Genomic DNA, 576,716 nt, shown 5'->3' with positions numbered 1-576,716 from the left:
CCGAGACATGTAACCAATGGCACCCCATACCATCACGCCGGGTGATACGCCAGTTTGGCGATGACGAATACACGCTTCCAATGTGCGTTACCGCGATGTCGCCAAACACGGATGCGACCATCATGATGCTGTAAACAGAACCTGGTTTCATCCGAAAAAATTACGTTTTGCCATTCGTGCACCCAGGTTCGTCGTTGAGTACACCATCGCAGGCGCTCCTGTCTGTGATGAAGCGTCAAGGGTAACCGCGGCCACGGTCTCCGAGCTTATAGACCATGCTGCTGCATACGTCGTCGAACTGTTCGTGCAGATGGTTGTTGTCTTGCAAACGTCCCCATCTGTTGACTCAGGGATCGAGAGGTGGCTGCACGATCCGTTACAGCCATGCGGATAAGATGCCTGTCATCTCGACTGCTAGTGATACGAGGCCGTTGGGATCCAGCATGGCGTTCCGTATTACCCTCCTGAACCCACCGATTCCATATTCCGCTAACAGCAGCAATGTCGCGATACGATAAACCGCAATCGCGATAGTCTACAATCCGACCTTTATCAAAGTCGGAAACTTGATGGTTTACATTTCTCCTCCTTACACGAGGCATCACAACAACGTTTCACCAGGCAACGCCGGGCAACTGTTGTTTGTGTATGAGAAATCGGTTGGAATCTTTCCTCATGTCAGCACGTTGTAGGTGTCGCCAACGGCGCCATCCTTGTGTGAATGCTCTGAAAAGTTAATCTTTTGCATATGAGAGCATCTTCTTCCTGTCGGTTAAATTTCGTGTCTGTAGCACGTCATCTTCGTCGTGTAGCAATTTTAATGGCCAGTAGTATATCTACCTCATTGGTGGTGCGATTTCTACGTCAGCAACACACAATAGAAGCAAAGTATTGCAGAGGCGATACATACGTGAAACAAACCCAAACAGAATAATTCAATCACTCCTTTTCGCTCCTGTTTCCAAAGCTCAAAAAAATCTTCGGCCGGGCACTGCAGTTAGAAATCAATGTCTGCCGCAGATTTCCTCTTTTGTTTACGTGCGCACGGCGCGCGTGCTCGAAGCCCGAAGGGTATCGGCCAGTGATTGCGGAGCACCGCTTTTACAATCCAGAAACGGCAGCTTACCGCGAATCGCAGATCTGGCGCCGGCAGCGTCACAAAACATTTAATACGAAACAGCCGAGCCAATTCTGACAGCGGGAATTCGGCTTTACAGAGTGCGGCGCCGGTATTCGGGCCGCATTAGAGTCACATTTACAGCGCCGCCCAAACCCCATCAGCAAGCCACCGGTGGGCGCGCGCGCCATTGTTGATTTTCCCATTACGGGCAAAGCAGATTACGCTGCGTCAGTTATTAGTTTCCAAATTTCGGATAACACCGAGTGGCCCCCTCCGTAGCGACATGCCGACTGAGCGCCCGGCCGTCGTCCAACCGACCAGCGGGCAGCGGCGAACCTCTCCGTCGGACCCGCGCGCCTCCTCTACCCGGAATTAACGCGCTCTCGAGGGCGGCCTGCGTTCGCGCTAAAATTCGGAGGCGGCAGCCAGCCGCATCCTTAATTAAGGCCCTGCGCCAGGCCGGACTTCCGAATTTGGCGGAAAAGTTGAAACGAGAGCTACCTGCGCGTTCGGTAACCAGAGCGCACTGTTTCCGATGCCTTTCTCTGCAACTGTAATGAGGTTCTTTAAATAACAATGCCCGTATGTGTTTGACACACGATACGACCGCTCCACACAATAAGCACGCCGAAAACAATAATTATAGGATGAACCACTCGCAGCTTCCAACCTCATGACTCCTACCATAGCTGGGAAACGCTAACCAAAAATATAACTTGGCTAATCGTTAATCCGTTACCAAGTTAACTTCATTCAGCGGTAAAGCGTTACTTTACAAGACTTTTATCGGAAGTTAAGGTTAATTGTTACTCGTTAACTCGTAATAGTAAACTTCACGTATTCTTTTAAGGGGGGGTAGGACGTCAAACGCGCCGTCTTGGAGCAGGAGAGGCACCACAGGACTTTTTAATTCCCACTGTCTATACTTTTACGAATAAATTCATAAAACTTTGTCAGCATGGCCATGAAGGATTCAGGATTCACACTCATAACAGTGGAAGTACAAAAACATAAAAAAATTATATTAGAACAGATAAGCCCTCGGTCACAAATATTAAGTCAAAATTGATCAGGTTTCGACGCTACTATGAGCATCGTCTTCAGAATTAAACTAATTGTTCTAAAACATATTAGGTATGTAATACATTAATAAAATTAAAGTTTGTACTGACTGGGAAGAGATCAGTACTTACAAGTTACATTTTAAAAAATCTAAGCCGTAAAGGCGACGTCATGAACAGTTGTAAATAAGATGGCGAGCCGCTAAGGGATTATTAATGTATTATATACCTAATATGTTTTAGAACAATTAGTTTAATTCTGAAGACGACGCTCATAGTAGCGTCGAAGCCTGGTCAATTTTGACTTAATATTTGTGACCGAGGGCTTATTTGTTCTAATATAATTCTGACACGACCACTGAACCTTAGCAGCTACGTTCAAATTTTTATATAAAAAAATTAATTTTGTTTTACATGTGAAAGTTCATCATTTTTTCACTTACTATTGGCTGCGTTCGTTACTGTAGGTACACGTTTCTTCATAAGTAAGAGAGATTATTCGATGAATTTTGCACAGCATACAAACCATACTTACAGGTGTCGGAAACCCTAGAAATTATTTAATTTATGAAAATATGAACGTGCTGTTACATTTAAAACTTCATGTTTAGAAAAAACTCAAATTTTATCGTTAATTATCTCAATTTTTACCACAGTTTTCAATAGATTTGGAAAATTCTAGACTTTCATAGACCTGCAATTATTGTTTATATTCTGTGCAAAACTCGTCGAAGAATCTCCCTTACTTATGAAGAAAAGTGTACCTATAGCAACAAATGCAGCCAATGGTATGTGAAGAAAGGTCAAATTACAAATGTGAAAAAAAAACTATTTTCTAATATATTTTTGAACTTTCACTGCTTTGAGTGTAAATCCTGAATCATTTCTGCTCGTTTGGGCAAAGTTTTATGAATTTATTCGTAAAAGTATAGACAGTGGAAATTAAAATGTCCTCTGGTGCCTCTCCTGCTTCAAGTCGTCCCGTTTGGCATCCTACCCCCCTTAACTGGCTTCTGATAATTGTTCCGCTGTCGATAACTGAATGCCCAAGATTGATTTTTCTTTTTGGCTTTCCTCGACTGAACCACGCCTTCATTCTTGCTTCAAACCTTACATTTCATTATCTGTTGTTCCGGATTGTTTAGGCTCGAAGTGTGAGACCTAACTGTTCATTTATTGGGCAAGGACAGTCTGCAATCGGAAAGTATTTTTTTCTCCCGATTTGGATACAAAATGAGCGTAAACACTTAAACGTGGCCGCGGATTTTTATCAGATGTACGGCTAGAATCCGATTCCATGATTTAGTTTCCACAGTCAATCACTAACTAAAAGTAGTACTTAACACGAGCTCAATAAACAAACAACAATAAACAGCCAACATCCAGTTATTCTAGCTCGCACTCCATTGTTTACATGAGTCGCGCGCATCCCTCCGTAGCCACACAACCTACATAAGCCGAACTTGTCGGAACATGATCTTCGCGGGCGGCGCACCATCATTTTTCTCATAAATAGTAGATACCTAATTAACGATTAACGGATTCAAATAAGGTCAATGGAAGTTGAAAAGACCATTAACTCTGTTTTTAATTAACTCCGCTACACGGATAGTTAACTTCATTAATTAACGGATTGTGCCCAGTTGTGAGTTCCACCTATCCATTTACGAGCGTCCTATGCTATTAACTAACACTAAAATACCTCCAATTATACGAGGGTTGTCCAGAAAGTAAGTTGCGATCGGTCGCGAAATGGAAACCACTGGGAAAATCCGGTAAAGCTTTGCACAGATGTGTTGGGCAGTGTCTCTAGTATGCCCGTCGATCGTGTCGCGTCGCTCTTTTCAGATTTGAGTGGACATTGAGCACATAAAGATGCGTAGGGAATAGCGTCTCCCGCCTGTGTCATGCAACCCACATAACACAACTGTCGAGCAGTCCCTTCTTTATGCCAATTCTTGGCCGCACACTGCAGAGGCAATTATGATGCGCCTGCAGCGTTTCCGACGAGAAGTGTTTGATCACCCACAATACAGTCCGTAGTTGGCTCCCTCTGAGTCTCATCTTTGCTCACAAGACCCGCTGGCTATGAAGACAAAACTTTTCCACAGACAACGAACTGCAGAACAGTGCAGATAACTGGCCGAAAGCACAGGCGGCTGCTTTCTATGACGAGGATATTGGAAAGTTGATACAACACTACGACCAAACTCGTAGTTGGAGCGGCGACTATTTAGAGAAGTAAGTGGAAGATGTATCTAACTGCTCCAAATAAAACGTTTCTGGTTTTCACTGTGGTTTCCATTTCGCGACCGTTCGGAAGTTACTTCCTGGACAACCCTCGTACTACATGTAAACCTTGTTATACGCGACAATCCGTTACACCGAATTACCGCGCATACCGAATTCGAGGGCATCGATAGTCATTTTATACGTAAAATATGAAGTTAGGTTCTCGTTTACTCACAAATGAAGTTCAAAGTAGTAGATTTCCTTAATATTTTTACCAAAATAAGAATTGTCATCTTAATGAAACGCATTTTAATGCAACATTTATACACGTAAAAATAAAACACTCAAAGACACAATAATACACTGAAATCATTATTCTATCTCCAATGACCTGTAAAGCTACTCTTGTCGCAACCCTTTAGTGCCCTAGGATTTTTAGAGTTATAGATAGCAAGCGGTTTTAATTTACAATCCCTCGTAGCATTCCCTCTGAAAAGAAGGGTGCATCGGTCCTTTGCAGCCTTCCACCCAGATGCTGTTTTCTCTTCAATACAAATCGTGCTACCATGCATTCGTGTCCAAAGTAAGCTCGTTTCAAAAAAATGGATCAAATGGCTCTGAGCACTATGGGACTTAACATCTGAGGTCATCAGTCCCCTAGAACTTAGAACTAATTAAACCTAACTAACCTAAGGACATCACACACATCCATGCCGAGGCAGGATTCGAACCTGCGACCATAGTAAGCTCGTTTCAACAAGGCTGAAAACCAGCTTTTCAGTATAGCCATTTTCTGTCGTAATTTCTTCAAACCTCTTTTTAAATTCCTCGCATCCAACTTCGTCTCCCGCAGCTGCCTATTCCGTCATTTTAATGTAGTGAAAGCCAAAGTGATGCCTGAAGCAATGAAATCAACATGAGACGGCTGAGAAAGCTGCTTGATCTTCCTCTTCTTTCGTTAACTCTGTATATAGTCTCTCGGCTTTAGCTTGAATAACAGCTCCAGAAAGAGGCATGTGTGGTTGGTTGTTGTGCTCATTTCTTCCATTCTTTCCATCGCCTACATGTGACAGTTGGTCATTCTAGTCATACTTAAGCCAGTTAAACAGCGAGAAGTTCTTATAAATGATCCCGCGTTGGCACGAACAGTTCTCACGGTGAATTCAGGAAGTCCCGAAGCACACCGAATGTCAAAATACCGATCCAAAATATTCTCTTTCTTTCTAGTGAATGCGACCTTCATACAGCCTTCTTTCCCGCGACAGGCACAATTTCTTTCCTTTTACCCGACATTTTATGTACGGACCCTGTCAAATGTAACTTCACTGCTGTACTGACATGAACTGATCACTCATGTCATGACAAACAGGACAGAAGACGGTGTTTCATAATGAGATACGCTAACGCATTCTTGCTCCGTGTGCTGTTAACAGATAGCAGATACGAAAAAACGAGGACAACGAATCCACGTATAAAGGGGTCTAACTGTCTGAGGAAAACATTTTTTGTAGGCGTCTGCCAACAGCTACTAACTACACCGCCTGAAAAAAAGTGAAACACGCAGAAGAACTGGTCGGACGCCAGTTTACTTCCGTATACGTACACACCATCGGTTAATATGTAAGTGAGAAGTAGAACGTTCAGCAGAGTGTATTAGAGTTGTTCGTGTTTAGTGTTGTTACCAGACTTTGTAGGTTATACCGGTTGTCTCTCCTAAGAATGGTCAGGCACATTTTCTCTGATGTTTAGGTTAGCGCTCTACGAAAACTGCAATTCGGTAGCTATGGTACAGTACATAAATGACGTAATATATAGAAGGGATACCGTTACTATTCGTAGCATTGGTAGGGAAAGAAACACAAATCGATGTATACGTGTGGTGTCTGTTTTTACGGATATGTCCGAAAGAACAGACACAACATATATAAGATTAAGGTGAGATGACAAATAATCTCTTAAGGGGAGTTGGAACGCTCTATCCCGGCAATCTTAAATTTGGTGAATTGGCTCCCTGTATTTCAGGAACTACTGTAGCCACTGACATGAAACTTTTACAGGCCATTAAACTGTGTGTCCTGTGTCTACAGAACTACAATTATTGTGTTTCAGCTACTGCTTTAGGAAATACAATTTTTTAATTACACGGTTAAAATCTTGTGTACTTTTTTGTACGTTATCCTAAATAATTTTAATTATACATAACATTATGTTCCTCTTTTAGTTCAGTAGTCTCAGATTACGCATGTTATTAGTCCCTGAAAATTTGAATACTCTACGCGAAGTGGTTTCTGAGATTTAGGGAAAAATGCAACAGAATTGCAAATTTTCAGGAACCGCTTATAAAGTTTCCAAAGACTGTAAGTCATTTAATATAGGCTTAGTGACTCAGAAGCACCCTGCCCCATACTGTATATCATACTATTGATATTTTTCCAAGTTTTTTCTTCTTTCTGGACTCCTTAGTGACCAACTGTGCTGCATACTCTACTTTGTCAATGGGAACCTTGTCCATCTGTTCAAGTTCTCTGATGCAGTTTGCTTCAGGATTAATTCCCACATGCTGTAGCACTTTCACCGAAGCAATGATGCCATCATTAAAAGCAATAACAGCATCACTGATCACACCCCTCCCCCCCCCCCCACCCCCACCCACCCACTTTAGTGTCTTCATTCCAACAAAAACATTTTTTGGTAAGCGAGTCCATATAAGCTTACGGAACGACTCAATGGGATTTTGAGTCTGACCATGCAGACAGTTCTTCAGTAATTCCGGATTTGCCAGGTCTCTGTAAATAGGTGTTATGATATCCATGATTGCTGCTGGGATGGAATGTGTATGGCTGTATGAACTGTTTGAGTACTGGGCATTGCGATAATTGCACCATGAATCAGATCCATAAGGGCACAGGTGGAGTACTGGTTTTTCATCAGTTGACAGTCTGTGGAAGAAGGTAGCCCATACTGTCTGCTCCATTTTCAACAAATCCTCAGTATTATTTCTAATGGCCATCCAATAATATTGCTGTAGTTCGTCAATCATTTTGTCTGTCAGCCTGCCTCTTATGGTTCTGCCATTAGAAAGTTTCTTGTCTCTCAAACTTTGTTTCAACTTCCTCAACCTGGTGCCCACCCTCTTGTGGTCATGACATTTGTAACACAGCAATCCACAGCCTTCTATATAAAAAATTGCCGATTTTATTAGATCTTGAAGTATGCACGTAAAAATTTTAACATTTTCAACTGGTGTAGATAATACGAGGGCTATCCACAAAGTATATTACGTTTTCGTTTGTGTCCGTTTGGGGCGGGGCTAGCGCGGTCATCTTGGTGTCATGGCATTCCGCCGCTCACTCGGCATCCTACCGTGCTAGTGAGAGGTTCGTGCTGTACTCCGTTGAGTTACTGTGACAGTTTGAAATGTCAGCGTTAATTGAAAATGCAGCGAAGTGTGAAGTGCGTGCTGTAATAAGGTTTCTGACTGCAAAAAACTGTACACCGATAGAAATCTACCGGCAGCTTTGTGAAGTGTATGGGGACAACATAATCACTGAATGTGGAGTGCGTCAATGGGTCATAAAATTTAAAAATGGCCGAACTAACGTTCACGACGAAGAGCGAAGTGGAAGACCCAGCATAGTGACTGCCGAACTTGTAGAAAAAGTCGATGCCGCGGTCCGTGAAAACCGTAATTTCACAATATCGGAACTCTCTATGAGTTTTCCACAAATTTCACGAAGTTTATTGCACGAAAACATTACCGAAAAGCTTGGTTACCACAAGTTTTGAGCAAGATGGATACCAAACATCTTGACAGAGATTCACAAAAATCAGCGAATGGCTGCAGCGTTAACGTTTTTGGACGCTTACGAGAAAGATGGCGACTCATTACTCGATCGCATCGTTACTGGTGACGAAACATGGGTTAAGCATGTGAACTGCGAGACAAAATTGCAGTCAATGCAGTGGGGGCACACAAATTCCACCCAAAAACCCGAGAAATGCATGCAGACAATGCCGGCAAGGAAGGTGATGGCGACCGTCTTTTGGGACAGAAAAGGTGTGATTTTTGTGGATTTCCTGGAAAGAGGCACTACAATAAACTCTCAAAGGTTTTGCAAAACTCTGTACAACCTCAGAAGAGCAATACAAAACAAGCGCAGGAGAAAGTTGGGCTGAAAGATCTTGCTGATTCACGACAACGCCCGGGCCCACACGGCAAATGCCACTCGTGAAGTTCTCGAATCTCTTAAGTGGGAGTTGTTTCCTTATTCGCCGTCCAGTCCCGACCTGGCACAGAGCGACTCCCACTTATTCCCAGCAATGAAGAAGTGGTTGGCTATGCAGCGTTTTGATGACGACGCACAGCTACATGAAGAGGCAACCACGTGGTTGAAGGCGCAGGCGGCCGAATTTTAGGACGAAGGAATTTCCAAGCTCGTCCATCGCTAAGATAAGTGCCTTAATTTAAATGGCAACTATGTAGAAAAGTAGTATTTAAGTGTAGCTTTCATCTGTATGTAATATTCTAATACTTTATTTATTTTTAATTCCAAAACGTAATGTACTTTGTGGATAGCGCCCTCCTATATAAAAAATAAAATAAAATATTTCTCATGTGAGTTTATATGTGATACATACATCATTTTATTCGGAAAATTACAACTTTTAAAATGAGATAAAAATCCGAAAATGTGAAAAAAATTTCCCTTCTAACTCCCCTTAAGTGCAGTAGAGCAGAAGCAGACAAGGCTCGAACTCTTACAGGAATGCCGCGAGTAATGTGGATGTCAGGGTGAGTGTAGCTACGTTTGCAGTCTGTGGATGAGTCGATAATTTGGGTCTGAAGGCAGTCGAGCTTGGATAGTCCGTGCAGTTGCTATGACCACTGTATCCGCATGGCTCACGTTGCTGTTAGCGACTGCTCTTCTGTCCACATAATTTGCTCTGGAGGAGACTGCGGAGCATATATAAAACTTTTACTATGTGATTAAGTTGCGTCTGGGTATTCATGAACTGGAACCTCAGTTTGCAGAAGAAGAAAATGGATGCTGAACTGCCACCAGGTGAAGGTGACAGTGTAGATGCCTTTCGAATGGAGTAAGTTGTTAAATTTGTGCTTCTGTTAAAGACTGAATATCACTGCTCATTCTATGAATGCTGTAACAGATGACTGCAATTAGCTGTCACCTTATTTATGTTAGATCATTGTAAGCTGGTAATTTTTATTACGGTTTTAGTGGAATAAAAAAAAGTGGTCACGGAATGTACGTCATAAGCAGGAGACCTGGGTGCGAATTCCGGTCCGGCTCAGATTTTCAACTTTCAAAAATGGTTCAAATGGCTCTGAGCACCATGGGACTTAACTACGGTGGTCATCAGTCCCCTAGAACTTAGAACTACGTAAACCTAACTAACCTAAGGACATCACACACATCCATGCCCGAGGCAGGATTCGAACTTGCGACCGTAGCAGCCGCGCGGTTCCGGACTGCGCGCCTAGAACCGCAAGACCACCGCGGCCGGCTTTCAACTTTCTCTGATGACTTCAATCACCGCCCTCTCGGAGCCAAGGTCTTCAATTTCTTTGTGTCTTAATAAATGAATGTGTGTGAGAGAAACTGGGAACCAAAGACTTCTCTTTCTTTGTTTGTTTCGCACCGCACATCGTCCAGAGTTAGTCCACTGTGTATTTTGATATCCTTACAAAATATAAATTGCGTTTTATAAGTAATAGAAATTACTCTATTGCATAACTTCTGTTCTTTTATGTAACCAAAGCAATTACTTTTAATGCAAGTACAATCATAAAAAAGTGTATTTGCTATTTTGGACTCAATAGATCGTTTTCATCATGATCAAAGGTAAGAGTTTTCTCCTTATATTTAACAGAAACACATTTTATACGAGCTCGACGAAGTATTGAAGTGATATTTGATTCGTTTTTATTTTGCTTTTTTAAAATTTAATTACTGAATATATGTATAGCCACCTCGGTTGCATAAAATTGTTGTCAAATTGACCATGGTTTCGACAGCGCTAAGCGGTCTTCATCAGAATAAAAATTACAGAGGATTACATGTAATCACATCATGGGTGAAAAACATCTGGTCAAAATTCTCTAGTCAAATGCTAAATTTTGGTCAAATGTGTTTCACCCATGGTGTGGTTACATGTAATCCTATGGAATTTTTATTCTGATAAAGACCGTCTTCCTGCTGTCGAAACCATGGTCAATTTGACAACAATTTTCTGCAACCGTGATGCCTATACATATATTCTGTAATTAAGTTAACTGACGGTTACTGGACTTCAGCCAACAGGAATGTTCAATATTTCGCTTTTATTTCTTTTTTTTACGTTGCGTTTCTAGCTCTATATGATAAATCTGCATTTTCATATACATTTGCAGTACAACATCCCTCAGATTAGAAATCAGCAATCTGCCAATATTAAATACTGAAAAATTAAGTTTTGCTATAAATACTGTTGGTTTTTAAATAACAAACACAAGGATAACTGTGAAGAATAAAAATGATCCGTAGTTTACGCAGCACGTTATATATACTCACTCAGTTTCTAGACGATTCGCCGCTTCCTGTTACTTCAAAAATGGTTCAAATGGCTGTAAGTAGTATGGGACTTAACATCTGAGCTCACCAGTCTCCTAGACTTAGAACTACTTAAACCCGACTAACCTAAGGACTACTTAAACCCGACTAACCTAAGGACATCACACACATCAATGCCCGAGGCAGGATTCGAACTTGCGACTGTAGAATCAGCGCGGTTCAGGACTGAAGCGCCTAGAACCCTCGGCCATACATAGCATACGCAAACAAAGCCACCGAAACGAGGTAATGCCCAATAAGTATGCAATACACCTAACATACCAGGGGTTGAAAATACCGCTACAGTTGTAAGGTTCTTTTATTTAGAACGCGACCAGTTTCGGGCTCTTATACGTCCATCTTCAATTGTCGTAACTTGGTGCTGTGACCCCCAGCGCCGCAGTGGTCGAGTACAAGACGCGATGTGCTACCTGCGAGCTCAGAATAGTTAACATACATTTAACGCAGATACGATAGTAGCTGACCAAAGCTGCTAGAAAAATTACTTATGACAGCCTACAACAGCCTAGTTTTACAACTCTACTTTCGGCAGGTTTTTGCAATTTCATTTTTGCATTGTGCAGCTGGAATCAGACCAAATAATTCATGCTCGTCATGCCATTCATGGGACGCCCAGTGTCAATAGAAAGCGTCGATTTGTTTCCCATTGCCGATAAAATTATTTTTAAATCGGAATTTCACGTGTCCATTTACAGAGCACTCGCAAATTAGTCTTGACCGATATCCATTTTGCTGATATGTATTAGCAGGGGCAGTAAAACACGAAGAATATACAGCAGTCCAGTAGCGACTCGGTAGATCTGCAATCTTGGTGGTAGCACTCAGCGCGGGCAAGCGCAGTGCTGTCGCTGTTGCAGTACTGATTATTCTTCAAGTTTTACTGTCTCTGTTAATACATACCAATAAAACGAATATCGTACTAGACAAACCTGGGACCGCTCTATCGAATGAGCACGTAAAAATCCGCTTTAAGAATCATTTTGTTTGTAACGGGCATCACATGAAAGACTTGATAAGCACTATTTGTTAGGGCTCAGCTTAATCCAGCTAAATGGTTCAAATGGCTCTGAGCACTATGGGACTCAACTGCGGAGGTCATTAGTCCCCTAGAACTTAGAACTAGTTAAACCTAACTAACCTAAGGACATCACAAACATCCATGCCCGAGGCAGGATTCGAACCTGCGACCGTAGCGGTCTTGCGGTTCCAGACTGCAGCGCCTTTAACCGCACGGCCACTTCGGCCGGCTTAATCCAGCTACACAAGGCAGAAATAGAAATTGCAAATACCTGATGAGCCACCAGAGAAAATGCCTCTTGCGGTTCTTAGGAGAGAGACACAGTACAAGGGGCGTTAACATCGTCAGATCTTGAGTAATCACTGTGAACGATACGAACATGCCGCGTACTCGTGTGAAACGGCGTTATTAGCGTTATTAGAGTTTGAAAGGAGACCCATGGTGGGTCTCCATTTTGCTGGATAGTTGAATTGTGCAATGTACAGTTTTTTAAGACATTCTGATGTGACAGTGGGCCGGTGTTGCACAAGGTTGGAATTTGAGCGCACGTATTTTCGTAGTCTGGGGTACGGTCGAATACGTCTGACCACAAAGGTGGATCGCCGTATCGTGCACCATCCACATCTATGCTATCCCCTTATCTGTGACTTTTGTTCCAATATTTTTAACTTCATATTGTATTGTGTGTGTAAAGAAACTACGAATTTTCTTAAAAATATGAGAACATTTAACTTTACCTAATGATAACGCTGCACGACAGCACGCAATGAGCGATAACGTACCACAAACTTCTGCAAAAGAGCGTTGTGCTCTCTAGGAAATGAAGAAATCTTATTCGTTGAAATTTTAATGTTACGAGAGAGAGGGACGTGTGATGAAATAAGATGACGACCGTCTGAGCTTTTGTGGAAGCCATCTTGGCCATTTTTGTAATTGAGAAAACTGTGTCCGATTGTGGACGACTTTTGAATAGTTGCCGCGACTGAAATTGTTAGGGACTGTAAAGGACCGGTTCTCAGAAAATATGGCATTAAGTTTCAGGTACGTGTCCAGCGTTTCTCTTCCAACTTTATGAACCCCAGATTTCATAGTTAAAGATTTATTTCGGCGCAGTTTCTGGGAATGTACGAAGGATGACAGCTTCAATAGAAATTGCATCACGTTCTTTGATTTTTAATCATTTCATTCTATTACCTAATTTCATTTCATAAGTACAACTAATTTACAACCCGTTCACCGTCCACGCAGAGCGCCGCAATGGCAAAGACGTGGACTCGCCACTACTTATAATCATGACGCTAAACTCTGAATTAAAAGAGTGCGCTTTTACAAATGTACTACGATTACTGCACTCCACCTCTGATGCAGGTTAGTTTCACTGGACACATGAGATCACATTCACATACAGAAAGATCATCAGACTGGATTTAAATTCGACAGAAAGAGGTTTCAGTGGAACTGAACTTAACAGATAGAATTATTTTTTGTACTAATCAAATGGCTCTGAGCACTATGGGACTTAACATCTAAGGTCATCAGTCCCCTAGAACTTAGAACTACTTAAACCTAACTAACCTAAGGACATCACACAACACCCAGTCATCACGAGGCGGAGAAAATCCCTGACCCCGCCGGGAATCGAACCCGGGAACCCGGGCGCGGGAAGCGAGAACGCTACCGCACGACCACGATTTTGTACTAATCACTAACAATTTTATTTAATATTACATCATGATGTTTCACACAAATTAAAGAATTTTCGGAGTTCCATTTTACATACACAGTTTGATACAATCTTTGTGAGATTATAGAAATATTCTTGTAATTAAATTTTCCTCGAGACGTTTGAGTCTAATCTTTATCTACGATAATGATGGAAGCTGAAGAAATGATTTAAAATTCCTGATATAGCCAGGACTTGAATCAAGGTCTAATTGCTTGTTACACAGAAATGCTAGCAATGTTAGCACTAGAGTTAACAATGATGCACCGACTACCCTAGTGCAGTACACTCCCTAACATCAATTCATATCTTCAGCTTCCATCATTATCGTAGATCGAGATGAGACTCAAATGTCTCGAGGAAAATTTATGTATAAGATCTATATATTACCTACAACAGGCAGAATTTCCACATTATGTCCAACACCGGGGTGCTAATCCAGTGCCGCAGAGCCTCGGCAGTTGTGACAATCTTAGAAGGAGGAACTAAGCCGAAGTTTCTGTTAGGGAGGGCATTGGACACTAGAGTAGTCCGTGCATTAACCTTAGCCATAGTCCTGTGGTGGTGTAATGGCTAGCATACCTGCCTAGTAAGCAAAGAGACTTCGGTTCAAGTCCAGGCCATGATACAAATTCTGATTCATTTCTTCACCTTCCATCATTATCGTAAATAAAATATTATTGTAGAAATACAGTACATGGTAACTACTTCATGTATGCGCCTGCAGTGCGAGAACAAGTAATGGACTCCCTGCGACATTTATGTCATCCCACATCGTAACCACTTCACGTGTGTGCCTGTAGTCCCAGAACAAGTAATGGACTCCTAGCGACATTTATATCGTCCCGCACCATTAATCGGCAGCAGCAGGATTAGGAAATTGTCTTCCCATCTGTAGGCTGCCGCTAACACTAAACCACAAACGGCTGCGTTTCATTGATGCCGTGACCGGGAAGCATGAACTGTTAATGACTGGAGTCGCACTGTGTTCGGCTATGAACTGCATGTCCAAAGCAACTTTCCATCATAATCAGTATAACACAGCCACCGCCATATCGGACAAGCGACTTTTAAAGTACACCGTCTGACCTGTACGGGAATATACATAACGGATTACGAGTTCAGGTCGTAGATGCATGTTTGACGTCATATGGAGTTTGGATCTGGCAGTGAGTCGTGCATGGATAGCTAAAGGGTAAGACGACCGCTCGCGATAAGCGGGAAATTCGGTTCGAGTCCCGGTCCGTCACAAATTGTCATCGTCGTCGTTCCATTCTACAGCTGATGATCGTCATTATTTGCAACTGCGAATAAATTTAGTTACTTGAAAGGTGCTTCCCCGGTGTCGACGGATAAATACGATATTGCAGCGTTTATATTATTCTGAATTACGATGCCGAGTTCCTTTGGACGCGGAGCATGTAGACAGGAACTTTGCATCGTAATTCAGAATAACACAGGCACTTGGATATCGCTTTCTGTGTATCTTATGAATTTCTTCCACGTGCAAAGTCTTTGGCTATTCGCTGCGGAGGTTAAGCCGATGTCGTTCAGTTAAGACCTTTGAACCAACCAGTCAGTAACTAGGGCACCAACACTTTCACGTGGAATTTGAACCACGGTACAGTTTCATATTTCTTACAATGCAGTGTCTGCTTCATTACATTTCGGCAGCACGACTGTTCAAATCCACGTCTGGCCAACCTGAATGAGGTTTTCCGCGATTTCCCTAAAACGTGTAAGGCAAATGGCGGGCTAGTGTCTTCTTCATCCTTCCTTAATTCGTATGTAATAAAATGGAACACCCAAAGCCGTCCTTACGATGTTATTTATGATATGGCCACCAGTTTCTGCTTCAGTACACCATCTATAGGCCTTAACTAACGCTAAGGGGGTTAATTCCAATCGTATACACGACTCATCAGTAGCCAATACCAATGAACTGGTTTTCGCAAACTGGCTGTAACAATGATGTTGTCTCTCCGACAGTCAGCAACTAGTTGACTATTGCGGACACAACATCGTTATTACAGGTAGTCTGCGAAAACCAGTTCATAGATATTGGTTACTGATGAGTCGTGTATACGATTGGAGTTAACCCTCTCAGCATCATTTAAGGCCTGAAGATGGTGTACTGAACCGCCGAAACTGGTAGCCATATAATAAATAACATTGAAAGGACGACTGTAGGTGTTCCATTGTATTACATAAGTGAAAGGCCAAAGTCCCTCAAAACTACAGTCAGAAGGATGGACACACAAAAGTTCTTAATTCGAGCTTGTGCTGCGTCTCGCCCGACCGCGTTGTCAGAGGGACGTTAAACACTAATCTTTCTTCTCCTTTCCCTCATTACAGTCTAACTCTGTCAAGTTCACTTTGCCCAGGTTCTACAAGAGGAAACAATAAAACAACGCCACGGTCTCTAATACTTCAATAAAACCAGTGAAAGAGGACAAATTGTGCATTAAAACAAGATATTAGCTTGCGGAAACACTTCCGAGTAATGTTCAATGTATACACCAGAGACGCGTCACTCACTTTACAGCAACAAAAATTACAATCATAGGACTAATTCAAGAAAGAATATTAAAGGAAACTTCACTCTATCCAAGACCTGTTTTGCCAGATACTACAATAATCGAAAAAATATGTTGTACATTCACAGCATAATTACGTAAATGACTGCTATTCCATCAGGATTAATTCTGACGCCATGATTACTACAGAGGGTTTGACAATTGCTACTCAGTAGTGTAGGGCTACAGATTATGTAAAAGAAACGACAGTTTGAAAGTCTATATTTCGAACTTAGTGCGGCATTGTCCATGACGTGTTTCGTCACATATCCGACCAAAGAAGTAATATCGAACAATATACTCTTATATCAATTTTCTAATGAGCTATACTGTCTTGTTGAGCTCCTAGCAGTGAATTTCTTTATTCTTTCGAAGACTAATATCATCCCTACTTGGTAAGGACTGCAATTACTGGAGCAGTAGAATACGCCAGACTTGTATTTCATACAGAGTGTTCATTGCAGACGTTATGCGCAGTCCTACAAAACAAATCTCTTACATTTGCATAATTCTCTACCGATTTCATGTATTCGCTTTCATATCAGTTTGTAGCCTAACGCTTCTCACAATCTGAAGAATGAGTAAAATATCGATGTACATAATTACTGGATCTCAATTACACTCCTGGAAATTGAAATAAGAACACCGTGCATTCATTGTCCCAGGAAAGGGAAACTTTATTGACACATTCCTGGGGTCAGATACATCACATGATCACACTGACAGAACCACAGGCACATAAACACAGGCAACAGAGCATGCACAATGTCGGCACTGGTACAGTGTATATCCACCTTTCGCAGCAATGCAGGCTGCTATTCTCCCATGGAGACGATCGTAGAGATGCTGGATGTAGTCCTGTGGAACGGCTTGCCATGCCATTTCCACCTGGCGCCTCAGTTGGACCAGCGTTCGTGCTGGACGTGCAGACCGCGTGAGACGACGCTTCATCCAGTCCCAAACATGCTCAATGGGGGACAGATCCGGAGATCTTGCTGGCCAGGGTAGTTGACTTACACCTTCAAGAGCACGTTGGGTGGCACGGGATACATGCGGACGTGCATTGTCCCGTTGGAACAGCAAGTTCCCTTGCCGGTCTAGGAATGGTAGAACGATGGGTTCGATGACGGTTTGGATGTACCGTGCACTATTCAGTGTCCCCTCGACGATCACCTGTGGTGTACGGCCAGTGTAGGAGATCGCTCCCCACACCATGATGCCGGGTGTTGGCCCTGTGTGCCTTGGTCGTATGCAGTCCTGATTGTGGCGCTCACCTGCACGGCGCCAAACACGCATACGACCATCATTGGCACCAAGGCAGAAGCGACTCTCATCGCTGAAGACGACACGTCTCCATTCGTCCCTCCATTCACGCCTGTCGCGACACCACTGGAGGCGGGCTGCACGATGTTGGGGCGTGAGCGGAAGACGGCCTAACGGTGTGCGGGACCGTAGCCCAGCTTCATGGAGACGGTTGCGAATGGTCCTCGCCGATACCCCAGGAGCAACAGTGTCCCTAATTTGCTGGGAAGTGGCGGTGCGGTCCCCTACGGCACTGCGTAGGATCCTACGGTCTTGGCGTGCATCCGTGCGTCGCTGCGGTCCGGTCCCAGGTCGACGGGCACGTGCACCTTCCGCCGACCACTGGCGACAACATCGATGTACTGTGGAGACCTCACGCCCCACGTGTTGAGCAATTCGGCGGTACGTCCACCCGGCCTCCCGCATGCCCACTATACGCCCTCGCTCAAAGTCCGTCAACTGCACATACGGTTCACGTCCACGCTGTCGCGGCATGCTACCAGTGTTAAAGACTGCGATGGAGCTCCGTATGCCACGGCAAACTGGCTGACACTGACGGCGGCGGTGCACAAATGCTGCGCAGCTAGCGCCATTCGACGGCCAACACCGCGGTTCCTGGTGTGTCCGCTGTGCCGTGCGTGTGATCATTGCTTGTACAGCCCTCTCGCAGTGTCCGGAGCAAGTATGGTGGGTCTGACACACTGGTGTCAATGTGTTCTTTTTTCCATTTCCAGGAGTGTATATACAGAATAATTATGTCGCACTGAACCTTTGTACAGTGGAATGATAATATTGTCTCCACTACATTTTACTTACGTAGATATCAGTGTTGTAATTATATAGGAACGATGTAGTGTGGTTGCGTGCATATGAATACAGTGTTTGTGCTGAAACGAACATGAAACTGGATGTGTTTCTGTCCTTTTGGTCTTACCGCTACGTTTCATTTCCTGTAAAACTTGTGCGTTATGAGTAAATCTGCATTGCCGATGAGCGTTGCGAAAAGTTGCACTCGTTTAAATTACATTTTTTGAAAATTGTTTTACAATATTTGTTTGCTATTTGGCATATGTCTCCACATAGAATAGTTTTGAGGGGAAAGTATACCCTGTTTTTGGTCTTGTTGTGTGATTATTTTGGTGTGGAAGTCAGGGCTACGACCATTCCAGATATTAGATTTTTGTATTCAGAATTTAACATCTGGGTGTGAAGTTGAATCACACGATTGTTGCTGGACTGCAATACTTGTGATTTTTCGTCTCACAAGTAGTGGCAATAGCTGACGGTGTTTAATTTGTGCAGAAGGTTAGCGATATTTTAACACGGTCTTCCTTCTATTATGCGAACTGTATGTACTGTTTATTACATTATTAGATAGCTGCTCCACTACAGCTCTAAGGAAGAAACACCAGTCACAAATAGAGAATGAATAGAGCTATGCTCAAATGAAAGGCACTTCCGTATTTCTTGCTTAATTCTTCATCTCAAAAATTCTTCGAACGAGTAACATATGGCAGAAAAAGTGCCGCATTGTCATAGATTGGTAACCGATCGCCACTGCGATACTGTGTGGATCACATTAAAGAAAGAAAAATATTGTCTGTGAATTAAGCGAGCTGAGATTAACACGTGTGCTATCTTACGGAAGGAGGTTGCTCAACGGGCAACGGTGAGCCACTTGCAATATAGCTTACTTTATCAAATAGTATACTGAAGGCTATCACGAAGAGTGTCGAGGGTTCGACGAGATGTACTGGTGAATTGTGACAGTGGAACTGTAGATTATATATCTGAACTACGTCTTGTTTTGTATTTCTATCGTAGTTTAACGAAATTAACGTATCCCGCGTAAAAATTTTCTCTGATCACACTGCAATTTGAGATCTTACACGTCTGCGTTGAGAACAAAGTTTCAACAGTGCCCTTAAAAACAAAGAATTGGGATTACCTTTAACAGGTTCGTAGCTGTAGTTTTCATACAATTTTGCAGATACACACTGTTTCGTCTGTTCACTTCTCCAATTTTTTTACGAGTTTTGAAACCCAGATTATCTTCTTCTTTTAAGGAATTTTTGCTGGTAGAAGCAAAAGCTTGCATGGATTCTGCTTACGACAAAAGTGTATCAGCTAAATGTAGGAGACCTTGAGGAACGGCACTCTGATCTAAAAACAGTAGCACTGTTTGACACAAACACCATTTACCATCTACTAATTAATGTCTGAAACACTTTCTCCGTTATTTTAAATAACATTATTGGGATATAATAACGATCTGTCAACTAAGCAAAATTAGTAAATAGTCCCGATCGCATAGTCATAAAAAGTATGACCGATTTCGGTCACCAATAGTTTTGTGGCTTGGGTCAGCACAGCTGTACCAAGTGTTGTCATCGTCAGTCGGATGGTACACTATCTGAAGGTGGCCCACTACTTAGAGGCCGAAACTGGTCATATTTTTAATATATATCTGCGCGATTGCACTGGATTTTTTCCCAGGATTTGGCACTTGGAACAATTCTAGCGAGAGTAAAAGGGACGCAACAGCACTGAGAAAGTGTTCGCGAAGAGTAGCAAAATTCAAATGGCTCTAAGCACTATGTGACTTAACGTCTGAGGTCATCAATCCCCTGGACTTAGAACTACTTAAACCTAACTAACCTAAGGACATCACACACATTAATGCCCGAGGCAGGATTCGAACCTGAGACCGTAGCAGCAGCGAGGTTCCAGACTGAAGCGCCCAGAACCGCTCAGCCACATCGGCCGGCTGAAGTGTAGCATTTAGGACGTTTGACATTTCCTTTCATGTTTCAACTGCAAATAGATATGAATGGAACTAGGAAACAGGCTTCACCTATTTAATGTATTTATAAAAAGTGGAATACAAGCAATGAAAAACAGGGATCAAAATTAGTAGTCAACAGATACATTGTACTCGATTTGATAGTGATATTATCACGAGTTGTGATCCAAGGCCGCGCGGGATTATCCTAGCGGTCTCAGGCGCTGCAGTCATTGACTGTGCGGTTGGTCCCGGCGGAGGTTCGAGTTCTCCCTCGGGCATGTGTGTGTGTGTGTGTGTGTGTGTGTGTGTGTGTGTGTGTGTGTGTGTGTGTGTTTGTCCTTAGGATAATTTAGGTTAAGTAGTGTGTAAGCTTAGGGACTGATGACCTTAGCAGTTAAGTCCCATAAGATTTCACACAAATTTGATTTTTTTTTTTTTTCTTTTTGGTGATCCATGCAGTGTGGCGTGTAGTGCTGCAGTTGCCAGATCAACCCCACGATGACTAATTACTTGTTATGCAGTGTCCATCATATCTGGCGGGTTCTCAAAATTTCTTATATTTGTATATTCTGGATTATTCGATATTTTATGAATGGCAGGACTCTCCGACCAGGACGTCATTTCTATTCTGGCTGCACGTTACCATACTATCGGAATTAGAATTAACTGGATAGGTAGAATCAGAACTCGTTCAACTCCTGTAAGCGAACGGCGCTAAAGATACGTGCAAGTCTGTATTCATGTGTGTATCTAATAGTAATTAAGGGGAAATTACTGTCATGATACATCGTGACATAAGAAGCAGTCACGTATGAATATTTACAGGCGTAAACCTAAGTGAGTCCTCAGTCAGACGTGACTTACCCTCTCTCGCCCAAGTACGCTCACGCACGTACGTACTCGCGCAGTGGAAGTGTTTCCGGCACGTGGTGGTGCCGCGTCCTTATCGCATTATTCGGGCTAACACCTACATTCCGGAGCTGTGGAGGGCGCCCTCATCAGGCGTGCGGAGCGTGGTGCTCATTAGGGACTGGGGCTGGTACTGGCGCCAGCGTCGCGTGGGACGCAGACGCCAGTGGCGGTGGCGGTGGCGGCAACGCGCTGGCTGGCGGCACGCCAGCTGCTGTCGCCAGTCCGCGAGGGCAGAGGCTGAGAGGTGCTGCACACGCTGGCACTGGCGCGGCCGCCCAGAATCGATAGGGGGGCCTGCCCGGCTGGAAGCGGCGCTCTTGGCGCCAGCGGTCCGCCGAGCTCGACAAGTGGCGGAAGTGGCAGGGAAACCGTATTGCGGTTGTTGTGCCTTCCGTTGTAAGATTTACCAGATGCAGCTCTCGACGCTAGTATGTTCTGCGGAAACCTCTTCATCTCTGCAACCTACACTCATCGAACCCTTCTTACTGTAGTCAAGCCTTGGTCCCCATGAACTGAAATCCCCATCTCCTATGGTCCAATCTGAATTTTTACCTCTTCTCGACCTCTGCCTGGGTTTCCATTATGATAATTAAATAATCACAGGGGATTTTTGTTGTTGTTGTTGTTGTTGTTGTTCTGAGCTAGTGGTCTTCTGATTGGTTTTATGTGGCCCGCCAATCTCTTCATTTCAGAGTAGCACCTGCAACCTTGCAACCTACGTCCGTAGTTACTTGCTGGAGGTATTACAATCTGTTTTCCTCTACATTTCTTACCCTTTACAGCCACTCTAGCGATGTCTTAACAGATTTCCTGTCCCTTCTTTTCAGTGTTTTCCATCAATTCCTTTCTTCGCTGATACTCTGGAGAACTCCTCATTCTTTACCTTATCCGTCCACCAAATTTTCGACATTCTTCCGTAGCACCGCATGTCATATGCTTCGATTCTCTTATTTTGCGGTTTTCCCACAGTCCATGTTTCATTACCACACAATGCTGTCTTCCAAACATACATTATCAGAAATTTCCTCCTTAAATTAAGGCCTATTTCATATTTGTGGACATCTCCTGGCCAAGTATGCCCTCTTTTCCAGTGGTAGCCTGCTTTTGATATGCTCCATCCTCCGTCCGTCAAGGGTTATTTTGCTGCCTAGGTATCAAAATGCCTTAAATTCATCTACTTCATGATCACCAATTATGATGTTAAGCTATAGCTGTTCTCATTTCTGTTACTTCTCATTACTTTCGACTTTCTTCTATTTACTCTCAATCCACATTCTACTCATCAAATAGTTCATTCCATTCAACGGATCCTGCAGTTCTTCTTCACTTTCAGTGAAAACAGCAATGTCATCAGCAAATCTTGTTATTATATCCTTTCACCTTGAACTTTAATTCCACTCTTCAACATTTTATTTACTTCCGTCATTGCTACTTCGATGTATAGATTGAACAGTAGCGAATTGCAAGACTAAATCCTTTTTAATGCGACCACTTCTTTCTTGGACTTCCACTGTTCTTGTTCCCCCTTCGTTCTTCTACATACGGAATAGCACCCACCTTTCCCTGTAGCTTATCCCTATTTATCTCAGTATTCAGAAAACTTCATCATTTAACACTGTCGAAGGCTTCTTTCAGATCGACAAATCGTATGAACACGTCCGCATCTCGTGTTCTTGAGATAGCCAGCACGGTAGCTCAGGGTGCTCGGTCAGGGGATAAGCTGCCCTCTGTAATAAAAAACTGAATTAATGGGTCCATGATGAACACGAACAAGCGTCACGGGACGTCCGCCCCGAACAACTAGAAAGAAAAATAACGAACAAAACGAGATAAAGAAAAAAACGTGGCTAGCTTTGCTACCTCTGGATCATGGGTCCCGAGTTCGATTGCCGGCCTGGGTGGTGATTTTGTCTGCCCGGGGACTGGGTGTTTGAGTTGTTCTCATCATTCTATCATCATTCATGAAATGTGGCGAGAATGGACTGAGCGAAGGTTGGGAAAGCGTAATGGCGCTGATAACAGAGCAGTTGAGCACCCCACAAATCAAACATCATCATCGTATGAGCAAGTCTTCATTTTTCATTAGTCTTGCTTTCATTATCACCCGCAGCTTCAGAACCGACTCTCTAGTGCCTTTCCCTTTCCATAAAGCCAAACTGATCGCCATCGAACAAATTCTCAGTTCTCTTGGTTCAAATGGTTCAAATTGCTCTGAGCACTATGGGACTTAACATCTGAGGTCATCAGTCCCCTAGAATTTAGAACTACTTAAAACTAACTAACCTAAGGACATCAAACACATCCATGCCCGAGGCAAGATTCGAACCTGCGACCGTAGCAGTCGCGCGGTTCCGGACTGAAGCGCCTAGAACCGCTCGCCCACCGCGGCCGGTTCTCAGTTTTCTTCTCCATTCTTCTGTATATATTCTAGACAGCAACTTGGACGCATGAGCGGTAAAGCTGATTGTGCTATAATTCTCCCACTTGTCGGCTCTTGCAGTCTTCAGAATTGTACATATGACGTTCTCCCGGAAGTCTGATGATGATATATCACCACAATCATACATTTTACAAACCAACGTGAATAGTCGTTTTGTTGCCACTTCTCCCTACGACTTTAGAAATTCCGATGGATGTTATCTACGCTTTCTGCCTTATTCCATTTAAAATCTTACAAATCTTCTTTAAATTCTAGTGATAATACCGGATCCACTATCTGTTCTAGATCGACTCTTGTTTCTTCTACTAGCACGTCATCAAACAAATCTACCTCCTCATAGGGGCCTTCAATGTACTCTTTCCACCTGTCCGCTCTCTGCTCTCCATTTAACAGTGGAATTCCCAGTGTTTTCCTAATGATAGCATCCTTGTTTTTAATTTCACCAAAGTTGATGTTTCTATACGCTGATTCAGTCATTCCGAAAATTCCGCTTTCTTCATATTTTTCATGCAGGTTTTTCGCCTTATTTCGTTCCTAAGTGACTTGTATTTCTATATTCCTGAATTTCCCTGACATTTTTGCATTTCCATCTTTAATCGTGCAACTGAAGTATTTCATCTGTTATCCACAGTTTCTTCGCGTTCACCTCCTTTGAACCTAAGTTTTTATTTCCAACTTCTGTGAGTTCCCTTTTTAGGGACGTCCATTGCTCTTCAACTGAACTGTCTTCTGAGCCCCTACTTAACGCAGTACCTATAATGTCAGAGAACTTGAAGTGTCCCTCTTCATTCCTTAGTCCTTCTGTATCCCACTTCATTGCGTTTTGATTCCTCCTGACTAGTCTCTTAAACTTCACGCTACTCTTCATCGAAACTAAATTGTGATATAAGTCTGTATCTACTCTTGGGTTCACCTTAAAATCGAGTATCTAATTTCGGGATCTATGCCTGACTATTTTTTAATCTAATTGGAATTTGCCGTATCTTCTGGCCTTTTCCAAGTATACCTCCATCTCTTGTGATTCTTGAACAGAGTATTCGCTGTTACTAGCTGAAATGTATTGTAGAGCTCAGTCTTTCTCCTCTCTCATTCCTATTACCAAGCTCATATTCTCCGGATACCGATTCTTCTACTCCTTTCCCAACAACCGCATTCCAGTCCCCCCTTGACTATTAGATTATCATCTCCCTCTACGTGGTGAATTACTCGTTCAGTATCCTCATACACTTTCTCTGTCTCCTCATCATCAGCTCGCGACGACGGTATATATAGCTGTATTCTCGTTGTCGGTGTTTGTTTTCTGTAAATTCTGATGAGAACAACCCTATAAGTAAACTGTTCACAGTAACCCTCTGTCTCTCCTACCTTCCAGCTCATAACGAATCCGACTCATGTTGTAAGACGTGTATATTTCTATTGTCTATTGTCAAACAACAATTTATGAGAGAACTTTATATTTTATTAATAGGATTAAGTAGAAATAATGAATATTTGTCAGTTTGGAAATAATTGTGGTAGCAGGGAATGTCTGCACCAAAGTATTGTTCGCGGGAGAGACCGCACTTTAGCGTTCGTAGGAAGTCAGCAGTAAGCGAGACGTGAAGCGAGTCGGTAGCAGGTCTGAAGCGAGAGGTTGAGAGGAGCGGTGCGCCTGCCAGCCACCAGCTATGATTTGTAAGAGATTATAAACGGATGTACAGAGACATCAGCTAATTATCATCATAAGAGGAACTAATATTATTGAAATTTTTTTTTTGAGAAACTTAAGACTACTGAATGTATGTTTGCGCAATGCTAGTTGTAAGATTATTGTAAAAAGTAAGTCCCATTTGAACGTTTGTAAAATCATTTCATAACCAACAGTAAATATTGGAAGAATCGTTTCCAGAATACAATTAATTTTTGCCAGCAATATTGCATTACTGATTATAATCCATCCCAAAAACCATCAACGTAAAACTGCAAAATTTTATTGTTGTCAAGAAAAAATTTAACTATGAATTACGTAACTTCAGTCAAATTAATTAAAGAATAATGTCAGCTTTGGTAATAAATACAGCCACTTATTATGACGGCCCACCAGCAGCTAATAGAGTATAGCATGTCGCATTTCGATGTAGCAGTCAGATGGCGATCCAGTAAAAGTAAAAATTGGTGAGGAACAGTTTTGGGTTATTGCAGGTAACGACTGAGGGCCACGACGACGACACATTCTATGTTTCGTCGAAATAATCAGAAAATCACTTTTAATATGCAGCATTTAAATTTGTATGCGAAGATTGAGAAAGATAATTAATTTCAAAGGGAAGACTTCATTTGTTATTATTAAGCAAGAGATAGAAATACTAAGGGAAGGTTTCATAGGTTATTGTAGAAGGGAAGGTTGAGTAACAAAAGAGATATAGAGGAGACAGGAAGGTTTCAATGTTACACCATTTTCTACTGTTGTTGATACTACCCTATACTCACCAGAAATCCTTGTCTTCTTACCATTTCACTTCAGAGACGCCACGATGCGTAGAGTCAGCCTTAGCATTTTCCTTTTCAGATTTTCTAGCTTCTTTACCACGTTCAAAGTTCGCACATTCCACACCACGACTCGTAGAAACCACCTTTTCGTTGACTATTGATTCTTCTCCTCATGATCAGCTCGCTTTTGACAGTCCTCTCCAGAATATCCGAGAGGGGGACTAGTCCGGAATCTTTTGCTAATGGGAAGATGGATTTTGAATTGCAAGCCACATGTCTTGTGGATATACATTATGTCTCTTTAATGCAGTGATTTCCGTTGCCTTCTGCATACCCATGCCGTTGATCACTCATGGTTCTTCCGCTTTTAGGGGCAGTTTCCCAATCCAGGGGTAAGAGGGTGCCTTAAACCTCTGTCTGCTCCTCCTCCCTCTTTCGCCGGCCGAAGTGGCCGTGCCGTTAAAGGCGCTGCAGTCTGGAACCGCAAGACCGCAACGGTCGCAGGTTCGAATCCTGCCTCGGGCATGGATGTCTGTGATGTCCTTAGGTTAGTTAGGTTTAACTAGTTCTAAGTTCTAGGGGACTAATGACCTCAGCAGTTGAGTCCCATAGTGCTCAGAGCCATTTGAACTTCCCTCTTTTGCTAGGCCGTTGATTTCTTATGCCCGAAGTCTTAGGCCGCCATTGCTGATGAGTTTTATTCAAAATTAATTCAGCGGCAGGGTTCTAGCCCGGGACGAAGGGCGACCGGTTTCTGATCAAAAACGCTACCCCCACTATTTTTAAAAAAGAAATCGTACCTGAACCCTCTGCATGACACTCACTTGTGCTGACCACTTATTATTATTATTATTATTATTATTATTTTAATCTCATTTTTTTCGTTGTCAGTCATTGTATTTGTTCGGGGCGGATGTCCTGTGACTCTTGTTCAAGTTCCTCGCTGATACATTCACCCAGTTCTTTTATTACAGAGGGCAGCTATCTCTCTCTTTCTCTTTTTGCATTTTGTTCGGTATTGTCCGTTGCGTTTGGTCTGGGCGGACGTCACAAGACATCCGTTCAAGTTGATCGTTGATTCCTTTACTCAGTTTTTTATTACAGAGGGCGAGCAGCCCTCTGACCGAACTCGCTGAGCTACAGTGCCGGCTACGTAGACCAGCTTTTTGCGTTCTCAATTGAAAGTCAAGTCTTAGCAACGGAACTAAACGGTACAGTTACATTAATGTGAGCACCATATATCCCCGACATCAAAGTGCAATAATCATTCACAGATTCACAGGTGGCATACCAGTGGCGGTGGCGTACGAGTAGCAGCTATTTATCTGATGTTCGAAAGAGCATGACATTGGCTTTAGGGGTAAGGGTGTGGAAGCGTCTACGAAAGAGCTAATGTCAAACTATTCGCGTGTGCCCCTGGTTGGCAGGCGAATATCGTGCATGGTAAAATGGCACTATCCGAAAGCAACTGTATTGCGCGACAGGCTATAGACGACAGGGCTAAACGGCGGTTGTTAACATATATACCGGCGAATAGACGTGCAACTGTTGAGCAATTGACAGCTCAAATCAAGCAAGAGACTAGCAACAATGTCTACTCAACAACCGCTCACCGAGCGTTGCTCAATATATGGGTCTTTGCTGCAGGCGCCTGGTTCGTGCACACATGTTACATGGTGATCATCGCCGATGAGGGCTGGAATTTACGCGCCAGTAGCGCAACTGGACGTGCCCTGAATGGCGATAAGTGGTACCTTCAAATGAATCGCTTGTTATGTTCCATCTGACAGATGGCAGTTGGGGTGTGCTACTGAAACTTCTGAAAGCAAACACCCTGTAACAATGGTCGGAAGCGTTATGGCCTGGGAACTGTCTTCGTGGATGAGCTCGTCATTCTAGAAGGCGCACTGGATTAACACAAGCCGGCATCTGTCATTAGGGACCATGCCGATCACTGCATTCAGTTCTTTTTTCCCTCGGCGTTGTGGCATCTACCAGCAGGACAATGCAAATTCTCACGCAGCTCGCAGTGTACGTGCGTGGTTCGTAGAGCACCAGGATGAGTTACCGTACTCTTATGGCCACCAAACTCCGGGAATTTAAACCCAATCGAGAGTCTGTGGAAGCACGCCGATAAATTTGGCGCAGTTGGCTACGACAGAGGAGCGGTCTGGCTCTGCGTTCCTGTCGGTACTTTCCAGAACCGCATTAACTCTCTTCCTGCTTGTCTCGCGTCGGCCCGGCTTGCAAGTAGTGGTTATCCAGGCTTTCGACTGGTGGTCACATTAATGCGGCAGGACTGCGTATACCACAAAACTTAAATAAAACTTTGACTTTCGTGAATAGTCCAGTCTCGGATTGTACTTCCTAATTGGGAGTTACAATTCATTATAGTTTTCTCACTTGGCAGAATCTTTCCGATTGGGGCGCAAGTACAGTACTCCGTTCAGTTGTAGATTCATTCACAACAGCCATCGACTGGCGCGCTGGCTCGCGATCAGCACTTAGCAATATCGAAATTTGTTCAGCCTAGATATGTCGAATCTTTCTCACAGTGGTTGTGGAGAGAAGGGACAGCTCAGTACGAGTAACTCTATTAAATTTCTTCTTTTTCTTATCGGACATCTTAGAGCGTTCCACATTACAATCTGCTGATAGTGCTTCCATTTGAATCCCTTTTTTAACAATTTGGAAATAATTTTTCTTCAGTTTCCACTCCAGTATTTTCACACTTTGGCACACTGACTGACTGGATTCTCTTGCCGCACTAACCTCGCGCTCCACACCTTTTTATTTTATTATCTAACACCTCGAATACATAGAGATACTTCCCACTCCTTCTCCTTCCTAACCATTATAGCTCACCAATTTCCTGTGAGTGAATGAGCAAAATGAAAACTTTTACATGTATATTTGAATTATGAAAGAAATATACCTCTTACTTACTCTCAACGAATAGAATACGTGCATTTGAGAATAGACAATAATCAGTATTTAGCGGGATGGCACAAAAGCGTTATTGTTACTACATTAATCACACAATGTATTCATCTTACAAGGATATACGAGGATTGGCATTTTAATAGTGGCGAATATTTATTTACAGCTCGCACAAAATAGATATGTGTTTCAAAGTTTTACTGACCTTCAAAGTACTCAACAGCACTGTGTATAACCCGTTGCCAGCGATGTGGAAGTCGTAGGATACTCTTGGCAGTGCCAGTTGTGTTGACAGTTCGAGCGGCACGGTCTGTTGTCCGACGAATTTGTATCAATCGAATACCGTGAAGTGTTTCCTTCAGTTTATCAATCGAGTTGAACTTACGAGTGCTTAAGTCAGGGGACGGGAGTAGGTGGTATAGAACTTAGAAGCCCCTTCAGTCAAACAAATCAGTAAAGCCTGCACTGTACGTGCTTGAGCATTTCCCTGCAAAATGATGGTCAGGTCCGGCAGAAAGCGCCATCACTTCTGCCTCTTAACTGGTCGTAGGTTGTGTTCCAAAAATGAACAGCATAGAGACAGAAGTGATGTCACTTTCTGCAGGACCTGGCCACCATTTTGCAGGACAATGCTCAAACACGTACAGTGCAAGCTGTTACTGATTTGTTTGACTAATGCAGCTGCTAAGTGCTATACCACCTACTGCATCCCCTGACTTAAGCCCTCGCGAGTTCAACTCGATTTCTAAACAGAAGGAAACACTTCACGGCATTCGCCTCAGAACTGCTACGAATTCGGTGGGAAATAGACCGTGCTGCTCGAATTGTCAACACAACTCGCACTGCTAAGAGTATCCTACGATTTCCACATAGCTGGCAATCGATTATCACAATGCTAGTGACAACTTCGAAGGTCAATAAAACTTTAAAACACGTATCTATTTTGTACGAGCTATAAATAAATATTTTCCGTTATTAAAGTATTTTTTTCGGTGCTTTGTCAAATTCTTATCGCAGTATCTTCTCTTTCGATAATCCTGTCTTCAAGCCCATTTCCATTGTATAGCTGTATAGTCCCTCAACTTTTCAGCCTTTCTTGATTTGATTAGTACTCACTAGCCTCTTGAGGTCTTATCACTTTTAGAGGCGCTTTTTTTTTTTTTTTTTTTTACTCCGAAGGTATCTTTAATTTACCTGTAGGCGGCACCCACATTTTGCAAAGCCATACATGCTTTTACAGCTTTACATTCCTCCTTTTGCCATTTCTGATTTTCTATTCACATTTTCTATCAGATGTCTGTTTTCTCTTTTGGCTGCTTTATTCGCTGTATTTTTCAGTACCTCCCGTGCTATCGAAGAACTTACAATGGGCTTGTTCATTTTTACTGTTTGTTCGTCTGCTTCCATTTCTATTCCATGTCTCGATGCTAGCCATTTGTCTTCTATTGTTATTCCTTTCCTCTTTTCCAGTCCATTGCCTGGTGGTCCCTCTGGATCGTTTAACGACGTCAGGTACTTTCAGTTAAATCGTGTCCCACCTCCTTAATTTCCTGCCTTTTTGCAGTTCATTCACTTTTAATCTGCAGTTCATAACCAATAAAGAGTCAACATCTGCCCCTGAAAATTTTTGCAGTTTAGAATTTGGGTCCTAAATCTCTGTAATACGATTATGTAATGTATCTGAAAACTTCCGGTGCCTTAGGTCTCCTCCACGTATAGAGGCTTCTTTCACGATCCTTAAACAGAGTGTCAGTCATGCAAAATTTGACCTGGCAACTCCCCCTTTCCTTTCGTTTCCCTAGTCTATTTTCATCCACATTTTTCGTTTCTCTTCCTGTTCCTGCTTTCCGATTGCAATTCCCCATTACAATTACATTTTTGTCACCATTAAGCATCCGAAAAGATTTTTTTTCCTAATTCATTTATTCTTCCTCTTCATCAACTGCGGAACTAATAGTAATACGAATAAACTACTGTGACGGATGGTGGTCTAGTGCCTACGGAAGTTGCGATAATGCGTCAAGTATGCATTACATAGTAGCTTATCTGCATTCCTCTTTTTGATCAATAGACCCACTCTTACACTACCCATATCCGATTTTGTGTTGATGACTATACTCATGTTATCATTAACTCCCACTCTAACTTTAGCCTTTCACTTTTTTAAGTTCTCTAAACTAGACACCCAATTAAGAGACCTAACGTCCCATAACCAGAGCTGTAGTACGCCAGTTTTGTTTTTCCTGATGACAACATTCTCCTGTGTAGTATCTACCCGAAGATCGGATATGGGGATTAATTTACTACCACAAAATGTTATTGAAAAGAATGTCATTTTCATGAAACCATACAAAGAGTTGCATGTCCTCGGTAAATCTACCAGCTGTAGTTCCCTTGCTTTCAGCCTTTCGCTACTTCAACATAGCAAGGCCATGTTTCCTAATGTTTCCATGCCAGATCACATCAGAAATTGGTGGCCCTGATTCTGCTGAAAAGGCTGCTGTTCTCTTCAGCATCCATACGTGAACGTGGCCTGTCCACAGTTACCGCCCCGATGTGTTTACACATACGGTACGGCAACCGGTATCGCTGAGGCACGGAAGCCATCCCCTCCGCGTCAAGACCCATGCAGCTAGTGGGAGGGGTGGAAGGGTGGCAGGTGGAGTAAGGGAATGGATGTTATGGAAACAAAACAGTACTGCCACGTTTCGAGGCTTCGAAAATTATGACTGGCATCCTGTCCGGCTATGCAATTATATAACTGATTAAATGATTTACCTTTCCAGACCTGGTTATGACAGCTTCCCTTCTGAAACATGTGCTGTAATGTGCAAATTAATTCACAGTTGCAGAGTTTGAAGAATCTCTTTGCTCTGCATATATTACTTATCTCTTCTACAATTGCAAAAATGACCATTTTTATTAATGAAAAAGTTTTCTCTATTTTGGATAATGAATAACCAAATAACGGGTATCAGTCACCATCGTCCATCTTCCGACTACTTTACCGCAGCATTGAGCTTCAATCGAGGTATCAACTGGTCAGGTAGACTCTAAGAAAGAAAAACTCACTACAAGGATATATGCAAATTGTCACAAATTGTTATTCATACAGGTATCGATGGAAAATGCAAAATTGTAAACTTTGGCGGTTGACGGATGTATGTGTGACGCTGCAGCACAATTTCATCTTGCAGCTAGCAAGGGTAGTATACTGGAGGAATGTCGATATCAAGGCATAATTTTTTTTCGAATTTCATTCCTCGTACTCAGTTGGACAGTAACTATGCACTACAGGCGGGCGCGTGAACGATATGAGCAGATGTCAGAATTTGAGAGAGGAAGTGTGGTTGAGCTCAAAGAAGCCGACTGAAGTTATCGGCGAATTGCTCGACATTTGAGTAGTAGCGTTGCCACCCTTCGGCGATGTTGACGCGAATGGGTGAACCGTGGCTGAGCACAGCGTCAAGAAGGGAGCGGTCGACCCAGTGAGCCGACAGAACTCGAGGACGGAGCAATCGTGAGAGAGGCACTCGGAGCCCCGGATTCATCATTACCTTCGATCCGAGGTGCGATGGGTGCCACAGTGACCATTTCTTTTCACAGCAGGACCTGTTTGGTTGTCATCCTCGCACCGTCAGATCACGGCAGTATGTCGACGACGTTCTATGGCCCGTTTTTTGCCCTTAGTAGTAAGATAACGCCCGCCCGCACACGGCGGGAGCCTTTACTGCTTGTCGTCGTGCGTTCCAAGCCGTACGTTGAGAGCAAGTTCGGCGGATCTCGTCCAACTGAGACGGTTTGGAGCATTGTCGACAGGGCCCTCCAACCAGCTCAGAATTTTGACGATCCAATGCGCCAGTAGACACAATTTGGCTTGATATCCCTCAGAAGGACGTCCAACCACTCTATCAATCAACGCCAAGCCGAATAACTGCTTTCATAAGGTTTAGGCGTGGACCAACGTGTTACTGACTTCCTTTGTCTTGAATTAATCATCCAATTTTTCTAAAATCGTTATCATTTGCTTGTACATCACATCTACCAGTTTCCGTCCCATTTCGGCAATTCTTTCATGTTGCGTCGTTTTTCTTTTACCTAACATACTGATGAAGAACAGATGAAACCGACACGACAGATGATCACAACTAAGAACAGTAAGTAAAAATCATCGTATTAAACCTAAGAACACAACGTCAGCAAACAACAGTGACGTTCGTCAGGAGCACAAGCTAATCTAGCCAATATTCCGTTAGATAATAAAGAGGAACTACTGTTGAATCGACAGATACACAGGCAATTTCAGAAGTATCCCGACGAAATCTGACAGAACCGTTATTGTTTACGACATACGTAAAGTAGAAAATATATCGAGTTAATTTTATTTTATTTTGATGGTTAAATTAATTCAGATTGCTATTCAGTGTATTATGTTGTTTTTCTACATGCACATCTTTTCTTCTGGTTCTACCACGAAGAGATGGAAGAGTCAATTACCAACAGTAACATTTTATGACGTTGGGCTTAATTAATGTAACTGATGCTATTTATTTTCTCAGTTGTAATACGAACACTAATGCACCTCTACATTTATCAGTTTTCGAACAAGTCAATTAGATTCCAACTGTAAGAACGTTATATTACTGCAAAAATGAAATGTCGTGATCTTGAACGTGTTAACAAATCTGCAAAGTGTCACATATACTGAAACAATTCTTGATACACATTCTTGAACAACGTTTCCACGTAGCCACCGACACCACTCTGGAAGAGGGTTTAATATTCCTAGAAGTGAGATGTGATATGTGAACACTTGTCCTGAACTGCAAAATGAAATGAAATGAGCGTATGGCATTGTTGGCCGGGAGGCCCCATCCGGGGAAGTTCGGGCGCCAAGCGCAAGTCTTGTTTCAGTCGACGCCACATTGGGCGACTGGCACGCCGGTGATGAGGATGAAATGATAATGAGGACAACACAACTTCCAGTCAACGAGCGGAGAAAAATCTCCAACCAGACCGGGAATCGAACCCGAGTCCGCTGCATTGGATGCAGGCACGTTACCACCCAGTTAAGAAGGCCGATGTCCTGAATTGTAAGGAGGTCATTTTGAATATCTTGTGAATCACTTCGAGAGCAGTAGAATGTAGTAGTGTGATGGAAATTTTCTCCGCAACAAACTAACAAAGCATATTTTCACTGATAGACAATAAATATAAAGATGATTTCATATCATTTGTACATCACTAATTTCTATTTATATATGAATTATTCAGTGCACACGTAAATAATTTTTGAAACCATCACTAGAAAATATCAGCGATATAAAGACAATTAAGATACCAGCCAGTATTGATCGTAAGGATTCATTAAAATTAATAATCACGCGCCCAAATAATAACCGGTTTCAATTTCATTAGAAATTATCTTCAGACCATGTCCCTGAGACATTAAACTTTAACATTCTTTAGAGAGAACAGGCATCAAAATTGCGCTCTCCATCTAAAAACTAAATATGGCTAAGCAAACACAACAAAATAAAAAGTTTTTATACCATCAAATGGCGAACAGACACGACGGCTGGAGCACTGGTAAATGTCGGAAACCGCCACTAGTATTCTATAAATACGTTTCTATGTTTTCTGTGACTAAAAATACGTAATTTATACGTAAAGGAGACTGCTTGGGTCCAATAAGAGAAATTTAAACTCTGAAAACTTTGTTAATATGGAAGCGTAAAATGAAAGCGAGTTAGCTGAAGCTTGGAAGTGCCTCTGTAGAATGTCTCACTTAATTAGTGAGAAAGAGTAATGAATTAGAGAAAAGGGGTTTCCTTAGTGCTAGTAGTCGCAAGGTGTTACGTGGAAAAGATGATTATAGTGCGGAGACATTGTTAACAGTTTGAACATTCAGAGATGTGTGGAACACCAAAGTTGCCTGCAAAACATCAAACGGCGTTACTGGAGTAAAATATCAAAATTTAAGAGAAGGCCACTTTTTTTTAAAATTATCAGCGTAACAGAGAAGACAGAAGAGGAACATGATGCAAGAGAGAAGATTCACTAGCTTAAAATTAAACAGAAGGCCGGCACAGGAAAACGGAAAATTATTAAGAAAAATAATTAAGACATCGAATGTATTAGAATGGTCCATGCGTTATCACAAAATGCGAGTACATACTGTACACACACTGGAGTCGCATTCGGGAGGACGACGGTTCAATCCCACGTCCGGCCATGCTGATTTAGGTTTTCCGTGATTTCCTCAAATCGTTCCAGGCAAATGCCGGGATGGTTCCTTTGCAAGGGCACGGCCGACTTCCTTCCTTTTCCTTCCCTAATCCGATGAGACCGATGACCTCGCTGTCTGGTCTCCTCCCCCATAAACAACCCAACCCATACTGTACAAAGGGAGATAATTTACTGGACAGATAAAGAAGTCTTTCTTTACTAGAATAGGAGGAGAGATTGTGAACAATAGCAGTAGCGTAGGCTGCGTTACAGACAGTGACCATTTATTGACGCTAGTGTGTGAGAAGGTGGGCAGTGAACTGATCGTTTAACGTTGAAAGGCATTTAATATGAGGACCAAAGCACACTCTAGACCAAAGCACAAACTCGATAGGGAAATTTTGATCAAGTCATGCCATGTCACACAAATACATTGTTAATAGGGGTTCATAGTTGTTTTTAAAAAACTATGTTCGCATGTCATCCTATAGCTTCCCAACCGAATTCCCTTTCTAAAGAGTTATAAAAGGTTTATCAGTTAAGTCTACAAAGAAAGGTGGTGGATTAGAGTGGCAGTGGGAATAAGTAGTATTTTCCTAAATTATTCGTGCATTTACAAGATAGTTCGCCCCATCTTATAGTCTCCATGTTGACCACCGAATGACAGATGAACTGTGGTACCTGAAATTGTGAGCTGCCGCAGATGACACATCTCAAATGATTTGGCAAGTCCCTCTCTCTGGCGGCAAACACTACTTCGACGCCGGCCGCGGTGGTCTCGCGGTTCTAGGCGCGCAGTCCGGAACCGCGCGACTGCTACGGTCGCAGGTTCGAATCCTGCCTCGGGCATGGATGTGTGTGATGTCCTTAGGTTAGTTAGGTTTAATCTAAGTTCTAGGGGACTGATGACCACAGCTGTTAAGTCCCATAGTGCTCAGAGCCATTTGAACCTTTTTTTTTTTTTTTTTTGAACTACTTCGACACATCAGTGTTTATTTTACCTCGGAACAAAACCACGCAGTAGAGGTCATGTAAACACAAAGGACAGTGGAGAGTGCTGAAACCGAATGTGTTATCTACCAACAAGACCAATAAATTCTAATATATTATGTTTTACATTCAAACACAGAATTCTGTCGTAATCAAATATTTTGTCTGACTATTTAACTCACGTGGCGATATCATACTCACTTGATAGTAATGTATTCAGTGAAATGTTAAGTAGTTCAATTGCTGTTGTAACTTTGCAAGCTGTTTTTTAAAAGTACGTCTATTTTTACTATTTCACGTCAACATATATTAGTGGAACTGAAATTGACGCACACGATTCCGTACAATGGAGTGATAATTATATGATGGACACCCACCTGAATAGCAAAGCCTGCTAAGGCGCCGCTTCTGGGACGGTGAGGTGCGCCGGCTTCGGATAGAATCTGCCAAGCTTTTCAACGACGAGGCTCGGTACGCCATTGAGCCTGGATGTGGCCTTTTAGGCGGTATTTCACATCCCATTAGGTGAATACATGGTTGGTATCCAAGTCCACATCTAAATCAATATCTACATCTACATCTACAAATGGTGCGTTGGAAAAACAACTATCATATGCCCGCTTATGAGCCCTAATTTCTCGTATCTTATCTTTGTGGTCCTTACTCGCAGTGCCTGTTGGGGGCAGTAGAATCGTCCGGCAGTCAGCTCCAGATGCCGATTCTCTAAATTTTCTCAATAGAGCTTCTCGAAAAGGACGTTGTCTTCCCTCCAGGGATTCCCAATTGAGTTCCCGAAGTATCTCCGTATAAATTACGTGTTGTTCGAACCTACCGGTAACAAATGTAGCAGCTCGCCCCTGAATTGCTTCGATGTCTTTCTTCAGTCCAACCTGGTACAGATCCATAAGTCTCGACCAGTATTCAAGAATAGGTCGCGCCAGCGTCCTATATGCCGTCTCCTTTACAGGTGAACAACCCTTTCCTAAAATTCTCCAAATAAACCGAAGTCGACCATTCGCCTTCCATACCACATCTACATCCCATCTACGCCTACGTGATTATTCTGCTATTAAGTGCCTGGCATAGTGTTAAATGAACCACCTTTAAACTGTCTCTCCACCGTTCCACTTTCGAACGGCGCGGGGAAAAACGAGCACTTAAATTTTTCTCTGCGAGCCCTGATTTCTCTTATTTTATCGTGATGATCATTTCTCCAGATGTAGGTGGGTGCCAACAGAATGTTTCCGCAGTTGTAGGAGAAATTTGGTGATTGAGATTTCATGAGAAGATCCTGTCGCAATGACAAACGCCTTTGTTTCAATGATTGCCACTCCAGTTCACGTATCATATCTGTGACACTATCTCCCCTATTTCGCGATAATATAAAACGAGCTGCCCTTCTTTGAACTTTTTCGATGTCATCCGTCAGTCTCACCTAACGCGGATCCCACACCGCACGGCAGTACTCCAGAATAGGTCGGACAAGCGTGGTGTAGGCAGGTTTCTTCAGTAGACCAGTTGCACATTCTAAGTGTTCTGCCAATGAATCGCAGTCTTTGGCTTGCTCTACGCACAACATTATGTATGTGATCTTTCCAATTTAGGTTGTTTGTAACTGTAATCCCTGAGTATTTAGTTGAGTTTACAGCCTTCAGATTTGTGTGACTTATCGCGTAATCGAAATTTAGCGGATTTCTGTTAGTACTCATGTGAATAAGTTCACACTTTTCTTTATTCAGTGTCAACTGCCACTTATAGCACCATACAAATGTCTTATATAAATCATTTTGATATTCGTTTTGGTCACTTGATGACTTTACAAGACGGTAAATGACGGTATCATCTGCAAACATTCTAAGACGGTTACTCAGATTGTCTCCTATGTCGTTAATGTAGATCAGGAACAATAGAGGGCATATAACACTTCCTTGCGGAACGCTGGATATTACTTCTGTTTTACCCGATGGATTTCTGTCTATTACTACGAACTGTGACCTTTCTGACAGGAAATCACAAATTCAGTCCCACAACTGGGGAATAGTTCTCACATTCTCACACGCTCGTTCCACCTCATACCGCTTTGCAACGTTATCCCAGATATTTAAACGACTTGACACTGTCAAGCAGGACGCTAGTAAAACCATATCCGAACATTACAGGTTTGATTTTCCTACACATCCACTCTCATCGCATTGAGTTTCGCAAGAGCGATGCTTTTTAAAACTATGCTGTTTCGTGCGCATAAGCTTCTCAGTCTCAAGAAAGCTTATTACATTAGATCTGAGAACATTTTCAAGGCTTCTGCAGCAAACAGAAGTTACGGATATTGGTCTGTAATTCTGCGGATCCATTCATTTACCTTTCTTGTATCCGCCCACGCCTTACACTAGCCTTGACGAATCCGTAATTAACAATGCCAACACTGTGCTGAACCGGGCAAACGCACAAGTAAAAGTCGAATAATCATGCGATAGACACATCATGTTAGCGTTTCCACTTGACCTTCATTCTACATTGTTTGCTTAAAAGACTCAATAATTAATAATAATTTACACATCCATCATTTACATTTTAAAAAATCCATTCTAGTTACATTGATGGACAACAATTCATTTGTTGTTGCACCACGGACACCGTTGGTGATACCAACGACAATCTTTCTATTCTACACTATGTCGAAAAAGTGTTACCGATGGATCTCCTTAAACAATTAGACATTTACATTCACAAGCTATAATCATCTTAAAAAAATCCTTAACGAACAAACGGAATCAATGTAGGACATTTTCATCCAGAATTTTCAAGACATCCTGGCGTCAAAACACAAAATAGATAATAATAAGACATATTCACCCTCCTGCATAAATTATATTCGCTCAGTCCTTTACCAACTATGGGATTCCGTAACTCATGTACTCTTAAATTACATAACAAATATTTCACTCTCTTAGTCATGTAACAATTACAACTTGCAGTAACTCACTCATTTTTTTAATTAAATACTAAAAAGTTCCCCCCATGAACAATAGACCTCGGCGTTGGTGGGGAGGCTTGCGTGCCTCAGCGACACAGATAGCCGTACCGTAGGTGCAACCACAACGGAGGGGTGGAGGGGTATCTGTTGAGAGGCCAGACAAACGTATGGTTCCTGAAGAGAGGCAACAGCCTTTCCAGTAGTTGCAGGGGCAACAGTCTGGATGATTGACTGACCTGGCCTTGTAACACTAACCAAAACGGCCTTGCTGTGCTGGTACTGCGAACGGCTGAAAGCAAGGGGAAGCTACGGCCGTAATTTTTCCCGAGGGCATGCAGCTTTACTGTATGGATAAATGATGATGGCGTCCTCTTGGGTAAAATATTCCGGAGGTAAAATAGTCCCCCATTAGGATCTCCAGGCGGGGACTACTCAGGAGGACGTCGTTATCAGGAGAAAGAAAACTGGCGTTCTACGGATCGGAGTGTGGAATGTCAGATCCCTTAATCGAGCAGGTAGATTAGAAAATTTAAAAAGGGAAATGGATAGGTTAAAGTTAGATATAGTGGGAATTAGCGAAGTTCGGTGGCAGGAGGAACAAGACTTTTGGTCAGGTGAATACAGGGTTATAAATACAAAATCAAATAGGGGTAATGCAGGAGTAAGTTTAATAATGAATTAAAAAAATAGGAGTTCGGGTAAGCTACTACAAACAACATAGTGAACGCATTATTGTGGCCAAGATAGACACAACGCCCACGCCTACAACAGTAGTACAAGTTTATCTGCCAACTAGCTCCGCAGATGACGAAGAAATTGATGAATTGTATGATGAGATAAAATAAATTATTCAGGTAGTGAAGGGAGACGAAAATTTAATAGTCATGGGTGACTGGAATTCGAGAGTAGGAAACGGGAGAGAAGGAAACATAGTAGGTGAATATGGATTGGGGCTAAGAAATGAAAGAGGAAGCCGCCTGGTAGAATTTTGCACAGAGCATAACTTAATCATAGCTAACACTTGGTTCAAGAATCATGAAAGAAGGTTGTGTACATGGAAGAACCCTGGAGATACTAGAAGATATCAGATAGATTATATAATGGTAAGACAGAGATCTAGGAACCAGGTTTTAAATTGGGAGACATTTCCAGGGGCAGATGTGGACTCTGACCACAATCTATGGGTTATGAACTGTAGATTAAAACTGAAAAAACTGTAAAAAGGTGGGAATTTGAGGAGATGGGACCTGGATAAACTGAAAGAACTAGAGGTTGTAGAGAGTTTCAGGAAGAGCATAAAGGAACAATTGACAAGAATGGGGGAAAGAAATACAGTAGAAGAAGAGTGGGTAGCTTTGAGGGATGAAGTGGTGAAGGCAGCAGAGGATCAAGTAGGTAAAAAGACGAGGGCTAGTAGAAATCCTTGGGTGACAGAAGAAATACTGAATTTAATTGATGAAAGGAGAAAATATAAAAATGCAGTAAATGAAGCAGGCAAAAAGGAATACAAACGTCTCAAAAATGAGATTGACAGGAAGTGCAAAATGGCTAAGCAGGCATGGCTAGAGGGCAAATGTAAGGATGTGGAGGCTTATCTCATGAGGGGTAAGATAGATACTGCCTACAGGAAAATTAAAGAGACCTTTGGAGAAAAGAGAACCACTTGTATGAATATCAAGGGCTCAGATGGAAACCCAGTTCTAAGCAAAGAAGGGAAAGCAGAAAGGTGGAAGGAGTATATAGAGGGACTATACAAGGGCGACGTTCTTGAGGACAATATTATGGAAATGGAAGAGGATGTAGATGATGATGAAATGGGAGATATGATACTGCGTGAAGAATTTGATAGAGCACTGAAAGACCGAAGTCGAAACAAGGCCCCGGGAGTAGACAACAAATGGTTCAAATGGCTCTGAGCACTATGGGACTTAACATCTATGGTCATCACTCCCCTAGAACTTAGAACTACTTAAACCTAACTAACCTAAGGACATCACACAACACCCAGTCATCACGAGGCAGAGAAAATCCCTGACCCCGCCGGGAATCGAACCCGGGAACCCGGGCGCGGGAAGCGAGAACGCTGCCGCACGACCACGAGCTGCGGGCAGTAGACAACATTCCATTAGAACTACTGACAGCCTTGAGAGAGCCAGTCCTGACAAAATTCTACCATCTGGTGAGCAAAATGTATGAGACAGGCGAAATACCCTCAGACTTCAAGAAGAATATATTAATTCCAATCCCAAAGAAAGCAGGCGTTGACAGTTGTGAAAATTACCGAACTGTCAGTGTAGTAAGTCACGCCTGTAAAATACTAACGCGAATTCTGTACAGACGAATGGAAAAACTGGCAGAAGCCGACCTCGTGGAAGATCAGTTTGGAATTCGTAGAAATATTGGAACACGTGAGGCAATACTGACCCTACGACTTATCTTAGAAGCTAGAGTAAGAAAAGGCAAACCTACGTTTCTAGCATTTGTAGGCTTGGAGAAAGCTTTTGACAATTTTGACTGGAATAATCTCTTTCAAATTCTGAAGGTGGCACGGGGAAAAATACAGGGAGCGAAAGGCTATTTACAATTTGTACAGAAACCAGATGGCAGCTGTAAGAGTTGAGGGACATGAAAGGGAAGCAGTGGTTGGGAAGGGAGTGAGACAGGGTTGTAGCCTCTCCCCAATGTTATTCAATCTGTATATTGAGCAAGCAGTAAAGGAAAAAAAAATAAATTCGAAGTAGGAATTAAAATCCATGGAGAAGAAATAAAAACTTTTAGGTTCGTCGATGACATTGTAATTCTGTCAAAGACAGCAAAGGACTTGGAAGAGCAGTTGAATGGAATGGACTGTGTCTTGAAGGGAGGATATAAGATGAACATCAACAAAAGCAAAACTAGGATAATGGAATGTAGTCGAATTAAGTCGGGCGATGCTGAGGGAATTAGATTAGGAAATGAGACACTTAAAGTAGTAAATGAGTTTTGCTATTTGGGGAGCAAAGTAACTGATGATGGTCGAAGTAGAGAGGATATAAAATGTAGACTGGCAATGGCAAGGAAAGCGTTTCTGAAGAAGAGAAATTTGTTTACATCGAGTATAGATTTAAATGTCAGAAAGTCGTTTCTGAAAGTATTTGTATGGAGTGTAGCCATGTATGTAAGTGAAACATGGACAATAAATAGTTTGGACAAGAAGAGAATAGAAGCCTCTGAAATGTGATGCTACAGAAGAATGCTGAAGATTAGATGGGTAGTTCACGTAACTAATGAGGAAGTATTGAATAGGATTGGAGAGACGAGGAGTTTTTGGCACAACTTGACAAGAAGAAGGGATCGGTTGGTAAGACATGTTCTGAGGCATCAAGGGATCACCAACTTAGTATTGGAGGGCAGCGTGGAGGGTAAATATCGTAGAGGGAGACCAAGAGATGAATACACTAAACAGATTCAGAAGGATGTAGGCAGCAGTACGTATTGTGAGATGAAGAAGCTTGTACAGGATAGAGTAGCGTGGAGAGCTGCATCAAACCAGTCTCAGGACTGAAGACCACAACAACAACACTAAAAAGTTCACTCTATCAGTTTATTTTGTGTATCTTTTTAAACCACATTCCTTGTATGTTGTCAATATAGGAACACAGCTGTAACTAGCAAGATTCACTTAAATATATGATCTGTTCTTGTAAACATTTCTTTCGTAATATAATGCATCTCAGGCCAAAAATCATGATATAACAGAACGTTATATTTATTGTATACATATTCTTGCTATTTATACCCAGTGTTTACATACTGCGAACAACTGTGAAACCAAATACTACTAAACACTGTGTATATTTGTGTGTACACCTCATAATGTACATTACGGGAAAGGAATTTACTATGGAAAACACGACGCAGTGCACTGAAAGCACCCAAAGTTTCAAAAACTTTGCGATGCTGGTTAATAAATTTCCGTTATTTTCGCCAGCCTCATCCCCACAGAATCTAGCTACACTTGGACCACAATATAATGCTGTTCTAACACCTCCGTTTGATGACGATCCTGCAGTGGCTCGTAAACATGTTAATGGTCAAATAAATTGTGTCTAAAATCCAAAAAAGGAAATTATGTTAGCGAAACAGTAGCAGTTTTGGTTTATTGCATTCTCTATGTCTGGTATTGATACTGACACCAAGTAATTAGGTTGGTTTGTTGGCTGGTTTGGGGAAGGGTAACAAACAACGAGGTCATCGGTCTAGTTGAATTAGGGGAGGATGGGGAAGGAAGTCGGCCCCGCCCTTTAAAAGGAACCGTCTCGGCATTTGCCGTAAACGATTTTGGGAAATCACGGATAACCTAAATCAATCTGGCCGTACGCGGATTTGAACCATCGTCCTTCCGAATGCGAGTCCAGTGTGCTAACCACTGCGCCACCTCGCTCGATACAAGCAATTCAGTAGTATTTATGTGTGTGAAATCAGTACTCCATCGTTATTTAAGCAGTCAACTAAATCAGCACGTAAAATATGTGGTGTTAACCATATTAGTGGTACAGAATGTTACGTTGCACTAAACAGTCCATTGGAAACACATGGTCTGCTTCGAATTAAGCTTTTATGATCCCCATTGTTTGCCCTCTCATGCTCTGAATTTTCTCTCTATCCTTCCTGTTCGCCTTGTGTAGGAGTATCACATCTTTTGCCCAACTGAGGGCAAAACGAATGTTTCAATTTTTTAAAATATATCTGTGGTCTTCACGAGTACCATTCGGCACAAAGAACGGGTATTATACAGACTTGTAATACAACACTGAATATTTCATCACTCGCTCTTTCATAAGCCTCCGACCTGCTGGATTTTGCATGATGCACCTCTGCGTCCGCAGAACGAGGCATCCCACCGCAGGCGAGCGTATTACTCGACGAATAATAAAGCCGGTGGCGATCCGGCGCTGTTTACGCACAAGCAAGACCGGACTTCATTAACTCCGCCCCCACCCTGCGGTCCCGAGCCCTCCCCAATTGGAGGTTCTTTTCTCGTAGGCAGGCAGGAAAGTGGGTTAATAAAGAAGGGGAGCGCCAGAAACATTCCGGCCGAGCCTGCAGCCGAAAATTAAGCGAGTCACGGCGAGGGCGCCGGCGGCCAACCGCCTGGGAGGACGGCAACCAGACGCGCCGAATTTCTGGTCGACCCCGCCCCGACGTACCAGATGAACGAATTGCTCTCGCCGGTACTCGGGCTCATTGTCGACTTGCAACTGTGTAGGCACATGCCAGAACCACCCCAAATTCTAGCAGGCGAACGATCTTCTCTGACTGCTTGTCAGGTTGCTGATCACGTACCGAAATATAACTTCACAGCTATATGATACTGCTCAACCACGATATTATTACAGCTCGCCGTTATCAGAAACGAGGCGACGTTACGGTAAACAAATAAACTGGTAACTAAGAGAAATGCACAACACTGTCAATGCCTTCAGGTCAAATTGCATATACAATCAACCCCGATAACGCGCTTACTCACGATAAACCGAACGATGCGGCCTCATTCCCAGGTCGAATAATATTCTGCAACGAGTTTCCCTAGTATTTCGGCATATATATTCAATAGTTAGATGTACCCATCCCAATATTCAAGAAAGGTAGTAGGAGTAATCCACTAAATTACAGGCCCACATCATTAAGGGGCTCCGGAACGCCCTATACTTGCAGTGTTAAAATAATCCTTATAAATTACATCTTTCCTCTCAAAGTATTTGAGGTAAGAAGTTGAACTTTTTACAGATTATGTACTGGAATATGGGCTACAACTTAACACAGGGATTTTACAAAATTTTAGTTCACTTATTAAAGATGATTTTTTTTCAATTGTAATGAAAATTCACAACATTTTTTTGCAATTTTTTATTTATATATTCAAATATATACAGTTTTTTGGAAAAAGGCTGTGTTAAATTATGCAGAAGGTACTGTGTAACATTTACTGAAAGTTTGAAACAAATATGTTTGGAAGATCCTTAGAAAACATGTAATTAGTATGAGAAAATAAAAGTTTTGGGAATCGAGCGACAAAGATTGGATAACTTTTTAGTGCATTCCAGGTCCATAGGATGGATTATCTTCATCCTCTGCAAACTCCTCCTCCAGTTTCCTCTTGTTCCTCCTCATGTTTACTCTTGCTTGTATTTCTAGACTCTTTACAGCCCTGTCTGCAGCCCGAAGGCGTTCCTTGTCTAAAGCAAGCTTCGCTCGTTGTTGTGTTCGTAGATTTTGCTACCATTTTCTTCAGTTGCAGTTACTGCAACACTGTTCCAAAAGGTGGTCATGTATGAACACTTATCACATTTCAGTTGTATTTTACTAGCAAGTCCTACGTGCTTTATTATGGAGAGTTCCAGACCAACTTCACTACAATGAATACATCTTACACAGTTTGAAAAAATTCCTTTGAGAACCGACATATCAAATATTTCATTCACACCCGATTCGCCCATAAAACATTCATAGTTTTCACTCATTGAACCAAGCTTCTCCTGTGAAGTATTTTCTTTCCCACTTTGACTGCTATGGGCAGGTGTACTTGAGAGGTTAGGTTCACTCACTTGGTTATCGTCTTTATTGTTTACAGTAATAACACATACCTTTGGCTTTCCAACATTTCTCCTTTTCTTAAAAGCCTTCAGAGGATTTCTAATAACTTTTCTTTTACTCATTATCATACTTCAACAAAACAGAGACTCAAGAAACAGAATTAATTACGAATATTTTCGAGATAACGACAGAGTAAATAAACATGAAACAATCGACAATCACACCAGCGATATATATTGAACCATCACAGGTTAGCCACAACACATACTTTATCTCACATCACTAAAATGTACCTGATGAACACGGACGTTAATATTAACACCATTTGACAGCAGTTTAACAGCGCCACAGTGGGTCACGCCCATGTAGAACACATTTCAAAAAAAATTTAAAAATAGTTGTAGCCTTCGGAATTGAATAAATTATATATCTATTAAAAGGTAATAGTCTGCAGATTCAGAAAACGCAAAAAAGTAAAAATGGAACTTTTCATGATTCTGAGCCTTTCCGGAGCCCCTTAACGTCGATATACAGCAGGATTCTAGAACATATACAGGGTGCGTCAAAAAAATGTACACTTTGAACTGTCATAGACAATTTATTTCCCGTTCTACAAGATTAAATATCTGTGAGAAAGTAATGTTATGTTTCTTCAACATGTGGCAGCAGTGGCAAGGATGTAACTGCAACATGGCGGACGTGCGTTTGAACTTTCAACCGCGGAAGCAGATAATTAAGTTTGAGAATGTAGCTGCGGTTCGAAAACAGTGGAGAAGTGAGTATGGTACAGAAACACCTTGAAGGTTAACAATTGCACGTCTGCGGGAACAGTGTATGATGTGCATAAAGGTCGATCAGGGCGACCTCGTACAGCTACAAGTGATGATTACACAACTGCGGTCTTGCAACTGCTTCAGCGCTCGCCTCAAAAATCTTCAAGGCGAGCGGCACGTGGGAGTAATGTAAGTGCTAGTAGTGTGCTACGCATTCTGAAGAAAGGCGAGTTTCGTGTGTACATTCCAAGGCTGGTGCAACAGCTAAGTGACGACGATCCAGATCGAAGGTTAGAATTTTGTGAATGGGTTCAGGAGATGGTGAGACGTGAACCGGGATTTATGGGTAGCATAATTTGGTCGGATGAAGCCCATTTCAAACCCAATGGAACTTTCAATAGGTACAGTTGTGTGTACTGGGCTGAAGATAATGCTCACATTACAGTTGAAATGGCTGTGAATTTGCCTGGTGCAAATGTGTGGTTTGGTTTGTCCTCAAGGGGACTCATTGGGCCTTTCCGCTTTGAAGATACTGTTACTGGAGAAACGTACCTAACAATGGTTGCTGACTCCATATTTCCTGCCATTTGTGCATTATACGGTAATGATGAGTTTAATTTCCAACAAGATGGCGCCCCGCCGCACTATCATAGGGACGTATGAGCATACCTGGATCACAATGTGCCGGGCCAGTGGATAGGACGCAGGGGACAATCGAGTTAACTGTACGCTCTCCAGACCTCACGCCGCTGGATTTCTTCTTATGGGGCCCAGTAAAAGATGAGGCGCACAAACGTAAACAACGTAACCTGGACACACTTTGGAATGAGATTCAGGTGGTGTGCGCAGAAATCTCATTGGACACTTTGGTACGATGTACGGAATCAGTGGTGACTCGTACTCAGAAATGCTTTGATGCTGAAGGCCACCAGTTTGAACATTAATAATCACATTTGCAAAGTACATTAAAATTGGACTTTAAGCTTTCCATTTCCAGAAATTTAACATTGTAGAACGGGAAATAAATTTTCTATGATGCTTCAAAGTGTGTATACATTTTTTTGACGCACCCTGTATTGTGTTCGAATATTATGAATTACGTCAAAGAGAACGGTCTTTTGACACATAGTCAACAAGGATTTAGAAAACATAGTTCTTGTGAAATACAACTAACTCTTCACTCATACAAAGTGTTAAGTGCTATTAACATGGAATTTTCGAACTGATTACTTATTCCTAGATTTCCAGAAGGCTTTTGACAATGTACCACACAAGCGGTTTGTAGGGAAATTGCCTGCTTATGGAATATCGTCTCAGTTATGAGACTGTATTCGTGATTTCCTGTCAGAGAGATCACAGTTCGTAGTAATTGACGGAAAGTTATCGAGTAAAACAGAAGTGATTTCCGGAGTTCTTCAAGGCAGTGTTATAGGTCCTCTGCTGTAAAAACGGTTTACAAGACAATCTGAGCTACCGTCTTAGGTGTTTACAGATGATGCTACCGTTTGTCGTCTAGTAAAGTCATCAAAAGGTCGAAACAAATTCCAAAACGACTTAGAAAAGATATTTATATGGTGCAAAAACTGGGAGTTGACACTAAATAATGAAACTCGTGAAGTCATCCACATGAGTGGTAAAAGAAATCCGTTCAACTCCGGTTACACGATAAATCAATCAAATATAAAGGCCGTAAATTCAACTAAATATTTGGGAATTACAATTACGAACAACTTAAACTGGAAAGGACACGTTGAAAGTGTTTTGGGGAAGGCGAACTAAAGACTACGTTTTATTGGCAGAACACTCAGAAAATGTAACAGACTACTAGAGAGACTGCCTACACTACGCTTGTCCGTCCTCTTTTGGAGTATTGCTGCACGATCCGGGATCCTTACCAGATAGGATTAACTTGCCAGATATGGTTAACGGAGTATATCTAGAAACTTCAAGAAGAGCAGAACGTTATGTATTATCGCGAAATAGGGGAGAGAGTTTGGACGTCATTAAAATAAAGGCGTTTTCCGTTGCTGCGGAATCTTTCCACGAAATTTCGGTCACCAACTTTCTCCTCGCAATCCAAAAATATTTTGTTGACGTCGACCTACTTAGCGAGAAACGATCATCATAATAAAATAAGGGAAATCAGAGCTCGCACGGAAAGATAAAGGTGTTCATTTTTTCAGGGAGATTGGAATAACAGAGAATTAGTATGAAGGTAAATCTATGAATCCTCTGCCAGGCAGATGTGATTTGCATAGTATCCATGTAAATGTAGAGGAAGAACATATTGTTTCATTCGACGCCCAGTCACAATCGAAAACTTGGCGTTACATAAATGATGTTATATTCAAAATGCTTTTAAAGTTAACCAAATTAATCTAGTATCACATTTTATTTAATTACACAATCAGTCCCATAAATCGAAACACCTGGAAGGATGAGAAGTAACCAAATCTTACTTAATGCGTATGCAAGATGAGGTTTTTATCTTGAGAGACCGAAATATCATAACGACTAAGCATAGAATTAAAAAACGAAGAAATACGTGTCCGATACCTTTAAAAATTCTATTCGTTAATTAAAATGTTACGCCCACTCCTGCTCCATCCCAGGGATTGGGCAACTTTGAAATCTTAAATAGAAACAGCGAATTTTTAACTCGGATTCTACGGGAAAAGATACGCGTCTTTTGTATGTTACACTTTTGTCGTTGCATGATAGATGGCGCCATACTCTGTGCACTTATTTTACACATGTGGAATGATTCAACACAATTCTAAATTATATTATCGCACGCTGTTGTCACATCACTATAAACTTCACTGTTCAAGTAAGACCACAAACAGAATTCAGACAAAGTAAGATCTGGTGATCTTGCAGGCCAAGATACTGCCCCGCCTCTTCCAACGCGACGATTATACACGCGATATAATGCTTCCTTTGCTGCTACAGAATGGTATGATGAATAGCTATCATTTTGAAACTACATTGTTTGTTGCAAGTGCAAGGGAAGGTCTGCATGCAATACTGAAAGATCTTTCTCTGAGAAGATTCTATATTTATCGCCATTTAACGTGCAATCAATAAAGAATGGACCAGTGAGTTTGTCAGCAGTTATTTCACACCAAACATTCACATGCCACGGAAGCTGATGATGAACTTGGGGTAACGAAAGTGGGAGTCCCACATTCCAATAATGCATGTTCTCAGTCATACCGTAGTTCGTGGAGGTCGACCCGTCAGAGGACAATTCTCGAGGAGTCTCGCTGTATCTGCTGAAGCTACCAGTGGTAAAATATTACTCCGTTCTGGATATCATTGCCTTGAAGTTCCTGATGGAGGGGAATGTATAACGGATGATGTTTTCTACGTTTCAGAATTTGGCAAACAGCAGTCTAATTCCCAAATCGCGACTTAATTCCCGAATGCTAATGTGCGGGTTATGATTCACTGCAGCTAACATTCTGATTTCATTATCCTCTCCAGAAACTGTTCTTCGAGGGTTCCTTTTCCGTGACTGTATATCTCCCTCAGGGGAGAATTGTCGAATAACCCGATAAAAAGAAGTACATGATCGCACTTAGTTTATTTCTAAAAGGGTTGAGCATGAAGGGTTAGAGCATTATCGACATTAGTGCCAATCCACAAATACATTTCAACTTCCTCTGTTGTCGTAATATCCGACGATCTAAGTAATAATACACTCAGGATAAAGGAACGCCGAGCGGGATTAGCCGAGTGGTGTAGGCCGCTGCAGTCATGATCTGTGCGGCTGGTCGCGGCGGAGGTTCGAGTCCTCCCTCGGGCATGAGTGTGTGTGTTTGTCCTTAACATAATTTAGGTTAAGTAGTGTATTAGCTTAGGGACTGATAACCTTAGCAGTTAAGTCCCATAACATTTTACACACCTTTGAACATTTGATAAAGGAACATATGTAAGGCATGAGGAACGACGTGAATGCAATGAGATGAAGTCGAATAATGAATGAATGTTTCGAAACAACTACACGGCGAAAACTGGAAAACAGTGAGACGTTTTCCACACACATCTGTTTTTAAGTTTTTGATACAATGCTTTATTTTCTCGAGATAATGCGTCATCTATCGGGCAGTGACAAAAGTTTTACATACAAAAGTTACGTATTTCTTCCCGTTAAATCCTATTCTGCAATAAAAGTGGGATGTTCGTATTTAAGATTTTATAGTCACCCTTCGCACCACTCCTGGAGGTGTGGCACGGGGTGGTAGGGGGGTGTCAGTGGATATCGACGGATAGTATTTTTAAAAATATTGAACTTTCTGTGTTGCTGTTAGAATAGACAGGGATTGGTTGTCATAGGTTATTTAGATAGAAAAAAAGAAATAATTTTTTACAAAGAAAATTTTACTAACAGTAGAAAAAACTGTGATACCCATGAATCACTAATACTTATCAACACCAATTTAGGTAGAAAAATAGTAATTTAATTTTAATGTAAGCAATAATTACACCTGGACTCTGCACTGAAGCGCCGCCTGCTCCGTCCATATTTCAAATTTTGTGAGGCTGAAAATTAGTCTCAGGGTACTGTTGTAAATCATTGAAAAAATAGCTCACATTTGTTCCGCTGAAGCTATATGCTAATGTTAAGACGATCGTGTTGTGACTTAGCAAGACAGCCAAGTCACAACGAGAGGAAGCCGAAAGGCACGCGTTAAGCTCACGCAGATTGGCGTGAGGTCTGGAACAGTTAAAAGGAAATGAGAACTTAGAAAATGGACGCAGTTGCTATAACTTTAATCCACATTTGTATAACATCGCTCTTGATGATACATGCTTCACAATATTAATTATCAAAGCTATGGCGCCTTGCTAGGTCGTAGCCAATGACTTAGCTGAAGGCTATGCTAACTATCGTCTCGGCAAATGAGAGCGTAGTTGTCAGTGAACCATTGCTATGAACGTCGGCTGTACAACTGGAGCGAGTGCTAGTACGTCTCTCTAGACCTGCCGTGTGGTGGCGCTCGGTCTGCTATCACTGACAGTGGCGACACGCGGGTCCGACCTATACCAATGGACCGCGGCCGATTTAAAGGCTACCACCTAGCAAATGTGGTGTCTGGCGGTGACACCACAGGTCGATTCTTGCGAATCGGTCATACCTTACTCATTACCCCATCTAGGATTAGGGCATCTAACATAACTTGGCAAAATCATAAAGATTTGATCACTTTTGGTGTTAAACAGTAGTAAACAGTGGCTGCTTGAAAAACATGTTGCCTTAATGCTTTCCCGTCGTCAACAAGAAAAAAACTTTTTCTATTTCGAAAACGACCAACGGTAATGGAAGGTCGAACTATCTTTTCATTATATCTCTTCATTCTCAGTTTCATCTTAGGGATTTTTTTTTCTACTGTATTCGCTAAAGGTCGACAATTGATGTAATAATCGGCTGCATTACGACTGATATGACATCTGACAGCCATCCCCAACTCCGAACAAACATTTTAGACAAAACAGAGACGTGAAAACACACCTTGAACCTAATGTAATATTGAGACGGAATACCAACTGTTATAAAATCATTTAAAATATTTGGAATATTAAATGCAAAGTGAATAATGAAAGCTAATTACATCAATAAATAAATGCTTACAGCTGCGATAGTACAAAAATGACAAGAAAGTGTAGGGAACTATCACCGGTAACTAGTACGTGTCCGCCCCCGGTAGCTGAGTGATCAGTGCAACAGAATGTCAAACCTAAGGGCCCGGGTTCGATTCCCGGCTGGGTCATAGATTTTATCTGCTCAGGGACTGGGTGTTGTGTTGTCCTAATCATCATCATTTCATCCCCATCTACGCGCAAGTCGCCTACGTGGCGTCAAATCGAAAGACTTGCACCCGGCGAACTGTCTACCAGACGGGAGGCTCTCGTCACGCGACATTTATTTATTTTAACTATAAGGTGCGTACATCCTACTCACAATATGGTGATCTTACAGTGACTTGAGTTTAGACCGCTAGGAACCAGCAACGACTGAGAACTGTGACTTCTGACAACCAACCAGTGTTGCAGCCTGCCGCAGGCCCCCAACTGCTTCCAATACTAGTTTCATTATTCGTTAACTTCGCGACCACACTGTGATGCCTATCTTTCCCATAAATTTATGCTATGCCTGCTTAATTCATGCTTGTCACAAAGCTACCATAAATCCTTCCATTTGTCAAATGCTGCAGGTGAGAATATTCTTCCGTATGTTGCCTGCCTAAGCCAATGATTTTCCACAGTCACGGACAACCGCAGTATCTGCTGCATCTGTTATGAGCAGTTTGCGCCACACCAGATGCCGTATGGTGCAACTGAATCCCAGCTGAATTGTTTTGTTTCCATTTTACCGCCTGCGGCACCGTGTTGTCTCAGGTGATACTGAACACAGGCCATGTTTCCTGTAGGAAAAAATATTTGGCGCATGGGAACAAACGGAAACAAACTAGGCTGGTTTCTTAGACGGCAACGTAACATTAACAGTGGAGCCGGAAAAGAACTGGCGATAAATTGGAAAAAAGTGAGAAGTTTGAATGGTTAGCAACAGCCTCCACTATTGACGGAAAAACGTAATATCATTTCGACATAAATGGACAAATCTGGTGTCCCAGAAGGCGTACGAGAAGTGAGGCTGAACAATTAAAGAGGGTCGCTTAAACGAGAAATGATATGAAGTCACCCAACGCCGTTCAGCCACATCTTCCGTTGCACAGTCGTCTGAGATTTTTACATGCATCTTTAACTACTGTGACTGACTTGCCCCATAAATGCAGACGACACTAATATACAGAGCGGTTGGTGATCACTGCTTCAGACATAATTATATGACTCAATGAGCTGGCCTCGGCGAGGTAGATTATAGATGCTGTCAGCAGCACGAGCGAGGAACTCTCGATTTTTCAGACGGAAAAATCACTTTTCAGTGAAACGTTTGATGAACAATTATAAAAAGTACACAAGCAGCTGCCTCCACGGCACTATATGCAATAATTAACGTACAATTAATCACAAATATAAATTAATGAAATATACAAAAGTATTATTTATTAGCTCTGGTGAAGGGTCTCTCGTCAAACATAGAAACAATATAGTTCATTCAATTCTGTCAAAGGCAAGATACATATCGTTAACAACAATACGATCCGGGGGATAGGGAATGTACACAAATACTTGTTGAAAGTTCCTGATTGTGCATATTAATTATAAGTTGAACTGGAATTCCAAATCATATATGAAGAAATATTTGCTTTACGTGCAATTTCTCATTTTGTTGACGAAGGTATTGAAACAAATTATCTTACTTTGCATATTTCCATTCACTGGAATAATTTTCTTGGGCAATTCAACACAGAGACAAAAGCACTGACAGTAGAGAGGCGAATTGTAAGTGTAATATCTGATGTCCTTCGAACTTCGGTAAGCAACCGTTTAAACAATTAAGCATACTAAGAAAGGCATCACAATACATGAACCCTCTTCTGAAGCTTGTCGCGTACAATCAAGCCCATTCCACGATAATAATGGCAGCATTCATAAATATAGCTCTAGTGACAAAAACAATCTCCACTAATGTCAACATAATCTTCCCCTTGCACTGAAAGGAACGAAATACACAGCCTTAAAAATATTTGAACATCTCCTTTGTCATTTAAAGATTTTGGCAGCCAATGAAAGTTTTGGAAATAATTTGATATCATTTGCACTTTACAGCTCCTTCTACTTCATAGATGAATATGTGACTGGATGGTATACTGGTTGCTGGGTTACAATCACCAAATTTTGTTGTAAATGTAGATTTAAAAGATTTCAATTACTTAAGTGTCGAGCCTGTAGACACACAGAAAAACATTTTATTTATAATCCAACTGATACGTTCCGTACGTTGGGGACTTGTTGTGGATACGATTCACAGAAGACAGAAGAAAAGGAAAGTTCCAAACGAAACAAACTATACAAAGTTATCCATTGAAAACCGTCTCAGATGTATGAAGCTATGATTTTCCTTTCCTTGATTCATTGAAATTCAAATAAATGATATAGTTATTTGACAAATAAGATTGTCGTTGGGGCACAACCACAATTTAAAAATACGGATGGTAGGAAACAAGGGCTGTTACACAATTGTTTCTCAACGTGGGGCACTCAAGAAATAAACATTAGAACATAGAAGCGCAAAACATACATGTACCGAATGTGTGGTCGAGAAAAGTATACTACAACATAGCCTAACCGTATGACAGTACGCACTACCGACCACAAGTTCTTAAGCGAATGTAAACGCCTGCTGGCATCCTTAGGGAGAAACTACCACCGAACGAAAAGCGTTGCACTTCATCCTTCAGCCGTTTGCTTCCCAGTAGCTTCTGTGCGAAACCACATTTTTTGGGCCGGCTACCAACTTCACTAGTGATGTAACAGCGAAACCAAGACGTTTGGTGATAGCTACTGACATTTAGCGGCCACCTCCAGCACTGGATGTTAAGGCGCACATTTCCTGCCTGTCATTTGTTTCTATACTGATTAGAAAATGTCTCTTTCTGTTGACGATAAGCGTAGGGATGTCTTTAAAATTACCTTTTGTTCCGTTTTGCGAGTCGCATTTAGTTACTACTCTTTAGTTTAGGTTAGGTTAGTGTTTAACGTCCCGTCGACAACGAGGTCATAAGAAACGGAGCGCAAGCTCGGGTTAGGGAAGGATGGGGAAAGAAATCGGCCGTGCCCTTTCAAAGGAACCATCCCGGTATTTGCCTGAAACGATTTAGGGAAATCACGGAAAACCTAAATCAGAATGGCTGGAGACGGGATTGAACCGTCGTTACTACTCTTTAGCTTTCGTACTAAACAAGTCATTGGTTTCACACTGTAACCCCTGCCAAGTGACGCTCGAGTCACCTCCTCATCTGTGGATTCATTAAATCTCCAAGCCGCTGACCTGAGCCGTAGCTTGCTGAATCAGCCGCAGGATGAATTACCAAGCTCTCAAAAGTTCGTAAGCTCCGACAATGACAGTATGGCATTTTCTTGATTTGGCTTTAGTCAATTTCAACGTAATACTCAGCGATATTAACGTAAAACGTACTATGAGATTGAAGGGCTTCTGAGTTGCTATCACTGTAGAGCTCTTACGGACAACAGAGTTTCATGAGAAACTGTAGCAGTACACATCAGCTGTTACAGACCATACATTACACAAGCTAAACTGCAGGTACTCTCATCGTCCCAAATGGAGGAGCCAGGCATGTGATTTAGGTGTGTACCTGAATAAGAACTGATTTCAGGGTAACACAGAAGGTGATGTCGGGTGACGAGAGCCTCCCGTTGGGTAGACCGTTCTCCGGGTGCAAGTCTTTCGATTTGACGCCACTTCGGCGACTTGCGTGTCGAAGGGGATGAAATGATGATGATTAGGAAAACGCAAAATCCAGTCCCTGAGCGGAGAAAATCTCCAGCCCAGCCGGAAATCAAACCCGGGCCCTTAGGACTGACATTCTGTCGCGCGGACCACTCAGCTAGCGGTGGCGGTCACAACATATGGTCAGTTCCCAGTTTACCAGTGGTTTCGCTGTGAAACCACACTAGTGAAAATGCTGTAAAACACTTTTTTCTGAAAATAATTGTACTTATATATAACAAACAACAAGGCTCCAACAAACAACCCATTTCACTCTGTTCATCCATGAGATCCAGAAAGCTGTAGATTAATAGTTTTTTCCTTCGTTGGGACCACGATGAAGTAGAACATTTTGAATGAAATTTCCGTCACAGGACTATATGTTTTAATATGCATTTATTTCACAATATCGCGATTTCATGTTTACAGGCCGTATCATGATCAGAGGTGAAATACCATGGAATGTCCGACCTGCCTGAGTGACATATTGTAACATTTCTCCGATGACATGTCATTAAGGCATGTCGGACATTTTGTGATATTTCCTCTGTGCACTTGATAATGGCTATAAAGCTGAAATCGTGACAGTGTGAGATAAATGTTAAAATACACAACCAAATAGCGGGAATTTCATCCCAAAAAAAGGGGCTCTGGCTGATGTCGTGTTCCTTGACTTGTGGAAAACATTCGATAATTTCTAGATTGTCGTGTAGCGAACAAAAAATCCGGATATTTGTGAGAACGACTCAAGCATCGAGAGCTCCGTACAAAATTAATATCTACTTAGTTAGTTCATATATCCCGGGAATCGAGAATTTCGGCGATTTTCGACTGTTGGCGATATCGCTACCTGCAAAGTATAAAAATACGTTAAATAAATGGACGTATCTTTTGATAGCATTGACATCGAAGCTTAAATGTTTAACACCGCAAAATGACAGTAGACCTTGGCGTGCGACGTAAATTTGAACTTCATGTGCCTATCGGTTCCCGAGAAAAGAAAGGGTCTTAGCAGACGGATATATATAACTACTGATACAAAAATTTCTTCGTGTGATACAATTACAATTTTTGGAGCCTTTCTCCCTTGAGTTTATTCGCTGTTCTCGAAATTTCATGATTCTAGATCAACGGGGAGTACCCTGCAGTCTGCGAGTCCTAACATGTGTGACATAAATGACCACATGTTTTGACTGAATTTGGATAGAAGCATCAATATTTTACCGCCAATAGACAGTATACCTTAGTATTTGACATAAATTTGATACTGATGCATCTACCAGTACAAGAGGGAGGGGTCTTTTTAGACAAACGGACAGACACAATCGGATAACAAATGACCAAAACAATTTTTTTGGTGTGAGACAATTACAAATTAACAATTTTCGGAGCGAGCCTACCGAATTTCGGGACAGGCTTGTGATAGGACACAGGACTTCACTGCAGGTGGAAATCGCGCTCCGTTCATAATGCAAGAACCGAGCGAGGTGGCGCAGTGGTTAAACACTGGACTCGCATTCGGGAGGACGACGGTTCAATCCCGCGTCCGGCCATCCTGATTTAGGTTTTCCGTGATTTCCCTAAATCGCTCCAGGCAAATGCCGGGATGGTTCCTTTCAAAGGGCACGGCCGACATCCTTCCCCGTCCTTCCCTAATACGATGAGACCGATGACCTCGCTGTCTGGTCTCCTTCCCCAAAACAACCAACCATAATGCAAGAAAATGGACGAACTTAAAGATAATTTCGGGAGTACCCCAAGGGACTGTTATACGGCTGCTACTATTTATGATTATATTACTGACGTAGTAGATAACGTTCAAGGCACCCAGAGGCTTTTCGTGGACGAAATTGTTGCCTTTAAGATGGTTACAACCCCAAAAATCTCACCTGTAGAGAAGCCATTGGTGTAGGCCGTAGGGTTTGGCCGTTGAATCTGAACGTAAATAAATGTAACGTACTATGCATAAATAAGCCATCAGACCTACAGATCTTCGAATACACTACTGGCGGTAAATAATTGGGGAGAGTAACTACCGTAAAATGCCTGGGCTTAAATATCCGGGGTGATCTAAAGCGTAATGACCAAGAAAAGCAAATACAGAGAGGCCAGAAAAATGTAGAAACTCTTTGATAATTAAAATATTTGGAACAAAATCACATCGTTGCAGTTTCACGCGGTAGCGTTGTCCATTGTTTCCTTAAGGGGAGTTAGAATGGGGAAAAAAAATCACATTTTATCTCATTATAATTTTTCTCATTATAAAAATTTGCAATTTTCCAAATAAAATGATATATATCTTATAAACTGACATGGAAAGTATTTTATTTTATTTTTCAAATATCATCTACATCAGTTGAAAACGTTGTAATTTTGACGTGCAATACTTCAAGATATAATAAACTGTGTAATTTTATATATATAAGGCTATGGATGACTGTGTTGTAAAGGTAAAACTGCGTGTTTGTATTGGTAGCGCTGTCAAAAACAGTATCGTATCGTTTCATAGTATAAACAAGCGTTGTATGTTGAGTCATAAGAGTCTGGTTGACAGACAAAATGATTGACGAACTACAGCAGTATTATGGGATGACAGTCATTAGAAATAATACTGAGGATTTTTTGAAAATGAACCAAGCAGTATGGGCTACCTTCTTCCACAGACTGTCAACTGATGAAAAACCTGTACACCACCTTTGCCCTCCTGCTTGGTGCAATTACCGCAATTCCCAGTACTCAAACAGTTCCTACAGCCACAAACGTTCCATCCCAGCAGCAGTCGTGGATATCATAAGACCTATTTACAGAGACCTGGCAAATCCTGAAATACTGAAGAAGTGTCTGCATGGTCAGACTCAAAATCCCAATAAGTTGTTCAGTAATCGTACATGGACTCGCTTACCAAAAATGTTTGAATGAAGACACTAAAATGCTACAGCATATGTGAATTAATCCTGGAGCAAACTGCATCAGAGAACTTGAACGGATGCATTGATAAAGCAGAGTATGCAGTACAGTTGGCCCCTAAGGAGTCCAGAAAGAAGAAAAGAAGAAAAAAACTTGGAAAAAGATCAAGAGGATGATATACAGTATGGTGCAGTGTGCTTCTGAGTGACTAAAAATAAAAAATTAAGCATGTGGTAAGTGTGTTACGGTCTTTTGAAACCTTAGAAGCCGTTCCTGCAAATTTACATTTTCTGTTGCATTTTTCCCTCAATCTCAGAAACGACTTCGAGTAGAGTGCTCAAACTTTCGGGGAGTAATAACATACATATCCTGAGTCTACTGAACTAAAAGTAGAACATAATGTTACGTGTAATTAAAATTATTTAGGATAACTTATTAAAGAAGTACACAAAACTTTAACCGAGTAATTAAAAAATTGTATTTCCAAAAGCAGTGGCTTAAATGCAATTATTGTAGTCAGTAGACTCAGAACACACAAAAAATGGAAATGAGTGTACGGCATTATTGGCCGGTCTACATCTACATCTACATCTACATCCATACTCCGCAAGCCACCTGACGGTGTGTCGCGGAGGGTACCTTGAGTACCTCTATCGGTTCTCCCTTCTATTCCAGTCTCGTATTGTTCGTGGAAAGAAGGATTGTCGATATGCCTCTGTGTGGGCTCTAATCTCTCTGATTTTATCCTCATGGTCTCTTCGCGAGATATACGTAGGAGGGAGCAATATACTGCTTGACTCTTCGGTGAAGGTATGTTCTCGAAACTTTGACAAAAGCCCGTACCGAGCTACTGAGCGTCTCTCCTGCAGAGTCTTCCACTGGAGTTTATCTATCATCTCCGTAACGCTTTTGCGATTACTAAATGATCCTGTAACGAAGCGCGCTGCTCTCCGTTGGATCTTCTCTATATCTTCTATCAGCCCTATCTGGCACGGATCCCACACTGCTGAGCAGTATTCAAGCAGTGGGCGAACAAGCGTACTGTAACCTACTTCCTTTGTTTTCGGATTGCATTTCCTTAGGATTCTTCCAATGAATCTCAGTCTGGCATCTGCTTTACCGACGGTCAACATTATATGATCATTCCATTTTAAATCACTCCTAATGCGTACTCCCAGATAATTTATGGTATTAACTGCTTCCAGTTGCTGACCTGCTATTTTGTAGCTAAATGATAAAGGATCTATCTTTCTGTGTATTCGCAGCACATTACACTTGTCTACATTGAGATTCAATTGCCTTTCCCTGCACCATGCGTCAATTCGCTGCAGATCCTCCTGCATTTCAGTACAATTTTCCATTGTTACAACCTCTCGATACACCACAGCATCATCCGCAAAAAGCCTCAGTGAACTTCCGATGTCATCCACAAGGTCATTTATGTATATTGTGAATAGCAACGGTCCTATGACACTCCCCTGCGGCACACCTGAAATCACTCTTACTTCGGAAGACTTCTTTCCATTGAGAATGACATGCTGCGTCCTGTTATCTAGGAACTCCTCAATCCAATCACACAATTGGTCTGATAGTCCATATGCTCTTACTTTGTTCATTAAACGACTGTGGGGAGCTGTATCGAACGCCTTGCGGAAGTCAAGAAACACGGCATCTACCTGTGAACCCGTATTTATGGCCCTCTGAGTCTCGTGGACGAATAGCGCGAACTGGGTTTCACATGACCGTCTTTTTCGAAACCCATGCTGATTCCTTCAGAGTAGATTTCAAGTCTCCAGAAAAGTCATTATACTCGAACACAATACGTGTTCCAAAATTCTACAACTGATCGACGTTAGAGATATAGGTCTATAGTTCTGCACATCTGCTCAACGTCCCTTCTTGAAAACGGGGATGACCTGTGCCCTTTTCCAATCCTTTGGAACGCTACGCTCTTCTAGAGACCTACGGTACACCGCTGCAAGAAGGGGGGCAAGTTCCTTCGCGTACTCTGTAAAATCGAACTGGTATCCCATCAGGTCCAGAGGCCTTTCCTCTTTTGAGCGATTTTAATTGTTTCTCTATCCCTCTGTCGTCTATTTCGATATCTACCATTTTGTCATCTGTGCGACAATCTAGAGAAGGAACTACAGTGCAATCTTCCTCTGTGAAACAACTTTGGAAAAAGACATTTAGTATTTCGGCCTTTAGTCTGTCATCCTCTGTTTCAGTACCATTTTGGTCACAGAGTGTCTGGACATTTTGTTTTGATCCACCTACCGCTTTGACATAAGACCAAAATTTCTTAAGATTTTCTGCCAAGTCAGTACATAGAACTATCTGGGGAAGTCCGGCCGACAAGTGCAAGACTTATTACATTCAACGCCACATTGGGCGACTTGTGCACCGATGATGAGAATTAAATGATGGTGACGACAGCACAACACCCAGTCCACGAGCGGAGATAATCTCCAACCCGGCCGGGAATCGAACACGGGCCCGCTTGCATGGGAGGCGAACTCGTTACCACCCAGCTAAGCAAGCGGACAGAACACATAGTTTTATGTTCTGCATAAAGTTTCATGTCAATGGCTATAGTTGTTCGTGAAATACAGGGAAGCCAAATCACTAAATTTTTGTCGGGTTAGGTCGTTCCAGCTCCCCTTAACAGATTTTGGCCAGCGTTTTCCAACAGATGACAGTGCAGCAATGAATGAACTAAGATTGTCGCTTGAGCAACAAGTGACCGTGTTGAAATGACACTGGAAGCACGAAAACGTGACACAGGTACAACGCCAATGACGTAGTGGGTGCGGAACTCAGTCACCAACACGTAGAGCAATTTATCGTCTTCGGGATAATTTAAAGCTGACGGTACCGTTCAGGATGTGCATATGGAAAGTTCTGGCCGACCAAAAAAATCAACAAGTTCAACTTCCGGCACTGGTGTGTTGCAACGTTTTACTAGGTCACCTCAAAAATTTGTGGAGTAGGGTGCACGTGAAAGCCGGGTAAGCCGACCAAGCTTAAGACGAATTCTGAAGGCTCAAAGGGGAAAGTCTACATTCCATGATCGCTGCACACTATGATAAAGGACGACCCGGATCAAAGGATGGGGAATTGCAAGTCGTCTGAACGCATGCTTCGCGAGGATGAACGGTCTGTAGGGACTGTTATCTGGTGTGACGAGGAGCAATTCAAACAGCGGTACTGCACTCCGCCACAACTTCGTGTTCTGGGCTCCTGAAAATCCTCACATTCACGTGGACAAACATGTTAATCTATAGGAAGGTAACGTTTGGTGTGGTCTGTCAGCGGGCAGTTTGATTGGTCCAGTCTTCTTCTAAGGTACTTTAACTGGTGAGGTTGATCTTCATAGTCTGCAGACATCAATTTTATCTACCGTCCAAGAGGTGTTTGGAAATGAAAGATTTTACGTACAACAAGATGGCGCTCCGTCTCACTACCGCTCTTGTGTCAGGGTCTACTTGGATCAGAATCTACCTGAACGATGGATAGGTCGAAGAAGATCTACTGACTACCCACCATGGTCTCCAGATCTTACACCTCTTGACCTCTACCTATGCGGGACCTTGAAAAACTAAGCTTATGAGCAGAAGCCAGCTACACTGAACGAGCTAGGTGAAACCATCAAGGCGCCCTGTGCGGCCATCACAACGGTGACACTCACAGCCGTAGTTCGGTCAGCAGTTCAGCGGCATCGACGTTGTTTGGCTGCTAATGGGGATTACTCCTCGTGCAAGAATTGTAACTGTATGACTTTTTCCCATTACTATTGACTATCAAGGAGTGTCAATTTTTTCCTGGACCCCTCGGTAGTAGGGAAAGCAGATGCCAAATTTAGGGTCATTTGGAGAATATTAAGGCAAAGTAATTCATCCACGAAAGGTGTGGCTTACAGAACACTTACTCGGTTCTTGTACATTGTTTTTCAGTATGGGACCTTTACCAAACAGGACTGATAGAAAAGATAAACAATATCCAATGAATGACGGCACCTTCCGTAACGGGGTGGTGCAGTCCGCATGAGAGCGCTACCTATATGTTCAGCAAACTCCAATTGCAGACGCTACAAGAGAGGCGTTGTGCCTCACGAAAAGAGTTTACAGATGACATTTCGAGAGCGTACGCTGCAAGAAGTGTCGCGAAACATACTTCTATCCTGGTAGGTCTCGCAAAAAAAAATTATAGAAATTAGATGTCATACGGAGACTTGCCGACCATCATTCTTCGTGTCATTCGCCAGTGTAACAGTGAAGAGGAAATAATAATGATATCAGGTGCACGCTCCTCCACACACCGAGGTAGTTTGCAGAAGTTAGATGTAGATTTAGCTATGAGATGTACTTAATTGTACCTACACATTGTGTATATTAAGAATATAATAATTCTAACCCAGATTTTATTGGCGGTGTAAAGAAGCATTAAGTTCCTCTATCACTCAAACTATTGACACGAAGTATACTTCCGATTCACAGCAATTTGGCCGTGCGGGCTACATACCCTCCAAGCATTGTTTAAACGGAGAGCCACAGTACAGACATCACAAGGGAAGGTCTGATGTTCCCACTGAAAACTGCATAATCCACACAAAGAGGAGACGACTGCCACATGAAATGTCTTCATTGTTCTCCTGAGAAACTCACACCGCATAACGTAGTATACGTGCTCGTTAAGATTATATGGCGCGGAAACAGAACCAGCGGGTGGATTTCTTCGAGTGTTATCCGGCAGAAATAAAACGATCACGATGTTAAAAAAGAGCAAGATGAATCAGAGACAGCAGCCCCTTTTGGCTCCCTTCCACAGTGAACGAAAATACAGATACCACAGATCCCTAGTTTTCTCTTGTCACTAATGAAATGCTGCCTGTTAGCTGCGAGCGTTGGAGGAAGACGGCGACCACCCTTACGATAATAATACGAGGGTCTCGACATACTGGAGGACAGCATTCTTTGATCCACTGCATCGCCAGAAGTGACACACTTTTTGCATGCAAGCTTGCACCAGCCTTCTGTAACACTTGCTATATCTGGTTTGTTTACACGTTCGACCGTGATTTTCTGCCTAAGATGTTTCAGATTTAATTAGGATCAAGAGACTGGCCATAGTTCATGTGCGGGTCTAATTTACAATACATGGTTTGGTACATTTGCAGAGCTGTAACGTTCTTAGCTTCAAAGTAAATAACGTTGCTAATCTACAAAAAACAAATTTGATATTTAAAGCTGCATTGAATATTAGTTTCTACTGCAGTTTAAAATACAAAAAAGGTATGTTCTAAAACTATCATCAACCTTCTGCAGCACTTGCTATACATGGTTTGTATACATTTTCGACCGTGATTTCTGCCTAAGATGTTTCAGATTTAATTTGGATCAAGAGACTTGTCATAGTTTACTTGCGGCTCTAATTTACACTACATGGTTTGGTAAATTTGCAGAGAATGTAATGCTCTTAGCTTCAAAATAAGTAACATTGCTAATCTATCAAAAACAAATTTGATATTTAAAGCTGCATCGAATATTAGTTTCCACTTTAGTTTATATTACAAAAAAGGTATGTGCTAAAACCAATTACACGTAGCAGCCATTCAGAGCACTGCAAGAACGTGGTCACAAACTAAACAGTCACAAACTACAGATTTGCAACAGACGGCTGATATAAAATGATCATTCAAAAGTTAATTTGACTCTTCATCAAATTTCTGGAACAACAATGTCTGTTTCACGAATCCGTTCATTATGTAAATGTTGGAGGCTAAAGTTATTGAATTTTCAGCTACACTTTTACACTCCCCGGTACCATCACAAGCTTTAATGAAAACTAATTATTTTATATGCAAATTATCTATTCAACGAGCCACTGAGATATACCACCCTCAGCAAAACACTTCCGATTTCTAGAAACTTCAGGGTGCTCTTCGCCTCATTCTTCCAACAGTAGGTGTATCTTTCAGCGTTCTACCCACTCAATGAGGGCGCATTGATTATCGGCTAATACGTCGACAGTGCCACATCTTTACGCGCACTACTACTCAAGAAAAATAATAATTATTCAAGGAGCAGAAATAACACTCAACATTTTACGGAGAAGTCTAGAAGACATACTAATGTTCCGTGTGACCTAAAAAACTTACTGTTAGGCACATTTATTTCGGTTAAATAAATAGACAAATATCGGTTAAATCATTAAGGGATGAGTGTCCTTGAAGGAACTGCAAATTTTTGGGCAGTTAAGTTTTTAACTGCTGTCTGTTACAGCGACAACTTTCTACATGAGTCACATTGCAACCATTTCCTTCTAGTTTATTCGTTCCTAACGTCCACATCTCATACCTCTCTGTAAAGATATCCATACACAGTATTAGTAATAATTTGGTTAAATGAGAAGCAATCATGTTTTGAATCGTAATGTTTGCCACTGCTATCGTAATTTCACAAATTCATTTCATTTGCCTACAAATCATGCCTCTCATGTCTGTTTCCTTGGTGTATAACTACACCAGAGTCAATAATTATCGGCCACTATCCTTGATTGCAGCATTTTCAAAAACCGTCGAGAAAGTAATTTAGTCGGGAGTGGTAACATTAATGGGATACTTAGTAAATCACAGTTTGGGTTTCAAAAATGCTGTTCTACTGAAACAGCAATATACAGTTTCACTGCCCATATGATAGAGTTTTTAAATAGTAAAATGTCACCAATAGGAATGTTCTGCGACTTATCCAAAGCATTTGATTGTGTGAACCACGACATTATGTTACAGAAATTACAATTCTACGGTATAAATGGAGCAGCACATAAGTGGTTTAAGTCATATTTGCAGAACAGGAAGCAAAGACTTACTTTATGCGGTTTAAGTGATTTAAGGAAGTTTCCTACTTCATTTAACTGGGGTGAAATTACATTAGGTGTTCCACAGGGCCCGATCACGGGTCCCCTTCTGTTCTTGATATATGTGAATGACCTCCCTTCTCATTTGTAGCGAGAAGCTAAACTGGCACTGTTTTCTGATGATTAAACCAGTAAAAGAAACTCGAATAGAAAATGATACAAATAATATCTTCGGAAAAGTTATTAATTGGTTTCCTGCAAATGGGCTTGCTCTGAACTTAGAAAAAACACAGTACATCCAATGTTCTATTGCAAAGCCATACAGTTCCTTCAATAAATAACACGTCAACAGAAGTCTGTAGCCAGGGTAGAACATACTAAGTTTTTGGGTGTACATATAGACGAGAATCTTAACTGGACAATTAATATTTTTGGGTCTCCTAAAGCGACTAGGTTCAGCAACTTTAGCAATCAGAATAACTGCTAATTTTGAGGATACATAAATTAACAAGCTAACATACTTTGCATACTTTCACTCTCTGATGTCACACGGAATAATATTTTGGAGTAACTCAACGCTTAGGCAGAAAGTACTCACCGCTCAAAAAAAAAAATGGTTAGAATAATGTGTGGGGTTCATAGTGTCACATCTTGTAGGCACCTGTTTAAAAGGTTATGAAAGCCTCATAGTACATTTACTCAGTTGATGAAATTTGTTCTCAACAACATGGACCAGTTTAAAAACAACAGTGACATTCATGAGTACAATATCAGAAGAAAGAAAGACTTACACTATCCTCTACTTAACGCATCTTTGGCACAGAAAGGGATAAAATATGGTGCTGTATAACTTTTCAATAAATTACCATATGAAATTAAATGTCTGGCAGACAGCAATAATAGTTTCAAAAATAAATTGGAATCATATCTCCTTGACGACTCCTTCTAGTCCACAAAGGAGTTCTTGAATAGGAATAAATGAATCTATAGGTATAGTATATGCATTTTGTGCCATTTAAGGGAATTGGGTAGGCAATAAAAATTTTAAGCTATAAAAAAACTCTGGATTCATGTGTGCATTTTTTTTTTTGCTTGAGATGTTCCACATCATAACGTTTACCGTGAGTCGATGAAACATGTAACTAGCTAACTAACTTGCTTACTCCAAAGCCAGGGTAGGGTATACATGGCGTCGGATAATATATACGATGAGTCTGAAAGGACTTCACAGACTTAACTTACGTAATCGGTGGATGTGTCATTTTATACAAACAACCTCAAGCTTGATACATGTAGTGCATCAGTATGTCAAAGTTAAAATGACTAGTTTCACTGGTGCGGAGCGAGCCTGCTATGAGTTTTTAATTTTGCTTTTGATTTCACAGGTTATTTTGATTTTTCTTTAAGCTGAGTTACTCCTTCCAAGTTTAATTTCCCTTTCAATTTCTTCAGTTTTCTCAAACAGCCATTTTGCCGTGGCTGCCCTATGTTTCGTATTTATGTCCTTCTAAAGAGATATATAGCTGTCTCTTCCTTAACATTTTGGCACTTTCTTCTTTCGCCGATCAATTATTTTAATAACTGTTCTGTGCTGCCTATTATTTTTATTTTTTTAAATCTTTTGAAATATTACAACAAGCGGCAAAGTGTTAGTAGTAACATGCCGTGATACAGAAACAACGTTTGAGCTAGAAAAGACAATTTTGTTTTTAAATAGGTAATCCAAGTAGTTGTTATGTATTTCTTTCACGTGTAAAGTGTGGGAAACTCAAAGATATGCAAGCAGACGTAGAATACAGGTTTAGAATTAGAAAATGGATAATTTGAGATATCAAACCGTTGAGTTTCACCACTCTCCAGTGGTTCTGTCAAGACAGACTAAATAAAGCATGGTATGAAGTTAAGCAGAAAGAAAAACATTTCAATAACCTATTGTTCCATAATAATAAATCCAACATCAATAAACAGTTAGTTATTATATCAGAACAAGCAATGAGTCACTATAAACAGCACTGAAACAAATGGGTAATGATAAAAGATGTATTAACAAAATTTGGATAACATCACACAGATGGCTTCAACAGTAAGTACCAAAGTTAACCCTGCCTAAAAGGGCCATCACAAATAAGGCCGATAAATTACAGACTTGGCTCGAACCCGACTAACAGGAAAATCTGTAATACGAAAAGACAGAAACCTTTAGCAATGTGGATAGCCTTATTTTAAACCGAAGCTAGTTCCACAAAAGACTGTATCAATAAAATGTTAACGAGCACATACAGATGGCTTCAACTAAGAAAAGTTCAGCTTGTATTTATACCGAGTACACAATGGATCGCAGAAGCAACTCATATAATATCCATCAAAAGAGCTCAGAGCCAATAATTGAAATAATAGCTACCTAAAAAGAATTTACCAGTGTAACTTAGCGCTACCAGAAGCTCCTTTTAAATAATATTAGGGTTAACTCAACACAAACACACAGTGCGAAGACTCCCAAGGCACAGCATATAGCTCCAAATGGCAACTCATATAGTCTACACGGTAAAGCGTTCTCCAAACGTGTCCATGGAATTCAGCCATCCAACTCTGCCCTCCATTTCTGCAGATAACAAAATATAGACGCAATAACCAGGCTGTCTTCCACCAAAACCAAGGTATTGTCTTCTCTATAAATTGGGATATTAGCAAAACACTCACATATATATATATATATATATATATATATATATATATATATATATATATATATATATATATATATATATATATATATGAGATCCTGGCAGTTGCTTGTAGCTTCCATGGCCCACATACAGTAACTGCCAGCACTTGTCACTGAATGGCCGTCCTCTAGTTGCCGGTAGTCAATGATTGGCAAGAGGAGGGTCTGAAATGCGGGCCAACGATTTTGATCAAGTTTTGCAAGACGTTCTATACTGAAAATAAGTAAATACGTGTTTTGGACAGTTTATGAAAAAATCGAGGTCAAAATTAATAACGGAAAAGCGTATTTTTAATGCTGTACATCAGATCATCTAACAACAAATAATTTCTAATACTATGGTACGGGGACCAGAGTCAGTAACATTGGAGTCATTACCATTGTTGTGTTTTCGATTAAATGTACCTCTCTTTGTCAACCGTGTGGCGTTTACTTTTTCGATACATAAAGAATTTCATCGCACGATATTTGCCACGCAATATCGCCGCAGAGCAGGGAATTACAAGATGGATCTGATGCTATCAAAATTCACGCGTCGATGCATAAACAGTTATCCATGCGTGTCTTTAAAGATATGCTTCTATACACTTGGTATGGATGCAAACTGATATCAAATAGATCTGTTTTTAACGAGAATCAGTTATGTTTTGAAGGAACAATGTATCGAAAAACAGGTCAACGTGGCAAGTTTTCTTTCGTGTGTTGTGCATGGTGCGAGAAATATTTATGTTTTGCCTGTTTCCATGATAAGTTTTATCCTAGCCACTGAGAGAACGCTCATGACTGGACGATCAGTTGGGATTATGCAATAATATACTTAGGTGTGTTTTGTGCTATTTACCACGATGAAAATAGCCGCCAGTACATTATATGTACTTATTTGATTATTGGTGACACCTCTCGACGTTTTACTTCAAAAAAGATAAGAAGGGTACTCCTATTATCAGAGTACTATCAGATATCGAATAGAAAAAGCCACAACCAAGAATCGAGCACAGACCAGCAGTCTGGTAGCCAAAAGCCTTGATCACTCTGCTCCACACACTAAACGACAGGTATCTAGGCTACGGCATTAAAACACAACACCGTTAATAACTTGAATATAATTTACTTTGACCCCGTACTACATTAATAAGAAATAGTTGTTGTTAATGATCTTTCGAAGTGTAGCATTGATAATACTATGTTTCATCTACAATTTAACCTCAATTTTTTCAAAAACTAGGGAGTGTCTAGCAAAAAGCCAAAGCACATGCCTCTTAATTTTCAATATAGAATGTCTACATCTACATATATACTCCGCTAGCCACCAAGCGGTGTGTGGCGGAGGGCACAATTCGCGCCTAAGTCATATTTCCCCCCCTCTGTTCCACTGCAAAAGTTGACCCACCTGTCAGACCATACCTTCGTCAGAGTGAGCTCATCCGGGCCACCGTTAAGTCAGGACAACAGAGTGTAAGGTACCCCTCATTTGCAGATAAGAGAGTTTTACTTTATTTCCAGTTTAGCTATTTCATTTACGTGAAGTGAATATATCAACTCCGCAGTACGTACGTAGTAAGGAGCAGGCGGTAGGTTCCCACTTCGGCTAGCAGAGGCAGTTGGACATCTGGCGCCTTCAGAGCCAGTGGAGAAAGAAATCGCTGGTGACGTCAGCAAAGAGATAAGAAGGGAAAGTACATTTATTCTGTCGCAAATAAAGTAATTTTTTTTTCAATCGTATTGACCAACTAGGACCACGTTAACAATTTGATTCCCTCTTCTTCTTTTGTTGTTGTTTCCTATTTTTCCGTATTCCCTCATTTTCTCCTCATGAAGTCTCTTCCTTTCTTCTGTCCATGTTGTTCAAGATTTTTTATTTCTTCTGCTTTGAAAGCCTTCGAATTTAGTATTTTGTTTTTAAAACTGTTTCTTCCTGCTATTTCTGATTCTTTGATGTTGCTTCTTTCAAGATCTTTTCTTACTTCTGTAATCCATGCTACGTCGATTTCTTCTTCAAGAAATATAGGAGTATTTGTTTTGTTAGTCTATTTCCATCCATTCGGTAGAGATGTCAAAAAACGGTTAATCTTCGTTTTTCCATTACTTCAGATATCTTCTCTATATTTTTGTAGATCTCCCCATTACTTCTTATTTTCCAACCATCTGCAGGTTTCATTGCACCGATTATTATTCTAATAATCCTTCTTTTCAGTACCTCTAGTTTGTCCATCTCATAGTTCATCGTTAGGCATTTAGATCCATATAAACATTCTGGTCGTACCACTGCGGTGTAGTGTTTTAGTTTTGTTTTTCTAGATATACATTTATTGTTGTAAATATTTCTGGTCAAACCATATGCTCTTTCCATTTTGTTAATTCTTACATCTATTGCAGATTTTACTAGTCCATTCTGTTGTATAGTTTCTCCAAGATATTTAAATTTATTTACTCGCTCTATTTTACCTATTTGTGTTTCTATGTATTTTGTTGCATTTTTACATTTGTCATGAATTTTGTTTTTTCAGCTGAAATTTTGAGACCAGTTCTGTTGCTATTTTTTCCAGAAGTTTTATTTGAGTAACTGCTTCTGTCAGGTTTTCTGAAAGTATTGCAAAATCATCTCCAAAAGCCAAGCAGTTTACCTTAATTCATTTGTTTTCCTTCCCAGAGTTATTGGTTCAATTTTGTGTTTTTTTTAGCTCCGAATTCCAGATCCTTACAATTTTTTCTAGAACGCAGTTAAACAGTAAAGGTGAAAAACCATCACCTTGTCTAACGCCAGTTTTTATTTCAAAAGGCTGAGATACTTCTCCCATAAATCTGACTTCAGATACTGTACATAAAAATAAGTAATTTTTATTAATTAATATTTTCTAATAAAAGTTCCCTTTTGCCACTCAGACATTAGAACGTTCCAGGTCATAAATACGACCTTTCAGTAATTTTACATTGCCAGGAAACGTTGATATTAATAAATAAATGAATAACTTTGGCATAGCCGAAGATGTACGATTTTATATGAACTATACCGAAGTTATGGGACTGTGGGCCATGGTCGGCAGTCGTCGATAGGATCCCCTTCGATCTAGTCATGCGGTAGGCCGTGCTCTTGTACCGTTAATAGTTCGTTTATAATCAGTGTGAATAAGTTTATTTTACAGTGTTCCCAAAAAAACGCACCATAATGGCATGCCGTGTAAAAGTTGTTTGCAAAAAAAAAAAAAAAAAAAAATTCTTGCCGTTTCATTACAGAAAACATAGGCAGTAGCATTGAACTTTCAAATCCGACGGCACTGCTCCGACTCTGCATGGGGACATAAACCTACGAGAGCATCTCCACGTAACAGGTAGGAAGAATTAGTACGCAGAGGCTCATTAAGAACTTCAAGAACGGACTGGCTTGATTGTCCGAAAACTCACGTGAGTTCAAAACGGTTCAATTGGCTCTGAGCACTATGGGACTTAACTTCTGAGGTCATCAGTACCCTAGAACTTAGAACTACTTAAACATAAGTACCCTAAGGATATCACACACATCCATACCCGGGGCAGGATTCGAACTTGCGACCGTATCGGTCGCGCAGTTCCAGACTGTAGCGCCTAGAACCGCTCGGCCAACTAGGCCAACACTCACTTGGGAACGGGTGCCCAGTTATAGTGTACACCTCGTATAACACCGTCGACGGACTCGACGGTTAGGCTGTGACATTTCCGGAAGTTTAGTACGAGTGGTGGGTTCTTGCAAGAGTGATCGCCTGCTCCCTGGTGAGACACGAAGGAAGCGGTTGCTTCCAAAGAGATTATATCGCGCTTTCATTTTCGTACCAGGACAATGCACGCATCAGCTCCATTGGGAATTTATCTTCCGGGTCCAGCAACTCATTACAGTTGTGCGAAGAGCAGGAGGTCTTTTGCCGACGTCCGGCGCGGTTGCCCGTTCCTGCCGCGGCGACATTTAGCCGGGAATCCAAACACGAGAGCGGCCGGCAGCGCAATAGTCGTGCCGAGGGTGCGCCGTTCCGCTCCGGAAATGTCGGGCGGCGCTTCCTGCCCGGCGGCCGGCCCTCGCCGAACACTGCAGACGTCCGCGAGGGCTTTCCGGCCGAGTTTGCCGCCTCGGCCGGCCTGTTTAAACGCGCGCCGCCAGAATTCCACCTCGAGGGCTGTTCCAGCGCACCGAGTGCCGCGGCAGGAGCCGACGAGAGCCAATGCAAACGTTTGGGGAACTTGGTCGGCCCCTCTGTTAGATTGCGAAGAACAATGGCCGCGCCTGCTATACGCCGGTCATTCGGCGGCGACCCCCGAAACTCGCACCGGTCCATCAATAAATCCCGCCTGCGGCGCCGCGCGCTCTCGCACGTCAGCCTCGGGCCACGGCGGGGTCAGACCGATACCTCGTCTAGTGGGAAGCGAGACACGTGCTGCGATTGAACCGTACCTCACAGGCTTCGTCCAACATTCATGTTTCTCTCAGTTCTCATTTGGACGGCTATACTGGAGAAAACAAGGAAGTGTTCTTACATCTGCACATACATACTCCATCAGCATGGCGGTGGGTACCTCGAACAAACTGCTAGTATTTCTCTTTCCTATTCCACCTGCAAATAGAGGGAGCGAAAAATGACTGTTTATAACTTACGCCCCCGTGTGAGGCTTAAGCTCTCATACCTTGTCTTCGTGGTTCTTATGCGGAATATATGAATGGCTTATTTCAATAGTGGTACAAGTCCATTACCTCTACTTCTCTGTCTATAATGCTTCTGGAATTAATGAGCCGAACCAACAGAAAGAAAGGTTCAAAAATGGCTCTGAGCACTATGGGACTTAACTTCTAAGGTCATCAGTCCCCTAGAACTTAGAACTAATTAAACCTAATTATCATAAGGACATCACACACATCCATGCCCAAGGCAGGTTTCGAACCTGCGACCGTAGTGGTCGCGCGGTTCCAGACTCTATCGCTTAGAACCGCTCAGCTACTCCGGCCGGCGAAAGAAAGATTCATCTCTAGCAAGAAGCCATATGCTTGAATATTTCTGGTATCTCAATTGTAGATTTTTCAGCGCTCATTTTACTTTAGGACTCTGTATCTCAATATGAACAAAAATGGGCTTGTACCACTATTGAAATAAGCCCTTCATATGTTGGCGACAGTAGAATAGTTCTGCAGTCAGCCGTAAAATCTGCTTCTCTAAAGTTTCTGAATAGCGTCTCGTGAAAAGATCTGTATCATCTCCAGAGACTTACAGTTGGATTCATGAAATACACTCGCGTGTTGATTGAACCTACCGACAACTACTTTTTGTAGATCCGCCATACCAATGCGGATATGGGACTGCAGCTGACAGTAATTCGTAGAAAAAGGATACCAACAGTCGTAATTCTTCCTAAAAATATTACTGTTTAAGTAACCAGTTTCGACGCTTCATTAGCGTCATTTTCAGGCCCCCACGCGATAAACAACTGGAGATATCTACACAATCGCGCACATACAATAGATACCACGTATTGAACTGGATGCCGTGGACTTTTATTCATTCGACAGGTCCACCCCAAACGCGCTGTACGTGGTGTTGTAAGGCGAAGTAGGGTCCTACCTCTTGAAGGACGTTTATCGAAATCGCTCCAGCCGGAAGTCATACGACTCAAAAATTCGTATCATTTAGGCGTTGAAGGGATCATTGCTAGTTGGGGTAGCTCACTAACTTCATTGTGAATAACATACGAGAGCTGATGGCACAGTTTGCTTAGCTTGGAAAAATAAATGAAGCTGGAATTTTACTATGTATTCTCGGAAATTCTTTTGCCTCTTTCATCTGAATGTTAATAAAATAAAAAATAAAAAACCGTTAAAACATTTCTTCTGTGCTCTGGTTGTTATTTCTTTGTAATGAAATACGTATGTTATTGAAGCTACAGGCGATTTTTTAACTTATCGGTGTACTATGATTTCGCATTACAGCTGATTCCACCTTAATCGGTGAAACTCGTGTCATATGGAATTCTCAGTTACTCGAACTTTCTGTTAGGACCGAAAGTCGGCTATAGTTTAGGATGCTGGCTATCTTATTCTGAAGCACTTCAGCTTGTAGGGCATTCGATCAGGAGATTTCGTCCTTGGAAATCTTAATAGATGAATTTGAAGGGATGGCCCCAGGGACATGTGGCATTAAAGTCGAAATTATTGAAAAAACTTTTTCGTTTTTTAATTCGTTATTTCGCTACATAGGACGATGTGGTACGTCCGTTATATACCAGTCCAGTGAGAGGTTTTTCCCCCTATATTCTACTTGTATTTTTGCTTTTAATCTTCGCAGATACCTTGCACTATAAAATTACACCATAAGGTACCTAGATTTGTGTCGATTATATGATGCAAACGTCAACTGGCATTGTAGTTAAGTAATTTCAAGTGCACCTAAATTGTTACAGAACAAGTTACGAATCTATAAACTCAGTGTGATTTCCCTAATCACTTCAGGCAAATGTCGGGATGGTTCCTTTGAAAGGGCACGGCTGATTTCTTTCCCCGTCCTTTCCTAATCCGATGAGACCGATGACCTCGCCGTCTGTTCTCCTTCCCCACACAATCCAGTCCAATCTAAACTCAGTCACTTGTTCACTGGATGTTAAGCTCTCCTGACTTCCCCGTCATGATGAAGCACGATAACATATATTGAATATTTTGTTTGTACTTCGATGAATATGTTAGGGATTAAAATCAACAGATTAATAAAAATTTCAGATTGTAAATGAAGTAGCCCTTTAAACGGATAGAATACTAAATGCCATTGCTTAAAGGTTACCTTCATACAACGTTCACGGTCCACAAACAATTTGTTAACGACATTTCTAAGACGACTATAACAGCAAAAATTTTAAATCGTATCACAGTAAATAAATCTGTGTGCGCCAAAGGCATACCACATATGGAATCAAAGGTATTTTACCTCTTAATTTTGTATTCAATCTAAAGGAGACAGTTATTAGTTAATATCAAAAATGAAAATCGAAGAAGAATATAGACGAACAGAGATAGAAGGAAAAGAAAATTGTATCTGCGTCAGAACTGAATGCAGAGTCCATAACGTATGACACTGGAACCCTGAGCACTAGCGTATCACAATGTTGTGGGAAACGATGCCATAGTAAGGAATACATTCATTTCGTCGGCTCTATGAGGACGACACTTCCTGAATGGAGGCCCACCAAGATGAGTGGCTGACGGGATAGATAGCTGGTACCTTAAATACTTCTACTATTGTCACATTTGTTCTGCCAACTGCCTTGTCAAAGATGTCAGAACACCGGACAGGACTTCAAAGTACCGTCCACCCTTAAGAGGAGGAAGAATCTGAGATGATTAACAGCATCACGATGCAAAAATCAATGGAAACCACTGCATTAAATACACTATGTGTATCCACCGGACTTACGGCCATTAAATAAAAAAAAACTGGGATGATGATACCTTCATTGGCAAAATGTTTCAGGTAAGTCCCCCATTCGAATCTCGGAAATGGGCTACTAAATGGGAGGTGACCATGGGAAACAGATTCTGCAACCAAGGAAAAGGTAGCTTTGTACGAGGTGGAACTTGGAGTTTCAGAAGATATGAAAGTGGTAGGATCCTAGAAAAATACTGAAAAGAAAATGTAAAGGAAATTTTGGAAATTTGTGGTAAGGTCTTATGGGGCCAAACTGCTGAGGTCATCGGTCCCTAAGCAAATGCACTACTTAAGGGGGTGGGGGGGGGGAGGGGGGGGGGGGGGGGAGGACGTCAAACGGGATGACGTGGAGCAGGAGAGACACCGCAGGACATTTTAATTTCCAGTGTCTATACTTTTAAAAATAAATTCATAAAACTTTGTCAGAATGACCAGAAAGGATTCAGGATTTACACTTATAGTGGTGCAAGTTCAAAAACATGAGAAAATAATTTATTTTTTTACATTTGTATTTCACCTTTTTTTCACTTACCACTGGCTGCATTTGTTGCTATAGGTACACTTTTCTTCAGAAGTAAGGGAGATTCTTCGATGAATTTTGCACAGCATACAAACTATACTTACAGGTGTATGAAACTCTAGAATTTTCCAAATCTATTAAAAACTGTGGTAAAAATTTAGGTAATTAACTTAAAATTTGAGTTTTTTCTAAACATGAAGTTTAAAACATTCATTTTTTCATAAATTAAATAATTTCTAGAGTTTCATACACCTGTAAGTATGGTTTGTATGCTGTGCAAAATTCATCGAAGAATCTCTCTTACTTATGAACAAACGCAGCCAATAGAAGTGAAAAATGATGAACTTCACATTTAAAAAAGAATTATTTTGTTATGTTTTTGAACTTCCACTGCTATGATTGTGAAACCTGAATCCTTCCTGGTCATGCTGACAAAGTTTTATGAATTTATTCGTAAACGTATAGAAAGTGGAAATTAAAATGTCCTGTGGTGTCTCTCCTGCTCCAAGAAGGCCCGTTTGACGTCCTACCCCCCTTAATGTAAACTTACGCTAAGGACAATACACAAACCCATGCCCGAGGGAGGACTCGAACCCCCTATGAGGGGAGCAGCTCGAAAATGTAAAGGGTCAGGCCAGATGTGGTTAGAGAAGGTGAAGTGACATGGAAAGAAGATAAGGATTTCTGGTCAGGAGAATGTATGTTAGTGACAACAGCAGCAGAAAATGGTAAAACTGGTGTAAGGATTCGTCGCGAACAGTAAGGTAGGGAAGAGAGTAAGTCACAGACAACAGTTTAGTGATGCGATTATTCTCATCAGAATCGATAGGAAACCAGCGCCAACAAAAACAGTTGTCACAAGCAGAAAATTGTATCTGAATCTCAAAGTTAATTCATGTGTAAAGGCAGGCGAAAATTTAATATTTATGAGTGGCTGGAAGGCAGTAGTAGGGAAGCGAAGAGAAGTCACAGTTACTGGAGAAGTTGGGCTTGGTTGTAGAGAAGAGAGAGGAAAAAGCCTAAATCAGTTCTTCAATAAATGTCAGCTATTAAAAGGGAATATACTGCCCAAAACTCAGAACACGATGAAGTATACTTGGAAAAGAACTGGAGAGATGGGAAGATCACAGCTGTATTACATCATGGTCAGACAGAGATTCCGAAATCCGATATTGCGTATCCAGAAGAAGATAGAGATGCAGATCAGAATTTAGTAATTATGAATGATAGGCCGGAGTTTAAGAGATTCGTCCATAAGAATCATGTGGAAAGAATGAGGTGATGATGATCGGAAAACGGATAGAGATATTACAATAGCGAATACAACACGCAGTTGAATGGAACAGGAATAGACATCTCTAATAATGCAATCCATAGGTAATAGTTTACTACTGTAAAACATCCAGGAGTAATCATTCGGAGCGACCTTAAAGAGAACGACCGGATAAAAAAAAAGAACAGTAGGAAAAAGACGACAAACTGGAATACGTAGGAAAGTCGGAAGGAAATGTAATTCGTCCACGAAAAAAGTGGCCGACGGACTCTTGAGAAGCTTTCATAGATCTGGAAGCCTTAAAAGGTTGGATTAATAGTAAGGGTAGACAAGATCGAACGAAGAGCGGTGCGTTTTTGTCACGGAATCACGGAGAGATTTACTACTGAAACCCCGAGAGAGTACGTTTCGAAATGCGTCGGACGGCACATTAAAATCCTCCAAATACGTCTCGAGAAAGGATCACAATGGTAAAATTCGAGAAGTAAGAGGTAATACTGAGATCTACAGACAATTATTCTTCACGCGTCATTTGCGAATGGAAGAGGACATGACACAGTGGACCCGAAGCACCCCACAACACATACCGTCAGGTGGCTTGAAGAGTATAGGTGCAGAAGTAGATGTTGTAGTCCAAGGAACCCAACGCGAGATGATAGTAGGAAAAATGTGAAGAATTCTAAAAGGAAATTATCGTAGGAAGGACTGATTCAGTAACAAGGAATGATAATTAAACCTTAGGTGAAATTACAAGCAAAGAGCGTCAATATTAAGACTACAAGGGGTCTGTTGAAATCAGGGGGGAGATCAGATACGAGTGTAGAATACCTGTAAGTATAATAAAGGAATCTGTACAGGAATATTGAGAATCTGCTAGATGATTAGTTCGCTTTAGGGAAGATATAAGAACCAGTGAGACACTTCTGACGTTGTGCTTGATAATGCAAGCAAGACCTATCAAAAATCAAAGCACGTTCCTGGGTTTGTCAATCTCGAAAACGCATTCGACAGTGTTAAGTGGTGCAAGATGTCCGAAAATCTGAGAAAAATGGGAGTGAGGTACAGACAAAGACGAACGGTATACAAAATGTATAAGTACCAAGAGGGAATAATAAGATTGGGAGACAGAGACGTGAGTGCTCGGATTGAAACCGGTGTAAGACAGGGATGCAGTCGTTCGCCGCAACTGTTCAATCTGTACAAGGGATAAGCAACAAGAGAAATGGAGGATAGGTTGAAGAGTGGAATTATACTACAGGGTGAAAGCATATAAAAGATAAGAGGATAAGATTTGCTGATGACGTTGCTGTTCTCATTGAAGGTGAAGCACTGTCATGAGTACAGAATATGGACTGAGAGTAAATAGAAGAAAGATGAAGTAGTACGGAGTAGCAGAAGTGAGAACAGAGAGAAATTTAACAACAAAATTTGTGAACACGAAGTAGGTGAAGCTAAGGAATTTCGCTCCCTCGGAAGCAAAATAAACCTTGATGGATGAACCATGGAGGGCACAGAAAGGAGACTATCACAGGCAAAGAGAGCACTCGTGACCAAGAGAAGTCTAAAGTCTACTGTTAACAAACATACGCCTTAATTTGAGGAAGAAATTTCTGAGAACGTACGATTGGAGCACAGCATTGTATGGCAGTGAACTGTGGACTGTGGGAAATCCGGACCATAACAGTATCGAAGCATTTGAGATGTGGTGCTACAGAAGAAATTTAAAATAAAGCGGACTGGTAAAGTAAGGAACGAGGTGGTTTTCCGCGGAATTGGCGAGGAAAGGAACATATGGAAAATTCTGAGAAGAAGAAAGCCAAGATGTAGCACAAGTGTTAAGACATAGAATAACTGCTGTGATATGATAGAAATTGGAATATGCCCAAGGTCTGAAAAGCATCGGTGGGAATGGGCGTGGAGCGGGAGGGGGGGGGGGGGGTGTTCAGGGTGAGGTAAGTGCCTTAAAAATACTGGTGGACCTTCACGTTTTTACTCATAAAACCAAAGGTGCTCGAACAACGTTGAACAAACCAACTGAATTTACCTAAGTACTTATTTGAATTTGTTTCTAAAATTGCTATTGGTTTGCTGTCCTACAGCTGGCCACACCATACCTCACATGTGTCGGGCCAACGGAGCTCCCGACGACCGTGCGACAGCCGACCCGCATCGCAACACAGAGCTATCTTTCCAAAATGTATTAATTTAACAATCAAATATCTTCGTTTTCACTTGGATTAATTTCAATCTTTTATAAGATCATCTTTTTTATTGCTATAATTTATCTCGTAATGTACTTAGTGTAAGTTTTTCTTCTCTTATTCTCATTTAGTAGCAGTTGTACGCTTTTCTTATGATTCTCAGTAACAATGTAGAGATATGACAATAAGTAAATAAATAAAAATAAACAATTAAAACAAAATATTTTATCCATTATAGTCTGTTTCGCAAATCTTCGCATTTTAGTACATTGTTTGGCCAAATTACAGCTCTTACAGCGCAGTTTTCATATATCAGACGGATTTATACGAGAAAAACTAATTTTTGCAATTACAGCGCCACACTGAGACAAAAAAATTCTTAAAACTTAAATTTTACGAAGTGAGAGATACACATGGCAGATAGGTGCGACAACTACCGACAATCATATTAATATATTTTGTGTGCAAGTTGCTGATGATAATAACATACAGAAAAATCGAAAAGTGAACTGAATGGTTGTTAGGTGGCGGTCAGTTTACTTTTCAGAAAGGTAACGGCACAGGTCTGAGGTGAAGAGTTTGGCGCAGGACAGGAATTCGTGGCTACCCGCATCAAACCATTGATGTGAGGTGTTAGTAAGTTTGAGAAAAATGTACGTAAACTGTAGGCAAAGACGGGTAGTGTACTATAGGGTGAATCACCTGAAAATTGCACCGCAAATATTATACTAGACTTCACCAACAAACGCCATTGATATTCTAAATTACCCTACTTTTAGTTTGTTAATGTCAATAGGCACTGTTACATTTAAAAAAAGTGTATGTTTTGAATAAAACATATAGGCCACCAATACGACCCCAGACTACAGATCCATTCTGTGAAAATCGTACATCAAAAGCACTCTTTATATCCACAATTTTCGTGGCGTATGTTTTAGATGATTCATGCCGAATATGTACAAGAACCATCAGGTAGCGATAACAATGGAAGACCAAGAACGAAGTGCTTTTTTTTAAAAAGGGTGTACGATGATAATGCAACCTTTGCCTGTATAGTTAAACCTGTATATCGAAGAAGTATGATAAAAATAAAAGATAAGTTACGGGTAGTATTGATATTCATAGTGAATGAACCACAACGATAGAACTTGCTGGTGGCATTGTTATCCTCAATGAAAGCGAGAAATAATTACGGGACATACTGGATACACTCAATAGTGTACTGAGTACAATCATGGATTGAGAATAAAGTGAAGAAAGCCAGAATTACTGAGGCGCATCATCTTAGTGGTTAACTTAACACCTGAATTAGAGAACACGAAGCAGACGAAATGAATGAATTGTGCTACCTTGGATTCAAAATATCGTATAATGGACGAAGCAAGGATGACACAAAGAAGCAGACTTGTGCAAGTGAAGAGGACATTCCTAGCCAAAAGAAGTGTACTGGTATCAAACAGTGTCCTTAATTTGAGGATGAAAATTATGAAAATTTATGTTTGAAGCACAGCATTGTGCGGTAACGTATCATGGTTCAAATGGCTATGAGCACTATTAGACTTAACTGCTGTGGTCATCAGTCCCTTAGAACTTAGAACTACTTAAACCTAACTAACCTAAGGACATCACACACATCCATGCCCGAGGCAGGATTCGAACCTGCGACCGTAGCGGTCGCGCGGTTCCAGACTGTAGCGCCTAGAACCGCACGGCCACTCCGGCCGGCTAACGTATCATGGTCTGTGGGAAAGCTGCAAATTAAGAGAATCGATGAGTTTGAGAGTGGTCCTACAGAAGGACATTGAAAATCAGTTAGTCTGATAAGATAAGAAATGGGGAGTTTCTCCGTAGACTCGGTGAAGAAAGAAACATATTGAAAACACTGACAAGGAGTGGAGACAGGGTAATAGGACATTTATTGACGTAACAGAGTATGATTTGAGAGGGAGCTGTGGGGAGTAGCAACTGTAGGAGAAGGTAGATACTAAAAAAGAAGTCCAACAAATAACTGACGCCGTAGGGTGCAAGCACTACTCTGAGATGAAAAGGTTAGCACAAGAATGGAATTCATGGCGAGCAGCATTGGACCTGTCGTAAGAGTATGACTCAAAATAAAATCATATGGTTGTAAACCAGACATAACGAATAGTAGTTGATAACTCTCCGTAAACGTATTGCTGCTGTCTGAGAAGATGGTTTTCTAATTATACTGTTATACAAATCGTGCATTGTAATTTAACTCTGTGTATTTGTAATTTTGAAGATTGCTCGCCATTTTATATGACCTGAAAAATGAGGGCACCTGCGACGCCCCTCGACTAGCAGTAAACTTTAGCTTTCTGCGAACTTTGGATCTGAGTTGGCCGTTGACCTATGCACAAGTTTTATTGAACCTGACACAGAGTTGTTTTCCAGTTTCGAAGTTTTTATGAGTGAATTTTTAAAAAAATATATTTTTTAGATATTTAACTTTTGCTTGAGTGAAGCCATTGTCCTGTGTGAACTGTTTTTGTTTCTGATATACTTTACACTATGAGTTTTCGCTACTAGCTGATTTAGTCCCTTTGGGCATTTTCGAGCTACCCTAGTCACATCGAAAAACTGTAATCACATATCTTATTTCCCACACATTAGTGTGGAGGAAGCGTCACTTTTGGGATCTTTAATAAAGGTTTATTGTGAACGTAGTGCTAACGGACACAACTCAGATTTTAATTCCGTATGTTAAAATACGACCGTTATGCGGGTGTTTGACGGTGAGCTAGCATACATCACACTAAAATGCGTTAATATTGTCGAACTTCCATGAGAAAATTTGGTTTACGAAAGGACTTCAAAATGAGAAACGTGAACTCAATTTCCTCGATTCAACGATTTCCATAGAAAAAATTCTATTAATTTTAACAAATTCCGTAAGAAAACATATGCAGACATGATGATCGCTGCCGACTCGACTCATCTAAAAGCGCATAATGAAGCGTTTTTCATTCCGACGTACACCGTATTGTAACCACTCCTTCATCACCTGCCAGTCAGCAAAATTAGCCAAATGTGATTAAATCTCTCCAAGTCAACAACAGACGTACCACGACTTTGTAGATTACATCTTCAATGTTTAAACCTCACAAAAATGCTCGACTCTGAGCAGCAACACTTGTTCCAAAAATGACAAACATGCTACTCATTTCATATCTATTCCATTTCTGGTAAATGTTTCTCACAGGGTTAGGCATCTTCTAGAGAAAAATTATAACAGTAATGTTTTCTTCTCTACCGGCAATAGTTTAAAGAAAAAACTTCTGCATACAGTGGAAAACTACTGGTTTTTCAAATCAGGCGTCTATAAATTGATCTGTAATGATTTCTCATGCTGTTACATCCGTCAACTACGCTCATCTGTGAAGACAGGGTGTAAAGAGCATCTTTTATGATAGAAAGGAGCTAATGTATACAATTCTACGTTTGCTGACCGCTCCCTGATTGCTAACCATACACTGGAAAAATTTGTAAGTCACAGTTATTTTACACAGAGAAATCACAGGGTGCAAACTGGACTTTCGGGGAGAGCTAGAGATGTTTGAGCATCTAGAGCTCAGGGACGGAAATTTACTGAATGACCAGTTGCATATTCTTGCAGAAAAATTTTTGAAGGCTTCAAATCTGTATTGTTCATAAAATCTTCACACGGTCTCCGGTACCTTTTCGAGTTGCACACTCCTCAAAATTCTAAAACTACGGTCAAGCCACAGAAATGAAGAATTTACATTCTAATATACTTATGTTATTTGTGCACACGTGTTACTTTTGCCCATTTTCCGTTTTGTAAAGACATTGATTTTACCCACTCTTGTTACTATTTGTTTTTCACCATACGAAGACCCATGCACTTACCTCTTTCATCGCTACGTAATTTTGTCACAGTGTGTGTAAGCATTAAATTTATTACCGTTCGTACGATAATGTGCTTGTGGTCTTACGATGATTTTACTTTAAGTTAGGATATTTTACTTTAAAACAGCGTCCTTTAACATTCTTTTATTGTCACTATTCTCTCACGCCATCTCACCCCCTCCCCCTCCCCCCAATCCCCCTCCCTCAATTAATTTCCACATTCTGGCCGTTTATGTCGCAGGTGTACATCGATCTCGGGCCACGCACCACGTGCCATCTTTTCCTGGTGTTCATGCTCCCCGTTTTGTGTCAGCTGACGTGCGGCACATGACATGACCTGACATTTTATTTGTTTTTTTTATGGGGTTTAAGTACAGTATATTACTTCACAAGGCTTGTTCTTAGGGGCTAGCATATTTTGTAATGCATACAATGATGTGTGCCGACAGCATATTTTCATCGGACAAATGTCAGATCTCTCCATTATTTGGATTTCAAATGTGAAATTTTATGAGTACTAGTTTTATACTTTTGGTTATGTTTTATGATACTTGTGATATTCCAATCCCTTTGTGGGATCCAGTTTCTGTATGACGCATAATTTTGAGATATATGTTTCCGAGTCTGTAGTTATTGCTGTTACATTCTCTTGGAGTTACCGTCTTTCTGAAGAAGACGGGCTTACATCCGGGAAAACCATGGTAAAAGGTTGAATAAAACCAACTTGGCTTCATTTACCTAAAATCCGTTAGTTCACATTTCAAATAGAAGTGCATAAGTCATTGTCAACGTCTAAAAATCAAATGGCTATTGAAATGTATTATTTGAATGTGGTTTACGCTGGCACATTACAGAACACCCGCATAATGGTTGCAAATTATCAGTTTACGTACTGAATTCACATCTGCGTTGTGCCCGTTACCGTTGTGTTCTTAGTAACTTCTTTGGATATACAGTTAGATGATGCTTTCTCCACACTAATGTGTGGAAGATATGTAATTACAGTTTTTCACTGTGATGGAAGTAGCCTGAAAATGCCCAAGAGCGCGAAATTAGCTAATAATGAAATAGCGTGAAATAAAGTGTTGATTTCAAAAATAGAAACAGCCTACGCAGCGCAGTGACTTCCCTCAAAAAATTTGCAGCGGCTGTGGACCCATATCTATCCCGATAGTACCTACATGACTAGCACCTCTCATTCCTACGTTACTTTAATCGATGACGCACCTTTTCTTGACTCGCGATGTTTCTTCTTCGTGAATGCCCAGAGTTCTTCCCAAAGATGAAACCACATAATCGGATGAAACCACACAATCGAATAGCATTCGAAGTAAAAACTTCTCGAGTCAGTAAACACAGCAGCATTTACTTTCGGTGCAAAATACTGAATGTGATGCTTTCAAGAGAGCTTTTTCATTTGTCTTATAGACTCACAACGTTCAACTTCAGTGGTTATTTGGTCACCATGCAACAACAAAGTTTAGCTTCTAGAAAACTTCCGTGCGCTGTGTTTTCTTTGCAGGTTAAACCTCAGTGTGTTTACTGCTAGCTACAATTTAATGTAACCAATAATTTTATTTACTAACTGGTTTTCGTTACAGTGCGTCTAGTAGCACACTCCACAAAATGTATTTCGAGTCTCTCGGTTAAGCCAAGGTGAATAATCAGTTTGATTACTACCGAAATGATGTTACGTTTGCTGTAAATCATTACATATTTCCAGTTACAGTCACACTGCATAGTAATGAGTTGTTTATGATGCTGTAACTACTATACATTATTGTCATAGTAATAGTGATACATGCTTCAGTAACAGTGTGTTTGTGCATAGTGATGCGAATGTGTGCGTGAAAGAGCAATTTTCAATTCAACATTCATGTCATCGATTAACCTAAACTGTTAAATTTGTGTTTCCCGCACTGTGATTGTCACGCTATGCACATAAAAGATGATTCAGATGCTCCTATCTCTTTCGTTTTATGCAACTCGCAATGTTATAGCTGGCCTTCATATACAATGCCTCAGATTTTCGTTAATTCTCTTGCTCACTATGCGCACACTAAGTCCTACAGAAAAAATGAACAGGACTTTTTTTGTAGGTAATTTAATACAATTAAATTTTGTACTACGACACATTTTGGCAGGAGGCCACGGTTTTCGAGTTATTCAAGAAAAACGCACCCCTACCCCACACTGATCTCTCACCAGTCAGGATTTCTAGTATGTGGGTCGTGGCATTCCCTCCAACTACACAACTACACAAACTATTCCCAATATTCGACCTTTCTTGTCTCTATCGACTAGCCTTTTACGCCGCCAGCATAGTTGTCTACTTCTTTATCATTATTAATTTAAACGTGCCCTGAGGCTAATGAACGAAAAACGACTTTTTTAAACGTTACTCTAAAATTAATTACGTTGACAATTCGATCAAAAGTTACCAGCAGTAGTTTCTCAGCCAGATGGCCTGACGAATACAACGAAGGAACTGTTTGATTTGTGCTGCTAAAATTCGCAAAATTGTTAGGTAATGGTCAGTTTTACAATTTGTAAGGGCTCGACACAGCTAGTCGCGTAATAAGGTCAGTCAATGAAGAAAAAACGTCCAGTATGGGAACTAATTCGTGCAGTCCCTAATATTTGTACATTAGTGGGAGGGAGAGCCATGAACTACATACTAGAAAACCTGACCGGCGGGGGCACTGTGGGTGAATCCAAACATCACTTTTGCATGTTTTTTCTCGAATATCTAGAAAACTACGATCTCTGACGATAGGGTATTCTAACAAAATTATAGCTCCATTAAATATCATATCAGAACGAACCTCTTCATATTTTTTGCTGTACGACTAATGTTAAGTTGGTGCATAAGTTCGCAGCGTTTTCATTTTGCGTGTTGGTATTTTGCTTTCTATGGGTTTATTTATCGATTTTCACTCTTATTTGTAGTTCATTGTTGCTATTCGAGTTCACATATTGTCATTTTGTCATTTGGAGATAGTGAGTGGAGCTGTGAAAGCTGGAAAATGGAGTTCCAAGCGAAGAAATTCTAACATTTCCGACACATTATTCTGTTTTAGTTCAATAAAGGGGTGACAGCAGCGAAGGCAGCCAGAATTTATGCGCCGTGTATGGAGATAACGTCACTGGACAGAGCACGGCAAGAGAATGGTTTTCTCTCTTTAAAGAGGATCGTTTAGACATTAGTTACTCTCCACGTTCAGGAAGACCCTCAGCGTTTGATGAAGATCGTTTAAACGCATTAATCCTCGCTGCTCCACGTCAGTGTACTCGAGAACTAGTAAATGTGATGAAATGTGATCATTCTACTATCGTGTGACATTTGCATGAAGTGGGGAAGGTTGACAAATCGGGTGTAAGGCTACCGCATGCTCTAAGCAAAAATCACAAAAATCAGCGTGTGACCTGCCACATGTGCATCCCTATTTGCTCGTCATCAACTGATTCGTGAACAACACCAACCATTTCCATCCTGCGTCATTACAGGTGATGAGAAATGATGTCTTCATGCTAATAAAAGGAATACAACGGAATGGTTAAGCTCAAACAAAGTAGCAACTCCACGTACAAAGGCGTGCCAGCAGGTGGAACGGCGACTGTGTGCTATGCTGCGAATTGCTTCCCCGCGGTGTAACCATCATTACTGAAATTTATTGTGAACAACTGAGAAATGCTGCAAACGCAGTCCAAGAAGAACGACATGGAAGACCGCCTGAAGTGATGCAAGCCCACGATAACGCCGCCCACATTCTTCTAGACTGATACGAAACAGTAACATGAGTTGGCAAGTCATTCCGTAGCCTCCTTATTCACCTGATGTTGCACCCTCTGATTTTTCACCTTTCCCGCTCTCTGTCAAACATCCTTCAAGGAACTGCCTTTGCGGAAAAAAAGAGCTCTGAACATGCCGCGTCGTGTTCTTCGCCTCAAAATTACGTTATTTCTACAGTTGCGGAATCGAAAAGCTACTCCAGCGTCGACAGACAGTTGTCAGCAGGGAAGGAGAATATACCATTGATGACTAAAGTACCTGTTATGTATATCTGTTGTATTTATTAAACATGGAAAAATGCTACGAACTTACGTACCAACCCAGTAGTTTGCGCGCAGCAAGCGAGAGAATATTAAAATCTCTCGCGTGGTTTACGAAGGCTAGCTATAATATTGTGGGGTGCATAAAACAGTAGTGGTAGGGGCAGCTGAATTACCCTGTATAAAATCAATAGGCTGATGACACAAAAAGAATCTTGTTTGCTAATATGATGATGGCAGTAGCCAAAACGTCGCTATAAATAAAGGAACATATGAAGCGATTTAGGTGGCTTTATTCACAAAAATCTCCATTCAGTGTTAAAGCAATTTTATCCTAGTACAAATTTTATTTCCGTCTAGTGTTCACAGAGCGAATTCACAGTTATTTTGTTTTTGAACATTGAACAGCCAAAGAAACTGGTACACCTACCTAACATCGTGTACGGTCATCGCGAGCACGAAAGGGCCGCAGCACGACGTAGCATGGACTCGACTAATGTCTGAAGTAGTGCTGGAGGGAACTGATACGAATCCTACAAGGCTGTCCATAAATCCGCAAGCGTACGAGGGGTTAGTGATGTCTTCTGGACAGCACTTGGCAAGGCATCCCAGATATGCTCAGTAATGTTCATGTCGGGGAGTTTAGTGGCCATCGAAAGTGTTTAAACTCAGAAGAGTGTTCCAGAAGGCACTCTGTAGCAATTCTGGACGTGTGGGGTGTCGCATTGTCCTGCTGGAATTGCCGAAGTCCGTCGGAATACACATTGGACATGAATGGACGCAGGTGATCGGACAGGATGCCTACGTAGGTGTCAGCTGTTAGAGTAGCATCTAGACGTATCAGGGGCCCCATATCACTCCAATTTCACACGCCCCACATCATTACGGAGCCTCCACCAGCTTTAACAGCCCCCTACTGACATGCAGGACCCATGGATTCATGAGGATGCCCGCGTAGCCGTGTACGTCCATCCGCTCGACCACAATTTGAAACGAGACTCGTCCTACCAGGCAACATGTTTCCAGTCATCAACAGTCCAATGTCAGTATTAGCTGGCCCAAGCAAGGCTTAAATCTTTGTGTCGAGCAATCATCAAGGGTACAGGAGTGGACCTTCGGCTCCGAAATCAATAATAATGAGCGTATGGCATTGGTGGCCGGGAGACCCCTCGCGGGGTGGTTCGGCCGCCGCTCCACAAGTTCTTTAACGCCACTATGGCGATTTGCCAGTGAATGACGGGGCAGAGAAAATCCCTGACCCCGCCAGGAATCGAACCCGGGAGCCCGTGCGCGGGAAGCGAGAACGCTACCGCAAGATCACGAGCTGCGGACTCCGAAATCAATGATGTTTCGTTGAATGGTTCACACGCTGACAGTTGTTGATGGCCCAGCATTGAAATCTGCAGCAGTTTGCGGAAGGGTTGCGCTTCTGTCACATTGAACAATTTTCTTCAGTAGGTGTTGGTCCCGTTCTTGCAGCATGTTTTTCCGGCCGCAGCGATGTCGGAGATTTGATGTTTTACCGGATTCCTGATTTTCACGATACCCTCATGATATAGCTGTACGATAAAATCCCAAGTTCATTGCTACCTCGGAGGATTTGTGTTCCATCGCTCGTGCGCCGGCCGCGGTGGTCTCGCGGTTAAGGCGCTCAGTCTGGAACCGCGCGACTGCTACGGTCGCAGGTTCGAATCCTGCCTCGGGCATGGATGTGTATGATGTCCTTAGGTTAGTTAGGTTTAAGTAGTTCTAAGTTCTAGGGGACTGATGACCACAGATGTTAAGTCCCATAGTGCTCAGAGCCATTTGAACCATCGCTCGTGCGCCGACTATAACACCACATTCAACCTCACTTAAATCTTGATAACCTGCGATAATACCAGCAGTAACCTATCTAACAACTACGCCAGACACTTGTTGTCTTATATAGGAGCTGCCTGTTTACATGCGAATACACATGCATATACCAGTTTCTTCGATGCTTCAGTGTGTTATTAGCTCCAGTCCCATTTTGGAGTGTATGTACAGCAGATCCGATTAAGTTAGGATCCGAAGATGAATGAACAACGGCCCCCAAGAAGTTCAGGAACTGTCGGTGCATTTATAAACTCAGATCGTTCTTTGTCAGTGCTGAGTGTTGTATTATTGCAACTATTTTGCAGTTTTATACACTTCGGTGAGATAGTCCAGTGACGGATGCAAAGCGACTTTGCCGTGATAGGAACCAGTGCTGGAACGGCTCAGATTTCTGCGAGCCGTCAGCCGCAGGCGCCTGGCCGCTTTCGGAACTCGCCCACTGACCGTACCATTCAATTTCGGGGTCTCCCCGGCTTCATAAACAGTTGGTGACAGCTGACAGGCGGCTGGCCACACGCGCCACCGCAGCCGCAGCCACCGCCCCCGCTCCGCCCCCACCGCCCCCCGCCGCCTCCACGCTAGGCTGCCGGTCGCCGGTCATCGAGCGCAGTTGGGCAGGCGTGATTGGCAGGTGGCAGAGGACCGCGGACGAAAGCACTCCGCGGACATATATGACGTAAGCCTCGCGTGATTGATTGTCCGTTATCCACAGCGCATTAGCTACCAATCCGCTCAACAGCGCTGTCCCAGCTGATGAGTATTAATGAAATCCTGTTCGAATCTGTAAAGGAGCAATGCGCTGCAGACCGTGCAGAAACAAAGATTGCATTAGCAGCTGTTATTTGATTATAGGTGACTAGATTCGTTCTCCTCTTGACAACACTAGCTATGTGTTTTTTCCCACCTTGTCATACGCGATGGACCAATGCTGGCTGGATCTTTGTCAGTAAATCGAAGGAGGACAGTGTACTTCAAGTTAAGAATGAAAATACACAAGACACTGCTGTAACATTCTACACTATTTATTATTTTCTTTTACTAACCGGTTTTCGGCTGCAACGCCACCATCAGGTACAAAGATAAATATGTGTGACTCCCATATTTTTTTAGTATCAAAGATTTGAAGGGGGGTAGGACGTCGAACGGGCCGACTTGGAGTAAGAGAGGCACCACAGGACATTTTAATTTCCACTGTCTATACTTTTACAAATAAATTCATGATACTTTAACAGCATGACCAGGAAGGATTCAGGATTCATACTCATAGCAGTGGAAGCTCAAAAACGTAACAAAACACTTTTTTTTTTACATGTGAAATTTCATCCTTTTTGCACTTACTACTGGCTGCATTTGTTGCTGTAGGTACACTTTTCTTCCTAAGTAAGACAGATTCTTCGATGACGCTTGGACAGCATACAAACCACAGTTACAGGTGTATGAAACTCTAGAAGTTATTTAATTTATGAAAAAATGAATGATCTGTTACATTTTAAACTTCATGGAAAGTTCTAAAGTTTCATACACCTGTAACTACTGTTTGTATGCTATGAAAAATTCATCGAAGAATCTCTCTTACTTAGGAAGAAAAGTGTACCTATAGCAACAAATGCAGTGAAAAAATGATGAAATTTCACATGTAAAAAAGGTATTTTGCTACGTTTTTGAACTTCCACTGCGATGAGTGTGAGTCCTCAATCCCTCCTGGTCATGGTGACAAAGTTTTATGAATTTATTTGTAAAAGTATAGATAGTAGAAATTAAAATGTCCTGTGGTGACTCTCGTGCTCCAAGTCGGCCCGTTTGACGTCCTACTCCCCTTAAACCAGTGCATCTACAGCGTATTTCAGTTCATTTCCAGAGATGGCAGTTGTTGATGTTCGATTTAGGACTAAGACGAGGGGAATTATTTCATTGAAAATTCAAAGAAAAGCTATGGAATGTGGCACGTTATGTATCGGATCATATAACAAATTGCAACAATTCTTCTGAAAAGAAAATAAATCGAACAGTAATTTTGGTGACATACTCAAATGAGTGGTTGAACAAAATAATCTTCTCTTTAACAGGCTCAGTACTACATACAGGTAAGATGTACAAGTGGGATTAAGGAGGTTTGAAAAATGAGCTCTTCATACCGATGAAATATGGTTTCTTTCCTAGTAGTAGATCTTCCAGTAAAAGTTTTGTTCATCCGTGACTCACCTCTACTTGATCATTAACATGCGTGAGTATCAGTGTTTCAGACCAAAAAAAAAGAAATGTACTGGCATTTAAATATTTACTGTCTTCGTTTACAAGGATGTAACAGGTAATCGGTTAGTGTCTTACAGTAGGAACCATCTCCGCATTTGCCTGAAATAATTTAGGGAAACCACGGAAGACATAAATCCGTACGGTCGGATGGAGATTAGAGCCTCCAGAACATAAGGATACGATGTTTAAAATAGTTCAGTCTCATTCGGCTTATTCCTTGGGTACGACAACGTCATATTATGAAGTTCTGCAAAGAAGAAATTTGATCATGCAAAAATGTTAATTGATTTATCAACAACAATTACCAGACACACTACCAATTTATGTAAAATGTAACTCGGGGATACAGACAATCTCCATTTGGTTTGTCAAGTAGAGTATTAAACAGCAGTGCAGATTTTCTTTTAATCATTCTAGACAATGTTTAAAAAGTATTTCCACCATATTAGCGATATTTTACGCGGTGCTGGTGCCAAATAACGCCTGTCGAATTCATTCCTCTCGCGCTGCGACTTTGGGTAGCAGTATAAATGAACCAATAAAGTGGCCTACCATGTTACCTGGTTTCGCTGCTCATAGTATTTTTTCTGTAGGGAGGACACAATGATGCAGTTTTCAAAACAAACAACGCCAGAGAATTTCCACCAACAACTCACCGCAGCACAGATCTCTACATCATACACCACCTTAGCTGTTCATCTACCGAAGGGCGGTTTACAAATGTGCATTGCAGACGGCGGAAAGCAGTTTCAATTTATGCTTAAGTTCAGCATGTAACTAAGTTTCACTAACGATATTGTTTTAATGATTTTCTATATATGCCCCCAAAAGAAACTATAAAATAAAATTTTGTTCTGCTGCGACCATTAGCGGCTTGCAAACAACTTCAGCATGTACTGTGAAAAATTTGGATAACGATAACGATCGATACATAATTCATAAAAGCTTTATGAGACATGGCGGTCATATTGTGCACTTATTCAGTCTCTAACCATGACCACGAATACTTCTTTTCATTTCTTTCATGCTAAGGCTTTTCGGCATTACCCCATTTTCAAAGGGACAAACACCTGTTGATACAAAGTATCGTATCCATCTTAATCATGTTAAACATAAATGCTGATACATTTTATATGAGCAGGAGTTTGTTGCCTTAGTTAGTTAACGAGAGTTATAAAACCAACAGCGACATTTCTCCAGCTACACCATTACCTATAACGCGAACAAAAATATGTATGTAATTGGTTTCTCGCTTTGTTTTTATATTGTTTCATGTCCACTGATGTTATGGCCGAGTTAAGTCCATCATATGCAAATCGCAGACGGTCAGCGGAGTCGGCCGTTATATTTTTATGAACGAGAGGTGCGAATTTTCAGATTTTGTTCGACCCGTTGTCACGCCTACTCGATAAGAAATCCAAATACTGGAAATGTTCCATAGCTGGTCACAGTAGCACCTTTTGCATGCGATTTTCTTTACAGATGCAGTTATGAGAACCTCTCCTACAAATATAAATCTTCTACATGCCCTCTCTACCGCACATAATACTTGTTCGCCCTTTTTCAAGTCGCTTTTTAATACGCCCCTAAATACCGGGGGCTACGATTAATGTGCAGCTACTCACAGAAGTCCAGTGTGGGATGTAATTATAATATGGCAGCGAAACCTGGCAGATATTCTATTGCATTAATGCGGAAAGAATGAATTTCAATTTTGGACACCAGCTACAAATATGGTGCTAAGAATACAAGAAAGACGTATATAAATTTTTCCATGTGTAGTGGATTAGGAACGGTACATGGGCAGAAAAGGTTAAACAAGTGTGAAAGGCGTAATTCTGATTTTATTATTAATCACCACTTACACAACTTGTGCAGTATGAGTATCAGAGACATCGACGAGATGCTGCATTCTGTAAAACGACGTGATAAACAGTTGCTCGCAACAGTTCCGGTGGAATCTGAAGAACTTGTTCCTGTATACTGGCCCTCATACCAGGTAGAGACCGGACGTATACTTGGTAAACGCGTTCTTTTAGATATACTCAGAACCGAAAGACACAGAGATTCAGGTGAGGTGATCTTGCAAGCCATGAATCTGGAAAACGTCTGACGATAACAACATCGTGGAATGTTGCTTTAAGATCTTTCACTGGGCGGGCGACATGAGATGTTGCCCCAACTTCCATGAAAACAGTGGTTTCCACACAGTTTCGCTCTTGCGAAGCAAGAATCACACATACTGTACACTGAGCTCGTGATAACTTCCGCACGTCTCAGTAAATCCGCAAGACTCTCTGGATGTATCCTTTTCAAAGAAGAACGGACCGAGGATAAAGATGCTTGTGAATCCTCACCACATGGCCACACGCAGAGAGTGCAATGGCTCTTCGAGCACAACACGCGATTTAACGGTACTCCAAATCCGAGAGTTCTGTGTATTCACTGCATCCTGTAGCGTAAAATGTGCTTCTTCAATCCATAGAATATTGCTCTTCCATGTGTCATCAACTTTGATCCGTTCCAGAAACCGAAGAGATGATTCAGAACGTCGCTGCGGATCATCATACACTATGTGATCAAAAGTATCCGAATACCTGGCTGAAAACGACATACAAGTTCGTGACGCCCTCTATCGGTAATGCTGGAATTCAGTATGGTGTTAGCCCACCCTTAGCCCTGATGACAGCTACCAATTTTTGCAGGCATACGTTCAATCAGGTGCTGGAAGATTTCTTGGGGAATGGCAGCCCATACTTCACGGACTGGCATATTGAGGAGAGGTATCGATGTCGATCTATGAGGCATGGCACGAAATCGGCGTTACAAAACATCCGAAAGGTTTTCTATAGGAGTCAGATCAGGGCTCTGTGCAGGCCAGTCCATTACAGGGATGTTATTGTCGTGCAACCACTCCGCCACAGGCCGTGCATTATGAACAGGTGCTCGATCGTACTGACAGATGCAATCGCCATCCCCGAATTGCCCTTCAACAGTGGGAAGCAAGCAGGTGCTTAGAACATCAATGTAAGACTGTGCTCTGATAGTGCCACGGAAAACAACGGGGTGCAAGCCCCCCTCCACGAAAACATGACCATACCACAACAGCGTCGCCTCCGAATTTTACTGTTGACACTACATAAGCTGGTAGATGACGTTCACCGGACATTCGCCGTACCCACACACTGCCATCGGATCGCTATATTGTGTACCGTGATTCGTCACTCCACACAAAGTTCTTCCACTGTTCAGTCGTCTAATGTCTGCGCTCCTTACACCAAGCGAGGCGTCGTTTGGCGTCTACCGGCGTGATCTGGCTTATGAGCAGCCTCTCGACCACGAAATTCAAGTTTTCTCACCTCCCGCCTAACTGTCATAGTACTTGCAGTGGGTCCTGGAATTCCTGTGTGATGGTGTGGATAGTTGGCTGCCTATTACACATTATGACCCTCTTCAACTGTCGGCGGTCTCTCGCAGTCAACAGACGAGGTCGGCCTGTACGCTTTTGTGCTGTACACGTCCCTTCACGTTTGCACTTCACTACACATCGGAAACAGTGGACCTAGGGATGTTTAGGAGTGTTCGACCCATTCTGCTCTCTCACAATGTCTAATGACTACTGAGGTCGCTGATATGGAATTCCCGACAGTAGGTGGCAGCAAAATGCACCTAATATGAGAAACGTATGTTTCTGGGGATGTCCGGATACTTTTGATCACATAGTGCATTTCAGTTGCTCCACCGCCCGGAACCTGTACTGGTACTAGTGTAAAAGAGACCGCAAGGCTCTCCGTACCGTTGTCCGTGGGGTGGATAGCTCTTGTAACTCTGCACGAGCATTAGCACGACCCGTGGCACGTGTTCCTTGGTCATTTTCTCTGTCAGTGAAGCTCTGTAAATGCTGTCGTTCACATCAAACAGTTTCACTAACGGCGCAAGGTCTCTGTTCTCAATAGTCATACTGTTCATTCGCTTTATGACTTGTCAAATGACAAGATGGATGCCATACCGTCAAACCAATAGTGAACAGCACCAGCTGACATACGAAAGTGACAGCCCACAATGGACGTCTGTGAGTACCTGTCCTTCAATTAAAACCGCCCGATACTTGAACTAAATTGTGTACTGCAGACCATCACTGTTGTTGTACATATTCTCGACAAAAAAAAAAAAATAAAAAAAAATGGTTCAAATGGTTCTGAGCACTATGGGACTCAACTGCTGAGGTCAGTAGTCCCCCAGAACGTAGAACTAGTTAAACCTAACTAACCTAAGGACATCACAAACATCCATGACCGAGGCAGGATTCGAACCTGCGACCGTAGCAGTCGCGCGGTTCCAGACTGCAGCGCCTTTACCCGCCGGCCTATTCTCGACATACTGTCGGTTGGAGCAGAAAGTTTTACTCTACATCGTGATTTCTTTACTTTGTCTACTAGCTACCGATTTCGGTTCACACAATCATCCTCAAACCATATCCTGTCGCGCAGTCATCACGCTCACTTTCCAAGTACGCGTGTCCAGTTTCTTTTATTTTTTATTTTTCCACTTTAAAGGAGAACTGTCACTCTTTACACCACACAGAAATGTCCAAGGCTTTCTGAATTTCACTTACAGTCGTCTAACGACGATGCTTCTCTGCAGATGACAGCATTGTAAGCGAACCATCTAGTGACGCTGTTGATCCTATTTAATAAATTGTTTGCATATATTAATAATATATGAAGTTCAAAGCACAGACGATATTATTCTTGTTCCCGTCGAACCTTCGCCACCAAATCACCGTACCGATTTCTATTAATCAAGAGTTCGTTCTGTGGAAATACCCCATATGATTAGATCTTGGTTACGCTCCGAGTGGACGAAAATACAGTAACACCCAAAAACAGATTAGCATACCTAATAAGGTTTAGGAAAACCGTTGGCTTTCACAACAGCTTGCAGTCGTCTCGGAATGGATAACTGCAGATCCTGTATAGTTTTGAAGTGAATCTTATGCCATACTTCCCGCAAAATAACGCCAAAATCAAGCAACGATGACGGAGGTGCATAGCAATCAAGCGTTCTTCTCTCTACACTAGATCACAAAGGCTCAATAATACTGAGGCCTGGCGATTCCGTTGGCCAGGGGAGATGTGACACTTCATCGCCGTGTTCTCAAAACCAGTCCTGTACGATGCGATCAGTGTGAACAGGGGCCTGTCCTCTTGGGACTCACCTTCACCATTGGGGAAGAAACATTGTAGATACATCGTACCTGGAAATAATGCGACCTTGAAGATTAACCATGAGACCGCGAAGTACCACGATATGGCTGCCCAGGTCATCAACAATGACCCGCCATGTTTCACTCCTGTGTCATAAACTTTACCAGAAGCTGGAAACAGTGAGGTGCAAGACACATCCAAACAAATGACATTCTTCAATGCCCCATAATCCATATTTTATATCTTCGGACCACGTTTTCCTGTTAAGTTGATTTGCATCACTAATGTGTGTTTTTGGAATTCTAGCTCACCCTGCAGTTACCTGCTGATGAAACTCACTTCGAGTTGTTTTGATGCTGACAGGCTTTTTCCCGGTTTCCATGTATGCGGTATAGTTTTTCGATATGCCGCCTCTTGAAACAGCGAACGCTTCGCCTATCTGGGTTACGGAAGGATCCACCATACGAGCATCAACAATTTGCCCACGTTTGAGGCCACTTTGCTCCTTCATAATGCACTCACGACTATGAAGGACACTGTCCTTATCACGACTGACACTTGCAACGTATTGAGGGCCCTGCACAGGCGCCGTTCGGAGTCAAATACAATAGCACCACCTGCAGGCTCGGCTAGCATCTGCACTGATGTTAAACCACGCATTTCGAAAGCGTCGTTTCCACAGTTTTGTACAACCCCTGTATATCTCTGAGGTGGTACTGGGTTGAACGCCTCTCAGATGTCTAGGGAGACGGAATCCAGCCGATCCCTTACATCTGCAGTTTTTCAGGTATAATGCTTTAATAAAGTGGGAGTGCAGCAGTAATCAAGGAGTTACGTTGTACGGATTGAAAATGATGGGAGGAGGGGATAGATGTGTGCTTCGCCGATGATCGTCGCCAGTGTTTTCCGTGCGTCAGTGTCTCTCCGTTTGTGTACAGTGTCTTCATCTGTGTTTTCTCCTACGTTCGTGTCTCCACCTGGACGTCTTCATTTGTTTTCAACTGGTGCCACCCTTCAGTACAGTGTCTTCCGTCGAACGACTTCTGATCTCTCGTACAGTGTTCATCTTATAGCTTTATGTTTTCTATGCCTTCCGTGTATTTATGTTGTGACTTTTGACAGAAGAGCTGCGTATGTAGGCCGCTGCCGGCCCGCCTCAGCTGAGGCATGAAATTACAATAAAGGAAAAAAAGGATAAATGTGCGTGGACTTAGGCCAGGCCATTATTATGGAGAGAAAAGAAAGGGGAGTGGATCTCTAACCTGCAAGAGGACTGGAGGGACGCCTAGCAAATCGGTTAGACGGAGCAGGGTGACAGAATTGTTTATCTCGGAGTGAAAATCGCTTTAATTTGCACGGAAAGAATGTTTGGTGGCTGTACAGATGCAGGGACGTAAGGTTTGTTCGTTTAGGAGGAGATAATAAATTAGGAGGAACCGATAGGGTTATTAGTATACAGTTTACGAAATGAATAGGCTGTACATAAATGTCGAATATGGATGAGAGAGACGTGTGGGAAGTACGATGAGCTGGTAAAAAGTAGAGCTTCACGATTATTTGTTCGCTTTTGTAGAAACGAGAAGTAAGGTATCACGGAAGACTAGAAGACCTACAGACGATATTACAGACGCTGTGTTAAAAGTATCACGCATCGATAGGAGCCTGTCTCGTGTATGCTAAATAATTCTGTCGCTTCCAGCCTAGATGAAGGTGCGGCGGCAGGAATTTTCACGCTTGGGAACAAGCACGCGCAGTGGCTACGGGTTAGTTGGCGAATCGATATAGCCCGCTCCTGATGAATAGGTATCGGTTATTGGAACTCGGCGAACTCTGCGTTAACCGCTACGCAACAGGTATTCCGTGCGACGGGGCCCTGGCTCGCGGATCAGCGTGCCTTCGCTCCGGCCGACCGCAGCGGCGGCGCGTCCGCAGAAATCGCTGACGTCGATTCGATAACGGCGGAACGTCGTCACAGCGGCGGCAGCAGTTAAACTGTTCTGCGGAATGTGATAAAGCCTTAACTGAGACAAGGAATTTTTCCAATAACACAAATATTTGAAACGTAAAAATATTGCTGCTCACAGTCTCGTTTGATTTAAAATATTTTCTCTTTACGTTATACTTAATCTGTAACGAAATGCCTAAATACGTTACATATTCCATAAATAGAGACCTGGAAATGTTTTGAATTCTATAAAAGTTTAAATGTCAGTAATGTGTGGAACACGACAAGACAATTTAATGCAAAAAAACCTAATTTGCAGGATAAATTACATTGGTCCCCCAAAACAACGAGGAGATTAGCAAAATAAAATATTTCACGTGAAAATTTAGTCTTTTAATATCATAAACGTGCTGTTTAAAATAACCACACGCACACAGATGCAGCTGCAATTACCGAGCGAGGTGACGCAGTGGTCAGCAGACTGGACTCGCATGTGGGACGACGACGGTTCGAATCAAAAATCGAATGGCTCCAAGCACTATGGGACTTAACATCTGAGGTCATCAGTCCCCTAGACTTAGAACTGCATAAACCTAAATAACCTAAGGACATCACACATATCCACGCCCGAGGCAGGATTCGAACCTGCGACCGTAGCAGCAGCGCCGTTCCGGACTGAAGTGCCTAGAACCGCTCGGCCACAGTGGCCGGCACGGTTCGAATCGCCGACAGAGCATCCAGATTTACATTTTCCGTGGTTTTCCCAAATCACTCCAGGCAAATATCGGAATGGTTTCTTCGGAAGGGCACGGCCAATTTCCTTTCCCAATACGTTTCTAATGATTTCGATATCGGCTAGAAGTTAGACACTACTCTACGAAGCAGGTAACTGCTTGATACAAAACAGAACGACATTACAGCTATGAGACGTAAGAAGCGTGGGGCCAATGACGCCGATGTATCATTCCTGTTGCAGTATTCAGAATGATGAATGAGTTTATAAAACACTCTACATATATTAGTCTTGTGAAAGCATTTCTGCGTAAGTAACTACGGAAACTTACATCCATATCAGCCCGATCCCTCTCTTTCTGAACTTTTCACCTTTCCCCCTTCCATATTAACTCTCTTGATGCCTTTCAACCTACCTCTTCTTTTAGTCATGATCTACTAGAAAGCTCTTTTCTCATAATTAGTTACTCGAGGTTCTTATCGAATCTTCTACACTAACATTTCGAAAGCATCTATTCTACTCTTTTAGATATTGATGATAAACCATGTTTCGTTCTCGTATAAGGCAACACTCTTAATCTCTTCAGGAAATACTTTTTATCATGATTTAATACAGAAAAAGTCGCGCAATACTTCCAGTATCTCACTTCCTAATCTAATTCCCTCAGCTACGATTGATTTAATTCGGCTACAATCCATCACCCTTCATTTATTTTTATTAACGGCCATATAACTTCTTTTCAAGACAGTATTCGTTTCTTTGCACCCTATTATAAAGTTACAACATTATCAGCAAATCGTAAATTTCCATCTTCCTGAACATTAATTCCTTTCCCAATTTTCTCCTTAGTTTCCTTCAAAGCTTACTCTGCTTACTTACTCAATAATTTCGGGGATAGGCTACAATACTGCCTCACTTAATTCTTAACTACTCCCTGCTTTTCGTTCCTTAGACTCTTATAAATGCACTCTCTTTTCTGTAACTATGGATTGTGTCTAATTCGTTATACACTGACGGAAAAAGAATCGCAACACCAAGAAGGAAGTTGGTAGGCGTGTTTCAAAATCTGAGACATGATGTCTACTAATATTTCGCACCAGCCGCTTAAGAGTGGTGCTAGTATCGCCACTATGAGGAATGAGATCAGTTTTGCTTTAAATACACGCTGTAATGGTAGTGAGCGATAATTACTTTTGAGACTGGACTTGGTGAGTTGATGTTAGCTGAGAGTGACTTTAAGGCGACAAAGACGCCATTATCAACAATTCACAGAGAGTGAACGAGGTCGTATGATACGGGTACGAGAAGCTGGATGCTCCTTCTGCGATATTGCAGAATGACTTGACGGGAATGTAGCTACTCTACATGACTGCTGATGGCAGTGGTCACGGGACCACCCTGTCGGCTACGGACGACCACATGGCGCTATCGAGAGGGAAGACCATCGTGTTCGACGTCTGGTTCTGGCGCATCGCACTGCATCTGCGGCAGCAATCTGAGCAACAGTTGGCACCACAGTGACACAATGAACTGTCACAAATTGCTTACCTCAAGGACAGCACCGAGCCAGACGGCCTTAGCGTGCCTTTCACTGGCCCCAAACTACCGCCATTTGTGACTTCAGTGCTGTTAAGTGGAAGCTCACTGGAGGACAGTGTAAAGGTCAGTTGTGTTTTGTGATGAAAGCTACTTCTACCTTGTTGTCGGTGACAAGGAGGCCAGCTGAGGGCCTGACGGTTATGGATGGCGCCAGAGTTGTCACCCGATGATGTACCATATGTGGTAGACTGGAGACAGGTCTGGTCATAGAGCAGACCAAGACAACATGTCGACACCCTGTGGAGCATGTTGGGTTATAAAAGCGGTATGTAGCCGAGCGTTACCCTATTGGAAAACACCCCCTGGAAACCTGTTGGTGTTTAGCAGCACAACAGGTCGAATCACCAGACTGAAGTACAATTTTGCAGTCAGGATGCGTGGGATGACCACGAGAGTGCTGCTGCTCCCATATCAACACACACCCCAGGCTGTAACTCTAGGTGTAGGTCCAGTGTAGCGTAGCACATTGATGATTCTGAACAAAATACTTGACATGAATACATGTCCTTTTCTTAACCATACCCGACGTACACCTGTATGAAAATTACAGGTGTCCTTTTTGAACAGAACTCACTTGCGAATACAACAGAGGCGATATTACTGACCGTTTGAAAGTGTACTTCACTTGCGCGTGGCGGGGCGAGGAGTCCGGAAACATATCCTGGGCGTAGGACTGGCCGCCATGGAGCCCTTTCTTGGGCGCCGAGGTCACCCGATTTTAGTTCTTTAACTGTTTCTGGGATTGGCGTATGAGCGAAGTCTACAAGAGCAGAGTGGGCACAAAAGGAGGAACTTCTCACTCGTATTTTACATGCAGGTGCTCAAGTAAAGGCCCGTACGAATGACCTCAGATCAGCGACCCAACAGCTGTCTGCAAGAGCTGCAAAATGCATCGCAGTTGACGGTGGAGTTTTTGAACATCTTCTGTGAGGAAATGTACACAATTAAACAAAACATTAGACCACACTAATTCCTTTACGATCACCGGCATTTGTCCTATTCCATTAATTAGTTTCCTTGGAAACTGTTGTCAAGTGTACATGTGTTCATGTGACAATTTTTGTTTAGAACCACCAGTACCATCACCCCTCAAAGCGTGTACTTCTCATCCTCACTCACCTTGTATTACCAAGGACAGGCTAGTGTTATGATTGCGACAGACACTTGCTGTTGTAAAGGAGAAGGACGGGACCGCGACCAAGTTTAAGATAGTTTGCCCTTTGCTGTGAGATCGCGATATCGTAGCGCGTTGAATGCAGTACACTTCTTAAAGGTGACAGACATTCGAGCTGTCCTCCTATTACAAGCGGAGTGAGTCGAGTACGTATAAACGTCGCGTCTACACCGCAGACCAATGGCTGTTTTTACCCCTCACGAGTAAGTCACAGTTTAGCTTAGATGACGATGTATGAAGTGGATTGTCTCATGAAAATCCATCAGGCTGTACTTTCGCATTATCCTAGAAAATACTTGAAATACCAAAATAATCCGACGTTTCGGCCGAGTCGCGGCAGTCTCACTGTGCCATGAGGTTTATTTTAGTATTCTGAGTATTCTATAAGGGGAACTTTAACAAGATTGACACCGGCAGCGGAAGCCTCGCATTTACACATGCGTTCTTTAATGCTGAAATTCCAGTTGAAGAATTTGGAGCACTGTATTGTATGGTAGTGAAACATGGGCACAGGGGAAATCAGAACAGAAGAGAATCGAAGCGTTTAAGATGAGGTGCTACAGAAGATGGTTGAAAATTGGGTGGACTGATACGATAAGAAGGACAAGAAGTAGGGACAGGATGATAAGACATGTGCTAATACAACAGGAAATAACCTCCTCGGTACTGGAGGGATCTGTTAAGGGTAAAAAAAACTGTAGGGGAAGACAGAGATTGGGACACGTCCTTTGAGACACGTTCAAATCTTAGTCAATATACTGTAACATAGCTATAGTAAGACAGATATTCGAGTAGCTATACAAAAGACTGCTGGTCCTAGCTAAACAAAAAGCCTTTTACCCCATCATGTTACTTGCTCAAATAGGAACGGAGCAGGAAGGATCCTCCATTCTCCCTCCCCCCCCCCCCCCCCCCCACACACACACACACACCATCCAACCAGGATTTCGAGGGAAGCCTTCACAGATTTGGTCAGCTTGAGTCGGAGGCGAGGTCCGCGTTTCGAGAAGTCGTTAGCCGTGATGACGGCGTTTCTGGATACAACCATCGCCCTGATGTAAAGGGAAAAGTGATTCATCCGACCTGTCGACACGTTTACATTGATTTACGTTCCAGACTCGAAGAAACCGTGCTCACGGCAGTCGTAACTGACGATATCTTTGGCTCAACGTGGGAACACTTCGTTGTTGTTGTGCCGTGCGTGGCTCATGTTCCGCCATCATGTATTTTACACCCTCTTTTTAACGTACTTTCACCTCACTACGTTAATTTAAATTACTATTGTTACTGAGTTGCTGCTTTGCCTCACCGTGAGCGGCGTTAGCAGTGCATATCGATATATACCCTCTCGTAGTATCTTTGCTTGACTGCTATTACTTCCTGGTCGTTGCCTGTCGTAACCCAGTTCGGGTCGCGAGTTTGGGCTGCCAGTCAGATGGAACGCGTCTGGAGCGCAGTCTGGACCTGCCAGTCGGGGAGTTGCTATGCGGCACTATAGTTCAATTCTTTTACCTTGGCGGCTCGCGCATGCCTGCCCAGACGCGGGAGATTGCTGCGTTGCCAGTTGCACACGACGCACGCGCCAAGAGAAGCAGCACCATAGTGTAGTATAGTTCGCAAACTTTACGTTTAGGGGGGAGCGCGCAGTTTATGAAGTAAAGCCACCAAGGCCGCATTAACAGTTTCGCTACTTCAGAGACGTGCTCCCCGCATTCCGCGCTGTGCGCGATTTTGCACAGGCGAGCAGTGCAGACGCATGGCGTTCCGACTGCTTTGACGCACTTATCATTCGATTTCACAAAAACTAATTCGCCCAAAAATTTGATTTTTACACATCTTCTTGACTGATTCCTTCCCCCCATAAATGACTTAATTTTGTTTCGATGTCCAACGCAGTTATTGTGCAGCATTAAATGTAGCAAACCATTCCACGAAATTCTGAAGAGTTTGCAGTGGTAAAAGACCACAGCGTATACTTTCCGTATGGTCGATTTTAGTTGCCACTAGAAATTTCAAAAAATTACATTCAAACGAATAAAATTTATGAAATAAGACTTCGATATTGTTTTCAAGTAAAGATTTGAACTCAGAACCTTTAGCATAGTAGCTTAACACCTTAACCATTACGCTAACGCAGCTCATCGTTCCACTGGAGTCTTAGAGGATTTTAAAGAGTTACACAAAATACCGGCAAACACTGTTGATATGACTATGAATTAGTCACGTGTCGTCGAAGTACAATAGGAAATAAACAATTACCGCTGTTCTCTATTGTGAAAAAGCAGTTAGTGAGAATGAATTTCCTTGCTATCGCCTGAATTAGGAGGCTTATTGCTTGTTTGGTTTAATTGGTTTATAGAATATGGAGCAATTGGTATAAAGAATGCTTTTTCCAAACTTTCTTTTATAGAAAGTCTGCTATCAAGACATTGCTTTTGTTCAATTACTTTATTTATGACGGAACGTTTCTAAAACTGAAGACACTCGTCCGTGCTCTGTACTGCAGTCGAGATCTGGCAACGTCGTTCTCTGTTCATTGGCTGACTGTGTTTTGTGACATCAGATGCGCAGACTGAACCTAAACTCGGCCGCCGTCGTAAATGACGCGCACTTTAGTGCAGTTGGGTTGGAGCAGTGAGGTCTGCGCCGACCACTGCCGCCACGCATCGCTTGACCTGGGGTACGGTCTTGGTGGATCGTCGGTCGGTCGTCCTACCGGACGACGAGTTTTGGCTTGCCGATCGTTCATGAGTCGGCTGTGTGTGTGTGTGTGTGTGTGTGTGTGTGTGTGTGTGTGTGTGTGTGTGTGCGCATCGACTCGCGATTTGTCTTTGCGCATGAGCCCTTCAATTATTTCCGTCATTCCTTCCTCGATGTATAGATTTAACAGGTGGAGTGAAAGCCTACATCCCTGTCAAACAATGTTTTTAAACCGAGCACTCCGTTCTTTGTCTTCAACTCTTATTGCTCCCTCTTGACTCTTGTGTATGTTGTATATTACCCGTCTTTCCCTACAGTTCATCCTTATTTTACTCAGAATTTCGACCATCTTGCAACATTTGACATTGTCGAACGCTTTTCCTAGTTCAATAGATCCTATGTGCATATCTCAATTTTTCTTCAGTCTTGATTCCATTATAAACAGTCGTTTTGTTTCCACCTCTCCCAATGATCTTGGAAATTCCGATGGAATCTTATCTATCCCTTCTGCCTTATTCGAGCTTTCCCAAAGCTATTTTAAATTCTGATTCTAACACTGCATCTCCTACCTCTTCTGTACAACACTTGTTTATTCTTCTATCACTACATCAAACTAGTCTTTCCCCTCACCGAGGCGTTTAATGTACTCTTTCCACTTATCCCCTCTTACATATAGAATTTAACAGCTTTATTTCCATCGCACTCTTAATGTTACCACCTTTGCTTTTAATTTCACATACGATTCTTTCGACTTTTCTGTATACTGAGTCAGTCCTTCCGACAAACGTTTCTTTTTCGATTTCTTCTCATTTTTTGTGAAACCATTTCACCTTGGCTTCTCTGTACTTACTTCATTATTAAGTGACTTGTATTTCTATATTCCTGAATTTCCTTGAAAATTTTTGTATTTCTTTCTTTTATCGATTAGCTGATGTATTTCTACCGTTAACGATGTTTTTTTTCTTTTTTTCCTCTTGCCTTCTCTGTACCTACGTTCTATCTAACTTCTGTGATTGCCCCTTTTAGAAACGCCCTTTCCTCTTCAACTGGGCTGCCTACTAAGCTACTCATTATCGCAGTATCTATAGCCTCAGAGAACTTCAAGCGTATCTCTTCATGCCTTACAATTTCTGCAACCCACTTCTTTGCACAGTGATTCTTTCTGTCTAGTCACCTAAACTTCTGCCTACTCTTCATCACTACTAAATAGTGATCTGGGTCTATATCTGCTCTCGGGTATTCCTTACAACCTAGTAACTGACTGCGGAATCTTTGCCTAATCGTGATGTAATCTAACTGAAATCTTCCCATATCTCCAGGCCTTTTCGAGACAGCAAGCCTATCATTATTCACAATGGCTCACTCTCTGCCCAACCTTCATAAAGAATCCTACTCTTGTTGTACCATTTTCTGCTGCTGTTGATATTACCCTACTCATGTGACAGAAGTCCCTGTCTTCTCTCAATTTTACTCCATTCACCTCAACTATATCTAGACTGAGTCTTACCATTTACCTTTCCTAATTTTTAGTTTACTTACCAAATTCAAACTTCTGTCATTCCACGCTCCGACTCCTAGAACGTTACCCTCTCGTTGGTTACTCAGTCTTTTTTCACATGGTCACCTCCCGTTTGGCAGTCCCCTCTCGAAGACCCGAATGGGGGCTGGTCGAGAATCTTATGCTGGTGAAGTGGTCGTCATGACACTTTTCTTAATTACAGACCATATGTCGTGTGGATACGCATAATGTGTTTTTAATGCAGTGGTTCCCGTTGACGTCTGCATCCTGAAGCCGTTGATCATTGCTGGTTCTTCCACCTTTAGAGGCAGCCCCCACCTCAAGGGCAAGGGATTGCCTTGAACCTCTGTCCGCTCCTTCGCCCTGTTTGACAAGGCCGTAGACTGAATTAGGAGATGACGATGTTCATTCAAAATTTAAGCAATCGCAGGCTTCGATCCCGGGTCGAGGATGTCTTTGTTACTAATCAAAGACTCTACCCCTAGTTCACGGCTGCACGCCGAGGATTTCGTGTTTCTCTTTTATTACGTACCAACTCCGCTGATATTGTCTCGTGTTTGTCCCAATGTTCTTATGGTTTACAGTGGCTTCTTTTGCATTGGAAATTTATAATAAATACTCCTAGATAATCTGCGTAAGCTTTACATGCTGTGCTTGAATTTTCCCCTCTGGTGCAGCATTAAGGAAATTTTGCGGAGTAATGGATCGAGCGTTATGACGATTACTTCTAAAATGATCAATTGTATGTGCTAAGGTCATCAGTCCCTAAGCTTACACACTACTTAACCTAAATTATCCTAAGGACAAACACACACACCCATGCCTGAGGGAGGACTCGAACCTCCGCCGGGACCAGCCGCACAGTCCAGGACTGCAACGCCTGCGACCGGTCGGCTATGACGATTACTGCCGTAGATGATGGACATTCTTGTTTCACTGTATATTTGATGGGAAGGAAATGTATCTGTTGCTTCTTCGTTGACGAACACTAAAGAATTGTAATATGTCAGCAGATTAAAGACTGCAGCTCAAAATTTATAGTCAAATCCTAGAATGTTCATGACTTTTCACAGATACGTGGGCGTGTTGAAAAGTACTGCATCCGCATTTTTTATGTGAAATCTCTTCCACTTTTTATATGAAACAAATGTTATTAACATTCTTTATTCTTTGTGTCTACACATGAGCACTGCCGCTAGAGGGCTCCTCTTCCTAGCGTGTAAGTGGCTGTGGGTAACATAATTTTGTCCGAGCACGAGAAACAGAGTGCTGTAATTGAGTTTAGAATTCGAAGAGTTACTCCACATATGAAGCACCCTCTCCTTCATCATGACACACGAGCGCTGCTACATCTGCAACAACTCGAGGCCTTCGTTTCATTGTCACCCTCCATACAGTCCCGACTTGGCCCCTATCCAATTTTCATCCGTATGCAAAACTTAAAGATCATTTCTAGGACTTCACCTTGATAGTACTGGAGAGGTGTAAGCAGAGATGAGTTTGTGACTCCGTCAACAAAATCAAAAATTCCACAGTAACGGTCTCTCGTTGGAAGAAATGTTTTCGTCACCAGAGTGACTGTGTTGAGAATTATGTAGATATGAATGATAAAGATGTAGAATATTAATAGCGTATCTTTTCTTTAAAAAACTTTAAGAGTTTTCACGTAAAAAATTCGATGGCATTACTTTTTAGCATGCCGGCCGTTGTGGCCGAGCGGTTCTAGGCGCTTCAGTCCGGAACTGCGCTGGTGCTACGGTCGCAGGTTCGAATCCTACCTCGGACATGGATGTGTGTGATGTCCTTAGGTTAGTTAGGTTTAAGTAGTTCTAAGTCTAGGGGACTGATGGTCTCAGATGTTAAGTCCCATAGTGCTTAGAGCCATTTGAACTTCTCAGCAAGCCCTCGTCTTTATAGCTGACATTGTCGAATTCCCCTTTGAAGTCTATTGATATTGTTGGTGTGGGAGTGTATACTACTTTTGCACATCCAGTGCACTCGTGGTACGCTAGAACTGCGTCGAATACTGTTCTACTTCGCACGGCACCAGTTTGGCCCTCACTGAGAATTTTGTTCACGACCGTCTTGAGGCGTCCGGTGAAGCATCGTGCTACGGTATTGTAGTCGCAGTTTAGAAGCGTGGTGGGTCTAAGATTTTCGATATAGTACTTATTTTGACTTTTTTTGATTAGGACAATTAGACATCCAAGGAAATTTTCTGGGAACTACGTTCCACTTGGGACTTCAGGACGTCCAAGCACTCTAGGTGGAATTCCACAGGCAGCCGTCAGTTCCAGGTGACCTTCGTCTTAGACTCGTCGTCAGTGCGTCGTGAAGGTCGACGTCAGTGAAACCTTCGTTGAGCTGGAGTCTGTCCATGGCACGTTGCGTAGGAAATAAGTAGTCGCGTACTGTGAAAGATGGCTTCATTTCATATTTACTCCATGCGGTGTGTCGACGCGTGGGAATGAATCTACGTACGAACTGCTCCTACACACCTCTTATAGGGGACAGACGGTTGAAATGGCTCTAAGCACTATGGGATTTAACATCCCCTAGACTTAGGACTACTTAAACTAACTAACCCAAGGACGTCACACACATCCATGCGCGAGGCAGGATTCGAACCTGCGACCGTAGCAGCAGCGCAGTTCCGGACTGAAGCGCCTAGAACTTATCGGGGACAGATCTGGGGGCCTTTCTCTGCACGGAGAGTATCTGAACATCAGGCAGACGGATGCCATGGGTTGCCGAGCATCGTCGTGTTGAAAGGTGGCACCACGATACTGCCGCTTGGGAAGTAGCACACGTAGATACGGTATGTCCGCCACGTACCATTGTGCCGACAGAGTTTCTCCGATGAGTTCCTGCACTAACTGAAGTCATGCTCGATGACGTTCCGCACAATCACACCAGGAGCAACATCTCCGCACCTCTCTGAGCGACTGGAACGATGGGACCTCCGCCCGAGTTCGCTGCTATGCTCACCGTCGATGTTATCCGAGACAGCCAAGAACCACGGTTCTTCGCCGAACACAATACAACGCCGTTCATCAGCAGTCCATGCTTCCCAGACATGCCACCACTCCAGACAAGACCGTTTGTGTTGTGGTGCTAACGGTAGTCTACGTGCAGGACAGTGATTCCCTATTCTCACTGCTGCCAGTCTCAAACCAATAGTGCACGACGATACCAAACGTTGTATGCAGTCCATTACTTGTTCTCAGATGGCAGGTAAGATTTGAAGGGGATACGATATGGTTGGTGCACAGTACAACGATCCTCCCTTGTAATGGTCAGACGTGGTCGACTGGATCCTTGACGATCATTATGCCTGCCCTCACGTTCCCATGAAATCCAGAATCGCAAGACTGTCACATCCAAATGTCCCACAAATATGGATATTGGCGATCCAACCAGCTGGCCATATAGACACCCACCATAAGGTCCCTTTCAAACTCTATCACATGCTGATCACGCTATCTCAGAAATGTACGTGGGATCTCTGTGTCCTTCACACCGATCACCCAACATATGACACTGTTCACTCCCTTTAAACAGAATACACCATACCATTTTCGAAAACGACCTTTTGCTATTTCTTCCCCGTTTTAGTTGATTGTAATACCTCAGAATTACGAAGCGTAATGTGTGGATGTAAAGAAATGAGATGACAGACTTACCCTACTAGAACAGAAGTGATATCTGGCGTTCCACAAGATAGCGTCATAGGCCCTCTGCTGTTCTTGACTTACATAAATGATCTTGGTGGTAATCTGAGCACCCCCTTAGATTGTTTGCAGATGACTCTGTAATTTACCGTCTAGTAAAATCATCAGACGATCAATCCAATTGGCACTAAACAAAGAAAAGTGTGAGGTCATCCACATGGGTACTAAAAGAAATCCGATAAATTTTGGGTATACGAAAAATCGCACAAATCTAAGGGCTGTCAATTCGACTAAATGCCTGGGAATTACAATTACGAGCAATTTAAATTGGAAAGACCACGTAGATAATATTGTGGGAAAGGCGAAACAAAGACTGCACTTTGTTGGCAGAACACTTAGAAGATGCGACAAACCCACTAAAGAGACGGCCTACATTACACTTGTCCGTCCTCTGCTGGAATATTGCTGCGCGGTATGCGATCATTACCAGGTAGGATTGACGGAGGACATCGAAAAAGTGCAAAGAAGGGCAGCTCGTTTCGTGTTATAGTGCAAAAGGGGTGAGAGTGTCACTGACACGATACGCGAGTTGGGGTGGCAGTCACTGAAACAAAGGCGGTTTTCTTTCCCGCGAGATCTATTTACGGAATTTCACTCACCAACTTTCTCTTCCGAATGCTAAAATATTTTGTTGACACCCACCTACGTAGGAGAAATGGTCGTCATAGTAAAATAAGAGAAATCAGAGCTCGAACGGAATGATTTAGGTGTTCCTTTTTCCCACGCGCCATTCGAGAGTAGAATGATAGAGTAGTATGAAAATGGTTCGATGAACCCTCTGCCAGGCACTTAAGTATGAATTGCAGGGTAACCATGTAGATGTTGATGTATATATACTAGAAACGAAAAAAGTGTTTGCTCCATTTTCACACCTTTAATTGAAGTAAAATCCACGACCTTTTGCACGCTTCTTACCCAGCAGAAGTAAAAGTTTCTTCAGGATTCAGATTAGACTACAAGATGCATTACGCTAGAGATAGATGGGAAATGTGTTTTGTGTGTGTGTATAAATATGAGTTACATATGAATACACGGGCGAAGCTACGGTCATGACGCTTGTAAATAAACAGATAACAGTAAATAAAGTTCGCCTGACTCCTAGAACAGTATTTTACACATTTCCAAGTGAGGAGTCACCCGAATCCTGGATTGATAAATGCTGCAGTTAATGTAAGCCCCTATCACGCGACTCATTCGTCCCGTACGTCATTTTTAATGCCACTCAGTTGCAATATGTACGCCCTACTGTCAGGATTAACTGCAGAAGGGTTTTGCACTGCAGTGTTCGGCGCTCTAAATGCGCGAGAGAACAGCTGTACGCCTGCGCTCGGCAGGAGTGGCGAGCCACTTGACTGTGCCATGTGTTTTTCTCGCCGTGCGCGCTGAGTCAGCGCCGGCCGCTATTCAGAGCTAATTACCGAAAGTAAATGTTGGTTACGGCGGCGCCTGCTGTTAATTAGGACAACAAGAAAGGTCACTGGATCAACGCGCTCAATGCGGCACTGGCCGGCCGGTCCGCCAACAGCCGAAACAAAGCGAAAATGCTGCAGCTCCATCCAGTGACGAAATAGGACATGGAACTAGATACTTGGTGTTTCCTTCCGTTAATACTCAGCCCCAGCATGATTCGCAGTAAATATTCAAGTGCCATCATAATATACTAGTCCCACTCCATCATAAAAAATACCTTGTAACAAAATGTAGTAAAACTGTTGAAACATCAACAAAATCAATGTTTCAACACATCTAACACAAGACAATTCAAAAGAATATAGCGATTACAAACTGCTGTAACTCTTTCCTGCATATCGACGAGTCGATAAGAATTAGTGAGAATGTGAAAAAGAGTCTAAAGTTTCGATCGTTGCCTAGCACAGTCAGTCAGAAACCTGCGCTTTCCTCGTGATGTATAAGTGAAGAATTCCGTGTCGTACATGAAAATGACAGACCCATGCAGAACAAATTCTGCATGTTACGTTCTGTGAATTATCTGTCTGTCACAACAGTGCAGGAAGTATAGCAGGAATAATAGCGTGAATGACATAGCCTTCGGAACTCAGAATGCGCATATCTAATCCGTTCACGTCGGTGACTCCATATTTTCTTTAGAATGTATAATACGAAACGGGTTATCAGATGTCATCTGCGTAAAAAAGGTGAGTTATGTGGATCATGTACTGAACGTTATAACCACCTGCTTGAGAGGCTGTTACTCCACGTTTAGAACGTAATGCATGAACGTGGCATGCAGACGCATCCGGAGGTATATGACAGCGGATTTTTACTCACACGACGCACAATTCGCGGCGTCGGGTTTTGATCAGGCAAATTTAGTGACCACGTAATCGCCTAGAGTTTATCGTACTCCTCAAACCACCACAGAAAGTACTGGCCATCTAACACGGGCAATTATCCCGCTAGAAGATGCGATAGCAGCCCGGGACGACATTAAGCATGAAAGAATACAGGTAGTCCGCCTGTATGATAGTTAGGGCAGGGCCGAACCGTGCACGAGTTTCGTTCACCAACAGTGAGTACAAACAGCATAGTTGAGAGGCAGATTACGACAGAATGTGGTCCACTACATTTGTCTGATCTCCTTTGGAACCGACTTTGTTTGCTGATATGCCCGTATTCGACGCAATTAAAGCATTGCTTGACCATTGGCAGGATCTACAGAACTCCATTTCAATGAACAGGTGGAGCGTCAGGAAAAGTTTTTGAATCTAAGATTGTTCTCTGCCATTCGCTACACATTTGACAGCCAACGTCTCTTCTTGCGATCATCAGCTACTAAATGTTCTGGGTTCAACTCCCATTCCGCACAGAACTGTTCGTCACTTTATCCCTAGTTCTAACGCGCATATCTAGCTATTTATGAGAGAAACAGATATTTAATGCCTATTAGTGACTAGAAAACAAAGGCGACAGGTTGTGGATTCTAATCCTTTTAAAGCCTTCTTTTTTTTTTTTTTTTTTAGACTCAGTATTTCATTTATCAAACATTTCGCCACTCGAGAAAAATTCGATATCTAGCATTTGATTCTGGTTAGTTAAAAATCACAAACTGACGGAATAGATTACGAGCGGCTAATAAAGGTACCTGTATGAATTACTCCCTCGGCCATGTCCGCAAGCAGTAATTGGCCAGATATGTTTTACTGAAATTTATTCATTAGTTATTGCAAGAACAGTGACCACAAACACACGACAGAACTACATCTTTGTTTCAAACATCCGCCAGGTTACTATTTTTCCAATTTTCAAAACAGTCTACTATTACTCCGTGTGAAATATCCTACAGATTACGAAAATTGTTTGTTTTTTGCTTTCAGGTAAGATTTGCAGACATACCTCATGGACACACCTCATTTAGGGCAAAGCAACTTCAACACCTCGGTTGGGGGGGTTTAATGCAGACTGAATTTCTTAAAAACACCAGAAAGTGTTGTCCAACAGTCGATTACTAACGTGCAAAATGATTTACGTAGATTTTATGTTATTTTAATTATTTCCTTATATTTATGTATTTATTTATTGTAATTTTTCGAGTCATCGGGATACTGATTGGTTTGATGCGGCCCCTTAATCATCCCTATTCATCTCAGAGTAGCACTTGCAACACATATCCTCAATTATTTGCTAGACATATTCCAATATCTGTCTTCCTCTACAATATTTTTTGCTCTACAACTCCCTCTAGTGCAATGGAGGTTATTTCCCGCGGTCTTAAACAAATGTCCTATCATCCTGTCCCTTCTTCTTGTCAGTGTTTTACGTATACCCCTTGTCTCGCTCTCTCTACGAAGAACCTCCTCATTCCTCATCTTCAAAACGTCACAGAGATGTTCATCAAACGCCATTGGGAGCCGACTGGGCATCTTGAAGGCTTCAACTCGCAAATGTCAAAGAATTCTTAGCGGCTCGCCACGAACTTCTCTCCTCTCTTCAGCCTTCTTTTCAGAGTAGCACTTGCAACCGAAGTCCCCAATTATATGCTGGCTGTTCTCCAATCTCTGCTTTCACCTGTAGTTTAAAGCCTCTACCGTTCCCTCAAGTACCATGAATGTTACTCCCTGATTCCTAAAGTCACGTCCTGTCATCCTGTCCCTTCTTGTTTTCAATACGTTCCTTTTTTCGCCACTCTCCGGAGAACATCCCCATTTGTCATACTATCAGTGCAGTTGATTTTCAACATTCTTCACAAGCGTTTCGATTCTCCTCTGTTCCGTTTTTCCCACAATCCACATTTCTCTACCATTCAACGCTTAGTTCAAAACGTCCATTCTTAGAAATTTTTTCTTCAAATTAAGGCAAATTCTCTTGGACCGGAATGCCCTATTTGCCAGTGGTAGTCTGCGTTTTATGTCCCCATTTTTGGGTTTATTTCCTTCCTTGGTAGTAGACGTCCTTAACTTCGTGTTATTCGTGATTGCCAATTATGGTAAGTTTCTCACTGGTCCCATATCTGCTACTTCTCATTACTTTCGTCTTTCTTCTATTTGCTCTGTATCCATATACTGTACTCATTACAGAACTCATTCCGTTAATCAGGTGCTGGAAATTCTTCTTAATGTTCACTGAGGATAGCAATGTCATCAACGAGTTTTACAACTGATATCCTTTCGTACTGAATATTATCACCATACTTGAACCTTTCTTTTATTTCCGTAACTGTTTTATCGACATACAGATTGAACATAAGAAGCGAAAAGTTACATACCTGTGTTACTCCCTTTTTAATACCAGCACTTAGTTCTTGGTCTTCATGTCTTATTGTTCCCTCTTGGTCCTTGTTGTATATTATCCGTCATTTGCTATACCTGACCCCTACTTTTCTCAGAATTTCGAATATATTGCACAATTTTACATCGTCGAACGCTTTTTCCAGGGCGACAAATCCTATGATCGTGTCTTCATTTTCCTTCAGCCTTGCTCCCTCCTACCCGACTTATTTTTAAGTCTTCTAAGCTCTTTTAAAATATCGACTCTTGTTTCTTCTTCGATCAAGTACTCAGACAAGTCTTTCTCGTCATACTGGCCATCAATGTACTCTTTCCACCTATCCGCTCTCTCCTTTGCATTTGACAGTAGAAAGTCCAGTACACTCTTAATGATACCGCCCTCGTTTTCAGTTTCACCTAAGGCTGTTTTGACTTTCCTGTATGTTGAGTCACACCTTCCGACAATCATCCCTTTTTCGATTTCTTCACATTTTTCATGCAGTCATTACGCCTTAACTTTCCTGCACTTCCTGTTTCTTTCATTCCTTAGCAAATTGTACTTCTGTATTCCTGAATTAACCTGAACATTTTTGTACTTCCTTCCCTACCGATCACCTGAAGTATTTCTTCTGCTATCCATCGTTTCTTCGCAGTTACCTTCTTTGTATCTATGTTTTCTTTCCGACTTCTTTAATTGCCCTTTTTAGAGATGTCCACTCCTCTTCAACTTATCTGCGTAATGAGCTATTCTTTATCGCAGCATCTATAGCGTTAGAGAAATTCAAGCGTATCTCTTCATCCCTTGGTGCTTCCATATTCCACTTCTTAGCACATTGATTCTTCTTAAACTTCAGCCTACTCTTCACCACTGTTAAACTGTGGTCTGAGTATATATCTGCTCCCCGGTACGCCTTACATTCCACTATCTGATTTCGGAAGCTCTGCCTGACCATGATTTAATCTAACAGAATTCTTCTCGTATCTTCCAGCCTTTTCCAAGTATAGTTCCTCCTTTGGTGGTTCTTGAGCAGAGTATTCGCTATTACTAACCGAAATTTGTTGCAGAACTCCGTTGGTATTTCTCTTCTCTCATTCTAAGTGCCAAGAACATATTCTCCCGTAACCCATTCTTCTACTCCTTCCCCTACAACAGCATTCGATTATTAGATTGGCATCTCCATTTACGTACTGAATTCCTGTTCAGTATCCTCATATAATTTGTCTATCTCATCATTTTCAGCTTGCTACGTCGCCAGGCATACATGAACTATAGTTTTCGGCGATGGTTTGCTGTTGATTCTGATGTGAATAACACTATCACTCTCTGGCCTGCCTTCCTATTCATAACGAATCCTACTCCCTTTATACCAAATGGTTCAAATGGCCCTGAGCACTATGGGACTTAACATCTATGGTCATCAGTCCCCTAGAACTTAGAACTACTTAGACCTAACTAATCTAAGGACAGCACACAACTCCCTTTATACCTTTTCTGCTGCTGTCGATGTTACTCATCTGACCAGAAATCCTTGTCTTCACTCAATTTTACTTCACTCACCCCCACTGTATCTAAACTGAGCCTTAGCAAATGGTTCAAATGGCTCTGAGCACTATGGGACGTAACTGCTGAGGTCATCAGTCCCCTAGAACTTAGAACTACTTAAACCTAACTAACCTAAGGACATCACACACATCCACGCTCGAGACAGGATTCGAACCTGCGACCGTAGCAGTCGCGCGGTTCCGGACTGAAGCGCCTAGAACCGCTCGGCCACCGCTACCTGCGAGCCTTAGCATTTGCCATTTTCTAGCTTACCTACCACGTTCAAACTTCTGACATTCCACGCCGCGACTAGTAGAACGTTATCCTTTCGTTGGTTGTTCAGTATTTTTCCCATGGTCATCTCCCCTTTGGCAGTCCCCGAAGATCCTAATGGGGGTAGTCCAGAATCTTGTGCCAATGGAGAGATCATCGTGACACTTTTCCAATTACATGCCACATGTCCTGTGGGTACACATTATGTGTCTTTAATGCAATGATTTCCATTGCGTTCTGAATTCTCATGTCGTTGCTCATTGGTGATTCTTCCTCCTTTAGGGGCAGTTTGTCACCCTAAAGGCAAGAGAGTTCCCTGAAGCTCTGACCAATCCGCCACCCTCTTTGACAAGTTCGTTGGCTGAGTGAAGGTGACTTCTTATGCTAGGAGTTTTCGGCAGCCATCGCTGTACACTTTTATTCAAGATTGAAGCGGTGGAGGAATTCGAACCCAGCATCGAGGAAGTCGTGATTACTAATCAAACACACTATCCCTTACTCCGCCAGGGGACCTTAAACCTTGGTTTGCGATACAAATTTCAACTTGATGTGTCAACCCATTCCTGACAAAAAGGGATAATAGACAGACAGACAAACAGTCGGATAAGAAACGACAACACTTTTTTTCTCGTGATTTCCTTACTAGTACTGTTAAACCTTACTACTTGCCAACTTTCTTGATACTGGGTCGACAGGAAGTAAATAATAGTTATTGACCATTGAGTTTACGAGTATCTAAGTATGTGACATACATGACCGTATCTTTTTAGTGCACTGACTCAAGAGGTTTAATTTTTTACATCACCAAGGGACCATAGACGATACTATGTGACAAAAAATTTCAACATGATACATCTACTAGTTCCTGAGAAAACTGTGTGTTAACAGACGGTCAGACAGACAGTCGGGCAACAAATTACAAATAAAATCACTTTCCGTGTGATATAATGAATGAACAGTTTTCAGATTTTTCTCCTTTACTTGTACTGTGTGACCGAGCGAGGTGGCGCAGTGGTTAGCACACTGGACTCGCATTTGGGAGGAGGACGATTCAATCTCGCGTCCGGCCATCCTGGTTTAGGTTTTCCGTGATGTCCCCCCCCCCCCCCCCCAAATCAACCCCAAACTTGTACTTTGCTTTTTGTCAAATTTCATGGTTGTAGGTCAAAAGGAACTACTCTATACGTTTTGATGAGTTTGTGGGTATGAAAATTTATGTTATAAACTGCCATATCTGTTGATTGCAGCCGGCTACTGTGGCCGAGCGGTTCTAGGCGCTACAGTGCGGAACCGCGATGCTGCTACGGTAGCAGGTTCGAATCCTGGATGTGTGTGGTGTCCTTAGGTTAGTTAGGTTTAAGTAGTTCTAAGTCTAGGGGACTGATGACCTTAGGTGTTAAGTCCACAGTGGTTAGTGCCATTTGAAGCATTTTTTTTATTGAATTGAATTGGAAGGTTAAATATTTCACACAGCTAAGGGACCGTAGGCGTTAGTATGTGAAATAAATTTCAACTTTATACGTCAACTCGTTCCTGGGAGAAAGGGTTTTTAACAAAATGGTTCAAATGGCTCTGAGCACTATGGGACTTAACTTCTGAGGTCATCAGTCCCCTAGAACTTAGAACTACTTAAACCTAACTAACCTAAGGACATCACACATACCCATGCCCGAGGCAGGATTCGAACCTGCGACCGTAGGGGTCGTGCAGTTCCAGGCTGTAGCGCCTAGAACCGCTCGGCCACTCCGGCCGGCGGTTTTTAACAGTGGGAGAGATAGACGGACGGACAACGAAGTGGTCCTCTAAGGTTTCCATTTTTGTTTATTGAAGTATGGAACCCTATAAAAACCGGCGAGTGGAGTGGCCGAGCGGCTCTAGGCGATACAGTATGAAACCGCGCGACCGCTACGGTCGCAGGTTCGAATCCTGCCTCGGGTACGGATGTTGTTATGTCCTTAGGTTAGGTAGGTTTAAGTAGTTGTAAGTTCTGGGGGACTGATGACCTCAGATGTTAAGTCCCATAGTGCTCAGAGCCATTTGAACCTAAAAAAAAGCATAAGATATACGTTTATCATACCATTTCAGAAGACCAGTAGTAGACAATTAGCGGACAGGTTTGCAAACTCCTTTAACAAATTTTAAAAAGTGTTACCCATCGCTGTACAGGCTGTGAGACAATTCTCGTGTACTCCTCAAGTACCTCATTCGCAGGTTACGACACAGCCGCCCTCTGCTCGCAACGCCGTGTGTACCAGAGACATTGTCTCCCCCGACATGCTTTCTTCTGCCTCCCGGGATGGCTGCTAGCGGGAGTTGCCTAAATTAGCGAGCGAGACTGATGCTCGCAATATTTCAGCCGCTGCGGAGCGCGTCGTCTCGGAGTAATTTAGCCGCTGCCGCTGCCGCCGCTAGCTCGTCGCAGCGCCCGTGACACACTTCTGTTCTCCTCTGTCTCCGGGCTCGGCTGCGAATAACACTCTTCCAGCCGGCCGCCTATTGGGCGCGACAGCAAGGTATTTTGCATGTTCTTTCGTCGTCCCCTGCTACTTACTTAAACATAGCGGTTTTCTCCGACTTACAAAGAGATGGAAATACGAATGCGGATATGCCTGCAGCCGTATTTCTGAGACGTCGCCTCTCTGGGTGCTCCGGAGAGGTCTTCAGATAAGGGCTCCTAGAAAGAGGGAGTGCGCCGGAGTGGCAGCTATTTGCACTGAAAGCACCGCGCAGCAGCTGTTAAGTCTCCGCCTCTAGGAATTCGCGGAACGAAACTACTGCAAACTCGAATACCTTTTTAAGCAAACACTTGAAACGAGAGTAAAATAGCTGTAAGAAATGTAAACCAAGCTTTGTGTTTTATTTTAGTGACGTCGCTGGTGCTCTGTCTACGACATAACAGTTCTGGAGGTAGGCACGTCATTGTTTTGCATCTGACGGAGTAGTTTAAGCCGCGAACTTTAAGATCATTAACGAACGACTGGAAATATATTTATTTACTTCCAGCAAGAACTATATCGCCTGCGGTGTCGACGGACCATGCTTTTAATAATGATATAACAAACAACCATAGTTTTAAAAAACTCATATACGATGGATATTCAGACAATAAGTTCCGATCGAGCGCGAAATGGATACAGTGAAAATCCGATGAAGCTTTGCACAGAGGTGTTGGGCAATGCCTCTAGTATTCCCGTCAATCGCGTCACGTCACTCTTCAATTCTGAGCGCACAGTGAGCACGTAAAGATGCCTAGATAATACTCTCTCCCGCCAAGTACTCAGAAGAGCCAAAGAAACTGGTACACCTGCCGAATATCATATAGGGCCCCCACGAGCTGGCAGAAGTGCCGCAGCACGACGTGTCATGGACTCATCTAATATCTGAAGTAGTCATGGAGGGAAGTGACACCATCCATCCTGCAGGGCTGTCGAAAAATCCACAACAGTACGACGGGGTGGAGAACCAACAGCACTTAGCAAGGCATCCCGTTTATACTCGATAACGTTCATCTCTAGGGAGTGTTTAAGCTTAGAAGAGTGTTCTGAGCCATTCTACAGAAATTCTGGACCTCTGGGGTGTCAGATTGTCCTGCTCTAAATGCCCAAGTCCATCGGAAAGCACAATGGACATGAATGGATGCAGGTGATCAGAAAGGATGCTTACGTACGCGTCACCTGTCAGAATCGTATCTAGACACATCAGGGGTCCCATGCACACGCCCCGCACCATTACAGAGCCTCCACCAGCTTGATCAGTCCCCTCCTGACATGCAGGTTCCACGGATTCATGAGATTGAATGCATACCCGTACACGTCCATCCGCTCGATATACACTCCTGGAAATTGAAATAACAACACCGTGAATTCATTGTCCCAGGAAGGGGAAACTTTATTGACACATTCCTGGGGTCAGATACATCACATGATCACACTGACAGAACCACAGGCACATAGACACAGGCAACAGAGCATGCACAATGTCGGCACTAGTACAGTGTATATCCACCTTTCGCAGCAATGCAGGCTGCTATTCTCCCATGGAGACGATCGTAGAGATGCTGGATGTAGTCCTGTGGAACGGCTTGCCATGCCATTTCCACCTGGCGCCTCAGTTGGACCAGCGTTCGTGCTGGACGTGCAGACCGCGTGAGACGACGCTTCATCCAGTCCCAAACATGCTCAATGGGGGACAGATCCGGAGATCTTGCTGGCCAGGATAGTTGACTTACACCTTCTAGAGCACGTTGGGTGGCACGGGATACATGCGGACGTGCATTGTCCTGTTGGAACAGCAAGTTCCCTTGCCGGTCTAGGAATGGTAGAACGATGGGTTCGATGACGGTTTGGATGTACCGTGCACTATTCAGTGTCCCCTCGACGATCACCAGTGGTGTACGGCCAGTGTAGGAGATCGCTCCCCACACCATGATGCCGGGTGTTGGCCCTGTGTGCCTCGGTCGTATGCAGTCCTGATTGTGGCGCTCACCTGCACGGCGCCAAACACGCATACGACCATCATTGGCACCAAGGCAGAAGCGACTCTCACCGCTGAAGACGACACGTCTCCATTCGTCCCTCCATTCACGCCTGTCGCGACACCACTGGAGGCGGGCTGCACGATGTTGGGGCGTGAGCGGAAGACGGCCTAACGGTGTGCGGGACCGTAGCCCAGCTTCATGGAGACGGTTGCGAATGGTCCTCGCCGATACCCCAGAAGCAACAGTGTCCCTAATTTGCTGGGAAGTGGCGGTGCGGTCCCCTACGGCACTGCGTAGGATCCTACGGTCTTGGCGTGCATCCGTGCGTCGCTGCGGTCCGGTCCCAGGTCGACGGGCACGTGCACCTTCCGCCGACCACTGGCGACAACATCGATGTACTGTGGAGACCTCACGCCCCACGTGTTGAGCAATTCGGCGGTACGTCCACCCGGCCTCCCGCATGCCCACTATACGCCCTCGCTCAAAGTCCGTCAACTGCACATACGGTTCACGTCCACGCTGTCGCGGCATGCTACCAGTGTTAAAGACTGCGATGGAGATCCGTATGCCACGGCAAACTGGCTGACACTGACGGCGGCGGTGCACAAATGCTGCGCAGCTAGCGCCATTCGACGGCCAACACCGCGGTTCCTGGTGTGTCCGCTGTGCCGTGCGTGTGATCATTGCTTGTACAGCCCTCTCGCAGTGTCCGGAGCAAGTATGGTGGGTCTGACACACCGGTGTCAATGTGTTCTTTTTTCCATTTCCAGGAGTGTAATTTGAAACGAGACTCTTCCGACCAGGCAACATTTTCCCATCATTAACAGTCCGATGTTGATGTTGACGGGCCCAGGCGATGCGTAAAGTATCAAGGGTACACGAGAGGGCCTACAGTTCCGAAAGCTCATATCGATCATATTTCGTTGAATCGTTCGCACGCTGACACTTGTTGATGACCCATCACTGAAATCTGCAGCAATTTGCGGAAGGGTTGCACTTCTGTCACATTGGACCCGATCCTGCAGGATCTTTTTCCGGCCTCACCGATAGTGGATATCTTACCAGGTTCCTGATATCCACGGTAAACTCGTGAAATCGTCCTACAGGAAAATCTCCATTTCATAGCTATCTCTGAGATGCTGTGCCCCACCGCTCGTCCGCCGATTATAATACAACGTTCAAACTCACTTGAATCTTGATACTCTGCCATTGTAGCAGCAGTAACCGATCTAACAACTGCGCCAGACACTTGTTGGCCGCGCGGGGTAGCCACGCGGTCTCATGCGTCTTGTCACAGTCCGCGTGGCTCCGTCCCCCCCCCCCCCCCCCTTCCCTTACGGAAGTTCGAATCCTCCCTCGGGCACGGGTGTGTGTTTCGTCCTCAAACTAACTTAAGCTAAGGTAAGCTTAAGTAGTGTGTAAGCTTAGGGACCTGCCTGTTTACATATACTATGTGTTCTAAAGTATCCAGACACCCACAAAAACATACCTTTTTCCTATTAGGTGCATTGTGTTGCCATCTACTGCCAGGTACTCCATATTAGCGACCTCAGTAGTCACTAGACATCGTGAGACAGTAAAATGGGGCGCTCCGGGGAACTCACGGACTTTGAATGTGGTCATGTGATTGGGTGTCACTTGTTTCATGTCTGTACGCGACATTTCCACAACCCTAAACATCCCTAGATCCACTGTTGCCGATGTGATAGTGAAGTGGAAACGAGAAGGGACACGTACAGCACAAAAGCATACAGGCCGACCTCGTCTGTTGACTGACAGAGACCGCCGACAGTCGAAGAGAGTCATCATGTGTAATAGGCAGACATCTAACCAGACCATCACACAAGAATTCCAAACTGCATCAAGATCCACTGCAAGTATATGACAGTTAAGAGGGAGGTGAGAAAACTTGGATTCATGGTCGAGCGGCTACACATAAGCCACACATCACGCTGGTAAATACCAAACGACGCCTCGCTTCGTGTTAGAAGAGTAAAGATTGGACGATTGAACACTGGAATAACGTTGTGTGGAGTGACGATTCACGGTACACAATGTGGCGATCCGAAAGTAGGTTGTGGGTATGCCTAATGCCCAGTGAACGTCATCTGCCAGCGTATGTAGTGCCAACAGTAAAATTCGGAGGCTGTGGTGTTATGGTGTGGTCGTGTTTTTCATGGAGAGGGCTTGCACCCTTTGTTATTTTGCATGGCACTATCCCAGCCCAGGCCTACATTAATGTTTTAAGCACCTTCTTGTTTCCCACTGTTGAAGAACAATTCGGGGATGCGACTTGAATCTCTCAACACGATCGACAACCTGTTCATAATGCATGCTTGTGGCTGAGTGTTTACACGACAATAACATCCCTGTAATGGACTGCCCTGCACAGAGTCTTGACCTGAATCCTATAGAACACCTCTGGGATGATTTGGAACGCCGACTTCGTGCCAGGCCTCACCGACCGACATCGATACCCCTCCTCAGTGCAGCACTTCGGGAAGAATGGACTGCCATTTCCCAAGACACCTTCCAGCAACTGATTGAACGTATGCCTGCGAGAGTGTAAGCTGTCACCAAGGCTAAGGGTGGGCCAACACTATATTAAATTGTAGCTTACCGATGGAGGGCGCCACGAGCTTTTAATTCATTTTCAGCCAGGTGTCCCGATACTTTGGATCACATAGTGTACCTCTGTATTTGAATACGAATGCCTATTACAGGTTTTTGGCGCTTCTGTGTATGAGGGCCTGCTGAGAGATTTGGTCTGATGTCATGTAATCCACATAGCATAACTTTCATGTGTTTCCTTCTTCTTGATAACTTTCAGAAGCACCTTGCAGGGGCAATGAAGATGCTCCTGCAGCATTTTCGTGGGGAAGTGTTTTATCTCTCACAATATATTCCGTAATTGGCTCACTGAGTTTCATCTACACTTACGTGAACCGCTGCCCCTGAAGAGAAGTACTGTCATTATATTCTAAAAAACAGATCCACAGATGCGGAGATGCATCTCTCTTGTAACGTTTTATCAATTACAGGCTTCCTACAGGCAACTCCACTCACTGAAGTGAATATTTAGTTTGTTGCAGACATACGCAAGATACACCTTGAGCCGAGTGGCCCCGCCTTCCGAGGATTTTAAAATTTCGCCACCTACCGTGCGCGTCGCTGTCTTTCTAAGGGACGCTTCCTAGTGACCGTGACCCGAAACTTGCAGCGGGCAGAGATGTAGCTACCTCTCTTGTGAGGTGCAGTAGAGAGGAACTTGCCAGCAGAATGAGCCTTCTGTAGCTGTTGTGGTGATAGGTTTACATCCTTGAATCTCTGAGGCGTGGAGTCACTTGTATGTGGATCTTGTTGTGACAGGTTCCCTCTGGCGTCGTCATATGCAGTACAGTGGAGTTGTATACTATTCCGCTTTGTCCTAAGAAGCGCAAGTGCTTCGTCTATTTTGCTAAGCTGTCCGATAGTGTAGTTAATCGTTTGCGAATGGAAAAAAAGCATCGTCTAGAGTTGTTACCTTTTATCACTCGTAGTTAGTTTCCACTTCTGTGGACTGGCAAGCTGACGTCTTCGTAGTTTAGCGATGGGTCCAGTACGCATGTGTGTGCACCTCATCAATTTGTATGACGTATTCGACAATTGGTTCTACCTCGCCTTGCGACTGTTTCCTTAACAACTTGTGGTTGGTGATTAGACACATTTGCGTTCCCTTTTCGTATGCGAACGTGTGAAAGATTAGTTATTAATAGCTGTAGGTCACATACATTCACACCAGTGGGCGCGTCTGCTTCTGGTGGGTTTAGGCAGTGCGTCTAGTGAAACTAGTTCTGGTTCGCTTTGTGAGGATTTCACAGTTACGTGTAGTTGCGATAGTGACATTTACGTTCCCTGCGCATGCGAAACGTGTGGAAGATTCGGAACAAACAGTTTATTTTTCTGAGGCTCCGTACCAACAACTGTTGACTGAGATCCTGGGGCGTCGAAAGGAATTCATACATCAGTGATTGCAGCATTCGCGTAGTGAGTTTAGTGACAGGCAGTGAAAACTTCACGGAGATACTATGGAATGTGCTCCTGGAAGTTCAAGTATTTTCAAGTTGTTGCTCTCAGCTCTCACATGGCACGGTAACTCACGCATGAATTTTGAAGCTACCCGCTAGCTTTATGTTCTGTCAACATCCGTTTAGAATTTGTTTCCTGATGCAGCCGCCGACAAGGCGACCTCTCAGAGGTTCTATGGTGAGTTTGGTGAGTGTATGTGCTCCCGGTCAATCATATGTCACTTCTCGGAAAACTGCTGTTGGCTTGCTTGCGTGTGTTTCGGCAACGCGACTGTTAGATATTGGTTATTCCTCGCAAGCAAACCGAGTGGAGAATCAGTCACCAATAGTATGTCTGTCTAGTGCTCTTTACTAGCCATTATGTTTTGAGATCGTTGACTTTGTGGAACCCGACAGCAATTTGGTGTTATTCAAAATTCAAATGGCTCTGAGCACTATGGGACTTAACATCTATGGTCATCAGTCCCCTAGAACTTAGAACTACTTAAACCTAACTAACCTAAGGACATCACACAACACCCAGTCATCACGAGGCAGAGAAAATCCCTGACCCCGCCGGGAATCGAACCCGGGAACCCGGGCGCGGGAAGCGAGAACGCTACCGCACGACCACGAGCTGCGGTCCAATTTAGTGTTGATTGCTTGTGATCACATAATACGTACGATTGGTCAGTTTATCGACGGGGAAATGAATTCTGCTTGTCGCTCTGGTGGAAATGACCAGGGAGTCTCGTTTGTGTACTGTGTGAGAACTTGAGCAAGTGTAGTTAGATGTGGCTGTCATAATTAAGACCCGCTGCACCACTTTTACTCAGTCAGGTGCGCCCCTGTCGGATTGTCCGAGGAACGTGTAGTTTGCGAGGGCCGTGTCCAGACGATCACTGAAATTCACCAGACTGTGCTTAATGAATTGCTCTTAGTCTCACGGTTGAGTGTGTTGCACACATGTGTGCGTATTTAGTGAAGTTGTTTCTTTGTCTTGGCCATTGTTTTCCGTGAGTATCCTCGTCCTCTTTTTTGTATTATTTGTGTGTTGAACACGCTTCTGCTTGTTTACCTCGTCAGCGAGTTTTGCCACTGTGTGTTTTGGTCAGTTGTGAGGAACGTCATCCCCATTGTTTGTATTGTATGAACGTTTTTGAATCACGTTAGTTCTGTTTGTTGAACGGATGTGCGCAAGTCCAAGTTGTTGCTTTGTGTTGCTTGTAAGGAACAACATACTGGTGTTCGTTCGCGATGTTGTCCGCCTTACTCGATGGCTGTCCTGAGCTCCCAAAAGGAAAATCCTACAGCGAGAGCTGTTCTAATTCTTCTAGTGATAAATTAGCCTGTGGCACTAATTAATGCTAGCGCCGTATGCTGGGGTTCCGCTGTTATTGTTGATCGGGCTAATGCCTCTTTAGATATAACTAGGTTAAGACCCCGTCCTACACTGAAAACCTAGATTAAGCTATCGCTAGTGTTGGGCTCTACTAAATCTCTTAGGAACAAAGGCCTTTTATCACTTCTTCCACTATGGTATGTCAGATGTTGGGCGAAAAATAAAACTGCGCTGTTCATTGCTGCGACGTCCATCATATTCATCCATAATGCAAATGGCCATGTTCTTGTTTGTCTCTTGCAAGTATAATAACGAATTTTCTGGTCCATTTGATCTACTCTACCCTTCGTAGAGTTATAGAACTTTATTATATCTGATTTCTGTTTTGCATGAGTTTCATCAAGGTTTCTGTCGTGATGCATTGTGCTAATGAGAACTACAGACTTTTTCTTTTTGGGAACATAACTCACCATTGTAATGTCACCTCTAAATGCAAACAAAGAGGTATGAATCGCTATTGAGGCAGATAGTTTCATCTCATTAGGAATTTCTGGTTTATTTTGTTTGATTGTTCCCAACACTGTGCCGGCCGCGGTGGTCTAGCGGTTCTAGGCGCGCAGTCTGGAACCGCGCGACTGCTACGGTCGCAGGTTCGAATCCTGCCTCGGGCATGGATGTGTGTGATGTCCTTAGGTTAGTTATGTTTAATTAGTTCTAAGTTCTAGGCGACTGATGACCACAGAAGTTTAGTCGCATAGTGCTCAGAGCCATTTGAACCATTTTTGAGCCCAACACTGTGATTTGTTTCTGAAGCATCTTTTCTGCCAGCTGCAAACTGGTAAAAAAAGTTGTCACTAGTAATTTTTTTGATGATCCTTTAATGCTTTTAGCAAGATCTTTCACCACATTCAATCAAAGATTTTTCTGAAAAGGTTCATAGGGCTTCCTCCCCGTGTAAACAATTCCGTCTAAAGCGTATGCAGATGTAGCATCACAAAATCAAAATATGTTTATGCCATACTTGGCTGGATTACATGGCATATACTGCGTGAAGCTTGCATCTTCCACGGAATGGGACTAGCTGGTAGTCAACTGTGAGCGAATCATTGAGAATCATTCTATTTCTACACTTGTCAAGAAATAGTTCCCATACATAGCGAACAGCTGCAAGTTTGTCATCTGCAGATCGAGCGTCGCGGGTAGGCTTGTCATCAAATCTAATCATTCTCCTTATATCCTCGAGTCTATTTACTGACATGGTGTCCTTATATGTAGGATTTGCCTTTTCATCCAAGAATAATTCTCTAAGAGAGACATCTCAACTCTTCTCAACACCAGAAAGCAGTAAAAGACCAAGAAAACCCTCCTTTTCAGCAAGCGAAACGTTTTTCCACGTTTTACCACAAAAAGCAGCCACTCTTCTGGCTTTAATATCTGTGCAGTTGATGATTTCCTCTAGTATTTCCTTGGAGATGAAATAGTCCCAGGCATCCTTAGGTTTACAGGCTTTCAAACCACGGGCTTGACCATGAGCCTTCTTTACGATATAATGGACAGGCATACGAAAAGTTGCAGGAGGACCTAATTTCCAAATCGTTCCATTGCGACCAATGTATGTGTTGTCTTTTATACCTTTTTGTGGTGGTTCTTCATTTTCAGACTCTGATGAAGTAATATTATCGGAAGAACTGTCGTCTGCCTGAATATTCACATCTGCAGATTCACTGGCTGATTCTTCACTACTTGCATCTTCAAAAATATTTCCTTCCTCGCGAGAATCATCTTCTTCAAACCACTGAGCCACAACACTTTCAAAATTAGCTGCATTTGCACGTACTGATTCTCTTGCTTTGCGTGTCGAAGCCATAGCAAAAGGCGTGCCTTTCGAACAGCAGCTTGTGCAGCACTAAACGAGTCATACTCGTAACAATATGGGCCTTGCAGCAACAAACAAACCACAGTAACAATGAGGTTGACAAGAGCAGCACAGGATAACAATACTATGCAATAATAAAACATCTGATAGCAAAAAGATCAATAATACACCGACATCGGCAATATGTGAAAGTAGTGTGTATTATTTTTTAGTTATACTATTACTACTACAGCTACTGTTGCTGTTGGCACTCCTGTTGCTGCAAATACCACTACAGTTATTGTTGAATTAATAACTGCTCCCAAACAAATGTTGAAGACAATATAGGCTAAAGAACATTTATAAATGTGTGAGGGCTTCTGAAGCCCTGCTTATGCAGTCACGGTGTATTGGTAAACGTATTGAATTATACAAAAAACTTAAAAAGGTATCTCGTCCAGACTGGACAGGAGGAATGTCACGGTGTTAGTGAAAGAGTACTGGAAAGCAGTTTGAAATCAAACAAAAAATTACAGAATTTTTTTTTTTTTTAAATGAAGACATACAAGGACCTCGTAGGCCCTGTATATGCATCCTAGGGTTAACATCTGAGGTCATCAGTCCCCTAGAACTTAGAACGACTGAAACCTAACTAACTTAAGGACAATATTGTTAAGGCTTTCGTGGCCACTTGTTGACAAACTGCCTATGAACGTCGGCCGAAGAACCCGAGACAGATGCCAATAGGCAATTTGGTAACTTAAGGAGATCACGCACATCCATGCCCGAGGCAGGAGTCGGACCTGCGACCGTAGCGGTCGCGCGGTTCCAGACTGAAGCGCCTAGAGCCGCTCGGCCAGCCAAATCTGTGTCCAAACGAAAATGTAAGACTGTAAGATATCTTGGCTCACTTACTCCCCCCTCCCCCTACCCACCCGCTTTTCAGAAAGTCACCCCTGAAGTCGTAACGTGAAATCGACCCAGAATTGACGGAATCGACAGATAATTTAGAACCGAGTATTTTTCATCAAAATATTTGGGGTCAACGAACTCATATTTTCCTCAAAATCGATGAATGGATTAAGACTGCTCCTTACGCGGCTATAAGGTAAGCATCATTCAATATTAGCGGGGATGGTGTAGTGACAAAGGCGAGTCTACAGACTTTTTTTTCATTTGTGCTTTTTCCATTTCGAAACTGTTAGTAGTAGGAGGGTCAATAACGTAAGTAAATCAATAAGGAATAACAACAAAGTAGGCAAATATATTTCGGAAACTACTTGAATCGTAAAGAATTAAAAATTTAATCCTGGTCGCTTTACAATAGTACAGCAGTACTAGTGTCGATACACGCTGCTGCTGCCACTCACGGAGAGGACAACAACTTTATCGCGATAACCGCAGGAGAAATGAAACCACAGGACCGCAACCAAGCTTTAATCCAAGACAAGCATGAGTCGAGCCAGCCACGGCTCAGTACTCTTCGCCACACACCAGAAGAGAAAGCGAGATAGTACTGCAGTGTCGTCCAGTTCTTACGCCAAGTAGCTACACCAGAAGAAAAAACGAGTTAATATTTCTTTGTCATCCAGTTCGGAGTTAAGTTGAAAGTTTCAAGTCTTTAGCTGATAGGGAAGTTCTTTTAGAATCAGTTGCAAAATTTGTACCGAACAGGCATACAGGCAGACAGACATACAGACCGAAAAACAAAGTTCCCTCTATCACACACCATACTCGTAAGCGAGTTAAGGTTACAGCGTCATCCAGTTCTGCGCTATATTTAAAATTCAAAGTCTCTAGATTATCGGGAAGCTAGTTTAGAATCAAGTGCAAAATTTGTTCTGAGAAACAGACAAGAAACCGACCTAATAAAAAGATCTTAAAAAGTATTGTTTATTTGTATATCTACAGTGCAGCACCAGATATTAAACTTTTAGAACCAACGAAAAACTAATATTGAATGCCACAAGTACGAAATTCGTATTTCAATAAGTAAATAGACACATTTGGAAATATACTTTTTTTGGATATATACTATTCATTCACATCTCCTTGAAATAAGATACTTTATTTGTCTCTTAAATGGTTGTCAATCCTAGTCATAATTCATGTACAACCGAAAAGGCTGAGAAAGATGTAAGTAGAATCACTCAAACACGGTGAGTGAGTGAAAACATTCATATGATAGTCGCAATCGAGGGCATCTTGTTTCAGTCGGTTGTCTCATACTGAGTGAAACCACTCAAACGCGGGGAGTGAGAAAAATTCATACAGCTGACGTGGCCGCATAGGCTAGTTTCATTCAGTTGTTTCATTCGACTGAAAAAGCCGACTGAACGAAAAAACAATCGACTGACCAATCGATTGTTAAAAACAGTCACAACTAGCGGAAACGTCCTCGGCGGGACGTTAAACCCTAATTTTCCTGCACGACTCTTCGATAAATTATGTAGAGAGCACTGAACCAGAGAATGTGAAGGAGAGATATAATAGTCACGGATAAATTACTTATCCCTTTTCCTCAGGGTTGTTACCGTATAATTTGAGTCTTAAACTGAGGTATAACCTTTGCATTGTTATTTTGTAAACACTATTTTAGACCGTTATTCGTAGTCGAAGATCGAACACCCCATGTCATGTCCCTGAAAGTATTGTCTACACGATGGCCTGTTAACTTTTCATTTCCACTTTTTCGCTGACTTAGCGTACACACACACACACACACACACACACACACACACACACACACACACGTGTCATGGACGTACTAACCCACACTTCACATATCATTTACAATTTTTTGAGATTTTATTTACTTTCGTCCTGTTACCACTTGTAGAGGTAGTTTATTTGTTGAATGTTGTCTTTGGTTACTCTCACTAAAATAGACATTTTACCCGCCCAAGTTTTCGTTGACAATGAAGCTCTCTCCTAAAGGCCTCTGAGTTGATTTTATTACCGATCGCAACGAAAAGTCCAGCTGCTTTTCCAGGTACGCTGAGGCGAGGATGTTTCCTTTACCTTGTTAAGAACGAGATGTTTTTGTATGTAACTGGGCACCCGTGGGCGGCCTCTCTGGTAAGTCGATTGTCCACCCATCTTCCTTTTCGTAAATGTTCCAGTGTATAACGTAGGATACGTAAATAAATGGAGCTGCTTTTCCAAGTGCGCTGAGGCGAACATGTTATCTTTGGCTTGTTAAGAACGAGATGTCTTGTGACACTTAACCAACTTCGGTTGACGAAAATGACGGAAAATGTTCAAAGAAGAACACAAGAAAAGAACACAAGAACAGCGAGCTTCCTCACGAATTCGTTTAGTCAGCGGGAGAACATCAAAGAGGATTTTTTTTCCTTTTTTGTTTTTTAAAATATTCTTCTGACATACTACTTACGTCCTCAATTATTTGCTGGCTGTATTCCAATTTCAGTCTCTGCTTCCACCTACAGCTTAAAGCCTCTACAGTTCAAGTACCACGGATTGTATTTCCTGATGCCTTAAGCCATGTCTTGTCATCCTGTGCCTTCTTCTTGTTCTCCATAACTTCCTTTTTCGCCGATTCTGCGAGGAACATACTTATTTCTCATCTTATCAGTCCAGCTGATTTTCAACATTCTTCTGCAGCATCACATTACAAACGCTCCGATTCTCTTCTGTTCCGTTTTTCCCACAGTTCATATTTCTCTATCGTAGAATGCTATGTTAGAAACGTACATTCCCAGAAATTTCTTCCTCAGATTAAAGCGTGTTTGATACTAGTAAACTTCACTTGCCCAGGGATGCCCTCCTTGCCTGTCCTAGACTGCTTCTGCCCTACACTACTGGCCATTAAAATTGCTACACCAAGAAGAAATGTAGATGATAAACGGATATTCATTGGACAAATATATTATACTAGAACTGACATGTGATTACATTTTCACGCAATTTGGGTGCATAGGTACTGAGAAATCAGTACCCACAACAACCACCTCTGGCCGCAATAACGGCCTTGATACGCCTAGGCGTTGAGTCAAACAGACTTTGTATCTCGTGTACAGCTACAGTTACCCATGCAGCTTCAACACAATACCACAGTTCATCAAGAGTAGTGACTGGCGTATTGTGACGAGCCAGTTGCTCGGCCACCATTGACCAGACGTTTTCAGTTGGTGAGAGATCTGGAGAATGGCCAGGGCAGCAATCGAACATTTTCTGTATCCAGAAAGGCCTGTACAGGACCTGCAAAATGCGGTCGTGCACTATCCTCCTGAAATGTAGGGTTTCGCAGGGATCGAATGAAGGGTACAGGCACGGGTCGTAACACATCTGAAATGTAACGTTCACTGTTCAAAGTGCCGTCAATGTGAACAAGAGGTGACCGAGACGTGTAACCAATGGCACCCCATACCATCACGCCGAGCGATACCCCAGTACGGCGATGACGAAAACACGCTTCCAATGTGCGTTCACCGCGATGTCGACGAACACGGATACAACCTTCATGATGCTGTAAACAGAACCTGGATTCATCCGAAAAATTGACGTTTTGCCATTCGTGCACCCAGGTTCGTCGTTGAGTACACCATCGCAGGCGCTCCTGTCTGTGATGCAGCGTCAAGGGTAACCGCAGCCATGGTCTCCGAGTTGATAGTCCATGCTGCTGCAAACGTCGTCGAACTGTTCGTGCAGATGGTTGTTGTCTTGCAAACGTCATCTGTTGACTCAGGGATCGAGACGTGGCTACAAGATCAGTTACAGCCATGCGGATAAGATGCCTGTCATCTCGACTGCTAGTGATACGAGGCCGTTGGGATCCAGCACGGCGTTCCGTATTACCCTCTTGAACCCACCGATTCTAACTGTCATTGGATCTCGACGAACGAGAGCAACAATGTCGCAATACGACAAAGCGCAATCGCGATAGGCTAGAATCCGACCTTTATCAAAGTCGGAAACGCGATGGTACGCATTTCTCCTCCTTACACGAGGCATCACGACAATGTTTCACCAGGCAACGCTGGTCAACTGCTGTTTGTGTATGAGAAATCGGTTGGAAACTTTCATCATGTCAGCACGTTGTAGGCGTCGCCACCGGCGCCAATCTTGTGTGAATGCTCTGAAAAGCTAATCATTTGCAAATCACATCATCTTCTTCCTGTCGGTTAAATTTCGCGTCTGTAGCACGTCATCTTCGTGGTGCAGCAATTTTAATGGCCAGTAGTGTATTTCGTCCGTCATGGGTTATTTTGCTTCCAAGTATCAGAATACCATAATTTCGCCTACTTCATCATCACCAATTTTGATGTTAAATTTCTCGCTATTCTCATATATGCCACTACTAATTACTTTGTCTGCTGTTCACAATCTGTACTCATTAACCGTACTTGCCAGTCAACAGATTCTGTAGTTCAGCATCACTTTCACTGAGCATCACTTTCACCTTGTATTTTAATCCCACTCTTGAACATTTGTTTTATTTTCGTCATCGTAAAAAGACTGAACTCCTGTCTCACAGTGTTTTTAATCTGAACACTTTGTTCTTGGTCTTTCTGTCTCATTATTACCCATTGGTTCTGCTAGATATTGTTTATCACTCGTCTTCCCCTATAGTTTATTTCTAATTTTCTCAGGTGTTAAAACCTCTTGCACCATTTCACATTGTCGAACGCTTGTTTTAGATCGACAAGTCCAATGAGCTTATTTTTATTTTTATTCTGTTTTCGATCCACTGTCAAGGGCAAAGCAACTGCCTCTCTGGTGCCTTCACCTTTCCTAAAACCAAACAAATCTTCATTTAAACATCATCAATTTTCTTTCCCAGTCTTCTGTATATTATTCTTGTCAGCAGCTTGGATGCATGTTAAGCTGACTGTGCAATAGTTTTCAAGCCTATCTCCCCTTGCTATCTTTGGAACTGTGTAGATGATATTTTTAAGAAAGTCTGATATTAAATTGCCACTTTCATATATTCTGTACACCATCTTAAATAGCCATTTGATTGCTATTTACCTTAATTATTTTAGAAATTTCGATGGAATATTGTATATCCCTTCTCCTTTGATTGATCTCAAGTCTTCCAGAGAGAACTCTTTTAAATTCTGACTAATACTGAATCGCCAACGTCTTCCTTATCAACTCTAGTTTCTTATTCTATCAAGTCAGCAGATAATTTCTCTCTCACCAGAGGCCTTCAGTGTACTCCAAATATCAGCTCTTGCCTCTGCATTTAGCAGTGGAACTTTCAAACTGTCTTTGCACACTTGAAGTTGCCACCCTTGCCTTTAATTTCACAAAGTTTTTTTTTCTTTTTTTTCCTATATGCTGAGTCAGTCCTTCCAACAATATACAGAGTGGACCACTTAAACATTTCTGCGCAAATATCTCTGGAATAACAACAGATGTTGACAAAAGACTTTCGCGGTTATGGATTTTCAGCAGGGGCTCACGAAAATAAATTCTATGAGACATTAGATACCTCGTATTATTTCTTACACAACCAATACCATGAAAAATCACAAATGGAATAGCGTCGGCTGTATCGCGATAGCCGGCTGTTGGCGGCCGAGCGGTTTTAGGCGCTACAGTCTGGAACCACGCGACCCCTACGGTCGCAGGTTGGAATCCTGCCTAGGGCATGGATGTGTGTGATGTCTTTAGGTTAGTTAGGTTTAAGTAGTTCTAAGTTCTAGTGGACTGATGACCGCAGTAGTTAAGTCCCATAGTGCTCAGAGCCATTTGAACCATCTGTAACGCGATACGTCAATTACATGCCGAGGAGCTGAAAAGTAAAGTTGACGCTTGAAACAAATATCACGAACCGTTATTGTACATCCCAAAATACCGGCGTCATCCCCAGGTTGCCCACATTAGCGATGTGACTAACGTGCTTCGATGCTACAAATTCTGTACTTATTCCAATTTACTGGAAACAATACAAATATTAGTCACAGACACAATGAAAAATGATGAAAGTGTTTACTCGTTCATGCTTTGTTGATTTTTATTACATTACTACAGATGAAGTAAAGGTAAAGTGACACCGAATATCACCGGCTAGTGTAAACATAATTAATGGCAAACCAAGGGTCTAACAGAGCGATAAATCCTAGTTGTACGTAGTTGCACATCGATTACGTAATGGTACGTTACACGAACAGGGCATGTAAACGAACGTTTTAATGTTTACGTTACAGTTGAACTTTTGCTCATAAGAAACGATTGTGTAAACGTATAATAGTACCTATAAAACAAACATATGTCTTCTCAGAAACACACAACATGTACGCCTGAACGCAATCGCTTTCCTTACAGCAGAAACGCTACAGAACACGTTTGAAGAGATCGCCATTTTCCCGCGGGGTGGCCGCGCGGTTTGAGGCGCCATTTCACGGATGGTGCGGCCCCTCCAGCCGGAGTTTCGAGTCCTCCCTCGGGCATGGGTATGTGTGTTTTTCTTAGCATAGATTAGTTTAAGTAGTGAGTAAGTCTAGGTACCGAAGACCTCAGCAGTTTGGTCCCGTAGGAATTCACACACATTTGAACATTTAGATCGCCATTTACGCGACAACTGCGCTTTGCACGCTCCAACACTGATTGATTAGTGTTGTGTTTCTGGTACTACTGTAGCGCATGCAGCGGTAATATGGGTTTTCATATTGTCCACTGCTGCTTGAAACTTCTAATGCCCCAAATTTTTCACACGTCCTCAGACAAAGAATTTCATGGGGATGAGGTCCTGCGACCGTGCTGGAAATCTCTGAACAGCAAACATCTGTGTTCTCAGATCGCTTATTAAGGGCAAGTTTTCCGATCCAGATTGCATACCAGTGAGGTTCCTTTCAGAGTATGCTGATGTAATAGCTCCTTATTTAGCAATCATATACAACCGCTCACTTGTAAAATCATACCAATACTCAAGAAAGCAAATAGGAGTAATCCGCTGAATTACTGACACGAATCATTGACGTCGATTTGCAATAGGATTTTGGAATCATGTACCGTGGTCGAACGTTACGAATTACCTCGAAGAAAACGGTCTATTGACATACAGTCAGCACTGATTCAGAAAATATCATTCTTGTGCAACACAACTAGCTTTTTATTCTCATGATGAGGTAGTTGAGGGCTAGCTACAGGGTATATCAGACTGTTTCCATGTTTATAGTTCTCCAGAGGGCTTTTGATATCGTGTCTCATGAGCGACTTATATGAAACTGAGTGCCTATGGAGTATCAGCTGTGCGACTGGATTCGTGATTTCCTGTCAAAAAGGCCACAGCTCTTAGTAACTGACACAACCTCATCAAGAAAAATAAAAGTGATATCTGGCGTTCCCCAAGGAAGTGTTATGGGCCCTATGCTGTACCTAATCTATACATATGATTTAGGAGACAATCTGACCAGTCTTCTTAGATTGTTTGCAGATGACACTGTCATGTTCCGTCCCATAAAGTTATCATAAATTAAAGCCAGTTGCAAAATGATTTAGTCAAAATAAGTTTATGTTGTGCAAAATGGCCACTGGCACTAAATAATGGAAAGCATGGGGTCATCCAAATGAGTACTAAAAGGAATCCTTCAAGTTTCGGTTTCACGTTAAATCCGATAAATCTGAAGGCTGACAGTTCAACTAAATTACTAGGGATAGCAATTACGGACAATTGTATTCGAACGATCACACTCATAATGTCGTGGGGAAGGTGAACCAAAGGTTGTATTTTATTGGCAGAACACTCAGAAGACACAAAAAATCCACTACAAACACTGTCTACACTATGCTCGTCCATTCTTTGCTACAGTGCTGCTGTGAGATAGGACTGACGGAGGAAGTAGAGAAGTTCAAAGAAGGGCAGCTCGTTTTGTGTTGTCGCGAAGTAAGGGAGAGTGCACTACGGATATGACAATGCAAGTAAGGGTGGCAGTCATCAAAACAAAGGCGTTCTTCGCTTCGGCAAGACCTTTTAAAAAAATTCTAACTTTCTTCACCGAATGCGAAAATTTTTAGTTGACGCCCACCGACATATGAAAAAATGGTCAACATAATAAAATAAGACAAATCAGAGCTCCCGCGGGAAGATTTAAGTGTTCGACTTTTCCAGTGTACTGTTCAAGAGTGAAACGATAGAGAAATAGGGTAAAAGTGGTTCGATGAACTCCATGCAAGGCCCTAAGTGTGAATTGCAGACTAGTCGTAGAGATGTGGATGTGTGACATTAGGGGATCCATTATTGTTCTTCGGAGTTCTACCCGAATTTACTTTCATTCCTGTAGAACATTCGCGGTCCGCAATGGCGCACTGCATTTCATTATAGATTCTTCGAGCAGCTCGTGTATTTCTGAAGATATTCTGCATGACTCTATCGTGGTAATCGATAGATAATGTGGTACAGTGTCGGAGGCTTTGCGAAAATCTGGAAAGACTAAATATACTTACACGCATCTACTGTCAGCAAAGTATTGTATGTGGAAACCGAGTAAAGTTTCAAATGAGTAATTTTTCTGAACCCCTGATAATTCGTAAAAAGATACTTTCTTTCGACCAGGAATGGGATACAGTTCAAACTTGAATGTGCCGTAAGCACCAGCAACAGGCAGAAGTTTGGATTAGATTTTATACTAACTGCGCTCCTAGTTACCGCTGCTGTGAAGTTTGAATCTGATGGCTGTTAATACAGTGTGTGTGAACAAGCCATTGGCTTTCACAATCTAATCCTATACAAAAGTCATCGGTCTCAATGTCCAAACGGCCTCATTTCGGGAAGTTTTGATTATTGTTCTGTACTAACGAGCATCTGGCTTTATAACGTAAACTCCGTCCACACGCCGTGGTAGTCATGTCAGTACCGACCGAGCGCCGTGCCATCCTTCTTACATTGGCGTCATTGGAGGGGCTGGGAATCGGTACACGGCTCTCCTGGCTGTTGTCGGATTTCGTTACCTGGACGCACGACTACTCTGCTCAGTAGCCCCTCATTTGGAATCCTGAGGCTGAGTGTACCCCATTCCAGAGCTCCCAACAAGGAAAAATTCGACAGCACCAGGAATCGAACCGGGTCTCCGCATGGCAGTAAGCCACACTGACCACTCTTCTATGGAGTCGGATATCTGGCATTTAAAAAAGAAAGTGTACCTGCACTCTTTTCCAGACACGTGGGAGAGTGGGAGATTAGTTTTGTTAATCTCATGTATTTATCCAAATCACGAAAAAAATTATTAGGTGTAATAATACTTTCTTCCTTCTAAAAATTTGCATTTAGAAACTTAGCTATACGACTAGCTCATTAATGTTTGAAAGTCTCAGGTAGTCTTAGTTCTCTCTCTTTCGTTAGCACGCAAACTACAGTCAGAAGTGCCTGCCGCTGTGGCCGAGCGGTTCTAGGCGCTTCAGTCCGGAACCGCGCGACCAATACGGTCGCAGGTTCGAATCTTGCCGCCAGCCGGGGTGGCCGAGCTGTTCTAGGCGCTTCAGTCTGGATCCGCGCGACCAATACGGTCGCAGGTTCGAATACTGCCTCGGGCATGGATGTGTGTGATGTCCTCAGGTTAGTTAGGTTTAAGTACTTCTAAGTTCTAGGGGACTAAGGACCTCAGATGTTCAGTCCCATAGTGCTTCGAGCCATTTGAACCATTTGAACACTCAAAAGTTGTCATTTAGTCTTACTACTGTAGTGGATACACATTTAAAACCCACACCCCTTCCCGGAGCGTGTCTCGAACCGATGGTGGATAGTGGAAAACTCACTGCCGCAATTCGATGCACACGTTGTGTGTTCAGTCACTCACTCGTACGTATTTCCTGTACACAGAATTTGTTCAAACATGTTATTTGTCTGTTTGTGTGTGGTACAACGCTTAAACATGGAACTGAGGATGTCAACACCTGTATAGCCATATGCAGTAACACAGAAGCGCTAATGTGGTAATAAAATCACAAGCGTTCATGCTGTTATTACGGGAAATACAATAGCGTATGTGCACTTATCGAGTTTTGGACAAGCGGCATAATCGAATCCTGTTATGTCGGCTCCAGCTAATCGGTGCAGGCAAAGCACATGACAGAAATTTTCTTGCTGAAGTTTGGTTTTGAGATTGATAAATGGCTGAGATATGATTTTACTCGAAGCAGATATAGTAGGTAACAGCCCAGGTTTTGCAAACAACAGGCAGTCAATAACCATTAAAGTTAGCACCTATGTGTAGGTTAATACTAAATCTCTCTGGATGATTGCTCGTTTGGATAAAGAATCATTGCCTGAACTTGCGAAACGGGTAGGTGAGCGACAAATGGTTCTGTCCCATAGGCTAGATTTATAGTCGATGGTCAAGTGCGCCGGCCGTCTTAGTATGGTCTTTAGGCCGTCTTTAGGCCGATTTACACCTTCGTTTAGGCTAGAGTCCCAATCTCTGCCTCAGAAAGCACATTACAGATATAATTCAAGTACAGTAATATGCAGAGAAACATTTACACGATTCACATACAAATGGCGCACAGCGCTTCCGTCTATGGTGATAGGAAGGGCATCTGGCCGCAAAATTAACACAAAATAAATTTGTAAAACCATGGAAACAGCGGACTCCATACGACGTGGACAACTCTAGGAAAGAGTGACAAGAAGTCATCCATATGAATGCAAAAAGGAATCCGTTAAACTTAGGTTACACGATAATCCACTCTACAGGCAGTAAATTCAACAAATCTCTAGGAATTACAGTTATGAACAACGGAAAGAACACACAGAAAATGTTGTGGGGAAGGTGAACCAAAGACTGCGTTTTACTGGCAAAAGATGTAAGAAAAATGCACTAAAGCGACTGCCTACACTACGTTTGTCGCCCTCTTTCGGAGTACTACTGCTGGACGTGGAATCATTACAAGATAGGATTAACGGAGTATGGAGAGAAAGTTCAGCTAAGGGCAGACGTTTTGTACTATCGAGAAATAGGGGAGAGAATGTCACGGACGTGACTCAGGAATTGGGATGAACATCATTCACACAATGACATTTCTCGTTGCGGCGGGGTTTCCTCGCGAAATTTCAATCATCAACTTTCTCTTCCGAATACGAAACTAATTTGTTGACGCCGACCCTCCTAGGAAGAAACGATCATCATAATAAAATAAGGGAAATCAGAGCTTGCACGGGAAAATATAGGTATTCGTTTTTTCCATGTTCGTTTCTTCCACGCGCTGTTTTAGAGTGGAGTAACAGAGAGTTACTGTGAAAGTGTTTCGACGAATCCTGCCAGGCAGAGTGTCCATTTAGATGTAGATACCTGATATACGTCTTGTCGAATTAAGTTGTCAGATATTTCATGTTGATCCTCCGTCTTTAAAATTCGAAAGAAATAGCATTCACGTTTCTAAATCCTCACTAATATTCATTCCGACATTCATAACTAACAACATAACAGGGCACATGCACCGAACACAGTAGTTCGAATTTGGTAGTTTACATATGATACCTAGCACAACTACACTAGGTGAGATCAACATAAACCATTTTGTAAGCACCTACTCAAGACAAGAACGTGAGGTTTCAAACGGGAGTAGCTACCCCAAAGCAGCTTAATACGCTGTTGAGAGGTAGGGCTGGGCAAGGAAATAAGAAAGCAGCGTTCACAGCTGAAAGCATTATTAATCTTTTATTTAAATAAAAGTCAAACTCGCTGACTCCTAATACGGCACTAGATATAAGTAACGAATCGGGCAGCTCTTACTAACGTAACCTCCACTATTTCAAATAGCTAAGCAACCGAATCTCAGCTGTCAAACTTTGTTTACCAGGCTGCCCCTAAGAACTACAGCAGAAAGGCACATTGTTATTTGCGCAGAATTTACCATATAAAATCTTAGGGCATGTCAACTAACAGCTCCAACAAAATGTTTTACAAATAATTAAAATTATTACAGTGAAAAGCACTCGATTAAGTTAGACTTCAACGTATTTAAAAGGAAGAACACCACCCAGTTCAGCCCTCAACATGGTCCAGGGTAAGCCACTCGAAATATGACCAATTTAAACATGCATTTCTAAATAATGTACCTCCACTAGCTCTGTAACGCAGACCACGAAACTTCCAGACATTTCATAAACGCAGCTAACAGATTTCCTTCCATTAAAGTGAACTTCAGTTCTTTCGGTGTGAACACCCATAAACAGCAAACACGGCAGACCTTCTGGGAAGGAGAAACTAGCCGCACCACTACGACTTTAACAAAATAAGGCGCAGAAGTCACAGAAAGAATCTGACCAAAATATTTTATGAATGGCTCTCAAAATCTCCACACGCTCGGCACAGGCAAATTTACACAGTTCCATCACCACCACAGCCAACCACAAACATCGTCTTCGTGGGATGAGGTCTGTGCTCTGCAAAAGCCATTTACTATCAGTTCCAGACAGTGGAGGTAAACCGGCCCCTCACCCTGCAAGTGCTACTTCCAATCCGACTCGCCTATTCTAACTGTGAACCTTTTTTCCGTTCTAAGCTCCTCGTGTATAGAACCACTGAAGATCATGCCCCGCTACCGATGTAGTGTCGCGGAATAGTAAAGAGTTGGAAACGTAGAATATAGTCAAAGTTTCGTTGCCTATGCCAAGAGCCTGAGGTAGTAGGTTAGCCAAGAGGTAGGAGGATTGCACATATATCGGAATGTGTCGTCACGCAGGGGCAATGGCCTGGTTACACACAACAGGCGAGAGAGAATTGCTTAGCACGCGGGATTGTGTTAGACGGAGACTTTCGCAGAGTGAAAGACAGAGGTATAGCGTCAGCTGTACTGCATTTCACAACCTCGCCAAAGTCTGCCGCAAAAACACGTAACTCTGTCGCAAGAACACCTAAGGGGCGAGTACGACAGATGAATCAGCAGTATAAGTGGAACGAATGCGTTCATTACAAAGGAGCATGACTTCAGGACGTCGCTCGTGCTTCCTTTAAATACGCCAGCTTTGACAGCAACAAGCGACGCGCACTCGCAGTTAGACTTGCAGTCAGATGTGTACTGGGTCGCTGCGTAGCGCTCAGCTCGGTGATCGACATGTTAATCTTTATTAAGGAGATGTTGCAGTTAGGGCGGCCCATCCAGCAGCAGACGTGAGGGGACAGTACCAGCTCTGATCCTCTCTGCTGCCGCTGTCAATCATCAACCCAGGATTAGCAGACATCGCGGCAGACTCGCTCGCCGCCAATGCTGGCCACATCAGTGAGCCGTCGTCGAGATCGTGCGGGGCCTAGGCCCTGTACATCCGCCGTTACAACCGGATGGGCCGACGACGCTGGGGGACTGTAGCCCGTTCCGCCCGTCCACCGCGGGCGAGCCACCAGGAGGAACAGGGAAGAAGACGGGATGGGATAGAGTACACTCCGCATTACGAGGACGCCTCTCGTGCCGACAGCGTCGGGACTCCGACCCAGAGCCTCCACGCGCATCAGCTTCCTGACCGCAGCCGAGCCAGCCGGGCGCAGCCGAAGTAAGGGCATTCCTCCGCTACGTCACAGCAAGCGGCGCTGCGCTAGCAAGACTGCGCGGCCCGGAACTGGTGTCATCGCTACGAGTCAGCGAGGACTCGGGGAAGGTCGTTGATACAACGAAGCCACGTTGTACTCGGCAGGAATAAAGTTGCTATAAATTAATAATGTTTCTTTGGCGTTTCTGAAGCATCCACAGTCATTTCCTAGCATCCTGACAACTGGAGAGGTCACCGCTCGGGCATCCAGTCCACCGTAGGCGACCGTGACCACCGGGGCGCCTACACCGAGATGTTGCGATCGATTGAACGATGCAGGTCGGCATGGCTCAAAGTTTGTAAACAGTTACTATGCTACCTTCAATGGACTAGGTCACGCTATATCAGGATTAACGAGGAAAGCCAGGAGAGAATCGCATGGTTTTTAACATTCAGGAAACATGTTAGAGGGCTGCAGCCAGGAGTCCATAAAGCCCCGTGGCGTGAGTGGGAAGACAGTGCTGACCAGTTACTGAGAATTAGCAACCCGCCCCGTCCTCGTACGGGTAGCACTAAGTTCAAATGGCTCTGAGCACTATGGGACTTACCTTCTAAGGCCATCAGCCCCCTAGAACTTAGAACTAATTAAACCTAACTAACCTAAGGACATCACACACACCCATGCCCGAGGCAGGATTCGAACCTGCGACCGTAGCGGTCGTTCGGCTCCAGACTGTAGCGCCTAGAACCGCTCGGCCACCCCTGCCGGCAGCACTAACAAGGGAACCTCCCCATCGCACCCTCCCTCAGATTTAATTATAAGTTGGCACAGTGGATAGGCCTTGAAAAACTGAACACAGATCAATCGAGAAAACAGGAAGAAGTTGTGTGGAACTATGAAAAAAATAAGCAAAATATACAAACTGAGTAGTCCATGCGCAAGATATGCAACATCAAGGAGAGTATGAGCTCAAGATAGTAGTGGTCCCGTGGTTAGCGTGAGCAGCTGCGGAACAAGAGGTCTTGGGTTCAAGTCTTCCCGCGAGTGAAAAGTTTACTTTCTTTATTTTTGCAAAGTTATGATCTGCCCGTTCGTTCATTGACGTCTCTGTTTACTGTAATAAGTTTAGTGTCTGTGTTTTGCGATCGCACCGCCAAACCGTGCGATTAGTAGACGAAAGGACGTGCATTTCCAATGGGAACCGAAAACATTTGATCGTATGGTCATAGGTCGACCGATTCCTCCACAGAAAAACACGTCTGATATATTCTATACGACTCTGGTAACGGCATGTGCGTCACATGGTAGGAATATGTTATCGACCCATCTAACTAGTACACTTGGCGAATGGGTGAAAAGATTCTTCTACCTTGCCCGATCTAGGTTTTCTTGTGGATGTGATAATCACTCCCAAAAAAGTGATGAAAACGTAAGAGTTTGTCACATAAACTGCAACAAATGAATGCAACAGTCACACAGTCGGCGCAGTTACCTCGCATCGGACGGACGGACGGACAGATTAATAATTGTCTGAAAATAAAAAATGAAACTTTTCACTCGAGGGAAGACTTGAACCCAGGACCTCTCGTCCCGCAGCTGCTCACACTAACCACGGGACCACGGCGCTCCTGAGCTCATGCCATCCTTGATGTTACCTATCTTGCGCATGGACTACTCAGTTTGTATATTTTGCTTATTTTTTTCATAGTTCCACACAACTTCTTCCTGTTTTCTCGATTGATCTGTGTTCAGTTTTTCAAGGCCTATCCACTGTGCAACTTATAACTAAATCTGAGGGGATTGCGATGGGGAGGTTCCCTTGTAAGTATGCGCGGTCGGTCGACTAGTGTGGTGTACACACAAACCTTCATTGCGGATCAATCCGTCTGTTAATGAAAAACGTAACAAAATCCCTACAGTAGTTCCGAGATAAGCCATCACACACAGACAGAAAAATGCGGCGGGGGACTTTTATAATATTTTTCAAATGCGTCTTTCATTGCGCTTCTCTAGATGAAAGCGACATACATAAGAACGTCATTATTCAGCAGCAGAAAGCTGCTGCAAGGATATATCCTTTAGTACCAAGACTATTTTCGAAGTTGACGAAAGTTACCTTTTATTCAAACGCATACAAGAACATCTTACGTTATTACACAGCGGCTCCGAACGCGGGCTCGTGATGTTCTATGGAATCTTAGTTTGACGAATCGAAAGTCAGCCTTCTGAGTGGATTAATAAGACCCGCTACGAATTCCTCTCTTACGTCAATTTCATCAGCTCAGAATATCACTTGTCCCCACCGCCCTCAATTATTCTTTGGCTGTGTTCCGATCTCTGGCTTCCTTTACAGTTTTTACCCTCTACAGCTCCCTCTAGTATCATGGGAGTTATTCCCTGACGTCTTAACAGATGTCCAATTATCCTGTCCCTTCTTCTTGTAAGTGTTTTGTATGTATTCTTTTCCTCGCATATTCTGCTGAAAACACCCTCATTCCTAGCAATAGCAGTCCACCTAATTCTCAAAGTTATTCTGTAGCACCAAAATTTCAAATGCTTCGATTCCCTGATTCTCCCGCTTTTCCCACAGTCCATGTTTCACTACCATTGTGTGTACTGAACAGGAGACCTAGAAACGACAGAGGTTTCGACCCCGCCGTAGCCCTCAATGGTTCACAGGCCCACAACAGGCTACAGCAGTCCACTCAACCCACCGCCGCCCCACCCAGGGTTATTGTGCGGTTCGATTCATACCAGACGAGTGTAACCCCAAACGTTTGCGTGGCAGAGTAATCATGGTGTACGGGTACGTGGAGACAGTGTTTGCGCAGCAATCGCCGACATAGTGTAACTGAGGCGGAATGAGGGGAACGTGCCAGCATTCGCCGAGCAGATGGAAAACCGCCTTAAAAACTATCCACAGGCTCGCCGGCATACCGGACCTCGACACTAATCCGCCGGGCGGATTCGTGCCGGGGACTCGCATGCCTTCCCGCTCGTGAAGCAAACGCGTGGTTAGCCGGGCGGGCTTTCACTACCATAATGCTGTACTCCAAAAGTACATTCTCAGAAATTTCTTCCTCCAACTACGGTTTTGTCTCATACTAGTAGACTTCTTGGTAAGTGATGCTCTCTTTGCTTTTACTAGTCTGTTTTTATGTCCTTCTTGCTGCGTCATGTGTTATTTTGATTCCAAGGTAAGAGAATACCTCCACTTCTCCACTTTTCCGACTTTTGATGATAAGCTTAACGCTAATTTTGTTTATGATACTCCTCGTCACTTCCATCTGTCTTTGCACTACGCTCAGTTCACATTCTTCTGTTCAACAGACTGTTCATTTCATTCAACAGATCCTAGGGTTCTTTCCCATTTCGACTGAGGTTTGCGATATCATCAATACCATCAGCGAATTTTATCACTGACATCGTTTCACCTTGAATTTTGGCCGGCCGGAGTGGCCGTGCGGTTCTAGGCGCTGCAGTCTGGAGCCCGCTACGGTCGCAGGTTCGAATCCTGCCTCGGGCATGGATGTGTGTGATGTCCCTAGGTTAGTTAGGTTTAATTAGTTCTAAGTTCTAGGCGACTGATGACCTCAGAAGTTAAGTCCCATAGTGCTCAGAGCCATTTGAACCCTGAATTTTAATTCCTCCCTGATCCTTTCTTTTATCATTGCTCCTTCGATGTGTAGATCGAACGGCAGGGTTGAAATATTACATTACTGTATTACACCCTTTCTAATTCGACCACTTTTTCTTCACCTTTTATTCGCATTATCTGCTGTTGGTTCTTGTACAAATATTACTCGCATTTCCCAGTAAATTACACATATTTCCCTGAGAATTTCGAACATCTTGCACTGTTTTATCCTGTCGAACCCTTTTTCTATGCAGATAGTCAACAAATTCTTGCTTCCATTCTCAAGCGCAAGGTGATAACTTACTCTTATTGCCTTTTCCTTTCTAAAAGCCTTTGCGTTCTCTGACAGAATTAGATCAACGTCAAACTGCGATGTTTTATTTCTTCCTGTGTTTCCTTTATTGATTGCTTAATGTCCAGACTGAATAACATTAACTATAGGCTACAACTCGGTCTCATCTCAACCGCCTCCCTTTGCACACCAACTAATCGGAAGTTTTGGTAAGTCTGAAGTTCGTAAATAATTTTCATAGTTACACCAACAACGATGGTGCAAACCATATTCATTCATTCATCGAACATCTCGGAATAATTCAAAGCAGTAGCGAATCAGTTGACAAAGTCACCTCAAAATTAATAGAGTCTTCGAAAGCAGGTGAGGTGCAAAGGAAATGAAGAAGAACAGTATAAAGAAGTGATTGGCATGTTTAGAAAGTGCGGCGAACACTAAACTTTTTAGGACTCTCTGGTAATGCAGGGGCTCGGCTGCAAACGCCAGAGTTTAATGGAAAATTCCACGCACTGTCGTCTTGGCAGCCCCTCCTTCTCTACGATCCCTCTCCGCCTTAAACTCTCCAATCTCTGCCTAAGATCGACGATGCAGAGAGAGGCTCTATAAAAACTTTGCGTCCTTTGAGCTGCATTATCAACCAACCAAAAGCCAGCTGGAATTGAAACCGTTGTGTAAATGTTTGTATAAATTTTTAAATTACTTGTTTTGAACCTGGCTCCGAAGTTGTCCAGAACTTTTTAATGACTCCCCGCCGCCTGTAACTGTTAATTTCTAGTTTATTTTCGTATTACTGCACAGTTTCTGTTTAGGCTGTTTTCAAGTATATAGTAGAAACGTTTTTCAGTTGTCTTATCACTGAAAAATCTGCGATGGAAAGTACTGCAATACTCTTGTGTTGTGCTTGATATGTATGGAGCACCCCCGTTGTAACTGGCACCATTGGTATGTTGCTGCGTTATATATTGTACTGCAACATAAATTAGCACCCAGGGCACAAAAAAAAATGGTTCAGATGGCTCTGTGCACTATGGCACTTAACATCTGAGGTCACCAGTCCCCTAAAACTTAGAGCAACTTAAACCTAACTAACCTAAGGACATCACACACTTCCATGCCCAAAGCAGGATTCGAGCCTGCGACCGTAGTGGTCGCGCGGTTCCAGACTGAAGCGCCTAGAACCGCTCGGCCACACCTGCCAGCCACCGGGTACAAGCTACGGCTAAGAGTGGGCTAAGACGAGCTTCATACGCAACATTTACAGGAGTACAGTACCGAAATATTTGTCGTACCATACTCTTGTTCAGAAAAAAACAGGGCACCTTGAACTACTAGTGATAGGACGTTCATATTCACAGAACATGTACATTAATATGTTCTGCAGAAATGATTACCATTTGAACCATGTTGAACCTCGGGTTCAGGGTCAATACTGATATCGCGGCGCAGCACCATCTGCCGGTAAAATATGCCTACGGCTCTCGTTGTCGCAGTAAACCGAAAATAATTGATCGGTGTGACTTGAGAAGACGTGCAATATGCCCCACAGAGTTATGTGCGAATCGTAATGCCAAATCAGTGAGTTTGAAATGGGGCGCATTATTGGCAGAGAGGATGTGATGCATCCATTCGGGAAATTGCTGCCCGTGTGGGACGAAATGTGTCGGCCGTGCAACGGGAGTGTGCAGAATGGTTCACAGAAGGCTGTAGAACGCGACGAGATGGGTCAGGTAGCACCGCCCAGACGCCCCCCTTCCCGACAAGATCGACACCTCATCCGTTGACACTGCAGTACAGATCTGGGTACTCGGCTCTGGCGCAACAGTGGAACGCATCGTACACTATCAGGGGTGACATTCCGCCGTCGTTTATTATGGCATAGGTTACGTGCACGTCTCCACTTCTTCTTCTGCTTCTGCTTTTAACAAATGTGCAGAAACTTGCTAGGGGGCAACGGTGCATGGAACGACGTCAGGTGGGGTCGGGAATGGCATCAGGTAGTGTTTTCGGACGAATCCAGGTTCGGTTTGTGTGAAAATGATGGCTTCGTTTTGGTTCGCCACAGACAGGAGGAGCCTCATCACAGTGACTGCATTCGCACGATACATACAGTGCTAATTCAAGGGCTTGTACTTTGGGGTGCTGTTTGGTACAACCACAAGTCACAATTGGTGCGTGTTCAGTGTAAGTAGGCTGTTTAGGTTTTTATGTCGGTAACGCCACGTAGCGCTCTATATGAAAATCACTGACTGTGCTGTGTGAAGTCTGTGGCTGGTTGGCATTGTTGGAATAGTCGCTATTGTAGTGTTGGGCAATGGGATGTGAACAGCGCGTAGCGTTGCGCAGCTGGGGTTGGGCCGCCAACAGTGGTGGATGTGGGGAGAGAGATGTCAGAATTTTAAGAGCGGACGATCTGGACGTGTGTCCGCCAGATAGAGTAAATTTGTAATACTGGGTATCATGAACTGATACATATATAATGAGTTTTGAACACTATTAAGGTAAATACATGGTTTGTTCTCTATCAAAATCATTTGCTAAGTATGCCTATTAGTAATTAGTGTCTTCAGTAGTTAGAATCTTTTATTTAGCTGACAGTATTGGCGCTCGCTGTATTGCAGTAGTTCGAGTAACGAAGATTTTTATGAGGTAAGTGATTCGTGAAAGGTATAGGTTATTGTCAGTCAGGGCCATTCTTTTGTAGGGATTATTGAAAGTCAGATTGCGTTGCGCTAAAAATATTGTGTGTCAGTTTAGTGTTGATCAGAATAGGTAAAGAGCGAAATGTCTGAGTACGTTCAGTTCTGCTCAACTGTTTGAAAATCAAATAATTTAAGAGGTTTATCAGCTCAGACATTCATAAATTTTTCTAAGGGGAGGTTTCACCCGGGCACTGTGACCACTGTGACCTGTGTGAATAACATACTGCGACCTGTAGCCATACCCTTTCTGCACAACACCCCAGACGCCTTTTTTCATCAAGACAATCCGCGACCACATGTTGCTGCACGATCATGTACCTTCTTGGAGTCACAGGATGTCAGCCTTCACATTCTACACACCAACGTGAATAATCAAATGGCTCTGAGCACTATGGGACTTAACATCTACTGTCATCAGTCCCCTAGAACTTAGAACTACTTAAACCTAACTAACCTAAGAACATCACACAACACCCAGTCATCACGAAGCAGAGAAAATCCCTGACCCAGCCGGTAATCGAACCCGTGAACCCGGGCGCGAGAAGCGAGAACGCTACCGCACGACCACGAGCTGCGGACCGTGAATAATCATTTTGTCTCCCCTTCCCCAACGTACCAGTGAAAACCTACCACAGTCCCTACAGTACTTCCTGAGATTAGGCTTCGTATATAGACAAAAATATGCAGCCTGCGAAATTCCTAATTTATGTAGATATTCTTTCATTATAAAAAACTCATACTACCTTCAGTATCACAGTTGATACAAAAGTTAAGAGCATTAATATTCACAACAATTTCGTTCGTCTCTGCATACTAATATATGCCGACATCCTCGTTCCGATATCTTGAACCATACACAAAATAATTTTTCTGCGATTCTCCCTGTAGTCCGGGGAACTTTTCGATGCGTTCGGTAACGCAGTCTGCATAAAGCATAGACATTTTTCAATTTTTTATTTTTTGATCTACGGTTCAGTTTCTAACTATCGTCACAGTTTTTATTCACAGGAATGACCTCCCAAAATCACCTAAGACCAGTACAGGCGGTCACTCGTGAATTTTGGAGCAAGTTGGATGTTTGCCGGTTCCCGTTCATAACACGTAACACAAGCAAGGGATAATATCCCACACCCGCTCGGCGAGGTTCAAGTGAATCACCTTCTCTGAAACGAAGACGCTTGTCGGCTTTTTGCCTGCTACGGTCGCAACCATCTATGGAAAGTAGTTAAAAGATGGTGAAATGGCGAGCGAGCGCCAAGGTGTTGGACGGCCACGCCTCACCACAAAACGTTAAGCTACGAGGGTTTACCACTCAATAAAGAAGTGTAGGAGCTGATCTATGGCAGACCTGACCAAAGAGTACATGCGATGAAGGGACAAGTGCTTCGGAGCACGTCGGTCAACGTGGATGACCCTTACGTCCATGCATGTTGACCCAACAACATAGTTATGATCTTTGTTAGTACGGGATTATCGAGACTGGACAGAGGATCAATGCAAACGTGACGCCTGATTTGGTGAATCACGTTTCTTGTCACATGAAGACGTTAATCGTGTCCGGATAGTTCGTCATCCAGATGAATACCTGCTACCTTCATTCACTGAGCCACAGACGCAAGCTTGTAGGAGCTGTATTACGCTATAGGAGCTTTCACCTGGGCTTTAATGGGTCGTGCAGTAGTAATCGCAGGCACTATGACACCTGTGGACCGCGAGAACATTATTGCGGAGCACGTGTTTCGCTTTATGGTTGCTCTCTTCCAGCAGGATAACTGTCATACCGCAAGACCAAAATCGTACTACAGCGGTTTCGTAGCGTGACTGAGAATTCATGTTGATGTCTCGGCCACCAATTTCGCCTGATGCAAACACGATTAAACACATCTGGAACGATAAAGGACACCAGCTCATAGCCGACAAACCAAAGGCCCACAATTTACGGTAATTGCGTGGCCTGTGCTTAGACATCTGGAGCCATATACTACGGAAACCTACCAAGAAGAGATACAGATAATTAGAGGCCTATATCGTTGATTTCAATCTGTTGTGGAGTTATCGAAAAGGTTCTATGCTCACATATTATGACTTTTTCGAGAAATAAAATATCCTCTTTAAAAATCAACATGTATCTCGAAAGCAGATATCTTGCGGAACTCAGCTCGCTCTGTTGCTCCATGAGGTCCACATCGCCGTAGCGGTGCTTAGGCTGATGCCATGTTCCTTGCCTTGACTTCAGGCAGGCATTCTACACTGTCCCCCACTGCCGCTTAGTGGGAAAGGATATAAGCTTACTGAGTGTCGGAACAGATCTGTGACTGAATTCAAGACTTTCTTGCGGACAGATCTTAAAGTCGCTCTTACCGGAACAAAATCAATAGATGCAAAGGTAATTACGTAGGTACTCCAAGGCAGTGTGATAGGACTGCTACAGTTTACCATGAATACAAGTCATGTATCAGAATGCGTCAGAAGCCCTTTAAGGTTGTTCACAGATGATGCGCTTGTCTGTAAGACGGTAGCAATACCAGAAGACAGTAACGATTTGCAGATGGACCTGCAGAGGACTGATGAATGGTGCAGGGACTGGCAGTTGATTCTGAACGTAAATAAATGTAGATATTGCGCATACATAGGAAAAGGAATCCACCACTATACAGTTGCACTATTGATGACAAATTGCTGGAAATAGTAACTACCGTAATCTGTATCCGGAGCGACCTTAAGTGGAATGACCACATAAAACAAGTAATAGGAAAACGAGGTGCGAGGCTGAGATTCATGGGAAAAAATATTTTTGCTTACAAGGCGTCTGTTCGACCGATTTTTGAGTAGTGTTCATCTTCCTGGGCTCCTTACCTGGTGGGACTGATGTTTGAGGTAGAAGATCCGACGAAGAGAGGCATTGTGCATCACAGACGGGTTTACTTTTGAAATTTAAAAAATTGGTTCAAATGGCTCTGAGCACTATGGGACTTAACGTCTATGGTCATCAGTCCCCTAGAACTTAGAACTACTTAAACCTAACTAACCCAAGGACATCACACAACACCCAGTCATCACGAGGCAGAGAAAATCCCTGATCCCGCCGGGAATCGAACCCGGGAACCCGGGCGTGGGAAGCGAGAACGCTACCGCACGACCACGAGCTGCGGACTTTGAAATTTCGAGAGAGTACTTTCCAGGAAGAGTCGGACAGTGTGTCACTGTCTCCCACAAACGTCTCGCGAAATGGCTAGGACGAGAAAATTGGAGAAATTGGAGCTAACGTAGAGGCTTATCGGAACTCACTCTTTCCCCGCGCCATTCGCAGATGGCACAATCTAAGCGGGCATCAGTTAGTGTACCAGAAGTACACTCCACCACACACCTTCAGGTGGCTAGCGGAGTATGATGTAGGTGTAGATGACTGCGTGCTACGCTGAATCGATGGTGTATTGCATTCCATAAGTAGACCATCAAGCTATTAGGCATGTGGTATAATGTTTTGGCTCGTCACTCAGTTCATCAGCGTTAGTACCGGTGATAATAATGCGATCTAACATAGGACTGTCCATATTTTTATAAATATCGGGAATCCGAAAAATCGATATTTAAGGAACTATCATTATCGGCTCTCGACATACCGAAAAGAGTATCGATATATCGGCGTAAATGATATTGACATACCTGCCTATAAAATGTCGGACCACATTGTAAATATACTGCTGTCTTTAAATCTGTATATTGAAGCATTGATTTCTTATTAGATATTCTGTAAGCCAACAAGCTAGCAGCCTGCTTATCCGCCTTAGAGCAAGAAGTGAAAGGAAAACTATGCACGTTCACGCTTTGCGATAACCACGTTTGTTACAGTGGTAACTGCATAAGTGGCACAATAAAAGGTGTCTGCCGGGTCTACCGTTCGGTTTCGTCACATATCGGATTTGTCCGAAACACTTTATGTCGACTTCCCTGATCCTTTTTTTTTTCCTGCCAACGCCAGCGACCTAGCATTTGGAATGTCAAAATTGCGTGGTGAAGCTACATGTTGCACTTTCAGTTGACAGCGTCGAGCGCCAATTATGTCAATATTTCCCCTCAGGCGTCTCCGCCCACCGCAACGACCAATCTTGTCATTTAAATTTTTGTTCATCATTTTCAGCAACTGTTTTTGAAGAAAATCGATGTGAAGAATAGCACGCTAGTTGCATTAAAAATTGTTTCTAACGCAAGTGATGATCTGTTTCATCACATCGGAGATCTTGTTGTACCATTCACTTCACCCCCCCCCCCCCCAAGTGATGATCTGTTTCTCCACATCGGAGATCTTGTTATTCCATTCACACCTCCCCCCCCCCCCCCCCAGTGCAGACGGTGTTCTTGTTTTTAGGTCACATATACAGGAAATAAAAGAGAGGTTCACGAGCGGAATTAAAATTCAAGGTGAAATCAACGATATGATTCGCTGATGACATTTCTATTCTAGGCGCTTCAGTCTGGAACAGCGCGTCCGCTACCGTCGCAGGTTCGAATCCTGCCTCGGGCATGGACGTGTGTGATATCCTTAGATTAGTTAGGTCTAAGTATTTATAAGTTCTAGGGGACTGATGACCTCAGATGTTGAGTCCCATAGTGCTCAGATCCATTTGAGCCATTGTTACTCTGAGTGAAAGTGAAGAAGAATTACATAATCTGCTGAATGCAATGAACAATCTAATGAGTACAGAATATAGATTGAGAGTAAATGGAAGAAAAATGAAAGTAATGAGAAGTAGCAGAAACGAGAACAGCGAGAAACTTAACAGCAGAATTAATGGTCACAAAGTAGATGAAGTTAAGGAATTCTGCTACCTAGGCAGCAAAACAACGAGTGACAGTCGGAGCAAGGAGGATATCAAAAGCAGTCTAGCAATGGCGAAAAGGGCTTTCCTGGGCAAGAGAAGTCTACTAGTTTCAAACATACGTCTTAATTTGCGGAAGAAATTTCTGAGATTGTACGTCTGGAGCACAGCATTGTATGGCAATTGACTGAGAAAACCGGAACAGAATAGAATCGAAGCATTTGAGATGCGGTGCTACAGACTAAAGTTGAAAATTAAGTGGACTAATAAGGTAAGAAATGAGGAGGTTCTGCGCAGAATCGGAGGGGAAAGGAATATGTGGAAAACACTGACAAGGAGAAGGGACAGTATGATAGGACATATGATAACTCATCAGGGAATAATTTCCATGATACTGGAGGGAGCTGTATTGACAAAACTGTGGAGGAAAACAGAGATTGGAATACATCCAGCAAATAATTGAGGACGTTGGTTGCAAGTGCTACTCTGAGCGACAGAAGTGGCGAGCCGCATCAAACCAGTCAGAAGACTGATAAAATAAAAAAAGTGCTTGCTTCCCATAGTGAAAGAGAAAAACTGGACGTCATGAAAGCTCAAAAAGTAGTAAGACTCCTTCACACAGTGAAAGTGATGTTCTACTACAATTTCAAAAGAACAACTACAAATATTTTCCGAACATTGTGACAAAATGTAATACACAATAAAAGTATCGGTACTTGATATTGCCGTTTTGACAGCGATGTATCGGGGAAAAAATATGCCCTTTGTGTATCCAAGCTTTTGGGGAAAATATCGATATGCTGATATCTTATCGACAGACCTAATCGAACACTGAAGTATGGGTAGAAAACATGGTCACTCACTGTGACTCTTCTGTTTGCAGTCTACTACCGATGAAGATAATTCGTCACTGTGTCGCAGCCGTTTATCGACCTCGAACTCAGAGACAGCTCAACAACGCACTAACAGACTCGTAAGTAAAAGCGTCCTACAGCCAATGCGCGTCGCGCAACTGTTGCGCGGCCCTCTCCGCACGAGTAGATCGACCACAAACCAGCAGCCGCCGCCCTCACCCCGCTAAGTAAGGATTCAATTAGCGAGGCAGCGCGGCGCGGGCGAGCCGCGGTTTGCAACGCAGCGAGCCAGCGGGGGGCCTTTGTGCCGGGCCGTTTTACCTCGCCGCTCGCGCGCATTAGCTGCCAATAATCTTCTCCGAGCGCTCATCTCCACTCCGATATCGACAAAGTCGCGCGCTCGCCTGTATCGGACTTTTTGTTCGCGTAAAGAGCGCGGGCGTAATCCGCATATTCTGCGGAGCTGCCGTTGTGTGCGTATCACCCGCTGCGGCACAATGCCTAGAGGAGCACTCCTGGAACGCGATGCGCAAGGAAGGGTCGGATGAAGCGGACTCTCCAGATGACGAGAAGGGCTGAGGGCTCGCTCCGCTACGCATTTTATACCCCGTATTGTACGGCGCTGAACGCGATTCTCGAGCCACTGTATTCTTCATATCCGCCTGTCCATCACCTGCTCAAGTAGTAAAATTTCTCATACCACTTCTCCTCACCATTCACCGCCCGTCCAGAGGGTTCCGAGACAGATTTAATTCCTGGCGTATTAGTGACGTCGGTGCAGCAATTACGGCGTCATCTTCAGTTAACAGCTGTAAACATGAGACAAGCATTCGGCGATTCCAGGCTGAATTAAGTAGTGCACATGCGGCCGTAGTGTGTCCATGTTGTTGTGTCACGAATTCCAGGGGGGAGTGGGGGGAGGGGTTCTGGGGGGGGGGGGGGGGGGCATCTCTAAATCAAGTGCTCAAGACACTTTCCAGAATGTTTTCAAGAAAAGAAAAATGTGTGCACTGTGCTTCCGGCAAACCTTGACTCCCCAACAAAAACGACACGTGGACTCCTGCCGAGACTCGTTGAAACGCAAAAGGTTGACAGCTGTTTTCTAGAAAAAAAGCATTACGGGTGACGGGACTTAGCATTATCAAGACTAACCTATCACAAAACGACCCTGTGCAGAAATTCACGTGAAGCTTTAGCGCTTTAATGACATAATCGACATTTAACTCGAGGCGCGGGTTGAGCAACATTCTGAAGGACTTTTCTCGTAGTTTCATGTGACTGTATGAACCTTTTGTGCGCTCTACTCAGGTGGGGGAAGACAAATTAGAAGACGTGAATCCTTAACACGACAATTTTTTGTTAATCCAGTTATGAATATTTTTGGACTCACGAAGGTATAGTATTCGAACATAGCAACTGCAGAACATTTCGTACTAAGTCGCCTGCTAAATCATATACTGATTAAGTTTGTTAGCTCAGGTTAGGAAAACAGCCATCTCTAGCGAGCGCCAGACCACTGATGGAAGAAACGACGATCACATTTAAACAGCACGTAAAATGTTACATACAAAAAAACTGGTTAATATGGAACTATAGACCTTAAAATAAACAAGTGACTTATTAATTTCTGCTTCCAATAAACAAGGACTTAACACAATTTGTTGTAAGTGCATTACTTATTCTACGTGAGACCCTAACTGCAGCTTTGTGTAAATTAACAAACGGTTGGCAAAGAGCTGTATGGAAGCATGTCACGTCCAACAAATAACATGAGTTTATCGTCACATAGTGCTGAAAAAAACAGTCCAAACACCTGGAAGACATGGTCGGAAGTCAACGTAACTTTCTAAACGTACAAACTAAAATGGTTCAAATGGCTCTGAGAACTATCGGACTTAACATCTGAGTTCATCAGTCCCGTAGGTCGGGAATGCGCCATGGTGGATCTATGGCCCTAAAAAGACAGTCATCAGCGACGTGATTGTGGAACACACTCGGGCAAGCAAAAGTGTTTGGTAGTGTCTGGCGGAGCTCACCAACTAAGCAGCTGCTGTGACGCGCTGTGTTGGGTATGCTCCTCTGCACTTGTTGCCTTGCGCTTACCGCGCATTTGCTGTAAAAATACGAACAGTTATTTGGAGCTATCCGATGTTTCATAGGGCTCTTTATACTGTGCCTTTTACGTGTGGGTTAACCCTGTTTTTATCTAAAGAGTTTGCCGCTTTCAGTTAACTTATATTCCTAGAAGTTTTCCGTCTGTTTATACCACCGTTAGACTGTGTGATATGCTGGAGTATGGTTGTTAATTCGTAAATACTATTTGTGCTAGTTTTGCGTAATTTATTTTGTACTCATGGTTAATGTAAGTTCAGTTTTACTACTTGTTGTTTTATCGCGAGCTATTGTTTGAATTTTATTTATACTTTTTTTAACAGAACGAGCCGGAAAGATTTGCCTCCTTCTTATATTCCACTGTGGGAAATTTTTCTTATCTTTTTTCATTTTTTAAAAAAAAGCATTAAGACAACCGTAAACTATTTACGGGAATTCAAGTAATATTTATCTGTTTTACTTAAAGCTGATGCTCACATCATTTTCTAGTCGTGCATACTTGTACATTGTTTGTTCTGATTTTCTCTGCTTACTTATCTTAAATGACGTAATTTGCAGCAGATCGAAACTCACGACTGCTTCCTTCACAGCGCTTAAGGTTAACCTCTGCGAGCAAAATCAAGACAGAAAAATTTCATATTACGTTTGTTTGCATATCCTTATCCACAGAAAACTTCAGTTTTAGAGGAAAAAGTAATCTGTACCCTCTCTCTTCCATTGGTTACCTGAGACTATCCTCACACTTGCGACACGCGGTGCCGCGTTAGCAAACAATGAGCAGTCCTGGTTGGCACTTGGTTGCAGATTATTGGCGACTCAAGCAGATTCCAAACGAAAAAAGAATAACAGGAAGAAAAATAAAAGCAAATAAAAAAGTCAATATTATGATGGAAATGACGCGGCAAAGTAATAGAAACAAAAAAATTTAGATTTAGACCAGTTAATGAAATAAAAAAGGTAAAATCTGTTGATTAGGTTTAGAAAAATAAAAAATTTGTATACGTTTGACGATATTCGAACCTTTGACGTTCTACACGTGAGATTTACACGCCAACCACTACTCTATGCTTTTACACTGTAAAAAGGTATTGTATTTATGAGTGATGTCCCAGTCGCTACGATTAATTGACAGTCTTCAAAAATTCGGCTTCGCGCGATGTCGTGTGAAGGTTAGCTAAAGTAATCCAATCCCTGTGATTATAAACTCCATATTCTATAAAAGGCAGTCTCCCGACTGACTGACTGGTTGACTCATCCCACACAGCTAAGAATAGGAACTTGAAATTTGGAGAAGGAGTGAATCTCAGACGGTAAGCCTGGGTTTAACCTAAGGGGGTGAAATAGGGGATAAAGGATTTTTTTTTAAATTTCGCTATTTAGGCAATTTTGAAGTTAAATCAACGAAAATTGGTATTTGGTTTCTCGGTCAGAAATAAATACGTGTTTCAGCATTTTTGGAAATTAAACTCCATGTGGATGAAATAGAAGGCGGAAGCTTTTTTTTGAAAATATAACGTTGTTAAAGGACTGCTACAGTTTTTTTAAAGTAACACTATGAACACTGGTATTTGACTTCTCGGCCACAAATAAAAAAAAAAAAAAACATGTTTCACTGTTTTTGGGATTCAACTCCTACGGGGATGAGACAGGGGCTGAAACGTTTTATGAAAATAAGTCTTTAAAAGTTGGTTTTTGAGTTCTCTTTTAGAGATGAAAAATTTTGTTTCATTGTTTTTGGAAATTTAGCCCCTAAACGATTGAAATGAGGTTAGACTGATTCACTGACTCATCGTCGCACGGCTCAAATCGCTGCGAATAGAAACGAAGTTAGGAGAGGGTGTGGATTTTATACTGTAGACATCGTTTAAGAAAGAATTGTCCGAAATTCCGCTCCTAAGCGGGAGAAATAGGGGATGAAAGGCGTTTTGAAAGATGTCACTATTAAGGGAATTTTGAAGCTAGAAATACGAAAATTCGTATTTTGTTTCTCAATTAGAAAATACAAAATACGAGGTTCCGCATTTTTGGAAATTCAACCACTGAGGGTGACAAATACTTGGTGAAAGACTTTTGAAAATAAATAATTACCATAGAACTACTGAAGGATTTATTGGGCTACATTTATGACAGTATTTGACTTCTCGGTTAGAAATTAAAAAATACGTGTTTCTGGAAATGTAACCCCTAAGGGACTGCAATAGGGTATGAGAAGTTTTAGAAAAATATTTCGTTACATTTAATAAATTGTAGTTAAATTTATGAATTGGTATTGCACTTCTCGGTTACACATAAAGAAATATTTTTTAGGAGATGAAAGTTCGTATGGAAATATCTCCACAAGAACGCAAAAGCCATGATTAAAAAAAATGTCGGACTCCACCTAAGTGTATCGCTTTTAGGTCAGAAGTACATTCGAAAAAGACCATTCCTTATGGCTTTGATTAACCTGAAAAACGTAGAAAGTGTTCCAATTTATGAACAACATAAAAATTCGGTTAAATAAGGAAAAAAAAATCACTGCAGGCCATACAATACACGCGAGTGAAGCAGCGGGCGCTAAGCTAGTAGCTGTAAAAATGTCACTGAATCGCGTCTTACGCGTAAAAGATCCAATATAGTAGTGTTTTATTAGCACTGTGCATGAAACATATTTCCTTGGTATCGTTTTGTGTGTGTGTGTGTGTGTGTGTGTGTGTGTGTGTGTGTGTGTTGTTTCTGGTGTGATTAAATTCTGTGATGAATTCCGAAATAAAAGAGCCAGACGTAGGATTCGGGATCCAAACACATCGAGAAAAAAACTAGACAAGGAGTTGGAAGTGAACTAATTGTTGTGACAGTTTGGCTATGGCGAATTGTTCGGACCTGACGTTGAGTGCTCTGATTGGAGGAAGCTAACTGCAACGCGTGAAGTGTCAACTGTCAAGTAATTTTAATCAGACTTGCAAATTTCGCAGTACCAGCACAGTGAATGTCTTAGCTCAAAGAACATATTTGTGTTTTCGTGCGAGTAAACGTTGTTACTTAAATATCGAAGCTCCTAGAACAGATAAATATACGTTCGTCTACAGGAGATTGGTCTACTTTACAAGGTACATTTGTTTAATTTGAAATCCTGAAAGTTATTACTGTAGTTTCAAAACTAATTCAAACATGGCGATGGGGTACGTTAAGCAGTTCTGTTGGAGCATGTTTATACACTATTTTGCATTGCCACCCTAACCGATACCCCAAGTCAAAGGAACTTCAGGACAACAGCAGTTGGAAGCTCAGTCTAAAACAATGAGGACACATGAGGATAAAAGTTAGAAATGGCTGACAAAGGTATTTGAATCTAATGAATCTCAAGCAAAAAGAATTAATTCTATGAGAGCAATAACTGATAAAAAAAATGGTTCAAATGGCTCTGAGCACTATGGGACTTAACATCTATGGTCATCAGTCCCCTAGAACTTAGAACTACTTAAACCTAACTAACCTAAGGGCATCACACAACACCCAGTCATCACGAGGCAGAGAAAATCCCTGACCCCGCCGGGAATCGAACCCGGGAACCCGGGCGCGGGAAGCGAAAACGCTACCGCACGACCACTAGCTGCGGACAAAGAACTGATAAGAGCAAGAAATTTCTAAGTGGTAGAACAAGAAAAAATGAAGATGGACCTACCTCTAGTATCATTAGTGTGCTGCCCAAAGCCAGATTTTTCGGTAACTGTGCGATCAGTGGTGCAGATTGCTAACCAAAGGCACCTGAACTCGAGTCCTGGCTAGGTCGAACATGTTCTCCACTCGGAGACTAGGTGTCGTATGGTCTTTGCGTACGTATAGCCATAAATGACATTCTACAGTTGAGGTGGCTTTCTGGGCGCGTCCCGAAAGCCAATAAAAAGGCAGGTTTTCACATGTTAACTCTCCACGCACTTCTATTTTCTCCCATCCTCTTCAGGTTCGCGTAGTTTCTGCTTTACTTTAGCTCGCCTATCCTGTATCTTCTCCTTCCTCTTAACTTCTCCTCAGAAACCAGCCCTTCCAAAGAGTCTGTTATCAAGCACTCCCATCTCAACGAATGTCCAATCCAGTTCTCCTCCCTTTCCCTTACAAAGAGCAGTCTGATGAAGAGGAAGAAAATTGTCTTTGTATTTACTGCTTGAAAGGATACAAACAACCAAAAAGAAATTAAGAATGCGTTCAGTATCTAGAATGTAAAAGGTGGGCACATGACGTTTGTGCTACATGAAATACAATTTATGCACACACAAAGTAGTGTAAGTAAGACAGCGGTGACGAACAGGTCGTATTATGTTAAGAGGTGGAAGTTCGCCAAAAAAGTGTTTACTGCCAGAATTCTTTTAATTTATCTGTTAACTGGTGTAAGCAAGCCTGTGGTTTTGTTTACTTCCAGTAAAACTTTAGTAGAGAGGTTTGTTACTCATTATTGTCATCTATGAAATATTTAAAAGTGCAGCCATAGGTGCATTAATCCGCCCCTTACCCAGGGCACGTTTACTCATGGTAATATTGAATTTGAAATACACAGCGTGATTCAGTGCTCCTGCCGATGAGTTTCAGGCAATCCTCAGTGCCTGCAAATAGCACAAGCAAGATTTACATTTTCTCTTGCTCGCTACACACAGACTATTAATTCTACAGAAAAAATGAACAGGACCTTTTTGCAGGAAATTTAATGTTGCTAATTTCTTTTACTGAAATGCATTTTCGTCAGAGGCCGCAGTTTTCGAATAATTCAAGGAAAACAAACGCGTTTTTCTTAAATAACTCGAAAACCATGGTCTCCAGATAAAAGGTTTCCCAGTGCAAAATGTAACTATTTTAAATTTCCTACAAAAAGCCCCTATTCATTTTTTATTGAGTACTAATAGTATGTGGCGAGCGACAGAATATGATCATTTCACTCACGGTTCTTGAAGGCGTTGGATACAACTTGTAGGGGCAGGTGAATCACCCTGCATATACCACGCTATACTTCAATACCCATGTTATAAGACAACAAATTTTTTAACCAAAGAAACTTTAAAAAATTCGTAAAAGAAATCTGCATAAATGTATTTCGGTTTCCATTAACATATTGCCACCGCGAGCCGTTTGCACATCGGTTGCACAACATTACGCAACTGGCCCAAGTCGACGGCTGCGTCGTATTAGGTGCTTGTCGATGTCGCCACGAAGACGCGCAGCGCTGGTAGCGGAGGCGGCGGGTACTCACTCTCTTTGTACTGCAGCACGTTGGGGTGGCGCTCTGCTATGACCATACAGCGGTAGCACCGGTCGCTCCTGCAATAAAACAAACAGCCGAGTCAGCTTCATTTGGCCGGCTCCACATATTTCTATTACTGGCTCACGTGCGCTGAAATCTCTTTCCGCGAGCTGCGGTTTCGTCTGGCGGCTGAAAAAAAAAAAAGAAATAAAAAAGAACAAAAAGAAAAAAATAGCTAGAAAGAAAGACAGAGCTTTGCGGTAAAGCCGCGGAGGCACGAGGGAAACAGTGGCACATACGCGAGCTGCATGCGGAGAAAAAAATTTTGTTTCGGAATTTACCGAGGCCCCCGCGTTCGTGGAAGTAGCGATGCGAGAGTCCGCTGCCGCAGCCCGAACACGTCAACTCGCTGAAACGTTCGTATGGTAGACGTTACTTCCGTCTCCATCAAGAGAGTGAGTTGTTTCACCATTTCGTGAAACCCCTAACCATACACCGAATCGCTTTTAAACTGAATGATCAAGTGAACAGATAAATTCCGTGTACCTGTATTTCAGAAAGGCGTCCAACACTGTACTACATCGCTGATTTCTAAAACAGATACAATAGTGTGCAGCAGCTTCGCAGGAATAAATAAAAAAGAGTGTGATTCGCTCCATAAATATTTGTCCAATAGAACCTAATACGTGCACTGAACTCTTACATTGGACTCGACGACAAATGCTCCACAGAAACGAAAGTAACATCAGTTATGGCCCAAGAAAGCGTAACAGAATTCCTGATGTTTCCAGTGTACATAAACGATTTAGCATATAGGATTATCAGCGCTGTAAGACTTTCCGCTCACAGTGGTGCTGTATACAGGTAGCATTGTTGTTGAGCGATCGTAAGGAAACGATGGAAGTACTGGGCAAAATTTATGCTTGCTATAATGAATGGCAGTCCTCTTTAAAAGTGGATAAAATGAAAAAACCGCCTAAAGCATGAAATAAAACAACCCCATGATTACATTCCTGTTTCATTACCCTAACGAAATATTATCCGAAGAGACAATTCATTGGAAGTTCCGTAATTCCAATTGCATCTAATAAGTGATTTCGCGTAATACATGTATCTCATAAAATTTATTATTTCTTTTGTTTACTTGTGTATAATGCCTGTCAAATATACGTTCGCAATATTTTGCTATCAGTGATAAAGCCATAATTAAGAAAAATTAGGTTATCATTGTTGTCTTTCAGTATTTTATAAAATATGGTGTATATCTAGAATGAAATTTTCACTCTGCAGTGGATTGTGCGCTGATATGAAACTTCATAGCAGATTAAAACTGTGTGCCGGATCGAGACTCGAACTCGGGACCTTTGCCTTTCGCGGGCAAGTGCTCTACCGACTTTGTTTTTGTTAACATAAATGAGTATACAGTCTCACCATCAGCAGCAACCCAAATTTTTTTTATATTTTTTGTGGGGGGGGGGGGGGGGCACAGGAGGAAGAAAACAAATAGGCTGCAGATAGAGTGCTATGCGTGAAAAGGATAAACATGTGCAAGGAAAGGAAAAAACTTAGAAGAGGAGGAGAAAGGAGAACTGAAATAAAATAGGAATACTTTCCGCGCCATGCTCCACTTTGGCGCGCAATGAGAAGAAAATGCATTCTATCATTGACCATTAAAGGGGAACGTGGTATCGTCCAGTCTTGGCTGGCACGGTTCGTTGAGATTCCAGCTTTGAGGCAGGTTGGTGAAAATACTCTGTAAATAGTTCGCAAAAGTGGCCCGATAGTGTCGATGTCGGTGAAGGGTGTGGTGTTGTACTTAGAGGCGTGTCCAAAAGTCCGCCGGATCGACGATGTCTTCCCGGAAGAGGTAGTTGACGGCCATGCCACTGATTCATGTGATGGCGTGCCACTTAGCCGATGGAAAGTAGGTCGTGTCGGGATATATCATCATGGTAGGAGAAACGTGATGTGGTGGTACTCGGAGGTAGAGAGCCACAATCTTCTGTACGAGGGTCCAGACAGCTGCTGCTGGCCCACACTCAAAACGATGTAAATCTTTATCTTTGACATTGCACTTGAGGCACAGGGGTGAGTCCACCAGTGCGATGCGATGCACTTTCTGTCTTGTAGTATACTTGCCGTTGACAAGAAGGTACCACATAGAGGTGGTGTGATATGGTTGGTGGATCGTTTTCCAAACTGTAGGCCATGTTGTCCGACTCTTCGTGAAAAATGCTGTCGAGAAATTTCAATAGTGGCCGAGCGGTTCTAGGCGCTACAGTCTGGACCCGCGCGACCGCTACGGTCGCAGGTTCGAATCCTGGCTCGGGCATGGATGTGTGTGATGTCCTTAGGTTAGTTAGGTTTAGGTAGTTCTAAGTTCTAGTGGACTGATGACCTCAGCAGTTAAGTCCCATAGTGCTCAGAGCCATTTTTTTTTATTTCAATAGTAACTATGCGTGATGCAAAACGGCTCTCTTGTAACGTTTGACATTGGTGTTTGCTTAGCATATCCATAAAGCCCTCCCGCCAGCTAAACGATCACTTGATCTTCATTGTATCTTCTCTATCTCCTCTATAAGTCCTATCTGATAGGGATCCCAGATAAATGAAGAATACTCAAGAATAGGGCGAACAAGTGCCTCGTAAGCCACTTCTTTCGTGGACGAGTTATATTTCCTTAAGATTCTTCCGATGAATCGGAATCTGCTTTTTCCACCATCTGTTTTATATGGTCAGTCCACTGAAGGTCGCTCTGGATAGTTACGCCTAGATATGTTACGCCAGATACTGTCTCCAGCTGCTTGTCATCAGTAGTGTAGCTGTACAGTTAGGGATTTCTTTTCCTATGTATGCGCAATATGTTATATTTACTTACTTTCAGGGTCAGCTGCCAGAGCCTGCACCATTCATCAGTTCTCTGCAGGTCGTTCTGTAAATTCTTACTACCTTCTGGAGTTGCTACTTTGGTATAGACAACTAGCCTTAAAGAGCATCCGACGCTTCCTACTAGATCATTTATATATATTGTAAGCCGGCCTGTGTGGCCGTGCGGTTCTAGGCGCTTCAGTCTGGAACCGCGTGACCGCTACGGTAGCAGGTTCGAATCCTGCCTCGGGCATGGATGTATGTGATGTCCTTAGGTTAGTTAGGTTTAATTATTTCTAAGTTCTAGGCGACTGATGACCTCAGAAGTTAAGTCGCATAGTGCTCAGAGCCATTTGAACCATTTATATATTGTAAACAGCAACGATCATATCTCACCTCCCTGTGGTACTCCGGATACATCTACATCTATATCTACATACATACTCCGCAATCCACCGTACGGTGCGTGGCGGAGGGTACCTCGTACCACAACTAGCATCTTCTCTCCCTGTTCCACTCCCGAAGAGAACGAGGGGAAAAATGACTGCTTATATGCTTCTGAACGAGCCCTAATCTCTCTGTACGAGCCCTAATCTTATGTTTGTGGTCTTTCCGCGAAATGTAAGTTGGCGGCAGTAAAATTGTACTGCAGTCAACCTCAAATGCTGGTTCTCTAAATTTCCTCAGTAGCGATTCACGAAAAGAACGCCTCCTTTCTTCTAAAGACCCCCACCCGAGTTCCTGAAGCATTTCCGTAACACTCGCGTGATGATCAAACCTACCAGTAACAAATGTAGCAGCCCGCCTCTGAATTGCTTCTATGTCCTCCCTCAATCCGACCTAATAGGGATCTCAAATGCTCGACCAGTACTCAAGAATAGGTCGTATTAGTGTTTTATAAGCGGTCTCCTTTACAGATGAACCACATCTTCCCAAAATTCTACCAATGAACCGAAGACGACTATCCGCCTTCCCCACAACTTTCATTACATGCTTGTCCCACTTCATACGTGACTGTGTGAAGCGCTACACTACTAGTGGAGTATTCAAACATTACAGGATTCTTTTTCCTATTCATCTGCATTAATTTACATTTATCTATTTTTAGAGTTAGCTGCCATTCTTTACACCAATCACAAATCCTGTCCAAGTCATCTTGTATCCTCCTACAGTCACTCAACGACGACACCTTCCGGTACACCACAGCATCATCAGCAAACAGCCGCACATTGCTATCCACCCTATCCAAAAGATCATTTATGTAGATAGAAAACAACAGCGGACCTCCCACACTTCCCTGGGGCATTCCAGATGATACCCTCACCTCCGATGAACACTCACCATCAAGGACAACGTACTGGGTTCTATAACTTAAGAAGGCTTCGAGCCACTCACATACTTGGGAAGCAATCCCGTATGCTCGTACCTTAGTTAGGAGTCTGCAGTGGGGCACCGAGTCAAACGCTTTCCGGAAGTCAAGGAATATGGCATCCGTCTGATACCCTTCATCCATGCTTCGCAAGATATCATGTGAAAAAAGGGCAAGTTGAGTTTCGCAGGAGCGATGCTTTCTAAAGTCGTGCTGATGTATGGAGAGTAACTTCTCTGTCTCAAGTAAATTCATTATATTCGAACTGAGAATATGTTCGAGAATCCTGCAACAAACCGATGTTAAGGACATTGGCCTGTAATTTTGAGGATCCGTCCGTCTACCCTTCTTAAATACAGGCGTCACCTGCGCTTTTTTCCAGTCGCTCGGGACTTTACGTTGTGCAAGAGATTCGCGATAAACGCAAGCTACGTAAGGAGCCAATGCAATAGAGTGCTCTCTGGATAACCGAATTGGAATCCGATCAGGATCTGGAAATTTATTTATTTTCAACCTATCCATCTGCTTCACAACCCCAGGGACTTCTATCACTAAGTCGTTCATACGGGAATCTGTACGAGACTCAAACGGCGGTATGTTTGTACGATCCTCCTGCTTGAAAGATTTCTCAAATTCTAAATTTAAAATCGATTTAGTTCTGTTAAGAGTGACTTCTTAGAGTTCCATGCACTGCAAGGAGAACCAACAGATTGGAGCAAATAAAACCAGATTTCTCCCTGGAAGGTCTAATATTAAAACAAAATCTGACCTACTTTGGACACACGGTGCGAAGGCATGCCTCGCTGGAAAAAACATTAACGCTAGGGAAGATGAAGGAACTAGAAGAAGAGGACGTCAGAGGACGAGATGGATCGATGGCATCACAGAAGCAATGTGTTCCAACCTGGACGGAGAAAGTGCAAGACAGGAAAAAGTGGCGTGATTTGGTTCATGGGGTCACGAAGAGCCGGAACCGACTAAACGAAACAGAGAGAGAGAGAGAGAGAGAGAGAGAGAGAGAGAGAGAGAGAGAGAGAGAGAGAATCAGTCTTCTGACTGGTTTGATGCGGCCCACCATGAATTCCTCTCCTGTGCTAACCTCTTTATCTCAAAGTAGCACTTACAACCTACGTCCTCAATTAGTGGTCAAAATCTTGTCTTTGTCAAATTGTCTAACTAAGGGACCCCGGCCAGTCCTCATTACCGATTTCGTCCAAATTTATTGTCTATGCAGAGTTTGGCCAGACGTAAAAGTGTCAGAAATGGGTGCTCTAGACGTCCAAGTGTTTAGAAAAATATTTTGGCACGGGTCGGATGAGATATGGGCCATTTATGCAAGCATACTTTGCAGGCAGCAATTGTTGCTGAGGGAAGAGTGCAGAACGATAACCGGAGGGAGGTTGGGTCGTTCGCTATGTGCAAACTTTTCTTAATGTTTTATTTTCAAATTTTTACTTCACTTATACTGCAAATAAACCGAAATAATGCTCAATGTATTGAATTTATTTTCTTACAAAGGCGTTAAATGGAAAGGCAAAGGAAAAATATATGAGTAAAAATATATTTCCAGGAAGGGATTGAAAGGCGTACACCAGAACTTAGTATATAAAATTAGATTCTTTTATTATTTTACAGTTGATGATTTACACCTGTTGGAGTGAAATTCATCGTAAAAAGAGAGCAACATACTGTTCGAGTCCAGGAGCCGAGGGCTGCTAGAAGGTACAAAATGAAACTAACGCACGTCCTTTATCGTTTAATTACAATACCTTCTGGGAAAGTTATTTTCAGAGCCCTCGTGGACGTTGTAAGCAGAATCCTTTGATGGAAATTATTTGCAATCTCAGATTTTCTTTTGCTTTTCCTTTTGATGACTTCTACTTCGCTCTCTTAGACTGTACAGTCTCCACAGATTTTTTTAATCGTATTCTTATGTTGTTCACAAATTGCAGCACCTTCTAAACTTTTCAAGCTGAATAAAGTCATAGAAAAATGGTATTTTCCGAATGTGCTTCTGACAAAAAATCGATTCTGATAGCTGGTATCCTTTTGTTAGTCCTACCTTTGCGTTCTTGTGGTGATATTTCCCTAGAAATTTTCATTCACTAACACATATTTCTATATATCTAACCGAGGGGTGAAATACCAGTTTTTATAAATTCAGCTTTAAAATTCTTTAATATAACGAAATATTTTCTTAAGAATTACTATCCCCTATTTCAACCCCTTAGGGCTTGAATTTCCGCAAACACTTAAACGCCTATATTTTATCTGTAACTGAGAAGCGAAATACCAATTTTCCAAGTTGTAGGCTTAAGAACGGTTTAGATTTCTTTAATAACGATTTATTTAGAAACAACTTTCATCCAATATTCCACCCCACAGGAATCATATTTCAGAAAATGTTGAAACACACACTTCTTTTTCTACCAGCGTTCGTATGTCTAGCTTCAAAATTGCCGTAATTGCGACATAGTTTTAGAAAACCTTTCATCTTCTATTTCACCCCGTTAGGGGTAGAATATCGTAAAATCCGCCCTTAAGATCAACACCCTATCCAAATTTCGCGTCTATATCTTTAGCGGTTTGTGCTGGGTGACGATAAGACAATCTGTACATTGCCTTTTTTATATGCTGATTACTGTGGTAAATACAATACTTTGAGCATTGTTTCTGTTTATTTGCAGTGTAAATAACGTAAAAACTGAAAAGTAATTATAAAGAAGTATCTGGATAGGGAATCGACCCCACGACCCTCGTATTACCGTTCTGTGCTGTTTCGGCTGCGCAAACAGCCGCCTGGTAACTACTCTCACATAAATAGCTCATGTTTCGGCCGAACAACGACAAAAATGCTCTTTTTTTTTTAATTCTTAACCATCTGGAGCTCCCAGTACTGTTACTTTCATTTCTGGCGGGTAACGAGTACACCATAAATTTGGACGAAATCGATGATGATGTGTAGCAGTCCTAAGACGCGGTATTAAATGTGACGATCACTTAAAGCCAATATTAGCGGACGCGAATGAAAAACGTATATTTTTTGGAACTGTTCTGGGAAAAGGCAATGCAAGGTACAAAGGTTATCGCACATAAGACGCTATTCTAGAATACTGTTCTATGTTTGGATTCCGTATCACGTAATCAGACAACAGAAATCAAACGGCTTGAGCGATATCCTGCTAGGACCGGACGAGGTCATTACAACACGTAAGAGAGTGCGAGAGAAATTCTGAAGCAACCTAAACAGGAGTCCTCGGAATAAAATGTAATGTACGTCTCGCAAAACCCTTTTCGATCAATTTAGAAAACTTGCATATCGACGAAGATCGTGAGATCATGGTATATCTCGGATAGCTATGAAGAGATTAAGATAAAACAGATTAGATCACTCACAGACGCACAGAGACGGTTATAATTCTGTCGTTCATTACGCGAATGGAACATTGGTTACCGTTTACCTTTTATCCCACGCCATACACTGTACCCCTTCACGCCCACACAGAGTTGGTGACCATTTCAAAAGATCTACTGTCACCTCTGCATTTGTTATTTCGTAATCGAGGACTTCATGGGATGTGGGACCGTAATGTTATCCGTGGGTCTGGGTACCCACTAACACGGTCGCATCGAGGAAACAGATAGTGAACGAAAAGCGAAAATGTTCAAATGTGTGTGAAATCTTATGGGATTTAACTGCTAAGGTCATCAGTCTCTAAGCTTACACACTACTTAACCTAAATTATCCTAAGGACAAACACACACACCCATGCCCGAGGGAGGACTCGAACCTCCGCCGGGACCAGCCGCACAGTCCATGACTGCAGCGCCTTAGACCGCTCGGTTAACCCCAGCGGCTCGAAAAGCGAACAAAGGGTAGCGGTTTCAAGGACAAAGGGGGGAAAAAATGCCAAGGCAAGAGCCAAGAGGGAAAAAAACCTCTGATACAATCTGGACGGGTAGTAAGAGCTGTAGCGGTTTCTTGCTATCTGCGACATACCATGCAAGGGGAGGGTGGTTGTTAGTTTTTGGTATCGAGCAATGCTCGGTATCGTTGTCATAGCGTAGACCATCATAAAAAGTGTCAGTCCTTTCCAGGTGGTGTACTGCTGGCTGGGAACCTCCAAAGTTTCCTGGGGCAGTTGCAGCGTCTGTATCTGTAACCTGCCAAGATTGCCGTGTAAGTGGTCGATTAGACATAAATTGATCACTGTGTAGGGGTTCTGATTGGGTTTGTTAGCGTTTAGTGTGCAATACGGCTTCCCTGCGTTGCCAGTTGGTCCGCTAGTTTACTCCTGGCGGTGCCAGTTAATTTTATCTGTGCTTCAGGGGTTCATCAGGAAATGTCATGTTTGTGTCTTGGTTCAGCCGTGAACGGCTCGAGTACATGCCCTTTATTGTTTGTCATCTTCTCTTACGGTACTGCCGCCTCGTTTTCTTATTCCATTTACTGGCATCACTAACTTCCTGCCTAACTCGTACGTGAGCGACAGCAGCAGCGCGTATCGATAAGTGCACTGTCGTACCATCTCTGGAGCGACTGATAGTATTTCTGGGTCGTTGTGTGTCTGGGAGTCAGTTGAAGATGGACCAGCAGTGCAGTCGGGATGCAGCAGCAGTGAAGTCGGGACGGAGCGCCGGTAAGGCGCCGACAGCCAGTGCTCACCGACCGCTGGCGACACACATGAACTGTCCGACGGAGGAGACTGGAGCGGGACGACCATTGGTTGGTCGTTCGGTTGGTCGTCTCATCGGGCCTGGGCAGTCGGTCGGTTGGCGTGGAGCAGCAAGGTAGTTCCCGTCGCGAGGGGTTGGGCCCGAGCCGCTGGCGGCGTGCACGCGCGGTTGGAGTGTGAGCTACTATTTGCGAGTGCTGTGAAGTTCGTCGCCCACCGATCTTGGACATGGCAGTTGAGTCCTCACTTAACCTACGATCGAACCTCGGCTGTTTACATTTCTTCGTTTGATCCTGGTTGTCGCTTTTGGGACATTCCTGCGAGCAACAACATGGGTGTTTTCAAGTCGGCTAAGATTCCAGCGGTCTTCCTGTGGAGTTTAATTTAACTTAATTTATTCCCTGGTATTGAAGTTGACCAGCGGTATCTTCTGCCTTATGGCCTTTGACGTTCCGGTTACCTGCAATGGTCGTTGACGTAATTTTATTCAGTGTATTTTCCTCGTGGTGTTGTTGCTGTCCAGTGCGGCGTGTAGTTCGACAGCTGTGTTGTTTTAGTCGTTGTGGGCGCCAATATCCTGTGTGTCGTTGTATTTAAATCTTGTGGTCGTTTTGCTGGTTGCGTGGAGCGGAACTGTTAAGTTTTAGTTATTTGGTTGATGTGTGGCCTTCAACTATCAATATGTCTGAAACTAATGTTCTTGTCTTGCCCTTAAGGCTTGAGATTATTATTCTCTTATATTGGGCCTTTAACCCAATTTTACATGAGATGTTTTAAGATAAGGCTTCTGCCTTCTAAATTGAAACACTTTTCTAGGCCTTAAGTCGTTAAACATATTTTGTCGATATGTGGCCTTCAGCTGAGTATTAATATCTCTTAAATTATAGTTCTTGTCTTGCCCTTAAGGCTTGAGATTGTTATTCTTAATAGGGGCCTTCAACCGAATTTCATATGAAATGTTTTAAGATACAGCCTTCTGCCTTTTAAAATTGAAACTCTTCTTTCTAGGGTTGGTTCAAATGGCTCTGAGCACTATGGGACTTAACTTCTAAGGTCATCAGTCCCCTAGAACTTAGAACTACTTAAACCTTGCTAACCTAAGGACATCACACACATCCATGCCCGAGGCAGGATTCGAACTTGCGACCGTAGCGGTCGCGCGGTTGAAGACTGTAGCGCCTAGAACCGCTCGGCCACACCAGCCGGCTCTTTCTAGGACTTAAGCCGTTAAATTATTTGTTGATGTGCGGCCTTCAGCCGAGTTTTAATGTCTCTTAAATTAATGTTCTTGTCTTGCCATTAAGGCATAAGATTGTTATGCTTTTGTTTTAAGACAAGGCATTCTGCCTTTTGATTGAAACTCTTCTTATTGCTTAATATGCGGCCTCCAGCCAAGTTCGATTAAAATTAAAATGCTAAGGCCTTCAGCCTTTTTAGATTGAAGATTTAGAAAATATTCTTGGGTGAAACCTCCAAAAGAACCTTGTATTTCAATTTCTTGCTTAGGCCTTGTGTCTTGGATTTTGAGTGTGGCCTTCAGCTGATCTAAGGTTAATCAAAGGAGATAGATTAAAGTTTTGAGTGTTTTGTATCCTTTTTGTAATATTGTGTGTTGATGAATAAATTTTGTATGTTAAGTGAAACTGACAGCAACTTTTTGGCCCCTTTCCCCAAACCTAAATCGCTCTGTCCTGCTAGCCCAGGTAGTTATCCATAGGTGATTAATCGTCCCTAAGTAGTGATGTTTTTGGCAATTGTGCTTCCACCTATGATTGTGATCGTAGTTACCCAGGTTAAGGATGACAGGATTGTTCAAGTATGTCGTTTTCTTGTACAGTCATGTGGCAACTTTTTTGAATACCTCTGTGAGAGTCTCAAGGTAGTATTCTCTATAAACGTCCAGGCCTGTGGAGAACATATACCGACTGTACGCAGAGTTCTGAGACTGATTTTATTGCTTGCATATGGCCGACGTTACCGCAGTAACTACGGTGGCTGATTGAACTAACAACTATTGACAACACATGCACATTCGATCAGTCAATTGTGAGCAGGCAGTCCTAAGCAGAGAACGTGGGGCCGTAGTGTGTCAACATCGCTGTGTCACGAATTTCAAAGGAGCAACATCTCTAATAATGTGTTTAAGACATTCTCCAGAATGTTCTCAAACAGAGGAAAATGTGCGCAAGTTTATTCCGCACACCCTGATTCCAGAACGCAAAAACGTCGCTTCGAGGACGCCTGCCGCGATTTAATTGTAATCCAAAACGCGAGCAGTTATTTTCTGGGAAAAAGTCATCAAGAGGGATGAAACTTCGTGAATACGACCCTATCACGAAACGACAGAGTGCATAAATTCACATGGAGGATCAACGCTTTGACGACAGAACCGTCATTCCTTTCAAGCCAATCGATTGCACGAACTGTAAAACCTTCTAAAGAAGGTCTTTTCTGACAGTTTCACATGGTTGTACGAACGTTCTGTGTGTTGCACTCAAATGAAGCGAGACTAAGTAGTGAGCCTTGTGCGGCTCGCGTTGGTGCCGTTGATAGGTTGGCATCAAGTAATAGGGATAGTGGCGTCTCGTTCTGTTCTTTTGTTTACGGGCGCTGTCTGTCTGCGAGTGGCAGCAGCATCGTTTATCGATATCTACAACGGTCCGGGACCGCTGGCAGCATGCAGGCATTGCCGGATCGAGGGCCTGTTTGCGAGGGGCACAATCTCGTTGTCCACCAGACCAAGGACGTTTAGCTGATTGAGCATTAATCCAGTAGTGAAACCTCCACTGTTTGGTGATCACGCCGTTTGTTAGTGCGTTGCTGCTCGCAGGGTCGCTGTGAGACGAACAGCAACAAGTGCAGCGCGTCGAGTTGGTGGAATCTATTAGCCGTCTTCTACTGCCTGTTATTAGATTTTGAATTTTGTGTTATTATTGGTGAAGTGAAATCAGAGGTATTTTACTGCCTAGTGGCAGCTAACGCCCCAGTTACCTGCCCTGGAGGTTAACGTATTTTTGTGGCAGTGTACTTTCCCTCGTCTTGCCGATGCTGTTCGGCATGATGTGTAGTTCGACAGCCTCCTTGACTGCGGTGTGGATTGTGGTTTCTTTTGTCTACCTTCGTTGTAGTGGTTCCTTCTGCCTTTTGATGTTTTAAACACCGGATTCTGAAGGCGCAGTGCTGTCTGTCACTTCGTCCTCGCTTGAAGTATTCCGTTTTGTTCCGGTTATCACACGTTAGGTTGATTTGGTAAGAGATTGATCGGCGTTTAAACCATCCCTAGTTTGAGTTGCCATCCTGTTAGGTGAGCATAACTCTTAGCTGCTTGTCTCACCGCTTTCGCAGCTGTTAGGACTTTTCTAAGGTCGATCCTTGGAGCACTGTCTGTGGATCACTCCCGTGGTCTGATTGTTTCAATTGTTTAAAAAAATATTTTGTTTAAATTATTCCTATTGCTTGTGGCCTTCAGCTGACAAATAATTTGAATTCTTTCTTATAAGGCCTTCAGCCATCAGTGTGGCTTGTGTTACAAAAGAAGTGTGTGAAATCTTACGGGACTTAACTGCTAAGGTCATCAGTCCCTAAGCTTACACACAACCTAAATTACCCCAAGGACAAACACACACACCCATGCCCGAGGGAGGACTCGAACCTCCGCCGGGATCAGCCGCACAGTCCATGACTGCAGCGCCTTAGACCGCTCGGCTAATACCACGTGGCACCTTTGTTACAGTCAATTTTTTAAATGATTGTTTAAAAAATTCTTTTAGTATTTTTGTTAACGTGTAATTGTCTTCCTCATTTGTAATTCCGGCCTTCAGCCGCTAATTGTTCTGAAGTATTGCTTGTGGCCTTCAACCTTCAAATAATTTTGAATTCTTTCTTAATAAGGCCTTCAACCATCAGTGTAGCTTGCGCTAAAGTAATTTTTTTTTAAATGATTGTTTTCAGAAAGTTATTTCCTTAAATAAAGTATATGTGTTTACTACGCAACCAATGGTAACTGATTAGGCCCCATTCACACGTTTTCCTGCTTTCCCTAAGGCCCACGATTAAAGTAGACCACCTGAAGCAGAGAAACAACCATCTTAACGTTTCTATATTTTCTGCTAAGCCAGTTTCCAAACCTTTTACACTAACGGTGTCACTGGTGAGTTAAAACATGATGACAACTGCCCACCGCGGGATCGAACATAATATGGGGACGTTCGTAATATAATCGTTAGAATGAGCTCTCTTTCGTCTCTGATCCACTTATATAAGTGGATCAGAGACGAAAGAGAACTCATTCTAACGATTATATATAAGTCATATGGAATTTCTTTGAAAGTTTGTGGTAAGTTCCTATGGGTCCAAACTGCTGAAGTCATCGGTCCCTAGGCTTACGCGCTGCTTAATCTGAGTTAAAGTAACTTATGCCAAGGCCAACACACAAACCCATGTCCGAGGGAGGACTCGATCCTCCGGGAGAGGGGGGGGGGGGCAGTGGGGAAGGGGGGACCTCGCGAGCAGTGACAGGGCCCCAAGACCGCGCGGCTACTTCGCGCGGCGGCGTAATATGGGAGGGTCCACAGACGACAGTGATTTTGACAAGGGGCGGATTTTTATCGCCCGGAGCTTGGAAACGAGCTTCTCGAAAACGGCGAGTATGGTCGGCTGTTTGCGTACTACTGTCGTGGGTATACTTGCAAAGTGCTTCAACGACGGTGAAACGACCAGTTGAACGTCTCATTACAGAAAGCGAAGGTCGGCTGCTTGCTCCGTTTAAATAGCACGAGAGGCAGCAGTTTAGATTTGACTAAAGAATACATTGCTGAGCACAAGTTCTTCGACCACTCCGTTCAGCAACCATCATTGAACACATAGCACCCCGGTTTTCGACCAGTACGTGTTCCCATGTTAACCCATCGTCCTTTACGATTGCAGTGGACACTGGATCACCGAAGTTGCACTTATATGAATGGAAACGTATCGCCTTGTCGGATGAATCAAGTTTCTTGTTGTACCAGGTGGACGGTAGAGTCTGATTGCACCATCAGCCGGGTGAACTGATGGGAACATACACCGCTGCACGGAAGCCAATGCGGACAGTATTATGCTACCGGGGACAGTCATGTGGGTTTCCATGGGACCTGCGGTAGTAATCGAAGGCACAGTGACAGCTGTGGACTACGTGAACAAAAGGCATTCGAGGCAGTTCCAGACTGCCACCTAACGAACAAAATATAAGCATACGGAATCACACACCAACTGTGTATTTGGGCTGAGGAACGTACGGCAACCAGCATGCCATTCTGAAGTCTTCAGACACAAAAATAACCTCGGGCGTGACGCTGAGGAGTGTGGTATTCAGTCCGAAGACTGGTTTGATCCAGCTCTTCATGCTAGTCTATCCTGTGCAACTTACATCTCTCTAAATCTGCTTACTGTATTCATCTCTTGGTCTCCCTCTGCAATTTTTACCCCCACACACTTCCCTCCAGTAATAAATTGGTGACACCTCGGTGCCTCAACCAAGCCTTTCGTCTAGTCGGCTTTCTTACAATCCTATTCACTTCCTGGGCATTAGTTATGTGATCTACCCATCTAATCTTCAGCATTCTTCTGTAGCACCACATTTCTCTTCTGTTCTAAATTTTCTTTTCTTCAGGAACACTCTTCTTGTTTTTGCCATCTGTATTTTATATCCTCTCTACTATGGCCATCATCAGTTATTTTGCTGCACAAATAACAAAATTCATCTACTGGATTGTGCCGTTTCCTACTCTATTCCCTCACCATCACCTAATTTAATACGACTACATTGCATTATTCTTGTTTTGCTTTTGATGATGTTCATCTTTTATCCTCCTTCGACGACCCTGTCCATTCCATTCAGTTGCTGGTCTAAGTCCGTTGCTATCTGAGAGAATTACAGTGTCATCGGCAAATCTCTCCAAAGGCCTCTTTAATTTCTCCTAATGACATATGCCTCTAAAACCCTACATTTATCCTATACACATTCCTGCTTAGCCCAATTGCACTTATGTCAATCTCATTTTTAAACGTTTGTTTTCCCTTTCGCTTTCTTCATTTGCTGTATTTTTATATTTTCTCCTTTCGTCAGTTAAAGTCATTATCTCCTGTGATATCCAAATATTCAGATGATGTTCAAATGTGTGTGAAATCTTATGGAACTTAACTGCTAAGGTCATCAGTCCCTAAGCTTACACACTACTTAACCTAAATTATCCTAAGGACAAACACACACACCCATGCCCGAGGGAGGACTTGAACCTCCGCCGGGACCATATCCAAATATTTCTACTAGGCCTTTTGACCTATCTGATTCTTTGCTGCCTTCACTATTTCATATCTTAAAGAGTCTTCTACTGTATTCCTGTCCCCTGTACTAGTCACCCGTTCCCCAATGCTGCCTCTGAAACTCGCAACAACCTCTGGTTCTTTCACCTTATCCAAGTCCCGTCTCCTTAATTTCCCACCCCTTTTTCAATTTCTTTAAGTTTTGTTCTACAGTTCACGACCATTACATTGTGGTCAGAATCCACATCTGTCACTGGAAATGTCTTATAGTTTAAAATTTGGTTCCTAAATCTCTGTCTTACCATTATATAATCAGTCTGACACCTTTCAGTGCCACCAGGTCTTTCCCATGTATACAGCCTTCTTTCATGGTTCTTGACCGAAGTGTTAGCAATGATTCAATTATGCTTCGCCACAGATGGCGATGTAATCGGAGGAATGGAAATGGGTACACAATCGTATTTTACGACATGTTACTCAATGGCCCTTGAATATTTTACGGCACGTGGGACCCCAATTTCCATGCTGAAATGGTAGCACAGACCAGCAATTCATAACTTCTAACTAGAAACCCTATTCGCAATGTTGTATTCCCCCAACAAATCGAACAAGCGACTACCCGACGCGCCACTGTGGCCGTCGCTCGAGGCGAAAGTTATTCTAGTTTTCCAATTACAGTAAGTGTTCAAACGTAGTAACGCCAACTTCAATACATTTATTGATCTGCTTTTCAAATGAACGCACATCTGCGGGAATGTCAGTACAATCGTTTCTGATGCGGTTGATCATGTCTCCATGGCCTTTTGGCACTTGCTGGTACACCTTATCATTTAAATACCCCACAGAAAAATATGCGGAAACATCAAATCCGGCAACCTAGCAGGCCAGTTAATAGGGCCACCTCTGCCCATCCGCCAACCAGAGTGGCCGAGCGGTTCTAGGCGCTTGAGTCTGGAACCGCGAGACCGCTACAGTCGCAGGTTCGAAACCTGCTTCGGGCATGGATGTGAGTGATGTCCTTAGGTTAGTTAGGTTTAAGTAGTTCTAAGTTCTAGGGGACTGATGACCTCAGATGTTAAGTCCCATAGTGCTCAGAGCCATTTGAACTATTCTGCCTATCCATTGACCAATGTAAACGCGACCTAATACTTCCAGTGCTTCACTTGCGTAGTGCGCTGGGCAACGGTCATTCTGAAACCACATCCGTTGTCAAACGTCCAGGCCAACATCCTGCAGTAGTACTGGTAGTACCCGTTTCAAAAACGTTCGATATATGCGTCCATTCAACGTGCCGTCAATAAAATACGGACCAATGAATTTATTCCCCATGGTGCCATACCAAACGTTAACTGACGAAGGACGTTGACGCTCATCTTGCCATAACCAGTAATGCATGTTATGCCGGTCAACGCTACCATGGTTTGTGCATGTAGAGTCTTGACATGCCCATTCACAAAACACATCCCGGGTATAGAAATTGGAGCCATGAAGTTCTTGATGTAGTGACACGTGGTATGGATGATACTTATGATGATGCAGTATTGTGACAACACTACCTGCAGACATACGAGAATCGCGGTGTAATTGTGCTCTGCCGCTAGTACAACTATTTCACTAGCTTCCCCTGTAACACGTTTGCTTCATTTCCTTCTGTCGGTCTGTCATCAGCCATAAAAGCGTTCACAACCTTGTAAAATAACGAAAGAGAGCGAGCTACCTCAGCGAAACTATCGGCATACAAGGCAACAGGAGCCTCAGCATTTCTCCTGCATTATCCGTAAGTCAGAATCATTTCAATGTTTTCTTCTGTGGTTCAACATATATCATCCACTTGCACGTCTGTTCTCCAGGCAATAAACACTGCGCAAGTACTGCAGTTCTTAGAGCCGCTATCTGTTCTGCGCCCGCACGATACTTGAGCTCCGGTAGCACTGTACTGCCTGTTACGATACGTTGACTCTTCATGTGAATTTCTGCACTCTGTTGTTTCGTGATACGTTCGTTTTGATAATACCAAGATCCGTCCCTCTTGATAACTTTTTTTCCTGAAGGTAATTGCTCGCGTTTTGGATTTCAGTGAAATAGCGGCAGGTGTCCTTGAATGTTTTTTGTGTTCTGGAGTTAAGGTGTACGGAACAAACTTTGCAGACATTTTCCTCTTCTTGATAACATTTGATTCAGAGATTTTGCTCTGTTGCTACATGGCCACAATGGTACGATGAGTAGTCCCCCCTCGATACGTTGTGTGGTATCGTTGTATGCCTCCACACCCCCCACCCCCCTCTCAGATATACTACCTGTGATTATAACTCTTTTGACCCGATGTGTAGTTTACGAGATTAGAAAATTGTAGCGGAATGCAAGAAGTCCTGCAGTAGATCGACGCTTAGTGCAGGTAGTGAAAATTGACCCTCAACATAAAAAAATGTAACGTATTGCGATTACATGGACAGGAAGACCATTTATTGTATGATTATACAATTATAGAACACTCTCGAGTAAGGCAGTGCCATACTTTCATTGGGAGAGTCCTCAGGAAATGAAGTTCATTAAAAAGATAGTAGCTTACAAAACGACTGTTCGACCTATACTTGAGGATCGTTCTTAAGTATGGGATCCGTAGCAGACAAGACTCATAGGAAAAATAGAGACGACCCAAAGAGAAGCAGTATGTTCCGTTACAGGTTCACTTAGTAAACACGAAAGCGTCACGGAGATGATCAACCAAATCCAGTGGCAGCCGCCTGGAAGGGAGGCGTTCTGCATCCTGGTGTAGTGTATTGTTAACTTTCTGAGTATACACGTTCTTAGAAGAGCCAGCAAATATATTGCTTACACTTACGTATATCTTGTGAAAAGACCACGAAGATAAAATTAGAGAGATTTGATCACGTACGGAGACTTGCCGTCATTCGTTCTTCCCGTGAACTACACGCGAGTGGGACAGGAAAAGAGAGAAGCGACAGTGGTACAAAAGTAGCCTCCGCCGCGTACCACAAGGTGGTTTCCGGAATACAAATGTAGATGTACATGTAGAACGTTATTGCGAAAAGCCTGCCTCGTTTTCACCGATGGCAGTGGTATCTTCCCACAGCTCAACTGTCCACGTCACAAGGGCAGAATCGTGCCACTTGACGGGGCTTGATAGTGAACTCACATTGTCTTGGTCATTAAGTTAGCTTGATCTGAACACGGTGAAACACTTCTCGACGCCTATCGGGCGCCAACTCGCGAACCTAATTCACCAGACGATAACTGACCGGTCTGTGCAGTATGTTGCCACATACTTCCGACAAACTACTAATAACTTGCCGAATCCATGCCACGCAGAGCCTCTGTTTTATTCCATTCTAAAAATCGTCCAACACATTATTAAATAGGTGGTCATAATCCTCTGCTAATCATTATATACAGCTGTAATCAGGCAATTGAAAAATTTTAACCCTTTGGCCCCATGATCGAGTCGAGTTCTCCTGTACGACAGTTGAAACACCCTCGATTAATTCGACGTCGATTGTTGCTAACCGAAATAGTAGTCTAATTTTGATGTGACCGTGCCCTATTACATAAATGTTAATCGGATTTATCTACTTTGGGAGTCGTTTCTATTCTGGATACGGCTACTCAACAATGTTCGCACAATGATAAAGTGTTCTGCAATAACCAACGCTCAGATGTTTTACACTGTTTTATTGGTTATGTTTGGACACATTTCTTTCGCCTCACGCCTCCAAATACTGTTAATTTCATCACAGCTTATTACGTCACACGATATAAGAATGGAATGCGCGCAGACACACACACACACACACACACACACACACACACACACACACACACACACAATCTTTACTGCAATCCAGTATGTGGCCGGTGCGGTTGACGATTTTGCCTACCATCGATCTGTGTGAGGCAAAAATTTTTAATTGTTGTACAAGGGATCGCGGACCCCTTACAGGGTAAGCTTTTGCTGGCGGCGTCTGTAAAATTCTACCGGACGTGAGACCGCGTCACGCCGTGACATTATAGACGAAGGTTTGCCACTATTGAGGCCGGTTTCCGTAAGAGTGACTACTTTTTATTTGTGGTTCAAATGGCTCTGCGCACTATGGGACTTAACTTCTGAGGTCACCAGTCCCCTAGAACTTAGAACTACTTAAACCTAACCAACCTAAGGACATCACACACACACATGTCCGAGGCACGATTCGAACCTTCGACCGTAGCGGTCGCGCGGTTCCAGACTGTAGCGCCTAGAATCGCTCGGCTACCCCTTTATTTGTGGTTACCATTTTATTTATACTATTGCGTCCCTATCTGTCTGCTTGAAAATTACTTCTGGTGCACTGTATGTTGATTCGATGGTAGGATCGAGGAGGAGAGATAATAAACGCTTATTGCCGTGAATATTTGACGTTTGTCTTATTGGTCGTCGTCGGCGATTCCAGTGAAAGTTGCCTTTGTGCCAAAGAGTTGCTATGTTGTATTAACTGGTGGCTGGTTAGGACTTCCTGTTGCCTGCGGTCTGGTGTTTACATAGCGCAATGGGACAGCTCCATGTTTGGTGTTGGTCGGCCGTTTTCCTATTTCGAAGACATCTCCGATTTTTCCCGTAGTGGCAGGAACAAATCTCGCTTGTCTGAATTGTATGGAGCCACCATATTTCTTTCATATGTCATTTAGTATGCTGACCGACCAATAAATATCAGCATTAAATTATCCAAGCTTTAAGCATTTGACACCTCTCCCCTCGATGTCACCGCATAAACATAATAAACATATAGCATATTTGGACGCACATTGCTTTGTATCTGGAAGTATACGTATGCATAAAATAGTAACGAGCAATCATCCTGCTGAAAGTTGCCTATAACAGTACTCGAAACGTCGGTTAACAAAACTTTTTTTTTATAGAAACTGGTCTTCTTTCATTCTGCTTCAGGAGCTTAATGAGAATATGTGCAACAACTGACGGTTGTTATTGTTGTCGTTTCCAGTGCTAAATGTGGTTTGATGTACCTAACCATGCTAGTGTATCCTGCGTCCTGCGCAAACCTCTCAGTCTGTGCACAATAACTGCAATTTTCAGCCACTGGCTCCGGTTTGCTATAGTCAAGCGTCAGTGCCCACCCCACCCTTTACAATTTTTAACTCCCGCACTTGGTGATAGTAACAAGTTAAATCTTCCTTGATGCCTAAAGATGTGTCCTGATCGCTTCTTATATTCAATTTGTGCCAGAAATTTCTTATCTTTCTAATTCGATGTAATTCAATAGATATCCGTTCTACCTGATCTACAGCACTTTTCTACACTATATTCTTGCTTGAACGGTTGGTTGTTTGATTTAGGGGAGGGGACCAAACACCGAGGTCATCGGTCCCGGTTACGGAAGGATGAGGAAGAAAGTCGGCCCTTTCAAAGGAACCATCTCGGCATTTTCCTGAAGTGAAATCACGGGAAACCTAAATCAGAATGGGCGCAAAATAACGGAAAACCTAAATCAAGATGTCCGGACGCAGGTTGAACCGTCGACCTCCCGAATGCTAGTCTGAACTGTTCATCGTCCACCTTTCACTTGCGTACGCTCCATACAAATATCTTCGTAAGAGACTTCCTAACACTTAGGTTAATATTACACATTAATAAATTTCTCTTTCTCAAAAACGCATTTCTTTCCATCGCAAGTCTGCATTTTATATTATCTATAGCTTTACCATATTCCGTCAATGTGCTGTACAAATAGCAAAACTCATCTACTACTTTCAGCGTCTCATTTCCTAATCTAATTCCCTCAGCATCGTCTGACTTTATTCAACAATGTACCATTAACTTCGCTTTAACTCTTCTCCGTCCACTATCCATTCCGTTCAGCTCATCTTCCAAGTCATTACAGTTTTGGTTAATAATGTGCTCAAGACAGCCGCTGAGTAACCTGATTGCACATTGATTGATCAAGCTGAAACGTTGCGTTTTACAGGTTGCAGCATTGCTGCCGATGACATAGGGTAAAGCTTTAACATTCTAAAATTTCAGAAGTTATGCCTAAACAGCAGCACTGTGTTGTCAAAAAGTAATAACTGGGGACAACCCCAGTGTTCGTTGTTCTGCTTAACATGGCCGTTGGGCTTAATAAGCTTTTATACCTTTCTGTATTTCTGACCATTCGAGGCAACCTTTGGGGAGATGTTATGAAAATCGAGGCTCTGTGCCTAAGAATGACAGCACTAGATTATCTTCTTCTTATGTTGTAATTCAAGGTTTAAGCACTCATATCTGTTCCATCTTCACTTTTCTCTGTGACCTTGTTCTTGGTCTTCCTGTATCCCTTCTTCTCCTTCACTGGTGTAGCATGGCCTGACGCTGGTTTGTCTCTACCCTCATTCTTTGTATGCCATGCTTTCATTTTCTTCAGTCTTTTCATTAATATCATAAACGTTTAGTTGAATCCTTATATCTTCATCTGTTATAAGCTCTTCACTGGTAGCACCTCCGACTTTCCTGAGACATCTCTTTGCTGCTGCTTGTAGTTTATTTTATCACATTTTTTAGGGTTCCATGACTTACTCCTATATTGAAATATAAGTGCAGCATGCTTTTACAAAATTTTATTTTTGTTATCTTCCATATTTTGTTCTGGAATGCTTTGTTTATCATACCACATATTGATTCATATTTGTTAATATTATTTTCTATATCCCTGTCCATACCATAGTTTACGTCGTATCCTAAAAAGTTACGGATGGAGACCTGCTCAAGTGGTGCATTATCTATTATTATTTTTGAGCATCTAAATCAACATCTACGTGATTACTTTGCTATTCACAATAAAGTGCCTGGCAGAAGGTTCAATGAACCACCTTCTTGCTGTCTCTCTACCGTTCCACTCTCGAACGGCACGCGGGAAAAACCAGCACTGAAATTTTTCTGTGCGAGCCCTGATTTCTCTTATTTCATCGTGATGATCATTTCTCCCTATGTAGGTGGGTGCCAACAGAATGTTTTCGTAATCGGAGGAGAAAACTGGTGATTGAATATCATGAAAAGATCCCGTCGCAACGAAAAACGACTTTGTTTTAGTGATTGCTTTCCAATTCATGTATCACGTCTGTGACACTATCTCCCCTATTTCGCGATAATACAAAACGAGCTGCCCTTCTTTGTACTTTTTCGATTTCATCAGTCAGTCCCACCTGATGCGGATCCCACTCCGCACAGCAATACTCCAGAATAGGGCAGGAAGAGTATTTCATATTACGAGCCGTGAGTTTAGTTTTCTTTGATAATATTCGTAGATTATATTCACTTTTCCCTGATTGGTGTAGTATATATGTTGCTTTTTGTAGATCGTCTTTACTTTCTTCCAAAACTGTAACATAGGCTGTATACAGAAGGTTACGAACGTATTTATTTCTATTAATCTGTGTACCCGAATTTACTTCCTGTTTCTAGTTCATAATATTATCATTTACATATACATTAAGTAGCTTGGGCGACAGGCTACAGCTTTGCTTAAGTCCCTTATCGGCAGTGATTTCTTCAGTCTTATTACTGCCACCTTTTATTAACTTTTTTAGTCCTTGTATGACGTCTTTATAGCTTCAGTAGCTTATCTTGGAAATTCAGCTTTAGTTTGTTACCTTCCATAGTTTCTTTCTGTTGACCCATGTGCTAATTATCCGCAGAAATCTGAACTACTGCCGTTAATCGTGCACAACGCTGCTGACCGCTGTGGCGTACAGTCTTGAATAAATTAAATACCACCAACTCGGCTGCAGCCGCCATTTCGTAGCTTGTCGGCTGCAGCAGCGCTATGAACGTAACTATTAGACTCCTATTTACATAAAGAGGTGAACGGAGCTACACGTGTATGTGATATGCAGCTGAATAAAATTAACAGTCAAAAACAGTTTTTGTTTCGTAGTTTCTACTGGAAGTATAAAGCAAATACCATGATGGCTTTTGCAATTACATCACAGGCATCGTGGCGTTTTATTGTCCTCATAAAACATTTGAAACTTCCTTGCACTTACTTTCGTCATAAGTAGTGTATGCTCTAGATGTAATAGCATTAGTAAAAAGCAAAAATGGTGATATCCATTAACTTTGTTTGACAGATGTACTTAGTAATTGGTGACGATACTGAAAAACAAATATATACTTTTGTTTACGATTCAAACTTTTTCATGTTACGGTTTGTCTTTCAGATTGTAACTCGTCTTACATTTACATTGCATAATTAGATCAAGCTTATCCAATATGGATATTTAAGAACCCACAACTGTTTATTGAATATGAGTATAAAAACGGACAACCAGTCACCTTTATGAAATAGTCGTTTATTCCAAACACTGGTTTTCGAATCTTTCCAGGCATATTCAGATGCTAGATTGGAGGTTACACGACTATTTCACACCGTGCGTTATTACTTTAACCATCTGAATAAGCCTGAAAAGGTTCGAAAATCGGTTTCATGTGTTTCAAAAAAGCTACTGGTTGGAGGTTTCTGTATTTTTATCTTGTACAATATATTGAAGCGCCAAAGTAACTGGTATAGACATGCGTATTCAAGTACACAGATATGTAAACAGGCAGAATCGGGCGCTGTGGTCGGCAACGCCTATATAAGACGACAAATGTCCGGCGCAGTTGTTAGATCGGTTACTGCTGCTACAATGGCAGGTTATCAAGACTTAAGTGAGTTTGGACGTAGTGTTATAATCGGCGTCGGAACGACGAGACACAACACCTCTGAGGTAGCAATGAAGCGGGAATTTTACCGTGCAACGATTTCACGAGTGCACCGTGAATACCAGGAATCCTGGAATACATCAAATCTCCGACATCGCTGAGGCCGGGAAAAGATCCTGCAAGAACGGGACCAACGACGACTCAAGAGAATCGTTCAACGTGACAGAAGGGTAACCCTTCCGAAAATTTCTGCAGATTTCAATGCTGGTTCATCAACAAGTGTCAGCGTGCGAACCATTCAACGAAACATCATCGATATTGGCTTTTGGAGCCGAAGGACCACTCGTATACCCTTGATGACAGCACGGCACAAAGCTTTACGCCTCGCCTGGGCCAACATTGGACTGTTGACGACTAGAAGCATATTACCTGGTCAGGCGAATCTCGTTTCAAATTGTATATAGCGGATGGAAGTGTACGGTTATGGAGACAACGCCATGAATCCATGGACCCTGCATGTCAGCAGGGGACTGTTCAATCTGGTGGAGGCTCTGTAATGATGTGGGGCGTGTGCAGGTGGAGTGATATGGGACCCTGATACGTCTCTGACAAGCGACACGCATCCTGTCTGATCGCCTGCATCCATTCATGTCCATTGTGCATTTTGACGGTGTTGGGCAATTCCAGCTGGATAATGCGACACCCCACACCTCCAGAATTGCTACAGAGTGGCTCCAAAATGGTTCAAACGGCTCTGAGCACTATGGGACTTAACATCTGTGGTCATCAGTCCCCTAGACCTTAGAACTACTTAAACCTAATTAACCTAAGGACATCACACACATCCATGCCCGTGGCAGGATTCGAACCTGCGACCGTAGCAGTCGCAGTTCCGGACTGAGCGCCTAGAACCGCGAGACCAACTCGGCCGGCTGAATGGCTCCAGGAACACTTCCGCTGGCCATCAAACTCCCCAGACATGACCATTGTTGAACATATCTGGGATGCCTTGCAATGTGCTGTTTAGAAGATATCTCCACCACATGGTTTTCTTACGTATTTATGGACAACCCTGCAGGATTCATGGCGTCAGTTCCCTCGAGCACTACTTCAGACATTAGTCGAGTCCATGCCACGTCGTGTTGTGGCACTTCTGTGTGCTCGCGTGGGCCCTACACGGTATTAGGCAGGTGAACCATTTTCTTTGGCTCTTCAGTGTAGAATCAGCCAAAAAATACAGGAAACACATCCTCTGTCTGGTGACTGTCACTTAAAATAACGTTATCATATTTTTCACGCTTATGCACATTTTTCAGTGGCATCCTTCTCTACCTGGCGGTCATATTTCCTCAAAAAAATAAACACGCTTTTGTCAGAAATATAGGTACAGTTTTCTGTGTGACAGTGTGACAAGGAGGAATAATGTGAGCGAGAACCTTGGCTGCTTTAAGTGCAGCTCCCTCCAGTACTTGAAGCGACAATTTCGATACCAAAATCTGTTTTTCATTCACACTGAAAATTTTCTATGGCATTTGAATAATGTTTAACGCTGCTTCAAATACACATTCTAAGCCGTCGTTGGAAGTGTAATTTTGAGTTCGGTTAATCCACGAACTCTTTCCCATTCAGACTCTTCACCTGCTGAAAGTGGTACATGTATTTCTACTTGACTTGTTTCATAGTTCTCTCGGCTAGATAATTCAGAGGCTGTTCTTCCTCGAGGGAAATCTCAGCTACGTCGTTATGTCGAAATTAACGCTTACAGTCATGGGTGCATCGTTGTTGGTTTGTGTCCCATCACAAGTACACATGTGTTCTAAGTACTGCAGTCGATGAGGAATCAAGCATTTTCCGTTTGGTAATTGCCATGGCGACTGGGACGAAAATACAGCAATAATCCACAAAACTGTCTTAGAACTGAGGGAATATGGAACTGGATTATTAGTTCGAAACATGGCGAAAAGTTTTTTCAGGGCATCTTTTGAAAGCCTGCACAACAAAACACAGTGGAAATCTTCTTCAGTCATACGATAGTTGAAACTGTTAATTGCTGTGCTTGTTCCCAGAACTACTGTTGTTTTCCAGATCCTTGTTTTGTCAATTTTGAGAGCTGTGAAAAGCCTAATAACACTCATGGGAAACTGCAGAGCATCATAGTGTTTGCCCTCAACAGCTTCACATGTTGAATCTTTCTGCTTCCTCCAGGTCATTAATTTAAACCCCCCACCCCGGAAAGTTCTGTCTGTAAAATATGCAGTTGACCCAGCAGAACTCTGAAGTTTCTGTTGTTCTAGGGCATACATAATACCTGCTGGAACAGTATGATTTAAAAGTGCTTAAGCAAGACCAACTCTCATTTTATCGTAACTCCCTGTTCTTATTACATTTCTTTGTAGGTTACAAGTGATGTTCGATCTTTTGCTCTTTTTCAAAAGCTTATGGCTTTTCAACGGACGCAATGAAGACATCTGAAAGTGGCAAATTATTGTCTTCAGAAAGACGTGATCGGAAATTGTTAAATGGTTTTTCAAATTCTTCAGAATAAGAACTACATCAGGCAAGAAACACAAACATCAGCCACGTGATTCATTGATCATGTCCAAAATTAAGCTAATAAATAAAACTAGATATTAAAATGTTATATGATATGGAATTTAATGTTCTTACATAGCTGTGTTAAGAATAAAGTAAACTTAAGAACGCAGTAGCGTTAAGCTAAGAGAAAAGGAAGTAAAACGAATTACTTTGAATGAGAATCGACCTTGTGAGCGTTGTATCTGAAGTCCATTGCACTACCACTTAGCCTAGAAGCAGCTATGTATACAATGTATATGAGTTCATTGTTAAGTAATACGGAATAAGCGAAATCGTCTGCTTTCAAAATGCAGTGTACTACATACTACTGTGGCATTCTTCACCATAGAAAAGTTGACACGTTCTGTTAGCCTCTAAATTTAACGTCAATCGAATCTGTGTATTTCACACTCCTATAAATACTAACATAACCGCTAATTAGATCAATTCTCTCACTTACTCTTATATAATACTTCAGTCCAAAATGGCTTCTTGTATCACGTGGCATTCTACTAACCAATGGCAGCATTCAGTTGTCGGCAATTCAGATTCAGACCGGAACCGCGCTGCTGCTGCTGCTATCGCAGGTTCGAATCCTGCCTCGGGCATGGATGTATATGATGTCCTTAGGTTAGTTATTTTTAAGTATTTCTAAGTCTACAGGACTGATGACCTCAGATGTTAAGTCCTATGGTGCTTGGAGCATTTGGCAATTTAGACATATTAGATTGTCACTATTTTCTTTATTCAGGGCTTTACTGTGGCGCGGCCTATGGTGCAAATATGTGAAGCAAGCAGCAACCATGCTACGGTGACCCACTCGTCTTTCTTACAGCCACGTAAGCGATTTTGAATAGGGCAAACAGTGGCATTCCGAGTGGTGGGTTGGTCCTTTCGGAGAATTGCCAAACAAGTCGGACGTGCTGCGTCAGTTGTGTAACGACGCTGGCATCGGTGGTCACGTGAACATACTCACACACACAGACTAGGTTCTGGACGTCCACGCAGCACAGACGCTCGCCAGGATCGTCGTTCTATAAGGGCGGTAGTAGCAGACCGTACGGCTACTACAGCTCAGGTAAGAGGTCTAATAGGCCCAGATGTGTCAGCACAAAATGTTGCGAACCAGTTATTGATAATGGGACTACGGGCACGCACACCTATAGGCCCCCTTCCAATCACGTCACAGTATCGACGTGCACGACTCGGCTGGTGCAGTCAGTGGATGACTTGGAATGGCGTTCCGTGGTCTTCAGCAATGAAAGCAAATTCTGCGTTGTTTGCGCGTACGACGTAGATCTTGTGATCGCTGTCTCATAGAGAGCATTCGTCCAAGACTCACTGATCTCACCCTAGGCCTGATGGTCAGGGGTGTGATAAGATACAGCTCTCATTCACCATTGGTATTACCGGAGGGGACGCTAGAAAGTCCATCCACAAAATTACGTCACACGTTAAGGGGGAGGGAGGAGATCAACAAAATATGACATCGTGTAACAAGGGGAAAGGGGAGGGGGCGACAAGTCTTAATGTTTGTGATGCTACATGTATAAGGTTTTACTTTGTATTACAACCATAAACTTCACCTCTAACGAAAAACTGTAAAACATTATCAATTCTGTCATTATTATTTACTAAGGTTTAAATTTGTTTATATCACTACTTGGCACGTGGCGGCCGCACAGTTTGATTGTTGTTCACGTTCGCTGTACGTACGTCTGCGCGCTTCCACTGTCTTTGAAGCTTTCACAAAAGCCGCCACCGCTCCGATTTCTTCTATGTTGTATTGTCAATATCAGTCAGGCGGAAGATGTTATTCTCTACTTATTATAAAGCAAAACCAGCAACCGCATCTTTCTATCTGTCTCTTGGAGTTTATCTCTGAAGGTGCAGGGTCGATTTCAGTGCAGTTCTCACTATCGTGTAGCTGAATTCTTCAGAGTTTTTAGTATACATATTGGGAGAAACGCCCATATTCGCTATTTTACGTCTTTACTTTTATTGAAGGAAGAAACCAAACAACACATACCACAAGGCACTAAACGTATCAGATATGCAACGAATTGTAAATCAGTTACAGCAAACATTCCTGAATCATCGCCTAATCATCAGAACGGTTCTAGCAATTAAATTGTAGTACTACAACCTGAGTTCAGTAGCTTACTGTTAGCACGCGATGCTGGCACGGCGACAGACGAGGTAATAAAAAGAACGACAGCATTAAGAAAAAACATTCAACAGGAAAAACACACACTGAAGAGAAAGATCAGCGCGGCCGAACGACAGAGAAACAAAAAATTCTATAAATTTGTGAAAGTAATTCCGACTTAGCAGCAGCTCTTGAAATTCGGAATACAATGTAAATTTATGTCTGGAATACTGTTGGTCGGCCTAGAGCAGAAGAAATTCAATCAGAAAAAAAATACACGTAGTAACTGTTCCTATTAAACTGCGCAAACCGGACTCTACTTTTCATGTAAAGCGTAAAGATAGCAATTCTGTATAGCTACTATAACAATCCCTGAGTCTTTAGCTTCACCTTTTGTGCCCTGGTCAGCTATTCCTTTCATCTATGGATGACAAAGCACGAGTGCCATTAGGTATTGCATCTGCCCCCGGTAGCTGAGTGGAAGCCGGCACGGTAGCTCAGCGTGTTCGGTCAGAGAGCTGGTTGGCCTCTGTAATAAAAAAGTGAGTGAAAGGATCAACAACGAACTTGAACGAATGTCATGTGATGACCGCAACGATAAAAAAAAAAGTGGTCAGCATGACACAATGTCATTCCTAAGGGCCCGGGCTCGATTCCCGGCTGGGTCTAAGGTTTTCTCCGCACGGGGACTGGATGTTGTGTTGTCCTAATCACCATCATTTCATCCCCATTGACGCGCAGGTCGCCGAAGTGGCGTCAAATCGAAAAACTTGCACCCGGCCCGGCGAACGGTCTAACGGACGGGAGGCCCTAGTCACACGACATTTACATTTATATATTAGGTATTGCAGCAACAAATGGTCAGGTACCAACAGTAATGTGCCATGCCTACGATGTAAAATTGCCGCATAATGATTTCGTGGTGGGTGGAAAGCATAAACTTATACTCTCTGTTTATGCAGGTTTTGTAGTTAAGAAAGATGGTGAAGCAAAACCTGAATCTGTGATAATCTCTATGCCTACGTTCGTAGCGAATCGTAGTGGAAAACATTCTTCCTCTAAAGCAGAAACTCATCCTGTAGACGTGCGTACATTTTCTGAATTACCAGCTCTCGAAAAGTTAATGAGAAATCAAGAAGATTTTGTAAAACCTGTGTTTATTTTCATTCGTGATGGTGGTCCCGACAAAAATCCACGGTACGATCGAGTTATAGTTTTAGCTGTATAGCATTTTAAATATTTTGACTTGCAAGCTTTTTACATTGCCACAAGTACTCAAGGAGAAAGTGCTTTTAACACAGTGAGGTCACGAATAGCGCCTCGTATTTGCGAACTTACTGGTGTTGTGTTAGAACATGACAATTTCGGTTCACATCTTGATTCCAGTAATCGAGCTACTGACATCGATCAAGGAAAATGGAACTTTGAGCTTGCAAGCATCTTGCTGGTTAATATTTGGAGCCAAATGGTCATTGACGATTTTCCTGTAGTTGCTGAATACATTCTGCCAACACATACCAGACTGGATATCTTGCAGGCAACTTTGTACGCATATCACCGACGTGAATCACAATATTTTTCACAAACTGTAAAATTCAAGGTTGTCGCGTGTTGCGAGGTGCGTAGATCTAGAATGTGGCTATTATTACGAGAGGTTTGTTTTAATATCTTCCGTTTTGATTAAAGAGACTTCAGACTGGTATGTACCCGCACGAAATGATGTCTCCGAAGGTAACTTTTCTCCGCTGTTGTTACAGCTATCTTTGGGTATCCGACAGTCATCACATCTGAAGCAAGTTCCGAACGATGGCTATTGCCCCAGGGTCGAGGTATACGTATTTAAACGATGGTGTGGCATCTATGGCCTATAATGTTCAACATAAAAAGCCACTAACCTACACAAGCAATCACATAAGAGCCAACAAGTAGTTTTTCCTATCACAAAGATTCATCCTCAAAGAATTACAGGTAGACATGATAGGAAAGTTCTTTGTTTGATATATGATGACAATGTTATATGACTGGATGAAGATGATTTGGAAACATTGAATGTCACTAACATTATCTAAATCGAGAACTAACTGACTGCTATGCCAATCATAAATACTATAAAGGAATGGGTTGAAAGTCATTGGACACGAGATGATCAAATTTTGTATCATCCATTTGTTGTGTTATGTTTTGTAAATATTCTAAAACGTTTCATTTATTGTTGATTTAATGAAAAACATATTTTATATAGAAAATACAAATACTGTTTTAATTTAATAATTTCTGAATTTAAAACTGCAAAATATGTTATGGCACACCAGGGAAGGGCGTCATATAAATGTGACCACTTTTGACAAGGAGGGAGAGGAGAGGGCTCCAAGCCCGCATCTCGTGGTCGTGCGGTAGCGTTATCGCTTCCCACGCCCGGGTTCCCGGGTTCGATTCCCGGCGGGGTCAGGGATTTTCTCTGCCTCGTGATGGCTGGGTGTTGTGTGATGTCCTTAGGTTAGTTAGGTTTAAGTAGTTCTAAGTTCTAGGGGACTGATGACCATAGATGTTAAGTCCCATAGTGCTCAGAGCCATTTGAATTTTTAGAGGGCTCCAAAAGTCAGGAAATCTGGATGTTGTAATTTATGGATGGCCCCTAAACAGCGATCGGTACTAGCAGAGTGTCGTTAGACCCGTTCTTTTGCCGTTTTTACAGCAGGTAGGTGATGCGTTTTTCCAACAGGATAATGCTTGTCCACACACTTCCCGTGAAGCCCAATGTGCTCTGCAAGACGCTCAGATACTGTCCAGACCAGCACGACCTCCGGACTTCTCTATAATCGAGCCCATGTGGGATATGATGGGACGAGACGAGAAGATGCTTTCCAGACCAGCGCGATCTCCGGACTTGTCTCCAATCGAGCACATGCGGGATATCATGCGACGAGAAGTGACTCTCACGACTCGTCAGCCAACTCTTACAGAACTACGCGTTCAGATCAAGCAGGAGTGGAATAACGTATCCCAGGACAGTATTCGCCGTCTGTATGATCCACTGGATGCCAGTCAGCGCCTGCACTGCGGCCCGTGGAGGATACACCACGTACTAATACGGGTTTTCAAGTATGGGTTGATACCTGGTACTTCCGAACCACATGCGCTGTTAATCTGTAAATGTAATCATTTCGTATACTCCATATTCACTGTTACAACAACTCATGAGTGGATTGAAAACCTCTAGAAGGGTGTACTAATTTTCAAAAATGTTCAAATGTGTGTGAAATCTTATGGGACTTAACTGCTAAGGTCATCAGTCCCTAAGCTTACACACTACTTAACCTAAATTATCCTAAGGACAAACACACACACCCATGCCCTAGGGAGGACGCGAACCTTCGCCGGGACCAGCCGCACAGTCCATGACTGCAGCGCCTTAGACCGCTCGGCTAATCGCACGCGGCACTAATTTTCTTTTTTTTCTTTTTTTTTCTGGCACTGTATTTCCAACTCACAATGCAAGCATTCACAGCAAGCGTTCACATGCTTGGTGACTTCGCGTTTCTAGGAATCGTACGGCCCAATTCTCAGACAGCAATGTCACCAAGCGGATATTTCCACACCAAGAAGTAAATATGAAGGCAACTTTTTGAATTGTAAGAGATTATGATTCGGGCCTATAATGATTTGGACTGTAAGTTCTCTGATGGGCGATTAGTTTTTGTCTTAATCTGCTCGCGTCCGGCCATCCTGATTTAGGTTTTCCGTGATTTTCCTAAATCGCTCCAGGCAAATGTCGGGATGGTTCCTTCGAAAGGGGACGGCCGATTTCCTTCCCCGTCCTTCCCCACTCCGATGAGACCGATGACCTCGCTGTTTGGTCTCTTTCCTCAACACAACAACCCAACAGCTCTTGATCTGCTCCAATTTAGATTACTTACGTCATTGTTCCTGAGGCACTCATAGTGTTATATGACTGCATCTGTGGGTAGCTGCGTGCCAGTCCATAGCACCAATTATGCCTCGGCTATCAACGTATGCTTATTTTGTCTAGAACTGGGAATAGGACACAATAACGAACAGAGTTGTATAATAGGAAACGAGCAGAATCGGTCATCATTGCTGTTAAGCATAGCCCTAAATGTTTGATGGAAAAGTTTGTTACAGTTAAGTTCGCTGTAGGAAGCAGGACTTTAACTATCTGATGAATACCTTCATACACTACTGGTCATTAAAATTGCTACACCAAGAAGAAATGCAGATGATAAACGGGTATTCATTGGACAAATATATTATACTAGAACTGACATGTGATTACATTTTCACGCAGTTTTGTTGCATAGATCCAGAGAAATCAGTACTCAGAACAACCACCTCTGGCCGTAATAACGGCCTTGATACGCCTTGGCATTGAGTCAAACAGAGCTTGGATGGCGTGTACAGGTATAGCTGCCCATGCAGCTTCAACACGACACCACAGTTCATCAAGAGTAGTGACTGGCGTATTGCGATGAGCCAGTTACTCGGCCACTATTGACCGGACGTTTGCATTTGGTGAGAGATCTGGAGAATATGCTGGCCAGGGCATCAGTCGAACATTTTCTGTATCCAGAAAGGCCCTTACAGGACCTGTAATATGCGGTCGTGCATTATACTGCTGAAATGTAGGGTTTCGCAGGGATCGAATGAAGGGTAGAGCCACGGGTCGTAACACATCTGAAATGTAACGTCCATTCTTCAAAGTGTCGTCAATGCGAACCGAGATGTGTAACCAATAGCACCCCATACCATCACGCCGGGTGATACGCCAGTATGGCGATGACGAATACACGCTTCCAATGTGCCTTCACCGCGATGTCGCCAAACGCGGATGTGACCATCATGATGCTGTAAACAGAACCAGGATTCGTCTGAAAAATGACGTTTTGCCATTCGTGCACCCAGGTTCGTCGTTGAGTACACCATCGCATGCGCTCCTGACTGTGATGCAGCGTCAAGCGTAACCGCAGCCATGGTCTCCGAGCTGATAAATGGTTCAAATGGCTCTGAGCACTATGGGACTCAACTGCTGTGGTCATAAGTCCCCTAGAACTTAGAACTACTTAAACCTAACTAACCTAAGGACATCACACACATCCATGCCCGAGGCAGGATTCGAACCTGCGATCGTAGTGGTCGTGTGGTTCCAGACTGTAGCGCCTTTAACCGCTCGGCCACTCCGGCCGGCTCTCCGAGCTGATAGTCCATGCTGCTGCAAACGTCTTCGAACTGTTCATGCAGATGGTTGTTGTCTTGCAGACGTCCCCCATCTGTTGACTCAGGGCTCGAGACGTGGCTGCACGATCCGTTACAGCCATGCGGATAAAATGCATGTCATTTCGACTGCTAGTGATACGAGGCCGTTGGGATCCAGCACGGCGTTCCGTATTACCCTCCTGACCCCCCGATTCCATAATCTGCTAACAGTCATTGGATCTCGACCAACGCGAGCAGCCATGTCGCGATACGATAAACCGCAATCGCGATAGGCTACAATCCGACCTTTATCGAAGTCGGAAACGTGATGGTACGCATTTCTCCTCCTTACACGAGGCATCACAACAACGTTTCACCAGGCGTCGCCGGTCGACTGCAGTTTGTGTATGAGAAATCGGTTGGAAACTTTCCTCATTTCAGCACGCTGTAGGTGTCGCCACCGGAGCCAACCTAGTGTGAATGCTCTCAAAAGCTAATCATTTGCATATCACAGCATCTTCTTCCTGTCGGTTAAAGTAAGCGTCTGTAGCACGCATCTACGTGGTATAGCAATTTTAATGGCCAGTAGTGTAGACTGTAAACTCTAATGACCTTATCGTTGTTGAAATATTAATCCATAAACAAATTAAGAAAGGACTAAACTAGTAGACGAAACAAGATTATTCATATCTGGCTCCGAGTCAGACGTAGGAGAGTATCGCTACTTTGAAGCACCTTGGCACAACGTAAGCGCGTTTATCGATGATTAAATGTTAAAGCCGCACTTAACTTTGCACGCTACTCATGCCGCTCATAAACCGCTCGGTGTTAGCCAACTGCGGAAGCAGTGAACCGCTTGAATGTGACAATCTCCGGCCGTACCTACGTTATGGAGAGATGCAATTTCGCGAATAAACCACAGAGCCAGCAGGTGGTAGTGTTCTGTCGATACACGGATGTGAGTATTGAGATTGAAATCAGCACTCCGGCGCAACAGTTTGTTGCGTTTGCAAACGTATGTGTTTGTTGTTCATTCATGCAATGAGACATGTTCTAGAGATACTTTGTGTCGAGGTGAAGTGTGATATAATTCTAGCTAACGCATTTACATACTGTGACATGCTTTTCTCCCTGTGCATTTATGCTAAACAGGGAGCGCCTGAACAGTCTAGAATGTTCTAATAGATCCACCCAATTTTATTTCTGTATTTGTAATATTTCCAAAAACATTTGTGTCTGTAATATGATTGTGTTTGATCCGTACGACACTGTTCAACATCCTGAAAAATATCATAAATAGCAGTGTACAATGTCCGTTTTTACATTGTATTGCCGCCCGGAGTGACCGAGCGGTTCTAGGCGCTTCAGTCTGGAACCGCGCGACCGCTACGGTCGCAGGTTCGAATCCTGCCTCGGGCATGGATGTGTGTGATGTCCTTAGGTTAGTTAGGTTTAAGTAGTTCTAAGTTCTAGAGGACTGATGACCTCAGATATTAAGTCCCATAGTGCTCAGAGACATTTGAACCATACATTGTATTATTCAGAAATTATTGATACATCATTTTATTCGAGGGACACATATTTCTTTCCCTTCTTAGTAAGGCATTGAATATTCGTTTTGCCAAAATGGGGGCCGGCCGCTGTGGTCGAGTGGTTCTAGGTGCCTCACTCCAGAACCGTGCTGCTGCTACGGTCGCAGGTTCGAATCCTGCCTCGGGCATGGATGTGTGGAGGTTTAAGTAGTTCTAAGCCTATGAGACCGATGACCTCAGATGTTAAGTCTCATAGTGATTAGAGCCAAAATGGGCTCAGATAAGAAAGAAGATTTGTTTTAAGTCCTTGTGTTTAAACTGATTTTACGAGTACGAAAAATCATTTACCTGTAGCGCAGGTAATATCTTGTACTACAAAGGCGGCACAGCTTCTTTCTTATCTCTTTCTGATTTTTCAGTTTGATTATTTATTCTTTCTACTATTGCTCAGGATTAATTTCAAGGAGGTAGTGAGATTTGTCTACCAATTTCTCGTGGTAATAACTGAGCATGTTTCCAAGACGAGAGTCAGTTAACAGGCGTGCTAGGGTAAATCCAAGAGTCTACTGTAATCATGGTATAAGCGTCACTTTTATCTAGTTGCAGCTATTTTGCATTATGATGCAGCACCAAGTATAGAAAACCTTCATGTTAATTTTTCATGGTAAAATTGGAAATCAGGAAATATTCTGTAGCTTTCACTTCCGCTTCTGGTTCGCTTGCCGCAATACTGGTAATGTCTTACATGATTGAACATGTTAACCGTCATTAGCTGCAGTTGCCCATTGTATTGTAATCCATGTTACTGTTTTCCCTCAAGGTTACCTATAATGTTTGGTATACTAGCCGTATTATGTTTCGTGTTATCTGTGTCTTCACTTGTCACATACAATGCCGCAGGATGTTCACAAAATGACAAACTCAGAAACTATTATGACATACAATAATTCAGCCCAACTCACAGAGGAGGTGTAGTAATACAAAATGAAAAAGAGAGATATTCAGCAATGTTCCCAGTGTTAGTCATCACTGCCACTTATTGTTGATATTTCCATTCGTCTTCCTTTTGTGGGTGGTTATAAAAGTGGAATTGCAAAGAAAGGCAAGTTTTGGTAAGAAAATATTTAATGGAAATTTTAGACATCGACAATGTTGTTACTTGTAGGCTAAAGGAACATTTAAAGAAGTTAAACTTCTTAGCAGATTAAAACTGTGTGCCCAAAAATGAATCGAACTTCGGAGTTCTGATTTTCAAGGACAAGTGCCCTACGTCTGGCCTACAATAAGTAATTTATTCAAGTTACAGACATTTTTAAATGGTGAAAAACAGTATCAAGCCATTAAATATTAATGCCAAAGTCTGTATGATGAATAATATAGCGAACGGCCATTCATGCATCATATAGTGTCCGACGAACGAGGGCGTCGTCGACAGCTCATCGACATTCCGATCACGCCTCATGACCCGCAGGTGACCAATAGGAATGACCTCGTTCGTGTTCTCGTCGAACACTACTGTTGTACGTACAGGGAAGAAGGTGGCGACGCTGAAACAGACGACTCCATTCTGCAATACGTCACGCCGATACTTTGGCAGTCACATGAGATGAAGTCGATAAGTGTGCAGTCAACAGATGGCCCGGCATTGACGGTTTACCGATTGGGTTTTACCGAGCCTATAGGGGACTCAAGGCAACGCGGTGGATGACTATGTTTCTGGGACTGACGACATCTGACCAAGCAGTCCCACCCGCCTTTGATGAGGGCACCATCATTCCGGTCTTCAAACCATCCCGTTGTGCGACGGTCATGAGCTATAGACCGCTCACCCTACTCAAAGCCGGTTACATAATTTTCGCCCACTTACTGGCGGTGTGTCTCCAGAAAATACTCACTCATGTCTTCTCCCCAGAGCAAACGACGCCTGGGGGGGGGGGGGGGCAGGGGGGGGACAGGTTAACATACAGATTACCACGGGGGAATCCCGCAACTTCATTGCGAAGCCGGCAGCCTGCCGACTCCGGGCAGTGGTCGTCGCTATAGGTCTCGATAGCGCCTTCGATAAAGTGCGCTACCATTTCTTGTTTCCAGTGGCTGCCCGCATGGGCATCTCCCCTCCCTTCATCGACGCAGTCCGGCGACTTTACAGCAGTGCCACTTCCCGCATCCAAGCCACTGGACATTTAGCAGGACCGGTACCCATTCGCTGTTCAGTTCAGCAAATATGGCCCTATCCACACTCCTGTACGCTATTGCCCTAGAGCCCCTCATTGGGACACTGTAGACCGAGCTCTCCGGTTTCACACTTCACCAACATACTTTTCGCTCTCGTACATATGCTGATGACCTCCTCATTCACTCCGGCTCAGAAATTTGAGCAATCCTCGAATTGATTACATGTTATGTGGCTGCTGCTGGCAGTGCCATGAATGTCACTAAATCTTTTGCGATGTACACTGGACGAGGCTTCCAGGAAGGTGAAGTAGCACCCCTGCCACCTGTGCGGACGTTCCGATACCTGGGCGTTACATTTACCCCTATCATCAAACGCACAGCGGCGAAGAATTTCCGTCGCCTCTTTCACGTCATCCGTAACGACGCCGACAGTACCTCCTGCGCCCCCCAGGACACATTTCAACGCATTTAAGCATCCAAATTTGCCGACTTCGCGCTGTTCTCTCTCTACCGAAGGGGATTGTGGGCAACCTTCAGGCGGCTCTTGGCTATTACCTTACGGCTGGTTCCACGTTTAAAGTCCATTATGAGACACTTTCCCTGCCACACTGGATGGTGGCCACGGGCTCGTCAACGTCCGTGTGCGAGCTGCGGCCTTGTATATGAGTACCAAGAAAATACAGTGGACCGGACGGCGCACATCCCTAACACGCAGCTTGCTTCATGTCTCCTGCCTGCGTCCACTTCGGCACAGGTGTCTGTCGGCCATATCGTGCCTCATTTGTCTCCTATTTCGGCCTTTCTCATCGATTGCAATTACATACATACCAGCCTCCCAGTCACGCGTCCGCTTAAGACACGGATTTTTACAGCGTGCTATTGCGCTGTATTTACGGTAATATGATGGAGACAAAATATCCCTCCGCCCACAGGCAGATAGTGTGGAATAAAAAAATGGCTCTGAGCACTATGTGACTTAACATCTGAGGTCACCAGTCCCATAAACTTAGAACTACTTGTTGTTGTCGTTGTGGTCTTCAGTCCTGATACTGGTTTGATGCAGCTCTCCATGCTACTCTATCTTGTGCAAACTTCTTCATCTCCCAATACGTACAGCAGCCTACATCCTTCTGAATCTGTTTAGTGTATTCATCTCTTGGTCTACCTCTACGATTTTTACCCTCCATGCTGCCCTCCAATACTAAATTGATGATCCCTTGATGCCTCAGAACATATCCTACCAACCGATCCCTTCTTCTAGTCAAGTTGTGCCACAAACTCCTCTTCTCCCCAATCCTATTCAATACCTCCTCATTAGTTATGTGATCTACCCATTTAATCTTCAGCATTCTTCTGTAGCACCACATTTCAAGTGCTTCTACTCTCTTCTTGTCCAAACTATTTATCGCCCATGTTTCACTTCCATACATGGCTACACTCCATACAAATACTTTCAGAAACGACTTCCTGACGCTTAAATTTATACTCGATGTTAACAAATTTCTCTTCTTCAGAAACGCTTTCCTTGCCATTGCCAGTCTACATCCTCTCTACTTCGACCATCATCAGTTATTTTGCTCCCCAAATAGCAAAACTCCTTTACTACTTTAAGTGTCTCATTTCCTAATCTAATTCCCTCAGCATCACCTGACTTAATTCGACTACATTCCATTATCGTCGTTTTGCTTTTGTTGATGTTCATCTTATATCCTCCCTTCAAGACACTGTCCATTCCGTTCAACTGCTCTTCCAAGTCCTTTGCTGTCTCTGACAGAATTACAATGACATCGGCGAACCCTAAAGTTTTCATTTCTTCTCCATGGATTTTAATACCTACTCCGAATTTTTCTTTTGTTTCCTTTACTGCTTGCTCAATATATAGATTGAATAACATCAGGGATAGGCTACAACCCTATAGCACTCTTTCTAACCACTGCTTACCATTCATACCCCTCGACTCTTATAACTGCCATCTGCTTTCTGTACAAATTGTAAATAGCGTTTCGCTCTCTGTATTTTACCCCTGCCACCTTCAGAATTTGAAAGAGAGTATTCCAGTCAACGTTGTCAAAAGCTTTCTCGAAGTCTACAAATGCTAGAAATGTAGGTTTGCCTTTTCTTAACTAACTTATTTAACTACTTAAACCTAACTAACCTAAGGACATCACACACATCCCTGACGGAGGCAGGATTCGAACCTGCGACCGTAGCAGTCGCGCGATTCCGGACTGAAACGCCTAGAACCACTCGGCTACCGCGGCCGGCTGTGTGGAGTACCTCATGAAACTTCAACTTCAGTTCTTACGAAATGGAGAGTGCACGCCGTCACTCTAGGAGGCAATATGGTATGGTTGGTACCGTTGAACATTGTAGCCGATCCAGTATCCAAAAACTGCTACAGTTTCATTATTTGGAAAATATTTCGTTATTCTTTTCTTATGACATACAGAAACAAGCAGCCTAGGTTCAAACTCCTTAACTTATAATTATCTACCACGGCGAACCCGACCTCATAAATGGAAAATATCATGTCTAAATTCAATTATATGAATGTGTGAAATCCGCAGATGTGATACATTATATGTGAATTGAAGGTGAAAGTGGAGGGGGGAAGGGGAGGAGAAAGGTAAGGGAAGGGTTTAATGATGCCAGCTGCATTGGGACATTAAATAGAATCAACGGCAACGAGCGAAAATGTGTACTGAACCGGGATTCGAGTCCAGTACTCCTATGTACTAGGCAAGTGAGTTAAGATCCAGAACATCCGATGTAGCTGACGTAAATAATACCTTTCCTTTCCTTCCCCCCCCCCCTTTCCACCACCTTCAGTTTACATATAATGTGCCACAGCAGCGGATTCTGCGTGGTGTCTGTTCTTTCGGACGTGTCTGAAACAACAGACACCAGGCTTTCATATAACTGATTCACCTAGCTGGGAAGCGGATCAACCCCCCTCAGTGCGGACGCGGAAGTAATGTGACCAAAAGTATCCGCACACCCCGAAAAACATACGTTTTTCATATCAGGTGCGTTGTGTTGCCATCTACTGCCAGGTACGAGTACTCCATATCAGTGACCTCAGTAGTCATTAGACATCGTGAGAGAGCAGAATGGGGCATTCCTCGGAACTCACGGACTTCGAACGTGGTTATATGATTGGGTGTCACTCGTGTTATTCGTCTGTACGCGAGATTTCCACACTCCTAAACATCCCCAGGTCCACTGTTTCCGATGTGATAGTGAAGTGGAAACGTGAAGGGAGACGTACAACACAATAGCGTACAGGCCGACCTCGTCTGTTGACTGACAGTTGACGAGGGTCGTGATGTGTAATAGGCAGACATCTGTCCAGACCATCACACAGGAATTCCAAAATGCATCAGGATCCACTGCAAGTACTATGACAGTCAGGCGGGAGGTGAGAAAACTTGGATTTCATGGTCAAGTGGCTGCTCATAAGCCACAGATCAGGCTGGTAAATGTCAAAAGACGCCTGGCTCGGTGTAAGGAGCGTAAACGTTGGACGATTGAACAGTGTAAAAATGTTGAGTGGAGTGACAAATCACAGTGCACAATGTGGCGATCCGATGGCAGTGTGTGGGTATGGCGAATGCCTGGAGAACGTCATCTGCCAGCGTGTGTAATGCCAACAGTAAAATTCGGACGCGGTGGTGTTACGGTGTGGTCATGTTTTTCATGGAGGGGGCTTGCACCCCTTGTCGTTTTTCGTGGCATTATCACAGCACAGGCCTACATTGACGTTTTAAGCACCTTCATGCTTCCCACTGTCGATAAGCAATTTGGAGATGGCAATTGCACCTTTCAACACTATCGAGCTCCTGTTCATAATCCACGGCCTGTGGCGGAGTGGTTACACGACAATAACAGCCCTGTAATGGACTGGCCTGCACATAGTCCTGACTTAATTCCTCTAAAAAACCTTTGGGATTTTTGGAACGTCGTATCCGTGCCAGGCCTCGCCCACCGACATCGATACCTCTCTTCAGTACAGCACTCAGTGAAGAATGGGCTGCCATTCCCAAGAGAGCTTCCAGTACCTGATTGAACGTGCGCCTGCGAGAGTGGTAGCTGTCATCAAGGCTAAGGGGCCAACACCATATTGAATTCCAGCATTACCGATGAGGTCGCCACGAACTTTTAAGTCATTTTCAGTCAGGTGTCCTGATACTTTTGATCACATAGCGTAGATCTGACCTCATGCGGGACTCTTGGAGTAGCGAGCATGGAGGAAATGAACGGGGATTGCGGATAGGTGGGGCTCGATGGGATTGTGGATCGGCTGTGCGGTGTGCCGCGATGTTCCACGCGGTTGCGATAACACTGTCTTCCGTGTGGTGCAGTGATTAAAGTACATGCCTAGTAAACAGAACATCCGGGGTTCGAATGCTGGTTCGCTACCCATTTTCGCTCGTCGCCACTGATTTCGCGTAATGTCACGCTGCATCAGGCATCAATAATCCCTTCTCTTTTCTTTCTCCCCCCTCCCGCCATCCAACTTCAATTTACATCTAATGTCTAAATTTGTCCACTATTTCCATGACTAGCTGACGAATTAACAAAACCCTGTCAATTTTCAACTTGTTTTTTAATGTTTCATCCTTTAGAGCGACCAGACTGAAAAATAATGCATGACTTTGCAAAAACATAAAGATTTGACTGAACACAGAATAATAATATGAGTAATTAGTTGATAATTAAGCTCACCGTGGCCAGAGCTATATGTGATCAACAGAGTTATCATATTCCCATACTGTAAATGGGGAATTCATTTACGAGTCCTGTGCAAAGTACCCACAGTGATATTTGCTATATTTGGGTAGCAACAGTGGTGAGACTGACAGAAAGGCCAAATAAAATCAGAATATATGTTTCATAATTTGGGAACAAACCAGCGAGGAAATTTAGGCTTAGGCTTTATTATAAATATTAGACTTACAAACAGTATAACAGACAGTATCTCAGACAAAACAACAAGACGTGTTTAATAATAAACGAAAATTGTTGGAATTAAATCTCCACCAACAATTACAGGACCTATAACATACCAAAGAAGGTCTTAAACTACAGAACCATTCTATCCTAGCAAATGCCGGAGCACGTTAGTAAAATTAAAGGAGGTGAACAATACGTTAGGTCTGTAACATTTTCCTCTAGAAGAAAACAAATGAATATTGATTGGCACAGACCACATGAACTGAAAATAAAATTAACTCGACTTAGTCAAACAATAACAATCTGTAGAGGATGTGACGGTCCAAAATCAGGTTAGAATATTGAGTCGCGCAAAGTAAAATAAAATACAAATCTAGAAATAAACAGACTCATCAGGCAGGAAATTAAGAGATTTATTTAAGAATTTGGGTACCTACCGCATTAAATTAAGTTAAAGTTTTACTGTGTCAGAAAATGAACATACCTATATAAATGAAAGGAACAACCATTTAACACTGGAACTTGTACAAATAGCTGATAACGTTGCAGGTACGAAGGCAACAGAAGAAACGAACAAATGGTTCAAATGGCTCTGAGCACTATGGGACTTAACAGCTATGGTCATCAGTCCCCTAGAACTTAGAACTACTTAAACCTAACTAACCTAAGGACAGCACACAACACCCAGCCATCACGAGGCAGAGAAAATCCCTGACCCCGCCGGGAATCGAACCCGGGAACCCGGGCGTGGGAAGCGAGAACGCTACCGCACGACCACGAGATGCGGGCAAGAAACGAACATCTAAAACTGAAAAAGGCAGCTATTGAAAGGAAGGGAAGCGTTCCGAACAAACGACATCAGGGAAATGATAATTTAAATAAAAGTATTCGAAAGTGTCTTCGGGACATTGCGGGAAGCTATAACGGAAAGACAGCTGAAAAAAACTGAAAACAGTGGCAGATGGGACATCACGAAAGGGAAGGTACCTGGATACGACAATGTTTCAATAAAATTGTTTCAAACTGGAGCACAAATAACGCAAAAAGAACTTGCGTATGTGTTTGCAGAACGTCTGAAGACAATGATAATTCCCGAGAGCTAGAACAGTCACGAAATTACTCTGCGTCATAAGTGTGGAGACAAACACAGCATAAGGACAGTTTAGCCTAACAGCTTCCTATCCCTGACTAACAGAATTTCCACCAATCCCAAATCGTACAAGTGCGAATAGGACTCGCGTTCTGAGAGCTCCGTACTAACTTAATTATGTAAATAGTTAATTGCAATACAAGTCACTTAGGAATGAAATGAACAGAAAGTACAGGGAAGCTGAGGCAAAACGCACTCATGAAAAACGCGAAGAAATCGAAAAACAATGATTCTCGGAAGGACTGACTCAGCATAGAGTATTAGAATAAGAATTCTAAAGAGATTTGGACGACTTGACATCAAACAAGGCAGAAGGGATAGATAATATTACATCCGAATTTCTAAAATCACTGGACAAAGAGGCAACAAAACGTCTATGCAAGTTGGTACCCAGAATACCTGAGACTAACGATACACTATCAGAATTTCGAAAAAACATCATCCACACAATTCCGAAGATAGAAAGAGCAGACAAGTGCGAGAATTACCACACAATCAGCTTCATAACTCATGCATGCAAGTTTCTGACAACGATAATATACGGAAGATTGGAAAAGAAAACTGAGCGTCTGTTACATGACGATCAATTTGGCTTTATTAAATGTAAATGGGGAGGTATTTCTGACGTTGCGGTTGATAATGAGAGCAAGACTAAAGAAAAAGTAAGACACGTACATAGAATCTGTCGACGTGGAAAAGGCGTTCGATAATGTAAATGGTGCAAGATGTACGAAATTCTGAGAAAAACAGGGGTAACATATAGGGAATGACAGTTAATATACAATATTTACAGTAAGCAAGAGGGAACAATAAGATGGCAAAAGAACGAAGTGCTCGAATTAAAAAGTGTGTAAGACAGGGATTCAGCCTTTCGTCCCTACTTCTCAATCTGTACATCGAACAAGCAATGACGAAAATAAAAGAAACGTTCAAGAGTGGGATAAAAATTCAGGGTGAATCGATATCAGTGATAATACACGCTGATGACATTTCTACACTCAGTAGAAGTGAAGAAGAATTACAGGGTCTTCTGAATGGAATGGTCTAATGTGTACAGGCTAAGAGTTGAGAGTGAGTCGAAGAAAGACGAAAGTAAAGAGAAACAGCAGAAATTAAAATGGCGACAAATTTTACGACGAATTGGGGATCAGGAAGTAGATGAAGTTAAGGAATTCTGCTACCTAGGGAACAAAATACCCCAACACGGACAGAGCATCGAGGAAATGCAAAAAAAAAAAGGGGACGACTAATACCTGCAAAAAGGGCATTCCTGGCCAAGAGAAGTCTATTAGTATCAAAAATTCTATGATAGTGATACATGAACTGTGAGAACACTGGAACAGAAGAAACTCTAAGCATTTGAGTTATGTGGTACAGACGAATGTTAAAAATTAGGTGGACTAATAAGGTAAAGAATGAAGAATTTCTCCGCAGAATCGCTGAGGAAAGAAATATATGCAAAACACTGATAAGGAGAAAGACAGGATGATAGAATATCTGTTGTAGAGGAAGACAGAGATTGGAATACATATAGCAAATAAATGAGGTGGTAGGTTGCAATTGCTAATCAAAGATGAAAAGATTGGCACATGGAAGAATTCGTGGCGGGCCACATTAAGACAGTCATAATAATGATAATAATAATTTTGTGTGTGTCAATTGTTTGGCGCAAGTCATTCCATTGGAAGCTACTTCGACGACATGTGCAGCCCTAACCTACCCCAGTAATCCAACCATGGAAAGGAGACCAACGGTTTAACGTGGAATCTGGTTCTCGTATTGTTTCTCGCGACTTCTTACGTCTCTGAGAGATAAAGGATAGTTTAAAACGAAAACTGAAAAATCCGTAATCCGACCTAGTTTCGATCCCTTGACCTGTCGGTTTCCAGAAACTTACCGCAGGACCACCAGTCCCGACATGCATACGTACTGCGGCATACATGGTCGTATCTTTTGATTGCATTGAGTTAGAAGCTTAAATTTTTTCAGGGGGGGGGGGAGGGGGGGGGGGGTTGACAGGTGCACAGACAAGAGACCGCAAAGCTTAGTATGTTGTGACACAAATTTCAATTTGATACCTCCACCTGTTCCTAAGAAAAGAGGTCTCAAAATTTGGACAGACAGGTAGACGGAACAAGGAATCCTATACAGGTCCCATTTTTACCGACTGAGGTACGGAACTCTAAAACTATTATACACTGAAGTGCCAAAGAAACTGGTAAAGGCATGCGTACTCAAATACAGAGATGTGTAAACAGGCAGAATAAGACGCTGCGACCGGCAACGCCTTTATAAGACAACAAGTGTCTGGCTCAGTTGTTAGATCGGTTACTGCTGCTACAGTGAGTTTGAAAGTGGTCTTATAGTCTGCGCACGAGCAATGGAGCACTGCATCTCCGAGCTAGTTTCACGAGTTTCACAGGTCACACGTACGTAAGCACTGAGGATTCCAACGGACTCGGGCAATTCCAGCGGGACAATGCGACACCCCTCACGTCCAGAATTGCTACAGAGCGGCTCTAGGAACACTCTTCGTAGTTTTATACACTCCCGCTGGCCACCAAACTCCCCAGACATGATCATTATTGAACGTATCTGGGATTCCTTGCAATGTGCTGTGCAGAAGAGATTTCCACCCTCTCGTAGTCTTGCGGATTTATGGATAGTCCTGCAGGAATCACGGTGTCAGTTCCCTCCAGCACTACTTCAGACATTAGTCGAGTCCATGCCACGTCGTGTTGCGGCACTTCTGTGTGGTCGAGGGAGCTCTGCACGATATTAGGCAGGAGTACCAGTTTCTTTCGCTCTTCAGTGTGTCAATATAAATAAAATATAGACGTAGCACAGCGGACGAGTTCTGGGCGACATTGTAGAATATGAATGCGAACTATAATTTTCGAAGTTGTTCAATGATATTTTCTGACTATTTTTGTGTAGAGTAACGGATCCGTGGTCTCGAGTGCTTCGTTACAGAGTAATTGAATTTCGTTTTATTTCGTATTCCCCCCCCCCCCCTTTATCACAGAATTTTTATTGCATTTAATTTCCTTCCACTACAGCGCAAATCTGTAAATTATGCAGGGTGAGTCACATTTTACAATGCAACAAACGGCACTGATTACGTATTTGTTTATATGTTCAGATGTGCTAACAAAACTAGCGGGTTTCCATTTTAAAAAAACGTAGGTTTGTGTTAAAAAACATACTCCCGTGCATTTTTTTATGGTTTGTGTTAACCAATTACACTATCCCCTCTCCTCACGTTCGGTCTGTGGAATCGATTCGTCAGTATTTGATGTGGTTTACGAAATATATCCAGCGGTAATGTTAGGTGACTCACCCTGAATACCGTGTGTCTTGTTTGGAAAGAAACTTCCTCCATTTAGGCACGGTACTTGTTGTTCATAACGAAAATGCCCATATCACTCTTCGCACTCAAACTTGCAATCAGTACTGATTGATTCAATCTAGGGTTTGTTTTCCCGCAATGTTAACAGTACGTTAATTGTGATACGCAGTAATAGGGGTAAGTTTGCTATTTAAGAGGTACAGTGACGTGGCTACCATATCTGTGAGAATAGCTGACCATAGCATCGTCGTACCCTTTTTCCATTGCATTCTGTGAAGCCATACAGAATGTGCATATCGGGCAACTCTTAGTCTGTACTCCAGTCTACAGTTCCGTGTATCATTGTCAATCTACAACTAATACTGCAGTAAAAACAATAATGAAACGAAGAAGACGAGACACGGAGTAGCAGCGAATTAAAGTTGAAGGGTGAAGAGCGTAACGGGCGTTACTGTTGTCGGCAGCAAGTACCGCGAGTAAATGGAAAAAGTTTGCTTCAAAATAAGACAAACAGGGCACACCGTTAACATTTATGCTGTTGTCCAGATATTTTCTAGCCAAAACAGACAAAAAGATAAATGTGTTAGGAACTGAAATAAAATTCTATTACTTTGTGGCGAGCCTTTGTACTTTGACTAAGACTCAAAATTTTTTGGAAAACTTGTAACTTGATTTAAACTAATTATGCGTTTACACCCCCTGATACTGAACGCAGTGACTCAATACACATCAGTATACTGAAAAATGGACACTTGTCACAGCTTCCACTCCACTCCATAAAGATAGCGTAAAATTGACAATTGAAGGAGGAGGTCGGATCAGGAAATTCCATGACAACAAAACCATTCTCTGAAGTTTCAGAGGAAGTTTTCAGTAAGAGAAAGGAATACAGTAAGAGAAAGGAATACGCGCTAATATAGCCTATCTAAACAACGTTCGTTCTACTGATGACGCTATTATTTCCATGTTCAGAAGTAAACCTGAAAAATCAATTATAATATGAATGTAAGATACATGACGAATATGTCGAAAAGGAAGTGGTATAATGAAACTAAAGAAGCATTTGAAGTCATTTTGTATTTAGGGCAAGGGTAGATTCTGGGTGGGTAGGCAGGGGAAGAAATGAACAGCAGAGTGAAAATGGCTGCGGCTACTTTTGATAATAACAGTGTTTTCAGAATTAAATATCTGGTTTTTGTGAAAAGAGATGCGTTCGTATAACCAGTTTTGAGTTATGGCAGTCAGACACGTGATTTTTAATAAGTAATCCTTTCATAAACTAAGGGTTTCTCAGCAAGTAATGGGAAAATGTATGTTGATTATTAGGAAACATAGGACAAATAAATGGAGTAGTATACTGAGCCAGTGAACGGCGTTATAATGAAAACGAAATGGAAGTGGGTGGAACGTACAGTAAGGTGAACGGGTGTGACATGGATCAATGAAGTTCTTTGCTCGATTCCGAGCGATAACTCAAGACCCGAACGACGACGAAATCAAACCGGGGCACATGGCATTACAAAACATATATTACCAACACGGATGCGTGTAGCTCTTAATATCTCTTAGCATCTTGTGAGAAAATTATTTATGTTTACTACGTTGCGCACTGTGATCATTAATTATGATCTTTGCCGCATACGTCGAACAATAATAGAATGTATAGCTGTGAGTTTGTATTAACCCTTTGTACCAGATGGACTCTCCTAAGATATAACATAATGGTTCTGCACGATAACTCACTCTTGTTCTGGTGCTCGCGTGATGTAATCATATGATATAAAAGATATCGTATCACGTGACCAAAATGAGATTTTCACTCTGCAGCGGAGTGTGCGCTGATATGAAACTTCCTGGCAGATTAAAACTGTGTGCCGGACCGAGACTCGAACTCGGGACTTTTGCCTTACGCGGGGAAGTGCTCTACCGTCGGAGCTACCCAAGCACGACTCACGACCCGTCCACACAGCTTTACTTCTGCCAGTACCTCGTCTCCTACCTTCCAAACTTTACAGAAGCTCTCCTGCGAACCTTGCAGAACTAGCACTCCTGAAAGAAAGGATACTGCGGAGACATGGCTTAGCCAGAGCCTAGGGGATGTTTCCAGAATGAGATTTCCTCTGCAGCGGAGTATGCGCTGATATGAAACTTCCTGGCAGATTAAAACTGTGTGCTGGACCGAGACTCGAACTCGAGACCTTTGCCTTTTGCGGGCAAGTGCTCTACCATCTAAGCTACCCAAGCACGACTCACGACCCGTCCTCTCAGCTGGCTAAGCCATGTCTCCGCAATATCCTTTCCTTCGGGAGTGCTAGTTCTGCAAGGTTCACAGGAGAGCTTCTGTAAAGTTTGGATGGTAGGAGACGAGGTACTGGCAGAAGTAAAGCTGTGAGGAGGGGTCGTGAGTCGCGCTTGGGTAATGAGATGGTACGCACTTGTCCACGAAAGGCAAAGGTCCCGAGTTCGAGTCTCGGTCCGCATACAGTTTTAATCTGCCCGTAAGTTTCATCATATTACGTAATCACAGCTTTCATTCGAGTAGACTGTAAAAACTTAGTTGGATGCTACGAGAGCTAATCAGTTATTTATAGAACGTAGTGATTCTCAGTACTGTATAAGTGAAAGTCTTAACTAAATATCTCAGTGGTATACAATTATTAAAGCACGTGGGTACTGCTTATTATCCTGTCTTGTGTGAATTTTAGTAACGAACTTTTATATTTGTAATAATTTTTCTCTGCCCGGAGACCGGGTGTTTGTGTTGTCCTCATCATATCATATCATCATCATCATTTGCGACAGTGGCTGGATAGAACTGTGAAAAAAAAATCGGACTGTGTAACAACTGTGACATTGTACGGGCGCTAATGACTGTGCATTTGAGCGCCTCACAAACCAAACATCATTATCTTGTAATAATTAGCGACATGGTTAGAGCCTGCGATTAGATTTTTCTGATTTTTAATCCGATAACCACAATTATAGTATTGTTTAACAGAGAGATTCGTAATCAGTTTCTTAGAACACCAGAAAAGACGGCCGAAATATTGCGCTCACACGCTCCGTTAGTAAAACAAACAGAGAGGCTTACTTTAATCTGAAGACAGTAATTCGGAGAATCCAGCAGAAAACATCAAATGGGCAATGATGACAACGACGATGACGACAACGATTGATGATGATGGTGATGATGATGATGATGATGATGATGGTGATGGTGATCATGATGATGGTGATTATGATGATGGTGACATGATTACTACTTGATTTGCGTTTATACCACAATTTCTCATTAAATGGAACTTTGGAACAGATCCTTATTTCGTTACTCTTGACAATACTTAATTGAATTTTACAACTCACTAACATCAAATCCCTAAATCCGCGGTTAATGTAAAATTTCTTTCTATTAAATTATTCATACACACACATACACACACACACACACAAACACAAACACACACACACACACACACACACACACACACACACACACACACACACACACACACAACTTACATATCGACGATCACAGACCCTGAAGCTCATGTGCCGACCTTACAAAGTTTCTCCAAGGACGGCTTTGGGTCCGGCTCTCATGGGCATCCAGCTGCTGAAGGTCCTTCTGCAGTTCATCCTCTCACCGTTTCCTTTTTCTTTCAATTGGACGGGTACCATCAGGTTTCCCCGTAAGCACAACTTTGGCGCCGCAAGTGTCTGGCTTCATGCCAATGTGACCTACCAGTCTTATTCTCCGCGCTTTCATTTTGAGCACAGTGCCCGGACGGTTATCAGGTCGTACAGTCTTTTCTTCAAGTCGTACAGTTCTTTATTCCTTCTATGTCTCGAGATGTTCTCTATGGAGATTTGTCCTAAGATCTTTCTCATGATTCTTCGTTCAAAGATCCAAAAATTCTCTTCATCTTTACTTTGTAGTGCTAAAGTTTTACATACAATAACACTGGCAGTACCACTGCGTTATAGGCTTCAAAGTTGGTCTTAATTGACAGATTATTTTTGACATTATCTGCCTCACACTGAAATAAGTTTTAACTCCATTGACAGTACGTTGATCAGTTTCCTGTTTTCCGATACTATACCAGCTGAATCAGCTGCTAATGCATCTAAAAATTTTACTCTCTGGCGTTGTTCCATATTCCTACTGATGAGGGGCGTTTTAAGAGTGTCTCTGAATACTTTTATTATTACAGTGTTCCCAATATTAATCCACAGTCCAGTCTTACAGGTATTCGAATAATTCATTCCATTAAAAAAAGACTACGACACGTGTCTGGAAGTTAGTGAAGAATTCTTTCCAACCACGAACACAGATTTCAGGAATCTAGTCTGTTTACGGGAGATAGTGAATGTCTTTCCGTGGCGCATCAGGATGGGAGATTAAAACCTTGCTACCGCAATACTGAATGCAAATCTCAGACTAACAATCCGCTCAAAAATTATCTGCAGAAGTCTATCAAATAAGCCGCTCAACAACGTGAACTGTGACAACGAATAACTAGCAAAAAAGTAAGAAGAACAGTAGCTGTTCTGAGTGTTAACTCGGACACGCATGGGAGTTCGAGACATTATCCGACATATGCGTTGTAAATAATAATGAGGTTACCACGCGTCCTTCGCAATATTTCTACCGGGATTCTACACATCATCTTCAGGAAATAAAGTTGCCTGTTGTGTGAGCGTTAACTGTCACGAATAAACGGAGTGCACATCCCTTTCTTGGACTGGCACCTGGTTAGAGCACATTTACTTGAAACGTTTGACTTTGTTCTCCTACGTTTGGCTGTAGTAACAAGACTAAATATTTAAATTAATGGTTGTCGAGATATTTCATAGTGATATTTAGCACCGTTTCTGGTGCAATGTCATAAGAATAACACTGCGTTACTGGACAGTGAATGCTAATGGGCTATAAGGTGTTAGACGCTGAATTCAATGCCATATTGAAAGGCTGAGTTTTCCCTTTTTTCCAAAATTCAGATAACACGAAAAGCTGGAAATAATATTTCGTTCTTTAAACTGGACAGTGCAATGAAAATATCCGAATTTCAGTTACGTCACTGATATTATGAAGCTCGATATAATCATTTTATATCCTGTTTCCTTTCTCGGGAGCAGAAACTATTTACAAGACTGGCAGGGAGTGCTTTCGACACTGTCCCGAATTCGTTGAATTTTGTATATATCGTAGTTCTGTCGCTTAACTAATCTTTCGTTTCATAATATGACGCATCTCTCAGGTGTTCATGAGAAAAACGCTCTTAAAATTTAACACTCTCGCGAAGTGCTGTGTCTCAATGTCAATTTGGCGACCACCTGCGATAGCGGTTTTATTTAGACAAAGAGATAATATTATCATCAGAAACTGAAGAGATTAAATCATTAAAAAAGCTTTTGGTTTCTAGATGCAACTAACTTAAATTTCAATGTTCGGAAGATTACCTTCACTATGCCGTATAGATGGAAAACTAATAACTACATATAGAGCAAACGCCAAGGTTTTACTCCTTACGAGCAGCGAAGGAGGAAATATTCGAGACGTTGTGTTTTAATTCACTATTCATGTGACCAGCGGAAGGAAAGTCTTTTATGCCCCATGAAAGACTGTATGGATAAAAATTATGTATTGTAAATTCTATAATTTAATATCACTTATGGAACGTTAGAGAAAGTTGCAAACCTTATCTCGGACTTCTTTTCTTACTTCTGCTTCCGTCCTACTCTTTCTAATAAATATTAACACACAGTCAAAAATATATGTTGCACATAATAGCCAAAAATTGAGAAAAAAATATTTTAAGAATCTTAAAACAATTAGTTGCAGGTAAATATTTGTAATTTTAGAAATACTGTGATTTATATGATTGAAAGTTATTATCCACATTGAATTTTTAAAACACACAAAAATGATTCTCCTGGAAGAAAACTTAAAAAACATCAATTTCAAACTACCAATGTGCGGCTCCGCTGCCCTGCCCATTGCTGACAATGCTACGCTGTTTAGTCGCTGATCTCATCGTAAGAAATATTTCGTTGTAAGCATGTAAAGCTTTGTAGATACTATTCTGTCGGACTCATGGGAGTTCAGCCCCTTCTTTTATGACTCCTCTGTAATATCTTCCCTTATGCTCGTATCTGCACTTTCATTTTATGATCCATTGTCTGTGACATGGAGTAATGAAACGAAGTAAAAGCGTTATTGTAACCAGTAACAAGTGTCTCACAAAAAAAAAAAAAACAATAGATTCTGAGAAATCAGCATGTTGAATATGAGAAAATATTCAATATCTTACTATTGGTAAGCCGGCCGGGGTGGCCGAGCGGTTCTAGGCGCTACAGTCTGGAACCGCGCGACCGCTACGATCGCAGGTTCGAATCCTGCCTCGGACATGGATGTGTCTGCTGTCCATAGGTTAGTTAGCATTAAGTAGTTCTAAGTTCTAGGGGACTGATGACCTTAGAAGTTAAGTCCTATAGTGCTCAGAGCCATTTTTTTTTACTATTGGTAAACACCTGTTTGATTACAAATGCCTCGAAAAATACTAGCAAGCTTAGCACTATAGATAAAGAGTATGCTTCATACTGCGCAAGTAAGCCAAAAACTGGACGACATTGGAAACCGTTTCAAAGTGACTGTCTTTTACGCGATACCACCAACAAGAGAAACAAGCATAACGGGAATAAAAAATTTTTAAATTAGGACATACAGTAGGAAGAGAAAATTACAGGGCTAGCAGTTAAATTAAATCAGATCGACTCTGTTATATTCATTCCAAACGATGAGGAGCAATTAATCACACACCACCGCTGGAGTCCCCTGAAATGCTATGATACAAACCAGCTTAATTTCCATTCCAGAGCTACCGTTGCCTTTGGTATTTAACTAGGAGCTTTTCTGCTAGCTTTCCAATATCAACGAATGTAATATCGAAATTAGCGCTTGTTCCCTGCTTTTATGCTGACTCTTTGCCGTGTAACACACCAAAGGGCTGCATTAATATCTTTGGTTGTAATTATTTGCTAGAAACCGGGTTAGTACCAGAACTCTAGACCACACGCCAATGAAAGCTTTGTAGATCGTATGTTTGGATTTAAGAGACGCTCTACTGAAACTGTCATTTAAATCTTTACTCCCCAAATTTTACAAGCATTAAATAGCAAAATAGCGAAGTTTGGTATTTTCTGCTACCTATCGTAGGTATTTGACTGCGTCAATGGCAATATTCTCCTAGAAGGTATAGCCAGCCAATGTATAATGTCATATCTAACCAACGCTCAAACTCAGGTCTGCTATTGATCCTCTTATACGCGAACGATATTACTGTTAATGCGCAATAAACAGAATTAATTCTTGCTGCGCATGCCACTATTACTGTAATCAGTCCAAGCATACATAGACTGTAGCAAAAGAAGAAAGGTAAACAATGTCCTTAAAATTATCATTGACTTGTTTTCTGCGAATTGTCTCACTCTCATTTATAAAAAGACACAACACATTCAGTTCTGCACATCTAGGGGAACTACTCCAAAGTAAGCGCAACACATGGTGAGGAAATAGTAAATAGGGTGTAGACATCAAAATTCTTAGGTTCACATATTAATGAGAATTAAAACTGGAAAAAGCACTTAACCGCGACCCAAAATAAATTAGTACAGCCACAATGGCACTTAAAATCATTGCCAGAGCAAGAAGTTGAGATATTTTGCATTTTTTCTTTCAATAATGCCTTATGGAATAATGTCGTGCATTAACTTGTCTTTAAGAAAAAGTCTTCACTGCACAAAAAGATGCTGTAAAAATAACAAGTGTTGTCACGATCAACTTATACCCATCTGTTCAAGGAGTTAGCCATTTTGAGTACTGCTTCGCAGTATTTTTATTCCCTCATAAAGTTTGTTGAAAAGAATCCGCTGCAATTCGAAAGGAACAATGACGCACATAATTACAATACCAGAAGAATAAATGACAATAATTGCGCCGTATTAAAATTGTCTCTAGCACCAAAAGGGATGCACAATGCGACAATCAAAATTTTTGATCACTTACACAGTGATATAAAATGTGAGACACACAGCATAGAAAATTTGAAAACATACAAAAAAACGTTACAAACAATGGAAAATCCAGGATGGAACGTAACAATATTATGCAAAGGGTAGTTCCTACTCACCATATAGTAGACATTCTGAGTAGCAGATAGGCACAAAAAAAGGCTGTCACAAAATAAGCTTTCGGTCAACAAGGCTTTTGTCAAAAATAGACGACAAACAAACAAACACACACACACACACACACACACACACACACACGCGCGCGCGCGCGCGCGCGCAGTCTCTGGCAACTGAAGCTGCAGCAGCTTTAGCTGGGTTCAACTATTTCAACTATTTTTCACTAAAAACGTTTCACTTTGACAACTCTTTCTATTCCATAGGAGAATTTGTATTATAATTTATAAAACATGGTGTGTAGGAATTACCAGTTCACATCTGTATGTCTTCTTTTGTATAAAAAATAAAATAAAAAACACTTATTAATGATTAGCATGAAGGCACATTAACAAAGTAATTTGTTAATTTGTGATGTGAATATGAACTGACTCAACGTCATGACGATTTATCGTGTTAATGATCCGTGGAACATGAAACTAACTAAGATAGAAAAAAGCACATGTAAATATAATTCTAATCACGTTCGTTAGGCTTATGGAACTAAATATTCTCCGGACGTCGTGTGGACATGTGATATGAGTAATTCAATGATTTTCAAAACAACGCATAATAATTAAATGTTTATGATAGCCGTACAGCTGCGTTCTCTCTCTCTCTTTCTGTCTCTCTCCCTCTGTCTGATACACACACACACACACACACACACACACTCACTCACATACTTCTAAAAATTACTAATAGATAAAATGTTAACTTAATTTAATAATTTGCATTTCCAACTGTACTTGGTAGGGTATTATCAGATCCATTATAGCTTCAATTACAGTAAGTCACTTGAATACCTTGTTTAAATCGAGGCACTGGGTGTTTCGCGTTCTTTTATTTTTTCTGATTACTTCATTCTGTAATTCTAGGTGTAGAAACGGATGTTAGAGTAATGACCTACCGTAGTCCAAGCCTTTGCGATCAGACACCAGGTGAGTAGGTACTGAGACAGAGGAAGTTCTAATTGGGAGTATTTGGAAGCAGACTTCCGGTTCCACTGTTTTGCGTCGCACCCATGGGATGGGCATTGGACATTTTTCGTATTTTCCTTATTTTGTATGCCTTTCACTCCCCAATCATTAGAACAAAGTGGACTAATGAAGTACGCTGTGCATTTCAGGGAATTATCATAGTAGGCTGGGTGTGGAGCACACGAATTCCCAATTGGCAATAACTGAGAGGTGGCATTTACCTAGTAACTACGGGAAATGGCATTGGAGGATAGAAACTATTTTACTTTATTTCTGGGATAATGTTCGCTATTGTCCTGCGTGTGCGAGTCTTGATTGTCCTGTGTGTGCGTGTCGTGTGTGTGTGTGTGTGTGTGTGTGTGTGTGTGTGTGTGTGTGACAGAGGGAGGGAGGGAGGGGGAGGGGGAGGGGGAGGGAGGGAGAGAGAGAGAGAGAGAGAGAGAGAGAGAGAGAGAGAGAAATACGTGCATGTAGTGTTTGCGTGACCTTTGTGTTACCGAAATTTTTCATTCTCTGCTCCTTGGTAGCACCAACTGGTATCCATCCAATTGCCGAGAACAGGTTCTAAGTTATACAGGGTGTCCCAGGAGAAATTCCCAATATTCAGGGATATCGCAGGACCTACCTTTCGAAGCAAAGTGTCTAGTAAACATTGGCTCTAAAATGTATATATTAAGAGCAATGATCACTTGTTTGTCTCCTCTGTTGTGAAACATAGCTCATCTATTGAACAAGTACTCATAGTTCTTGAGGTATGCATTTTAGACCCCGCGTTTACTAGACATTTTATCTTAGAATGATAATTCCTGTCATTTCGCTGAATTACATGGTGCCTGTTCCTTTGTACAAGCCCGATGGAGCAGACACCACGCGGAATCTGCAGCTGTGTTACATGTATGTAAACTGAAAGTGGAGGGGGAAGAAGGGAAAAGAACTAATTATGTCATCTGCATGGAGACCTTATGCAGAATCAGCGTCGACGAGTGAAAACGTGGCCAGACTGGAACTCGAACCTGGGATCTTCTGCTTACTTACCGTTAACCACTGCGGCACCCAGACACAAAGTTTATGGCAAATGCATGGACTATTTCAGACACTCCCCAGCTGACTCACACTCCCACCTAGCGCTACCTGTCCTCAATTCCCATCCATATCGTCCATGCTCGATAATTTTAGATTCCTGCTGGAGGTGGAAAGTAAATGCGGATCTAACCTTCAGTGTCCAAATGAACAGACACCACAGATACATATAACTGATTCACCTCGATGGGCAATAAAACCACAACCTTCATCTCGGAAGCACAATATGTTCGACCACCAATGGGAATATAAAGTCAGTGCATGTGGAGGACGTGGATCGGTACTGTGGACAGGTGGCACTAGAGGGGAGTGAAGATCGGCCGGGAAGCGTACCGAGACAGTACGCGCGTTTGCGTCAAATGCTGTGTCGGATAGGGCAGTGGTTAACGCAGCTTCCTAGTAACCAGGAGATCTCAGATTCGACTTCCAGTTCGGCACACATTTTCATTCATCACCGCTTATTCTGCATGAAGTGCAGTTGCAGCTGATATAATTATTTCCTTCCGCTTCCTTTCCTTTCTCCCCCTCCACCTTCACTTTACATAATAGGTCTGAATATTAAATATTCCTCCTTTGATACCCTCTATATCTGGTGAGATCGTAGTCGGATAGAGGGCTTTCCAGCAGTAGATAACTGGAGGAAACTACCAGTTCCAGGATTTGCCTAATAACCAAGTGAGATCTTTAGAAAACTAGTCGTAACTGGGAACCAGTCTTGGAAACTGTCTACGCTTTACAAAAATATATAAAGCTCTTCCCCATGGGCTTGATATAATACATGTACAAATTTTCATATTTCCAGTTGTTGATACAGCAATATTATTTGGAGCTGCTGATGAGCATTTACATACATATTTGACGTTTATCACTTTGGCCATATTGGCCGGCCGCTGTGACCGGGCGGTTTTACGCGCTTTAGTCTGGAACCGCGCGACCGCTACGGTCGCAGGTACGAATCCTGCCTCGGGCATGGATGTGTGTGATGTCCTTAGGTTAATTAGGTTTAATCAGTTCTAAGTTCTAGGGGACTGATGACCTCATGTTAAGTCCCATAGTGCTCAGAGCCATTGAACCATTTTGAACTTTTTTCATATTCACACTCCTGTTAAAAACAGTTCTGGCTATATGTGACCACGCATGGAAACTTCCAATCACACACACTGTATCACCGTCTGACGACATATATAGTCCGATATATATCTCCTGAACTTCAGATACTGAACAACACAGAAGAAGCATTCCTTCCTTTTTTGTTTTTGATCATCAGTCTTCTGATTGGTCTGACGCGACTCGCCACCGCTTCCTCGCCTGTGCCGACCTCTTCATCTCAGAGTAGAATTTGCCTAAGTCTCCAATTGTTCGGTGGATGTCTTCCAGTCACTGTCTTCCCCTAGTGTATTTACCCTCTACAGTTTCCACTAGTAACATGGAAGTTATTCCCTGATGTCTTAACAAATGTCCTGCCATTCTGTCCCTTCTCCTTGCCAGTGTTTTCCACATATTCCTTTCCTCGCTGATTCTTCAGAGAACCTCCTCATTCCTTACCTTGTCAGTCTACAGCACCACATCTCAGACGCTTCGACTCTTTTTCCACAGTCCACTATTCACTTCCAAACAATGCAATTGTCAAAAAAAAAAAGTGTGTGAAATCTTATGGGACTTAACTGCTAAGGTCATCAGTCCCTAAGCTTACACACTACTTAACCTAAATTGTCATAAGCACAAACACACACACCCATGCCCGAGGGAGGACTCGAACCTCCGCCTGGACCAGCGGCACAGTCCATGACTATAGCGCCTTAGACCGCTCGGCTGTGCAATTGTCCAAACTTTACTGCCAGAGAGTTCTTCCTCAGATGAAGAACAATGTTTCATATTCTGTATGGCTAGGAAGGCCCTGTATCTGTCTGCTTTTTATCTTTCTTACACAGTACATTATTTGTTAATCTCCTTCCAAAGCAGCAGATTTCCTTCGCATCGTCTACGCCTAGTACGTGGTCCCCAAATTTGGTGTCAAGTTTATCACTAATCACTTTTGTGCTACTGTTCAATACTTTCACTTTTCATTGAAATGTTCTCAATCCATCTTTTGTTCTCATTCGGCTGTTCATTTCTTCAACAGATCTGGCAATTCTTCCTCTTTTCCCAAACAATAACAAAGTCATCAGAGACTCTTACCACTCATATATCTTTTACCCTGAATTTTAATCTCGCTTCTGAACCCTTCTTTCATTTTCGTCATTGCTTGTTCAGTGTTCAAGGAGAGCAGTAAGGGCGAAAGATTACACACCTGTCTTACCCTTACGAATCCGAGCACTTCGTTCTTGGTCTCCATTATAATTGTTGCCAGAGGTTCTTGAAATTATTGCGTGCTACCCGTCTTTCCTTACAGCTTATACCTATTCTGTGAATGTCAAACATTCTCAATGAAGATTTCGAACGCTTCTTTAGTTAAAAAAATTCTTTGAAAGTGACTTGATTATTCCCTCTCTCGCTAGCATTAATACACTCATCGTCAGGCCTGCCTCTCTGGTGCATTTGTCTTTTCGAAAGCCAAACTGATCGTCATTTAACAGACCCGCAATTTTCTTTTCCATTTATGTCTTTATCATGTTATTTTTATTAGCAACTTTATCATGTTATTTTTATTAGAAACTTTGATCCATGAACTGTTAAGCTGCTTATGGGATAGCTCTAGGATTCTTTTCCCTTCTTATTCTCAGTATTGTGTAAGACGATGTTTTTCCAAAAGCCCAGTCTCATTGATCCTACACACCATGTGTTGTACTCTGGCAAAGAGATAAATGCTTAAATTAAAAATTTAAAAAATCCCCGACACAAAAATCCGCCAAAAATAATAAAATGTGTATTGCCCCTTTAAGTTTATTAAAAGTACCAATATTTTGATCCATTCATGATCGCGCAGGGGGAGATGTAAGCAAGCAAAAGAATTGGAGGTTAACAGCACCTATTCTTTCTGGAATAGCCTGCTTTGATTATTTCTGAATGTAAACCTCTTCTGCTTAACGTCATTCTTCTATTTCCGCGTGTCCCGCATCCACACCTCAAAATAGCTTAGTGAATTTATAAATGTATATGTCGTGTGACTAGGGCCTCCCGTCGGGTAGACCGTTCGCCGGGTGCAAGTCTTTCGATTTGACGCCACTTCGTCGACTTGCGATTACTTATTACATAAAATATGAAAACCAATCATCTGTAACTAGCCTAACATTGTTGAAGAATAGAGTTATCTATTTGTTTTATATCATATTCTTACATAACTACGCACGAACTTAGTTTCTTACATTAATTTATCTTACGAGACATATGTCCTGCTGTGTTCTGACAATACCATTCTAACTCAAGCTTCGTTAAACCACCAGCGCGAGTTGCGCGGTGTGTGACCAAGTGCGACGACCCAAACAGGCAGTCGCCAGACGGTTGTCGTCTGCATTGCGAATTTTTCGGAGTAAATTAATTGAGATTTAGGTCAACGACTTGAAATTGTTGTTTTGCCTCGCCGAAATCAGCATATTCTGATAATAGATGTATTTTCATAAATATTGTTACAGTTGCAAGATTTTGCCAGTACAATGTTTAAAAATATTTTTAAATTTAGAATATTTTGCAGTTTGCACTGCCAGCTACTATTGGTAACAGAAATGCATTAAACACGATCGTTGTATTTTACCATTGTCAGTTACGTGATTTACGTGTTTCCTTTTTTTTAATTCACGCATATATTCATTGACTACGTTTCAGTATATATTTAGCTAATTTAGGTAACATATGGGTAATAAGCAGTGGCGATACTTCTAAATCGTCGGAAGAAAGTAGGCTGCCATTGCGTTCTCTTACAATTAGGCTGCCTAAATTATTAGGGCAAAATTATCTGATGTAGTACTGAATTTCAGATCTCAAGAAGAACTGCAAAAAAGTGCGACAGCATGTGTTTATCTTTTGTTGTTGAGTCCAGTCACCTTTCTCTGCTTTGCAGATGCTGAAACGAGCGACTTCAAAAGACAAAAATCATCGTTGTTGGTCAACCGTAAAAGATAAACATATATTCTCAAATACTTTCATTTAGATCTTTTTGAGCTCTATTGTCTAGGACTACGTCATTGATGTAGCTCTTATGTATTACGTAGTGCAAATCAAGAGAGCGAACCGGTAAAAAGCGATTTTACGGCACTTAATTAAGCTGTTGGAATTTGAAGGACTAAACAGACTTTCAAGAAACATAGCTAAGAACAATCCCGATTACACCAGCTTTCAAATTAAAAGACTCCATTAAAGTTGGACCTTTCGGTTGGGAGCTTCGATGCCAAAGACAGATACAAAAATACATATACACACACGTTAAACTGTGATGGCATCCGCGTTAGGGTTGCACTTTTCTGTATTTAGAAACAGAATTCGTGTCTGAGACGGTTGTGTCCGCAACTACCACGACCGCAAAAAACAGTTATTAAGGGTGCCATCAGATGAGCTTGCACTACACAAGTATGTGGAATATAAGAGGGTTTGTGATGACAATTTTTTGCTGTCATGGAGGTAGCACATGTAGGTTGAAAATGCGCAAAGATGTGATATTAGATAACAGGTAAAATGTAAAAGAAAGTGATTATTTCAAAAATAAAAACAGCGTATGCAGGTAAATGATTCCCAACTAGAAATTCAAAGTGGCTGTAGATCCGTGTATGCAAAAGATTGTCTACACACCTACTCTAACAATCGTCAGATTATCGCTTCATTCAATGATTTTAGAGACTCCAAGCAATGCTATCCTTCCTTTCCGCCTCTGTTGGTCACTAGTCTCCCAAAGCTCTGTTAAAACCAGACCCTACTACTGAATCTTCCATCTTCTAGTGTAGCGGCAGCCGCCGAACCGAGGGGACGCGCAGCAGAGCAGCAGCAGGACTTGTGTCATTAACTGTAAATTAATTTAGTCCTTGTTTTTTGTTCACGTGCTTCTGCAAAGAAGTAAACTGTACGTGTGTCTTTTACTGTGTAGACAAGTGGTTAGAAAATTAATCGTAGTTTTTCTCTTTGCTTTAGTCTTGTGAATAACGTGTGTAGGGCGGCTTCATAGCGTAAATTTTCCGTGCAGGGAAATTTAATATCTTGCGGAGTTCAGAGAGAAATCTGCACACCAACTTTTAGTGTTACTTTATTCTCCTGGAATACACTCTTTCAAATTCTGAAGGTGGCAGGGGTAAAATACAGGGAGCGAAAGGCTATTTACAATTTGTACAGAAATCAGATAGCAGTTATAAAGAGTCGAGGGGCATGAAAGGGAAGCAGTGGTTCGGAAGGGAGTGAGACAGGGTTGTAGCTTCTCCCCGATGTTATTCAACCTGTCTATTGATCAAGCAGTAAAGGAAACAAAAGAAAAATTCACAGTAGGTATTATAATCCATGGGTAAGAAATAAAAACTTTGAGGTTCGCCGATGACATTGTGATTCTTTCAGAGACAACAAAGGACTTGGAAGAGCAGTTTAACGGAATGGACAGTGTCTTGAAAGGAGGATATAAGGTGAACATCAACAAAAGAAAAATGAGGATAATGGAATGTAGTCGAATTAAATCGGGTGATGCTGCGGGCATTAGATACGGAAATGAGACGCTTAAAGCAGTAAAGGAGTTTTGCTATTTGGGGAGCAAAATAACTGATGATGGTCGAAGTAGAGAGGATATAAAATGTAGGCTGGCAATGGTAAGGAGAGCGTTTCTGAAGAAGAGAAATTTGTTAACATCGAGTATAGATTTAAGTGTCAGGAAGTCGTTTCTGAAAGTATTTGTATGGAGTGTAGCAATGTATGGAAGTGAAACATGGACGATAAATAGTTTGGACAAGAAGAGAATAGAAGCTTTCGAAATGTGGTGCTACAGAAGAATGCTGAAGATTAGATGGGTAGATCACATAAATAAGAAGGAGGTATTCAATAGAACTGGGGAGAAGAGGAGTTTGTGGCACAACTTGACAAGAAGAAGGGACCGGTTGGTGCGACATGTTCTGAGGCAGCAAGGGATCACAAATTTAGCATTGGAGGGCAGTGTGGAGGGTAAAAATCGTAGAGGGAGACCAAGAGATGAATACACTAATCAGATTCAGAAGGATGTAGGTTGCAGTAAGTACTGAGAGATGAAGAAACTTGCACAGGATAGAGTAGCTTGGAGAGCTGCATCAAACCAGTCTCAGGACTGAAGACCACAACAACAACAACAACAACAACTATTCTCCTTTGGTATATTTTCAGACTCAGTAGTGCCATTTGAGACCTTATACCTATTTTATACACAGTACGATATGGCTAGGGACTTTGCTTGATGTGAGCGGACACAAGGAGAGTTGGCTGCCGTCCGTAAACGGCTGGAAGCTGCTGCGTTGGCAACCGTCGACAAGCTTCTAACTACTGCTCGAAGTAGCGGTGACGTCGGGGCGCCAGTGGCGAGACCTGCGACACCTTTGGTGCCACTGGAATCCCCTGGTGACCCGGACGTCACTGCGGCTTCCGATTTGCAACATCTGACCGGTCCTTCCTCACTCCAGAGTGGGTGGCAGACAGTGGTGGGTTCGTGTGTCACTGGGCGGAAGGCGGAAGAGGGAGCAGGCCGTGCGGCTGGCTCCCTACGTCTTAGCAACAGATACGAAGTGCTTCCCAGTATTGATGATAACTCTGAGCCAGCAGTGAATGACTCTCCTGCGGTCGATTTTCCTGCCCATTCCGGACAAGTTCAGAGGGTGGGGTATGCTAGTAATTGGGAGCTAAAATGTTAGGCCGGTGATGGAGCCCCTCAAGGAGATAGCACGCAAGGCGAGAAAGAATTCCAATGTGTATTCGGTATGTTTGCGGGAGGTCTCATCCGTGATGTGGATGAGGCCTTTCCGGCGGCTATCGAGCGGACTGGGTGCAACTGGTTGCATGTAGCGGCACATGTCGGCACGAATGACGCCTGCTGCTTGGATTCTGAGGCCATCCTCGGCTCCTTTCGGCGGCTAGCTGATTTGGTGAAGGCAACTAGCAACGCACGAGGGGTGCAGGTTAAGCTGTCTGTTTTTAGCATCGTACCCATGGTTGATTGCGGTCCTCTGGTTTGGAGCAGAGTGGAAGGTCTAAACCAGAGGCTCATACGGCTCTGCGATGATATCGGATGCGAGTTTCTCGACCTCCGCTATTGAGTGCAGAATTGCAGGGTTCCCCTTAAAAGGTCAGACGTGCACTACACGCAGGAAGCTGCTACTAGGGTAGCGGAGTACGTGTAGCGTGCACATGGGGCTTTTTTAGGTTAGAGGACGCCTCCCTTGGGAGCAAACACGATTTACCTGTTAAATTAGCCACAGCGACCTCGGAGATTCTTGGTCCTTGCAGATCAGAGATAGAAAACATTAATATGATTTTAGTAAACTGCAGGAGCATCCAAGGAAAGATCCCAGAATTGGTATCGCTTATTGAAGGTTACAATGCACATATAGTATTGGGCACAGAAAGCTGGTTGAAGCCAGAAGTCAGTGACAACGAAATCCTAAGTTCAGACTGGAATGTTCATCGTAAGGATAGGTTGGTCGCCTATAGTGGCGGCGTGTTTGTTCAGCATCTCCGTAACGCTCTTGCACCAGCTAAACGATCCCGTGACGATACGCGCCGCTCTTCGTTGGATCTTCTCTATCTCCTCTATCAGTCCTCCCTGATAGAGATCCCAGATAGATCGGGCGAAGAAGCTATAGCGTGTGCTTTGGAAGCAAATACGTGTTTTACAACAATGTATATGCACGATATCAAGTTTGATCATTTCTAGGACTTTTCTTTGAAGTGTGTAAGCTTCGAACTGGGTCGAAATAATCATTCACGCAACTGGAACTGTTTCGCGGGTGGCCCGGGGCAGCCTCGAATTTTCGATATTTCCGAACCGGGGCAAAGACATGATAGTGGCACCCTCCACCCCTCCTACTCGAGCGTTTGAGATAGGACGTCAAAAAGTATCAAAATCGATTTTTCAAAAATATATCCATTTTGTAGGGCACAACTTTCTGAAGAGATTGATATACAAAGCATATATGTCGCGAGGAAATGTAAGACATGTTACTTGGTCTTAAATGTGTCAAAGCGCATAGCACGCCTCTTCACACAGCATTCTTCTCTCGCTTTGTGGAATTCAAACGTGTATATTTTGTACTAGGAGCCATCAAACCTATATTCAAGACAATAGAAATTAAAATATCCTCTGGTGCCTCTCTTACTCCCAGTCGACCAGTTCGACATCCTACTCCTCTTAAGAAAAAGCTTCGCAGTTAATACTGGGAGGGATTATTTGTAGAATAAGAACACTTCAGAAAATTTGCGCTCTTTATTGCCTGTGAGCAAATAACTTTCTTTTTTGCGGGCCATAAAATTAAATATGGGATACATAAAACCCGTAAAGACAAGAGACAAGCAAGACAGTACACATTTCTTCAATCCTTAGGTCCCAGCATTTTTTTCTCTCTGATCTTGTTACATCTTTATACGGCATTCTTTCCCTACATGAAAAATGTAAATTTCGTTGGCTGATATTGCAAAAGCTGTTAATACGAAATACCAAAGTCTGGTGTGCTTTCTCGATTTGATTACGTCTATTTTGTCACTGTATGTTAGATGAAACGTAATAGGCCTTTATAATATTGCTGAAATTTTACCATACGCCACATAAGCGAGACTGTTTCTGCACAAATGGTCATTTTTTATCTACCTCATTTACGTTACTAACACGACAGAATATAATTCACGAAGTACCAATACCAAATGCCTATTGGGCCTATTACAACCAAAAAGATTTTTGTTAGCGAATAGTTTCACATTTCATTCATATGCTTCTGTTTCTCAAGCGCGAGATCCAAAAGTTGTAGTAGTAGTAACAGTAGTACGAAATTTTTATATCAATTTGGAATCCTTCATATTCTACCATATAATTTGTGTGATGTCCCTGTTTCTTTTCCTTCCTCGTTCTAGGAAACAGTCTTGTCATCAGTAATTATGTAACTATTCCTGCCATTGTCAAAACTTACTCTCCGGTTAACTTCACTAACCTTGCCAGAATCATCGGTTTAGTTATCGCGCACTTATTCTCCGGCTAGGCGTCATTACGTGTTCCTACAACGGGTTTTACGCGCATTTTCGAGAATAGAACTTAAGCGGCTGTTAACCGGAAATAGATTATATAATGGTAAGACAGAGATTTAGGAACCAGGTTTTAAATTGTAAGACATTTCCAGGGGCAGATGTGGACTCTGAGCACAATCTATTAGTTATGAACTGTAGATTATAACTGAAGAAACTGCAAAAAGGTGGGAATTTAAGGAGATCGGACCTGGATAAACTGACTAAACCAGAGGTTGTAGAGAGTTTCAGGGAGAGCGTAAGGGAACAATTGACAGGAATGGGGGAAAGAAATACAGTAGAAGAAGAATGGATAGCTTTGAGGGATGAAGTAGTGAAGCCAGCAGAGGATCAAGTAGGTAAAAGGACGAGAGCTAGTGGAAATCCTTGGGTAACAGAAGAAATATTGAATTTAATTGATGAAAGGAGAAAATATAAAAATGCAGTAAATGAAGCAGGCAAAAAGGAATACAAACGTCTCAAAAATGAGATCGACAGGAAGTGCAAAATGGCTAAGCAGGGATGGCTAGAGGACAAATGTAAGGACGTAGAGGCTGATCTCACTGGGGAAGATAATACTGCCTACAGGAAAATTAAAGAGACCTTCGGAGAAAAGAGAACCACTTGTATGAATATCAAGAGCTCAGATGGAAACCCAGTTCTAAGCAAAGAAGGGAAAGCAGAAAGGTGAAAGGAGTATATAGAGGGTATATACAAGGGCGATGTACTTGAGGACAATATTGTGGAAATGGAAGAGGATGTAAATGAAGATGAAATGGCAGATATGATTCTGCTTGAAGAGTTTGACAGAGCACTGAAAGATCTGAGTCAAAACAAGGCCCCGGGAGTAGCCAACATTCCCTTAGAACTACTGACAGCTTTGGGAGAGCCAGTCCTGACAAAACTCTACCATCTGGCGAGCAAGATGTATGAGACAGGTGAAATACCCTCAGACTTCAAGAAGAATGTAATAATTCCAATCCCAAAGAAACCACGAGTTGACAGATGTGAAAATTACCGAACTATCAGTTTAATAAGTCACTACTGGAAAATACTAACGCGAATTCTTTACAGACGAGTGAAAAAACTAGTAGAAGCCGACCTCGGGGAAGATCAGTTTGGATTCCGTAAATATTGGAACACGTGAGGCAATACTGACCCTACAACTTATCTTAGAAGCTAGATTAAGGAAAGGCAAACCTACGTTTCTAGCATTTGTAGACTTAGAGAAAGCTTTTGACAATGTTGACTGGAATACTCTCTTTCAAATTCTGAAGGTGGCAGGGGTAAAATACAGGAAGCGAAAGGCTATTTACAATTTGTACGGAAACCAGATGGCAGTTATAAGAGTCGAGGGACATAAAAGGGAAGCAGTGGTTGGGAAGGGAGTGAGACAGGGTTGTAGCCTCTCCCCGATGTTATTCAATCTGTATGTTGATCAACCAGTGAAGGAAACAAAAGTAGGAATTAAAATCCATGGAGAAGAAATAAAAACTTTGAGGTTCGCCGATGACATTGTGTCAGAGACAGCAAAGGACTTGGCAGAGCAGTTGAACGGAATGGATAGTCTCTTGAATGGAGGATATAAGATGAACATCAACAAAAGCAAAACGAGGATAATAGAATGTAGTCGAATTAAGTCAGGTGATGCTGAGGGAATGAGATTAGGAAATGAGACACTTAAAGTAGTAAAAGAGTTTTGCTATTTGGGGAGCAAAATAACTGATGATGGTCGAAGTAGAGGGGATATAAAATGTAGACTGGCAATGGCAAGGGAAGCGTTTCTGAAGAAGAGAAATTTGTTAACATCGAGTATAGATTTAAGTGTCAGGAAGTTGTTTCTGAAAGTATTTGTATGTAGTGTATGGAAGTGAAACATGGACGATAACTAGTTTGGACAAGGAGAGAATAGAAGCTTTCGAAATGTGGCGCTACAGAAGAATGCTGAAGATTAGATGGGTATATCACATAACTAATGTGGAGGTATTGAATAGGATTGGGGAGAAGTTTGTGGCACAACTTGACTATAAGGAGGGATCGGTTGGTAGGACATGTTCTGAGGCATCTAGGGATCACCAATTTAGTATTGGAGGGCAGCGTGGAGGGAGACCAAGAGATGAATATACCAAGTAGATTCAGAAGGATGTAGGTTGCAGTAGGTACTGGGAGATGAAGAAGCTTGCACAGGATAGAGTAGCATGGAGAGCTGCATCAAACCAGTCTCAGGACTGAAGACCACAACAACAACAACCGGGATCTGTGCAAGTGGCCCTTGGTGGTGTACGGATATGGCAAAAATTTTCTGGCAAAATTTCAATTTCTTGGATACACCGAGAAGGTAATATGTAATCTTTCTTACCCGTTATTCCTATTAGTCGATTATTTCCACTCTGGCAGTCTGAATCTATGGATTTCGCAAATAATTATAACAAGGCTTATCATTCGCACACCCAGTCAGCCACATAAACAGCGATTAGTATTATTCACCCGTTCGGGTTTATTCAGCTCAGCCCGTATCGTCCCGCCTCCTTTTAACCGCGGAAAAGTTTTTTTTTATTTCTAGATGCGACGGGGATTCCCTGGTAGAGACATCACTAACACTATGCACTTATTCAAGAATCAACATATGATTCGTTCAGAAATGTATTCAAAAACCAACGGATGCGTTTCAAAATCATATGAATAATCGATAGATTAACGTGCGCTGGATGCAAGGAGCTTTTTGAAACACGGTTTTTTTCTTGAAGAATATGAATTTGGCTCCCCTTGAAATTAGCGCCCGGGGCTGATATCCCCGCTTCGAACTTTACTCCGGAGATATATAAGTGCCGCGTATTTCATATTGTGCGCATTTTGGAACTTCAATCCTACGACACAGCCCACGACAACACCAGCGACAGTACGGGAGTCTTATCATTATGTGCATCACATGCATAACATATGCATAAAAGAAAATCAGCCCTAATCAAAAGGAAAGTCAAACAAATTAAAAACCTTGGTTGAGAAAAATATACATCACAGATACTGAATTCCGCAGCTCTGTGGTCTAGTGGCTAGCGTTGCTACCTCTGGATCACGCGTCCCGGGTTCGATCCCTGGCCGGGTTGGGGATTTTCTGTGCCCGGGGATTGGGTCCTCATAATTTCATCCTGATCATTCGTGACAGTGGCTAGATTGGATTGTGAACAAATTGGACTGTAATAAAATTGGGACTTTGTACGGGCGCTAATGACCGCGCAATCGAGCGTCCCACAAACCAATCGTCATCATCACCAACAACAACAGAAATTGGACATTATGTAAGAGGAAGACAAGACAAACATACAAGTAATGGCATACTTAAAGAAAGAAGATAATGACAGTCTGCAAATAAATACAATATCCGAATGTAAATGGTTCAATATTATAAAACACTCTGGACGGATGTACGAGCTATACAGGTGATTCTATCTGAACCAGATAAGTGTATAGACTTAATACCGTTGGCGGAGCTACAGCATGCAGTAGAGTCCAGCAAGAAGAGCAAGACTCCAGGGTGTGACAAAACTAATACAGAAGTAATAAAATATGCACAACAGATTATCTCCATTAGGAAAGTGGGTGCACTCAGCGAATGGTTATGTAAATTATAAATGATAGAGCGCAGCAGTCAGTCGTCCTTCATTATCAGTGCACTGTTTTACAAACTTCATGCATGTTAGTTCTCTGATGTTCGGGCATCAGTCACAGTTCTTTGAATCACGTCGAATGAATCACGTTGAATGACTGGCGTTCACTTGTGTTAACGTACCTCTGCAGTGCTTGAGCGACGTTATTATCGTCGCCGTTGGCGGCGCATTGTTCCTGTGTACAAGTCTTTGAAATCAATAGACATTGACCTTGCTGGCTAATTCAATAAGCAGCAGCTTATTGGTGGTCCAAACGTCCTTCGTGGGCTGAGAATGCAGTTCACATGTAATGTCAGTGCTTTTTTGGAGGCAGTACATGGTTGATCTTGGCTGTTGTATGGGGGAACCATGCAGACTGTGGTGGCCTTGAAGCTTTCCCTGATGCAAATATTCTTGGATGGAAGACGCGGAGTGTGGCAGAGAGTACAGGTCCCATGTGGTACTTTGGCTCCAGATAAGCCCTTTATTTTGACAACAACAAGAAAGAAGAAGCTGAGTTCTGACGAACACTTGTTTATTTGGGCCAAAGTAGGGTATAACATCTGTAGAGTAAGATTACAAAAAAAAAGGCTCTGAGCACTATGGGACAATATCTGTGGTCATCAGTCCCCTAGAACTTAGAACTACTGAAACCTAACTAACCTATGGACATCACACACACCCATGCCCAAGGCAGGATTCGAACCTGCGATCGTAGCGGTCACGCGGCTCCATACTGAAGCTCCTAGAACCGCTCGGCCACACCGGCCGGCAGTAAGATTACAACAGAGATTACTAAAGTTCTATAAGGTTATAGTCTACCCGTGGTCTAAGGTCAGTCGGCTCTCAGCCGTGCTAGCGTGCGGTGCTGCTCCGCGCGCCGTCCGACGCTCCGCTCTCGGCGGTGTTTACTTCCGCGTCGCGGTGTTTGTGTCTATCGAGTCCAGTACTGACGTACACCATGGCGCACTCGTACCGCCGTGCAACGATCAAAGTAACGTTTCAGGCCGAACATCCACGACCCCGAGCTTTCGAAGTCGAACAGTTCATACGTGAGGATCTACGTTTGAACCCCCAGGACGTAATCGGTATACATTTTTCCATCACTGGAAGTGTTGTCTACATCAAGATGTCGACGGAGGAAATTTGCAATGACATAATTCACCGTCATGCCACCGGACTCAAATTTAAACACTCTGATGGACATATGGGTGCTGTGACAGTCACCCATGCTGGATTCGGTCTCCGGACATTGCGGGTGTTTGAGCTCCCGTTCGAGGTGCCTCAGGATGTGGTCATTGCCGCTTTCCAACCATATGGCACCGTCTTGGGTCACGTCGCGGAGAAGTGGCAAACATTTACGACATACCCCGTATTAAATGGCGTCCGGTAAATAAAAATTGAGCTGACGAAACATGTCCCATCGTACCTGCTGATTGGCGGTGTGAGGGCCATCGTCATGTACGATGGACAGCCACGAACGTGCGCAGGATGTGGCCAGGAGGGACATGTACGTTCCGAATGCTTACACCGCCGTTTAATACAGACGCCGTTACGTGAAGAGACCCAGGCTTCGACGGTCACGTCCTTACCCATCACTTACGCCAAGGCTGCACAGGACCCCGTCGTACCAATCTCGATTGCGCCAGCAGCATCGTCAACGCCACCCGCTGCAGCACAACGCGCCGACGACACAAGCACGGCGTCGCCTACAGTGCTCGCTTCAGGACCGTCCGGGTTGCAGACCGAAACCGATGTTCCTGTTGGAACCATGGACGTCGACCTCGGTGTCGTGCCGACGTCTGCCTTTGTCCAGACGGGATCGGCGTCAGACGACGGGCGACCACATTCTGATTCAGAAGGTCACATCAGAAAACAGCGGTCGCCTCGCAAACACAGGAAACGACGACGAACGCCTTTCGATGACGCCCTTTCTCAGACGGCCCCGCGAGATGTCGACCTGATGTCTGACGGTGACCTCCCACATTGCGTCCAGTCACTCGATGCGGCAGCATCAGGCGCCCGTCCTGTGACGCCTACTCTCCCAGCCTGGGACGTGTCCTCGTCGTTGTCAACGAATGATGACGGCGGTCCCCCTGCCACTCATGCTGCGGAATCCACAACACCCGTTCCGGAAGCACGCGACCGTCACATGTCCACGTCGTCAGCTTCCTGGGCCGATGACGTTGAAGAAGAAGTGGAACAGACTGCCAGCGTGTCTACACAAGAGTCCACCTCGGCGAAACTGGGGCTGGCGCCCCGCCAGTAATTATCACCACTGCGGGACCACCGGCGGGTCTCCACCTGCCGGCTGCTTCTACCGCACGTTCTGCAAATACTGAGGATGGCCGTACACAGCAATATCGTATCGCCACGATGAATCTTGCCACCATTCGTGCCCCCCATAAACTGGCCATGTTCAGAGACACTATTTACTCTGCGGATGTGGATATAGCGCTCTTACAAGAGGTGTTTGTGGCTGACTTTATAGTTCCCACCGGATACAACGCCCATGTTTCCCCCGCATCCGACACCGGTAGCGGCGTCGCCATCCTGCTACGTGACGGACTCCCTGCAGAGGACGTCATCTACCTCCCCACTGCGCGAGGTATGGCCCTCACACTGTTCGACGTGCGTATTATTAATATCTACGCTCCGTCCGGCACTGGCCGCCGTCATGACCGACAAACTTTTTTTGCCGAAAGCGTCACACCCCTCTTCACCGGTCCGCAGGATGATTTGGTACTCGGTGGGGATTTTAACTCGACACAAGAGCCCGCGGACCAACTCCCGCGACATTCCCCTTGTGCATCTCTCTCAGTGGTCATCGACCGTCTACGACTTGTTGACACATGGAAGAAGCTCCACGGAATTCAACCGGGCTATACATTCTACACCTCTCACTCGTCAAGCCGCATAGATCGCACCTACGTTACCCGCTCCCTTGCTGATGGCACACGTCATGCGGAACTCTGGCCCTTGGCCTTTTCCGACCATGATGCGTACCTCTGTGACGTCACTCTCGCCCGACAGCAAGTGTGGCATAGTCGTGGTCTGTGGAAACTCAATGTCGCTCACCTGACCTCCTCAGACTGTCGCCGTATGGTCGAAGAAGCGTGGGCACGCTGCCACCATCGTCGAGAAGCCTATGACTCCACCAAATCATGGTGGCTCTCCTGTGCAAAGCCGACCCTCAGGAAGACTCTGATGAGTTATGGGAAGGAATTAAAGTCTTGGCAAACTAATACCCTGCACTTCTGTTACACCATACTACGTGGCTGTACGACGATGCCTTTCTCGCCAGCCCGGCAGTCGATGGTCCATCGCACGAAAGCGCAGATCTCCTTGATCATGCGGCGTCACTTGGAAGGCACTATAGTCCGTTCTCGAGCTTCTAATCGAATCACTCGAGAACGTCCGTCGATGTACCACCTCCTTTAGGAAAGGCAACGACGACGACGAGCTCTGATCCAAGTCCTCACTGATGTGGAAGGGCGCCGGCACGACACCCAACAAAGCATCGGTCGTACTCTCCATGTTCATTTTGCCGGGCTATACGCAGCCGTACCGCATTCTACAGCACTGATCACAGAAGTCGCTCAGCTTACTACGAACACTCTTCCGGAGGATGCAGTGCATGACCTCCAAGACGACGTAACCACGGATGAAGTGGTAATGCTATCAAGGCGGGTTGCGATAACAGATCTCCTGGACCTGACGGTATACTCATTGAATTTTATAAAAGTTTTCACTATTTGTTGGCTTCCACGTGGACGGCAATCGCACAAGAGCTGATGTCACCGATGACAGTGGTCCCGAGCGCCTTCCTAGAAGGCATTATTATCCCCGTACATAAACCGCGCGGGTTATCGAGTGTCCAGGACTATCGACCAATTACTTTGCTCAACAGCGACATGAAAATATTCACACGGCTACTGGCATCGCGACTCAAGAAGGTCGCACGTTAACGTTACGTCACATCCTGCGACCAGTTTTCCCTAGGAGGCGACAACAACATCCGTACGGCCCTTTGCCGTTACAGAGACATGATAGCATTAGCGCATTATCAGCGTTTCCGTGGCGCCATGGCTTCACTGGACTTTAGCCAGGCTTTCGACCGTGTTGACCACTTCTATTTATGGACAGTGCTTCAGCATATGGGTTTTCCTGGCGGTATTGTCACAGTGGCTATGAGCCTGTTGAGTAGTGCAACCTCTAAAATCAGGTACAATGGTCGCCTAACACCGCCCCTGGTCATCGCACGATCTGTGCGGCAAGGCTGCCCTCTTTCCACGATTTTGTATGCTTTCGCCTTGGAACCCCTGCTCCAGGGCATGCGCCAACGTTTGGAAGGTATGGCTGTGCACGGCCACCGTTTTTGTTGTACAGCCTACGCAGACGACATAGTACTATATCTGCGCAGTGAAGATGAAGTACGAGCAGCACTGACATGGGTGGCGACTTACGGCGAAGCGTTGGAGAGCTGCCTCAACGTGTCAGAATCCAAGGTCCTGCTCATTGGTGAGGGCTTGCCGGAGAGATGCGCTGCCCCCCTTAGTGTCGCCGCACCATACGGTGTCTTGGACTTGATTTCGCAACAGACCTACGCCGCTCAGCGACTATCAATGGTAGACGCTTGCTACAGACAAACAGAGCAAATCTCGCAGATCACCGGCTACGAGCTCTTCGACGTTATCCAACGCGCGCAATACGTGAACATGTATCATGCTTCCCGTATACCACACGTGGCTCAAGTACTACCAGTCCCAAATCTCCTGGCGCGACGACTGTTGATGGCTTTCGGCTCCTTCGTCAGCTCGGGGATGTTATTCAAGGTGCAGTATGAATCCCTTGCACTGCCACGAGATCGTGGCGGGGTGGGATTCATACACGTGCCGACTCGTGTCAAGGCACATACGTCAGCTCCCAACTAAAACTTTGGCATCGTTGCCCGCAGAGCCTTACTAGCCTCCTGCTTCACAACTTTGCACCGGCCTCCTTGTCCGCCCCAGTACTAGTATGGACCATTCCAACTCCCTTTTATTACATCCAACGATTTTTCCTGGAGTTCAGTTATATCTACCGGTCCTTACCACTTCCACGTTTGTACCTCACGAAAACAGTCTCCGAATCGTTACAACAGTGCCGCCCGTCCAACCCCATCGAACGTAAGTATCCACAGTACGTGTGGCGACACATATGGAAGGCGATCCATGCGCGTTTTTTCGAATCAGACGTTCAATCAGCGTGGTACATCACTGTGAATGGCAAACAAGTTAACCGAGATCGTCTGCACCGCATCCATCTCACCGATTCATCCCTCTGCACCCACTGTGGAGTGGATGACACGGATGTCCACCGGTTCCACTGTGGCACAGCGTTTGATGTCTGGACACTTGCGCGGCGAATTTTGGCGTTTCTTACTCGCCAGACACCGGCTCAGATCGACGTCCACATGCTTTTGTACCCCGATAAGACTTTCTACACCTCCACCAAAACTCACTCTGTGAATTGGATCTGTGGCCACACGATCCGTTATCTTTTTACTTCTGGTGACAAGTCTACGATAGGATATTGGACTTATCTCAACGAACGACACTGCGTCCTGATACGCAACCCACGCTATAAGCAATATTTTTCCAATTTCTTACGGAGCACTTTCGATGACCCACCTAGTAGCTGTAACGTCCAAGCCCTGAGAAGCTGAAAACTGTATAACCCGAACCGAACTGAATAGATCTGCTACCCAGAACCCACGCCTACGCCATGAGAAGACACGTTTGGACGAGCTGGCATGCTGTAGGCGGAGACACTTCAGGAGCTCCTGTAAGAAATGGTCTTTAGCTACAAGTCACACGACGACTTTGATTTAAAAAAATAGCTTATTATTCCTCAAAATTTGTTCTTAAGGGAAAAAGAAAATTTATTTTGGCTTCGAGAAACCTTTTTTGTTCCAAAAGATTGCTTCTTCGCCAACAAGACGAAGGAGATTCATTTTTGTTTACTGGAAGGAGAAACCAGTATAATTGGAGTATTTGTTTTCTTTTGAAAAAAGGGGGTAGCGTCCTTGATTCATAATCAAAAACGTCTTCGGTCCCGGGTTCGATCCCCGCCACTGCCTAAATTTTGATAAATAATCAGCATTGGCGGCCGAAGACTTCCGGCATAAGAAGTCAACCTGATTCTGCCAACGGCCTTGTCAAAGAGGGCGGAGGAGCGGATAGATGTTCAGGGCACTCTCTTGTCCTAGGGTTGGGAAATTGCCCCTAAAGGCGGAAGAATCAGCAATGATCAACGACATGAGGATGCAGAAGGCAATGGAAACCACTGCATTAAAGACACGTAACGTGTATCCACAGGACATGTGGCCTGTAATTGAAGAAGTGTCATGATGATCTCTCCATTGGCAAAAGATTCCGGAATAGTCCCCCATTCGGATCTCCGGGAGGGGACTGCCAAGGGGTAGGTTACCATGAGAAAAAGATTGAATAATCAACGAAAGGATAACGTTCTACGAGTCGGGGCGTGGAATGTCAGAAGCTTGAACGTGGTAGGGAAACTGGAAAATCTGAAAAGGGAAATGAAAAGGCTCAATCTAGATATAGTAGGGGTCAGTGAAGAGAAGTGGAAAGAAGACAAGGATTTCTGGTCAGATGAGTATTGGGTAATATCAACAGCAGCAGAAAATGGTATAACAGGTGTAGGATTCGTTATGAATAGGAAGGTAGGGCAGAGGGTGTGTTACTGTGAACAGTTCAGTGACCGGGTTGTTCTAATCAGAATCGACAGCAGACCAACACCGACAACGAATGTTCAGGCATACATGCCGACGTCGCAAGCTGAAGATGAACAGATAGAGAAAGTGTATGAGGATATTGAAAGGGTAATGCAGTACGTAAAGAGGGACGAAAATCTAATAGTCATGGGCGACTGGAATGCAGTTGTAGGGGAAGGAGTAGAAGAAAAGGTTACAGGAGAATATGGGCTTGGGACAAGGAATGAAAGAGGAGAAAGACTAACTGAGTTGTGTAACAAGTTTCAGCTAGTAATAGCGAATACCCTGTTCAAGAATCACAAGAGGAGGAGGTATACTTGGAAAAGGCCGGGAGATACGGGAAGATTTAAATTAGATTACATCACGGTCAGACACAGATTCCGAAATCAGAGACTGGATTGTAAGGCGTACCCAGGAGCAGATATAGATTCAGATCACAATATAGTAGTGATGAAGAGTAAGCTGAAGTTCAAGACATTAGTCAGGAAGAATCAATACGCAAAGAAGTGGGATGGAGCAATAAGGAATAGCGCAGTAGGGAGTACAGTTGAAGAGGAATGGACATCTCTAAAAAGGGCCATCACAGAAGTTGGGAAGGAAAACATAGCTACAAAGAAGGTAGCTGCGAAGAAACCGTGGGTAACAGAAGAAATACTTTAGTGGATTGATGAAAGGAGGAAGTACAAACATGTTCCGGGAAAATCAGGAATACAGAAATACAAGTCGCTGAGGAATGAAATAAATAGGAAGTGCAGGGAAGCTAAGACGAAATGGCTGCAGGAAAAATGTGAAGACATCGAAAAAGATATGATTGTCGGAAGGACAGACTCAGCATACAGAAAAGTCAAAACAACCTTTGGTGACATTAAAACGGTGGTAACATTGAGTGCAACGGGAATTCCACTGTTAAATGCAGAGGAGAGAGCAGATAGGTGGAAAGAATACATTGAAAGCCTCTATGAGGGTGAAGATTTGTCTGATATGATAGAAGAAGAAACAGGAGTCGATTTAGAAGAGATAGAAGATCCCGTATTAGAATCGGAATTTAAAAGAGCTTTGGAGGACTTACGGTCAAATAAGGCAGAAGGGATAGATAACATTCCATCAGAATTTCTAAAATCATTCGGGGAAGTGGCAACAAAACGACTATTCACGTTGGTGTGTAGAATATATGAGTCTGGCGACATACCATCTGACTTTCGGAAAAGCATCATCCACACTATTCCGAAGACGGCAAGAGCTGACAAGTGTGAGAATTATCGCACAATCAGCTTAACAGCTCATGCATCGAAGCTGCTTACAAGAATAATATACAGAAGAATGGAAAAGAAAATTGAGAATGCGCTAGGTGACGATCAGTTTGGCTTTAGGAAACGTAAAGGGACGAGAGAGGCAATTCTGACGTTACGGCTAATAATGGAAGCAAGGCTAAAAAAAAATCAAGACACTTTCATAGGATTTGTCGACCTGGAAAAAGCGTTCGACAACATAAAATGGTGCAAACTGTTCGAGATTCTGAAAAAAGTAGGGGTAAACTATAGGGAGAGACGGGTCATATACAATATGTACAACAACCAAGAGGGAATAATAAGAGTGGACGATCAAGAACGAAGTGCTCGTATTAAGAAAGGTGTAAGACAAGACTGTAGCCTTTCGCCCCTACTCTTCAATCTGTACATCGAGGAAGCAATGATGGAAATAAAAGAAAGGTTCAGGAGTGGAATTAAAATACAAGGTGAAAGGATCTCAATGATACGATTCGCTGATGACATTGCTATCCTGAGTGAAAGTGAAGAAGAATTAAATGATCTGCTGAACGGAATGAACAGTCTAATGAGTACACAGTATGGTTTGAGAGTAAATCGGAGAAAGACGAAGGTAATGAGAAGCAGTAGAAATGAGAACAGCGAGAAACTTAACATCAGAATTGATGGTCACGAAGTCAATGAAGTTAAGGAATTCTGCTACCTAGGCAGTAAAATAACCAATGACGGACGGAGCAAGGAGGACATCAAAAGCAGACTCGCTATGGCAAAAAAGGCATTTCTGGCCAAGAGAAGTCTACTAATATCAAATACCGGCCTTAATTTGAGGAAGAAATTTCTGAGGATGTACGTCTGGAGTACAGCATTGTATGGTAGTGAATCATGGCCTGGTGAAAACCGGAACAGAAGAGAATCGAAGCATTTGAGATGTGGTGCTGTAGACGAATGTTGAAAATTAGGTGGACTGATAAGGTAATGAATGAGGAGGTTCTGCGCAGAATCGGAGAGGAAAGGAATATGTGGAAAACACTGATAAGGAGAAGGGACAGGATGATAGGACATTTGCTAAGACATGAGGGAATGACTTCCATGGTACTAGAGGGAGCTGTAGAGGGCAAAGCCAGCCGCGGTGGCCGTGCGGTTCTGGCGCTGCAGTCCGGAACCGCGGGGCTGCTACGGTCGCAGGTTCGAATCCTGCCTCGGGCATGGGTGTGAGTGATGTCCTTAGGTTAGTTAGGTTTAAGTAGTTCTAAGTTCAAGGGGACTTATGACCTAAGATGTTGAGTCCCATAGTGCTCAGAGCCATTTGAACCATTTTTGTAGAGGGCAAAAACCGTAGAGGAAGACAGAGATTGGAATACGTCAAGCAAATAATTGAGGACGTAGGTTGCAAGTGCTACGCCGAGATGAAGAGGTTAGGACAGGAAAGGAATTCGTGGCGGGCCGCATCAAACCAGTCAGTAGACTGATGACCAAAAAAAAATAAGGTTATGACTATACCAGCTCTGCTCTATTGATGCGAAAACTGGCCTACTAAGGAGAGGGATGAAAAGAGAATAGAGGTATGTGAAACGAATTTCCTTATATATCTTCATGGATATACAGGGTGTTTATAAATGAATACAGAGGTTTTAACTCTTTATAATATTTATTATATTAAACTTACAGCTATAAATGATATGTTAAATGAAAGAGAAACTCAGACAGTTTTACCAAGAACTTTGTAAATGTTCAATGTGAGAACCATTTGTCACATGGCTCACATCAAGTCTATAGCCGAATTCTTCCCAAACGTTGATAAGTATGTCTTTACTGATTGTAGCGACAGCTGCTTCTATCCGATTTCTTAATTTAGGGAGGCCTTCTGATAGCGGAGGCACGTACACACGATCCTTAATAAAGCCCCAAAGGAAAAAAATCGCATGGCGTTAGGTTGGGTGAACGTGGAGGCCATGGAAAGTAAGCCCTGTCATTGTGCCCCCTTGCGGCCTATCCAGCGCTCGGCTATAGACTTTGTGTGCCGTGTGACAAATGGTGCTCACATTAAACATTTATAAGGTTCTTGGTAAAACTGGTTGAGTTGCTCTTTCATTTGACATATCATTTGTAACTGTAAGTTTAATGTAATAAATATTATAAAGCGTTAAAACCCCGATATTCACTTATAAACGGCTAAAAAGAGAAATGATGACATCCGAGCTGAAGTAAGTATTCAGAACATAATTTACTTAAAAAAACAATATCAGTTGACATAAGAAGAACATAAAGACCATACACCAGATGCAATAATCAGAAAAGCCATAAAACAATATAAAGCAAGGTCAACGAAAAGATGCCTCGACCAATTTTGAAGGAGACGGAACTGACCAAAAGGTCCAATCCTTGATGTAGTCATAGATGTACATATAACGGGTCAGCAGCATCGCGCGTAATATCACATAAACGAAATGTCACTGTGCGTGCTGCAGGGAAAGTTAGTGAGAGATCGCAGCGAGTGGCGGCGCGCTCCTCACCTGTCTTCAACGAGGAACTTGTCGACGCCGTCGGTGTCCACGCAGCGGCCCTTGGTCTCGAGCACGGACGCGTTGACGGTGATGAGGTTCGGCACACCCGACTGGAACCAGCGGCCCGTCCACCCTCCCGGGAACTGGCACGCCCCTGCAACACAGCAGCAGGCGTCTTGTACAGCAGCCAGACCTCTGAGCGGACGACATGAATGACAACTTACTGGCATAACAGTAGGAAAACGTTGACCGTCACATATCTCTTTGCGCTTTTGCTTCAGCTCTGTTACGATTAGGTGATTCACGCATCTGACAAAAGTCATGGGATAGTGATACACACATTTACTGATGGCGGTACTATCGCATACACACGGTATAAAAGAGCAGTCCATTGGCGGAGCTGTGTACTCAGGTGACACATGTAAAAAGATTTCCGAAGTGATTATGGCCGGCCGCGCGGAATTAGCCGAGCGGTCTGGGGCGCTGCAGTCCTAGACTGCGCGGCTGGTCGCGGCGGGGGTTCGAGTCCTTCCTCGGGCATGGGTGTGTGTGTTTGTCCTTAGGTTAAGTAGTGTGTAAGCTTAGGGACTGATGACCTTAGCAGTTAAGTCCCATAAGATTTCACACACATTTGAACAGTTAAATTCGCTCGACGTCATTTTCCAAGAAGTTCAGCCAACCAAGTCCTATGGAAGTACTTTAATTTCGAAAGTTATGAACCTCTTTCAGTCTTTTTCTTTCCTTCTTCATTTTACGACTAAGACATTTCGTTATTAAGAAGCAGCTCCACGCAGATTTAAAATTACGTCGTTGTAGATATGAATTAGTTTTATGTTCTTCCGTCTTGTCATTAGTGAGCTACCAAAGAGTGATGACTACTATGTAAATAATGGTTTGTGTGAAACAATGATACATAGCTTTTCGACCCTTTTCAGCGTTATCTAGACTTACTTTATTTTTCTGTACACTATAAATGTCACCACATAGAAGGCATAAAAATCCATAAAACCATGACACGTTACGGATCTCAAATACAGCACAATTTGACAGATAATATTGATTGGCATTTTTTTCATTGTGGATCTAGGGCCATAGAAAACTCTTATGCGACTCAATCTATACTTATAGGGTGCACCAAGCAATTCGAATCATCCGAATATTTCGTAAAAATTTGTAGATTTTGAAACGAAAATTATCCGCAAATAATAGCACACAAAAATGACGTAATTTCACTGTATTGGCAACGCTAGTATCTTTTTCACCTAGCGACGTATAGAACCATCTTTTCCTTCAAACTGAACGATGTAAGATTTTTAACGACATTCCCTGGAGAGCGGTGTGCTGACCCCACGCCCCTCCTATCCTCATCCTCCTCTGAGGATGACACGGCGGTCGGATGGTCCCATTAGGCCACTCGTGGCCTGAAGACGGAGTGCTTTTTTTTTAATTCTAAAACTCTTTGAAATATAACTTTGTAATATAGCTTTGTTAACGTGCGCAGTGAAACGTTCGCAAAATATCGTTATACGAATTTCTAAACACAAGTGCCAAGGGAGGCAGGAATACGCGGTCTCTATCTTTGCTAAAGTTGTAAACATCATTGAACAACTAATACTTTCCTTCAGCTGTATGTATTATTTAAAAATATAACCTGAGGTAAATTTCGAAACTAATTCGTATCATCTTAGCACACCTTTGCTTGATTAAATCGCGACCCACATTCGTGCAAACTCACTTGTACTTGCGCACGCACTTCCGACCTATCTACATTACCGGCTGACGTACTGTACCGATGTAACATAAACTCTCAATTTTTATCTTTCCTCGAAGCAGTTCCTCAGCTGCGGTCATAAGCTATTTATTTCGTTCCTCTCGTTGCAGTGTAGCTTCGTACTTTCTACGTAGGGTTCTTGTAGCCTTCCAGTAACAATGACACAAATGACATGACTGTTAAACACCTTCTGTCTTCGTATCTTTGTGCGTACAACTGAAGTGTTCTTTTCACATTACCTGTTCTCCGCAAAGAAGTAAAAGATCGCTTTTTCTTGGTTTCTGAAAAGAATTTTTTTTTTTTTTCACGTTGACCAAGTTCTGTCATACGTAAACAACAAGGACAGAACACGAAGCTGCATTTCGTCTCTGACACAGTACATGAAACGTTTTCGCAGTATTCGTGCAATCTCACTTGGTTTGAAGAACATTCTGGACAATTCGAGTGAATGATTTGGCAACCCAGATCGTCCGACATGAATCCAACAGACTATTTGTGGGACATAATCGAGAGGTTAGTTTGTGCACAAAATCTTGCACCGGCAACACTTCAGCCATTATGGACTCTATGGAGTTGCTGGACAACTACGCGAAAAAGGAGGGCCGTCACGGTAATAGGTGGAACCCTATGATTTCTGTCACCTCAGTGTAGCATTAAAGCGGTACAATGTTATAAACTTCGCGTCTGGGCATCCTGATATAGGTTTTCCGTGATTTTCCTAACTCGCTTCAGGCAAATGACGGGTTGGTTCCTGTGAAAGGGCATGGCCGATTTCCCTCCCCATCCTTCCCTAATCCGATGGGACCTATAACCATGCTGTTTGGTCCCCTCCGATAAACCAACTAACCAACACTTTCTCATATGATGTGATGGATTTCCTATGTTATTAATTAAATAATTATTTTGTATTGCAATACGAAAACGGAAAGGCGTTGTGGAAAGTGGAGCACAGGTGAACTGCATTTATGTAACTAAATGAGGATTGCGGTTTAAATGAATGTGCGCGCATCTGACATGTGCCTAAGCTGAGGGGTAATCATGCTGAAAATAAAAGCAAAATGTAGTCTGGGATAGAAAAATGTTTAGCCGCAGTAAAGTATTTTCCAACGAAGCTGAAAACTAGTTGAAAGAGCTTATTCATACATCCGAAGAGATAATGTTCGGTTTAAGCATGTCGAACGTATGAATAATTGCGTTCGACCACGCAGCAGAAAGCGGATTGCCCCATAATTGCAACTCTGAGAAGCCAAGTCAGAAAGTGGGTTGAAGGTGCCCATTCAAGAAATAGTGTCGAATCCGAGGCAAGTGATGAAAGCTCCGAACGAAACTTCCAAGACCCAGCCAAGGAGCCTGCGAGCTGAGGAGCAATCCGTACTAAACAAAAAGGTGACGGAAGCAAAGGAGATGAAATCTAGAACTACAACTCCACCCGTCACCAGCAAGTGTTTTGGAGACTCTGCGGCAGAGCCACCACAAAATTCATTAGTAGAACAGAGATGGGTATAACGAGTTGTGCGCGGAAGATCGAATAGAAGAAATGATCAGCTGCGTGAAATGCCAAATGTGAGGTCATGCACAGTGTACAGGGTTCGGGAAAGAAGACTGCAGTTCCTTAAATTAGACTAGTACATACACATTGTGATAAAAAGTATTCTGACACCTCCAAAACCGCAATCTTTTCATATCAAGCGCATTGTGCTGCCACCTACTGCCAGGTACTCCATCCATATCACCGACCTCAGTAGACATTAAATATCGTGAGAGAGCACAATGGAGCGCTCCGCGGAACTCACGATCTTCGAACGTCGTCAGGTGCTTGGGTGTCACTTGCGTCATTCATCTGTATACGATATGTTCACACTCCTAAACATCCCTAGGTCCACTGGTTCCGATGTGATAGTGAAGTGGAAAGGTGAAGAGACACGCACAGCACAAAAGCGTACAGGCCGACCGCATCTGTTGACTGACAGAGACCGCCAGCAGTTGAAGAGGGTCTTAATGTGTAATAGGCAGATATCTATCGAGATTATCACACAGTAATTCCCACTGCATCAGGATCCACTGCAAGTACTATGAAAGGCGTAAGGTGAAAAAACTTGGATTTCATGGTCGAGCGGCTGCTCGTAAGCCACACATAATGCAGGTAAATGCCAAACGACGCCGCTCTTGGTATAAGTAGCGTAAACATTGGACGGTTGATCGGTGGAAAAATGTTGTGTGTAGTGATGAATCACGGTACACAATGTGGCGATCCGATGGCAGGGTGTGGGTATGGCGAATTCCCGGTGGACGTCATCTGTCAGCGTGTGTATTGCCAACAGTAAAATTCGAAGGCGGTGGTGTTATAGTGTGGTCGTGTTTTTCATGGAGGGGGCTTGCACCCTTTGTTGTTTTGCGTGGCAGTATCACAGCACACGCCTTTACTCATGTTTTAAGCACCTTCCTCCTTGCCACTGTTGAAGAGCAATTCTGGGATGGCGACTGCATCTTTCAACACGATCGAGCACCAGTTCATATGCACGGCGTGTGTCAGAGTGGTTACACGACAATAACATTCCTGTCATGGACTGGCCTGGGCTGAGTCCTGACCTGAAACCTATAGAACACTTTTAGGATGTTTTGGAACGCCGACTTTGTGCCAGGCCTCACCTACCGACATCGATACCTCTCCTCAGTGCAGCACTCCGTCAAGAATGGGCTGCCATTCCCCAAGAAACCTTCCAGCACCTGACTGAACGTATGCCTGCGAGACTGGGAGCTGTCATCAAGGCTAAGGATGGGCCAACACCATACTGAATTCCGGTATTACCGATGGAGGGCGCCACGGACTTGTAAGTCATTTTTAGCCAGGCATCCTGATATTTATAATCACATAGTGTATCTATATGCTCAGAAACGTAGTTTATGAGAGTGGTACAATTTATGCATCCAGCGGTACAAATTATGAAGCCTGAATCCTAATTTGCACTACTTGCAAATGTTTGGCGGTGTGACTAGGCGAAACTACTTTCGTCTGGCTACAAGCATGGGTTGTTTGATTGCTCGGTGAGGCAACACATCAAACTAGAATACATGAAACATTCAGATCTCTTCATTACTTAAATGAATAAAATATTTACTTAATTTTTACACTGATTTTAGTACAGGATTGCTTGATAAGTTACAACTATTACTGACTATTAATGCATCACTTCATGTACAGATTAACAAATTGTTCTATTTCAGAACAATGTTTCACGTTCAAATGAACAAATCCATGAGAAACTTGATCCTAGACAATGATGTTGACTCCTGTAACTGAGGCTCGATCGGGGCAGAGCTATTGCATGCTCGACACTATATTGACCTCAGTGTGAGGGCGCTGCTGTGCCTCTCATATGTCGTTGCAGAATTTAGCGAGACTTGGCTAATGTGCGTAGTATCGATTCGCATTGCCAACATTGGAGTGGCAACATGATCTCTGTGCGATTACCGCACTTAAAAACAAGATCGCTGTACTATTGCCGCACTTAAAAAGTGTAGTGTAGTGTGCAGAATTTCCAGTCTTTATTCAGGTACTGAGAACAACGTCTTTCAGTATAGATGGCATTGTTTAGATAAGTTTTTTTACATATTGTTTAGGCTATAATAAATAAAATCTCAGAAGTGGTACGATTTAAGCAACTCTCCATTATGTAGTTGTAGATACATATATCATAGAACAGTGGATGCCTTTAGGGTCAAGAGCGTATTTGATTCTGCAGCGAGAAAGACGTCACTGCAGCGAGCCCCGTTTCTGACGTAAGCGCATGATTCTTTAAGTATGACAGGCTAACCGCAAAGTGCCGGGCGACGCGCAGGCCAGTTGGCAGCACCAGCTATGCCCTAGCTGGTGTCACCCCAGATGAAAAGTACTCCGCAAAATCCAGGCACGCCCACACGTTACAGAGCGGTAGCTTCGACCGCGGCCCGCGCCGGTGTCTCACGCCGCTGAAACACAGCCGCGACCTCAGGAATGATGCATCGCGAGGAGCGAAGAACGTGCGCTCCCCGGCTCTGTGACTGTGACGCCCTCGCTGTCTGCGAGCTCCTGGCGCCGGGGGTGTGGGTGATGACGGAGGTTGCGGCGCGAGAACTTAGCGTCTTTATTCAGCGGCGCAAGTTGTGCGATAAAGAAAACTTGTGCTTAATGAGGAACTTCCCAGCGAGGAAAATGCAGCGGGCGGCAGTGTCGTACTTAGTTACCACTTACAAGGGGCCAGCAGCAGCGTTCTGAGAAGGTGAGCAAACCTTGCATAGAATCCACACCGCGGATGACGTCACTGCAATTAATGAACGGCAGTTAAATACCTAGACCGTATTTTGTTCATCCTAAGTTCAACTCTAACGACCGATCAGCGATGGGATGTCTACCACAGGGTACCTACATCGGATGTTGTAAGGCCACTGGAAATAGGCCCTATTAATGTATCATGTACGAGGGCAGTTCAATAAGTAATGCAACACTTTTTTTTTCGGCCAATTTTGGTTGAAAAAACCGGAAATTTCTTGTGGAATATTTTCAAACATTCCCGCTTCGTCTCGTATAGTTTCATTGACTTCCGACAGGTGGCAGCGCTGTACGGAGCTGTTAAAATGGCGTATGTAACGGATGTGCGTTGCGAACAACGGGCAGTGATCGAGTTTCTTTTGGCGGAAAACCAGGGCGTCTCAGATATTCATAGCCGCTTGCAGAATGTCTACGGTGATCTGGCAGTGGACAAAAGCACGGTGAGTCGTTGGGCAAAGCGTGTGTCATCATCGCCGCAAGGTCAAGCAAGACTGTCTGATCTCCCGCATGCGGGCCGGCCGTGCACAGCTGTGACTCCTGCAATGGCGGAGCGTGAGAACACACTCGTTCGAGATGATCGACGGATCACCATCAAACAACTCAGTGCTCAACTTGACATCTCTGTTGGTGGTGCTGTCACAATTGTTCACCAGTTGGGATATTCAAAGGTTCGTTCCCGCTGGGTCCCTCGTTGTCTAACCGAACACCATAAAGAGCAAAGGAGAACCATCTGTGCGGAATTGATTGCTCGTCATGTGGCTGAGGGTGACAATTTCTTGTCAAAGATTGTTACAGGCGATGAAACATGGGTTCATCACTTCGAACCTGAAACAAAACGGCAATCAATGGAGTGGCGCCACACCCACTCCCCTACCAAGAAAACGTTTAAAGCCATACCCTCAGCCGGTAAAGTCATGGTTACAGTCTTCTGGGACGCTGGAGGGGTTATTCTGTTCGATGTCCTTCCCCATGGTTAAACGATCAACTCTGAAGTGTATTGTGCTACTCTTCAGAAATTGAAGAAACGACTTCAGCGTGTTCGTAGGCACAAAAATCTGAACGAACTTCTCCTTCTTCATGACAACGCAAGACCTCACACAAGTCTTCGCACCCGAGAGGAGCTCACAAAACTTCAGTGGACTGTTCTTCCTCATGCACCCTACAGCCCCGATCTCGCACCGTCGGATTTCCATAAGTTTGGCCCAATGAAGGACGCAATCCGTGGGAGGCACTACGCGGATGATGAAGAAGTTATTGATGCAGTACGACGTTGGCTCCGACATCGACCAGTGGAATGGTACCGTGCAGGCATACAGGCCCTCATTTCAAGGTGGCGTAAGGCCGTAGCATTGAATGGAGATTACGTTGAAAAATAGTGTTGTGTAGCTAAAAGATTGGGGAATAACCTGGTGTATTTCAATGCTGAATAAAACAAACTGTTTCAGAAAAAAAATGTGTTGCATTACTTATTGAACTGCCCTCGCATTTTGTGTCTGGCACGAATGATACAATGAGGCCACTACACGACTTAAAGTCATCACTGTTGTTGCCAATAACTCTGCTAATCTTGGAATGGCATCATTGCCGTCATTTGACTGTTAGTTTTTATTATTTATGTTCGCTGCTGTGCAAAACGTAAAGACTAACTATATTAAGTAATGTAGCTAGAGCCTGGTTTTCATGCAAATGCATGCTGCACACATGTTTGCATGTTTCTCCCATTTCTGGTGTAAATGCATATTTCGAATATTTCATTTAAACAGTTCCATGAATGCATAAATATAGACATTAATTTACATGTATATCCACAATTATATGTATATTTACATGTAGATTTACATATAGATTTACATATTTACACGTATATTTACAATTAAAAGCCTGGCAGAGGCTTCATAGAACCACCTTCAAGCTAATTCTCTATTGTTCCACTACCAAACAGTGCGCGGGGCAAACAAACAATCAGATCCTTCCGTTCGAGCTCTGATTTATCGTATTTTATTATGATGATCATTCTTCCGTTTGTAGATGAGCGCAAACAAAATATTTTCACAGTCTGAGGAGAAAGCTGATGATGGAGATTCCATGAGAAGATCCTGTTGCATCGAAAAACGCCTTTGTTTTGTTAACTGGCGCCCAATTAGGATACATATCCGTCGCAATCTCTCACCTGTTCCGCGATAATACAAAATGAGCTGCCCTCCTTTGTACTATTATGATTCCTTCGATACTATCTGACGTGGATCCCACTCCGCACAGATATAGTCCGGAATAGGGTGGAGTAGCGTAGTGCAAGCAGTTCCTTTAGTGGTATTGTCATCTTCTGTTCTGCCAATAAATCGCACTCTTTGATTTCCCCACAACATTACCTATATGATCCTTCCAATTTAAGTTATTCTTAATTGTAATAACCAGTACCTAGTTCACTCTACAGCCCTTAGATTTGTGTGTTTCGTCCCATAACCAAAATTTAGCAGATTTCTTTCAGTACTCATGTGGACAATTTCACACTTCTCATTTTTTAGGGTACATTCCCACTTTTCGCACCATAGAAATATCTTGTCTAAACCGCTTCTCATGAATGCATGGTGTCTGTTTCTTCGGACATGTTAGTAGGCATTTGTGTTCACCACTGCGTTATCCGGATACAATCCGGCCGACCCACGTTGCCACCTAGCACCATCTGTCCACAGTCCCCTTTCAGGAATGCGCATAGGTGGCAACGTGAGAGGCGTGCCGAGATAGTCCGCACTAGTGCGATAAACACTGTGTCCGAATGGCGCAGTGGTTAACACAGCTGTCAACTAAACAGCAGATCCCAGGCTCGAATACCGGTCCGGCACACATTTTTCACTCGTCGCCGCTGATTCAGCATAACATCCCGATTCAGCTGACATTAATGGTTCCTTCCCTTTTATTTCTCCTCCCTCCTCCTTTCATTTACATAACTAAATAGTTTTGCAATATTTTTGGTCAGCTGATGACTTATAAGACGGTTAATGGCGGCATAATAAGCAAACTATCTAAGAGGGTTCCTCAGATTGTCTCCTAAAGCTGGCCAATAACGCAACGTTGGGGAGCGCCATACATTACTTCTCTTTTACTCGATGGCATTCAGTCACTTACTATACGAACTGTGACCTTTCTGACAGGAACTCAGTCGCACAATTGAGATGATACTCTACAAGCACGCAATTTGATTCGAAGTAACTTGCGATGACTGGTGTCAAAAGCCTTCTGGAAATCTAAAAATAGGGAATCAATTTGACATCCGCTGTCGATTACACTTATTACTACGTCAGAATAAAGAGCTAGTTGTGTTTCACAAGAACGATATTTTCTGGATCCGTGTTGGCTGTTTGTCAATAAATCGTTCTCTCCGAGACAACTCTGAATGTTTGAACACAATGTGTATTCCAAAATCCTACTCCAAATCGGCATTAGGGACATGGGCCTGTAATTCAACGGTTATTCTTATTTCTTTTCTTGGGTAGTGGTGTGAATTGTGCAACTTCCCACATAACATAATTTTCCTGGCGTCAGTGCACATATTGCAATAATTTGCATGACAGCACATTTTATTGACTTACTTCATTTGAATGACGCCGAAAATGCATAACGTAAGTAAATTCGCACATTTTTTTACAGTCCGTAAACTTCATAGAGAGTTCAAGCGGCGCTGTTCAGCTCAAATGGTTCAAATGGCTCTGAGCACTATGGGATTTAACATCTGAGGTCATCAGTCGCCTAGAACGTAGAGCTACTTAAACCTAACTAACCTAAGGACATCACACATACGCTTGCCCGAGGCAGGATTCGAACCTGCGACCGTAGTAGCAGCGCGGTTCCGGTCTGAAGCGTCTAGAACCGCTCGACCACAGCGGCCGGCGATGTTCAGCTCAATAGATGAAGAAGTCAATGTACTTCTTCGCAATAAATTTAAATAAAAGATGGTTCTATTGTTAAGCCATACTGCCCCGTATATGGTGAAGGTCGGCAAAGCAATTAAAATATTTTATACTAACTTAAAGCACGTTAAATGTTTAGCCCATGCGCTACATAATGTAGCTGACATAATACGCCTGAAATATAACAGTGTGAATAAGCTAACATCCTCCACTAACAAATAAATATACACACTAAATACAAATGTTTGATAATTCTGACAGAATTAATTAATTCATTCGTGTGCTGACTTTTGTTTCTTACTGAACGTATTCTTGAAATCACGTGTCCGCGTTGCCGCAATTACAAATATACTGTCAGATTTAGCATTGCCACCACAGCCTACGTATTTTAACCAGATGGGTTACCTCTTCAACTGTGATAACTCGGATGAAGTTAAGAGACCGTAAATTCCCGCAAATTTATTCAATGTAACGTCTGCTTGCTTCATTCTATTGAAAATCCTTGTTACTGCTCCTGTTTTCCCGGATTCAGGTCGTAGATACTTTCGAAGCCACTAACGCAAAATGGTTCAAATGGCTCTGAGCACTATGGGACTTAACTTCTGAGGTCATCAGTCCCCTAGAACTTAGAGCTACTTAAACCTAACCTAAGGACATCACACACATTCATGCCCGAGGCAGGATTCGAACCTGCGACCGTAGCGGTCGCGCGGTTCCAGACTGTAGAGCCTAGAACCGCTCGACCACCCTGGCCGGCCCACTAACGCAGCCGGCCGGGGTGGTCGTGCGGTTCTAGGCGCTGCAGTCTGGAACCGAGCGATCGCTACGGTCGCAGGTTCGAATCCTTCCTCAGGCATGGAAGTGTGTGATGACCTTAGGTTAGTTAGGTTTAATTAGTCCTAAGTTCTAAGCGACTGATGACCTCAGAAGTTAAGTCGCATAGTGCTCAGAGTCATTTGAACCATTTTTGAACCACTAACGCAGCTTGCATTAAAGACGTGGAAGTTGCATTCAAGACAACAGGTTTGGTGCAAGACCTGATTTACATCAAATTAAATTTAGCGCGTTTGCCTGCGGCAACAACGAAGTCGACGTTAGCGATATGGGTCTTTAATTCAGCTGTTTACTCCTATTTCCTTTCATGTCTAGTGGCGTGACTTGTGCCAATTTCCAAACTATGTATTTCCTCTGGCCTCAGTGCATCTTGCAATAACTCGCATGATAGCACATTTAATTGACGTCATTTCCTCTGACAGTTATTGAAGAGGTTTACAAATCGTTGGAGTCCTCCTGTAGAGATGTAGGTGTAGCTACACCTACATCTCTACAGGAGGACTCCAACGATTTGTAAACCTCTTCAATAACTGTCAGAGGAAATGACGTCAATTAAATGTGCTATCATGCGAGTTATTGCAAGATGCACTGAGGCCAGAGGAAATACATAGTTTGGAAATTGGCACAAGTCACGCCACTAGACATGAAAGGAAATAGGAGTAAACAGCTGAATTAAAGACCCATATCGCTAACGTCGACTTCGTTGTTGCCGCAGGCAAACGCGCTAAATTTAATTTGATGTAAATCAGGTCTTGCACCAAACCTGTTGTCTTGAATGCAACTTCCACGTCTTTAATGCAAGCTGCGTTAGTGGTTCAAAAATGGTTCAAATGACTCTGAGCACTATGCGACTTAACTTCTGAGGTCATCAGTCGCTTAGAACTTAGGACTAATTAAACCTAACTAACCTAAGGTCATCACACACTTCCATGCCTGAGGAAGGATTCGAACCTGCGACCGTAGCGATCGCTCGGTTCCAGACTGCAGCGCCTAGAACCGTAAGATGAACAAAGTTACCGTTCAAGTCCTGATTTTGAGTTTATGGAGTTGATAAAAAATATTTTGTGGCGAAAATATGAAACACTTTCAACTTGATCTGACCTTATCCAAAATGTCGTAATTAAAGTATCCACATGTCGCTTCTTGTGACTCAGAAAGGTGTGCAAGTTTAGTGATATGTTTAATGATATCTTTTGCATTAATGCATGCATATTTTACGAGGGTTGCCCAGAAAGTAATCCATAATATTGTTTTCTTCAACAATACTTTATTGAACATGATGATATTTACACACACACAAAAATGGTCTTTTATCTTCACACCCTATGTTTCCACGTAATCTCCATCCCGCTCTATGGCCTTCCTCCAGTGCGAAACAAGGGAGTGTATTCCCTGTCGGTTCCAATCCTTGTCCTGGTGGCGGAGCCAGTGCTTCACTGTGTGAACACCTCCTCATCATCCTCAAAGTGTCCTCCACGAATGGCATCATTTAATGACCCAAACAAGTGGAAGTCCGAGGGGGATAGGTCAGGGCTGTAGGGTGGGTGGGGTACCACTGAACAAACCTGTTTTGCCATGTGTTCAGGAATCCTCAGACTTCTTTGGGGCGTTATCGTGTTGGAGCAAAACATCTCCTGGGTTGCTGTAGCGCCGAAGTCGGAAGCGCGCCTTGGGTTTTGTTATCGTGCTGACATATACTTATGAATCAATGGCGCCGCCTCTTCGCGTCAAATCAAAGAGAATCACACGTTCACAATCCCAGAACATGGTGATCATGACCTTACTGGTGGAAGCAGTTCTTCGAAGTTTTCCTTCTGTAGGGAGTGGGAGTGGTGCCATTCCATCGACTGCCGTTTTGTTTCGGGCTGAAAATGGTGAACCAAGGTTTCATCACTTCTCACTATCCTGGTCAAGAAAGCCTCTCTCTCAGCTACAAAACGTTGCAACAACTCAAGACAAATGTTTTTTCTGTTCGATTTGTGTTCCGTCGTTAGACACCGCGGAACCCATCTTGCACACGCTTATGAGTATCGAAGAGTGCAGATAATTGCATCCACACTTCCTTTTTCTGTCTGACAAATGCGTCTGTCCTCGAGAACGACATCAGCAGCTCGCTGCAGCATGTCAGGTGTGGATGGTCTCCCCGATCGCTCCAAATCGTGGAGCTCCGCCGAATCGCCTTCTGATGACCTCACCCTCCGTGCCCAGGGACTAATGTACATCTGTCGACAGCAGATGCTCCATAGACTTTGAACAAGCATTTGTGAATATTCCCCACAGTTTGTTTCTCTGCATTTAGGAAATCAATGAAGGCACGTTGCTTGTAACTTACATCACCTGCAGACGCAATTTTGAAACTGTCCTGCAGCTACGCTATCTGTCGGAAGTCGTAAACTTGGCGTGCTCACTCAGGAGACATCAAAAAATACATGCGTAACGTTTCGCAATCGCAGAATTGTTTCCGGCTGCAAAAAATGCTGTCCGTACTTTTTGGTAACCCTCGTACGATCTGGTAGTGCATGAAAACCCCAGAATCTCAATATTACGTGTTAATCACTCGGTGGACACGAATGAACGTGCTGGAGCATGTTGCCAGAGATCTCTCTGTCGTGAATAGAATGTTCGTCGTCACATGATGTGGCATCAGCGTAACTATACTTAAAAAATTAAATAAAAACAATTAACTTTAAAAAATTAAATTTTTTCTTAATAAATTAGATAAACGGGAGACATTCGATGGAACAAGCAGTTACAGTGCACTGTGGTAGTGTTGTTCGTTGCCCGGAGACAGTGGGATGACTTCACACTGTGAAGAATCACCAAGAAACTGCAAGTGGCGAGCGCAGCCGAGGACTTTGGTATTGCTCACAGCATTGTTCCACACGCACGGGGAGCGTTCCGAACAACAGACACTGCTGCCGAAGTAGAAGATGTATCGATTGTGGTCAAAAACAGCAGCAGACGACCACTGCATTGTGCAACAAGCAAGAAGAGACTCACATCAAACAGCGAATGCAACTGCAACCATATTTAACAGGTAGCACGGCAACTGCGTGGTGGTGGGCTCTTTGTTCGACGACCAGAAGTTGTGTTCTATTGACAGCGCAGTTTGTGATGATGCAAAGAGCATGGGGTCAGGACGAACCACGAGTGAGGTTGCGTGCTCTTATCGGAAGAGAGCGGATAAAGTCTCAGTGGTGGACTTACCCTCATGTGGTGAGAGGTGAGAACACGTATTGTTCGCAGAAACATTGTGGAACATCATCGTTTAGGTAGTCCAGGAGAGCTATAATGTTGCATGGGTGTACTGACCACTAACTCGTCCAAAGCGGCACACTCACCTATCAAAATTTTTGCGACACTGTGTTTATTTTGCCATGTGCGTCTTTTCGGGTGTGCATTCGGCCTTAGTTTTATTTTTAAGGATGGCAATTCGCGACTACACTGAACAGTGCAGGAGGAAAACCTCTTGGAATGAGAGGATATTTGGTGAATGGATTCGCCTGCCCGTTCACCGACTTAAATCCCATCGAACACATGCGGAGTGCTGTAGGGAGAAGTATTGCACCACATCCACATTCAGAGACGGCCATCTAACAGTTCTCAACCGCGCTGGTGGAGAGCTCATCATCCTTGTGGCCAGCATGGGATTACGCTGCAGAACATATGCTGCCGTTCGTGGTGAGCACATACCCTACTGAAAAACGATCCACCTTTTGCAATGTCCAGGTGACCATCACAAATCGCGCTGACTTCAGTATAATTATTATCTGTGAATGAAAGTGTCAGATCGGTTCGTCTCATTGCGTATTTCTTTCAGTTAGCTTCTGCCCTATAATGTAGCAGCCTATTCATGTATAGTCCAAATTTCGTTGAGCTATGTTCCGTGGCAATGACACATCATGTGAAAGTCACTTTCATCATTCAGTTTTGCACACAAGAGTATTTCACTATTGTCATTTCCATGACAACGGTCAAAATAGCTCAGTAAGTATCAGATATGTCTGAATGACATATCGTCGTCGACATACCATCATATCATCTGACGGTGAGACGGCTGATATACACTTAGTGAAAGGAAAGCGATACACACATACACAGATACCGCGTACACAAGGTATAAAAGGGCAGTCCATTGGCGGAGCTGTCATTTGCACGCTGGTGATTCATGTGAAAACGTTTCCGACGTGGCTACGGGCGCACAACGGGACTTACCCGACTTTGAACGCGGAACGCTAGTTGCATCCTAACGCGTGGAACATTCTATTTCGGAAATGGTTAGGGAATTCAATATTCGTAGGTCCGTAGCGTCAAGAATGTGAAATACCAGATTTCAAGCATTACCACTCTCCACGAAAAACGCTTTGGCTGACGGCGTTCACTTAACGACCAAGAGCGGTGGCGTTTGCAGTGAGTTCTCAGTCCTAACAGACAAGCAATACTGCGTGAAATAATCGCAGAAATCAAAGTGGGATGTACGATGAACTTACCCGTCAGTACAGTGTGGCGAAATTTGGCGTTAATGGGCTATGGCAGCAGACGACTGACGCGAGTGCATTTGCTAACAGCACATCAATTGCAGCGCCTCATATCGTTTGGATCTTAGACAAGAGGAAAACCCTGGCCTGGTCAGATGAGTCCCGATTTTTGTTGGAAAGTGTTGATGGTACGCATAGTTGACATGGCGCAGACCCCGTGAAGCCATGACTAAAGTTGTCAACAAGGCACTGTGCTAGCTGATGGTAGCTCGTTAATGGTGTTGTCTGTGTTTACATGGAATTGACTGGGTTCTCTGGTCCAGCTGCCCCGATCATTGACTGTAAATGGCCATGTTCGGCTTCTTGGCGACCATTTGTAATCAATAATGGACTTCATGTTCCCAAACAACGATGGACTCCTTATGGACGACAATAGGCCATGACACTGAGGCATGATTGGTTTGAAGAACATTCTGGACAATTTGAGCGAATGATATGTCCACCCAGTTCGCCCGACATGAACATCATCGAAAATTTATGGGACCTAATCGAGAGGTCAGTTCGTGATCAAACTCTGGGGGAGCAAAACTTTCGTAATTATGGAAGGCTGTGAAGGCAACGCGGCTCAGTATTTCTGCAGGGGTCCAACGACTTGTCGAGCTCATGCCACGTCGAGTTTCTGCACTACGCCAGGCAAAAGAAGATCCGAGATCATATTGGGAGGTATCCTATGACTTTCGTCACCTTAGACTACTGGTATATGTTACACATGTTTCGTGATATTTCGACGATGACGTGCATTCAGATACCATTACACTTCAAAATGGCTCTACTCGTGACACCAAGATAGCGAAATAAATAATTAATAAAAATTTACAGTGAAATGGCGGCAATGAGTTCATTCAAAAGGTACAAGCGGCGTACAAAGAGTACTCCAACACATCTTTTTTCCTCATCCAGTTTGAGTTGTAAAATGTGGAATTTGTTGTGGCACATCATAGAATATTGCCGCTTCAACCCCCGTAGTTTCATGAAGTTCCGATAGGTGACAGCGCTATACGTATAATCCAAAATGGCGTATGTAACGGATGTGCGCTCCAAGCAGAGAGCTGTCACAGTTTCTTTTGGCAGAAAACCGGAGCATTACTGTTAATCGAATGCGCTTGCGGAATGTCGACGGGGACACGGCAGTGACCCAAAGCAAGTTAGTCGAAGCGTTGTTGTCATCGCAGCAACGTCGCGCGAATCTCTGAGATATCCCGCGTACCAGCAAGCCACACACAGCTGTGACTCCTGTATTTTAGTATGTGTGGACACTCTTTGTCGATGTGATCGGTGGTGTACAATCGAACATTTCGCTGTTCAACTGGACGTCTCTGTTGGCAGTGCTGACACAATTGTCCACCAGTTGCAGTACCCAAAGGTGTGTGCCAGCTGAGTTCCTCACCGCCTAACAGAATATCGTAAAGAGCATCTGTTAGGACCAATGAAGGATACACTCCACGGGAAGCACTGCGAGGATGATGGGGAGATTACTGATGCAGCAAGATGCTGGCTCCGACATCGGCTAGTGGAGCGGCACCATGCGGGAATGCTGACCCCCCTCCCCCCGTCCCCAACCCCTCCACCAAGAAGGTGGCGTGGGAAAATAGGACTCTGTAGCAAAAAGAGTAGGAAATAATGTAGTGTAATGAAATCCTGAACAAAACCAAACTGATACGGGAAACAAAAATGCGTTCCATTACTCACTTAACGCCACGCATATATTATGACTGTCATTCACAAGCAAGGAAATATCACTTTGTTTAATATTTAACCCATATAAGGTACCAGGAAAAAATTTGGAAAATTGTTAATGCGGCCAAGTGAAACTGTGTAATATGTAACGTGCGCGTGGGGCACACAATACTCATTAAAGCCTGTACTATGGTAGGTGAGTGGGGTTTACCTTACGAGGCAGGATTTTTGTATAGATATTGACTGCGTGTACCTGAATGGAGGCAAATCAGACTTACACACACTCTGTAATAACGATGATACGTCAAATAAATCCGAAATACAACTACACGTCAGGGCGGCCAAAAAGCAACACAGCAGATGCTACCAATTCGTTAATAATACGGTCGCCAGCCTAACTAGGCATAACTGAGTTTCTTCCCTGTATAAGTTGATGTACATTCATGCAAAACAACACGTAGTAACACTGCATAATATAGTAAATTTTATAACCAGAAAATCTATTGAACTGATAGTTTCACTTTCTGTACTGATATGGAAAAACCATGAATACATAACACTACACTATAATGTATACTACAAAACTTCGTACTGTCTATTGATCTGATTAAAATCGGGCATATGTTACCCTAGAAGTAGCACTTCCGAATCACACACACAATTTCAATTTTGATAAAGGTAAAACACTGATAAATTTTGGCTTTTATATTAACTTTATCTTTGCTGGTCAAATCAGTTTAAAACACTTCAGAATTAAAATGAATAAAAGGGGGGGGGGGGGGGTGGACCCTGAAACTGTTATGATCACTGTATAAAAGAAATTTGATTACTGAATTCATTATGCGCTCAAGATTTCCAGTATATGAGTTACTACTCTTTTTATCTTATTTCCTGCTTATTTAAATACCTTTTTATTTGTCTCGAAATAATTAAACTCCATTACTAAATCAATATTAAAGTTATCTTCCAACTTTGTTAGACCTTCGTTATTCATTTACTGATTCATTAACAAAACAGTTCTTTAAACACCATTCTTACGTAGTTAGGTCTGCAGGTAATTATTATTAACACGCACTTTAATTTTTCATCTCGGGACACTCGGATTGCACAACATTTGGAAAGGACCCTATCTAGGTTAGTTGTGAGGATAATTAAATGATAGGAAAGTTCTGGTAAAATTCAAGTTGTTATTGAACAGTATGGAACAAAAGTAACACTGGTCCATACGAATACAGTACTAAAAGTTTCAACCTGTTTGTATCGATGCGGCGATTGGCGGGCGGCGAGATGGCGAGGTACAGAGCATACATACAGCCACAGCTATGGCTCTTGATGTATCGGCGCTTCGCTTCTTCTTAGCGTCGCAATGCTTTTCCATTTAGTGCCTATGGAATTTTGCCATGCTGTATAGGCGTTGGAAGGCATACCCGAGGCTCAATGAAAACTACGTCTTCCAGGAGAGCCTCCTCACTCCAGAACGTGTTGCTCAGACCAATGCCAAACTCCAACTACTATTGCTGAGCCCGTTATTCCGTGCAGTGCCCGCGTGCATTTTCCCGCGCTCGCCTGCCATCCACCTTTTACCGCTCCCTTACAGACAGGGTATTCATCCGAGGTTTTACATTCTATATATTCTAACACATTGCCTACGTATGGACCAGACGCACAGTTACAATTTTAAACATGTTACAACAGTCTCAACATTTGTTACATTTCAATTCTATTACAATATTGTTTGACATTTGACATAAACGTTAATATTCACATTGAAAATTGTTTACAGTTTTCTTAACACAATGGCATGAAACAAGAAATTAAATGAAATCAGAACATCAATTACTCAAGTTTAAAGAAAAATCAGATGGAAAAAAATTTACTTATATGTACAGTAGTACAGCGTCGATGTTGTTACAAATACAGTTAGCAAACAGCCCTTTGGCGCGTCCCCTGTGACATGTCTTTAGACGTTTCTCAGGACTTTCCGATCAGAGCGAGCGCGCAGAATTGGTGCACCTGAGTCATTTTGTGGAACTTGTCTTGTTTGTGAAATTCGCTTGTTTTTCATCTCCAGCAATTCCAAATAAACAAATAATGTAAGTTATTTAGTTTCGTTCTCTCCACGTAGTTTTTATAGTGATTCTAATAATGAAAATTGTCTTCAGTTTCTTTCAAGCAAAGCTTTTACTTTCAAGATTTTCTGGAAATTAACTACGTTGTTAAAATGACTACACCTCGTCACAATAGATGCTCTTGAGTATATAACAGCTGTGCGAGACATAATATTTTGATTCTGGAGTCGCCAAATCATTCTGATGATTTGGATACGTCGGAATCATAGAAAAATCGCCAAAATACATTAAGTGTAGTAATGAACACGAATTTGTAAGATCTGACGGTCGCTTGAACACATTTGTTTAATGCTAAAGGCATTATAGAAACTGACAAACCCGATAACAAAAAGAATCTTGAGCGAGCTAAGCAAGTAAGATGAAGGTTCATTTCAAGAAGACATTGCCAAAAAAGACTGAGAAACGAGCAGTGTGCTGTTTGCTGCGAATATTACGTGAAAGATCTGAGAAAATTTGCTACGAACTGATGGCCATATTACCTCTATAAGCTTCTAACAGGTTAAAAATATTATGGTTTTGGGAAAGAAATATTTGTGTGATTTTCATGGAATAAATGTACTATTTGACATTTTTTCCTCACTAGTAAATACCGGATATATATTTTAACACTAAAATACTTGAAAATTTCATAAAACGTGTGTAGGAAGGATCTATGAATCTTACTACCAATATGGCCGTGGTACTTATTTGAAATCTCATTGCACATTTGCTTTTTCTGCCTCGTCGCTTTCATGTGTTCGTGCCATTCGTATCGGCTGTGAAAAGTGTGTGAAGTTGTTCTATGTTCCGTAGAGAAACATACGGGCGGAAAACCTTTACGAAGAAGCAAGAAACAGATTGTGCTTACTACGAATTCAAAAAGTCCTTAGAAAAAACATTGTCGCTACCGATACCGCAGACTGCAGACTGCAGAAATAACATGTGACCGTAACGGAGTTTATACGTCGATTGTATCAGGTGCGCAGAAAGAAAAACAGAGCACAGGTGAACTGTCAACTCCCGATAAGACGATATGACGGCGACGATAACAATGTCAATATTTTGTGAACAGTGCTCTGCAGTCTATGGTTAATGTTTCTTCAGAAATAAAGCACCTGCAACGACTAAACACAGTATAAAAACCTTTTAGGTTAGGTTTTACCCTGACTGTTACTGATATGTATTGTAACAACAAGTTTACTGTCACCAGTCATAATTTATTTCTTATTTCCTCTACGCGCTTCAGACTACGAAGTGTATGTCTTGTGTTTACGAGTTGGGGTAACTTGTGACGCTGTTTCCAGTGCTGACACGTTCTTTTTTCTGTCGTGTTATATCGCATACACCATCACATACACTTTGTAAACAGGCCATGCATATGTAATGTAAAACAACAGCAAAGCACCCTGTGTCCGCTGAAGACGGTGCCACATGCCACCCAAAGTCGTAAATACAACAAATATATGTCGTATTAATAAAAAAAAAATCCCCTTGAAAGGCTGGAGCTTAAACCCCTGAAACACGCAGTGGAAATAAAATATATTGTGGCTGGCAACAGTAAAATTGTGGTCCAATAGTTAAATACGATATGCTACTTCCTTGTTCATACAAATTGTCCTAAAAAGATTAATAGTACGCTTCGTACCCGGAAGCGGAATGTTATGTTTCCGGATAAAATGGTTCAAACGGCTCTGAGCGCTATGGGACTTAACTTCTGAGGTCATCAGTCCCCTAGAACATAGAACTACATAAACCTAACTAACCTAAGGACATGACAGACATCCATGCCCGAGGCAGGATTCAAAACTTCTTTTACAACATCTGCAGTGCCAGAAATATCATCTGTACTACTTGAACTCGAAGTCCAACCAGCAACATTTTTTGCGAAAAATTTATCTACTCTGTGAAGCGTTTTTAGAACACTGGCTTCTCGTTCACGCCTTTCCTTCGATAATTTCCGAAATGCCGCCCAACTTAATTTTGCACGTTCGCTTTTTTCACTGTTATTCATGTTAAGGCACTTACAAAATTGGCAACCAACAATCAAAACAAAACAAAAATTGTAAAAGGTAAGAAAGAAAGACTGTATCCAGTTCCAATAGTCCTACACCGCAGATGAGCACAAAGCTTTTTACTTTAAACACGGCACACGAGCACAAAGATTTTTCCTTTAAACACGGAGCCTTGAACTGACCAACTTGAATAATTCATCATAACTGTGCTATGAAAGAACGATAATGCAGAATAATTTAATTTCATTTTCACCTGTTCCTCTCTTGTCAGTGAAAGTTGAAGCACGCGTGCCGGCTGGAATTCGTCTCGTAAAGAAAAGGGGACAGTTCCTTTTCGGCTTCTGTTTCCCGCGTCGCCGGAATTTTAGCTGGGACGCAAATATGTTCTGAATATCCTTAACACTGTCTTTCTAATTTAAACTGCAAATAATTTTTTTAATTTCTTACAGCGAGGTGTGCTGGATCGACTCTTATAACATTTTAGCGGTTTCTATTGGCAGAGAATACAGACTACAACGTTTAAGTAGTCTTGCTGGCAGTTGATGTGGTGTGTTGCCATTTGTGTGAACACTGCTGTTATGTCTACACGCAAATGCACCTTTTGTTCCAACATAAAATAAAAATAACCTTTCCTCAAAGAAAAAAAGCTTAGTTAAGAAGTTTAATATAAAATTTCCAGTGCAGTGTACTATTCGATTGCACTGAGTGGGAACTTTGATATCGTGCAGACTGCAGCACAATAAATGAGACAAACGGAAGTTGGTTTCTTCTTCTTTTTCGCCACAAAAAGTAACTAAGTAAATAAATAAATAAAACCTTTAAACTGTCGTGAAGTGTATTTCACACATTACTAGGCATTCTGCTTATGTTCTTTTCGTATAAAGATGGGTTTAAAAATGTAAAACATTTCCAATATCAACATGTTTTGTTAAATGGGTGTTATTAAATCAAAGCTCAGATATTGAAGACCACAGAGCTTTCACATTAATTGTAGTAATGGAGGGCTGACTTGATGCTTCCCCATAATCATCATCATCATCATCATCATTAAGACTGATTATGCCTTTCAGCGTTCAGTCTGGAGCATAGCCCCCTTATAAAATTCCTCCATGATCCCCTATTCAGTGCTAACATTGGTACCTCTTCTGATGTTAAACCTGTTACTTCAAAATCATTCTTAACCGAATCCAGGTACCTTCTCCTTGGTCTGCCCCGACTCCTCCTACCCTCTACTGCTGAACCCATGAGTCTCTTGGGTAACCTTGCTTCTCCCACCATCTAAGCCTGTTCGCCCTGACTGCTACATCTATAGAGTTCATTCCCAGTTTTTCTTTGATTTCCTCATTGTGGACACCCTCCTGCCATTGTTCTCATCTACTAGTACCTGCAATCATCCTAGCTACTTTCATATCCGTAACCTCAACCTTGTTGATAAGGTAACCTGAATCCACCAAGCTTTCGCTCCCATACAAAAAAGTTGGTCGATAGATTGAACGGTGCACAGATAACTTAGTCTTGGTACTGACTTCCTTCTTGCAGAAGAGAGTAGATCATAGCTGAGCGCTCACTGCATTAGCTTTGCTACACCTCGCTTCCAGTTCTTTCACTATGTTGCCATCCTGTGAGAATATGCATCTTAAGTACTTGAAACCGTCCACCTGTTCTAACTTTGTTCCTTCTATTTGGAACTCAATCCGTTTTTATCTCTTTCCCACTGACATTACTTTCGTTTTGGAGACGCTAATCTTCATACCATGGTCCTTACATTTCTGATCTAGCTCTGAAATATTACTTTGCAAACTTTCAATCAAATCTGCCATCACAACTAAGTCATCCGCATATGCAAGACTGCTTATTTTGCGTTCACATATCTTAATCTCACCCAGCCAGTCTATTGTTTTCAACATATGATCCATAAATAATATGAACAACAGTGGAGACAGGTTGCAGCCTTGTCTTACCCCTGAAACTACTCTGAACCATGAGCTCAATTTACCGTCAACTCTAACTGCTGCCTGGCTATCCATGTAAAGACCTTTAATTGCTTGCAAAAGTTTGCCTCCTATTCCATAATTTCGTAGAACAGACAATAACTTCCTCCTAGGAACCCGGTCATATGCCTTTTCTAGATCTATAAAGCATAGATACAATTCCCTGTTCCACTCGTAACACTTCTCCATTATTTGCCGTAAGCTAAAGATCTGGTCCTGACAACCTCTAAGAGGCCTAAACCCACACTGATTTTCATTCAATTGGTCCTCAACTAATACTCGCACTTTCCTTTCAACAATACCTGAGAAGATTTTACCCACAACGCTGATTAAAGAGATACCTCTGTAGTTGTTACAATCTTCTCTGTTTCCATGTTTAAAGATTGGTGTGATTACTGCTTTTGTCCAGTCTGATGGAACCTGTCCCGACTCCCAGGCCATTTCAATTATCCTGTGTAGCCATTTAAGACCTGACATTCCACTGTATTTGATGAGTTTCGACTTAATTTCATCCACCCCAGTTGCTTTATTGCACTGCAATCTATTGACCATTTTCTTCACTTCCTCAAATGTGATCCTATTTCCATCATCATTCCTATCCCGTTCTACCTCGAAATCTGAAGCATTACTGATCGTATTTTCACCTACATTGAGCGACTCTTCAAAATATTCCCCATAATTTCTACAAGAAATTTAACTAGAGTCGGGTTTTACATACTGAGGCTCACACATGTTACAATATTTAAGACACTGCTGATTAGTCTATCAAAGCTTTTCAGAGGTCCCGGTATTTAACGGGGAAAATGTGGCAGGGTTAAGCAGAAGCCGACAGCATTCTCGGAATATTAACGTTTCAAACAATATATTGTAGATTGCCGTCCTGACAGCTTACTTGAAAATATTTTGAACAATCATGAAGATGATACCAGACAGAAACCCAATGTTAAATTTCCATTCAGTCACCAAGTAAACTACGTATATTTCCAAGTTTGTACTGTCGAATTTCGTTCTTATTTAAAATAGCAAGTTGTTTAACAATATTTTAAAAACTGTCTTTTGTAAGTGCAGTTATTTTAAAACGTAAAAGGTTAAAATGAGTACAGAGCAAAAGATGCCGCCCCCCTTATGGTGCCACCCGTAGGCCCGTTCCTAGTGGGCCGATGTGTAAAACCGCCACTGAGAGGGGTGTTGTGCATCTAGCAGAGACTTAATATTGAAACTCTGAATATGATTCAAGAAATGACAATGAAAAAAAAATTAGTGCTAATACGGAGGCTTATCACCAATCATTCTTGAATCGCGCCATAAGCGATAGAAACTGGAAATGGGGAAGGCACAATGTTACTAGAATTACGCTAAGTACAGATGTGGATATAGATGGGTATTGAGGCAGTGAGTTCAAAAGTGTTAACAGTCTTTTGTGGGTGAATTACACTAACATATAGCTCATAAATCCGAAGGTGACATCTGCGTTTTCCAGGGCTAGATTCTACAATCGTTCAACGTTAAATCTTTTCGGATATATATTCCTAGATACTTTATGTTTTAGTACGTCGTAGAAGCTGTGAGAGAAGTGATGAATCCCACACGCCATTTGGCTGTGCACATATTCAGGAATGAATACTTCCTCTCACCTATACGGTTGGACGGTAAACCGTAAACTGAATCTGCGTGGTCCAATATCGATGCATATGTGTTTAAGTAAGTGAATTTTGGTATTTCTTATATTGGACCTGATCTACATAAGCTGCACTCAATCGTTGTAACATCATTTATATGGAAACATACAACTGATCAAGTATATCTTATCTACGAGAAGTTAATTTCCGTCAAAAGTGGCATAAACCTTCACGTGGCGCGGTATTGTTTGTTACTACTGTAGAATAAATGTGCATAAATAGGCGTATCAAAAGATTATGAAATACACCGGAATAATACAGTGTAGGTTTCCACGTCCCGTCCTTCCGGGGCTGACATTTCATCTCTACTGCAAGAAACATATAAGTTATGTCGTACTCATGACAGAAAAATGTGTTTCAAATGTTACGACATTTTCTCTCAAGGGACTCTAGATATACTAGGTAACCTTAGTTAGCTGATTTTAGATTTTTACACTTAAGTTAATACTGATCTTTAGTTTTATCGGTCAACAGCTTGTCAGTGATGTAGCTTGTGCCACTGTATCCCCCATAATTTTGAGAGAGCTGATCCTAATGGTTGGCTGTCGGACTGTAGGGCGGGTGACGTACTTCAGCCGCGATCAAACAATAACATTTAACTACTGCCTAACTGTACATGCGCAACTGCAATTATTTACTACCAAATTAAACTTAAAAAGGTGTGAGTGGCCTTAGAAATATAAGATGACGCCCTTTATCTTAATTATTTATTTTCAAGTCATGAAAACTCGCCTACCTGTGTCATCTGATGATACTGACAAATTGTGAAGCGTATGCACCCAAAAAAGATACGGACGATTCAACACTCATATTCCAACGAAATATTTCCCCAACGCACTACTGAACAACCTCGCTTAGTTTCTTTCTCAAAGCTCTTCATCACATGTTCGCTCGACCGAGACTGTCCCGCTAGTGCCCTCACGCGGTCGCTACTAAATGGCATTGTCGAAGCAACTCGACAATGTCCTCTAGGCCAGAAAATTCGAGAGACCACAGAAAATTCTAGAAGGTGAGGTTCGTCATCTAGCACCTGCTGCTACTTAGCTCGCTGTCAAGGATGTCGATCACGATGTCCGTACACTGAGTTCGTAAAATTAGTTGATTTTAACGTGATTGTTGTATATCCAGGAACGTCACAATCTCGATCGACACTAACTGAATGAGCTCCAAAGTTTGTATCACTGACGTAACCTCTCCGGTAGTGTAGAAAGGATCCCATTTATGCGACATCCTACTACCGTTCAGACAGTACTGTACGCTACAGAATCCTACGCTATGAACGTGTTCCGCTGTCTTCTTGCATTATAAAAAACATTATTGACAACTTTGTATCACAAAAAACGAAGCCTGAAACAGGAGAAGAACGATGATAAACGTTCGAGAGCCATTCGAAATGGGAGACTTCTACTAAACCCCGCAAGCCGAATATTCGTATTCAAACCCATAGCGCACGCGGTACTGAAATACGAGAATGTTTGTAGTCGGCACACAAACCGCACCAGTCGGTAGCCATGCTGGCGGTCGCTCCTGTTGTAATACACAGCACTGTAACCCGAAGCGTCCGTCCGGTAAACCCAAGTCAAAGCGAACGCCGACTGCCTGCAGGTAGGCAACCCCCGACACAAGCAGAATTCTCTCTCTCTCTCAGTTCCTGCTTTCTGTTCATACGACGCGGGCAGCAAGGAGCGGGGTGAGTAGAGGGAGGGGGGGGGATGGAGAGTAACGTAATGCTCGTAAACACAGCCAGATCATGCTCGTAAGCTGTATTAGAGATGCTTCCTCAACGACGCTATAAAAGAAATCGTAGCCTTGCGCCCGTAATGACTGAAAAAGTTAAAGATCCCAACAGTTGGCAGATCTCGACACTTTTAAGGAATATCACCAATGACAGTAGGCCAGTTTGAGGGGAAAATCGGTATTGCGTCTCACGTAAGTTCAATGTACGTAGTTTGTAGCACATCAAAGAGTAGTCTTACGAAACATCACTTAACACGTACAGATGAAATTAGTAGAATCTCAGTGGGAAACGTATAATATCACATAAGTTATTTATCTAATCTCAAAATCTATGTTAGCGGTGTTCCTGCACCACGCTCTTGCTATATACATTCTCTTGAGATTAGTAATGAGGAACACTATTATATGAACCACGAAAAGGTGATAACGTCCTAGTCAAACCATTTATTGGGAACTGTCATAAGTCACAGAGGTATTGACTTTCTAAATGAATCAGATGTCCACTTCTCCTTAAACTTACATCAGTTCTCACTGTAATCATTATTTTTTATCTGACGTTTGTCACGTAAGTCTAATCTTGGACAGTGGAATCTAGAAAATTCGGTTTGAGCCATAACATATGTTACAGGGAATAAGATGTGGCCTGCTAAGACTGCGCAAAGATTCACAATAGCATGAAACGCAGCATTCTGGACTGGTCACAGCGAGTTCAGACGAGAGGCGCAGCGGTAAGGACACAACTCTCACGAATTAGTCCGCCATCCTTTCCATGCCACCCTTTCCCTTTATATATGAAAGTCTTTCCTTTAAACAGTCACGGACGTAAGGGAACTGGCATTTGCTGCCATGAATGGTCTCCGAATTAAGTGAAATAAGAATTCCAGAGCCCAAATGGGTGCCTTTTCTTGTATTAGAGAAATCATTACAACTAATGTGTGAAATGAAGTGGTCTCTTTTTTGAAGTAAAATCTCATGAAATTTGGAAAATGCAAGAATTGTTTCGCAAGAAGAGTTAACATGATGGGAAAAATGAAGTTATGTTGTGTAATGACTAAAAAATGGATCAAGAATTCAAGTACAGTCCAAAACACATTTTCATACGTTGTCAGATGTAACAGCTGGTAGCATATATTCTGAATTTGAGTTATCAGTAAACAGTCAATATTCTAAAACTGCCTCGCCACCATCTGTGTTCAGGTGCACTGTTTACTGCTGAATTACTTCGAGTATGTGTCCTGGAGAAGACATAATTTGGATGTGCATTCTTCTGAGTTATATGTCGGTACTCCCACCCAGAAAATGGGCAGAGACGGCAACATCATCTGCTTGGTAAACATATAGACTTTTGTCTAATAATTATAGCCAACTGAAGGGATAATGATACAACAAAATATCTTGGACTTGCTGTGTGGCCCATTTCGAACAGTATTTTTACGCTATACAATCTGTGAAAAGTTTCGAAGTTATCTAAATTAATTAACATTTTGCACTATAGATGTAACCTCGAATGATGTTATTTTAGCTTAGTACCATTGAAGAAATAACTATTTTGTTGACATCATCCTTGATTAGGAATGCATGTCTACATTTATAGCGAAATTAACATTAATAAAAGGAGTGAATCTCTTCTGACGATTTAAAAATTATATCTAGATAGTGCTAGAAGTGCTTGGATTATAAAGGTTATAACTTACACAGTCTTTCGCCCCTACTGTTCAACCAACACATCGAGTAAGTGCTGACGAAAATAAAACGAAGTTCAAGAGTGGGATTAAAATTCAGGGGGAAGGAACATCAATGATAAGGATCGCTGATGATATTGCTTTCCTCAGTAAAAGTGAAGAAGTGTTATAAGACTCTTTGAATGTTATTAACTGTCCAGTGAGTACAGAACATGGATTGAGAGTAAACGTAAGAAAGACCAAAACAATGAGGATTATCAAAATTGAGAATAACGATAAACTTAGCATCAAAATTGGTGTCCACGAAAACGACGATGAGAACGAATTCCACTACCTTGGAAGCAAAATAACACATGTCAGAGAAAGTAAGGAGGACGTAAAACACAGGCAAAGAGAGCATCACTGGCCAAAAGTAATAGTATCAAGCAGAGGTCTTAATTTCAGGGAGAATTTCTGAAATTTTCAGCAATCCGGTAAAGAAGAGAACTGAAGCGATTTAGATATGGTGCTATAGAAAGATGGTGAAAATTAAATGGATTGATAAGGAGTGAGGTGATTCTTCACAGAATCGGTGAAAACAGGAACATGATGAAAAAAACGCTGACAAAAAGAAGGGACGAGATACCAAGTCATGGGTTAAGACATCGTGGAATAACTTTCATTGTACTAGAGGGACCTATAGAGCATACAACTATAAGGAAAGATAGATATGAGAGCATATGCATCAAATAACTGAGTACGTAGGGGTAGGATGTAAGTAGTACTCTGAGAAGAAGAAGTTGACACAGAAGAGGAATTCGTGGAGGGCAACATCGAACCCGGCGGAAGAATGATGACTTCTTACAAAAAAAAAGTATTTTTTACCGATTTCCAGAGATTTAATATAGGATAAAAACGTCTGTTGCAGTATGAAAATTGTGAGTGATCTATCCTCGCATGAGCTTTATACATTTAGAATCATAAACATGTTAATAAGAGCAGGAGATGAGACTAAACAGCATCACAGTTTTGGAAGAGTAAATCAGTTCATATCGATGGTGCTATTGTGGAGAACAGAAGAAGGTGCCTGACCTTTGTTCCGACAAGACCAGCGTATTTCATCTGTCTTTAATGGTTAATAATGAATTAAGGTTGTGTCTACTTTCTTGCAAGTACACAAATTACTGTTTCGTTTTATCATCCAAACACGTTTTGCCACAGTTATGGCATCCCCAATGGGTTTTTATTGTTTTTCTGAAGTACATATATATATACAGATCATTTTTAGATTAAGGGATATGATATAACAGGTTTGGTTGTCAGTTAAATTTGCATTTTACCTTTCATTTTATATTTTGTGCGTCCTGTGGCTGCCAACCAAAGCCAGCCACAGGTCTAAATTAGTACACCGTGTCATCTGCAAAGATGAGAGATGTTAGAAAATCGTCTGCAATGATTTTTTTGTTTCTATCCGATCTCTAAAATGTATGTTCTGATAAAATTCGTGGCATATGCCATTTTTGCTGTTAACATCGTAGTATTTTGCTGGTCCTTAGCTGTGACAAGTTTGTTTTTATGAACCAGACGTGGTCTGTGCAGTTGATTCGAACCTATGGAAATTGATTAAAGTTTTGTGAAGCTTAGGTATGGCGAACTATTTCGTGTAGTTTGTTATTCATAGTTTAATTTTAATTATGTGGCAAAATAATTCTTGTATGTTACGGAAACGTTAACAGTATTGTGGTAAAGATTACCCTTGTTTGTCAGTGTTTATAAACCATGAGTTTTAAGATGGTACTGAATATATTAGTGATAGTTAACTTCTCATCAGTTACAGAAATTTGATGAAGCCTATATAACTGCAAATCTGGATTCCTTATGTATCGCAATAAAAAAGTAGTAAGCAGTATGTGAACTGTTAGACGAAATCAATTAATGTGGCTAGAGTCTTAAGAAATGTATGGCTGAAAATTTCACGATTGTTTCATACATCTTTAAATTAAACATATTGTTAGAACACATGTTATGTTATAAGAACAATTTATGATTTTTTTTCTTGCCAATACAAAATTTAATTGAATATGAGCTACCATGACAAATTCTTCAGTGGACTGAACCTTTACTTATTCTGTGATACAACTGTACTTTCTATTTCATATAAATTTTTCATCTTATAGGTTTTGCAAGAGAGACTACCTGCTTCAGTTATTCATAAAATGAAACGCCATTCTGTTGCCATAATTTTTCACTGTCATTCGCAGATATCTCCGACTGAATCATTTTGTTTATAATGCTTTGTCATCATAATTATCTACTCGAATGTGGCTGTCTTCATGTCATACTCTGTTTCTCAAATTAACTTCCAAGAAAGTTCACAACAGAGAGTTTCATCACTGACGTATATCTTTACATGTTGAGCCATCGTCTACAGACGGAGGTGGTGCGTTGCGAGAAGCGATTACCTCTACGCTTTAATTACGTCTCCTCGAATAAGAGAATTACAAAAGCTCGTCGATATCGTGTACGGTTTCTGTTTTACGTAAATTAGTCAGCCATTTATTGTATTGAAGTCGTAAGTCGTTATAACTCGACCTATGAGTGTTCGACTATTTAAATCTGGATTAAAGTCATTGGATAATTTTCCGAAATTTTTTTCCTCTGTTTGCTAGTTCAATAGTATCTAATATATTGTCTGATCTATACCTTGTCACTGGATTCTCATTCTGAAGGTGCGAAAGATTTAGGAAATCTTAGATTTGTTGTGTTTCATTAAGTCGCTTCAGACATCTGTCGAGATTGCTCCCTTATAAGAGGGAGAAGACCACGGTCAATTTCCTGTCAACAGACAGCTTATGCTCCGTCTTGTTGCCAAAGGGACGTTAAACGTTAACCTTTATTTGAACAACGAGTGTATCTAGCTGGACTCAGCAATATTCATTACATCGAGAAATATATTCAGAGATGTGAGTTACTTTTTCCCATTTCCTTCAAATGTTCAGTGTCAGTCTGAAAAGGGGAGTCTGCCGAGATAGTTCCCTTAAAAGAGGGAGAAGACCACGGTCCATTTCCTGTCCAAAGAAATCTAATGCTCCATCTTGTCGTCAAAGGGACGTTAACCGTTAATCTTTGTTTGAACAACGAGTGTATCTAGCTGCACTCAGCAATATTCATTGCATCGAGAAATATATTCAAAGATGTCAGTGACCTTTTCCCATTCCTTTCAAATGTTAAGTGTCAATCTGTAAAGGAGAAGTGATAGATTGCGTACAGTTTTGTCAACCGCACGCAAATTACTAAAGCCTTCTGGTAATTCCGATTTGTAAATATCAAATCAAAACTGTGAAGTTTATTTTCTCAACACCACATTTGCGAAACAACAGCTTATTAGCAGCATACCGGTGCCCTAGTATGGCCATCACTATGACTATGATTCTCCTAGTTTTATGTTCACACAGTTGCTAAAGACAACCATTTCAGTATCATTGTAATATTCTCTCTCTCTCTCTCTCTCTCACACACTCTCTATCTATCTCTCTATCTATCTATCACACACACAACTCTATACGCCTTTATGTAATTACTCACGCACTCAATTACTTTTGACAGGAAGTTCCTTCATTGCAAGATCCATAGTTCGCATAAATATTGGGGTGCCCTTTACTCAGGATCAAAGAGATGCAAATTACTTTACGCAGTTGACAGTAACGTTAATAGGCGATGGGAAAATATTAAAACAACGTTTAAAACTGAGACTGAGAAAACTATAAACATTATAACCAATGCTGACTGGTCGCTAAAGCCCGCATCTCGTGGTCGTGCGGTAGCGTTCTCGCTTCCCACGCCCGGGTTCCCGGGTTCGATTCCCGGCGGGGTCAGGGATTTTCTCTGCCTCGTGATGGCTGGTTGTTGTGTGATGTCCTTAGGTTAATTAGGTTTAAGTAGTTCTAAGTTCTAGGGGACTGATGACCATAGATGTTAAGTCCCATAGTGCTCAGAGCCATTTGAACCATTTTGAACTGGTCGCTAATAACAGTCACAAGATGTTAGTTGAACCTCTTTATTGCATTTTGCATTTCGGGTGTAGCAGACAATCAGATCTGTTAAAAAATTATTACACAATCATGAGCACAAAGGTAACCTACAGCAAATCGTCATCCAAAATATGTAACATATGACAATACAGGATTTACAAATGATTTATACCAAAATACAAAGTAGATGAGAAAATTTTAGACGCAGGCAATGCCACACACAAAAATCCATAATAAGATATTAGTGCCAAGTCATCAAGACCAACGTCAGTACACAAATAAAAGAAGTGATGAATCCAAAATTAAGATTAACACTACTCACACCAAATGGCATGCAAACCACTGACGATGCACTATGACGCCAAAAGAACTTTTCTTATATTTATAATTACAGATGTGCCATAGCTACTATCAAAAAGTTAAAAATAGGAAAAAACCAACAGGCAAAAATTTTTTAAAAATATTTTTATCCTTTCATGGACATAATGCAGCGCCACTGATTTGCACACCATCTGGTGTGTATATAGTTAATATTAATTTTAGATGCATAATTTGCTTACTAGACAGATCATCTGATGATGGGTAAGTCCGGAACACGTAATGCAATAAAGAAGTTCAACTAACGTCTGTGACCAATCAGCATTGGTTATAATTTTTAACAGTATTAGTAAGTTCGCAAACCTCGTAAACGACTTCATGTGATATTTAAAATATAATGAAACAAACATTTTTAAAGTGCATAAGCGAATCAGAACACTGTGGCTTACACACAAAACTGACATGAAAGAAGGTGTATGAGAGTGAAAGGGAATCTCCACGCTAAATGCTAATTGCTGGCTTCCAAAAAAAAGCTAGAAAAGAATACAGCAAACGAAAATATGAGAAGACAGAATAAAACTACAAAAAAGGAACCTGTTCAAAGAGGCCAAGCCAACTAGCTATTGGCGAGTAGAAGGTATCTACCAGGAGATGTTAAATGGAAGGAATGACCTAGTTTGAAGGTGGCAAAAGAATGTGGAACGCTATACAAGGACAGAAGAGGTGTTAAAGGCAATCAAGAGGCAATATGATACGGAACGTAAAGTTATAGAAGAGGAATGCAATTCTGTACAAAGAAATCTACTAGCATCAAACATCGACAGCAATTTGTGGAAATAGTTTCTAAGAACTTGGGTTTGGAGCTCGGCATAATATGGAAAAGAATAAAGAACTGTGAGAAAACGGGAAAAGAAGAGAAAAGATATGTTCGAGATGAACTATATAAGGACTTTGAATATTAGATAGACTGATAAGATAAGAAATATGGAGGTTCTCTGCAGACATGGCAAAGAAAGGATCATATGGAAAGCAGAAGTAGAAGTGGCAGGATGATATGACATGAGTTAAGAGATCTGGAAATAACTTCCGTGGCATTGCACGAACCTGTAGAGGGTAAAAATTGCAGGGGAAGATTAAGATTCGACTATACGGGAGAAATAATTGAGCACACAGGGGTACTGTGAGATGAAGAGGTTGGCGCAAGATAGGCATTCGGGACAGGCTATATCAAACTAGTAAGAAGACTGATGAATCAAAAAACAAACAAAAAATTCTACGAATTTGAGTGGTTGGCAGCAGGAAAAGTAATGGAAAATCGATTCTTTTGAAATGTGTGTTTGTATAAGGATACTAACAGTTTCACAGACTGAAATGAGAGATCGGATCAGAATGAAGCTAAGAGAAATGAGGAGGAAAATAGCGCCAAAGAGTTCATGGAGGGACACTGCTCATCAAGTCACCAGGGGTTGAAGATGATGGATCATAACGAAATGTACTCAAGATGTGAGAAAGACAGACTAGTAGCCGGAGACATTAAACAGAGTGTCCCAGGAGGAATGATCAATATTCAGGGATATACGGTCGTTTGAAGAAAAAATGTCTGTTAAGCATGGTCTTTAGAATGCGTACCTTCAGAGCTATGAGCGCTTCTTTATCTTCTATATTATGTAACAAATCTTTTTTGATGCAAGCTCTTTGCTTTTCCCTATTTTGGGAGGAGCTGATGTCGACCAAAACAAGAGACCATTTGTATAAATGGCTCTAAAAGACAATCCTCAAGAGCTTGTTCAGTGGAAGAGGTGTTTCTCACAGTAGCGAAGAGACACAAGTGCTCGTAGTTGTTAAGGTATGCACTTAAGAGGCCATGTTTACTGGACTTTCTTGCTTCATACGATAGTTCCTCTCATATTACTAAATACTGTCCATTCGTCTTGGGTGTTGAGACACTCCGTATATTTGTACCAGTCAAGTGCAGAAAAAGGGCATGTTGGTTACTATACAGTGGCAACTAAATTTGCAACGCCAGAAATGATAGCAGAAACGGAAATTTTAGGTGCGTAATGTGTGTATAAAAAACAAGAAGAAAAAGTGTCGAGTCGAACTGAGCTTGGATGACAGGTTCTGGTACATTATTCCACATTGTTTCGTCCTTATGCTTGAGTTCATCAATCGTAGAAGCAGGCGAGAGATGGCGTGCAAATTTCTCGGCAGCGCATGATTAGGTGTTTAAAATGGAGGAGAGACCTGGGAACTTGATGGCCATGGAAACAAAGACCCTTTGTCTCGACCTAGGTCAAACTAGCACTGGCAACATGCAGTCTTGCGTTATCTTGTTGAAAGTACACATCATGGAAACCTCGAAGAGACGGTACAGCTGCAGTCTTAACATATCAAGACATCAAGGCTTCTGTCCAAATTACAGACTGTGTGAACCAGATGTTATCGTTTTGTGTATCCAATGGCAGCACATATCAACATCACGCCATATGTTGGGCCCGTACCATGGGGAATGGGGTCTGGCAACATTCGTTCTGCTCGAAGCCTCCAAGAAGGGATTCGTCTTTCATGACGCAGGATGTCAACGAGCCTCTCGGATTCCACTAGAAATACGGACCCCACAACGAACTTGTGACGCCACATTAGTCGTCTTGTTCGCCTCACATGGTGAACACTCGGCTCCCTGCAGGGCCTGTTGGAAATCGATATGTAATTGGAAAGCTAGCCTCTAAATGTCTTTGTTGTATTCTATCAAGAGCTTCCATGCAGTTACGAATTATTAAAATCATCTGAAACAGTTACTCCCTCCCCGCCAGAGACGGCTGCTGGCGCTCGTAAGACCGGCAATATCACGTGCTATGACGTATGCGCCACGACCGGTCTCGCTAGCGTCTAGGCAAGCCGCAGCAGTCCATGGTGCTGCGCTGATCGTCGCACTGGCCTTTAGGATACTTGTCCTGCTGCAGACAAACCAGAATCGAGGTATATGATGTAGCTGTACGATCCTACACAGCCAAGCGGACATTGTGGCTGTCTTCTGGGACGGTGCTCTGCATAATGTTGAGTATGGCCCTCCTACTTATCTATTCCATATTCGCATGACTTGTGACTTTCCGGCGAACGCGAACAGTACCGCGAAACGCTACAGGTCAGTGTAGACAGACCACAGTCCTGCCACTACCGAAACGACGCTGCTCAAGACAAACCGAGCTTCTCAAGACAAACCACGCGATTATCGCTCCGTAGACTTTCTCCGAAACGTTTCTTGGCAAGACCGGCATATTTCTATATGATGCCACACGTATATAGTACACTTAAATAACTCCAGACTGGAGTGAGACTTATTGTTCAAATGTGGTCCTCTGGCTAATCGGACCTTGGATTAAGATATATATATTTTTACTGCTTGAAAAAATCTTCCTTCAGTTGCATTTTACGTCCAAATGCCAGGTTTCTCTGGCAGATTTTAGAAGCGCACCTCCTTTATACTTTAAATTTGTACGAATCGGTTCAAACTGTGCAAGAACATAGATAAACTGATAAAGTCATAATGAATTTTTTGTTTTCTTTTGTCCAACAATCTTTATCCGTGGTCGAAATACGATGGTTTAAAGTCGAGCTAAATGTAACATGCGAAATTCGTTCTTACGTGAGTTGACTACGCGGAAACAGTTTGAAATGAATAAAATAAGTAAAAAAATCCATTCTTCCGATAAAATTGCAAACTAGCTTTCAGAAGTCTAGCTTCATTCGAATTTTATGTGCAAAAAATACGTTTTTGTTAATTGTTCTGCCCATGCCATTTCTACGTTCAAACATGATCGGTTCAAATTTTTGTATGGCTGTAGACAAATACATGTAATTAATGGTCTTCGTGTCGTCTAGTGACAGGTTACCAAGATATAAGAAACATGGTTCGAAAGACAATAAAAAAGCTTACGCTGGATCAGTCGACCCCAGAACAAAAAAAAGAAATCCACACCGGTTGCAAAGGTATGGCAGCCTAATGTCAGAATTATGGGAGGGTTAAAGTTGGGAACCAGAATGAAAAAAATGCTCATCTCATAGCACAGAATAGGTAATATTTCCTGGACACAGTTAGGGATGTAAAAGAAAGGAACTAGCTGTCATAGTTACCTGGCAACTTCGAAACGTTTAAATCAAAGTATCTTGACATACTGACGCTTTTTTACGAGTTAACCCAACTTCCCCAGTTCAGTGAGTTCTCTTAGCTGCTAGGTGTTGGCACACTTGCATCTCGCAATTTATAGACTAAAACCCGAAAGATTCACCAGCCATAGCAAAAAATGATAATTCCTATACTATATGGCTGAAGAGCATACATGTAACAGCCCGAAAAAAGTTTTTTCTTTGGGGGTGGGGGGGGGGGGGGGAATAAAATTTTGAACGGTGCATTTATTCCCATAGGGACACTAAAAGAATTTTTTTATTTCTGTCCGAGGGGTGTGGGTTTATTTTCTTCTCCCAAAGGGACCATTCCTCCCCCAGACCCAACCCCTGTTGCATGTGGTGATGGCTGTTGGAATAAAAAGCACAAATTTAGGTGCTTCTGGAAAGTGGGATGCATTTACAACAAGAAGAGTCTGGGAGTGGAGGTACATCGTTAATAGTAACTACCCGAAAGGGAGTACAGACATCTCAAACTTTAGTGACACGTTGTGTCATATTGCACAACATGACAAATGTCATGTTGGATTACGTGTTAGTCATGTTATACTACATGACGTGATGTATAAATTTACTTTACTTGACACAATGAGTACTAACACTAACAAGTAAATAAACGCGAATATGTCAAGTTGTTCTGATTTCACTGTCTTTGAAGCTGCCGGATACGTTGAAAAGCTATTTCCCTTCTCTTACACCCCTAACGCTGCCCAGGACAATGCCATTTTTTTGTTGTATAAGAGCATTTTTGATTCTGGCATCAGTTTCACTGTAGAAAAATTCGGGTAATAGCTTAAAAAGACAGCTTAGAGTATAGCGTGTATCGTGGGAGTCAGAAATGGAAATTATCATTGAATAATCTAAGAAAGAGATAGGAACAAAAGTAATACTAATAATAGTTATTATTATTATAGTAATAATAATGACAATTACGTGCTGTAGTTATTTACTTGGTTTAGAGTAATATTCTTAATAATTGGTGGTAGTATTTATTTCTCTGTCGAGCAGACCTACGTTAAACTAATAGTAGAAAAGAGAAGTTAGGAGGAAATCTGTAGATGAGTGGATTGGTCACAAACTACTTAACTGTAACTATAAAGTACGAATTAAAAGACGTACATTAGAGAAAGACACTAGTTTGGGATGTCGCCGATGTATTAGTACAGGGTGTATAATAAATAATCATCTGATTTGGCAAATTTATATTTCTGAAACTAATGAACATACACAAAGAAGTTTGAATTTTGATGAACGGAAAACTCAAAAAATGTAATATACCCCCTTAAGATACATGGCATGTGTCAATGCGGTATTCAAATTGCTCCCATGCTGCAGTGAACACGTCCTGAGCCACACCTTCCACAGCTACTGTTTTGCGATGTCTCAGTTCATTCATTGTTGTTGATAACGGAGGCACATAAACAGAGTCTTTTATGACCCCCCGCCCTCCCAGAAATAATCACATACAGTCAGGTCCTGTGTCCTTGGAGGCCAGTAATGTAAGGCTGAATCATCTGGTCCAGTGCAACCGATCCACCGCACAGTAATTCTTTGCTTTAAAAATTCCCACACTTCCAGATGCCAGTGTGACGGTGCCCAATCCTGTTGGTACATGAAATTGTTCGGATGAATCTCAAACTGTGGGAAAGGAAAATTCTCAAGCATATCGAGATATGTGCTTCCTGTAACATTAAACACTAAGTGAGAAGAAAACTCCCTCTTGCCAAGAACGAAACTACCCAAGTCCACACGTTGCTGTTTGTCACCTTCACGAAGAGCTTGCTGTAGTTGAATTTGGTATGGCTTCATGTGTAAACGTCGACGCAACACACGACAAACGAACATCGGGGGCATGTTGAGTTGTCGAGTTGCACGTCGAAAGTAATTCTGCGGACTCGTGTAACTATGGCGGACAAGTTCGACGTCTGTTTCAGACACTCGGGGACAGCCCGGCGATTTGCCTTTGCACAAACAACTTGTTTCTCGGAATTGTTCAAGCCGTCGTCTAATGCTCTGCGCTGTAGGAGAATCCACCCATACCTAGTACGAAAGTCACGCTGAACAATTATTACTGACAAGCACTGCACAAAACGTAGAACACAAGACGCTTTCTGTTGTTGCGACACCATTTTTACTAGAACTGAAGTGGGTGGGGCGCACACATTGTTGCCACTTAGCGGGAACCGTGTAAAACTCCAGAATTTGCTCTTTCCAACAGTACGTTGTCCACGCACATATCTCAAATAACATAATAGTTATAATTTTTTTATCGGATGATTATTTTTGATACACCCTGTATACTAATTTTGGCGTCGCTGTTATCGAAGCGATGACTTTAAATGTGGCAACATCGGAAGCCATGTATAAATAAATCCTGGAAGTCATTTTTAGCCTCAGCAGGATATTCTGATAATGATGCAGCAGTTCAATTCCGGGGAAAACTCTCAAGAGGAAGAGACTGTATTGACCTGAGACACCTCTCCAAAAACTATGTAATTATTCTACCGAGAAATGTATTTCCGCTACCGGAAGCTATTCCGTACAGTCGTGCATTGCAGAATAACGTACCCAAATACTACGTGATCCGTTTTTCTACATGTCATGCACGTTGTGTACAGAGATAAATAGAGATAATTTTATAAAATAATGATGGTATCCAATATAGCTGCAATGTGATGAAGATCAGCACTAATAATTCATGAACGTCGTAAAACAATCTTGTTTTATCCTTTAAATTAAGATGAACGTGTCTTATTAGTGATTAAGTAAATGATTTAATTCTAATACTACACGGTTCGCTGATCACCCCAAAGGCACGTAGAACGCAGTATCACAGAATTCACAAATTTACACGCAGCTCTGTATGTACCTTACTAGTTAATGCTGCGCTCTTTGCTATGTGAAGTACTGCGCAAAGTGCCTTCGGCACACGCCCTTTATCCCCAATTCTCCTCAGGGGCGTTTCAAAACTAAAATTAGTGCACTTTCTATATGTTCATAAGTGTTCTAAACAATCTGTTCATCCAAACAAATACGAGATTTGCAAGAGAATTAGAAAACAAAAGGTGGCACTAAACGTACAGAGAAACCGAGTTCTCAACTTTATTTAAACTGAATTTTGAGAGTAAACTTCCAAAAGTATCCACATCGGTAGCAAAGTGTCACAAAAACATACAGAGAGCTGCAGGAAATTTTTTTTTAGTGCTTGCTCCTTCTTGCGTTCCAATCACGTGTAAAACCTATATTTATTTATTCTCTTTGATGGTATGTTAAGTCTTAAAAATATCGTCATTTTAAAATCCACTCACTCTCGTGCAACCTTTCACATATCTCAGGAATCTCATTTGTGACCCATCTTCTTCAAAACATCTTTTCGTAATCATGACCAGTTTCTCTAAGTCGTACAGAAAAACGCGAATATCTGACTATAAAATTTCTTATATCTTTTCTCGTTTCCCTAGATAACGTCCCGCATGTAACTAGGAATTTCTTTAGTTTCTCACAAATATCGATGCCGCACGGTGCATCAGAGCCAAGGCACTGGAAGTGACACACTTACTCAGTGGGTGCATTATCTACAGTTACTTCTGTTCAGACCGCTTAGCCATAATGCTTTTAATTCGCGACAAAATTTCGCGCTACATTCGGAGTAGATCTTTTGTATACAATACACTCCCACTCTTAGCAGTCCTATCTCTGGTCTACTCTGCAGGACACTGCTTAGGCCCTTAGAGAATTACACAATACTCAGAAGTCACAAAGAAAAAACAAGCCGGGTGATACTTCAGTAACAGACCTAGATCTAACAGGGAGTTAGTGATATTGAATTTAAGTATAAGAGGCCGATTGCATCTTCGATCTACCTAACGTTTACGACCAAGTATGTAACATGACCACTTAGCTCGGCAATGCCACGACTTTTGTGGATATACCTTTCATTAAAAAAAAATGTTGTCATTATTCCTTGCTGATTGCAGGTCTATGGTTTTTATTCCGGTTTGGAGTGTTTTCCTTCTGTTCCTAATAAATACATTAAATGAAAAACTCTTCTCCCTACGTTTGTTTATTTCAGATTTTTAAGCAGCCGAAAATTCTCGCCAAGAAAACATTTAAATATGATTGACGTAAGAGTTACGAACATAAAACCTGCCACAAGTACATGCTGTTAGAAAAGTGACACGTCTGGCACACATCAAGTTTCTACTTGCATACTTCAGCTGAGGCAGCTTCTTTTAACAAAGTCCATTAAACGAGTTACAATAGTGACGACATCCCTGTTTAATTCTTTGGTGTCTTACGTATTGTTAATTTATGTTGAAGGACAGTTTTCTGTATAGTTCAGTGCATCTAAATAAACACGGGGGTCCACAACAGACGGCTGATTCTGTGAACACAAATAATATTTATAAGATATTGGCTGAAATGAGTTGACAAAAGAAAAGATGTGCTGAAAGATGAAAGTGAAAACAGGTTGATTACAAGGGCGTGCTGAGAAGCAATGCCACAGATTTTTTTCTGTGATAACTACTAAAGCTTATTAAATAAAACAAACGTTATTAACATCCCGCATCTTTATTCTACACGTCTACACATTTATTTTTCAACATAGTCACCCTGGTGACGTACAAATTTCTCCTAACGAGAGACCAGTTGGTTGATACCGTCACTGTAGAGTGTTTGACTTAATTGACGGAGCCACAACCTCACCTCTGCTTGCACCGCTTCATCACTATCAAAGAAGTCGTGTACCTGTATAGTTAGGATATACACCACCGAGCTACACGCTACAATTCCTAGCTATCTCGTGGCAGAGGGCTTCAGATATGTAGACATGAAGAAAGAAGACGTAGAATGTTAATAACGTTTTTTTATTTAAAAACCTTTAAGAGTTTTCACTTAAAATATTCGAAGACATTACCTTTCAACACGTCCTCGTAGAAAGTTACACCCATGCTTATCAAACGATAGCTTTTGATCTTTGGAGAATCAGATTTTGTCCTGTAAAAATGTATGAAACTAATACACATTTTGCTGGTAAACCTTCCGGGATGTAAGGTCGTGGTCCATGAAACTCTTCAGCTCCTAACGTTTCGTCCAGAGCTGCGCTGGACATCTTCAGAGGGGTGTTTCTCCTCCGGTGAGTCTTGCCGACTGACGGGTCGGACGTCTGAGAGCGACTTATGTATCGTAGAAAGTGGGCGCGGCCAGAGTTACACGTGATATGCAGAGATAATCTTTGTCAGAGATAAAACTTAAGTATCGATCGTAGCTCTGGCCACGCCCACTTCCTACGATATATAAGTCGCTCTGAGACGTCCGACCCGTCACCCCCATTCCGGATTCGCGCGAGAGATGTCGAAGCGAACGGAGCTACGTACTGCGAAGGGTGTGGCAGATCGCCGTCCGGCGGAGCTTGCTACGTCGGCGGCCCCATCTGGCCCCCCACTTATGACGGACCACGCAACGAATGAGGACATGATGGATATCTCTATGGATGCGCTTACAGTTCCGCTTCCGGAGTCGGAAGAAGACGAGCCGTCTGCCGTACCACCACCTCGTCGGCAATCCGGCAAAAGCAGAAGAGAAGACGATACGGCCCCTACCGGCGGGCGCAGCTCCCCGGCTGAGAAGCGATCGAAACGAACGCCTGCTGACGATACTGACGGATTCACTCGCCCGAAGCGACGCCATACAGCGCGACGACGGGTGCTGTCCACCCACGAGCCGGCATCCACTGCCAACACTTTTGCTGCCCTTGAGGATGCCCCAGAGGAACCACCGCGCCCTTCCACGGAGCCAACGAGGGATGCGCCACTTCCGCCGATCGTTCGGAAATACGAAGGGACCTTCCGGCAGCTGCAACAGCTTCTCAATAGCTGGACGACGGCAATCTACAATGTGAAGGTCGCCGGACGAGACATGTACAAGATTACGCTGCGCTCAGCAGACGACTACCGACGCGTGACGCAGGAGGCGTCTGAAAGGGCAATCCCTTTCTTCACTCACGCCACCACACCGGACCGCGTCCTGAAGATTGTCATCCGGCATCTGCCCTTCAACATGGAGCCGGATCACATTAAAGAAGAACTCGAAGAGCTCGACTTCAGTGTCAGAACGGTGGTCAAGATGAAGCAGCCCAAATCACGTGACTACATGCCCCTGTTTCTCGTCATCGCAACCGATAAAATCGAGAACAGGAAGCTCTACCAGCTCACCCGACTCGCCAACGTCTCGGTGACCACAGAAGACTTGCGCGCCAAGAGAGGCCCTGTTCAGTGCTACCGGTGCCAGGGCATCAACCATGTCGCCCGGAATTGCTCCATGCCTGAAAAATGTGTGAAGTGCGCCGGTGCACACCCAGCGAAGGACTGCCCCATCCCTCGGAAGCAGCAGCCAACGTGCGCTCTCTGTGGGGGCGCTCACGTTGCCAGCTACCGCGGCTGTGAAGCTTGGAGACGCGCCAGTGCTCGTCAGCGCGGCCAGCCAGTCGCCGCGAAACAGAAGAAGTCTGCCAAGGCTGAACCTACAATCTCCCACGCCACGGTTGTCGCCAGAGGACTGGCGCCCCGCCGACCCTACAGCGATGACGCCGACCATGCAGGCCCACAGGCACGTCGCCACAATGAAGACTCCCACACCCGCGATGTTTTTGAAAACGCAGGGGCACGACATCCACTACTAAACTGCGCCACTCCACCTGTGCAGAATTCGTCGGACCCGGAATCGGGCCCCTCCTCTGCTGCCCTACCCGTGACGTCTGGTGCACGCCCCCAACGCCGCGGCGGCCGGCGCAAGACGGGGGGGTCGCACAACCAACGCCCCAGAAGAAGCCACATCCAATGGCGAAGAGGTGGCCACTTCCATCGGCGCCAGAGAAGATACGGCTCCTGCCGCCTCCGCCACGGACATCGCCAGTCTGATTACTCAACTCACCGCACTTGTGGCGAGCACAACAAAACTGCTTGATGTCCTCACGCAGCACCTGACCGCTGCACAGAAGATTGCCACTCCGGCAGCCACCAGACGCTCCTCCACTACTCATCATGGGAAGTGTTAGAGGACTCACGATCTTCGCGTGGAACACCCTCTGTCTACGCACACAAGCTGGCGAATTTCGTCAATTTCTTCGTGATGAAGCCGTGGACATCTGTCTGCTCAGCGAAACCCGCCTTAAACCAGGCATTGCAGTCAAAGCGCCGAACTACTCCTGTTACCGTGCTGACAGGCCAACTGCCGGCGGAGGAATGGCCATCTACATACGGAATGGGATCCGTCACCACCAGATTCAACTGCCGCCGCTCGTGACTCTGGAGGCGATTGGAGTTGTCGCGCACACGTCAGCGGGAGCCATAACCTTCATTGCCATCTACAAACCACCGTCGCATCCATGGGTAGATGCGGACTTAGAATCTCTTCTCTCCATCGGAGGCAAGCTGTTCATCGCTGGAGACTATAACTCCAAGCACGTCGCTTGGCGTTCACGACTCACCAACAGAGACGGACGCCGCGTCCTCCGAATCGTGGATCGCAATGACGCCGTGGTAGTGGGTCCCTATGATCCCACCATCTTCCCCGCTAATGGACAACCGGACATCGTCGACTTCGCGGTCGTGAAAGGCATTCCGCACCGCATCCTCGCCTCGACACGGAATGTTCTCTCCTCTGACCATGTGCCAGTTGTTTTTGACGTCGACCTCGACCCACTGCAGTTACCCAGGCGTGGGGTGTCACTCTCTGGAGTCAACTGGGATCTCTTTCGCCACACCCTGACCGAGTCCCAAGCTGGGATGCCACCTGTAGACGACGCGGAAGCTAAAGATTCCCTCCTCCACTTCACGGACGCCGCCCTCGCCGCAGTCAATGAAGCGGCTCCGCCCAGACGCGAGCGCCAGGACCACTCTCGACAGCTGCCCCCCGATCTCCTTGCACAAATTGCCGAGAAGAACAGAGTGTACCGCGAATGGCAGCGTACACGGAACCCCGCCACCAAACGGCAACTCAACCGTATGCGGCGCGAAATCACGGTGGCTGTGGACAATCACCGCAACCGGGAGTGCGCTAGCCGTGTGGCGACTCTTCAGCTTGACGACGGGTCTGCCTGGAGGACCGCGAAACACTTCCTACGGCGAACGCAGCGTATGCCGCCTCTCCGAACTGCAACCGGAACTGTCTGTGAACCAAACGCGAAGGCTGATGCCCTCGCCGATGTTTTTGAAGAGGACTTCAAGCCTGTAGAGGATCCACTGGACGCAGAACATGAAGAGATGGTCGCTGACCGGCTCCCTCGCTATCTGGAAACGGAGGGCGATGATGACATCGAGGCCACAACTCCTGAAGAAGTCTCGGCGGCTCTGAAGGCCCTCAATCCAAAGAGAGCTGCAGGCCCTGACGACGTCTCCACTGCCATGCTGAAACAACTGCCTGAGGACGCCTCTACTCACCTGGCTGCAATCTTCAACAAGATCTTTCGCACCGGTCACTTTCCCCTGCAGTGGAAGCATGCTGAGATTGTGGCTATTCCTAAGATGGGAAAAGATCTCCGGCAGCCGAAGAGCTATCGCCCGATTAGTCTGCTGCCTGCCATCTCGAAAGTTTTCGAGCGCATCTACCTGAAGAGGCTACAGCAACACGTCACCGCCGAAGCTCTACTCCCAGATGCCCAGTTCGGCTTCCGTAAGGGCCACTCTACGGAGCACCAACTTCTCCGACTCGTGGAAGAAGCCTTCGATTCCCTGGAGAGGCGCGAATACTTCGGAGCAGTCTTCCTTGATGTCTCGCGCGCTTTTGACAGCGTCTGCCACGATGGGCTGCTCTTCAGACTTCTCGAAATGGGGGTCCCTGGATCCCACATCCGTCTGCTACGGTCCTTCCTCGATGGACGGACTTTTCACGTCCGTGCAGAAACTGGCCTGTCGACAGTCCGTCTCATCAGAGCAGGCGTGCCACAAGGGTCGGTCTTGGGGCCGATCCTGTACACGCTCTACACGGCTGATACGCCGACGGTCCCTCGTGTGCATCTAGCACTGTACTCCGACGACACTGCGCTCTACTCACGAAGTATGCGCGCGGACACACTTCGCCAGAGGTTGCAGCACGCTGTCGCCACCCTAGCCGATTGGGCCGTCAAGTGGAAACTGCAGTTCAATGGCGCCAAGACGCAATTTTTCATTGCAACCCGTCGTGTCATCCCAGCCGCTCTGCCCCCACTCGTCGTTGGAGGCAGTCCTGTCAACTGGCGACCGACAGCGCAGTATCTTGGGGTCACCATAGATCGCCGCCTCACCTGGGGCCCACACGTGAAGGGCGTCGTAAACAAAGCAAGGGGTCGACTTCTCCAGCTCTACCCCCTGCTCAACCCGACGTCGACTCTTCCTCCGCGACTGGGCGTCACGTTGTACAGGGCGCTAATCCGCCCTGTCTTCGATTACGCGGCTGTCGTCTGGGGGAATGCGGCAGACGACCACCTGAAGAAACTACAATCTCTGCAGAACAGGGCTCTCCGCCTCGCGCTGCACCTGCCGCGGGACTTCCCATCTGGACCACTGCACGACCTCGCTGAGGTCCGCAAAGTCAAGGACCACGTCCGTATGGTTGCCCGCCGCTTCTACGAACAGGCGCGGCAATCCGAGAACCGGTACATACGCTCTCTGGGGAGAAGATACGGCGCAATGCCAACACACGCTGGCCCCAGCTCCTTACGGCATAGGCTGTAACTGAAGAAGAAGACAGAGTGGAAACAACCAGAAGCCAATCACCTCTAGAAGACGCACCACCAGAATAAATAGGAGGCAAAACATGTATATGTTGTGAACTCCGCTTTACTCGAAGACTGAAGTTTCTTCGCGAAGAAGCCACGCAACGACCGACCCGTCAGTCGGCAAGACTCACCGGAGGAGAAACACCCCTCTGAAGATGTCCAGCGCAGCTCTGGACGAAACGTTAGGAGCTGAAGAGTTTCATGGACCACGACCTTACATCCCGGAAGGTTTACCAGAAGATATGTCATCCGGTCGTGGAAGCCTTCATACTAATACACATTCCTGTGTTGACACAATCATTTATTGGAATTAATTAAAGCATTACCTTTGAGGAAAAAAAAGTGTCATACTTTAAGTATTTTGACCTGCTACTACGACTAAAATAATGCTGTTCCCTGAAAAGTCGCTTTCAAAAAAAATGCAATCAGTACTAAGCACAGATCCATTGATAATTACTTCTGGTGTTTCAAAAGATGACTGGGCGAAAACTACATACAGAAAATAGATACATACCAGAGGATTCGATTCGTAACATGGCCCATTACGTAGCTGCAGTAAGAGCAGGCGACTCAGAACATGAAGACAATCATCCGCTCCCTATTGTCGCAGCGAATTAGTTCGTATTTGCAGACAGGCAACCCAATGAACAGATTCCCAAAGTAGGCTGGTGTTATACCTTCCTAGGCAATTCGTGTCTAGCAACTTCAATGAATTGCACGCACGTGTTAATGTTTGCCGCATCACAAACAATTCCAGTACTGAGCGTACGAGTCGGGCGACCTTACGCCTATCACCGCTAGATGGCAAACGCATCGTTTCTGTGGTAGAAGACTTCATTTCATCGTAGCTCAGTTAATCAGCACGACGTTGTGGCATCGATAGCTACGATGCCACGGCGTAGGTGCAAGTTCGTAGTTTGGCACTGAACCGACACTGACGGCAGCGCCCTCTAGAAGGCGCTGTGCAGCTCTACGAGCGCCGCTGAAGATTCAGCCCATTTGATGCCGAGCAGTCGACCAAGCAACGTCCTATTTCACAGTGGGGAGCGACTACTTGTAACTTTGTACTAGTAACTTGATGTACAGCTTCGCACCTACGTGGTCATCTTCAATGCAAACGTTACGTATATATCACTGACTAATATTCTCTATTAAATGTTCTGTTAAGTTAAAAGCAGTATCGAGCTTTGTACCTCACCTGCTCCTACTCGCTTCCTAAATTCGGCGTACCCTTCAGTTTATAGGAGCAGACCCACTCGCCGCCTACCATGAAGGATACAAAAGAAGTATTTGTAAATGATACACACAAACATTCACTATCTATTAGTGAAAACCAGATCAAGATCCATATGGTATCCTGAGATTTTTGTCAGATAATGAATGTAATGTTAAGTCTGTAGCGCCAAAAACGTTTTTTTAAATATAACTACAATTCAGCAGTTTTCGTTTTTTTTCCTTTACTTGTACTGTGAAACGTTGGTTCTTGTCAAATTTTATTATTATAGGTCAACGGGAAGCACCCTAAAGATTTTGAGTGAGTTTGCAAGTATCAAAACTTTGACATATATGGCCGTATCTTTCGGTGCGCTAACATAGAAACATAAATACTCGACAGGAACCATACACTTTAGTATGTGACATATATTTCAGTTTGCTACGTGTACCCCTTCCCGAGAATGTGTTATTAACAGTCGGACAGACAGACAGACAGAAAGACAACAAAGTGATTGTATAAGGGCGATGTTGCAGAGCCTGTGTTATTCTGAGGACACACTGCGGCAACCACAACAGTTACGAAACACAGCAGAGACTACCATCGGCTGTAGAGTGGAATGACGACGATGAAAATTTATCCCGGACCGGGACTCAAACCCGGATTTCCCGCTTATCGCGAGCGGTCGCCTTACCATTTGGCTATCCGTGCACGACTTCCCTATGTCGTCAACCATGCGTCTACGACCTGTACTCGCACATCCACTATGTGTATTCCTGTACAGATCAGACGCTGCACTTGAAATTCGCATGCCCGGTATCGGCAGATAAATACGATATTGCAGTGCTTGAGTTGTTCTGATGACAGATAGGTAAATGCTAAGGCGTCCGCTCGCGGGAAATCCGGGTTCGAGTCCCGGTCTGGCACAAATTTTCATTGTACTGATTCCGTTCTACAGCTGATGGTAGTCATTATTCGAAAGTGCGAATTCATCTGATGTGATTCTAAAGGGGTTTCGTTTTCACCGGTTGAGGTACAGAACACTAAAAAGAGATTTTAGTTTGATTAAATATTGATACAGTGCTTGCTGTCTATTTTTAATGCTGATGGTGGTAAATTCGCGATAATTATATGAAACATTTCCTCTGATTTATTACATGTACTTACACATCTGCCTCCCAAGCGTATATCATCAGCCACCCGCTATAGATTGCGTAGACGACACACTTAGCAGACGGTGATAGTAGTGGGTCTATCTGTGTTCAACGAAAGTATTCAAAGTATTTTTAGTGACGATAGAGAGTTAGCGAGCCAATGCTGTCCAGATGAATGCTGCAGAAGTTCCGCAAACGAAAGGTCTGGAAGGCAATGAAGGAGTGAAGGAAGGAGTTAGATAGGTGTAGTGGGGCGGAGAGCAGCTTCATCCACCAGGCAGCCACCAAATCCAGCATCGTTTCCGCAGGGATTTTGCATAACCAAGTCTGTGCCTAAATCGACGTTGCCGGTGGATTAATCGAGCAAACCTCAACGGCAACGGTAATGTGGGTAGCAAATTGACATTCTAGACCCAACAGGTAGTACAATACGCAACTGTAACATTGTGATTGCAATTTGCTTTGCAGTCAAGCTTGGGGCATTTGTATAGTAACGACATCGCTTCAGAATTGGTTTCCCATCAGGGGTGCAAGGATTACCATTTCATTATGAACACTATTATTAATGTGAGCTACAGCACGAAATGGCAAAATTTAATTATTTGTTCCAAATCAGGGGTATGGCGTCTAATACTTGCTACAACCAAAGTGCTACTAGTAATTGGGGAACTCACTAGCTTCGGAAAACACCACACAGAGTAGTATAACGCAGTATTTGTATCATGAGAGACAACGCCCTGTACCGCACTCGAACCACTACGTCGATCTTACTATTCACAGGTTGAGCAGCCCTATAAGTGAGGTAACACTCCAGTAAATATGCAGAGATAAATCATACCCAATATTCGTAGATACAAGCTCATACCTGTATGTTTGGTACTAGAGTAACTTAAGAATCTACCAGAATTAGAAATTGCTACATATAGCTCAATGGACGCAGCAAATTTCAAATAATGTTTCATGTATTAAAGGCACGAAACCAATTGAAAGCCTGATGTTTATTTTCTTTAATAACGTCAGAATGTATTGTCCACACGTCTGCTATTCCAATGAAATCAATTTACGCGAAATTATTTAAAACAACACTGTCATCAATTTCATCTTATCTGAACGAGCACACCACAGTTTCGTGTAAGTTTGTACTCGCAAGCCCAAGACAACATTAGTCTTCACACGTACCACGTAACACGATAACTTAAGCACGACATGCTGTCGTTCCCAGCTGATTGTAAAAAAAGATTCCGTTACTCCTTTTACTAAACGTAAAGTAGGTATTTGGAAATATCTTTAATCTATGATGTAGGGACAACAATCCTTACGTTTCAAGAGCATTAAATCCAGTACGGTCAGTCGAACAAGTAATGTCTCGTTTCTTTAATTTATTTTGCTTTACGGGAAGATTAAGTTAACGTCATAGTAATATAATAGATGTATACATCAGTATAACTGTCGTCAATCTACAACGTGTTGCACACCATGCAACGTATGTCGTTATGGTACTTGTTTTTCTTGTGAATCGTCAGCCAATGGCGCACCGCGCCCTGTAGTGTTTCGCCATTCTGGAAATAGGACTTCTTCTCATTTACGTGGAAACGATGCATAAGATCGGAGAGTGTTGTTTATCTTGTCAGTTTTGCTAGCTTGTGCTTGAACTTGGGGTAGTAATAGTACAAAAAATATTTTAATGAGCAACTCTGGCACCGTTGGAATAAAAAATTAGGCAACAATGGTTAATTAAATAGTTTGAAATCGTGACAATAGTAAAGCATGTGCTTTCCACCACCACATTTGTAATACGTTAACTAATATTGCTAAAGAAAACATGAAATGTAGTGTACTCACGTGTCACGTACTATCTGTGTCTTTCTGCCACTGATAAACCTAATCCTCTTCAAAAATGGTTCATATGGCTCTGAGCACTATGGGACTTAACTTCTGAGACCATCAGTCCCTTAGAACTTAGAACTACTTAAACATAACTAACCTAAGGACATCACACACATCCATGCCCAAGGCAGGATTCGAACCAGCGACCGTAGCGGTCACGCGATTCCAGACTATAGCGCCTAGAACCGCTCGGCCACCCCGGCCGGATAATCCTCTTCCATTACTGTAAATGTGATAAATACTGCACAGTATTGTCATGATACATATTTGGTAACAAATGTAATAATTACAATAGTTAGAGTATGTTATTATCGCTTAGTTAACAGATCCGGGAGAATGGAGTACGTATTTTGCAAATTTGTTGCGGCGAGTGTGTGCACAGATATTCATGTGCTTTCCTCCACCACATTTGTAATACGTAAACTAATATTGCTAAAGAAAACACGAAACGTAGTGTATTCACGTATCACGTATTATCTGTGTCTTTCTGCCACTGATATACCTAATCCTCTTCCATTACTGCAAATGTGATAAATACTGTACAGTATTATCATAATGCGTATTTGGTAACAAATGTAATAATTACAATAGTTAGAGGATGTTATTATCGCTTAGTTAACAGATCCGGGAGAATGGAATACGGTACTTTCTAAATTTGTTGCGGCGAGTGTGTGCACAGATATTTATTTAAAAGTATGGCCGAAAGGTCTCCGTTACAAGACTCCAAACGGTGTTACGGTAATTTATAAAAGCCCTGTTTCATGTGAATTCGTCTATATTCCCGCTGTCATAAAATTCGCAGCAGTGGATTACTGCCAAATTAACGGCGATGTTTGATTTTTATGAAGTGCCAGTTGCTCGTTAATCGTATAATCAGCCGCAGTACGTGACAGGCTAATTAATTACATACTTTGCATTATTCTATAGGCAGTGAAAACTCTCCCATAATTTGCTGTTGGCAGTTGCGATCCTAAATTTCAGTCCTGCTTGCAAACGAATTTAATTGAAAATGCTACAGTTCACCTCTGCGTTAACATTTCGGATAATATAGGTTCTGAAGTATGGCCTAAGATGCATTCTCATTCGCTTTCAACAAAATATCTACCAGGTTTTTCGATGTTCCTGTTGCTCGATCACCAAAGTAACGGCTGTGAAGGATCGTCAACTCTGGCCCTTGGCCTTCGGGAGATTTATAAAGAAAGGAAGGAAATTCGGATTTCATAACCGCTCGGTGACAATGTCGTTGAAGACAGAACGCAAGCTCGGAGTGAGGTGACGGTGGGAAATCACGGAAATCCTAGATCTGGGTGGCCAAGTAGGGTTTTGAACTGCTGCCATCCGACATACGATTCCAGAGTCTCAGTATTGAGCTACCTCGCTTGAGTAATTTCATGGTGTACGTATTTGCATCTCAAAATCTCTACATTCGAAATTTCTTCTATATAAATGTATATATTTTTATTAGTACACTGGAAAGTGTACAGCTAGGAACTACACTGGCCAAAAAGCGCTGTCGGGCTGGGCTAGATCTTGGGTGGGTGACCATCCGTCGCCGGGCGCTGCTGGGAAGCGGGGTGCATTCAACCCTTGTGAGGCAAACAGAGGAGCTACTTGATTGAGAAGTAGCGGCGCCGATCTCGTAAACTGACGTACGGCTGGGAGAGCGGTGTGCTAACCACAGCCCCTCCATATCAGCATCCGGTTGTAACGCTGGACAGGTCAATATTATTCTGAAAACCTTCATAAAATTTTATACACAATATGTTATATTTCAAGCTAAAATTTATGAGAAGGAATTACTTTATTTTCGAGACATAAGTACTACAGTTAAAGTTATCTTTTTAGAAAAATTTGGCACAATTAAAACTTCTATTATTAGTTATGCAATCTGGCACTGTTCACTATGTTTATTTCTGGATTCATTTATAAAATAATAATCGAAATTAACTGAAATTCATTTGTCAAGAAAAATTATAAACCCTATGGAATATGGTTATTACCGCAAAGTGAAGTAGTAGTAAGCATGCCTCTGACGTGATCGGACGTATTTTGGGCGAAAAATTTAATTTCGGCTTTGTTAATGTCAAAATTCAAGAGACTGTATGATATACTAATATTTGACAAAATATATTAACGTAACAACAAAAATTCTGCCACAACAATCTTCAAATTGAGTGTGATAATTTCAGCTTCAAGAATCAGACCCCTTCACAAGAACAACTGAAGCCAACTCTACACGGAAAGATAAGTAAACTAGAAAGTTTACTGTGATCTTCGCTCCTCTCAAGTTTTTCATAAGAAACTCTCCTTATTGTGTGTGGACAATAGCCGGCCGGAGTGGCCGAGCGGTTCTAGGCACTAAAGTCTGGAGCCGCGCGACCGCTACGGTCGCAGGTTCGAATCATGCCTCGAGCATGGATGTGCGTGGTGTCCTTAGGTTAGTTAGGTTTAAGTGGTTCTAAGTTCTAGGGGACTGATGACCTTAGCAGTTAAGACCCATAGTGCTCAGAGCCAGTTGATTGTGGTTTTCTGTTCCACGTTCTACTTCTTGAAGAAAGCGTGAATCCAAGTGTGTTTGATACGGAATAATTTACCGAACTGAACTTTTCTCAAGCCTTCGTACGAGTTGTCGATTGCAGTGTATTATTGTCTGTTCCGCCCACAGGGTTTCGTTAATAAATTGTTACATCAAGCTGAGACAAGCCCACTTCCCTTGTTCAGCCTACAAGCACACACAGATGTTAAACCGTCGATTGCGGTAATTCAAACCGGTACCGACACACAGCATATACTCCAGGCGTCATGATGTGGGGAGCCATCGAACATGACTTAAGTTCACAAAACATTAAAGTAAAAGAGTAGAGAAAAGAGGTGATTGTGTTCATATTTACAACAGAGTGAAAAAAAGAGTGCTAGGCAAACGAAGAACGACACAGAAAATGAAAACATGCATCAAGAAATGAGACTGTGTGAATGAAAGTCTGATGCATGTGGATGTGGAGTTAAAGGGTTACGGAGTAACCATAATTGCAACTGACATTGAGAAGAATTGTTTCTTTAATGATCTGACAAACCTATTAGATGGCATTAGCAATTGTAAGGAGCTGTATTTTTTATATTTTAATGGACGATTGGGTAAGCAGGTTGCTAACAGAGTCGTAGACAAATTTGGGGAGGATATTGTGAATGACAATGGAGAGAGGCTAGTAGAAATGTGTGGACAGTATGGTTTTAAGATATGGAAAGACTTTTCCAACACAAAAAATTCTATAAATATACACGGACACAACCTACAAGAAAGTTACACTCTATAACTGACTATGCTTTGGCGAAATAGAGGCTCGTAGTAGTGTGTGGACAATGCAGTCTTAAGGTATGTAATGGCTGTTTCAACCCAGAAAAATTCTGTAAATATACACGAACACAGCCACCAGTAGAGTTATGATCTTTAACTGATTATGCTGTAGGGAAACAAAGTGATTGTGCTAGGGTGGAAGACTGAATAGTCTATTTTGGGATATAAAGTGGATCTGAACATTTCCTGCTTCAGTATGCACTTTCATTTTCCTTTCAAAAAATGATAGGTGCCAGGACGATTGGAATGAGAATGGAGAGAAACTGGACCAACCTCAATACAAGTGACTATTACTCCAGGATCCTTCAGCTTTTTTCTTATACAAGTTTAGATAGAGTAGGGAGCTACACCAAACTGATGATACGACAGTGGAAGCAGAGTATAAGGCAGTTGTGATAGCTATTCACGAAGTGGTCTGTGAAAGACTCGGAGTAGTTGAGAAGAAGTCTACCAAATTTAAAAGTGATTGCTGGAATGATGATGTTGCAGCACATGTGAAGGACAAAGAGGCCTACGGCAAGTGGCTTAAGATGATAAAAATAGTTATTACGACTGATGGGAAAAGCAAAGAAAGCAGTAACTAGCCTGAGTGTGCTTATGACCGTTTCCACTGCAACTTCTAACTCTTATGTACATGTGCAACATGAAACGCGTAAAATTGCCAGCTTGCTTCCAATCAATTGATTATCCTCAGCGGCCTATTCCGTATTTTGTGGACTACATTTTCTTTCCTTGTCAAAGTGATTGCATACCTCCTTCGAGATATTATGTCATAGTTATGTTAAAGAAAAATTCATCACAAACGTATTCAAAAATGTCATAAATGGAAGCAAGGATGACTGGGCAAATTATAGATGCATCACAGTTCTCAGTGCTGTATCTAGACTATAAGGTAAGATCCTAATTGAGAATTGAGAGAGTAATTGAGGGGCCGGCCGATGTGGCCGAGCGGTTCTAGGCGCTTCAGTCTGGAACCGTGTGACCTCTACGGTCGCAGGTTCGAATCCTGCCTCGGGCATCGACGTGTGTGATGTCCTTAGGTTAGCTAGGTTTAAGTAGTTCTAAGTCTAGGGGACTGATGACGTCAGATATTAAGTCCCATAGTGCTCAGAGCCATTTCAGTAATTGAGGAAGTAGAAGACCGGAGTGGATTCCGTGCAGGCAGGTCCTGTTTCGATAATATCTGCAGCATTAGACAGGCGACTGGCAAGAGAAGTGGTAATAAATAGGAGACATGCGAAGTTTTTGTAGACTTGTGTAAGGCCCTTGACAGTGTACCACTTTCTAGGATGTGAGAAGCAATGAATCACCAGAACATTCAGGAACGATACGTACAAGCCGTTAGAAAGCTGTATTCGGATAATATTTGTTGTGTTAAAGTTTGGAAGTTACTATCATATAGATTTAAGATTAGCACTGAAGTGAGACAAGGATGCTTCTTATCGCCTACACTCTTTAAAGTGTTTTCGATCGAATTACTAAAAAATCGGAAAATTAAATGCTAAAACATGGCAATAAGTATAGGTAACGACACCACGTTCCCTCTAAATTTCGCCGACAATCAGGTCATTTTCGCTGAGGAAGAAGAGAAAGTATATTATACGTTAAGAAAGTTTACAGAAAAAAAATGGGCAGTGGGGTATTAAAATAAACTTCGCAAAGACAGAATACTTGGTTGTCGGAGGTATAAAAAGGGATCTTGTAATGGGCGATGGATCTACAGTAAAGAACAATCGACTATACGAGTATTTAGGAACGACAATATCGGACAAGAGTGAAAGCAAAAAGACATAGGAAAAGAAAGGGAAAGGTGGTAATTAAGCCACTACGTTCCATTATTTGGAATAAAAAGACGTGAAAAATTTTGAAAACTAGAGTATAGAAATTTATAGTTGAGCGCATTTCCTTGTTTGGTGCTGAACTGTGGAAAGCCTCCTGGGTCAATGTGAAGAAATTAAAGGCAATGGAAATCGTGTTTTCGAGACGAAGTTGTAAAGTAACAGAAAGAGACACAATAAGAACTGATGTGCAACGAGAGCAGATGTGAGTTAGCAAGGATATTGTAAGCAGAACAAAATAAATGTCTAATGTAAAGATTGATAGAGTACAGATGACCTTCTAAAATGTGCCTCCGGAGACCTCCACTACACATTAAAGGGGACGATCCCAGTTATACTGGAATGATGGAGTAAGCCGTGCGATGCAGACAGAGCCATGCAAGAAGAGGACTGGAAAGATAGAAGGAGGTGAAACTTGGTTGTGAGAGACGCTGCTTGGTGTAGAAAACTGGCAGAAGGAAGAAGAGGAGAAGAAGAACAACAACAACAACAACGATAGTTGAGGGCCACTTGACTCAGAATACGACACAATGGCTTCATGACATTCTTGCCAACCGGATATCCATGCTAGAGGGGTTGGAATGTCATACCGGTAAGTGGGTTAATACTGCCAAGATCTTCGTAAGTTTAATTCTATTCGCAATCACTGAAATAATATCAACTACGCTCTCAAACTGTGTAGTTTCATTTAGTTTCCTCCTCCCCTTCCTGGTGATTCGCTTCTTTTGTTAGGCAGCGTATTTCATTGCTTTCAATCGTACTCAATCTGTGAAACGAAAATATCTATCTTCGACTGTAATTCTTACCGATTTTTCACTACTAGGCAATTTCAGCTGTCGGGTCATTTTCAAGCTGTAGCAGCAACGAATACACCGGAATTATGCAGGACATCAATAAACGAAAAACATTGAAAACTTACAGAACAACAGAAACCAAAACATAGAATCATTCATTTTTATTAATTGTACTAATGTAAGCGACACGTCTCGTGATTTTATAACTTTTTTTTCCTATATCAATGTCTTATATGATTAATGTAAGTCCCGCTTCAAAACGGCATAACAGCGGAAACTGGGCAAAGCGAATAAGAACGAGTAATTACAGACAAAGATGGGAAATGCTATTTCACACAGGATGTATTCCTTTACCGAAGTTTCGTTATTACAAGGAGTGAAAAGGTATCAGTACTTGTAAATGATTTTGTGTGTGTGTGTGTGTGTGTGTGTGTGTGTGTGTGTGTAATGCATGGACCTCAGCTCTCGTAACCTCCTTTTGGAGCGAATTTGGGGCATGACAGAGACCAGAGCACAGCAACGCAGCCGTACAATGGAGCTCGTTTTTGCCAGTTAATAAGTGTTGCTTGGAAAACGGCTCTGGCAGGTGGAATGTGAACAAGTTGTGACTTTCGCGCCGCAGCGAAAAAAATTTATTCCCCGCAGCAGCCGTTGAAAAACGAGCGTACGCTCGGGAAGATCCAGTTCTCAGAAAACTGCCAAGCGGAAATTTACGATGTCAACGCTTTTGGTGGTTTCTGCTTGTACGAGAGGGACAGACGGAAGAGATGCAGCGCGGTGAATTTCCATGAAAGGAATACTTGCCGTCCTAATCTGCTAAGGTAGTGTGACATGTTAGTCTGAATTTGTCGTGGTTGGGATATTGGTGATCAAGGTGCCCAGATCTATGAAGTCAGCATAAAGTGCTGTGTTACATACAGGACTGTGCAAACTGTGAAGGATTTATAATGAAGTCACGCATCAGGAACGTATGGGAAATAACTGCATAAAATGACTCAGAGTTGAAAAATCATTACTAGAGTAACAGTTTTGTTTTATAACCAGAAGAGGAACAATAGGTGGGATATTAGCACTCCACCAGAATATGCAAAAGAGGTAAAAAATCATCGATGTGATTGACCGTTGAAATTCCGTTTGGAGCAAATTAATTTTCCAGCCGACCATCCATATTCAGACTTTGTGTGGTCGCTTGATACAAATGCCGAGTCGGTTCCTCTTAAGGGGAGCGACATAATTCCCTGCGCATTCTGCTTGAATTCCAGCTCGTACTTCGCCTCTAATGATCACATCATCGACGAAACCTTAAATCCTATTCTTCCTTTTCTGTTCTGGTGGCAAGAGATGGAGGCGCTTTCTACTCTTCGACCCGTGCGCCAGAATGATAAAAGGTATTACCACCGACGTTTGAACTGCGTGGCTCGGCAGTTGAACCAAGTTTATAATCAGCTATAGTTACTCTTGTTATTTACTGGATGTCCGGCTTGAGTATGTATTACTTTTTACTCTGGTACTGATTTACAGCAACGCAGGCAGTGGAGTAAAAGTGTATGGGAGTTATAAGGGGGAACATACACTGAAGCGCCAAAGAGACGGGTAGAGGCATGCGTATTCAAACACAGAGATATATAAACTGGCAGAATACGGTGCTGCGGCCGGCAACGCCTATGTAAGACGACAGATGTCTGGCGCAGTTTTTATATCGGTTACTGCTGAACAATGGTATGTTACTAAGATTTAAGTGAGTTTGAACGTGGTGTTATAGTCGGCGCACTAGCGACGGGACCCACCATCTACGAGGTAGCGCTGAAGTGGGGATTTTCCCGCACGATCATTTCACGAGTGAACCGTGAATATCAGGAGTCCAGTAAAACATCTAATCTACGACATCGCTGCGGCCAGAGAAAGATCCTGTAAGAACGGGACAACGACGAGTGAAGAGAATCGCTCAACGTGATAGAAGTTCAACCCGTCAGCACACTGCTGCAGATTTCAATGCTGGGCCATCAACAAGGGTCAACGTGCGCACCTTTCAACAAAACATCATCGATATGGGCTTTCGGAGCCGAAGGCCCAATCGTGTACTCTTGATGACTGCACAGCACAAAGCTTTACACATCGCCTGGGCCCGTCAACACTGACAGTGCACTGCTGATGAGCGGAAATATTGCCTGGTCGGGCGAGTATCGTTTCAAATTGTGTCGAACGGATGGACGTGTACTGGTATGCAGACAACCTCATGAATCCATGGACCCTGCAGGGGACTGTTCAAGCTGGTGGAGGCTCTGTAATGGTGTGGGGCGTGTGCACTTGGAGTGTTATGGGACCACTGAAACTTCTCGATACGACTCTGACAGGTGGCACTTTCGTAAGCATCCTGTCTGATCACCTACATCCGAAGGGCTTGGGCAATTTCAACAGGACAATGCGACACCCAGCACATCCAGAATTGCTACAGAGTGGCTCTAGGAACACTCTTCTGAGTTTAAACACTTCCGCTGGCCATCAAACGCCTCAGACATGAAAATTAGTGAGCATATCTGGGATGCCCTGGAAAGTGCTGTTCAGAAGAGATCTCCATCCCATCGTACTCTTACGCATTTATGGGCAACCCTGCAGTATCCATGGTGTCAATTCCCTCCAGCACTACTTCAGACATTCGTCGAGTCCATGCCACATCGTGTTGCGGCACATCTGCCAGACCGCGAGGGCCTTACACGATATTAGGCAGGTGTACCACTTTCTTTGGGTCTTCAGTGTACAAGGAAGAAGTTAAAAAGTCTGGTAAACATGGGCTCTAAAATGCATACTTTTAGAGCTATGAGCACTTTTCATCTTTGCTACTATTTATTACAACAACAAAATTGAAAAACAAGCAAAATTCGCTTATGTACAAGGAAAGAGCTTGGTATTAAGAAACAACAAATGGTTCAAATGGCTCTGAGCACTATGGGACTTAACATCTGAGGTCATCAGAACTTAGAACTTAGAACTACTTAACCCTAACCAACCTAAGGACATCACACGCATCCATGCCCGAGGCAGGATTCGAACCTGCGCCCGTAGCGGTCGCGCGGTTGCAGACTGAAGCGCCTTGAACCGCTCGGCCACATCGGCAAGAAACAACAATAACGAGAAATATACTCAAAGGCAGGTACAAAAGAAACGCTCCTAGTTTTAGGATACGATAATAATGATACGATGCTAAAATTCAGGCAACGAAACAGTCTAAAAAGCAGTGGATTAGGAACTTCTACAAGAAATCTGTATTGCACTACAAATATTACGAGTACAATTAAGTCTGAAAAGGTTTTCAAATATCGGTAACAGTCACAAAATTCGTTGACTACTTAAATTATTTAATTAGCAACATGTTTCGATGTTAGATCTCATCATTAGCTTACAATTGCAATTCTACAAAATTAAACGATTTGAGTAGCTGACATATTTTGTGACTGATAGAGGTATTTGTAAAGCTTTTCATATCTTTGAAACAATTACGGTCGATTAATAGTCACTATGGCTTTAAATTGAAATGAAGTACATGAACATCCAGATTATGCACTGCCAAATGACACATTCTGGCAGTCTAATATAAACTCCGACGAAGCTTGGGAACACAGCACCCGCGCACTGCAGAGACAAGCCTTTTGCAGGTACCAGCAGCCACACTAGTCGATCTGTCGGCATTTCAGCGTGCAGTGTGGTCAGCTATCTTTGTGTTGTTCTCTCGCTAAGCCGCCAGCGGAGTCTTGGTCGCACCCCTGACCAGATGTTCCGCTGGTTCCCCTGGTCTGGGAAGGACTCCAGCATCTCGCTCCATTCTCTATTCTGTCGAAACGTCAACACCAGTGGCAATAAAAACTGCCAGCTGATTTGGCACCACCTGCTGAGGGGGGTAGGACCATTACTAACAGAACACAAATTGTTATTCGTCTTGTACAGTATTAGTACGAGCGTGCTCAATAATAACTACAAAACAGATTATCGTGCAGTTACTTATCAGTAGGCTTTCAGCCCTATTCTTTTTCTTTTCTTTATTGGTTTTCGATCCCCCCCCCCCCCCCCCCCCCCGAAAGGGTGTGGGCTGGATGCAGCCTAGTACGCCACTCTTCAACCTACAGAAGTTTTAAAACATAATAATGAAATAATAAATAATAAAAGCAGGTGATAAAAACGATGACTTTTACATTGTAAAATGGCGGAAAATTGTGGAAGATAAAATATAAAACAAGAGTTGGCGATGCTAATTAAAACACAGTAAGCAGAGAGGGACAATAGTACACAGACAATAGAAAAAAAAACACAGCGACAATCTGGTTTCTGTTCGCAAGAGATAAAAATCACACCTAGCAACAGTATGGTTTCCTTTCGCTATACTTCGGAAAAGATGCACAACACTTAACACTCACTTAAAAAGCTGCATCAAAACGTTGGCATGGAGATGAGACGCCACAGCCTTGGGCAGAGGGTGGGGGGGGGGGGGGGGGGCTGGGAGGGGACACGGACAGAAGAGGGGAAAAAAGAGGAGAGGAGAGAAAAAAAGGAAAAGAGGGGAGGAGCCGATGAAGGGAGAGGACTCATGAGGGGGGAAGGGTGGACACAAGAGGGAGTGGGGAAAGGCAGAGGAGGGGATTGCAAAAGGACTCAGGGGGAGAGAAGGGAGTCAAAGTGAGGGTACGCATGGAATGGAAGAGGGAAAAACAGGATGAGGGCAGAAGGAAAGGACAGAGGTATGGAGGGGGAAGTGAGGATCTGAGTTGATGGAGGGATAAATGGAGTGAGCGAGGGCCTCATCTCGGAAGGGAGTTGGTGGAAGCCACCTTCAGAAAGGAGATGAAGGGTGTAGAGGTAGACGGTAGGTGGGCACAACGGTGAAGGCATGGCAGTGGGTGGAGTTTGGTGAGGAGAGGGGCAATAAGGGGATGGGGGGGGGATCAAGTTTGCTGGAGGTGTAGAGGACCTTGGATATGTGTGAGGAAAAGGAGCAGAAGGGGTAAAGGAATCAGGTCACAGAGGATCCGCATGGGGGATGGGAGGCTTATATGGAAGGCGAGTGCATGGCGCTTGAAGATCTGGAGGGACTCGTAGAATTTTTTGGGGGGGAAGGGGGGTGATGGAGATCCAGGCAGGACTGGCATAGCAGAGGACGGGACAGATCAAGGATTTATACGTGGAAGATGGTAGAGGGTTTCAACCCTCATGTCCAGCCAGAGACGGGTCTAAGGAGATGGAGGCGGTTGTGGGCTTTGGATGGGATGAAGCGTAGATGAGGGGTCCAGGTAAGGTGATGGTCAATGGTGAGTCCAAGGTATGTGAGGGTGGGGGAGAGGCGGACAAGACGGGCACAGATGGTAAGGGAAAATTCAAGGAGCCAGAAGGAGAAAGTGGTACGACCTACAATGATTGCCTGGGTCTTGGAAGGGTTGATTTTTAGGAGTGGATGGTTACAACATGTGACAAAAAGATCAAGGTGATTCTGGAGAAGGCGTTGGGATCGTTGAAGTGTAGGAGCGAGGGCAAGGAAGGCGGTGTCATCGGCATACTGCAGGAGGTGTACTGGTGGGGGAGGGCCATATCTGCTGCGTACAGGAGATAGACGAGAGGGGAGAGGACAGAGCCCTGGGGCACACCCGCAGAGGGGTAGAAGTTGCGGGAATCGGTGTTATAAGCCTATTCTTACACAAGAACCTTACCTTTACACGATGTGACTGTAATTACTGCTTTGATCTATCCCTGTATTCAGCTTCTTTTTCTCTCTGTATTCACTACTTTCATCCAATGCCTTCAAAACAATGATTCGTTCATTATAATACAGGGTGTATCAAAAAGAATCATCCAATTTAAAAAAAAATCATAGCTGTTATGTTATTTGAGATATGTGCGTGAACAACTTGCTGTAGGAAAAGGCAAACTCTCTAGTTTTTATTGGTTCTCACTAGGTAACAACACTGTACGCCCACTACAGTTCTTGTAAAAATGGCGTCGGAACAATATAAAGCGTTTTGTGTTCTCCGTTTTACGCAATCCAGGTTAGTAACAACTGTTCAGCGAGACTGTCGTACTAGGTACGGTGTGGATCCTCCTACAGGACAGAGCATTTGACTATGGCATGAACAATTCCGAGAAACACGTTGTTTGTGTAAAGGCAAATCCCTGGGCCGTCCTCGAGTGTCTGACATAGACGTCGAACGCATCGGTCATAGTTTCAAAAAGAGTCCAAAGAAATCCGTTCGCCGAGCAGCTCGACAGCTCAACGTGTCCCCAATGTCCGTCTGGCGTGTGTTGCGTCGATGTTTTCATATGAAACCGTACAAAATACAGCTACTGCAAGCTCTTCGTGAAGGTGACAAACAACATCTTGTGTGTTCTTTAATTTCGTTCTTGGCAAGATGGAGGATGACAGTTTTCTTGCACGCTTAGTGTTTAGTGACGAGGCAACATTCCATTTAAATGGAAATGTTAACCGTCATAGTGTGAGAACATGGGATACGGAACAACCCCATGAAACTGTACAACATGAGAGGGATTCTCCAAAATTTAATGTGTTTTGTGCAGTTTCACGGGGAAAGGTGTATGGTCCATTTTTCTTTGGGAAGAACAATGTTACAGGAAGCACATATCTCGATATGCTTAAGAACTTTCTTTTCCTACAGTTGTAGACTTATTCGGACGACTTCATTTACCAATAGGATCGGGTACCGCCACACTGGCATCTGGAAGTGTGGGAATATTTAAATCAAAGGATTACTGAACGACGGATCGGTCGCACTGGACCGAATGATTCAGCCTTACATTACTGGCCTCCAAGACCACCGTACCTGACTATGTGATTATTTCTAGTGGGGTTTTATAAAGGACTCTATTTATGTGCCTCCGTTACCAACAACAATGAATAAACTGAGACATTGCGTAACAGCAGCTTTGGAAGCTGTAACTCAAGACGCACTCGCTGCAGTGTGGGAAAAATGTGAATACCGCATTGACATATGCCGCGCATCTCAAGGGGGCCATATTAAACACCTACGAAAAATAAAAATTTATTGTATATGTTTATTAGTTTCAGAAATACAAATGTGCCAAATGGGATGATTCTTTCTGATACGCCCTGTATTTGTCCCTCCTTGTATTTTATCACTCCTTTTCCTCCTAGTGCTACGTCAATGATTTCCGTCGCCTAAAAAGATGTTTCATTTGTTTCATATTGATGTGAGGTCTTCGGACACTTTATAGAAACTGTCCATGGTAAGGATTTGCAAGAACTTACATGCGATCATGATTTAACAATAAATATTTGAGCTGATATTATCACAGTCACAATATCTGCCTACATTACATGAAAAAATGGACAAAATGTTTCTCCATTGACAACGAAACTCCTAGAAACTGTATCCACTGACATAGTGTGTGTCAGTGATTTTGAGGTGAGGTTATGCTCAAATTATTTGTTCCATTTTAATTCCTATCCACCCGTTTATTTCTGCAAACAGCAAAAGAGGAAAAATTACCTTGATAAACTGAATAAATATTAATTCCGTGCACTACTCAGGCACCTTCTACTCCTACTGACATTGCAAGAAACATGAAACTTTGCACAAAACGATTTCCGAGTGATATATTTTAGTCATTGCTGTAAGAACTTTATAACCTGCTAAGCGTACTGCTGGCTCTTAAAATTGCTGGCTGTTGAGATTGCAGCACCAGGAAGAACAGGAATTAACGAAATTTTACTTACTGTGCGTATACAGTGTAGTAGAAAGACCACATTATTAAATTTGTAGGTGATTTGGGAGTGAAATTTAGTGCACAGATCTCTCAACTCTGGCAGTAACAATAACTGGAACCCAGACAGGCATAGTCGCAGTGATCTTGGTTGACGTCACGCTATGCTTCTCGTGGCCGACGATAAATACAGGCCTCAAACCACATCCATGTGCGTCAGCAATATCGTGTTAGCTGCCGTCACACACAAACGCATACGTTCTCGAAGATTTCGTGAAGCTTCCTTGACCAAACTGCTTCAAAAAATTTGTAAAACTTCTTAGACCAACCTACTTCACTGAAGCTATTACACAATCGTAAAATTTTTCGTTGTAGTTGTTCAGGAATAGGTGCAGAACAGTTAAAAACAGCATATGTTGGTGGCCAGCGCACTGCTTGAAAAGAAAGAGAAATGGAAACGATTTTGGGTAAAACTATGTGTAGCCAGAAGAGAAACTCGAAGTGTTCACCTGAATTTGCTTCGTAAGATACAGTGCGAGGACATAAAGAATAACGAAAATTATTTGAAAATGGGCGTACAGACATCGCAATTTGCCCTCAAGAAAGAGGGCACTAATATTTGCATACACTGTACTCATTTAAGAAATGCCTCCTTTTAATTTCATTCATCATAATCGATGTTTTTGGAAAGCCTGCAACTGTGTCATTTGTTACATAAATAATGAAACACTGTACTAGTTACCTAATTTTAAATGCATATTTTGACGCTTTTGGTGAATTTATTCTCAATATGAAAAGGAGATAAGTATTTTACTTGGAGTTCTGTATATATGCGCAATGGCACGTGTAACTGCACGTTTTGAATGGTTCAAACAACACACGAACTGGAAAGCATCTGACTGCACGCGCTTGTACTTTTAAAATGGTCATAATTAAATATTTTGATGTGCCTGCCAGACTAAATAACAACTATACATGAATAATACTGGCCGTCTGCTGGGTCATCACTAGACAGAAGTCACTGGCAGTGAAAACGCATTAACTGTTACCACCAAAACTGCTACTCCACAGCCGAAACAATTGAGTAATGGAGAAATGCTTTCACCTAAACTACACGAGACTAGCCTCACTACTGCTCTTACCTATGACAGGTGACGTAATCGTACACACACGCCAAATCACATGAAAAAGTACAAATATAAAGCAACAATATTTATAAAACTACTTAGGTAGTAAATTATTCTTCTGTTTTGACTGAATGGTTGTGCAGCAGTGTAACTAAAATGCCTTTTCTTGTGCAAGAGTATTTGATCTATTATGAATACATTCAATCCATTGACTTACCTGTAGTAAAACTGAAGATTGGATAGAAACTGTACCAGGTGATGCCTATTGACAGATTACAGCTGCAGTGAATGAAATCGTGACATTCAAATTCAGCTCCATTACTATAATTTGCCGTGAAGAGATGCAATAATCGATTTGTTATAAAAGAGATTTAAACTACAAAATTACTAATGAGAGTTGCAGAAAAATAACATTGTAGTTATGACTGTGGTAACAAGTAAATAGGATTTTACTATTCAACTTAAATAGTGGGAGACAATGGAGGCAGATCAGAGGTGGTAAGGAAGGCTGGGCCTCCTCACTTTTCTGTGGCAGAAGTAGAAGGTTAGTAGTAGTAGCAATAAATGTTTTTTTTTACAATAAAGCTTCATGAACTTTTATCAGCGAGAGCGAAAGACATTAGCTTGTGTTGTTCCTTCTAAACCGGGCAACGGTCTTGCCGCAGTGGATACACCGGTTCCCGCGAGATCACTGAAATTATGCGCTGCCGGGCGTGGTCGACACTTGGATGGGTGACCATCCAGGCCGCCATGCGCTGTTGCCATTTTTCTGGGTGCCCTCAGCCTCGTGATGCCAACTGAGGAGCTACTCGACGGAACAGTAGCAGATTCGGTCAAGAATACCATCATAACGACCAGGAGAGCGGTGTGCTACCCCCACGCCCCTCCTAACCGCATCCTCCACTGAGGATGACACGGCAGTCAGATGGTACCGGTAGGCCACTCGTGGCCTGAAGACGGAGTGCTATTCCTTCTAAACCACCAGCACTATAGAGCAAGTCAAAGTGCGAAAACTTACCCCTTACCAAAGGCAGCCAGAGGCGCGAAGCATATGGTGAGGAGGCCAGACCGTCTGCAAGTGCTCGGTTGTCATGGTAACCAGACGTCACTACTAGGAACAGAAGAGGGGGTACAGGCTGTCGTTTCTGTGTCGGTGTGCACTTCGGTGGCGCAAGAGACCACAAGCTGCGGTGCCTTCTGTCTCGGTTTCCCTTGCATATTTTCCCTCCGTGCAATGATTCTAGATGAATCCCAATCTTGTAGAAGTAGTGATATGACGCTTTCGAGTAAGAACATCATTATTTCCTAGCGGAAGCTTTCGTTTTCAAGGAGATGTGAAACTGAATGATATGAAATTTCGAAGAAAGGACCTTTAACACCGGCGCTACACCTTCTTCCAGAGTTCATGGTATAAGCAGCACAAGAAGTTACGTGCCAGTCCTACGAAAGGAAAATTATTCTGCTCACGATGTTTGTTTTTAAACACAAGAAAACTGTATGATCCGCTGAGAGTTTCGACTGTGTGAAGAACTCTTCTAGGCACAAAAATCCTCGGAGAGAAAACATTTTATTCATAATGACAAGTACGACGACATCTGATGTCTGTTTTTAGCGACGCGGGCGCGAATTCTGACAGAGGGCGGACATGTAGTTTTCACCTTCACGCATGCGCCTGCGCGCCACATATAGAACAGTAGCTCCAGAGGGCGCGGATTTCGATTGAGGACGCTCCTGTGACGGTGGCCAACGCGCATGCGTCTCCAATTTTTTTCTATAAAGTCGACTCTGGGAACTTGCAGTCTCCAGTGACGAACACTCACCTGAAGATGGCTCGGCGATTGCCAGCCGAAATATCGTGGCAAGAAGTCAACATGATCCGGCTGCAATCCCGAAATCTCATCGAACATACGCCGGGAAAACTTCAAGAATCACAAGTGTTTAGTATTTCAGAGCTACTTAGTGAACATCACAAACTGATGAAAATCAAACTCAACAATGATGTGAAAGCTTACAAAGACATCAAGAAAACACTAACTGACGTCACAAGCCTTTTGTGTAAGCAGGATCTAGCTTTCAGAGTTCATGACGAGAAAGAAGATTCCTTGATTCCCGGAAATTTCAGAGCCATTTTTAAACTTGTTCTAAACGGTAATGGAGATTTGAAAGCAAACTGGAAGAAAATAGGCTACTTATACGGATTTCCGAAAACTATACAGAACAACCTGATTGAATGTAAATGAGAAGATTTCTGAATATCTATGGGATCGGAGCGTGGAATGTCAGATCCCTTAATCGGGAAAGTAGGTTAGAAAATTTAAAAAGGGAAATGGATAGGCTGAAGTTAGATATAGCAGGAATTAGTGAAGTTCGGCGGCAGGAGGAACAAGACTTTTGGTCGGGGAAACTACAGCCGTAACTTTTCCCGCGGGCATGCAGCTTTACTGTATGGTTAAATGATGATGGTGTCCTCTTGGGTAAAATATTCCGGAGGTAAAATAGTCCCCCATTCGGGTCTCCGGGCGGGGACTACTCAAGAGGACGTCGATATCAGGAGAAAGAAAACTGGCGTTCTACGGATCGGAGCGTGGAATGTCAGATCCCTTAATCGGGCAGGTAGGTTAGAAAATTTAAAAAGCGAAATGGATAGGTTGAAGTTAGATATAGTAGGAATTAGTGAAGTTCGGTGGCAGGAGGAACAAGACTTTTGGTCAGGTGAATACAGGGTAATAAATACAAAATCAAATAGGGGTAATGCAGGACTAGGTTTAATAATGAAGAAAAAAATAGGAGTGCGGGTAAGCTACTACCAACAGCATGGTGAACGCATTATTGTGGCCAAGATAGACACGAAGCCCATGCCTTCTACAGTAGTACAAGTTTATATGCCAACTAGCTCTGCAGATGATGAATAAATTGATGAAATGTATGATGAGGTAAAAGAAATTATCAGGTAGTGAAGGGAGACGAAAATTTAATAGTCATGGGTGAGTTGAATTCGAGAGTAGCAAAAAGGGAGAGAAGGAAACATAGTGAGTGAATATGGATTGGGGGAGAGAAATGAAAGAGGCAGCCGTCTGGAAGAACTTTGCACAGAGCATAACTTAATCATAATTAACTCTTGGTTCAAGAATCATAAAAGAAGGTTGTATACATGGAAGAATCCTGGAGATACTAGAAAGTATCAGATGGATTATATAATGGTAAGACAGAGATTTAGGAACCAGGTTTTAAATTGGGAGACATTTCCAGGGGCAGATGTGGACTCTGACCACAATCTATTGGTTATGAACTGTAGCTTAAAACTGAAGAAACTGCAAAAAGATGGGAATTTAAGCAGATGGGACTTGGATAAACTGACTAAACCAGAGGTTGTACAGAGTTTCAGGGAGAGCATAAGAGAACGATTGACAGGAATGGGGGAAAGAAATACAGTAGAAGAAGAATGGGTAGCACTGAGGGATGAAGTAGTGAAGGCAGCAGAGCATCAAGTAGGTAAAAAGACGAGGGCTTGTAGAAATCCTTGGGTAACAGAAGAAACATTGAATTTAATTGATGAAAGGAGAAAATATAAAAGTGCAGTAAATGAAGCAGGCAAAAAGGAATACAAACGTCTAAAACATGAGATCGACAGGAAGTGTAAAATGGCTAAGGAGGGATGGCTAGAGGACAAATGTAAGGATGTAGAGGCTTATCTCACGAGGGGTAAGATAGATACTGCCTACAGGAACATTAAAGAGACCTTTGGAGAAAAGAGAGCCACTTGTATGAATGTCAAGAGCTCAGATGGAAACCCAGTTCTAAGCAAAGAAGGGAAAGCAGAAATGTGGAAGGAGTATATAGAGGGTCTATACAAAGGCAATGTACTTGAGGACAATATTATGGAAATGGAAGAAGATGTAGATGAAGATGAAATGGGAGATACGATACTGCGTGAAGAGTTTGACAGAGCACTGAAAGACCTGAGTCGAAACAAGGCCCCAGGAGTAGACAACATTCCACTAGAACTACTGACGGCCTTGGGAGAGCCAGTCCTGACAAAACTCTACCATCTGGTGAGCAAGATGTATGAGCCAGGCGAAATACCCTCAGACGTCAAGAAGAATATAACAATTCCAATCCCAAAGGATTGGAACTATCAGTTTAATCAGTCACAGCTGCAAAATACTAACGCGAATTCTTTACAGACGAATGGAAAAACTGGTAGAAGCCGACCTCGGCGAAGATCAGTTTGGATTCCGCAGAAATGTTGGAACACGTGAGGCAATACTGACCCTACGACTTATCTTAGAAAATAGATTAAGGAAAGGCAAACCTACATTTCTGGCATTTGTAGACTTATAGAAAGCTTTTGACAATGTTGACTGGAATACTCTCATTCAAATTCTAAAGGTGGCAGGGGTAAAATACAGCGAGCGAAAAGCTATTTACATTTTGTACAGAAACCAGATGGCAGTTGTAAGAGTCGAGGGGCATGAAAGGGAAGCAGCGGTTGGAGTGAGACAGGGTTGTAGCCTGTCCCCGATGTTATTCAATCTGTATATTGAGCAAGCAGTAAAGGTAACAAAGGTGTTAAAGTCCATAGAGAAGAAATAAAAACGTTGAGGTTCGCCGATGACATTGTAATTCTGACAGAGACAGCAAAGGACTTGGAAGAGCTGTTGAACGGAATGGACAATGTCTTGAAAGGAGGATATAAGATGAAAATCAACAAAAGCAAAACGAGGATAATGGAATGTAGTCGTATTAAGTCAGGTGATGCTGAGGAAATTAGGTTAGGAAATGTAGTAAAGGAGTTTTGCTATTTGGGGAGCAAAATAACTGATGATGGTCGAAGTAGACAGGATATAAAATGTAGACTGGCAAGGAAAGCGTTTCTGAAGAAGAGAAATTTGTTAACATCGGGTATAGATTTAAGTGTGAGGAAGTCGTTTCTGAAAGTATTTGTATGTAGTGTAGCCATGTATGGAAGTGGAACATGGACGATAAATAGTTTGGACAAGAAGAGAATAGAAGCTTTCGAAATGTGGTGCTATAGAAGAATGCTGAAAATTAGATGGGTAGATCACATAACTAATGTGGACGTATTGAATAGAATTGAGGAGAAGAGGAGTTTGTGGCACAACTTGACAAGAAGAAGGGACCGGTTGGTAGGACTTGTTCTGAAGCATCAAGGGATCACAAATTTAGCATTGGAGGGCAGCGTGGAGGGTAAAAAATCGTAGAGGGAGACCAAGAGATGAATACACTAAACAGATTCAGAAGGATGTAGGTTGCAGTAAGTACTGGGAGATGAAGAAGCTTGCACAGGATAGAGTAGCATGGAGAGCTGCATCAAACCAGGCTCAGGACTGAAAACAACAACAACAACAACAACAACAACAACAACATGTTCAGATTTGGTTAGAACCTCATTTTATGCTCGCATAGAGACTAGTCAAAATGCTATAGCGTTGTGAGGCTAATGGAGTCCAACAGAGACATTCAAGAACATTTTCTTGGTTGCCATTATATTAGCCAAGCTAGAACTGCTGCTGCTGCTGCTGTATTTACTAAGTGGCGTGTTTCGAAATTATGATAGGAAGGACAAACTGGTGGCCCAGTCCTATGATGGTTCATCCATTCTGACAGGAAAATTAAATGGCCTGCAAAGGTCCGTGAAGTTCCCCCTGCTCCCTCCAAGTCCTTTTTACTCAGTGTTTTGCACGTCGTTTAAATTTTGTTCTGCAGCAGAGCTGTTCTCGTATAATACCAGTATTTAAGGATTTTTTATCAGCGCTTCAGGGTATTCCAGCTTTCTTCCACGGGCTGTCCAAACGCACAGCAATTCTCAACTGAGTTGTTCGTAAACGCATTCCTTTGAACAGTGAAACGAGACGGAAATGTAACGCAAGAATGACTTCTGCCGTTCAAGAAAACAGTCCGGGGTTAATTAACTTTTGTATCCCGCCTGGAAGGCGGCGCGTGGGTAGGGGCAGGAGCAGGACAATTCGGTACTGCAGTCAGTAGAAGTGGTTTACTGGTGCAAGAAGAATTCATAACTTCGTACAGATGCGAAGTCTTCGTCCCCTCGTATGTAGAGCAAAGCTGTAGCGAAGTTTCCTGGCTGGCTGCACCCGATGAAATGGGCAGAATCTGTGGCGGAGCTCGTAGAGCTCGACAGCACCGGCTAGAGGGCGCTGTCGTCGGTGTCGGTGTCGTAGTGACAACTTGAGAAACTATGTGACATCGTTACTATCGATACCGCATTAACGTTTTAAATGAAGTAATTGACGGTGCAGACTCCAGTGCAACGGTTACAAGAGAAGTCTTCGGATTTCAAAACTAGGCTCCTGGACTCTGACATTCTTTCCTTCTCTCTGTTTTTCAAAATATTTTTAAAATTGCACAAATTTTCACCTTTCTTCAGAAAAAAACCAAAGGTGAACGGTTTCGTAGCAATGCTTTCTCAGAATGTATAGCTTACATAAAAACCTTAAGGAATGAAGAAAAGCTGATCGGCTTTTTAAACTCCACGAAACGTTGGACTAATTCGCAACTGAAGCTTCCATGAAAAGAGCTGAAATGATAGATGAATGCATTGGCAATCCGTTGATGTCAAAATACGAACAAGTGTAGTTAGAGATATTGGATAATATTGTACCACATCTGGAAATTAGATTTTCACGTCTTAATGATCTGCTCTTTCATAAACTAGGCCAGGGCTTAACAACTGGCCGTCTGCTCAGGCACGTGCTCGCGAGCAGCTGCAATGTCGCGGAGTAGGGAGGGAGGGGAGGGAGGGGAAATGCGCGCGTACGTTTGAATAGGGCTGCAGCGTGCCTAATGAATTCGCGCCGACTGTGTAACGTTTAAAGTACTACGATCAGCTCGTAACAGTCACTTCGCTGGTTAAGAATCATGTGAAGTCGCCGTTGTGTAACCCCAACGATGCTTTCGCAGTTCAAGCCCCATTGGGAGGAATTGTATCTGTTTACTGAAAAAGATGGTGTTGCAAAACGTTTAGTATGACACAAAACGCCGAATTCTTTTACAAAATTTAATTTGCAGCGATATTATATGTTGTACCACGCGAAAGACTACGGACGTCGAAAATGTGATTGACTAGATCATGCACAGGAAGTTATTAAACTTAAAAGGAAGCTATCCGAAGAAGATCTGGACGACGAAGAAAAATCAACTGAGGCAGCTCTCAGAGTGGGTTGCAAAACTGCTTTGCTTTTAGCAAAATCCCTGCGCCCCTTAACTGATGGCGATTTAATAAAAGAATGTTTGGTAGTTGCAGTGGAACATTTGTGTCCATCTCAAGTTGAACAGTTTCGGATCGTGCCATTATCTAACATGACCATTATGCGTCGCATACAGGACATGGCAGACGACGTCCAGAGCCAGCTTGCAAATAACTGTGAAGATTTTATGGCGTATTCTCTAGCTCTGGACGAAAGTGTTGATATCACTGGAACAGCGCAGCTTACCGTATTTATTAGAGGTGTTAATAGAGATCTTCAGGTGAGGGATTAGCTCCTCGATGTAGTAGCCATGAAGAACACTACAACCCGAGGTGATATTTTAAGTAGTGTTGAAGAAAGTGTTGAAAATATAGGATTGTCGTGGAATTCGTTAGTTTCAGTGTCTACAGATGGTAGAGGCATACACTAAGCTAATAAAATTATGTGGCACATGTACATTCTCCTTTATTTGTTTCGTTTGTTGCTGTAATAATTCGTGAGTGATATCCCTGCAGGTGGCCGCGGATTTACATCGACTGGCGGCAGCTGTTGTGTGCCCCACGTGACTCTCCCCACTCTCCGCTCTGGTTCGGTAGTGGGGGTAGCGTGCTCGCGCTGCTCCGTGCTCGCGCCTTGCTGCTCACAGCTTGCTCCGCGAGCACATATGTTGTGAAGCCCTGAACCAGGCAATGCTACTCAGTTCGCCAACTATGCCCAGCGTTTCCCGTTAGACAGTTTGGATTCAATACAGTGTTTCCTTCAGTCGTTCTCGGTTGCATGTGAAATGGAGACTGTATTTTCTTCCCAGCATAAAGAAACTTTTCACTCTGTCAGTTAGGGGGATATTATCAAAGGAGTGATTGAGAATGATAAGGACCAAATTCTTCCAGTAGCTTTCAAACTATTTTGTGTACTTGCCAACATTCCTGCAACAAGTGTTTCAGCTGGTCGGAGTGTTTCCTGTCTTAAACGGGTAAAAAGGTATTTGGGGAACAGTATGGCCCAGGACAGCGTATCAGCTCTTGCTTGTACCTCATTTGGAAAACCAGTAGTGTGAATACTTGAAAGTCGAGAGAAACTCCGTAGATGGTGCTGTAAGGGGCGTGCAGTACAACTAGCCACGCTTTCTCACCCGAGTTTTGCGATATGTACGATAATTCGTCCTTGAACTGACGTAGTGAGCGGCCGCGTAGGAATTCGTGCTACCTGTTACGTGAAGATGCTCTCATAGTTTTATGTCCACTTGCAGAGACGTAGCAGTGCCGTCGGATTCAGAGCAATATTTTTTTCGTAATGAAGTGGGAAGAAGTTCTTTCATGGAAATAATTTTCACATGGGATGACATTATGGTGCGTTTATTTAAGAAACACCGTAAAATGAACTTGTTCACACTGATTATAAGTACCTATTAACGGTATGAGAGCATGGTCTACCGCATGCCTAGATCGAAATGCATCCTATCGACGACCGCCGACTATGGCGCACAGCCTGCGACTTGAGTGTACAATCGGTGTAGTTCGTATAAGGTCGTACATCTTCGGTTATGCCAAAGCTATTCATTTATTTATTAATACGAGGGCTGTCCAGAAAGTAAGTTACGATCGGTCGCGAAATGGAAACCACAGTGAAAACCAGAAACGTTCTATTTGCAACAGTTAGGTACACCTTCCACCTACTTCACTACATAGTCGCCGCTCCAGCTTCCAGTTTTATCGTAGTGTTGTATCAACTTCCCAATATCCTCGTCATAGAAAGCAGCTGCCTGTGCTTTCGGCCAGTTATTTGCACTGGTCTGCAGCTCGTTGTGTGTGGAAAATTTTGTCTTCATAGCCAGCGGTTCTTGTGAGCAGAGACGAGACTCAGGGGGAGCCAATTACAGACTGTATTATGGGTGATCAAACACTTCTCATCGGAAACGCTGCAGGAGCGTCTTCATTGCCCCTGCAGTGTGCGGCCGAGAATTGGCATGAAGAAGGAACTGCTCGACAATTGTGTTATGTGGGACGCATGACACAGGCGAAATCTCTAACCAGGCCTTCATACTTGGTGGGAGACGCTATTCCCTACGCATCTTCACGTGCTCACTGTCCACTCAAAACTGAAAAGAGCGGCGCGGCACGGTCGACGGGCACACTAGAGACATTGCCCAACACATCTGTGCAAAGCTTTACCGGATTTTCCCAGTGGTTTACTTTTCGCGACCGATCGTAACTTACTTTCTGGACAGGCCTCGTATTAACGTTTCCAGGCATTTTAAAATTACTGAAAGACCCTAATGTCTGAGTAGCAAAGACAACATTTGTTAGCAAATATTTATTAATAAAAATTACTTGCTGCGTACCACAATAAATGTACTTTCCCTTTTATCTCTTTGCTGACGTCACGAGCGATACCTGCATCGGAACCTCATCCCACTGGCTCTGAAAGCGCCAGATGGCCAACCGCCTCTATTAACCAGCGTGGGGACCTACTGCTCTCTTCTTACTCTGTACTTACTGCAGCGTTGATACATTCACTTCACGTATATGAAATAGCACAACTGGAAATAAATTTCCCTCTTATCTGAAAATAAGGGGTACCTTACAATGTTATGAAAGATTCGGGAAGATGAAGGATCATAGAGTTAACTTGTTCTACAAGTAACAACACTCAAATGCCCAATATATCAGTTTATTTGTAAATAAAAATGAGTATCATTCCTATTATTATTATTATTATTATTATTAGCAGCAGTAGTAGTAGTAGTAGTGGTAGGATTGGTAGTAGTCCTCATCTTCTTAGTAGTAGTAGTAGTAGTGGCGGTGGTAGTGTTAGTTAGAAACATTAAACGGGAGCGAAAAGTGGTTTGTTAATACGTTTCCTAGCCTCCACAGAATTTAAGTCCAAGATACGATACTGGTGGGACAAAACATTTGGCTGTGAGAAATATCTACGTTTGAGTTTAAACTAGATACATTCGGATTTATGTTGCTCTGAAATAACTGATCCAGCTCCAAAGATGTTTACCGTCATTTGTCTTCACACTAAGTCTGCTACGTAATTTTTGGTCCTGGTGTAAAGAGTGACGCGACGGGAATAATGGTTACCACCAGAGAAGTATAAAAGTTTCCTCATTTGAACTGTAGATATCATAAACCCTACGTCCCAAAGGAAACTACTAAGATGCCGAGAAGTCGTCTCGAAAATATATAAAGTTAACTGTGCAATGTTACGTCGTCAAAACTGTTGCTTCGTTACGGCATATTGCTGGTAAAATCTCTTGAAATTCTTCAGAAGGGAATTTTGAATGGTATGTGCTGCACTGATACACGAACACAGTTTTAAGCACCACAATGGACACCTAAATAACGATGTATTTGAGTAACGTGGAGTCTATTTATTAATACTTCACAGTCAGCTTTAATGTGTGCTTTCGTCCTCAGAGGAAATAATTTCACTATAGTTGCTCTGCTCACAGTCCACCTCCTCAAACAAAGAAACCAAGAAATAGTCATTTTTTTAGAAATACGGTCGAGACTACCACTGTAATTTGCAGTCTTCCGCCTTTTACTGGTAAAAATAAAGCCCATACTTATCTCGTACACAATCTTTGCTAGTCCAGCGTATACTCGCTTTTTGCGACGACTGGTCCCTTCTCGTATTTTCGGTCTCTTGATTCTTCATCTTGATATCATCTTCCCTCTGCGTCGATATTCTGCTGAATTTACAGTTCTTGTGTCGTGTCTCTTGCTTCTCCTTTCCCTTATGTCTTCTCTTTTTCAGTGATACATTCTAAAAACTCATGATCTCCTCGTAAATATTGCAGTAATGCTTCTATGATAATTTACTGGTTTCTTCTTCATATCGCTCATCTCTGCACGCTCTACAGTGTCTCTGTACTTAAATTCTCTTCTCCACATTACACCTTCCGACTGTTAATACAAAGAAAACCGCCTCTCTCTCGAAAAATTAACACTATTTTCCATTAATAAAACGACATCTCTTCCGTCCGTCTTTGCACTGCCCTGTCCCAGCTTCAGCTGTCTTCAGTTTTCACTTCCGTCTCAATAAAAATTTGGACAGATTATACTACTACTGTCGGACTAAAGCATTCTCTTATACTATAAATTACACACAGTCAGTCAGGAGCCCGCAGACTTGCTGTTTGCGTTGCTGATTCTCGATCACACCCTCATGGGTTCGATTCCCGCTGCGTCGGGGATTTTCTCCGCTGGTGACTGTGTTGGCGCCATCATCACCGACTCCTACGACGACGAAGTGACGTAAAATGAAAAGACTGGCGCAAGGCGGTCAAACGAACCCAAATGGGGCCTCCCGGACAATAATTCCATATGCACGTTTCATTTTTTTCATTACATGCTGTGGAAGTTCCATGGAAGATAACAACATATTTACGGAATACACTGAACTAATTTGAAATCATAAAAATAATGTAATGATGCACAAATTGCGTTAAATCATAGTTACATACAGGGCTTCCCTCTTAAGAGTCGTCAGACGCATTTTCTTTGATGTTTGGACAGGTATTTGCAATTTCGTTTTTTTTTCAGTGTGTAACTGGAGTCAGTTACGAGAATTAAATATTGCTCATCACGTTTTTTTTCTGCAACGTCCAGTGTCGATGGAAGGCGTGACTACACTGCTGGCCACCGTAAATGCGCAACACCAAGAAAGACAAGAGGTAGCACAACAAAATTTATTTTGTAGATAACATGTTGACCAAGTATCAAATGATTACGTTTACAGACGTCTGTGGCATGTGGTTCCTGCCAGAATCAGTAGCCAGAGTAGCCGCCATTGTTGGAGATCACCGCTGCCACACGTCTCGGCATTGAGCCAAAGAGACGTTGGATGTGTTCCTGGGGTACAGCAGCCCAAGCAACTTCCACACGTTGCCAAAGATCATCTGGTGTGGCAGCTGGGGATGCAATCTGGGTCACTCGTTGAGCAACCATGGACCACATGTTTTCTATCGGCGAAAGATCCGGAGAGCGAGCCGGCCAGGGAAGCAATTCAATCTGGTTATTGACGAAGAACCTTTGGACAATGCGTGCCACGTGTGGTCGCGCATTATCCTGTTGAAATATGGCTGTGGCCGAGCCCTGAAGGTAAGGAAGGACAACTGGCTCCAGCACCTCGGATATGTAGCGCCGGTTATTTAAAGTACCGGCAATGCGTACTAGAGGCGTGCGAGAGTAATATCCAATACCGCCTCATACCATAATACCCGGTGCAAGACCAGTGTGGCGGTGCATAATGCAGCTGTCCAGCATCCTCTCTCCACGGTGGCTCCACACTCGAATCCGACCATCGTGGTGCTGCAGACAGAAGCGTGCCTCGTCAGTAAAGACAACGTCATTCCATTCTGCCGTCCACATCCGTCTGTCATCACACCATTGGCGACGGAGACGTCTGTGGTTCTGCGTCAATGGTAGACGAAGCAATGGACGACTTGCGGACAGACCAATCTGCTGTAAACGGCGTCGAATGGTGCGTGCAGACACTGGATGATGCGTTACAGACGCAATGTGCTGTGCTATGGTTCGGGATGTCACTGAGCGATCCGTCACTGCCATGCGCACAATTTGCCTATCAGCACGTGCAGTGGTGCACCGAGGTGAATGCGATCGACCACGTCGGTCCGTCGTACCCTCCTGCATCCAACGGTCACATATCCGCATTACAGTTGTTTGGTTCCGTCCAACACGACTAGCGATTTCTCTGTATGATAATCCACAATCTCGGTAAGCCACTATCCTTCCTCTGTCGAACTCGGATACTTGATCAAAAGATGTTCGCTGTTGTCTACGAGGCATAACTGATCGTCTTGTGAAACAACCATAAGGTAAACACACGTGCCGAACGTACGCTCGTCGAAATCACCAAGTCTTAAATGGCGCTATGAGGTGGCGCCACAGGCGCGCGTGATGTGCGTCTGCGCTGAAATTCTAATCAGTTGCATATCTCATCGCTGCAAACTCATGGTGTAAATTTCACTTGATTCGGATGCTTCCTTCAGGGTGTTGCACTTACGGTGGCCAGCAGTGTAATTTTCCTGCTAAGAACAAAATTATTTTTAAGAAGAAATTTTACGTGCCCGTTCGATAGAGCGGTGCCAATTAGTCTTATGTGATATTTGTTTTATCGATAAGTCCTCCCAGAGAAAGTAAACCGTAAAGAATAACAAGTACCCCGGCAGCGACAGCAATGTATAGACCCGCACTGACTGCTACCGCCTTGCAGCAGCGCTGCTCAATCGCTGCTGGAGTACTCGATATTCTTCGTGTTTCACTGTCCCGGTTAATGCGTATCGATATAACAAGTATCAGCACTAGACTAATATGGGGCCGCTCTATCGAAATGGCGTGTAAAATTTCAGTATAAAAACCATTTAGTTCTTAACGTGAAGCAAACCGGCGATTTCTGTCGATAATGGGCGTCGCTTGAACGACTTGATCAGTGTTTTTTTTAGCTGACTCCAGCTACACACTGCAAAAACGAATCTGCAAATATCTGGTGAAACATCAGAGAAGTTAGCCTGACGACTCTTGGAAGGGACAACCGGTACATCGTTTATCATTGAAAATACGCTGCATTTGTTTGAGATGGGCTGAAGAACCGCAATTTTGCCTCAACAGTCTTTCTGCCCATGCACCATTCTCGAATAGAACAGGAGAGGGAGGAAATAACAGTGGCTCCAAAAGTACACACACACCCAAACACAAACACACACACACACACACACACACACACACACACACACACACACCCGCGCGCGTGCACGATAAGTTGGTTTGCCGGTAGCAGACGAAGGACTCGACATGACGTAAATTAACTACATTATAGAAAATATCACTAACGATAAATGTCTAAATATTGTCTGGTGATGTCGAAAGTAATGTCTCTAACAAGCTGTTAAAACGAAAAACACTTTTCACCTAACGGTCCTCATACGCTGCTCATCAGATTTTGCATTCATTATACCACATTCAGTACAAATTAATGAAATGTTTACTTTCGAAGCAAAATATTCTCCTTTGCAAAGACTATGTACTAATCCACAGTTCAAAAGAGGAATGGTTCGACTGTGGTAAAAACTTATTCTCGTCCAACCCCATACTAATATTTTAAGTCTGGTAACCGTTTTCTTTTCGTAAAATTCAATTAACTGGTCACAGAGAGGAAATTAACACAATATGAAGATAATAGCGGTATAACTTCGCAGAGCTCAAGGAATCGTATATTCACAATGTTAAAATTAGTTAGAAAATACCTAAATACTGAGCAAAAGCACGCTCTATTAAGAAACATTAGCGGAAGAAAAGCATTTTTCATTCACAGATCGCTGATTCATAAATTGTCCGCTTGAGGAGCCTGCTTTGGGGAATGACATGACAGCCGTCTTTGTTTTAAATAGAATTTTATGCCTACCTGCTTCGCGAAGCGCACGGTGTGTAACTGAGAACGGCGACGGGATCATTCGTCTTGACAGCTGAATGTAAGTCCAAGCATGACATGAAATCGAAACATCTGGTCTACGTCTTAAGCTAAGAATATAAGCATTCGTCGAAAGTTACGTGAAAAAATCCTGCTCCTGAAGTAACATGAATAACAACAAAAACCTTTTCGTCGTAGTAAATCTGCTTTGTAACCCGAGATGCGCACATTTCCAGTGACTTGATATATAACCCAGTTGAGATATCAGTGTTTACATTTCGGTGAAAATAGGAATTACGATTTAATGCTACTATTTGCGAGAAACGACACGGTCTTAATACTGACGGGACAACAGAAACTTGAGATTTATATTTTTATAGAAACTTGAGATCTTATAGTGTAAGCGTTGTTCAAGAAGGGATTCTTCGAAATTCCACCCCTATGGCGGTGAAATTGGGACGAAACGTTTTATTTATTTATTTTTAATATGTCGATATTAAGGCAATTTTGGCGATAGACCTACGGAAATTGGTATTTGGTTTCTCGTTGACAAATAAAGAAAAACTTCGTCTACCATTTTTGGAAATTTAAGACATGGGTGTGAAATAGTGAGTGAAAGCTTTTTGTGAAATTAAATCGTTATTAAAGGCCTACTAAACCATTTCTAAAACTGCTATTTAACTTCTCGGTTAGAAATTTAAAAAAATACGTGTTTCACTATTTTTGTAAATTTAACCCCCTAAGATAGTGAAACAGAGGATGAAACGTTTTATGAAATTATTTCAATATGAAAGCATTTTCAAAATTAAATGTACGAAAATTTGCAATTGACTTCTCTGTTAGAAGTACAAAAATACGTGTTTCGCCGTTTCTGGAAATTCAACCCCAAGTGGATGAAACAGTGGATGAAAAATCTTAAGAGAATATTTCGTTGTATTAAAAGCTTACTAAATCTAAATCTATGAAAACTGGTATTTGACTTCTCGGTCAGGTATAAGGAAATATGTGTTAGGGGATCAAAGTTTTTACGGAAAAATCACCACAAGACCGCAAAAGACATGGACAACGTAAACCTTGGATTAAAGCTACCAGAATCGCTATTTGGTCAGAAGTACATTCGGGAAGGGACATGGTTCTATGGCCTTAATCAGAGTGAAAAGTTTACAATGTGTTGCATTTCGTGAACAATTCGACTAAAGAAAAACAAAAAAAAGATATGTTCAGACCATAGCATACGCGAGCGAAGCAGCGGGAGCTAAGCCAGTATGTCCAAAATTAAAACAACAAAAGGAAATTTTGCAAGCTTGCGTTTATTTTGACATAATACAGTACAAACAGGTGATAGTAACAATGTAAAGAATACAGAATGTAATCAACTACAACATGCATAAGGCTAGACAAAAATGTTCTTCGTTTATTTCCAACCTCACGGATTAGCACACACATGCTGACGAATGGTTAATATACTCAGTATGAGATGTGACCACCTCTGGCACCAATACAGGCCTGAAAACGACGGGACATGCTGTGAATAACGCCCATTCTCCCCGCAGAGTTGGTCAGAAGTCTTGGAGAGGGGTTGGTCGGTGCTGACGTGATGCAGGCAGTCTCCTTAGTACGACCCAAACGTGCTCTATGGGATTTCAATCAGGGGAGCGAGCAGGACGCGCCATGCGTGCAATATCTTCCGTTTCCGAAAAACATCAACCACCCGTCCTCTATGAGATCGAGCATTATCGTCCATCAATACGAAGTCTGGGTCCACATCATCTCGCAACAACAGCGCATGAATCCCAAGATCTCCTCAAGGTACCTGGCACCAGGTAAATTTTGCTGATTCACCCGTACAATTTGATGAGAAGATCTTCGAGTTGTCAACATAATCACTGGCCTCACCATTAGGGATCCTCCTCGATATCGGTGTCTTTCCACGATGTTGGCTCAGAATTTCTTCAAAGTGCCCTCCAAATACGTCGAGAATCACTCTCCAGACCAAACAGGGACTCATCTGTGAAAAGAACATTGGACCACTGTTCGACGTCCGAGTTGCATGTTGACGTCTCCACTCAAGACGTTCCCTTCTGTGAAGACACGGCAGAGGTAAACAGACAGCACGTATCCAACAACAAAGGCCACTCTGCTGAAGCCTTCTGTACACTGTTTGCCTCGATTCAACACGTCCGGGGGATGCTGCGCGCTCAGATGCTAGTTGCAGTGCAGTACTAAGGCGGTACCATCGTGCCCTTACAACCAAATAGGTCCACTCTTTCTGATGTCGCATGTGGTCGGCCCTGTCCCGGTCTCCGGGTTACACTTTCGGTCTCTTTAAACTGTCGCCACATCCGACATACAGGGTGTTTCAAAAATGACCGGTATATTTGAAACGGCAATAAAAACTAAACGAGCAGCGATAGAAATACACCGTTTGTTGCAATATGCTTGGGACAACAGTACATTTTCAGGCGGACAAACTTTCGAAATTACAGTAGTTACAATTTTCAACAACAGATGGCGCTGCAAGTGATGTGAAAGATATAGAAGACAACGCAGTCTGTGGATGCGCCATTCTGTACGTCGTCTTTCTGCTGCAAGCGTGTGCTGTTCACAACGTGCAAGTGTGCTGTGGACAACATGGTTTATTCCTTAGAACAGAGGATTTTTCTGGTGTTGGAATTCCACCACCTAGAACACAGTGTTGTTGCAACAAGACGAAGTTTTCAACGGAGGTTTAATGTAACCAAAGGACCGAAAAGCGATACAATAAAGGATCTGTTTGAAAAATTTCAACGGACTGGGAACATGACGGATGAACGTGCTGGAAAGGTAGGCCGACCGCGTACGGCAACCACAGAGGGCAACACGCAGCTAGTGCAGCAGGTGATCCAACAGCGGCCTCGGGTTTCCGTTCGCCGTGTTGCAGCTGCGGTCCAAATGACGCCAACGTCCACGTATCGTCTCATGCGCCAGAGTTTACACCTCTATCCATACAAAATTCAAACGCGGCAACCCCTCAGCGCCGCTACCATTGCTGCACGAGAGACATTCGCTAACGATATAGTGCACAGGATTGATGACGGCGATATGCATGTGGGCAGCATTTGGTTTACTGACGAAGCTTATTTTTACCTGGACGGCTTCGTCAATAAACAGAACTGGCGCATATGGGGAACCGAAAAGCCCCATGTTGCAGTCCCATCGTCCCTGCATCCTCAAAAAGTACTGGTCTGGGCCGCCATTTCTTCCAAAGGAATCATTGGCCCATTTTTCAGATCCGAAACGATTACTGCATCTCGCTATCTGGACATTCTTCGTGAATTTGTGGCGGTACAAACTGCCTTAGACGACACTGCGAACACCTCGTGGTTTGTGCAAGATGGTGCCCGGCCACATCGCACGGCCGACGTCTTTAATTTCCTGAATGAATATTTCGATGATCGTGTGATTGCTTTGGGCTATCCGAAACATACAGGAGGCGGCGTGGATTGGCCTCCCTATTCGCCAGACATGAACCCCTGTGAGTTCTTTCTGTGGGTACACGTGAAAGAACAGGTGTACCGCCAGAATCCAGAAACAATTGAACAGCTGAAGCAGTACATCTCATCTGCATGTGAAGCCATTCCGCCAGACACGTTGTCAAAGGTTTCGGGTAATTTCATTCAGAGACTACGCCATATTATTGCTACGCATGGTGGATATGTGGAAAATATCGTACTATAGAGTTTCCCAGACCGCAGCGCCATCTGTTGTTGACAATTGTAACTACTGTAATTTCGAAAGTTTGTCTGCCTGAAAATGTACTGTTGTCCCAAGCATATTGCAACAAACGGTGTATTTCTATCGCTGCTCGTTTAGTTTGTATTGCCGTTTCAAATATACCGGTCATTTTTGAAACACCCTGTACAATAGAACGATTCCCATTAAGCCATCGGGCCACATCAGTTTTCCACTTTCCTGCTTCAATCTTCCTACGGCCCTCCACAGCAGAGACTCTGTGGGCGTCTTCTCTGTGCCATACTGCACCGTCTGTGACTCTGTACACAGAGAGTGTGGACGTGGAACTACCCGGCAAACACTATCCCCTGACGTCATTACTAGCGTGCTTGTCCGTTGATCGAAATGCCATCTTCCGTGCACAACACGATCGTAATGACATCTGTTGACAGTTTCTATGATTATATGGTGAATTAGACACAGGACGCGGAAATAGCAGTTTGTTACTTTTATTTGCGACACCATTGTATATATCAACATAATGTCTAAGCACGAATATTAGCTCTGTTTGAGCAAATAACCATTCAAGAAACGGTGATTCTACTTTTGTTAGGCAGAGAGAGAGAGAGAGGGGGGGGGGGGGGGGGGCTGTGGTACGAAATTGAGCATGGTTTCATATATATTTTTTAATGTTTATCCACAAAGTTAATTAAATTCTTGATTACTAGTATTCCCGGGCAATAATATCTTGGGTGCACAATAAAATTAATTTAGTAGCTTTACTCGCTGTCTTGAAATTCAAGACGTCTCTTCGTTCCCTCTGAATTAAAAGCTGTATTTGTTTTACCGGATAATGAGTAGTTCCGGAGCTGAAGTTTTATTTATTTTTGCTAAAACTTAAGGAAGCGGAGTTAAGTGAAGTTGTCCCGCGATATCCCGTTCTCGGATCAATACACAATGGCTCTGAAGCAGCACTGTACGTGCAGCAAGTTAAGACATTAACGAGCACAGTTTGATAACAGATGTAAGATCTGGTTTGGCAGTTAAACTCTGGTATGGCCGCTTTCGCATATGATACTCAGCTTTAACAAATTTCGAATAGACCACGTATCACGGCTTGCTTTTTAACTCTTCCTCATTTTACTCTCGGAATCTGACGTAGTTATACTCTCAATGATGATCAAATAGACGGTCTTTATTTTTATGTACCGCCACCAAACTGCAGAAACTGACCACAGTCGCATAAAGGTTTCTTGCTGTAAACTTGATACGGAGACTACTTCTTTTCCTTTGCAGTTTTCTTCACTTCATGGTTTAAGCATTTACCTGTTAAGACTTTGCACCATTTCCCTACACCTCTCCTTTGGTCTTCCTAAATATTTGTATCACACTAGGTGATAACGGCACGATATTTTTGATAATACGAAGTCTCCCATTCTTTCATGCATTTTCTTTTACATATCTGAGTCTTGTTGTGTATGGTTTCTAGTCTCCTCTTACACTCTTATTCATTTTCCGTAATCTCTTCTTCATACTATTATTAGATATTCATCTATGCAACGTTGTAAATTGTATTCATCTTTGACATTTTGCCCAAGTCTTATTGCAGTGTGGCCGTTTTCTTGTGAAATTTGTCTTCTGTTTCTGAACTAGCCTTATGCCTAAGTAATAAATGTTAGTTAACATCTACAGACTCCACTTTTCAATCTTTCTTTCAGCAATGTGCCTATATCCGAAAACAAGTCCTAAACAGTCTAAGAATGAAACTTATATCTGGATTTTGATTTTAATTACTTTTTATAACTCTCACGATTCTCCTTGTCCAAAATATATTTCTTCACTTGAAAAATTTGTCGTTCCGTGAGACACATTCAGTTAATTTGTGTTGTGTAAAGGTGTTTTAGGTTGTCCTCTTTACCATTCCTGTTTCGATTTCATCATGTAATGGCACATTCATATATGCCACCTAATTTATGTGAACACCATTATTTCCCATTGCTTTCCATTACATCCAAGATCTTGTCTCAAAAACTTGTTGATTAAAATTGTGGTGTCACCGCCAGACACCGCACTTGCTAGGTGGTAGCCTTTAAATCGGCCGCGGTCCGTTTGTATACGTCGGACCAGCGTGTCGCCACTATCAGTGATTGCAGACCGAGCGCCACCATACGGCAGGTCTAGTCTAGAGAGACTCCCTAGCACTCGCCCAGTTGTACAGCCGACTTTGCTAGCCATGGTTCACTGTCTACATACGCTCTCATTTGCAGAGACGACAGTTTAGCATAGCTTTCAGCTACGTCATTTGCTACGACCTAGCAAGGCGCCATATTCAGTTACTATGAATGTATTCTGAACAGATAATATTGTGAATCATGTACCGTCAAGAGCGACGTTCATCATTATTGGATTAAAGTTAAGTATCAAACTAATTACGTCCGCTTTCTGAATTCTAATTCCTTGCCATGTTCCTGACCACACGTCAGTATAGTTCTTCCCTCCTCACGCCAGCCTGCGTGAGTTAAAACGCGTGCATTTCGGCCTCCTCTCGTAACACGGTGTACGCTCTTTTGCCAACACACCAAAAATGTACTATAATCCGTCCTTTGCAGTAATATTGGAGTTACCATTTCAGACGTTTTTAATTTTTTAAATGAACGTCTATTATTTACTTAGATTTACATTGGGCCTCCTGAGTCTTACTATTTTCACACAGAATGTGAGCACTAAATTCGTAAAAATTACAGTCCGTAATTTTACGTTCTTTTCTTTCTCTATATCAGCTACTGCTGATTTCTATTTTTGGGGTACAGCGTTGGCTTTGCGGCAGGTATGCTTCCGGTGGCCACTGAGTCTCAAAAATATACTGACGGAAAATATCGCAACACCAAGACGCAGTTGTGCGACGTAAGCGAAAGTAGGTAGGCGTGTTTCTACATCTGAAAGATGATGTCTGTTTCAGTTTCGGGCCAGTAGTATAAAAGTGGTGCTAGTAGCGCCATTATGAGGATGCATACCAGGGTTGCTTTAAATAGACGCTGCGACCTTCCTGGGCGTTAGTTACCTCTGACATTGGACGTGGTGAGTTGATGCTAGTCAAGAATTTCTTTAACGCGACAAAGACGATATTATCAAAACCTCTCTGAGTTGAATGAGGTCGTGTAATCGGGCTACGAGAAGCTAGATGTTCCTGCTGTGATACTGCAGAAAGACTTGGTAGGCATGTAGTCACTGCACATGATTGCTGGCAGCGGTGGTCACGAAAGACCAGGCTCCAGACGACGACGTGGAACTACCGAGAGGGAGGACCATCGTCCATAAATTTAGACAACACTGTCTGTAGAGTGCAGCGATCTGGTGCTAGCTTTGAATTAAAACCACAGACGAGAGTGCAATAATATTTATCTATTATTATCGGATTCGGCCTATATTAAAGCCATCCTCAGATTTTTAGACCCCCTTTAGCTGCTGTTGGCAGCTCCGCGGTTCTTCACGTGCTACCACGATCGTACACTGTTAGTGTTACTGTGGAATAGCGGATTCGATCAAAAAAGCTGTGTTAGAGCATAAACATTATAAGGATCTAGAATGAGATTTTCACTCTGCAGCGGAGTGTGCGCTGATATGAAACTTCCTGGCAGATTAAAACTGTGTGCCCGACCGAGACTCGAACTCGGGACCTTTGCCTTTCGCGGGCAAGTGCTCTACCAACTGAGCTACCGAAGCACGACTCACGCCCGGTACTCACAGCTTTACTTCTGCCAATACCTCGTCTCCTACCTTCCAAACTTTACAGAAGTTCTCCTGCGAACCTTGCAGAACTAGCACTCCTGAAAGATGTTCGAGTCTCGGTCGGGCACACAGTTTTAATCTGCCAGGAAGTTTCATATCAGCGCACACTCCGCTGCAGAGTGAAAATCTCATTCTGGAAACATCCCCCAGGCTGTGGCTAAGCCATGTCTCCGCAATATCCTTTCTTTCAGGAGTGCTAGTTCTGCAAGGTTCGCAGGAGAGCTTCTGTAAAGTTTGGAAGGTTGGAGACGAGGTACTGGCAGAAGTAAAGCTGTGAGTACCGGGCGTGAGTCGTGCTTCGGTAGCTCAGTTCAGTTAGCCTTCGGCGGCGCAGCGGTTCGGACGGTGTTTACGTCCCTGCCGCACGTCTGCGCGAGAGGTGTTTACGTTACGTGTGTAGCGGTGTGTGGCGGTATACATAGAACGAATCATGGCTTTGTCGTTCCGCAAATCGACACTGAAATTTAGTTTTGCTAACGAATATGCTCGACCGAAGGCTTACGAGATCGAACGTTATTTACGGGACGAGGTGAAAATCGAACCTGACGTTCTAGTTGGAATACACTTATCTATAGTCAGCAGCGTGGTCTATGTCAAGCTCATAAATGAAGCGGCATGTGACGAACTACTACTTCGACACCGACAAGGACTTCGTTTCTGTCATTCGGACGGGAATGTTGGAGCGGTAACTGTTGAACACGCCGGCATGGGCCTCCGAACGATCCGCGTATTTGAGCTTCCATTCGAAGTGCCAGAAGAATTGGTGACAGACGCCCTGCGTCCTTACGGAACGGTCCTATCCCATGTGGCTGAAAAATGGGCGAGTTTCAAGACGTATCCTGTCCTCAATGGCGTCAGACAAATACGGATCGAACTCCGAAAACACGTCCCGTCATACTTGTACATCGTCGGTTGTCGGGCGATTGTCATTTACGACGGACAACCAAGGACGTGCTCTGGATGTGGGAAGGAGGGACACATACGTTCTGAGTGTGCTCAACGAAGGTTATTACAGCTGCCACGGGATGATCCACCCCTCACGCCGCATCCGACTGTGCTCCCCATGACTTACGTCGCCGCATTACGCGATGACGTGGGCCGCGAGACAGACGCGTACCAGAACACACAGACAGCGACGGATCGTGGCGAGCCACAGAAAGACGACGTTGCGGTGGACCGCCTGCAGCAGTCACAGGACGCCCTCTCTTCGGTTCCGCTTGCGGCCCCTTCAGATAACGCACTTGGAGACGTCGATCATACGACGGCGCACGATTCCGACGTCCCCCACGAACTACTGGAGACCATGCTGACCTCTGATTCCGAGGCCCGGCAACGTAAACAGCGATCACCAAAACGCCGGAAGAAGCGTCGCCTCACGGTGGAGAACGACCACTCTGATCTAGCAGACAATTCTGAGAAGTTTACGGGTACAGAACAGACGACAATGGATACAGAAGAACTGCCTAGCGTGGATGCAACGGTGGCCAGCGGGACGGCGGCACAACCTACCGCTGACGATGCTCCAGACACAGTGAAGGCGCTCGATCGACGGCAACAGGCTACTGAGGAGGCTACGGCGCCTGCACCGCACAACAACGATGGGACACTAGGGGACTGGTCAGAAGACCCACCCCCGTGGGGAACTGATGATGCTAGAGGAACCGCTCCCACGCACTCTCCCGGTGTAAGACCGGAAAGGTGCACGGAATAACAGCAGACCATATGAGGGTACGGCGGGGGACGTTAGTACGACAGCAGCCTATGTACGGAAGAATTAGCGACCGTACGGTGCCCTATCTACGTTGACAGCCATGCAACAAGCTTATCGGATAGGGTCTGTTAACTTCAATAGCATTGGGACGCCGGTAAAAAATCAAGATGCTCAGTGACATGATAAAGGCTGCGGATTTAGACATAGCACTATTACAAGAAGTTCGGGTACTTCCCCCCTCGGACTTTTACGGTTACGACATTTACTGTTCCCCGTGTGACGAGAGGGGCGTTGGCACAGCTATTCTATTAAAGGAAGGGATACGTGCAGACGAAGTGGAATATTTGCCTTCTGCCCGTGGTACGGCCGTGACCATAGGTGGAATACGTTTGATCAACCGTCAGGCTCGGATAAGAGAAGGGACAGAGCAGATTTTTACGCCCATGAGGTTACACCGTTGTTCCAGGGACGATACGATGGTTGCATACTCGGCGGAGATTTTAATTGTGTGCTCGATAGAAAGGACCAACAACCTAACTATACTACTAGCCAAGAACTTAGAGAGCTGGTCAACGGGATGGAATTAGTCGATACATGGAACCTGAAGTATCGAAACCAACCAGAATACACATTTTTTACTAGCCACTCCGCGGGCCGTTTGGACCGGATCTACGTTTCAAGGGCGTTAGCAACGTCGACGGTGGACGCAGAAATATGGCCGACGGCATTTACAGACCACGAGGCATATATTTGTACGGTTAACCTTAATAGACAGCAGGTGTGGAGACGGAGCGGTAATTGGAAAATGAACGTCTCCCACCTGCGAGATGCAGAATGCCGACGCATGGTGGAGGACGCGTGGCATGGCTGCCTCCGTCGACGAAATTCTTTCGGTTCTGTCCTGCAGTGGTGGATCGAGTGCGCGAAGCCAGCTTTACGGAGGACGTTAATAGGTTACGGGAAGGAAGTTTCTCAATGGCAGCGCACGACCACTGAGTTTTACTTTACGGCTCTCCGGGAACTGTTAGCACAACCACCTACACCAGAACGCCAGACGGCCGTCCACCGAGTTAAAGCGAAGCTGGTACAACTTGCGAAGCAGAGGATGGCAGGTACGATGATACGCGCGAGGTCGCAGGATTTCCTGCCCAACGAGGTTCCCTCGATGCATTATGTGATAAAGGAAGGACGAAGAAGACGCAGGAATTTAATACATGAGATCGATCTCGGCGATGGCCGTCGTTTTACAACACAGAGGGGCATAGCACAGGCGTTCACGGATCATTTTAGCAGATTCTATGCGAGCAACGGGGAGGGTCAGAGGGAGCTGGGGAACGTCCTGGAAGAGATCCCGGACGCGACGAGTGTGAACGGGGAAGCGGACGGGTTATCTGAAATTACGTGTGAAGAGCTGGAGGAAGCGATTACACGAGGTGCTTGCAACAAGTCCCCAGGTCCAGACGGATTCCCGTTGGAATTTTACCCTGCCTTTGTGACCATTATGACACCGATGTGGCTCTGTATGTTTAATGAGCTTCTGCAGCAAGAAGTACCAGGGACGATACGATGGTTGCATACTCGGCGGAGATTTTAATTGTGTGCTCGATAGAAAGGACCAACAACCTAACTATACTACTAGCCAAGAACTTAGGGAGCTCATGATACCAATACCGAAGCCCCGTGGTGGCAAACGGCCTTGTGATTATCGCCCCTTGACCCTCCTTAATAGTGACTACAAGATCTTCATGCGCATCCTGGGAAGTCGTATCAAAAAGTCGCTGGAGAATCGAATACATGCCGATCAGACTTGTCTTGGCGGAATCAGTAATATCCACACAGCCTTGGGAGACTATCGTGACGTCGTCGCCCTCGCGGCTGCATGCCGCCTCCGGGGGGCGATGGTTGCAGTAGATTTCGATCATGCTTTTGATCGCGTGGATCATGTGTACCTCGCGGCGGTGATGAATAGGATGGGTGTCTCGCCATTATTGACCAATGCTGTGATGCGTTTGTTGCACGGCGCCAGATCAGCGATGGTGGTCAACGGAGGGAGAACTGAGTATTTTAAGATCTTAAGATCAGTGAGACAGGGTTGCCCCTCGTCGATCCTCCTTTATGCAATCGCCTTAGAACCGTGCCTCGCAGGCCTTCGCCGCCGTCTTAGCGGGATCTCCCTACGGCAATTATCATTCAAATGCAGAGCATACGCGGATGATATTGTGTTCCTCGTACGGAATGAGAGGGAGACTCAAACAGCACTGGATTGGCTACAGACGTATGGGATGGCAGCTGGAAGTGTGGTCAACTACCGAAAATCACAATTGATGAGGCGTGGACTAGAACCAGGAACGGAAGGACCCTTACCTGCGGTGGAAACCCTCCGCTGTTTGGGTATCACCTTTCATAAAGAGACAGCGAGAACGGCTGCGGACAACTACCGAAGATTGTTACTCAGAGTCCGCACGGCAGTACGACTAAACGCCCTACGGTCGATGGATATGCTGCAGCGAGTGTTACTCGTCAACCTTTATCTCGCGCCCATGATGTGCCACCTGACGCACCTTCTTCCCTTGACGCGCACGATGGCTATGAGGATTCAGGCGGCTTTTGGGTACTATGTGTGCCTGGGACAACTCTTTAAGGTACAGTACAACACGCTTACCCTCCCAGCGCGAGAGGGGGGCGTTGGTTTAGTGAACGTGCACGAGAAGGCCCGTGCCATGTATATTAATACTATGCTGAAACGGTGGCGCAACAGGAATCACTCGCTTACGGGGACGATCATCGAAGAACTCGTACCCACATCGCATCTTCCTCCAGTCAGTGTCGGCCATATATCACCCCCTTTAACGTATGTGCGCACGTTCCTCGTGGAACACAGTTACGTTCGAGAGCGTTTACCGACGACCCGACAGTCGACATCGAAGGACGTGTACCATCTGCTTCTTCGACAGATCGCCCGGAATAGGGTGGAACGCAAACATCCAGCTGTTAATTGGCACGTGATGTGGCGCACGGTCCACCACCCCCACCTACCTACATCTGTCAGGTCAACATGGTACATTGTCGTCAACAGAAAATACCCTACAAATGATAAAAAGTACGCAATACATTTGGAGGATTCGCCCTTGTGTCAGCAATGCGGCGTGCTGGATACATACGACCATCGGCTGGTCTGCGGCGAGGCATTGGCTGTCTGGACTCTCGCAAGAAAGATAATAGCGTTCATGCGGCGCACTATCTATACAGCAGTCTGTTCTGACATAGTATTTTTTCCAGAGGAAACGTATTTTCCGCGTCATAAGACGAACGCAGTGGCGTGGATCACAGGTATGACGGTCCATTACATCTATAGAGACACACGTACGAACTTTCTGAACGTCCTGGATTACTGGCAATACTTGCAAGATGGACACACGAAACTATTACGGCTACAAAAGTACAAGGATTGGTATCCCAATTTCCTGGTAACGGTATTTGCGGACCCGCCATATACTTGGGGTGTGCCGGGTGCGCAAAGATGAGCGGCGGTGCTTTCGTTGTGAAACCGACCAAGTAATGTGATCGACTAAGAACACTATGCGAGTATGCGACCTACGAAAAACTCACGCTTGAACAGTTAGCAATTGGATGTACTTCAAATTTTGTTTTCATATCCATAAATACTTTTCTTTAGGGTGCCGGAAGTGGCCCCATTTTGATTTTGTTGTTATTTCATGCTGCAAGGTAGGACGGCAGCGAGGTTCCTTCCAGGACAGTTATCATGAGTCAGGACGTACTATGTTTATTTTGTGAATAATAAAGGTTTCTGTTTCTCCTTTCTCTTACCTTCCTTCATATATATATATATATATATATAAAAAATGTAGAAGCTTCTAAGTTGTTGCAGTCACCAAGGAAGGAACACAGCAAGTCAAGTGTTAGTTTTTGAAACTTAAATTTTGGCCGCTTTTGCTGCCTTGTAGTTGAAAAAAAATAAAAAATAAAATGTTGGTAGAGCACTTGCCCGCGAAAGGCAAAGGTCCCGAGTTCGAGTCTCGGTCGGGCACACAGTTTTAATCTGCCAGGAAGTTTCATGATAAGGATCTCCTTTTCTTTCAGTGCAAACCATAAGTGCGAGCGATTTTTTATAGAAAGATGTTCTACGTAACTAAGAACTCCTTCGGCCACTTTACATTCACTACTGGCCATTAAAATTGCTACACCACGAAGATGACGTGCTACAGACGCGAAATGTAACCGACAGGAAGAAGATGCTGTGACATGCTAATGATTAGCTTTTCACAGCATTCACACAAGGTTGGCGCCGGTGGCGACACCTACAACGTGCGGACATGAGGAACGTTTCCAACCGATTTCTCATACACAAACAACAGTTGACCAGCGTTGCCTGGTGAAACGTTGTTGTGGTGCTCCGTGTAAGGAGGAGAAATGCATACCATCACGCTTCCGACTTTGATAAAGGTCCAATTGTAGCCGATCGCGATTGTGGTTTATCGTATCGCGACATTGCTGTTCGCGTTGGTCGAGATCCAATGACTGTTAGCAGAATATGGAATCGGTGGGTTCAGGAGGGTAATACGGAAAGCCGCGCTGGATCCCAACGGCCTCGTATCACTAGTAGTCGAGATGAAAGGCATCTTATCCGCATGGCTGTAACGGATCGTGCAGCCACGTCTCGATCCCTGAATCAACAGATGGGGATGTTTGCAAGACAACAACCATATGCACGAACAGTTCGACAACGTTTACAGCAGCATGGACAATCAGCTCGCAGACCATGGCTGCGGTTGCCCTTAATGCTGCATCATAGACAGGAGTGCCTGTGATGGTGTACTCAACGACGAACCTGGGTGCACGAATGGCAACACGTCAGTTTTCGGATGAATCCAGGTTCTGTTTACAGTATCATAATGGTCGATCCGTGTTTGGCGACATCGCGGTGAACGCACATTGGAAGAGTGTATTCGTCATCGCCATACTGGCGTTTCACCCGACGTGGTGGTGTGGTGTGCCATTGGTTACACGTCTAGGTCACCTCTTGTTCACATTGACGGCACTTTGAACAGTGGACGAGCCGGCCGAAGTGGCCGTGCGGTTAAAGGCGCTGCAGTCTGGAACCGCAAGACCGCTACGGTCGCAGGTCCGAATCCTGCCTCGGGCATGGATGTTTGTGATGTCCTTAGGTTAGTTAGGTTTAACTAGTTCTAAGTTCTAGGGGACTAATGACCTCAGCAGTTGAGTCCCATAGTGCTCAGAGCCATTTGAACCATTTTTTTTTTTTTTTTTTGCAGTTTCCTACTGTACCTTGACTGTATCCACGGGTGCTCCTCTTCGTCCGAAGCAAATTGACGGCCACAAATCTATCTTTCTTCAGGGCTCCAAATGTACGGAAATCATATGGAGATATATGGGGACTGTATGGAGGATTAGCGTTCCACATGTTGCCAAGGTGATTTCGATTGTGCTGTAGAAGTTCCACTGAGAATCCGTTACACATCCTCCACAGAGTCTTGACCTCTTCCCTTGCGATTTACAGATTTTTGGGACCCTGAAGGAAGCCATCGTGGCCTTCATTCTGCCTCGGACGAAGAGGTGCACGCTTGGGTACAATCATGGTTCCGTAGGTAAGCGAAAACATTTTCCCATGAAACCGTTGAGCGTCTTGTCACACAGTGGGATAAATGTATTAGCAGCCATAGAGGTTATTTTGGAAATAATGAATAGTTTACTTACTTTTTTCCATTATGTCATTTTCATTTGACTGTCGCTTACACATTCGTTCCTCTTTCCACACTTTCGAAATATTTATTTAGGGGTTCAAAAATGGTTCCAATGGCTTGAGCACTATGGGACTTAACATCTGAAGTCATGAGCCCCCTAGAAACTAGAACTACTTAAACCTAACTAACCTAAGGACATCACACAAGTCTATGCGCGAGGCAGGATTCCAACCTGCGACCGTAGCAGTTGCGCGGTTCCGGACTGAGCCGCCTAGAACCGCTCGGCCACCGCGGCCGGCTATTTAGGGGTCTACAGTGATTAACCCACGAATTTATGTAATCCTTCTTTAGCAATTTTTTTTCGTTCTTGAGTTCCATCTTTAGTATAGCAGATGTTTTCCTTAGGTGTGTTGTTTTTTGTATGACCTCATGCTAGCCAGTGCTCTGTCGGCATATTCAAAGTCTAATCTTTGTGACTTCTACTTTCAATCTTGCATCATTAATAGCAATGATAAGTTATTAGTGGAATTCACACCTACAAAAGAGTTAGTTCTACAGGTTAAACGCCTTCTATTTAATCCAGTCAGTCTTTCCTGTGTTCCAGTCGTTGTTCTTATCATGTAACAATAAACCAAGTACCTGATCTCTAGTGGTCTGCCAACGGCGAATAGAGGCGTTGTCTCCATTGAAGGTGCTTCATTCATTACAATTTTATTACCTGTAGGCAAAGCACTGTCCAAGAAATTATGAATATTTGCTTCGGCCTTGCAAACAGCGCTTGTTAGCCTATTTCGTCATAACAGTAAATTTTATTTTGTTATACCCTAAGGATCACATTATAACAAGTGGATTTAACAAATATGAAACAATTTCCCGCGTTAATCGACAGCTGACAACACGCTCTTTTTTCCACGTCAGTGAAACCAATGAAATTGAGATAGCGAATAAATTTTATTCTGACACGTGATTATTTATTACCATCTGGTTTTCGTTTTCACAGAAAACGATGCTTGCTGTCGACGTTTGATAGGTTACATACAAAAGTGTTGTTCGAATATCGACATCACTTCTACATGCTGCAGCTACCATTAATCGTTATTCTGCGAGCTCTCTCAGATCAGCGTTCCATCAATTTGTACCTTTGCATTAACGTAAATTTGCAAACATTTCAACTGTTTTCAATTTTAATTTTCGAGTTTATGTATTTCTATCACAGATCCTCCAATCTGTATTATAGTACAACCAGAAATGCGTGCATGCATCTGAACAGCTCGCCAAAATTATTTACTCCATTTCTGCTACCGTAATCAAAATCAAGATACACTGAACAGTGTAATTACAGATTCTGAAACAAATTCGTAGGACCGTTTTCAGACAACACTAGTAATAAATACATTATCCTTTGCACGATCGTACGCAGAGAAGCTCCGTGTTTAGACGTTGAAACTTTCTTTTTGAACTTTGAATTGTTTCCTTAAACTGTGAAAACTTTCAACTTTCTGGATCAGCTAACTGCCTGCGGACACGTAGTTTATTACAGACACGTTTCAGCGGTCTGCTGGTATCAGAAATAAATTGCTAGCAAGCATAACAGTTCTTGTGCAGTTTCAAAAGTCAGCGAAAGAATCTGGAGTTTTACCCTGTGGGTTTTCTCCAGTTTTCATTATTTAACCAGGTAAAGTGGAAGCAAACTCAGACGACATAAAGCAAATTGAAATGCTAATAGACAATTAGCGGCTAGAGGAAGCAACAGAAGCGATAGGAGAACTTCTAAGACAAGCCGCTAATCCCAGGTACAAAAGAAGAGGGAAAAATGGTTCGAAACAGAGTGTTACAGTCTAAGAAAAGATGTACTAGGAAGCCTACAGTGCGCATAGAACACTAAATTCCTCAGGACTTACGCCGAAACACGAAATATCTGTAAGAAAACTCTAAAAGAAAAGAAGAGAACATTCTGGGCAAAAGAACGAGCTGAAACACACTGCATCGATCTGAAAATATGGAAGACCACTTCGACAACATACTGAGCAAGGAAGGAATAAGAGGGAGACCAGACGGCAGAGGGGCTACAATGCCACAAACAACCATGGAGTGGGACCCACTGGCCACTGAAGAGATCAAAGATGCCATTAACAGCACCAAGAACAAAAAAGCTGCAGGCCCTGACAGACTTTACAGCGAATATTTAAAAGATGCTGCCCAAATACTAACCCCAATATCGACAAAAATCTACAACAAGTGCACAGAAACAGCCTCCATTCTAGAGCAGTGGAGACATTTAATAGTAAAAGTGCTATATAAAGGTAAAGGAGAGACTCCAAGAACCCTAGCAAATACAGAGGTCTAGAAAACTTACTTTTCAAAGTGTTCACAAAAATAGTAACAGAAAGTACGAAGAAAACAATGGACGAACACCTCCCCGGAAGCCAAATGGGATTCAGGATGGGAAGATCAACTCAGACTGCAGTAGAACTAGTGCTAAAGAGCGTATGGGAAGCCCTTGAAGACAAAGTTTTATGTGGTATTTAGAGACTTCACAAAAGCCTTTGACTTTATGAACAGAAAATTAATTAACAAAAAATTAGACGAAACCTTATGAGAAAACAATATATGGACAAGGATCAGTAACCCAATACTGCGATGGAGCGAAATAAGGATCTCATAAATCCTAACCCTATCGGAGCCGATACTCCAATCAACCGGAGTAGTGCAGGGAGACCCACTGAGTCCTCTGTTATTTATCCTTGAAGCGGAAGAAATTATAAGAATACCCCGAAGGGAGGGTGCAATCTCATATGCATACGCAGACGATATTGTAATCTGCGCAAAGAACATTGCAAAGTTACAAGAAGAGATAAACGATATGGAAGACTGATGCGTCGAACACAGCTTCGAAATGAATGCGCCGAAAACAGAAATAATGATCTCAGAAATGGAGGAAAACCGCCTGCCTCAGCTGAGATCTTCATACGGGAGAGAAAACTGGATGTCGTACCAGACTTCAAGTACCTAGGGGTCACAATACACACAACTGCAAAATGTTTCACAAAACATGTAACAGAGAAAGCAATGCAAGCAATAATGGCAATCCATGAAGTACAATACATCAGATCCCTTAGCCTAAAGGAAGAAATGGCACTATTCAGAGCCAAAATCTTCCCAATACCGACATACGGCATAGAAATTATCGGATCACATCTTCCAGTGAAAAAAGGAACAACACTAGAAAGAGTGAAGAAGTCAACCTATACAAAGAATGCAACAGGAATGTCCAAAACACCACGATCTAGACTTGGCGAGGGAACCCTTCCTCACTGAAGGCTTACGGACAAACCTGATGCTACTCAACTGCAACGCTTTGGGAAGTCTACGTTGAAGGAAAAGGGGGAAGAAGTACGTGCAGAAGTTTACAGCACAGGCCGCATGATTGACTGAACGTGGCAAAGGAAAACTTCTAAATGAGACGTGTGATCACCAGAATGGCAGTCCATGGTAATCACCACCTTATTTGCAACAGCACGTCATATCATGACCCAAATGCAATGTGTGAGTGTAAACTGTGTCAAAACATATGCAAACGTTACCATATAGGACTCTGTACCAAAAGGACACGGTCAGTAAGTGATTATGCAAATCACAATATGTAAACGTTCTAATTCTCTTTGTTATTATCATTTTACTTTGAATTTGCATGGCTATTTGGCTGCAATAAACTTATTATTATTATTATTATTATTATTCTTTGAAGTACAAAATTTTTCTCAACGTGAAGCTACGCAACGGAATGAAAGAAATCCGACTACTAAGGTGTGCTTTCTCACAAGCCCATCGAAATGGAAACAATTTTTAACTTTGGTAATTAAATAAAAAAAAGAAAGTCATACAACTATTTAAAATATTATTTGAACAATACACGGGACTGCGAATGAATAATGATGTAGCCACCACCAATAAATTTTACGAAATATCAGTATATTCTACCTGATCTAAATTACCCGGACAGCTGTTAGTGGGCTTTAGTTATGAGATGCGCCCACCCTTAGTCTCTACGACGCTCTCAACGCTTTCAATGAGCTGTAAATGTCTGTGGAGGAATGGCAGCCCATTGTTTCGCAAGAGCCGAAATCAGAGAAGGTAATGATGGACACGTGGGTCTGGAGCGAAGTTCTAACTCAACCATAAGGTGTTCGATTGCGTTCACGTCGGGACTATGAGCAGATCAGACAATTTCGTGAATGTTAGTCCATAACAATTGCCTCACGCATGCTGTTTTATGACAGGCTGCATTGTCATGCTAATACAAACATCTTTTATGGTTTCCCTACTGCACCATGAGTCCTGCAGGGTTGTCCTTAAATCCGTAAGACTACGAGGGGGTGGAGATCACTTCTGAACAGTACGTTGCAAAGCATCCCTGATGTGATCAATAATATTCATAGCTGGGTAATTTGGTAGCCAGCGGAAGTGTTTAAACGCAGAAGAGTGGGTGCTGGAGCCACTCTGTAGCAATTCTGGACGTGTGAGGGTGTCGCATTGTCCTGCTGGAAATGCCCAAGTCCGTCAGAATGCACAATGGATATGAATGGATGCAGATGGTCGGACAGGATGCTTACGTACGCGTCACTTGTCAGTCACATCTAGACTTATCAGGGGTTCCATGTCATTCCAAATGCATACACTCCACACCATTACACAGCCTCCATCAGCTCGAACAGCCCCCTGCTGACGCGCAAGGTCCATGGATTCCACACCCGTACACGTCATCCGCTCGATACAATTTGAAACGAAACTAGTCCGACCAGGCAAACTGTTTCCAGTCGTCGACAGTTCAATGACAGAACCAGGCGAGGCGTAAAGCTTCGTGTCATGCAGTCATCAAGGATACACGAGTACGCCTTCGGCTCCGAAATCCCATATCGATGATGTTTCGTCGAATGATTCGCACTCCGGCACTTGCTTATGGCCCAGCATTGAAATCTGCAGTATTTTGCGGAAGGGTTGCACTTCCGTTACGTTGAACGATTCTCTTCAGTCGTCGTTGGTCCCGTTCTTGCGGGATCTTTTTCCGGCCGCAGCGATGTCGGAAATTTGATGTTTTACCGGATTCCTGATATCCATGGTACACTCACTTACGTCTTATAACCTTCCATTGTAGCAGCTGTAACCGATCTAACAACTGCACCAGACACTTGTTGTCTTTTATAGGAGTTGCCGACCGCAGCGCCGTATTCTGCTGTTCACATATCTCTGTATTTGAATACGCATGCCTTTACCAGTTTCTTTGGCGCTTCAGTGTATTCCACTGTTGGCACTACAAATGACTGCACGTAACATTCTCCAGGTATTCTTCAAATCCAAATCCTTCCGTTGGAATGCTGCAGGGCGCTCTGTGATTCATTACTCCAAATCATTGTTTCCCAGTCATCCACTGGCTTTACACTACCTCAAAGTGTCGCTTAGCATTTACTACAGAAATGTGTTGCTTATGAGAAGCTGCTCGACCATTGCATCCCATTCGTTTCACCTTCCTACGCACAGTCATTGCGCTAACTGGACATCTGGTGCCACATCACAACTCACGAGTGATTCCTTCCTCTGATTCCATGCGATTTTTTACATCCACCCTCTGCAATGCTCGACGGTCCTTTTCCGTCAGTACACGAGGTCTTGTTTAAGCTGTGGTTGTTCCTTCGCGTTACCACTTCGCAAGTACATCACCAACAGTCCACTTGGGCACCTTTACAAGATTTTAAATGTCGCTGATGGATCTGTTACTCAACCGACACCCAGCGATTGGTCCACGTTCGGAGTCATTCGGCTCTCTTGACGAACAGACTGTTTCTCCACTGACGACACGATATTCCCTGCCCATTTTATACCGGCAGGTCAACCTCTTGTGACATCTAGTGCTCAATTCTGCATTGCACAGTGGTGTCCGGATACTTTTGTTCAGATATCATATTCCCCAGTTCAGCAATAGATTTTGAACAGGACAATTTTATAAATTATTAATAACAAAAAAGCGCACACTACAAATATACATTAACAACAAATTCTTAACGCCACCAGGATCGGTGGAGCACGATGAGGTCTCAGTCACCCACGGATTGCGGGGCGAGTTCTCACGCATTCCACTTTCGCAAAACAGCTAAAGAACAAAACCCACAACCCTACTAATATCGCAAGTGACCTGCACATGATGAAAAAAGGACATTTTATACCGAGAACTAACAGTAGAAGAAAATTAAGAGGCGTATTCGGAAAGTAAGGTCCGATTAGGCGCGAAGTGGAAACCACTGTGAAAGGCCGTTGGAACTTCGTATAAACGTGTTGGGCAGTGGCTTTAGTCTGCCTGTCGATCGCTTCAAGTCGCTCTTTTCAGTTCAGAGCACAAAGTGATCACGTAGAAACGCATAAAACAATAGTGTCTCCCGGTGTCTCCCGCCAAGTATAAGGATCCGGTGAGAGATTCCGCTTGAAGCTATGCAGCCCACATAACATAAATCTCATGCGTTTCTTTCTTCAAGACAATTTTCATCCGCATTCTGCCGTAGCAATGAAGACGCTCCTGCAGCGTTTTCGATGGAAAATGTTTGATCACCCACAATACAGTCCTTAATTGGCTCCCTCCGTTGATCATCTCTGCTCACATGAACCGCTGTCTACGAAGACAACATTTTGGCACAAACAACGGAAAGCAGACCAACGTGGACCATTGGTGGAAAGCACAGGCGGTTGAATCTGTGACAAGCGTAGTGAAGAGTTTGTACAACGCCATGACAAATGTCTAAGTCGGAGTAGCGACTATTTAGGCAGGTAGCAGGAAGGTCTGGCTAACTGTTGTGAATAAAAAATTTTTTATTTTCACAGTGGTTTTCACTTCGCGATCGATCGCAACTTACTTTCCGAACAGCCCTCGCAGTACAAACAAAATGCAATAGTGGAAGGGAAAAACGTAATAAACGAAAACACAACGCTTTGCAACAGTACGCCCATTACCTCCCTAAGAGAACTGACGCAGGACGCAGAACAGGGGGGAAAAAAACCACACACACACACACACACACACACACACACACACACACACACAAACCATTTCCTCATCACACACAGAGACATACTGGGTGATCAAAAAGTCAGTATAAATTTGAAAACTGAATAAATTACGGAATAATGTAGATAGAGAGGTACAAATTGACACACATGCTTGGAATGACATGGGGTTTTGTTAGAACCAAAAAAATACAAACGTTCAAAAAATGTCCGACAGATGGCGCTTCATCTGATCAGAATAGCAAAAAATGTCCGACAGATGGCGCTTCATCTGATCAGAATAGCAATAATTAGCATAACAAAATAAGACAAAGCAAAGATGATGTTCTTTACAGGAAACGCTCAATATGTCCATCATCATTCCTCAACAATAGCTGTAGTCGAGGAATAATGTTGTGAACAGCACTGTAAAGGATGTCTGCAGTTATGGTGAGGCATTGGCGTCGGATATTGTCTTTCAGCATCCCTAGAAATGTCGGTCGCTCACGATACGCTTGCGGCTTCAGGTAAACCCAAAGCCAATAATCGCACGGCCTGAGGTCTGTGGACGTGGGAGGCCTAGCATGACGAAAGTGGCGGCTGAGCACACGATCATCACCAAACGACGCGCGTAAGAGATCTTTCACGCATCTAGCAATATAAAGTGTTTTTTTTTTTTTTTTTTTTTTGTTCTAATAAAACCCCATGTCATTCCAAGCATGTGTGTCAATTTTTACCTATGTATCTACATTATTCTATCGTTTTTAAGTTTTCAAATTTATACTGACATTTTGATCACCCGGTAAACAACTAAGTCGTCAGAACTTACGCTACAATTTTCATAACCTTCTCGCAATTTGTGGTACGTTTCTCGCGACACACGCAAGAAGAAAGAAGGCGTAATGTTTTGGTTTATGAACAAGTTGCGAAATTTATCCTTTTCTGTGTCTAAAAGTAGCTACAAGCCGCCCACCGAACGTAAGTACATGCCAGACTGCGTAACAACCTAGAACACACCAAAGCTGTATCCACAACACTACCGAAATTCCAATTGTATGACGTTGACATACGTAAGTTAATGTTTCTGTTTTCGTTTTCTAATAGGCACTTATACGGTTACAAATTACATGATAACGCCGGAAACAGCGACAACTATCGCAAAAACCATGCCGACTCATAAAGCAAATAAGGTAATATGAAATTATTCACAGAAAACAATATTTGGAACCAAACAGTACACATGTAATAATGTTTTACAATATTTATATTATGATATATTTGCATGTTTTATAATCGAAGAACCCTCTGATCATGGTAATATTGTCGTTTAAACTAGTTTGGGAATAAATAAATAAATAACAAAAGTGTTTTGCATCAAGGTGGACCCACAATCCCATATTGTTGGTTTGAGTGGCATTCACTGCTGTTGTGTATACGCGAGCCTTGACGTAATCCCAACAAAAGAAGACTAAAGGCGTGACATCGAGGTAGCACGGGGCCCATGCGATGGGACAGTTACGACTCGCCAACCTCTCAGGAAAGGCGTCATTCTGCATACACCGCAAGTTCAAACTGCAATACGGAGTCGAACCATCATGCTGGAAGATGACTGACGGCAGCAGCTCTTCGATCTGTGATAGCGGAAACCGTTCTGTCATATTTATATCGGCATCTACACCAGCATACATAATCCACAAGCCACGGTATGGTGCACAGTGGAGGGTACTCCGTACCACTGCTAGTCGTTTGCTTTCCTATTCATTCAGCACCATCTATAGGCCTCTGTACGAGCTCCAGCTTCTCTTATCTTCGTGCTCCCTACGCGAAATGTACATGTGCGGCAATAGAATCGTTCTGCAGTCAGCCTGAAATATCGGTTCTCAAACATTTCCCGATAGTTTTCCTGGAAAAGAACGTAGTCTTCCCTCAAAGTATTCCCCTTTGAGTTCACGAAGCATTCCGTAAAACGTTGATCGAACGTGCCGATAACAAATCTACCAGCATGCCGCAGCATTGCTTCGATATCTTCCTTCAACCCAATCTGGCGGTGATCCCGAACACTCGAGAAATACTCAAGAAAGGGTCGCACTACTGTTCTATACGTGGTCTTTGTTACTGATCAGCTACACTTTCCTAAACTTCTCCCAATAAACCGAAGTCGACCATTCGCTTTCCCCACTACCGTCCTTACGTGCTCGTTCCATTTCACATAGCCTTGTAACGTTACACCTAGATATTTAATCGAGGTGGCAGCGTGAAGCATCACAATATTAATGCTACATTCGCACATTACAGGGGTGTTTTTACTTCTCATCTGCATTAACCTACGTTTTTCTACGTTGAGAGCAATTCATCACGCCAGCTAGAAATTCTTCACGTCATCTCGAACCTCCTACAGTCACTCAAGGATGACACCTTCCCATAAGCTACAGCGTCATCAACAAACAGTCGTAGATTGCTTCTCACTTGTCACTCAGATCATTTATGTATACAGAGAATATGAGCGGTCCTGTCACACTTCTCTGGGGCACTCCTAACGACACCGTTGTCTCTAATGAACAATCTCCGTCGAGGACATCTGGGTACTATTACTTAAGAAGTTACCCAGCCGCTGACATATCTGGAAATCTAATACGTATACTCACACCTTCATTAACAATCTGCAAAGGGGCACTTTGTCCAACACTTTCCAGAAATCTAACAATGTAGAATCTGCCTGTTGACCTCGGCCCATGGTTCGCAGGATATCATGTACCAAAAGGGCAAGTTGAGTGTCTCAGGGGCGATGCATTCTATATCCGTGCTGATTTGTAGACAGAGTATAATATGTTTCCTTGAGACGGAAAAACTACTAACTAAGAATATGCTAAGGATTTCTGCACCAAACCAATGTTAACGATATTGGTCCGTAGTTCTGCAGGTCCGTTCTTCTTCCTTTCTTATACACAGGGGTCACCTGCGCTTTTTTTCAGTCGCTTGGGCGAGAGATTGGCGAGCAAGGGACCAATGTCGTACAATACTTTTTGTAAAACTGAATTTCACCAGGAGCTGGAGAATTATTTGTTTTATACACTTTCACGTAAATATTTCCCATTATGGTTTTATCTTCGAAGAAATCGTGAATTGCTCCGGAGCAAACATTGAGCTTCGGGCTATTACAGATGTATTCATTGGTGTTGTGTGCATTTTTGGAGCACCAAATCGTGTTTCTGGTGGTTGATATGTCCAGAAATGTGGAACGTTGCTTCATCTGAAAATAGGTACTTTTTTCAGGTAGTCATTGTCAGCATTGATGGAGGCCAACATGGAACACGCGAATGCATACCGCACAAGACAATCGTTTCGCTGTAACGCTTCGACATTTTTTACTTTGTACGCAAAAAGGTGTAACCGCTTGTGTAACAATTTATGAACAGTTAATCTTGCTTCCTGCTGTTCACGTCATGCATGACTAACGGACTTCTTGGAGCAGAAACAGAGCTTGCACTGTGTCAACACATGCCGGGGCACAGGTGAGTGGGAGGGGGGGGGGGGGCGGGGGACTTCGAGGAAGGTCTTTTGACACCCCCTGTATCACTGAAGTTTTTGAACTACCTCAATATGCTTGTTTCTGTCTGTGGTGCTCTCCTATACTGACATCTATAGTTTCGCAATACCATTGTCACAGATTTGGATTCTGCATACCAAATAGCACTTGCTCCTGCTCCTTGCACGCCAATTCAAATCTCCCACCACGGAGAGAGCAAAAATAGAGAGAGACAGAGAGAGACCTGTTAAGCGTTTTACAATTTACGACAAATCCTCAGCCATAATTTTATCGATTGATAGAGGGACTTTATGAGCACCCTGTACCGTTGGTAATCTCAGTCGATATATAGATTTTTTTTTTTTTACAAATCCACCAGGGTTAAAGTATATACGTGCTAATATTGTTTAAAATATTGGTATATTGAACCCGTAGTCTATGGGTAACGTCTTTGATTAGTAATCAAACGTCCTCGGTCCCGGTTTCGACACCCACCACCACCACCTAAGGAGGAGGATATTAGTGTTTAACGTCCCGACGACAACGAGGTCATTAGAGACGGAGCGCAAGCTCGGGTGAGGGAAGGATGGGGAAGGAAATCGGCCGTGCCCTTTCAAAGGAACCATCCCGGCATTTGCCTGAAGCGATTTAGGGAAATCACGGAAAACCTAAATCAGGATGGCCGGAGACGGGATTGAACCGTCGTCCTCCCGAATGCGAGTCCAGTGTGCTAACCACTGCGCCACCTCGCTCGGCCCCACCACCTAAACTTTGATTAATAATCAGCATTGGCGCCCGAAGACTTCCGGCATAAGAAGTCACTCTCCTTCTGCTAACGGCCTTGTCAAAGAGGGCGGAGGAGCTGACAGAGGTTCAGGGCACTCACTTATCCTTGGGGTGGGAAACTGCCCCTACAGGCGGAAGAATCAGTGATGATTTGCATAAGCATGCAGAAGCCAATGGAAACCACTGCTTTAAAGAGACGTAACGTGTATCCACAGGACATGTGGCATGCAATTCAAAACGTGTCGTGATGATCTCTCCATTGGCAAAAGATTTCGGAATAGTCCCCCATTCGGATCTCCGGGAGGGGATTGCCAAGGGGGAGATGACCATGAAAAAAAAAATAGAATAATCAACGAAAGGACAACGTTTTTCGAGTCAGGGCGTGGAATGTCAGAAGTTTATACATGGTAGGGAACCTAGAAAATCTGAAATAGGAAATAAATGCAAACGGTAAATATAGATATAGTAGGGACCAGTGAAGTGAAATGGAAAGAAAACAAGGATTTCTGGTCAAATAAGTACAGGGCAAATATCAACAGAAGCAGAAAATGATACAACGGGAGTAGGATTCGCCATGAATGGGAAGGTAGGGTAGAGAGCGTGTTACCGTGAACAGTTCAGTGATACGGTTGTTCTTATCAGAATCAACAGCAAACCAATACCAAATACGATAGTTCAGGTATACATGCCGACATCGCAAACCCAAGATGAAGAAATAGAGAAAGTATATGAGGATATTGAAAGGGTGATGCAGTATGTAAAGGGGGACGAAAATCTAATAGTCATGGGCGACTGTAATGCAGTTGTAGGGGAAGGAGTAGAAGAAAAGGTTACAGGAGAATATGGGCTTGGGACAAGGAATGAAAGAGGAGAAAGACTTATTGAGTCCTGCAATAAATTTCAGCTAGTAATAGCGAATACTCTATTCAAGCATCCCTAGAGGAGGAAGTATACTTGGAAAAGGCCGTGTGATACGGGTAGATTTCAGTTAGATACATCATGGTCAGACAGAGATTTCGAAATCAGATACCAGAGTGTAAGGCGTACCGGGGACCAGATATAGACTTATAGTACAATTCAGTAGTGACGAAGGGTAGGCCGAAATTTAAGAGATTATTCAGGAAGAATCAATATACAAGGAAGAGGGATACGGAAGAAATATGGAATGGCAAGATACGCTTGAAGTTCTCCAAGGCTATAGATACAACAATAAGAATAACTCAGTAGGCAGTACAGTTGAAGAGGAATGGACGTCTCTAAAAAGGGCATTCACAGACAAGGTAATTGCGAAGAAGCCATAGGTAACAGAAGAAAAATGTTCACGGAAATTCAGGAATGCAGAAATATAAGTCGCTGAGGAATGAAATAAAGAGGAAGTGCAGCGAAGCTAAGACGAAATAGCTGCATGAAAATTATGAAGAAATCGAGGAAGAAATAATTGTCGGAAGGACTGACTCAGCATATTAGCAAGTCAAACAAACTTCGGAGAAATTAAAAGCAAAGGTGGCAACATTAAGAGTGCAGTGGGGATTCCACTGTGAAATGAAGAGGAGAGAGGGGATAGGTGAAGAGAGTACATTGAAAGCCTGTATGAGAAGAAAGATTTGTCTGACGTCATAAAAGAAGAAGCAGGAGTCAATTTACAAGAGATAGGAGATCTAGTATTAGAATCAGAATTTAAGAGGGCCTTGGAGCACTTAAGATTAAATAAGGTAGAAGAGATAGAAAACATTCCACCACAATTTCTAAAATGATTGGGGGAAGAAGCGAAAACACGACTATTCAAGTTGGCGCGTAAAATGCATGAGTCTGGTGACATACCATCTGACTTTCGTAAAAGTATCATCCACACAATTCCGAAGACTGCAAGAGCTGACAAGTGCGAGACTTATGGCATAATTAGCTTAACAGCCTATGCATCCGAGTTGCTAACAAGAGTAATATACAGAAGAATGGAAAAGGAAATTGAGGATGTTTTAGATGACGATCATTTTGGCTTGAGGAAAGGTAAAGGCACCAGAGAGGCAATTCTAACGTTGCGGTTGATAATGGAAGCAAGACTAAAGAAAAACAAAGACACGTTCATAGGATTCGTCGACCTGGAAAAAGCGTTCAACAATGTACATTCTGAGAAAATAGTGGTAAGCTATAGGCAGAGACGGGTAATATACAATATGTAGAAGAGCCAACAGGGAATAATAAGAGTGGACGACCAAGAACGAAGAGCTCGGATTCAAAACGATGTACGACAGGGATGTAGTCTTTCGCTCTTACTGTTCAATCTGTACCTCGAAGAAGGAATGATGGAAATAAAAGTAAGGTTCAGAAGTGGAATTAAAATTCAATGTCAAAGTGTATCAGTGATTCGATACTCTGACGACGTTGTTATCCTGAGTGAAAGTGAAGAAGAATTACATGATCTGCTGAACTGGATGAACAGTATAGGTTGAGAGTAGATCGAAGAAAGACAAAAGCAATGAGAACAAGCGGTAATGAGGACAGCGAGAAAACATCAGAATTGATGGCCACAAAGTAGATGAAGTTAAGGAATTCTGCCACGTAGGAAGCAAAATAAACAATGACGGTCAGCGCAAGGAGAACAAAAAAAGCAGGCTAGCACTGGCAAAAAGGGTGTCGCAGGCCAAGAGAAGTCTACTAGCATCAAAGATAGGCCTTAAGTTGAGGAAGAAATTTCTGAGAATATACGTTTGGAGAACAGCATTGTATGGTAGTGAAACATGAACTGTGGTAGAATCGAAATATAAGAGAAGCGAAGCAATTGAGAGGTGCTACAAACGAATGTTGAAAACCGGGTGGACTGATAAGGTAAGGAATGAGGAGGTACTGGGCAGAATCGGAGAGGAAAGGAATACGTGGAAAACACTGACAAGGAGAAGGAACAGGATGATAGGACATTTGTTAAGACATCAAGAAATTACTTTCATGTTTCTAGAGGGAGCTGTAGAGGGTAAAAACTATAGAGGAAAACAGGCATTGGAATACATCCAGCAAATAATTGAGGATGTAGGTTGCAAGTGCTCTTCTCTGAGACGAAGAGACTCGCACATAAGAGGAATTCGTGGTGGGCCGCATCAAACCAGTCAGAAGACTGATGACTCAAGAAAAAAAAATGGTGGATATCCTCAGTATGTGTTGTGAGGTAGAAGTTGGAAAGTCATAATCAACGAGTGTTTAGTCTCACCACTGTTGTGTGGCTTTGGGAGGGTGTACGCTATGCTCGAGGTGTGTACAAGTGTGTAAGCGTCCCTTATGCAATCCAGTTTACGTAGACACACATTCTCAATTAAACGTGACATAATTCAAATTGCAGTATGCGATCTATTTTGAAAAACACTATCTTATTCAATAACTGTCTTGTTTGCATTTGATGGATATGACTGTCATCATAGAACCACTATCTTGTTGTGAAAGTAACACGTCGAATATTCATCTACCACCCATCATGATCACTTTAAATGGCTATTTGACGTGTTAATTTCGTAGGAAGACACTGGATCTGTCATTGCGTGGCTCCCAGGCTTCCTCTGTCTGCCATTTCCCATGATTCCAAGACATATCAACAAATGCTTTGTATTATTCACTAATGTGAACTTTTTTGTCTGCGTCTGAATTTTATGTGATCGAAGTATGAAATTCAGCATACTGTGCCCTTACTCGTATTTAGATTGTGTTGTTCTCTGCCTTATTTCTTGCAAATTCGAACCCAAATCGGAGAACACTCCCAGGCATTTATATTTTTGGCACGCCTGAATAGTACTTCCATCTACGATAATGACATGTTTATTTTTTACTGTTATGTTTCTATGATCTGCAGCCAATAATCCTTGATCATCGGCAAATAGTAAACTGACAGGTAATCCCCATTTCCTCCACACTTTTTCATCCATTCTTGAAGACTTTCGTTGTGATAGTATTTAAACATAGTACTTACGATATAGCACAGTAAGGTCTTTGTTTAGTCATATTACCTAACAATTTCTTCTTCCGTTTTAATTATTGTTTCCAATCCTACGTAAACGTTTTTTAACTGGAGCAGCATATATATATTATTTGTTGTGCTCTCGTCAAGATAACGATATAGATTCCTTATTGATACGGTATCGCATACTTTTTGTAAATACTTGAAAATTATGCGTGTGCCTCTTCCCCTGGCTCTTCTTTTTTCAGTTATCTCGTTTATAGTAAATATAGTATCTACACAGGATCGGTCTCCGGTAAAGTCACTCCGTTCTTCTACTGTTATAATTTCACTCTCCTGACCTTTTTCTTTTTCACAATTCGACCATACAGTCTTCCTGATGCGGTAGCACTAATGCTCCTATATTTGTTGCAAACTGTTTTCTATCTTTTCTTAGGGCAATCGTATGAAGTACACTTTTTCTATTCTTTTGAGGGTGTTCTTCTTTAAGCTGAATTACTTTTTGGGTCGGAGGACATCTTCGTAGGATTAATTGCCATTCTTTGGGCTGTAGCAATCTATGTTCTTACGCAGTCCAATGTACAATGATACTGTTTGTTCTTGCGCTTCACAGTGTCATAGGAGAGTGGAAGAGAAAGCGAGAGAGGACAGCAGAAACACCGCAGGAACAGCTGCTGGCTTTAAATCCCGCAGCCGCTGGTGGCTACTGTGTTTCGCCTGCCGCCAAGGAAATGAGACAAAACGCGCTGCGGCGGTAACAAAAGGCGAGCGGGCCACTTTGGCGCTCGTTCTTCTGGCGGCCGCGCGGGGCGCCACCGGCGGACGCGGACGCGGGCTGCGAGCAGTGAACAGTGAGCACGGCGCAGGAAATGAATCCGGGCCCCGCCGGCAGACGAGAGATGGCCGCTTTGTCTGATGCGAGGGCCCGGCCAGCCACACCGATAACCGACGTTTGCTGGGCGTGAAAATGTTGCCGGCCCGCTTTGTGGCGCTGCCGCCCACCCTACACTCCCGTACACATACCTACGCACACGCACGCGCGTACTCTTGCCAGCAGTGCGCTCTTATGTCGAACTACACGCATGCCGCGTTGTCGCAATTACCTGACACGCGACCCGGCCCGGACACCCGGGCGGTGCAATCGCGCGTGGGCGCCGGAGCGTGTGTGTGCCGGCGCGCAACCTCTGCACCCCCTCCACTGACCTCTCGCCCCCCCCCCCCCCTACACCACATCACCCCTCCCGCAGGCCAGGCGCGCGGTGACGCGTTTCCTGAAACGCTCGGCGCCCTCACCAAAATTCCGTGCGCGACGGTGCAGCGAGGCACTGTGAGCTGCAACACGCGTATGCTGCTCCAACTGCTGGTATACTTCGTCAGTCGTGAAAAGACATGTAGATCTGTTGGCAGATAACACTGTGAACGTCACGTGGACAACCTGCTTGCACACACGTGCTTGGTATTTTTCGTTATTTCTGCTGTACCAGGGAGTAATGAACCCAGAAAATGATAAATGAGGCCACACACTGATAGCCAAGGAGTAGATAAAAAAATTGATGCAATAAATGACCAATGAGACAGATTAATTAAAACACGGAACATTCACGTTTATTATCAAGCAGTTAATCTACACATATATTATGCAATATGTTTGTATGAATGTCCAGTATCTCCTCCTAAACCATAGGATCCATTTCATCCGAATTTGGTACATATACAGCTTAAAACAATGGAAATCAGCACTACGGGGCCTGGAATCTCCCAGCTCCGTAGCCCATGGCATGTAGGTGTCCCCGTATAGCTGGTATGTTGTGCAGGTTGTATGTATGTATCTTGCAGACGCTGCATGTTCGGGTGGACATGGCTGAGAAGGGTTACAGGGACTGGGTGAAGAATTGAGAGTGGAGATATGGTAGTTGGAGGGAATGGGGCAAATGGGATATGGGCAAGGGAATAGGAGGAGGAAGATGGATTGAGGGAAAGGAGGAAGAGGAAATCTGAGAAGAAGAGGTGAAAAGAGAGAGCAGGCAGGAGCAGATGGGCAGAGAGAGAGGGGAATGAGGAGATGTTTAGAGAGGGAGTAGGAGGAGATGGTGAGAGACAGGGGGAGGGGTGTGGGCAGAGAGAGGGAGGAGGAGGCTGAAATGTGGAAGATATCTAGGAAACATAGAATACCAGTAGTGACCTGCTTAGCTACCTACTTCACAGGATCTATACAGTGGACAGCCCACACTGCAGGTGTGGTATGTTGGAGTAGTACTGGTCTAGCTTGTACGCACTGAGATAGTCAGAAAGAGGGATAGAGAGAGGGCTGAGGATAGAACAGACAGACAGGGTGGGAGGAAGAGATGTACAGAGAAAGGGGGTTGTAGGAGATGGTCAGAGAGAGGGGGGCAGGAGGAACTGGACACAGGGGAAGGGATTGATGCAGATGGCTGGTGGAGGGTCTAGAGAAGAAAAGGAGATGGATAGAGAAGGGACGAGGATATAGAGAGAAAATATAGAAAAAGAGAGGGAAGAGAAGGAGATTTAGAGACACAGTGGGAAGAAAGAGAGGTGGGAAGATGAGATGTACCAAGTGACAGGGGGAGGAAGAGGTGGACATATGTGTCGAACGCATACGCGGTGAAGCCATGAGGAGAAGACTAGTACAAATACAAATCTGAGGGCTGATTCGACTACACGACTCAGTAATCTTCAAGCTGGTTGTGTGGAATAGACCACATCACTTCATGAAGTCAGTTATCACGAGAGGGCATGTTCGACAAACGACAGATCCAGATAAGCGCATTACATCAAACATCTCGGTGTGGTGTGACGATGAGCTGACAGGTTGCAGCTTTCACCTTTCTTATTCAGCGGCCTCGAGGCGATGCCCAGGCGTAGCTTCCACGCAGACTGATCATCTTTCTTCATCACTTCCAGGTAGAATGCTCGGCATGCTACTCAACCTCTGTGTGTCTGTACTGCTGGAGGCGCTGTTCCGTGTAAATTGCCTCACAGAAGAGCTGTCCTCACAGTGCTGTGAGGAAGATATAAGACAAGGAAAGTGCAGTCGCAGACGAATCCTTAAGATCTAAGCTCTGGACTGCAAGAATTTTGGAAATTTGGAACTTTTTGGTAAGTTCTTACGGGACCAAACTGCTGAGGTAACCGGTCCCTAAGCTTACGCACTATTTACTCTAACTTAAACTAACCTACGCTGAGGACAATACTCACACCCATGCCCGAGGGAGAACTCGAACCTCCGAAGGGGGCAGCAGCGCGGACCGTGACAAGGCGCCTGAGGTCGTGCGGCTACCCCGCGCGGCGAACAAGAATTCGTGCGTTCAACGTGGAGCGGGAAAAGAGAAAATCACACGATGGAAAACATTCGAAAGGAAACTGGGATGTAACTCAAATCTGAAGAATAAACACGCAGTTGGCTGACATGCCTCCAGAAGGCTAACTCATCGTCTCATCTCTGATTATTCAGTGTCTCAGCTTCAATCTCCTCTTGCTGTCATCAGCTGACTCTCTCCTGAATCTCTCCTTGCTGATCATGAAGCTCTGAGGGTGCTCGAACGTTCCATCATATCATGTGACAGTTATCAATTCCAACCAACAGCTGACACGTTCCGTAACCATGCCTCCCATTCTTCGTGCCCAGTGAAAATTTACAGTCTTGCGGTGGCTGACGTGTGACTCTACAACTACTGCTTTTTGTCATGTATTCCGTGTCCTGTACTCACTGTGATCTCCTCAGCAGATTGTTTCGAGCGTTGAGATGCCCAGAGAGCAACCACATAACGACAAGTCCACTCGTTTGTAAAAGGAAGCCCACTCTTCGTGCATTTGTCTGCACGTGTATGAGACTTATTGACATCGCCCTTGTAGTTCAATGGACTTCACACAAGGCATCTCTCCCTGCGCGTGGGAACATTTCATGCCTGCACTGTGTCCAATAGCTTGTTTGTCCGTCTGTGGAACGAAATACATCACTGATTCCGCGTATCGTGGATTCGACAATTTGTTGGTAGGTTTGTGGAGGTATGTGGTATTAGATGTCTACGCACAGGTCATGTAATTCGCGACGATAACGCCCGATAGCGACGCAGATGGGTTCCATAGGATTCACATCAGGTGAATTTGGTCGTCTGGACATCAACGTGAGTTTACTATAATGCGCTTCATGCCACTGTAACACGATTCCGGTTCCAAGATACAGACAGTTATACTGCTGAAAGATGGCATCGCCGTCGGGGAAGACATGAAGCATGAAGGGATGCAGGTGGTTAGCAGCTGTCAGCGTGTCTTCGATTACTATCTCAGGTCCCAAGCAAGCACAGGACAATGTCTCTCACAACATAATACTGCTCTCACCAGCCTGCGTCTGTAGCGCGCTGCACGTTTCAAACTGCCATTCACCTCGATGACGGCGTTTGTGGAGACGACCATCAACCTAGTGTAGCAAAAATGTAATTCATCCGAAGAGCCGACAGGTTTCCATTCATCGACGCTCGAATCCCGATGGTCCCGCGCCCACTGCAATCGCAATTGACGATGTTGTTGCGTCAACATGTGAACACGTAGGGGTAGTCTGCTGCGGAGCCCCACATTCAAAATGTACCATGAACGGTATACTCCGAAACACTTTCGCGTGCACCAGAATCGTCCTCTTTTAACACTGATACTTTATAGAGCAGACAAGCCTTCTCCGACCTCCACGTTCTGAGAAGAGTTGTGGACGTCCAACCATTTAGCGCCTTGCGGCAGTTTAAGTCCTTCTACCTCTTCCGGCATAAGAAGTCAGCCTCATTCTGCCAACGGCCTTGTCAAAGAGGGCGGAGGAGCGGATAGAGGTTCAGGGCACTCTCTTGTCCTAGGGGTGGGAAATTGCCCCTAAAGGCGGAAGAATAAGCAATGATCAACGACATGAGGATGCAGAAGGCAATGGAAACCACTGCATTAAAGACACGTAACGTGTATCCACAGGACATGTGGCCTGTAATTGAAGAAGTGTCATGATGATCTCTCCATTGGCAAAAGACTCCGGAATAGTCCCCCATTCGGATCTCCGGGAGGGGACTGCCAAGGGGGAGGTTACCATGAGAAAAAGATTGAATAATTAACGGAAGGATAACGTTCTACGAGTCGGGGCGTGGAATGTCAGAAGCTTGAACGTGGTAGGGAAACTAGAAAATCTGAAAAAGGAAATGCAAAGGCTCAATCTAGATATATTATGGGTCAGTGAAGTGAAGTGGAAGGAAGACAAGGATTTCTGGTCACATGAGTATCGGGTAATATCAACAGCAGCAGAAAATGGTATAACAGGTGTAGGATTCGTTATGAATAGAAAGGTAGGGCAGAGGGTGTGTTACTGTACAACAGTTCAGTGACCGGGTTGTTCTAATCAGAATCGACAGCAGACCAACACCGACAACGATTGTTCAGGTATACATGGCGACGTCGCAAGCTGAAGATGAACAGATAGAGAAAGTGTATGAGGATATTGAAAGGTTAATGCAGTATGTAAAGGGGGACGAAAATCTAATAGTCATGGGCGACTGGAATGCAATTGTAGGGGAAGGAGTAGAAGAAAAGGTTACAGGAGAATATGGGCTTGGGACAAGGAATGAAAGAGGAGAAAGACTAATTGAGTTCTGCAACAAGTTTCAGCTAGTAATAGCGAATACCCTATTCAAGTATCACAAGAGGAGAATGCGCTAGGTGACGATCAGCTTGGCTTTAGGAAAAGTAAAGGGACGAGAGAAGCAATTCTGACGTTACGGCTAATAATGGAAGCAGGGCTAAAGAAAAATCAAGACACTTTCATAGAATTTGTCGACCTGGAAAAAGCGTTCGACAATACAAATTGGTGCAAGCTGTTCGAGATTCTGAAAAAAGTAGGGGTACGCTATAGGGAGAGACGGGTCATATACAATATCTACAACAACCAAGAGGGAATAATATGAGTGGACGATAAAGAACGAAGTGCTCGTATTAAGAAGGGTGTAAGACAAGGCTGTAGCCTTTCGCCCCTACTCTTCAATCTGTACATCGAGGAAGCAATGATGGAAATAAAAGAAAGGTTCGGGAGTGGAATTAAAATACAAGGTGAAAGGATCTCAATGATACGATTCACTGATGACATTGCTATCCTGAGTGAAAGTGAAGAAGAATTAAATGATCTGCTGAACGGAATGAGTACACAGTATGGTTTGAGAGTAAATCGGAGAAAGAAGAAGGTAATGAGAAGTAGTAGAAATGAGAATAGCGAGAAACTTAACGTCAGGATTGATGGCCACGAAGTCAATGAAGTTAATGAATTCTGCTACCTAGGGAGTAAAATAACCAATGACGGTCGGAGCAAGGAGGACATCAAAAGCAGACTCGCTATGGCAAAAAAGGCACTTCTGGCCAAGAGAAGTCTACTAATATCAAATACCGGCCATAATTTGAGAAAGAAATTTCTGAGGATATACGTCTGGAGTACAGCATTGTATGGTAGTGAAACATGGACTGTGGGAAAACCGGAACAGAAGAGAATCGAAGCATTTGAGATGTGGTGCTATAGACGAATGTTGAAAATTAGGTGGACTGATAAGGTAAGACATGAGGAGGTTCTATGCAGAATCGGAGAGGAAAGGAATATGTAGAAAACACTGATAAGGAGAAGGGACAGGATGATAGGACATCTGCTAAGACATGAGGGAATGACTTCCATGGTACTAGAGGGAGCTGTAGAGGGCAAAAACTGTAGAGGAAGACAGAGATTGGAATACGTCAAGCAAATAATTGAGGACGTAGGTTGCAAGTGCTACTCTGAGATGAAGAGGTTAGCACAGGAAAGGAATTCGTGGCGGGCCGCATCAAACCAGTCAGTAGACAAATGACCAAAAAAAAAAACCTCTTTCCGTAGATGCTCAAGACAGTGGCAAGTGAACATTCGAGCAGCTTCGCCCTTTTCAGATATTCGTCCTCAGGCTCTGCGCAATAATAATCTCTTGTTGTTGCGGTCTTCAGTCCTGTGACTGGTTTGATGCAGCTCTCCATGCCACTCTATCCCGTGCAAGCTTCTTCATCTCCCAGTACTTACTGCAACCTACATCCTTCTGAATCTGCTTAGTGTATTCATCTCTTGGTCTTCCTCTACGATTTTCAGCCTCCATGCTGCCCTCCAATGCTAAATTTGTGATCCCTTGATGCCTCACAACATCTCCTACCAAACGGTGCCTTCTCCTTGTCAAGTTCTGCCACAAACTCCTCTTCTCCCCAATTCTATTCAATACCTCCTCATTAGTTATGTGATCTACCCATCTAATCTTCAGCATTCTTCTGTAGCACCACATTTCGGAAGCTTCTATTCCCTTCTTGTCCAAACTATGTATCGTCCATGTTTCACTTCCATACTTGGCTACACTCCATACAAATACTTTCAGAAACGACTTCCTGACACTTAAATCTATACTCGATGTTAATAAATTTCTCTTCTTCAGAAACGCTCTCATTGCCATTGCCAGTCTACATTTTATATCCTCTCTACTTCGACCATCACCAGTTATTTTTCTCCCCAAATAGCAAAACTCCTTTACTACTTTGAGTGTCTCGCTTCCTAATCTAATTCCCTCAGCATCAAGCGACTTAATTCTACTACATTCCATTACCCTCGTTTTGCTTCTGTTGATGTTCATCTTATATCCTCCTTTCAAGACGCTGCCCATTCCGTTCAAGTGCTCTTCCAGGTTTTGCTGTCTCTGACAGAATTACAATGTCATTAGCGAACCTCAAAGTTTTTATTTCTTCTCCATGGATTTTAATACCCACTCCGAATTTTTCTTATGTTTCCTTTTCTGCTTGCTCAATATACAGATTGAATAACATCGGGGAGAGGCTACAACTCTATCTCACTCCCTTCCCAACCACTGCTCCCTTTCATGCCCCTCGATTCTTATAACTGCCATCTGCTTTCTGTACAAATTGTAAATAGCCTTTCGCTCCCTGTATTTTACCCCTGCCACCTTCAGAATTTGAAAGAGAGTATTCCAGTCAACATTGTCAAAAGCTTTCTTTAAGTCTACTAATGCTAGAAACGTAGGATTGCCTTTCCTTAATGTTTGTTCTATGATAAGTCGTAAGGTCAGTATTGCCTCACGTGTTCCAACACTTCTACGGAATCCAAACTGATCTTCCCCGAGATCGGCTTCTACTAGTTTTTCCACTCATCGGTAAAGAATTCGCGTTAATATTTTGCAGCTGTGACTTATTAAACTGATAGTTCGGTAATTTTCACATCTGTCAACACCTGCTTTCTTTGGGATTGGAATTCTTATAATCTTCTTGAAGTCTGAGGGTATTTCGCCTATCTCATACATCTTGCTCACCAGATGGTAGAGTTTTGTCAGGAATGGCTCTCCCAAGGCCGTCAGTAGTTATAATGGAATGTTGTCTACTCCCGGGGCCTTGTTTCGGCTCAGGTCTTTCAGTGTTCTGTGAAACTCTTCATCCAGTATCGTATCTCCCATTCCATCTTCATCTACATCCTCTTCTATTTCCGTAACATTCTCCTCAAGTACATCGCCCTTGTATAGACCCTCTATATACTCCTTTCACCTTTCTGCTTTTCCTTCTTTGCTTAGAACTGGGTTACCATCTGAGCTCTTGATATTCATACTGTAACGCCCCCTTTGAAAAAATTAATAATTACTGTGCTGATAAACCTCTTATATTATTTGATTTTCAAACAGCTGAGCAGAACTGAACGTACTCCGACATTTCGTTCTTTACCTATTCTGATCAACACTAAACTGACACAGAATATTTTTTGCGCAACGCAATCTGACTTTCAAAAATCCATACAAAAGAATGGCCCTGACTAACTACACTCCTGAAAATTGAAATAAGAACACCGTGAATTCATTGTCCCAGGAAGGGGAAACTTTATTGACACATTCCTGGGGTCAGATACATCACATGATCACACTGACAGAACCACAGGCACATAGACACAGGCAACAGAGCATGCACAATGTCGGCACTAGTACAGTGTATATCCACCTTTCGCAGCAATGCAGGCTGCTATTCTCCCATGGAGACGATCGTAGAGATGCTGGATGTAGTCCTGTGGAACGGCTTGCCATGCCATTTCCACCTGGCGCCTCAGTTGACCTAGCGTTCGTGCTGGACGTGCAGACCGCGTGAGACGACGCTTCATCCAGTCCCGAACATGCTCAATGGGGGACAGATCCGGAGATCTTGCTGGCCAGGGTAGTTGACTTACACCTTCTAGAGCACGTTGGGTGGCACGGGATACATGCGGACGTGCATTGTCCTGTTGTAACAGCAAGTTCCCTTGCCGGTCTAGGAATGGTAGAACGATGGGTTCCATGACGGTTTGGATGTACCGTGCACTATTCAGTGTCCCCTCGACGATCACCAGTGGCGTACGGCCAGTGTAGGAGATCGCTCCCCACATCATGATGCCGGGTGTTGGCCCTGTGTGCCTCGGTCGTATGCAGTCCTGATTGTGGCGCTCACCTGCACGGCGCCAAACACGCATACGACCATCATTGGCACCAAGGCAGAAGCGACTCTCATCGCTGAAGACGACACGTCTCCATTCGTCCCTCCATTCACGCCTGTCGCGACAGCACTGGAGGCGGGCTGCACGATGTTGGGGCGTGAGCGGAAGACGGCCTAACGGTGTGCGGGACCGTAGCCCAGCTTCATGGAGACGGTTGCGAATGGTCCTCGCCGATACCCCAGGAGCAACAGTGTCCCTAATTTGCTGGGAAGTGGCGGTGCGGTCCCCTACGGCACTGCGTAGGATCCTACGGTCTTGGCGTGCATCCGTGCGTCGCTGCGGTCCAGTCCCAGGTCGACGGGCACGTGCACCTTCCGCCGACCACTGGCGACAACATCGATGTACTGTGGAGACCTCACGCCCCACGTGTTGAGCAATTCGGCGGTACGTCCACCCGGTCTCCCGCATGCCCACTATACGCCCTCGCTCAAAGTCCGTCAACTGCACATGCGGTTCACGTCCACGCTGTCGCGGCATGCTACCAGTGTTAAAGACTGCGATGGAGCTCCGTATGCCACGGCAAACTGGCTGACACTGACGGCGGCGGTGCACAAATGCTGCGCAGCTAGCGCCATTCGACGGCCAACACCGCGGTTCCTGGTGTGTCCGCTGTGCCGTGCGTGTGATCATTGCTTGTACAGCCCTCTCGCAGTGTCCGGAGCAAGTATGGTGGGTCTGACACACCGGTGTCAATGTCTTCTTTTTTCCATTTCCAGGAGTGTATAAACTATACCTTTCATGAATCACTTACCTCACAAAAATCTTCGTTACTCGAACTATTGCAATATAGCGAGCGCCACTACTGCCAGCTAAATAAAAGATTCTAACTACTGAAGGAACTAACTACTGGTATGCATAGCTAGCAAATGAAAGATTTTGATAAAGAACAAACAATGTATTTACCTTAATAGTGTTCAAAAGTCATAATATATATATCAGTTCATGACATCCAGTCTTACAAAATTCCTTGCACTGATGGACACACGTCCAGATCATCCGCTCTCAAAACTCCGCCATCTCTCTCCCCACATCCACCGCTGCTGGTGGCTCACCTCCAACTGCGCAACGCTACGCGCTGTTAACATCCAACTGCCCAACACCACAATAGCAAATTCAAACAATGCAAACCAGCCACAGACTGCACACAGCACAGTCAGTGATTTTCATACAGAGCGCTACGTGGCGTTGCCAACATAAAAACCTAAACATCCTACTTACAATACAAGTGGCTCTCTTTTCTCCAAAGTTCTCTTGATTTTCCTGTAGACTGTAACTACCTTATCCCTAGCGAGATAAGCCTCTACATCCTTACATTTATCCTCTAGCCATCCCTGTTTAGCCATTTTGCACTTCCTGTCGATCTCATTTTTGAGACGTTTGTATTCCTTTTTGCCTGATTCACTTACTGCGTTTTTATATTTTCTCCTTTCATCAATTCAATATCTCTTCTGTTACCCAAGGATTTCTACTAGCCCTCGTCTTTTTACCTACTTGATCCTCTGCTGCCTTCACTACTTTATCCCTCAGAGCTACCCATTCTTCTTCTACTGTTTTTCTTTCCCCCATTCCTGTCAATTGTTCCCTTATGGTCTCCCTGAAACTCTGTACAACCTCTGGTTTAGTCAGTTTATCCAGGTCCCATCTCCTTAAATTCCCACCTTTTTGCAGTTTCTTCAGTTTTAATCTACAGTTCATAACCAACAGATTGTGGTCAGAGTCCACATCTGCCCCTGGAAATGTCTTACAATTTAAAAAGTGGTTCCTAAATCTCTGTCTTACCATTATAACCATAATAATCTACCCTTCGTCAAAGTCGCTTATGTCAATGGATTTCCCCATTTGCAGCCCATTTCTTCGCTAGAGTGATCCCCTGTCCGTGTCTGCTCCGCATACCTACTTTTGTTACCACGTCACGTGTCCGCAACGCCACAACGCGGCATCAGCGTACGTTTTCACATAGCTGGATACAGTTGCGGTTCGTGGTTTCCATACTGAGGAAAACTGTAAATCTATTACCAATGTGGTCAAACCCTCGAGTGAGATAGGTTCTCTGTGACTGATTTACTAATTGTATACTTTCAGGTGTTGAAACGCATAGTTGATTCCATCGTATGCACAAAATTTCGACGACCAACAAATTCCTCTTTAGGTGCTGTGAGCTGTTTTGCTATGTGTACACACTATTAGGAATCCATCCAGACTGTACCGTTGTTGGTGTCGTTCCGCTATTTATATAACCGAGTTCGACTCCCGGTGTTCGCTAAGCTCTTTGGTGTTCATGTTTTTCAGACAGCCGGACACGTGCCAATACCCGAAAGCACACCATTAATAAATCCTGGAGTGTCATAGAGTGAAACAGAGGGTAAAAACAGTATGGGATGACAGAAATTGGAATCTATCCAACCAGTAATTGAGGACACTTGATGCAAGTGTTACTACTGGATAGGGAGATTTGCACAGTAGAGTAAGTCATGGAAATAAACATGAAACCAGTGACATTTCTGTTCCGCGGCACTGTAATTATTTTTGTATGCAGTTTTCCACTCTCCCCCCCCCCCCCCCAGCCCCCCTCCGAACTGACCTATTAACAAGCGGCCGTGATTTAAGTGGCGCCAGTGGAACAGAGTAAGGTCACATTGAGGCACCTCTGAAGGGGACGCACTAGGAACACTGCAACTTAGGAGGTCCAAGCCCGAACATGTCGTCGCCTAAAGTCTCGGGCTATTCGAAGACTGATGCCATCTGCCCGTGCAACACTAGCTGTGGCTTCTTTTCTTCCACCACCCAACAAATGGATCACCAAAGGAGATTCAGTGCGATGAGAAACGTTTTGGAGCAAACGTTTCTGTCAAGTCCCTTGGGTGACCTCAGCTAACTGTTGTTTACATTTTCGAGCATCATTCGATCTGACCGTGTTGACTGTTTGCGCTTAGTGGTGATTTTTGTAATGGATGTAACTCCCCTTCTAGAATAAAGAAAAAGGTTTTTATGGGTACTTTATTATATCTGGTATTCTATTATTTTCTATTGTTATTGAGTTTCAGATAATTTTTTCATACAAGTTTAATGATTCGTTTACTTGATATTCAAAATTCTGCCTGTTTGTATAATCCTTTTATTGCGAATGCCTCACCTATATGCATGTTCTATGGAGATTTCCAACTGTTGCAGCAACATTGTACGGCCAGTTTAATGCTATCAATACTTGGTGGCAGAGGCCATTTGCTTATTGTATATTGGGTACATTAATTCACATTTTATAGATTTAGTTCGTTGCTGCTGGAACAGGTGATGAATTTATACGCTGTCTGTCTGAAGCCTTGCGGCAGATGTATTGTTCAGATTCTATGAATTTTTGTGCAGCACAGGTCTCAAAATAAAGTTGTTTCTTGTGCTAAATAATATTTTAGGTAGACCCTCCCACTCCCAGTTCTTCAGTCTCCATCCTGCCAATTAATTAATTCCCTTGCACGTCTTACAACCGCGTTGCACCTACGCAGATACGATATAAATATTTTTAAAGTACTAGAGTGGTGCATAAGTTCGTAGTGTTTTTGTTTTGCATGTTGGTTTTCCGGTTGCTATGGGTTTATTTATTTATCGTCATTTTTGATTTTTTAGTTCACTGTTGCTATTTGAGTTTACGTATTGTCATTTTGTCTTTTGGAGGTAGTGATTGGAGCTCTGTATGTTAGAAAATAGAGTGCCAAGTGTAGAAACTGGAATATTCCGACACGTTCTTCTGTTTCAGTTCAGTGGATGGGTGACAGCAGCGGAGGCAGCCAGAAGCATTTGCGCCCTATAGGGGGATAATTCCATAGGACAGAGCAAGGCAGGAATCTGATTTTAAGGAGGATCGTTTTGACACAAGTGACTCTCCACGTTCAGGAAGACCTTCGGGGTTTGATAAACGTTTAAACGTCTTAATCCACAATGATCCATGTCAGTGTAAACTGTCAAATGAGATGAACTGTGATCATTCCACCGTCGTGAGATACTTCCATGTTATGGTGTATGGGTACCGCAGGCTCTAAGCCAAAATCACAAAAATTCAGCGGGTGCCCATACATGCATCTCTGCTTGCTCATCATCAACTGGGTCGTGAACAACACCTACCATTCCTATCCTGTATCGTTACTGGTGGCGAGAAATGGTATCTACGCTAACATATGGGAAAGAAGGAATGGTAGAGCTCAAACTCCCCTACAATAATCTGCTCGCATCAACGTAAGATAATGTTATGCATCTGGTGAAACGGCGACGGTATGGTATTCTAAGAATTGCTTCCCTGAGGTGTAACCATCACAGCTGACATTTATTGTGAACAACTGAGACGTGTTGTAGATGTAGTCCAAGATCAACGTCCGCGAAGGCTGCGTGAATTCGTGGTACTCCACGATATAGTCCGACCGCATTCTGCTAGGCTGACACAAAAATGCTATACGGGAACTGGTTTGGAATCATTCCGCACTCATTCATCTGATCTTGCACCCTCAGGTTCACCTTTTCCGCTCTCTGTCGAACAACATTCAGGGAATTTGCTTTCTGGATGAAAACTCGACGAGTTCTTTGCCCCAAAGAATGTGATACCTACAGTCGCAGAATCGAAAAGTTACTCAAGCGTTGACAGACTGGAAATTGGAAATTAGTGGCAAGGTCTTATGGGACCAAACTACTTAGGTAATCGGTCCCTAAGCCTACAAGATACTTAATCTAACTTACGCTATGGACAACACACACACCCATGCCCGAGGGAGGACTCGAACCTCCGACAGGGGGAGCAGCACGGACCATGACAAGGCGCCTCAAACCGCGCGGCTACCCCGCGCGGCTTGACAGACTGTTGTAAATAAAGAAGGAGACTATATTATTGATGATTAAAGTCTCTGTTAAGTGTGTCATTGTATTTATTTAACTTACGGAAAAAAGCTACGAATTTACGCACCAACCCAATACATTTGTAGAAATTGGGACTCTATTTATTGTTAGGAATATTTTTTGTTATTAATACTCTATCCATAGTCACAATACTTTATTTTTCAGTTTTCGTCCATAGCGTTTCGAAGTTATAACTACATTCTTAAGTACTTTTTTGGTCGTTACACTAGCTTAACTTTATCAAATTCACTTCGGAACGACATGTTTACCTTCTATAAGGAAGGATACGAACATAGCAGTCAGTCGCCATCCCAATGGATTATTCTTATTCTGGCATAGCCAGATTGCAGCTACAGATATCCATTCCCAGTGCTGAAATACAAGGAAATTACAGACTCGGAATTAATTTACACAAAGCCTTAAGTAGAACGCTATGTTATCCCATAACAATGATCCTTTGTAGCCAACCTCCAATTTGATTTAAAATCCAACAAACACGCAGCAGAACATGTCTCGTGGTTGTTGTTCACGATAAGTACATCAGCCTCAGTTTGTCATGTAGTGTAAGTAACGTCGTGTATAATACAAAAATAACTACCCAAGTTTCATTCAAATATAGTACCTTAAAACCGTGTTTTTAATAAATAAAATCAGTAAGTTTGTTTGGGTATCATTCTTTAAAACATTGAGACGTTCAAAAGTGATATGAAGAAAAGACACGAAGGAATTACGACATGTAGCTGCTAGTGGGCATTAATTTACGTCAATGGGAAAGCTGAAAATTTGTGCTGGAGAGGATTTGAACCTGATTCTCGTGCTCATTAGGCAGATGCTCTGACCACTGAACCATCCGAACACAGTGGTCACCGTAACTTCACGAACTAGTCTCCCGCCAGATCCAAATTCTCAACTTATCTGCACGCTACTAATATAGTGCCCCTGCCCATTATCCTTATTTCTCGCAGCGTTTCAGCGATTCCCGTAAGAAGAGACGCCATTTTCACCTTGCAGCCATTGCCAATCAACACACAAAGGAATTACCACATGTAACTGCTAATGGACATTAATTTACATCAATGGCGATTTCCATAAGAGCTGGAGCATGGTCTACATCTGCACTGAAGGGATCGTTGTCTCGTCTTGCCTTAATTGTATATATGGGGTTTGCTTTTTCGGACATGTTCGAAAGAATAGACAGAACGTATATGAGACAAAAACAGTCTACGATTTTATTTATTTGAAACTACCTCTTTAATTATTTTTTATTAAACATCGACCTACAGAATTTTCCCTGACAAAGAACTCAAATTTAAACTATTCATTTATTACCCACAATATACAAGCCTAACGCAATCTGACTGCTATACATTGATAACATGACTTCCAATAATTAACACAAAAGATTGGCCCTGAATTGCAAGAAATCCTAACAGTAATACAAATCCAAAAAATATGAAATTAAAGAAATATGAAGCTACTTTAAACTCTTGTTAATTGCTGAACTCATTTCAATCAAGAATCCCAACAGTGCAAACTCCATTCTTCTTCGTAAGTCACTTGCCTCACAGAAAATGTTCGGAACACGAACTACAGCTATTACAGCAAGTAGCAACTACAGCCAGCTAAATAAAGAGATAGGCTAACTACTAGGAGGCATATGGCTAGCGAAAGAAAGATTTTACTGAAGAGCAAACAACGTATTTAGAAAATTTTACCTTATTCATGTAACATCCAATTCCAAAAATTATATAGTTGTCAATAATTCCACTGCCCAAACATTATCAACCAAACATCCATCATCATATATTTCCTCGCGTATTTTCTTATAAACACATCATTTCATCTCACTTTGCAATGCATGTCTTACCGACACAGAGTTTCCACTAAGAATATCATGTCCATGCTAACTACTAGTCCGTACAACCACAGAATCTCTTGCCGAGGGCGCAGAACGCTGTCAGCGATATTAACACAGTCTATAGCGCTGCCAACATACAAACAGGCTCCTTACATATTTATTTGCTTTGCCAGCTGCGGTATAATACACTTTTACAATTACGGGAAACAGTGTGCCTCTTAGATGGTTGTTCTTAAAATAGAATATCAACACGCGTTCCTGAAATCTAATGATTAATGAAAGTGGTTACTTCATGGCGGGTGACCCTGAACTCAAATGACGATTATGGAGGTTAGAGATAATAAATTGCATATTTAGTAAGCCACAACCCTATTACCACTGCGAACTTACGTCTCAAAAGACAAGCGCCTGATATTGTTTAGATATTTGATTATTTCATTTCAGTATCCAATATGTATTCTTTTTCTTTGTTCAGTTGAATTTTCGCTATCAGAAACAGCTCAGTGGCTTCGGATACAGTTGCAATGCAATCGGCAAACTTGTGATCGTATTGTTTAATTTAACATGCAGAGCAGTACTTCATTGGCTCCACGGGCAAAGTGCGACTGTGTGCGGTAAACCTGTGTAGTTACAAAATACATAACATCACAGATAGCTGTATCCGGTATTGTTCGGTTGTAAATGAACCAATGGCAGCCATGAAGTGGCTTGATTTCACCCATGTGAACAACCACGCCTGCAACGCTTGTTCCACCTACCTCTGTGGTGGCGCAATAGAAAGTAGCTGAATCATCTCATCAGTCTTACAGGTGTACTTGTAACCTGCCACCGACGTGAAACATTGCAACTAATGTACCTATTACGGAAGTACAGCATAAGTTACAATAAAATTCCTTTGCTAACTAGTAAGTAACATGCATCCCGGTCACGAATATGTTTTTTTTTTTAATTTCAGTAAGTCAATATAAAATGGAACTTAAAAATTATATAGCTGTATGCAGTGCTGTCTCATTACAAACAACACCACGACAAATTAATCTTGCTCTATTAAAGGCCCCATGCATCGGTTTATGTAGAGGTAACGACGGAAACATCTCTCATGAAGAGAGACAGAGGTCTCTATTATGTACACTAACTTTCTAACTTGATGAACAAAAAACATGGTATTTTGATGTTATTAGATTCGTTTGAAATGGCTCAAATGGCTCTGAGCACTATGGGACTCAACTTCTGAGGTCATCAGTCGCCTAGAACTTAGAACTACTTAAACCTAACGAACCTAAGGACATCACACACATCCATACCCGAGGCAGGATTCGAACCTGCGACCATAGCGGTCTCGCGGCTCCAGACTGTAGCGCCTAGAACCGCACGGCCACTCCGGCCGGCAGTTTCGTTTGAAGAAGAACGACTATATTCAGGTCTGAGTACACACTGAACAAATGAAGCCAAAACTTAATTATAATAAACAAGTGTCACAAAACTAACAGGGAAAAACTGTAGTCGAGTTAAAGTATTGAACATGACAGTCTGCAGTAGCATAACAATTGCGCTGCAAGCAAAGACGATGGTGCGAATCATTCTCGGGTGGTAGCAACTTGGCCTCGATAAATACTGGCCAACAATACAAGCGACGGCTTCGGCTGTAATGTGGCGATGCATTTTGTGTTAGATCGAACTCCTGCTGCAGCCTGCATACAGCGGAAAGACAAACCCTCGCCAATTCAGTAACTTGAGTCTGTTCCGCCCCACTTCGGAACTTCCGACAGCTTCCGATAACTGGAAAATATCGTCGCTTAGTCATTCATTAGAGTACAAAACGAACGCTCTAGCTCGACAGTATAGAATGTCTGAGGTGGAATGCTGCAACGTCTAATTACACAAATTGTACATTGCTGCAGGACTGCCATTCTGCTTTCAGCTCAGTTCGTAAATTTTTAATTTTGCTTGTAATTTATTTAGATGTCAAATATACAACTTAGAAAGAATGTGTACCGTAAAAGAAGCCGAACATGAATAAATGAGAACTTGGTACATCTTTCAACTTTCAAAAGCAAAAGATCTCTGTTAGATACAGTAATTTTTCATGTCCAGACCTACATAAGCGACATCAGTTTGCCATCCGCCTCTACAAAAGACAATGGCTTCCAGGAAATGCGGGTAAACGTCCAGTTTACCTACAGACGTATTTTATTAGGAATAATCAAACTTCCGAATATGAATGTATTATATGTGTACTATTACACACCACGGAAAACGTAATATGAGTTTTAATATGTCAGATAAACGCTTGCGTTGTTATTGCATCTCTGAATGGTATCAGTGCTACAGGAAAGAAAGACAAATTAGTGGAGAAGTGTCGATGCGTTGTGTTCTGAGGATATCTAAACGACAAATTAAGTGCCTCCTTTAGATGCAACCTAAAATTTACATATTTTTGGTGGCTAGTCGCAAAGTGAGTTTCTACTTGAATTTAGCTTCCCTTAGTCCACGTTAGACGATCATAAAAGAAAAAACTTCCATAAGGTCTCAGTTCTCCGAGCGACAAGGAAATATTAAGGAAAAACGGTTGTGCAGTGGATCAAATAATACCTCGATAAAAATATTGACCCAGATGGACCAATCTCGAAAATAAATGTCATGATTTTACCACAAAACTATAAACGTAGAACTCTACAGCTAAAACTCGGCACGAGTTCCTTTATTGAGATTGCACTCGGAGAAAATAACAGGCACTCTGGATAATAGTGTGTATAATCAGAGACTGAAGACTACTTTTTTAGAGAGGTTTAATCCTGTTCCAGCTCTCATTGAAGGTCAGGCGAGTTTTATTTTCAAGTGCCTTCTGGCTAATACTTTTAAGATTAGAGTGGATTTCAAAAAGACGTACGTAAAATATTTAGGTAATTACACTACTGACCATTAAAATTGCTACACCACCGAAGATGACGTGCTACAAACGAGAAATTCAACCGACAGGAAGAAGATGCTGTGATATGCAAATGATTAGCTTTTCAGAGCATTCATACAAGGTTGGCGCCGATGGCGACACCTACAACGTGCTGACATGAGGAAAGTTTCCAACCGATTTCTCATACACAAACAGCAGTTGACCGGCGTTGCCTGGTGAAACGTTGTTGTGAAGCCTCATGTAAGGAGGAAATACGTACCATCACGTTTCCGACTTTGATAAAAGTCGGTTTGTAGCCTATCGCGATTGCGGTTTATAGTATCGCGACATTGCTGCTCGCGTTGGTCGAGATCCAATGACTGTGAGCCGAATATGGAATCGGTGGGTTCACGAGGGTAATACGGAACGCCGTGCTGGATCCCAACGGCCTCGTATCATTAGCAGGCGAGATGACAGGCATCTTATCCGCATGCCTGTAACGGATCGTGCAGCCACGTCTCGATCCCTGAGTCAACAGATGAGGACCTTCGAAAGACAACAACCATCTACACAAACAGTTCGACGGCGATTGCAGCAGCATGGACTATCAGCTTGGAGACCAAGGCTGCGGTTACCTTGACGCTGCATCACAGACAGGAGCGCCTGCGATGGTGTACTCAACGACGAACCTGGGTGCACGAAAGGCAAAACGTCATGTTTTCGGATGAATGCACCTTTTTTTACATCATCATGATGGTCGCATCCGTATTTGGCGATATCGCGGTGAATGCACATTGGAAGCGTGTATTCGTCATCGCCATACTGGCGTATCACCCTGGGCGATGGTATGGGGTGCCACTGCTTACAAGTCTCGGTCACCTCTTGTTCGCATTGACGGCACTTTAAACAGTGGACGTTACATTTCAGATGTGTTACGAAAAATGTTCAAATTTCTGTGAAATCTTATGGGACCTAACTGCTAAGGCCATCAGTCCCTAAGCTTACACACCACTTAACCTAAATTATCCTAAGGACACACACACACACACACACACACACACACCCACACACACATGCGCGAGGGAGGACTCGAACTTCCGCCGGCATCAGCTGCACAGTCTATGACTGCAGCGCCCGAGACCGCTCGGCTAATCCCGCGCGGCAGATGTGTTACGACTCGTAGCTCTACCCTTCATCCGATCCCTGCGAAACCCTACATTTCAGCAGGATAATGAACGACCGCATGTTGCAGGTCCTGTACGGGCCTTTCTAGATACACAAAATGTTCGACTGCTGCCCTGGCCAGCACATTCTCCAGATCTCTCACCAAAAAAATGGTTGAAATGGCTCTGAGCACTATGGGACTTAACTTCTAAGGCCATCAGTCCCCCAGAACTTAGAACTACTTAAACCTAACTAACCTAAGGACATTCTCCAGATCTCTCACCAAAAAAATGGTTGAAATGGCTCTGAGCACTATGGGACTTAACTTCTAAGGCCATCAGTCCCCCAGAACTTAGAACTACTTAAACCTAACTAACCTAAGGACATCACACACATCCATGCCCGAGGCAGGATTCGAACCTGCGACCGTAGCGGAAGCGCGATTCCAGACTGTAGCGCCTAGAACCGCTCGGCCACTCCGGCGGGCATCTCTCACCTACCAAAAACGTCTGGTCAACGGTGACCGAGCAACTGGCTCGTCACAATACGCCAGTCACTACTCTTGATGAACTGTGGTATCGTGTTGAACCTGCATGGGCAGCTGTACTTGTGCACGCCATCCAAGCTCTGTTTGACTCAATGCCCAGGCGTATCAAGGTCGTTATTACGGCCAGAGGTGGTTGTTCTGGGTACCGATTTCTGAGGATCTATGCACCCATATTGCGTGAAAATGTAGCCACATGCCAGTTCTAGTATAATGTATTCGTCCAATGAATACCCGTTATTATCTGCATTTCTTCTTGGTGTAGCAATTTTAATGGCCAGTAGTGTATGTAGCAAGTTGTTCGAATATTTATTATTTCCCCGTAAACTCTTTACCCTGTTTCCCCTCTTTGTCCTGAAACGTATTTGGTAGCCACGGAATACTAAAACCCTCTACAACTGAGGTAAACCACTTCTAACACTTCATAGCCCTAAGTGAAAAACGAAGTACGTAAGAGTGTTCTGCCGAAGGGGCCAGAGACAGAGGTCATATGCGAGTGAGCTGTGCTTGCGCGAATAAGTGTGTGTGTTTGTGTATGTTGAAGAAACCCTTTTGAATGAAAGCTCACTTGTTCAGCAGTCTTTTTCTTGTGCCTGTCGTTCGCGCCTCAGCATCTTCACCACCATATGGTAAGTACCAATTAATACTTTCATAACATTCTAAGTAAATTTTAATATTGTAACTAGTGTTCTTGTAGTAATACAGCTCCGTGTCATGATACCTGAGCGGCCTTATAAAGACGCAAGGTCGCCTGAGTAAAAAAATGAAAAAACAAATGGGCCACGTCCATATTCTGAAAAAGAAAAAATAAAACGCACTTACGAATTTTTCTTTGTTTAGTGCAAATAATGTAAATACTGCAGTTGCAAATATAGTTTTACTATATTATTAAGAATATCATTTACTGTTGACAATTACAACTACGATGAAATGTGCCTTCCAGTGATTGCCTTAGTAAAAAAGTCCCTGATGGCGTGCTACTTCCCTTTCCCAAACAAATAGTGGAATTTATTTTGTGTATTCACATTTCACAAGGGTCGAAATAATTTTGAAGCTGCATTTGCGTCTCCTCCTCCTAACATACAGTAGTACAGCAGTTCCTGCAGTGATCAATCAGCAAAATTTTGGGTTCTTTTTGTAGTGTACGCCTTTCCCGAGGACCTGTGCTACACACTGATAAGTCGATTACGGGCTTTTCTTTTTCGTTTTATTTCTCCGCCTGTTTCCCGTATCTAATGGCTTATTATTAACTCGCCCGTCGGTAACAAAAGAAAAACGCGTACAAGATCACCACAATTTCTGCACGAGTGACGTATAGATTTTAAAAGAATATCTTGTAATTATTTATTAAATCATCAATTTATGAAATATATAAGAAATTAGACGAGATTTGCTTCCCGTAGGCACTTCAGCAACAACGCATAAACACATTTTCAGGTATTTCAGTATCACTGTGCATTATACACTGTAAGATTGTTTATTTGAACATGAAACGATATGCTGAAATTATCCACGTATCCTACGGCGCAAGAAACAAAGAAACAAACACTGTCCGAACAGGCCCGACCGTAAAGACCGGCCGTCGTGATATCTTCAGCCCTTAGGTGTCACCGGATGCGGATACGGAGGGGCATGTGGCCAGCATGCCATTTTCCCGGTCGTTGGCAGTTTTCATGGCCGGTGCCGCTACTTCTCAGTCAAGTAGCTCCTTAACTGGCCTCATAAGGGCTGTGTGTACCCTGCTTGCCAACAGCACTCGGGAGACCCAGATGGTGACCTTGAAACGTCACCTTAGAAAAATTATAAATGACTGTGCTGGTAAACCTCTTACGTTATTTGATTTTCAAACAGCTGAGCAGAACTGAACGTCCTCAGACATTTCTCTCTTTACTCATTCTGATCAACACTAAACTGACACACAATATTTTTAGCGCAACGCAATCTGACATTCAGTAATCCCTACAAAAGAATGGCCCTGACTAACAATAACCTATAGTTTTCATGAATCACTTACCTCACAAAAATCTTCGTTACTCGAACTACTGCAATACAGCGAGCGCCAATACTGCCAGCTAAATAAAAGATTCTAACTACTGAAGGCACTAACTACTGATAGGCATAGTTAGCAAATGAAAGATTTTGATAGAGAACAAACAATGTATTTACCTTAATAATATATCAGTTCATGAAATACAGAATTACAAATTTGCTCTTTCTGATGGACACACGTCCAGATCGTCCGCTCTCAAAATTCTGACACCTCTCTCCCCACATCCACCACTGCTGGCGGCTCACCTCCAACTGCGCAACGCTACGCTCTGTTCACATCCAACTGCGCAACACTACAATAGCAAAAATTCCAACAATGCAAACCAGCCACAGACTGCACACAGCACAGTCAGTGAATTTCATACAGAGCGCTACGTGGCGTTACTAACATAAAAACCTAAACAGCCTACTTACAACCTATCCAAGTGCTAGTCAAGCCCGACGGCAATTAACTTCGGTGACCCGACAGGAACCGGAGTTACGACTGCAGCAATGCCGTTGGACGGTACAAAATTCTAACTTTAGAAACTGGAATAAGGAAATATAAAAGCACTGTAATAGTTTTACTTATTTTTATCGTCTTCGGAATATCAGTGTCAACGTTAAGCTATAAATCACATTCCATCACGTTCAAAACTCGATGGACATGGTTCATTACATTGCTGAACAAGGAGATCTCATTTCTCACAGTAACACAAATCTGTCAACAGATACTTGGGAGATACAGTCCAGGTCATGGTTCGTTTTCTCCCAAGGTAGGTCTACGTCTCGAATGCAAAAAGTGCTTAACCAAAAGAAATGAGCAAGGTCCGCTTGTTTTACTCACGTTACATCGGCGATGAGTATGACGGCGAAATTGGGAGAACTCCCAATAATTTGGAGACGTACAGAGGTATTACTACTGGCGTCATAGTATGGGAAGCCGTCGGTATGACTTCAGGTCACGGCCGGTAGTGATTGAGGGAACTTTGACGGCACAACGGTACGTCACGGACACGCTGCTTCCCCGTGTGTTACCTCTCATGTGACAGGTTTGTGGTACGATTTTTCAATAGCTCGTCCACACGTGGAACATTCTGTATGAACTGACTGCGTGATGTTGAAGTACTTTCGTGGCCAGCAAATTCCTCAGGTTCTCCCAGACAGAAGTTTTGTGCGACCAGCTCCGACATCAACTCCGTCCCCGTGCTACTGTTCACGATATCAAGGACATTGCAACAGTCAGGGACCAGCTTGCAGCGGATGGGATACAACGGCTTTATGATACCCTTCGAGTGTACTGATCAGTGTCAGAGAGGGAACAACGTCATTGTGATACGTGGACCTATACAGCCAAATTCCTTGTAAATTTGATTCGATTTTGTAATCACTGCAGTGATATCACACAGCTCCTCAACCCATGAAGTTTCATTTCATTTCGTCCTCCTCTTCCGATTGCTACAAGTCTTTTTTGTCAGGCAATGTGGTAGTGTCTTCAACTATGTCAATTATGTTTTATTCCAATGGGGCATGATTATTATTATTTAAAGTGACTGTAAATACCAGTACTACATACTCAACAAGGATAGCTCTCTTGATGAACAAAAGCTGTATCAGCATCTTTAAGAAAATGTTTGAAGACTGACCGCCAACAACTTATCAGTCTGTCAGTCATTTGTAGCGATTCTCGTTCCAGTCGGTGGTTACTACCAATGAATCTACGACAGTGTGAAATCTATGTAATGGACACATCTATGGGAAGCGCAAAGTTAGTGGAAACAAGACTCTCGACTTTCCCTAAAGTTTACACTACCTGTAACGCCCCCATGAAATGTCTGGCAGTTGCAGAAGGCCGACGTTATGTTTTCGGCGGTAAAGACGAGTGGAAATAAGATGACCGCTTATACACTCCTGGAAATTGAAATAAGAACACCGTGAATTCATTGTCCCAGGAAGGGGAAACTTTATTGACACATTCCTGGGGTCAGATACATCACATGATCACACTGACAGAACCACAGGCATATAGACACAGGCAACAGAGCATGCACAATGTCGGCACTAGTACAGTGTATATCCACCTTTCGCAGCAATGCAGGCTGCTATTCTCCCATGGAGACGATCGTAGAGATGCTGGATGTAGTCCTGTGGAACGGCTTGCCATGCCATTTCCACCTGGCGCCTCAGTTGGACCAGCGTTCGTGCTGGACGTGCAGACCGCGTGAGACGACGCTTCATCCAGTCCCAAACATGCTCAATGGGGGACAGATCCGGAGATCTTGCTGGCCAGGGTAGTTGACTTACACCTTCTAGAGCACGTTGGGTGGCACGGGATACATGCGGACGTGCATTGTCCTGTTGTAACAGCAAGTTCCCTTGCCGGTCTAGGAATGGTAGAACGATGGGTTCGATGACGGTTTGGATGTACCGTGCACTATTCAGTGTCCCCTCGACGATCACCAGTGGTGTACGGCCAGTGTAGGAGATCGCTCCCCACACCATGATGCCGGGTGCCTCGGTCGTCTGCAGTCCTGATTGTGGCGCTCACCTGCACGGCGCCAAACACGCATACGACCATCATTGGCACCAAGGCAGAAGCGACTCTCATCGCTGAAGACGACACGTCTCCATTCGTCCCTCCATTCACGCCTGTCGCGACACCACTGGAGGCGGGCTGCACGATGTTGGGGCGTGAGCGGAAGACACGGCCTAACGGTGTGCGGGACCGTAGCCCAGCTTCATGGAGACGGTTGCGAATGGTCCTCGCCGATACCCCAGGAGCAACAGTGTCCCTAATTTGCTGGGAAGTGGCGGTGCGGTCCCCTACGGCACTGCGTAGGATCCTACGGTCTTGGCGTGCATCCGTGCATCGCTGCGGTCCGGTCCCAGGTCGACGGGCACGTGCACCTTCCGCCGACCACTGGCGACAACATCGATGTACTGTGGAGACCTCACGCCCCACGTGTTGAGCAATTCGGCGGTACGTCCACCCGGCCTCCCGCATGCCCACTATACGCCCTCGCTCAAAGTCCGTCAACTGCACATACGGTTCACGTCCACGCTGTCGCGGCATGCTACCAGTGTTAAAGACTGCGATGGAGCTGCGTATGCCACGGCAAACTGGCTGACACTGACGGCGGCGGTGCACAAATGCTGCGCAGCTAGCGCCATTCGACGGCCAACACCGCGGTTCCTGGTGTGTCCGCTGTGCCGTGCGTGTGATCATTGCTTGTACAGCCCTCTCGCAGTGTCCGGAGCAAGTATGGTGGGTCTGACACACCGGTGTCAATGTGTTCTTTTTTCCATTTCCAGGAGTGTATATGCACATGTAGTTATATCTTAGCGATAAAATATTATGCGTTTGTCTTTTTTCTATGTTTCTAAATTCCTTGCTTGCAATCTTTGGAGACAACCGGACTGCAGACAGTTTCTCTGCTACAGCAGATCTAGTGAAGACTGCTTCACGCCAACTGATTTCGCTAGCCACGGTCCGCTACATTGATCTTAGTAAGCTACGCACTAAAGCTATGTTTCATAAACTTTTAATTTTTTAATGTAAAGAATGGATTTAATCCCGCACAATCGGACTGTAGAAGTGTATATAAGTGGAGATGTAAAAGTAAACCTGGTCTGCAGAAGGCCGATTACGAAGTAATTCACTTTAATCAATGAGCTCTCCTTACTGAAGATCCGGTAAATGCCCATCTTTGAGGTCGATGTGTGTGAGAGACGAGTAGGTCATTTGCTTGAAGAAAGGCAAAAGAAGTGTTATCACTAATCTTCTGTAGCTCATCCACGGTGTGGAATAATTTGGACGTGTCTGATGCTGCAACTTTATATTATGTTGTTGTTGTTGTTGATCTGGTCTTTAATCCGAAGAGTAGTTTGATGCAGATCTCCACACTACCGTCTACTGCGCAAACCTCTTCATTTCCAAATAACTACTGTAACTCGCAACCTTTTGAACCATCTTACTGTATTCATCCCTCGGCCTGTCTGCAATTTTTACCTCTGTATTATCGGTTCGACGATTTCTTCATGCCCCAGGATGTGTCCTGTCAGCCGCTCCCTTCTTTTTGTCAAATTGTGTCACATATTTCCTTTTTTCCTCAGTTCAATTCATTCTCTCCTCACCAATTACTCGATCTTGAAAATCGACCGTTTCAGGACGAGTGTCCGAAAGGCACCCTAGGTTGCCCCGCGCTAGGCGTTATGTCACTTTTTTCTTCACAGACTATCAGTCACAAATCGACTCTTTCTACGAGAGCATGCTGTCTTTGCCAAAACAAGAAATTACAAGCCTATCTTAATGCTAGCTAAAAGCACGGACGGCTCTGGGCAATGAGGCGGCAAAATTCGTTTCAGTTCCAACACAGGTTGTAGGTAGGACAACGACTTGTTTGTTGCCCGGAGAAGCACGCTATGGTAAACAGTTTTCCACGTATTTGTCTTCTACGAATATGGACACATTCGACCAGCAAACTTCGGTATAATGGCGACATGGCAGATAATCGGAAGCACTGCAAGAGCTTTCATGTGATTAGCAACCATTGCAGTAGTCAGGTTAGGTGGAGTCTTGTTTTTTGTGTGTCACGCAAAATATCGGGCCTTTGTTCACATTTTCAGTTGATTCAGAAAACATGGTACTAGACATGAGTAAAATGAAGCGGCTCACAAGCAGCTTTCTCTACTTATGACGAAGTTTTCAGGAGGTTCGTAATGTTATCTCTTTTGTGATTCTGAGATGCTGTTCGGAAGGAACGTGAGATACTCTGACTCGATGTTTATTCATTGACACCATGGAAAAATTGTATGAATAATGTACCGATAATTTTTACTGTTTCTCTGCTACATTTAGACTTCATTAATTCATTAATTCCAATCTTTTCCCAGAAATTACCAATTTCTGCTATGTTACTTGCCTCCATGCTGGAATTTATTACATACTAGCTGACAAACCCGGTATTGCCTGGGTATTCATTTTGCCAGTTTTCTGTTAGAAATCATAAGTATTTCTGCAGTAAACTCAGTGTGAGACGATCCTATACAATTTCTCTATACTGGGTGCAAATTCTTCGCGTGTGTACAACGCAATTTTGTAGATCTCTCTATGGCAACGCCTCTTCATAGCTCTAAAGCCCTTTTTGTTTTTGCCTACAACCGTTTGCGCTCTGCCCAGGTGTTAGCTGTCAAAAACACTGCGAAATGTCAAGGATTTCCTTAAGTTGACTCGACTATAGGAGTATCACAGCAGTAAAGAATGAATAAATTAAAACTTCGTAAATGTTGCGGCATTTTTACAAACATCGTTATGACGTCGTATCTCTTGAGCTATGAGTAGTACAATCATATATTTGTGTAGGTACATCCAGCTGCATATCTTGATACTGTCTATGAAATATGTTGCGAATAGAGTTAGTAGGAAAGGAGTAATAAAATTAAACGTCATGCATGATGCGACAGTTTTTCATGCATATCAGTGTTTATTACGTCATGTCTTTTGCTCTATGAGCGACACAACGATACAGTTTAATAGATATATTCAGCGAAGTATGTGATTACTGTCTCAAAAATGTACTGCGAATATAGTTAATACCAAAGAAGTAATAAATTCAGACGTATGCACGATGTGGTAGTTTTCCACGCATCTCAGTGTTCATGAAGTAAGATATCGCGAATTATGTGCGCTACCAAGATATAATTTTGTATGTGCATTTAGTGGCATGTGTATATACTGACAGCGAAATTTATTGCAAATAGAGTTAGTAGCACAGAAGTAACAAATTATAAACGGCATGGACGACGCGGCAATTTTTACGCTTCTCATTGTTTTTTATGTCACATCTCCTGAACTATGACAGGTAGGCGGTTCTTACGGCCACACAGATAGTTACCCGACAGTAAGCTATATGTGTACCAAGAATGGCTGAAATAGGTCCAGTAGTTTAGGAGGAGATGTAGAACAAACATGTACACACAAATACATACATCCATTTTTGTAAAGTGTCCAAACACTTTCATAGCGTGGTGTGTTCCTGATGTTGCACTTGATTCAGGACTACACTGCACATGAGTTCCCTACTAGTCGTTCTTGTTTTACAAAAAAAATTCTTTGTTAAGACTGCGCTGATGCAGTTACTCCGAGTTTATCCGCCAGTGAGAGTATGTAATTACAAGTCATTGCATTCAGCGCAGAAATTAAATATTCACAGGTTGTTAGTCAAAATTAAGTAACAGATTACAAAACATTTATCATCGCTCAAATTAGAAGTATAAGGTGCCATTTATCACACTTGGCCGTTTTGTAGAATGTGGTTAGCAGTTTCATATACGGGTTCAGTATTCCATTGCGCTACTTCCGAGTACGAAGGGCGATTATCGCTGAAACAACTGGTTTTCGGAAATACTGGTTTTCATGCTCTCCATTTTAACCCGTGGGTTTAAAACGCGCAAAATAACAGGCTTCTGAAATAATCGATTTTCGTTTTCTTTATTGGCTGTTATTTCCAGTAATATATGTAGCCATCGAACAAAGGCTGAAAAATTCTATGTCTCCTCAAACTTTTGCATTATACATTCCAAAATACATAGAATCGAACTATCATGTGAACCGGGAAACGAGAGAAAGACGAACAATATGATTTTCTAATAAATTTGTAGCATTATTTTTCTTTAACTATTTCCAATGAAAAATTTTTTTTGTAGTCAAACGTACAGGGTGTAACGGGTATAAGTGCAGATATTTCTATTGGTGACTGAGTATGGAGTACTGAACAACATTACATCAGTATTTAAGTCACATGCAGACTGCTAGTTATAGCTATTACAAGTCATATGTTTTCAGATTGGCTAGTAACTCCAAGTACATGTGGCAAAAGCAAGCCATTAATGCTTAATTTCTCCTGGAAAGTACATCAGACGTTGAAGTGAGGACGTGTGGAAGCAAAACGCGTAATCTATACTGACAGGTGTAGTCCAAATAGTGGCGCAACTATGACCGTGCAAAAAACATCAACCCCTAAAGTTTGTGATATGTTTGTGGGAAGCTGTTCGACGCACGGAAAAAACCGACATACTGATGTGTGTACATTGTAACGTACCACATATCAAAAGGTTTCAGTAGTATCGTTGTATTTTTGTCTTTAAGGCTGATTGGAAGCTATGCCGGTTGGACTTTTTCTTACCTATGTCTAGAATTGATATTTTTTAATAAATTTTCAACTATTATCACTAAGGGAGTAACAAGACTTGCTGTAATGTACTCGCTTCCATAAATCTTCCTTGTGGCCTCGACGAAAGCCATTAAAGTATGCAATATTTCTGACAACAATTCAATGCAATTCAGTACTTCCAGACTAGGGATAGTATTATTCTGCATCAGAACCGCTGTATGACAACGAAAACGAGAAACTTCCGTATAGAGCAGTACGTAATAGAAAATTCACGAATAAATATTGCTCGATTTACAAAAAATTTTTATTTATAAACAGAAATTTTAGCACCACAACTGTGGCAAACTAATAAACCGTTTTTTTAACTCCAGACTGAATAGGGTGTATCATGAGAGATACACGGATTAGCGACCACAAAGTTGTTGAAGCTAGACTGAGTACTGTGACATCCAAACCCACCAAAAAGAACCGAAAAATACACCTATTAAAAAATCGGATAAAAATTCGATTCCTGAGAGACAGTCTCCAATCCTTCCAATTTGACTTTATAAGCGTAAAACATACGTCATTTAAATTCAAAGAGATAATATCGACGGCAATTGAAAGATACATACCAAATAAATTAATAAGAGATGGTACTTATCCCCATGATACACAAAACACGTCAGAACACTGTTGCAGAAGCACCGAAAAAAAATTCCAAATTTAAAGGAACCCACAATCCCCAAAATTGGCGATGTTTTACAGACGCTCGAAATTTAGCGCGAACTTCAATTCGATATGATTTTAATAGTTTCCACAACGAAACTCTGTCCCGGAATCTGACAGAACAGGAAAATGATTCTGGTCGTATGTAAGGTACACCAGTCGCAAGACGCAATCACTACCTACACTGCGCTATAAAAATGGTGACTTTAATGATGACTGTGGAACTAAAGCAGAGTTACTAAACACGGTTCTCCGAAACACATTCTCAAACGAAAACTAAGTAAATACACCAGAATTGGAATCAAGAACAACTTCCAACATTAGTAACTTAGAAGTAATATCCTTGGTTTGGCGAAGCAGCTTAAAACACTTACGAAAAGCAATGCTTTCAGTCCAAATTGTGTAATAGTCAACTTCCTTTCAAATTATGCTGATACAGTAGCTCCATATTTGACAATTATATACAACCGCTCGCTCATAGATAGCTGGAAAGTTACACAAGTCACACCAACACCCAAGAATGGAAATAGGAGTAATCCGTTGAATTACAGACCTATATCTTTATCGTCGATTTGTAGTAGGATTTTGGAAAATATACTGTACTTGAACATTACGAATCACCTCGAAGAAAACGATCGAAGAAGACGATAAAAACTAATTGCAAAATAATTTAGACAAGATACCTGTATGTTGCAAAAAGTGGCAATAGACTAAGTCACGAAAAGTGTCAACTGATCCATACGAGCACTAAAAATAATCCGCTAAATTTCAATTACAAGATAAATCACACAAATATAAAAGCTGGAAACTCAACTAAATGCTTAAGTATTACAGTTACGAATAACTGAAATTAGAATGGTCACACAGATAATGTTGTGGGGAAAGCAAACAAAAGACAGCGATCTGTTGTCAGAACACTTAGAAAACGTAACAGGTCTGTTCAGACATTGATTACGCTACGCTTGTCCAGACTTATCTGGAGTATTGTTGTTCGATATGAAATCCGCATCAGACAGGATTGACTTCAAAGAAGGGCAGTTCGTCTATTATTATCGCGAAATAAGGGTTCAAAAATGGTTCTGAGCACTATGGGACTTAACATCTATGGTCATCAGTCCCCTACAGCTTAGAACTACTTAAACCTAACTAACCTAAGGACATCATACAAAACCCAGTCATCACGAGGCAGAGAAAATCCCTGGCCACGCTGGGAATCGAACCCGGGAACCCGGGCACGGGAAGCGAGAACGCTATCGCACGACCACGAGCTGCGGACGCGAAACAAGGGAAAGAGTTCCATTGGTATGATATGCGAATTGGGATGGCATTAAACAAAGGCGTTGTCCGCTGCGGCAGGACTTTCTCATGAAATTTCAATCAACAATTCTCCCATCAGAGTGTGGAAATATTTCGTTTTCACTCATCTACATAGGGAAAAATGATCATCACAATAAAGTAAGAGGCATCAGAGCTCGCACGGAACGATTTAAGCATTGGTATTCCTGCGCGCTTTTCGAGAACGAAACGTTAGAGAAGTAGTTTAAATGTGGTTCGATGAAGCCTCTGCCAGGCACTTAATTGTGAAGTACAGAGTAGTCAAGCAGATGTGGATGTTGTACTGTACACCTCTCAATAGCACTGAGTAATGAATGGGTCTTTTGTTGATTCATAACACGTTCTGTCGTAGAACATTGTAAATACAATACAGTAGAGCCATCCTATTGACAAGAAAAGTAATCGACACCTGCATCATGATTTCCTAGTTATCAGGCTCGTCCTCCTTGTTTCCTTGAATGGAATAAAGACTTTACATGTAAATAAACAGCACAGTACGACTAAACTTGTACGAATTTTAGTTGTAAATAAGCTGGAAAACAGTAATGCTAGACAAAGCTGTAGAAAGTTTCCTTATGAATCTCCTTAAGCTGACTTCTCCGACTCCAGAATCCCTACCTCAAATTGTTCAGCGGAGCATTGTCTACGTCCTGTTACATTTTTGCACAACCTGTATATTAGCTGAAACTGATAATATATTGCATTATTAATAATGACCACGTAGATAATGATAAATTATTTTTGTTGTATATCACATTACTGAAAATTGTTGTGACTTTTTAAAATGAAAACCCTAAAGCCACTTCCTGACGTACAGTTGTACTGACTTTGGAAATGATTTCGTCTACGAACATTTTATCAAGATTCGTAGCTCAGAGTAATAGAACAATGCAAAGTGTAAAAATTTTGTTGTCATCTTCTTGCTTACAAATAAGCTAATCTCAATAAGATAGCTCACTACAAATTAAATCTATATAAAGCTTAGCTAAGTCATCAGTTTCTACGGGCCAAAATTCATATTCACATGATGGCGTGTTACGTATTAGACTAGTGTAATATACAAAAATGTAGATGTGCAGCACATGTTTTATCGCAAGATATGCGGCCGTCTATAGAAGTGATAGCTTTACTAGTAAGAGATCTATGCAGTTAAAATTAGAATTATTATCCAAAACGTTTGATTAACCTACCAGTACAAACAGTTTCACAAAAGACACTGCTAAATCTGTAATCAAAATATCACATTAAATATAGTTTATGAATTATGTTTGCGAACACGTCGTCTTCGACGCACTCATACTCATTAGGAAACACATGAAAAATACGAAAGCCATGTTAGCATCTGACCTCCATTACAAATTACCTCCTAATCTGTACTTGTATAATCAGAAAGATATTTTGGAAAATTTTTCGTGAAAGACTATGTCTTCAAATACGACCGCTGAAATACAAATTTTATGGCTACAGTTGTTTGTCTCCAACATGAAAAACGCAGTAACCATGGAATATAACTAATTTACTTCGCATATGCTTAAAATGGTGACTAGAATTTTAAGGACATTGGACTCAAAATTCTTTTGCTTCATTGTAACTTGTACATGGAACATTAACCGTGAAACAATGCTTATAATAAGCACGATTATGTACGCCAAGAACACTGAGAACTAGCTCGTACCCAAATGTTCGAAAGGTAAAACAATTATCGAAAAATGCAAAAATGTTATGAAAGGTAAAACAATTATCGAAAAATTCAAAAATAGTCATTTACGACTTTAAATAAACCTACCACATGTAAATCAGTGCTGATGGTATGCAGTCTACAAAACTTCAATATCAGTTATAAGTCGCATTTCTTATTAATAGCAAAGGAGTTTCCTTTCGTGTAAATAGTATGATGGAAGAGAAGATTATTCCCTTATGATGCAGTTCCTTGTGTTCTTTAAATCTGATAACAATATCAACTGTAGTCAGGTTGCATGTACCATATAGATGAAATATTACTCCGTGTTGTTATAGTGAATTTTGTTCCATAAACCTGATAATAATGTTAATTGTAGTAAGGCTGTACGTAGCATTTAGATTAAGTTTTGCTTTTTAAAGTGAATTTTGTGCACACTGAGTCAATTGCTGACCCTCATCCTGCTCTCATAATGAGCACTCATTGCTGCTTCCTGTGACGCTACGTGCACGCTTGACAAGGCACTAAATAAATTCTTATTGTAACAACTGGTTAGCATTATTGGGCAGGTATTTTAATAACTGCCAGCACTGCACGCCATCTGTTCAATGAAATATGCACTGACCACACGAATTCGAATTTCCATTGAACTAACCTATTATTTCTCCTTCGCTATAAACACTGGATTTCAGCAGCATAGCAGTTAATTATGATCTGCATGGAATTAATCGCTAATTACACAGAGACAAGCTTAATTTGTAGTGCTAAGGAAATAACCGGACGTGGAATATTCAAACATTCTCTTTTCAGTTCATCATGATGTTAATCAGACATGAAGATATTGAAAGCCAACTAATTGTTGATTTATTTAGTTGTTGACGGGACCACTCTTAAATGCTATTTATATAGGAAAAACTTCTCTTTCATTTTTCTGAATTCTCAATTAAATTATGGGGACTGGCAGCTTACTACTGATTTTTGTTGCAGAACACAGGGTACTATTCTAAGTCTTTTTAATTGCCCTATGTAACAGCCCTGTATTTCATCTACTTTCCTTCCCCCCCCCCCCCCTCCCCAAATGTGGTAACGGCCATATGCACTGGGGTGTGACATATCTTCCTGCAGATTTCGTATAATGTTTGGCTGTAATTTCACATCTCGGTTTGGTAATATAAATATCACTCTTGATGTGAGGCACGGGAAGATTGTTCAACAAAACAGGTGGATAGCTTACTGCAGAGTGAGAATATTTATGCATATTCCGTTAATATTTCTGGCGTTGTTGATGTGTATCCTTCAATGGTATTATTTGTCGGCTACTAGCATCCTTGGCTTACGTTATTCACAAATCAGCAGTATTGCATTTCATTATGCAAGATAAGTATGAAAGTTCTTGGAAGATTTAATTTTGTTAGGAATAAGCTCAAGTATATTCCAGTTTCTTTAAACGTATATTCTTATACGACAAAGTCTACCATGGACTGCTCCGCTTAAAAAAAAAACCGCTCTGTCTGAGATAGAACCTACGACTTCTTTCATATCAATCTACTACACTAAAAAATTATCAACAGCCATCAACATCAATGGTTGAGTAGCATTAAGGAAAACTCTCTGTAGGTGTTGAAAATTTAGTATAGATACCAATATTTATTCTCACAGTATCATATATAATAATCAGTCTTCAGCCTAACGAACTTGTGCAGCTATTATAATTACGTTCAAAATTTGATCACCGTATTTATAGCATTTCTAAAATTAAATATCTTCCCCAGGAGTAAACAAATCTAGTATAACATCTCCTCAGATGTATTGTATGGTGATCCACAGCGCTACAATGATTGCACCTAGTTTACAGCGACAGAAACCAGAATCTAGCTCTTATCCCTTGTAACTAGGCTGTGTGTTAGTTTTTTCTTGTAGAGACAATTTTTTTATCTGCCAACACCGCATTTTCCAACTTCATATTTTAAGAAATCGTGCAAGAAAAGCTTGATTTTGATGTAGACTTTAATGTGGTAGTGTTTAAAAACATTTTTTTTTTCTTTTTATGTAAGTTATAACACAAAAATGATCAAATACGGCATACAAAATTCAAATTATAAAATCAAATACGACGTCTGCACAGCTCTTATCGATCCGTTATTCAAAGCAAAAATAAATGTCAATTATTGGGCGCTAACTTGGCGGAAAAGTTCTGAGAATGTACACTTGACAGCAAAAAGTGAGTCACTGCCGAATACAACCAACATAACGTAGCTGTGCTGCAGGTCTTCTAAACACCAAAACCCTGTGGGGTACAGTCGTTTGACTACACACACTGGGTACCGCAAGAGACTACTTGAGACCAAAAGTCCTTATGGCAGTCAGTCTAAGCGTCAACTAATATTGTCATACAAAACATATTAGAAAACACGTTCTTAGCGATGAGACACCCCATAACAGTCATAAACTAACCTCAATTACAACAAGTGACATTCCAAAAGTTCTGAGAAAACGGATTATTTTATATATATCGTACAGTAATACTTAGTCAAAATTAAATACTTGAGACAATTTATGGAGTTACAAAGCTGTATGGCAATTGGAAAAAAAGTTTTCCGCTCTCGAAAACGTTTTCCATCCATATGCTGAACGTCGCTCAACGGCGAGTGGCTCTGGAAACTGGATATTGGACGAACCAGTAAAAAAACGTGATTAACGGCAACAGGCGCTCTACGGAAATCTCAACAAAAAGGTTCAAATGGCTCTGAGCACTATGGGACTCAACATCTCAGGTTATCAGACCGCTAGAACTTAGAACTACTTAAACCTAATTAACCTAAGGACATCACACACATCCATGCCCGAGGCAGGATTCGAACCTGCGACCGTAGCGGTCGCGCGGTTCCAGACTGAAGCGCCTAGAACCGCTCGGTCACAAGCGGCCGGCGAAATATCAACATTAACAGCAAATCACCAGTAATATCATTGTTCTCGTAACACATCATCAGATACACGTACACAAAGTTGAACTTTAAATGACATGACCAACGTCGTCATTCTGGACCTGGATTCAAACCCAGCACCTATAGCCATTGCTAACTAAGCTAAGCTTTGTTTGTGCCTGATTGAGACCCGATCACTAGGCATAAAGAGACGTGTAGACGTTTGCACCAGTATCAGTTATCAATTCAGATCCTGAAAATAAATGACGAAAATGTTTGTACTGAACTGGGAATCCTGTCTTAACAGTTATCTTCCTGGGAACTACCCCCAACGACGTTTAACATGGTGTCATTCACAAGGAACAAGGTATGCTCATGTTTAAAATTGAAATGCCACCATGTAAAGCTTGTGACAGGGATGCAAACCCAGCACGTAATCCGATTGTTAACGAAGCACGTAAAATAATCAGTAGTCAAATATCAAATGTTTTCACCAATATCGAGATGTTGGAACCTTAAATGACGATAGAATCGTTCTTGTCTGACTGGGATTCTAACCCAGCATTTAGCGCCGTCGTTTTCTTGCGAGCAACAGACGATAAATAGCTATTGTTGGTTCACCAGTAGCGAGATGTGCGCATGTTTAGCTAGACATCAGGGGACGAAAAGTTCTGTGCTGAATGGAATTCAAACCCCGCACACGTGGTCATGAAGCCACTTTAACTATCAAATGCTTTTCCAATAATAGCTAGGAGTGCCATGTTTGTACTTCCAGTGATGTGATGGAAAATACTCTGCTGGCTAGAAGTTGAATCCACAAAATATCGTCGTCGGTGACCACAACGAACCCAACGTCAAACCCAAATCCGTTTTCGCCAGTAGGATGGAGAGGAATGTTTGAGGAGGGGGAGGAGATTAGTGTTTAACGTCCCATCGACAACGAGGTCATTAGAGACGGAGCACAAGCTCGGGTTAGGGAAGGATGGGGAAGGAAATCGGCCGTGCCCTTTCAAAGGAACCATCCCGGCATTTGCCTGAAGTGATATAGGGAAATCACGGAAAACCTAAATCAGGATGGCCGGACGCGGGATTGAACCGTCGTCCTTCCGAATGCGAGTCCAGTGTGCTAACCACTGCGCCACCTCGCTCGGTAGAATGTTTGAACTTGAAAAGATGTAAGGAAACGTTTGATCTTGTAGTGTTGTGATAAGAAGCTCATCATGTGGCTGTGAGTTGAAACGAATAAGTTACAGCTGACAACGCAAGGAGACGTTGAAAATGCAACAATATTTCACTAGCAGTTCGGAGTGCGCATGCTAGGGCTTGAATATTTTGTGCTGATGAGGATTCGAAACCAGATAGGTTCCTTTCGAGGAGGCCTAGAAGGGTTTGCAGTCTTGGGGAACACAGTGAAATCGAATTCGAATCCCAGTCCAGCACCATAATTTTGAACGTCTCAGTTTCATATAAAGTAAGAGCCTTGCGAACTTACATGGTCATTGGTACATTAAATGAAATACGTTTTCTAGTTTACGACGGCTTGCTGGTGACAGAGTCTGTGCCTTCCGGGATTTCTCCATCTGGCACAGCTCAAACGAATGCCGCTCTGTCCCAGTCGGCAGCGAAGGGATGTTATTTTTACTGAGGATATTGACTACGAAGCTTACTGGCGTTCTGCACTTGGCGTTACTAGGGGTGAAGGAGAGTTACTTGTGTGTGTTAAAAATCTACGCCTGACGTGAGATGTGAACCTACACGTTTTACACATCAATACAAGATTAATCCACCAGACCACAGAACCCCCTGCCAAGCATATAATTACGAATTGGAGAATATTCATTTAGATGTAGATGCAGATGTCAAGGGACGGGCAACAGGAAGGAGGGCAGGATCTGGGAATGGATAGAAGTGCAACATATAAGCGTGAAATGCTTGCAAAGTATTGGTTACTTAGATGTGTGCCACAGTTCGTTTTATCTTAGCATCGAGAGATAAGGAAGGACTGTTTTCAGAACGACAAATGGATTATAGGGAAGGGGAGATCAAAGAATATGTGGTTTCATAGGTGTTGAGAGGAATGATAGAGAGTAAAGACAGCAGCAATTAAAAGAGAAAATGTAGCATCAATGGAAACCGCGAGATTTGTTTACAAAGTTTTGGGGGAATGGAATAGAAAGGCACTTGCGGCGATAGTGTCAAAGAGAGAGAGAGTGTGAGAGAGAATAGAGGAGATTTTAACAACGAGTAAACATAATATGAAATCGTTTGCGTATTGTGTGGAGGACGGAGGGTGTATTCATGGATGGAGGGGAAAAGAGAGATGTATTTAAAATAACAAAAACTACTGTGACAGAGTCCATGTACGCTGATTAGTTTGTAAGTATCTAGACAAGGTATAAATGAAGTCAAAATAGAATATTTAACAAACTGTATATTCATAAGAAACCCACTTGAAATATAAAGGCAACTCAAAGGAAAACTAGCCCATATTTTATCTTTTCTGTTGCCACGCGATCTTCCACTAGCTCCCAATTATTTTATACAGAATTCTTCATTATTTTGTACGTCTATCATGCGTCTTGGCATAGAATATATAAGCCGTCGCACGTAACAGCCTGAAGAAGCAACTTCCTGCCAGGCTTCCAGGACGCAGTCCCAAACGGCGTCCGCAGTAGTTGGTTGGTTTCGTGGCCAGTTCTCTGTTAATGTTCTGGTGACCTCAGCCCACATGTTTTCCTTGGGGTTAATATCAGCCATCCGTGGCAGCCAGTCCGTTGACGCCAATCGTGGAGAGCATCTGCTGAGCAAATGGTTCAAATGGCTCTGAGCACTATGCGACTTAACTTCTGAGGTCATCAGTCGCCTAGAACTTAGAACTAATTAAACCTAACTAACCTAAGGACATCACACACATCCATGCCCGAGGCAGGATTCGAACCTGCGACCGTAGCGGTCGCTCGGTTTTAGACTGTAGCGCCTAGAACCGCACAGCCACTCCGGCCGGCTTGCTGAACAAATGCAGACTTGTGAATGGTAGAATGGTCCTCTTGCAATGTTACGTCCCCCTCTGCGTACAGAATTCGCACTGACGGAAGCATCGCATTTTCCAATATGTGGGCATACTGCACACTGTCCAGAGTACCTTCTATTTTGTGAAGAATTCCCGCCCCTCTCGCAGGAATCCGACCCCAGCAGGTAAGAGATAGCCGGCCACTTCTTCTCGTCGTGGTTACATATTCGCGTCGATGGCGAGCCCCTTGCGGCCTGTAAACGATTCGTGGACCGTCGTTACTGGTGGAAAACACCTTCTCATCAGTAAAAATGACGTTGTCCCACGACGCCCACAGATGGAGCTCCGCAAATGCTAGCCAGTATAAAACGTTGTCTTCGCTGAGCTCTTGTTTCACGGCGGATCGTCGTGCATGCAATCCAGTGTCCCTCAGCCTTCGGCGAATCGTGTCACTGGAGCCGGGGAAGTTGGTCTCCCGCTGCAGCTGCTTCGCGTTCAGAAAGGGATTTTCTCTGCTCCTAGACACTAGGTCCCTGTCATCCTGCTGTGAGCTCACTCTCTTCCTGCCTGAGCCAGGAGCCCTATTGGTGGTGCCTCTTTCAAGGCAGATCCTCCACCATCTCATTGCAGTGATATATGATACGCCATACCGTCTGCCAGCTTCTCTGATGGAACATCCTCCTTCTTCAATGAGAGCGACGACTCTATCTCGAACAGACCTCTCCCAGTGAGCCATTACGCCAGACAGCCTGATGTGTATTTCTGCTTGCCGCTCTTATACTGATGCCAGGAGAGGAGGTAAACATATTTACGTCAAACGGAGCGGCAGAGGCGGAGACATGCGGCGCAGCCGTGCTGGCTCGTCCGGGGCTGTCGGACCACCAACGTCACCGCCAGCTCGCTCACTTCCGTCTCGCCTCGGCCAGCCTGGCTGGCCCGTAGCTCGCGAGCCGCGGCTAGTACAGACCCAGGCCGCAAGGCTACGATCACCGCTTGAAGGATCAAAAGTTACACCTAACCTACCGAAGTCTGTAGTATAAACTAACGCAGCTACAGCTATTATGCTATAACATGTGCAGGCACACCTACAGTTGACGATTCATTCATATATTTGACGAACAATACTTCCAAAAATACATTCATTTTAAACATAGCTACCACAAAATATTTCACCTAGCTAGCAATAGCATGATGCAGGAAACTATTCTTTCTTGTAAGCGCTCTACATTAGATGTAGCCTTAAGAAAACGTGTATTCAACCACGACAACTAAGCGGAATGTAAAAGTAAGCAGGTTTGGCGGCAGCTTTTCCAAATAATAGTATATACGTAGTATATAATACACGTTTTGTACACTTATAACATGCACTCAGTGTCTCTGAAACAATACGTGCTGCACGACGGAAATTACTTTCTGCTGAGGCACATCATTTACATCTAAATGATACACGACCACTAGAGACGGCAGTCAATCCACTTGTAAATTAATATCATGATATCGCAGATATTAGGCGACATGTTACTAGGGATGAGAAAGGCCTTAAGGTGTGCAACTAAGCATGCTACTACTTGCTACTACTGAATAAGAATTTGATTATTAACCTGTCTTCATAACCATGTGTGCGGCTTTCGACTCTCAGTCAGCATAGACGTTTTCGTCGCCTTATATCTAGTTAAACGTGCGCACATCTCGCTAATGGTGGACCAACATTGGACGTTTCTCGTCTGTTCCTGGTTAGACAACGACGGCGGTAGGCGCCGGGTTCGAATCCCAGTCAGGCAATACAACTTCAGTCGTCATTTAAGGTTCCAACCTCACTACTGGTGACAAACTGTGATATCTACATTCTGATTTTACGTACTTATTCAGCAATCCGATTAGGTGCTGGGTTCGCATCCTTGTCCCCAGCATTACATGATGGCATTTCAATTTTAAACATGTGCATCCTTTGTTCCTTGACATGCAACAATATACAAAATCTTTCGAGGTTAATTACCAAGAAGGTAATTGTCATGTTAGGGTTCCGGGTTTCGTACAAACGTCATCGTGATTTACGTTTAAGTTGAGACTTGATAACTGATTCTGGTGCAAACGTCAATATTTGACGTCTCTTTCTGCCTAGTGATCGAGTCTCGATAAGGCACAAAGCTTTGCTTGGTTAACAATGGCTTTACGTTCTGGGTCTTGCATCCGGATCCAGAACGAAGACGTTGGTCATGTCATTTAAAGTACAACTTTGTGTACAAGTAACTGTTGATGAGTAATGTGAACCATGATATTACTTGTGATTCGCTGTTAATCTTGAGATTTCCGTAGAGTGCTTGTCGCCGTTAGTCACGTTTTCTTTTAACTGCTTAGTATTACATAAAGTTGATGCGAAACCACTCCCCGTTGAACGTTGAACGACGTTCAGCATGTGTTGGGTAAACCTTTTAGACAGCAAAGAACTTGTTTCCAAGTGCCATACCACTTAATAAATCCATATACTGTCTCTAATACACTCCTGGAAATGGAAAAAAGAACACATTGACACCGTTGTGTCAGACCCACCATACTTGCTCCAGACTGCGAGAGGGCTGTACAAGCAATGATCACACGCACGGCACAGCGGACACACCAGGAACCGCGGTGTTGGCCGTCGAATGGCGCTAGCTGCGCAGCATTTGTGCACCGCCGCCGTCAGTGTCAGCCAGTTTGCCGTGGCATACGGAGCTCCATCGCAGTCTTTAACACTGGTAGCATGCTGCGACAGCGTGGACGTGAACCGTATGTGCAGTTGACGGACTTTGAGCGAGGGCGTATAGTGGGCATGCGGGAGGCCGGGTGGACGTACCGCCGAATTGCTCAACACGTGGGGCGTGAGGTCTCCACAGTACATCGATGTTGTCGCCAGTGGTCGGCGGAAGGTGCACGTGCCCGTCGACCTGGGACCGGACCGCAGCGACGCACGGATGCACGCCAAGACCGTAGGATCCTACGCAGTGCCGTAGGGGACCGCACCGCCACTTCCCAGCAAATTAGGGACACTGTTGCTCCTCGGGTATCGGCGAGGACCATTCGCAACCGTCTCCATGAAGCTGGGCTACGGTCCCGCACACCGTTAGGCCGTCTTCCGCTCACGCCCCAACATCGTGCAGCCCGCCTCCAGTGGTGTCGCGACAGGCGTGAATGGAGGGACGAATGGAGACGTGTCGTCTTCAGCGATGAGAGTCGCTTCTGCCTTGGTGCCAATGATGGTCGTATGCGTGTTTGGCGCCGTGCAGGTGAGCGCCACAATCAGGACTGCATACGACCGAGGCACACAGGGCCAACACCCGGCATCATGGTGTGGGGAGCGATCTCCTACACTGGCCGTACACCACTGGTGATCGTCGAGGGGACACTGAATAGTGCACGGTACATCCAAATCGTCATCGAACCCATCGTTCTACCATTCCTAGACCGGCAAGGGAACTTGCTGTTACAACAGGACAAGGCACGTCCGCATGTATCCCGTGCCACCCAACGTGCTCTAGAAGGTGTAAGTCAACTACCCTGGCCAGCAAGATCTCTGGATCTGTCCCCCATTGAGCATGTTTGGGACTGGATGAAGCGTCGTCTCACGCGGTCTGCACGTCCAGCACGAACGCTGGTCCAACTGAGGCGCCAGGTGGAAATGGCATGGCAAGCCATTCCACAGGACTACATCCAGCATCTCTACGATCGTCTCCATGGGAGAATAGCAGCCTGCATTGCTGCGAAAGGTGGATATACACTGTACTACTGCCGACATTGTGCATGCTCTGTTGCCTGTGTCTATGTGCCTGTGGTTCTGTCGGTGTGATCATGTGATGTATCTGACCCCAGGAACAATGAATTCACGGTGTTCTTATTTCAATTTCCAGGAGTGTATTTAATTGTGCCTAAGGTTTACTGAACGATTTATGTGACAAAATTAGTTGTCCCATAACGTTTGAAATGTCACTTATTGTAATTAAGTTTAGTTTACAAACGTTAAGGACTGTCTGATCTGTTCTGTACTATCGTGGTGTTACTTTACATCTGGACACACTGTCATAAAGACCGGTGTTCTCTAGTTGCCTCTAGCAGTAACCATTGTGTATCTTACAACGACTGTACTGTGGAGGGTTGCGACGATGTGCAACACAGATATGCAATGTTGGTTGCATACATTCAGGTGCAGCTTACACGTTGGAATTCAGGCGTGACCCACTTTTTTTGCTGTCTAGTGTACATCTGGAAAAGTGAATTATGGACTGTGATAAAATCAGAGGAGAGGGACAAGATCACAGGACATCTTTCCTCAACCACTCGTGAGGTTGTCATAACCTCTCGCTTGCTAAGAGAAAACTACTAGTGATATAGAAAAAAAATAAACAGGATCTTCCTTTCTAGGAAATATAATGTAGTTAAATTTTGTACTAGGATACGTTTTCGTTACAGACCATAGTTTTCGAGTACAAAAGTGACCTTCAAACGCACCCTCACTCCCACATTCAACCCCCATCGGTCAGGTTTTCTAGTACGTTTTCTATAGCACTCCCTTCTACCACAGAACAAAAATTTGGTTCTGCACGAATTATTTTCCGCATACGAACTTTTTTGGCCTTCATTGACTGGCCTTACTGAGCCACCCACTCAGTCAAGCACTTGGGGGTAGGACACTAAAGTGTCCGGATCGACCCGGCGTAGCAGCACGGTAGGGGGAGCATCTTTCAGTTTTGGTATGGTGCTGAGCATTCTGTCTTCTTGAAGGGGCATCACAGTCTTACTTATGCTGAGTAAAATTGGCAACACTGGCAGAGTAAAATCCAGGACTATCTCCAATCTCATCACCTTTACACTGGCGACAACTACCTTCTTAGTTACCAACTTGTAGTCTCAATTCGAAACAAGCGTTACGGGAGTTAATGGTTGATGGTTAAAATGAACTTTGGGACAGCGTAAATTCTTAGGAGGGGAAGAAGTAATAACTGCTAAGGGAGTGACACTGCATTCCAATTTAAGCTTTATAGTTACTAAAGAGCCAAAGAAACTGGTACAGTTGCCTAATATCGTGTAGCGAGCACGTAGAAGCGCCGCAACACGTCTGAAGTAGTGCTGGAGGGAGCTGACTTCGTGAATCCTGCAGTGCTGTTTATAAAACCGTAAGAGTACCAGAGGGTGCAGATATCTTCTGAACAGCACGTTGCAAGGCATTCGAGATATGCTTAAGAATGTTCATATCGGGGAGTTTGATGGCCAGCGGAAGTGTTTAAACTCAGAGGAATGATCCTGGAGCCACCCTGTAACAATTCTGGACGTGTGGGGTGTCGCATTGTCCTACTGGGATCGTCCAAGTCTGTCGGAATGCACAATAGATATGAATGGATGCAGGTGATCAGACATACGAGCCACCTGTCAGAGTCGTATCTACACGTATCAGGAGTCCCATATCACTCCAAGTGCAAACGCCCCACGCCACTACAAAGCCTGCACCGGCTTGAACAGTCCCCTGCAATTAGGCAAGGTCCATGGATTCATGAGGTTGTCTCCACTTCTGTACATCTATCCGTTCGACAGAATCTGAAACGAGACTTGTCCGACCAGGCAACTTGTTTCCAGTCATCAACAGTGCAATGTCGGTGTTGACTGGCCAAAGCGAAACGTAAAGAAGCTTTGTGTCGTACAGTAATCAAGGGTACACGAGAGGGCCTTCGGCGCCGAAAGACCATATCGATGATGTTTCGTTGAAGGGTTCGCACGCTGACGCTTGTTGATGACCCAGCATTGAAATCTGCCACAATTTGCAGAACAGTTGCACTCTATCACGTTTAACGATTGTCTTCAGTCGTCGTTAGTCCCGTTCTTACAGGATATTTTTCCAGCCGCAGCGATGTCGGAGATTTGATGTTTTACCGGATTCCTGATATTCGCGATACGCTAGTGAAGTGGTAGTACGGGAAAATCCCCACTTCATCGCTACCTCGGAGGTCCTGAGTCCCATCGCTCGTGCGCCGACTATTGCACCACGTTCAAACTCACTAAAATCTTGACAACATGCCATTATAGCACTAGCAACATATCTAACAACTGCGGCAGGCAGTTGTCTTATATAGCCGTTGCCGACCTCAGCTCCATATTCTACCTATTTACATATCTCTGTATTAAATACGCATGCATATACCAGTTTTCAGTGTACATTTAAATAGCGGTATTTATCACAGGTGTTCATTAATATGTTGCTGTCATAAATGTGTTTATGAATAAATGTGAATAGTGAACTTAATATTGATTATGTTTGAACTTTCCACATCCATTAAGTTGTAGGCATCTACTCCGTATTCCGGAAAATATTAGCAATCATCTAAAAACTATCAGAAACATATAACCCCAGTCAGTTAGCTGTATTCAGAATGAGTTACTCGTTTTCCAAATTCCCCATTTTAAGAACTATGCCTTGTTTTGTAATTTTCGCGCTATCCATTTAACTTTGGCGCAAGTATTTAGAGTCTAGTTCTTAAATAAATGGACTGCTCCCAATTAATTTTAAAGGCTTAAGATAATTCCATCACTGCGTGGTTTTGCAACTCTTTCAATCTGATACCATTAAATTCCAACAGCAAATTCGGTATCAATGTTATTCAACATATTTCCTTTATACATCCCATTCAGTGCATCTTAAGTTTTGCTCGTGGGCGCTACTACCTTCTATCTCTTTAGTGTCATTTGAGACTCGCAACAAATGGAGGCAATATAGTATTGTACAACCAAAAGGTAACTTATTAACTAACACCACCAGAGGATCATCAAATGGAGGTTGGCTGAATTTAAATTTTATGATTGTCGTCGTCGATTGTTTCTGCTATTACGTACGGAGTATCAAATACTGTACAGTTGTTGTTGTTGTTGTTGTTGTTGTTGTTGTTGTGGTTTTCAGTCCAGAGACTGGTTTGATGCAGCTCTCCATGCTACTCTATCCTGTGCAAGCTTCTTCATCTCCCAGTACCTACTGCAACCTACATCTTCTGAATCTGCTTAGTGTATTCATCTCTTGGTCTCCCTCTACGATTTTTACCCTCCACGCCGCCCTCCAGTACTAAATTGGTGATCCCTTTACGCCTCAGAACATGTCCTACCAACCGATCCCTTCTTCTAATCAAATTGTGCCACAAATTTGTCTTCTCCTCAATTCTGTTCAATACCTCCTCATTAGTTATGTAATCTACCCATCTAATCCTCCGCATTCCTCCGTATCACCACATTTAGAGAGCTTCTATTCTTGTCCAAACTATTTATCGTCCATGTTTCACTTCCATACATGGCTACACTCCATACAAATACTTTCAGAAACGACTTCCTGACACTTAAATCTACACTCGATATTAACAAATTTCTCTTCTTCAGAAACGATCTCATTGCCATTGCCAGTCTACATTTTATATCCTCTCTACTTCGACCATCATCAGCTATTTTGCTCCCCAAATAGCTAAACTCCGGTACTAGATTGTGTTTCATTTCCTGATCTAATACCCTCAGCATACCCGATTTAATTCGACTACATTCCATTATGCTCGTTTAACTTTTGTTGATGTTCGTCTTATATCCTCCTTTCAAGACACTGTCCATTCTGTTCAACTGCTCTTCCAAGTCCTTTGCTGCCTCTGACAGAATTACAGTGTCATCAGCGAACCTCACAGTTTTTATTTCTTCTCCGTGGATTTTAATACCTACTCCGAAATTTTCTTTTGTTTCCTTTACTGCTTGCTCAATATACAGATTGAATAACATCGGGAGAGGCTACAATCCCGTCTCACTCCCTTCCCAACCACTGCTTCCCTTTCATGCCCGTCGACTCTTATAACTGCCATCTGGTTTCTGTACAAGTTGTAAATAGCCTTTCGCTCCCTGTATTTTACCCCTGCCACCTTCAGAACTTGAGAGTATTCCAGTCAACATTGTCAAGAGCTTTCTCTAAGTCTACAAATGCTAGAAACGTAGGTTTGCCTTTCCCTAATCTACCTTCTAAGATAGATCGTAGGGTCAGTATTGCCTCCCGTGTTCCAATATTTCTACGGAATCCAAACTGATCTTCCCCGAGGTCGGCTTCTACCAGTTTTTCCATTCGTATTTAAAGAATTCGCGATAGTATTTTGCACCTGTGACTTATTAAACTGATAGTTCCAATCCTTTGGGATTGGAATTGTTATATTCTTCTTGAAGTCTAAGGGAATGTCGCCTTTCTCATACATCTTGCTCACTAGATTGTAGAGTTTTGTCAGGACTAGGTCTCCCAAGGCTGTCAGTAGTTCCAATGGAATTTTGTCTACTCCCGGAGCCTTGTTTCGACTCAAGTCTTTCAGTACTCTGTCAAACTCTTCGCGCAGTATCGTATCTCCCATTCCGTCTTCATCTACATCCTCTACCATTTCCATAATATTGTCCTTGAGTACATCGCCCTTGCATAGATCCTCTATATACTCCTTGCACCTTTCTGCTTTCCCTTCTTTGCTTAGAAATGGGTTTCCATCAAAGCTCTAGATATTCTTATAAGTGGCTGTCTTTTCTCCAACGTTCTCTTTAATTTTCCTGTAGGCAGTATCTATCTTACCCCTAGTGAGATAAGCCCCTATATCGTGCCGGCTGCGGTGGTCTCGCGGTTCTAGGCGCTCAGTCCGGAACCGTGCGACCGCTACGGTCGCTGGTTCGAATCCTGCCTCAAGCATGGATGTGTGTGATGTCCTAAGGTTAGTTAGGTTTAAGTAGTTCTAAGTTCTAGGGGACTGATGACAGGTTAGTTAGGTTTAAGTAGTTCTAAGTTCTAGGGGACTGATGACCTAAGATGTTAAGTCCCATAGTGCCCAGAGCCATTTGAACCATTTGAACCCTATATCGTTACATTTGTCCTCTAGCGATCCCCGCTTAGCCATTTTGCACTTCCTGTCGATCTCATTTTTGAGACGTTTGTATTCCTTTTTGCCTGATTCATTTACTGCGATTTTATATTTTCTCCTTCCATCAATTAAATTCAATATCTCTTCTGTTACCCAAGGATATCTACTAGCCCTCGTCTTTTTACCTACTTGATGCTCTGCTGCCTTCACTACTTCATCCCTCAGAGCTACCCATTCTTCTTGTACTGTATTTCTTTCCCCTATCCCTGTCAATTGTTCCCTTACGCTCTCCCTGAAACACTGTACAATCTCTGGTTTAGTCAGTTTATCCAGGTCCCATCTCCTTAAATTCCCACCTTCTTGCAGTTTCTTGAGTTTCAATCTACAGTTCGTAACCAGTAGATTGTGGTCAGAGTCCACATCTGCCCCTGGAAATGTCTTACTATTTAAAACCTGGTTCCTAAATCTCTGTCTTACCATTATATAATCTATCTGATACCTTTTAGTATCTCCAGGATTCTTCCATGCATACAACCTTCTTTTATGATTCTTGAACCAAGTGTTAGCTACGATTAAGTTATGCTATGTGCAAAATTCTACCAAACGGCTTCCTATTTTATTTCTTACCACCAATCCATATTCACTTACTATGTTCAACATTATAACCTTTATATATCCCATTCAGTACATCTAAAGTTTTGTTCGTGGGCGCTACTACCCTCTATCACTTTAGTGTCATTTGAGATTCGCAACAAACGCAGGCAATACAATACTGTACAACCAAAAGTTAATAAGCTAACTAACACCGTCGGACGATCAGCAGATGGAGGTTGGCTGAATTTAAATTTAATGATTGTCGTCGTCGTCGGTTGTTTCTGCTGCTACGTACGGATTATCAAGTACTGCACAGTAACTGTACTAAAAAAAAGCGATCCAGATTAATGAGTGAGGGAGAAACGAGGTGCCGCTGTAAATTCACGCGGCTAGAACTCCATAGCGAAGAAGAAAACTGGGACGAATCAATACCTGACCGAAAAATGTACCAGGCATGGGAGTTGGCTACGAAAGGATACAAAGAACCGAGTTTATATTCGGATTGGACGTGGCGAGCTGGAGTTTATTAGGGGTGGGGGCGGGGCCTGTTAGCGGCGCAAAGTGAATTGGTGGCTGTTAGCCGGTCCGGCGGCCGCCTGCCTTATCGCACCTCACCTCGCCTCGCCCCGCCACGCCTGTCGCCGTGTTGGACGGCCCATTATTGCATGCAGCGCAGTGCGGCTCGCCTATCACCGGCCGGCGTGCCACGCTGTGACCTGGCTTCAAAATGCACGGCGATTCAGAATGAGTAAGACGAACCGAAAGTATTCCTGTGGCCTCAGCAATGACTTTATATCAGGAATATATACGGAGACTGAAAGGTTAAGTCTCACAGTTGAGGCTGGCAACAATAGAGTAAATGGTGTCGGAAGTTCCATGCGGCTTTTCGCGGATGATGGTGTAGTATACAGAAGCGTTGCAGCATTAGAAAATTGCAGCGAAATGCAGGAAGATCTGCAGCGGATAGGCACTTGGTGTAGGGAGTGGCTACTGACCCTTATCATAGGCAAATGTAATCTACTGCGAATACATAGAGAGAAGGATCCTTTATTGTATGATTATACAGTACTGGCCATTAAAATTTCTACACCGAGAAGAAATGCAGATGATAAACGGATATTCATTCGACAAATATATTATACTAGAACTGACATGTGATTACATTTGCACGCACTTTCGGTGCATAGATCCTGAGAAATCAGTACCCAGAACAACCACCTCTGGCCGTAATAACGGCCTTGATACGCCTGGGCATTGAGTCAAGCAGGGCTTGGATGGCGTGTACAGGTACAGCTGCCCATGCAGCTTCAACACGATACCACAGTTCATCAAGAGTAGTGACTGGCGTATTGTGATGAGCCAGTTGTTCGGCCACCGTTGACGAGACGTTTTTAGTTGGTGAGAGATCTGGAGAATGTGCTGGCCATGGCAGCAGTCGAACGTTTTCTATGTCCAGAAAAGCCCGCACAGAAGCTGCAACATGCGGTCGTGCATTATCCTGCTGAAATGGAAGGTTTCACAGGGATCGAATAAAGGGTAGAGCCACGGGTCGTAACACCTCTGAAATGTAACGTCTACTGTTCAAAGTGCCGTCAATGCGAACAAGAGTTGACCGAGACGTGTAACCAATGCCTCCCCATACCATCACGCCGTGTGATTCTAGGCGCTCAGTCAGCAACCGCGCGCCTGCTGCGGTCGCAGGTTCGAATCCTGGCTCCGGCATGGATGTGTGTGATGTCCTTAGGTTAGTTGGGATTAAGTAGTTCTAAGTTCTAGGGGACTTATGACCACAGATGTTGAGTCCCATAGTGCTCAGGGCCATTTGAACCACGCCGTGTGATACGCCAATATGGCGATGACGAATACACGCTTCCAATGTGCGTTCATCAATATGTCGTCAAACACGGATGCGATCATCACGATGCTGTATACAGAACCTGGATTCATCCGAAAAAATGACGTTTCGCCATTCGCGCACCCAGGTTCGTCGTTGAGTACACCATCGCAGGCGCTCCTGACTGTGATGCAGCGTCAAGGGTAACCGCAGCCTTGGTTTCCAAGCTGATAGTCCATGCTGCTGCAAACGCCGTCGAACTGTTCGTGCAGATGGTTGTTGTCTTTCAAACGTCCCAATCTGTTGCCTCAGGGATCGAGACGTGGCTGCACGATCCGTTACAGTCATCCGGATGAGATGCCTGTCATCTCGACTGCTAGTGATACGAGGCCGTTGGGATCCAGCACTGCGTTCCGAATTACCCTCCTGAACCCAGCGATTCCATATTCTGCTAACAGTCATTGGATCTCGACCAACGCAAGCAGCAGTGTCGCGATATGATAAACCGAAATCGCGATAGGCTACAATCCGACCTTTATCAAAGTCGGAAACGTGGTGGTACGCATTTCTCCTTCTTACACGAGGCATTACAACAACGTTTCACCAACCAATGCCGGTCAACTGCTGTTTGTGTATGAGAAATCAGTTGGAAACTTTCCTCATGTGAGCACCTTGTAGGTGTCGCCACCGGCGCCAACCTTGTGTGAATGCTCAGAAAAGCTAAGGCGAGTACACCGTTCGCTTGTTACACATTTTTACGAGCTTCAAACAGGTACAACTTATTTTCAGTTATCTGGGTATTTACTATTTAATTTTTGTAATTTCTTGCGTGTTTGAGTGCCTACTAGACACAACCTTTTATTTTAATAAGTGTAGTGTACAGTATCGCCGTTGCTATCGACCCTCGTATCGTACAGGCTTTTGTTTGTTTGGTTAGAACAGCTCAGTGTCGGTTAGACCGTCAGTGAGAGAGCACTTCGATTTCCTGCTGCTAATAAGGCGAGTACACCGTTCGCTTGTTACACATTCTTACGAGCTTCAAACAGGTACAACTTATTTTCAGTTATCTGGGTAGTTACTATTTTATTTTTGTAATTTCTTGCGTGTTTGAGTGCCTACTAGACACAACCTTTTATTTTAATAACAGTGTAGTGTACAGTATCGCCGTTGCTATCGACCCTCGTATCGTACAGGCTTTTGTTTGTTTGGTTAGAACAGCTCAGTGTCGGTTAGACCGTCAGTGAGAGAGCACTTCGATTTCCTGCTGCTAATAAGGCGAGTACACCGTTCGCTTGTAGGGTAAACATAGTCATGTGTAGGGACTGTGGTTGTTGTGAGCGGACGCAAGGAGAATTGGCCACTCTTCGGGGGCAGGTGGAGGCTTTGTCTGTTAGGCTCATCGAGCTCGAGGCGGAGGCGTCGGCTCGTAGTGGCGTTGGGGGAACTGTGGTGAGACCTATGCCTACTTCGGTGGCCTTGGAATCGCATGGAACCCCTGATGTCGCTGCGTCTTCCGGCAGTGAGCATCTTACCGGTCAGCCATCACTCCAGGGTGAATGGCGGACAGTGGTGGGCTCGCGCGTGCCTGGCCGAAAGGCGAAGGTGGGATCTGGCCGCGTGGCAGCTGCCTTACCCCTTTCCGACAGGTACGGGGTGCTTCCTAGTGGTGATGACATCGTTTCCGAGCCACCACAGGATGCCTCGCCTGTTGGGCCAGTGGCCGATTCTCCGGCAAGGTCCCGACAGTCACAGAGGGCGGGCCTATTAGTTATAGGGAGCTCCAACGTTAGGCGGGTTATGGAGCCCCTCAGGAAAATAGCGGGTAGGTCGGGGAAGAATGCCAGTGTGCACTCGGTGTGCTTGCCGGGGGGTCTCGTCCGTAATGTGGAGGAGGCCCTTCCGGCAGCTATTGAACGCACTGGGTGTGACCGGCTGCAGATAGTAGCACATGTCGGAACGAATGACGCCTGCCGCTTGGGTTCTGAGGCCATCCTTGGTTCCTTCCGGCGGCTGGCTGATTTGGTGAAGACAACCAGCATCGCACGCGGAGTGCAAGCTGAGCTTAATATCTGCAGCATAGTGCCCAGAGTCGATCGCGGTCCTCTGGTTTGGAGCCGTGTGGAGGGTCTAAACCAGAGGCTCAGACGACTCTACGACTATAATGGTTGCAAATTCATCGACCTCCGTTATTGGGTGGAGAACTGTAGGGCCCCCCTAGACAGGTCAGGCGTGCACTACACACCGGAAGCAGCTACTAGGGTAGCAGAGTACGTGTGGCGTGCACACGGGGGTTTTTTAGGTTAGAGGGACCCCCCCTTGGGCGAAACGATAAAATACCTGACGGCTTACCAGAGAGGACATTATCATCGTTGATAAAGAACGTCCGTCCTCAGAGACCAAAAACAGGAAAAGTCAACGTAATATTGGTAAACTGCAGGAGTATCCAGGGCAAGGTTCCTGAATTAGTATCTCTTATTGAAGGAAATAGTGCGCATATAGTATTAGGAACGGAAAGTTGGTTAAAACCGGAAGTGAACAGTAACGAAATCCTAGACACAGAATGGAATATATACCGCAAGGATAGGACAAACGCCAATGGTGGAGGAGTATTTATAGCAGTAAAGAATTCAATAATATCCAGTGAAGTTATTAGCGAATGCGAATGTGAAATAATCTGGGTTAAGTTAAGTATCAAAGGTGGGTCAGATATGATAGTCGGATGCTTCTATAGACCACCTGCATCAGCAACCGTAGTAGTTGAGCGCCTCAGAGAGAACCTGCAGAACGTCGTGAAGAAGTTTCGTGATCATACTATTGTAATAGGGGGAGACTTCAATCTACCAGGTATAGAATGGGATAGTCACACAATCAGAACTGGAGCCAGGGACAGAGACTCTTGTGACATTATCCTGACTGCCTTGTCCGAGAATTACTTCGAGCAGATAGTTAGAGAACCAACTCGTGAAGCTAACGTTTTAGACCTCATAGCAACAAATAGACCGGAACTTTTCGACTCCGTGAATGTAGAAGAGGGTATCAGTGATCATAAGTCAGTGGTTGCATCAATGACTACAAGTGTAATAAGAAATGCCAAGAAAGGAAGGAAAATATATTTGCTTAACAAGAGTGATAGGGCACAAATCGCAGAATATCTGAGTGACCACCATCAAACGTTCATTTCTGAGGAAGAGGATGTGGAACAAAAATGGAAAAAATTCAGAAACATCGTCCAGTACGCCTTAGATAAGTTCGTACCGACTAAGGTCCAAAGCGAGGGGAAAGATCCACCGTGGTATAACAATCATGTACGAAAGGTACTACGGAAACAAAGAAAGCTTCATCATAGGTTTAAGAGTAGTCGAATCATAGCTGATAAGGAAAAGCTGAACGAAGCGAAAAAGAGCGTAAAGAGAGCAATGAGAGAAGCATTCAACGAATTCGAACATAAAACATTGGCAAACAATCTAAACAAGAACCCTGAAAAGTTTTGGTCATATGTAAAATCAGTAAGCGGATCTAAATCCCCTATTCAGTCACTCGTTGACCACGATGGCACCGAAACAGACGACGACCGAAGAAAGGCAGAAATACTGAATTCAGTGTTCCGAAACTGTTTCACTGCGGAAAATCGTAACACGGTCCCTGACTTCAGCCGTCGCACGGACGCCAAAATGGAAAATATTGAAATAAACGATATCGGAATTGAAAAACAACTGCTATCACTTAGTAGCGGAAAAGCATCCGGACCAGACGAGATACCCTTAAGATTCTACAGTGATTATGCTAAAGAACTTGCCCCCTTTCTATCAGCAATTTATCGTAGATCGCTGGAAGAACGTAAAGTACCTAGCGACTGGAAGAAAGCGCAGGTCGTTCCCATTTTCAAGAAGAGTCATAAATCAGATGCGAATAATTATAGGCCTATTTCGCTTACGTCAATCTGTTGTAGAATAATGGAACATGTTTTGTGTTCTCGTATTATGACGTTCTTAGATAATACAAATCTCCTTCATCATAAACAACATGGATTCCGCAAACAGAGATCATGTGAAACTCAGCTCGCCCTATTTGCCCAAGAAATTCACAGTGCCGCAGACACTGGCGAGCAGATTGATGCCGTATTCCTGGACTTCAGGAAGGCATTTGATACGGTTCCGCACTTACGTTTAGTGAAAAAAATACGAGCTTACGGAATATCGGACCAGGTTTGTGATTGGATTCAGGATTTCCTAGAAGAAAGAACACAACATGTCATTCTTAACAGTTCAAAATCTGCAGATGTAGAGGTAATTTCGGGAGTACCGCAGGGAAGCGTGATAGGACCTTTATTGTTTACAATATACATAAATGACTTAGTTGACAACATCGGTAGCTCCGTGAGGCTATTTGCAGATGACACGGTTGTCTACAAGAAAGTATCAACATCAGAAGACTCGTACGTACTCCAGGAGGACCTGCAGAGGATTAATGCATGGTGCGACAGCTGGCAGCTTTCCCTAAACGTAGATAAATGTAATATAATGCGCATACATAGGGGCAGAAATCCATTCCAGTACGATTATGCCATAGGTGGTAAATCATTGGAAGCGGTAACGACCGTAAAATACTTAGGAGTTACTATCCGGAGCGATCTGAAGTGGAATGATCACATAAAACAAATAGTGGGAAAAGCAGGCGCCAGGTTGAGATTCATAGGAAGAATTCTAAGAAAATGTGACTCATCGACGAAAGAAGTAGCTTACAAAACGCTTGTTCGTCCGATTCTTGAGTATTGCTCATCAGTATGGGACCCTTACCAGGTTGGATTAATAGAAGAGATAGACATGATCCAGCGAAAAGCAGCGCGATTCGTCATGGGGACATTTAGTCAGCGCGAGAGCGTTACGGAGATGCTGAACAAGCTCCAGTGGCGGACACTTCAAGAAAGGCGTTACGCAATACGGAGAGGTTTATTATCGAAATTACGAGAGAGCACATTCCGGGAAGAGATGGGCAACATATTACTACCGCCCACATATATCTCGCGTAATGATCACAACGAAAAGATCCGAGAAATTAGAGCAAATACGGAGACTTACAAGCAGTCGTTCTTCCCACGCACAATTCGTGAATGGAACAGGGAAGGGGGGATCAGATAGTGGTACAATAAGTACCCTCCGCCACACACCGTAAGGTGGCTCGCGGAGTATAGATGTAGATGTAGATGTAGATTTGCATATCACAGATTCTTCTTCCTGTCGGTTAAATTTAGCGTCTGTAGCAAGTCATCCTCATGGTGTAGCAATTTTAATGGCCAGTAGTGTATTACAGCGGAACAACCGCTGGTAGCAGTTACTTCAGTAAAATATCAGGGAGTATGCGTGCGGAACGATTTTAAGTGGAATTATCATATAAAATTAATTGTTGGTAAGGCGGGTGCCAGGTTTAGATTCATTGGGAGAGTCCTTAGAAAATGTAGTCCATCAACAAAGGAGGTGACTTACAAAACACTCGTTCGACCTATACTTCAGTATTGCTCATCAGTGTGGGATCCGTACCAGGTCAGGTTGACAGAGGAGATAGAGAAGATCCAAAGAAGAGCGGCGCGTTTCGTCACGGGGTTATTTGGTAAGCGTGATAATGTTATGGAGATGTTTAGGAAACTCAAGTGGTAGAATCTACAAGAGAGGTGCTCTGCATCGCGGTGTAGCTTGCTGTCCAGGTTTCGAGAGGGTGCGTTTCTGGATGAGGTATCGAATATATTGCTTCCCCTACTTATACCTCCCGAGGAGATCAAGAATGTAAAATTAGAGAGATTCGAGCTCGCACAGAGGCTTTCCGGCAGTCGTTCTTCCCGCGAACCATACGCGACTGGAACAGAAAAGGAAGGTAATGACAGTGGCACGTAAAGTGCCCTCCGCCACACACCGTTGGGTGGCTTGCGGGGTATAAATGTAGATGTAGAATGAAACAATGGAAAGTTGCCGCTGTTGTTTATCGCTATCATTAGTATTCAAACTGGTGGCATCAGCGACAGAAAAGACGTATTTGTCACAGCGTGCGCAAAAACGCTGTCGCTAAACGTTGTTCAAAGACTTTTTGGAACAAGTTTGGTAAAGTGGCACCATACCGTCGCAACATTGCTGGATGGGCAAAGACAGTGATTGTCAAAGTTTTTCAGTTAATGGCCAATATCGATGCTGTATGGTGACACCTCGGGTTGCAAAGGAAGGAGAGAGGGGGGGGGGGGAGGGTGTAAAGCGGTAGCTCAAAGAGAACTACAGTTTTCACTAAACAATGATTATTAATAGAAACTTACCACTTACGCATTTTGGATCTGCATATTATAAGATAACGCACCAAGTATTATGCAGGTGAAAAAAGATAGTGGAATAGTACCCATTTTTACGGAAGCGTACATAGAGACCAGTTTTCCGTATCTAAGCGGATAACGTGGCCAGTGCCACTGCAACAGCGTCCCGTGTTTAGTTTTTCTGATTCCCGGGCACTTTTTCTAGGCGTCGTCATGGCCCGGTTTCTTAAAGTATACCAACCAGCTGCAGCATACCGTTTGCAATAGGGTTTTTATGTTATGCCAAATATAACAGAACAAAGTCGATTTTAAACCATATGTTGCAGCCACATGCAGTAAGCGATGCTTCATGGAAAAACAGAGGCACGCTGGCGACTGAGGCATTGCAAAGTAGGCAGGCACACATAGCCTTGCTGACAGCAGCAGTCTACCAACAGGCTAACACAAGGACGCATCAGACCGAGCGCCGAGCGAAGCCTGGAGAGTGCTGAGTAAGGGGAAGTGAGGCCACCACGCTAAATTACGCTGCAATGTACTGTGGGAGTAATAACAAAAAGCTACCACTGAGGGTAAAAAACGTACTCCTGCCGGATATAAATAGTGGAGCGCAGGCAGCAACAGACAGAAGCCATTAGGAAGCAGTTTGGATCTGAGGACGGACGTGGCCCGTGTCCGAATGTTCAATCTTCATAGGTGACGATTCCGGAAGTCTGTTCCAGCTCACAGGAGTCATCCGTTCGCCGCCAGATTCTAACTTCAGCTCTGGAGGTCGGTCAAAGTTCGGTCGGCACCATGGCTGACACTACAGCGAGAACTTCCAGTAGGACCGGCCGCAGAGCGGTCTAGGTCACAGGCGCAGCTGGGGACTGACGCCCGCACTTCAGGGCAACCCGGCCCCACGGCGGGTGGTCCGTCCGTGACGGGACCTCGCGGACATCACGACTGACGGCTTCCCAGCCGCCGGTGGAACAGGCGCCGGCAGCTGACCTCACAGCGACGCGGCTCCGTGGGCGTGCCTGTACTGGGGCGCCGAGTGGCAACGAATTCATCTCAACCACTGGGCATCCTGGCTTCAGCGGAGCACTGGTGGCCTGAGGCTCCCGAGTGCGATCAGCGGCGCGCTTTGCGCGCATTGTCGGAGAATCTACACAGCAGCAGCCAGGTGGAGATATCCGCAGGGCTGGGCAGCGACGACGAGGGAGACATTGTAAAGAATGTTCAATAAATAATTGTAAAACTCCACACCGTCTCAGTCTGTGGCACAACCAATGTGTCTGCTGCTAACGAGTGGTGCAGAAGTCGTAACAAATAACTTCTTTTATTCAAATTTGTCACTAAGGCATTGTTTGAAAGATTTCATGAAGCCTTCAGTTTCCATTCTCTTTATTTCATGTACAATTGTATAATTTCGGCTTAGGCTATTTTCAACTATTTTATGGATGATTTTTAGTAGTAAATTATGCCATGTATGTCGTTGCTCCTATGACTCCAAGTTATGCTCATAAAATAAATCCGAAATGTTTTTCGATATTTTAGGAGCATGTTACTTTCGAGCAGTTGTTGCAAAGCTGTTATATAAAGAGAATGGCAAAAGCTTCATCGCAGCTGCAGAACCTATCGCATTGAAAACAAAAGACATTGAATGACAGATGATAGCTTTGAAAAAAATGGTTTAGAAGTCAGTTTTAACAGTGAATTACACACGTTTTTTCTGCAAGCAGCTCCTACTGGGATGAACTTGATTGCCACTTCATCCGACGAGAAGTGTGGCCACGTTTCTAGGTAGGATGCCACGTCGGCACATGAAACTATCGAACTGAAATAACTCGTAAATAACAGGGAACTACATTTACAGAGCAAAATACGTTGTTTAAACACTGACATTGCAAAGAGAATAATATAAATGACTTACGTTACGTCAGACGACCCAAAGCAAAGAAGTTTGTGCTAAAAAATAACGGAACAAGTTTCCTCTGTTAGACTCACTGACAACAATAGCGATGTATATTAAAACTAGTCCGACCACTCCTTGGCAAGCCCGAGTGCCGAGGGCAAAATAGAGCAAGCCGCTTTTCCCGTCTTGGCCACTTTATCACCCCTGCCCCTAACGATCATACTATTCATTGTTAAACTACATGAATTAGTATGCTATATTAATAAAAGTAATTGCAACTGAGACACAATTGCAAACGTTTACTACATGTTTTGAATGTCAATTTCCTTTTACTCATTGCTCTGTACTACAATTACCGTTTTCGTTGCATATTACTTGCCGTAGACATGTACCACATTTGAAGATGATAGTCTTAATATGGCGCGTTCAAGGGTCCATGTTACTTCCGCTTGACATTTACACTATAGCAGCTGATCGATACAGTTGCGCACGCTCCTGACTTGTCAGCACTGGAAGACAGTAAAATATTCCCCCTCTCACATCCAGCACTACAGTGGCCGTGCTACGTATCACTCTGCCCGTGACGTAAGCGGTAAGCTATTTATGTCACAGCTGAATTCACCAATGTCGCTTAAAATTAAGCACATCTTACAATATTACGTCTCTGTAAGGATTTTTTTTACTGAGCAATAAAAACACACACTCTTAAGAAGCTCTTAAGGTTAGTTGACGTTTCTGGATTCAGCTGTTAGTTGCTTCATGCATGTTATTATAAAATACAGTTAAGAAACACAACGGTTGCCGAGAAAGTAAGGCACCGCATTTTTTTCTTCAACTCTTCCTTTTTCAACATAATGAGAATTACACACGAAAGAATGGTGTTTTATCTACACACCCTATTTTTCCACTTAATCTCCATCCCTCCAGCGCGGAACAAGGGCTTGTATGCCCTGTCGGTACCAATCCTTGTCCTGGTGGCGGAGCCTGCCTTCGCCGTGTGGACTGCCTTTGCTGAGCGACAGACGCAGCGCCAACTGCCGAGTCGTAATGCGTCTGTTCTCGCGAATGACATCAGCTCGCTGCAACATGTCAGGTGTGACAGCCGTGGATGGTCTCCCCCGACCGCTGCAAAACGTGGAGCTCCGCCGAACCGCCTTCTGATGACCTCACCCTCCTTGTCCAGCGACTAATTGTACTTATTTCGACAGCAGACGCCCCATAGACTTTGAACAGGTGTTTGTGAATATTGCCCGCGGGTTTCTTTCTCTGCAATGAGAAATTCAATGACGGCATGTTGCTTGTAACGTACATCACTTACAGACGCCAATTCGAAACTGTCCTGCAGCTACGCTATCTATCGGAAGTGTCGGAAACTGGACACTCTCACTCAGGAATCTTCAAATAATACATAAGCAGCGTTTCGCAGTCGTAGCATTGTTTTCGGCTAAGAAAAGAAAATGCGGTGCATTACTGTATGGGCAATTCTCTTACCTGATTCGGGCAGAACGCGGCCCGTGAGCCGCAGTTTGACGACCACTGGGCAAAGCAAAAAATGTTCAAATGTGTGTGAAATCTTATGGGACTTAACTGGTAAGGTCATCAGTCCCTAAGCGTACACACTACTTAACCTATATTATCCTAAGGACAATCTCACACACACCCATGCCCGAGGGAGGACTCTAACCTCCGCCGGGATCAGCCGCACAGTCCCAGACTGCAGGGCCTGAGACCACTCGGCTAATCCCACGCGGCACTGGGCAAAGCAATTCGAGAACACAGGGTGCATGCGTAAGACGAAAACCACAGGGTGGCCAACAGTGGACAATGAAACGGTGAAAAACATTCGTACAATCTACGAAAGAAGGTCGGATAATGCAAGCGTTGTGCCAACGGAGAAGAGAATGTATCTCAGTCAGCAGTGTGGCTTGTGTTGTTCTGCGTCTGCAGTTCAAGGATTACAGCACACAAATGTTTCAGGCACTAAAACCAGCCGACAAACCAAAAAGGCATCGGTTTTCAAGCTTGGATGGAGGTGAATGGTTTCTGTGTGTTCTATGACGAGGTCATATTTCACGCAAGTGGCAAGGTGAACATGCATAATTTGAGAAAACGGGGAACGTAAAACCCGCAAACATGCGCCACAGGCAACCATAGATTATGTGGTCCCTTCTTCTTTGCAGAAACTACCACTACAGGCATAACCTATCTCTATAGCTTTCACTCTGGTTACTTGTTCCGTTGACAACAGAGGTACCCGACCTCATTTTGCAGTAGGACCAAGCCCCACTATATTGGCATAACTGCGTAAGTAATCAACATCTTCTGCAGTGGTCGATTGGTCATGCTGAGTCGAATGATGTGCCGTTAAAGCTGTGGCCCTCCAAGCCGCCTGACCTTACACCAACAGATTTTTTTCTTTGTGGGTGAGTATCCCCATTTCCGCAGGACTTAACATCAGCTAATGCACCAGATAAAGCTGCATCAAACAAGTCTCAGGACTGAAGACCACAACAATCGGAGCAGTTAGCTCCATTGATAGGGGGACAGGTCCGGCAAGAAATGCAATACCGGGTAGACATCTGCCGTGTCACAAATGGAGCCAACATCAAACATCTGGAAATGTCCATAGGAACTGTGAGAGTTAACCTTTCTGTCTACATGCATATTTTTGAAATAAAGTCATTAACATAGTCACAAGAATACTTTCCTTCTGGCCCATTTATTTTGAATAGCCCTGTCTACTCGCCGATCCGAGTGACTTAGCACAGCGCAGTGTAGGGCAGGGAAGAACTTTAAAAAGGGTACAGAATATTCACGTGTTACAAATTTGTGATTCTAATATCGCTACCTTCTTAGGCGGGAGGTAAATCTTCACACACGTCACAACTGCTAATGTGTGGTTACGAGCCGTAACTTACACAAGTACGAAATAATATCCTTGTTACTACAAATGTAGGTAAACTGTATCTTTCACACTTTTATAGTTTTAAATAACGATAGTTTCTGGATAAGTGTAGTCGTTGTGGTAACGGTAGTTGTGGGAATTAAGAGAAAACATGTTTAAAAATGATCCGAACGACGTAAAATTATAATCATAAATTTATTATACATCCTTGTACATACATTTCCGTGCACATAATTTTGAACAAAATCCTTTACAAAGAGTACAATACCTCGGTGAAAATGATATTTAAAGTAAAAATCTAATCCTTCTGTACTTCTTGTTTTCCATTTTCTTTAAAGGATACAAAAACGGTACTTGATTTAGTTATCCTCGAAGAGGCTACATACAATTGTCATCGAATAAAGATGCCGTTTGATAAATACAGTCCCGCTCTTTGAAGCGTTTGTCCCTGCGACTTGTTTATAGTGATCGCAAACGCAATTCTAATAGGCAACTGTCTTCTTGTCAACTGAAAAGGCATGCTTGGATCAGATGGTGTTACGTTTATCGGTAGCATGACAACAGTTTTCCCGGTTTCAATTAGCTGAGCGTTAATTGTAATCAGGGGACCCAGGTGAAACTTTCGTACTTTTATAGTTGTAAACAATGACAGTATTTGAAATAAGTGTAGTCGTTGGGATAAGAGTAGTCGTGGGAATGAAAACATCTTTAAAAACGAACAGAATAGATTGATATAATAATCAAGTACATATATATCCATGGAAATAACTGTGAACAAAATTGAGTTACAGTAAATACGTCCGGCCTTAGTAGCAATAGATAAATCACAATTCAAGACGACATGTTTGTCTTTTCGGAAAGTACACACGTTTAGAAATACGATGGGCAGAGGTAATGGACTAATGCAGTTTTCACAGTTATTAGGCCCTATCTGTGACAATGCTGTTTACAAATTATCGAGTTAATAAGTACTTTAAAACAAAATAAAATCGTATTTGTAATAAGATTCTATGAAAAGGGAGTCTCTTATTCGCTTCGTAATATGTACATATGAAGCTGGGCATCATGACCTCCTTTTGTCTTCGATAGTTAAAAGTGTCTTTTATGTTAAAATTTTCCACAAATAATAAGTTTTAACGCAAAATCGGTATGCAGTGTCAGCAGTCAGTTAAAAAACCTTTCTAACGATTTCTCATTCATCCTTGTATGATGAGCACGCGTTGAGAAAAAGGGGTATCGAATAGAGAAATAATATATACTATTTCACTGTGAATTATGATACACTCAGTAACCTAAATTACGATGGCCTGATGGTGATCTGAACCAATTTTCCGCCACGTTCAGTCTCTCAGTTCGAACTGACGGTCTGTCGCATGCAAACATCGCCAGTAATGACCGATACACCAGCATTATTGACCGAAGAAGGATAAACGCGTCATCAGCCCAGCTATAGCCTGACGTGACCGGTGTCGACATACGAAGGTTATTTCTTTTCCAACCCCCGATCGGTGGTCAAATGAAAACTACAGTTAAAATAAAAAATGTTTTATTTGCAAACATTTTGCTACACCTTCCAGCTAGTTCTCTACACAGACCCCACTGCGACTTAGACATTTCTCATAGCGTGGTACCAAATTTCCAATACCCTCGTCATATGAGGCCGACCAACCTCAACAACAGGACCATGGAATGATTAACATACGTTCAGAAATTTACCCCACTGGGAGACGAAACGATGAATTCCTGTTTCGCAGAGCACGGTCGGTCGCTGACGGATCCACAATCGTACCTACTCTTGCACATCCTCGTCTGACTGAAACCGACATCCATGCATGTCTTTTCTAGACCGCTAAAGATGTGAAAATCATACGGCGAAAGATCAGGGTTGTACGGAGGATGATGCAGTGTTTCCGAACCAAATTTCTGAAGCGTAAGCTTCGTCGAGTTGGCAGTGTGGGGGCGGGCGTTACCGTGCAACAGGATGATTCCCGTCTGGCAGCAAACTGTAAATCGAACAACGGAAACATTCCACATCTCCCTCGCTAAAGAAATCCAAAGCTGTTCAAGAAAGTTCCGGTATGGCGATGATGACCTTCTTCTTCAACTGCAGGGGCCCTCTGTTCGTAGTGTTCCCCGAGCGTGGAACCACAATCAGTGCGCAGTGCTACGGAGAAACTTTGCAGAAACAGCGACGCACCAAAGTCAATACGCCCAGGTATCCTATCGGACGGACTCGTCCTGTAGCACGATAACACCTGCCCCCACGCTACCAATCAGACGGGAGGATGACGGTTCAATCCCGCGTCTGGCCATCCTGATTTAGGTTTTCCGTGATTTCCCTAAGTCGCTCCAGGCAAATGCCGGGATGGTTCCTTTCAAAAGGGCACGGCCGACTTCCTTCCCCGCCCTTCCCTAATCCGATGAGACCGATGACCTCGCTCAGACGAAGGCTATTTCAGCAATTTGGTTGGGAAAAACTGCAACATCCTTCATGTAGCCCAGATTTTCACCGTGTGATTTACACATCTTTGATGACCTGAAGGAAGACATGCGTGGATGTCAGTTTGAGTCCGACAAGGGGATAAGATTAGATGTGGGTAGGGATCCTCGTTCTGAGAAATATGAATTGAGCGTCTCGTTGTGCAGTAGGATAAATGACGTAACACGTGTGGGGATTTTTTTTTTTTTTTTGAATGGCGACATCCAGTCCATGGTCACGTCGTGGCAGGTGTTCAATATTCATTTGACTTCCCCTTATAGAAGGCAGCCACCTGTGCTTTCCGAGATTCCCCAATGCAGGTCTGCAACACGCTGTCTGCGCTAAAATGCAATCCTCATAGCCAGCAGCTCATGTGAGCGAAAACATTAAAATCAGTTGAGCCAAACATTTCCTTTTGAAAACGCTGCAGGAGCGTCGTTGTTTCACCTGCAATGTACAGAGTACTTTCATGAAGAACGATCTGCATGACCGTTACGTTATGTGGGCTGCACGAAAACAGGCGGAACCTCTCACCAGGCACTTCACATCTGGCAGAAGATTCCATTGCTCAATGCATCTTTACATGCTCACTGTGTGCTCTGAACTGAAGATCGATGCGTAGACAAGAGACACTGTACAACACATCTGTGCAAAGCTTCATCGGATTATCACTATAGTATTAATTTCACGGCCAGTCAGGGATTGAAAACCAAAATAGCCCTCGCATAATACATACACTATCCATTAAATTTTTCGTATGTCCATCCTTGTGATTGGAGGTCTGCAACACTTCGGTCATTCACATCTGTAATACACTACTGGCCATTAAAATTGATACACTAAAAAGAAATGCAGATGATAAACTGGTATTCCTTATACAAATATATTATACTAGAACTGACAGGTGATTACATTTTCACACAATTTGGGTGCATAGATCCTGAGAAATTAGTACCCAGAACAACCACCTCTGGCCGTAATAACGGCCTTGATACGCCTGGGCATTGAGTCAAACAGAGCTTGGATGGCGTGTACAGGTACAGCTGCCCATGCAGCTTCAACACGATACCACAGTTCATCAATAGTATTGAGTGGCGTATTGTGACGAGCCAGTTGCTCGGCCACCATTGGCCAGACATTTTCAATTGGTGAGAGATCTGGAGAATGTGCTGGCCAGGGCAGCAGTCGAACATTTTCTGTATCCAGAAAAGCCCGTACAGGACCTGCAACATGCGGTCGTGCATTATCCTGCTGAAATGTAAGGTTTCGCCGGGATCGAATGAAGGGTAGAGCCACGGGTCGTAACACATCTGAAATGTAGCGTCCACTGTTCAAAGTGCCGTCATTGCGAACAAGAGGTTACCGAGACGTGTAACCAGTGGCACCCCATACCATCGCGCTGGGTGATACGCCAGTATGGCGATGACGAACACACACTTACAATGTGCGTTCACCGCGATGTCGCCAAACACGGGTGCGACCATCACGATGCTGTAAACAAAACCTGGATTCATCCGAAAAAATGACGCTTTGCCATTCGTGCACCCAGGTTCGTCGTTGAGTACACCATCGCAGGCGCTCCTGTCTGTGATGCAGCGTCAAGGGTAACCGCAGCCATGGTCTCCGAGCTGATAGTCCACGCTGCTGCAAACGTCGTCGAACTGTTCGTGCAGATGGTTGTTGTCTTGCAAACGTCCCCATCTGTTGACTCAGTGATCGAGGCGTGGCTGCATGATCCGTTACAGCCATGCGGATAAGATGCCTGTCATCTGAACTGCTAGTGATACGAGGCCGTTGGGATCCAGCACGGCTTTCCGTATTACTCTCCTGAACCCACCGATTCCATATTCTGCTAACAGTCATTGGATGTCGACCAACGTGAGCAGCAATGTCGCAATACGATAAATCGCAATCGCGATAGGCTACAACCCGACCTTTATCAAAGTCGTAAACGTGATGGTACGCATTTCTGCTCCTTACACGAGGCATCACAACAACGTTTCACCAACCATTTCCGGTCAACTGTTGTTTGTGTATGAGAAATCGCTTGGAAACTTTCCTGGTGTCAGCACGTTGTAGGTGTCGCAACCGGCGCCAACATTGTGTGAATGCTCTGAAAAGTTAATCATTTGCATATCACAGCATCTTCTTCCTGTCATTAAATTTGGCGTCTGTAGTACGTCATCTTCGTGGTGCAGCAGTTTTAACGGCCAGTAGTGTAACTTGGAATACCTACAGCCGTCCTTAAGATGTCATTTATTATATGGCTACCAGTTTCGGTGCTTCAGTCCTCTATCTTCAGGCCTTAGTTGATGCTGATTGGATTAACACAATCCGCATACACGATTCATCAGTGGGCAACATCGGTAACTTGTTTCCACAGAGTGCCTATAACAACTCAAACCTTATATCTGATGGTTAGAGAGATAAATCGCTGTAAGCTGTAGGTGTTCCAATTTATTAGGTATTCAGAGAAGGTTTTCTTTACCGCAGGAGACTGGTGGGATGTAGAGCTCTTACCGAACTTCCAGAAAGACAATGTTTACAGTGGAAAACATAAAACATAATATAGGCATAAGAGGAACGAGCGGTTAATTTTATCACTTTACAATATTTGTACACGTGTGCTAAGCTGTCGGTAACAGAAGAAATGTTACCAGAAGTACAGAGTAGTTGGCAGGTCCCGATAAGTTGGCGCCAGTTACTGTTGTATATCAAAATGGTTCTGTATGGAACTCTATGATTAGTATTTACAATCTACGTTTGCAACAGTTCGAAAAAATTCAAGACATAGTGCCGCACTTCCCGTTGAGCGCCTAGCGAGTCGGTGACGCAACCCGCCCGACTTGGCTAGGTGCCAGGGCCAGGACGCACAAGCGGACCGCGGACCACTGGAGTGACTACAGCGCCCGTACGGGATAAACCACTCCGGCTGGCGCCTGCAGATTAGTGTTTTTTCAAATATTTTTAGTATTGCCTCGAGAATAAAACTGGAGGCAATGGAACAGCTCAAGCAGTAATCTTAAATTGACATATATTTTTCCGTGGCTGCAGAGTTAATTCCACCCCTGGAAGTCGCTACTGGAAATTCTGGTAGTGGTTGGTTTACCCTAGCTACTGTTCGTTGTGAAAACGCCTCCCTTCCTGGACTGGAATCCTTCGCCGATCGAGATGTTATCGCCTACAAGACGTGGCATTGTGGAATCGTCCCTAAGACTCAAAGTAGACCTAGTTATGTTTATGTGTACAGAGGACGTACAGTTTTTGATTGAATGTATTTTGCTAAGATGCTCGCTCGCGGAAATAAATTTATAGAAAACACATACTCCAGTTGGCAGATTCACACGTCGCCAGTAGTCTAAGCCAGAAGTGAACCAGTGGATACTGAAAATAATGTACTGGCCAGAGCTTTCGGTGCACATGTGGACAATGTTTTTTTTTTTGTTTGTTTTTTATTTAAGTTAACCAGAATCCTTCCGTAAATGTCAAGTAATTTCTTTGTCAATCATCTAAAATACCAGTAGCCGACATTTTGGGGTTGGTAAATGATGATTTGCTGCCGCGGAAAGACGGAGATTGTAAGATATCTAGTTCATGCAGTATGGTTTATAAACGGAGTTTCAAAAAATTCGCGTCAAAAATCTAAGAGGGACACATCAAGTCAGAAGAACAACTTTAGATAGAGAGAAGATGTTTGCTTACGCTTCCTGACAACGGTAGCCGTCGTTTAGTACTTTCTAGCCCCGGGACGACGAAATTTCACCGAAATACATTGCGCCACAAAATTAGAGGATTACTTTTCCGGGAACCCGTAATTGTCTCCCATTGTGACGCATAAATTTGAAACTTGACTCAAAGATGCTTACAACAGTCTAGCGTGGCGCCCTGCGACGTCACCTTCCGGCTTGGCGACGCTTCAGACGGCAAGGTATCGACACATGCGAGAAAAAGGCTTCAGCTCAGAAGTCCATGTGGATTTTAAGGTTGGTTAATTATGTCACAGTAACACCAAAATTTACAACGATTCTGCTCAATCCAGCGTTTACGAGTCACTTTGTAAGATAGTCACACCTCCGCCTCCCTCTTACCCATATTTCACCCCTTCTTTTGACGCCTCTGGGATGGAGGTCACAACCGCGACACTCAGCTTTGACATTCGCGTGGTTTTCTTTTGGGTGGCCGAGGTAAACATTTCAGACACTCTGCCGCTTCAGGAAGGGTGCCATAAAGGGCGTCAATGAAACAACCGCTTCCTTGATGCACTGATTCCTGATCCATTTCATGGTCGAAAATGACAGTTCGCCGTGCGACGTGCAATGGGACGATGTTCTTGACAAATCTGGCCATTGCTGCTACCCCCTGGGCACTACGGGGCTGCTACCGCAATGAACGTGTTTCCATCCCTTTATAGTGGACTGTTCGAATATATTCGACGAAATTTGAACGCCGTCTGAAGGAAAAAAAGTTTTTTATGCTTCTTACTCCCTCCTTTGTCGCGCCTTGTTCTAGTGTGGTCATGGAGTGACCACGGGAGGGTTCGGCATTGATACATGAGCGAACTAAACGGCAAAGTTCCCCTATAACACCACCCAATTAGGCAAGGCCCTTGGTGCCAGCCTTGCACCTTTGTTGAGCACGTTACGAATGTATCAGACACAATCTTCGTGACCATTCAGTCTCGCAGCTGCTCTAGTGCCTGGAGGTAAACAAATTTCTTCGAAGAGTGTCAGCCGGAGATCTTTGACAGAGCAGGTTGCAATGACTGACAGCATACAGGCGATCAGAGACAAGAGGCAGCTGTGCCTGCACTAGCGCATTAACCCCCCACTCAGAGCGGCGACAATGCAGTTCATGGCGGCGACATCTTCACAGTTCTGTACCTGAGGTTCTTCAGTTGCCAACTCGCTCAGGGGATGGACAGTTATACTGGACTCTTTAGTGTGCCAACGGCAGAACTCCCAGCTGGCTGCTGGGTTCTCAATTATACCTTCAAAAAGTGAAACCTACATTGTCAAAGATCTTTTATCTCTATCCTCAAGTTAATGTACCTTCCTTGGAAGCTATTTCGGACTTTATTTCCACATGAAGTTCTGCTCCTTAGCCACTCAGGAACAGTTTCCTGCAGTTTCTCCCCATTTAGCACAATCACTCTGTACACAGGGTTTTTCAGAATGACGTTTTACAAATTTGGAGACATTTTTCTTGCATCACAACAAGAAAAAATGTCCAGTAAACATGGACTCTAAAATGCATACCTTGAGAGCTATGAGCGCTTGTTCATTCTCTATACTGTGAACCACAGCTCTTCTACAGCAAACTCTCTGCTTTCCATGTTTTGGGACGAGGTGGTGCGGACCAAAACAAGAAAAAATTGTCTAAAAAACATACCCTAACAGTTGCGATCGCTTTTTCATCTTCGCTACAGTGAAACATATCCCTTCTACAGATATGCATTTTAGAGTCAATGTTTACTACACTTTTTTGCTTTTTTTTATTTTGCCCATACTATTTGCTCCCAATACATGGAAAGCAAAGAGCCTGCTTTACAAAATAAGTGGTTCACAGTATGAATGATGAACAAGTGTTTAGAGCTGTTAAGGTATGCCTTTTAGAGTCCAAGCTTACTGGATATTGTTTTATTGGTTTGGTGCAAGGAACCTGTCCCCAAATCCTTGAATGTCTTTTGAAACACCCTATAGAGAAGAAGTGGCAGCATCACCAAGACTCATGTTCGCAATTTATTTTATCACAACTTTACAACTACCCCTCGTATCACTCTATTGTGCTGTGTTTTTTGTATGGCAGTGCTACTTTTTAGGTATATACTGCAAAAGCAATTTTATTCAAAAACTAATTAGTTCTGCAGCCATGCTTTATGGAACTAACTTTTGTATGTAACCCACATATCGTACTATCAAAGTCAGATTTATTGTTTTCCTTTTAATCTCGATCTCGGCGGTGTAGCATCCGCCGAAATATGCGATACGAATGACAGGCTGGGGTCACTGCCCTGCTTTGTGCGTACTGTGAACCTCACGTTTAATTTCACTCGTTGTCGCTCACGCTACCTCCAGAGACGTGTTACGCCATCCGTTTCGGAAAGGCGGAAATGAAATTTTAATAACATGTTGCGTTCTGCGAAAGGAAATGCGTAAACAAGTGTGCTTCAGAATGCCGCGTCTCCCAGAGGGATAGCACTCCCGGCCGCTCCATTCTGGCCTGTCGACACGTGCGGATGCCCAGCTCTTCGCTTTCACTGTACATCAAGTGTCTTTCTTTCAGAACCCGCTCCCACCAACCGCCCCATACCCGCTGTCAGCGAATGACCAGGAGATTACAAATCCGCCTTTGAAACAAAACCGTGATTACGACAGCCCCACTTCCGGTCTCTGTTTGGATATTCTGCATTGCGACTGACATAGCTCTCTCTTTCGAAATGCTGTTTGTAGCAGAAAAATCCAGTGACATTGTGTGATGTACATTTTTCTATTAATTTACTGTATATCAGTCTGGCCCTGTAACCGGCCTTACTGGTCACCACCGATTCATCCAGTTTTATGGTAAAATCAGGCCCTGGTCAGAAAATAAAGTGGCAGAAGTTGGAGCTTCAGATGGCCAAGCGTTTAGAGAGAAAAAAATACTTTTGGCACATGTCGAACGAGATATGTGTCATTTATGTGTAATCAAACGAAACCTTAAAAAAATTATTCCAATCCGTATGTGGCATACAGCAAACCAGTGCTGAACAGTATTGGTTAAAAACAGTCTTGCTTGCAATTTTAGTTTTTTATTTTTCAGCGACGCGTTTCGTCTTATTTAGGCATCTTCAGGTTATCTTTTCTAGATGGTCGCGAGAGACACCAAGATCTGCATAACGCGTTCCCATTCACAGGCGCGAGTAAGAGAATAATGCTTACTACCTGAGCCCCCATCTTATTTTGTTACTCGCTCCCGTGAACGGGAAAGGGTTATGCAGATCTTCGTATCTCTAGCGACCATCTAGAAAAGATAACCTAAAGATGCCTAAATAAGGCGAAACGCGTCGTTGAAAAATAAAAGACTAAAATTTCAACCAAGACGGTTTTTAACCAATACTGAAAACTTATGGTTCCGTAGACCTTTGTAAGTCTCGGCCAACTGTGATGTACTGTAGGATCTTGATAATTCGGCATATTCGGGGATCTGTCAAATATCAAGGTCATTTCAAAATATCAAAATCATTTCAAAAAATAGTTTAAAAGTAAGTGATATAAGAAAGACCAGTAGTTTTAACGTACAAAATGATGTAGTCGTTTATTAAACACAACAGGAGAGATCACAGTAAAAAGTTAAAAGCATGTATTACTCGTCTGTAAAAAAAGTTGTATTAAAAGTCGAATACTCTACTGTTCTGTTAAATCAGTTCAACGCTGGATGTTTTAGAAAAGTTCAATATGTATAAACAATTTTGTGTACGCCAGTTACGAAATGAAACACGCAGAAATGATTTGAAAAGATCAAGTACAAGCTAATCAATAAAAATTGTTACTAAGGTGTGGTGCTGTTTAATTGTACTCACTGTCCTTAGAAACAGCACAGGTATCTGACGTTATCGATGGCGTGGAATATGTCGGACTCGTATCTACCACTGATGGTTAAGCCCAAATTTTCTTCTGAGCAGACTGTAACATTGCAGAAATGCTAACTTGCTTCATGAACTTGATAAAAATTATTTTGTATGACATGCAGATTCAAAACCAGAAGCGTTTTATTGTCGGCTACTCCTAGAGAATTTCACGAAAGATTTTTGTGGTCTCCCCAAAGCCTCCGATTGTGTAGATCCTAATCTCTTAGAAAAACTCAAGTTAAGGGAAGTGATGGCTGGTTTTAATCATACTTGACAAATAGAATACAAAAGGGTGTGCTGAATAACTCAGACAATGTTGGAAAAGTGGAAAATTTTGGTGAATGAGCCCTAATATCACAAATGGACTTTCAGAGTGTTCAATTTTAGGTCCAGTCCTATTCTTTATAATATGTGAATGGCCATCACTTAACATTCAACAAGAAAAATTGGTCCTTTTGGGTGGCATACTAGTGTTATAGTAGATGGAAAGCAACAGAAGACATAGTTCACGACATTTTCCAAAGAATTGTTAAGTAGTTCTTTGAAGATGGACTCCACCAACATTTTGAAAAAGCACAATACATTCAGTTCTGTGCAACAAATAGAGTCAAACCAACAACTGATGCAGCATATGAGCAGGAGTCAGTAAGTAGGGTGGAATAGTCCAAATTTTTGGTGGTTGATGCTGATGATAAACTGAACTGGAAGAGGTATATTACTGAGCTTCCCAAACAAGTAGGTTCAGCTACTTTTGCTCTTCGCATAATTGTTAATTTTTGAAGCAGGTATGTCAAGATCCTGACGTATTTTGCATATTTACACTTTATATTTCGTAAAGAATAATTTTCTGGGGTAACTCATCACTTATAAATAACGTATTGACTGTATAAAAACAAGTGGTGTTCACCCACGGATGTCCTGGACTTTCAGAGTGTTCAATTTTAGGTCCAGTCCTATTCCTTATAATATGTGAATGGCCTTCACTTAACATTCAACAAGAAAAATTGGTCCTTTTGGGTGGCATACTAGTGTTATAGTAGATGGAAAGCAACAGAAGACTTAGTTCACGACATTTTCCAAAGAATTGTTAAGTAGTTCTTTGAAGATGGACTCCACCAACATTTTGAAAAAGCACAATACATTCAGTTCTGTGCAACAAATAGAGTCAAACCAACAATTGATGCAGCATATGAGCAGGAGTCAGTAAGTAGGGTGGAATAGTCCAAATTTTTGGTGGTTGATACTGATGATAAACTGAACTGGAAGAGGTATATTACTGAGCTTCCCAAACAAGTAGGTTCAGCTACTTTAGCTCTTCGCATAATTGTTAATCTTTGAAGCAGGTATGTCAAGATCCTGACGTATTTTGCATATTTACACTTTATATTTCGTAAAGAATAATTTTATGGGGTAACTCATCATTTATAAATAACGTATTGACTGTATAAAAACAAGTGGTGTTCACCCACGGATGTCATGTAGGTACGTCTTCAAGGAGCTAGGCAATTTAACTGTGCCGTCACAATACATATTTCGCTAATGTAATTCGTCATAAATAATCCATCACAATTTAAGAAAGTTGTGTACATAGCTACAACAGCAGAGGGAAAATGACCTTTATTACCCTTGCTAAAGGTGTCACTGGCTCAGGCAAAAGCTTAATACGCAGCAATAAAAGTTTTTATCATTTGCCCAATAACATAAAATGTCTGACAGGTAGCGAATCAAGTTTTAAATCTAATTTAAAATCATTTCTCCTGGACAACTCCTTCTATTCCGTTGATGAACTTGTACTTAAAAACTGGTAGCCAGTAAACAAAACAAAAACAAAACAAGAGAACTTGTTTTGAATGTGGCTGCAAGAGTAGCACATGATAATGTTTGCATTAATGTTAACACTAATCATGTATACAAATCCTATAAACTGTCTCATTCTATATCATTACGATAAAAGAATCGTTCAGATGATCTATGGAACAGGTAACTAAAGAGCTAACTAACTAATTTAACATGCCGTACTCTTCCCGCTGCGCCAACCGCTGCCTGGCATATGGAAATACGTTATCATAAAAGGCTCATGTCCCACCCCACCCGCACCAAAAATGCTATTTTTCCTAAGCGCTCGGTCATCTGGAACTTCCACTTCGTCTTTTTCATTTCTGGCGAAGCCTTGCATACACCACGAATTTGGACAGAATCCGTGACGACAACTACGCACGGTCCCATGACCAGTAGGAAAGTACCAGACTCTGGAACCAATGGTCTCGGGTTCGACTGTCACTCCAAGATTTCCATTTGTCACTTATCGCTTCTAGAAATTTTTGTTAATGAGACGAATGCTGAGTTGCACTGCAGTTTGGAATCCACGTTAAACAGTAAGTTCCTCCGTCATGGACAGTTAACTGCTGCAGGAAGACTCCATACCTGCTCCGACAGGATCATGTCAAGTGGTGTTCAAGCCATATATCACCTAGGTGACAGAGTTAACTGCCTTACTATCTTATTATGTTCCTAAGTGTATTTAATTTTCACGATAACAGGTATCGAGGTGGATACGGATGAAATGGAATGGGTATGGCAGCAGAACAGTGCAGATCGCTGTTACGGAAGGCATTGACAGATCTAGCGTCTGAGGTGTCAACAGCCCTGGGTCCACAGTTCTTACGTGAACAACAGCTACCGCGGGTCTCGCCTTCGCTCTGCGCCGTGCTCTGTTTTCTGCGAGCATAGTTTATTTCAGTCGCTGCTGCAGGCCTTGTTCTGTTTGCTACGTGCTCGTCTCTACGACGTGGTCAGATACGCCGCTATACGCCGCTCCTTCGTAGATTCCCTCTCACGTTGAGTTCTCAATTTCCGTTCCCTCTTCACGGGTTGAGCTCTCCGGGCCTGCAGTCGAGCCAGCGTCTGCTAGTATAGTAATATTTTTTGCCAACAGTGACAGTACCGCAGTGTTGTCACCCCTGTGCGGACACAAAAGCGAATTACCGTAAGGCAACAGTGTAGCGTAGTCGTAAGCAGGGGCATTAGGAGCAGAATGGGATACTTAAAGGTTTAACAAGTCTGTAAAATAAAGGAACATAAGAAAACACTTGTTAAAGGCACTTAAAAGCACCTTGTATTGTAACTTAACGTACCTTACTTGAAAATCGCTTTAAACTGTATGGTTTTTTTCCCTAAAACCAAATGGTTGCATATCTGCCGTCTGCCCCACCCAAAAGGCAAAATCAGACAATGAAATTTTATTGTAAATTTTTAGAGGAAAGTCGGAATTTTCGGGAATATCACCTAAAAACTAAGACATAAATTTGTTTAACGAACTATTTAGACTAAGGAATAAGGAAAAAGTTGTTAACAATAAGCAAAAATTTTAAAATAATTTTGAAAAGTGTACAACTATTTCTAACTCTTAATGCCAAATTACTGTTACTGTTACTTCATTGAATCCCATCGCTCGTGCACCAGATGGAGTTTCTGGCCTGCAAATAGACATTGGATGCCTAGTAATACGTCCTGTAACCAGTTCTGTCCAACTAGACAAGTTTCTTTGTCAACTTTGTGCGGCAAGCGATTTCTTTCTGCTAGTTGATCGGCTAATGATCTCACAATGAGATGTTTCTCGTTGGACTGAAGAGTCTGCTCTCCACTGATTGCAACTCGTCTTCTTGTTCTGCAGTTAAGAGATTGTTTTTAATTTTTCATGTGATTTGTCAGCTCTGTTATCTTTAGCGTTACGAACGTACGTTTCTAACGTTGATGTGCGTACATTAAACTCCTTAGATGCTTAAATTCCCGTTTCAGAAGATAAAACGACCCAAACTGCCATTTCCATTGATTTAACATACGATTCCTGCCTGTCAGCCTTTCTAATGTAGGTTCACGACATATGGAAAAGCGAAGAAAAAAATGTAATTTGTAATCTGCTTGCATCAAAAACCGACTGTTCAGAACGGGGTACAGGCCATATGACCAGCAGCGATAGAGACAGTACGACTCTGCCAGCATTTTGGCCTAGTTTACATCATATTTTAAATATATGCGACGCTGCTAAGCTGATTTTGTGTATATTTTGTGCAAATTCCATTGTGGCCTTACTATTTTAGGACATGCTATAAAACAGATCTGAACATGGTCATTGCTGACCGAAACAGGTAGTCCAAGGACCAAAAGTGTTTTGATCACTGGCGGAAATAAAAGAAATTCATTCTACACTTCCAGGATCACTGTTTTAGTCCGGGACCATGTCGCATTTTGTAAACCGTTTATTATTTCAAAAGAACGTTTATTATTTCAAAAGAAATCGCCATAACAGTTAATACATTTATTCCACTGAGAGACAAGAAGGTCAGTGCCTTCATGAAAAATGTTCATTATCGCGAAACAGGAGAGACAGTGTTACGGATGTGATACGCGAGTTGGGCTGGCAATCGTTAAAACTAAGACGTTTCTCGTTGAAGGGAGATCTTTCCGCGAACTTTCAACCATAAAATTTCTACTCCGAATATGAAAATATTTTTTGACTCCCATCTACAAAGGGAGAAATGGTCAACTCAGTAAAATACAATAGAGCTCGCACGGAAACGTTTAGGTGTTCGTTTTGCTCCCGTGCTATTCGAGCGTGGAACAGTCGACAGATACACTCCTGGAAATGGAAAAAAGAACACATTGACACCGGTGTGTCAGACCCACCATACTTGCTCCGGACACTGCGAGAGGGCTGTACAAGCAATGATCACACGCACGGCACAGCGGACACACCAGGAACCGCGGTGTTGGCCGTCGAATGGCGCTAGCTGCGCAGCATTTGTGCACCGCAGCCGTCAGTGTCAGCCAGTTTGCCGTGGCATACGGAGCTCCATCGCAGTCTTTAACACTGGTAGCATGCCGCGACAGCGTGGACGTGAACCGTATGTGCAGTTGACGGACTTTGAGCGAGGGCGTATAGTGGGCATGCGGGAGGCCGGGTGGACGTACCGCCGAATTGCTCAACACGTGGGGCGTGAGGTCTCCACAGTACACCGATGTTGTCGCCAGTGGTCGGCGGAAGGTGCACGTGCCCGTCGACCTGGGACCGGACCGCAGCGACGCACGGATGCACGCCAAGACCGTAGGATCCTACGCAGTGCAGTAGGGGACCGCACCGCCACTTCCCAGCAAATTAGGGACACTGTTGCTCCTGGGGTATCGGCGAGGACCATTCGCAACCGTCTCCATGAAGCTGGGCTACGGTCCCGCACACCGTTAGGCCGCCTTCCGCTCACGCCCCAACATCGTGCAGCCCGCCTCCAGTGGTGTCGCGACAGGCGTGAATGGAGGGACGAATGGAGACGTGTCGTCTTCAGCGATGAGAGTCGCTTCTCCCTTGGTGCCAATGATGGTCGTATGCGTGTTTGGCGCCGTGCAGGTGAGCGCCACAATCAGGACTGCATACGACCGAGGCACACAGGGCCAACACCCGGCATCATGGTGTGGGGAGCGATCTCCTACACTGGCCGTATACCACTGGTGATCGTCGAGGGGACACTGAATAGTGCACGGTACGTCCAAACCGTCATCGAACCCATCGTTCTACCATTCCTAGACCGGCAAGGGAACTTGCTGTTCCAACAGGACAATGCACGTCCGCATGTATCCCGTGCCACCCAACGTGCTCTAGAAGGTGTAAGTCAACTACCCTGGCCAGCAAGATCTTCGGATCTGTCCCCCATTGAGCATGTTTGGGACTGAATGAAGCGTCGTCTCACGCGGTCTGCACGTCCAGCACGAACGCTGGTCCAACTGAGGCGCCAGGTGGAAATGGCATGGCAAGCCGTTCCACAGGACTACATCCAGCATCTGTACGATCGTCTCCATGGGAGAATAGCAGCCTGCATTGCTGCGAAAGGTGGATATACACTGTACTAGTGCCGACATTGTGCATGCTCTGTTGCCTGTGTCTATGTGCCTGTGGTTCTGTCAGTGTGATCATGTGATGTATCTGACCCCAGGAATGTGTCAATAAAGTTTCCCCTTCCTGGGACAATGAATTCACGGTGTTCTTATTTCAATTTCCAGGAGTGTAGTTTGAAAGTGTTGTATAAACGCTCTGCCAAACACTTTAACGTGCATCGCGGAAGAGACATGTAAAAGGCAGTACAAAAAAAATTATATAGAAAAAAAGGAACAGAATAACACTGCCGTGGGCGGCGCTCGTTTAGTACGTATTTCTGCCGCTAGGCATGTATAGCGCTGCTCATTGCCAGTTCCGTGCCGTCTGCGTTCTCGACCTGGCTTGTTCTGTTCATCTGCAGTAATTGTTTCTGCTAGCGCCGTTTTCTCCTTATTTTGCTTTTTACGATGGAAAGCTTAAGTGAACAACGTGCAGCTGTGAAATTTTGTTTTTTACTCGGTAAAAATGCAGCTGAAACTGTTTTGATATTGGAAACAGCTTATCAAGATGACGCTAAAGGGAAACCTCAAGCGTAGGAGTGGTTTGCTTGATTTAAAAATAGTGACACGTCGATTGATAACAAAGTTCGTTCTGGACGTCCATCAACTGCCAGAATCGACGAAAACACTGAAAAAATTCGAGAGCTTGGGCTAACAGACCGTCGACAGACAACTGATCGCCTGCCAAAGATTATTGGATTATCTTGGAGCTCGGTTCAGTGAATTTTAATGGAAGATTTGTGAATGAAAAGGATTGCTGCCAAGTTTGTTCCTCGGATTCTGACCGACAAAAAATGGCTCTGAGCACTATGGGACTTAACATTTGAGGTCATCAGTGCCCTAAAACTTAGAACTACGTAAACCTAACTAACCTAAGGACATCACACATCCATGCCCGAGGCAGGATTTGAACCTGCGACCGTAGCGGTCGCGCGGTTCCGGACTGAAGCGCCTAGAACAGCTCGGCCATTCTGACTGACAATCAAAAGGAACGTCGACTTGAAGCATGTTGTACGTGGAAGCAACAACGTGAAACTGATCCAGATTTTCTGTCATAGGTCATTACTGTGATGACCCAGAAACAAAGGAAGAGTCAAGCCAATGGAATACGCCATCGTCAACCCATCCAATAAAATGTCATCAAGTCAAATCAGACATCAAAACAATGCTGATTTCCTTTTTTGATACCAAGAGCGTAGTTCGTTCAGAGTTTGTTCCTTCAGGTCAGACCGTCAATCAAACCTTTTAAGTTGAAGTTGTAATAAGATTGCGCAACTGTGCTCGTAAAAGAGACTCGATTTGTGGCAGTTCCGCTGCCCCATGCACCTTATTCGCCTGACCTAGCTCCGTGCGACTTTTTCTTATTTCCAAGCATGAAAAGGTGCATGAAATGACACCGATTTGACGGCATTGAAGTTCTCAAGAGAAAAACGAGGGAGGAGCTGCCAGCCATTTCTAAAGATGAGTACAAAAAATGTGCAGTTGGACTGATATTGGACCGAAGATACGTCTAGCTACGACTCTTGGCAGGTGGCACGTACCTAAGGATCCTGTCTGATAACCTGCATCCATTCATGACCATTGTGCATTCCGACGGACTTGGGAAATTCCAGCAGAACAATGCGACACCCCACAAGTCCAGAATTGCTACAGAGTGGATCCAGAAACACTCTTCTGAGTTCAGACACTTCCACTGGCCACTGAGCATATCTGGGATGCCTTGCAACGTGCTGTTCAGAAGAGTTCTCCACCCCCTCGTACTCTTACGGATTTATGGACAGCCCTGCAGGATTCATGGTGCCAATTCCCTCCAGCACTACTTCAGACATTAGTCTAGTCCATGCCACGTCGTTTTGCGACACTTCTGCGTGCTCGCGGGGGCCCTAGGCTATATTAGGCAGGTGTACCAGTTTCTTTGGCTCTTCAGTTTATGTAGCTTCTACGGGCGTTACTCCAAAAGAAATGCACACTATTTTTTTTAATCCATCTTTTATTCTACATGTTTGAAAGTTATATAGTGCGTAGATACATCCTTTAGGAACAATATTTTCATTTCTCCACATAATTTCCATCCTTGTCAACTGCCTTACGCCATCTTGGAACCAGCGCCTGTATACCCGCGTGGTAAAATTCTGGCCCAACCTGTTGGAGCCACTGTTTGGCAGCGTGCACAAGGGAGTCATTATCTTCAAACCTTGTTCCACGAAGAGTGTCTTTCAGTTTCCCAAAGAGATGATAGTCACATGGAGCCAGGTCAGGACTGTAAGGCGGGTGTTTCAGCGTTGTCCATCCACGTTTTGTGATCGCTTCCATGGTTTTTTGACTGACATGTGCCCGTGCATTGTCGTGCAACAGCAAAACATCCTGCTTTTGCCGATGTTGTCGAACACGACTCAGTCGAGCTTGAAGTTTCTTCAGTGTCGTCACATATGCATCAGAATTTATGGTGCCTCCACTTGGCATGATGTCCACAAGCAAGAGTCCTTCGGAATCGAAAAACACCGTAGTCACAACTTTTCCAACAGAAGGTGTGATTTTGAATTTTTTTTTCCTTGGGTGAATTTGCTTGATACCACTCGACTGATTGCCTCCTCATCACTGGTGCAAAATGATGGAGCCATGTTTCATCACCTGTCACAGTTCTTCCAAAACATTCATCTCCACCACTCTCGTACCGTTTTTCTTGTTCCCTTGTGAGCCACTGTCAACGTCCTGAGGACCCACTTGGCAGAAAGTTTTTTTTTAACGCCAGCACTTTCGGTATTCTGCAAACTCTTCCTTTCCCTATCCCAACGTAGCGCGACAATTCGTTCGATGTGATGCGTCTGTCAACAGTCACCAATTCGTTATCCCTCTGTGTGTGCAGTACGAGGCTTGCCGCTGCTAGGACAATCCTCAATGTTGCCGTGCCCGCTTTCATCACGTAACCTGCTTGCCCACCGACTAACTGTACTGCGATGTACAGCAGCATCTCCATACACCTTTTTCAACCTCTTGTGGATGTTTCCCACTGTCTTGTTTTCACAGCACAGGAATTCTATGACAGAATGTTGCTTCTGACGAATGTCGAGCGTAGCAGCCATCTTGAAGACATGCTGTGGCGGTGCCACTCACGGGAACAGGTTGAACTAATTGTTCAAACAAATTTCGGTCTTGCAGCCGGTGTCGTTCAATACTTCGCACGATATTTCAACTAGGGACCTGCCAGTCATCTTCAGGTGAGCCGTCGCAGACTGGCGAAAACGTCCTCCGTTCCGCAATATATAGCGTACTGTAACTATTCTGCACATGCGTCGCAAACTTGATAGATGAATCACACTGCCCGCCGGCAGCGCCCTCGCTGGTGGAATAGCGGAACTCAGTCGCCCTCTGCGTTGCTGTTTGCCACGGCCGTCGACGCACTCTGTCCTCTTCGATATGAGCAAATCGTGGAGATGATAGGATTCCATGCACTGTCCAGCTGGTAGCCGCTGTCACGGTTTAACAGATTTTCCACCAGTCGTATTTCTACGGGTTCTTTAATAATAGAGTCCCAGAAAGACGTTCCTGTTGACAAAATCATTGTTTTCTCATACTCCATCGAATGTCCAGTAGAAATACAATGTTCAGCAATAGCGGACTTGCATGGCTGTAGAAGGCGGGTGTAACGTTGATGTTCAGTGCACCGTTCTTTCACGGTGCGTGTGGTTTGACCTATGTAAGCCATACCACATTGGCACGGTATCTTGTAAATTCCGGCCTTTCGTAGTAAGATATTGTCCTTAACTGATCCCACAAGGTCCGCAATCTTCGATGGTAGGCGGAAAACCACTTTTACCTGAAATTTTCGGAGGATTCTTGCTATTTTAAGCGAAGTGTTGCCAACGAAAGGAAGAAAAGCTAAAGATTGTTCCAGCATGTTGTCCTCTTTATTCGCTTCCTGCTTCTTAATTTTAACTGTTAGTGCCCTGTTAATCTGCCGGATGGAATACCCATTTTCGCGGAATACTGTCTGTAGATGGGCGAGTTCTTGAGGTAGGCTATCTAGATCTGAGACAGTATGAGCTCTATGAACAAGTGTTTTAAGCAAAGTCATGGTTTGCGATGGGTGATGGCAACTCGATGCTTGCAGGTACAAATCAGTATGAGTGGGTTTCCGGTAAACTGAATGCCCTAGAGAACCATAATTCTTCCTTCGAACCAGGACATCCAAGAATGGCAAACAACCATCTTTCTCTATTTCCATGCTATGAATGGAGTTAAGGTGATGTAGAAACTCCATTAATTTATCTTCTCCATGTGGCCACACTTTGAAAGTGTCATCCACATACCGCCAAAAAACTGTTGGTTTCAGGGCAGCTGATTCAAGCGCTCTCTCTTCAAAATTCTCCATAAAAAGGTAGGCCACCAAAGGAGACAGGGGGACCCATGGCGACACCGTCAGTCTGTTCAAAATAGTCTTGATTAAACATAAAATAAGTTGAGGAAAGAGCGTGCCTGAACAAAGCAGTGATATCAACAGGAAACATGTTACCTATCAGTGTCAAAGAATCTGAGACCGCATCAAAACTTACTAGAAGGTCTACAGTGCTAAGACGAAGAGTCCCCAGTCTATTGATAAAATCAGCTGAGTTTCGTATGTGATGTGAGCACTTGCCTTCGAAAGGTCTCAGTAAGGAAGCGAGATGTTTTGCTAAATCATATGTAGGAGCTCCAATGTTGCTCACTATTGGACGCAGAGGAAGACCCTCTTTATGAATCTTTGGCAGCCCATACACTCTTGGAGGTACACAACCATGTGGTCTTAACCTCTTAAAATTCACAGGTTGAAGTAAGTTTGAAAACAAGCGGGAAGGATGTATCTACACACTGTAAAACTTTCACACACACACAGAATGAAAACTGTATTTTTACAAAAATAGTGTGCACTTCTTTTGGAGTGACACTCGTAAAAAATAATTTTTTCTGGGTAATCCTCGTAGGCTTAGTGATGTGAGGCAGATACACAAAATAAAGGTCACCGAGAGCATCAGCATCACACAGGCGTGCGTTAGCGGTCTCTGTTACGGTGGTTGGTGGGCTGGATAGGTAGGTACGTACGTAGGTAGGCTGGCATTCGGCCGCGAGACAGACCCCGTGATGGAGCCCCGTGGAGGGCGCACCGCCTGCTGCGGCTGACGTAAATGGCAGCCCGCCTGACAGAGGGCCGCCGGCAGCGGGCCGGCCCGGCACACCGCAGCGCAGCGCAGCCGGCGCCGCGAATTTTTTTCCGATGGCTGCATTCGAGTGCCTGCGCGACCCACTCGTCGCCCGCTTCAATCCGTTTCCCGTGACACCCGACACGATAGGTTTATTTGTGTAAGTAGCCAGAGAGGGGCCGCGCGAAAAACACCACGGCTTCCGCGCGACGAATAAACAACGGACCTCTTCCGCAGAGTAATTGTAAGAGCGTACTGCTGTAGAGCTCGTCTGCGATGTCACTCCCGTTGCTGTGCACAATGGTTTGAAAGCTAAAATGAGGGCTATATCAGACGCCGCAGTGTTCGCCGCTCGCATCACATGCGATCGATATCGACGTACGAACACTGTACGTGTCGAACGAGTCATCTACATTTTGCCTGGGACACATTGTCTTAGAATTAAATTAAAATTATTCGATGGTGCTGAGCTACAGTCGTACAATATCTTATGAAGGAATACACCACCATTTGACTGTATATTTCCTGTGTACAACATAGATTTCGGCTTTCACATCATTATCGAGTACAATGTTCGCAGACCATTAAGGTATATTGCTGTGTACCGTGCAGTATTAGATTATATCATGCCATCATCGAGTAAAGTTTCCTTGGACCATTAACATTATTTTTCTGTATTGGTGCATGTGTCATCCTGCACAGTACACAGCAAAATGATGAGAATGGTCTAAGAAGGAGGGCTATGCGTGAAGCGTTCAGTGAATTCGAAAGTAAAATCCTATGTACCGACTTGACAGAAAATCCTAGGAAGTTCTGGTCTTACGTTAAATCAGTAAGTGGCTCGAAACAGCATATCCAGACACTCTGGGATGATGATGGCATTGAAACAGAGGATGACAGGCGTAAAGCTGAAATACTAAACACCTTTTCCCAAAGCTGTTTCACAGAGGAAGACCGCACTGCAGTTCCTTCTCTAAATCCTCGCACAAATGAAAAAAATGGCTGACATCGAAATAAATGTCCAAGGAATAGAAAAGAAACTGAAATCACTCAACAGAGGAAAGTCCACTGGACCTGACGGGATACCAATTCGATTCTACACAGTGTACGCGAAAGAACTTGCCCTCCTTCCAACAGCCGTGTACCGCAAGTCTCTAGAGGAACGGAAGGTTCCAGATGATTGGAAAAGAGCACAGGTAGTCCCAGTCTTCAAGAAGGGTCGTCGAGCAGAGGCACAAAACTATAGACCTATATCTCTGACATCGATCTGTTGTAGAATTTTAGAACATGTTTTTTGCTTGCGTATCATCTCATTTCTGGAAACCCAGAATCTACTACTCTGTAGGAATCAACGCGAATTCCGGAAACAGCGATCGTGTGAGACCCAAATCGCTTTATTTGTTCTTACTTCCGGAAGGTGTTCGATACAGTTCCGCACTGTCGCCTGATAAACAAAGCAAGAACCTACGAAATATCGGACCAGCTGTGTGGCTGGATTGAAGAGTTTTTAGCAAACAGAACACAGCATGTTGTTCTCAATGGAGAGACGTCTACAGACGTTAAAGTAACTTCTGGCGTACCACAGGGGAGTGTTATGGGACCATTGCTCTTCACAATATATATAAATGACCTAGTTGATAGTGTCGGAAGTTCCATGCGGCTTTTCGCGGATGGTGCTGTAGTATACAGAAAAGTTGCAACATTAGAAAATTGCAGCGAAATGCAGGAAGATCTGCAGAATATATTGCTTCCCCCTACTTATACCTCCCGAGGAGATCACGAATGTAAAATTAGAGAGATTCGAGCGCGCACGGAGGCTTTCCGGCAGTCGTTCTTCCCGCGAACAATACGCGACTGGAACAGGAAAGGGAGGTAATGACAGAGGCACGTAAAGTGCCCTCCGCCACACACCGCTGTGTGGCTTGCGGAGTATAAATGTAAATGTGCGGAGTATAAATGTAGATGCAGATATAGAAGAAAATTGTAGTCAGTCAGCGCGCGGAATTACACATCTTGCACAGTACACAGTGAAATACGTTAATGTTCTACGACTATTCTGCTCGATAATAGCCGAAAGGTAGATTGTACAAAGGAAATATACAGTCAAATGGGGACGTATTCATTCAAAAATAAAAGGAAACAAAATAAAATTAGTTCCTAGCCTACAATTCTGACCAACGTTTTCACAAGGTTTTCCTTGTTTATAAAGCAAACGCTGGAACCGTAAAGCCCTCTTCCAAATATAGCCGCCGACCGCTGTGGCCGAGCAGTTACTGGCGCTTCAGTCCGGAACCGCGCTGCTGCTACGCTCGCAGTTTCGAATCCTGCCTCGGGCATGGATGTGTGTGTTGTCCTTAGGTTCGTTAGTCTAGGGGACTGATGACCTCAGATGTTAAGTCCCACAGTGCTTAGAGCCATTTGAGACAAATATAGCCATTTAGGACTCCTTCTCCCGCGCGATCAGCTGGCCAAATATCTCGCTGAAAAACCTGAAATATTCATGGACCATTACTCGAATAGGCCACTCCACCTTGAGAATGATATGCGCAATTTCTGTGGGAAGTATAAACAATAACTTTCTATTGTAATATTTACAAAAAGTTTAACATCCACTTACCTCATTCCACTGTTTCTTAAAAAATCTACGGATTTTTCTTTACATGGAACCTGCTTCAAATTCCTTAACACACAGTCTCCCTTTTCCATCATTTGCGTGACTGGTTTGATGCTGTCTTCCACCTTTTCCAGTGTGAAGATAAACTTTTCATTTCTAATTAACTAATGTACCATACATTCTCTACAAACTGCTAAGAATATCCCAGTTATTCCCCTCAAGCAAGACTAAAAAATAAGTGGACGACAAAAAAAAGACGGCTTCGTGTTAAGAAAGGTGTGACACCGTGCTAGAATCTACAACCACTTTTGTTCAACTTGCACAGTGAAGAAGCAACGAAGGTGGAAATACAAAATTTCAGATGATAAAAGTGCAAGTGAAACATATCTGTGCTAGGGTTCACAGATGGTGAGATCTTCTGGGCGAAAGTCAGGAAGACTTAGAGAGACATGTTGAGAGCAATGAACAGCGTATATAGCACGGAATGTGATTTAAACATAGGCACAACAGCCACTTGCATATCATCAACGACTTGCGCAACATCAAAATCTGGAATGACTTGTACATCAAAATTTGGAATGACCTGCACGGCATGAAAATGTGGAAGGATTTATATACAGTCAAACCTGGGAACGACTTACACTACATCATAATTGGAAACGACTTCCACAACATCAAACTTGGGAATGACACGACGGTGGACGTGCTGTTCGAGAGTTGGTATGGTGTGTAGTTGGCCAACTTCAGCTTGGCTAATTATGTTTAGCAAAATACTACTTGCTACTGAAACTGTTTTCAATTTTCTCCAAAACGCACCTGTCCCTGCATATTTTACTGAACGTAACTATCAGTGGAAATTAAAGCATTTCCTAACAGTATATGAAGTAGTGTTTTACTTTCAGGTCTGAGCTGACTTTATCAATTTTCGGGTACCAATACCACGCCTGTTTCCGTGACGTTATTCTCGTTACATAAACTTCCGCTAGTTTGCGACCTATTCTTTAAGCGAAAAAAGATAGTACACTTCATACTTTAATAGCAGACCACGTGTCTTCATCAACGCTTCCATCTTGAAGCTGTGCGATGCATAACAGCACAGTTGCATCCATTATATTGGGTTCTGATCCAAGCCTCATTGCTCATTAGGAAGGGGTAGTGGGCACATTTGAGTGAAATCTCTCCTCTAAAGCAGCAAAATCATTACAATAATCAGAAATGTTCACAAATTATTATGATTATAAAACAAAATTATCTATTTTTATTGTTATTGTTATGAAAATCCTGCGCATCTGTGGGATGTGGTGGTTGAGGGGATATTATATTTTAGTATGAAGCTGGTAACTGTACAGATGTCATTGGTGATCTTGCAGCTCTCGAAGACTTTTCGTTGCTTATAGGCGTTGATAAATATCAACGGGCATAGTTGAAAAATGTGTGCCCCGGCCGGGACTCTAACCTGGACCTCCTGCTTGCATGGCAGACGCTCTATCCGACTGAGTCACCGAGGACAGACGATAGCGCGACTGCAGGGACTTATCTCTGGCACGCTCCCCATGAGATCCATGCTTTCCACCTTGCTGTGATATCTATACAGATACCAGATTCATATAGATAAGGCTTACCGGCCGATGAGCGCCTTCACGGTGGATGCACTCAAATTGTCCGAACTCTTACGGGAATTGGTAGATTGACTGCCACGAGTAATGAGTATGGTGGACAAGGGCACTACAAATGTAGTGTGTGGACAGAAAGTGGGAAAGTGTGAGTCTCACGGGGAGTGTGCCAGAGATACATCCCTACAGTCGCACTATCGTCTGTGTCCCCGGTAGCTCAGTCGGATAGAGCGTCTGCCATGTAAGCAGGAGGTCCCAGGTTCGAATCAGAGGGTTTGCTAACCTCTGTAATAAATGAGTGAATACCTAACGAAAAACCTTAACGAGCGTCATCGCCCCAAACAAATTCAACGAACAATATAGAACAAAATGAGAGCAACAACAACAAAAAAGTCCCGATCGAGGCACAAATTTTTCAGCTGTCCCCGTTGATATTTATCAACGCCTATAAGCAGCGAACGGTCTAGATTTCATTATAACTTCATTATACTTTATGGTTAGGATGAGAGGAGAAAGAGTGTGAAAAAACTGACCACACAGAAGACAATCTTGGATGCACACCAGCTCCACACACTATCTGATCAGAAGTATGCGGACACTTACTAATGGACATGTGGGTTGTGTCCACCCATCGCTATGCTGCGGACATTATCAGTGAGAAATCCGAATGTCTGCAGAGCAATTGCAGAGCATTCTTTCTCAAGACACGACACCAGCGGGCGATGTCGACGTTTAACGCAACGAGAAGGTGTTGAGTTGGGTCCATGATCGGGACACTTGGCATGCAAGTCCATCTCAGGAATGTTATTGTGTACGATCCTTGCCTCACATATGCAATTTTATTGCACTGTCATTGTGATACAAACAATAATAATTCCCGAACTGTTCCTCTACTGTACGCAGCACACTTTGCTGCAAAAAGTTTTCATGCTCTTCGCATTAACGTTTACTTAAGCGTAACGAGGAGTTCACACCATGACTACGAAAAATCCTTCCATACTGTAACGCCACCTCCTGCGTAATTCACTGTTGGCACTATACACGATGGCAGGGAAAGTTTTCCAGGCATTCGCCGAAACCAAATCCTTAAGTTGAACTGACACAGGGTACAGTGTGATTCTTCACTCCAAACCACTCGTTTCCACTCATCGAATCATCCACTCCAGCTCAAGCGGCTCTAAGCACTGACTACAGAAATGCGTTGCTTAAGAGGAGATACTCGACCACTGTACTCCATTCTTTTTAACTGCCTGTGCACAGTCATTATGATAGCTGTACTGCTGATAACGAGTGATTCGTTCTGCAAATTTCAGGAGATTTTTTACAACTGCCTTCCACAGTGTCCTTCAGTAAATCAGCTATGTCTGGTCTTGGTTAGCTCTGGCTCCTCCGCTTTCCCTTTCACAATCACAGTACACGGGCAGCTTTATGAGGGTTGAAATGCCCCTGATGAATCTGTTATTCAGGTGACAGGCAGTGACTAGTCCTAGTTCGAAGTCGCTGAGCTCTCCTGACCCGCCAACTCTGCTGTTAGTTCTTCTCCAGTGACAACACAATATTTTCCACCTCGTTTTATGCTGCTCTATCCGCCTCTCGTGACATCTGGTGGTCAATTCCGTACTACTCCCCTAGGGGTGTGCAGACGCTTTCGATCAGATAGTGTATGCCGGCAGCATTTGATAATTTTGATCGCCTCTTCCATCTAAACATGGAATTTAATTCACATGAGCTGTTTACAATCGTAAGAGTTCTTGTTACCTTATTTTTTTGCAACACCTTCTTATTTCACCAACTGTATGTGACCAACAAGGGATGCAGAAATGATGTCACCTAGTTCCTGATGGCCAGAGTTTGCGTCAGTGACCTGTATTAAAATCCAAACCTCTCCACACTCTCGCGTGAAATGGGGGTACGTGTTACTTTGACTGTAATCCGTCCATTAGATGGGAAATCCAGCACGAAAGGGCAGCAGAGATTATTCAAGAGGATTATGCATTATGTTGCAACTGCGACCCAACCACTCGTTTATCTCGTCACCAACCTGCACACACATAACACAACACTGCACTAACCACCTCCATTACAGACAGCTACACTCTATATACACTCTACATAACTCACTCACAGTGTGCAAAGGTCCTATTATTTGCGGGGGAAGAAAGCCGTTTCCGATTAGCCCACCATTCGGTGTCTCCCAAACAATAATCTAATACTACTATTTTTTTCTTCCCCAGTATAATCATCCACGTCCCCTGCTGAGTGTATACAATCGAGGGTTAGTCAAAACGTTTTAATTACGACATTGAGAAAATGAGCTTCCGCAATTAATTTTTTTTCTTTGTGCGTACATGTCAGCAAACACGAAATTTCCGCTCCACAATGCCCTAGCACGCTTTTCAAAGTCCCACGTAAAATGGCGCTACCCATTCGTAAAGTGGAGACTTGCGTCCTCTAGCGGAGTGCTACGATAAGACACCGTGGCGCGTCGTGTTTCCATGTGTATTTCTTTCAAGGTGACAATAAAAGCTTTACAACTTCTCGTAGTATTCAAATGTTCAGCAGTGTCTAGAAATGAAGCCCTGGTTTTCGTACAAGAGATCAGAAGAATTTAAAAGCATGCTAAAGCTTTTAAGTCGGCAGCATTTCATGGTGCCTGACTCTTTCTGAGTAGACTGACGTTTATAGTGTCTGTACTTTTTAGGAAATATTTTTATTAGCGTTGAAATTTGCAATCATACACCCATCTCCAATCTACTTATATGAAACAGACTCTACAAATAACATTATAACCTCACGCATTCACAGCGTCAAATATTTAATCTCTTTCTACATATCAGTATCATTTAGTAGTAAAATCATTATACTAGTTCACCATGACGTGGTTCTGCAACACTCGTATATAGTGTGCAACACTAACAAAGCGTAAACCATCCAAAACCGTATATGTAAACATTAACTGAATAAAGCAGAGTTTCTTTCTGGTCTCATCACTGCTGCGGAGGATTAAGCAACGCCAAAGTTACATGTTCACCGCTGCAAGAAAATTCGACAACCTTGATGTCTGCTGTTGGCAGTGCAATTCGGACGATTCATAAAATTATTTTCCAAAAGTTTCTTATTTGATGAGCTCGTAGCATGTTTCTTAGGTCAGAAAAAACATAGTATACATTTTTCAAATTTACTATTGCGCAACTACTTTATTAACTCGTTTTTTATATACGACGAGTCTGGTTTCGTTTATTATGCAATTGTCAAATGTTTTGAGAATGAAACTATGGTCGAAGTAGGCTGTATGCTTTTTCTTACCAGTGCGATTGACCAGTTTCAAACTTGAGTCATTTTCAAGCAATTATCTCAAGCTTTTCTCGCTTCATTTTTTGAGATTCGTGCTTGAAAACGACTCAAGGTTGAAACTGGTCAATCGCACTAATAATAAAAAGAATACAGACAACGTAGACAATGTTTCCAATTTCAAAACACCTTGAGGCCGTGGACGCCTTACAAAAACAGAATTTTAAAATTTTCAGGTGTTCGCTTTAGACGTTATAATATAGCATGCGGGAGTGCTTTGCTGATATTATTTTTCAGGTTTTGTGCTGAAGATAATTCTTCAGAAATGTATACATTTTGTTTTTCCATCTATATTCAATTGGCAGTAGAGCTTACCCCCATGACGCTTAAATGTATGTTTACAATTATCTTACCTTCGCGGACATTCAATGGTTACAGCTACAATACACGAACCATATTACTATCTGTTTTTGTGTATGATGCAAAGATAGTTGTGTGCCGAGAATTCTATTATTTTTAATTCATTGCCTGGAGCCATGCAGCGTTGAAATTCATACTATTTCTTTTAGGATGTCTTTACTGTTTTCCAAATATAGTTTGCGTTTTGGTCCCGCCTGGTCGCCTGATCGCCTGTTCATTAAGAATTTCGTCTAGATACGCTTTTGTGCACGGATAACTTTCGAGCTGTTCCAGGATATCCATTGTTCAGTAGAAGTGCACTTACGGTGTCAGCGGCTTTTGTGTTTCGTGCTGCAGATGATAATTGTTTGCGCGGTGAATGATGAAAAGTGAACACGATGTACGAGTTGAATGATTAGACAAGACTGCGGATACAGTGAGAAAATAGCGTTCGATAATGACAGCCATAATGTGGAGTGTATCCTGTAACGTGGCAGCATAATGGAATGTATCGTGCAGGATGTTGTCATATAAAATGGAATATCCCATAAAATTACAGTTTCCTCTTAGGTTCCTGCATCACCACAATATCGGAAGTCACAACATTTCGAAAATACGCCATACAGTTTTCTAAATGATCGTTGGTCTACGCTACGGATGAGTCCGCCATAACAACCAGTTTTCTTACGCTCACATTCGTTGGCTTCGCCAACTCACAATCAACATTTCAACTTCACATATACCGCGGGCTATGCTAAGGGTCAAACTATAACACTGGAATACGAAACAATATCCTAGAACACTCTCATACTCCGAGAAATGTACAATACGAGAAACACACACGAAAACCAATAATCAACTTTATAATCCATAATTGCCATCACTAGTCTTCAAACTCGCGCTATCCATGTCTGAAACAATTCCTATATTTCGTAGAAACAAATAGCTCCTTTGCGCACACTACGTATAATTTTTATGGTATTTTCTATTTGTCCTGTTTGTGCTTTTTTGCCGAAGTGCATGTAAAATGTAGAACGATTACTTTCACAGTTGCGACTGTGTTCTTTGAGCCTAACTGCAAATTTCCTATATATCGGATATGTTTGTCCGATAAAAAGTTGTTTACAATCATCGAATGATATTTTACACATTCGTGGATTCGACAAAATTGAAATTTTAGTTTTTACTTATTTTATTTTCGGTTTTATAGTGTTATTGGTATTTTACATTTCAATCTGCCAGACTTTAGATAAAATTTTCTACTATCATAGGAACGTAGACATCTCACTACTGTACTTGCAATAGGTAATGATAATGACGTTCGAATGATCCACTAAAAATTAAATAGCTTACTCGTGAAAACTAAACTGATTACATATTACAGAAGTACAGAAAAATAAGTCAATAAATTTTGTGAACCTGACAATAAGCAATAATAACAACTATCACAGTTTGAAGTGTATACAACACCAAGCACGACAGTCATCATCACTAACAATGATTCCTGTCTTCCAAAATATTATAAATATCAATTCGTTAGATCATCGATCAACAGCATCACGAACTTACCACTTGACGCTGTCGCAACACAGAAAGAAATGGAAACGTAATGACACGTAGCACAACAAAATGCTTCCAACCCTGCAATAGTACTCTTACCATACAATCAGAGCATACAACCAAAAATGCAAATCATAAGGAAAGAAATGACGGTGAAAGGGGAAGGAAATAATCACACAAAAACTTACTTATGGAACAGCAACATACAGAGGCCATATTTCCATAAAACTCAATAATTTATTTAAAAAGACTAAGGTGAAAACGGCATTTCATACGAATAAAGGTTTAGACAAAAACTACAATCCAAATTTTCTCGAATCTAGGAATATACAAAAGCCCATCTCCCAAATAATAATCTAATACGACAATTTTTTTCTTCCCCAGTATAACCAGCCACTTCCCCTTCTGAGTGTATACTGTACGAGGGTTAGTCAAATGGTTCAAATGACTCTGAGCACTATGGGACTTAACATCTGAGGTCATCAGTCCCCTAGACTTATAACTACTTAATCCTAACTAACCTAAGGACATCACACACATCCATGCCCGAGGCAGGATTCGAACCTACGACCGTAGCAGCAGCGCGGTTCCGGACTGAAGCGCCTAGAACCGCTCGGTCACAGCGGCCGGCTCTGAACGAATAGACGGAACGCAATCTCATACATTTTGCATGGCTGGCTCTCCCAAGGTTATCAGTAATTCAGACGGAATGTCGTCCACTCCTGAGGCCTTGTTTTGATTCAGATCTTTCAGTATTCCGCCATATTCATCTCGCAGTATCATATATCCCATTTCATCTTCATGTAAGTCCTCTTACAGTTCGACAATATTGCCTTCAAGTTCATCTCCCTCCTTCCACCCTTCAGCTCTCTCTTCAACGGGCTTCATGCTGGTTTTCTGTTTGAGCACTTGATATTCGTACAGCTGCTTCTCTTTTCCCGAAAGGCCTCTTTAATTTTCCCGTAGGTGGTATCTATCTTTTCCCTAGCGAAATGTCCTTCTAAATCCTTATATTTGTCCTCTAGCCACTCCTGATTAGCCATTTTACACTTCCTGTCATTCTCATTTTTAGACGTTTGTATTCCCTTTCTCCTGCTTCATTTGCTGCTTTTATACCTTCTCCTTGCATCATTTAAAGTCAATATCTTCTGTGTTATCCAAGGATTTCTAATAGACCTTGTCTTTTCACCCATCTGATCCTCTGCTGCCTTCACCATTTCATCTCTTAAACCTACCGATTCGCCGTCTACTGTATACTTTTCCCCTGTTCTAGTCAACTGTTGCCTAATGCTCCCTCTGAAACTCTCAATAACCTCTGGTTCTTTCAACTTATCCAGATCCCACCTCCTTAATTCCCTACCTTTTTTTCTTAATAAGAATCTATCTATCTTGAACTTCCTCTATTACTACTCCCACTTGACTTCCCACAGCCTCTGTAAATCACTAGAGACCAATGCAAGATAGTGCCCCAAATAAGGCAACGCAAAATTCCCACCACTGTGCTTCTTCGATACAATATTGTCCATCTCTGTCGTCATCGATGAAATTCAAAAATTCCTCCTTTTTATGAATGTAATACAGGTTGGTGACTGCATAATGCTGTAGAAAACTCTATGTCGGAAATATTAGTCCTGATGAAGACTGTAACAGTCGAAAAATGGCAATATTTTGCACAATCTCAGATGGCGTTCGATAAACAGACAACGGCCATGAAAACCGTTAAATGCTCGAATCTTGGTCCCCCAATACCAAATTCCATTTACTTAACAGAAGTTAATATGAATGCTGGAATGGCTACTCAAAGCAGTGATATGCGCACTTTTAGGTATATATCACTGTCATCAGTCTGTCTTAGAATTGTGGAGCATGTTCCAAGCTCACGCATTATGACGTTTCTGGGAAGCTCAAATTACCTCTATAAAACCAGCACAGGTGCCGCAATCAGACATCTTGCGAAACACCACTCGCTCTGTTTGTCTATGAAATCCAGAGTACCATAGACACAGGCGCCCAGATTAATGCGGTCTGGTCTAGGGGCGGCGTGTTTGATTAAGAATCAAAACGTCCTGTGTCTCAATTTCAATCACAGCCACTGTTAAAGCTTTGAACGACCTTGTCGAGGTGGTTGGAGAAGAAGATGTAGCTTCAGGGCAACATTTCGTCCTTGAGATGGAAAACCATCCTTAAAAGGCAGAATAATTAGCAATAATCAACGACATAAGGATGTTAATGGCAATGGAAAACACTGCATTAAAGGACTTATGACCTGTAACTAAAAGAGTGCCATGATAGTCTCTCTCCATTGGCAAACGACTCCGGATTACCCCCCACTCGTGTCTCAAGGAGCGGCTGCGACCATGATAGGGCAGCTAGAAATTATGAAAAGGGAAATACAAAGGCTCAAGACACATACAGTAGGTGTCAGTGAAATGAAATGGAAAGAAGATAAGGATTTCTTGTTAAGCGAATACAGAGCAATCTCAACAGCAGCAAAATTTGTGTAACAGGAGTATGATTCGTTATGGATAGGAACGTAGGGCAGCAATTGTGTTACTGTGAACAGATCACCGATAGTGTTGTTCTCATCAGAATCGATAGCAAACCAGCGCCAACAATCGTTTAGATATACCTGCCACCGTCATAAACAGAAGCTAAAGAGACGGAGAAAGTATACTTAACGGTTAATTCAATATGTGAAGGGACGCGATAATCAAGCAACTATGGGCGGTTGACAGTGGTAGTAAAGAAAGGAATAAAAGACAGAGTTAAGGGTGAATGTGGGCTTAGTATTAGGAATGAAAGAGCAGTTTCTGAGAATATGCCTTCGGATCAAAGCACTGTATAATAGTGACTCTCGTACTGAGGGAAGCCGGCCGTTGTGGCCGAGCGGTTCTAGGCGCCTAAGTCGGGCACCACTCGGCCACTACGGTCGCAGGTTCTAATCCTGCCTCGGACATGGATGTATTTGATGTCCTTAGATTAGTTAGGTTTAAGTAGTTCTAAGTTCTAGGGGACTGGTGACCTCAGATGTTAAGTCCCGTAGTGCTCAGAGCCATTTGAGCCATTTGACCGAGGAAACATCACGAAATAAGAAATCAAACCGTCTGTGATGATGTGGTGCCAAAGAAGAATAATGAAAACTAGGTGGACTATATAGGTAAAGAATGAGGAGGTTCTCAAAAGAATTGGTGAAGAAGGGAACATATGGAAAACACTGACAGGAAGGAGGGCAGGATAATAGCACATGTGCTAAAACATCAGAGAATAACTTCCATGGTATTAGAGGAAGCTGTAGATGGTAAAACCTGAAACAAGGGTTGGGATTCACTCAAAAAATAACTGAAGACGAAAGGTGCAAGTGCTACCCTGAGATGAAGAGTTTGGATCAAGATTGTTTTGTTAATTATTCGGTTTACTGTTGTGCTGATCACGACTGAAACTGAAGCGCTTCAAAGTAGTTCGAGAACAAAAAATTCATATTCGCCCGAGCAGACTTTGATTAGAAAAACAGTCAGTTCCAAAAAGTCGCATTTTTTTAAATTCTGATCTTAGCAACTTGCTGCCAACTATGCAATATTTAGTGATCTCCGTAAATACTCGTAGTTGTTATTACAACTGAAGAAAAGAATAAATTTGATGTTCATATCGGACGAAAAACAGTTTGCAATTCCAATTGTATCACTTCCAAACGTCATATTCTAAATATGACATTCTGTAGTAAAGAATGTCTAACGTAATCCTCAAGTGATGGAGTCCATCACACATTTGCTTTTCAGCAAATGTCTTAGCTTCCTTCAGTGTACTCCCAACCTTCTGTTTCTTACAAGCACACTACTCTAGCAATAGGTTAGCATTGACTTATTCTTATCGTTTTGTTTTGGATCAGTTTACGTCCGAGGTGTATAGTACACCTTGAGAGCGTTCTGAGCTTACCTATACACTGCTATATTCGCAAACAGCGTGTATAGCTTCGATCAAACACAGTTTACTATAGGTGTCAATTTCAGCCGTCTGTTCTTGATACCCGATACGTCACTAACTACAATGCTATCGCAACCAATCTCCAGGATACAGCGTGTGCATTAACTATGCTACAGCCTGAACCTCGATACTGCCTAATTGTCCGCGTTCAAAATCTATGTTCAATACATCAAACAGTATTCTTTCATATTTCCTAAGCGACAGTGTTCAGCGCAACATCACGGGGTGCCGTTCGAGGTTGAACATTTTTTCGCACAAGTACGATAGCGGTAAATATTCGCAAAACGCCACACCCTATCATTTCGTGTACTAAACTTTACGCTTCTCGTTATTTTTCTTTAATATAACATGCTTTATTTGCGTATTATTATGCTCTTTAGTGTCGGGCTTCGAAAATGCTACTGCTTCATCGTCACACAAACAACTTTTTAAATTGGTATGGTTGTTTTAAAGCTATTTTACAACATTCATCTTTTCCTGCATCTTTTCCGCATTTTATTTTTGTTCATAAGTCTTCTGACGAGCGTGATGGGGCACTTCCCCTCCAGAGTCAACGTCTTCATCTCGGAGAACGACTTACACCCAAAGTCCTCGATTATTTGTTAGATTCACTACCAAACAATGATGTGTTCTCGACGAACATTCTCTGAAAAATCTTTTTCAAATGGAGCGTTATGTTTGACTTCTTTAACAGAGGAATATTTTTTCTGTGTTGCTGTGGTTCCTATATGCGCCTTCCAAAGCAGCACAATTTCATTACCTCGTCTGCTACGTGACCTCCCATTTCAGTGGTGTAGGTAACTGCCAGTCTCATTTCAGCTATTCATTCATTTCTTTGTACTTTGGTTTACTCTCAGCCTATATTCTCTGCTCAGTAGATTGTTCTGTCCATTCGAAATGCCCTGCAATTCTTCTTCGTTTTCACTGACCATAGGAATGACGTCGTGGTTTTTTCTCAGAAAGATCACAGTTCGTGGTAACTGATAGAAAGTTATCGAGTAAAACAGAAGTAATGTCTGGCCTTTCCAAGGAAGTGTTATGGACGCCACTGCTGCTTTTAATATATGTAAATGTTTTAGGTGATAATCTGAGCGTCATCTTAGAAAGTTTGCAGATAATGCATTCATTTTCCGTATAGTATAGTAATCAGAAGATCAAAATCAATTGCAGAATGATTTACGCCAGATATATGTATGGTGCGAAAAGTGGTAGATGACTCTATATAATGAGAAGTGTTAGATCATCCACATGAGTTCTAGAAGGAATTGGTTAAATTTCGGTTATACGATAAGTCACACAAATCTAAAGGCTGTCAGTTCCATTGAATACCTGCGAATTACAAATACGAACAACTTAAACTGGAACTATCACGTAATTAATGTTGACGGGATGGCAAAACAAAGACTGTGTTTCATTACCGGAATACTTACAAGCTGCAACAGGTATATTAAAGAGACCAGCCGGCCTCTGTGGTCGAGCGGTTCTAGGCGCTTCAGTCCGGAACCGCGCTGCTGCTACGGTCGCAGGTTCGAATCCTGCCTTGGGCATGGATGTGTGTGATGCCCTTAGGGTCGTTAGGTTTAAGTAGTTCTAGTCTAGGGGACTGATGACTCAGATGTTAAATCTTATAGTGCTTACAGCCATTTGAACCAACTAAAGGGACTGCCTTCACTACACTTATCTGTTCCCTGCCAAAGTATTTCTGTGTGGTATGAGATACTTAATAGATAGGATTGACAGTGGACATCGAAAAATTTCAGAGAAGAAAAGCTTGTTTTCTATTGCTGCGAAATAGGGAGAGGGGAAGACCGTCATGGATGTGATACGCGAGCAGGATGGCAAATATCAAAATAAAGCCGTTTCTCGTTGCGGCGAGATCTTCTCACAAAATTTCAACCTCCAAATATTTTTTCAACACGCGCCTACAGATGAAGAAGTGAGTTTTGTAATAAAAAAAGCCAGAGCTCGCGCCGAGTATGACGGTAGAGAAATAGTACCTGGTAGAGGGTTTATCGAAACACTTTCACTCTATTTCTCTACCGTCCCACTCAGCGCGAGCTCTGGCTCATTTTATTACAAAGCTCACTTCTTCATCTGTAGGTGCGTGTTGAAAAAATATTTGGAGGTTGAAATTTCGTGAGAAGATCTCGCCGCAACGAGAAACGGCTTTATTTTGATATTTGCCATCCTGCTCGCGTACCACATCCATGACGGTCTTCCCCTCTCCGTATTTCGCACTAATAGAAAACAAGCTTTCCTTCTCTGAAATTTTTCGATGTCCACTGTCAATCCTATCCATTAAGTATCTCATACCATACACAAATACTTTTGCAGAGAACGGATAAGTGTAGTGTAGGCAGTCTCTTTAGTATACCTGTTGCAGCTCGTACGTATTCCGGTAATGAAACACTGTCTTTGGTTTGTCATCCCGTCAACATTAACTACGTGATAGTTCCAGTTTAAGTTGTTCGTAATTGTAATTTCCAGGTATTTAATGGAATTGACAGCCTTTAGATTTGTGTGAATTATCGTGTAACCAAGTAGTACGTGCATAGCGTAAGACATCACTCAAAGTCTTACAGAACGTCACTCGCACTATTACCAGAGCCAATGAGGCTATCCTCCTACGTTTGTTATAAGATTAACATCAACAAAAGCAAAACGAGGATGATGGAATGTAGTCGAATTAAGTCGGGTGATGCTGAGGGAATTAGATTAGGAAATGAGACACTTAAAGTAGTAAAGGAGTTTTGCTATTTTGGGAGAAAAATAACTCATGACGGTCGAAGTAGACAGGATATAAAATATAGACTGGCAATGGCAAGGAAAGCGTTTCTGAAGAAGAGAAATTTGTCAACATCGAGTATAGATTTAAGTGTCAGGAAGTCGTTTCTGAAAGTATTTCTATGGAGTGTAGCCATGTATGAAAGTGAAACATGGTCGATAAATAGTTTGGACAAGAAGAGAATAGAAGCTTTCGAAATGTGGTGCTACAGAAGAATGCTGAAGATTAGATGGGTAGATCACATAACTAATGAGGAGGTATTGAATAGAATTGGGGAGAAGAGGAGTTTGTGGCACAACTTGACAAGAAGAAGGGACCGCCTGGTAGGACATGTTTTGAGGCACCAAGGGATTACAAATTTAGCATTGGAGGGTAGCTGGAGGGTAAAAATCGTAGAGGGAGACCAAGAGACGAATACACTAAGCAGATTCAGAAGGATGTAGGTTGCAGTAAGTACTGGGAGATGAAGAAGCTTGCACAGGATAGAGTAGCATGGAGAGCTGCATTAAACCAGTCTCAGGACTGAAGACCACAACAACAACAACATCGTATAAACGAAATTTAACTGATTCCTTATAGAACTCATGTGGATTTACGTAACACTTCTCATTATATGGAGTCATCTACCACTTTTCGCACCATACATATAACTGGCCTAAATCACTCTGCGATTGGTTTTGATCTAACTGAAGAGAGAGCACTTCTTGTGCCGGTCAGAAACTTATATTTTGGTTCAAAAATGGTTGAAATGACTCTGAGCACTATGGGACTTAACATCTGTGGTCATCAGTCTCCTAGAACTTATAACTACTTAATCCTAACTATCCTAAGGACATCACACACATCCATGCCCGAGGCAGAATTCGAACCTGCGGCCGTAGCAGCCGCGCGGTTCCGGACTGCGCGCCTAGAACCGCTAGACCACCGCGGCCGGCTTATATTTTGGTCTGATGAAGTTTTGCAGTACTGTCTTTTACCAACTACTGTGTCCTCCCATGTCAGCATCAATACTGCACCCTACGCTCAACAGTCAACAACATTCCTTTTTCCCTAATAAATCCGTCCAGATCCCTTATCGATTTGTTTATTCACACTTTTCGATCTTTTCCAGCTCCAGATCAAAAATTCTAAGTCGTAAAACAAAGTTCAGTGTCAGTTGCAATTAAACCCATGCCATTCTAATGAACCAAAGAATCTGCATTCAGTTACTTAACTACTTCAATATCGATAACCATTAACTATTCTTTGTTGCTTGAGGATATACCCTACGAAGTTGTCTCATCTTTTAATCAGGTGCGCCATTTTTTTTCTTTTCATTTCAGTTCGGTACCTCTTGGTCAGTTATCCCATCGACTCATCTTTGTTCATCAGTTTTCTGTAACAACACATTTCAAAAGGTTGTATGCTCTTTCTGTCAGTATTGTTTGTCGTCCCTGTAAAGGGTGGCTATAATTAAACTTTCGCTGCTTCAGATAGTGCAGACGGAAAACTATTTACCGTATGGCTACCCAGTTTTATAGTAATGATGTTCAGACTGTGGGTTGCACGATTTGCATTGTTATTAGTTTCATGATTTGCCCGTACGTGCCGGTACTGGGACGGCGACTTAGGGTTGGAAAACAGCGTGCTTTACAGTTGCAGACAGCCAACATGGATCCGGACAACCTGTTTTATCAAAGCAACAGCAATAGTACTCCTGCACGTCGCAAGTATCGACGCATTAAGGGAATTCGGAGAAGTCCTCTTTCCGCACCGGCGTTGAAGAACATGATTCGGAAGTTCAAATTAACTGGCGAATGTTGAATTGCTCCTGGGAGAGTCCGATGGCCAATTGCGCCACAGATTGTTGAAGAAGTTACTGTTGCCATGCTTGCGAATTCTCGACGCAATGTACGATCTTCAAGCAGTGCACCTTCTGTGTCACAACAGCTGAACATTCCATGGCCTATCGTTCTAAAAGCGCAGTGAACAATTGTGAAATGTTGTATGTACAAACTTAACGCACCAGCTTTAACCACTTGGCGTAGACATTCTAGTGGACTTCGCTCTTGCGTTTCTCGTGAGGGGTGAGATTGACGACATGTGGTCTTGGAAAGTTTTGTGGAGTGATGAAGTACATGTTACGCTCTCTGGGACAGTGAAGACTCACAGCTGTTGCATTTGGGGATCGTCACTGCCAAAAACGGTCACAAGTTCCCCTACATTGTGATCCCGTCACTGTGTGGTGTGGCTCAAGGCAAAGTTCATAACTGGTCCATTTTTCTTTGAGGAACTCTGATACGAAGGACCAAGGACATGCAGCGTGAATGGGACACGTTTATGTGATCAGAATAGCTAACCTGCCATCCCTGCTCTACAGGAGAGAGGTGCTATGGACTGTTTTGATGCACGATGGAGCTTCACCTTACATTGCTCGCGAAATCACTCGGTTACTTCGTACAACAGATGGAGAAAAATGAATCACTGCCCGATTGTTCCAAATTGAAGGGCCACCAAGGTCACCATATTTGAACCTATGTGATTTTGGCTGCGGGGTTACATGAAGGACAGAGTTTACCTCCGGGAAACTAATACACTTTGGAGGCTGAAGTCAGCATAGCAAAGAAGGTAGCCAACAACGCACTTGAGATGTTTCGGGCAGCAGTAGAGCAGTCTCTAGTGCGGTTCCAGGCAGTGTTGAGCGCTGATGGTCATCACATTGAGCAACGTTTGTAACGTGAAACGTATACATTGTAAAAAATGAACAAATGTTACTCTATTGTGGAAATTAAAATGTGTTTCTTTCAAAGGTTTATTCGTTATCTCTTTTCCACGTGTCCTTGCACATGTTTCCACAACGTTTCATTTCCCTACGAGCACTCGTTTTTCAGGCAGGCCTTCTCAAGTAGCGAAAGTTTCATTACAACTGCCTTGTGCATAGAAGACTACATCCAGATAAACTTTCAGAAAATATTTCCTAACACATAAATTATAATTAAGTTATTTATTTTCGTCAGAGAAGCTTTTCTTTCTTACAGCCGTTCTCCTCGTTTCTGCCACCGTAATATATTTTTCCGCCTAAATAAAAGAACTTGTGTAGTAATTCGAGTTTCCCACTGCCTAATTTAATTTTCTCAGCATAAATTGTTTTAATTGGACTAGACTATGCGACGGTACCTGTCGGTTACTGCTGAGTGTAATTACTCTTCCAAACAGCATCACAAGCGAGCAATCCAGTTGCAACTTTACCTGTGGTTCCTTGTAGTTTACGTACTTGGATTATTCTTTTTAAACAGTTAAAAAGTATGCGGATAGAGTCGCAAATGGCTGCTTTCATGCCCCGCAGCTAATTCGCTCAAATAATAACCTGTAGCTTTGATCCTGCAAACAAATAGTCTATGCGTTGGCTAGGATGGTGAATTAATAAATTATACATAAATATAAAATAAGAGTCAAATGAATAATGTAATAATAAGAGTTCTATTCTAACTTCCGTAATTGATGTACAAGACAGAGAATTATGCTGGATAACGTTTATTCAAGAAAGAGCATCTCAAAAATGGAAGTGGTCCTACAATATTCAGTTAAAATACAGACAAAAAGTGCCCTTATCGAATGCAGTAAAGTTACGTTAAGAGCGTTATGAGAATGGTAGCAAAATCCACAAATAGTCATCAAAAATACGCAAAATTAAGTCCATTTCGTGGTCGATCACAGCACATGAAACATTCAACAGCTCAAAACAGTTCAGAGTTCGACATGATGATTCACAAATGAACCCACGCGATACAAAGAATAGTTGACTTAGTCTGTCTACTCTCCAGCCCTACTCTGGAGCAGTTCAGACCTCTCGAAATACAAATCCCCTTCTGAAATTAAAGTATGATAGCGGCCGTTCACCGCTCAGAATCCAAACATCTCCAAGATCGAATACCACGCGTTAACACAGGAAGGTCTGCCTCCTTCCAGAAATCGCGTAAAAGTCCCCCGAATCGTTCCGTTGAGCTCCTCACTCGAAAAGTCGCTGTCTCCAGTTGACTTACGTAGTGTTCTACAACCGTCTGCTTTTCCCCACCAAAAATACATCGTTCTTACGAGCTACTGAACTGATTTGACTTTACATGATCACTTTCTGAACTAAACAAACATGTTACTATAACATTTAAACAAAGAGAAGTTATAGACATTCGCTCACACTCAGATCATTCACAATAATTACAAATGAAGAATTGTTCGTTAATAAATAAGCTAGTGTTTTTGCGCAAGTGCCCTCATCTTAACTGACAAAGAATTATCGTTAAATATTATTTAAGCAATTATTTATGCCTACTTGACAGGAGCGTCTTTTGGTTTTCTTTTCAACCACTGTGGTGTCTGCTAACATATGGAACTGACCACTTTCAAATTAGCAGAAAGTTCCAAGAGCACTTACAATCAAAATTTAAGGAAAGTTATAGGCAAAATAGTAAATTGTTCATTAAATAATTACACAAGTATAACAAACAATATATGAGGTATTCATACTGCATTCATTAGCTAGGTAAATGCGGGCAATACAAAAAAGTTATAAAAGACGTCATAAATCAATATATTCATTAGAAACAGATGATTGGGTTCCAGAGACAATAGCTATCATGCAGTGCTATCATTGGAGGTACTGCATGTTGAGATCTCATGAAGCGTTTAAAAGTCGTTAATTCAGTGGTTCATTGTGAAAATGTTTATAAGCAGTGAAATATTAACATCTGTAGTTTTAAAGATATTGAAATCTTGTTGTGTCACTGGATGTTCCTAATTTTTATGAGATGAATGTATTCAGATCCACCTTAATTTGTAACTGTGATTTATTAGCCATCTTTAAGACTGTATGACATCCCACCATTTCTTGGAGCATTGTCTGTCCTCCTAACGATTGTTCGTCGCCAGAATTCCCCACACTGGGATTAATCTACGTCCAGTCCTTTACTGACACACCTGGCTCAACCTGAGCCCCGAGCCCGCTAGCGGTCAGCCGTAGATCAAATTCACCTTACCTCGTAACAATTCCAGGTTGCCGATTAGCTCACCTGCATACTCGTTACGTTATAACTACATTACCACCATTTTACTTCTTATTTTCATCTTTTAATCCCTTTTGAAACACTATCTATTCCAATCAACCCCCTTTTGTCTCGTACGACGCTTCGCAGTCTGGTTATTGTACAAGCTGAAGATAATCACTCCCGATATGTATCCCTCAACAGCATTTCAGAGAATGTATTTCAGGCAATACTGTCAGAAGCCTTCTTTTATTCTATAAATGTTATAAAAGTAGATTTGTCTTTCTTCAGTCTGTTTCAAAATGGAAAGTGTTACTTCGTGTGTTTCTCTGGAACCCAAAATGATCTATCCGCAAGTCAGCTTCTACTGGTCGTTTCATTCCTCTGTAGATAATTCGTTTAATACTTTACAACCATGACCTACTAAAATTATCGTTCGATGATACACTTATTATCTAGTTAGTTACTTTTTTAGTTAGTTACACGTTCCATAGATCATTTGAATGATTTTCTTATCTAAATTACGCAGAAACATTTAGTTTACAGAATATATATATATATATATATATATATATATATATATATATATATATATGTGTGTGTGTGTGTGTGTGTGTGTGTGTGTGTGTGTGTGTGTGTGTGTGTGTGTGTGTGTGTGTGTGTGTAACTGCATGAGAAAGTTGGAAAATAATACGTTCGTGATTATATATATACATATATGATCAGTTTTCACATTCATACTGGGATGTTTTACAAGCAAACAATTTTTTAATACGAGGATTGGGACTTAAATAGTGGCAACTATTTATTCACAAACGAAACAAAAGAGTTACATGTTTGCACCTGTTACCGTCCTTCCGAGTAGTCACCAGCGTTGTGTAGAACCCGTTGCCAGCGAGGTGGAAGGCGTAGTATACCGTTAGCAGAGCCTGGTCTGTTGATGGTGCAAATGGAGCGGTCTACTGCCTGTCGAATCTCTGGAACAGTTCTGACGCGAATGCCACGAAGTGGTTCCTTCATGTTCGGAATCAAGGACTTAAGTTCGGGGAGTATGGTGGATGGTACAGTACTTCCCAGTCCCATCGACCGAACAGAGCAGCCACAGCTTGCGCTGTAACCGCCCGCGCATTGTCGTGCAAACTGATAGGTGGGTTGCGCAGAAAGTGTCGCCGCTTCTTTCGCAAAGCTGATAGCAGGTGATTCTCCAAAAACTAACAGTAATATTGTGCATTGACAGCCTGCCGTGGAGGAACGTAATGCGTTAGGACAATACCATCACAGTCGTACATGAGAATCACAACTTTAGACCACTCCATTCGCATCATCAACAGAACAGGCTATGCTAACGGTATACTATACCTTCCACGTCGCTGGCAACGGGTTCTACAAAACGCTGGTGACTACTTTGAAGGACAGTAACAGGTGCAAACATGTAACTCTTTTGTATCGGTTGTGAATAAATAGTTGCCACTATTTAAGTTCCAACCCTCGTATAAATTCATGTATGCAACAGGAGTTGTGCAGAAGAAATTATTTTAGGTTGGATTAAAACTTGCTTTGATACTTGTTAGACATTTGATGTTACTGTGACAGACATCAGAAATTTTTGTTAATGCATATTAAAGTCTTGACAGTTTTAATAAGGGTAATAGTCGTCATTTTTCCTTCTAATCTTGTAGGTATGGACACCACTATTATTACCAAACTGTGTTGCATTGTTTAAGATTTAATAACAAGTACACTGTTTTTGTTCTGCTGATTTTATGGATTATTTACGATGAATTTCACTAGCAAATATAATGTGTATGTATTCAGAAGGTGCAGTTAAAGTGCCTGACTTCTTGAAGAAATACCTGAAGGTAAACACCAAATATCACATTAGTGCAGTCAGTACTATCTTTGTAAATGATGAGTTTCACCAGAAAATATATCACTAAGATATTTTGGAGAAGAAATACCGCACATATGTTAGGACTTTATGAATTCTTTTTCCAGTTTCAGAATTTTTCTGAATTAAGTTCGTTAAATATGATGATACGATATTACCTATTGATGATACATGAAATTTTGTGCCGGATGGCGACTGGAACCTGGATTTCCCACTTGCCCCAAAGGGGTCATCTTAACCACTTCGGCTGCCTGAGCACGCTTCCACGCTATATAATTTTGTCTACGGCCCCATCGCTTCCAACTTGTACCAAGGTCACAGGCTTTCAAGGAGACAAATGGATTCGACATTAGTATTTTGGGCCCCAAGGCTTGTAATACTTGTTCGTAACAATGTCTGAAGAAACAGACATTGGTGACGATCTTGCAGCTGTACTAAATTTATGAATTCTATTAATAATTGTGGAATCTTTCTGACATTAGCTGCATTAAATATGAAGGTGCTACCTGTTGGTGACCCACGAAAATTGAAGCATGTTCAGATAGCTGAAGTGGTTAAGGCGACCGCTCGATACAGGTGGGAAATCCGGGTTCGAGACCTGGTCCACCACAAATTTTCTTGTGTCAGAAGTAGCTAATATCTCCAACTAATGCAGCTAATGTCTGGAATATTCCGCAATTGCAAATAAATTTTATCGCCAATGTCTGCTTCTTCTGACAATGTTAAAAATGAATATGTTAGGAGGTTACCCCGTTCGTTTTCAACACTAGCAACAACAAGAATAGCAAAAGTAGCGGAAATAATTGCTTGAGCATCTCAGTAATGCGCTTCTTCAAGTTCAAGTTTTCATCAACATTTACACCCGGAAATATATCCGTTGTATGCAACTATGTATAGTGTATTTTCTCGAAATTATGGTAGAGTCAATTTTCAGAGAAGCACTTAATAATTCTTTAAAAATGAATATTAGTTTTTTCTGCTGTTTAGGGATATGGTATAACATCTGCAAAATTACCAGTTCTGCTTGATGCATGCTAAGTGGAAGGTCATTCACATACATAAGAAATGGGAGGGTATCCGTAAATGAACCTTGTGGGATTGACATCATTTCCATTAATCAGCACATTTTTTGTGTTCCGTTTGTTGAGTATGATTCAAAACAGATGTTTGTAAAGCTATCAGTTCCATAAAATTTGTTTTTAGGATTCCGTGCCTCAGGCTGTAGAAACGGAACCCTTACAGGATTGATTTCTTGTCCGACTGTCTATCTATCTGTCCGTCCGAGCGTTAAAAACCTTTTTCTCAGTAACGATCAGACGTATCAAGTTGAAATTTATGGCCGCTCGATGTGGCCGTGCGGTTCTAGGCGTTACAGTCTGGAGCCGAGCGACCGCTACGGTCACAGGTTCGAATCCTGCCTCGGGCATGGATGTGTGTGATGTCCTTAGGTTAGTTAGGTTTAATTAGTTCTAAGTTCTAGGCGACTGATGACCTCAGAAGTTAAGTCGCATAGTGCTCAGAGCCATTTGAACTATTTTTTGAAATTTGTGTCACATGCTGAGGTCTATGGACCCTTGGCGTTGTAAAACATTGAAGCTTCTAAATCTATGCAGTCCATGTCATACATTTTGATGCAAACTCACGCATCAAAAACGTTTCCCGTTGGCCTAGAATCATGAAATTTGGCAAAAAGTAAGGTTTCCCAGTGCAAGTAAAGGAAAAATTACGAAAATTGTTAATTTGTAAATATATCATACGAAAAGGTATTTCTTTTGTCATTTACTTAACCTACGTCAAACTTGAAATTAAGATAATCAGCAGTTCTGCATTCAGGCTGACTGGGTCGCAATGGTAAAAGTCAAACATCATGCAAGGAATGACTACATTGCTCGTACACTACTGGCCATTAAAATTGCTACACCAAGAAGAAATGCAGATGATAAACGGGTATTAATTGGACAAGTATACTAGAACTGATATGTGATTACATTTTTATCCAATTTGGGTGCATAGATCCTGAAAAATCAATACCCAGAACAGCCATCTCTGGCCGTAATAACGTCCTTGTTACGCCTGGGCATTGAATCGAACAGAGCTTGGATGGCGTCTTCAGATACAGCTGCCCATGCAGCTTCAACACGACACCACAGTTCATCAAGAGTAGTGACTGGCGTATTGTGACGAGCCAATTGCTCGGCCACCATTGTCCAGACGTTTTCAATTGGTGAGAGATCTGGAGAATGTGCTGGCCATGGCAGCAGTCGAACATTTTCTGTATCCAGAAAGGCCCGTACAGGACCTACAACATTCGGTCGTGCATTATCCTGCTGAAATGTAGGGTTTCGCAGGGATCAAATGAAGGGTAGAGCCACTGGTCGTAACACATCTCAAATGTAACGTCCACTGTTCAAAGTGCCGTCAATGCGAACAAGAGGTGCCCGTGTAACCAATGGCACCCCATACCATCACGCCGAGTGATACGCCAGTATGGCGAAGACGAATATGTGCGTTCACGCGATATCGCCAAACAAGGATGCGACGATCATGATGCTCTAAGCAGAACCTGGCTTCATCCGAAAAAATGACGTTTTGCCATTCGTGTACCCAGGTTCTTCGTTGAGTACACCATCGCAGGCGCTCCTGTCTGTGATGCAGCGTCAAGGGTTACCGCAGCCATGGTCTCCGAGCTGATAGTCCATGCTGCTGCAAACGTCGTAGAACTGCTCGTGCAGATGGTTGTTGTCTTGAAAACGTCCCCATCTGTTGACTCAGGTATCGAGACGTGGCTGCACGATCCGTTACAGCCATGCGGATAAGATGCCTCTCATCTCGACTGCTAGTGATACGAGGCCGTTGGGATCCAGCTCGGCGTTCCATATTACCCTCCTGAACCCACCGATTCCATATTCTGCTAACAGTCATTGGATCTCGGCCAACGCGAGCAGCACTGTCGCCATACGATAAACCGCAATCGCGATACGCTACAATCCGACCTTTATCAAAGTCGGAAACGTGATGGTACGCATTTCTCCTCCTTACACGAGGCATCACAACAACGTTTCACCCGGCAACGCCGGTCAACTGCTGTTTGTGTATGAGAAATCGGTTGGAAACTTTCCTCATTTCAGCACGTTGCAGGTGTCGCCACCGGCGCCAACCTTGTGTGAATGCTCTGGAAAGCTAATCATTTTCATATCACAGCATCTTCTTCCTGTCGGTTAAATTTCGCGTCTGCAGGATGTCATCTTCATGGTGTAGCAATTCTAATGGCCAGTAGTGTACGATGCGTTTCGGAATTTATCCATTCTCAAATATCCAGGACCCAGTATTGCAGTAAATATGGCGTCTCAACTTGTCTGTGAAACGAAAATTTGCACACTAGTCTACGTGCTGTAATCGCTTCTGTATATCTGATGATGGATGATTTCCGAAAAGCGTCATACGAGCAATAAAGTCATTCCTTGCCTGAAGTTTGACTTTTATCGTTGCGACACAATCAGCCTGAATGGAAAACTACTGATTATTATAATAACGGTTGCCTGCCTCCTACATGACTTTATGTCACATTTATATTATTGAAATTGAAACATGCTTGAAAATCTTGGATCCTTGGGCCCAGTCTTTTGCGAGTATTAATGGAGGCAATAGGCAAGAAGCTTGTACGGACTCTTCAGTGAGTCCTATCAGCACTTGGCCAAGTTTTTCTGAGAGACTAACATGTTCTATGCAAACAAACTCCTTGGAAAGATCAAAACATCTATAAAAGGCGATATTTTTATTACTGTTAGCTGCTTGTCATTGCAGTCAGTGTTTTAAATGAAACAATCAGTTAATGTTGATTATAACCTCTGGGCAAAAAACACGACCGCGATGGGTACACTGCGTACGTAACGAGGAGAGACATGCGCACACAGGCTGAGCACAGCGTGTTTCGAACATTAGTTACGTGTTGTCTTTGGCGAGGGGCGGACTGAGCCTTGCGCAAGCACAATCCACGACCCCCCCCCCCCCCCCCCCCCGCCATAGTAGAAACATTGCCGGATGGAAACAGAGCCAGAATAACGGCTCTGGTTACAATGCTACTCCGGCGGCCATAATGGGCCGCCTAATCTCATTCTCTGCGGCCGAGCCGCTCCGCTCGGCGCCATAAATTTGCGTTCGATCCCGCGCCAGCAATCTGTTTAAACCTTTCACTCCCGTCCGCAATCCGCTGCATTCTATTACGCTCCGCCACCCTCTTTCTGTGCATTTAGGATGCTTCCCAGTTATTGTTTTTAGGACAGTACTACGTTTTAAGTGACGCAATAAATACATCGTTTCCGCAATACAAATGAAGTCATTCAGTTGATAACTTCCGGATAAATGAGCAACAATACGTGACAGACGACTAGTGTTATGGCGGTTATATGCGCAACAATGCTAATCACTTATGAGCTTCGGAAATGTCATGCATAATTGATATCTTGTCGCAGCATATTGACTGCTAACAGTTCGAAAAGCACTGTTATGTACTAGATTCGTTTGCAGAAAATTTCTCTTCCCCGCAAGCAGTAGCCATTAGTTTAGTAGGAAAGTATGCTTAAAAACGCAAGAATTGTCTTAAATTCGGGCTACCCTCCAAGCTACGAAAGAGCCAGTTACTCTGACGGCTTTGTGGTATCGCTCATAACAGAAAATGATGATGGCGATTACAGACGTACTTGGGCTCCAGAGATCGAAGTCCTTATCGCCCATTCTAAAAGCGAATCTTGCGTGATAGTGAGATAGAGGAGAGGGGGGGGGGGGGGGGGGGGGGGGAGAGGGCAAGGGACGAGAGAGACGATAATTGTAAAAGGTAGGAGTTAGTAAAGAGAGAGAAGAGAGTCATCCATTGGGTCCCTGAACAACAAGCAATGAATACCGGTTTTGTAGACGAAACCATCTTTGGTGACGAGACCCATTTTCACTCCGATGGCTTAGTTAATTGGTAGAATTGTCGCATTTGTGGCTTAGACAATCTACCTATGACTGTTAAAAAAAATACGTCCTGAACGTGCCACTCGTTTTTGTGTATTGTGGTCTGGAGAAATCATTGTATCATGCCTTGACGGTAAATGGGGCCGTCCTGAAGGATTGGAAAATGGAAAAAGGAAAAATCCTTGCTCTCATCCGTGACTAAACCCGGAACCCTCAAGGCTGTAGTCTAGTGCTTTGCCCGCTAGACCACCACGGCCGCTCCAATAGCAAAAATAGAAAACATTGAGGAATAAGACACGAACGCTCATTCGAAGAAAAAATGCTTGATATGCCCTATTTGCAATGGTTTCCGAGATAGGATACATTTAGTATACATTCGTCTTTGAGTCAGTGGCGCGCACTTAGTAGTATCTTACCCACCCAGCATCTTTGACATTTTATTCTAGCCGAAGCTACCCTGTTTCTTTCATTCCCTTTGCAGCTGACGGTGAAATATTATAATATTTATTGCGAACTATACAAGAGCTAAGTGAGGCGTACGATAATGTTTAGATATGAATGATACTTTGTAGAACACATATTTTAATGTTTACTAACTGTTGTACCTCTTTCAACTTAACAACATTTCGAATAATACTGAAAATAAATAAGAACGTACATTAAACAGTTCGGGACAGGACATACGTCCATTTGAAGGTTTTTACTTCAAACGATCGTTGCTGTCATATCCCTGAATATCGACCGTCACCATTCATCCTGAGACACACTGTATAAGGTAAGAATCCTTTGTCGATACAGTTTTCATTGCAAGTTACTGCTATTCACTGCATCACAGACGACATGCAGAACAATCCAAATAATGCCAGTAATCTTCCTTTACTCAAATCCACTCTCAAAGTACTTAACAAACTACGGTATGTGCCACATCAGGAATTTTTAGGTATGAAAGCAGCTCTTGTTTTGTTTAAAAATATCCTCTCCATAAGCATAAATGTCCTATGCAACAAAAGAGACAGATAGGAGTTCATTCGGTTGTCAAGCTGCATTCGGTAATTCAGCCCCACGCACTGCCTTCACAGTTAAGGGATTCCCTATTTTGTGGGAATACGATTGGAGACAGTAGCTACTCGTGTAATCTGCGTCAAAGTTCTTTATTTACCAGTTTCTAGTCTCATCCTGTCAACAATTATGCTGAACGTCAAACTGGCTACGGTTTCTGTGAGATCCAGTAGTGAGAACGGATTCCTTAACGTGTGTGTGCCTCTGGTGGCTTTACTAAGAGATGTAATGCTACATAAATGAGCATCAAAGCACCGAAGCTCAGTTGGAGTACTGATAGGATTGTCACGATGTTCTCCAGAGTACACCGCACTCGTCAAGCATTGGGCTTCATATCATTATGCTTCCAACGAAATAAGACGTCCCCACTTTCCCTTCGGGTACTCAGTAACTACATGCGTAAGTGATTCGTCTGCAAAGATTTTCTCCTCTGGCGAAGTATCAGATTCATAGAGTATTTAACTAACTAACTCCTCACGCACAGGCCAGATAGGCCCAAAGGTAAAGACTGGCCGCCGTGTCATCCTCAGCCCACAGGCGTCACTGAATGCGGATATGGAGGGGCATGCGGTCAGCTCACCACTCTCCGTACGTCAGTTTACGAGACCGGAGCCGGTACTTCTCAATCAAGTAGCTCCTCAGGTTGCTTCACAATGGCTGACTGCACCCCGCTTGCCGGTTGTATGTATCTGCCCTGCTACCTGCTACCTCCTGGAGTTCGCTTTCGTCGCCTCCTTCAGCACCTTGATTTTTCACTCCCTGCAACCTTTAGAGCGGGCGAGAGCCAAACGCCACATTGGCCCCAGGCTCAGGTTCGCGTTCACCTTGACCTCAGCTCGCTCCCAAAGGAAGTTACCCCAGCTTCGGTATACCGCTCGCGGTTTGTTGAACTTCGTTGTTAATACGATCTTCATTTATACATATGGCTCTAAGACCAATTACGGTGTCGGGTGTTCTTTTATTGTCGGGGCACACAGTTTCAAATAATGGCCATTTTTCGGTCTTCAGAGCTGAGCTATTTGCCATCTATCAGGCTGTTCTATACATCTGTCGCCATCGACATTCTGCTTATGTCTTCCGCTCTGATTCCCTGAGCGCCATCCAGAGCCTCAGTGATCCGTATCCGGTTCACCCTTTCGTGCACCGGCTCCAACGCTCTCTTCAGCAGCTGGCGGACGACGGTTCTCCGGTTACCTTTATGTGGGTTCCTAGCCATGTCGGTATCCCTGGGAACGAAGCTGCAGATGCCGCGGCCAAGGATGTGGTCCTCCACCCTCGGCCAGCTTCTTGTTGTGTGCCTTCATCTGATTTTAGCAGTGTCATTTGTCAGCGCATTTTATCGCTGTGGCATGCCGATTGGTTTACACTTACTGAAAAAAAGCTTCAGGCCTTGAAACCTCTCCCCACGGCTTGGACGACCCGTTCACGCCCTTCTCGGCGGGAGGAGGTCGTTTTGGCCCGGTTACGGATTGGACACAGCTGGTTCAGCCACCGCCATCTGCTGACGGCTGCGCCGGCGCCGTTCTGCCAATGTAGGCAAGTGCTGACGGTACGACACATTTTAACGTCCTGTCCAAATTTTAATACACTGCGCATTGATCTTAGTCTGCCATGTACTCTGGCTGAAATTTTAGTGGATGTCCCAGGAGCAGCTGCTCGCGTTCTTCGTTTTATCCACTTGACAAACCTGTCTAAGGACATTTGATTATGCTGTTTTCTTTTAATCCTTTGCCCCTTAATGTGTTGTCCTTTTTAGTTGCTGTTTTAACATAGGGCCTCGCAGTGCATTCATAATTTAGTCTGGGCGCTAATGACCACTGTAGTTGTGCGCCCGAAAACCACAAAAAAAACTGCTTGCCAACAGCGCCCGGCAGACGGGATGGTCACCCATCCAAATGCTAGCCCAGCCCGAAAGTGCTTAACTTCGGTGATCTGACGGGAACCGTTGTTACTACTGCGGCAAGGCCGTTGGCCGTCATAGAGTATTTACGAAATTTCAAAAGCATTCCATAATGTGTATTTTACGATGAAACTGACGTTAAAATTTATCTAGGCTTTTAACAGTTTGATGAAACATATCATCAATAACAGGCTTTCCTTTTTCAGGAGAGACACGTCGTGCTATACACTAGAGGTGAAAGAGTCATGGGATACCCCGTAATATCTTGATGGGTCTCCTTTTGCCCGGCGTACTGCAGCAACTCGACGTGTCGTGGACTCAACAAGTCGTTGGGAAGTCCACAGCAGAAATACTGAGCCATGCTGCCTCTGCAGCCATGCATAATTGCGAAAGTGTTGCCGGTGCTGGAGTTTGTGCACGAACTGACCTCTCCTTCACGTCCCACAACTGTTCGATGTGATTACGTCGGCCGGCCGCTGTGGCCGAGCGGTTCTAGGCACTTCAGTCCAGAACCGCACTGCTGCTATGGTCACAGGTTCGAATCCTGCCTCGGGCATGGATGTGTGTGATGTCCTTACGTTAGTTAGGTTTAAGTAGTTCTAAGTCTAGGGGACTGATGACCTCAGATGTTAAGTCCCATAGTACTTATAGCCATTTGAACTATTTTTTTATTACGTCGCTCGAATTATCCTAAATGTTCTTCAAACCTTTCGCGAACAATTGTCGCCTGGGGCGAGGTCGCATTGTCATCCATAAAAATTCCATTGTTGTTTGGGAACACGAAGTCTATGAATGGTTGTAAATGGTCTCCAAGTAGCCGAACGTAACCATTTCCGGTCAATAATCGGATTAGTTGGACCAGAGGATCCAGTCCTTGCATGTAAACACAGCCCACACCATTACGGAACCACCACCAGTTTGCACATTGCCTTGTTGATAAATTGGGTCCAAGGCTTCGCGGAACCTGCGACACACTCGAACCCTACCATCAGCTCTTACCAACTAAAATCGGGACTAATCTGACCAGATCACCGTTTGCTATTTGTCATGTGGTCACGAGCCCAAGAGAAGCGCTCCAGGCGATATCGTGCTGCCAATGAAGGCGTTCCCGTCGGTCGTCTGCTACCATAGCCTATTAACGCCAAATTTCGCCAAGCTGTCCTAACGTATACGTTCGTTGACCGTCCCGTGTTGGTTTCTGCGGTTATTTCACGCAGTGTTGCTTGTCTGTTAGCACTGACAATTCTACGCCAACGCAGCTGCTCTCGGTCTTTGAGTGAAAGTCGTCGGACACTGCGATGTTTGGGGTGACGTGTCCTTGCGTCTATGCATCTAACTCCAGTTGATGATGATGATGTTTGGTTTGTGGGGCGCTCAACTGCTTGGTTATCAGCTCCCGTACTAATTCCCAACCTTTGCTCAGCCCAATCTCGCCACTTTCCGGAATGATGGTGAAATGATGAGGACAGCACAAACACCCAGTCATCTCGAGGCAGGTGAAAATCCCTGACTCCGCCGGGAATCGAACCCGGGACCCCGTGCTCGGGAAGCGAGAACGCGACCGCGAGACCACGAGCTGCGGACCTAACTCCAATTACCATTTCACGTTCAGAGTCTGTTAATTCCTGTCGTGCCGTCATACTCAGGTTGGAAATCTTTTCACATGAATCGCCTGAATAAAAATGACAGCTCCGTCTACGCATTGCCCTTTCATACTATATGTACGTGATACTACCGCCATCTGTGTATGGGGATATTGCTATCCCTTGACTGAGCATGCTCACTCCCAACTATGCGTTTCCTTGAACTTGGCTGTCTATCTGCGTTTGGGATCCCGCCGTTGTTGCGGTTATGCCGTGGTTCTTCCTCCTTCTACTTGTGGCAGCAGCGATGTGTATCGATGTTTGTACTGAGTGCCATCTTTGCTCTTGTGCATATAGTTCCAGTTAGGGGGTGTGCAGGCAGTTGGCCGGTTGGTGCCGACCGGGGAGGATATCTCTGCGCGGTGCAGTCGGCTGGGTCCGCTGGCGGTTCCTGCACAGTGTCGAAGCGTGTATGGAGCTGTCCGATCACTACAAGCTTCGTGGCTCACCGACCCAGGACGTCAGTGTTGAGTGGTGTCTTAAGTACGCAAGCCCCGTCCATTCATGCTGTGTCGTTCGTTTCGGTCGATCGCTGTTGGAGAGCTTCTCCTGTGAGCAACACCGAGGGTTTGTAGTGGTGAAATCGAGCCGCCGTGCAGTGGAATTAACTATATTGGTTCACCACAATTCAAGTGCACCAGCGGAATTTTCTGCCTTGTGGCCGTTAGTGTTCTGGTTACCTGCCCTGGCCACTGACGTAAATTCAGGCAGTGTTCCTTTTTGGTGAAGTTAACCTCTATTACCTTATTTCAAATTCAAGGGTACCAGGGATTTTTTTTCCTTGTGGCCGTTTGTGTTCCAGTTACCTGCCCTGGCCACTAACGTAATTTCAGGCAGCGTCCTTTCCGCACATGTTGTCGCTGTCCAACATGGTGTGTAGTTTTGACAGCTTAATACATATTTCATTGTGGCATTGTAGATAATCACGACCGTAACAGTTTGATCTTTGAGTTTTTATGCACCGATTGGTGGCTAGCAAGTCGTTTAGTTGGTCGTTCTGTGACTGACTCTTGATTGGGTTACCGACGGATCAAGTGTAGTTGGGCCCATCACCTGTCTCACCTAAGTGAACGTTAATGTTTCGAGGGCAGCCCCCCCCCCCCCCCCCGCCACCCGGGAGACATCTGAGTGCCGTTGTCTCTGCTGTCCTTATCATGGGTGTTTAATGGTCTGTTGGTAATCTATTATAGCCATGGTTTGAAAGAAAAAAAATTATTGTGTTTTATGTAAATCAATTGTAGGCCTTCAGCCGCTTTAAACCTTATTCTTAAATTTAGTATTGTCGTCGTGTTGCTTTTTCATTTAGTGTGTGTTCGGCCATTGAAAACTTAAAGGTTAAGGTATTTTTGAATTTTTGGAAAATCAACTGTGGGCCTTCAGCCGCTTAAAGCCTTATGCTCAAAATTTCCCCTTATGCGAAAACATTGTGGCCTTCTGCCTTAAAAGATTATGGTAATATATTTGAAAATTTTGAAATTTAATTGTGGTCTTCAGCCGTTTGTATTGCACCTTGTATATGTTTATTCTATCGACCTTTGTCTTGAGGCCTTCCGGCTAGCTGTGATATGTATTAATTATTTTATTTGCAATTTTAGCTGCATGTCTTCAGTGACTTGAAATTTATCTTGTTAGTTTTTAAGATTTCTTGTTTGGAGGCCTTCAGCTGTGAAAGAATTGGATTTTGAAACTCGTAGTTGTAAAGTTGGTTTAAATGTGTTATAAAATTGCAATAAATTACAATTTTGAAGTGAAACTGACCGACACCTTGTCTGGCCCTTTCCACAATCGTAATCTGCCCAGCGGTTTTAGCGGGAATATCAGTTACTTTTCTCATCTCAGTATATGCTGTTGCAAACAGAAACTATAAAAGGGCCGTGCTGAACATTGCCGTCAGTGCGAAAGGAAATAGAACTGTCTCTGTCGGATTTCAAAAACTGTGACTGAAACAGCAGTAACTGCTTTAATGAGACCCGGCGAGTGCTCTCGTCCGTCATATACCTAGTTAAGTCGCATTACTGTGTCTGCCTCTTGCAGCTGACGCTGTCGGCGTGCTGACTATGAAATAAGTCAGCCTGGTGGCATTTAAGTGAGCGATAGACCGCCCGCACCCATATCAGTCTTTGCTGACACGCGAAAAAGGGGTGATTTGTCGGAGTTGCGGAGAATCGACGATTTGCTGCTTTCGGGTTAAGGACAGCAGTATTTCTCAAAGGCTGCAGTTTCTGAGCTGTTCGCGTGATGTTGCGGTGTAAATGTATCGTGACTGGAGAAATGGCACTACTCGTATTACCATTGTGGAAACTGCGCAACATCACGGGCAGCTGAAGTTGAACACAGTCTTTCAGAGACCGCATTAGTCGACAGACACGCTACAGACAAACAGCTCGTTGTCAGAAAAAAATGCATTCCTACGACGAACCCGATACGTTGGAGTATCATACTGCATTGTGGACTATGAGACGAACTAATTCGTCGCGACACATGTACATCATACATGCAAATTTTGACGTAATCGACGACCTTCATTTCTTTACGTAACTGAGCGGGAATATTTTATTTTGGCGAGGGAGAAACATCCTGCAACTTTTGTTGAATGGTCAAGCTATGGCGTGGCAGCTTTACCGTTCTCTGAACAACACTTTTCAGATATTGTCCGGAGCTCTCGTCACCCTGACAGTTCTCAGTTCAAAATGTTCAAATATGTGTGAAATCTTATGGGACTTAACTGCTAAGGTCATCAGTCCCTAAGCTTACACACTACTTAACCTAAATTATCCTAAGGACAAACACACACACCCATGCCCGACGGATGACTCGAACCTTCGCCGGGACCAGCCGCACAGTCCACGACTGCAGTGCCCTGGATCGCTCGGCTAATCCCGCGCGGCACAGTTCTCAGTATTATGTACAATTCGACTGCATACTAGCTAAAGAGTGGAAACCTAGGAAACGCACCAAAGATAAATTTTGTCAGAAAATATCAAGCGAAGTCATTAGGAATGTAGTATTAAGGGCCAGCGAGTTTATTCTCTCTTCTTTAACACTCATGAGTTCCTGCCGTATGTTCCCCACATCATACCACAGGTCTTGTACCACCATGTGTTTGAACCCTCCCAAGGCGGCCATGTGCTACGCGACCAGACCGACAACAAGGGATGGGTAGGGTAGAAATCAAGAAGTAATAAACCAGGTGAGAGAGTCAGGTCCCATTGATGATAAACAACCCACATAAGTATTCGTAATTCACATGTCAATTTCATTTCTACGTACCCTAAATTCCAATCGCGAATTAAACCAGCAAAGAAATTTCAGAAAAAAATATGTTTCATTATTATAATACTTGACACACTCTTGAACCGAATTCTGGAAACAGATTTCGGACCCCTTCATTTTGAGAGGGAGTAACGATATACTTAAATGAACGACAACCGGTGAAGTTGTTGGGTTTGAAAAGAACAGCTTCCTGTTCCTGACGCGCATCCATAGAGGAAAACAGTCCCATCCAACGATGGAGACTGTCCCACTGTGGGGAACCTCCGAGAGAAAAAAGAAGTGGACAGTTTCTTTGTCCCAGCAGCAAGCCCAAGACGCTTGACCTCACACGAGGTTGGCACCGGGATGTTTTTTTGAAGCTTTAGGCTTAGGGGCAGTGCCAACAGAATGATTGTTGACGTTGTGTAGAATGTATGAGAGTGGCGATACGTCATCTGACTGCCGTGAAACAACATCCACACAATTCTGAAGATAGCTAGATCCGACAAGTGCGAGAATTATCACACAATCAGCTTAACTGCTCATGCATCGAAGCAGCTGACAAGAATAATATACAAAAGAACGGCACAAAAATGAGGATCTATTAGATGACGATCAGTTTGGATTTGCGAAAGCTAAAGGCACCAGAGAGGCAGTTCTGACGTTGCCGTTGATAACGGAAGCAAGACTCCCGAAAAAAGAAAAAAAAAATTCATAGGATTTGTCGAGCTGGAAAAAGAGTTCGACAATGTCAGAAGGTGCAAGATGTTCAAAATTCTGAAGAAAATAGGGGTAAGCTCTATGGAGAGACGGGTAATATACAATATGTACAAGAGCCAAAAGGGATTAAAAACAAAGAAGGGTGTAAGGCAGGGATGTAGTCTTTCACCCCTACTGTTCAACCTATCGATCGAAGAAGCAATGACGGATATAAAACAAAGATTCAAGAGTGAGATTAAAAGTCAAGGTGAAAAGATATCAATGATAAGTTTCTCTGATGACATTGCTATCCTCAGTGAAAGTGAAGAAGAATTACAGGATCTGCTCAATGGAATGAACAGTCTAATGAGTACAGAATATGGAATGAGAGTAAATCTAGGAAAAACGAAAGTAATGAGAAGTAAGCAGGAATAAGAACAGCGAGAATCTTAACATCAGAATTAGGGATCACGAAGTAGGAGAAGTTAAGGAATTCTGGTACCTAGACAGCAGAACAATCTACGATGGACGGAGCAAGGTGAATATAAAAAGCTGACTTGTACTGACAAAAAGGGCCTTTCTGACCAAGAGAAGTCTACTAGTACCAAACACAGGCCTTAATTTGAGGAAGAAATTTCTGAGAATGTACGTTTGGAGCACAGCATTGGGTGGTAGTGAAACATGGGCCGTGGGAAAACCAGAAAAGAAGGGATTCGAAGCATTCGAGGTGTTACAGAAATAAGCTGAAAGTTAGATGGACTGATGAAGCAAGGAATGAGGTGGTTCTCTGCAGAACCGGCGAGAAAGTAATATGTGGAAAACACTGACAAGTGTTATTTATTATTTATTGTGTTATTCAATGGACTGCGAGAAGCTGGAAGTGCTCTGCCTCTTACGATTCTTTCTCGTCTGCGTGACCTTGCAAGGACAGTGGGGAACATTTATATCAAAGCAAGCAAGTGTCGGAAAATGATATGAGCACTGCTTGTGGTCAATAGCTGCTCAAATAATTTGGTTTTGCATAATTTGTGGTCTGCATATAAAAATCATACTCCCTTAGAGCAAACTATCCCTTCTGAAAAGTGTGTGACATTGCAGTTCCCAACTGGAACCGCTGAACAAACTGAGCATCTGGATGGTTTGTTTTTTCCGTGTCTGTAAAACTCATTATTGCACCATCTGCAGCATTGTTTTAAAGGATAGTTTCATGATAAGCTCCACGACCAACTGCATGCCATAACATTCCATCAATTCTGATCACCTCATTACACCAATATGACTGCATTTGCAATCTTTAATAAGAGTGGATTCCTACCTGAACGTCCTGCATCGTGTGTAACTCTCAAGGAGTTCGCCTTCGATCTTCATGATCCCAACTTTGTGATCACCGTGGCGCGCCTTTGATCATTCGATGTGCAAGGTGCAAGTTAATGACTCGCCTTGAACACTTCTTTATGTCAACGATATCCATTTTGTGAAGTGTAATACATGCATCCCACACAAAGTTGAACTCTGCACCTCTTCGGCAGTCACTATTTGTCGCCCCCCCTGGAATGGCTTGCAGACCTCGAATTTTAAGGGGACATTACTGCACACAGTCCACTGTGGTTTCTTTTTATTTTTTTTCATTAATTTTACACTATCATGATTTCGGCATTATAGCCATTCTGAAGTTCTTGTTGAAATGTTAAAATACGTCTGACCTGCCTGTGATACGTCATCGTTGAAGAAATCTATTTCTGGACTTGTACACCAGTTGTTGTATTACAGGATACGAGTACAAATCGAAGATATATAATAAAGTTTTCCACGAAGGAAAAAAATTTACTCTTGATTTCATGGGATAGCGTTTAAAATGAAAATTACAATGTGGACGGGACAAATTCTGACAAAAAACGCTGTCCACTTTCCTAACCGCACTGTCGTTACAGGAAACACAATTTCTGAAGGACTCATTGTGGAGTTGAAAGAATTACAAGCATAGTTTTCTAGACGTCTTTAGGAGACTGCTAATCTTACATCTGTTTTTGTGCTGTTTTAGAGAATGGTTGCCATTTCAGTTGAGAGCACACCTGCGCATATGCGAATAGTACTGATCTATCTGATGTGTAAATCCCGTTCAAAAGACAGTTTTCACAACGCCATATAGATGTTGCAAACATGAGAGAATGCTTCAGTCAACATACACTGGTAAGCCACAACATTATGACCACTGCCCCCCGCAATGTTGGATGCCGCCTGGTAAGTTGCAGCCACGTAATACGGTAACAAAAGCATGTCAGCGGAACAGACACGAACGGGGATCACACTAGCGATAATATAGACTGTAAATGGGGAAATCCATTGAGACATGCGAATTTGACAAAGGGCAGATTACTGTGTGTGAAATCTTATGGGACTTATCTGCTATGGTCATCAGTCCCTAAGCTTACACGCTACTTAACCTAAATTATCCTAAGGACAAACACACACACACACCCATGCCCAAGGGAGGACTAAAACCTCCGCCGGGATCAGCCGCACAGTGGCAGATCATTATTACACAGAGCCTGTGGACGAATATCTCGAAACTGGCGAAGCTAGTCGAATGTTCATTTGCTATTGTCGTGAGCATATACGGAAAGAGATAGGACAGTGAAACTACCACTACGTGCTAAGGGGTTGGACGTCCACGACCCTTAACAGAACGTGGAGCTCGGCGGCCTGTCTGCTTTGTGAAGTAGGATAAGTGGTGTTCTTTGGCATCTCTGCCGAAAGAGCACAATGCTGGTACACGCATTACTGTTCAGGACCACACCGTTCATCGTACACTGTTGAGCATGGAGCCCCGCAGCAAACCACCCCCATGTGTTCACATGTTGACCCAGCGACATAATCAGTTACGACTGCAGTGGGGTCGGGACCACCGGGATACGACCGTCGATCAATGGAGACATGTCAGCTCTTCGGGTGAAACGAAGTCGTTGGTCGTCTCCTCGAACGCCTTCATCGAGGTGAACGGCGGCTCGAAGGGTACAGCGTGCCAAGGACGCAGGCTGGTGGGAGTAGTATTATGCTATGGGAGACATTCTCCAACGCTTGACTGGGACCTGCAGAAGTAATCGAAGACACGCTGACAGCTGGGAACCACCTGCATCCCTTCATGCGTGTTGTCTTCCGCGACGGCGGAGTCATCTTTCAGCAGTATAATTATCCGTATCTCAGAGCCAGAACAGTGTTACAGTGGTTTCAGTAGCATTAAAGTGAATTCAGGTTGATGTGTAGGTGATCAAATTCGCCTGGTGTAAATCCTGTCGAACCCATCTAGATCGTTAGCAGGTGCTATCAGAGCGTACGGTATCAGCGGCTCGTTATTTAGACGAATTACATGACCTGTGAGTAGACATCTAATGGCACATACGACCACAAACCTACGAAGAAACTGTCGAATCCCTAATATGCAGTATTAGTAACGTATTTCTTTCCAAAGACGCACAAACAAGCTATTAAGCAGGTGATCATAATGTTTTGGCTCATCAGTTAATGTCCGTGAAAGGCTTTTTTCGTTCATGAAACTAAATAAATCACTATTATGTGGAAAGTAAGGTGTAGAAAATTTGCTCACGTACCTGTTTGCATGTTGACAGTTTTTCCAATGCAAACAAATTTTAGTCGCTGCTGCAAGTTCGTGAGAGATACTTGCACCAACACAGAACAATGTTACCGGGAAACATGAAATAAGAAACTAAGCCACAAGCAAGTCTTGGACGCTTGCAATGTTATGCGGAGCGTTCAAATTTGGCCTCTTTTTCTCCTCCTTCCCCTCTTTGCACTCAGACAGTGTGGCAGGGCAGGGGGGGTGGGGGGATAGTGTGCACTCGTGCGACAGCGATCGACACGTACGCAAGACATCCACAAGCATGCAGAATTCTTAGCTGTCCCCGCCTTACAAGGTCGGATACTGCATTGGAACTCAACCTGAAATCCCAACGGCGTGTTGATATTCGCCGCACCTGCAAACTGGTACAATTTTCCCAAGTCGCCTGTGATTACGAACACTGAGCCAGCGAGTTAAGGTATAATAGTGCAATCTCTTACAGATGTACGCCGTTCATGAGTAGGTCTAAGATTTCCAAATTGGGCTTCTCTATTCAAGTAAACCCTTATTACCTGCCCTTCTTCACATCTCTGACGGTTTCGGTATATTATCTTTGTGCTTGTAAATCTGTTGCAACACGCCGCTACAAACCCATGAAATCTGCATCGGAATTCAATCCTTCGATCTGCTTCGTTTCGTATTTATAAAGTCAGACGGTAAATAGGAGTAATATTCCGGCCTGTCATTCCCTGAATGTCGGATAACCGAAGTTCGTTACGAAAAGAATCGGAACGGCGCCAGCAATGCACTGCTCTCGGTTACCTGAAGAAAGGGCGACTAAGCTGCAAACTCCGGGCGAGAGAGAGAGACTGCGCGGCGAGCTGGCAACGGCCGTCAGAGAGCTACGATAATTGAAATAAGCTGCAGCCGGCAAGGGCCAGAAAACATTCCCATTCATGCCGGCAATAAGGCGGGCACGTAAGCCGTGCCAACAGGGGCGGCCAAGTCGCAGATAACGACGCGATTTACGGGCGGTGAAAGCCGCCTCGCAGACGATAACATCCTCTCGTTTATTTGCGCTATCAATTACATTCCACATCCCCTCGCGGACCGGCGATCAAAGTGCCCCGGAGACTCAATTACAGGGCAGCTCCGAGCGAAAATGCCCTTAAACCAGTTGTCGTTTCGTTCAGCGGAATGAGCCGCTCTCGTGCGCCCGTTGTTGTTCCGGTGGTAAATGAAACGCAGAAATAATTATAGCGTGAGTCGCGGCCACACAGAACTAATTAGCGGATCTACGTCGCCCACTGAAAGGAGCGAGAAAATTCCCTTTGGTCGCTTCTGGCCCCGAAAAGCTCATCATTTCTATCAGCTGGCGCGGTATTTCCACAGCAGGCAGTGCCGCAAACAGTTTAAGAGGAGGACATCTTTCGGCGTTTTATACGTAATAACTATATAAATCAGTGAAGTGTTTGTGTGTGTGTGTGTGTGTGTGTGTGTGTGTGTGTGTGTGTAGGCCGGGACGGGGCTGGAGGACGGTAGGTGTGGTGGGGGACGCAGTAAAATGTCTTCCCCTTCCATTTACGCAGGGACCACAGGAAGAATAACTGCATATCACGAATTCTGCCTTAAGGTTATGGAAATGTTCCCGTCGTAGTTTGCTGTGTCTACAGAGGACGACAAGCTGTTCAGTTTGCCTTATAAAATTCGTAACATAGAGCTGCATTTGGTTCTTTTTTAGTACTACAGAAGAAAAACAGTTTTTTTCTTTTTTAAATCATCAGTCTTCTGACTAGTTTGATGCGCCCGCCACGAATTCTTCTCCTAAGCCAGCCTCTTCATCTCAGCGTAGCACTTGCAACCTATGTCCTCATCTATTTTCTGGATGTACTTGTATTCCAGTCTCTCTCATCCTCTTCTGTTTTTGCCCTCTACAGCTCCCTCTAATACCATGAAAGCCATTACGTGATGCCTTAACAGATGTCCTATTACCCTGCCCCTTCTCCTTGTCAGTGTGTTACACTCTCCGATTCTCCGCAGAACCTCCGCATTCTTTACCCCGGAACCTTCGCATTCTTTACCCTATCGGTTCACCTAATTTTCAACACCTTACATATAACGAAAACAGAGGCATAGCGATGCAACTATTAACACATTCATTGACAAAAATACGTCAGTCATGTTCATGGTGACAAATAACGCAGGGTATTAGGAACCGACAAGAAAATCTGCTTACGTATAACTGAGCCGAAACAGATCAACTTACCTGTTTGTACCTCACCTGTGCGTATACAGACAGCCCTTCTTGTCGGTTTCTGATACCTTGTAGAGACATTTTTCAGCATGAACCTGCCTCACGTATTTTTGTCAATGAATGTGTGCATTCCTATGTTTCCATCTTTATAACACACTGAGGTGACAAAAGGCATGGGATAGCGAGAACCACATATACAGTCTGCAGCTCCTGGTCGTGCGGTAGCGTTCTCGCTTCCCACGCCCGGTTTCCCGGGTTCGATTCCCGGCGGGGTCAGGGATATTCTCTGCTTCGTGATGACTGGGTGTTGTGTGATGTCCTTAGGTTACTTAGGTTTAAGTATTTCTAAGTTCTAGGGGACTGATGACCATAGATGTTAAGTACCATAGTGCTCAGAGCCATTTTTGAACCACATATACAGATTAGAATTACATATTAATACCTTCAGCTGCTGACGGGTGTTGATATATATATCAACGGGGACAGGTGAAAATGTGTGCCCCGACCGGGACTCGAACCCGGGATCCCCTGCTTACATGACAGACGCTCTACCCATCTGAGCCACCGAGGGCACAGAGGATAGTACGACTACAGGGACTATCTCGTACAGGCTTCCTGCGAGACCCACATTCTCACCTCATATATCTACACACTACATTCGTAGTGTTCCATCCAACATACTCATTACTCGTGGGAGACATTCTTACCAAGTCCCGTAAGAGTTCAGTAATATGTGTGCAGCCGCACAGAAGAAGAAGGTCATGGCTGGTATTGCCAGAACTGTATACTTATATGGATATCGTGTCTGTTCTGTCGGACATGTCCGAAAGAACAGACACCATAACCATATAACCACATATGCAGATGGCGGGCGTATCGCGTACACAAGGTATAAAAGGGCGGTGCATTGGCGGAGCTGTCTTTTGTACTCAGGTGATTCATATGAAAAGGTATCCGACGTAGTTATGGACGTACGACGGAAATTAACAGATTTTGAACGCGAAATGGTGGTTGGAGCTATGCACATGGGACATTCAAATTAGGAAATCGTTAGGGAAGTCAATTTTCCGAGATCCACAGTGTCAAGAGAATACTAAATTTCAGGCATTACTTCTCACCACGGACAAGCATTGGCCGACGGCCTTCCCTTAATAACCGACAGCAGCGGCGCTTGCGTAGAGTTGTCAGTGCTAACTCACAAGCAGCACTGCGTGAAACAGCATATAAATCAATTTGGAGCCGGCTGCTGTGGCCGACCGGTTCTAGGATCTTCAGTCCGGAACCGCGCGACTGCTGCGATCGCAGGTTCGAATCTTGCCTCGGGCATGAATGTGTGTGATGTCCTTAGGTTAGTTAGGTTTAAGTACTTCTAAGTCTAGGGGACTGATGACCTCAGATGTTAAGCCCCATACTGCTCGGAGCCATTTGAACCAAATCTATTTGGGATGTACAACGAATGAATCCGTTGGGTCAGTGCGGCGAGATTTGGCGTTAATGGGCTATGCAGCAGACGACCGACACGAGTGGCTTTGCTAACAGCACGACATCGCCTGCAGCGCTTGTTCTGGCCTCGTGACCATATCGGTTGGATCCTAGATAAGTGGAAACCAGTAGCCCTGTCAGTTGATTCCCGATTCCAGTTGCTGATGGCAGGGCTCGAGTGTGACGCAGTGCTCACGAAGCTATGAACCCAAGTTGTCAACAAAGCACTGTGCAAGCTGGTGGTGGCTTCATGATGGTGTGGACTGTGCTTATATTGAATGGAACCAGTCACTGACTGGAAACAGTCATGTTCGGCTGCTTGGATACCATTTGCAGCCATTCGTGGAGTTCATGCTCCCAAACCAATACGGAGTTTCTACGAACCACAATGCGCCATGTCACTGAGCCGCAATTGTTCGCGATTCGTTTTAAGAGCATTCTGTGCAATTCGAGAGACTGATTTGGCCACCCATAGAGCGTTTATGGGGCAACTCGGGAGGTCAGTTCGTACACAAAATCCTGCACCGACACCACTTTCGAAATTATGGAGGGCTACAGAGGCAGCATGGCTCAAGGTTTCTGCAGGGGGCTTCGAACAATGAGTCTGTGCCATGTCTAGTTACTGCACTATGCCGAGCAAAAGGATGTCCGATACGATATTAGGAGGTATCCCGTAACTTTTGCCATGTCAGTATTTTTTTTCAATGAATGAGTCAATAGCTGCGCTCCTGTGTTTCCATTTTCGTAATATGCAGGGTGTTTTTGTTCAAGTTTCGTACCAGATGATGTTTTATAATTGAAACCCGTAGTACTATAAAAGAATCAAATATAGGTTTGTGTTATGAAATGTATGAAACACATTTGCTCTGTTGACAACTGCCTGAAGGAAATGTTCGATATTAGTTTGCATTTTGCTGATGACCAAGTCATTCCCGGCCGCGGTGGCCGTGCGGTTCTAGGCGCTCCAGTCCGGAGCCGCGCTGCTGCTACGGTCGCAGGTTCGAATCCTGCCTCGGGCATGGGTGTGTGTGATGTCCTTAGGTTAGGTAGGTTTACTTAGTTCTAAGTTCTAGGGGACTGATGACCACAGCAGTTGAGTCCCATAGTGCTCAGAGCCATTTGAACCATTTTTGAACCAAGACATTTTTGTAGAGGATGAGAATGACATGAAATACGTGGCTAGAAACTTACACAGAGAGTATCCGAAATGGGGTTTAGCTTAGAGGAAACGGAGTATTTTGTTAGTGGAAGAGTAGGTAAAGACCTGACATTGGACTTTGGGACAGTAAGGTCTGTGGACCGTTACAAATTTTCGGGAGTCATAATTAACAAGTGTAGACCTTGTAGCAGTGAAGTTAAGAACCGCCTTTTTGGAGAAAACGTAGTATTTGTTTACGGAAGGAGTGGGTCACGAGCTGACGTTAGATCTTTGGATAGTAAGGTCTGTGGACTATTATATTTGGAAGGCGTTATTGTCAAGGTTGGATCCTGTAGCAGTGAAATTAATAACCTCATTGGACAAGGTACACATCAACCAGACAATGTTAGATCAGAAATGAAGATTATGATATTTAAAGCTATTGTAGAACGTGTTATTGTCCGCAGCTCGTGGTCGTGCGGTAGCGTTCTCGCTTCCCACGCAAGGGTTCCCCGGTTCAATCCCCGGCGGGGTCAGCTATTTTCTCTGCCTCGTGATGACTGGGTGTTATGTGCTGACCTTACGTTAGTTAGGTTTAAGTAGTTCTAAGTTCTAGGGGACTGATGACCATAGATGTTAAGTCCCATAGTGCTCAGAGCTACTTCAACCATTTTTGTAGAACGTGTTGCAACATATGGAACAGAAACATGGGAAATAACTGAATGAATTAAGAGGAACATTGTCAGTGGAGATGGGATTTCGGAAGTATTGCTCTAGGTGAGCGTTTTGAGCGTGAGCATTAGGGCCAGCTCATGCTCTTGCTCGTGAGCAAATCATCCATGGTGTGGAGTGGAGCGAGGGAAATGCGTGCGCACTATTGCTCAGCAACACGGGAGGAGCGCTAACTATGAAAAATGGGAGACACAATACTGAAAACGGTGCCACCTAATAGTAGGAAGGGTGAGGCGGCGTTTTATAGCACCAAAAATGTCTTCAGATTTCTATTTGTAGTACGAGAAATCTTATAACACTGAAGGATTACGGTATACTGATAATTTTTACGTCTGGATCGTCTGACAGTAACTGAATAAAACACAATTTTAGTGCCATACGCGTTTCGCCTTTATTTTTTGCAAGGCATCGTCAGTGGCCTGGAATATGTACATATTTTTGCTATTTAATTTACATTTTTGTCACTGTACCTGTAGGTTATAAACAGTTCTGGTGGTTGGTATTTCCTATTAAGTAGTAATGTTTTGAACTTTACTTACAGGTTGCGTGGACAATTTCTTACATATTACGCTCCTGTTGCATTTTTGGTGTTCTTGTTCTTCTTATGAATGCCAATTTGCGGTTTTTACCCACACTCCACAGCACTATGAACTGGACGCTTGTTTCAATGCAATGTTTTGGTTTCTGTTGCCGACTGTCAATTTTTTTTGGCAAAAACATTTGACTGTCGGCAACAGAAACCAAAACATTGCATTGAAACAAGCGTTCAGTTCATAGTGCTGTGGAGTGTGGGTAAAACCGCAAATTGGCATTCATAAGAAGAACAAGAACACAAAAAATGCAACAGGAGCGTAATATGTAAGAAATTGTCCACGCAACCTGTAAGTACAGTTCAAAACATTACTACTTAATAGGAAATACCAACCACCAGAGTCCGCAGCTCGTGGTCGTGCGGTAGCGTTCTCGCTTCCCGCGCCCGGGTTCCCGGGTTCGATTCCCGGCGGGGTCAGGGATTTTCTCTGCCTCGTGATGACTGGGTGTTGTGTGCTGTCCTTAGGTTAGTTAGGTTTAAGTAGTTCTAAGTTCTAGGGGACTGATGACCATAGATAGTCCCATAGTGCTCAGAGCCATTTGAACCATTTGAACCAACCACCAGAACTGTTTATAACCTACAGGTACAGTGACAAAAATGTAAATTAAATAGCAAAAATATGTACATATTCCAGGCCACTGACGATGCCCTGCAGAAAATAAAGGCGAAACGCGTATGGCCCTAAAATTGTGTTTTATTCAGTTGCTGTCAGACGGTACATAAGTAAAAATTATCAATATATCGTAATATTACAAGCAACTGAGGAAGACAGGACTACAAAAGTTGAAGATGACAGAAAGATTAGTTCGTAAAATCTTTAGTGTATTATAGGGCATTGAATCCTTTCAGGAAGTTCAATTCACGAAGGCAGTACAAGTCTTACCACGTCAAAGAATACGAAAACGGTAATTGTGAAGTTCCTAAGCGTGCACAAGAGATTTTAAAACTTGAAAGGAAGAGGAAGTAAAAACCAACTGAAAGTGCCGTTCGGACGAGCTACAAAATTGCTCTACATCTAGCAAAGTCCTTGCACTCTTCTACGGAGAATGGTTTCATTAAAGCATACTTGTTAACTGCAGCTGAATATTTATGTCCACTTCAGGCAGAACTGTTTCGAGTGGAGGCATTAACAGACACGAAAACCACGCGTCCCACACAGGCTACGGCAGATGAGGTTCAGAAGCCGTTTGCAAGACCTTCGCAACGAGTTTGTGCCATATTTTTTAGCGCTCTGTGAAAGTTCAGATATTACAGGAACATAGATGGATGCGACTTTCATAGCAACATTCTGGAAAGTGTAGAAAATGTAGGTTTGACACGAAATTTATTAGTTTGTGTGTCTACAGACGGAGCGCCGCCCATTTTGAGAAATAAATCAAGAGATGCAGCGCTACTGATTGAGAAAGAGAAAAAGCTTCCAATAATCAGTGCGCGCTGATCTACAGCTCCAAGTAACTGATCTGCAGTACAACAGATAATATAAAAGTCATTTATCACAACATTTCCCTCAGTATCGTTTTCCTCGTTTATACAAATCTCCACGTGGATGCTGACACTATTTCCTGTGACGACTGAGGATGTATAGTACTCGCTGCAGTAGATTGATACTACGGGATAAACTTCACAATAAGGCGTACGTAAGAGAATGAACCTGGTCATCCCTGTAATGCGTACGATCGAGGCAAAACGACTGAGACGGTGCAGGAATGAAAGCCGTTTCCGCGAGGACAGATAGCCTAAGAAGATGATGGAATGGATTCCAACTAATAAAAGAAGAAGACGTGAAAACAACATGGGAAGACATGATGTTAGGAATAATCCCACTAACAGCTGGTAAAATTGTATGTGTTTCAATAAAATAATAATTTTACGAGCTGATAGCGGAATTCTTAACATCACGCCTTTCAGCATCTGCCGACGCCCAGAGTATAAAATAATTTGGATATGGGAAGAAGGAGTCAGAACAGATATGTCAGAGAGGACTTTACAGGCACAAGATTGGAAAGAGAGGTGACACTGACAGCTAGGATGCGAGAAACAACTATAATGTGTTAAGCTTAAAAAAGAAATGGAATTTGTTCATGCAGCCAACATTCCGCTGTGTCTGTTACTCCTAAAAGTCCGTGCGGTTCTAGGCGCTTCAGTCTGGAACCGCGTGACCGCTACGGTCGCAGGTTCGAATCCTGCCTCGGGCATGGATGTGTGTGATGTCCTTAGGTTAGTTAGGTTTAAGTAGTTCTAAGTCTAGGGGACTGATGACCTCAGATGTTAAGTCCCATAGTGCTCAGAGCCATTTTTGAACTCCTAATAGTAGCAGGCAGAATAACTGGCGGACTTCCCTGTCTCACACACGTCAGCAGGTACCCAAAACACTCGCTAAGTCACCAATTTTTGGCTACGTTAGGAATTGTCTCACAATGGCAGTAAAATGTGCCGGTGTCCCATCATGCATGTGTCACATCCTCTGGTGTTGCTCTAAGTGAACACCCTCTAGTAATCCAGCAAGCTGACGCTGCAGATACCGACGGTAATTCCGTCCATTCAATTTGTTTGGTAACGTGTATGGCCCAATAAGATGATTATCTAGTGCCCCTGACCAAAGATTCAACGAGAAACGTGCTGATGTGGAGACTCATTCACAGGCTGGCGGCTGTACCCTAGATTATTCATTGTGATAATGAAACACACCATTACGAGTGAAAGCTACGTCATCTGTAAACAAAATGTTATTGTCAAACAGAAATTTGCCTACAGCTGCCTGTTGTATAGACTGACGGAAAGTTAGTCTAGGACAAAATTTTGCCCCACCAAGACGCTGAACTCGTTGGAAGTGGTACGACTACATTGCATTGCAATGCATTGATCTTCAAACACTACTGTGCCTCATTCTAGGGATTTGTGTGGCAAATCTCCTTGTCGAGATTCTTGGAGAGTGTTCAACTGTTTCCCGCACCACATCTTGAAGTAGAGGAGTAATTCGTGCAAGCCTACACACTTCCGCAGCAGATGCAAAGCTGCAAGTTTCTCGGAGGCGTTGACGCACCCTTGGAAACGGTAGACTCTCTGACTGCCTTCGGGCAGGGTATTCTTCTCGGTACAAGTGCGCAGCCTCTCATACATTTCCGTTAGCTGTACCAGACATGAATACCACACATGAAACGCATATCCGCGTGCTCTCCGTTGCCCTAATGTTCCATGTTACCACCAACATTCGTACAATGCAACTGACGCACTGCTAACAACTGAAATGACTGGCACTCTGACAGTGTACTATACTGTCGTATCCATTCTGTTTGCTACTCCACATCACGAGAATGTAAACAAAGACCACACTTGCGCTGTTTACGCAGAATCGCATCAGTGGTGGCTGGTAACCACAAAGTCGCAATTATCTCGCAAATGATTCGCTTGTGGACCTATGCTCACTGAGCCTTTTTTTTTTTCCTCTAGTATGATGTACTTTCAAGAGTATGCGCCTATAGCATTTGTGGTGTCACCGCCAGACACCACACTTGCTAGGTGGTAGCCTTTAAATCGGCCGCGGTCCATTAGTATACGTCGGACCCGCGTGTCGCCACTATCAGTGATTGCAGACCGAGCGCCGCCACACGGCAGGTCTAGAGAGTCTTCCTAGCACTCGCCCCAGTTGTACAGCCGACTTTGCTAGCGACGCTACGCTGACCAATACGCTCTCATTTGCCGAGACGATAGTTAGCATAGCCTTCAGCTACGTCATTTGCTACGACCTAGCAAGGCGCCGTATTCAATTGATATTTATTATATGAAGCATGTATCATCAAGAGCGATGTTCTACAATTATGGATAAAAGTTAAGTATTCCAGAAGTTACGTACTTTTCTTTCTAGCATTCATTACGTATCCTGTTTCAGACCTCACGCCAGCCTGCGTGAGTTTAAGCGCGTGCCTTTCGGCTTCCTCTCATTGTGTCTAGGCTGTCTTGTCTAGACACAACAGCATTAATTATGATACCCCCTGTATTTACTTCCCACATGCTCCCAAACAGCATTACGCACCATGGAATATGGATAGCCGAACTGAAGTAGGTGCACCGAAACCACACAAACATAAATTGTTTTCATTCCCACTTTTCCTCTGTAAAGTGCAATAGGATGTAACGGATGAACAGCAAAAGTGACATAACAGTTCCTTTTAAGCACGGCGTTTAATTATCTTCCTTATGCACGTTAAGGAACTGTAGACAGATGGAACGAGGTAACAGCGCAGTAATGAAAACTGTGATCAAAAATGTACACAGCACCCAATGGAAGCATACTGTGACCAAAGCATAAGTACAGAAGATGACAATAAAACGGAAGCCGGCCGGTGTGGCCGTGCGGTTAAAGGCGCTTCAGTCTGGAACCGCGTGACCACTACGGTCGCAGGTTCGAATCCTGCCTCGGGCATGGATGTGTGTGATGTCCTTAGGTTAGTTAGGTTTAATTAGTTCTAAGTTCTAGGCGACTGATGACCTCAGAAGTTAAGTCGCATAGTGCTCAGAGCCATTTGAACCATTTGACAATAAAACGGAACACATAACTAATGACCCAACAATTTTAATGTCGTTACGCTCAACAATAGTGTCGATACTGGTGCACAACTGCGTGCATGCAGGTACGTGCAGGCAAAAGGGCCAGGATAGCTCTTTGGCGTAGCTGAATGGAATACTGCTCGAAGAGCGCCGATGGGCTAGCCCAGGCACAACCGCTCCCCGCCCACTTCCGCGCCTAAAAATACCTGATAGGTTTGATATTTCACAGCGTTGCTAAGATGTGTACTGGCTCCTTGCTACATTCCCGTTTGTATTCCCAATTGCGGAGCAATTCGTGGCCTAGACGTTTAGGGGGAAAAACAGTAGATTGTGATCGGATTAGTTCTTCGCAAGGTTATGCGATGAAATGTATTCGAAATTAACTTGCTCATACTGAGTACTAATGGGCTATCTGTAAATGTTCCACTTGAAGAGCAACAACTTCTCAGCCAAGATCACATTTGTAAAAACTTTATTTACGATTTCCGGATTCGGTAAAGAAGAGTTACCTTCATCTGATCTGTGAATAATTTATACAAGAGTTAATGTAATTAGTTTCATATGTAGGCTGAATTACTATTAAATATTTCTCTGTACAGCTTAATACATGTAGATAATATGTGAAATAACTCCAAATCTAGCTGGTGGAACGGTTGATATAAGATGCATTGTCGTGTGAAAGTTAAAACCAGGATATAAAATATGTTCTAAATTAAAAGCAGTATTTACAAAACGATTCGCCAAGCGCATTCATCCCGTATTACAGATCACGGAGTGCATCACTGATGCAAGATTGGTTGACAGGCTGATTTGGGGGAAAGGGACCAAACAGAGAGATCATCCGGTCCCATCGGATTAGGGAAGAATGGAGAAGGAAGTCGGCAGTGCCCTTTCAAAGGGACCATCCCGACAATTGCCTGAAGCGATTTAGGGAAATCCTAAATCTGGATGGCCTGACGCGAGTTTGAACAGTCGTCCTCCCGAATGCGAGTCCAGTGTACTGATGCAAGAACGCCGCTGGACTGACGTGCAGAGAAAGTCACTAAAGAAAGTGTTTCCTGCTAGAGGTCCCTTGTGTATTCATGTCATCTTCACTTGCAAATATAAATATGCAAATGTAATAAAAATGTGGTAAATCGTGTACAATTATATTTCTTTTTAAGGAAGTTGAAGCTAAGCTACTTTCTGCAACCGGAAAGAGATACGTAAACACATGGACTAAAACAGTAAATCTAAAAAGAAAACATATAATTAAGATTACATCGTAAGTCGCATTTCAAAATCTTGCCTTTATACAACGTTAGATATAAGACAAAATAAACACACATTAACATTTATTGACAATATGCTTGCACATTGGAAAACTAGTTGAATACGAGATTGCACAATATAGAGCCCCACTTGTAGCTCATTGTGTAGGTGACGAAGACGCAATCCATCATTGCGCGATTTTAACATCACAGTCTCCAGCAAGCACCTTAATTATTACAGGTCATCTGCCTAAGAACATCTGTTGGATATATCACATGATACACAGCCCGAGGTCTACGTGTGATTGTGGACTCTCAACAACAGTTAAAAAGAGAAAAAATTAAAATCTCAAAACCAAAATAGTAATACGACAGCGGTGACAAAGAAAATTCACTAAGCCACTTAAAGATTTAGATACGGATTACTTGACATTTGACGTTACCTCAGACGTAACGTCATCTTGTTACAACTGTCTTACGCTGGATCATTAATGGGGTATTTATTTTACCGTGACCTGTTTGTAGCTACATCTTAGATTTGTCCTCTCTTATATCCATGAGCATGTACCGCGTAATTTCGCCTCTTACTTATGACTATTCATTACTTTACGCAAATAGTTTAGTGTCTTAGTGAATTTTCTTTGTCACCGCTGTCATATTACTATTTTGCTTTTGAGGTTGTAACGTTTCCCTGTTGTAATGGTTGTTAAGAGTCGAAAATCAAACGTGAACCTCGGGCTACGTATCATGTGGTACATGTAGCAGGTGATGTTGTGCATATGACCTCCTGACCTCCTGTGATGTGTTATCCACTGCAGGTGTGTGTTGGCGGCTGTGATGTGTTTGCCACTGTAGGTGTGTGATGACGACTGTGATACTAGGATCACTAAGTGAAGAATTGCTTCTTTGTCACCTACATAGCGAGCTACATATGAGGGTCTACACTGTGCAATCTCGTCCTCAATTAGTTTTCCACTGTGCAAGAAAGATGTCAATAAAGATTACTGCGTATTTATTTTGTACTATATCTGATATTGTACAAAGATAGTATTCTGAAATACGACTTAGGCTGTAATTTTAACTACATGTTGTCTTTTTCGATTTACTGTTTTACGTCCATTTGGTTATGTTTCCCCTTCAATTTTTAGAAAACTACTGCCTACAAAAAATTATAATTGTGTGCCAGTTACAAAATTTTTATTAAATTTACGTATTTATATTTGCAACTGATGATGACATGAATACACAAGCGACCTTTAGTGACACTAAATGTCAACATGTTCTCTAGCGACTTTCGCTGCGCGTCAGTTCAGCGGCGCTCTAGCATCGCTGATGTACTCCGTGATCTGTGATACGGGTCGGATGCAATTGATGAAACGTTTCGTAAAAACAGGTTTTAATTTTGAACATATTGTGTATACTGATTTGCATTTTACGGGAATTTCAGGCAAACCTTAACGTCCGTTCACCGATTCCAAGCTTGTTCCCGTGATCACCTGCCGTTAATTCAGTTAACCTCTACATGTTCTGACTTACTTGGAAATCACTGAACTCAATATTTGTAAAATTTGTAATCCCCTTACAATTTTGTGTTGTCTTCATCGTGGTTAATAAGTTTTTAAAGTCATACGCCCTTCGACGAAATTTTCAAGTGTAGATCATTGGTTTCACCTTTGGCGTTTTTAATCTATAACTGTTTCTTGTATTTGCATATCTTATTACCCGCTTTTATCGTTGGCTATTAAGCCAGTTTTGAAGCTGCTAGGTTTGTCATTTGGTTTCCTTCAGCTGCCTATCAACAAAGCCACAAGGCGATTAACCATTTAACAGCAGTTTGATTTGCGATTCTTTGTTTGTCGCTGAAACTAGTCAGAATTTAAGTTTGGTTGTGCAAGGCAACTGCTAGTGATTGTGATGCGCTTATTAGTGTACTTTTAATTGTATGATTTTAATTATTGTGTAAAAAATTCCTTATCTGTTGGTCCCAGTACCCGCCCACCCTCCAGTTCCCTACCACTTCAGACAGATTTAACACATAAATGAAAATTCAAAAAACACCATTCTCTTGACATAGTGTTGCTTATTCCGGTTGGGAACTCGGTCGCGACCTTGGCGTTTTACAAGGCCTGGTGATGTTTCACAGACTGTGTGCAGTGCGGTCCCGGTCTGGCACACAGCTTGAATCTGCCCGGAAGTTTTATTTATAATTACGATAATTTATGAAAATTACAATTGGACCTATCTCGCAAATTACACTTGTCATACATCATATATGCCATCAAATGAAAGGTGATAATGCCAGGAATTACGATGATATGTTATTTTTCCTATGAAACAAAATTATATAAAATGATAAACAGTTTTATTAGTTGCATGAAAATAGTAACACAGCTATGAATTCCTGACATAAGCACACATTACAAGATTAGCATGAGTATACAAATCCATAATCCAAGTGGTTATCGAGTCGTTTCCAGTCTTGTCAAAGCCCAGTCGTTCTAGTACCAAAAACTTGTTCGCATAATTCCATGTTTATATTGTATTTGTAGTTCTTAATTTTACTACGAACACGTTGTAGCGTCGGTTGTGTGGAGATGCTTGTACTGTTATTCACAATTGCAAAAATAATGAACATGTTAGAACTATGTTAGGATTCGAACTTGAAAGCAATTGTGCACGGCCAAAGCCTGTACACTTCAGCGTGCCATGCAAAAGTTTTAGGTTGTGCATTTCCTACATCGTCACTTTTTATCGCGTCATAATTGAGTTAGACTCGTTCAAGGATTGAGTAACAGTTATACTGAGTCTTAACTCAGGACAATACCTCGCTTCTTGGTATACGGCATCTACCAAATGGACCAAATTACTACGCTCCATCAAATCCAACGTTTAAATGACGATTCTCAAGTGAGCAGTGATAGTAAAAAGAACGCACATGCTACTATCTTATGAAAAAATTAAGAATATAAAAAAGTTGGCGCAGCTGTCCAGTAGTATTATAAAATGAAGCGGGATCTACTGAAGATTCAACACTTCAAGGTGGCGAAACATGTCAGGTTAACAAAAACGAAGGAGAATAGTTTTGTATTTTGCAGAAGGCGGGCTTATAAGAACTGTACATATCTCATAACAATTATTTTGTAATCGTAAGAAGTGCTTCTAAATTCAGCAAGATTAGTACAACTGTAATGTTCACGTACCAAGCAAAGTGCAAATACAGGCGTCCAACTACACTGTCCAGTCACATTAATGTGACCATCTATCAAAAACCTGAATAGTTTCCTTTTGCAGCGAGGACTGCTGCAAGACGTTCAGGAAGGAAGTTAATGAGGTTCTGCAAGGTACCAACATGGATGAAGAACCATGCTGTGGTCAGCTGCGCTAGCTTCATCGGCTGAGGATCCGTGACGCGAACAGTTCGATCGAGTTTGGAGGCCAGAGGGTGTGGTGCTGTCAGAAACATGCACATACACTACGAACTGTGTGACACGTTGCACTGTCCTGTTGATAGATGCCATTGTGCCGAGGAAAAACAAACACCACGTAGGGGTCGAGGGGTCGCCATTTTCCCGAAGGATAGAGGAATGCTTGTTTTGATCAATTGTGCTTTCCAATGTCACGAAAAGATTCCCAAGACTATAACTTCCTCCTCCATCCTGGATCCTTCCGAAAATTGTTACAGTATGTTTGTATTCAGGAGTTTCACGTCGTACACGCCAACAGCCAGTTGTCCAATGGAGCATTAGACGGGATTCATCTGAAAAGGCACCTGTCGCCACTCAGCATACGTCCACTTGCGGTTTTGGCGTGCAAAAATGGCTGTGAGAACTATGGGACTCAACATCTGAGGTCATCAGTCCCCTAGAACTTAGAACTACTTTAACCTAACTAACCTAAGGACATCACACACACCAATGCCCGAGGCAGGAATCGAACCTGCGACCTTAGCAGTCACACGGTTCCGGACTGAAGTGCCTAGAACCTCACGTCCACCGCGGCCGGCTTTGGCGCGCAAATTCCAGTCATGAACACCGATGACTAGCAGTCAGCAGAGGTGCGTGAACCGTAAGCAGCAACGTTCGCTGAACAGTCGCTAAGTAGACAGTGTTGGTATCTCCTTGGTTCATCTGGGCAGTAAATTCCTCAACAACTGCATGTCTGTTCACCCGTACCCACCTCCGCAGCCGTCGTTCAACCTGTCATCTATCGCCTGCAGTGCACCACACTTGCCTTGGCGCCAGTTTTGAATAGCGCCGTTTTGCCATGGACGGTACACTTTAAACACAGTGGCAGATGAACGGTTTGCAAATTTATTCGTTTCTGAAATACTTCCACCCATGGACGAAAGCCAATACTCATGCCTTTTTAGGCATCAGATAAATTCTTCTTGTTCCACATTGCGGCACGGCTGCATTCTTTCCCACGTCCGCGCCACCGCCCCCCACCCCCTCCCCCTTCACGCACTTCGTTTACCCTCCACTGTTAGTTCTGCCATCTGCGATCTGCGAGTGGTTCTTCCACGTTGACGTCGAACATAGGCAGTGGACACATTAATGTGACTGGACCGTATATAATGACAGGGAAAGATTTATACAGTATGAGCTTTAACAGGCCAGTAAACACTTTTCAGACCAATGTCCATAGAAAGTTTTCTTCTTCTTGCGTGTGAGGATTATCCTTTTGATACATTCTCCTGTCAGTCTGTTCAAAATACCTGAAGCTATGTCTTGGTTCTTCTCTTAATGTAATCATCAGGTTCCGACGTTTTCCAGGTGTTACCATTGTCTGCGTGACATAAGTATGGAGAACAGCCCATGCACCTCCTATGAGATCCAGTGCACACAAGGACGGGTGTGCGACTCAGACAATGCCTGGTGTCGCACGACATCAGGAAGGTTCTGTGGCGACATGTGTAGTTATCCTGTTAAGATGAAATAAGATCCTGCTCCACCACTGGAAGATAAAAATGACCCCTGCACTACACCGCCACTTTCGTCGACCGCGCCCTGCACGCTGCTCGCAGCTAGAGTCCGCACAGGATTCGGTTGCCAATTTGCAGCGACAAATTTTCGTCCAAAGCGCTGGAAGAGTTCATTCGTTTGGTCGGAAGGGGATGCCGACACTACCTGACACCTTTCGGCTGGTCGGCGATGACAGAATCGAAGCGCATCCCCTGCAATTTTTCTCAAACGATTTTTCAGAAACGATTCTATAAAAAAAATTCATTTTTGCTTTACTTGTACCATTATATGTCAGATTCATTATGATGTGTCCATCATTTCTTTAATTGTCATATTTATTGTGATATTTTTGTAGAAGTAGGACGCTGACGAAATTCGAAAAAGTTTGCTCCGAAAAAAAGGGGCGCAGAAGTTTACGTTTGGTGCATGTTACATAAGATGTTGTTGCGTATGAATTTAGGTGACATATTTAATTCTTCTTTAAACTTGAGTAGAGGTATCTATCTGTCACCAAACGTGAGAAAATTCCTCTGATGCAGAACACTGATTTGCGATAACGCCGCGCCAGCGATAAAGCCAGAGTGAAATATTCACAACATTCCTCACATTTTATAAGCGGTTCCAGATGTCGAAATGAGATTTTGCCACATGATAGCACTAAAAGAAAACTTCATATTTACCGAGTTGTTCCACTAACCACAGACTTTTTCGATGACTGTCACCTAGCACACGGCCCAACAACTAGGAGTAATGGGCCATTCCATTTCATAGCAGGCACCTTTACCGCACAGCGATACGTGGACGATATTCTACGCCCAATTCTGTAGCCCTTCATGGCAAGCCATCCTGAGCTTGCATTTTAGCAAGAGAATGCCCACCCGCACGTGGCGAGAATTTTCATTGCTTGTCTTCATACTCGCCAAATCCTACCCTGCCCAGCACAGGATTTTGACCATTTAACGCGCCAGTTGGACATAATTTGGTACTATATCCCTCAAGAGGGCATCCAACAAATCTGTCAATCGACGCCAAGCCGAGTAACTGCTTGCAAAAGAGCCTGAGCTAGACCAATGCGTTACCGACTTGCTCAATTTGTGAAACTTTTTCTCATGAACAAATCATCCAATTTTTCTGAAATGGTAATCAGTTGTTTGCCTGTATATGTACGTCACATCTACAGATTTCCGTCCCAATCGGTCTTTTTTTTTTTTTTTAGTGTAATTTCACGGAGCCGTGTCGGTGTTCGTCATACCGGCCTGTCAGCCGGGAGAGTTCGCCAGGGAAGGACGGGTGTCATTTAGTGGAGGAGGAGGAGGAGGAGATTAGTGTTTAACGTCCCGTCGACAACGAGGTCATTAGAGACGGAGCGCAAGCTCAGGTTAGGGAAGGACGGGGAAGGAAATCGGCCGTGCCCTTTCAAAGGAACCATCCCGGCATTTGCCTGAAAGGATTTAGGGAAATCACGGAAAACCTAAATCAGGATGGCCGGAGACGGGATTGAACCGTCGTCCTCCCGAATGCGAGTCCAGTGTGCTAACCACTGCACCACCTCGCTCGGTTTGTCATTTAGTCGTGGACCATTTGAGGAGGAGCTGAGGTTTTAAAAATGTTTTGTGAGTCGGGAGTGAGTGATCGTCAGTGATCAACAAAGTTGATGTTGTGCTACGGAAAACAAAAAGAGTAGGCAAGCTCATTTCCTGTCCCTTGAGGTGATGGGTTCAGCTGGTGGGTAGACAAAGGTCTCATATGAGAACGTGGCGACATCAGACAGCTGGAGGTAGTGTTTGATAACGACGAGGCAGACTAAGAGAGGGCAGTGAATCCCAATTGAGAGGAGGTCTGGAATGCCTTCATCCTCGATACAGATTCTCGCTGCCGCCCCAATCTACTTTAAATTCCTACAGAATTGCTGAGGCTCTCCATGTTCTGGATTGCCCCTCTCATTAACTTGAGAATGGCATTCTATTTTGTTCTTGAAGGAGATACTAGAAATGGGTTGTAGGTCGCTTTTAAATCCTGTGGTTGGATCTGAGTGTCTTTTGAAAGCCGTTGGACTTCTACAGGGTACGGTACTAGTGATATGGGAGTGCTGACAGTTTTAACACAGTGTCGCCGACAGAAACAAGGCAGGCGACACTTATGTAGACCGACTGTGCAGGTGTAAGTGCAGAAAAATGATTTAGGTGCGCCCACAAAGTTTTCGAGAATGTCTACGCAGCAATACGTTATGTAATACATCTCGTGCACTGCTAAGACTTTGTAGATTTGGACCGTGGCCGCGAGTGGGTCACCGCCCAACGCTACAGTTGTGGTGTGCTGTCTTTTTAAACGCCTGAGAAATCTGTGACGTAATAAAAAATGAAAAGCTAATGCATCCAATGTAATCACGGTAGAATTAACAGTCCTCTACATATTTCGAGCCAATCTGCCACACATTATAAATATAAAACCAAATGACGCAATGTCAGAAACTTTATTGGTCTCATACAGTTATAATTTTGTGCATATAGACTGAAGTGGCGAGAGACAATTTGTATCAAGGCCGGGAATCGGACCCGAGCCTTCTGCTTACTAGGCAGGTGCGTTAGCCAATAAGCCACCTTGGCACATTAGTTCACACAATTGCATGGATTGCCCTGGCATGCCTCCCTCCTCGATAAAATTCTCGCTGCCACCTAACCCACTTTAAATTCCCCCTTGTACACGAACAGAATCGCTGAACCTCTCCATGTTCTGGAATAGCACCTCCACATCGAGACAAGTAAAGTCTCTGAAATTGTGTAATTTCATTTGTGTAAGTACCTGCACATGGGTTTCAGGCTCGCTCACCCATTTACGTTCGATGCGGAGGTGTTATTCCAGAACATGGAGGGCACCGGCAATTCTGTTATTGTGTAACGGGGAATTTAAAGTAGACTGGGGCGCCAGTGAGGATTTGGATCGAGGAGGGAGGCATGCCAGGGTAATCCGTGCAGTTGTGCTAAGCAATGGGCCAAGGTGGCTTAGTGGCCAGTGCACCTGCCTAGTAAGCGGGAAACCTGGGTTCCGCTTCAGCCTATATATATATATTTTATAATAAATGTACTTAATGGCAGATAAAAATTGCATGTGGGACCGGGTCTCGAACACAGGACCTTTGACTTTGGCGAACAGGCGTTCTACCGACCTTTTTTTTTTTTTTTTTTTTTTTTTTTTTTTTTTTTTTTTTTTTTTTTTTTTTGCTGATCTCATTATGTTCACTATTGTTCGTTGCATTTGTTCGTGGCGGACGACCCATGACACCCGTTAAAGTTCATCGTTGATCCGTTCAGTCGGTTTTTTTGTTACAGAGGGCAGCCAACCCTCTGACCGAAAACGCAGAGCTACCGCGCCGGCTGGACTGAGCTACCCAGCTACGACTCACGACTCGTCCTCACAGATTTAATTCCGTCGTTATGTCAACATCTACATTCCAAAACTTCACAGAAGTTCTTCTGCGAGACTTGCAGGACTATCACTCGTAGAAGAAAGGATGTGGACGAAGCAGTACACCAGGCTATGACCATACCTCTCTAACATCCCTTCTTCCAGGAGTGGTAGTTCTGCAAGTTTCGCGGAAAGCTTCTATGAAGCTCGGAAGGTAGGATACGAGGTAGTGGTGGAATTAGCGCTTTGAGGCCGGGTCATGAGCCGTGCTTGGGTAGTTCAGTCGGTAGAGCACTTGGTGTGAAAGGGAGAGGGCCTGGGTTTGAGTCCCCGTCTGGCACTCGGTTTTAATCTGCGAAAAGGTTTGACATCAGCGCACACTCCGCTGCAGAGTCGAAAGTGCATCCGGGATATGTAATTAATAGGCGCATCCTGGACATACAACCATCACAGTACAGCGTTTAGATGTCTCAGTTACCTCGTGTAAGCCCACGATATATTTGGAAAACACACAGCTAATTAAGTTATAATATAATGCATTTTTGAATTTCAGTCTGATGTATACAGAGGACATAACGACAGTACGTAGAAGACTGCGACTCGTACCTGACCTTGAGCTCAACCTGTGTCCTCCATTTAGCGGTGCTAACCCAAGATCACGGATATCGATGTCTACGTGGTCATGTGACTCTTACCGTTACCGTGTGAGGCCGCCAGGAGCGCCACCAACAAGCCGCTCCACGCGCCCAACAGCATTCCCTGCAACAAGAAACGTAACGAAACGAGTTATATAACAAACAAAATAATTTCAAGGAGTTTTTGTGGTACAGTAAAATCACTATAGCGTTTATTCCTGACTCAAAGCTGATACGTCGTTTTCGCAAACTGAAAATGTGCGCTATACCATGCAGCCACAGTTACAGTATCTGTTCAAAATGGTTTCCACGTGCCTCAATACATGTGCGTACGCACTGCAACATGCACTGTCTCACAAGTTCACATCAGCGAGGCTACATCCGAACGTTGTCAAAGGCAGCATGAATACGCTGTTACAGTGTCTCCATATCCGTAATGGGATCTGCATACACGATACTCTTGAGATGGCCCCATAACCAGAAAATTCACGGGTTGAGGCTATGAAATTAGACCTCTCGTCCCATCCATTGATCAGGGAAGACACTATTGAGATGCGTCCGGACGTTAACGGCGAAGTGGGCTGGTGCACCATGATGTAGCAGCCGCATAACCCTTCGAATCATCAGTGGTAGTTCTTCCAGGAGGGGAAGTAAAGTCACGCGCAAGAAACGCCGACAGTTCTGGGCTGTTAGGCAACGTGGAGGGAAGACTGGTCCTAAAATACGGTCGCCAATTATCCAGGCCCACACATTTCAGCTGCACTGATGCTGATGGTTCGCTGTCACCATACTATGGGGGTTGTGTATACTATCCCACAGACGACTGTTATGAAAGTTGAAGATACCATTCCGTGTAAAAGTGGCCTCATCTGCGGACAGGATGGACGACACAAATTCGGGTATCCTGAAGCCTGGGGAAGAAACCAGTGTCAAAACTGCTCCCAAAATGGAAAGTCTGTCGCTAGTAAGCCCTGAACATGTTGCAAGTGATAAGGGTAGTAGCAATTGTCATTGAGAATGTTCCACACGGTCGTCTGGCTTACCCTGTACTGGCGGGCCAACTGCCTGGTACTGACATGGCGGTCGCCTTTTCACAGTGTTAATCACATTTTCCTCCAAATGGAGTCCGAATATTTCGGCTACGTCCTTCACGATTTCCTGCTTCCTGTACCGTGTCTCAGATAATTGGCAAACACTGTTGGAAACATTGAACACTGAGATTGTTGTCGACGGGGATACGTCTCTGATACAACCTTGCTGTCCGCCGCCCTTTGCCATTTGGCTTTCCGTAAGTAAACACCATGTTGGCAACCTCTCAGTTAGAATACGGAACCACTGTGTACAATTTTGTATCACATCCACTACAAGATAAGTCAGCAAGAGAAGTGAATCGGACGCAACATTACCAATTACGAAGACAGGAGAGGGCGCTAGGGCATAACGTATAAGGAACAGTACCACCCTCTAGGAGGAAACCAAGCATACTCTAACTGTGGGTGCATGGTACAGCGCGTATTTAAACAGTAGTCTCTGTAACAAAATACGATGAATAAATGGTTTGCATCATGGAAACCATGTATTTCAGGACATAAGTTCATTAGACATTTCTTGTACCGTATCTTCTCATCGATCAATCCCTAGAGTTTGTACTCGTTGGAAAAAATCATCAGAGAGGAAAAATATTTTGCTCTTTTACATCTTTCTCCAATGGTATCTTAGTCAATATAACACTATCCTTTGAACAAAGGAACAGAAACTGAAAAACTAATATTATCTTCACAGACATTCCAAAATTAATCTTCATCTTAAATTAAACGTGAGAGCATGAGTACAGAATGGAATCAATACATACTTGGAACTACTCAATCATTTGTATCGAAAATAATGTGAATTCCTTTGCATTACAGTTACTTGATAAAAGTCTAAAGATACCTCCTAATATCGTGTCGGACCTCCTTTCGCCCAGCTTAGTACAGCAACTCGACGCGCCATGGATTCAACAAGTCGTTGAAGTCCTATGCAGAAATATTGAGCCATGCTGCCTCTATACCTGTATACAATTGCGAATTTGTTGCCGGTACTGACCTTTCGATTATGTCCCATAAATGTTCGATGGAATTTATGTCGGTCGACCTAGATGGCCAAATCATACGCTGGAATTTTTCAGAATTTCTTCAAACCAAATCGCAAACAACTGTGGCCCCGTGACGTGGCGGATTGCCGTCCATAAAAATTCCATCTTCAATGGGAACTTGAAGTTCATGAATGGAAACAAATGGTCTCAAAGCAGCCGAAGATAACAATTTCCATTCAATAATAGGTTCAGCTGGACGAGAGGTCCCAGTCCATCCCAAGTAAGCCGGCCGCGGTGGTCTAGCGGTTCTAGGCGCGCAGTCCGGAACCGCGCGACTGCTACGGTCGCAGGTTCGAATCCTGCCTCGGGCATGGATGTGTGTGATGTCCTTAGGTTAGTTAGGTTTAAGTAGTTCTAAGTTCTAGGGGACTGATGACCACAGATGTTAAGTCCCATAGTGCTCAGAGCCATTTGAACCATCCCAAGTAAACACAGCTGACACCACTACGGAAACACCACCAGCTTGCACAGTGAGCTGTTGGCAACTTGGGTCCATAGCTTCGTGGGGTCTGCAACATAGTCGAACTGCACATTAGTTCCTAACAAGTGACCAGGCCACTGTTTTCCAGTCGAGTCCAACCGATATGATCATGATTCCAGGAGAGGCGCTGTAGGCGATATAGTTTTGTTAACAAAGGTACTTGCGTCGAGCGTCTGTTGCCATAGCCCGTTAACGCCAGATTTCGCCGCATTCTCCCAATGGATACGTTCGTCGTACGTCCCCCATTGATGTCTGCGGTTATTTCACGTTACCACTGACAGCTCTAAGTAAACGCTGCTGCTCTCGGTCGTTAAGCGAAGGCTGTCGGCCACTGCGTTGTCCGTGGTGAGAGGTAATGCCTAAAATTTGGTATTCTATGCACGCCCTTCACACTGTGGATCTCGGAATAATGAATTCCCTAACAATTTCTGAAATGGAATGTCCTATGCGGCTAGTTCCAACTATCATTCCGTGTTAATTTCCGTCGTGTGCCCATAATGACGTCGGAAACCTTTCCATATGACTCACCTTAGTACAAAAGACAGCTCTCTCAATACACTGCCCTTTATTCCTTGTGAACGCAATCCTACCACCATCTGTATATGAGTATATCGCTATACGATGACTTTCGGCATCTCAGCATAGATCACCAACACAGGCAGGTACAGTCAGTTCTACAAGAAAGCGTACGCCGTTAACCTTATGAAATAAAAGACACTATTATTAATATATGTTTACATGAAAATACATATTAGTAATTGGATAATTACCTAATAGTTAATCCAATCGTCGCCATTATCTTTTATAGAATGTTGGATTGTTTGGGGGTAGAGACCATTTGATTAGAGAAGGACGGGGAAGAAAGTCGGCCGTGCCCTTTCAAAGGAACCATCCCGGCATTCGCCTGGAGTGATTTATGGAAATCACGGAGAACCTAAATCAGGATGGCCGGACGCGGGATTGAACCGTCGTCCTCCCGGATGCGAGTCCAGTGTGGTAACCACTGCGCCACCTTGCTCGGTCTATCCATTATAGACTGGCACTGTTTTGGTATGCTTTTCACGATATTTTCTGCATATTCTCTCCGTAACGATCTCCATATCGTCCTGATTTTATATGAGAACTGCTTAAAAGTATATATTGGCTTTCCTTTAAGTTTCATTTTAACATTTCCGATCGGATTTGTATCCGGAGACACTGCAGACGAATCCACTGTGGACATCCCATTGTCTTGTTTTCACGGTGTACAGAGACGGCTGCGATTTTTGGATCATTATCCTCTTGAAACACCCAGTTTGCCTAGTTCTAACCAAATAACTTCTTAACGGAACTCAGAAGGCATTTTTTATAAATATGCACATTTTTTCAACGTTTAAATTGGCTGTAAATAAGTGCAAATAGCCAAAACGGCAACCGACAAAACAAATCATTCCATTCTCACACTGTTTATCTATACACTGTGCAAAAGCACATTGAGTATAGATTCGAAACCACTACCAGTGATGCCGCTGAGGATGCTACATTTAAAATTATGACGTACACTTTCTTGCAGAGCTGATTGTATTAATTTTCTTCACTCAAAATCTTTGTTATTTATCAATACGGCAAAATTAAATTACGTTAGCTGTGTTATAATGGAACTGAATAGTTGTTTTCACATATTTCTGACACACATTGTATCTAGACATTGTATTCATGCACAATCATGTAACCACGTCTTTATGTTTTTGCTTATCTTAATTCCTGTGACCAAGAATTTACCTCTATACTGACGTTCCTTAGATTTCTTCTCCAACTCTTGAAAAATACTGTCGGCAACTGCAGCCATCACATCCAGAAATCTGATGCTCTCATTGAGATACTGAAAGGGGTACAGCAAGCCCTAAGTGATATTACGATAGTTTACAGAAGTACTGGTACCAGATGTATTGGTGCTTGTAGCTAGCCATTTTCCACCTGGCATTATGAACCTTTTTCCACACTTGGGGACGTCCGCTTATTTTCTGTACAACGTACGTAAAATATTACACGACCGACGGTGCGGCTATGGGCTCTACATAATCACCAGCTATTGCTAAATGCTTTATGGAATATTTCGAAGAACCAGTTTTACATTCTTCTCCTTTCCGTTCAAATTGTTTCAATAGTTACGTGGACGACACGTTTTTCAACTGGCCTGAGGAAACGGATCTACAGCATCAGTTCTTGGACTACATCAGGTTTCCTACGGAAGTAGAAACGGAAGGCAGGTTGCCGTATTTGGACGTGTTGGCTGAACATAAAGTGGATGGACGATTGGATCATTCTGTGTATAGAATACCGATTCAAAGAGATCGTTATATAAATGAGCGTAGTTTCAACCATCTCGTGAAAAAGTATCCTCTCCTGAATACTTTATTATATGGAGTGCGAAGATAAGGTAATGATCACTTGGGTTTTGACTTTTTTTTCCTCCCCTGCGCATATGTCTTCATCTCAGAGTAGCACTTCACCACTGCGTCATCAATTATTTGCTAGATGCATTCCAATATCTTTCTTCCTCCACAGCTCCCTCTAGTACCGTGGAAGTCCCTAATGTTTAACATATGTTCTGCCATTCGCTCTCTTCTTCTTGTCAGTGTATTCCTTATGTTCCATTCTTCGTCACTTCTGCGGAGGACCTACACATTCCTCACCTTGTCAGACTACTTGATTTTCAATATTCTTCTGCAGCATCTCATCTTAAACACTTCGATACTCCTCTGTTCAGGTTCTCCCACAGTCCATTATTCACTACCAAACAATCCTGTCCTCCAAACGTACAGGATGACGACGGTTCAATCGCGCGTCCGGCCATCCTGATTTAGGTTTTCCGCGATTTCCCCAAATCGCTCCAGGCAAATGCCGGGATGGTTCCTTTGAAAGGGCACGGCCGACTTCCTTCCCCATCCTTCCCTAATCCGATGAGACCGATGACCTCGCAGTTTGGTCTCTTCCCTCAAACACCCCAATCCCCAACCACATACGTACATTTTCAGAAACTTCTTCCTCAAATTAAGGCCTATGTTTCATACTAGTAGATTTCTCTTGGCAAGGAATGCCATTTTTGACAGTGCTAGTCAGCTTTTGATGTCCTCCTTGCTCGATCTGTCGTCGGTTATTTTGCTGCCTAGGAAGTAGAATTCCTTAACTTCATCTACTTCATGATCACCAGCTTTGATGCAAAGTGTCGCTATTCCCATATCTGATACTTCTCGTTACTTTCGTCTTCCTCCGGTTTATTTTTAACCCATATGGCAAATATGGTACTACACCACTATTCTGACCTCAGCGGAAAATTGAGGAACTGTTGCGATCAGTGACAGACAGTTTGGAAATAAGAGTACTTGTGTTCTACAGTGTACCACGTGAATGTGGCATAGTACAGAGCGCAACATCCGGCCCATCAAGTTTAGAAATCAAGAGAAATCAGTGATGAGGGAATACAGCCATACAAAATGGTACAAGATCAACGTCGAGAAAAAGGAAAAAAACAGAGGTCCTCTCCCACTCATCGAGTTATTGGAATTCCGTTCCAAGAGAAGCGTTAGAAATTCACATGTGCGGTAACAAAACATAACATAGATGGACGTTACAGTCTGAGTGATACGTGGAGATGAGCACTTTAGACGGAACGTCATCAAATAAGAACAGCCAAAAATCGTAAATCTTAAGGGCATAGGTGTTGTTTGGGATGGTCTCCATTCCCTTTCCGCCCTTCAATCGCAGCCCAGTGATGATGGGCGGGGAGAAGGGGCATACTGCCGAAGTGCCGATTTCCAGCATTTGCGCAGTTACGTCATAGCGTCTATAAATGTTAGAATTCCAAGTGACATCATCCGACAAGCTTGGACTCCCCAATAAAAAATGCAGACTTTGCTGTCGACTGATACTCATCTCCTGATGAAGTAGATGGTGATAAGCTTTGAAAGCTTGAGTCTTAACTCCGATGTGACGCGGTCTGAACACAAGAAGGTTTCGGTATGTACGTATTACTTAATAATGTCATTAACCATAAATAGAAACTTATTCCACTTTCGTTCTTTGTAATACTGTTTAAAGTATGGAGAGAATCGAACGCTTTTAAGTCTCTACAACCAGTGATTTGGATATTTAGCTTTTTCGAAACAACCAGTAATGCAGATGTGGTATCAGCAGCATATGAATGTGCTTCAAACTGCAAACAGAAGTCGATCTTAACCTCCTCGCAAATGCTAGTCTGAATTTCTAGTACAGGAGTCATTTGTTAGAAGGCACTATGGCGCTATTTCTCATTGGTATAGCGCAGACAGTGAAATCGGTGCAACAGAATTTCTTCTATCTGTACTGTGTGAAACTGTGTGTATTACACGCCACGATTCGTTGTGCAGAGTTACACGAGTCCTGAATTTCAAACACAAGTTGCTTGCTGAAGCCGTACGTGGAACTTCAACACGACGTCGTGAAAATAAAAGAATAAGTGTTTGAATTTGCTACGAACCTCAGTGCAACATGTAAATCATACCGCATGTTCACTGTGTCGCGACGGATAAACCGTCAGCTGTGGGCGTTATATTCGCAAATCCTCTCGCAGCTGTGTATTGCAGCTGCTCATCACGGTTTAATTGGGTCGAGACAAGTCCGACTTCGAGAACCGAAATACGTGCTCCAGTCATAATAACGACCTGGCACTACAGCGTAGCGAACGTTGCAAATATAGAAATGCTGTCAAATGGTGTGAAGTTGACTAAGTTGACTGCTGAAGCAAAGCTGACCGCGAAGTTTACAAAACATTTTATGTTAATTAACTACAGATTTTTGATAGAAATTCTTTTCTTTTAGTTGTTATATTTATCGTTTGGAAGTTCCTAATACGTGGCAATGGTTGAAACCACGCTTACCCATTTTTTGAGTCATCAGTCTTCTGACTGTTTTTATGCGTCACGCCACGAGTTCCTGTCCTGTGCCATCCTCTTCATGTCATAGTAGCTCCATAGTAGCACTTGCACTCTACGTCCTTAGTTATTTGTTGGATGTATTCCAATCTCTGCCTTACTCTGTAATTTTTGCCTTCTGCAGCTCCCTCAAATGCCATGGAAGTAATTCCCTGATGTCTTAACAAATGTGCTATCATCCTGTCCCTTCTCCTTGTCAGTGTTTTCCACATATTCCTTTCCTCTCCGATTCGGTTCAGAACCTTGTCATTCCTTACCTTATCAGTCCACCTAATTTTCAACATTCGTCTGTAGTACCACATCTCATCTCAAATGCTTCGATTCTCTTCTGTTCCGGTTTTACCACAGTCCATGTTTCACTACCATACAACGCTGTGCTCGAAACGTCCATCCACAGAAATTTCTTCTTCAAATTAAGGCCTATATTTGATAGTAGTAGATTTCTCCTGGCCAGGAATGCTCTTTTTTCCAATGCTAGTCTGTTTTTGTTGTCCTCCTTGCTCCGTCCGTCATTGGTTATTTTGCTACCTAGGTAGTTGAATTCCATAACTTCATCTACATTGTGATCATCAATCCTGATGTTAAGTTTCTCGCTGTTCTGATTTTTGCTACTTCTGATTACTTTCATCTTTTTTCGATTTACTCTCAATCCATATCCTCTGCTCATTAGACTGTCCATTCTATTCAGCATATCATGTAGGCCCTAACTCTTCTTCACTTTCACTCAGGATGGCAATGTTATAAACGAATCGTATCAATGATATCCTTCCACCTTGAATTTTCATCCTACTCCTGAACCTTTCTTTTATTTCCATCATTGCTTCTTCGATGTATACATTGAACAGATGGACGAAAACGTACATCCCTATGTTACACTTTTTTATCCCGAGAACTTCGTTCTTGATCGTCAACTCGTAATTATTTCCCTCTTGGCTCTTGTACGTATAGTATATTACCAGCTTCTCAGAATTTTGAACATCTTGACCTATTTTAAATTGTTGAACGCTTTTTCCAAGTCTACAAATCGTATGAAAGCGTCTTCATTTTTCTTTAGTCTTGCCTCCATTATCAATCGCAACGTCATAATTGCTTCTCTTGTATCTTTACCTTTCCTAAAGCCCAACTGCTCATCATCTAACATATCCTCAATTTTGTTGCGGTTCTTCTGCATATTATTCTTGTCGGTAACTTCTATATAGGAGCAGTTAACCTGATTGTGCGATAATTCTCGCACTTGGCAGCTCTTGCAGTCTTCGGAATTGTGTGGATATATTTTTTTCCGAAAATCAGATGGTATGTCGCCAGACTCATACATTCTACACACCAACGTGAATAGTGGTTTTGTTGCCACTTGCTCCAATGATATAAGAAATTCTGATGGAATGTTATCTGTCCCTCCTGCCTTACTTCATCTTAAGTCTTCCAAGGCTCTCTTAAATTCTGATTCTAATGCTGGATCCCCCATCTTCTGTTTCTTCTTCTATGTCATCAGACAAATCTTCCCCCTTCCATATTAATATTATAAATGCGAAAGTAACTCCGTTAGTTACATTTTGACAACTAAACTTCTGAACCGATATCCATGAAATTTGGCGTGAGATAGGTTGAAACCTGGTGAAGAAGACAGGCTACTTTACAAAGTGTGTAGTGCAATATTACTCAAAAAAGTGGTTCAAATGGCTCTGAGCACTATGGGACTTAACATCTCAGGTCATCAGTCCCCTAGATTTAGAACTACTTGAACCTAACTAACCTAAGGACATCACACACATCCGTGCCCGAGGCAGGATTCGAACCTGCGACCGTAGCGGTCGCGCGATTCCAGACTGAAGCGCCTAGAACCGCGCGGCCATCAGCGGCCGGCAATATTACTCAAATTAAGGAAAATATTTAGGCCTGAGAAAGTTATTTACTCTTTCACTTTTCAATTTTATCATATCTGTGAAAATGCTTTTATTGGTCGATATGTTCTACGTAATACGATTCGACGTAACCATTACAATGCTTATTCAATTGTCATCGTGTTTAATCCATACTTCAATATTAATATCAGTATTATTTATTGTCAAAGCAATTCACTCCGCTACGTTTTCACGACTCTACGGCTGAACCGATTCTGATGGTATTTGGGATTGAGGTAGCTAGAACGCCGAGGAAGATGATGGGCTACATTGGAGAGTTGTATCTTTTTGAGTACTATTAACGTTTTTTAAATTCTGTATACATGAGTGCCATGTGGATGACGCTGGCGCGATGGTTGGCTAATCTTAGTGTCTGTAGATTACTCTGTGACAGTGCTAAGCGATTTCGATAGTATTTGGTATGGAGGTAGTTTGAACGCTGAGGAAAACGAAAAGCTACATTAGAAGTTCTATGTTTTTGAGTGTTATTAAAGTTTCTTTATATATTGTGTACATGAGTGCCACGCAGACGACACTGGTGCGATGGTCGGCTAATTTTAGTGTCTTATAGATTACTCTGTGACAGTGCTAATCCAACCTTACTGTGCGCGTGGTTTATGATATTGAGTTCCTACACAACCTCGCATACATGGTGAGTTTTGGCGGAGATATAACAATAAAATCGGACGATAAGCCCGAGAGCCATATTTAAAACAGCTACTATAAGCCTCGAAAATGTAAATCTGATTTAGCGGATAGTTCTAAGAGAGATCAAGCTGCGAAAGTTCCTCGATCCCAACAAACTTCAGAGAAGTCTCATGTCGACCAACATAGAGAGAGTCATGCCGCCCGATGCAATTTAGATGCTGAGTGCCATGCTTATGATAACAGCTCCCAAGCAACTTGAACACTCACACCGAAGGCGTCATTTAAAGCTTGTGCGACCAACACAGAGTTTTACCTTCTCTTGTGGAACGTGGGAGGCTTTTGGTGAGGCTGCATTTGGATATTAGCAGTTAACTATGTTAAATACATATACGCCATGATAGAAGGATGGATCAAATATGTAGGCAACATAGCGCATTAAAATGGAAAGGAGAAACGGTCGGTTCTTTGTTCCTCTGGTGACCAAAATCTCACATCCCGTACTAGGCAAGCCAGAGAAACTCCTACAAACTGTACTGATGCATGATTGATTAATCGAGGCAATTTTTAAATATGTTTGGAAAATATAATGCAAGCTTTCAGACTCTACATACAACAAAACAACAGAAATACGCCGGTGACTAAAAACACTATGACCTCCTGCTTACAAGGGAACCTCCCCATCGCATCCCCCTCAGATTTAGTTATAGGTTGGCACATTCGATGGGCCTTGAAAAACTGAACACAGATCAATCGAGAAAACAGGAAGAAGTTGTGTGGAACTATGAAAAAATAAGCAAAATATACAAACTGAGTAATCCATGTGCAAGATAAGCAACATCAAGAATAGCGCGAGCTCAGGAGCGCCGTGGTCTCGTGGTTAGCGTGAGCAGCTGCGGAATGAGAGGTCCATGGTTCAAGTCTTTCGTCGGGTGAAAATGTTTACCTACTTTATTTTCGCAATGTTATGATCTGTCCGTTCGTTCATTGACGTCTCTGTTCACTGTAATAAGTTTAGTGTCTGTGTTTTGCGACCGCACCGCAAAACAGTGCGATTAGTAGACAAAAGGACGTGTCTCTCCAATAGGAACCGAAAACATTTGATCGCAAGGTCATAGGTCAACCGATTCCTCCATAGGAAAACACGTCTGATATATTCTATACGACACTGGCGACGGCATGTGCGTCATATGACAAGAATATGTTGTCGACTCACGTAACTTGTACACTTGGCGAATGGATAAAAAGATTCTTTTACCTTGCCCGATTTAGGTTTTCTTGTGGACGTGATAATCACTCCCAAAAAAGTGATCGCATCGGACGGACAGATAATAATTGTCTGAAAATAAAAAATTAAAATTTTCGCTCGAGGGTAGATTTGAACACGGCGCTCATCAGATCGGAATGCCCTTGATGTTGTACATCATATGCATTGACTATTCAGTTTGTATATTTTGCTTATTTTTTTCATACTTCCACACAACTTCTTCCTGCTTTCTCGATTGATCTGTGTTCAGTTTTTGAAGGCCTATCCACTGTGCCAACTTATAACTAAATCTGAGGGGGGTGCGATGGGGAGGTTCCCTTGTTAGTAGCTTGTTTGCCCGTCTTTGGAACAAATACATCATTGAGTCTGCGTATCAGGGATTCGAGAGTATGTTGGTAGTTTTATGGAGGTATGTAGCATTAGATGTCTAGGCACGGCCCATGTAATTCGTATAAATCACTGGCCGCTGTTTTGCGTATGCGGTGACGGCACCATAGCGACCCAGATGGGTTCCGTAGGATTTACATCAGGCGAATTCGCCAAGACATCAACGTGAATTCACTATAGTATTCCTCAGACCACTGTAGCACTGTTCTGGCTCAGATACATGGACAATTATACTACTCAAAGATAACATTGCCGTGGGAGAAGACATCAAGCATGAAGGGATGCATGTGATTCGCAGCTGTCAGCGTGTCTTCGATTACTAACACAGGTCCCAAGCAAGCGCGGGAGATTCCCATAGCATACTACCGCTTCCACCAGCCTGCATTATAACAGTTAGTGTATAATATTTCGAACCCCAGTATGAACGCTAATCGTTTTCAGAAGGACAAATTCTGTAACTTTTTTAATCGTCTAAAATTTTCATTCGTGTGACTGACATAAAACAACTCACGTGTCTAACTCTTATGTACACTGTGCATTGACCCTCAAGAATGACAACCAAAACAGTAATAAATGGCTATTATATTTACGTATTTTCACAGACACACAAACAAAACTTTGCAAGTTCTTCGTGGAATTGTAGTGAAGTTGACCATCTGAGATACTTGGGGTAAAGCTGACCGCCTTTTATCAACCGGTTATTTCATGAAGCAACTTTCGCGAATGCGACAAGAATGTGACATAATGAACCCTGCAACAATGTGTCACAGTGGATGCAGCAACAACTGTCTGTAATAGTCTAGTGATGTAGTAAGCAAGTGCTGTTGCAAGTGCCTCTGTTGTAGTGGAAGTTTCAGAGAAAGTATACCAAAGTATACCATCACAGGTGATAGTGCACCTTCGCTGGCTCATTTAGTGAAAGTGGACTACTGATTCCAGTTCTGTCAAATAATACACACTGCCTAGGGATAGTGCACTATCACTAGTGAATGTATACTTTCACTACCAAGAGGTAAGGAACGTGAACCATGGCTGTTATAACAAAACAGTCGTATTCGAAACTGCATTTATCAGTATTGAAAACATAGTCATATTATGTAAAGTTCGTTTATTGCAGCAAGGACTTGCATCATGGCACTTTGAGTTGCACATCACATTTTTGTTTTTGCAAAACCATCTAAGACGCTGATATTTTTGCTGGCAGTTGCCAGGCCGCTTCCCATCCACTGAGACGTCGGAACTGTTCTCAGGACAACAGTTTTCTCTGCTGGAACTTCCTTCTGTGAAATTATTCTTAGACGGCAAGTACTGAATTGAGACCTGAAACAAAATGTTGTAGTTGTAGCCGCAGTGGCATATCGTATCGTCACTTCCATAATTATTTAAAAACAAACTATTTATTACCGTGTGTATAGTTCTCTCAGCACACCATCTCTCGTCCCGATTCGGTAGAAGCCATCGGCCGTTGTCTTGAGGACGACACCGAAGATCGACCTAGCATCTCCTCTTCCTCTATCGAAGTCGGGAACTGGAACTCACACAGAACAGCCCTTTTCCACTGTTGGAAAGCAACCATCTGAACACTGCCGCATTCTTTGCGCTTGTTCTTCTAAGCACTTGTACGATTCAGTTCTGTGTTTTTTAATAGCATGATTTGACTCGTCTACATCAGTCAGGCAGTAGTCATTATTGTCAGGAATACTTTCTTTCTCTTTGTACTCAACCTCTGTTCCTGTTGTATGTTATCATCTCTCAGTGGACGTTTACTATGATCATTATCCTGCAACGTTTCAGTCCCTGTCTCACTGCTAACACTCGCTCGAATATTTATATTTTCAAGGTCATCTACAGGGTTAACGTTCATCAGTGCTTCAGGAGGTAAACTTGTTGAAGACCAACGACGTATAGGAGGGCACTCAAACATCGATCTTTCAATTCCAAAACGTACAGCTCTATTCTTCATTAGCTGCACAAATCTTAATTCACGGCTCCACTCTGCTGTGTTGTGCTCCTGCATCCACGTAGTTGGCATATTTTCTGTGTCTTGATTTGCTCGCTCTACGCTGCCTTGGATCTGACTGTCTAGGTTTACCGTGGACAATCTTAAAATTGGACCATAGTTCAGTTACGTTTCTCATTATTTTGTAAACGAACTCTCTACCATTGTCAGGCTGCAATACTGAAGGAGCGCCTAACAATGTAAAAATGTCAATAGTGTTATCATATACCTCTTCAGCTGTTTTGGACTTCAGTGGCATGAGAACAACGAATTTAGTGAGGTGATCCTGATAAACCATTACGAATTTGTAATCTCCATCTGGTTGCGATTGGAAGTCGATTAACTTGACATCTGGACATCAGCTCCTTAAACAGCATTGTCTTCACTACTATCCCTTTTTTCTGACCTTTTTCCTTTTGTAAACAAGGCTCAAACACATTAAGATAAATTTGGACATCTCTATACGTTATTTTACAGAATTTTTACTTTAAGAATTTCATCACTTGGTCGTGTCCACCTTGGTCAGTCATTACATGAGCATCACACAGTTCTTCATCGTAAACATAGTACTTAATCTTACCTTCTTCAGTTACAGCTTGTATTAATTTGGTCTCGTCCATGAAGACAGACTTATAAGTGAGATTTCCTCGTTGCACTCTAAGATGTTCGTAGAACTTCATTGATTGAACCATAGTTGCACTGATGTGAACCGTAACTGCACTACTGTCAACCACAGCTGCACTGCCGGCCAGTGTAGCCGAGCGGTTCTAGGCGCTTCAGTCTGGAACCGCGCTGCTGCTACGATCGCAGGTTCGAATCCTGCCTCGGGCATGGATATGTGTGATGTCCTTAGGTTAGTTAGGTTTAAGTAGTTCGAAGTCTAGGGGACTGATGACCTCAGATGTTAAGTCCCATAATGCTCAGAGCCATTTGAACCACAGCTGGACTACCGTAAACTGTAGCTGCACTACGGTCAACCATAACTGCTCTGCTATATAACATAACAATAACAAGCTGACGACAATCACATTCATGCTGATGCGTGGTAGCATTGTTGGATTCACTGTTAATACTCTGGGAGTAGCGATGGTACACCTTCACTAAGGGTTACTATGCTACTGTACACTTTCCCTAGGCTAGTACAGTGATTGTTCACCTTCACTAGTGGATGTGTTTTTTGACGGTAAGCTCTCACTGATCATTTTAGTGATGGTGTGCATCCACTACGGAAGGTTTACATTCTCCAAAGTTTCGCTTACACTATAGCACCTGTACGTTAACTTACAAATTTGGCACGTAGGCCGCAGCTCTCTTTGTTGCATTACACAGTTTATATCGTAAGAGCCGTAAGTATGAAAATGCAGCGTGTGTACAAACTTAAATTGTTTGAATTGAAGAAATATAGCCTATATGTTCATTATAGCATTGCACCGTCAAATGGCGCGAAGTTAGCCACTGCAGTGAGTTTGACCGAAACGTTAAAAAAAATACAAATCTTTTGCCAGACGCAGTAGTTAGCAGGGAGAATTTATGTTGTGAAGTTGAGATATCGGGGTTCAGTGTACAGTGAAAACGTTTTTAGTTTGTGTTTATTCGGGAATTCACAAGCAAGTTTTGATCACATTTTTTATCCTAAGTTTTCTTTGAATGCTACTCTGAAATTAGTATCAAACCTTAATTATTGCCTATTTTTCGGTTATTGATAAAGTTTCAAATCCAACGGCAGGTGGGGTGAAGTTGATCGACGAAGTTTTTTCCCCGATATATGTATTATAGCAAAAGATGAAAAACCAAAAATTTTATTACTACAGCGCAAAACCCATTTTCTTAAAGAAAAACCGATATATTAATGTCATTGGTTTCAAAAATATGTAAGTTTTAAGTCCAGACATTATCAATTTCACCTCATTTGTCAGTGCTTTCTCGTACGCACTTGATTTATTGCCTAACGATGTTTTCTACTTCATGTCAAACAAAAAAAATGTATTGACAGCTAAGTACACGACCTTAAGAAACTGTTGAATTGTTCCAAAAATTTGCTTTAGATGTACCGATACAAGAGTACAAAATAAGCTTCCAGAATTGATTGTGAACGCATTTGAAACTGTATAACTAATCAGCGTGAATATTTTTAAACACAGTGAAACGATCTGTACAAAAAAAGTTTTCTCTTTAGTTTTAATAAAAAGGCGGCACTGTATTATTGAAATGTCCACTCTTTAAATTCATTTTATTCCAATATCTACTGAACTGCACTACTGCAATAAAAGATTACTTCCCGTAGACGAATGACTAAAATTTCTCTCTGGTCCTCGTTATTTTTTGTTCACCAATACGAGACATCTACACTCAACCGCTGCATTTCCAGTTCTGGTTGAAAATTGAATGTTTATGCAAATGTGTTCACCGCAGCTGGCGTCATTTTATTCTGTGGACGACTGTCATCAGCATTTAACCACAATAATTCCAAATTTTGAGAGAAATAATCTACATTGGCTTCAGAATACTTTTTGTTGAAAGTCGCGATCGGTTTCGCGCCACTAGAAGACGGCCGGCCGATGTGGCCGTGCGGTTAAAGGCGCTTCAGTCTGGAACCGCGTGACCGCTACGGTCGCAGGTTCGAATCCTGCTTCGGGCATGGATGTGTGTGATGTCCTTAGGTTAGTTAGGTTTAAGTAGTTCTAAGTTCTAGGGGACTGATGACCACAGAAGTTTAGTCCCATAGTGCTCAAAGCCATTTGAGCCACTAGAAGACGCATCCTCAGGTGACACATCGCCGAAAGATAACCGCCTTAGACCCATTCCCCATAATTCGCGTCATATTGCAAACAAATAGCGCGCTAAAAGCTGTAGTCCTTATTTAAAACGAAGGTTGTCGCAGAACCGCGCCACAAAGAGAAAGGTGTTTGAGCGGCACCTGCCTTGCGTGCTGCCACTCAACCACCAATGGTTTCTTCATCCGAGGAAAGTGGAAGGATACTCTGGATGCTGCTTATGGAGAATACGGGAACTGAGGCAAAATCTGACATCCCAAAGGAGCAGCATGTGTGACTGACTATGTCCTGTGCAGAATGAGCTGGAAATTTATCGTCGACCAAATACTTATTGTGCAAGTTCCTTTGACGCTTCGTCTTCACAGCCTTCTGTAACCTCATCGGAAATTTCAGTAGTATGTTCTCGTTACGATTTGCTCTTTGCGGGTATATTCTGTTATCACCACACATGACAGTTCCAATAAACATTCAGCATCGTCTTGCAAGATGATGGTTTGGCCTTCGCTTGTTTCGGCGATGGGAAATCCACATGTTTCGACTGCTTACTTTGCTCCTTTCTCTCTGGGTGAGAGTGATACACCCATCTTTTTCTACAGTGATTAGACAACTAATCAAGTCCTCTCGATTGACCTGCCCCAGTTGGAAAACTTCCGTTGCTGTCTCGTTTCGGCGGGCTTTTGAGTGTTACTGAACATTCCCGGAACCCAGCGGGCGGCTGCTTTTGTCGTGTTCTGAATCTCGTGCAAGATTTTGAAAACTAATCAATGAATGAATTTAACTTTCTTCACTGTTGTCTTTATTGTGACACACCGTGAGCTGCACTTCTCTTTCGATTTCCGGTTTTCCACAGAGAGATGGTTAGCCACATCGTCCTTTTTTTTCTTTCTTTGTTTGAGTCATCAGTTTCCTGATGGTTTGATGCGACCGGCCACGAATTCCTTTCCTGTGCCAACCTCTTCGTCTCAGTATAGCACTTACAACGTACAATTATTTGTGGAAATATTCCAATCTCTGTTTTTCTCCATAGTTTCCACTTCCTACAGCTCCCTCTAGAACCATGGAAATTATTCCGCAATGGCTTAACAGATGTTACCATCCTGTCCCTTCTACTTGTCAGTGTTTTCCATACATTCCTTTTCTCGCCGCGTCTCTGGAGAGCCTCCACAGTCCTTACCTGATTTTCTTCTTCTGCAGCATCACATCTCAAATGCTTCGATTCTCTTCTATTGCCGTTTCCCCACAATCCATGTTTCACTATCATACAATGCCGTGCTCCAAACATACATTCTCAGGAATTTCTTCCCCATATTGAGGCCTATGTTTGATACTAGCAGGCTTCTCTTACCCACGAATACCTTTTTGCCCAGTGCTAGTCTATTCCCTCTGCACATTTCATGTTACCACCCTTGCTTTTAATTTCACCGAACGTTGTTTTGGATATTCTATATGGTGAGTCAGTCATTTCTTTCCACTTTTCCTGCAGCCATTTCACTTTTGCATCCCTGCCCTTCCTGTTTGTTGCATTCAAAGTGACGTGTATTTCTGTATTCCTGAATTTGCCGAAAATTTTTGTACTTCCTTCTTTCGTCGATCAACTGTGAGTGTTAGCGAACACTTCAATCAGTTCAGCTTGGCTTATTACAGCGATGTTTCTCTTCACACGCAGCAAACTAATTATCGCACGATACTCTGCTTTATCAAAGGGTAGTGACATTTAGTACTAACTCCTCTAACTGTGCTGCAGCACTGTGGTGTGGGGATTCCAATGTGTAACAGGTTTGTGTAGCTGCTAACAAACAAACAAAGTAATTACGTGAGGTTATTTTTTCAAGTTGATAACGTAAAACCTTTACGACGGCCCTTCGTATATGATAGTCAGAAGTTATTTGGAATTACATCATATTCTTCTCCATGAACTCTTAACAGGTCATGAATCTTGCATTGTTTTACTTAGAGAAGAAATACATGCTAATGTTTTTCCTCTGTGTAAATAAGACGAGCACACGTTTGTGTTGAATGTAGCGTTCTAATGTGTGGTAACAAAAGTTAACTGCACTAAACAAGTAACTTAGGGTATAAATTTTCAAGGAAAAGTTTTCAGTTAATGTTGAATAAAATCGGTTACCAATTATAATAGAAGGTGGTTTACTAATCGCCATCAGAGAATTATATGTTACTGCTGATTTCCATTATAATCATTCTACTTGTGATTCTGTTTGACATGTGACTATACAGGCTGAATCTGTACATCTTTTCTGCAGTACCAAGCACAACGTAAGTTTGAACAGAGGTTTACCCACTAGGACGTTGGATAATCGAATAATTCTCAAGTCACCGGGTAGAACGAATACCCATGTGTGTATCCAAATTTGTGGGCATCGGGCTTTACCAACTTCATTGCAGTTTTACAGCTTGGTCCTATATTTATAGTCCACCCGCAGCATGCTCACCTACCTGTGTCACGCTCAACCCCTGAGCAGAGCCGACACATCTATGAGTAGGAAATTGGATTTTGTCAAGTGTAGTGCACTTGGGTCTCTGTGCTTTGGATAAGCCACCTGTGATCGTAATGCATGCTGGAATCGATACGATGTGTAATCGTTATGGCAGTTTGTTGTCACGAGAATCATCGTGTGTTGCGAGACGCAGAGTCATATTCTCTTTTCATCCTAAGTGCCTCAGATGGTAATATTAAAGGTAAAACATTGTTAGTAATAGTCTCTCCTATGCCTTATGGAACCTTGACGATTAAGTGTTTCTTCCTTTTTTACGCATATGTGTTGTGAGAATGAAGGATTTCGCCAGTAGTAAACGTTTATTTTATAGAATGCGAGTGTATACACTTCAGTGTATACTAGTGTATACACTGAAGAGTCAAAGAAACTGGTACACCTGCCTAATAACGAGTAGAGCCTCCGCGAGTAGTGCTCGAGGGAACTGATATCATAAATCCGTAAGAGTACCAGTGGTTGGAGATCTGTTCTGAACAGCACGTTGCAAGGCATCCTAGATATGCTCAATAATGTTGATGTCCGGGGAGTTTGGTGGTCTGCGGTAGTGTTTAAACTCGGAAGAGTGTTCCTGCAGCCACTCTGTAGCATTTCTGGACGTGTGGGATGTCGCATTGTCCTGCTGGAATTGCCCAAGTGCGTCGACGTGCAGAATGGAGATGAATGGATTCAGCTGATCAGACAGGATGCTTACCTGTCAGAGTCGTATCTAGACGTATCAGGGGTCCTATATCATTCAAACTGCACGCGTCCCACACCATTACAGAGCCTCCGACAGGATGAACAATCACCTGCTGGCATGCAGGATCCAAGGAATGATGACGTTGTCTCCATACCCGTATACGTCCATCCGCTGGATTCTTTCCAGTCATCAACAGTCCAATGTAGGTGTTGATGGGCCCCAGCGAGGCGTAAAGCTTTGTGTCGTGCAGTCGTCAAGGGTACACGTGTGGGCCTTGGGCTCCGAAAGTCCACATCGATGATGTTTCGTGGAATGGTTCGCACGTTGACACTTATTGACGGTCCAGCACTGAAACCTACAGCAATTTGTGGGAGGGTTGCACTTCTGTCACTTTGAACGATTCTCTTCAGTCGTCGTTGGTCCTGTTCTTGCAGGACATTTTTCCGGCCATAGCCATGTTGGAGACTTTATATTTTACGAATTCCTGATATTAAAGGTATAATCGTGAAATGATCGTACGAGAAAATCCCCACTTCATCGCTACCTCGGAGATGCTCTGCACCAACGCTTGTGCGCCAACTACAACACCACGTTCAAACTCACTTAAATCTTGATAACCTGCCCCATTGTAGCATCAGTAACCAATCTAACAACTGCACCAGACACTTGTTGCCTTATATACCCGTTGCCGACCGCAGCGCCGTATTCTGCCTGTTTACATATCTCTGTATTTGAATACGCATACCTACACCAGTTCCTTTGGCGCTTCAGTACACATCATTACATAAAAACTTGTAAATACTTCAGCGGCGTTGGCTCAAATGGCTCCGAGGACTATAGGACTTAACATCTGAGGTCACCAGTTCCCTGGACTTGGAACTACTTAAACCTAACTAACCTAAGGACATCACACACATCCATGCTCGAAGCAGGATTCGAACCTGCGACCATCTCAGCAGCGCGGTTCCGGACTGAAGCGCCTAGAACCGCTCGCGGCGGTAGCTTCGGCTAATTTTTGTTGCTGTAGTGTTATGAAGAAGGTTTGGATCTTGTCATAAATTTTTTCCTATAAAGAGAGGCAAACAGGTGTGTGTTTCTTCATTTGAATCTGAATCATCTGGAAAATATTGTTTCCTTTTAATTTTGTTATTAAGTTTATTAACTTTAATTTGACAGTGACAGTGTGCAATATTAAAATCTGAAGCTATGGTTTAATCAATAACGTAATAATTTTAGTAACTTGTAATAACTTCCATGCTTCCGTGTGTGTAACATCTATTACCTCTAAGTTCTAATCAGACTATAATTTCTATATTCCAATATAAACACGTTGGCTCCTGTGAACTCAGGTCTCATCTATAGTTAATAACATTTCAAGAGGCAATAATGCGTGTAAGTTGGAATACGATGTTTCTAATTATTATTTTGGAGTAAAATGTACAATTATGAACTGGATACTCGATCTACACAGCTTGACAAAAAAAAAAAAAAAAAAAAAAGGAACAGTCACCAGACATCATACGATATCAACATAAATTTGTACACGTCTACACCATGGGCGGATAAGTAAATGATTGTGATAGCATGTCTCCGTGACAGGAAGAGCACCAGCAGGGTGGATTCCTGAGGATCATGTCCGAACGAACAGACACCATATCCATATAAGCATATAGTACTGGCAATACCGGCCATGAACTTCTTCTTCTGTGCGGAAGCACACATATTGCCCGAACTCTTATGGGACTTGGTAAGAATGTCTTCCATGTGTAATGAGTGTGTTGGGTAGGGACACTACGAATGTAGTGTGTGGACATACACGGTGAGAATGTGGGTCTCGCGTGAGTTGTGAGCGAGATAGTCCCTGCAGTCGCACTATCTTCTGTGCCCTCGGTGGTACACATGGATAGAGCGTCTGCCATGTAACCAGGAGATTCCGGGTTCGAGTCTCGGGTGGGGCACACATTTTCATCTGTTCCCATTGATATATATCAACGCCCGTCAGCAGCTGAAGGTATTAATATATAATTCTAATTTCGTCCTGAATATCATGTTAGTGTTGTTACCAGACCTGGTATGCTATATATGTGAAGGGCCCCTTTGACTCACGTGAGACAGCGCTATCGTCTAATGACAGAGTCTAAAAGGAGCCTCATTGTGGGTCTCCATTTTGGTGGCTGGTGCAATATCCAGATTTATGGGACATTTGGATGTGACAGTGGTCCGGTGGTGAACCACGCAGGAAGATGAGGACACGCGTATTCGTTGTCAATCAGTCGGTCGACCAGGTCTGACCTTCAGATGGAAGGGTCGTCATATTGTGTACCAAGTACATTTTAAGCTCTTCACATCTGCGTCAGCTATGCAAGAACAAGTAATGGACCCCCTGCAATATTCTGCATCATAACACTCCACTGTCTGGAGACTACCAGCAACCAATCTAGGGAATTAACGTCCCATGTATTGGCAGCTGTTAACACCACAACACAAACATATGTGTCGTGTAGTGTTTTGATCAGGAAGCACGGAACGCTAATGTTAGCCATAGCATTGTGTTCAACGATGAGTCGCGGTTCTGTACTACCTCGTTTGACAATCGTCGACGAGTGTGTCTATGACCTGGGAGAGGTCCCATCGTTCCGACTTTCTGGAGAGGCACAGCGGGGCTACTTCTGGAGTCATGGCTTTGGGAGCCATCAAATCAAAAATTACTTTTAGATATTGGAAACAATCCCTACAGAGCTAGCTGCCGTTAAGTCCACGAAACAAACTGCTGCGTTTGGAGTGGTACCGTGACAGGAAAGCAAGCACTGCATGCTGTTCAGCAATGAACAGCGGATCTGTGCTGTGCCAGGAAACCATCGTTGTGTAATATGGCGACGATTCGACGAAAGGGCCCATTCTTCCAGTGTTTTGGACAGGCACAGCAATACTACTCCTGGGGTCATGGTATGGGAAGCTGTAGCGGGTCCAAGAGAAATATGGGCCCCAGAATTAACTTGTGACGTCACACTAGTCGCCTTGTCCGCCATACTTCGTAAACGCTCGGCTTCGTGCAGTTTTGTATATGTGACAAATGTGGATGTTGTACATTAGTGAACATGGGAGTGAAATGTCAGGATTGTGGGTTGATGTTTCACAGGGGAGATTGTAACGGGGAAGCTGTTGTAGTGCTAGATGAGGCTCGCCAATGGAGCTGTGACAGGAAAATTGTGGAAAAGGATAAAAGATTTGTGTCCTTCAGGCTGAACTAGAAATGTTGTATTTTGAATTAGACAGGTTGAAGGGGGAAAGAGACAATGGGAGCTGAGAACAGGTAACAAAACGTAGAAGGAGAAAACCTCAGAAATCACTTTTCAGATTCCAGTGAGCAATCAGTTTGATTTTTTACCTGAAGTAGAAGAGCCTCAAACAGTTTTTGAGCAAAGTAGGGTGCAGCAGACTCGTAGTAACAATTGTAATGCTAGGTCGGGAGTAAAGTCAAGCAGAAAGAAGAGAGTCCTACTGTTAGCTAGCAGTCACGGGAGAGGTGTAGGCCAGTTGCTATAGGATAGGCTAGGAGTCGAGTACCAGGTCACAAGCATTGTGAAACCTAGTGCTAAGCTTAGCTAGGTTACAGAAAACCTATGGGCCTTTTGCAAAGATTTTGATGGCAAGGACCATGTTGTTATAGTAGGAGGAGCAGCAAACAGCCTGGCTGGCAATTCGGACTATAGTATTACGTTTGACCTGGATGTAATAGGTGCAGCAACAGCTCACAGTCGTGTAGGGCTTGTGGATGTTTTGCAGCCCTGGGTTAATACGGCTGTCAACCTTATTAACAGAGAGCTGGAGGAGGGGAGGGGGGGGGGGGGGGGGGGGTTACTGTTGGCAGAAACCAAATCTCATATCCGTGCTGTGCCTGTTGATGCAGTTGGGAGGTGGGGTTACACTAGTCATGGCCTGCACCTGAATAGGAGGGGGAAGGACAGATTAGTTGATCTTCTTGCGGAAAATTTAAGGGGGCCACAAGCGCACAAGACAAAATACCTGTGATTACAGGAGTCAGAGGGACACATTTTTTAGCTTAGAGTCAGAATACAGACAGAGAGTATTGAAAGAGATTAAAACAGAATAGTACCATAATGTCTGTAGCAATACCTAAAGAAATAAAATTTGTGTGTTTCGTCAGAAAATTAGAGGACTGAAAAATAAGATAGATGAGCTTCTTGTATGCCTGGAAAATGGGGTAAATTCTTATGGTATAGATGTTTTGTGTCTCTCTGAACACCATGTAACCGCAGGGATGGAGAAATTAAATTTAAGGGATTACAGATTAGCATCTTATTTCTGTAGGGTCAACATGGATAAAGGAGGAGTTGCTACTTATATAAAAACTGGACACAAAGTAAAAAATATTGAAATAAATAGTTTTTGTGTAGATCAGATCCTTGAAGCATGCGCTTGTGTGTTGCTACTGCAATACACTTCTATAGTAATTGTAACAATCTACAGATCCCTTCAAGGTAACTTTCAGCTATTCATGAAAAATCTTGAGGCATTATTGAACTACCTGTCAGACAAAAAGAAACAGTTAGTGGTTTGTGGTGATTTTAATGTAGATTTCTTAAGAGATACGAATAGGAAAAATGAGATAGAATCTTTGTGTCGTTGTTTCAATCTAATATCAGTTGTAAATTTTAAACTCATGTGCAGCAGGGTAGTACATCTACATCTACATTCTACATTTATACTCCGCAAGCCACCCAACGGTGTGTGGCGGAGGGCACTTTACGTGCCACTGTCATTACCTCCCTTCCCTGTTCCAGTCGCGTATGGTTCGCAGGAAGAACGACTGCCGGAAAGCCTCCGTGGGCTCTCGAATCTCTCTAATTTTACATTCGTGATCTCCTCTGGAGGTATAAGTAGGGGGAAGCAATATATTCGATACGTCATCCAGAAACGCACCCTCTCGAAACCTGGACAGCAAGCTACACCGCGATGCAGAGCGCCTCTCTTGCAGAGTCTGCCACTTGAGTTTGCTAAACATCTATGTAACGCTATCACACTTACCAAATAACCCAGTGACGAAACGCGCCGCTCTTCTCTGGATCTTCTCTATCTCCTCTGTCAACCCGACCTGGTACGGATCCCACCCTGATGAGCAATACTCAAGCATAGGTCGAACGAGCATTTTGTAAGCCACCTCCTTTGTTGATGGACTACATTTTCTAAGGACTCGCCCAATGAATCTCAACCTGGCACCCGCCTTACCAGCAATTAATTTTATATGATCATTCCACTTCAAATCGTTCCGTACGCAAACTCCCAGCTATTTTACAGAAGTAACTGCTACCAGTGTTTGTTCCGCTATCATATAATCATACAATAAAGGATCCTTCTTTCTATGTATTTGCAATTTTCTAATGCTGCAACTTCTCTGTATACTACGGCATCATCCGTGAAAAGCCGCGTGGAACATATATATTGTGAAAAGCAATGGTCCCATAACACTCCCCTGTGGCACGCCAGAGGTTACTTTAACGTCTGTAGTGACACTCGTCCGTTGTTGTTTCCGTTCGGGCGCTAAAGACTACACTGTTGAGCGCCCATAACACCATATCCATCCATCCATTTAACGTCTGTAGACGTCTCTCCATTGAGAACAACATGCTGCGTTGTGTTTGCTAAAAACTCTTCAAAACAGCCACACAGCTGGTCTGATATTCCGTAGGCTCTTACTTTGTTTATCAGGCGACAGTGAGGAACTGTATCGAACGCCTCCCGGAAGTCAAGGGAAATTGCATCTACCTGGGAGTCTGTATCTATTATTTTCTGGGTCTACATCTACATCTACATGACTACTCCGCAATTCACATTTAAGTACTGGGCAGAGGGTTCATCGAACCACAATCATACTATCTCTCTACCATTCCACTCCCGAACAGCGCGCGGCAAAAACGAACACCTAAACCTTTCTGTTCGAGCTCTGATTTCTCTTACTTTATTTTGCTGATCATTCCTACCTATGTAGGTTGGGCTCAAAAAAATATTTTCGCATTCGGAAGAGAAAGTTGGTGACTGAAATTGCGTAAATAGATCTCGCCGCGACGAAAAACGTCTTTGCTTCAATGATTTCCATCCCAACTCGCGTGTCATATCTGCCACACTCTCTCCCCTATTACGTGATAATACAAAACGAGCTGCCCTTTTTTGCACCCTTTCGATGTCCTCCGTCAATCCCACCTGGTAAGGATCCCACACCGCGCAGCAATATTCTAACAGAGGACGAACGAGTGTAGTGTAAGCTGTCTCTTTAGTGGACTTGTTGCATCTTCTAAGTGTCCTGCCAATGAAACGCAACCTTTGGCCCGCCTTCCCCACATTATTATCTATGTGGTCTTTCCAACTGAAGTTGTTCGTAATTTTATCACCCAGGTACTTAGTTGAATTGACAGCCTTGAGAATTGTACTATTTATCGAGTAATCGAATTCCTACGGATTTCTTTTGGAACTCGTGTGGATCACCTCACAAAAAAAAATGGTTCAAATGGCTCTGAGCACTATGGGACTCAACTGCTGTGGTCATAAGTCCCCTAGAACTTAGAACTACTTAAACCTAACTAACCTAAGGACAGCACACAACACCCAGCCATCACGAGGCAGAGAAAATCCCTGACCCCGCCGGGAATCGAACCCGGGAACCCGGGCGTGGGAAGCGAGAACGCTAGATCACCTCACACTTTTCGTTATTTAGCGTCAACTGCCACCTGCCACACCATACAGCAATCTTTTCTAAATCGCTTTGCAACTGATACTGGTCTTCGGATGACCTTACTAGACGGTAAATTACAGCATCATCTGCGAACAACCTAAGAGAACTGCTCAGATTGTCACCCAGGTCATTTATATAGATCAGAAACAGCAGAGGTCCCAGGACGCTTCCCTAGGGAACACCTGACATCACTTCAGTTTTACTCGATGATTTGCAGTCTATTACTACGAGCTCACGAACAAACAAAGCGATTTGGGTCTCACACGATCGCTGTTTCCGGAATCCATGTTGCAGTAGGTCACTTATCGACAACATTTTCATAGACAGTGCTCAGGCAGAAACAATTAATGTGTACCCAGTTCTTAATGGGCTATCTGATCTTATTTCACGGTAATATTTTCCCCACAAGAGAAAGTAGTTTACATCCACCAGCAGCAGCAGAAATACTTGCGTGAAATTTGCCCGCTTTCCTGTCGACACCGAGGCGTGGCGTGGGGCAGGGGACGGTGGAGAGACAGCCGGGCGGCACCTGCTGTGACAGGGGGCTGTCAGAGCGGCGCCAGGCGACGCGGGCCGACAGCGGCAGCGGCAGCGGCGCCGCCAGCGGCGCGGTAACAGACGCGGCCAGACACAGACACCGGCTGCCGACTTCGATCCCGTCCCGCCCGAAATAATGGTATTAGGCAAATGGGGAGGGCTTTGCCGGTCCGCTGATACTCGTTATTGGGAACAGAGAGGCGCCGGCGACGGCGACGGCGTCCGCAAAGACGGAAATCGCTCGCGAACAGCCCAGGGGCGCCACGCCGTTTAAACTGCCGTTACTTGCGTCGCGAGCTAATCTCATTTGCCTCTCAGAATTCCGACAGCGCAGTAGAAAAACAAGCAGAAACGGAATGCTATTGCCTCGCCCGTCTTATTTTTCATTCCGCGCGAACGCGAATGGAGCGGCACTTGCTATTATCCTTTAAACGTTCCATTGGCGTATTCTTCTCTTTATTTGCCTTATCGTTCCCCTGCAGCACACACGAACAGTCGTAATATAGCCAAGAGTTTCAGTGATACCTACTAATAGAAAGTACTGTCCGTACTTTTATTCAATGTCCCGTGACAATAATGTTCGAATCTGCAGGAACATAAAGAGTTGTTTCCTACACATCGTACCAAAAGAGAAAGAGCCACACGGCATTTATAAGTGTCAAAGAACCCACTGAGTGCGAGGTCGCCAAAGGCCAATGATGTGTACGGCATTCGACGCCCCACATATTGTCTACTAAGCTACCACAATATTGGCTGCTAATGGCATCAGGAGGCAGGGCTGGAGGTATCCAATGGTGACCGAACCTTGAGGTTAAGGAGCCTAGTTGAACTACTTTGTCGACGAGTAACTCAGAACAGTGCTACAGTGAAACTTCCTGACAGATTAAAACTGTGTGTCGGATCGAGACTCGAACTCGGGACCTTTGCCTTGCGCGGGCAAGTGCTCTACCACCTGAGCTACCCAAGCACAACTCACGCCCCGTCCTCACAGCTTTACTTCTGCCAGTATCTTTTCTCCTACCTTCCAAACTTTACAGAAGCTCTCCTTCGAACCTTGCACAACCAGCACTCCTGAAAGAAAGGATAATTCGGAGACATAGCTTAGCCGCAGCCTGGGGGATGTATCCAAAATGAGATTTTCGCTCTGCAGCGGAGTGTGCGCTGATATAAAAACTTCCTGGCAGATTAAAACTGTGTCGGACCGAGACTCGAACTTGGGACTTTTGCATCGTTTTAATCTGCCAGGAAGTTTCATATCAGCGCACACTCCGCTGCAGAGTGGAAGTCTCATTCCAGTGCTACAGAGTTTGCGGTGTTGCGAAGCAGAACAATGCCAGAGATAAGTAGACCAGGCATTTCTTTGTATCTACAACAACGATCCGAAGTTGAATTTTCGTCCACAAGGAACCCAAGAAAAGCCAGCCGGGGTGGCCGAGCGGTTCTAGGTGCTACAGTCTGGAACCGCGCGACCGCTACGGTCGCAGGTTCGAATCCTGCCTCGGGAAGGAGTGTGTGTGATGTCCTTAGGTTAGTTAGGTTTAAGTAGTTCTAAGTTCTAGGTGACTGATGACCTCGGAAGTTAAGTCCCATAGTGCTCAGAGCCATTCGAAACATTTTTGAACCGAAGAAGTTTCGCAGAGTGAGACAGAAGTGGCAGATGAACTATTAACGTTTCTACAAGTTGAGTCAGTGGAATGTGTGGTATCGTATATAATTGGCTTACAGCTAATGTACATGAGGAGTGCCTAACAAGCAAAAGTGATACTGAAACAGGTGTCGAGCCACGTAGTTCATCATCCTTGTCGAACAGAGTGCCACAAATCCCGTCTCATGTGAAACTTAGTGTAGGACAATCGTTGCCCAACGAGCGGGTATAAATACATATACACGCGTGGAAGATCATCCACAGCATAGGGGAAAAAAACAATTATGAAAATATTTCGAACAAGTCCGCTGCAGTATGACCTTGTAATGCATAAGAATAACTACGGACATTTAAGGGAGAACCAAGTGCAATTGCTACAAAAACTGGTGTTTGCGCACGATACAATTTATAGTATATGCATGATAGCGACCTACTACGTTACGAACTTTAAACTGCGCGCGTCATAGATTACAGTGATTTCAAGGGAAGCAGTGGAAGGCTGCAAAACTTCAAATAGTTCCACAGAATGGTTCCAATGGTTCAAATGGCTCTGAGCACTATGGGACTTAACATCTGTGGTCATCAGTCCCCTAGAACTTAGAACTACTTAAACCTAACTAACCTAAAGACATCACCCACATTCATGCCCGAGGCAGGATTCGAACCTGCGACCGTAGCAGTCACGCGGCTCCGGACTGAGCGTCTAGAACCGCTAGCCCACCGCGGCCGGCACACAGAATTGGGAGGCGAAAGATAACAAAATTTGAAACAAAGAATCAACTTCACGATGCTCAGCAAACTGTGGAATCGGTCCTAAAATTTGTAGATAAGATAAATAAACTAATCCCCTCATTCAGTAAAGAATTTGTTTTCAGTTCTGAGCAATTGGTATTTGAAAAGGAAATGCTTATCAATGGGTCCTTGGAAATTAGGGGACCTAATGGAGATGTGTCAATATCAACTAACATTAATAAATTAAAAAACTATAAACCCGCCACGATTGCGGAAAAGCACCTAGTGTTAACCCAGGTTTCGGCGTAGATAACTACACCTTCTTCAGAACAACAATAAAACCAACAAGCGCCTAAGAAGACCTTTGTCAATGATTAAAAGAATGCATATAGCATGTCCAACTTCGGATAGTCGCATCAAATCGTCTAAAGCGCGGTGTGAGCCTGTTTGTCGGAAGCTTTCTACTGTGTCTCACAGAGGGAAGAATGTCAACAATCTCTGGTTAGTACATAGTTTTACTAAATTACTCATTAGTCTGGTGCTACAATATGAACGTTCTCTCGGTGACGGTTTTGGCAAATTCGCGCGAGTTGTTAAAAACTGAAATATGCAGAATGACATTGCGTCACGCCTCCATTAAGGTTTTAGGTGCTTTTGCAATAATATCCTGTACCGCTATTCACAAGATTAATTTTCTGTAGACAATGCTGCTTCAGATGATGCCACACACATATAAAAAGAAGTCTCGGACGCCAGATATAGTGCTGATTTACTGGAAAATGGCTTAAAGAAATTCATGAGACGATAATCTCAATTCAAGCAGCAGGTAAGAAATATGTTATGCACCGAAATACCGTCACGAAAAAAAAAAAATCGTGCACCATTGGGTGGAGAAACAGTATTTAGTAAAGAAAAAGAGGATATATTTGCTGCACATGGTGTGACAAAGTGTGATCATGGTTTCCCATTTTCGTTGCTGGATTTGTGGTCCATTCGACCGATTTGGTCACAGAGTGCCATCCTTCCATTAAAGTCTTGCATTTAAAACAAATGTGGGACTCCAAAGATCGTAAATTACTGTAAAATTTGCAATAATATATTAAATAATCAATAAAATATAATTATCGCGGATTTTTTATCTTTTGTTCTCATAGAGTTACCTTATAGGTGGTTGACACTAGGCCACTTACTGTTTAGTATTGAAAAACCCAAGAACAAGACAGTGACACAAAGTCATCTGACTGAACCGATGCGGCCCATCATAAATTCTCCTCTTGTGCTAACCTCTTCATGTTGCAGCAGCTCTTATACCCTACACCCTCTGTTCTCTGCTGGGTGTATTTCAGCCTTTGTTTTCCCCTACAGCCTTTACATTCTGCAGCTCTCTGTTGTTCATTAGAAGTTATTTCCTGATGTCTAAACACACGTTATCCTGTCCGTTCTTCTTCTCAGAGCTATCCATATGTTCCGTTCTTGCCGGCCGCGGTGGCCGTGCGGTTCTGGCGCTGCAGTCCGGAACCGCGGGACTGCTACGGTCGCAGGTTCGAATCCTGCCTCAGGCATGGGTGTGTGTGATGTCCTTAGGTTAGTTAGGTTTAAGTAGTTCTAAGTTCTAGGGGACTTATGACCTGAGATGTTGAGTCCCATAGTGCTCAGAGCCATTTTTTTTGTTCCTTTCTTCGCCGGTTCTGCGGAGATTCTCCTCATTTCTTATCTTACCAGTTCACCTAATTTTTATAATTCTTCTGTAGGACCACATATCAAAAGCTTTGATTCTCTTCTTTTCCTATCTTCGCACAATTCGTGATTCACTGCCATTCACTGCTTAACTTCAGCTATGCTTTCTTTGTCTGAGCCGGTCTACTTTTTATGTCTTCCCACCTTCCTCTGTAGTACGATATTTTGCTTCCAAGGTGTAAAATGTCTTCACTTCGTCTACCTCGTCGTCCCCAATACTGATGTTAAGTTTGTCGCTGTCCTCATTACTATTACTCCTCAGTCCTTTGGTCTCCCTTCGGTTTACTCTCTGTACCTATGTTGTGCTTAGTAGACTACTCATTCCATGATGTAAGTCCGGTAATTCTTTCTCTCTTTCACAGGATTTTTATGATTGCTTCTTTGGTATATAGATTTAACAGTAGGGGCGAGAGACTATGTATTTCCTCATAGCCTGCTCCTATTTTTCTCGAAATTTCAAATAGCTTTCACCATTTACATTTCCAGGTCGACAAATCCCATGAATGTATCTTGAATTTTCTTTAGTCTTGCTTGCAATAGCTGTCTCACTTTCAGAACTGCATATCTGGTGCCTTTAGCCTTCCCATAGTCAAACTATGGAGGCGCGAATTGTCGTCCATGAAGACGAATGTCTCGCCAATATGCTGCCGATATGGATGGCATTCACATATCGTACAGCCGTTACGGCGCCTTCCATGATCACCAGCGGCGTACGTCGGCCCCACATAATGCCGCCCCCACCCACCCCCACCCATCAAAAAAAAAAAAAAAAAAAAAAAAAAAAAAAAAAAAAAAAAAAAAGCAGCAGGGAACCTCCACCTTCCTACACTCGGTGGACAATGTGTCAAAGGCGTTCAGCCTGACCAGGTTGCCTCCAAACACGTCTCCGACAATTGTCTGGTTGAAGGCAAATGCGACACTCATAGGTGATAGAACGAACGTGATGCCAATCCTGAGTGGTCCATTCGGCATGTTGCTGGGCCCATCTGTACTGCGCTGCATGGCGTCGTGGTTGCAAAAATGGACCTCGCCATGGGCGTCGGGAGTGAGCTGCGCATCATGTAGCCTATAGCGCACAGTTTGACTCGTAACACGACATCCTGTAGCTGCACGAAAAGCAATATTTAACATGGTGGCGTAGCTGTCAGTGTTCCTCCAAGCCTTAGTCCGTCGGTAGCGGTCATCCTCTGCAGTAGTAGCCCTTGGGCGGCCTGAGCGAGGCATGTCATCGACAGTTTCTGTCTCTCTGTACCTCCTCCATGTCCGAACAACATCGCTTTGGTTCACTCCGAGACGCCTGGACACTTTCCTTGTTGAGAGCCCTTCGTGGCACAAAGTAACAATGCGGACACGATCGAACCGCGGTATTGACCGTCTACGCATGGTTGAACTACAGACAACATGAGCCGTGTACCTCCTTCCTGCTCGAATGACTGGAACTGATCGGCTGTCGGACCCCCTCCGTTTAATAGATGCTGCTCATGCATGGTTGCTTACATCTCTGGTCGGGTTTAGTGATACCTCTGAACAGTCAAAGGGACTGTGTCTGCAATACAGTACCGAAGTCTACGTCTGTCTTCAGGAGTTTTGCGAACCGAGGTGAAGCAAAACGTTTTTTGATGTGTGAACTTAATTTTCTTTTTTATTCTCCTGTATATTGTTATTGTTAGCAACTTGGATGAATGAGTTGTTCAGGTGTTTGTGCTATTGTTCTTACTCTTATTTACGATTATGTGTGTGATATTTTTGCGGTAGTCTGTAGATATGTCTGCAGACTCAAGTTCTACACACCAACTTGAATAATCATTTTGCTGCCATCCTCCAAGTCAGAAATTTCAAAGGAATGCTATGTATCCATTCTGTCTTATTTAACCACAGTTTTTCCAAAGCTATATTAAACATTGATTCTAATACTGGATCCCCTATGTCTTCCACGTCGCGTCTAATTTCTACCTCAGTCATATCATGAGACACGACCTCTCCCTCGAATCTGCTCGCTCCTCTGGGTTTATTCTTAATGTTGGCACCTTTGCTTTTAATTTCACAGAAGCTTTTTGACTTTTCTGTATTCTGATACAGTCCTTCCGACGACCATTTCTTTTTCGGTTTCATCAAATTTTTCCTGCAGTCATTTTTCCTTGACCTCCCTGCACTTCTTGTTTCTTTCATTTCTCAGAGATTTATATTACTGTTTTTTTGAATTTCCATCAATATTTCCCTACTTCCTACTTTCGACTTTCGGTTAAGTATTTAATCTGCTACCATAGGTTTTTTCGCTGTTACCTTCCTTGTGTCTTCATTTGTCTGTCCAACCTCCGAGGCTGCCCTTTTCAGAATCGACTACTCTTAAACTGAATCGCCTGCAGTAATGTTTATTACCTCTGTATTTGCAGCCTCAGAAAATTTCAAGCGCCTCTCATCATTCTTTTTCAGTATCTCAATTATTTCCACAATGATTCTTCCGGACGATTCTCTCAAACTTTAGCCTACTCTTCATCATTAATATGTCTGCTCCTGGTAAGTCCAATATATGATTCAGTAATTTCTGACTAGGAAGTAATCCAGCTGAAGTTTTTCGTTATCTCCAGGCCTTTTTGAGGTAAACCCCTCTCCCCTTCTGATTTCTGAACAGTGTATTCGCCATTGCTAGCTGAAATTTATTGCAAAACTGAAGCATTCTTTCTCCTCTACCACTGTTATTACGAAGTCCGTATTCTCCCGCAAATCTTTCTTCTAATCCTCCCACTACCGCGCCCGAGTCCCCCATGTTCATTAGATTACCATCTCTTTTTACATACGAATTACCCATTCACTACGCTCATTTGCTTTCTCTACTGCTAGTGACGTCGGCATGTATACCTGAAGTATTGTTTTTGGTTTTCGTTTACTGTCGATTCCGATGAGAAAAACCTTATCACTGAACTTTACGCGATAATTCACTATCTACCCTTCCTTGTTATTTATAACGAATTCTACTTCCATTATACCATTTTCTGCTGCTGTTGATACTACCACTATCGATACTACCACTATCGATCTGATCAGAAATCCTTATCTTCTTTCCATTTGACTCCGCGCGCACTCATTATTTGTGGACTGTGCCTTTGAATTTTCCTTTTAATATTTTCTACCTACCTGTTCCACATTCAGACTTGTGACATTCCATGCTCCACCTCGTAGAATTTTCCTTTCTTTGATTATTCAATCTTTTTCCGCGGTTTCCTCCCCTTTTCCAGTTCCCTCCCCAGATCTGAATAGGGGCTAGCCCAGGATCTTTTGCAAATGGAGAGATAATCATGGCATATTTTCCAGTTGCAGGCTATATAGAGAAGATTGGTCAATATGCGTTTTAAACATTTTTTATGCAGGTATATAGACTCTGACGAAATTTCGCCGTTTTTCCAAGATATTTCAAAGATCTATGAAACGGAACTTCAGATAACTAAGCTTACTGCGAAATATATAGTGAGGGGCTTCATTGGCAAGTGATGCAACATATTATTAATGGCCGAGCCTCTGGACTCTCCCTTTCGCTATTGTGGATGCCGGAGTCGGTACCTGGTTTCCGGTGGACAGGTCAATTTGCGCAGCCTGGCGGTGGTGGTGATCTTTGGTTTGTGGGGCGCTCAACTGCGCTGTCATCAGCGCCCGTACAAAGTTTTACACAGTCCAAGTTTTACACAATTCAATCTAGCCATTGTCACGAATAATAATGACGATGATGATGAAATGATGAGGTCAACACAAACACCCAATCCCCAGGCAAAGAAACTCCCCAACCGGGTCGGGAATCGAACCCGGGGCCCCGTGATACAGAGGCAGCAACGCCAGCCACTTTCTTTCTTGGTTTTTTTTTTCTCTTGTTCCGTGTTGCTCGTTGCGTTTTTTCTGGTGGTCTGGGCGGACGTGAGCTGACATCAAGTTGATCGTTGATTCCTTTACTTAGGATTTTTTTTTTCTTCAGAGGACCACCGCCTCTCTGACCGAACACGCTGAGCTACCGTGCCGGCACCACTAGACCACGAGTTGCGGACGCCTAGTGATGATTGGTCACTCTTTCCGTCATCCTTCCACACTGTGAGTGGTCTGGGGCCTACGAAGCTGGCATAGTTATTTTCCTACGAAAATAGTGGACCTGTAAGTCGCGCTGGATGCTAGGAAAGAGAGAGAGACAGACACACAGACACAGAGAGAGAGAGATAGAGAGAGAGAGAGAGGGGGGGAGAGAGAGAGAGAGAGAGAGAGAGAGAGAGAGAGAGAGCGACTGAGGAGTGGTGGGGTGGTGAGAGAGGGAGGGGGGGAGGAGGGACAGAGAGACAGAGATTATTTTGCAATACATTCTACGTGTTTCTCTATATACACCGTCAGAGCAGATTGATAAATTTTTAATCACCTGCCATGTTTAGTGGCTGGTCATTGGCACATAATTTACCAATGGACCAAGAACAGAGCAACAACAAGTCTCACCATCACAAGAAATTGTAGGAGAGTTAGTAAGCAGATTCTACAGATGTAGACTGCAATAGTTATGCAGAAGAGGCTTACACAGAATGGGCTGGCAAGGAGAGCTGCATCAACCCAATCTGCGGACTGAAAGTCGTAACAACAACAGTAATTATCGTTATCAGCATAAGGCTACGTGCAAAACAAGTGAACTTTTGTATGTAGCACTTGACACTTTACGTACAAGGTGCGTTCAGTAAGTAATGCAAACCATTTTTTTTTTCTCGGCCTGTATCGGTTGGGAAAAATGTCGACTTCGTAGCAGGACATCCTGGAATACTCCCGCTTTAGCCCCTATAGTGTCATGAATTTCCGATAGGTGGCGAGGCTGTTAGTCACCTTCAAAATGGCGTCTGGGACGAAGGTACGCTCCCACTTGAGAGCTGTCAGTTAGTTTATTTTAGCGAAAAACCAGATCGTCGCAGATGTTCATAGGCGTTCGCAGAATGTCTACGGAGACCTGGTAATGAACAAAAGCGCGCTGAGTCGTTGGGCGAGGCGTCTGTATTCATCGCAACAAGGTCGCATAAACCTGCCCGATCTTCCCAGGGATTGAAACACTTGCACGGAGTGACACTTGCATAGAGTTACACTTATACAGAGCCTGGGGCTCCTGTGGGGCTAACCGACTTTTCACAGACGCAGCCACACTAAGAAACGCAGCAGCTGCTCGTACGGGCTGGCTCGCGCTAACACCGCAGCAGTGAGCAACCCTGTGTCCGTTCAGGATGGCTAATTAACGCGTTTCATGGCAAATTTAATTTTTAAGTTTGTCGTAGTAATGAGAACTGAAAATGATATTCAACATAATGAGAACTGATAATGAAAATCAACATCTTTTTTTTATATTTTGATGATTCAAAGAACGAGGGCAGCTAAGTAAGAAACATGATGTTTTTTACGATTGTTGCACCACTATGACGACTATCGTTTTTGGACGAAGTTTAAATTGACACTTTATATTTCGATACCACTTTATTTAAACGTTAAATATAAAAACACAGAATGTCGATGAATAATACCTATCTTGCTTTTCACAGGATCAATGTCTTATTTTTCTTTTCAGAGTATCAATGTCTGCTACCAATTTTCGAGTGTTGCTAATTCGAAGCCAAGCTCTTAAGATGAAGTCTGCCAGTAATCTTCTGTGGGTAGGTTTTGTTCTCTTCAATGCATAAAAAAACAGTAAGAGCTGTAGCCGTGTTTGTAGACTGTCAACATAACCCGAAAATCAGTGAAATTGCACAACCCCTTTCAAGCTGAAAAGCAGTATGGTAACGTGATCTAGCTGCAGGTTCATTCGTTGAGTGCTCATCCAGAAAATAAAAATACATTTCCATAGCGAAAATATTGGGAAAATTATTGAGACGTTTATTTCTCTGCTCCCACACGACGAATACTTTCTTCAGTTATATCGCTTAAAAACGTCTTTTTTTCGTTTTGTTCAAAGTTTTGAAGCACATTAATAGCACACTAAGTGTATCAAGACATCACCGCATACAATAAGCATATAGACCAGGTATCCTGCACTGATACGTCTATGTTGATATGTCTGACCGCTTTGAAGTCTCTAACCCGACCACCGTGCTACATTTCATCCCTTTAAAAAAAGGCACTCTCCGTTTTAAGGGGAGACACCACCCTAAAACTTCCATTTTTTCAAAAACATTGAGGGCTATTTCACATCTCTAGAGTGTTTACTCTCAGATCCCTAAACTATTTGGCTGTATTCGGATTACAGATATGCCCTACGTCTAAGAAACGTTTGAAATACGGACTACTTAAGAGTCTGTGGCACAGTGAAAGGTGCCAAAGGTAACTTTTGATTTCTATCTCCTTCAGACAGAACCATCTTTACTCCGAATTTGGCATAAACGCAAACTGGAAAAACAAGTTGCAAGATTTCCAGAAAAACTGAAGCGAAACAATTGGCAGCCAGTCACTGGAAATCAATAACTGTGGGTGTTGACTGTGTAAATATAAATTTAGGGAATGCACTGAAGTCCTGTACAGTACTGTCCACAAGTTTCAAGGATATAGGCGTTGATTTACAATCAAATATCCCCACCACTGAACCTCTTCAAGAAGACTGTGAGAGATTTTTCAATGATAAAATTCAAGAAAAAGGCTATCCTGATATTGAAATCACAAGAAGAAGCCTCATATAAGGAGGAAGGGAGAAACGTTATGGTGCTGGTGAATTTCAATGGCTTGCAGCAACATTCATTTAATGATAAAATGTTAAAATCTATTTTACTATAAGTTTGTTTTTCTAATCTCAGTTTCAAATTTTATCATAAACACTAACCAATCTGAATGATATTTTTGCAGGAACTAGTATAGATGGGTTTGCATACTTCTATGAATTAATAGTGTCCAAAATGTTATTTGTTTATTTTATCATCATATTTGAGTACCGATAATCAAAGAAAATTTAAGGCTGAAATTTTAAACAAACACTAAGAATAAATTATCAATATTTCTTATAAAATGAATACACGAAACCGTTGAAATATGTCTTCTGAATGTACCTTCAAAATGTGGTATGCGAAAATCGTGGTGTGAGTACCAAAAGTCGGTTTTCGAAAGATCATTAAAATCATGCAAAAAATTCAAAAGTGAGAAACCAATGAAGTTAAGGACTTCAAAAATAGGGTATTGCTACATCTTTACATAATAGATACAATTTTAAAAACTGGTTGCTATCGACAAAGTAGAGGAAAAGTGGAATTTTTGGGTGGAGTCTTCCCCTAAGCACTGCGCCCTATATACGAGGGCAGTTCAATAAGTAATGCAACACATTTTTTTTCTGAAACAGTTTGTTTTATTCAGCATTGAAATACACCAGGTTATTCCCCAATCTTTTAGCTACACAACACTATTTTTCAACATAATCTCCATTCAATGCTACGGCCTTACGCCACCTTGAAATGAGGGCCTGTATGCCTGCACGGTACCATTCCACTGGTCGATGTCGGAGCCAACGTCGTACTGCATCAATAACTTCTTCATCATCCGCATAGTGCCTCCCACGGATTGCGTTCTTCATTGTGCCAAACATATGGAAATCCGACGGTGCGAGATCGGGGCTGTAGGGTGCATGAGGAAGAACAGTCCACTGAAGTTTTGTGAGCTCCTCTCGGGTGCGAAGACTTGTGTGAGGTCTTGCGTTGTCATGAAGAAGGAGAAGTTCGTTCAGATTTTTGTGCCTACGAACACGCTGAAGTCATTTCTTCAATTTCTAAAGAGTAGCACAATACACTTCAGAGTTGATCGTTTGACCATGGGGAAGGACATCGAACAGAATAGCCCCTTCAGCGTCCCATAAGACTGTAACCATGACTTTACCGGCTGAGGGTATGGCTTTAAACTTTTTCATGGTAGGGGAGTGGGTGTGGCGCCACTCCATTGATTGGCGTTTTGTTTCAGGTTCGAAGTGATGAACCCATGTTTCATCGCCTGTAACAATCTTTGACAAGAAATAGTCACCCTCAGCCACATGACGAGCAAGCAATTCCGCACAGATGGTGCTCCTTTGCTCTTTATGGTGTTCGGTTAGACAACGAGGGACCCAGCGGGAACAAACCTCTGAATATCCCAACTGGTGAACAATTGTGACAGCACTACCAACAGAGATGTCTAGTTGAGCACTGAGTTGTTTGATGGTGATCCGTCGATCATCTCGAACGAGTGTGTTCGCACGCTCCACCATTGCAGGAGTCACAGCTGTGCACGGCCGGCCCGCACGCGGGAGATAAGACAGTCTTGCTTGACCTTGCGGCGATGATGACACACGCTTTGCCCAACGATTCACCGTGCTTTTGTCCACTGCCAGATCACCGTAGACATTCTGCAAGCGCCTATGAATATCTGAGATGCCCTGGTTTTCCGCCAAAAGAAACTCTATCACTGCTCGTTGTTTGCAACGCACATCCGTTACAGACGCCATTTTAACAGCTCCGTACAGCGCTGCCACTTGTCGGAAGTCAACGAAACTATACGAGACGAAGCGGGAATGTTTGAAAATATTCCACAAGAAATTTCCGGTTTTTTCAACCAAAATTGGCCGAGAAAAAAAAGTGTTGCATTACTTATTGAACTGCCTTCGTACGTACTGTACGTTCGTACCTAAAGCTACGCCGAACCCAATTACGGCCATTCCTCTAAGGCAGCATATTGATTGCACTTTTCTGCGCTATCAATCAGTCGTGGCGTACCACGTAACGCCGTCTGACCATTTTACCGCGACCGCTCATAACCCAGGCGGCGAGCGACCGTGAGCACTCTTGCTCCCCCAGCTACAAGCAGCAGGCCTGCTGTAGTCTATGACATGTGTCGCTAGAAATTAGTTTTAATAGACGCCGAAAAAGTTGTAAAATTGCTCCTAGTCACTTTTTATGAATGTCTTTAGTAGTTTCAATCTCGTCTTTTCATCTTCTAACGGAGGGAGAAAGTGTGGATTTAATTGCATGTTACATGCCCGTGTTTTTGGTGTAAAGTGTTCTGGCGTAACGAAAGCGCCCACAGGAAGATAAAGAATGTAAGAACAGAAAAGGCTGTGAAACGACGTCAGCCAATGGTTCGCTGAGTACTACCGCACCACCTCAGGAGCGGCCTCTAGCCGAAGAGAACATAAGCGTAGCTCCTGCGAGCCTCGGCCGGACAGTAGAGGCCCGAACTAGAAGAGAGCACTTGAAGAGCTCTTACTTGTGATCCATACCCATTACTTGCATGGAGTTTGTACATAGTGAAGGAAACTGACTGTTAGCATGTCATCAATCGCTTGCAACACGTTCTTGTAAACCAAAGTTAAGTATTGTCAATCTACTTTATTGTAATAAAAAAAAACATTAATGTGGTTTGCTTGCATTGTTGTATAGCTTTCCGAGAAAGCAGCATCCTTTAGGCCCCCTATTAGAGACGAGTGGGCAGGACCCCATACACAGATTTTGTATTCCTTGTCTCCCCATAAGGATTTTGATTCTAAGAACCTCTCATGCTGAAAGAGAGAATTTTACAAGTTTCAAGAGACCTTTAGCTGATTTTGTGTCGCTAACAACGAGGAAACAGTTCTTTCATTTCCCCCATTAAATTTATTTACAATATTCACAAGATTTTCAATGATTACATTAAACTGTTTTTCAATATTTAGAAATTTTTCAATAATTCTGACGTTTTCTTCATCGTTGTAAGTTCTGTGCGTAGGCCACATAACTCAAGAATGGTTTTAAGTTCCCATTACTTTGGAGTTTCTTCAAGGCCTCTCCAATTGTTTTGTCAGTCTTCATTGCTGACCGTTTTCTTCTTTTCCCAGCAAAGTGAAAAGTTAGTAGGTCAAAGTGGTGGCTCTAGTAATCTACCTCTTCTTCAAGCTTTTTCATTAGTAGGCAAACATGCGGATGAAGTTTTGATATTAACGTATTTATTCTTCGATTCCGCCCTTCTCAGATGGCGCCTTCCACTGCAGTCCTATATCTTTCCTGGCATATGTTCCTTATCGAGCCACTGGTCCAAAAAATAGTCATAAAAGTCCTGAAGCTTTTGGTTTTCAGGCGTGCACTCCTGAATACACAGCCAACCACCGTCCACCATTTTCAAGGGAAGATGTGATAGAGCAGTAGACATTCTTATGTAACAGCGTTTTTTCTAGTTTTCCTTATAGGCTGGAACGAGGCCGCAACACTTAACTTGCTTTCACGAACATTGATTAAAATGATAATTGCAATCAGTAATCACTGTTCCAGGAAACAAACTGTTAGCTGCTTGGACGATGGCAGTTTAGAAACACATTATCAGAGATGCAGGGTTTTATCCAGGCACGTTAGGTTTAATAACTCTAAAAAAAGTTCATATGTTTCCCGCCGTTTGTTTGGCAGCAAGGCATAAACAACTGGAGTGGTGTTTGTTTCCTCCCAAGGACTATGAAGATAGGCATGGAGTACAAACAACTGTACATACTGTTGGCTCAAACTCTTGAGCGTTTCGTTTACGAAGAATGATTCCCAGTTTGACCAACACGCTTTTCCCTTTTTCGCTGGAAAACAGTATCCTGTTATTAGATCCCCTGTTATCATCTGCAAGTAAAAAATTGTTACCATCCTTCATCAGTAAATTGCGAGGGTGAGTCAAATGAAAATCTTAAATATTTTTTAAAATATTATTTATTTTGCAGAAGTGGTACGAAGCTGTATCGCTTTTCAACATAGTCTCCCCCACGCTCAATGCAATTCCTTTAGAAAAAAATTCTTTTGGTAGTGCGCGCAACCACTCATGCACCGCGTGGCGTACCTCATCATCAGAACGGAACTTCTTTCTTCCTATTGCTTGGGGCAAGGTCTGGTGAATATGGTGGATGATTGATGCAACTGTTGTACGGGCAATGTGGGGCCTTACATTGTGTTGTAGCAAAAGGACACCTGCTGACAGCAATCCACGTCGCTTTGATTTGATTGCAGGCCGCAAATGATTTTTTAGGAGATATGTGTATGATGCACTGGTGACAGTGGTTCCTTTAGGCACGTAATGCTCCAAAATGACGCCTTTTTCGTCCCAGAGTCAGCATCACCTTCCCTGCTGATGGTTCTGTTCGAAATTTCTTTGGTTTTGGTGATGAGGAATGGCGCCATTCCCTGCTCGCTCTCTTCATTTCCGGTTGGTGGAAGTGAACTCAGGTTTCGTCCCCAGTAACGATTCTTGCAAGGAAGCCATCACCTTCTCGTTCAAAGCGCCGAAGAAGTTCTTCACAAGCATCATCACGTCGTTCTCTCATTTCAGGAGTCAGCTGCCGTGGCACCCATCTTGCAGACACTTTGTGAAACTGGAGCGCATCACGCACAGTGTGGTGTGCTGACCCATGACTAATCTGTAAGCATGCTGCAATGTCATTCAGTGTCACTCGGCGGTTTTCCTTCACTATGGCTTCAACTGCTACAATGTTCTGTGGAGTCACAATTCGTTGTGCCTGACCTGGACGAGGAGCATCTTCCACTGAAGTCACACCATTTGCGAACTTCCTACTCCATTCGTAGACTTGCTTCTGTGACGGACATTCATCACCGTACTGAACCTTCATTCGTCGATGAATTTCAATAGGATTCACACCTTCACTACGCAAAAACCGAATAACAGAACGCTGTTCTTCCCTGGTGCAAGTCGCAAGTGGGGCGGCCATCTTTATAATGATACTGCGACGGTATGTGTGCATCTGCACTATGCTGCCACCTACAGGCGATTCTGAACGCTGTTTGTAGCACGCTTATCAACTTACAGGATAACAGCGCGAAACCTCGATTTGTTATTACAAATTTAAGGTTTTCATTCGACTCACCCTCGTATTTTCTTGGAAGAATATCACTCCAGAATCGGTGAGATCTTGTGTAGTTCTCATACATTTTTCGCCTAATTCGATGTAACGATTGTCTCGCACTTCCATGCGATGGATGTTACTAACTCGTAGCCTCGATTGAAGAACTACCCTACTTCTTCAGCATAAGCTGATGAAGCTGTAGCGCGTATTTCTGTTGCTCGCTTCTTTACGCTGACAAAATGTTTTTACACTTCATTGCTCCTTCATCTGGAATACAAACATGGCTACCTCCCTCTAAAACTGTATTACTTCTTGTGCATCGACTTCATTTGCATTTATTCCTTTTAATGTTGACACAAGGGCAGTAAGCTTTGTTTATTTGTATAGTCCACGTGTACTGATGCCCGTTGTAAATCAGTAAAGGCTTCCCTTTGGTGGTTTTGGGGAACTCCATTATCTCAGCACTAAAACACGGAACACTACTTGCCTGTCAGAGGTCAACTGTAGTACTGAACTCTGGGAGAAAGCCACACTACGAACTGATGCGGGGACAGGCAACTTTGTGAGGAAACGGGCTTTGGCCTTCCCCAGAATACGTCGCAGGTAGCGGTAGGGGAACCAACATATCCTACTTCTGGAACACCCTGTACACTATCTAAGGTGTCCTCGGCCCCGCGCTTATGTCGAGACGTTCCCTCTCCGTACACGTGTCACTCTGTGCGAGTGTCACAAACTCCTCCCGGCGGCACAAAGTTGTGACTCCTGCAATGTTTGAACACGCGGACACTCCCGTTTGAAGTGATCGTGGGATTACTATCAAACACCGCGCCCCACAACTGCTCATCTCTGTTGGTAGTGCTGGCACACTCGTCCATCAGTTGGGGTACTCTAAGGTCTATACCTGCTGGGTTGCTCGCCGCGTAACATAAGACCGTAAAGAGCAACGAAGTACCATCTGTGAGGAATTGCTTGCGCGTTACGAGTCTAATAGTGACACTTTTTTTTAGAACATCGTCACAAGCAATGAAACATGGGTTCATCACTTCGAACTGGAAACAAAACGGCAGCCCATGGAGTGGCGCCACGCCATCTCTCCTCCGAAGAAGGCGCTAAAATCATGACTATTGTCTTCTGGGACTCTGAAGGGGTTATTCTGTTTGACGTCCTCCTTCATGGTGCAACGATCAACTCTGAGGTGAACTACGCTACCCTCAGGAAATTGAATAAAGGACTTCAGCATGTTCATCGCCCAAAAATACGAACAAACACGCAAGGCATCACACATGTCTGCTCACTCAAGAGGAGCTCACAAAACTTCACAGGACTGCTCTTCGCCATCCAACTTACAGCCCGGATCTCATACATTCTGACACCCATATGTTTGGCCCAGTGACGGATGCACTCTGCAGGATGCAGCTCGTCAAGGGTGTTTTGTTGAAAAAATGGGTTTTCTAGCCAAAAGAGTGGGGAATAACATGGTGTATTGGAATCCTGAATAAAACCAACCTGCTTTCGGAAAGAAAATGTGTTGCATTACTTATTGAACGACCCTCGTATTTTCCTGGCCCAGTTCAGTAGGAACGATGATGCTCGTCTCTCTTTTTTTTTTAATTTGTTGTACTTCACACTATTACAGTTATCAGGAAAACTCTTAACCTGGAGCTATATTTTTGATACCGCGACTAATTTACGTTACCGAATTGCTATTTCCATAACACCATCCGTGCTATAAGTAGACGCTGTCCGCAGCTCGTGGTCGTGCGGTAGCGTTCTCGCTTCCCACGCCCGGGTTCCTGGGTTCGATTCCCGGCGGGGTCAGGGATTTTCTCTGCCTCGTGGTAACTGGGTGTTGTGTGCTGTCCTTAGGTTAGTTAGCTTTAAGTAGTTCTAAGTTCTAGGGGACTGATGACCATAGATGTTAAGTCCCATAGTGCTCATAGCCATTTGAACCATTTGAAGTAGACGCTGCGCCGAAATGCATCAGACCGTCAAACTCTACTGCGTACATCCCTGTGCTTACGTCACTACTAGGCTCCAAATTCGGTCAGACTTCACCTGAAACGAGAGCATGGCCTGCCCATTCAAATTTCATCTGCTACATGCATTATTAATTGCGGCCGTAGGCGGGACCTGAATCGGTTTTACGTCATCCACCCACTGCAGTTTTGTGTCCATTACGCCCGTTTTAGAAAAAACAGACAGTATGTATCATTTATTCTTAACGTATTCTGCATAACGTATTGATAAAGAAAAAAAATTGTTTCGGTGTATCTGCGACCATTGAGTCTATCACGTGAAAAAGTATCCTCATGAATAATATGAAAAATTTAAAGGAAGCAAACCACGACTGGTATTTAAAAAGTGGCAAAATTCTAGTCCCACAACAATTTCTCCAGTGTGAGAATGTCGTATCGTCAGTTCATGAAATGGGCGCAGGGTGACTGCATGTAATACTAGCCATATGCACATTCCTTGGTAATCGACACGTAGACAAGGTTGTGGCGTGTTTATTGTGGGACAACACTGAAGATCTTCGTAACTTGTTACTGTCGCAGCATATTTTGTTCAACTCCTCGTTCTAATGAAACACGCACCCTGGGTGGGCTACCTCCTTCAGGAAACGCGTTGAAACTATGGGAAGTAGGCGACGATTTGTAATCGTATTTCTTGGAAGCACCAGCGGTATTCTTCAACAGCTTCCAGAATATTAAGATGCCAGGATACATTAACATGAACCACACCTTTGTATCCAAATTTACTGGAAACAAATGGCTTTTTTAGTGATCACTCTAACAAGGAAACAGTGTCTCACGCTTCACTATGATTTACTGGCACTCCTGTTTGTTTAAAATGTCATTAGAAACTTGCAGTTGGACATTAAATGGGGCGCTTTCCTGGCAAAAAACTTATTCAGTGAACTGATGTTTGTGCTAAACATCGGTGAGAAGGACAGAAACCGCCTGCCACTAGTGAAAAAACTTACGTACGTGAAATGCTTTCTGTCCTGTAAATCATTCTGGATTAGGGGTATATGACCTTTTCTGTCATCTCTCTGCATGTTTACTTTTTCCTCTGGGATACCATGTATTGTATTGTACTGTACTGTACGGAACTGGGGGCCTAGAAACGACGGAGAGGCTTCATCTCCGCCGTAGCCCTCAGCGGTTCACAACCCCACAACCGGCTACAGCACTCCACACACCCCACCGCAACCACACACCGAACCCAGGGTTATTGTGCGGTTCGGCCCCCAGTGGAGCCCCCGGGGACGTCTCATTCGGTCGAGTGTAACCCGAACGTTAGCGTGGTAGAGTAATTATGGTGTACGCGTACGTGGAGACCGTCTTTGCACCGCAATCATCGACATAGCCTAACTGATGCGGACTATGGGGAACCAGCCTGCATTTCCCGAGGCAGATGGAAAACCTCCTTAAAAACCATCCACTGACTGGCCGGCACACCTGACCTCCACACTCGCTACGGTCGCAGGTTCGAATCCTGCCTCGGGCAAGCCGGCCGGAGTGGCCGTGCGGTTCTAGGCGCTACAGTCTGGAACCGAGCGACCGCTCCGGTCGCAGGTTCGAATCCTGCCTCGGGCATGGACGTGTGTGATGTCCTTAGATTAGTTAGGTTCAATTCGTTCTAAGTTCTAGGGGACTGATGACCTTAGAAGTTAAGTCCCATAGTGCTCAGAGCCAATTTGACCTACACACTAATCCGCCGGGCGGATTCGTGCCAGGGACCGGCACGCTTTCCCGCCGGGAAAGCAGTGCGTTAGACCGCACAGCTAACTAGGCGGGTGAAATATTAGTGGTCCTAGTATTTTTCGCAGCTACTGTGTATCCCAGGATGAGTAAGTGTCGTAGGGTCCATGCTGACCAAAATTCGATACATGTCTCTTGTAGAGAAATGACAAGAAAGAAATTAAGGAAATTATATCAGCAATTCGTTTGTACCAACACTTCCAAGCATACTTGTGTGGCGATGTACAAAAAAAAAAAAAAAAACTGGTAATGCACATGGCCTTCGACCACACTGTAATGATTCCGCTTCATTCAATAAGAAACAGTTTTTTCTGATTTATTTTTCATGGTGAAGTGCTGAACAGTGTAGAGACACATAAGCCACGCCGTACTGTGAGGTCTCTAGGATGACCTAATAAGGAAATGTTTCACAGAGCCCGCTATTTCGTGGAGGCAGGACGCAGATTCAAATATTTGAAGTAATTTACTTTAAATTTGAAATAAAAACTGGTTTTGGTCAGGGAGATGGTTTATCACCTATGCTGTTTAACTGGATACTAGAAAAAGTTGTAAGGATCTGGTATTTGTGAGCCGTGCTCTCTCCCAACTATGCGTTTTCGTGAACTTCGCTGTCTACCTATACTTGGTTTCCCGACCTTGTCGCGGTTACATCGTGGTTCTTCTTCCTTCTACGTGTGGCAGCAGTGGTGTGTATCGATACTTGCACCATGCACCATCTTTGGTTTGGTGCACAAGGTTTCCGGCAAGGCGGGTCTCCAGTGAGTCGGTCGGCTGTTGCGGACGAGGGAAGTTATCTCCGCGGGGTGCAGTCGGATGGGGCCGCTGGCTGTGTCGGAGCGTGTGTGGAGCTGTCCGATCGCTACGAGCTTCGGGTTCACCGGCCTAGGACGTCGAGATTGAGTAGTGGTTTCAACTACCCTAGCCACGTCTATTCATGTTGTGGTGGTTCGCTTCGGTGGTTTGCTGTTGGGGAGGTTTACCGGTGAGTAACACCGAGTGGTTCTACTGCTGATATTTAGCCGGCATCCGGTGCAATTAACTATTTTGGTTGACTACAATTTCAGTGCACCAGTGGGATTTTCTGTCTTGTGGCCGTTAGTGTTCTGGTTACTTGCCCAGGGCACTGACATAAATTCAGGCAGTGTTCTTTTGAGCGAAGGTAACTATTACCATATTTCTAATTCAAGTGTACCAGCGGAATTTTCTGCCTAGTGGCCTTTAGTATTCCGGTTACCTGTCCTGGCCACCAACCTAATTTCAGGCAGCGTCCTTTCCTCACCTGTTGTCGCTGCCCAACATGGTGTGTAATTTTGACAGCTAATACATACTCTAATGGGGATTATCATGTTGTAACATTTCCGGTTTGAGTTCTCATGTACTGATTGACAGGGCCCGCATCTCGTGGTCGTGCGGTAGCGTTCTCGCTTCCCACGCCCGGGTTCCCGGGTTCGATTCCCGGCGGGGTCAGGGATTTTCTCTGCCTCGTGATGGCTGGGTGTTGTGTGCTGTCCTTAGGTTAGTTAGGTTTAAGTAGTTCTAAGTTCTAGGGGACTGATGACCATAGATGTTAAGTCCCATAGTGCTCAGAGCCATTTGAACCATTTTTGAACTGATTGACAGGAGCAAGTCGCTGTGTCGGTCGGTCCGTGGCTGTGCCCTGGTTGGGTTCCGACGGATCAAGTATAGTTGGGCTCACCACCTATCTCACCAAAGTGAATGAGGGCAGACCAACCTCCCTGGAGGCCTTCTGAGTGCCACCGGTGTTTGATTATGTTGTCAGCTATTTTAAATTTTAAGTTTATAGTTATTGGTTTGTTTTCTTAAAATTTTGCAAAAATTAATTTTTAAACTTATCTTTCAAGCTTAAACACTGCGACAATCTGCCTTTGAAGATTATGGTAATATATTTTAAAATTTTGAAGTTTAATTGTGGCCCTCAGCCATTGGTATTGCACCTTGCATATGTTACTTCTTTAAATTATTTTTTTGCTATCTTAATTGGATTATTATCTTGTTAAGATTTCTTGTTGGAGGTCTTCAACCGTGAAACAGCTGCATTCGGTAAAGATTCGGCTATGTGCCGTTTTGGTTGTAAAGGTTATTAAATTACAATAAATGACAATTAGAAGTAGAAACTGACCTCAACCCTTGGCCCTTTCCACAATCCTATTACCTGTTCTGCCCAGCGAGTTTAGCTGGCGTATCAATTTGGAGCTTAAAAATCACAAAATTGCACTAATAATTCTAGGAAAGAAAACAGATTAAATTAATGTAAACTGCCTGGCTGTCGCAGGCTATTCTTCAGTATTTTGAGTTATTCAAATAAATCTTCTGGATGAAATAGCAAATAGAACTGGTCTCAAAATTTCAGCTGAAAAGAACAGAATTTGTGACAAATATAAAAGATATACCAAAATTCATAGAAACACAAATAGGCAATATATTACGAGTAAGTAATTTTACAATCTTAGATAAACTACGTAACAGGATGGACAAGAAAACTTTGCAGTAGATGCAAGAGTTAACAAAATGGAGAATACACATTGTTTGACAAAGAATATTTACAATAAGGAGCGCATATGTAGAAATACAGTGGTACGACCAGAATGTTTACATACATGTGAATGCTTAACAATGCACTATAAGCTCGACAGAACATAGGTACTTGAAAGACGGACTGTTAGAAAAATAATGTGTGCAATACAAACTACATATGGCTGGAAAATTAGGATCTACAAAAACATGTAGAAAATATCAGAAGTAATTGCTAAAAGAAGATTAATCTTTTTTGGACAACTCTATAGAATGAATGAGAACATGCTAATGAAACAAATATCCATGTATTTCTGGAAGGAGAAATTGACAACAGCACGGATTACAAAAATAAGGGGAAAACAAGAATGAAACAACATCAAAGAACCTAAAAAAAAAAAACAGACGAAAACTTTTTCAAGGATAAAATACTGAATTTAGAAGGCTTTCAATGCAGAAGAAATAACAAATCGGGAGCAGCGTGGACAGAAGAAAGGAAAAAGACAGCGTGGGAAGAAATGAAGACGCACTGGCAAAATAGGAGATAACAAGGAAAGAAGATGATCTGAAATTGTTAAGTGATCTTAGATGGTCAATTCCAAAAGGAAGAAAGCCACTAAAAGGTAAATTAGAAAGAAGCAGTAAAGATGTGCAAGTCGCCTACATGTAAGAAAGGTTACAATTTAATAAAAATGTAAATTGCGTCCAGCGGTATTGGCGCATCCGTCGGTACCAACGAACCGCCATGTCGTCTTCTTCCGATGTGGCTCACCGCGCTCTTTCTCGTCGTCAGTTTTCGCGATCTGGAGACGCTACTAGTCGATAAAGTAGCTCTTCATTTCGCATCACGAGGCTGAGGGCATTCCGTTCCAGTCCTGCTAGCGAGGAAACCTGGCTGTACCGAGAACCGAAGCTGGGTCCTCAGTGTGTCAGTCGCGCTGAACACGTAGTTACGGAGGCGGACACAATCTATTAGCACAATACCAACTGATAAAAGATAGGCAAAAGCCAGTCTGGGAGGGTAAGTGGAACAGCTAGCAGCCGGAAATAGCAGTGTCGAGGGAGAGAGAACGGCATACATTGGGATGCCACAAGCGGGGTATCTGTGGAACCGTTGACAAGAGCGAGTGCGTTGGCGTCGTAGTGCAAACTTTTTTGCAGTTAAAAACGACTTGTCTCTCGTAATTCGAGCGTAGGCACGGAGATGAACTGTGCGCAATTACAAAAACAAAATCCGAGTTCGTACAACGTTTGAACCTTACGTAGCAGTAACACTACTACACTGCTGGCCATTAAAATTGCTACACCAGGAAGAAATGCAGATGATAAACGAGTATTCATTGGACAAATATATTACACTAGAACTGACATGTGATTACATTTTCACGCAATTTGGGTGCATAGATCCTGAGAAATCAGTACCCAGAACAAACACCCCTGGCCGTAATAACGGCCACGATACGCCTGGGCATTGAGTCAAACAGAGCTTGCATGGCGTGTACAGGTACAGCTGCCCATGCACCTTCAACACGATACCACAGTTCATCAAGAGCAGTGACTGGCGTATTGTGACGAGCCAGTTGCTCGGCCACCATTGACCAGACGCTTTCAATTGGTGAGGGACATGGAGTATGTGTTGGCCAGGGCAGCAGTCGAAGATTTTCTATATCCAGAAAGGCCCGTACAGGACCTGCAACATGCAGTCGTGAAATATCCTGCTGAAATGTAGGGTTTCGCAGCGATCGAATGAAGGGTAGAGACACGGGTCGTAACACATCTGAAATGTAACGTCCACTGTTCAAAGTGCCGTCAGTGCGAACAAGAGGTGACCGAGACGTGTAACCAATGGCACCCCACACCATCACGCCGGGTAGTACGCAAGTACGGCGATGACGAATACACGCTTCTAATGTGCGTTCACCGAGATGTCGTCAAACACGGATGCGACCATCATGATGCTGTAAACAGAACCTCGATTCATACGAAAAAATGACGTTTTGCCATTCGTGCACCCAGGTTCGTCGTTGAGTACACCATCGCAGGCGCTCCTGTGTGTGATGCAGCGTCAGGGGTAAGTCAAGGGTTAACCTCAGCCATGGGCTCCGAGCTGATAGTCCATGCTGCTGCAAACGTCGTCGAACTGTTCGTGCAAATGCTTGTTGTCTCGACTGCTAGTGATACGTGGCCGTTGGGATCCAGCACGGCGCTCCGTATTACCCTCCTGAACCCACTGATTCCATATTCCGCTAACAGTCATTGGATCTCGATCAACGTGAGCAGCAATGTCGCGATATGATAATCCGCAATCGCGATAGGCTACAATACGACCTTTATCAAAGTCGGAAACGTGATGGTACGCATTTTTCCTCCTTACACGAGGCATCACAACAACGTTTCACCAGGCAACGCCGGTCAACTGCTGTTTGTGTATGAGTAATCAAATGGAAACTTTCCTCATGTCAGCACGTTGTAGGTGTCGCCAACAGCGCCAACCTTGTGTGAATGCTGTGAAAAGCTAATCATTTGCATATCACAGCATCTTCTATCTGTCGGTTAAATTTCGCGTGTGTAGCACGTCATCTTCGTCGTGTAGCAATTTTAATGGCCAGTAGCGTATTAATACGCTTGCTATGCTACAATCTGGACTAAATCATAGCATTAGTATGAAGTATGTAATACGCTGAGGGACTCATTGAAAATCATACGCGGTTGGTTTCAACACCTCATCCAACAGGTTTTGTTTTATGTACCCACGGTGGACTGTCTAACTGAGTTAGCACAACTGTTGTCTGAACAGTGACTGCAGCCTTGAATGATTACAAATAGCTCTGCCGACCCGCTAGCTCCTATCACAATTGATTATCCGTCTCCCTGCTCATTTTATAGTATCTTTGTGCAAGCTAAGCAAGTGAAGTGGGCACCTATGAACTGCAGTAAAAATTAACTGCGGCAATGAATTTCTCACACAAAATATGGCTAGGTCTCACAAGCTAAAAGCCGATTAGAAGCCCTTCTGAGTAACCAGAACATGTCTGTCGCGTATCTTCTTTCTTCCCGCTCCCAGCGCCTTCACTGTGGTCTCACAAAAAAACTCGCAACTGTACACCACGGACTAAGTAACAGCTGTCGTGCCCATCTATGGAGATGCCATCTTCCAATAATTATGTGTACATGACAATGTAATCGTTAGAATGAAAAGAGGGTAACAGCCACGTTTCAAACACCAGAACAGGTCAGTAAGTACAAATTAACGCTTTATGCGTCATCAATAATTTTGCAGAAAGCTTTTGACTCAGTCAGTCTCAACAAAATCTGCACTATCAATCCTTGAGAAACAATGCATTTACTCAATAATTGTTAGTACACACAATAAAAGATACTTCGTATCAGTACTAACGCTTCCATCAGACTCCGTCAGTACAACTGTATATTCAGAATTGAGGGTTTTATCAAATCTATTCTCAGTAGCCGTACGAGAGGTCCTTACATCCATAAAATTAGAAGATTAAAACGTGTAGACGGGAAATACACTTTCGGCCTGCTGACGGCAAATTGTACCTTTTGCCTACACTGTAGATAAACAACGGTTGCAAGCGATTAATCGAGGAAGTTAGGTAGTCGGCCTGAAAATCAGTTTTCGTAAGACTAATGAATAATCAGCGTACCGAAAAAATAGTGAAAATTAACGATGAAGCACTACCATCAAATGATGAATTTTCGTAATTGGGGTAATAGAAGGCAGCGTTTAGATGGATCGTAAAAGACACAAAAAAGGGTAAAAACGGCCTGCTTTTGGTGTTGTTAAGAAGGAAACAAGAGAAAAAGTTGAAGTAGGAATTAAAATTTATTGAGAAGAAATAAAAACTCTTAGGTTTGCCGATGACATCGTAATTCTGTCAGAGACAGCAAAGGACCTGGAAGAGCAGTTGAACGGAATGGACAGTGTCTTGAAAGGAGGATATAAGATGAACATCAACAAAAGCAAAACGAGGACAATGGAACGTAGTTCAATTAAATCGGGTGATGCTGAGGCAATTAGATTAGGAAATGGGACATTTAAAGTAGTAGATGAGTTTTGCTACTTAGGGAGCAAAATTACTGATGATGGTCGAAATAGAGAGGATATAAAATGTAGACTGGTAATGGCAAGAAAAGTGTTTCTGCAGAAGAGAAATTTGTTAACATCGAGTATAGATTTAAGTGTCAGGACATCTTTTCTAAAAGTATTTGTATGGAGTGTAGCCATGTATGGATATGAAACATTGACGGTAAATAGCTTAGACAATAAGAGAATAGAAGCTTTCAAAATGTGGTGCTACAGAAGAATGCTGAAGATTAGATGGGTAGATCACGTAACTAATGATGAGGGACTGAATAGAATTGGAGAGTAGAGAAATTTGTCACACAACTTGACTAGAAGAAGGGATCGGTTGGTAGGACATGTTTTGAGGTATCAAAGGATCACCAATTTAGTATTGGAGGGCAGCGTGGAGGGTAAAAATCGTAGAGGGAGACCAAGAGATGAATACACTAAGCAGATTAAGAACGATGTAGGGTGCAGTAGTTACTTGGAGATGAAGAAGCTTGCACAGGATAGCGTAGCATGGAGAGCTGCATCAAACCAGTCTCTGGACTGAAGACCAAAAGAACAACAAGAAGAAGGCTTAATAGTCAAGGTTCCGAAGTAATTACTATGTCTTTCGTGTTGGATTTATTGTATTAAATGTTCTCGGTGCATCTCTCAGTTTAGATAATTATGACGAGAAATGCACCCGAAGACATTTAATACAAGCTTCCAAAGTGTTTTAAGACAAAAGTCTTCAGTCAACGTGTATTACTAGACTCGAATGGGCTTATGTTCCACAAGTAATTCAAAACTTGAAGTTGTACAGTACGAATGGAAAGACATGTGGGACAGACAGAAAAGCAACAGATGCATTAGGGCACAAACCTGAGTGGAAGACGTAATTACGACTGTAACGTGAATCAAATAGAGGTGGCAGCGTTATGTTGCGAGACGGAAGGATTGTGGACGGACCAAGAAATTGTTTGCTGGATTCGAAACACATAAATACTGAGAACACGATCTAATGGGAGATGTGTAGATAACACTAAACAATACACATAGCAACATAAGTGTTTATCGCTGAAGATTATAATCCAGGACGAAAGCTAGATGAGGAAAAAAAAAAAAAAACATTAAGGCAGCAAAGTGAGATTTGAGCTGACGCGGAGTTTACTACCATCGTTCTTCTCGTACAATATGTCTACTGCAAGAGGAGAGGTACCCACTGAAGCACGCCATAAAATGGTTTGTCAAGTGCAGGTGTAGGTGCTCTTGATGATGATGATGATGATGATGACTGGTAGACTTAGTACTGATCCGTGAAGGACAGCAGAAGTTCTCTCCCTCCACAGTGACTTTTCGTTCCCTGTTGGCGACTTGTAACATATAAAACGTATTGTTTTTGGTTTCTGACAGTCATTTCACGATTACTGTGACCAATTCCGGACTGTCGAAATCATCACCTAAATTCGGGAGGGACGTGGTAGTTTCCTGATGTCAATTCATGAATAGTTTCAAACTGCCTTTCATCTTGACAGTTTATGCTCTGTGATGTTTCCGAAATATTGAATGATTATTGTCAAATATTTCATTCGTTCTTAAGAATCCAGATAACTGGTCATACACTACATGTTCCGATGCCCGCACAGTAACGCTGGAAAATTTGAATTTGGTCTGCGTCCATAATAGAGGGGTTTATTAGGCCGCGTGTAAAGGCAGGTGAGACCAAACGCGACTTTATGTAATACGCGAATGACTGAAGGAATTCACTAAATTATAAAATATTCGAAATTGTGACGAAAATCAGTTTTCCAGGAAGGGGGAATATGATACTTTACCTCGACAGACACAGTCTCTGGAAAAAGCAAGAAGTTTAAGCAATGAACAACCCGTTGCAATTCTATAACTGGAGTTAACTTTGACGTGGCACAGCCCACAAGGAACGTTTTAGGTTTGGATATCCCCTTTAATCTGCACAGCTGAATGAGGCGGCTCTGCGCGTGACAACCCCATATTACGACGATTAATCTTTCCAGATAAATAGAGCATTGTTTCGCTGCTGAATATCGTGCAGATGACAAAATCGTCTACCTAGAGTAGTCTACCCATTCTACTGCAAAATTCCAAAAGCCAAAACAGATTTCAGTTGTTCCAAGGACTGCAAGGGAAAACATGTATCCATCGTTGCAGATTTTTACTTTACGATTCCTTCCAAAGCCGCACCGAGTGGGCAGAAGCTCAGACTCGCGTTTAGAAGAAGCGGGGTTCGTATCACCGACGGTCTGGATTGGTCACTCCGTCTCTTAAGGCAAACGCCGGGATGGATCTTTTCAAACCAAAGGAACATGGCCGATTTGCTTTCCTATCCTTCTCCATTCCGCGCTTGAAGTTCATGCGTTCTTACACTTCCGTCAGCGGTTAAGTGCGTCGTTTGAAATGCATACAGTCACGTAGTGCGGAATAATGGGGATTTACAAGTGATTATGTATAAGACTATGGCGGAAAAGTCCGACTCAAACTCAATGCGCATGGAAGTTGGCCGTGATTTTTGCAAGATATACACCGCTTGGCCCCTTCCCTATCCAGCAAGCTCATTCGTCTTCACATGCAGTGTCGTTATAATCAAACTTTCGTTGCTTGAGAGGGCTCCCATGACAAACGAGTGATCGTTTTATCATAACCACTAGAATTGCTTTTTGATTGTAAATATTTTATGGCGGATATTACTTCTGCTGTTGTAGAGAGGGCCATACTCATGTTATCGAAGTTATTTATAATGACTGGTCTAAGACATCCCGTGATAACATCTACTGAAACTAACAACACCATCGTTTCAATACCAGTTATTAAATGCTTGTTAGACTGTTTTGCAAGACTGCACACATCTGTTACCAATGTATCCTTTAAACTTAATGCTATCTGCTCCTCTACATGTCCGGATCTGCCGTATCCCCCTTCACTGTAATATTGTCTCTATTTTGCTACCTGAGGTGATTATGTTTTCTCGAAATGCCATTGCTTTGATGTACGTATTACTATCTTTAATATTCATTTCCACGTTCAGATGAGATATGACTGTTCGGCACTGCAACAGTCTCAAGCAGTATAATGAACTCTTGAGACTGTTACTGCGAGGTTAAGAAACCGTCTACCATATTCTCTACACGCAGCATCACAAAACCCGTACACAAGTACCATATCGTGATACTCAGCCTTTGGAAAGACGTGTCCCCATGCTTAAACGATACTGCAGAATTGCACAAAAAAATCACGGTCACACTTTAAAAATTTTACACTGTAAGATAAAAAAATCCTCAACTCGTGATCTCGCGGAAGCGTTCTCGCTTCCCGAGGTCGGGGTCCCGGATTATATTCCCGGCGGGGTCAGGAATTTTCACCTGCCCCGAGATGACTGGGTGTTGCTGTGTCGTCTTCATCATCGTCATTCATCCCTATTACGGTCGGAGGAAGGCAGCGTCTAACCACCTCTATTAGGACCTTCCCCAGTACGGCGGTGCGGGACACCCGCGTCGTTCCCCTACGCTCTGTGAAGAAGCATGGGACTTCATTTCCAAGATCAAAAAAACGAAACACCACGAAAGACTTATGCAAATTAATCAAAAATTGATATTGATACAGGTATCGACGGAAAATGAAAAAATGTGAACTTTGGCGGCCGATGGCTGAATGTGTGACGCTGCAGCGCAATTTCACCGCACTTCTAGCAGGGATAGTAAACAGGGGACGTGCCGATACCAGGCCATAAATTGTTTGCGTGTTTCTTTCCGTGTACTCAGTTGAACAGTAAGTATGCCTGGGAGACAGGCGAGTGAACAATGTATGCAGCTTTTGTATGCCACCATTTGAGAGAGGACGTATAGTTAGGTACAAAGAAGCCGATTGGCGTTATCGGCGAATCAGCCGACATTCGAATCGGAACGATGCCACTATTCGACGATGTTGGCAGATATATAGGGTGAAAAATCATAGAACTATATGAAACAAAATTATCATAACTCCTGAACGGTTTGCGTTAGGACGTCCAAACTGCGCGGTTGGCCGTGGGGAGTGATGGGAATTGGGAAGTATATTTATGGTTTGGTTTAGCCCATTTTCATTTGGATGGGTTCATCAATAAGCAAAATTTGCACATTTGGGGGACTGAGAATCTGCATTTCGCGATCGAGAAGTCTCTTCACCCTCAACGGGTGACTGTGCGGTGTGCAATGACCAGTCACTGAATAATCGATGCTATATTCCTTGAATGCACAATTACTACCGAACGGCACGTGAAGGTTTTGGAAGATGGTTTCATCCCTGTAATCTAAAGTGTTCCTGATTTCGAAAATATGTGGTTCATGGAAGACGGAGCTCGACCCCACCGAAGCAGCAGCATGTTTCATATCCTGGAGTAGCACTTTGTGGACTGTATTTCTGTCTTGGGGCACCCAGAGGCCATTGGCATGGGCCTCGATTGGTCGCCATATTCCCCATATCTGAACACATGCGACTCCATTTTGTGGGGCTGTATTAAAGATAAGGTGTATAGCAATAACCCCAAAACCATTTCTGAGCTGAAAACCGCCATTCAGGAGGTCATCGACAGCGTCGATGTTCCGACACGCCCGGTTTCGTTACCCTTCGTGGAAGGCCATTCCGAACTTACATTTCAGCAATATAACGGCTGTCCGCACACAGCGAGAGTTTCTACTGCTTGTTATCGTGTTTTTCAAGCCCTACTTTGGCCACCAGGGTCGCCGGAGCTCTCCCAACTAAGAACGTTTGGAGCATTACGGACAAGGCCCTTCAAACCAGCTCGGGATCTTGACGATCTAACGCAAACAGAATTTGACACGATAACCCTCAGGAGGACATCCAACAACTCTATCAACCAATTCCAAGGCGAATCACTGCTTGCATAAGGACCAGAGGTGGGCCAACGCTTTATTGCGCAATTTGTGACTCCCTTTCTCTTGAATTAATCATCCTATTTTTCTGAAACTGTCCATAACATTTACCGATTTTCGTGTCATTCCGATAATTCCTTTCATGGAGTGTCCTTTTGTTGTCTTAGAGTGTATTGTGTAAACTCAACCACAACTTCACAACTTGAACTACAATACAAAACTGTCAATCGATAAATAAGCTCAGAGCAACTGAAGTACCAGCATGGGAAACGAGAACTTGTGTCTGTAACCAGCTGTATGTAAGCAATAAAAAATGGACACGTATTATATGCAATGTTTTATTCAAATGAATCAGTACTACGTACCACCTCCTGTAATATTTACTATTCCTCCCAAAACTCCTTACACTACGTAATTAATATACTAGACTGCTTTCCACCTTAAAAAATTCAAATGCGTCACTTCACTTTTATCGCAGCAGATTCCTGCCTATAAACATTTGACGAGAGGAAATAGGAAATATTCTGCGCGCCATTTTTTCACAGACCGCGTTTACAGTGCTGTTGCGTTCTCGGTACTCTGTTACGTGTCCCTAGACTTGGTCCAAACGACAAATCATTGAGAAAATGTTTCAGGCATTCATTGCTAGATGGCGCCAAGCAGTGCTTCTCTCCCGAGTTCCAGGTGCTATGAGTCAAGCCTCCTCTCTTTAGCCTGGAATGTGGAATCGTCGTACATGGTTTGCAGAATAAAGCTACCAAAGAAACCCAGACGAAGTTTTATAAAATACTAGCAATACCAAGCCTAACTTATGGAACTGAAGCGTGGGCAACAATAAGACGTCAAGAAAGTGGAATACAGGCTCAAGAAATGAGATTACTGAGGGGAGTGGAAGGATGTACAAGGGAAAATTTAAAACGAAGTGAAGGTGTAAGGAAATATTTAGGAATATGTGACCTAAACGAGAAAATGAAGGAAAATAGGAGAAAATGAAATCAGCATGTAGAACGTACGGGTGGAGAAATGTTACCGGTAAAGGCTTTAAATTATAAAAGCACTGGAAGCCGAAATGCAGGATGACCATGCAATAGATGGGTACCGTAAGAGGCATTTTGTCTAATATTTGAAGTCAAAAGGAAGAGGAAGATAGCTTGAAGAAATAACATACTAGATTTCGGTGTGTGGGTACAGTATCCTGAGCTGTGACAAAGATTTTTCAATTATAAAGAAAAGAAGAAAGGTACGCAACGGCTTTGTTCCACAAAATTTACACATGAGTGTTCACTAAGCTAAAGCTATGAATTCATTCCATGTTATTCCAAAGCACACAACTGACTACTTTGATTTTAAAGATACTGTTGAAACATGTTTGTCTTTCCACGCCTGTAAGATCTCCAAATGCAGTTTGATGGAAGTGTCTCATACTCGTCCATATCAAATACCTATTAAAATTCTTACTATGGAACAGAAAAATGGAAAAATATTGACGTATTCGAAAGAGGAAAATCGATGTCACGCCATACTTCATCTGAAAGACCAGCCACGTTTATCAGTCGCACAACAGAAAGACCTATTGACGATGATGTGATTTCTACCTCAATAAGACAGGGAATTTCATAGAAAACTTTGCTACATCTGATCCCACGAATGGAGAGTTTCATAAGGAACAGAAGGCAATTCTGAGAGATTTATTTCATGGATTTTATTTTGTTATTCTCTATAAAACATTAAATAAAATGAGAACTGATTTTCGGTGACTGCAGTTCTAAAACTTCAAATATTATTGCTGTATTTCTGCACTATAAATGCATTGCCTCTGTATGAATGGCACTTGGAACAAGAACTTTCTTAGCGGCGCTTAGAACCAGAAATTTTTCTAGCGTGGCATTTAAAACGTTCTTAATAAATTATTTACTTTCTAATTTGACTCATTTTTTTAGGGATTCGCACCTCAGTCTGTAAAAGCAGAACATTTATAGAATCGCTTTCTTCTCGGTCTGAGCGGTTCTAGGCGCTACAGACTGGAACCGCGCGACCGCTACGGCCGCAGGTTCGAATCCTGCCTCGGGCATGGATGTGTGTGCTGTCCTTAGGTCAGTTAGGTTTAAGTAGTTCTAATTCTAGGGGACTGATGACCTCAGATGTTAAGTCCCACAGTGCTTAGAGCCATTTGAAGCAAACTTGTCCGTCTATCTGTCTGTCTGTCCGACTGTTACGAACACTTCTTCTGAGGAACGGTTAGACCTACCAAGTTGAAATATATATCACGCACTAATGTCTAGGTCCGCACTCAATGGAAAAAGTTTAAACCTCTAAATCAATGCAATCAAAGGATCCCGCCATTTACATCACTAATTTTGATACTCGCAAATTCAGTCATAAAAGCCTATAGGGTGCTTCCCGTGGACCGACAATGATAAAATTTGGCAAGAACCAAGGTTTCACAGCATAGGTAAAGAAAACATCCAAAAATTGTTATTTTCGAATTACATCACACGAAGAAATTATTTTTTGTCTTTTTTTTTATCCATCGTTCTATGTCCGACCATCATTTACGACCAATTTTCCTCAGGAATAGGTAGGCTTATAATGTTCAAATTTATGTCACATACTAAAGTCAACAGTTCCATGACTGTAAAACATTGAAGCTTCTAAGTCAACGTATTAAAAAGATACGGCTATTTATTTCACATTCTATGAAACTCGCAAACTCACTCATCGAAACTCATAGTGTACTGACATGCTGCGACATTGTCGCGAATAAAACAGTGACCCGTCTATATAATAAGTTTCCTTTAATTTACATCTATGGTCACAAACTTTTTGTTAACAGATTACCGGTTTCGGTATATAATGACCATCATCAGATCTGTTTTGTAAAAGCAAAGTCCTAAAGTACGATGCCACTATGGCTGCAGTACATTAGGACTTTGTTTTTATAAAACAGATTTGATGATGGTCATTATAGACCGAAACCGGTAATCAGTTAACAAGAAGTTCGTGACCATATACGTAAATTAAAGCAAACTTATTATAGCGTACTTCTCATTGACCTCGAAACGCAAAATTTAGCAAGAAGCAAGGTTTCACAGCACGGCTGAAGTAAAAATATCTGATAGTTGTTAATTTGTAACCATATCACACGAGAAAATTTTTCGCCGTTTTTTTGCGTCTGTCTATTTAGTAATCTGTTCATTTTTGTCAGGAGCAGATGGAGGCATGAATCTGAAATTTGTGTTACGTACTAAGGTCTACGGTCGCTTGACAGTGTAAAAAATATTAGGTCCTACGTAAATGCAATGAAAAGATGCGGGCGTTTTTTGAGACTTGTAAACTCACTCGTCAAAACCTATAGGATACACCCGGTTGACCTAAAATCATGGATTTGACGAGAAGCATGGTTTCGTAGCAAACGTAAAGGAAAAAATGTGAAATTTGTTAATTTTAATTACATCACGCGAAAAAAATATTGTTTTTGTCATTCTCGAAAGTCTTGGAATTCCTCGGACGTATATCTTGACACTATGAATATCGATAACACGAAAAAATCATTGAGGTTATCGATACCCTGGACGGATAAAATGCCTGTAGACGTAATTATATTTATACTGAACACTCGGTGCGCGAGTCCTACTCTCACTTACCCGCATATTTTGCAGTGATGAAGTGGGCAGCGAATTCGGTAATCTCAGAATACATTCTCAATTTCTTTGGATAGAAATTAGTGATGTACAAAGAGAGGTACATTGTTTCTTGATTCTGCCGATGAATGTGAGATTTTGGTACTTATAGCGTTTTCCACTTCCATTGTTCATTTATGAACGTAAGATATCGAGGAGCGCGACCGTTCGGAGCACGGGTCACGGTGCTAATGGAACATGAAACACGGCGGCACGAGCGGCGGCGCCGAGTGATTAATATTGCAGACTTCTTGCCAGCGGCAATCAGCGCCGCGCTGAGACCCCTCGTCAAGCCGGCGGCCCTCTTCCCGCCGGCCGCGTCGATAAACACGTCCGGCCCGGCGCTGCAGAGCACACAGCGCCGGTGGACGCGGCCCAACGCATTAGCATGCAAATGACTATATGCGTCCACGGCCGCTGCCGCTGCCGCTCCTGACAGATGCAATAACCGCCCACCGGTCGCCTCCGATGCCGCGCTCTACATATCTGGCCGTCCGCACTCGCCGTGAATGAGCGGTATCGCCCGCGCGCCTAACAAACGCTGAATATCAATTTTGCCGAGCGACGTCTGCGTTCGAAAGTTCGCACGTCACCGCTTTCACTTCGTCTTCATTTCCTCCGCATCTGCAGGCTACCCAACAACTAGAGTCAATATTCGTCTAGAATATTTACTGTGAACTGGCACCTATCTAAGAAGCGATGATCTATCCAAATTTATAAAAGAAGAGGATGTTGTAATGCCACTTCCCCGGCGAGAAATGAAAATCAAAAATTAGCTCCGAAATTCCCAAAGATTTCCCCAAAACAAGTTCCAAATTCCATGAAAAATGAACAAGTAAATAAATTTCCAGTTAACACTATTATTTGGATTGAGCCGTGGGAAAAAATGCTGTTTGAAGAGCGCTCCGCAGCGCGTTGTGTGAAGCAGTCGCCCTCCGTTTCTAGCGGTGGCGCTGCTGTGGCTATCGCAGCTTTGGTGTCTCCCTCTGGTGGGAAAGGGGTAAGGTAGCCTGCTCACGTGCATTTAAGGGGCGCTATGAGTTCGCTACGCGGCGAGTCTGGTCAGTTGGTCAGCCGGGTCAGTGTGGGGCAGTTAGTGTCTGTCTGTCGTCCGCTAGTGCTAGTATGTGTTAGGCCGCCAGTCTGCTCGAGTTTGATCAGGCAATGGTCATTGGCGGTTGGGTCGATCGGTTGGTCGGTCGAGCACTGGGACACAAGATGACTTGTCCGTCTTGAGCGTCGGCGCATGTGAGGTCGCCACGTGAGTCCAGTGGCCCGCGCCCTATAGCGAGGGGTAGCGGCTTCGCGGCCGACACGAGAGCAACAGGCGTCAAACCGTGACATCGGTCTGGCCGGTGCGAGCTGCGACGCCGTGAGACGGGAAATCGGCGCGCCTTCCTGCGTCCGTTGAAGCGGCTGGAAGCGGGCGGTTCGGGAGAGCGTTGGGTTCAAATGGCTCTGAGCACTATGGGACTTAACTTCTAAGGTCATCAGTCCCCTAGAACTTAGGACTACTTAAACCTAACTAACCTAAGAACATCACACACATCCATACCCGAGGCAGGATTCGAACCTGCGACCGTAGCGGCCGCGCGGCTCCAGACTGTAGCGCCTTTAACCGCTTGGCCACCACGGCCGGCAGAGCGTTGAGGCTGCTTCGCCAGACATCGCAGTTCATTAGAAGTTAAGTGATTCGTGATATGTTGTTTCATTTACTTGTTAAATTCTACTTGTTTTCTTGGTCAGTCTCTCGTCCCCAGCTTGCTCGTCTGTCTCTCGTCCGCATTGTTTCCGTCTGTCTGTCTGTCGGTCTGCCGTACGTTAATAGCTGCCTCTGTCATGTTTGTCGGATTCGGTGTTAACGAATTTATTGCTTAAGGTAAAGGCCGAATTCCTGGAATATGTTTTTATCTTGCCTATCATCTTGAGAGGCGGTATATGTGTAATGTAGAACATATTTCTACATTTTATGTAAGACTGCATTTCATGGGTTTTTATTTAAATGATCATTTTAGTATATAAAGTTGCCACCCTTCCACCGTATAAGAGTTTTCTTTTAAAAACAAGTTGCACTTTCGGTGGCAAGTAATTTTTTTTTTAATATGAGTGTTTTATACCATTTCCATCCCTCCTACGGCGTGCGTATTTTGTGTTTGTCTGAGTTGTTAAAATTTTTAGTTTAATGTAATCTGGTGTGTTGCTGATTTGCATCAGTGTAGTCTTTCAGAGGTTGTTGTGAGCGGTCGTGACTACGGCCGTGTTAAAACCAGTAATTGAATCAGGAATCTAATACTTAGTAGTTTATTAACATACGAAAGAAAGATAGGATTCCAGTAAAATCAAACTCAAAATTCAAAATCATAGTAAATCGCAAAATCATTATAATTAAAATTCGCAAAGTAGAACCAACGTTCCTAAAGAATACTCCGTGCGAGTACTCTTTGAGATTCGAGAGTAATGGCTAAGTGTAATTCAATCCATTGTCACTACGTTACGAGTGTTAGCCAAAGCAGGTCACACTTTTAAATGTTCGTATATGTAGGCGCAATTAGATTGTTTTTTTTTTTTCAGAATTGATTATTGCGATCTACTATGACGCAGTGAAACGATACTTTGACTTCAAATATTACGTTATTTAGAATTCAGATAGAGGACTTGCATATATTAGACAGAAGTGACATTTAATTAGATAACCTGAAGTTAACACTATTTAGGAAGTGAACACAGATAGACAATTTCATTCGTAATAACTAAAGGACAATGGAACTTCGCGATAGTTACGAAGCATGTAATTTATAATTCCCCCCAACACCTGGGAAAGCTTCTTCCTCACGGCTCTGTAAGAAAGTGACTAATATTGCGTAATAAATCAGCATATCGTGTCAATTCACGCATTTATCATTCAAGTTTTACACTATTATTTATAGAGATAACGTGCTGCGATATTATTTGACAAGCGCTCGGCGCTTATATGGAAACTCCTTGACGTTAGGAATTAACACTGTTACGACTGATTATAGATTTGAGATTACAACCTGTGTATAGAAAATTTGGTGTCACTGGAACTAATTTGAACTTATCATTAATATTTAAATAGCAACTGATAAACCATCGATTACAAACGATTTAATTACGACATTTGGTGAAATAAATATCTCGCACAAGTTGCGAGTTCAGTTCATCAATGTTCTTTTTCGTACCGTCGATACCGATACATTAGAAATAACAATCTCATTGCTCTACCGCTGAATGTTAGCCAAGACCGAAGATCCGAAGGACGTTACAATGTGAACAGTGGAGAACTACACTTCCTGTCTTTCCTATACGAACAAGGTATTTAAATTGCCTGAGTCGAGTCGTTTGTTAATAGTCTTCCACTGGCGAAAATAGCTTTTCCTGTTGTTTTGCCTGCAATGTATAGTGTGGACAATTTAACGTGGCAGTCGGGCGCGACCGAAAACAAACGAGCACTTCGACAGCCTCAGGAAGAAGAGCCGTGAGGACAGACAAGCTCCGCCTCCCACACACTGCTGTCAGATTACACCTGTGATTTGTGCTTCCATGAAAGCAGAGCTGATAAACAGTGATAGCGATTTCCAATCCCAACCTTCACCATGACCATAATGATCACCATCACTATCACCATCATCATGACCACCACCATCATCATGACCACCACCATGATATCACCATTAGCATATCATCACCATTAGCATAATATCACACTCTACATGACTGCCACCATCACATTCAATAACACCATCATCATCACCATATCCATTATCATCACCACTGTCATGACCATAATCACCACCATGACCATCACTACTATCATCACCATGACCACTGCCATGCCCATAGCCACCAACATGATCAGAATTACAATGACTATGACCACGACCATCACCATAGTCATGATCACAGCCATTTTATGACCATAACCATTGTGATGATCATCTCCATGCTTTGGTGTCGTACAAAGTGTGATGTCCCATATTAAAGTTGGCACCTCATGACGGAGACACTAGGTAAGTACAGTCGCTGTCGTATGCAGCCACAAATGAGGTGCATCGATGAAGACACACCCTCAAGAGGTTCGGTACGCCGCCACTGCTGAAAGTCTACAACAGAGCGAAGTGCCGCCCACCCAACTCTTTCATAGCCCACTCTGATAGCAACTTCGTCATGGTTCAGACCCAGGAGTGAGCTAGTGATGTTAGTTAGAACAGTGTATTGAGGTTCATAGTTAAATGTAAAGTGATAATTGACTGTGATTCAGCATGAGATATTCAAAGAAATAGACAGTTATCAACGTATTCTGAAGCTGAATCAAAAATATATCATCCTCCATATGGACACAGATGTTTAGGTGTTCCAAGTTAAATATTCTGTATTAAAGCATTTTACTCAAACTGAAGTAATATTCATTATATGTTGTAGCATCCACCCAAACTACTCCAGAATCAAACCTATAAAACGATTGTCTAGGCTTGCTATGGCATATGTAAAAATGATCAGATCATCTCCTTACAGCATGTATTTTGGTGCACAGCTACACACATTCGTGTTGCACATATTTCCGTTCCCATGTGATCTACCTCTTTTCCATTTCATTGCCATCTGCCTTTTGGTATCTCTTGGAATCCAGCCAAGGACGTCCCACATTTTTCTACAGTTTTCTAGCATCGCGACTTTTCAGCAGCAGCATCCGCCAACAGCTCAACAGTTTCGGACGATATCCACGAGATCATTTACATTCATCGTGACCAGTAATAGCCCTACTACAATTCCTTTCAGTTCCATCCCATTTACCTTTTCCATTTTATAATTTTGCCACTTTAAGAACGACATGTTGAGCTCTATCTGAGGTAGTTCTTAATGCAGTCACACTGTGTAAGTTCCCCACTATATCTTTCTGTATGAAATTTAGCCCAAATGTACTTCCCATTCTATAAAAAAGCCTACGTATTACCAAAACTGTGTACCCACAAACTTATCCAATTAAAACTCGTATGCTAGTCTTTTACTAAACAGAACCTTATTTGAATTGAACTGTAACTGGTCTGAATATAAATTACCTTTATATTAAATGCGCATTTGAAGTAAAACAGTTATCTGGCCCTAATTACATTTCGTCTTGACGTCATTGTTGCAGATTTCTCGAAAGCACAACAGCAGACAGCAAGCAGGCATCAGCTAAGCTAGATTTATATTTTTTAAATAAAATTTCCAAACAATGTTCAAATTGTTGCATACCACATGGTGCAATGTGCTAATGTGTGATGATAAACGTTCTTTAAGCAGTGGGAAGGGAAGACTATCAATTTCTATGAAATGATATTCCAAGACAACCATTTTAGAATGAAGTATGTATTTAAAAAGACAGAGTAAAACTTCGTGATCTTCACACAAAACATTGTTCTGAACAGAACTATGCTTAAAAAATTGAACAATGACTAGAAAAGGGTACAATGATAACAGAGTAATTCTATAAAAATCAAACAGGTTAATCAGTTCATTATTCAAAATTTGTATTCTTTTCGCCTTTCAATATATACGTCACATTCATCCTTGCTGTCCTTTACAATAAATCTTTCTTCATTTAACGCATACCACTGCAAATCAACAAAGCACTACTGAATACGTCCATCATCTACCGCACTTCAACTAAGAATCTATCAGACCGCGCTGAGGCCAAGACTGCCACAAGAAGACCAAAGTTTGTTTAACAGTAACATAACTTGCTCTGACTCTGACGTGCACATTGATAATCTGGAAAAATCCAAGTGAGATGCCCGATATTACGTAACGTCGAATGTAGCTCACTAAGCTTAGTGCGGAACTGTATCGAACGCTTTCCCGAAGCCGAACAACAAGACTTCGTCTGGTAGTCATTCTTTACAGCTGGCATAGACACAAGAGCAGACTGTTTTACGTGTTCGCTGTTTGTAGAATCCTTAAAAGGGTATTTTCGTCGTATGCGAGCTTAAAATGTGTTCCATAATTCTACATGAAACTGATGTCCTGTTTATCAGAAGTATCTGACAAGGGAACCTCCCCATCGCACCCCCCTCAGATTTAGTTATAAGTTGGCACAGTGGATAGGCCTTGAGAAACTGAACACAGATCAATCGAGAAAACAGGAAGAAGTTGTATGGAACTATGAAAAAAATAAGCAAAATATACAAACTGAGTAGTCCATGTGCACGATAGGCTACATCTAGGATACTGTTAGCTCAGGAGCGCCGTGGTCCCGTGGTTAGCGTGAGCAGCTGCGGAACGAGATATCCTTGCTTCAAGTCTTCCCTCGAGTGAGAAGTTTACTTTTTTTATTTTCGCAAAGTTATGATCTGTCCGTCCGTTCATTGACGTCTCTGCTCACTGTAATAAGTCTGTGTTTTGCGACCGCACCGCAAAACTTTGCGATTATTAGACGAAAGGACGTACCTCTCCAATGGGAACCGAAAACATTTGATCGCAAGGTCATAGGTCAACCGATTCCTCCACAGGAAAACACGTCTGATATATTCTATACGATACTGGTGACGGCATGTGCGTCACATGACAGGAATATGTTGTCGACCCACCTAACTTGTACACTTGGCGAATGGGTAAAAAGATTCTTCTACCTTGCCCGATTTAGGTTTTCTTGTGGATGTGATAATCACTCCCAAAAGACGAAAAGATAATAATTATCTGAAAATAAAAAATTAAAATTTTCACTCGAGGGAAGACTTGAACCAACGACCTCTCGTTCCGCAGCTGCTCACGCTAACCACGGGACCACGGCGCTCCTGAGCTCACTCTCTCCTACATGTTGCCTATCTTCCGCATGGACTACTCAGTTTCTATATTTTCCTTATTTTTTTCATAGTTCCACACAACTTCTTCCTGTTTTCTCGATTGATCTGTGTTCAGTTTTTCAAGGCCTATCCACTGTGCCAACTTATTACTAAATCCGAGGGGGGTGCGATGTGGAGGTTCCCTTGTGAGTCACAGGATTGTAGATCAGTAACACCGATATCTGTTTCTTGCATGATCCTAAAGCATGTTGTACATCGGTAACAATAGTTCTCGAGATGAAGCAGATTCCCTAAAGCGAAAATCTCGACTTCGGGGAACACCACTTCTGTGTAAATAGCTTATTTTTTCGCACATTTCGCCATGCAAACAGTAGACGGGGGCAGGTAGTTCCCTTGTATCGAAATTTCGGAAAGATGTCAGTACTATACCACAAACCAACTTATAACAAGTTAAAATCATTCCGAGTCATCTTCTCAGGTACATGACTGACTCAAGTTTGACTCATGGAACTCAGTATGTCATACCGGACAGCGAATTTTTGACCAGCGAAAATAACATCGGATGAAATCTGTGGAAGTGTGCTAAGGCTCCAACGTTACCACAGATATGATCTGAGTCCTGTCGTATGGTTTGACGACAATGTGGTTGCTCACAGGATCCGTAAATACATAGTCAGTATTTCCGCTTGACAGCCAACGGCCTTGCCACAGTGGTAACACCGGTTCCCATTAGATAAGCGAAGTTTAGCGCTGTTGAGCTTCGCTAGCACTTCGATAGGTGACCGTCCGATCTGGTGAGAGCTGTTGACAAGCGGGGTAGGCTCAGCCCTTGTAAGGCAAATTGAGGAGGTACTTGACTGAGGAGTGGCGGCTTCGGTCACGAAAACTGACAACGACAGGGAAGGCGGTGTGCTGGCCTCACTGCCATCCATATCTGCATCCAGTGACGCCCATAGGCTTAAAATGACAAAGCGGTCGGTCAGTACCGTTTGGACTTTAGAGACCTTTTCGGACGTAGTCTTTTAATTTTAATCCCTGTTGATATGTTAACTGACAGATTTCCTCACAAAGGAATAAACGGAATATAAGGCGCGTAATTAACAAAGCTAACGTCATACCGAGAGTGAAGCGTTACTAGCAATATCTAGCCAATTACATCTTTCAGCAGATAGCACTATCACACTGCTCTGCGTTACTTGACGACGAGATAATTAAAGTAACATAACATATTAACTACTCTGTGGAAATGAATAAAGAGTGGGACCACGTTGCGTGCACAGAAGGTCTGCGTGAGGTCAATGTGAAACAATCCCACATGGGTCTGGCCCCGCAACGCGAGGCAGTTGAAAGTACGGGGAAAGACATTATTCATCAATTAGCGAGCATATACGGCGCACTGTGGTAGTGTTCCTCATTACACATGACCCGGAGATAACATTCGGACGAATAATCAAGAAACTAGATAAAGGACGAAATGTTATGAGTGTAGGCCAGGTGTATGGTACTCAAAAATGTTCGAATGTGTGTGAAATCTTATGGGACTTATCTGCTAAGGTCATCAGTCCCTAAGCTTAAACACTACTTAACCTAAATTATCGTAAGGATAAACACACACACACACAGACACACACAGGCACACACACACACACACACACACACACACACACACACACACCCCCATGCCCGAGGGAGGACTCGGACCTCCGCTGGACCAGCAGCACAGTCCATTACTGCAGCGCCTTATGTATGGTACTGCTCTCAGCAGTTTCGAACCATTGTTGTTGAGGCTTCTGTCGCAATTCGTTCAAGAGCCTTGAACTGTGTGCTCAAGACTCTTGAACGAACTGTGACAGAAGCCCGAACAACAGGGGACTGACTTACTAGTACATGCATTGATACCATGAAATAGTGCATTTATAACGGCTAGGCACTAGTCGAAATCTAAATGTGCCTAATAAAACTTGAAAGAAAACGACGACTGATTGCTGTGCTCTATCATTTGACAGTATATGTTTGTATGCATGTAGTACTGGATGCAGGCACATATTACAGCACCGAAAATATAACACAGTACCATGCCTAACGTGGTGTACCATACACTTTGGCATTCAAAACCACTTCCTGTCGTTTCGGAATGGATAATACAGGCCCTGTATGGTTTTCAAGGGACTCTTATACCATTCTCGTTGGAAAACGATGGCAAGTTCAGGTAACAATGATGTAGATACCACGCAGCCTTCTCTCCAGCGTAGACCACAGTAGCTCAATAATATTGAGATATGGTAACTGCGGTAGCCAGGGGGTTGCGACAATTCATTCTCGTTCTCACTAAACCAGTCGTGGATAATACAAGCTATAAGAGTAGAGCGCTGTCCTCTTGGAAAAATAGCATCACCACTGAGGTACAAACTTTGTACTTTTGGATGGGCCAGACTCACCAGAATGGTCACATAATCCTCGGCAGTAATGCGACCTTTTAAATTAACCGTGGAGTCCACGTAATAACACGATAAGGCTGCCGAAATCACCGAATCCCCGCCATATTTGTATGTATGTAGTACTGGAATGTAGCACAGGTCACATCAATATTCAAGAAAGGAAACAGGAGTAACCCATTGAATTACAGACCCATATCACTGATCTCAATTTGCAGCAGGATTTTGGAGCATATACTGTACTCTAACATTATGGATCACTTGAAGAAAATAACTTATGGATACATAACCAACAATTCAGAAAATAGCGTTCTTGTGCAACACAATTCCCATGAAGTAATTAGTGCTGTCGACAAGGGATCTCAGATCGAGTCCATATTCCTAGATGTCCAAAAGGCTTTTGATACCGTTCCTCACAAGCGACTACTAATCAAATTGCGTGCATATGGAGTATCGTCTCAGTTGTGAGACTGGATTCGTGATTTTCTCTTAAAGAGGTCACAGTTCGTAGTGATACATGGTAAAACATCGAGTAGAACAGAAGTGATATCTGGCGTTCCGCAAGGTAGAGTCAGACCCTCTGCTGTTTCTGATATACATAAATGATCTAGGTGATAATCTGAGTAGCCCCCTTAGATTGTTTTCACATGATGCTGTAATTTACTGTCTAGTAAAATCATCAGATTATCAATTCCAATTACAAACTGATCTACAAAGAATTTCTGTATCGTGCGAAAAGTGGCAATTGGCACTAAACAATGGAAACTGCGAGGTCATCCACATGGGTACTAAAAGAAATCCGATAAATTTTGGGTATACGATAAATCACACAAATCTAAGGGCTGTCAGTTCGACTAAATACCTACGAATTACAATTACGAGCAAGTTTAATTGGAAAGACCACATAGATAATATTGTGGGGAAGGCGAAACAAAGACTACGCTTTGTTGGCAGAACAATTAGAAGATGTGACAAATCCACTAAAGGAACAACCTACATTACACTTGTCCGTCCTCTGCTGGAATACTGCTGCGCGGTGTGGGATCCTTATCAGGTAGGGTTGACGGAGCACATCGAAAAAGTGCAAAGAAGGGCAGCCCGTTTCCTGTTATCGCGCAATAGGGGTGAGTGTGTCACTGATTCGATACGCGAGTTGGGGGTGGCAGTCACTGAAACAAAGGCGGTCTTCTTTGCGGAAAGATCTACTTACGAAATTACAATCACCAACTTTCTCTTCCGAATGCGAAAATATTTTGTTGACACCCACCTATGTAGGGAGAAATGATCATCATAATAAAATAAGAGAAATCAGAGCTCGAACAGAAAGATTTAGGCGTTTCCCACGCGCCATTCGAGAGTGGAATGGTAGAGAGGTAGTATGAAAATGGTTCGATGAACCCTCTGCCAGGCACTTAAGTGTGAATTGCAGAGTAACCATGTAGATGTATCTACATCTACATCTACATCCATACTCCGCAAGCCACCTGACGGTGTAGATGTAGATATTTCACTCTTGGGAAATAATCTCGATCAGAAGTTGGAAACAGCAAGTAACAAGACTGATTTGATCAAATGAAGCGGCCGTGCGGTTCTAGGCGCTACAGTCTGGAGCCGAGCGACCGCTGTGTGTGGTGTCCTTAGGTTAGTTAGGTTTAATTAGTTGTAAGTTCTAGGCGACTGATGACCTCAGAAGTTTAGTCGCATAGTGCTCAGAGCCATTTGAACCTTTTTTTATTTATTTTTTGACCAAATGACTTTCTTTCATTGCTCCACAGTCTAGTTTTTGTGCTTCAACATCAAGTTTCCGTATTACAGTCATTTGTACCACTGATATGCGGTTTTTGAATTCCAGCTTGCCCTGCAATTCACAAATTATGGAGCTTACGGAGTTCCGTTCGTGTTGTTTCGATGCTGACACAGTAAGCGGGTGACACAATCAATTGAGTGGCTTTTGCAGCCGTCGTCCCTTTTATTCTCGTCACAATCCTCTTACATGACAGATTGTACGATAGTTCAGCATACACTTTCGTCCACGTTATCACTTATCCCTCCCCCCATGAACCATGGACCTTGCCGTTGGTGGGGAGGCTTGCGTGCCTCAGCGATACAGATAGCCGTACCGTAGGTGCAACCACAACGGAGGGGTATCTGTTAAGAGGCCAGACAAACGTGTGGTTCCTGAAGAGGGGCAGCAGCCTTTTCAGTAGTTGCAAGGGCAACAGTCTGGATGATTGACTGATCTGGCCTTGTAACAATAACCAAAACGGCCTTGCTGTGCTGGTTCTGCGAACGGCTGATAGCAAGGGGAAACTAAGGCCGTAATTTTTCCCGAGGGCATGCAGCTTTACTGTATGATTAAATGACGATGGCGTCCTCTTGGGTAAAATATTCCGGAGGTAAAATAGTCCCCCATTCGGATCTCCGGGCGGGGACTACTCAAGTGGACGTCGTTATCAGGAGAAAGAAAACTGCCGTTCTACGGATCGCAGCGTGGAATGTCAGATCACTTAATCGGGCAGGTAGGTTAGAAAATGTAAAAAGGGAAATGGATAGGTTAAAGTTAGATATAGTGGGAATTAGTGAAGTTCGGTGGCAGGTGGAACAAGACTTCTGGTCAGGTGACTATAGGGTTATAAACACAAAGTCAAATAGGGGTAATGCAGGAGTAGGTTTAATAATGAATAGGAAAATAGGAATGCGGGTAAGCTACTACAAGCAGCATAGTGAACGCATTATTGTGGCCAAGATAGATACGAAGCCCACACCTACTACAGTAGTACAAGTTTATATGCCAACTAGCTCTGCAGATGACGAAGAAATTGAAGAAATGTATGATGAGATAAATGAAATTATTCAGATAGTGAAGGGTGACGAAAATTTAATAGTCATGGGTGACTGGAATTCGAGGGTACGAAAAAGAAGGAAACGTAGTGGGTGAATATGGATTGGGGGAGAGAAATGAATGAGGAAGCCGTCTGGTAGAAATTTGCACAGAGCATAACTTAATCATAGCTAACACTTGGTTTAAGAATCATGAAAGAAGGTTGTATACATGGAAGAACCCTGGAGATACTGAAAGGTATCAGATATATTATATAATGGTAAGACAGAGATTTAGGAACCAGGTTTTAAATTGTAAGACATTTCCAGGGGCAGATGTGGACCCTGACCACAATCTATTGGTTATGACCAGTAGATTAAAACTGACGAAACTGCAAAAAGGTGGGAATTTAAGGAGATGGGACCTGGATAAACTGAAAGAGCCAGAGGTTGTACAGAGTTTCAGGCAGAGCATAAGGGAACAATTGACAGGAATGGGGGAAAGAAATACAGTAGAAGAAGAATGGGTAGCTTTGAGGAATGAAATAGTGAAGGCAGCAGAGGATCAAGTGGGTAAAAAGACGTGGGCTAGTAGAAATCCGTGGGTAACAGAAGAAATATTGAATTTAATTTATGAAAGGAGAAAATATAAAAATGCAGTAAATGAAGCAGGCAAAAAGGAATACAAACGTCTCAAAAATGAGATCGACAGGAAGTGTAAAATGGCTAACCAGGGATGGCTAGAGGACAAATGTAAGGATGTAGAGGCTTATCTCACTAGGGGTGAGATAGATACTGCCTACAGGAAAATTAAAGAGATCTTTGGAGATAAGAGAACCACTTGTACGAACATCAAGAGCTCAGATGGAAACCCAGTTCTAAGCAAAGAAGGGAAAGTAGAAAGGTGGAAGGAGTATATAGAGGGTCTATACAAGGGCGACGTACTTGAGGACAATATTATGGAAATGGAAGAGGATGTAGATGAAGATGAAATGGGAGATACGATACTGAGTGAAGAGTTTGACAGAGCACTGAAAGACCTGAGTCGAAACAAGGCCCCCGGAGTATACAACATTCCATTGGAACTACTGACGGCCGAGGGAGAGCCAGTCATGACAAAACTCTACCATCTGGTGAGCAAGATCTATGCGACCGGCGAAATACCCTCAGACTTCTAGAAGAACATAATAATTCCAATCCCAAAGAAAGCAGGTGTTGACAGATGTGAAAATTACCGAACAGTCTGTTTAATAAGCCACAGCTGCAAAATACTAACACGAATTCTTTACAGACGAATGGAAAAACTAGTAGAAGCCGACCTCGGGGAAGATCAGTTTGGATTCCGTAGAAATGTTGGAACACGTGAGGCAACACTGACCCCTACTTAGAAGAACGATTAAGCAAAGGCAAACCTACGTTTCTAGCATTTGTATACTTAGAGAAAGCTTTTGACAATGTTGACTGGAATACTCTCTTTCAAATTCTGAAGGTGGCAGGGGTAAAATACAGGGAGCGAAAGGCTATTTACAATTTGTACAGAAACCAGATAGCAGTTACAAGAGTCGAGGGACATGAAAGGGAAGCAGTTGTTGGGAAGGGAGTAAGACAGGGTTGTAGCCTCTCCCCGATGTTATTCAATCTGTATATTGAGCAAGCAGTAAAGGAAACAAATGACAAATTCGGAGTAGGTATTACAATCCATGGAGAAGAAATAAAAACTTTGAGGTTCGCCGATGACATTGTAATTCTGTCAGAGACAGCAAAGGACTTGGAAAGGCAGTTGAACGGAATGGATAGCGTCTTGGAAGGAGGATATAAGATGAACATCAACAAAAGCAAAACGAGGATAATGGAATGTAGTCGAATTAAGTCGGGTGACGCTGAGGGAATTAGATTAGGAAATGAGACACATCAAGTAGTAAAGGAGTTTTGCTATTTGGGGAGCAAAATAACTGATGATGGTCGAAGTAGAGAGGATATAAAATGTATACTGGCAATGGCAAGGAAAGCGTTTCTGAAGAAGAGAAATTTGTTAACATCGAATATAGATTTAAGTGTCAGGAAGTCATTTCTGAAAGTATTGTATGGAGCGAAGCCATGTATGGAAGTGAAACATGGACGATAAATAGTTTGGACAAGAAGAGAATAGAGGCTTTCGAAATGTGGTGCTACAGAAGAATGCTGAAGATTAGATGGGTAGATCACATAACTAATCACGAAGTATTGAATAGGATTGGGGAGAAGAGAAGTTTGTGACACAACTTGACCAGAAGAAGGGATTGGTTGGTAGGATATGTTCTGAGGCATCAAGGGATCACCAATTTAGTATTGGAGGGCAGCGTGGAGGGTAAAAATCGTAGATGGAGACCAAGAGATGAATACACTAAGCAGATTCAGAAGGATGTAGGTTGCAGTAGGTACTGGGAGGTGAAGAAGCTTGCACAGGATAGAGTAGCATGGAGAGCTGCATCAAACCAGTCTTAGGACTGAAGACCACAACAACAACAACAACAACAACAACATCACTTATCAGATGATGGTTTTTTTTTTCGCTTTCTCCGCATGCGGTATAAATATTTGATATTGTGCCTCTTGAAACACCAGACACTGCCTTGGTTACGGAAGCAGCCACTGTACGATCACCAACAAGACCAAAGTTGGAAGTCACTTCCAATGTAATGCATTCACGATTATAAATAACACTGTTTTGACCACGACTAACACTTGCTACTTACCGAGAACACAGGACAGGTGCCGTTGGTAGTCAGATGCATCAGCGCATCCTTGGTTAGCATCTGTATTCTGCATCTAAATCTACATCCATACTCCGCAAGCCACCTGACGGTGTGTGGCGGAGGATACCATGAGTACCTCTATCGGTTCTCCCTTCTATTCCAGTCTCGTATTGTTCGTGGAAAGGAGTGTCCGTATGCCTCTGTGTGGGCTCTAATCTCTCTTATTTTATCCTCATGGTCTCTTCGCGAGATATACGTAGGAGGGAGCAATATACTGCTTGACTCTTCGGTGAAGGTATGTTCTCGAAACTTCAACAAAAGCCCGTACCGAGCTACTGAGCGTCTCTCCTGCAGAGTCTTCCACTGGAGTTTATCTGTCATCTGCGTAACGCTTTCGCGATTACTGAATGATCCTGTAACGAAGCGCACTGCTCTCCGTTGGATCTTCTCTATCTCTTCTATCAACCCTATCTGGTACGGATCCCACACAGCTGAGCAGTATTCAAGCAGTGGGCGAACAAGCGTACTGTAACCTACTTCCTTTGTTTTCGGATTGCATTTCCTTAGGATTCTGCCAATGAATCTCAGTATGGCATCTGCTTTACCGACGATCAACTTTATATGATCATTCCATTTTAAATCACACCTAATACGTACTCCCAGATAATTTATGGAATTAACTGCTTCCAGTTGCTGACCTGCTATATTGTAGTTAAATAAGGGATCTTTGTTTCTACGTATTCGCAGCACATTACACTTGTCTACATTCAGATTCAATTGCCATTCCCTGCACCATGCGTCAATTCGCTGCAGATCCTCCTTCATTTCAGTACAATTTTCCATTGTTACAACCTCTGAATATACCACAGCATCATCCGCAAAAAGCCGATGACATCCACAAGGTCATTCATGTATATTGTGAATAGCAACGGTCCTACGACACTCCCCTGCGGCACACCTGAAATCACTCTTACTTCGGAAGACTTTCCTCCATTGAGAACGACATGCTGCGTTCTGTTATCTAGGAACTCTTCAATCCAATCACACAACTGGTCTGATATTCCATATGCTCTTACTTTGTTCATTAAACGACTGTGGGGAACTGTATCCAATGCCTTGCGGAAGTCAAGAAACACGGCATCTACCTGTGAACCCGTGTCTATGGCCCCTCTGTAGGAATCAGCATGGGTTTCGAAAAAGACGATCGTGTGAAACCCAGCTCGCGCTATTGGCCCACGAGACTCAGAGTAGATTTCTAGACTCCAGAAAAGTCATTATACTCGAACATAATACGTGTTCCAAAATTCTACAACTGATCGAC

General features: G+C 43.1%; 3 non-coding genes across 3 annotated transcripts; all 3 read right to left on the bottom strand.

The window, feature by feature from the left end:
* Nucleotides 1-350,104: 350,104 nt before the first annotated feature.
* On the bottom strand, nt 350,105-350,182 carry Trnaa-cgc (transfer RNA alanine (anticodon CGC)). Its single transcript has one exon. It is a non-coding gene; the product is annotated as a tRNA-Ala (tRNA).
* Nucleotides 350,183-480,464: 130,282 nt separating this feature from the next.
* Trnat-ugu (transfer RNA threonine (anticodon UGU)) lies at nt 480,465-480,539 on the bottom strand. The gene has a single exon. It is a non-coding gene; the product is annotated as a tRNA-Thr (tRNA).
* Nucleotides 480,540-496,152: 15,613 nt separating this feature from the next.
* Trnaa-cgc (transfer RNA alanine (anticodon CGC)) lies at nt 496,153-496,225 on the bottom strand. The gene has a single exon. It is a non-coding gene; the product is annotated as a tRNA-Ala (tRNA).
* Nucleotides 496,226-576,716: the final 80,491 nt, after the last annotated feature.

The sequence above is a fragment of the Schistocerca serialis genome, chromosome 4 (assembly GCF_023864345.2).
Source record: "Schistocerca serialis cubense isolate TAMUIC-IGC-003099 chromosome 4, iqSchSeri2.2, whole genome shotgun sequence".
NCBI classification, from domain to species: Eukaryota; Metazoa; Arthropoda; class Insecta; order Orthoptera; family Acrididae; genus Schistocerca; species Schistocerca serialis.
This window is presented reverse-complemented; position numbering and strand designations above follow the sequence as displayed.